Source organism: Prionailurus viverrinus, chromosome A1 (assembly GCF_022837055.1).
Source record: "Prionailurus viverrinus isolate Anna chromosome A1, UM_Priviv_1.0, whole genome shotgun sequence".
NCBI lineage: Eukaryota > Metazoa > Chordata > Mammalia > Carnivora > Felidae > Prionailurus > Prionailurus viverrinus.
Window position 1 is genome coordinate 70540678 of NC_062561.1, and position 576716 is coordinate 71117393.

The 576716-nt window shown below is 42.2% G+C and overlaps 4 protein-coding genes and 2 long non-coding RNA genes across 26 annotated transcripts; 2 read left to right on the plus strand and 4 right to left on the minus strand.

Moving 5' to 3' along the window:
- Nucleotides 1-27459: 27459 nt before the first annotated feature.
- Nucleotides 27460-318433, minus strand: DOCK9 (dedicator of cytokinesis 9). 13 transcript variants are annotated; one of them, XM_047869233.1, is made up of 54 exons: nt 318188-318433; nt 186499-186615; nt 163605-163694; nt 159525-159607; nt 157724-157793; nt 155548-155643; nt 154411-154545; nt 148639-148813; nt 147646-147713; nt 137924-137998; nt 136259-136396; nt 135749-135952; nt 135239-135361; nt 131399-131481; nt 130664-130786; nt 120257-120336; nt 119990-120177; nt 119792-119857; nt 118296-118388; nt 116884-117007; nt 116222-116343; nt 115044-115130; nt 114595-114684; nt 113091-113206; nt 112749-112818; nt 111808-111933; nt 110992-111063; nt 102287-102433; nt 101769-101852; nt 100991-101102; nt 97221-97399; nt 96864-96977; nt 94864-94984; nt 88780-88913; nt 86638-86752; nt 81551-81617; nt 79666-79713; nt 76734-76870; nt 68891-69006; nt 62797-62934; nt 62498-62680; nt 60798-60911; nt 60488-60703; nt 58714-58771; nt 57677-57754; nt 56153-56259; nt 45566-45688; nt 44744-44857; nt 43040-43186; nt 39850-40060; nt 34251-34441; nt 31059-31159; nt 30785-30923; nt 27460-28746 (listed from the first exon to the last, which is right to left on the minus strand). In XM_047869233.1, exons 1-54 carry the CDS (start codon nt 318314-318316, stop codon nt 28624-28626), a joined length of 6360 nt encoding a protein of 2119 aa, XP_047725189.1. In that variant the 5' UTR covers nt 318317-318433; the 3' UTR covers nt 27460-28623. The 13 variants fall into 13 exon arrangements, with proteins under 13 accessions (XP_047725189.1, XP_047725234.1, XP_047725197.1 ...); XM_047869278.1 differs by lacking the exon at nt 76734-76870 and adding an exon at nt 76179-76222 and having other exon boundaries at nt 136259-136399; XM_047869241.1 differs by having other exon boundaries at nt 76734-76801; nt 136259-136399.
- LOC125171979 (uncharacterized) lies at nt 143004-144311 on the plus strand. Its single transcript, XR_007154526.1, has 4 exons — nt 143004-143084; nt 143302-143326; nt 143929-144117; nt 144230-144311. It is a non-coding gene; the product is annotated as an uncharacterized LOC125171979 (long non-coding RNA).
- On the minus strand, nt 299575-315339 carry LOC125171984 (uncharacterized). The gene is made up of 3 exons (XR_007154527.1): nt 315246-315339; nt 300977-301029; nt 299575-300608 (listed from the first exon to the last, which is right to left on the minus strand). It is a non-coding gene; the product is annotated as an uncharacterized LOC125171984 (long non-coding RNA).
- Nucleotides 318434-389808: 71375 nt separating the features above from the next.
- On the plus strand, nt 389809-576366 carry UBAC2 (UBA domain containing 2). 3 transcript variants are annotated; one of them, XM_047828423.1, is made up of 9 exons: nt 389809-390372; nt 433094-433221; nt 435449-435568; nt 436288-436397; nt 513000-513123; nt 517172-517219; nt 539814-540056; nt 561378-561500; nt 571511-575185. In XM_047828423.1, the coding sequence occupies exons 1-9, from the start codon at nt 390258-390260 to the stop codon at nt 571628-571630; spliced, it is 1131 nt and encodes a 376-aa protein (XP_047684379.1). In that variant the 5' UTR covers nt 389809-390257; the 3' UTR covers nt 571631-575185. The 3 variants fall into 3 exon arrangements, with proteins under 3 accessions (XP_047684379.1, XP_047684228.1, XP_047684296.1); XM_047828272.1 differs by lacking the exon at nt 389809-390372 and adding an exon at nt 403658-403943 and having other exon boundaries at nt 571511-575183; XM_047828340.1 differs by lacking the exons at nt 389809-390372; nt 571511-575185 and adding exons at nt 403663-403943; nt 575201-576366.
- GPR18 (G protein-coupled receptor 18) lies at nt 442484-446681 on the minus strand. Of its 2 annotated transcripts, none has more exons than XM_047828904.1 (2): nt 446440-446681; nt 442484-443699 (listed from the first exon to the last, which is right to left on the minus strand). In XM_047828904.1, exon 2 carries the CDS (start codon nt 443664-443666, stop codon nt 442671-442673), a length of 996 nt encoding a protein of 331 aa, XP_047684860.1. In that variant the 5' UTR covers nt 443667-443699; nt 446440-446681; the 3' UTR covers nt 442484-442670. The 2 variants fall into 2 exon arrangements, with proteins under 2 accessions (XP_047684860.1, XP_047684928.1); XM_047828972.1 differs by lacking the exon at nt 446440-446681 and adding an exon at nt 443891-444007.
- Nucleotides 489369-505827, minus strand: LOC125149488 (G-protein coupled receptor 183). Of its 6 annotated transcripts, XM_047828547.1 has the most exons (3): nt 504846-504861; nt 504373-504507; nt 489369-491015 (listed from the first exon to the last, which is right to left on the minus strand). In XM_047828547.1, exon 3 carries the CDS (start codon nt 490998-491000, stop codon nt 489912-489914), a length of 1089 nt encoding a protein of 362 aa, XP_047684503.1. In that variant the 5' UTR covers nt 491001-491015; nt 504373-504507; nt 504846-504861; the 3' UTR covers nt 489369-489911. The 6 variants fall into 6 exon arrangements, 4 of the variants coding, with proteins under 4 accessions (XP_047684503.1, XP_047684727.1, XP_047684654.1 ...); XM_047828771.1 differs by lacking the exons at nt 504373-504507; nt 504846-504861 and adding an exon at nt 505816-505827 and having other exon boundaries at nt 489369-491013; XM_047828698.1 differs by lacking the exon at nt 504846-504861 and having other exon boundaries at nt 489369-491013; nt 504373-504549.
- Nucleotides 576367-576716: the final 350 nt, after the last annotated feature.

Sequence of the window (576716 nt, forward strand, 5' to 3'; positions counted from 1 at the left end):
AGGCTAGAGTGGGGAGAAAAATGAAATAGAGAATAGAAAAACAATACAGATAATCAATGAAACCAAAAGTTCGTTCCTTGAAAAGAGCAACAAAATGGACAGATCTTTAGCTGATTGAGGGAGAGAAGGGGAGAGTGAGAAAGAATGATTGAAAGTACTAACATCAAGAATAAACGAGGGAGAGCACCATTACTGACCTTGCAAAAATTAATAGAATTACAAGGAGGTCATATGAGCAGTTATATGCCAACTATTTGATAATCAATAATCTAAATGAAAAGGACAAATTCCTAGAAAGACACAAACTACTGAAACTGATTCAAGAAAAAAATAGTAAGTCTGAATAGACCTATAACAAATAAAGAGATTGAACTAGTAAACAAAACTTCCCCCAGAGGAAAGCTTAGGCCCAGAGGACCTCGTGGATGAATTTTACCAAACATTTAAAGAAGAATAAATACCAAACCTTTACAGACTCTTGGAAAGAACAGAAGAGGAGGAACCAGTTCCCAACTCATTCTGTGAGGCTAGCATTTCCTGAACACCAAAGCTGGACAGACGTCGCAGGAAAAGGCCAATATCCCTTATGAAAATAGAAGCAGTTTCTCTACAAAATACTACTAAACTGAATCTAGCCACATATGAAAAAGATTCTACATCATGACTAAGTGTGATTTATCTCAAGCATGCAAGATTTAACATACCAAGAATCCACGTATCACCCCATATTCATAGACTAAAGGACAAAACCACATTAACATTTCAGTAGACACAGAAAAAGCATTCAACAAAATCCAACACGTTCTCATGCTAAAAGCAGGAAACACACTAGGGACAGAAGGAACTTTTTCAACTTGATAAAGGCCATTTCCCCCCTACGATCAGAAATAATACAGGGATGTCTGCCCTTGCCACTTCTATTCAACATTGTATCCAGCAATTCCACTACTAGATGCATCACAAGAGAATTGAAAACACAAAAACTTGTGCACGAATAGTTGTAATAGCCAAAAAGTGAAACAACTCCAAGGTCCGTCATCTGACAAATGGATAAACAAAATGTGGTCTATCCATACACTGGCATGTTACTCAGCCGCAAAAAGGAATGAAGTACTGATCCGTGCTGCCCCATGGGCGAGCCCTTGAAAGCTCTTATGCCAAGAGATAGAAAGTAGCTGAACAGCTGTCAGGGGCAGGGGAATGGCGTGGGGAGTTACTGTTAATGGGTTCAGGGTTTCTTCTTGGAGTCACAGAAATGTTCTGCAATTATGTAGAGGTGATATGGCACAATGAAGATACTAAAACCCACGAATTTTGTACTTTAGAGGATGATTTATATCTTAATTTAAAAAAATTGTGAGCAAACAAAACTTTACTGGGGCTTCTAATCAGATCATAAGCATACAGCTTGAGAGGTTTTTCACCCACATGGCCATATCCAGATAAGCGCCATCCACATAAAATATAGAACATTCCCAGAAGCATTCCAGAAGCATCCCTCGTGCCCTGTCCCAGTCACTACTCCTCCCAGAGCAAACACTCTTCTGACTGCCAACCCTGAAGTGACTTTTGAACTTCAGATACATGGACTCCTAAGGTTCACATTCTCTGTGTCTGGCTTCTTTCTTCCAACATGATGCTCATGAGATTCACACACACAGTTGTGCACCTGTAACATGTCCATTTCTCTTTGAGGGACAGTATTCCAATGTGTCAATACTCGAGAGTTTATTTGTTCCTTCTACTAATGATGGACATTTCCGGCGGCGTCTAGCTTTTGGCTATTAGTGTTGTGAACATTTTTCTATGTCTTTTGCTCTCAATAAAACATATTTCTTGAATGTGGAAGAGACTATCTAAGAATGCTGCAGAATGCTGGGTCTTGAGGTAGGGGTGCGATCCATTTGAGTTTATGGCAAATGGTTTTTCTAAGTGTTTGAACCAACTTATACTCAGCACAGTATGAGAGTTCCAGGTTTTTATATAAAGGCAAAAATATTAAAAATATGTGGTCACCAGCATGTCGGGAAAGGCAGGGCTTCTGCCCATATATTTTATGTGAATGAGCCTACAGCACCACTGACACTATTTTTCCTTGTCGTCTCTCAGGCTGCCCCTACGAGGACAAAAAGATCCCAATTCCTTGTCAGTATCCCCCATTACCGAGCCTCTTTCTTAGCTGCCTTCACTGGAGAGAATCCCCTGCGCTGCACTGAGTGAGGGAACGCTTTCAGGAAAGGCAGGGGAGCAGACAAACTGGTCCTACCTGAGAAGGACTTGGAGGTAGCCTCACACTGCGTCCAGCTGTCCTTTGCTAATGCCCGTCTGGGCGGAGCCACTGGCCACTCTGTGGCCCATCCTCGTGGTGGGGGGAGCTGGGTAGTGTCAATGTTTTGGCAGAAAGAGGCCCTCCTTGGACTTCTTAGCATCTTCCGTTCATATACCTCATCTATTTATCCGCGTATCCAGTGACCTGTCCTCATTCCGAAACAAGTGTAGAAGACAGAAGTCAGCACGAAGGGAAAATACACCTAGGGAAACAATGAACCTTGTGAGAAAAAAAAAAAAGGTGCTGGACGTGTGGCCACAGCTGCAGCTGTCAGCTTCCTGGAGGGTGAAGAAAGGAGAGAGGCAAGATCAAAAGCATTCACGTTGTTCGTAAGACTTTTAAAAAGAGCAAAACCAAAAACCACAAGTAAAAGCAAACTGACTGGCCAGGTGCGGTTCAGCTATTTCCGATGGGGAGACAGAGGACCCGCAGCTGGGTGGAGCCCCTGCAGCAACAGTGGCCATCAATGCAAGGTGCCTTCCGCAGCAGCCCCCAGGAAGAAGCATCGTAGCCCCAGTTAGATTTCTGAGGGACAAGGGAGAGAACAGAAAGGTCACTTCTTCTCTTGGGCTCAAAGATGACATCTGCCTGGAGGTGCCAGGCAGGAAAGGAGGGCATCATCTCTGGGGGAAATAGAGATGAACACAGGGCGTCACCCGCCAGTGCCGTGTTGGCCACACCTGCCACGTCCGGTCTCTGCAGTAGATCCTTTCGTGGTGAAGACAGACTTCCAGTTTCTTCTCTGGATACAAAAATGTCTCGTGTTATCTGTGCCTTCGGGTAGAATTTGCCTTGTGCCCTTCTTCTCCCTGGGTCCAGGTAATTGCAAAGTATTTATGGGGCTCCTGTCTTGGTTTCAGCACACGTGAGGAACAGTGAGCGACCCAGGAGGGGTCTGGTGGCGAACTATAATCAGGAGCGTGGCAAAGCTGAGCAGCCCAGAGGATGGTGATCCGGTCCTGAGTGCCCTGGGAAAGCCACCTGACCTGAATTCCCACTTGTGTCATGCCTCTGCCCTGTTCTCTGGCCTATCAGATGGAGACCAGGATAGAAGATGTCACACCCCAAACGGGCATGAATAAAGGTAGATCCGTACATAGAGAAACAACATTTATCAATGTGCACTGGTCTAAACAGTCTTTGAAAATTCTTAGGGAGAAAATACGTCTTTCTAACGTCTCTGTGCATGGCCGTCATTTCAAGGGAACCGTGGGTCAGGTGCTGTGGCAGGTGGTTTCAAAGACACCCCCATACAAGCTCCTGTGGGGTCGGTAGCAGCCTGCACCTCCGTCCCACAGGTGTGCACATGGAGGATGTCAACTGGGAGCACAGCCAGCTGAGACTCCTCAGAAGAGGGCAGCGTCCTCCCCTGCTCCGCCTTTCTGGAGGCAAAATTTACACACGATATGATGAAATATGATCACACACGATATGATCAATTTTGGGAAATTCTGGCCTAGGCGTCCAGAATAACCAAGCCAGAGAAACATGTATTGCGTGAACATCTATTTTATTTTATTTTATTTTATTTTATTTTATTTTATTTTATTTTTTATTTTACTTTTTCTTGAAGTAAAATTATCTCTATTTGCAGATGGCATGATATTATAAATAGAAAACCCTGAAGATCCCACCAAAAATCTATTTTAGACATTCCTTAGCAGAGAGGATTTTAATAGTTACATCTTGAATAAATAGCTGATTTGGGGAGTCGAAGGACTGTTTAAATGAAATGCTTGAAGCATGAAGTTTTCTTGAAGTGCTCTTACTTAAGACAGTTGAACTAGAATCTTCTTGCTTTTAGGACAGACTCACCTGATCCGGGGACCCAGTGAGTACTTTGCAATTGGTAACCTCCATTTTGCTGACCTTTGAGCCTTCTGTCCTGATACTTACAGATTTGTTCCTGTAAGCATTTTGGTGGCTCAGTTCAAGACCTTCTAATATTTGAGCAACATACAAATGGAAAATTTAGGCTTCAGATTTCAGTTTCTTTTTGTAAGATTTTATGTTTAAGTAATTTCTACACCCAATGTGGGGTTGGAACCCACAACCCCAAGATCAAGAGTGACGTGTTCCATCGACTGAGCCAGCCAGATGCCCCTAGATTTCAATTTCAAGCACAAAGCAGGGCTATTTCTCACTTGATAGTGAGTTTACAAGGTGAGTGATCTCTAGAAACCTAAAGGGCACACGGAGGGATCACTCAGTCTGAAAATAACAAACACTCTAGAAAAGAAAGTGTTTTACTTTTTGAATGACCACAGTGGGTTTTTTGGCTATTTATTATAACTAAGCCATTCCGTAAAAGCTCAGGAAATAGGATTAAAAAAAACCTTTTAGGGGCGCCTGGGTGGCGCAGTCGGTTAAGCGTCCGACTTCAGCCAGGTCACAATCTCGCGGTCCGGGAGTTCGAGCCCCGCGTCGGGCTCTGGGCTGATGGCTCAGAGCCTGGAGCCTGTTTCCGATTCTGTGTCTCCCTCTCTCTCTGCCCCTCGCCCGTTCATGCTCTGTCTCTCTCTGTCCCAAAAATAAATAAACGTTGAAAAATAATTTTTTTTAATAAAAAAAAATAAAAAAATAAAAAAACCTTTTAAAAATATTTATTTTATTTTAATAATAAATAAAATAAATCTTATTTGTCAGCACAGAGCCTGATGTGGGGCTCGAACCCATGAACCGTGAGATCATCACCTGAGCTGAAGTCTGATGCTTCACTGACTGAGCCACCCCGGCGCCCCAGGAAAGATGATTTAAATGCCATGATGGATCCAGCTTCTCGAAGGCCTCGCCTCTGCTCGGCTACTCAAGTTATTTTTCAGACCTCAGAGCTGGTCATGTCTCTGTCTTCTGTACCCACCACCTTAACAGAACCTTCTGGGGCTTCTCAATGCCTCTTGCCTCTTCTCTTGCCTCTGTTTATGTTCTACCCATTTTTCCGCTTTCTACCTTACGATCTCCTGAAATTATTTATGGCACAATGTGAAATACAAAGAACTTGGCTAAACACATTGAAGACTTAGTATGAATAAGAAAAGGCCTCTCTTTTTTTGCCTTATCTCTCCAGCCGCCCACGAGCTACCGTTGCCAGTTCTGGCTCAGGGAACATTGGCCCAGGGGACTTGGAGTTTGGTCCTGACTCTGCCAGCAAATCACTGTACCCTTTGAGCCTCCTTTTCCTGGTAGGTGGCTCACTGTGAAGTGATGCAGAAAAACAAGATAAGCACAAAACACTTGGGTCAGTGCTTCATCAGCACGGTGGCGCCTAATCATAGCAATAGGCCTCTTGCTGCAGTGGTGCACCCGGCCCCGGGGAATTCTGTTCACGCGTCCACCGAGAGGCCATCGAGAGCGGGCAGGCAGCTCGGGGGTCGGGTCCAAGTTGCTGCTGGTCTCCGGGCTCTTTGGCAGGTCACAGAGATTATCGTTCTGGAAGTGGTGTGGTGGTGTGGGTGCACAGGGGGAAGGGAAAGGCTTCAAGCTGATGACTTTCAAATAGAAGAACATTCTGGAGCAATTCTGAGGCCTGAGAGGGGGCGGATGGGAGCTGTCAGTCCTGCCTTCTCAGCACTTCCCCTGCTGCCCTCTGAGAGATGGAGACGGCCTCCTTGAAAGCCGTGCTTCTGGGCTTCCTTCTCCCGGACCCCAGATTCTGTGTCCCGAATGCCTTGTGCAGGAGCTGGCCGGCCTGCCCCCTTCTTCCCTCCCTCCCTTGCTCTCCTCTCTCTCTCCTGGCTTCTCTCAATTCCATGAACCCAACACATGGAGAGTTTGCTAGTCGCCAGGCACTGTGCTCAGCACTAGGAAAGACTGAGTCTGCTCTTGTGAGGCTTGTTTTCCAGGCAGGTTGTTCGGATGTTCAGGAAATAACTGGGGCTGCAGTGGGTGGAGGGTTTCAGAGCTGCAGCCTCTGTAACTGAGCAGCAAGTGCTCCGATCGTGAGGCCTAAGGGGGCTTTAGAGGCACTGGGACACATCACTGCCAGGTTTGTGAAGTCTTCTTATCTCCAGTTAGAAATAAAAATGATTAGGCTAGATCATTTCTTGAAATCAGTGTCTCGAAGATATTACATGAGTTGGCTATTTTGAGACAGCTTCTGTTGAGCGCTACATTTGCGGGGAAATTTGACTTTTGCTATCAGGCCCCTCTGGATTTTCGGCTGGAGATCGGGAATCACTTAAAGAAGCGATCCCCAAACTGTAATGAATGATGAACCACCTGGGGTCTTGTTGGAATGCAGGTTCTGGGTCAGTAGGTCTGGGATGGGGGCCGAGACCCTCCAACAAGCTCCTCTACTCCAGGCTGTAACTGCCTCCTTCGTCACCAGCAAGGATTTAGATCAAGGCCTCTAACTATGGCACGACTGTTATTCTGGGCCAGGAAACGCTTGTTGTGGGACAGTCCCTTGCACTGCAGGCCCTTAGCAACACTCCTGGTCTCTACCCACTAGATCCCAGTAGCAATCAACCTCTTCCCCTACTTGTGACAATCAAAAAGGTATCTCCAAACATTGCCAAACGTTCTGAGGGGCAAAAAATCATTCCGAGTTGAGAACTACTGGATTAGATGATTCTCAAAGGCTTGAGTCCAGGTTTCTTGGCTCAAAAACCCATATCAAAACCTCTCAGTCTGAAAACATGCATGCCACCAAGCCTGGGAAAGATGGCCCCAAAGCTGATCTCTAGATGCCCTTTTGAAGATACAAAGTCATGGATCCACCTGTCTTCACAACAGCAGTGACTGCTCCCCCAAAAGGCTGAGTACAATGGCATTTGCACTCTGAAAGAGACCCTGGTGTGTGCGGGGGTGACAGGGAGGGGACGCCACACGGGGGCCCCATGACAGGAATGAGTGTGAGCCTACCCAGTGGGACAAGTGCTGTCCCCTCTGGCTCAGCAATGGAGCCTTCCCAGAGAGGCAAGGGGTTCAGATTCATCTAGATCAGCAGAATGTGTCCCTTTCTTTACAAGGGGACTTTGCTCCCCTTATCTGCAGGACCCAGGAGGGTAAGAGGGCTTTAAATGGAATTGGATGAGAAGCCAATGACTCAGCACCCACTGGGACAGAGGCAGAGGTCCAATGCTAACCTGAGAGAGAGGTGCTCCAGCCCCTGCCATGGATGAGGAGCCAGTGAGGTTGAAAGCCACAGAGAGAGCAAGCAAAGGCCACTGCACAACTGGATGCCCATGGATTTGAAAATGCATTAATAGCTTTTATGGCTCCGAAGGAAAAACAAGACAGAATTTAAGCGGTTGGATAAACTACTGTGCTTCACAAGTAACAGGGATGACTCTTGGGATAGAAAGTTACCTACACAACTACTATAGGGAAAGCTCCAGAAAGAGTGCTAAGTGGGAGAATCATGCCACCATTATCTAAGGAAGTGGAGGAGGGGTGTGTGTGTGTGTGTGTGTGTGTGTGTGTGTGTGTGTGTGAGAGAGAGAGAGAGAGAGAGAGAGAGAGAGAGGGAGAGAGAGATAGACAGACAGACAGACTGAAAAAAAAAAACCCAAAGGATAATCCAAAACACTTAAAATTGATTTTCTTTAAGGAACAGGAAAGAATAGAAGGTACAAGTGTAGAAGTTAAACTTCTTTAAATGTACCTTTTTTTCTTAGATGTTTGAACTTGGAACATTGGAAACTGACAAAATAAAAATACACATTATTTTTTAGAATAGTTTTAGGCTCACAACACAATTGAGTGGGAAGTACAGAGAGATTTCATGCAGCACGTCCTCCCCCCCATGGACATCCTGCACCAGGGTAAGACAATTGTCACACTCCGTGAACCAACACTGACATGTCGTTATCACCCAAAGTCCGGAGGTTACAGTAGGGCTCTTGACAATGTATGTTCTGTGGGTTTTGACAAATTCCTAATGGCGTGCATCCCCTGCTACAGTATTTTACAGAACAGTTTCACTGCCCTAAAAATCCTCTGTGCTCCACCTATTCAACTCACCCCCCTTAGCCCCATGGCAACCAACTGATGTTTTTATTATCTGCATAGGTTTGCCTTTTCTAGAATGTCACTTAGTTGGAATGACACAGTAGGCTGACTTTTCAGGCTGGCTTCTTCACTTATCAGTATGCATTTGAGTTCATTCCATGTCTTTTTGTGCTATGTGAATGTTTTCCCAAGTCATAAACAAAATTAAATTTGAAAAGAACAATCTCTACAAATCAGAAACAAAGTGATACAGATGACCTTGACTATCCCAAGTGACTTTAACGTACACTGATTTGACTGGATATCCCTAGTTGGATGAACTCTAAAGACAAAATAACTGCAAAAATCGTTTGTTTGTTTCTTTAATTTTTAAATTTACATCCAAGTTAGTTAGCTTATAGTACAACAATGATTTCAGGAGTAGATTCCTTGATGCCCATTACCCTTTTAGCCCATCCCCTTTCCCACAACCCCTCCAGCAACCCTCTGTTTGTTCTCCATATTTAAGAGTCTTCTATGTTTTGTCTCCCTCCCTGTTTTTATATTATTTTTGCTTCCCTTCCCTTATGTTCATCTGTTTTATGTCTTAAAGTCCTCATATGAGTGAAGTCATATGATATTTGTTTTTCTCTGAGTAATTTTGCTTAGCATAACACCCTCTAGTTCCATCCACATAGTTGCAAATGGCCAGATTTCATTCTTTTTGATTGCTGAGTAATACTCCAGTGTGTGTGTGTATGTGTGTGTGTGTGTGTGTGTGTGTGTGTGTGTGTGTGTGTGTATACCACATCTTCTTTCATCTTCTTTATCCATTCATCCATTGATGGGCATTTGGGCTCTTTCCATACTTTGGCTATTGTTGATAGTGCTGCTATATACATTGGGGTGCATATGCCCCTTCGAAACAGCACACCTGTATCCCTTGGAAAAATACCTAGTAGTGCAATTGCTGGGTCGTAGGGTAGTTCTATTTTTAATTTTTTGAGGAAGCTCCATGCTGTTTTCCAGAGTGGCTGCACCAGTTTGCATTCCCACCAGCAGTGCAAAAGAGATCCTCTTTCTCCACATCCTCGTAAACATCTGTTGTTGTCTATGTTGTTAATGTTAGTCATTCTGACAGGTGTGAGGTGTATCTCATTATGGTCTTGATTTGTATTCCCCTGATGATGAGTGTGTTGAGCATTTTTTCATGTGTCAGTTGGCCATCTGGATGTCTTCTTTGGAGAAGTGTCTACTCATGTCTTTTGCCTATTTCTTCACTGGATTATATGTTTTTTGGGTGTTGAGTTTGATAAGTTCTTTATAGATTTTGGATACTAACCCTTTATCTGATATGTCGTTTGCAAAGATCTTCTCCCATTCTGTCAGTTGCCTTTTAGTTTTGCTGATCGTTTCCTTCACTGTGTAGAAACTTTTTATTTTGATGAGGTCCTAATAGTTGAAGTTTGCTTTTGTGTCTCTTGCCTCTGGAGATGTGTTGAGTAAGAAGTTGTTGTGGCTGAGGTCAAAGAGGTTTTTGCCTGCCTTCTCCTCAAGGATTTTGATGTTTTTTTGTCTTACATTTAGGTCTTTCATGTATTTTGAGTTTATTTTTGTGTATGGTGTAAGAAAGTGGTCCAGGCTCATTCTTCTGCATGTCGCTGTCCAGTTTTCTCAGCACCACTTGCTGAAGAGACTGTCTTTATTCCATTGGATATTCTTTCCTGCTTTGTCAAAGATTAGTTGACCATACGTTTGTGGGTCCATTTCTGGGTTCTCTGTTCTGTTGCATTGATCTGAGTGTCTGTTTTTGTGCCAGTACCATACTGTCTTGATGATTACAGCTTTGTAATACAGCTTGAAGTCCGGGATTGTGATGCTTCTAGCTTTGGTTTTCTTTTTTAGGACTGCTTTGGCTATTCAGGGTCTTTTCTGGTTCCAAACAAATTTTAGGATTGTTTGTTCGAGCTCTGTGAAGAATGCTGGTGTTATTTTGATAGGGATTGCAAAAGTGGTTTTAAATGTTTTTCTTTTTTTTAAAAAAAAAAATTTTTTTTCACCGTTTATTTATTTTTGGGACAGAGAGAGACAGAGCATGAACGGGGGAGGGGCAGAGAGAGAGGGAACACAGAATTGGAAACAGGCTCCAGGCTCTGAGCCATCAGCCCGACGCGGGGCTCGAACTCCCGGACCGCGAGATCGTGACCTGGCTGAGGTCGAATGCTTAACCGACTGCGCCACCCAGGCGCCCCTTAAATGTTTTTCAACACTTGGTATTATTCAGTTCTTTTTTTTCTTTTTGAGATAATGTTGGTTTTACTATTCTGAGGTTGTCAGATATGTAATGTAGAATAAAGCAAATAGGTAATTATATTCTAATTCTACCATTCTTTTTTTTTTTTTAAATAATCTCTACTCCCAATGCGGGGTTTAAATGCATGACCCTGAGATCAAGAGTCCCAAGCTCTACCAACTGAGCCAGCCAGGCACCCCTGATTCCACCATTCTTGACATTCTGAAAACTAGGGCTGTTGATGTGGAGGAAAGGAAATAGAAAAATGGAAGACAGAGGGGGCCTGAGTGGCTCAGTCAGTTGGGTGTCTGACTCTTGATCCTGGCTCAGGTCATGATCTCACAGTTCACGAGTTCAAGCCCACATCATGTTCTCTGCTGTCAGCATGGAGCCAGCTTGGGCTTCTCTCCTCTCTCTCTCTCTCTCTGCCCCACCATCGTCCCCCATAAATAAACATTAAAAAAAATGAAATAAAATGGCTTCTCTTACTCCCTGCAATCAGTCCTCAACCCCTTGGTGCAGTTAGAATCATGTATGAAAAGGAAAATCACAGGTTAGCATAATTCTCACAAAGACTGGCTGATCAGATTTCTTGGTGTGGGATTCTTTTTAAATGTTTATTTATTTATTTTGAGAGAGAGAGAGAGAGAGAGAGTGGGGGAGGGTCAGAGAAAGGGAGAGAGAGAATCCCAAGCAGGCTCCACGCTCTCAGTGTAAAACCCGATGTGGGGCTCAAACACAAGAACTGTGAGATCATGATCTGAGCTGAGATCCAGAGTTGGGTGCTCAACCGCCCACCAAAGTGCCCCTGGAGTGGTACTTTTAAATGATGTGTGTTAATCTGTATCCATTTGGAATTTCAACAGTGGACTGAGAAGGGGCAGACAGTGACGGACGGTAACAAGACTTACTGTGCTGATCATTTCACCATATACACAAATACGGAATCATTATATTGCACACCTGAAACAAATACAATGTTCTATGTCAATGATGAATCAATACTATAAAGAGAAGGGGCAAGAAAGTTCAGAATCGTGCTGTGGATTTTTTTTTTTTTTAAACGGAGTGGGGCGGTGATGAGAAGCCCTTTCTCAAAGCCCACTCTGTCTTCAGGTAAATTTCACTGAGAAGATTAGGAATATTGGACAAAGACAATTATAGTGGCTTGGAACTCAGTTTGCCACTAGACCGGGGTTGCTGGCAATCTGCAGCACAGAGTGGGACTTGGTCACGCCAGCTGTCCACGATGACACGTCCACGCCTCGGCCCCGTGGAGGCAGCTGCTGCCCAAGGCTCCGCAGGCGGGAGAGGCGAGACTGGCACCAGGAACGGGCTGCTCACTTTTCTTTTAAAGGAAACAAACTCCAAGTCCGGGAGGCGCTGACAAGCTGGTAAATCTAGAGGCTCCTACACAGTGTTTATCCAGTGCCAACATTTCTAAGGTAGAGGCAAGCAAAAATCTGTGGGTCAAAAAGTACTAGGAGAGTCAGAAAACATAAAGAAGACACTGCGATGAAATCCACAGAAATGTTGGTGGCGGTCATCTGGAAGGGATGGGACAGGGGGACCACGGATATTTTAATTCTCATTTATAGTTTTCAATATTTTATGCATTTCTACTAGGAGCAGGGATTGCTCTCATACTTAGAAAAAAGTATAGATGCTATTTTTATAAAGAGAGAAGGAGATAAAAAAAAAAAGTTGATTGGATTTGCCTAGAACATGAGATTGTGATTGGGAAGAGGCTACAAGGGATAAGTGAATCTGTCCTAAACTCAACAAGTCTCAAAAGCCTAAAATGTCTAGAAATGCAAGGAATTCGAGTTTACAACCTGGGTGCATTCTGTTCATGTTTGGAATCTGCACATTAAAATAAAACTATCATTTTAAATATGTATAATGTTTACTTTAAAAGAGTATAGTGAGTGAAACTGTAGTATCTTATACTTTACAGTTTTCTTTTTCCTATTTTTTTAATGTTTATTTACTTTTGAGATAGAGCGCACGTGAGCGGGGAAGGGGCAGAGGGAGAGGGAGACAGGATCTGAAGCAGGCTCCACACTGTCCGCACAGAGCCCAATGCGGGGTTCAAACTCGAGAACCATGGGATCATGACCTGAGCTGAAGTCGGAGGCTTAACTGGCTGAGCCACCCAAGCGCCCCTCTTTTTCCTATTTTTGAAAGTGTTCCACTTGTCCTCTTGGCTGCCAGGATGCCCGGAGCTAAATTTTGGGCTTAGTCCATATGGCACAGTATAATATACAGCCATTTCCTCCCTCCATTTCTCAACTTCAATTATATTATGCTTGCTTAGATATCCTATTTTATGTCTTTATAACAAGCCCACTACAGTTCTGGGGAGCAGATGGGGGTATAATAGTAATGAATGGTCTTACTTGAGAGAAAACCTCTGTGATATCAAGAGGAATAGGAATTTTTCTCACAGATAATGAGGCTGATTTGCAGAGATAGTGATGTGATTCCGTGATTGATCCGCTTGAGCTAGAACCTAACTTTTCAGACTCCTCAGCCCTTCTTTCACTGCTAAGCTAAGTAGTGGGGCTTGAGGACGGCTCTTTGTGACCACGTCAGAGATGGTGACAGGAAAGGCATACTGCCTTCCATTCCTGGTTACCCGCTATCTAGAAGGGTGGAAAGTAGGTGACCCGGCAACATGCCCACATTGCTGTTTGTCCACTCCTAGGAAGCATGTCGTTAAGAACCAGTCACACAAGACCGCCAAAGCCAATGGTGGCAATTAATATTTCCCAATCTTGCTTTCAGAGCAAAGGCTAGTTCCTCCAAAGGCGTGCTGCCCTCATTTCTGTCCTGGTTTGGTGACATTTTTGTTCAAACTGTTGTTTTACCGAGGGTCCTGAGTCTCTCTATGTGGCTGGGGAAGCCCCTGTTCTCTTCCCTCATTGCTGGGAATCTTGCTGGGTTAGTTTCCTCGGGCTTCCATAACAAGGCACTATGGACTGGAGGCTTACACAACAAATTTATTTCCTCACAGTTCTGGAGGTGGGAAGCCAGAGATCAAGGTGTTGGCAAGGTTGGTTTCTTCTGAGGCCTCGCTCCTTGGCTTGCAAACAGCCGTCTTCTTCCTGTGTCTCTCATTGTCTTCCCTTTGTGTCTGTCTATGTCCTAAACTCTTCTTCTTCTTTTTTTAAATTAAAAACAATTTTTTAATTTTTATTTTACTTTTTTACATTTTTAATGTTTTATTTATTTATTTATTTATTTATTTATTTATTTTTTTTCAACGTTTATTTATTTTTGGGACAGAGAGAGACAGAGCATGAACGGGGGAGGGGCAGAGAGAGAGGGAGACACAGAATCGGAAACAGGCTCCAGGCTCCGAGCCATCAGCCCAGAGCCCGACGCGGGGCTCGAACTCCCGGACCGCGAGATCGTGACCCGGCCGAAGTCGGACGCTTAACCGACTGCGCCACCCAGGTGCCCCAATGTTTTATTTATTTTTAAGAGACAGAGAAACAGAGTACGAGCAGGGGAAGGGCAGAGAGAGAAGGAGACACAGAATTTGAAGCAGGCTCCGGGCTCTGAGTTGTCAGCACAGAGCCCAATGTGGGGCTTGAACTCGTGAACTGCAAGATCATGACCTGAGCCAAAGTTGGATGCTTAATGGACTGGGCCACCCAGGCCCCAAAAAACAATTTTTTAAACGTTTATTTTTGAGAGAGAGAGAGAGAGAGAGAGAGAGAGAGCAAGCACAAGCAGGGGAAGGGCAGAGAGAGAAGGAGACACAGACTCTGAAGTGGGCTCCAGGCTCTGAGTTGTCAGCACAGAGCCTGATGTGGAGCTCGAACCCACGAACTATGAGATCATGACCTGAGCCAAGGTCGGATGCTTAATGGAGTGAGCCACCCAGCCTCTCCCTAACCTCTTCTTATAAAGATGCCCATAACATTGGATTAGGGCCCACCCTGAAGACCTTATTTTGATTTAATCACCTCTGCAAAGACCCCATCTCCAAATAAAGTCACATTCTGAAGTACTGGAGGTTAGGACTTCAACATATGAATTTGGGGAATGGGCACGATTTAGCTCACATGCTCACCCTCCGCCTCCTGGTTTGGGTAATGGCTTTTGCAGAGGGTGGCCCTAGGCATCAGGCTGGCCAGGGAATGCCCACCCTTCTTGAACCAGTAGCTGACCATGCTCCCTGGTTAGACACATCTTGACTAGCATCCCAGCTCCACCGCTTGCCATGTGACCTTTGGCAATTTCCTCCATTTCTCTGATGATTGGTTTCATCAGATGAAACCACCTCCTTCTTTATAGCAAGGTGCTGTGAAGATTAAGAATAACAAGGTCTGGAAAGTGCTGCCTCCTGGGAGGAGCTGGATGAGAAGAGGCTATGGCTGATGACTGAGCAAATCGCCAGCTCACACAATGAGACACAAGGCCTGTTCTACCCCTGAGCTGATGGGTCAGTCACACGGAGAACAGTCTGACCATGACAGTCTCCGGGCCTCCTCCCTGAGAGATACATCCTCCTCCGTTGGGCATCTTTCAGAGCTCAGCTCAATGTCTTAGGTCCAAAGAGAGAAAGTTCTTTCTCAACTTCTCTTGCACCTGGTGACTTCAACACCCTAATGGTGGGTTTAGGTCTTGGATGCTGCTGCTCCAAGTTTTAAAGTTTAGCAATTAAGCCTCTTTTGTGTTTTGTTCTTTTGTTTGTTTTGTGTTGTTTTTTGTTTTTTGGCCATGGTTCCCTTTACAAATCATAGGTGTGATGGATGATTTTATGTGTTAACTTGCCTGGGCCATGGGGTGCCCAAATATTTGGCTAAACATTATCCTGGGTGTGTCTGTGAGGGCGCTTTTGAATAAGATTAACATTTAAATCAATAGACTCGGTTAAGCAGCTTGACCTCCCTAATGTGGGTGGGCCTCATCTAATCAGTTGAAGGCCTGAGTAGTACAAAAGGCTGACCCACCTCTGAATAAGAGAGAATTTTTCCTGCATGACAGTCTTTTCAACTGGGACATCAACTTTTCCCTGATTTTGGACTCAAAATGAAACACTGGTTATTTCTGGATCTCAAGCCTACTGACATTTAGAGAAGAACTACACCATAAGCTCTCTAGGGTCTCTTGCTTGCCAACCCACCTTGCAGATCTTGGGACTTGCCAGCTTCCATAATTGTGTGAGCCAGCTTCTTAAAATAAATCTTTATGTATATATATCTTTATACATCTATGTATATCTATATGTATGTATATCTTTATGTCTATGTATGTATAAACATATACATACGTACATCACACACGTACACCCTAGTGGCTCTCTTTCTAACTTAAATTCCCAGTGATTGCCATCAGCATACCTGTAGGTGCCACCACCCCATCCTAACCAGTGGGTCCACATTCCAGCAAATTCTAGTTGACACTGACTTCAAGGAACTACTGTAACCATTGTTCTTACTTCCTCCAAACAAGAGGAAGGTGTTTCTCCTTAGCCTTGATGGTCTGCCTCTAATACGTATACATCACCTACATCCGAGGCAGGGGTGGTGTGGCCTCACCCCTGACCTGATGGCTTTACCCCTGGTGGTGTGGCTGAGCCCCTGCAGAGGGAGGTACAGAGGGTGAAAAATGAATTTGCTCCAGTCATATGCAGACAAGGAAGAGCAAGCTCCACACTTTGTTTCCCGTCGTGCTGCCCAACGTCTGTGCCGTATGACAAGCCCCAGTCCCTTGCTGGGCATCACAACCACCTGTGGCAAGTTGCCTCATACGGCAAGAGCATGGGCTTGGTCTCCTGGGAGGGGTTCCCCCTCTTCGGTCACTGTGTGTCCCGCCCTACCGCAGATGGCTGCCCAGTGGAGGGGGTAACCGCTGCACCTGTGCTCCCGGCTCACGTCTCTGCAACCCCGTCTGGGCCACTCCTCCACACGGAACAGAGACAGAAGGACAGAGGGCAGATCTCATGTGGTCTAAAGGGACAGTCGCCAGAGTGGGCTCTGTGGGACAGTGTCCTGGGAGTGCCTCAATCAGTTAATTTGGGGAAATACTCAGTAGAGACCTATCTTGGAAGCAAAAGTCTATTAAAAAAAAAAAAGGCTTGGAGAAGTGCTGTAATAGGAATCTGCTTAACTTTAAAAAAAAATTTATTTATTTTTTATTTTAGAAGGAAAGCAAGAGAGTGGGGGGGAAGGGGCAGAGAGAGCGAGAGCAAGAGCGAGAGAGAATTTTAAGCAGAATACCACCCACAGCATGGAACTTGACTGGAGGCTTGATCCCAAGACTCTGGGATCATGACCTGAAGTGAATTCAAGAGTCAGACGCTTAACCGACTGAGCTACCCAGTTGCCCCGAATCTGCTAATATTTTTAAAAGCGACATTTACCGAGGGCTTACCAAGAGCCAGTCAGTAATAAGTGCTTCACTCATGCAATCTTTAGGACTACTCAACATGTTGGGAACTATTACCAGCCCCATTTTACAGATGAGGAAAATGAGGCAAAGGAAAGTTTGCCCAAGGCCAAAGCGCTATTAAGTATGGACTGAATTAAGACACAACTCACCTCTAGTGGCTTCATTTCCTTGTCTTTTCCTATTTGCTCGAGTCCCAAAACTACCATCAAGCTACACCAGGCTGTAAGTCCAAAGCAAATTGTAATTGGAACATTCGTCAGAAAACTTTGAAATTCCACCACCAGCCCAAGAAAGAGGCTATGTTTTAAAGGAGCAAAATAATGAGACTGCCCTTGACCTCACGTCGTTTGTTGGAGAGCAATTTGGTGATGCCGGCTGAATTTAAGATGCACGTTCCCTTTTGACCGAGTGATTCCTTCCTAAGATTTTCAGAGACAGGGACATGTGCAAAAATGAAATCATGGAGATGTCTTCTCTCTCTAGAAACTGTGACACCTTTCCCTTTATCTCTCAGTACATGGCCCTGAGAAAACGGAAGCAGCCACAAAAGGGCACACACGCTCAGCTCACCTCCCCCCCCCCCAACCAGCCCGTACCCCCCCCACCCAGTCCTGCTGTCCTGCAGCCAGCCTCGCCCCCTCCCTCCCCACACCTGGAGCTCTTCCCTCTTGTCCGAGGGCACCCCTCGTTATCATCTCTCCCCCTCTCTACTGGACTATTTTCACAGCAAACAAACACGCTGTGATTGTGCCATCAAACACCCCCCAAACCCTCCCTTGGCTCCACATCTGGTTTTTCTAGCTATCATCCAATTTCTCTGCTTCCCCTTATGCTAAACACGCAGTAACTGCCCATACTCACACTCTCCCATTTGTCTCCTTTACCCTCTCCCCAATCTACTCCAATCAGGTGGCCTGTCCCCCTCCATCAAGGTACAATCACTTCCACTTTGCCAAATCCAAGGGCCAATTCTCGGGCCTCACTTTATTCTCACTGGACTCTGCCAATTGCACCCTCCTTCTTGGTACACTTCGTTCACTTAGCTCTTGGGATTCCGCTCTCTTGGTCCTCCTGTGACCCTGGCTGCTCCTTCATGGCCTTCCTTATCCGTTCATCCTCATTTCTGGGACCTCTTACCACTGGAGGGCCCCACGACTCAGTCCTTGGGCTTATTCTCCATCCACACTCACCCGGTGAGATGGTCTTATCCAGCCTCCATGGTGCTGGCTACCATCTAGACAGTAGCTCTCCTGAGCCAGGACTCTCCCCTGGATTCAAATGCTATAGCCAACTGTGCTTCTGGCAGCATCACTTATAAAAACCTCTCAAACTTAACATGTCCAAAACAGAAGCCCTCCCACTGTGTCTTCCGTCTTCCTCACTCAGCCACTCCAGTCACCCAAGGGTTGAGGCTTAACACTCTGGAGTCCCCCTTGGCACCTCTCTTTCTCTCTTGACTCTGATTCGGTCTTCCGGCAAGTGCCGTCAGCTCCCCATCCCCTGTATCTTCAGAACACCCTTGCTTCTCCTTTCCTGCCCGGCTCCCACCCAGTCATCCCCTCGTGAGGCCTCCCTAGGTCAAGGGCCCAGCCCACAAGGATCTGCCTGCTTTCAACAATCTCTTCTTCTTCACAGAGCAGCCAAACTGATCTGCAGAAAACAGAAGTCTGGTCATGTCAAGTCTGCGTCCAAAGCCTCCCAACTGCTTCTTATTTTAGCATCAGATGCAGCCAGCGCTCCTGAGGCCAACAGGGTCCCGCAGGACCCAGCTCTTGTCTCCCGCCTCATCTTGTCATCCTGGCTCACCCTGCCTCAGCCCCAGGGCTTCTGTGCTGCTCTAGGACCAGGCCACACACACTCCTGTTCCTCCTGTCCCAGATGCCCTGCCCCTCTGTGCTCTCCAGGCTTGCCTGTCGCTCGGGTATCTCAGATATTCCTCGGTCAGAGAGGCCTTTCCTGAATAGTCACCCCTGGGCCCGGCACAGCTATCTCTCTGTACCTTGCTTTATGTCATGCCCACGGCCCCAAAAGGCACAGTAAATGTCTGTCTGGCCGTTGTGTCTCCTTTCTCTAGAACACAGGCTCCACAAGGTGGAGCTTTATTTTGATCATGGCTGAATCCCCAGAGCTTAAAAGAGTGCTGGGCCCAGGAGGCACCCGGCATATACATGCTGAGTAAATGATTTGTTTCCTTTTTATGTGGCTTATGAACCCAAAAGTTTCATAGAAGCAGACTGATCAAAAAGAATTGTGGACCTGCCCACCGGAACATCATGTAGGCGGTACAGGGTTTGTTTTCCTAGGATTTGGATTTAGGTGGATGGCTTCGGAGGCTTTCCAAGATATGGGAGATGAAAACAGGCTAATAGACAACATGAATGAGAAGGTCTCATTAATGTAAAATTCCACCTGACCATCTACGTGGCCACGTGCAGATAAATACCCGGGGAGAAGGCTGCTTTTCTTGGGCGAGCTGCTGCTGTTTTACTTGTCTTTTATATACGTGCTGTTTGGATTTTCTGCGAGGCGCAGCTCTTGTCCTTGTAAACAGGGATACAATGACAGAGGGCTCTGGAGTCCAGCTGGAGTCCAAGGGGAGGTCTGCAAGGGGGAGGGCGAAGGGGATGGTTCCTGCCCAGATGAGGTGGTTATGTCCAAACCACGGGGGAAGGCACTGAGTTCTGCTGTTCAGACCTGTGCTGCAGCTTTCTAGAACAGACATCATCTGTCTGCTGGGGTGACATCCCAGGACAGAGGCCATCTGGCCGGCTGAGAAATGGCAGTCCATTCACATGCAAGAGCTCCCCCCAGAGCAAACCGGGATGCAGGGGAGAAAAGGTGGCTTTAGGGAACTTGACCGTCTCTGGAGGTGGGACTCGTGTCATTCGCTGGTTTGTTTTGAGCGAGTGCTAGTTAAAACGATACCAGGTGGATTCGTTTCCCGTTGCTGCTGTAATAAGTCACCACGAACTTAGAGACTTAGAACAACACAGATTTATTATCTCACACTTCTGGAGGTCTGAAGTCCGGAATCAGTTTCACTGGGCCAACATTATGGCGTTGGCAGGTTTCCTGCCAGAGTCTCTAGAACTGAATTCCTTTCCTCGTCTTTTCCAGCTTCTAGAGGCTGTCTGCATTCCTTGGGCTGTGGCCCTTCCCCTATCTCGCAGGTGCGTTAAGCTAGCATCTACCGCTATCCCCCCATCACCGTCTCCTCTCTCACTCCCACTGCGTGCCTCTTATAGGGACTGCTGACTACACTGGCCCATCGGACAATCTAGGGCAGTGTCCCTCAGAGACTGTTATTCAGATGACCACACCGGGTGACAGAGAGCCTGTGGTTTCCTGTGGACAATGAGCAACACACAGTATTAAAGTACCAAAGGTCTAGCCTTCGATCCCATCAGTTGCTAAAGAGGGATGGGAAGTGATGGGTACTTTGGGCTGGGGGGCTGTGTGGGTGACCACAGGACTCCAGGGCAGGTTCTCAGACACTGTCCCAAGGCCAGTGTCACCCAGACACCTGCTAGGTCAGATCGCATCGACACAGCTGCAAACTACATGAGTGCCGAGGGAATGACAAACGTGCCCTCCAAACTCTGCGGCTCCAGACTTGTCACACAGGGTTAAGTCAGACAGGAGAATGGGGACACGCGTGCAGGCCCTGTGCGCATGGGAAGAGCTACGATGGAATTGGGAGAAGGTCACTTCATTACTTTCCTCCCAGTGTGAGACCAGCTTTCTCAGAGCAGGATTGAGCTTCACTGCCACATGTGATGGGCGTTCGTGTCCATGGCTCTAAGTGGAGCCCGGTCACTTTGACACACATTCTGCTGCTGTCCAGCTGTGGTCCTGGCTCAGACAACCCCGCTAAAGGCAACAACACAGGCTGTGGCAGCAATGGGGGCGCTTGGCCGACAGGAGACAGGACAGGGCAGGCAGCGAGCAGCTTCGGTGCCCCTCACTCTGCATGGCCTTCCCATCTTGCCTATTTATCCATTTATCTTTAATTTTTTTAATGTTTATTTTTGAGAGAGAGAGAAAGGGAGAGAGAGAGAGAGAGGGAGAGAGAGAGGCAGGGGCAGAGAGAGAGGGAGACACAGAATCCGAAGCAGGCTCCAGGCTCTGAGCTGTCAGCACAGAGCTTGACGCGCTTGAACCCACAAACTGCAAGATCATGCATGACCTGAGCCGAAGTCAGACGCTTAACCAACTGAGCCACCCAGGCGCCCCATCCTGCCCCTTTAATCAACCACTAATCTGGTGGCTCTCCGTTTCTATAGTTTTGTCATTTCAAGAACATTACATAAATGGAATCCTACCGTAAGTAATCTTTAGAGCTGGCTCTTTGCACTCAGCAGAATTCTCGAGATGCACAGCACCCCGGTCTGGGTTACCGCTGAGGAGCACCCCCTGGCCCAGATGCGTGGAGGCACCACCACCCAGTTACCCATTTGCCCGCTGAAGAGCGTCCAGGTTGTTTCCGGTCTGGGGCTGTTACATACAAAAGCTGATATAAACATTTGTACATGTGTTTTTGTGTAGATGGAAGGTTTCATTTCTCTGGGATGAACACCTAAGAGTGCCATTTCTGGGTCAAATGGTAGTTACATATGTGGCTTTTTAAGAAACTGCCACGCTTGGGGCGCCTGAGTCGGTTAAGCATCCGACCTCGGCTCAGGTCATGATCTCACGGTTCGTGAGTTCCAGCCCCGAGTCGGGTTCTGGGCTGACAGCTTGGAGCCTGGAGCCTGCTTTGGATTCTGTGTCTCCCTCTGTCTGCCCCTCTGCTGCTTGCACTCTGTCTCTTGCATTGTCTCAAATATACATAAACATTAAAAAACAAAAACAAAAAACTGCCACGCTGTTTTCGCAGAATGGCTGTGCCATTTTACATTCCCAGCAGCAATTTACGAGTGATCTAGTTCGTCCTCATTCTCACTGGCACTTGGCGTTGTCACTGTGTTTGAGTTTAGTCATTCTGATAGGTGGCAGTGAATTCTCATGGGGGCTCTGATTTGCGTTCCCCTAACGGCTAATATAACGTTGAACATCTTTTCATGGGCTTATTTGCCACCTGCATATCCCCTACCCGGAAATGTTTCAAGTCTCCTGGCCATGTTCTCGTTGGATTGTTGCTGCTTTTTTGTTTTTTTGTTTTTTTTTACTTTTGAGTCTTGAGTGTTTACGTGCTCTAGATTAAATCCTTTGTCAGCTCTATAGTTTGCAAATATTTTCTCCCAGTCTGTATTTCCATCCTCTTAACAGAATTCTCTCAGAGCAAAAGTTTTTACTTTTGGTGAGCTTCAGTCTATCGCTTTGTCCTTTTACGGATCATGCTTTTGCTGTCAAGTCTAGGGTTCCCAGTGGTGTCCACAGGCACCCCAGGACTGGGACTGTCCCTAGGCCAGTCTGGAAGAAAGTCCTGGCTCCTTTCAGACCTTCTCTGACACCACCCAGCAGGGGTGTTGAGCCTTGGGAGGGTGGGAGCCTTGCTGCCCATTCAGCCACTGCTGGTTGGGTTTCTACGGTGTTGGTTGGAGGAGAGCCAGCGTCACCCAAAAGATCTGTCTTGGTAGGCTGCTCTTTTCCTCTTCCTTTGGCTAGACAGAGCAGGCACGTAAGTTACCATCTCAACCGTTTTAATTCATACAGTTCTGTGGCATTAAGTACATTCACAGTGTTCTGTGCAGCCTTCACCACCCTCCATCACAATGTCTTCATCTTAGTCAACTGAAACTCAGTGCCAGTTCAACACTACTCCCCACTTCCCCTCCACCCAGCCCCTGGCAATTTCCCTTCTACTTTCTGTCTCTATGAACTTGACCACTCTCAGTACCTCATATAAGTGGGATCCCACAGTATTTGTCCTTTTGTGTCTGGCTTATTTCACTGAGCATAATGTCCTCAAGGTTCATCCATGTTGTAGCACGGGTCGGAATGTCCTTCCTTTTTAAGGCTGAGTAATATTCTGTTGTATGTGTGTATCACGTTTTGTTTATTCATTCATCCATCGATGGATACTTGCGTAGCTTCCACCTTCTGGCTGCTGTGAACAGTGCTGCTATGGACACGGATGTACAAAATCTGCTCAAGTCCCTCCTTTCAGTTCTTTTGGGCACATGTCAGAAAGTGGAATTGCTGGATCATCTGGTAATTCTAGGTTTAATTTGTGAGGAACCACCGTACTGTTTCCACAGCAGCCACACAGTTTCACATTCCAACCAGCAAAGCAAAGCATCCCGATTTCTTTGCATCTTCACCTTTTTTTTTGTTTAAATAATAGCCACCATAATGGGTGCAAAGTGTTGTTGGTCTTTTTTTGTCTGTGCCCGTAGGAGTTTCCATGTTGCTATTTTCTTTGGCTCCAAGTATGAGATATAGGAGGAAAAATAAAAATGGAAAACTTAACACTGTATCATTATTTGGCTCCCAAGGTCCCTAGCTGATCTGCTTTCTTCACTCTACCTTTCAGAGTCTTACCTTCTTCTTTTCCTCCTCCCCTCACCTTACCACCACTCCTCCTCCTCCTCCTCCTCCTCCTCCTCCTCCTTCTTCTTCTTCTTCTTCTAATGTACTTAACATCCAGGGTTTTTAGTTGTATTCAGAGGAAGGGATAGGAAAAGTCTATGTACTTTATATAGTAGATATGCCATATCAAGAGAACCCAGAATCAAAGAATACACAGGTCTTCTCTTTTTTCTTAAAATTTACTAAAGAAACTAGACTGTGTGTCTTAAAAGCTTTCCACAGAATTAGATTTTGCTGACTGCATTTCCTGTGGTATCATTTAACATGTTCCTCTGTGCCCTCTATTTCCTGGAGAGTTGGTAGGGACATGATCAGATTCAGGTTAGAGTTTCTGGCAAGAATCCATCATAGGTGGGATGTGCACTTTTTGTCTTTGTGTCTTTCTTTGGTGATATTAACTCCTTCAGTAGTTACCCGTTTTCTTTTCTTAAATCTTTCTAGTAGCATCATGAACTCATAAGTTTAACTTTATATTTCCAATCCATTTCTATTATTATTCTTGCTGATGTTCTCTCCATGCCTGGCTACTAGCTAGAAGGAGCTTCTTTAAACTCTTTTGACAGGGCCTCAGGTGTTTTTTTGCCAGCACCCTGGTTGTCTGGTATGAAAAGATGTTCCAGATTCATCTTGGACTACTTCTGCCCTAAATCTGGAATCAGCAATTCTTTGGGGAGCCCTGGATCCTTCTAGTAGAAAAGGTATTTGGAGAGCACAATTTGGGCGCTGAGGGGTGCTCAGTAGCTATTGGCTTTGTCATTGTTTTTAGGCATCTTCTGTGAAACAAGTTAGGAAATAAGTGTTTAATAAATGTGCGTTTAAGATCAATATATCATGAATTCAAGTTGGTATTTCCACATCAAATTCAGAATGAAAGAGTTTTTAATTTTTATTTTTTAATTTTTAAATTTAATTATTATTATTTTTAGAGAGAAAGCATGTGAGTGAGAGAGAGGGGCAGAAGGAGAGAGAGGGACAGAATCGTCAGCAGGCTTTATGCTCAGCATGGAACCCGATGCAGGGCTCAATCCCACGAGCCTAGGATCATGACCTAAACCGAAATCAAGAGTCAGATGCTCAAATGACTAAGCCACCCAGGTGCCTCCAGAATGAAAAAATTTTAATTTAACTTCTTTGGTCTTAAAGATGTAAGTTTTTTTCCTCTCATGCCAAAAACTTGGTTCCCAAAGATATCAACATAATAACTCACTTACTTTCACCAGGAATAAACATATGAGTCTCAGAAGAACAATACAATCTCACAAAAACAATACACCACTTCCACAATTACTGAAAATGGTTTTTGTTTATTAGTCAATCATTTACGTATTTGTTGCCGCAATTTTTGTCCTTTGGGTATATCCCACTAGGAAGGCGCAGTGAAATTCCTATATGGTAAAGTCATTTGAAATAATTCCTTTGTGTTTATGTCATCAACTTGATATATGGTTATGCTCATTCATGTCATTTTGCTTTCAATTTTTAGGAATTAAAAAATTATTTTAATAATATTCACCTGGTTCTAAAGCCAAATCTATAAAGCAAATTATATTTGGACAAGCCTATCATCTAACCTCGTCCTCTACCTATCATTCTCTCTCTTCCCCCACAGGTAATACTTTAAAGTTTTTGTTTGTTTTCCTTTCCATCTAAAAAAACAGAAGCAAAATCTACTTATGTATATATTCTTCATTTCTTAAATAACGGGTAGCATACCATTCACTTTTTCCTGTCTTGTGATTTTTACTTACAGTATTCTGAAAATCACTCCTTGGCAGTGTACAGAGATATTCTTAATTCCTTTTTATAAGTATATAGTACTCTATTGTGTGCATGTATTGTAGTTTATTCAAGCGATCCCCTGTTGATGGAAATTAAATGCTTTTATCAATGGAGTTTCTATACTGAGTAACTCTGTCACATGGTTAAACAAGTCCCTACGGAGGGACCTTTCAAGCTACCTTTCAAGTTACGTCCCAATTCTCAGCAGCCTTCTCCACACCAAGGAGCTGGCTCTGTTTATGTACAGTACCTAGAGGTGGTAACTTCCCAGGTAGCAAATATTCCTGATAAGATACTAACTACACTCTTATTCTGAAAGTTACTTCAAAAAAATCTTATTGAAGGGAGAATAAGGAGTTATTATTTACCAGGTATAGAGTTTCCGTTTGGGATGATGAAGAAGTTCTGAGGATGGATGGTGGTGGTGATTGCACAACATTGGACTTAATGCCACTGAATTGTACACTTGAAAATAGTTAAAATGGGGGATGCCTGGGGGGTTTAGTTGGGTAAGCATCCGACTTGGGGTCAGGTCATGATCTCACTGCTCGTGAGCGCGAGTCCCGCATTGGGCTCTGTGCTGACAGCTCAGAGCCTGGAATCTTCTTCGGATTCTGTGTCTCCCTCTCTCCCTCCCTCCCCCACTCACATTCTGTCTCTCTCAAAAACTAAACATTTTAAATGAAAAAATTAAAACAAAGAAATTGTTAAAATGATAAATTTTATATGTTTCTCCTACCTCAATAAAAAAGGGAAAGATGTATGGGAAACATAAACAAATTACTTAAAAATAGCAATAAAATTTTTTTAATGTTAAAAAAATTTCCCCAATACACTGCTAATTTATTGTGTGACTTCATACCAAAATGAGAATTTTATATGTAAACTAAATGATATTTTTAATTGGTACAGATGTACTCTGTCACGGGGTCAACAGTAGATGTCTTCAACAAGGACATGGCTCCTTTCTCCACTGCTGTAATAAATGAGGGTTGGTCACCTTCCAAGCTGAATCATATCTGACATGGCATCTGTACAAATTACTCTCCAAGTCTAATGAAGAGATAGCAAGTTAGCACTTTCCAGACTTATATTTATCTTACTACACGGTGACTTGAGTTTTATGGTTTCTAAATAAGGCATTTATGACCAGGAAATCCAGCTCAGTGACAAAGGAGACATACTGCTATATCCATTCCTGCTGATGTTGGAGTCAAGGTTTATTACACTGCGCCGGGGAAGTCAGAGACTCAGGGCAAACCTTCATGGAGAATTGTGTTTAGCTCTAAATCCGGATCCGCTAATGGACGGGCTGTCGACTCTGGTGAATTGCCATCATGCTTCACCGTCTCTTCTTCATGACCTTGTCTCCACCTATAAAATACGGACTTAACCACTGACTGAGAATGTTTCAAAGACGCCAAAAGATCCTTGGCGTCTGGGTGTTCAAGATGTACATCACATTTTCTTTCCTCAACTGGTTATGTGAAAAACAGCTTTTTAAAAGCCTTCAAGTAGGAAAAGCAGCCATTTTACTTCTTGGGGAAAGACTCCTCTTCCTTTCATCGCTGTGACTACACGGGGCTGGGTGACAATGAACTCACCTGCCAGCCACCGGGCATATCAGAGGCAGGACTGGCACCTGCAATCAGAGCTGTCACTTGACTTGGCTTTCTTTGGGATGACACAGATCGCAGGGCGTGTGCACACATGGCTGCCAGTGCACGGCTGGCTCAGTGACCAGCTTGTCTCCGAGTAGTCATCTCAAAAGCAAGCAAGGAAACTGATGAAGATGGAACTCTCGACAGAGCCGAAGAGGAAAAGCCAGAGGGCACAGGTGTCTGTGCAGGCTCGGCAACAGCTAGTAGAATTCAGAGCCAGGCCACGGTGCAGCAGCGCATTTATCCAAGGCAACTGGCAGATCTGAGGTCTAGACCTGCCTCCTGAAATCTGTACCACGGAGACATACGCGGGGGCAGACAAAAATGGTATCAGGATTCCCCATGTACCCAACCTCAGCTTCAACAACTGCCAACGTTTGTCAGTCTTGTCTCCTCCACCCAGCCCCTTTCTTTTCCTCAACTTTTAAAGCAAATTTCATATACTATGTTAGTTCACCGCCAAGTATTCCAATATCCTGGCCCTCTTGGGAATGGCTAATAATAATAAATACCCAATAGTCACTACCAGAAAATCAGCAATGTTATTTTTAATACAGATGTGGTACAGAATGTTTACTTACAGCAGGGCAGAGATTCTAGTTAAATAAAATTAAAAACCTTTATTTTCCCAAATATAAAATTACTAAATTAATGTCTCAAAAGAAAATATAACATGGTGAAAGCTTTAAATCACACCACGATTCACCACAGGATTTATGGTTTACCAATTACATACTCCACCACTTTGGCAAAAGGATGAGATTTTTTAAAAGTTTATAAACCTAACAGAGCAAAGACTGTATACACCTCCATATTGCACTTTTTTTATGTACAAGGATAAAACAGTAAAGTCAAGTGTATTGCATATACTAAGAACGGCACCAATTTGTCACAACGAAACTTAATGCAGAAGCGGATGTGAGGAGTATTAAAAAATGTAGAAATGTAATCCATGTATGTACAGAGTGTGGAGACTGTATTAACAAACTCATATGTACATTACAATATACTGTACTACTTTTAAATTTTTTAGCATAGTTTTGTTTATTAATAGAGGCCTTTGGTTCTAAACTGCTTGACTAGTTTTAAGCTCACATAGTTTCTTAAGCTTTCCTATTTTTTAGATGCAAGTATATGAGTATAAAAGCACTCAACCTTCTGGCTCACTGGTACAAAAGTTACAATGATCAGTTCCCTTAGGTCATCAAAAACTAGTCACAAAAATAGTTCTTGTATTCAACCTGAATGTGCCACAGGAAAAAAAAATATTTTCAAGGTTTTCCAGCTTAGCCTAGAGGCAAACGTTACTCCAGCCTCCATTTCAGTGCTACTGTCCCTGCTCTGTACATTCCAGAACACGTGTTTTCTCTAGGCCATTTATTTTAATACTACTCTGTAAGGAAGAATAAAATCTCACTCCAGCTTAAGAGAGTTCGCCACACACCCCCGTTAAGACATAATGAAAAGTTCGAATATTGCCAGCAAGATTTAAAAAAATATGTGTACCCTCTTATGACTCTTCTAGAAAATCGGCTGTGAAATAACACCGTTCTTGAGTTCCTTTCTCTCCCATTCCCCTTCACTTCTTCTTGTGCTCGGTCCTCCCTGTGTCTTGCACGAGCCCAGTGATTAACTTTGGAAATCATCCTGAGTTTGCAAATGACAAAGCCCCACATACGGTCCGTGAGGCAAAATCACACAACTGAGGACGAGCTGGTCATTCCGTGAACCAGGGTGCTTGTTGGAGTCCCGCTGATGGCATTGAAGATGTGAAGGGAATTCGGTAAAACGCTCGTCTTCTCCTCCAGCGGGCAAATCTTGAGGCACAGAAATACAACATTACTGAAGTGTAATGCCCCTAAAGACATTTCTCAAAATGGCGTGTTTCACGTAACACAATTTATCATCCAATGGTCACTGTTACTCTGAATGATGGTATGCTCAGAGAGCTCGGCTTTGGCGGTTTGCAGAGGGATTATGTCAGCTCATCTAGAAAATGGCCTTTTTCAGATCAGGATTTTAAGGGAAAGTCAAGTACAATGGGTTTTGTTTCCTTTATAAAGTACTGAATGGAGCCTTCTCTTCTAGACTCACCAGATTATAAGGTGGTGAAGTCTATCTTACACGTACTTGCCAGGGACATGACCTAGCCCTGTTGCTTGGAAAAGTCTTTTAAAATGAGTCCTGAGCATCTCTGTTTTTCCACTGGCTCCTTCTCTCAGGGTCTTACAGATTTCCATCCTGGGAAAGAGACAGCAGCTGCCCCTATGACCCTGAACAGGTCTCTCTTCACACTCGGTAACGCGGGGGAGAATTCTAGGGACGAGACTTGACCTACTGCCAGGTGGAAATTGAGAGGAACATACACAGTCAGAGGCTCCCCTGGGAAAACCAAAAGCAAGTCTACTCCAGGTTACAACCCTTTTTGCTTAAGGATTCAAAAGAGTTTAATCTTCACAGTTGTTGAGATAATGGAAAGTTCAAGGTGCAGTTTAGAGCACGGCACTGCGAGAAATGTCCATATGATATGGGAGCTTATTCTAACATTATCAGTCCACATTGTTTTCCTACTTTCTTCTCTTCTAGTGCCAAATGCTGACACCCACTGATCAAACTCTCTGTTACACAGCAATCTGTAAGCTCCATGGAAAAGACCTTGGGCTTTCTCCAAAAACTTATTTTCATGAGACCATCCCTTTTCTGCTTTATCATTCACACATGTATTTCTTTCATCAGTTCAATTTTTTTCTGCTTTTCTACATGCCCGGAAGAGGGTGCCTCCCTCTGCACACACTTTATGCCAATGTCTGCAGTTATTCAAACTCAGTCATAACTTTACGTGAAGCAGTTTATCGAGGTTCAGAAAAATAAAATTAAAAAATGACATTACCATCCCATCTGAATGTGTTAGCATGGAAGAGGAGGAAAAAAAAGCAAGCAAGTTAAAGATCAGACATTTCAGTTAGTTTCCTGCAAAAGACATTTCCTAACTGGATCGTCACATGATATGTTAACTGATATAAGTGGTCCTGGCTTTCATTTGAAAGACTGAACGACAATCGTGTAGGAAACCGGAAAAGGAGTTATGTGCAATGGAAGTACTCATGTTACTTGTGAAGAATGGCACTGTGATTTGGAAGAAGTCACTGTGGCCGATGGAGAATGGACCCCTACAAAATCAATACTCTGGAAGCTGCTCTTTGACATGCACTTAGTTGCCTGGGTAGCTGCCCCTCTGACTACTGAGCCCACATACATGATCCTACTGAAAGGAGCTCATACAGGAAGGTGATAGTAGCCATGTAACCAGGAAAGATGCCCAAAATAACAAGGACTAGAGAAGCCACCATGAAGAATCCATTGGGGCACCCAAGTCAGCTGTGAACAGTCAAAAACTGAACAACCCTGTTCTTTTAAGTGGCGAAAGACATTTAATGTTAACAGAAAATTCTTTAAACTAGGCTGGCAAGTCTTGGTCTTTCAAAGGATTGGGTGAATAAAAAGATTCCTAGGAACAAGCTAGGTATTTCTTTTTTATGTGAGTTTTGTTTTGCTTTGAGCTAGATTAGGGTGGGGAGGGACAGAGCTTCGAACCACAACCACCTCTAAGAGTGACAAAAAGGAGGTGGGTGCTGCTCTCCTCTGGTTGTGTTGGATGTTAACAGGCGGGCTAGCTCTTAGCCCTTCCCCAGGTAACCTGCACTCAGAGGGCAGCAGCGTGTAGCATGCTACATTACTCTTCAGATACCAAAATTCTGGAAGGACATCAGAAGGTTTAGGCCATCCCAGGGCGCATGTGAGAACCCAACTAGCACGTGCTTGCTAAAAATGACAAGAACCGAGCGTGGCACTTACCTGCTCATGCATGATCTCGGAAAGCTCTTTCGCCATCTCCCTGTAGTTGGCCTTCATTTCTTCCTGGTACTCTAGCTGGTCCTCTTTGATCAGCCGCTCATTTACCGCTAAGGCTTGACCGCAAGCTTCCACAAATTGCCTGAAATGGTAAGAGAGAGGGAAATAAAGGCATGTTGAGGACAAAGAGAGAGTCCAACTGGTAGCACCTCTTTCTTGAATGAGCACAGATATGATGGATACTTGAAGAGAAAGAGACATTTCCAGTGTACTTTACCTGAAAACTTCTTTAAGCAACTTCACTTTGTTGTCAGGGTATCTTTTTGTGTTTGTGTCATCTAGGAAAGCTCGGGCATATGCTAGTGGACCCGCGTTGACCTAGATCAAGAACAAAGATTTTAAAGTATGTTATTATAAAAATGACCATTCTCATTGATTTGGTTTCAGTTGGCATGTGCTAACAACGCTGTTCAAGCTAGTCATGACTCCTGCCCTCCAGGAACTGACAATCTGAAAGAGGAAACCATGAACAAAGCTTATATTATTATATGTCATTTGATTTTATCACCTCAGACATCATCAGGGTGTTTGAGATGATGGCTCATTTTACGAAGGAGGAAGCAGAGTTTGGAAAACTGAAGGACTTGTTCAAGGTTGAACAGCCAATAAGCAAAACACCTGAGGTCAGAGCCCAAGTCTTCCAATTGGTATTTGTGCTATGCTACACTGACTGAAGGTCCATGTGTGAGTTCAGTGAAAAACTAAAGAATATAGTATATTGGCCAATTTTTAAAAAACTGTTCACCTCTTTGAACTGTGTAGACAGCCATGGGCAAATCGATTTGCTATCTTCAAATGAAGTAACCAGCTGAGGTGTGCTGGAATGCCAAAGATTAGGGGCATTTAGCAACAGGGTGAGTGAACCAGAACCCTGCATCTCTTGATTAGCCAAGAAGAGTTCCTTGAAGTTGGATAGTCAGGATACATGGGAATGTGGAGAGAAAGAAGGTCAGATACACTGGGTGGGAAAGAGAAAGTCCTAGGCATCTGAGATGGCATGAGAAAGAACTTGACATGTGATTATCACATCATTTTCCCTGGGAGGTCTGGCGGGCTTGGAAGTAAATAAGTAGGGAGGGTCTGTCACTGTTGGTGAAGGAGCTGGGCTCTGGTTCTGACCCACGGTAGGCATGACCTGTGCAGTAATGGCAGGAGAGCTGAGGTATGGGAATTCATACCAGAGGTGGGGAGACAGAGGGCCACAGTGGTGGGAGATGGGCCTCCAAGTCAGGAACAACTAGTTAACCTGTGATGACTGCAGGTATCATCATACTGGTGTTGCATGGGGAACTATGCTAATGATCTGGACATGACCCAAATGACCAATTACCTAAAATGACACAATATACTCAATTTTAAGGATATGCAAACAGGAAAGATGATATGATTTCATAAGGACTAACATAACCAGATCTTGGAGTACAGAGTCATATAGCCACCATGATGGCTCTGTCTTATACAAGAGAAACCCCAGTGAGGTTCTTGGTATAAGAATTACAGAAATACCTAAATAAAATGGTAAAGTTAATTTCCTATAGCTGCAACTTCACTGTTACCTTGGTGGGCACACACGTATAAAAAAAAAAATCTCCTCAGGGTCACCTGGTTGGCTCAGTCATTTAAGCGTCTGAGTCTTGGTTTCAGCTCAGGTCATGATCTCATGGTTGGTGAGTTTGAGCCCCACATTGGCTCAAGAGCCTGCTTAGGATTCTCTCTCTCCCTCTCTCTCTACCCTCCCCTGCTCACGTTGTGTCTGTCTCTCTCAAAATAAAGAAATAAACTTTAAAAAGAAACTCATCATCATGGAATAATGATCTTTGCTTCTTAAAGATGATTGGGTATTTATAAATCTCTAAGGTCGCTGTCAAATGGAAGGGCACATTATGCCCTTTAGAAAGCTCAACCTGTCCAGCCCCACCCTTTACTGGCGCCCATACCTCTCCGCTGGTGTTCTGATAGAGGCTGGATGTTCCCAGGCTATGTTAATGAGTGGTTTTGTTTTTATAGTTGCAGAAAAGTGTGGCCTCTGCACCCATCATGTAATTGCTCATGTTGTTAGAATATTTATCATATTCACTTGATAACTTATTTTGGTACATAAGTCTTTCAGGTCATGAGGGAAGAGGTTGAAACATCTACAAGCCCTTTTGTGGTGAATGACATTTAGAAAATGTTAGGCAACAATCCAGTGTGTATTTGATTAGAAGGGTAACAAGAACTGATTCCAGAAAATAAATGAAAACAACCCTTAAAACTTACATATTACATCTACATGCAACTTTCATAAATGTAAGACATTTATGAGATAGAACATAAGTGGGGGAGGCGCAGAGAGGGAGACAGAGAATCTGAAGCAGGCTCCAGGCTCTGAGCTGTTAGCAGAGAGACTGATGTGGGGCTTGAACTCATGAACCATGAGATCATGACCTGAGCCGAAGTTGGACGCTTAAACAATTGAGCTACCCAGGTGCCCCAAATGTAACCTTCTTTGAAGAAAGGAATTGGATATAAGGATGTGTGTGTGTGTGTGTGTGTAAAACATGTGCTAGAATTATCTATATATACTTAAAAAATCACTAAAGCAAGAAGCATACAAATCACTGGAAGGAGGTGATTTGCCAGTTTCCTTGGAAATCATGTAAGTAAGATACCTTTTAAAAACCAATTATTTTGAAGTATAATATACAAACAAAAAGGTACATATACCATGAGGTCATACCTTATTGAATTTTCACAACTGAACATACATATATAATCAGTAGATAAAAAATTATCTTTTCACTAAATGGTGCACATTGCTTGGATAACTATATGGAAAAAATGTATCTTGACCCCTATCTGTTACCACATACAATAGATTCCAGCTGGATTGCAGATCTATACAGGAATACTAAACAAAGGAAGAAAACATTGGAGAACATTTTTGAGACAGATTTAAGAATGAAGTTCTTAAAGAGGGCGCAAAAATGTTACTAATTAAGGAAAAATTAATTAATTTACCATAAAATGAATAAATTTCTGTTAATCAAAACATACCATTAAGAGAGTGAAACTTAAGGTACTTTTTCAGATACAATTTTCATAGAAACCAGAAAACAACAGTTTTGTAAGGAACCCTACAGCTATTCACACTTCTTTATATTTAGAAGAGTCTTGATGTTTCCAGTTAGGCACCTAGAATTCCCCAAAGTACTAAAAAGACACTCCTCCAGGTGGGGTTGGATGGGGGCCCCAAGTCTACCGCCCCCTTCTGGTATCAGGAGACACTGCACAGATACTGGAAGGTAACTGGGATGACCAGGTCAAGTAGGGATCTACACTAGACCTTGCTGGGCTTGAAATTTACCAAGGTCCAAATGAGCCCCTGCGACTGTTGCCCTGTGGTTTGCTTTGACAGCGATGGGCTCACCTGAACGCTCACGCTGCCCTGGAGTTTGAGCTGCAGCTTGATCATGTCTACTTCGGCTGAGGAACACAGCTGCCGGAGCTCGGCCACCTTCTTACTCATCTCGTCAATGGCTACTTCGATGGGGTTCAGGTCGGTGTGGTGCTGGTACATGACGGGGATCCGCTTCTTCACATAAGGGAAGCAGTGTATTGCTGTGGAGGAACGAGTCCCAGAAATGATGCTGCAGCTTGTATCGTCTTTACTACTATTGAGGTAGAAGTACTTATTATTCCCATTTTATAGATAAGGAACCCAAAGCTTGCTAAAGTCACATGCCAGGGTTTCGTGGAACCACAGCACTGTCTTCCTTTATCACTGCGCATGTTTAATGACAGGTTGTATGGTGCAAAGTCAAGAGAGTTGGGTCTTTTTGTGTATGTTTGAAGAAATTACTATCATTTCCTGCTCAGTTTTCTTAACCATAAATGCCTTACCTTCCTTGGAAGTTGTGAGATCTGAAAGACTAGTAGGTGTAAGAGGGCTTTGAAAACATTAAGAACGGTACAGAGTTTTGAGATATCAACAGACCAGATTTTAAGTCCAGAAAATAGTTCCATAAACATATCCTTGAGAAAATTCACTTCTCTAGAGAATTTTGAATTACATGCTTGAATTTGCACAAATCAGAGAAATCAGTGAAAAATAACAAGTGAGAACATATTTCCAAGTATTTTATAAACCAGATATTCAGGCTGTTGAAGTCACACTAATCATAAAGATATTTTGAAACAGAAGTGAATAAAAAACAGAAATAAGAATATTTATGTTTTCTTATACTTTTTTCTCCCCTACAAAAAAACCAACCAATAGTATTGTTTTCACTTATCTTAATAAGAAGCCTGAACGTATCAACAAAATGAATAGAAAAACAGCCAGTTCTAATTTGGGTCTGTTTTAAATTTCTACCTTTTTGCTTTACATGGCATATAAATATCTCTAATATCTTTATTTAATATATATGTATGAATAGACATGAATATAAATGCTTAAAAGCTAATTTTATTTTTTAACAAGCCAAAGTAAGACGGGAATGTTACACTTGGATCATTGCTGTTTAGTAAGTGGCTAGGGAGAGTTTACTTAGAAAGGCCTCAGTGAGAAAACAGGGCCAGCACCATGCAGCACAGAGTCCAGGTGGGTCACCCAAAGTCTGCACAAAGCGGGAGGTGTTCAGCCTGCCGCAGCCTCAAGTCACACCCTGACAGGCCTGTTCTAGTCCCTCAATGTTTTATCGATCACAGACCAAAGGTCTGTGTCTCCTATTTCTTTTGCATTCCTTGTGGATGGTTTTTAAGTGGCAGCAGTGGGATTGATCAATCCTCTTGGAACCTGACGCTTCTTTGGTAGCGTGGTAAGACCTGGGCCTCGCTGCTCTCCAGCCGGGGAGCCAGAGGTGCACCCGGGGGTGGACAGAAAGCGCTTTACAGACTGCCACTGCACTGTCATGAGTAAGAAGTGCCGTGGAAGCGTTTCATGAGGCTAACAGTGGTGTCAAAACACAGGTGATTAGCGTAATCACAGTTATTTTTGAGTATTTCCGAGAGAACAGTTAATTCCACGGATGTCTGTGAGATGTATGCGGACTATACGGATTTCATTCAGCGTAAAAGTCCTGAGTCTTGCGATGGTAAGTGGAGACTTAGAGAAGCAAGGGAGAGTATAATGATACAGAAAACTCAGAGCCTGTGCATGAGCCCACCAGGTCCATGTGAGCTGGGATCCCCCTGCCTTCCTTGCTGGTCCCATCTTTCTTCCTCTCCCTCAGACTCACTCAGCTCCAGCCATGCCGGCCTGCTGGTTGTCCCCTGAATGTGCTGGGCACAAGCACCCCCACCCATTGGCTTTTGCCCAGACAGCTCCTTCTTCCTCCAGATGTTTGCGTGGCCTACTCCCTCACCTCCTTCAAGTCTGGACTAAAGTGTCACCTCCTCAAGTGAGGCCCCTCTGGGCTACTCCATTTTAAATTGCAACCCTACCCCTTCAGTCCCACCTTTCTGATCTCCTTTTGCTTTTGTCCAGAACAAGTATTACCTTCCAACACAGGTATGTTTACCCATTATGTTTACTGGTTATTATCTGTCTCCTTCTGCTAGAAGGAGACTGCCTAATGCAGACGTGTGTGTTTTGTTACAAAGCCAGGATGGAATACTGCCTGTGCTCCACAAATGTTGTGGAATCAATTAATGCATTAGTGTCCAAATGGCTAAATGAAAGAGCAAAGTGGCCTGGAGGGTGGAAGGTTAGGTGACTGACTGAGTGAAGCATCACATTACTATAAAATGGCCGGACCTCATGCCGTGCGGCCTTTCAGGAAGGAAGGTGAGGAAGAAGGGGCTTAGGGGCATGGGTGCCTATACAGCCTGGTGAGACTGAATAGAAGGTGAAGAGCAGGAGAATATTTCTCCCCTGAGTGGGAGTCTGGGCAGGATTTGGAAGACTCTGGAATAGTGATTGGGAAGAAGCTCCATGGCAGGAGTTCCATGACAGGAAGAGAGGAGGGGGTTAAGTTAGGAGGCAGGCTCAGAAATTTACACAGAAGCGGTGTGGAGGTTTTCCTGGTTTTCCAAATGATCCCACAATTGCAGCAAACTGACTGACCTACCCAGGGAAGTGAGCCTTTGCCGGGTTCAGAGGGCAGGCAGGGCCGGGGCTCCCCCACAACTTGAATGGTCAAAGGTCTGGTTTGAAGGAAAGCAATGGAAGAAGAGCCTGAAGGATTAATAACATAGGGGAAAACTCTCAAGTTCAAAGTCTTTGGAATATCCTGGTCTGTGTGCCTGTAAAGGTTGATACGGAGCTCACGTGTTTTTAGTAGCATTTTTACAACCCTTTCTCTAAATCTTTATGCTGCCCAGAAACTATCCTTTTGATATTTGGAGATCTTTCAGAGTGAAAACTATACCTTTTTTGGGTATTTTGTTGTACTGTAATCCCCTTTGGCTCATTAGCAACCTCAAAAGGCAAGGGGACCACTGGTGGATAAGATCCAGTGAAATAAAGTACATTCTTGCCCCTCCTGGGTATCATTTATGATGTTCTTCAACACAAGATGGATAGTGTAAGTCTATCCATTTTACAGATGGGGAAACTAAGGCATAGAGAGAGGTTAGGTGACTTGCCCGGGATCACAGTGAGCACTGCCTTGGGTCTGCAGGGCGAGGCCCGGGCTCTGTACTGCCCATACTTTCCCATCCCCACAGATGAGCTGACACCCCTGTGTTAACTCTGCCTCTCTCTGCAGCGGTGATACTCTGTCTCCTCTGTTCCGGCAGGTACAGAGCTTTGCTCTTGTTCTCTAGCTGATCAAAAACATTTCTGTGACAAAATGATAAACTGTGACCCTGAAGGAAATCTGGCCAGGGAAAACACTGTTTCTGAATCGATAATGCTCCTGAGCAGAATAATCCTAATAAAAAATCCTGACCCCGACTCATCAGGGAACTGGGTTTATTTTAAGCGCAGTGCTTAAACTGGAGCGGCACCAGAGTCACCTGGGGGGGGCTTGTTCAACACAACTAGCTGGGCCCCACGCCCAGAGTTTCTGATTCAGCAGGGCTGGGCGGGGCCCACAAATCTGAATTTCTCCCATTCCCAGATGATGCTTATGCTGCAGGTCCAGGAACAGTGTGATAAGCACGGACTTAAGGTCATGACTGTAGAGATAAATGCCCCAAGCTGGCATAGTGACCCCACCTAGAAATGTAGTTATCTTGTCTAAGAAGAAGAATTTGCTACTGTGTCCATGAGAAAAACAACTCCTCTCCCTATGGGGAGGGACTACCATTTTTGAGGACAATACTGTTTGAATTTCACGTGTTATCATTACTCTAAAAGTAGTAGGGGCTCTTTCTTTAAGAAAGCAGGAGGTTTTTTTGTTTTTTTAATTTTAACTTTTATCTCAGTTCCTTCCTAGGAAGGGTGAAGAATTCTCTGTAATATGCTGTTCTGAGCTATTTTACAATGAGTCATGTTCTTTCTTTGGTAATAGCTTTACTGAGATACAGACTCATCCACTGAAAGTGTCCAGTTCAGTGGTGAGAATGGAGCCCATGTGAAATGTGGCATCTTAACAGGGGTCCTTTCACTCATCATCACACTGTTCCCTATTATTGCCTGGCAACATCAGCTTCTAGACAGAGCAATGGACACCTTCCTGGTTCTACTGAACTATCACTCTTTGAAACAGCGGATGTAGACACACCTGGCTTTCTGAGCAGACCTCTCACCGACTTTTTTTGAGGTCAAGAAAGTGTTCTATTTTAGGTTACCCTAGTCACGCTGCTGACCCCAACCCAAGAGTGGACAAGGTCAGGTTCCCTCAGAGAAGGTAAGAGTCTACACTGTCAGGAACTAGGAAATGATGCAAAACACATTTCTGAGAATGGGTTATCAATGGCTAACCAGTGTCCAAGGATCTATTAAAGCTCCTGTCACAGCTGAACGGAGAGCCTCTGAAGGCAGTGAGCTTCCTGCTAGGGCCGGTATCCAAACTGAGGTTGGCCAGCCACTCTCTGAGATGAGACACAAGGGATCCAACCTCATATCCTATTTATTCACTCAGTCTAAAATCCCTGACCAGGTTCAGGCCAGGAACTGTGTGAGAAAGACATGTAGGGGTCTCTTCCTGTGAAGGAGACACAGAACTGTGTGCAGGGGCTCTTGAGGCCCTGGGCCTGGAGAGGGGTTTGCATGGGTTTCAGAAGGTGTCTGTAAGTCACCTGAAATTGTGTGAAAAAGCTCTCTGAGGAGATAAGGGTCCACTGGTTTCATCAGATTCTAAAAAAGGGTCAGTGACTTGACTTCAGGTATGAACTTCTGGTTGAGCAGAAGAAGAAAATGTTAACAGATAAATAGAAAAATGTCAGGAGTATTCAAAAGTAAGCATTAGATAAATGTTAAAATGAAATAGATATCTGGGGAAAGTTAACTAAGCCTGAAGGGCCCTTCCTTCTAGAAGCTTCTGGATCCCTTCCAGAGAATTCTTTACCTCGGTGTCCAGGCTAATGTCTGTATGGGATTCTGGAAGGTATTATGCTAAGCGAAATAAGTCAGTTAGAAAAAGAGATCATATGATTTCACTCCTAAGTGGAATTTGAGAAACTCAACAGATGAACACAGGGGAAGGGAAGGAAAAATAAGATGAAAACAGAGAGGGAGACAAACTATAAGACACTCTTAAATACAGAGAACAAGCTGAGGGTTGCTGGAGGGGGTGGGGTAAATGGGTGACGGACATTAAGGAGGACACTTGTTGGGATCAGCACTGGGTGTCATATGAGATGAATCACTGGGCTCTACTCCTGAAGCCAAGACTACACTGTATGTTATTTTAACTCGAAAATAAATTAATAAAAAAAGAAAAGCAAAGCAAAGCAAAGAAAAGAAAAGAAAAGAAAGGAAAAGAAAAGAAAGGAAAAGAAAAAAGAAAAGGGGAAAGGAAAGGAAAGGAAAGGAAAGGAAAGGAAAGGAAAGAAGAAAAGAAAAGAAAAGAAAAGAAAAGAAAAGAAAAGAAAAGAGAAGAAAAAAGAAAAGAAGCGAAGAGAAGCCAGGGCAACGGTACCTGTCAATATGGTTCGCCGTTTGCACTGCTCCTCAACCCCGCCCTGCCTTTTCCCGGTCTGAGTGAAGGGCATCTCAAACATGAAGCGGCGAATGTTATGAGATCTCTCAAATTCCGTTTTCCTTTCTTGCAATTCTTTTTCATCGAAGAATGGAATCACGTGAGTCACCTGGATGTATGCATACTTGGAATCCAGATCCTTAGGGTTGACCTTTAAGGGAATAAACAAAAGGGGAGATTGGTGCTATTTGACGGACTCTTTCAAAGCATCCCTAAGCTTGTCTTTCCACTTCTTATTAATACAAGATTTGGAAAAGTTTAGAAAAGTGGGAAAAAAAATAGTACAACAAACACCCACACACCCACCACTTAGAACAATTGCTAATGCTTTGTTCAAGCACACACACACACACACACACACACGCATACGTGGACGCACACTTACACATGTACGTATAGACTTTTTGTTGTTGTTGTTGTTGTTGTTGAACCATTTCAAAGTAAGTGGTATCCATCATGGCACTTCCACCAGCATCTCTTAAACAGGAGGACATTCTCCTCCATGACCATAATGTATATCATACCCAATAAAACTAACTTAATTCAACACCCAGTCCGTTAAAGTTTCTCAAATGTCCCCAGAATGTTATTTATCACTATTTGTGTTTGAACCAGAATCTAATAAACGATCATATTTAATCTAATATTCTCCACTTTTTTTTTTCTGACACTGAATTTTTTTTAAGACATCATGTTAGTTTTCTTGCTGAGTGACTCCCCGTCTGGATTCTCCTGCTGGCTTCCTGAACTGCATTTTTACATATTTGGCTTAGAGAGAAAAATGTTTATTTTAGTAATAATGTTTAATACCTAGAACCTCAAATTATAATTAATCCACAGATTATATGTAAATAGAAGTGGACGAATTAATACAGGTACAGACTAGTCTAAGACTAATCTAACCATAAGTTTAGCTCCTGATTAACTCAGCACATAAACGCTTTTAAAACTGCATTGCTACAATTCAATTAGCAGTGCTCTAACATCTGTGACGTGCTAGATAGAACATTAAACATAGATATTTCCCATACAAGCCCAATAGCTAATATATTAGGGAGACAAATGAATTTTGCACAAATGAATTGTATTTAAGCTTGTAGAGCAATAAAAGGGGAAGGGTGTGAAAGAAATGAGGGCAAAGAATTTGGAGACAATTCTGGAACTGGGACTGACAAATAAATATGCCAAGAAGGTTTTGCTAAAAGCCTCTAGTTATCATGCGCCACTGTCCTCTCAACAGGAATGTTTGTGAAGAAAAATGAAAAATGGGTATGGACGTGCCTAAAACTTTGGAAGTTAAGAAAATACATTAAGTCATGAGTTATTAACTTCTATTTTAGAAATAGCCATCCGGCCAGTCGCTACAACTGTGTTCAAACCTATCAGGGGCGCCTGGGTGGCGCAGTCGGTTAAGCGTCCGACTTCAGCCAGGTCACGATCTCGCGGTCCGTGAGTTCGAGCCCCGCGTCGGGCTCTGGGCTGATGGCTCAGAGCCTGGAGCTGTTTCCGATTCTGTGTCTCCCTCTCTCTCTGCCCCTCCCCCGTTCATGCTCTGTCTCTCTCTGTCCCAAAAATAAATAAACGTTGAAAAAAAAAAAAATTTTAAAACCTATGAAATGTGACTCTCCTTAGCAGAAGCAATGTAAAAGCAGTGGAAATGCACATGCTTGCCTAGTTCTCAGTGGTATTTCCCTAGTTGTCATTTCCGAAGTTGTACGTGCGAAACAGGAGCAATGGAGGACCGGTGTTTGGGGGAAGGGAAGAAGGTCGGGAAGGTGTTCCAGCTGCTACAAGGACAGCGGATTGAGGGGGAAGAAGAATGCACATGAGGGTCCTGAGGAGAGGTTGTCACGTTGAAGCCACAGCTTGACACAGACAAAGGTTTCAGTTTCAGAGAAAGAGGCAAATTGGACCTGGGTAGTTCAGTTTAGGAAAAAAGTAGGCCTTCAAAAGGTCGTGTTAAGGGTTCTGGTTAAAAACAGACCAACAACGTGTGTTTATCCCTTTCCTTCACGCAACTCTCTGGTATAGAATTCACCTGTGAGGACCAAGGAAAGAGGGAAGAAGACAGCAGTGGGTGAGAGAGTTTAATGAATTTCTGGAAGGCAGGTGCAAGGAGGTGTGCTACCCAACGTGGCAGAGACACCGTTTTCCCACGCAAGTGGGGCCAAGGAAGGTTTCTGAGGAAAACGGCACCCGGTGATGACAGAGGTTCTAATCTAAGTTCCCACAGAGGGATAACCAGTGAGTCAGGGTATCTCTCTGAGGCTTGCTGCTATGGACTGAACGTCTGTCCCCTCCAAATTCATAGGGTGAAATCATTTTTTTTTAAAGATTACTTATTTATTTTGAGAGACAGAGAGTGAGAGAGCACAAGTGGAGGACGGGCAGAGAGAGAAGGAGGGGAGAGAATCCCAAACAGGCTCTGCACCACCAGCACAGAGCTGCACAGAGTCCACCATCAGCACAGAGCCCAACTCGGGGCTCAAACTCACGAACCGTGAGATGGTGACCTGAGCTGAACCAAGAGTCAGATGCCTGACCAGCTGGGTCACCTAGGCTCCCCTCATAGGGTGAAATCTTAACCTCCAGTGTGATGGCACTGAGGCAGGAGGTGACCAGGTCATGAGGGCAGAGCCCCCACGAATGGGATTCATGCCCTTCTAACAGGGGCCCCACAGAGACCCCTCACCCCCTCAACCATGTGAGGACACAGGGAGGAGATACTCATCTGTGAACCAGGAAGGAGGACCTCACCAGACACAGAAACTGCTGACGTCTTGACCTAGGTTTTCCCAACCACCATAACTATGAGAAATTCGTGTTGTTGATAAGCTGCTCAGTCTGCGGTGTTTGTTACATCAGCCCGAATGCACTGATGCCCATAGGGGACCAGCAATAGGATTCGGGTGGCCAGGAGAGGTGTGGGGTGGAAATCAGGGTGAGCATCAAAGTCTATTCGGAGTGGTGAGGCCCCAGGTTCCCTTCCATCATCCCTGCTGCACAAGAGAGGAGAGGTTGTTCCTTAGAGGAAGTGGTCTGGAAAAACAGGTCCCACATTCAGCCCACAGGCTGAATAATCAATCAATACAATATCATGACTATGAAACATTTCCAAACATGGTCATACCTTGCCAGAATCCTGTATCATTTTCACATTTTCAGAACCAAATTTATCTGAGTAAAGTTTAAGGAGTCTCTGGGAAATTTCTGACAGAGGCGTGAGTTTGGGTTCTTTGTAAATATACTCTTTTCCATCTTCATCTTCAAAGAATCCCTGTGACATAAAGCACAATTAGAGCTGTTCCCAGGTATAGCCCCAGGCTTACCACCCAGGAAGGGTTCTTGTGTTATAGGGGTTAAAAAAAAAAAAAAGGTGGGAGGGAATGATTCTAAAATAAAGTCCTACTTAAACAGGCTCTCTGAATAGGAAGGAAAATGATAATAACGTGAAATCAGGTTGCAAAGATAAAAGAAAACACAAAACTGCAAACTCATTCAAGAATGTTGAGTGAAATGAAAGATTGGGGACTTGAGACTGTTCTCTCATGATCTAATGATGGGATTCAAGCCTGTTTCACATTCCCAAGAAGAAGAGCTCACTATGAAATGATTCGGCAGGAAATGTACACACCTCACATCTCATGCCTCCCCCATTTTCACAGGATTTTACGGCATAAACAGAAACATTCCAGTCTGGAGCAGCTCTGGCAAACGTTATGGCAAACGTTACCTGAAGTTTGTATAAATTCTATTTTGCTTTACTTAGGAGAAAAATATGAAAGGGCTGGAGCATGGCATCAGCAAAGAATTTCATGATCACCAGTTGATTATCATGTGGTTTAGCACCAATCATGTCTGCTGAACACAGCAAGGCTTAGAATTGCATGGGAAGTGAAAAAGGTTGAAAATTTTAAAGTCCAGGTTGGGGTTAATACTTGAAATTAAAAAAAAAAAAAAGTTTCTCGTCTAAAAATAAAAGAGAAAATGGTGCAAAAAACACAGTATATTAAAAAAAAATGCAGGCTAACATGAGACAAATAACACCCACATCAAACTAGTGTAGATGCAGTAATTTCACTACATTACTTGCTTTTTAAGCATTTACTGTAATTACCTCCACATCTGTTTCACTGTCTGTAAACTGGTATTGCTATAAAGTTATAAAAGACAATAACAGGATAAGTTGAAGGTTATATAGTGCTCACAGAAAACCACACACCCTAAATAAATGGATTATAATTTATATCATTTAATCATGTTAGAGACTTTGGAGGTTAAACTTTCAGTTAAATTTAAATGAACCCTTTTATACAGGGTTTCTGAAATATTACAACAGTAAATATACTTGTGGAGATATTATATTACAAAATAGAGAGATGCACAGGGAACAAAGGAAACCAGAAAGTCTTAATTTTGATTTTAAAACATGCAGTGTAGATGTGTAAGGAAACAAGTGATTTATTTCTGTAAATGGAATAAAATGTTAATTTTTTTTTTTTTTTTGGAGTTTGTAATGATTGGACAGATATACATACAGACTTGAAAAGGAAACTTGCAAGTCACACGGAAGTACCAAAGATGCCACTAAAAATGTCTTATGGAGGGAGAACTTACCGCTGCCTTAAGAAAGTAATAAAGAAAAGACAGGAAGAAAGAAAAAAAGCAGAAAGTTTACTACTGAGGAAGATAAGAACCATACTAAATATGACAAATTCATCAAATTAGCATTTATAGAAAACAGAACACTTACAAAATACAACTTTATAGAATTAAAAAACAAAAGACCCCAAGGGTTTAGAAGGACGGTCTGCGGAACAGAGAGGAGCCTCACCTGTCCAAAGAAGGCCACTCGGAAATATGTCCCCAGGAGCCTGCGGCCAGAGTGCATGACCTCAGTTACTTTGCTGTAGGCCCGGTGTAGTGTATCATACAGATGGGCTAGCCTCTGGAAAACAGGACAAAATACCCATTTCTTCCCACTTGTAACTAGTAGGATCAATTGTAAAATAATTAAATGAGAATGAATAAGTAAAAATTCCTTGGACTTGAGTAAAAGAAACAAAAACAAACAAACAAAAAACCAAAAGACCAAAAACCAAAAACCAATGGTAATGCACATTTTTTCGATTACAATGTTTTCTACCCAGAAAGCCACCTCGCGTACCAAGGACCCATCGAATCTCCACATTGTGGTAAGCAACTTGTTTTCAAGTTAATGTGACATGTTGGAGATGGTAGAGTCCTACGATGACATCTTTAGTCTCTGCTTTTCCTACTTTCTTTGATAAGCTCAAACAAGCTGGACAATTCTCCACCCCGTACCCCCCCAGCCCAGGAAGGATGACAGGGACACCGGCTTTCCATGCAGGGGAGCAAGGAAGAGCTCTGAGGAAGAAGGCACCTGATGATCATAAAACTCTGTTCTTGGCAACCTTTCAAAAGTAGAGTGCCACAGTTACCAATCCTTGTTTTTTGAGATTTGGTGTTGCATCATGGCTCTGAGGGTGGTGACCTCCAGCATCACACAGAGGGTCAGAGGCCACATGGTCATCTCTGACTGGGGTCTGCTTGCTCTCTTTGCATACAAGAAGGTCTGGGTGTATGTGTCGTCCCACCGTCCTCTCAAAGAGGAAGAAACAAACCACTCTGATACCTCAAAATCTCTCCGCTTCTCATAAATGGGGATGATGAGTTTATAGATGTCAGCGATTAGCTCATAGCGTTCAGCCTTCCAGAGTCCATCTGCACACTGCTCTAGAAGCTCCATGAGCACATCCTGATCAAAGAAAAAGGCCACCGGCCAGAGAACAGTGTTACGGGAAACATGACAGCGTATTCTTTGCAGAATGCTTAACCGGTTAACAGGGTTAGGAAGAAAATTTCAAAACACATAATATTTCTAAACACTAACTTCCACACTTGTTATAGCTCATCACTATGCTCTTTTTCTAAAAAAATCTTTTATGTTTATTTTTGAGAGAGAGAGAAAGAGTGCGAGCAGAGGAGGGGTAGAGAGAGAGGGGGACAGAGGATCCGAAGCGGGCTCTGCACTGACAGCAGAAAGCCTGATGTGGGGTTCGAACTCACAAAAAGTGAGATCATGACCTGAGCTGAAGTTGGATGCTTAACTGACTGAGCCCCCCAGGTGCCCCCACTATGTTCTTTAATGAGCCATTTTTCAGTCATTTACAAGCAGAAATGCAGGATCACAGTGTATGACCGTGTAATAGTTAATACCATGGGAAAAACTGACATTGATCACTTCACACAGTCTCTCAATTTTTGTTGAGTTCTCTTTTTATAATTAGAATTTCAATTTTTTTCCTTTCTGAGAAACAATGACAATGCTGAAACACAAAGTTATTTAACTGTGGCTTTAAACCCAATTAGACACCTCAGAGCAATTTAGTAATGGCACGTAGTGGGCATGATGCCTGCCACACCAACATCGTTTCCTCCTTTCCTTGGAAGTTTCTACCTACTGGAGTTTGGGTAGTCAGCCCACCTCTATTAAAGTCCTTGAACTTTGAAGGAAGCTAACACTTGCCATGACACAAGGGCTGGGGCATGTGGCTCAGGTGTAAACTAATCAGCATAAATCTATTTCCTGGCTACACTGTTTCATTTTAAATATGTTTTTTTAATGTTTATTTCTGAGAGAGAGAGAGAGAGAGAGAGAGAGAGAAAGAGAGAGAGAGAGAGCAGGGTAGGGTAGAGAGAGGGAGACACAGAATTTGAAGCAGGTTCCAGGCTCTGAGCTGTCAGCACAGAGCCTGACGTGGGGCTCGAACTCAGTGACAGTGAGATCATGACCTGAGCCGAAGTCGGACACTTAACCGACTCAGCCACCCAGGCGCCCCTTGGCCACACTGTTTCCAAAGTGGACATGGGACCTAAACAGACCAATCAGGGTGAATCTTAGGACTGAAGTGAGAGAAGTTTTCTCACCAGCCCAGACAGGAGAGGCGGCAGGGAACATGACAGGGGCTGACATCCATTTCATGGCCAACCAGGGGCCCGTCTGCCTTAGTAACAGAGTGGAGAGCTCCCCCTCCCTCCCAAAACAACTATGTCATAGATAACTCTGTAAAACATTTGCATCGATTGCTGTCAATCTCTCTGTAATTTCCTAATGGAAGACAATTTACTTGATCTTTATTATTTAAGCCCATTTGAGTGGGGTTTCATGAACGATGTTGAGCAAATTTTCATATGCTTATCTGTCATCTGTATAGCTTTGGCAAAGTGTCTATTCAAATCTTTGACTCATTTTTCCACTGGGTTATTATTATTGACTTTTGAGAGTTCTTTACATATTTTGCATAAAAGTCCTTTACCAGACATGTCTGTACTTTTCTCCCAATCTGTAGTTTGTGTCTGGAATTTCTGATCAGTGTCTTTTGAAGAGCAGAGGTTTCTAATTCTGATGAAGTTCAATGTATCAAGTTATTCTTTTCTGGATTGTGACATATTATATTGAAGAAATTTCTAACACAAGTTGGCAAAGATTTTCTCCTATGTTTTCTTCCAGAAGTTTAATAGTTTCACATGTAAGTTTATGATCCATGAAGTAATTTCTCAATATAGTATAAAGTATGGATCAATTTTTTTATACAAATGTCCTATTGTTCCAACACCATTTGATGAAGACTACTATCCTTTCTTCATTGAATTGCCTTTGAATCCTTATCAAAAGTCAACTGAACTGTATGTGTGTGAATCTATTTCTGGTTTCCCTATTTTGTTCCATTGATAGAGGTGTCCATCCTTGTGCCATTCAATACCACAGTTTTGATTACTACTACAGCTTTAGAGAAGGGTGTCTCCACAGTGACAGTAATGATATTTTGAGCCACACAATTCCTTGTTCTGGGGGTCTGTCCTGTGCACTACAGAATCTATGGCAACATCCAAAGCCTCTGCCTACTAGATGCCAGTAGCAGTACCCTCTCCTTTCCCCCTTTCCCCTAAATGTGACATTAAAAACGTTTCTAGCTACAAATTACCAAAAGTCCCCTGGGAGATGGGGACAAAATGATCCCAATTGAGAATTAATGCTAATTTATAATAACCTTAAAAGTCAGATAGTATGACTCGTTGAATTTTTTCAAAACTGTTGTGGCTAGTCTCTTCCTTTGCTTTTCCATAGACATTTTGAATTCATTTTGTTAATTTCTACCAAAACTCCAGATGGGAGTTTGATCAGAACTGCTCTGAATCCATAAATCAGTTTAGGGAGAATTGATACCTTAACAATATGGAATCTTCCACTCCATATATTTAGGTCTTTCATTTTTTTCATCACTGTTTTGTAGTGTTTAGCATAGAAACCTATATAGATTTATATCTAAGTTTTTGATGTCATTATAAATAGTAATGTTTTTTAATTTTGAGGGTTTCTTTCAAGGAAAGTGCTTTACTGAGTAAGATTTAAAGTCATCCAGTACACCTGTTTGTAGGAATAATATAAAACAATCACTGATAGGTGAAACCATGGTATAAGAATCTCTAAACGTGAAAAAGGTTGAATGCTTTTTGAATATTGATTTTGTATCCTGTTATCTTGTTAAACCCAATGTTAGTAATTTTTTTTGTAAATTCTTTGGGATTTTCTCTGTCACAAAGACAACCGTATCTAATATGAATACAGGCAGTTTTATTTCTTTTTCTTGCCTTATTGCACTGGCTAGGACATCCAGCACGATGTTGAATAGGAGTGTTGCAAAAGCAGATATTCTTGTTTTGTTTCCAATTTTAGGGAAAAGCACTCAGTCTTTCACCACTAAGTATAATGTTAGCTGCCGGCTTTTTGCAGATAATCTTTTTTATTTTTATTTTTGAGAGAGACAGGGACAGAGTGCGAGCTGGGGAGGGGCAGAGAGAGAGAGGGAGACACAGAATCCAAAGCAGGCCCCAAGCTCTGAGCTGTCAGGACAGAGCCTGAAGTGGGGCTCAAACCCATGGACGGTGAGATCATGACCTGAGCTGAAGTTGGCTGCTTAACCGACTGAACCACCCAGGTGCCCTGTAGATAATCCTTTTTAGGTTGAGGAAGTTCTTTTCTCTTATTAGTTTTGTTGTTTCTTTTTAGGCCATGAATGGATGTTGAATTTTTTCAAATGATTTATCCACATCTATTGAGATGGTCATACAGTTTTCTTTATTTATTCTGTTAATATAGTGAATTATATTGATTGGTTTTCCAATATTGAGCCAACAGTGCAATCCTAGGGCAAAGCCCACTTGGTCATGCTTTATTTTTCTTGTTTCTATATTGCTAGATTAAATTTGCTAATCTATCTCTTAAGGCCAGTTGCCTTTACACATGTTTGTACCCTTTATTATACTGTAAACGAAGGGTAGGACCTATGGTTTTCACTAGTAATCTAATGTTTCACTTCAGGCCTAATGCCAACAGTTAACAGACCCAAAGAAAATAAATACATTTAAAGTAGTTGTGAATCAATTTACCAGAAAGTAATGTCGGACTTAAAAAAAAAAATCTTTAAAGCAAGACATTTACCTCTTCTGTCATGTTCACAACATACAAATCGTAAAACTGTCAAATCGTGAACTTCACAAATTGTGAAACTCGGAGCCAGTGCTTATAAAGAGGTATACCAGTTGCCTCAAACTTTTGTTGCAGGTCTTTTAACTGCAAACATTAAATATTGTCTAGTAACTACCGTACTAGTACTAGTATGTAATAATATGTTACTACATAGAAACAGCTATAGACAAAGAAGAAATCAGAAAAGGTTCTAACTCCCTCTCTTCCCCTTGTGCATTAGAGTTGCACAATAGAGTTTTTGGGTAATCTCCTGTACCAAATTCCCCAGACTGGGAGACTAAGATTTGAATAGTGTTCTTACTCCTGTTTAGTCAAACTGGAAACATACGGAAAATTTAATAACGATGAAACCTGAATTCAAGTAGCATATCAATGGACAGCTGAGTTAATGATGGTAAAATCTGTCATATTTGGTTAAAAAAGATGGACTTCGGGGCACCTGGGTGGCGCAGTCGGTTAAGCGTCCGACTTCAGCCAGGTCACGATCTCGCGGTCCGGGAGTTCGAGCCCCGCGTCAGGCTCTGGGCTGATGGCTCAGAGCCTGGAGCCTGTTTCCGATTCTGTGTCTCCCTCTCTCTCTGCCCCTCCCCCGTTCATGCTCTGTCTCTCTCTGTCCCCAAAATAAATAAACGTTGAAAAAAAAAAATTAAAAAAGATGGACTTCAACCAGGGAAACTCTCTAGAATGGTTGGAAAATGGGAAAGTTTGATAAAGTGAATAGAGCTTAGTAAATAATTGAAGTAAGTATCACAATCTGATGGCAACTGGCAATTAGAAAATAACATGCCATTGGGGCGCCTGGGTGGCTCAGTCGGTTGAGCGACTAACTTTGGCTCAGGTCATGATCTCACAGTTTGTGAGTTCCAGTCCCGCGTTGGGCTCTGTGCTGACAGCTCAGAGCCTGGAGCCTGCTTCAGATTCTGTGTCTCCCTCTCTCTCCGCACCTCCCCCACTCATGCTCTGTTTCTGTCTCAGAAATAAATAAACATTTAAAAAAATTAAAAAAAAAAAAGAAAATAACGTGCCATCAATTTTTTATATGCTACTGGATGTTATTTTATCTTTTTTTTCTGATTCAGGAGGCAGATCTGTAGTTTATCACTCTGATATCAGTTATTATTACAAAGAAATGGTGATATGTACTATAAAAGCAAAGTCTGTATAGATTTTACTCAAAAACAAACTAAAAATGGCTTCTATAAAAAAAAGATAAGTCCTCTCATTAAAGTAGAGTGTGGATTACTGAACATCAAAGTTTAATTTAGTCAGGTAAATTATTCAAGCCAATGTCAAGTCTACAAATACCTAGACATTTATAGACATTTATAGACATAATATTTTGAGTAGGAATAACCAGTAAGAAAAAAAAAAGAAAAGAAAGAACCAGTAATCATTGATAGTTCATTTTGAGAGACCGTATGTCAATACAAAATTGTAGAGTCGTAGAAACTATGATGTCATAGTAATTAAACACTGGGACATATATGAGTAATATTCTCAATATAATTCCATGTATTAATTTACTTAGGATTCTCAGCAATCACAGCACCTGAAAACCAGAGCTAATCCAGACAATGGCTGGACAGTGATGACCTTGAAAGGTGGTTATACAGAAAGCCTAATGGTTTTATCACCTCGCTTAAAATTTAAATGCCAAGATATATCTTCTAAATTGCCAATCCACGCAAAGAAGTGTAAGTAATTACTGGTTGGAAAAAAAATCCTCAATGAACTTAATGCATCTGGAAAGCTCACTTTTTATGTTATTAGACTGACCTTAAGAAGATCTCAGTACCCTAAGCTCATAAGCCACTGAGACAGCTGTTTAAAATGTAATTAGCCAGTTCCGTTTTTAAGTGTGCCATAGCAATGCAACTGAGGTCACCGAGGACCTGTCTGTCTGTGGAATTAGCACACTAATGCTGTGTATGGGGGTGTGTGTGCACAAAAAAGCCTATAGTAGCCTGTGTATGTGCAGTGTATTTAAACATTTTCATTTAAATGTCACTTGTTCCATCTGGCATTAATTTAATCTAATCATAATTCTTATGAAACTAAATGTTGTCCCTATTATCTGCCATTTAGAAAGAAAGTAAATGCGTGACTGGGCTTGAGCAATGGCATACTTCATGGCTTAATTCACATCTCCACCATATTATTCTTCTCAAGTTAGAGTTGAGAATCCCTTACAGCAGAATAATCACTTGGGATGCTTGTTAAAATACAGATTCCCAAAATAAACAAACCAAAACCAAAACCCAAACCAAAACCAAACCAGATTTCAGACACCACACTCACCCACCGAATATGGGGATTAGCAGAGCAGGGGAGCTTGGGAATCTAAGTAATTTCTAACTAGGCACACTAAAATTTGAGGGCCACTGTACCAGATGAAGCTTTCTGAGGCAGGTACATCAGTTATACATCCTCAAGCTAACACATGGCACAGAGCTAGTTTATAGAATGAATCAATGTACGTAAATATAGAAATTTCCATGGGGAGCTTGAGCGGCTCAGCCAACCAAGCTGACTCTTAATTTTAGTTAAGCATCCAACTCTTCACTTTGGTTCGGGTCACGATCTCAATGTTCGGGAGTTTGAGCCCTGCATCAGGCTCTGTGCTGACAGCGTGGAGCCTGCTTGGGATTCTCTGTCTTCCTTTTCTCTGCCTCTCCCCTGCTCTCTCTCTCTCCCTCCCCCGCCCCCAAAATAAAATAAATTAAAAATTAGAAATTTCCAGGTCACAAAGAACTCAGACAACTTCTAGCTGAGACTGTAAGGGACTGTGGTTTTGGTGTTTCTCCTCAATGGGAAGAAAGCATCACACGCAGTCCAGTGTCCCGGGGCAGGAACCATACCTTGCTCACACTGCTATCTCCAGTACCCTGTTCAGTGCCAAGGAAGCTCGGTAAATATTTGCAAAATGAAGCGGGACATACACGTCCTGGTGTGAGCCAAGGGTAGAGCAATTAGACAAGCTGCATGGGTGAAGTTCACCAGTCACTACTGCAATGACCTGAAGGACTACAAAAGTGCCTCCACGGATATTGATTTTGGGGTTACAAAGAAATTTCAACAAGTGGGCAACTGGTCAGGATGAACTGTATTTTCTATTTCCCCTTCTAGAGTCCCTCTTGGCCCTGTCCTTCCTCGCTCTGTGCTTTGGGAGGTCAAAGCACCAGACCACTGGCCTGCATGCTGGGCTCCCTGTCCTCTGCTCCTGGCTGAGTTCAGAACATGGAAGGCTCAGTAGGAGCCTAGAGGGCAGGAGGAGAGGGAGGATGGGGTGGCTATGCACTTGCCCCTCTCTGCCAGGGTGCAGGACTGAGCTCACCCCTAAAATTTGTCAGGCGCCCCCTTCATGTGGTTTCTCTCCCCTCCCCTGGCCCACAGGGTGTCGGGTGGTAAGCTGGTTGTTGCTCACCTCAAGGGTACTGAGATATTACTTACTGGTTTCTCTATACCCTGTCCAAACTTTTCAAAATAGTCCCTTTATTAGCCTTTCTTCAATGTCCTGAGTATGCTACCTATTTCTTCATGGGATCCTGCATGAGGGATCCCCAAAACTTCACGGGCTGTGTAGAATTTTGACATCACAGGGGACTCGGAATTCTTCAATCTGCACGGACTCCAAATTGCATAACAGAATTGTAAACAGGATGGGATGTTTCTTTTTATCTAATCAAAAGCAGCTGGGAGGGAGTCTGCTCTTTAGATCAGAGTCCGGGAAGATGAACTGCGATCAATAAAAACCCATCTGTGGTCTGCTGCTAGGAGAACTGTGTATTTTTATGCAGCTCCATGAAAATCCTATTAGGAGAGCACGAGGCATTTAAGTACATCTAATAACACAGATTAAAAGGGCAATGATCTTTATTAAGCTATATGTTACACACCTATTCCCATCAGCTTTTCCCAAAACTCCTTCTGGGAGAGAAATGTTCAACTTTCTCTTTTTCTTGAAATGTCCTGATAGCCAAAGCAAAAATGTGTGTGGCAACTTCTGTTTTCCTGGCTTTTAGAACATGTTATTCTTGGGGTACCTGGGTGGCTCAGTCAGTAAAGCCTCCAGCTTCGGCTCAGGTCATGATCTCGCAGTTTGTGAGTTCAAGCCCCACGTCAGGCTCTGTGCTGATAGCTCAGAGCCTGGAGCCTGCTTCCGATTCTGTGTCTCTCTCTCTTTCTGCCCCTCCCCCACTCATGCTCTGTCTCTCTGTCTCTCTGTCTCTCTCTCAAGTAAACAAACATTAAAAAAAATTTGTTCAGAACATGTTATTCTTTCAACTCCCAGCTAGTTTCAGTCTTGATGTGCAGGGGTTGCACACGACTTTATAACCCCACCGAGTCATACCCTAATCATTATAGATGGTCACGTACTATGGACCTTGTTAAATATTTACCAACTTTATGCTTCAAGGACAGGGTGGAAAATCCATATTCTGGAAATAATTGATAAAGTTACCCCCTCATATGTTTAGTGATCAGACTGGATGCCATTCACAAATTTCCTCAGGAAAGCCTGCACATGATTTCCTAGGCTGATTCCCTCGCCAGCAGTGATTACTCCAGCCTGATAACTTAGTCAGATGGGCTGACCTGAGCTTCATTTATCATCCCCGAGGGACAGGTTACTGAGAACTGTTTACTTTCAACTCCATAGTTGTTCTTGGCATAGTTGCTTTCCTTACCAAATTCTAAACAAAATGCTGGACTCCAGAGGTCTGTTTAGGCACGGGGGACAAGGGTGTTTTCTGCAAGGAGACAATACATTCAAGCCTCTTCTCAGAGAAGAACCCAGTCAAACACCTTGAAGGAGGAGTTCAAAGTCAAGAGTGTGCAAGCCTTATTGCCTCAGTGACAGGTCGCACACTTCAGAGCAAAAATTAAAAATTACCTTTTGCCCAGGCATTTCAAGGTAGAGAGGCAGCTGAACTATTAACGCCATGTAATAACAGGCCTTTTTTTTGTTGTTGCTGTTTTTTTTTTTTTTTTTTTTAATCCTTCGGGCTACTCCGAAAACTTTATTGTGGTTAAAGTTATTTTAATATTTACATGTGAAATGCATTCAATATATTATCTTTCTTTTTCATGCTTACTTTTTAATTGAGAGGTTCATTTGAGACCAATTTAGGACAGTGGTTCTTAAACTCTGGGGGTTTAAGACCCCTTTATATATCATTGAAATTATTGAGAATTCCTTAAAAATGACTGAGAACTTTTATGTATATGGGTGTTATCTCTCAATATTTACATATATTATATGGACTGGAAACTGGAAAATACTAAAAGGTTTATTAATTTAATTAAAATAATAAACCTATGTTAATGAAAAAATAACATTTTTTATGAAAAAAATTTCACCCCTCCCCCCCAAAAAAAATTAGGGGAAAAAGTAGCACTATTTTACGTTTTTGCAACTCTCTTTAACATCTGATGTCATAGGAGAAACCTGAATTCTCATATTTGCTTCTGCTTTCAATCTTTTCAATATGCTGTTCTGGACGATGTATACAAAGAAAGTCCAGCCTCACACACACATCCAGTTGGAAAAGGAAGGACCTCAAAGACTTCCCAAAAGGTCCGGGGTTCCCTCAACCACACTTTGAGAACTGACTCAAAGTGTAATCTGCTAACATGTCCTGGTTAAGGTCACTGAAGATGTCTGATCACGGCTCTACTTACTGGGCAAGAACACGATTAAAAGTCATAATATTAATCGTAGGACCTCCACATCATAAAAACAAATACAACAGAGGAAGAATGTATTTCTTTCTTTCTCTGTTCTTTCTCTCTACATGAAGAAACAGACAATTTTATTTTCCTTTATTTAAAAGACAGGCAGGATCAACTAGCTTTCCCTTGACTATTTCATTCTGTCCTGAGCTGAGGAGAGGCGGGCACACATGAAAAACCTTTCTGGCAGACATTGATCAAAGAGGAAATTCAGGGAACATAAGCAGACAACTGGCATTTGTTCAAATTCCTAACTTTATTTCAAAGCTTTCTGGTTCCAGATAAGTGGCTGCAAGGTGATCCTGTTTTGGCAAAAAAATTACAGAAATTGCCATGATGATCTTAGGTCAAACTTTCTGATCTCTATTGGGGGTAGGACGGGGTGGTCTTCTTTACTAATGGTGAGAAGAATCTGGACTAAGGCACTCCAGTGGAGGCAGAGAACCAGGTCTGCTCTGCCCTGGAGCCCAGTCTGGCCTCTCATGGCTTTGAGTGTCTGTGGATATGGGGGAGAGGTCAGTGTTGGAGACACTGATTTAAAAGTCAGAGTGGCCGGTTAGTTCAGTTGGGCAGAGTGTGGTGCTAATAAAAGTCAGATTAAAATAGCAATAAAACCCATGAACTGGAGAAATTAATGGCTGGAAAGAATGAGAAACCTTCTGGTCAGAATACTGCACCTATTACCACAACTGTTTGAGCTCTCAGCTTCACTTCCCTCCTAAATGAGCTGCTCAAGCTCTTTCCAGAGACAAGGAGGAAATCCTAGACAGGGGATGGCGTAGCTTTCGCTGCTCTGTGTCAGCCGTCTGGAGCATTATTTTGGTCAGAGCGAAGTGTGCAGCCAGCAGCCGCCCAGAAAAAACCCTCGTGTGCAGAGCACAGCCGGCCCTGAGACACTCCATGACCCAACAAGCCCATGCTCGCCAAGGTGCTCACCTCATTGAAATGGACGTCTTGCATTCCGACATCTTCCATCATGGAGGCCTCCTCGTCTATGTTTGGGGTAATGACCCTGAAAGCTGTGCATCCTTGTCTAAACATGCCTAGAATGGAGACAGCAGGGGAGAGAGCTGGTCACTGACCCGCAATTGGATGGACCTGGAGGGCTCTCCCTGCCTGCCACATTTCTGTGCTGAATGACACGACTGACTTTGAAACCTCTTATGTCTCAGGCTCCCATTCTCACAGGGAGCCACTGGGTGCTTTTCATCTGCTTCCTCATAGTTCACCTCACCTCCCTCAATTCTTTGCTCGTTTTAATTTTTCACCACCTTTATTAAAATATATGTAATCCTTAAATAAACCATAAATAAATGGAAACACATTTTGGATCCAATTAATAGTTAAAAAAGTAACATTAATTTGACTTGGTAAGATGGACCATGCTCAGATACCAAGAAAAATAAAGCCAAAGCCAATCAAAGCGAAACACAGGACTCAAAAAGGACTGTTTCCTTCAAGCTGTCACCTCCCCAACTCTGGCTGGGGGTAACCCAGAACTCGGATTAGAACTTGCTCTTCTCTTTCACAAAGCATTCTACCAAGATGTAACTCAAGAGCCGCAGCCATGAGTGGAGAGCTTGTCTTAGCTGGTTCCATATCTGCTGCCCGAAGGGTAAGGAGAGGCCTTCTTTCTTCCCCAAAACAGAAGAGCAGGAGCCCGTACAGCATGAATGCTTCAGGGGCCTGTGCACTCAGATTCTCTGGGGGAGATGGTAGAAGGCTGGAGCTGGGATAAACAACCGGGATAAGGATAAAGGCCTCAAGCGATAATGGCCCATTTGGGGCCTTCACTCAACTTGGGAGTCACTGGGGAAAAGTTCTGTGTCAGTTGGACAATGCCAGCTGGGCAAAGGTGATCAAGTACAGAAAGGACCTCAAATATCTTTGCCACTCTATTTTGAGATCACTTTACAATAAAACAAAACAGAAGTCAAAACTTGAATGGAGACCTCCCCTAATTCAGAAAAAAGAGGAGTATAGAGTATTTTGAAATCAAGTCCGAAAGAGTAGATTGTGACATCAGATATTTTTCTGCACACAATGGTCAGGGTTTCGGAGCCATTCACGGGTTGTCTGAGGTCTCTGCCACTATCCCACTGGAGACTTGCTCTTATTCTTTGGAGACAAAAGCTTCCCCTATGGCAAGCATTAATCTAGGAGCTTGAGGCTATGTTAATGTACAAAAAGCAAAACTACAGAAGCCAACCACCCAGGTTTCCAGTAGAGAATACGTTTAAATATGCACCTCAGCTCCAGGGGGACAACTACAAGGGTGGCCCAAGTGCCTCCGGTCCTTGCACAGGAACAGATTGCCATGGAAACCGGAGAGGAAAGGAAGGGAGGGAAAGAGAGCCGAGCCTATCCATGCAGCGTTGCAAGAGAAAACCCCCACACCTCTAAGTGTCATGTGGATGGGGCAGTGGGGGCCCTGGGGGCCGGGCCCACCCTCAGGCTCACCTCCCCGGCGCCTCCTCTGGCAGGTGCTGTGGCTGTAGGGGAAGAGGGGCAGCTCCGGACGGAGGGCTATGTCTGCTTCTAAACACGAGGAAATGTGTTACCTGACAAAAGGTCTCAACAGGAAATCATGCTAGTAGCAAGAGAATATGGAGCCCTTCTTTAATTTCTTTCTCATTTGGGCTCTGATGTAGGATAAGCCTAGACTCCCTTAAATTCCATTCCAAACAGCCAGCTGTCCCAGAAATACAGAAATTCCCTGGCCTTGGCACATGACTTTATATCATTTCTCACTTTGTAAATGTACTTCGTGTTGGCCAGATCTGGTGCTGCTGTGCTCTAGGACACAGGCATACGTGACCAGCTTTTCTAAAAACCTTGGTGTTCTTGATTTCAAACTGGAAATGAACGACTGGTATTTAACCGAAAGAACCTGTGAACGAATTCATGGCCTGCTCATCTGGGAACAAACACATAATGCACAAATGAGCAGCACCCACACACTCCTGCCTTCTCCTCCTTCCCTGGGGAGGCGAGGTTTCTAGCCAGCAAGGCTGCCTTCCCACATAGTAAAGCCAACTGGGCCGCGGTTCCAGAAAACACTGTCAAATAATCTCCTGTTACAATTGCCATTTGATTGATAAACAGTTCCAGTGGGAATCTGAAGGGAAAATAAATCTCAGCTTGAGATTGGCCAGTCAAGGACACCCAGATGCAAAGCTCATTAACTAGTTTTTTGCAAGACAGAGCCATTAGTTAAAGGTTATATAATAACATGCCATACAGTTTTGTTTTTGATATTGGCATTTCTGCTGTGCCTACCAAGCCAAGCAAATGTGAATAAAATAATGAATATAGCGTACACACACACAGACACACAGACACACAGACACACAGACACACAGACACACACACACACACACACACACACAACAAATCCAAACCTCCCACCTCCCGATCTTTCTGAACGGTTCTCACTTGTCTTGGCTGCTTTGTACAGTTCTGTATTCATTTCACAAAACACAGGAATCATTCCTTACCTTTCCGCGTGAGATATTCTGCCACCAGGGCTGTGACATGGACATAACACATCGCTGCCTACAATAAAAGACACATGCTTCAGAATCATGTCATAATGCTCACGGACAGGAATCTAATGGCTGCACGTACTTACAATAGGTCTCAAGGGAACTAGGGGTTCTAATGGCTGACATCTTACCTTTTGAAAAAGGTGGAACACTTCACATAAAATGAAATTTTGAAACAAATTGCAAATTGAGACAAATGGTAGTAAATACACTAAGTCTCATTTCTACTTTGAATTACTGAATTTTAACATGAAAGATAAAAAAAGCATTTTTTCTTATACTATTGAAAATTCCTGCATCATTTCTCCTAAGGTAAAAAGAGGCCCATTTGAAGAAAAGGTGTGTGTCTTCCTAGATTCTGGGAGAACTGCTCATATTTCAGCAGCTAATATATTTTTCTCTCAACTTAAGAAAATGTAGTAACTACTTCCCGACATAGAATTATAAACCAAAATTATAACTTAATGTTATAATTAATGTTAATGTTAGATAACATTATAAACACCTTAAAATGAAAGAAAAATAAAAATAATCTTTTGTTTTTTTTTTTTTACTAAGTTGCCACAGTGTTATAAAAAAAAAAAATCACAAATAGCTGTTGGAAATGAACCTGATTCTGACGCCTGAACCCCTGGTTCTTGTCAGAATGACAGAAAAATCACCCCTACCAGTAATATGTAATTCACTGTTATCACAGCTAAAATATAGTTCAGAATAAATTTATGGTCAAACAGAATGAACTTCTTGAATAATCAATACATAAAAATAGTTACATGAAACTTTCAGATGTAGAACATAATTTTACTAATTTAGACAATTAACAGAAGTTTAAAAGTAAAAGCATGCTTCTTTAGTAATACTGTCGATCATACCTAAATGTCTTAGGCACAAATCGTAAACACAGTTTTTGGGGGAACAAAGAACCTGCCATACAGCCTACTGCTTTCTTTGATTTTGCCCCTTTTACAGACGATGTCATGGAGACCCAGAGGGGTTAACAATGGACTCAATGTCACAGACTTAGTGAGAGTTGGACGTGAGATTCGGTCTGTCCCCGGGGCCTGCGCGCCTAGCTCCCTGCCGCCACTCTGTCTACTTAGGGAAACGTGGCCCCTCTGTACAAGGGTAGTGCTCTCACACCTACCACATCCACGGACAACAGACCACCTCAAAAAGGAAACAGCAATGTCCTATCATTGCTTTAAGAACAGGAAAATTAAACTTCATCATAAAAGAGCTGGATTTTAGGACTAGACAGAAGTTTCGATGCAGGAGCTGAACACACTGGAATCAGCAGGCCATCTATGTGAACATAGGTGCTAAGAGCTTTCAGAAAATGCTCTCTTGTGGCAGGAACATGCCTCTACCGTGCTGTAAACTACCGAGATGCTTAGAAGACTATGAATTATCACTTCTTTAATTACTGCGATATTTTCTTAAAATTGGTTTCTTTTCTTTTTTTTTTAATGTTTATTTATTTTTGAGTGAGCAGGGAGGGGGTGCAGGGGTGGGGTGGGCATAGAGGATCCGAAGCAGGCTCTGAGCTGACAGCAGAAAGCCTGATGTGGGGTTTGAATTCATGAAATGTGAAATCGTGACCTGAGCCGAAGTCAGATGCTTGACCGACTGAACCACACAGGTGCCCCGTTAAAATTGGGTTTCTTCTAGCGAATGAGACATAACTAGTTTCTCCCAAAATCCCAGATTGAGAGGCTTGCAGGACTACCTCAGAGAGATCCCCATTTTTGACGTGGATCCTGGCCATGCTGTCCAGCCACGTCTTCCTGAGCTCGGGAGTGCTGGCATAGGACTTGGCCAGACTGTACTGGAGGTCTACCAGCATCTCCGGGTCATTCTCGTGCTCCTTCATTTGGGCGGTGGCCATCAGAACTGTGCGGATCCTTTTGGTCAAGTCCTTCACGTCCGAGGAGAAGGTGGTGTGCTAAAGCAAGGTGGAAGAAGGACACACGGGTTCAGCTGTGTTCTGCCTGTCCGCACACACACCAGATGATGAGGCAGTCTTGGGGGCCACCCACCTTGATGAGCCTGTCACTGTTGGCACAGTTGTTGATGATGGACAAGGACTGCTGGAATCTGGTTCCCCCGATCCCAACAACGTCTGCTATCAGCTGGCTGACAGAAATAATGACCTTAGGGACACACAAATGTGAACAGATCATTTCACCTTCAAATGACTCCCTAAACTTGGCTCTTGTCTTCAGTTAGGATGTGCAAAGTTTTGAGCACAGATCATTTCAGTGCAGGAAACAATGCCTGAGTCATCTTTTTCCCCTTCCAAGAACCATTCCAGAAGGTGACTTTGCTATCCTTAAGTATTTTGTTTGCACAGCAAAATGCTAATCAGGAGGACATAGGCATGAGAATCAGATAAGACCTTATCACTTGGATAGTTACTCGCTTTCTCTAATAAAAAGGGAGACCTTATCATTTACCCCATCAGTTACTGGTTTGAGCTTATACACACTAAATATTCAATAAGTGGACTGTCCTTTGTATTTTTTTATTAAAACATTTACATATTAACTATGCAGTGGGGGGGGGGGGAAGCACCTGTCTTTACTGGGGTCTGTGAAGTGCTCTGCCTTTACCCAGTTATACAAAGTAAAAACGGGTGTCATCCTTATTCCCTCCTTTTCCTTCACCATCCCCTCCATTCCTTCACAATCAATCTCTAAGCACTGTGAACTCATGCTCTTCTTCTAACCTTACCATGCCTGGTCTAGGGCACCATCCTCTCTGGCCTGGATTTGACCAAGGTTTCCCCAAAGTCTCTCCAGCTGAGCCCTTAACTCCCCTGATCCATTGTCAGCTCTAGGTCCAGGCGATCCCTCCAAATATGCAATGATGTCTTCTTGACTTGCTCTCACCCGTATTCTTAATTCACCATGAGGACGTTGTCCAGCTCCCTGGATAGGCCCTTCCCCTGGTGCATCCATGGCCTGACACATGCTCACCCTCTAGACGTGCTAACCTCTGTTGGTCCTTCCCATCTTCTGAGAAGCCTCCCTGCCCCGGCCAGATGCCCCTCCCCTCCGTGGTGCACTCAAGTTCCTCTATCACGGCACTGGGGACAGTGTACCGACAATGGGGTCTGTCTTCCAGTGGACTGTACACTCCACAAGGGCCAGGGGAGGGTTGTTTGATTCATGGTTGTATCTGTGAATTCTAGCATGTAGTTTGCAAACAATAAGTATTTACTTAAAAAAGGAATAAACACAGAGATAGAAAAGGCACTCCTACATGAGTTTGTAGAAAAAGGGAGTCTATAAAAATACTTAAGACTTTTCCATATCTTGCACGGTTCCTAGAGCAGAGGATCTGAGACGTGTTAACTCTGGAGGGATGGTAGGTATGTCAGTAGATGGAAGACAGAAAAGAACCACTATGGACTTTCCATGTTTTTCAGCTAAGATGTTCGCTATTGGGCATCCTCATGTAGATTCTAATAGATTGTGATTCAATGGAATTTCAGTCGGTCCAATACCAAGTCAATTTTCAAATGTCCCTTTACCGACAGAAACACATTCTGGGCCCAAATCTTACAATGTGGAGAATGAAATAAACCAAACCAGTGAACGTGACTTTCCAATTTTCCATTGCAAGGCCATACCTTGTTGTGCTTACACTGAGATCTATTGGTAAGCGCGACAAAATCTTCCTGCTAAAACAGAACCCCATAGGGTACACCCGCGTTGAAAAGTGAAACTACACGCACTTGCAAATGCGTCCGGACAAAGGACTTCTTTCCAGTGTAGTCAAAGTTGTTCCTCATGAGGAAGTACAGCAGCTGGGAGGCCTCGGTTCTGATGGAGCTCAGCTTGGAGTTGCAGCATTTCAGGATCTCGTAGCACAGAGCAGCACACATGTCGGCCCTCCCTTCATAGAACGTCGAGGGAAACTGGGGGGAACAGCAGAGAGCGAGGCCCACGTGGTGATCAGTGCTCCCTTCAACCCCAGGTGCAAGGCAGACAAGTACGGTCATTGACGAGGACATCCCCCAGGGAAGCAGCTCACCTTATAAATGAATGACCTTAAGGCAGTGAAGACATTTTTCAAAGCCGTTTCAGACTGATGTTTTTGAAGAAAACACAGGTAGACGTCAAAAACTTTTTTCATGAGAGGATTATGTCCGTGGTCGGCCAGGAGCTGGTTCTTAAAACACAGAAGGACAGCTTGGTTAGTGAGACCCACTGGACACCTCTGCTAGGTTGCACACAATTTTCAGACTCAAAGGTTCAATTTTCTAGGTACTAGGACAACTTATAATTTAAACAAACTCTGCCATGAATCTCTAGGGAAACACAGAATCCTCTTGTGATACAAATAAGCCTACAACAAATTCATGCTTTGGAGAGTCTGCTTTTTTTCTTTTTTCTCTTTTAATTAAATGTTTTTAATGTTTATTTTTGAGACAGAGAGAGAGAAAGAACACGAGCAGGGAAACGACAGAGAGAGGGAGACCAGAATCTGAAGCAGAGCTGTCAGCACAGAGCCCGACATGGGGCTCGAACCCATGAACTGTGAGATCATGACCTGAGCCGCAGTTGGACGCTTAACCGACTGAGCCATCCAGGCGCCCTTGCTTTTTTCTAATAAGGGAGGGACTAATCATAAAACTTCCTAGCATACCGTAACGTGGTTTAAAGAACAACTATTCCTCAGTACTGATTTGGCTTCTATTTATTTACTTATTTTTACCGTTTACCAGCCACCAATACAGAGGTAATCTTTGTGACATCTTAATTCTAACAAAGAAGGGCCATTACAGGTTTTGGCTGATTAGTGGGCTGGAAAAAACCACTGAAGTGAGGTCCCCTAAAAGTAAGTTTGTTTTTTTCCAGGCTTCTCAGGGGACCCTGTTAAGTGATGAATAATAACCAGACAGCTTGGTAAGGTGGGAAAACATACAGGCTTTGATCAGGCCCCATTGATCATGTGCATGGATCTGCACAGGTAAACTGAGTCTTCCTCTTCCCACCTGTAAATGGCGACCCTAGAACTGACCTTGTGCAGACACTGCAAAGACGTGAGTCAAGTACAGAAAGTGTCTGACGCATCCTTGATTGGGCTCAGTAAGTGGTGCCGGCAGGATTTTAAATATCATGGATTCTACTTGACAAAGCAAAACAGCAGGGCCACAATTCATACCTCTCATCATTCTGCGACGGCTTTCCACACCAGCAGTAAATTCATACTAATTGAACACTTTGTTCAAAACTCTCATCAACTGCTGAACACACAGGTAGATATAGATGGCCTCACCGAGCTAGAGGCCAGCATGCAACCATTGTGCCTTAACATATGTGACACTAAAGAGCTACATCTTCAAATACAGATAAGCCTGTCTGCACAAAGGTGTGTGTGTTTGGGACAAGTAGGCAAACGTGATGATAAAAAAATGCCAAGAGGCCAGTGTCTCAAACCAATCTTACAATTTTTCCAAATGACTGGAGATAACTTATGTCCAAGTATTTCTGTTAAATAGCCAATTATGGCTGGGGTGTTAGTTCTAAGACTGACCTCACCTTATTTGGGGAGAAAAATTTTTACTCAAGGAATAAATTTTGTTTTCGTAGGTCCAGCGACTCACAGATGTACTCACAGCTGGTAGGACACCTGGAATCCACAGTGATCTTTACAACATGAAATACTGAGCACAGTACTGAATTCCATCATGTGAAAGAGAAGCAATTTAATGAGTAGAAAATATGACTTAATTAACTGAATATGATATATTCTCAACCAAGAGCAGCTGTTTACCAACTGGAAAAAAGAAAGGGTGGCTCCAGTGTTTCGGGAACTGCTCACATGGCTTGTTGTCTGTGAACATTACTTTTCCAGGGGCCACCATCCTCCCTACTTATGGCTGGATTAAGGTTTGCACAGATCTGGATGTGAGCTTTCCTCCTCTCAGCACTCTTTGGGGGAGGATATCCAGAAGAGATAGTGTGGACAAAAATCGCCAGGAGCCTAGTCTTGCTGATGGAACTGGCCTGTCTCCAAGTTCTTCCCCCTGGAGTTAAATTTTCCTTCCTTGCACTTTCTTGTCAAGGTGTGTGTTCCTATTTTCAGGATTTAGTCTTCGTGGGTTCTGGTCTCAAAACCCAATTGCAAGAATGCAGTTAAAACTCACTCACACGAAAATATAAAAAAAATCCCTCATGTAAAGGGATAGAGGACCTCTCAACCCAGACACAACCCCGTGTACCAGCTGCCATCTGCCATCTTCCAATCAATCTTCTTCTCTCCCTCTCTTGGTCTCTCTGCATGTCTGTCTCTTTTCACTAATTAGAGAGTGATATACACAAATGTAAAAAAAATGTTTGAACATTCAAAAAGGACGGGGGTTGGGAGGTGGGAAACAAAACAGAACCACCCTTCACTTTTCCATTCAGAAGTAACCACAGGTAGCAACAGAGTGTATCTCATGTCCACCTTTTTATCCCTATGGACTTGTCCTGAAAATAGGAGAATTTTATTCAGGAAATTAAATGAGACGTTGCAACAATATGGAGGGCACGGCTATTCTCTAGCAACAAGGTGGAGAATAGGTTGCAAATAAATCTCAGGAGCTGTCGGATATGCATGCAGGTTTGACTGTTGTAACGCGTCCTCCTTGGCAGAATGAGCCTTTAAGAGAACGAACACTCAAAATCAGTAATTTTTAAAGATCCAGGAACAGGATAAAAACAAACTTAAACCTTGGGTACCAAAGTGAGAGGTCTAGAACCATGTTATTTAAAATAGATGTACCTTTCCTAGGCATACATCATTTAGTTTTATTTAGACATTGCTTTAAAAATCCAGTTTAGAGAAGAGCTGTGTCAGTTGCAAACACTCAACAATCACTAAGGTGACCTGATTTCATGCGTTCTTGCAGACCAGGCTCACGGTTGTGTGAACCAGACCAGAAAGTTCCTAGAAGAACCCAATGATCCAAGCGCCCTCCAACATCGCATACGGATTCTCCCCATGCAGCTCAAATCAAGAAAAGGCACTACGTGGAATTGCTAAAAATACATTATCAGATTAAATCTGTAAACCCATCAAAAAGATCATCAAAGATCATTAAAGGCCAGCATTGACTTGGGGTTGTGTTAATCATAGACATTATGAAATAGCCAGAGAAGAACACTATTTTTCTGCATGTAACTACCTTGGCTTACAAAACACATCCTTTTGTGTATTAAATGAGACAACACATGTGAAAGCATCCAACACAGGACCGGCAACTGGTAAGTGTTTGGTAATTCTCTTCTTTTTTTCTACATGAGAGATCATTCAATTACCTTGATATAACGCAGCTTAGCTTTTCTTTCTTTCTCCCTCTTTCCCTCCCCTATCACCACCTCCCTGCCATGCCTGGCTTAGTAGAGAACAAGAACTTCATCTGGTCAAATGTGCAGTGATCTTGGGCAAATCTTTTAACCTGTCTCAGTCTCAATCTCCTCATCTGTGAAATGAGTGATAAGAAGATCCACCAGGGCAGGCTAACATGAAGATTAATGCTTGAGGCACAGAGTAATAATAAATAAATAAATAGCAGGAATTTCATTCAATAAATAGCAGGAAACTAACAACAACAACAACAACAACATTATTATTAAGGGTTTAAGTCTTTTCAAACATTTTCTTTCATTAAGAATATGATTTCTTGGGCCTGGGTGGCTCAGTTGGTTAAGCGTCAGACTTCCGCTGAGGTCATGACCTCACAGTTCAAGAGTTTGAGCCCCACGTAGGGCTCTGTGCTGACAGCTCAGAGCCTGGAGCTGTTGTATCTCCCTCTCTCTGGCCCCGTACCCGCTCATGCGCTCACACTCTTTCTCTCTCTCAAAAATGGATAAACACTAAAAAAAATTAAAAAAAAAAAAGAATATGATTTCTTGACTATCCTTGGCAACTTATTAGATGCAGTCAATTACGAGACTCAGTAACGATGGTGCTGTATCTGTGGAAGATGATTTTTTTCCGATTATGTCAGTTAACTCAGTGTAAGAATTTAATTTTTCTGATACGCTCCAAATGGTGCATCAGCTGAGTAAATATCTGCAGAGGAAGATCCTAGTGGCTGCCGTGTCAGGGGCCTCATGAACCTGCGAATCCAGACCAGCAAGCCTGCAGTGTGGCATGGCATCCAATAATGCCGTAACATCTGCCCATCTTTCCACTTCCTAATGGGGGTGCAGAGCTTTAAACGTTTTTGCACACAGGCGGGTAGACTTGGACAGAGACCACCTCTGCACTAAAGCTCAGTCTTCTCTGTGGGTCTCAGGAGTTAGACCCTTTGTCATGGGCCCAGGAAGTCATGAACACAGGGTAGACGTTTTGGGATACTTCTTATCAATCCATGATACAGTAGGCATAACTGCCAAGTTCTAGGTAAGGAAACCAGGGTTTCCAGATGTCCAGCAGACCCAGCCGAGGCTTAGAATCTGGCTAATGGTGGAGCTGGGAGGTAAAGCCTGGTCTGTATCCGCAAAATGGCAGATTCTTTCAAAGGCCATCCTACTTTAACCAAACAACGAGAGACAGATCGTTTTCTTCTAACCTTATAAATGAGAGATCTAGGTCTGGAGACATGAGGTAATTTTCCCAAAGACATTCGGACAATAAATGTCACAAGCAGGGACCATCAGATGTTGTTTCTCTCTCAAGAATCGGGCAGAACCTACCTGGTGGCCAGACGCTGGAGACCTGGGAACCTTGATGAAACCTCTTCTTTAATATGAGGCAAGCATTTTCAAGGGGGCTCAGTATGGACTGTAGGCTGTGCAGTGAAGAAACTGTCACTGTTCTCATGTGCCCGCAGACACACCTCTGCTGCATGTGCCCTTACCCCCAGCCACACAGCACTAGGCTTTCCTGCTCGTTGGCACGGTGGGGCCCAGGCAGAGGGCAGAAAGCCATGTCCCAACTACTGTTCCGAACTTAAGGATTCTCAGTTAGCAGTGGTACAGGCATACCCTGGCCAACACTCACATTAAACATGTCATTGCCTATTTGGACAACAGTTTTTAACTAAAAACACTCAAAAGAAAATGGAAAGAGGTTCCAAACGTGGTTCTGGTAGAGCAGAGGCTCTCAAGTGGTAGCATTCAGGTCTCACCCCGAGACTTTCGGATTCAGCCAGTCTAGGTGAAGGCCTGAGAACCTGCCTTTCTAACATGCTCCCAGGGTTTCCAGCTGCTGCCACCCAGGGGACCACACTCTGAGAGCCACAGGCTCTGTGTAATAAGACACTGCTGTCCTCACACATATTCAATGAGAGTCCGCATTTCCTGGTCTCTCATCTGGGTTCCTAGTAATGACATTTCGTGGGGACACGAGTGGTGTGGCTGCTAAGAAGAATAAAGGTATATTATAATAAAGTGACATGATATCAGGGCAACTATTTTTATCCTAATAAAGTAATGCGCTTTATGAGAAGCAGAGATAAGTAAAGCAGAGAATGACTCTGGCTGCATTTTCCAAATACCCTTGGAAACAAACACACTGTTTCGGTATTCATGGCATATTAACACTAATTCAATTTCTTCCTTCCACGGTAGAAATGGAAGAAATCGTTTAGCAAGACTAGGAAGTGTTAAGTTCCTAAAATCAAGCGAGTGGCTTGAGAGACCATCTCTACCTACCTGACCGTTACTTGCTAAAACCTAAAGATAAGACAAACACCACCTTTTATTGTCTATCCTTGAAATTGTAAAAGGTGAATGCGTGTGTACTTATTTTAACTGCCGCTACATTTGGATATGTTCAAAGGTGGTAGGGGTGGCAATGCCTGATCAGGTTCCCATATTATCACCCTTGAGGGCACAGCAAACCGTGTTCCCCAGATGGATGCTTTCTTCTGGCCAAGAGGTAACCACCTCCAGGAACTGGTTCCGTCACACCCTGACTGGTAAGCTTTATTTTATTTCAGGGAATTCGAGTCATTAGCTACGGAATGGTTTCATTAAGGGATTTTAAGGATTTATGGTTTCTTTACAGGGGCAAAAACAGTCGCTGAGACAAAATATACAATATAGGAAGCTCTTGCCGGTTCAATTAAACACGCACAATGAATTTACAAGGTAAAAGCTCTGACCACGAACAGCTGTTCAATACCAACCTTAAACGCCAGTGTAAACAGAGACAGAGTGTCCAGAGCCGTAAGGCACACCTCCGTAGCAATGTTGGCTTCAAGTAGGGACTGGTGAAGGACGTCAGCGTCTGAGTGGCCATAGCCTGCGTGAATTACAACACGAGGTTACTGCCGGGGGCTGCAGACAGAGAGGGCGGTGGCCCGATACAATCACGCAGTCAACTTTTGATTATTTAGGGAAGGCTTCCTTTGGGGCTTTGTCTCCCTGTTTGCCCTTTTCATCGGTGGTGGGGCAGGGGATAGGTAATTAATAATGCGTCTGTTGGGTTATGACTCTACGATTCTGGAAGGGAAAGAATGGCAGCAACCATTTATTTTGTATTTGCCACGTGCCAGCAATCATTCTATGAACTTCACATGTATTCGCTCATTTAATCCCTCAACGGCCCTATGAAGTATGCACATTATTAAACCCTTTCTGCAGATAAGGAGACAGAGGCACAGGAAGGCTAAACAGCTTGCCTTAAGTCGCACAGTTAGCCCACAGTGGGCGCCAATCCACGGAGTACTTGGCTGAGCTGCTGGGACGGGAGGGGCGGTGAAGGAGGCTGAGGCTTCCCAAGCTTCCCACATGGACACAGGCAGCAGAGGAGCACAGGGGTTAAGAAAATGAGCCCAGGGTCAGCCTGCTGGTCCCTGGATCCAGCTCAGCCACGTGCTAGCTGTGTGACCGTGGGCAAGTTATTCGGCCTCTTTATACCTCTGTGTCCTGGCCTGTAGAACGGGGACAATAATAGTATCTACCTCAAAGGGTTGCAGTGAGCATCAAGTTGGTTACAATTTGTGAAATTCTTAGAATAGTGCCCGGCGCATGGTGAATGCTACGTAAGTGCTGAATCGCTGACGTGAAGAACCAGGCATGATAATCAAGAGTTGACTGCACTGCTAATAGTATTCTACTTGCTTTATCAAAAAAGCACGAAAGCCAGTATGTCTGAAGGAAACGTTTAAGAAAAGGAAAGGACTTGAAGAATCCTAATTTAAATACAAACTGATATCTACTATACGTGGCTATAAACTTCAATTTAGTATTGACATAAATGTAGCTCGACATACAATTTGAGATATTACATTATGAAATGATATGCATTAGCAGAAATACATACAGGGGTGCAAAGATGTTACAGGACTGATCTAGATGACAAAGAAAGATGGCACAATAATAAAATGTCATGTAATGTCTTTCTCCAAGGAGCATAAGCAAATCATCACTTACTATGTAGGTAATTTTCTGTATACTCCAGAGAGGAGGACATTTTGTATACAGATCAGGAAAATGAAGTGCGGAAAACCTAGAGAATTTTCTTGAGGCCATTAATGGGGGAAAAAAAAACCCTAGAAACTGCACCCTAAATTCCTGATCCAGGTCACCATATCATAGTACCTGTTACTAGGATAAAGTAAAGTAACTAGCACGATGTTATTCTCGCTTGAGCAAATGTCAGAGTTACAGAATGATTTTTAAAAGACTACAAAACAGACTTTCCAAGTTACTGAGAAAGATGGATATATTTTGGTAATAAGGTCAGCCAAGGCATCACCCCATTTGGCATGGTTTGTTTGGTAAGATACAGAGATGATGAAAGAGGAAAACGGACTGTTAATTATTGTTAAAGTGATCATAAAATGGGGCAAGAGGGGAAAAAATCAATACAGCACCTTTTGTTAGATCAACCAAAATTATCACAGGTCACAAAGACCCTTTGTTGAGGGCTGCCGTTTACCCCTACTGATGGTTAATGATCTGGGTTAAATTGTCCCAAGAACTGGCTTTAATTTTTTTCTTGGCACAGAACTGACATTTTCTTTTTCTAGGTAACTTCTTGGCTACGTGTATGCATATGTGATCACCTACACGCTCAAGGATTTCCACTGTGTTTACTTTCAGCTGGAGGTCTAGACCAATCCAGGACTGAAATTTGGCCATGTGTTGTCTTTAAAACATATAATCAATGGCCATGCTAGTTAAGTTTTTATATAATTACGTATCCATGTATGGAAACATGACAATGACAAATTTCTCTAAACTCTTACACCATCCGTGAATCTTGACCTTGTCTATCTGATCTCCTTAAGGGGGACAGTCAGATTCATATGGAGTCTGTCTGCCTGTGTCTGAATTATCTAAGAATAAAAGAAATGATCTTTTTAAGCCACAGTTGGTTATAATTTTGCTTTTTGTTAAGCCCTCATCTCAAAACAGAGGATTATTGGAAGGGTTGTGGGAGGGGGGCTGGGCTAAATGGGTAAGGGGCATTGAGGAATCTACTCCTGAAATCATTGTTGCACTATATGCTAACTAACTTGGATGTAAATTAAAAAAAGAAAAAAGAAAAAAAGAAATCAGCAGGATTCCTGAGCTGGTGTTATTAAAAAGTCCCTAAAAGTAAGGGGCAGCATGGAGAGGTTATGTAAGTGGTAGACACTGCAGGGACAGTTTACTGAGAGATGCTCCGGTGGAGAAGGCTTGTCTGAACACCTGGAACAAAGCCATGCACGAGGGAAGGCTTTAGTCAGCGGTCACCATAGGAAATGAACTGACTTGGTATATCCAAAAAGTGATCGTAAGAGAAAAAGCAAGTTCTTAAGGTACTGGTCAGCAACTCACTGAAGCTGATTAAGTGGATTCTGACCCCAGCAAGCAAGAAGTGCTGTGTTAACCAACCCTACTGATTTTCCCTAGGGGACAGCCCTCGGGGCACTGACTGTCTTCAGCCAGGCTGGTCAGGGAGAGGAGGACTTCCTCCCTTCCCCAGTGTGCCATCTTTGGCATGCACATCATGGACTGCTCTTATTTACACACTCTTTGTTCTGATGTCACTCTATGATAAAGGATTTATTCTAGAATCCCCAAATCTTTTAAACACTCAGAGGCCAGGGATGAGATTTCTTCTCCTATCTAATGTCATCTGCTCTGTTAGACTTAATTAACCTTGCTCTGTTTAATAAACTGTTACTAGAACAGCTTGACTGAATAATACTGACCACATCTGTAAACTGTCTCCCCCTCTCCACTGCCATGACATCAGAGGTGATGTGGTGGGAGGGACACAGCTACATGCCTTTTCCAAACATGAGAGGACATTCGAGCTCGAAGAAGTCAGATATGTATTCTCATAGGGGGCACTTTCTTTTCAACAGCTGCCCTTACCCTTTATGAAACCAGAATTCTTGTTTTTATCGTTAATTTTTTTCCCTCTGGCCCATATAATATAAATCCAAAAAACAATACATTTTATGAGAAAAATGTAAATGCTACTAAATGACAAGGAATCTTCTTGCTAAAAGAAGTCCCCAAATGTTCACAAGAGGCTCTAAAATACAGAGAACAAGCTGAGGGTTGCTGGAGGGGTTGCGGGTAGGGGGATGGGCTAAATGGGTAAGGGGCATTAAAGAAGACACTTGGGAGGAGCACTGGGTGTTATACACAGGGGATGAATCACTGGAATCTACTCCTGAAATCATTTTGCACTATTTGCTAACTTAGATGTAAATTTAAAAATAAATGAACTAATTAATTAAGAAAAAAAAGAAGTCCTCAAATGTTGAAGATCCAGTCTCCCAGGTATATTAACTCATGGTCTCCAGCGTTTACTAACTGCACATATTTTTGCAATGTATCAGGTGGACCAACCCCTACATCATCTATTGTTCATCTCCATCCCATTTTTACTGCTAAAAAGGTTTTCCTCACAAATGAGCAGAGAGGAAACAGTAGAAATAAGGAATAATATTCCCAGGCAAAACTTACGTGATCTTGCTGTCTGTCCTCTGATTCACACACACACACACACACAAACAAATATGCTCAAAATGATTTGTGGAATGAGTCTAAAATCTCAGTTTATACTCGAGGAAATGGTTATGCCATCTGCTCTCTCTGACCAATGCCTCAACCTAATGTTGAGCAGTGTCTGAAAATAGTACCTGTTATGGGATTTACATCTCAAACTGGGAAAACATTTGGTTTATGCATACATTTTAATTTAAAGTCCTTTTTAAGGGTATTAAAAACATAAACATGACTGACTTTGAACAGGCATTTTGCCAGACTTTTGAGTTCTGAAACCCCATCAATTACAAGAAGTACCACTGACTGACTGTCATATTAGATGTACTAGGTAAGATACAGGTGTAAGATAGGTCTGTTATAACTCAAAGATATACCCTGATATTATAAATGCTAGAAAATGTGCAAAAATGTATTTCTCAATCAAGGAACCTGTCTCAGAATCAAAAAAAGTGGCTTTATTAAACAAACATTTCATTTACTATCTTGAGTATATATATACCTTCAAAGCATCCAAGTCCATTTTTACCTATTTTAAAAAATATATTGCCAGGCTTAAAACCTTTTGAAAAATATTAATTTTATTTCAGAGGATATATGCATTCTCTGTATTTTTCCTATTAATTCAATATTATATCAAGGAACTTTATCACTGATACTCATTTTCTTACTTGTACTTCATAGACATCAAAGAATTCCAGAGTTAGATGGGGTCTTACAAACCCACTCGTCCAACTCCTCACCTTCTCTTGTGATGTTTAAGTGACCTGGACAATACCCCCAGTGGGTCTTCATCCAGTCTCTGTTTTCACATCTCCAGCTCCAAGTGCCCACGCTAGCTAATGGGCAGTTCAGTTAGAAAATGCTTTTGCACAATGACCTGAAATCTAATTCTCTGCAACTTACTCCATGACCTTGAACTCTCTCTTATACTGGATTATATGAAACACAGGTTTTCTTGAAGTGCTTCTACCTCTTGCTGGCTTTCCCCCCCTCATACCAGTGGGAAATATGAATTCTCATACAAATAGATTTAATATATTCCTAGGGCAACATATAACATCAAAGTAAATGCAAGGTGTTATTTTATATGTTTTGCACATGCATCACCTATTTGCAAATGTGTTTCACTTAGCTTCCCTCTCATAGCTTGGCTTATGTAAAATACTCTATATGCAGCTATCACTCTCAATATACCATTTGACACAAATATCTTCTGTTGACACACAATGGCGGTACTTTACAATAAAAAGGTCAATGTGTTAATGTTATACACATTTACTTTTCATGTACCTGGGTAATGACTCAAAGTTAATGAACCTCTCTGTATCTTTTGAGTTGTTGTTTTTTTTTTTTTGAAATAGTTAAAGACTATTTTGAGCACAGTAGGATTTGTAATTTTCATTGTTTCCTATCAAAATCCAAGAGTAAGAACCTGCCACGGTGACATGTGTACTGCATATGGTGTCCTTTCCCACGTCCTACATGGATGTGCTAATGGGGGCATGAAAGTTGGCCTCCATTGAATTAAATTTCCTGTGGTCTTCTGCTGCTCCCTGCTGGTCAAGCTGAGGCCTGGCAAAGCCTTTCCTACTCAAAGAAAAAGGCAAAACAAAAAATGCAGGTGGTGTATGGGGGACTCTTTCTATTTTTATTCTTTTCTAAAATAAATTCATTTTAGACTCTAGCACCCTACAAATATCTCACATACTGGATCTATGTCATATATTGGATGGTCCAACAGAAGGTACTGTATTCATTGTTAAAGAAGAATTTTTTAGGAAGACATATATACCTACAGACTTCCCACAGAACACCCAGGTACAGGTGTGAAAATAATCATGTATGTATATATACATATACATGCTCACACACATACACATGTATACATATAGCACATACTTCTCTGTGGCTTCTGGGCAAACTGACAATTTGGAGCTCAAAAAGCTAACAGAGGGAAAGGCTGACACCACCCAAATACATCATCAGATTTAGAGTTGTAAATGAAGACTGAGTTCTTGAAGAAGACGCAAGGACTGTGAGACACCAGAACCAATTTGGGATGAGCAGGAATTGTAGGAACACAGGAGAAGGCTCAAAGAGTCAGTTACACATTGTTTATTGGGAAGGCAGAAGGAGAAGCTCTGATGGAGGATGGTGTCACTGAAAACTGACTGAAGCAGAAACTATGGGAAGAAAGAGGAGAGAGGCAGGGAGGACGGGCTCTCCGTGGGTAGCAGGAAGAGAGGATGGATATCAACCACGTTAGCAATATGGTCCTTGGCTGCAAAACACAGCCAGCTGTCTCTCCCCTCCAATTCAAGCCACCATTGCAAAATCTGTTTGCAGTGGGAGAAGCTGCTGTAGTTCTTAGTGGATTAAGGCTATTTATTCACGTGCCGATCATTCACTTGACTTTTGTTTTCTGTGTTTCCTGAATGATTCTTTGGAGGCGGGGACTTGGTCTGTTGATTTATTTTTTAAAGTGCTTTAAAGTTTAAGTATTTATTTCAACTGATGGCGAGGTAGTCCCTGTGTTATAATCTGCTCAAAGGCAGTGTAGCAACTTCTGCAGAACAATGGGAATTTAATTTCTGTTTGCTAAATGGGAAGTGAAAACGAAAAACAACAAAATTTTTTGTTTTGTTTGTTTCAACCCCTTGGCTACAGAGGTAGAAAAAGCCCTAACAGACAAGAGGTGAAACAATGAAGCGCTGTGGCCTTAGATGTGTTACTAATATACGTCCTGCAGCTGAGTATAGGACTCAGAACTAGCTCTTGAAAGCTACCAATTCAGTGTGTGGCAGGCAAACATAATACGGATCTATATTAAGCTTAGAATTTTATAGAGAGTCTATGCCCATTGCATTTAACTTCGTTGGGGTGGAAGAGGGGACAGCTGTTATATATTTCGATTCCTTGGCCTTCTTACTCTGGACTACTACCAACTTAAAGTATTGAGAATATTGTCTTTACTCTTAGCCTATATTAAGAAAGATCACAATGAGTGCAATTCCTATGGTTAGAAATGATGAGAAGATATTAATAACTACATTAAAGACATGGAATGAGAACAAATAATTGTCTAGATTAAACAACTAGCTACATTATACCTGGAGAAAAGATGAAACAATTCAGAGAACATGTCACTAACAGAAATGGTATTTATTATAAATGATCGCCATTAGTTTTTAAAATACTGCATGGCTGATATTCTTTTAGGTTTTCTGCTTTGAGAAACCCTTAGAAAGATGAAACATGTACATGTTTCTAGAACTAGTACATGACGCCATGTCCCCTCTGGTGATTTGAAAAAAGTAAATTAAAACTATGCTCCCCCTTTTTGGTAGAATCTCTACTGTGAAGTTAGAAAGCCCCAAAGTTAGGAAGGCAAGATGAACAAAAAGGTCTCAGTTTGCAAGTGAAGCGGCCTCATAAGCAGACTCCAACCTGATTAAATCTTACCATTGTCTACAGAAATTCCAAGCACACTTGATATCTTTCTCACACTGAAAACACAGAAAAAGTCACTTTGTTATTGGCTTTTCCACACCCTCACAAATTGATTCATGGGCTTTATGTTTTCACAGCAGTTTAAGGATTAACATACGTTCAAAGCTGGAATGTCAGAATGTGGACACGTGATCAGTTACATGCATGGGCTCAGAAGAGTGAAAGGGACCTGTTCCAGATGTCCTCAGGACTTCCAGAGGGAAAATGCAAGTATTAAGTTAAAAATATCAAGAGAATGTTTGGCTGTCAAACCTGCCAAATTTTACGTTAAAAAATACTGAACAGAGGGGTTGGGACACTTTCAGGTCTAATGCCGTAGCTGATCACGTTCCGCATTATGTCACTCTCCTCCAAAGAAGGGGATTTCGCCATGAACTCTTCATCCCACTTGCTCTGAGCTGGAAGAAAAGTCAGGTTGGTGATGTGGCGCAGTGCGGCCTGGGGCTCTCCCCTCTGAGGTGTCACATGAGATGGCTGGCTGTTACGATGGCATGTCATGGGACTTACTGTGGTTAAAAGTGAGAGAGTTATCCAGGCTGCCCAGCTGCTGCAATCTGGCATGCATCATTCCTGTTCTGTTACGGGAAACAGGCAATGTCTGAGACTTTCGATCATGAACTATGGGTCCCAACCCCTCCTGGTTCCTGCAACATGAGTGAAATGGGATAGAAGCAAAAGTTAGACTTGTTACACTGCAGCAGGACGAGGAGGGTTAGTGAGGCCAGGACACAGCACAAGGGACGGCCACACGCCAGCCACGTGCAGCGCAGCCTTCTGGGGCCAGAGGAGCCAGAGACGCACACACAGGCCTCAGCTCTAAAAGGGTTCACAGCAAAGCACCTGACGACAAAGAAGCAAAAACCAAGCTGAAGCAGGGAACTTTCCAGTTCTAGAAAGTACTTTAGAGATGCTGCTTTTAAAAAATTTGAGCATCTGTCTGAGGTGGTGCTAAAGATTAGCGTTCTGACAACTGCCAAACACCACGAAACTTTTCGGGTTAAATAGGTTATTAAAGAGCAAAATAAAAAAAAATTCTTTAATGAAAATAATGCATTGGAAGAAGCAGAGAACAAACATGCAATGAGAAGGATTATATGAGGCGGTTTTAACACCTTTATTCTTACCCAGGCAGGAAGGAGAAGAGCCACACACTTTGTTAAACTTGTCAGCAGTCAAGTAAAGAAAATAGAAAAGTGATCTGGGTTAGCAATCAAACAGCTAAACTTCCTACTGTGTACCATCACCAGAGCAGATGAAAAATGAGACCCGTGCTGGAATGACACCTGTCGCCCATCCCGTAGCCAACGGTCTCCCTCCCTGTGTTATTGTGTGGAGTAGGACAGGGCATGCACGGAGCGTCATCGGGCAACATGCTGCTGGGTGATTTCAGACTGACGTGATGAGAAGGCACAGTAGTCATCAGACCGGACTGCCACGGAGAGCAGACACCGAGAGCGTTTACACTACTGCTCAGGACCTTTTTCACATGTAGCAGAGACCATGGCAAAATTTTCCATACGGCAGGGCACACAGCTCGCCACAGGGCACGTAACAAGTAACACTACCTTCCACTCCTGCCTTCCTATGCCCATCTGGTTTTAGGATAGTCCGAGGAAGCATACTTCTATATGCAAATATATACAGGGTGCTTATAAAGTCAGAAGACCTTTTTTTTTTTTTTCTTAATTAAATTTACAGCCATTACAAGTTAACAGTTACACAAAACCCAATTCTAAAATATTTTGTTGGGACAGAAATCTTCGGCTTCCCACATTCACCATGTTCAGTTCTGTGGCATTTCATCCTATTTTGCACAACACTCTCCAAATGCCATCTTGTGATGTAGGTGACAGTTACTTCAAGGAGGCTGTGAAGCTTGCTGGGCACAGTGCCAGCAATATATGTGTCTGCCCATTTTCACGGGACAAAGTCAAAGCGAATAAAATCAAGGTGGGAGGCATTACTGTATAAGGTCACCTTGTATATACTTGCTTTTGGTACTCAAAAGTGCAAATGTAAAAATTACTGTTACGCTAAAAAATAACAGCTAAAATTAGAGAACTTGTAAGTGCCGCTGCATTTCAGTTAAAAATAAAAAATATTAATAGGATAAAAGAATAAAATACGCTAAGTTTTCTTTAAAAAAAACCACAACCTTTCAATGAACATAAAACATAATTCTGGACATTTCTCAAATATCCTAAGAAAAGAACAATGTTAACATAAAAAGTAAAATCTTCACATTCAAACAGTTCTTAAAAATCTCTTTCCCATTTCATTGCTGTAAAACAGAATCATAGATAAGAGAAAAAACCCTCAATTACTACTAAATTTTAAAGTTTTTCTTACAATGTAAATATGTTTACTTTAAATAAACTGCTAAAACCAGTAACAATAGAAAAATAGGATACTTAGACCAAGACCCCATAGATACATTATCACGGAATACGCAACACTGACAAAAACAAATACAGACACACAGAGTGGGTATAGGGCGGGAGTAAGAACTTGGTAATGACAAGATGTGCTCTGAGGAAATGCTTCCAAGAAGGACCTGCGTGGCTGTCCCCGAGCAGAGTTTCCAGCTCTCCTCGAGTTCAGGATGGATCTGAGAGTATGGTGTGGGGCAGGGCAATGAGGATGTGTGATACTCAGCAAAGAGCCCCGGCCGGACAATAGTAGAGCATGGTCAGCTTAGTTGGAGAAAAAAATTTTAGAGATGGTTTTTGTGGGCGCACAAAACCAGAGATGGGTGCGGGGCGCACCTGGGTGGCTCAGTCACGTAAGTGTCTGACTTCGGTTTAGGTCATGATCTCGTGGTTCATGAGTTCGAGCCCCGTGTCAGGCTCTGTGCTGACAGCTCGGAGCCTGGAGCCTGCTTCCGATTCTGTGTTTCCCTCTCTCTCTGCCCCTCCCCTGCTTGCACTCTGTCTGTCTCTCTCTCTCTCAAAAATAAAGAATAAGCATTTAATAAATTTTTTTAAAAAGGGAGTGGTTATATGAGAAATTAACATCTTTGTAGTCGGGAGAAGGAATGGTAAAAAATGACCTTTGAAAGTCAAACAGGGAAAGGAGAAACCACTGAAGAAGAAGAAAAGAGCAAGGAGACACACCAGGAGGGGCTGGGAGAAGAGAAAGGGGACATGGAAGGAAGAGAACATGGCGGGGGTGGGGGGTAGAACTTGGAAGGAAGTGTACGAGAGCAGCAGCAGGCCATGAAGGGAAATCCTTCCAAGAGATGTGCATGAGGCAAAATGAGACAGAAGGAGTGTGGGAATGTAGGCGGAAGATGCTACCAGATTTGATGGCAGCAATCCAAAGACATCACGGCTGTTTATGAGAATTCCAACTGCCAATCATCACAGATGACGATTCCCACACATTCAGATCCAAGTGACACGGAGAATGATACACAGTTCAGACCAAACCCCCACAGTACCTGGCTATGTATCGCTTCCCCATGTACTGGAACTGGTGCAAGCAGACTCTGCAGACGGGATGAAAGATTATTAGGAAAACGGGAAAATAACGGTCGTCAATACGTTGTTTTAGTTAAACCCATCAGGGGCGCCTGGGTGGCTCAGTCAGTTAAGCGTCTGACTTCAGCTCAGGTCATGATCTCACAGCTCGTGAGTTCAAGCCCCGCATCGGGCTCTGTGCTGACAGCTTAGAGCCTGGAGCCTGCTTCAAATTCTATGTCTCCCTCTCTCTCTGCTCCTCCCCTGCTCATGCTCTGTCTCTCCTTCAAAAATAAATAAAAACATCTAAAAAAAAATTTAAAAAAAAACCCCATCAACAAGAACATTTACTAAACTCTTACACCTACCACTAGCCTCTTGCTTCTGGGGCTCAGAAATTCTCAGGAAGGTCCCTCTCGCCCAGAGACGGTTACTAATCTACCCTTGTTGTGCTGCTGTTGGTACTGTGCTGCATGGTCAGAGCCACAGAGAGGCTGGGACCAACAGGGCTGTCCACAGACTCAGGGTCTGGACGCGGACTCAGGCAGTTTGTCATAGAAATCACAACGGAGGGGCGCCTGGGGGGGCTCAGTCACTTAAGCGTCCGACTTCGGCTCAGGTCATGATTTCTTACTTCATGGGTTCACGCCCTACATCAGGCTCTGGGCTGACAGCTCGGAGCCTGGAGCCTGCTTCAGATTCTGTGTCTCCCTCTCTCTCTGCCCCTCCCCCGCTCATGCTGTCTCTGTATCTGTCTCTCTCAAAAATAAATAAACATTGAAAAAAATTAAAAAAAAAAAAAAGAAATCAGGATGGAAAACCTAGACACTGGTGCACTCTTCTAAACTGCGTATTTGTCCTCTGAGTAAGGAGCTCCCTCTTTTGGCTTTTGTAAATGGACTAGTCCCTTACAGACACCCAGTATCCAGTTTTTTGGTTTGCTGTAATATATCCACAACACTGATAGTTTTAAAAATCATGTATTTAATAAGAAGCAGCCACAATAATGTCCAGTATGTTCTTCTGGTGCTGAATCCCATCTGTCTCTCCCACCTTTAACTCAGCAGAGAGAACAATCACAAGACTATGAACCAAGGCCACAATCCAAAATGCACAAAGTTCTGAACACCATAGGTTTCCACCTGAGTTTAAGCAAATACATTTGCAGCAAAATCACGACCCCAACTAAAAAGATTTAAAGCTACTTATAACTTACCCCATTATTGTGAACAATCATAGTGCTACAGAAAGTTTTTTTTACTGCAGAAGCAATAATGTGTTTAATTGTGGGGTGCTGTCTGAGACCCCGCTGGGGTGTTACAGAATATGCTGTATATGTACATTTTCTAAAAATCTAATAAATTCTGGATTTGGAAAATCATTTGGACAAGGGACTGTGAATCTGTGTTTTTTAAAGTAGAGTTTAAAGGAAATCAGAAATGTAAATTAAAGAGATAAAATGAGATAATATAGATAAAATGTGAAATTTCACTTATATTTCAAAATCATAGTTATTTTTCTGTCTCAGTTTTCACAACTGCTTGAGCTAAATTAGATTCAATTTAGAAATGTAGCATCCACCCAATTCAGCTAATAAATTGTGCTATCTTATTAAAATGACTTATACACACAGTTAGCTCTCATCTATAACAACAATATCTCTAATAATTCAGGTTTGGTCACTGCCCACTGAGTCATGTGCTCCTGAGAGCAAGTGCTGGGGTCGGGTCCAGGAGAAAGATCTCAAAACTAAGTGTGAGTATACAGCATTCCAGGTTCAACTACATCGTATTGCTCACACCTTTTAATCAGCCAGGAAAAATAAAGATTAAAAAAAAAATCAATGACCAAAACAAAAGTACTCACTCAGATATTGTAAAAAAATCCATAAGTTCAGACGTTGAAGCCTTGTTCCAATACGTAAACAAAGCATCTAGAAGATAAACATTAATTTGGTCAGAATCACGATGTGTATTATATGCATTAGGGGATGGGGAAAAGATTTTGGAGCATAAACCCCCAAACCCTCCTGCTTTTACAGCTAATCAAAGAACAAACCACAGTGACCAATCTATACTGGTAACATATACAACATGCACATTCAATTTAAAGAAGCTACATGTGGGAGCACCTGGGTGCCTCAGTCGGTTAAATGTCTGACTCTTGGTTTCAGCTCAGGTCATGATCTCACGGTTTCCTGAGTTCGATTCCTGCACTGGGCTCTGTGCTGACAGTGTGGAATCTGCTTGGGATTCTCTCTCACCCTCTCTCTCTGCCCTGCCCCCACTTGTGCTATCAGTCTCTCTCAAAATAAATAAATAAAAACTTAAAAAAAATAACTGAACTTTAACCTCATCCTGCATCACTCAGCACCATATAGTACACACACACACACACACACACACACACACACACACACACACGTGTGTGTGTGTGTGTGTGTGTGTATATATTTTTTTTTCCCAAAGGTTGACTGCCATGTGCAGCACCTCATTTGGATGTGTCTGGAGTCTTGGAAGCTGGACTCTCCTACATTCTCCCACAAATAGACCTTGAGAGCTTGTCTGGAGGTTCCAGCAGGGAAGCACAGCTATCATATACCTTTGACCCAAGAATGGTCCTCCTCTGTCAGGGAGGGTCGTCCTCTTTGACCAAGCACACAGCTTTGGGAGGGACACACATGGAGCAGGGAGGGAGGAAGGGGACACCCACCTAGCCAGCCAGATTGGCCAAATCAATCCTGGCGATCAATGGGGTGACAGATGTCACAGCCAGATAAACCCACACATCCTTTTTTTTTTTTTTTTTTCATTTGAGAGAGAGAGCACGAGTGAGGGAGAGGGGCAGAGAGAGAGAGAGAGAGAGAGAAAGTTTTAAGCAGGCTTCACACTGAGCCTGACACAGGCTTGATCCCACAACGCTGGGATCACGACCTGAGCTAAAATCAAGAGTTGGATGTTCAAACGACTCAGCCACCCAGTTTCCTTTATAGTACACATTTAAGTTATATATAATGTGCTCTTAAATGGACCAGAAATTTCAAAGAATACAAGTAGGCATATAATCTCAAGTTAGGCTCTCTCTTTGCTTACTACACAATCTCTCTCCAGTAAGGAATCTGTTGAAAATTCTTGTATGTACGTCAGTACCCTCTTCCTAGCACACACATGCAGAAACGGAGGCATACATGCTGCACACACTGTTTCTCCTTTGGGTTTCAATTCAACAACATAGTCTAGATCAATTCCAATCTTTTCCAAGTTGCATCATATTCCTCTCCATGAATGCACTGTGATTGAGTTAGCCAGTCCTTTACTGATAGATATTTACTTGTTTTTTTCTCCCTAATCTTTTGCCGCCTTATATTATGGTTTGAAGAACATCCTTTTACATGGATGTTTGCACACTTGTCCAACTACATCTATAGGAAAAATATTCTAGAAGTGAAACAGCCATGTCATATGTTATGTGCATTTAAAATTTTGACAGATATTGCCAAATAGTTTTCCAAACATGCAATGTATGCAATTTCCTGCTTTCTCAGCATGATGATTCAGTATCCTCTCAATTAAGAAGTCACACTCATACCTGCTCTGCATCAAGATGACCTGGCATATTTTTAGTGAAGGCAAATCCTATAAATATATTTATAGGAAGCATTCTCTGTGTATGACCCTTAGCTTTTTAGCATTGCACAAAGAGTGTTATCATTGGATAGTTAAACACGTTTGCATTCTTTTTTTTACTGTTTATTTTTGAGAGAGAGAGTGCAAGAACATGAGTGGGGGAAGGGGAGAGAAAGAGGAAGGGATGAGAAGATCTGAAGCAGGCTCTGGGCTCTGTGTGGACAGCAGAGAGCCTGACATGGCACCTGAACTCACAAACTGTGAGATCAAGATCTGAGTCAAAGTCAGAAACTTAACCAACTAAGCCACCCAGGAGCCCCAAACACTTTTGCTTCTTATATTTTGTCTCGGTTGGGAAATTGGTGAAGAGATTTCTCTCAGGAAAAAAAGCCAGTGAGTCTTGGGTCCTGAGGTGAGCGAGAGCATGTCTGCAGCGATGCTGATGGCTCCTGAAGGTGCATGGCCGCAGACTTTTTACTCCACACTTGTCTAGAATGGTGACAGGCAGGGGAAGCCATGGGAGATATTCTGAATTCTCACCATTGCCAGAGGAAGAATTCCAATTTATAGATAAGCTAATGAAGGCTTAGAGAAGTCAAGTAATTCTCCCAATTACCAACTTGAAGAATCATGGTGGGATGGGGATTTAAATCAAGTATACCTGATTTTCATGTTTTTTTTAAATGTTTATTTATCTATTTTGAGAACGAGACAGAGGGTGCAAGCAGGGGAGGGGCAGAGAATCCCAAGCAGGCTTCATGTTGTCTGTCGTCTGACATAGGGCTTGATCTCACAAACCATGAGATCGTGACCTAAGCCAAAATCAAGAGTAGAACGCTCAACCAACTGAGCCATCCAGGTGCCCCAAGCACACCTAATTTTAAAAGCCACGTTAAGGGGTGCCTGGGCTGGCTCAGTCGAAGGAGTATGTGACTCTTGATCTCAGGGGCTTGAGTTCAAGCACCATGCTGGATACAGAGATTACTTAAATAAATAAAATTAATTTTTAAAAAAGGCATGTTTAGTCTACTAGACAAGTAAAATGAGTAGGTTGGTTCAGGGATTCTGAGTTTAGATTCCAGAGGGACAGAGTCTGGTTACTTGAGGTTGACCATCCTCATGTGGTGAGAACCCAAAGAGCCAAGTGAACATGGGAGGAGGGGGAGGGTGGCTCTCAGGGTCAACCTGCAGACATCTTTGGTAACCCCAGCACATATCAGACAAAACCGGCTGGCTAGCCAAGAGGCACCAAGCCGCCTTTCCTTTTGGCTATTGGCTGAGGCTGAGGCTACTGGCCAAGGAAAGGGGGAAGGACAACTAACCTCTATGAAGGAGGGAAGGGCCCAACACATAGAAGGTGCTCCTTGAATGTGGAATAAGGAAAAGAGTAGCTATAGAGTTACACAGTTGACTTTGGTTGTCTGTCTGGCAGAATACTCCAAAGGCAATTTCTCCCCCACCCCATACCATACACAAGAATCAAGTCCAGGTAGACGTTAAGATTTCAATGTGAAAGTTTAAATAAAATACCACTGTTAAAGAAAATGTAGAAGAATATCTTCATAACTCTGGGGGTAGATGAGGATTTTTTAAACAGGACACACACAAACATTCAAATTATAAAAGGAAAGAAATTGATAAGTTAAAGGTAATTTTTTAGAAAAGATGCTCTAAAACTGTTTTTGAAGAGATGGTTGCATTTTTCAAGTATGCACATGGCCCTCCAAAGTGCTGACTTTAAAGGAAAACTTTCACTTGGATGCAAAATTTTGGATACTCTGGTTTTAAAAAGTAGTTCCGTTCTGGTTATATATCATATTTATTATTTGAAACTTGAAATGTTTTAAAGAAAATTTTCAGCAAAGGAAAAAACAGAATTACAAGGCTGGCTAATAAGATTCACTCACCACCATGATGTAAAGTTCAGAACTTCTGATATTAAGGGAAGAATTTCAATTTTATAGCTCAAATATCAGAGTAAGTGCCCAGTGCTTTGCTATTTGGTCATCACTCAAGGAAAATCTTGTCTGTTGTTTATTTAAAGCTATTTTAAAATAAAGGTGACGGAAAAATAAAACAGTCCAGTCCTGAAGCACTTTAAGGACAGTATGCTCTTCCTAACATCTGAGTACTAAGGTCAGGATGTTAATGCTATGGAAATGGAAGCTTGATATAAAAGTAATACTATTTTTTAGGCAGAAATGTCTTCCCCTGGGTGTTTAACGCCCATACCTACTGCCACCACACACAGGCAGCACGAGATGCCTTCGACATTTTGTTTTCAAAAGACTTTGCTCACTCAATATGCTTCACAGTAAACTTTCTGATATGTTGCAGGGAAAGTAGGATAAGATTTTTGAACAAGTTAAGAAATGTGACCTTGTACCATGGCATGATTTCATGTGATTGCTCGTATGACAAAACCAGAGTTGAAATGTCTATCACAGATATTTAAAACTTTATTCTATTAAAAAAATATGGTCATCAAACCCTTCAGAAACTTAACCTACTGGGGTGGCTGGGCAGCTCAGTCAGGGGGAGAGGGAGACACAGCCTCCAGGCTCCGAACTGTCAGGTTGAACTCAAAAACTGTGAGATCATGACCGGAGCTGAAGTCAGATGCTCAACTGACTGAGCCACCCAGGTGTCCCTCGACTCTTGATTTGAGCCCAGATCATGATCTCACAGTTCATGAATTCAAGCCCACTGACAGCACAGAGCCTTCTTAAGATTCTCTCTCTCTCCATCTCCCTGCCCTTCCTCGACCCATGCACACGTGTGCTCTCTCCAAAAATAAATAACTAAACTTAAAAAAAAAAAACTTAATCTACTATGATACTACTATTTCCACTAGAAAACGAAAAACTCACATCTCACTTCCAGTTAAAGCCAGGAATGTCACACACTCTCTAAATGGAATTGATGCTTAGATCCCCCAATACTACATATTCCAATTCAAGAGCCTGACTAGAAAGTTATGCAAGTTGCCAGTACGTTTGTTTGGACAAATAAAATTAAAAAAAAAAAAATCAAAAGCTACCTTATTTATCTGCTTCTGTCTCATTTAAGATGGTACGTCTGAGTTTAATAAAAAATATTTTTAAATGGCCCATGCACATTTTAGAACTCATTTTCTAGAACAATTAGTAAAAATCTTTTTCCAAATTAAGACTTTTACTTCTACTACATTTAGTAAATTAACATGTATTTCAAACATGGAAGAAGAGCCTTTTAAATCCTTATATCCTTTCAAGCAATTACAAGTTTTAAAAATTAAACTAAATACTAAATGAAGAAAGTAAAACTGACATCCTTATTTTAACCTACCATCAGACATGCTTTTTAAGATGTAGAGGAAACACATCAGCAGGCTCTTAATCTCAGACTGGTCAAGTTTGTCACAGCGAACCACAGAATTTCCCAAAGTGCCACCTTGCTGGTGCTAAAAAAAAAAAAAGGAAGTACAGGTGATTTTTTTTATCCATTACAGGGAAAACAAAACTAGGTTCATTTTTCTCCCTTGAAAGAGAAAGACTCTTAGAACTGAGTCAAATCACACAAATCGGAAGGTATAACTACTTTGTCAACAAACTACAGGCACACCTTCACCAAATACACACACAGGTGCTGGTGCATAGGAGCTCTGACTTGTCTCCTTTCACATACTTTCCTAACAGACAAGCCAGAAGGCGCGGACTTTTCAAACTGGGTAACTATAGTTGTGGCTACCAGCTTAGTTCTGAAATGCCAAGTACAATCTCATGCAGAAAGTATGCGTACTAGGATCAGACACAGAAATGATGCTTCAGAAGACACTGCAGGATATGGTTGGGAACCATATCCTCAGGAGAACGCCAGTGGCTAAAAGAGCAAATAAAATCTATCCTGCTCCTGTGTACCAGCCACGAAAGCCTGGTGCTGAGTCACTGGCATTCAGCTGACAACGTGGGGCACCCTTGGGGAAAAGCGATAGGCAGGTACCCAATAGGGCCAAATAGGGACAGCTCAGCAGAGTGTGGCCAAAGACCCTAAATTGATGAGATCATCCCCTCACCAGCTTAGCCCAACACCGCAAACTTCCGAACACACAGGGCACAGGGTGAGAGCAGTTTTGCCACTAGACAGCAGGTTCACGTTAAAAAAAAAAAAAAAAAAAAAAAAAAAAAAAAAAGAACAAGAATCTCATCTGATAAAAACTAAAAACACAGGAGATTTTAAAATCTTCAAAGTTACATTTCCAATCGAAATCAGGATTTTATTATTTTTTTTTTTGCCAAATACCAAAGCAGAAAGATCAATTAAAAATATCTTTCATTCAAGGCATTGGGGGGCAATTGAAAAAAATAACGATAAATGGGCTTAACTAAGCACACACGTGTGAGTATTTCTAATATAGGAAGAAACACAGGTGCAGTTAGTGGCAAAAGTGTCATGCGGGTGCATTGTCTCGCCCACCCACTTCGCCAGGGCCACGAGGAGAACCCAGGACTTCTTGCAGTGGGAGGGAAGGAGCGGCATGCAGAGTTTTCTCTGGCAAAGGTGGAATCGTTAGAAGGGAAAAATCCACAGTGACCCGGTTTTTCCTGGCTGACTGGCAGCTCTCTTCCTCCTCTCCAGCACTGCGTATGATGCAAGCGGAATGCCTCCTGAGCGGCTTCTCACTCTACACATGAAGGCAAGTCATGGTCAAGGGAGAAGGTATGTCATGACGCACGCTGAAATGCTGGCGTCTCTACAGAATGGCACTGGAGGATAATCGTGTCAATGCCAGCCACAGAAGTACAGGTATGGTTACAACCCTGATTTTCCACGTGCCTGAGAGCTAGAAGTACATCCCTAAGCGGTTCACCTGTTTAGTGGTGCGCTTGCCTAGAACTTGAAATAACTCAGGAAAACGGTGGCGAAGGCAAAACCAATCTACCATTGTCCCGGGTTTAAAGTCAAGCTTTATCCATTCCCACAAAGTTCCAAATAGCCTGACCCTTGATTATTTCAAGAAAAAAAAGTTAAATACGAGGAGGATGCGTTGTGTTGGGGGTACCAGTGTGAGATGGTTTTCAATAAAGCCTTACCCCTGAATCATCTATATGATGAATTAACTTTTCTGGAGCTGGCTTTGGACTCGATACTCATTTGTATGGAAAACTGTGTATAAATGGTATTCTCTCACAGGCCATGGGCATTTTAAATGAGTGGCATTTTGGTCTCCCTACCTGTCCAACCTGCCAAAACTATTTGCTAAGGTCCTCCACTATAAACACTGCCCTCATCTGAACTCCTGGAAACAGGAATTGGGGTTTCAGGAAATGGGCTCCATCCTTAGATAATACTCTGATCATCTACTCCAGGTTAACTGACTTATTAAAAAAAAAAGTCACACTTATTGAACACTAGAACACGAAGCAAGGTTTACTTTGTGCTACATCCATTAGTTTTAAGAAATATTTAAGTTAGATGACAAGAAATTACCTTATCCAGGGAATTGCTTTTCTCACTATTCCTTTCTGGAAGGCTGTTCCCCGAATCTGTGCTTATGAGGGATCCTCTCGAATCAGCATTTCTCACACTATTGATGTTTGGAGTTGACGTCGTATATGGAGAAGCTAAAGGGAAATTTAAGCCAAGACCAAAGATATGGTGAGACAGAACAAAATAAAGGTAAGTGCTGAACTTTAAGGGAAATTGCTTTTATGGACCTTGTTTCTTCTGTTAGGAAGCTGGCTCAAGCACTGCATTCAACTACCTCACCTTTAAAGAACCAGACCATGGGGCTCCTGGGTGGCTCAGTCGGTTAAGCGTCCGACTTTGGCTCAGGTCATGATCTCACGGTTCGTGAGTTCAAGCCCTGCGTTGGGCTCTGTGCTGACAGCTAGCAGCCTGGAGCCTGCTTCACATTCTGTGTCTCCCTCTCTCTCTGCCCCTTCCCTGCTTATGCTGTGTCTCTCTGTCTCAAAAATAAATAAACATTAAAAAAAAATTTTAAAAAAAGAAAGAAAGAACCAGACCATCATCTGAAACGCTCAGACGGAACCATCAGTTCCATGGCTTGTGAGAAGCCACCTCTGATTTCTTCAGGCTAAAGGAGCATTCGTAGTTTCAGAATGAGATAAAGGCTCAAAAAAATATATATTAAAAAGGCAAATCCACCTGCAACTATCAAATCAAAAAACTAAACCAACTCAATAAAACCACAGTATTCAAACTGTGTGCTAAGGTGACCTGAGAAACTCAGAGGGGTGTCTGGGGATATTTTACATTTTCAAGAAAAACACAGTGATACATGACATCTGCTGAAACTGTAGTTTCCATGTTAGATCATGCTACATTCCTTTCAATGATGTTGTGTCTTTGTGAAGCTAGGTATTTGGCGACTGCTGTGATTAAAAGCAAGTACTGGGTGAAAAATCACTGTGGACCAGGAACGTGAAGATGGTGGTGAGCAGTCTGATTCCAGCTGAGAAGCTGGCCAGTGCCTACCAGGCATACACGATCCCATTGGTAATGGCTGTGGTGTGGTTATTAAAATTAAAATAATTTTCCTTTAAATTTATGTATTTTTCAAATGCCTACTAAGTTGTTCAGATATGAGAACTTATTAGGTTATTTTGGGGCGCCTGAGTGGCTCAGTCAGTTAAGCATCTGACTCTTGGTTTTGGCTCACATCATGATCTCACAGTTTGTGAGATCGAGTCCTGCACAGGACTCGGTGCTGACAGTGCGGAGCCTGTTTGGGACTCTCGCCCTTTCCCTTACTCTGCCCCTCCCAGCTCATGTTCTCTCTCAAAATAAATAAATAAACATTTAAAAAAAAAAAAAACCTTTTTAGGTTTTTTTGGCTGTGAGCACCTTATCAACAAAACTGCTGGGTGTTTCATTCTGGCCTGGGGACTCCATAGAAAACTCACTGTGACGGTAAGCATGCTGCAAACTGAGAATGGTTGGGAATCTCTGTGACAGTTACGAGCAGAAATGAAATTTAACTTAGAAGTAAAATTTGTGACATCCGTGAAAAAATAGCATTTGAAGGCAGAAATCAGCCCCTACACCTTATTACTATGGAATTTTTAAAAGTAATGGATAGACTTCCTGCTTAGATAATATTTAAGTACCTCACTCACATAATTTAAAACGACTGTCAAACTTCCACATTCGTGCTGAACCCAAACGGCCTGGCTGGTTGTGCACACTGCATGAGCAAGCACAGCCTCCCACACCCAGGCTGAAGATGCCCTTCCCTAACGCTAGGAACAGGCCGGGGTTTTCAGATTTCCAGATGCAAATGAGCTGCCGGAATGAGCTGCTTCTAAGTTAATCCCGCCCTTCACCTGACACTACGGCCATCCCTGAAACTGACTCAGCATATTAAAATTAAGAAAAGAGCCAGGGGAATTGGAACATGCAAGTGATGGCTGGAATATGTAAACCATTGGCCCCCCGCTGCCCCATCCCAGAGCAGAAGCTGTGTGATTGACTGTCATGGGGAAAAGGCAAAAATCTATGAAAAATCTAGAGCCTTTTTCTATACTTAGAGATAAGACACACATTATGACTGAATTTTAATTATAGTCCTCCTAATATAACCAGGCTTCATATTTAATGTAGAACATAATGATCATGAGAAAGAGGTCCTCAGTAAAGCAAAATTAGACTCTAAATTCCCAGAGTTTTAGGATCAGTTCCAGAAACGGAGTCCTAATCTAAGGCAAACAGATGGAAATGCAATAAATCAAAATCAGCATGCTTAGTAGAACTATGTTCCCATTGTGTGTGTGTGTGTGTGTGTGTGTGTGCATGTGTGTGTGTTTAATATCTCAGTCCAGTGCATAACCTTTAAAAATCTTAAACAACATGTAAGTGAAATGGAAAGAAGTTTAATTCACCTCTGTCTTCTTTGTACAGACAGCCCAGTGCAAAACACGGAGTAGATGGAAAAAGAAACCCTGAGTCTAAGAGGCGTGTCTTTTATTTTATTTTTAAAATTTTAATTTTTTTAGAGAGTGTGCAAGTGGGGGAGGGGCAAAGGGAGAGACAGAATCTCAAGCAGACTCCACGCCCAGTGCAGAATCTGACAAGGGACTTGATCGCACAACCATGAGATCATGACCTGAGCCAAAATCAGGTCAGATGCTCAACTGACTGAGCCACCCAGGCACCCAGAGAATGTGTACCTTTTAAAGCAAATGTAATCTCAGAGCAGTTTTCATCCAGGCAATGAATCTGTTCTAGAAATCTTCGCGCACCACATTCCAAAGGCATTTAAAAACAACTGCGGAAGGTGCTTTCTCAAGGATTTCTACTAAATAGAGATGTAAGGAGAAAGTCTGCTCTCAAAGGATAGGTACTAGGACTAAAGTTAACTGGAAGCTCCTTGAAGAATAAAAGAAGAGTTGCTCAAGCTACCAGAAAACAATTAGCAAACTCAGTTCAAAGGTGGGGGCTTTTCTGGAAGGCATTCCTATAAGGAACAAAGATTTAAGTATTTAAAGATGGGGGTAATAGACATGAAGCTTGAGTATAAGTAAGTTTGTTTTGGTGAATTGCTATGAAAAGTGGATTCAGATCTTTAAATTTAAGAAAGAGAAAGGGATTAAATTAGTCTCAAATACTTTTCACAACTTCATCATGAACACAGAGCAACTGAAGGTCATTAATGCCATTTGAGTCTTGCTAATGATACCCAATGGCTCATTTTTACATTCTCAAGGCATCCCACACCCTAACAAGGTGAATGTGGAATTGGAGAATAAATGCAGAGTCAAAGCATCACTTCATTTGAGTTTGGTCATTTCCATAAAGTCTTGAATCCTACAGAGTACTGGTCAAGGAGGTAAGATTTCAGCACATTCCTGGGCCCCGAGAGTCCTGAAACTGGCTACTGAGAGTATATCCCAAAGCGTGCATGACACTGAAGAAATGTGTTTGTTATAATGCAGGCAGATGACAACACCGAGTGTCACCAGGCTGAGCACTGTGCACATCTATGAGCTTCCCACCCCTCGCCGCGACTCTGTTGATGTGGACACTGATGGTGAAGAGGAGAGACACAGTGCCCAGGGCAATTAGTAAATGACAGAGTATGGATTCAAAACCGCCTCTGTGTGACTTTAACGCCAGTGCTGTGAACTCTTGCAGACCAAATCTTCCCAGGAAAGACCCTTTTCTCGCTCCTGAAGCAGTGGCTGGGTGTGTGGGCAGAACAGGGCGAAGAAGACAGAGTGAAGGCCCCAGGAGAGAGGCAAGTGCAAACATCACATGCCAGTCTCTATTCTGAGCATTCTGCATGAATTAACTCATTTAATCTTTATGACACCTAATGAGACAGCTATAACTATGAAAAACATAGGGCACCTGCGTGGCTCAGTCGGTTAAACGCCTGATGTCAGCTCAGGTCATGATCTTACAGTTTGTGAGTTTGAGCCCCACGTTGAACTCTGTGCTGACAGCTCAGAGCCTGGAGCCTGCTTCAGATTCTGTGTCTCCCTCTCTCTCTCTGACCCTCCCCTGCTCGCTCTCTGTGTCTCTCTCTCAAAAATAAAATAAACATTAAAAAAATTAAAAATACATACATAAGCATAAATAAGATTAAGGGTTGGGTACTGTAGGATAAATCTGGGCATGGTGTGGGGTTTCTGACTTTATGTTCTGCTCAGTTTCATCATCTACATGAAACAGCATCTTCACATCAAACACAAGGGCGCCTGGGTGGCTCAGTCAGTTGAATGACTCTTGATTTCAGCTCAGGTCATGATCTCGAGGTTCATGGGATTGAGCCCCAAGTCGGGCTCTGCGCTGACAGCACTGGGCCTGCTCGGATTCTCTCTCTCCCTCTCTCTCTGCCCCTCCCCTTCTCTCTCTCTCTCAAAATAAATAAATAAATAAATAAACTTTTTTTTTAAAAAAAAAAAGATCAACACAAAAGGTAAAGACATAAATTTAGAATGAACTACATTCCTGAAAATTAATTTGCCGAGAGGACTGCCCTTTATTCTGTCCTGTGAGTTAATTCCATTCCTGGGTGTTCCCAGCACTAGTCACGGCAGGATGCTTTATTTATTCAAAGCATAGTGAAAGAGAGGAATGAAGACTGAATAAAGTGATTATCCGTGACAATGGTACAAAGACACATCTATGTTTCGTAACATTATCTTTAGGAAGGGGCTGGTGCAGGTGCTCAGTTAGAGTTTTAATAAGTACATTTCTCAGGGACAAAACAGAAGAACATAAGGGAGGGGAAACAAAAATAATATAAAAACAGGGAGGGGGACAAAACATAAGAGACTCATATATATGGAGAACAAACTGAGGATTACTGGAGGGGTTGGGGGAGGGGGGATGGGCTGAATGGGTAAGGGGCACTAAGGAATCTACTCTTGAAATCACTGTTGCACTATATGCTAATTTGGATGTAAATTATAAAAAAAAAAATAATAAAATAAAAAAAACTATATATAAAAAAGAAAACGTATACAGTGAATAAATAAAAAAAATAAGTACATTTCTCAGGTATTTTCTTACACAGAACTACTCAGTTTGAATCTCCATCTATCCCAGCTGCTTTCTTCTCCATGGAAATGGCTCTTACAATATGTCAGAGAGAAAATAATTTTCTAGGAACGATTTTAGAAAACTGATTTTAGAACTGCATTCTCACCAGAGACCACTATCTCCTCAGTAATTATTCTATCATAGTTCATCAAAATCACTATCACCACAAATAAATCCTACCCACAGCACCACCACCCCCCCACATCTGCAAAGATCCTCCTTTTCTAGAAACATAATCCAATTTGAAAGTTTTAAGTTTTTGTTTTTTGGGGTTTTTTTTTGAGACAGAGACAGTGGGAGTTAGGGTGAGGGGCGGGGGGGGGGGTGGGCAGCAGAGAGAAAGAGAAAATCCCAAGCAGGCTCCAGTGCTGCCAGAACAGAGCGCCATACGGGGCTCGAACCCACAAAACCAGGAGATCATGACCTGAGCCAAAAACCAAGAGTCGGATCCTTAACTGACTGAGCCACCTAGGTGCCCCTGAAAGTTTTGAATGATAACTTAAGCATTAACAAAAACAAAAAGCAAACAGCACAGATACGTGATTAAGTATACTGAATTTGCAGTGCAGGAGAATTTGGAGGGTCTGTATTTCAGTGTAAGTGGAGGGGTTTCATTCATTAAATATTAAAACCAGAAGAAGAACATTCAAGGGAGAAACTCAGACTTTAAGGTTCTAATTTGAAAGTCGGAGTGGCTCCCACACTGCAGGATGAAGGCGCTTTCAGAATGAGACCAGGGACTGGGGCGCCTGGGTGGCGCAGTCGGTTAAGCGTCCGACTTCAGCCAGGTCACGATCTCGCGGTCCGGGAGTTCGAGCCCCGCGTCGGGCTCTGGGCTGATGGCTCAGAGCCTGGAGCCTGTTTCCGATTCTGTGTCTCCCTCTCTCTCTGCCCCTCCCCCGTTCATGCTCTGTCTCTCTCTGTCCCAAAAATAAATAAACGTTGAAAAAAAAAATTAAAAAAAAAAGAATGAGACCAGGGAGAAGCAAACAGAGCACGAAACGTTACCGATGCCAGAGATGGCGCCAAACAGGTCCTTGTGCAGGCTGTTGTCCAGAGCTATCCCAGGCTTCTGCGGAGTCACCAGCGGGTTCGCAGCTGGCAGCGGAAGCGATTCCTCCTTCACAGTCTGCCCAAGGGGAGAGGGAAAAGAAATAGTTGAAGACGACGTTAGAAGAGTCATTGGCTGCTCTTGGAAGTGTGAAGGCACATGCCAGCAGGGGACACGTGGCCGAGACGGACACGCTGCGTGGGAGAAGCAGGTGCACCGCGTGCAACAGAGGGAGGAGGTTGGCAGAGGCAGCAGACCAGGCACGAAACTGGGGACAGCGCAGCCTCGGCCCATAAAGTCACTATTTGTTTCCCCAAAATGTCTAGCACGTTCCTTTCCAGACCTCCGATGCCCAACATTTCTTTAGATTGTTGTGGAATGTTACTTCCTCAGGGAAAAAAGCCTCACATGCCCCTTCTAACTGGAACATGGGAAATCCTCCCAAATGAGCAGCACTGGAAAGCTCTGCAAGCTTGCAGCTTCGTGTGAACTCCCAGTCAGTGGACGAATTATGTTAATTTTGAAGTCATGTGATAAAAGGGATTTTACTGATTTTCTCAGGATTGAAGCAGTACAGAGAGATAGCATTATACCCTGAGTGACTTATCCAGATCAGAAAAGCAGACAGGTTCAGAGGATGCACGTGTGAATACAATGTTGTACATACAGCGTGAGATTAGTGCGGGGCATTTTATTTAAGGACAGTGCCCTTTGGAACTACAGAACCCATTCTACACATACGGGGTATCTCAGCATGCCTTGATTTAGGAGATGTGTCCAGAAGAGGACAGACAGTATAAAAAATGGGACGGTGCAGCACTGGGAGGGGAAAGGGACAGAAACACACACGACAATTCCCCCAGGGTATGCCATAATCACAAAGTGGCAAGACTAACACCTGAGCCAGTTCATGGGTCCAGAATAAAAGCGAGAAGAAGATCGTTGCACTGGTAGTATGTGTGCAAATGAATGGTAGACAGTCCCCAACCCAAACATTTTGAGATCATCTCTGAGATCATCCTTCAATCAACTTAATTTCCAATACATCTTCCAATGACTGCATGAGGATAATATAAATTAAGATGCCTGTTCTTGGAGGTGGGGCCTTGTGTCACTCAGGTTGGCCTCCCTGACATCTAGTCTGACTTTCTAATTTTACAGACACTGAGAAACTCTAGCTTCAAGACGTGGTTTTTCCACGACTTGTTAGCATGTTACTATCAGAATTAGGGCTACTAGCACTGAGTTCTCATAGTACACAGGTTAGAACTATGCATTTTTCTTTTAACCTCCTCTCCCCATAAATTTTTGTTGAATACACAGTGAAGGTCCTTATATCTTACAAGATATGGTCCAGCAGGAAAGCATGGTTTCAATAATGATTTTCAACCTAACAGTTGAAGGTTAATAGACTGGCTCCATCTTAGCCAGAAATGCAATTAAACAAGAGTACTATGGACTATTATGGTTTGGGTGGAGGAAAAAAAAAAAAAAAAAAGAATGGATGTGTCCCCTGCAAATTCATACCCGCCCAGAACCTCGGAATGTGACCTTATTTGTAGATGTGATGAAGATGGAAGGTAAAATGAAGTCATCCTGGATTAGGAGGCCTATATCCAATTACTGTGAGAAAAGAAGAGGACATCAGAGACCCAGATACACGTCAGGGGGGAGGCCCTGTGAAGGCGGAGGCCGAGACTATAACAACGTGGCCACAAGCCAAAGAACGCAAGGATTTGGGGCAACCACTGGAAGCTGTGAGAGAGGCATGGAACAGACGTTTCACACGGAGCCTCCAGAAGGGACCAATCCTGTGGATACCTTGATTTCGGACTTCTGGCCTCCTGACTGTGAAAGAATGAAATTCTGTTGTTTTTGGCCACCCAGTTTGTGTGACTTGGTTAGGGCAGCCACAGGGACGAATGCAGACTGTACCTAGATGTATGTGCTTACGTACACTGCCGGGGTTCACGGGGAAGGGTGACACATCCCTCACGTTGATCCGCTGCACGTTCTCGATTAGCAGACCAAACAGAGGCAGGTAGAGAGTGGCTATCCTCGCTTGATGGCTCTGAAACAAAGGCACACAGTGCAAGTTTACCCCAAGGCTCTGAGAATTTCACGATGGACCAAGCTGGCACTGGCCACCTCCTGTATTCGGATCCTTGCTATGAAGACTATTAGATTTTACTGTGTAAACAGCGAAGGGTCTTAGTGAGGTTACCGCTAATTTTCTAATTGGTTACTTTCTCTGTAATACTTAAAATGAAGGACATTTACCAATCCATATTTCCTTCCACTGGGATCCACTCACCCTCGAAGCATATCTGTCATCAAAAGAATGCTTTATCAGCAGGTTCTTGAGCACGCTGATGGCAATCAGTCGGACCTCCCTAAACTCTTGGAGGGCGGTCCCCACCTCCCTCAGCAACAGCCCCACCAAGAAGTGGTTTCTACAGAACTCGTCTGTTAATGAGTAGTCAAGCTGGAGATCTGAAATGAGGGACAGAAACTGCTTTAGTTCCAGAGGCTATAATGCACTTTGAATAAAACAAGCCAAACCCACCCTCTGCATTTAGCCCACCCTGTGTGTCAACAGATGATTAAACTTAACTTCACTCGGGAAAAGGTGGATTATCTAAAATACTGCTCTAATTCCTGGGGCTCCTGGGTGGCTCAGGTCATGATCTCACAGTTTGTGAGATCGAGCCCCGGTCGGTCTCTGTGCTGACAGCTCAGAGCCAGGAGACTGTTTCACATTCTCTATCTCCCTCTCTCTCTGTCCCTCCCCTACTTGCCCTCTGTCTCTCCCTCCCTCTCAAAGATAAATTAACTTAAAAAAAAACATACTGCTCTAGTTATCACATCAAACTCTTAAACAAAATTTAAATACAGATAATTGTACTGGACTTTGATTTTAGAAGATGTTACATCTTGCATAAATATTAAGTTAGTGAATAGTTGTAGTACTAATTTTTGGAATACACAGCATGTTATACTACAAATGAAATTTGGTTATCGATGTGAAATAGAAAATAAAGTTATTGTCTAACTGACATTATGGAGAAGTAATTTGTACCTAACAAACATGTCACTAAAGAAAGAATAAATACACATAGTCTATTAAAATATTTGTTCTTTACTACTTGAGTTCATCAATCCATTTTCTGGTCATTAAAGTCTATATGCTCTCATTAAAACCCAATGTGTTTAAAAAGAACATGTTAGCATATAACCTATTTATTCTGCTATCACTGAATGAAGAACTTCCTTAACATAGAATTTTTAAAAATTTAGGGGCGCCTGGCGCAGTCGGTTAAGCGTCCGACTTCGGCCAGGTCACGATCTCACGGTCCGTGAGTTCGAGCCCCGCATCAGGCTCTGGGCTGATGGCTCAGAGCCTGGAGCCTGTTTCCGATTCTGTGTCTCCCTCTCTCTCTGCCCCTCCCCCGTTCATGCTCTGTCTCTCTCTGTCCCAGAAATAAATAAACGTTGAAAAAAAATTAAAAAAAAAATTTACTCAGTACTTCTACACCTCTATAAGTAAGTTTAAAAAACTAATATAGGGGCGCCTGGGTGGCGCAGTCGGTTAAGCGTCCGACTTCAGCCAGGTCACGATCTCGTGGTCCGTGAGTTCGAGCCCCGCGTCAGGCTCTGGGCTGATGGCTCAGAGCCTGGAGCCTGTTTCCGATTCTGTGTCTCCCTCTCTCTCTGCCCCTCCCCCGTTCATGCTCTGTCTCTCTCTGTCCCAAAAATAAATAAGCGTTGAAAAAAAAAATTCTTTAAAAAAAACTAATATAAACTAAAACTGAAATACACAAAGCACCAAGCTAAACTAGTAAGTCATCAGCAAGGTAAGTGATAAAACTGGTATCTCTTATGGAGAACAAATAGAAGGAAATGTGAAATCTACTGAAGGAGGGTAAATAAAAGCAAGTCAGGGGCACCTGGGGGCTCAGTCGGTTGGGTGGCCGACTTCAGCTCAGGTCATGACCTCACAGTCCGTGAGTTCGAGCCCCGCATCGGGCTCTGTGCTGAGAGCTCAGAGCCTGGAGCCTGCTTCAGATTCTGTGTCTCCCTCTCTTTCTGCTCCTCCCCTGCTCACTCTGTCTCTCTCTCTCTTAAAAATAAACATTAAAATAAAAAAAAATTTAAAAGGCGACTACACATCACTCTCAAGTTGAAATACACCTTTCAGTAAGCTGTAGCTAGAATCTCAATTCTTATATTGAATCCATTATTAGAAGAAAATCTATACACCCCTTCTTTGACTTTGATTCCATATTAGTTACTTCTAAACCTATCTAAAATACCGACCCAAGTCCTATGCAGAAGGCCAGGGAAAAAGTATCCATCTTTCCAGAATAATCATGTCCACTGTTTATGATTGTTTTAAGCTCTGTTTACTCAAATGACAGTTCATAGCTTGAATTCACATAAAACCCTTAGGAGAAAGCTGTGGGTTTAACTGCATATGTGTGCGTGCATGTGTACAGAGAAGGGGGAAACATGTGAGAAGGGAAAGGAAGGAGAATGCTCAAAACATGGACTCCTATCAGTGTCATAAGGTATATTATCTGTAGGTGACCCACATCCACCTGCCAGGGTAGTCCCTCTTGGTCCCAAATACTCTGGCAATCTACTAAGAACTTGTCTGAGTCTGCTGGGCACCTGACCCTTGACCCAGGATGCTCACCCCCGCCTCACCCAGCTTTTTGCCAATTATCACCCCAAAGTCACCTTTCACAGTGAGGCTTTTCCTGGCCACCCTCTCTCAGATGCCCCCCTGCCCATTTCATACCCCCCCCCCCCCCCTTGCTTTAGTTTTCTCTCCTTAGTGCTCATCACTAACATGCCACATATTTCACTTCGGTAAAACAGCCAGGCATTTTCATCCCCCTAGTCCATGACTGCATCCCAAAGTCATGGGTACCCTAGCCACCCTTGGTGCCAGCTAAATATTTGTGGAATGCATGAATGCCCACACCAGGGCCCCGATCCCCCTGCTTGTTCCTTAAAAGGCAGTCCAAGTCTGTCTTGGGGAAAGACATTTATTTATGTGTCTGAATGAATGCTTTTGTGTGTTTCTGAGTTCCCGAGGCTGTTGATTTAGGTGTCATTAATACTTTGGGGACATCCTTCTGCTTTTCCTCCCTTTTAGCATAAGTCATCCCCAGCACACACAAGACACTAAACTCAGTAATACCACTTGACAGACTTGACAGACTATTTTCGTTTGGCTTAGTGAAGACAAAGAAATCTCGATGAGTTTCCTCTCTTCGAACTTTAAGATACACGACAGTTAAAGACTCAACATGCAAACGTAAAATGCATGTGAAAAGCCGTGTGGCTCCTGATTCAGGTCCCTGCCACTACTACGGACAAGGACTATGAAAATGGCGGAACAGGACATTTCTGGAGTAAAGCAGGGTTTTTTGTTTGTATGACTTCTTAAAGAGGTATCCTAGAGGACCTAGGGACCCCAGGAGCAAAAACCCAGATATCCACCCCGGGGGTGTTACAGCAATATATTAGCCGCAGTGAGAGTAAATCCACTGGTTTATCGTGAATTTGAGAACTAATCCAAATAGCATATTGGAACCGCTGAAATGGAGAGCATACGTAAGCATCTCGGCAATGACTTGCATTCCCTTTTTTTGAAGGAGGAAAATGCAAGAAAGCAAGCGGTCACACCCACACCTACCTACAGGAGTGTCATTTGACTCCACAGTTGGTGAAAGAAAAGCTAATTCATAAGAAAAAAGGAAAAGTGAAACAAATCAAAAAATAAACTACAGTTAAGTAAAATGGATTTTTATTTAAGCAAAGGAATTTTTCAGCGAAATAGGGCCTCACCGACATGACCTGCAGTCTAGTAAGTTTGCTGGCGAGTAAGTTCCCACACAACACTTTACCAATAGTTTTTTTTTTTTAATGGAAATTTAACAAGAAAAAAATGAACTCATCAATAAAAAAAAAATTAGAAAATTCCAAGGTCACATTTGAGTCCATTCTCTTTTCTTATTAAAAATGGATGGCTCTTTTTGTGAAAAGACTCAGATTAATGTATGTAGAGATAGTTACCTTGGTATCTTTGGATCCTGCCTTTTCCGAATGGCATGGGGAGATTCAAAGGTATATAGTGTTCGTGATTGCACACCACACGGAGAAATTCAAACTTGTATTCAAAGAGAGTCTGCAGGAAACAATGGTCAAAGATAAATACCTCACCGAATACACAGCACCCTAAAAACCTGTTAGAAATCATACACCCAGTCTTTAGCTTCATGACCCTCTTAAAACCGCATGTTCTATGCTATGTTACAGATTTTAGAACGGCTGTAGGGATTTGTTTGAAAACTGGGAATGTATTTCATTAAACAATGTCCTCCACTGACTCTTAGGACATTTATTCTTTATGCTTCTCCTACTTCAAAAAAGGATTTCAGGCAGCTTATAATTATAGACACAGACTTAACACCATTAAAAAATGAGTAAGGCAGAGCTTTAAAATAGACACACTAGGGAAGAGACAGATAATTCTAGACAAAGTCTATGTGCTTACTTCCATTACTTTGTTAAGTAAGCTATGATTTCCAACCCTTACACTTTTAATTTTGCAGTGGAGAAGTCATCTTAGATATTTATGAGAAAATCAAGACGTATATGTATTTTATATTCAGAATTACTGTATTCCTAATACCCCACACATTAATACCAGTACTAGTTAGTACTAGATAGTAACTCCAAAAGAGGGGACAATAGTGCCTCTGGCGGGACTGAAAGAAAATTGTCATGTGAGCCCAGAGAAACAGGTGGGTTTCTGGATGTCTGTAAGAGCAGCCTGTAACACACAAGCTACCTTCGGGTCTCCAGGAGCAAAGCAGCTGATGTAGTTGTTGATCTGTTTAAAGACGAAGCCCCTGTCCATGAAGGTGAAACATCTCTGTGGAGAAAACATCCCAGAAAGGTAAGTATTTAGGCACCAACTTTTTTTTTTTTTTTTAAGTTGGGTTGAGGGGTGCCTGGGTGGCTCAGTGGGTTGAGTATCTGAATCTTGATTTCAGCTCAGGTCATGAGATCGGAGTCCCAAGCTGGGCTCTGTGCTGAGCATGGAGCCTGCTTAGGATTCTCTCTCTCTCAGCCTCTCTCTCTGCCCCTCCCCTGCTTGCTCTCTGTTACTATCTCTAAAAAAAAAAAAAAAAAAAAAAAAAAAAAAAAAAAAAAAAAGTTGGGTTGAAATCAGCATTTACTGTTAATAAGTTTATCCTTTAGCATAAAAACATACCATTGACATCTACTGAGCACCTACCATATATATTGGTCACTGCTAGAATGAACATTTTAGCCACTTGACGCCCTGTGCCCTTCTGCCCTCACCTTGATGAACACAGCAAGACTGTGGTTTGCATGTTTAGATGCCTCTGGGTTATCTCGAAACTTCTGAGTGATGTGTGGTGTCAGCATATTCACAACAGTTTCCACAGCATGGTGATAAGATGCGGGGAACCTCTGGTTTCGCAATAACTAAAAAGAATTTAGAGCAAACACTAATTATTTCTAAAGTTGCAACCCTCTGGGGAAAAAAAATCTCATTCCTGAGCCCATTTTAAAAAACCCAGAGCTCAAATCTTCTTTATCTAAAATTAGATAAGAGAAATTACTCTTTCTTCTCTCAAAATACTGTATACAGGTATTCTAATACTTCATAAAGCGCTGTGGATTAGACTGGAGATCCTAAACTTTGGGGTGATGAAGATCCCCTTGGAGGTACTTCTAAAAATGTGGAGATGTGCCTCTACTCCCAGAAATTCTCATCAGAGCTGCGTTTTTACTGAGTACTTTTGGTGGCTCGAATACCTATACCTCTCAGAGATCTCTTTAGAAAATAATGGCTCAGGTTTAAGCTTCAAGTATTCAAACTGAAAATAAACAGATCAGAGACTGTATGTCACCAGCTGACTCTGCTTAGAAACAGTCCTTTTCAGGGGCACCTGGGTGGCTCAGTCTGTTAAGCATCTGACCCTTGATTTCTGCTCAGGTCATGATCTCATGATTCGAGAGATCGAGCTCCAAGTCAGGCTCTGTACTGACAGTGAGGAGCCTGCTTGAGATTCTCTCTCTCCCTCTCTCTCTGCCCTTCCCTTGCTTGTGTGCACACTCATGAATTCTCCCTCACTCTCTCAAAATAATAAATAAATATTGAAAAAGAAAAAGAAACAGTCCTCTTCAAAGTAACTTTACATAACAATTCTTCCCCATCAGGAATGCTTACCTACAAAATTATACACAGATCTCAGCAACTACCTATCACGGACTGTGTACCTTCTACCCATCAGGCATCACACTAGTACATATTTTTATGTGCTTTTTCATTCAATTTTTGTAAGTTTTAACCCTCATTTTACAGATGGTTAGAGAAGCCAGGTAAATGAGTCTTTAGTCACACAACTAACAAGTAACAAAGATTCAAAACCAGATCTACCATGAGTCCAAGGCCTGTGTTCTTTCTGCTCTTTGATGCTTTGGTTCCCTACCCACGTGCCCAATAAATGGAACAATTTACTAAGAGCCTGAAATGTGAAGGGACTAAATTAGATGTTCCATGACATTTATCCACTCATGCGTGCGATTCTAAAAGTCACAACTGGGGTGTATTTTCATCCCCATTTTACAAATGAGAAAACTAAAGCTTAGAGAGACTCAGTAAGTACTACCTGAACTCCAGTATCCCTCCTTTCCTTCTCCCTCTTAATGGAGGAACCCCTCCAGCATGCTGCTGCCCAGCTAATGACTACATTTCCCAGCCTAACTTGAGGCCAGAGAAGGGCCACGTGACTGAGTTCTGGCCAATGGGCTGTAAGAGAAAGACTGTGTGCTTTCTCAGCCATGTCCATAAAAGGGGTTGCTTGCCTTCCAAGTCTTCTTTACCACTGTCTGGAATGAGGGCCAGCGCTTCAACCATGCAGATGAGGTTAACACCTGGGCTGGATAATTGGACAGGAGCTTGAGTCCCTGAACGACCTTGGGGGGACAATCTCCCCCACCCTCAGAGCTGCCTACTGGCTAATAAATTTCCAAAAGAGAAAAATGAAACTTTTGTCTTACTTAAGCCATTATTTTGTGGTTTTCTGCAGCAGCCAAACCAAAGAAACAGTATTTTCTAAAACTAGAAATCTAGGTATTTCTGACATGAAAGCATGCATTATTTTATGCATTAAATCCCAGAATCTATTGTGAATTTTGAAATATCAATAGCTTTATAATAATCTTAATTCTGAAACCAATAATAAGACAATCTTTGTAAACTTCTTTAAACTCAAGAATCCAGTGAGGGAAGGATCAAGTAATAATAGTTAAGTATTTAAAGTTTACTTTCCTTCCAAAATAGAACAGTAAAATTAGAAATTCCAAAGGGATTTTGTTCCATATGTACAGCCAATAACTCTATATCCTGAGGTGTCAGCCTCAGTAAATGATCAGCTTCCTGGACTCCAAGCCAGGCCAACTCGAGCCACCAGGCCTGACTGCCTGACACCCAAGCTGCCTACTCCTGAAAAAAGGTCTCTCAAGAAATCACTGAGGCCTTCATAATGGGTCTCAGTCAATGGCTGCTTAAACCATTAAAAGTGGACAGGGAACTCAATAACGTATGGGCACCTCTTAACCTATTAGTCACTGTTATCAAAACTCAGAATGGGACAACCAGACACTGAATGCCCCCCGATATGATGCAGTAGCACCAGTTATGAAGTATCCTTCCGAAAAAGCAAATCGAACCTAAATTGAATTGAGCCTCAACATCACTACAAGTTTACAGGAACCACAGGGGACAAAGGCCCATGTCACATAACACTGCGAGGTTATAGTGTGGGAAATTCTGCAGGACAAATGGCCCACTCTCTTCAACAAAAACACTGCATTAAAAAGCAAACAAATGACAAGGAACAGTTTGAAAATCCAGGAGACTTCAGAGACATATCAACCACATGCGATGTGCAGACTATGTTTAGATCTTGACTCAGACCAGCCAACTGTAAAATGACATTTCAGAGACACCTGGGGAAAAGTGAATACAGACAGGGTGTCAGATGATAATGAAGAAATGTCGCTGACTTTGTTGAGTGTCATAATGGTACACTGCTTACATCTTTTTTGAAGGCTTTATCAGTTAGAGATAACACATTCAAGTTTTTACAGATAAAATGATAAAATAGGGGCAACTGGGTGGCTCAGTTGGTTAAGCGTCTGACTCTTGATTTCGGTTCAGGTCATGATCTCATGGTTCGTGGGATCGAGCCCCAGGTGGGGCTGCTCGCTGACAGCCTGGAGCCTGCTTGGGGTTCTCTCTCTCTCTCTCTCTCTCTCTCTCTCTCTCTCTCTCTGTCTCTCCTCTGTCCCTTCCCTGCTCATTCTCTCTCAAAAATAAATAAATAATCTTAAAAAAATAAATGATAAAATATTTGGTAATTGCTTTTAAAATACTCTAAAAAAAGCGTGGAAGTGGATATATAACTGTTGAAGGGGAGTGACAGCTTCAGACATGAGATTCAGCAAACTGTTCTCTTCCCTTTTTATGTTTACTTAAAAATTTCTACAATAAGAGGTTTTTATGAAAAAGAAAGAAAATGTGGTGATGAATGGTGGATGATTAACATACCAACCAACCAACAATGCTGCTCGGTGATAAGAGGTCAACTCAGTGCCTCTGCAGACTGAAATGGAGCTCTCCTTGCAGTGACAAACAGCTATTGTCAAGAGTCCTAATTTGCCAACAAAACAGTGAGGAAAGACACATCAACAGGTGATAAAGACCAAAGCAATTAGATGTTTTTACAGAGATTACTCTACACTGAAATGGAAGAAAATGATCTAGGATAATGGGCTGCTGTCCAGGGTGGTGGATATTCAAGCGCCAGCTCGGACGAGAGGACGCTGAGACACTAAGAGACTTCTAGACCAAACAAAACCCCAACTCCTGACCTTGTCCTGCTGTGGGATCTCCTCTCAGCGCTGGTGCAGCGTCCCCAGCGGCCCAGCCACCCCCCATCTGCTCCTCTGACACCTGCTGCCAGTGTGGGGTCTGCCTGCCCAGGAGCTGTCCACACCAGATCAGCCTCCTCCGGCAGACATGCTGTGTCCCGTGCCCCCCAACCCTGCTATGGGCCCGACACCTCTGTGCCATCCTGTTGGCTGCTCAGCTCCTGCCACCCGGCCCCCAGCCTGAGTGGGATCTTCTTGATGAGCCACATTCGGCCATGCTTCGAAGGACCCTGTGAGCCCCACCGCTAGCAGCCACGTCTGCAGACACCAGCGACGGGATCCACCGCGTCCCACATGTCCTGTCTGGGCTCCGACAGTGGCTGCCGCCCAAATCACTGCTTCATGTACAAGGGGGTCACACCGGTATTCAAATGTTTGGTTCTCTTCTCCTTACTGTGTTCATCTACTTCCTAGGGGTTAGAGAACTCTTTTCTACAGGCTACATTATGGTTCAATGAGATGTACTAAAAAAGACCATTAGCTAATAAACTTCGTTTTCCTGGCCTTACCTGGGCATCAGCTCTTTTTCTGCCTCATGCTCATTCTCTTCTCCCTAAATGTGGCATCCTTATAGGCCCAGGAGAAGCCTCTATCTCTACAGTGATCTAGCATTTTGAAGCTCACACATACACCTTCTTCCCTGTGCTCTAACGGTTCCCGGCTGAATGTCTTCTTTCTCCCAGGAGTACATCAATTTCAAGGCTGACGATGCACCATCTACACCACCTGCAGACCTCCTCAGTGCTCTGTACACAGCAAACAACTATTCCAAACACACGCTCATGTACGTAAGTATGGATACTGACATTCTGTACATTCTGCCGTCATGTGTTCACAGTGTTTACAAATACAGTTGAGGGGAAGTCCAGGCAGCCCATCTAAAGCAGGAACCATCCCATTCTTTGCCTACGTTTCAAGTAAACACTCTTTCCTTGCTCAATTAGGCCAGAAAAAAACTGGCTGAAGGCTAAACACCTAACTAAGGTGATATACTCATCCTGTCCTATGCCACATTTTCCAACTTCCTTGAAGTACACCTGTGGAATGCTAGCAATTTGGCTTGATTCAATGTGGGAGGAGAGGAAATTCAAAAAGAGTCTGCTGAAATTATAGCTGCTAAATATAAGTGATAGAAAAGAAATCACCTAAAATGTGTTGAGCACAGAGGCAGAGTGGGGTTCAGAGTTGGGAACTCCTTAGTGGATCTTGATGAGGTCTGTTTTATATTCTCCTTGAAAACTGCTAATTGTCAATTCCAAGCACGTGTCACCTACGGACACTAGCTGGGATGGGGAGGTGGGCACACGGGGCCACCTCCATCTTCAGCAAGAATGCAGCATTAGAAGCAAGCCTACCAGCAGCAAATTTATCCGTCTACGTAAATATGCACCAGATGGAAGGACCCCATTAACATCGAGAGTGCACACTGAAGGCTGCAGCTCAACATAGACTCTGCCTCCAAATAAATGCTGATCGATGCTAAATATTCTTTGGGTAGGGCACTTTCAGCTCCAGTGAAAGCATTACCTGGCTCTTACATGAATCTGTGGCCCATGTACCCCTACTAGACAAATGCGTGCCTGGTCATGGCATTTTAAGAAAGACTCACCCATGGGGGCAAAAAAAATTAGGGTCAGGATTATAAACACATTGGATTATACTAATAATCATCAGTCTAAAAGTATAAAAACTCTGAGGGAATTTGATTATGATTTTGGAAATCACAAATGGCACAGGCACGGTGAATATGAAATTGTTCCCTAAATTCAGAACACTGGGATCAGGGACTAGGGCATACAACTCTTAAGGTATAAATACACACGAACATGAAAATAACTAATTCAAACACATAAAACTCATTACTCCTAATATACGAAGCAAAATGAATAAAGCCTTCAAAATATGTGAGAAGTCCCTAGATCAATAACGTGTGACTCAGGGAAGGAACAGCATGGATCAGGTGACACAGAAGAAGTCAGAGGAAAAGTGAAATGTTAAACTCTCCAAAGTGGCAAGCAGGTATTTTGAATCTCTTTTTATAGTAAATTATCTTATGGTTAAACTTTCTCCTTTTGGATACCAGTGTTTCTTTTTATGCTGGATAACAAGTTTTAAACAAACTACTTCTAAAAACTCTCTGAATACTGTTTTAGGACCAAGATATAATTAACTTACAGAAAAGGTTGTGCATGGTAGCATTTGAGCAGTCTTTTCTAAAGAGTTCCAAAAACAAACTGTTTCCCAGAGTTGCTGGAAGAATCAGTTTATAAGGCTGGAAACAGCAGAACATCTGGGAGAGGATGACTCTGACTCGAGCACGAGTTCTTGGCTCTGCTCAGCTGTGTGACCCTGGGCAGGGCACCTCACAGGTCTATACTCCACCTTGACCTCTGGGACATATGGGAGGAGCTGGACCAGGAGGCAGCTTTCAGGCGCCTACCATCCCTGAGATTCTATGGTTTAATTTGGCACCTTGAGAAAAAACCACATGCCATTTAATTACTCTATTAATTTTCTATTACAGTTCTTGGAAAGAGATGTTATTGGGTACTTATGCTTCTGTGGGTGTTTCAGAAGTGTACATCACCTCTTTGTCAATCGCTCCTGTAGTCCATTTGGGCACTTTCCCACCTAAACTTTGTGAGGGCACAAACCACGCCACATTTAACTTTGTAACCTGTGAGCCTCCATATAAATAAGGGCTCTCAATGAATAGTTTCTGAACAAATCAGTTCTATTTTTAAATATAATCAAGCCACCAATCTTTCTGAAGTGATTACATTTACTTGAAACCAAAAATAATGAAAAATCTAGTGGGGCCTTGTTATAGACTGAATTGTGTCCCTAAAATTTGTATGTTGGGGTACCTGGGTAGCTCAGTCAGTTAAGCATCTGACTCTTGATTTTGGCTCAGGTCATGAGACAAAGCCCCGTGCCCAATTCTGTGCTGAGCATGGAGCCTGCTTAAGATTGTCTCTCTCTCTCTCTCTCTCTCTCTCTCTCTCTCTCTCTCTCTGTCTTTCTGCCCTTCCTCCACTCTTTCTCTCTAAAAACAACAACAACAACAAAATTTATATGTTGAAATCCTAACCCACAATCTCTTAGAATTTGACCGTATTTGGAGATAGGGTCTTTAAAGAGGTAATTAAGTTACTATAAGGTCATTAAAGTGGGCCTTAACCAACAAGACTGGTGTCCTTACAAGAAGAGGAGACGTGCACCTGATGTCAGATTTCCAGCCTCTGGAAGTGTGCAGAAATAAACTTCTATTGTTAAAGCCACCCAGGCTGTGGTACTTGCTATGGAAGCCCAAGCAAACTAAGACAGGCCAACAACCTATCCTGCATATGACAACATTTTTAACAGAAAAGTACTATATCCAAATGGCCCATGTGTGTGCATGTGTGTGTGTATGCACGTGTGTGCATGTATGTGTAAGCATGTGCACACTCATGCGTGTACATGCGTGCATATGTGAGTGCACGCACACATGTGTGTGTGCGTGTGTGCATGCATGCATGCAAAAGTGCATGTGTGTGGCATTCATGAATGTGTATGTGTGTGCATGTGTGTGCACATGCATGCATATGTGAGCATGTGCATGCATGTGTGTGCGTGCGTACATACATGCATAAGTGCATGTGTATGCATTCATGAATGTGTGTATGAGTGCGTGCATGTGTGCATGCACATGCATGCATATGTGTGCGTGTGTGCATGCATGTGTGTGTGCATGCATGCATAATTGCATGGGTGTGCATTCATGCATGCATGTGTGCATGTGTGTGCATGCAAAAGTGCATGTGTGTGCATTCATGAATGTGTGTGTGCACGTGTGTGCGTGCACACACACTGAGCTGCATACTGCCAAGCAGACAATCTGCTAGGTTTTTATTTGGCAGGCTATTCTGGTATGATTTATTTGTGCATTACTCTGTGGAAAGCAGGGCCCACTTCCATCTGGCATTTCCCTGGGCACTAAAACCGGAATTAAAAGGGAAAAATAAAAAGGAAACCACCTGGTCAGGCACTAGTGCCTGCTCCACTAGAGGAAAGTGTGGCTCTCGGTGCTGAGCCGCCAACCTTCTGCCTGACAAAATCCAGCAGCCTTTCCCCAGGCTTTCTCTGAGAGTCCAGATCCCTGGTCCAGGTGGCCTAGAACTTCACCCTCCCTCCCTGTGGTTCCCCTCTCCTCCCCTCATTCACTGTGAGAGAAAGCTGGGCACCAGCTCCCTGCCCCAGGGCCTCCTGCTCTCCATGGGGCTCAATGGGCTCAATGCCCTGCTTCTGCATAATTGCGATGCAGAGAGAATTTGGAGTCGTTATGGCAACTCCAAGAGGATGCACATCTCAAAAGGGACTCGGTGACTTGGCCACTGCGTTCGCCTACTAGAATCTTACAAAAATGTATCTACAGTGAGCCTCAGACAGCCAGAAACAGCCGGTCACACCCAGACAGGCATCAGTCCAGAGAGGGCATGTAGGGACCCAGAGTGTCACACACACCCAGGCACTTCAGCGAGAAGGGCTGGTCGGGGGAGACTGAGTTATCTCAGAGTCCATTCATTGCTTAGAGGACATGCATCTGACACGCTCAGCTTAGTCCCTGAGAAAGGTCTATAATGTTCAAGACTGGGTAATTACATTTAAAATAAATGTATAAACTATTACTCTCATTTCAATAGACTTGAAGATTTCTGAGCTATTTAAAGGAAAAGACTTTGGACTTTTTAACACATGCTTCAGGAAAGTGAGCTTTGGAGGCAGATTGTCTCAAAACCTGGCCCCCTCCATTCGCTGGCAGTGTGGCCTTGGGCAAGGAACTTGCTCTGCCCTCAGTATCTTCATCTACAAAATGAAGGGTAGAACTTTATTATAGCCTGATGGCTTTGTCACATGGAATAAACTGCTTTCTCACTTGGAAAGCCGTTAGAACAGTACTGTAACTGGCACACAGAAAGGGCTAATGAACGTTGGCCACAAACCCAATGAAAAGACTCCCTTAAGAGCCGCCACACAAGGCCCGATACAAAAGGACATACCTTAACTTTGGAGTTCTCTATCAAATGCTGAGCCATGGATTTTATCAAAACGTCAAAGAAAAACCATGAATACTGAAAGAAAACAAAAAAGGATGCTGGTAAGAAAAACAACAACTTAGAAGATAAGATGTTTACCCCCTTAGGCCGACAATGTTACAGACACAAAACAGGTGTAACTCAAAAGCAGGGCTGAACCTCTCGATAAGTAAATTATTATGGGACCAGAGGTGAGTGGCAGGCAGCTGTTTTCTGGCTTTTGCGTGTCCAGGAAGCTGAGTGCATCTGCTCAGCACGGCACAAGCCAGTAAGAGGCACCACTGGATTAGATTTGTGATCTCGCCTCTCTGCTGAGCCTCGCCTGCTGATGCCACCTTTGTAATCTCTCAGTGTCCTCCGCCCATTTGAATATAATGACTTCTTAAAATTTAAGAGCCCATGGAACTTTGAATATGGTAATATTTTGCAGCTCCACCAGAAACCCAAGTATACGCAGCAAAGTTGGTCCCGGAGAACTAACTCTTTACCCCTTTTCAGGAGGTGGTGATGGTCTCTAAAAGCACACCAGGAAGGTGAACTGATCCGGCTGTGGCATTTTGCGAGAAAGCCAGCTGAGGAGGGTCAGAGAATCCAAAGGGGGCTTAGTGCTGACAGCAGAGAGCTAGATTCAGGGCTCAAACTCATGAACAGTGAGATCATGACCCTAGCAGAAGTCGGACGCTTAACCCACCGAGCCACCCAGGCACCCCCTGGCTGTGGCATTTTGGATTCTCTCTCATCAGTTTCCATATCACAGAGCCACCCTGGCCCCAGACATACCTTAAGTAGTTTGTTGCTGGTGAGGAAGTCAGCAGAAGGCTTGAGAATTGTGGTCATGGCTTTTGTCAGTTCTTCGTGCACTGTCTTGTATTCGGAAGCAACGTACGGCTCAGCCTTGTACGCATACTTTGAAGAAAAGGGAGAGATACTTTAATGCCCCAGTTATTGGAGGTGGGCTGAAAGCAGGGGAGGCCCAGGGGGATGGAGGTCAGGGACCCAGGTGCAAGTGCAGCGGGGAGAGGAAGGTGTGGAAACAGAAGGTGGGAGGGGTTCCCCCAGGGAACCCATCAGTTAGGGAACCACCTGGCTCAGGTCAGTGGTCTTCCAGCCCACGACTCGACCTCCCAAGGACTTGGAGGAATGTGTCCCCTGACCCTGGGGGACTGATTCCACAGCCATAATTTACAGAGGTGTCTAAGACTAAACAGAACGTGTGTGTAACTTTTCCGAAGGGTAACTGCCGCTTGTTTATGGAACTGTGTTACACGAACAAAGAACTTGCTGCTACTCAGCCCCATGGCATCTCTTGCTGTCCTACATAGTTATCTAAATTGATGGCAGACAGAGCTACCCTTCTCATCTCGGGAGAAGCAGTTTTACTGCAGATTTTAGTTGGAAAAAAGAAAAATGACAACAGGCTATACCAAAGGCCTTCCTAGAGCGACTTAAAATTCTTTGAAATTCCACATCATCATTATTTGCAAAACCCATTAAGAGAAATGTAGTTGAAAAAAATAAAATTAAATAAATAAATGAATGGCTGTCCCTCTTTGGACCTCATCTCGTTCAGGTACAAGCACTGGCTTTAGGTATAGAAGAGAAAGCAGAAGTATTAAGTTGCACCCCCAAATAACTAGATTTTTTTTTTTTTTAAATGAGTCCTTAGAAGGAAAATTGGAGAGCCACAGATTTAAGTGATTGGGACAGTTTATTTTACATACCTTAACATATGACCTCAAGTGGCTCTCCAATCCTTCCTCATGGCACTGGGCAACCACATGAATAATGACCCTACACACCACAGGAATGAATAAAGCAATGAATAGTAATGTGAAAATGAAAACATTTCATTATTACACAGTAGTAGTAGAACAATGATGATGCTACTGGCACCACAGGAAACAAGGAAACGAGGAATTAGATGGGGTCCCTATACATGGGATCAAAAGAAATTTCTTAACTATAATGGTCAACACATACTAGCATCCCAGATATGTACGACCGTGCTCCAGATGAGGACAGACTGAAAGGGGAGAAGGTATCCACCTCTCTGCCTCTCTTACCGTGTCACGTTGACAGCAACTTCCTCCTGGGTCGCTCTGGTGAGGACGCGGAATAGCTGGTTCAAGATGGTGGGCAAGAAGGCGATCATCACGTGGCCTTCCATTGCATGCAAGCTCTACAGACAAGGAATGGCACTTGTGTTATCATCTTAAAAGTAGACCAACCCCAACAAATTTCCACCCAGTTCCAAATAAGGATGGGAGAAGTATATCTAAAACAGTGGGAACCTGTGGCGGGCAGAATAAGGGACAAAGATGTTCACATCCTAATTCCCAGAACCTATGACTATGTTACAGGGCAAAAGGGAATTCGGGCTGCTAATCGGCTGGCCCTAAGATGGGGGGACTCTTCTGGATTATCCAGGTGGGCATGAAGTCAACACAAAGGTCTTCATAATCAGAAGAGGGAGGCAGAAGGGGAGGGTCAGGGGAGATGTGCCTAAGGAAAGAATGGCCAGAGGTGCAAAACAGTTGGCTTTGAGATGGAGGAAGGGATTACAAGCAAAGGAATGAGGACAGCCTTCAGAAGCTGGGAAAGGGCAAGGAAACAGATTCACCCCCAGAGTTTCCAGAAAGGAACTCAGCCTATGGAGGTGTAAGAAAATAAATTTGTGCTGTTGGAAGCCACCAAATCTGTAGCATTTGTTACAGCAGCAATAGAAAACAGACACAAAATCTCTTCTTAAAGTCACACGGCTCTCCATGAGGTACCAGAAAGGACACTTGGCAAAGCAGTGACTTCAGAAGTCCCCATTCCATTTTCCTTGCTGAAATCAAACAAACTCGTATTCCATTTCTCAAATGTCTGGTATTTTGTCCCCACGCCTCGGGTGCTCTTTGAACTACTCTCCTTTTTTAAAATGTTCCCCTTGAACCACATTCTGGATAAAACTCCCCTAGAGAAACGCCACTTTGCTATCACTGTTTCATGATACAGGGAGCCTGCACAACACTGAGGATGGTCACACGCACTCTTTTCTGTTCTGTTCTGTTTTGTTTTTTGCCCACCTAGCACACATTCGCCATGGCTATGTTATCTCCTACAGTGAGCTCGAAATGCCTTAATAGCAGGACTGAAGTCCCTCCTTCTTATGTGCTTGTCCCTGTGCTCTGCACCCAGTGAGCACTCAGAGGACAGGGCCTGCGTATGTGTGTGATTTTGTAGGCAGAGAACAATGTATTTTGGGTTGGGCCTAAAAACAGTACATGTGGGACAAAGATGAAGGCAGAGCAGTTGTCCTATTTCTTTTCTTTTTTGCCTTCTTTCCTTTCTAATTAAATTCTTAATTTTAATTTCAGCAGAGTTGATGTACAGCACTCTGGAGTTGTCCTATTTATGAGGCCGCTTCTTGCCACCATCTAAAACCACACAGAAGTGAGAGTACCCAGCTAAGAGCATCCTTATAAGGTTCCCGAGAGGTAAGAACAACCCTCGCCAGCAAAAGGAAAACCCAACCTACTCCAATCTCATTAAAAAGGGGTTACTAAGAAAGCCATCTGATACCTTAAGGTATTTTACAAGTTCACTCCCTAAGGCCTGGGCTCCAGATTCGGTTTTCTGACAGTACTGGAAAAAATTATGTAAATGCTGATCCTGGGAGAAAAAAAAGAAGAGAAAGAAAGAAGGCCTATTAGCATAATGTCGTGGAAATAGGAGTACCTGCTTCTTACAGCATGCATGTTTTATTTAGACTAAGAAACTGACCATATAAAAATGAAAACATCAAAAGAGATAAAAATTTTTAAAAGACTTCCAAGAACCTCCAACAAAAGAGGAAATAGTTGAGAAACGTTACTTGTACTATTCATTTATGTCAGTACATATGAGCGCCTTATATGTACGTATAACATATCAATTAGGATTTTTTTTTGTTTGTTTTTTTGCTGAAAAGATCATGCAAATTCGTTCACTGAGCAATCATTGCTAACTAATGCTAATGGAACAGCCCGTACCTGAGTATACACGGTGGAAACCAGATGAGTTGAAACTTTCAGCAGTGGCTTGCTTCCGTCTACCCATTTAATTTCTGGACCATAATGCTAGAAAATATGGAAGGGAAAAAAAACATCCCAACAGATGAGTGGTCTTGGCTTCAAACACCATGTTCACCGAGAGGACTGGTGAGGTGTCACGGGCCCAAACAGCGTCAGTGACTCAACAGCTATGGCTGGCTCACTGCGAGAATGCAAGCAGTACTAATTTCTGCCCACTCTCTTCCCCCAGGTACAAAGCTCTCCTTACTGGATTTTCTAAGTTACCTTTTAGTTGCAGTTGTATGAGTTACTATCTGTTGGAGAGGGAAAGAATCCTATTTCACCAATGACTTAACCAAACTGGATTTTAGAATCCTGACAGTGATGGCAGAAGATTGTCCAGCAAATGGGACAGTATGAAGTCCTACATGGGTAAAGGGTCAATACTCTGTGTGTGCTTGCTTAGATTTCTGACTCCTCCATTTTTTCTTACGTTCAGATTAGGAATTATAACTGAATGGTATAGGATTTCTCCTGATTTTGGAATATTTTAACCATTTGTCCATAACATGGACCCAAATTTGGCACTGCTTCAATGCTGAGAAATATTAAAAGCCCTGCAGAATGAAATAAAGCAGACCTTACCTGAGTGCGTTATAAAACTGAAATCTATAAAATTTAAGATGGCCAAACAAACTGCAAAATCAGTTAACCAATGGGAGAAATGGGAGAAAATTCAGGCTTTCATGGATCAGCAAAGGTATCAGAACCAGGTACCCTGTGGGCACGAGTTGCTACATTTACGCTAAATGGAAAGACAATTCCTAATAGTTTGCGTGACTCTAAGAACACGTCCTTATTTGAGCATGGCTGATTTGCAGTGAAAAACTTCTACCTCATCCAGTATCTCTAAGTCTCTGTTTCCCTGATGAGGCGCTGCTAGTTCAGGACTTATAAAATGCCCAAACTAGAATTCTAGATTGTGCTGTTAATAGCACTGCCTTCCAATGGCCTATGTTTACTTGGAAATGAATAACTAAAACCAAAATGTTGGGACTGGCAAAAAATACTGCGTGCGTTCTTGTGTTATTCTTGCGTTAGCCGATCTTTCATGTTTTCTGAAGGTACAGGGATAAATCAGTCTTAAAGTCCTATACCCTGCCCATTCCGAGCTCCTGGTAGCCAAGGTAGCCAGAGGGGAGATTGGCCGCGACAGGAACATGCTGCTCACTAGTCACTACCCTTCCATCCTTCAGCAGAGGAAGCCAGGAATATCCAACTGTTGAAACAAAACACAAAAAATTTCACTGCAGGTTGTTCGAAAACATATGAAAGAAAGTCAGTGCTATGACATGGCCTGATCTTTAAGGCCCTGAATCTAGTCTCTGCCGAGCACTGTCTACAATGTACTTTGGCCTCTTTGGGATTACAATTCTAAAATGATCTTTCATAAAAACTTACATATGCAAGCCAGGCATGCTACCTTCACAAACGTCATCTAAAAACTCCACAGAAGGATGAGAATTCAGAATCAAAATAAAATTTAAGGGGCGCCTGGGTGGCTCAGTTGGTTAAGTGTCCGACTTCGGCTCAGGTCATGATCTCACAGTTTGTGAGTTCAAGCCCCTCATTGGGCTCCGCACTGGCAGTGCAGAGCCTGCTTGAGATTCTCCCTTTCTCCCTCTCTCTGTGCCCCTTCCCCACTTGCACACACATGCTCTCTCTCTCAAAATAAATAAATAAAACTTAAAAAATAAATAAAATTTAAGAACCTACTATGTAACCTGTAAACAATGAAAGGATTGATGAGACCCCAAACCTTGTGTTTCAACAACATCCTTCTTCTTTGTGCTCCCTTTACTAGAATTATCGCAGCTGACATGGAAAAACGTGAACAACAAGTGGTGCTTTTCGTGTAGCTGGGTGGGCAGTTCTATTTTAATCTGCAAGGAAGACAAAATAACAATCTCTCTTATATTTTAAAACAACAATTCCTGATGAGAGCAGGCACACAACACGTCACCCATTGCACAAACCTGCATTTGGTCTCCAAACCAGCATTAACATTTGCAGTCGAAGAAATCAAAGAACGTAAACTGTGCCAAAGAAGAAATGGATCCATAATCCACTGCTGTGATCTGAATGTGTGTGTCCCCACTCCCACCCCCAAATTCTTATGTTGAAATTCGTATTACCCCCAAGGTAATGGTATTAGGATGTATGGCCTTGTGGGGGTGACTAAGTCATGAGGGTGGAGGCCTCATGAATGGGACTGATGCTCTTATAAGAGATCCAACAGAGCCCTCCCTGCCCATTCCACCATGTGAGGGTACAACTGAGAAGTGTGTGACCTAGAGATGGCCCTCACTGGGCCATGCTGGCCCCCTGATCTAGGACTTCAGCCTCCAGAACTGTGAGCAATAAATACCTGCTGTTTCCAATCTATCTATTCTGTGGTTCTGCTGTAGCCTGAACAAACCAAGACATTCACTGACCAGAAATGGGAGAGTTGGTATGTCAACTCTAGAAAGAACTAGCAAACACGTGACATCAACCCCTACATTAACCTAACACAGCCAAGGCATGATGAAAAACCAGGATAGAACATCTGAAAGTAGGATTCATACAGGGGCGCCTGGGTGGTTCAGTCAGTCAAGCATCAGGTCATGATCTCACGGCTCAGGTCATGATCTCGCGGCTCATGAGTTTGAGCCCGAGTTGGGCTCTGTGCTGACAGCTCAGAGCCTGGAGCCTGCTACGGATTCTGTGTCTCCCTCTCTCTCTGCCTCTTTCTCTCTCTCTCTCTCTCTCTCAAAACTAAACATTAACAATTTTTTTTTAAAGTAGGATTCATATAGTAGTTTTAATGAGCTACATTATCATTCTACATAAAGAAACAACACAGAAAAAAGATTCTCGGATCCAACAAACATAACCACACAAGTGTGAATTTGAAAGAAAGTATGTCAGAATATTAATTGTGGTAGTAATAGAGGAGAGCTTTTTGACTTTTCCTCTTCTATGATCTGCTTTTTCCCAAGTGTTCAGAATAAATGTTACTTTTGTAATTAGAACAGATGATGTAAAATAAATACTTCAACATTTAGTTCTAGCACTGTAATTGCAGTGTAGTATGCAGTTTCTCTTGAATTTTGCTTTACTAAGCAAACAACTTGGAGTTTTCTTTAAAACTGGTTAACTGGGATTTCCCTTGAAAACCTCCTCACTTACCTCATCATAAAATTCTGGGTTTTGGTGATGGTGTAAAACCGCAGCAAAGGCGCTTCTTGTGAACACTGGCCCACCGGGCCTGCCGTAAATGCACTAAAGCAAGAGTTAGCAAAGAAAAACACCAGTATTTAATTAACAGAGTCAGAAATTAAACTCAGATGTGTTGTAAAGAGGCCTTCCTGCAGCATAAACTTATAATAACCACCTCTGATGGATGGATTTCTTCTGCCTAAGAGACTCCTATGTCCCCTTACTCCTGGGTCCAACCCTTCCTTCAGCCCCTCTCCCAGCTCCCCCACCTGAGCACACACACCCGTCCACGCTATAACCAGACAACAGCTTGCCCACAACTCCCTTTCTCACCTCCACACCTGTGCTCATGCAATCCCTGTGTCTGAACGACCTTCCCTTCTATGTGCACTACACTCCCACGTGTCCATCAAGACATGATTAACTCCTTCCTCTGGGTCCCCTTAGCATTTTTTAGACTAATTATTATTCAGTTTTGACAAAAAGGCATTTCAGGACCTTCTATGTGCCAGGAGCTTTTTCTCCATGACTAGCTTTCTCAGTAAACCATGATTTTTTTTTTTTTCCTTGAGGGCAAAAACTATTACATTCTTCTTTACACCTTTGTCTCCTTCCTTTCTTGGAAAGTCATTTTCACATAGTTACAGTAAAGAATTTGGGGTCTGGAGCCAGACCACCTGGGTCTGAACACTGGTGCCACTAATGGACAGCCCTAAACAATTTTATTTAAATTTTATGCATTAGTCTTATCTAAAAATTACTGTTAGGAGAATTAAAGGAGTTTAATAACTCTAAGGCTCTATGAGCAGAGTCTGGGTCATAATAAGCACTCAATAAACACCACCAATACTCTACTACTGTTATTACCATATTATAATACTTAACAAATATCAATCTATCCTTATTATTATTTCTATTATCAATCTTACTAATACAATTCTTAGCACCCACACACCCTGGCTCATAGTCAGACGTAATGTATTTACCGAATTGAACATGCCTAAGAAACCTTCATCCCCAAAGAGTGTAACAAAACGGAAACAGTCAATGAGGAACAAGAACTCATTTACTCCATATTCTGTAAGGTTTGACACATCTGGTTATATATTATGATGTCACATATCTTCGTGTTTGCGTCTAACTATAATGTGCTAAATTCCTTTAGTTGTGCAATTTGCCACTCAGGTCCACTTTTAAAATGGAAAAATGTGGACATATATAAAAAACAAACCTTCAGGGGCACCTAAGTGGCTCAGTCGGTTAAGCAGCCGACTTCGGCTCAGGTCATGATCTCATGGTCCGTGAGTTCGAGCCCCGCATTGGGCTCTGTGCTGACAGCTCAGAGCCTGGAACCTGCTTCTGTTTCTGTGTCTCCCTCTCTCTCTGCCCCTCCCCCATTCGCACTCTGTCTCTCTCTGCCTTTCAAAAATGAATAAATGTTAAAAACAAAACAAAACAAAACAAACCTTCAGAGGCTGAGAGTCTTCCTCATCTGAATCTTTGAATTCAATGCAAATAGCAATATTTCTGGCCTGTAGCAATATTTAAAGAAAAAAAGAAAAAGAAAATAAGGCAAGAAGCCAGAATATGTAAGTGTATATAAAAGAACATGAAAAGCCAAGAGAGACTGATCTCAAAACTGAAACCTCCATCTCCGCGCTCACCTTGGCAAAAGACTTTTGACTGTCGTATTTCAAGTACTTAGGATAAACATACAGGTGGTTGTTGTAGATGGTGTAAGGCTGAGTGTGTTTTGGTATGCAGGGCACAAATTCTTCCACTTCAAATGTGATTGGAGTTTTACTACAGGTTTCAAATTGCTTCATGGGAATGTATGATGAATTCACATAATCTGGAAAATTAACAATAAACAAGTTGCAGTAAAAACCAAACAGAATTTTGTCTGGTTATTACAAAGAACTAACACTTACTAGGAAAGTCTGAGGAAACATTATCAATTGTAATGTCTAGGTTGCCCAAAATCACTGGGAGTTTAGCCATCTTCTCGGGTCTGTAAACAGAAAAAAAGAAAAATCACACGTGTCTAAGTCAGGTTAGCTCTAAAACCTAAATTCTGGAGCAGCACTTCCAGAGAAATATAATGTGAGCCACACAGTAAACCTCCTAGGAGCCACATTTTAAAAAGTAAAAACAAACAAACAAACAAACAAAAACACAACAGGTAAAATTAGTTTTAAGAATACATTTGATTTAACCCAATATATCCCAACTATTATTACTTTAATATGTAATCAGTGTAAAAAGTTGCTCTAATTGTTCGAATGCAGATGTGTATTACACTTACAGCTCATCTCAGTTTGGACTTGGCTGTATTTCACCTGCTCAATAGTCACCCATGGCCAGTAGCTACCGTGCCGGACTGTACAAATCTAGTTAAGAGTATCAGCAAGGTGTTACAGTTAGCTTTCGTGAACCACTCCATCCTTACCCACACATTCTTGGCTCATTTACAATCATGAAAGTAGAGCTAGACTCCATCTTAGGCTCCAGTATCTAGTAAAATGCTGGACACAAAGGAAGTACTGAATGAAACGTTTGATGTTTGTATTTGGTGTAACTCAACCCAGTATAAGAACCTCCTGTGCAACGTTCCCGACAGGACTGCTCCCGCATCACCCCTCCCTAGTTGCGAGGAAGCTCAGCATAGCGGTTTTCACACCCAGACTGTGCTTCCTCATCTCACCTCCCTGAAACCTGCACTCACCAAGGGGCCTGGTTACATTCTTTGTGGCACACCTTTCCACCATCTATGAATGGCAACCACACCATGCTGAAGGCCTCCATTTTCAGCCCTTTTGGACCTTCCTCCAATGCCATTTCTCCCCTAGAACAATGCTCCATTTACATCAAGGTGCCCAAACTGCATAGATCAGGCCCAGTAAGGTCTGACCAGGTGGGGGCATAGGAGCTAGCTGGTTTTGAACTATACACCCTTCTACCGATGTAGTCAGATTCTATTATTTTGTGGTAGCCACACCACCCTAGTGATGTACATTACATTTAAATCACCTACAATCCTGGAATCTTTTTCCATAGGCTTTACTTTCATGCTACATCCCTCTCCTATATTCATACAATTACGGTTTGGGAACTCAGAACGGGATTTGATTTTTGCCTTGCGGAAGTTTCACTTTTTTACGTCTGAGCCATTTCGAGTCGATCAAAACCCTTCCAAATCCAGGTTCTGACATCTAATGTATGAGATATCCCTAATAGCCTGATGTCATGAGGACACTTCGCCAGCATGTTATGTCCTCAAAAAAGTCACGGATAATGATACTGCACAGAATGTGGCCAAGAACAGGTTCCTTCTCAAACCCCTAAAGGTCCGTCACCAGACTGATGCTAATCCATTCACTGCTGTTCCTGGAACACCTGTCCACTTGTGCACACTACACTTCCCTGACTTGTTCACAGGACATCTTGGAACATACACTTGTTAAAGGTCTCACATTCCTCTGTGGCACCAGTTTAGCAACCCAATTAAAAAAAGAAAAGCCGCAATGTGGTTAGGATGACAAGTTCGACATGACATGACTTATTCCTAAGAAAACAGAATGCTGCCTCGTGGTTCTTCACAAGCCACCTGTTTAATAATGCCTTTTAAAACACTGCCAAAAAAAACCCCATCAAAGCTCACTGGCCTCCAGATTCTGCATTTGGTTTTATTCCTGTTTTTGAAAAGTTCCTAGCTCCTGTCTTGAAGATTCCTCAGACGTTACTGTTACGTGTTAATAATAAGCAGCCTCACATGTACCGTGTCAGTCTAACCTGGGGTACTGTTCATTTGCGTCAGGATTTCCTAACAGTCCTGAATCCTCGCTTCCTGATGACAACAGCCCATGTTGAGCACATTCTGAGCTTTGCCCACTGCCAGCTCCAATGTGCGGAATCGCTTTCTCCTAGGGTTTCTCTCTTTTCCACTTGTCTTTTGTTTATATCAGAGTTTAAATGGGCAATTCCTTGAAATCCTGAAAGAGATAACTATCAGGAAGACAAGTCAACAATTTTTCACACATTCTGTTTTCAGTTAAAAAAATTGCTGGCCGGGGCTCCTAGGTGGCTCAGTCAGTTAAGCATCTGACTCTTGATTTCAGCTCAGGTTATGATCTTGCAGGTCATGAGTTTGAGCCCTACACGCTGTCAGTGTGGCTTGCTTGGGATTCTTTCTCTCTCTCCCTCTCTCTGCCCCTCCCCTGCTCTTTCTCTCTCTCTCTCAAAATAAATAAACTTAAAAAAAATTTTTTAAAGATTTCTGGCCAAAAGATGTCTAGGTACAGCCCAGCATCACCGCTCTATCTTGTCCCTGTGCCTACTGTGTGATTTATGCAAAAACATAATATGCTTTTCTTTTAAAATTTTTTTAATATTTATTTTTGAGAGAGAGAGAGAGAGAGAGAATGCAAGCAGGAGAGGGGAAGAGAGAGAGAGGGAGACACAGAATCGGAAGCAGGCTCCAGGCTCTGAGCTGTCAGCACAGAGCCCGACATGGGGCTCGAATTCACGACCCTTTGAGCCGTGAGATCATGACCTGAGCCGAAGTCAGCCACCTAACCGGCTGAGCCACCCGGGCACCCCCACAGTATTCTTTCCTACTAGCTAGAAGACTGTGCCTTCGACAATCATCTCCTGGTTGCTGTTGCAACCAGGCCTCCCACACGTTGCGTGCTCCCACGATGCTATACTGTCGGAGTCGCTCTCCACTTTACATAGAGCTCTTCAGGGATATCGACCCCGAGACCCATGGGTTTCTGTGCAGCTATAAATAGTGCCTTGCTCCACCTCTTCATTCAAACACCTCAACACTGCCCCTTACCACAGAACCCTGCATCCCACAAATCTTACAGACACCTAGGAAGTTGTTTCTGCTTCCTCGAATCAGAAATATCCTGCTTATTGCAAAGAATGTTTCCAAATGTAAGTGTCCAAGAGCGCGGTGTTTCATCCCTTGCTGGTTATTTCTGCCGATAAGTGAGTATGTCCCTTCACCACTTTTTCTATTACCCTGCCATCATCCTCATATAAACTTATGATAACTGGATTTCTAAGCAACAAGTTTTAATTAAACAATCCTCACTGGAACTCTTTGCACAATGTGTTATATTCTTCTGTGTCTAACTATACTTGTTTCTTTTCCCTGATGAAAGCTTTCAGTTCTGGCTGCTATTTCTATAGAGGCATTATGTCCATGTATTTCCAAGAAAGCACAGATCTGAGCTTAGTTCCACAGCACATGGCACATGGGCTTTGTGGAAGCTGTTTCTACCAACTTGGTTTTTTAAATATAGTCTTAAACTTACTTCAAAACTTCAGGGCTTTTATGGAACCTGGCTCAATACACATCAAAACCTTACAAACAATGAAAATTCTATTGCCCTTTTTTATATGCATTTCCAAAGTGATGGTGTGTGTGTGTGTGTGTGTCTGTGTGTGTGTGTGTGTGTGTGTGTGTGTGTGTATCACACAAAGTGAATTCTCTTATAACTGGGGTTAGTTTTTTTTTTTTTTTAATGCTGAAAAATGTATATATTCTATGCACAACTTACAATACCTTGAGCATGAAAGCTCATCCTAAAACTGCATTAAATGAATGTATAAAGCAGACACACATAGGGCATCTGGAATTTGGGGACTGCTTTTGTCTACATATCAGTGTAGGAATGAGGCTCAAACTCTTACTCTTAGGCAAAGGAAAGGTTTTTCTTCCCACTGCCCATACAATCCTGCTGACTTGACAACTCCCAAAAGCAAGGGGAGTATCACAAACCAGCAATCATCCCAGGCCAACAGACTTGGTGTCTTCACCTCTGTATCTCTGCAGTCCGGTCCTCCCTTCTCTATTTTCTGTACTGACCCATTAAAGGGATTAACGGGCAATATTGGCATGTGTGGGTCTGTTGGTGGTGAGTCTAATCTTCTAAATGCATTTTGTAAAAGGAAATAGCCCCTAAAAGCTTTGGAGTCACTTAAAGAAATGTGTCTGTGATTGAAAGAAATTTGAGATGTTTTTGCTTACACAAAATCACTGAATTTATGTCTAGGAGAAATTTCAATAAGCATTTATCAAGTGCTTATGGTGATATGACACACACTAGACTAGACACCACAGACAGAATACTAATGTGACATGACTCCTGTGCTCAAGCAGACAGATGATGACAAACACATGCATACAGTGTGTGCAAACCTCCACGGGGAGGCGAGTGTCTAGAGTGTGGAGAAGGAAGGTTAAGAGACGAGTCTTCTCAGTGACAGACATCACCCTGACATGCATTTTCATTTACTCCCCACCATAGCTATAGGACGCAGGGCTGCTAGGGCTCTCCTTTAAAAAGAAGAGAGGACTCAAGCAAAGAAGCCACACAACCTGGCCCAGCTTCCCAACATGGAAATAAGTTACAGACGACTTGAAAGAGGACAGAGGTCCCTTGGAGACACAAAAGCAGATGGGGATATGATTTAGGCAGAGGGCAAAGCATGGTGGAGTGCAAGTACAAAATGGCTTCAGAGAAAGGCAATAGCCCCATCTGGCTTCAGTGCAATGTAACCGGAGGGAAATGGAGAGAAGAATGTCAAACTTGGGCACAAAGAACATAAAGGTACAAATAAACATATATGCGTAAGTCTCATGCACAAACCCTAATAATATTATTGCCTAAACTACCCAATGTGGAGGCACCGAAGAGGCTCAGTCAGTTAAGCATCTGACTTTGGCTCAGGTCATGATCTCACGGCTTGTGAGTTCGAGCTCCGCGTCAGTGCTGAGCCTGCTTCAGATCCTCTGCTATGCCCCCTCTCTCTCTCTCTGCCCCTGCCCGCTCATGCTTTCTCTCTCTCCCTCAAAAAATTAAAAAAATAAAAAAAATAAGCATTACAAAAACAAAACAAAATGAAACAAAACAAAAACAAACAAAAACCAAAACCTACCCAATGTGGTAGCCTTAAAAAAGTTTACATCTAGATAGCCCTTCCTGCCCACGGTCTTATCTTTGTGCTTTAATAAAAACACCTTTTGCACCAGACCCCCCCCCCCCAAAAATAATAATAAAGTACATTTAAAAGAAGATATTCTTGGGGCACTTGGGTGGCTCAGTCAGTTGAGCGTCTGACTTCAGCTCAGGTCATGATCTTGCAGTTCGTGGGTTGAAGCCCCACAGTGGGCTCTGTGCTGACAGCTCAGAGCCTGCTTTGGATCCTCTGTCCCCCTCTCTATGCCCCTCCCCAGCTCACACTCTCTCTCTCAAAAATAAACATTAACAATTTTTAAAAGAAGGAAAGAAAGAAAATATTCTTGAAAAGATGCGCAACATCACTCATCATCAGGGAAATACAAATCAAAACCATGATGAGGTACCACCTCACACCTGTCAGAATGGCTAAAATTAACAACACAAGGAACAACAGGTGTTGGCGAGCATGGGGAGAAAGGGAACCCTCTTGCACCGCTGATGGGAATGCAAACTGGTGCAGTCACTCTGGAAAACAGTATGGAAGTTCCTCAAAAAGTTAAAAATACGATCCAGCAATCACACTACTAGGTATTTACCCAAAGGTACAGAAATACAGATTCGAAGGGGTACATGCACCCCAATGGTTACAGCAGCATTATCAACAATAGCCAAACAATGGAAAGAACCCAGTATCCATCAACTGATGCACGGATAAAGAAGATGTGGCATATATACCCAGTGGAATATTATTCACCCATCTAAAAGAATGAAATCCTGCCATTTGCAGTGACATAGAGTTAGAGAGTATTATGCTAGGTGAAATAAGTCAGTCAGAGAAAGACAAATACCATATGATTTGTGGAACTTAAGAAATAGACAAACATATGGGAATGGAGAAAAGAGAAAAAAGAGGCAAACAAACTGTAACAGACTCTTAAGTATAGAGAACGAACTGAGGGTTGCTGGAGCGGAGGTAGGTGGGGGATGGGCTGGACCGGTGATGGGTACTAAGGAGGGCACTTGTTATGATGAGCACTGGGTGTTGTATGTAAGTGAGGAATCACTGAATTCTATTCCTGAAACCAATATTGTACTGTATCCTAACTAACTAGAATTTAAATAAAAATTTGAAAAGAAAAGGAAAGAAAATGATCTGTTTTTATGCTTTGCCTTCATGCTTTCAGATTGCCTGCAGAAGTTAGAAAAGACACCACCCTAAGCAAATCAAATAAGGATAAAATACCAAGTGTTTCTTCTTAGGTAAATGTTTCTGGAAGCATACGTGCCAGCAATACCATCTATCTGACAGAACTATTTTCTACTAAGTCTTGGAAAACACCCCTGGTACTTATTGCAAAGGAGAGGGAGGAGTGGCCTATGAGATAGATGTGCTGGCTGTTTTCTAAAGACTGGGGGCAGCTCGAGAAAATTTTTCCCATCCATTATTAAATGACATTTTGAGACAATCATGGGAGCAGAAACAATAGTTTTGCACCTGGCTGGTGCCCAGGTCAGTGACATGAGATTATTCTCTGTAAGAAAACGAACAAACAAACAAATTAATTAATTAAAGGGAAAAGGAAAAGAACAATGCCAAGGTTAAAAAGAAAAAAAAAAAAAAAGGAAACCTCCACTTCCCTAACTCCACTGTGAAAAGCACAGGGAGCAGACACAGGCATTTCTTTGGATTTTGCTGAGAAGGACAAAGGCTCCCCTTTGCATCTTCTGAGGCTGACAGCATCACATCCCTATTGGTGGATTTCTCTGGCTGGCCCTCTGGAACACGCTCCTCCCACAAGATCCTTCCTACTGAGCACACACATGAAGGCCCAGTATGCCGGGGAGGCTACCGCTGTGCTCTGAAGCAGCGAAGGCTTGTGCTTCTCCTGGCCATCGGCTCTCCACTCAGATCACTTTTTCATTAAAGACCCTGTAGAGCCTACCCTTCACCTCCGCTGAGGAACAGAACAGTGAGCTGGGGGTGCCACCAAAGACCCACCCCAGCCAGAGCAGTCTCCAGGTAGCCTGCCTGGCACACAACTTCCAAGACAGGGCTTCCAACCACCGCCACATGTAGAAAACCTCATTGTTTGTTTGTCAGAATATGAAAGTAAATGTTGGTTAAAAAAAAAAAAAAAAGTCCACATAAAATCATGAAAAGCTATCAAGTATAAGTTAAAAGTCATCCATACACCTAGCCCTCAGAGACAACCATGCCCACCATTTTGGTATACACCCGACATGGCTATTTGATGGCTATCTTTCTACATGGCTAGCTGTTTGCCTATCCATTTCTTCATTTACACACAAAAAGCATAGAAAATGTTTTCTTCTCAAAAATGAGGTCATACACCTCAGCCGTAGCAATTTCTTACTTGACACATCCCCAAAGGCAAGGGAATTGAAGCAAAAATGAACTACTGGGACCTCATGAAGATAAAAAGCTTCTGCACTGCAAAGGAAACAATCAACAAAACTAAAAGGCAACTGACGGAATGGGAAAAGATATTTGCAAATGACATATCGGACAAAGGGCTAGTATCCAAAATCTATAAAGAGCTCACCAAACTCCCGAGAAACACCACACCCGAGAAACAAATAATCCAGTGAAGAAATGGGCAGAAAACATGAATAGACACTTCTCTAAAGAAGACATCCAGATGGCTAACAGGCACATGAAAAGATGTTCAACATCGCTTCTCATCAGGGAAATACAAATCAAAACCACACTCAGATATCACCTCACGCCAGTCAGAGTGGCCAAAATGAACAAATCAGGAGACTATAGATACTGGAGAGGATGTGGAGAAACGGGAACCCTCTTGCACTGTTCGTGGGAATGCAAACTGGTGCAGCCACTCTGGAAAACAGTGTGGAGGTTCCTCAAAAAATTAAAAATAGAACTACCCTATGACCCAGCAGTAGCACTGCTAGGAATTTACCCAAGGGATACAGGAGTGCTGATGCACAGGGGCACTTCGACCCCAATGTTTATAGCAGCACTCTCAACAATAGCCAAATTATGGAAAGAGCCTAAATGTCCATCAACTGATGAATGGATAAAGAAATTGTGGTTTACATACACAATGGAGTACTACGTGGCAATGAGAAAGAATGAAATACGGCCCTTTGTAGCAACGTGGATGGAACTGGAGAGTGTGATGCTAAGTGAAATAAGCCATACAGAGAAAGACAGATACCACATGTGTTCACTCTTAGGTGGATCCTGAGAAACTTAACAGGAACCCATGGAGGAGGGGAAGGAAAAAAAAAAGAGGTTAGAGTGGGAGAGAGCCAAAGCATGAGAGACTCTTAAAAACGGAGAACAAACTGAGGGCTGATGGGGGTGGGAGGGTGGGTGATGGGTATTGAGGAGGACACCTGTTGGGATGAGCACGGGGTGTTGTATAGAAACCAATTTGACAATAAATTTCGTATATTTAAAAAAAAATGAGGTCATACAGATACGCTTTCTCCTCCTTAACAATATAGTGTGTACCCCGTCCTAAGTGATTACGTTTGGACCCACATCATGATTACTAAGAACTGCACGGTGGGCTAGTGCAGGAAAATTGTAATCTATTTAACTAAAGGCGACTGGAGTTTTCAAAAAACAAAACAGAATGAGTTTTTATTCTATAAGCAAGGGTGAAACATGACAATAGTTACTGTATGAAAACATGTTACAGATGACAATATACTACTATCAGTAAGTAAAGGTTTTTTAGAGATGTTAATTATGGCTCTAATAAGAATGCTAAAAAATCAGAAGAGAGAGAAGTAAAAGTAAAAATGAACCAAAAGCTAAACCGCCAGTCCTGAGTTCTAAGCCAAGTGACATTGTTACTTTGATACGTGTTTTTTTTCCCAAATAAAAAAACAAGACTAAGGTTTCCTATGGTATAGAATAGTTAGTGGCTGGTTCTTCACCATTCTTTTTTTTTTCTTTCTTTCTTTTTTAATTTCTTTTTTTTTTTTTTAACATTTATTTTGAGAGAAAGAGAGGAGAAGGGGCAGAGAGAAGAGAGAATCCTAAGCAGGCTCTGTGCTATTAGAACCTGAAGAGGGGCTTGATTTCACAAACTGTGAGCTCATGACCTGTGCCGAAACCAAGAGTTGGACACCCAACTGACGGAGTCGCCCAGGCGTCCCCATGATTTTCATTTCATTATCTTCTAATAGCCTCAGTTCTTTCTCATTCCCAGAATTTTCCCAGAAAAGCTCTAAAACCCATGTCCCTAGCAAAGGAAATCAGTTGTGTGAGTTTGGAAGTGGACCATCATGATGGAACACCGCAACAGCACGGTGATAGGAGCAGGTTCTCAGTCAGAACGACCCCGCCAGTGCGTTCCCTCTCTTTACCACGTTGCTGTGGGCTGGATGGTGTTCCCAAACACATATGTTAAAGTCCTAATCCCTGGTACCTATGGATGTGTCTTTATTTGGAAATAGGGTCTTTGCAGATGCAATCAAGGGAAGACGAGGTCACTGGGGTTGGCCCTAATCCAACATGACAAGTTCTTTTATAAGAAGGATATTTCAACAGAGACACACAGGAAGGTGGCCGTGTGAAGCCAGAAACAGAGACTAGAGCGATGCCGCCATAAGCCCAAGGAATGCCTGGAGCCACGGGAAGCTGGAGGAAATAAGGAAGGACCCTCCCCTTGAGATTCTGGAGCAAGGATGACCCCACCAATATCTTGGTTTCGGACATCTAGCCTCCAAAATTGTGAGAGAATAAATTTCCATTGTTTTAAGCCCCCTAGTTTGTGGTACTTTGTTATGGCGGCCCTAGGAAACAAATACAATTGTTAATACAGGTAAAGCATTTGGAACAATGGTGGTAAACAGTAAGTACGATGTAAGTTATTGTTCTTCCCTTCCATCACCCAGTTAACGGTACATGAGTCACTCCACCGTGCAGGTCAGAAACTGGGGGGTTGCTTATCCGAGACTACCACCCACTTCTCTCTCCTCCCATCCTTCTCCCAATCAGGAACCCCAGGCAGAGTACAGGTGCTTCCTCGATGTGACCTGGATTAGTCCCTTCCTCCCATTTCCACTTGCACTGCCTTTGCTGTGTCCTTTCCCATCTCTTGCCAAAGGTTCCTCAGCTGTCTCCTTCCTCCCTAGGCCCATCTCTACCCTCACCCTGCCCTCACAGCACCACTGAAAACATCATTCAAATTAACCAGGACACTCTTCAATGTTAGACCTTCTCTTACCTCCCAAGGACTCAAGGTAAAGTTCCACGCTCACCCAACAGCCCCTATGATGTTTGAGTGGAACCCGCTGCCCTCCCGCCCCCCCCACAGAAAACACCTTCTGTTTTTCAGGTGTGCAAATAAGTAACACTTTGAGACTCACTTCCGAAAGTCCGCAAGTAACTTGAGCATGTCGTCATTGGAGAGCTTATTGCTGTCTTGCCTGTACAGAGCAGAGAATCTGGCATTTTTGTCAAGGTTTCCAGATGCATCCTTAAACAACGTCCTGAAATAGCCAAACAACAGTTCTAAACTGAGCTTCCAAAAGATGAAAATAAATCCACGGCTTAACTTTGGTTTCTATGTGAAGCCTAATTATTATTCCATTGGCTGTACTAACAGAAATTTCATTATCTAAAAACATGGAAGACATTTACGCCGATGAACACAACTAACTCAATTTACACAGAGAACATTTCCAGCAAATGGCTCGTGCTTAGGCAACAACATCCACAGTCAGATGCTTAGGAAGCAGAGCTCACAAACAAGGGTGATGTGCAGGCCCCCACCCTGGGCCGCTGTCCAGGCTGGGCTTGGGACACGTGGCCAGAACAGCAGCTCTGCAACAAGAGCTCCTGTCCGTCCTACCGGCCCCCGCACGGCTCTCCCAGCCAGCATCTTCCCCGTCTGTGATTCTAACGAAAGATTATTCACATAGGGGGCTTACTTATGTTTTAACTTTACACATTTAAATCCTCTTTGCCTCTGGGCAATAAAGACAAAAGAGATGAGTCAGTCTGTCTATCTATCTATGTATCTATGTATCTATGTATCTATGTATCTATCTATATCTGTGTATCTCTAGCTACATCAAAGGCATAAAAGATATTGTCGTTACCTTGCTGCCCATGCAAATGGCATTCTGTACTGTCCTAGTCTTTGGCAAGCCTGCTTGGCATTCTTCAGCACCTTCTGAGCAACCTTGAAGACACGAGAATCAAGATATGAGGTGCTGTACCCCATTGACAGAATTATGATCTAAAGAGCCGTCATCACACGTTCATTAAACAAGCTCCTACCCTAGTATCAGATGCATGGAAAAGCACGGGTCACTGTAAGGAAATCTGGCCGGACTTACACTAGGTGCAGAGTATTCTGTTTAATGCAATCTTTATGGCAGTGACTTTCAAAGAATATAGAATGAGGACCGTTTCCAAAATGTTAAGTCTTTTCTTTTCTGACACGTTGCTTTCATAGGCCGCAAGCATGACATTTCATAGGCTTTCATAGTTCTTTATGACTAAGGGCTACTTGTAAGTCCACTGGGTTATTAACAATTGTTAATTCTTGGTATTCGTGCCAAAATATATGGCAATACTTAAAGTTTAAAAGAGAATACTAACGAAAATGCTAAGCCAGCATAGCTCCTAATGTGTTCCAGCTCATGCAGATTCCCACAATTTGGGGGATAGATATTTGTTCTGTAGACATTATATAGGTGCTGACTTAGGTTAGGCCAGGGTTTTCAACTGTTAGTTATATTCTTACTTTCTAGGTATAAATTACTGCTATTTTCACTTCTTGATGATGAATTTTCATTTGTTGTGGCTTGACTTATGAAGCCCATAGTGCACAGTGAAGCAGATCTGCTTTGGCCTAAGATGTGTGCATGACATGTCTATCAATCAACTGTACCCCTACCACTACAGCGGAGGACAAGTGCCCCGAATGTGCTTGTACCGGGATCCTGCACAGCTCCCAATAAAAAGTTTGATTCAGTTAGAGTGGTATGTTCGAGGGCCTTTTACATTACTGAAGCACATCAAAGTCAACCAGTTTTGGGAACTGTGATCCAGCGCCTGTGAACCAATGTGTGTCAGAGCGGCAGCATCAGCAGCACCTGGGAGCTTATCAGGAATGCAGAGTCTCGGGCCCCACCCCAGACCCCCTGGGTCAGAACCTGCCTTCTGACCAGACCTTCGGTGACCTGTGCGCATCAGGTTTGCGAAAACTCAGATGATAGAGCTGTTTGTCTCTAGGTCAAACTGAAACCAGCACTGTGAGTCTAGGCCATTAACCCTCTCTGGGCTCCATTTTCCCCACCTGAGAAATGAAGGGCGTGAGGCACAGTACTTTTCACTATCCCTTCCAGTTACCAGACATTATGATTCTACCACAGTCATGCTGTGAGAATTGCTACCCTCACGAATGAATTAGAAACATGTCTTGACCGAAACGTGTCAGGAGCTCCTCCAGTTCCTTCATTTCTTCTTCCGGAAGGGCATGATCCTGTGGGCACTGGGGGCACACAGTCACAGGGTAAAATGGCCTACCTTCTATTTTCAGATAGAAACTATCATTTTTAGATTTCTAACTGTGTAGTATAGATTTCTATACTGTGGAGTAAAACACAATATTTGCATAAAACTTAAAACTAAAACCCAGATTTCAAATAAGTTTCATGGTTTCCTGCGGCGAACAGGGTCCGAGCCCACAGACTTACTGAGGGTGCACAGGGAACATAAGGTATGTAAGGTATGTAAGACTGAAAAACTCAATTTTGTCTTTGGTCTCCCCCACCCGTTTTCTTTCTTTCTTCCTCTTTTTTAATCTATTCATGATCTACACCTACAGAGACTTCTTATAAGAGTTTCTTCCTCCAAGACAAAATTTACTCTAAATGATGTTCTAGACCATCTTGGAAAACAGGAAAGAAACAATTCTGACATGCATGAGAAAATCATCCTTCGGTAATATCTCTGCCAAAAGTTCTATTCTGATACAACATGCTTGAGAGCAGAGAGATATAAAACCTATTCTGATATAAAAAGGTTAATCTCTGCCTTAATTTATTACTTTGGAAGTGTGAACGTATGGAGTAACGTACACATGGCTGAGCTGTGCATCCCACACATAAGGAGGGAAGAGCCGATTTCCACAGATGCTCGGCGGCCACTGGGAAGCGTGGAGGAGAGCATCAAGTCTAGCCCAAAGTGAAATGTGATTTTGCACCATCACCAGCTGCCAAATTTCAAACCCTGCATGTGGCAGGCAGAAGAGCAAAGACGGTGCATTTAGGCCCTGGAAACGTATCACATACAGTCAGGGGAGCCGATCTCATCCTGGGCCTTCATTGATTATTAATCAAAACACTGAAGAGCTGAAAGAGCTTCTTATCCAAGGTTTTACAAATTTGATTTAAAAAATAAAATCGCTTCTTCTCCAGAGACCAAACTTGACCCAGCTGTTATCAGCCAGAAAGGCATACTGTTGGAGGCAGTGTGCCTGGGGCTATGGGTTCTCCCCTGGCTGGGGCTGGGATAGATGATAACATTGTCCTACATGTGTCAGTGATTTGCAGCATCCCTGGCAATGTCTTGTATATTTAAAAAAATTTTTTATGTTTTATTTTTATTTTTGAGACAGAGAGACAGAACATGAATGGGGGAGGGGCAGAGAGAGAGGGAGATCCAAAATCCAAAGCAGGCTCCAGTCTCTGGGCTGTTAATATAGAGCCTGACATGGGGCTCAAACCTGTGAACCATGAGATCATCACCTGAGCTCAAGTCAGATGCTCAACCGACTGAGCCACGCAGGCACCCAGCAATGTCTTGTATATTATCTGATCTCAGCGCTGTTCCTGAGAGGAGGTGGGGCATCATCCTTCAACAACAGATGGGACACCAGAGCTCAGAGAGGTGACATGACTTCTCCAAAGTACCTAGGTACTCAGCACCCAGGTCTCTGACTCCTACAACCTATTCTTTAACAACCACCCTGCAGCTCGTGGACATACCTGTGGTGTATGGCCGGCCACAGACAGCATGAGGGGAAGCTCTGATTCAGCTCAGGAAATGTCCCTTAGAGCCTTTGGAGGTGTCCCCTCCTGCTGCTGACCAGTCCTTGTCAGTGTATCAGGGCCATCTCCCAGACGAGCACTTACAAATACTGTAAAGCCAGCAGAGACAGAACTCTATAAGCTCACTCTACCAGGTAGCTCAACGTGCTGGAAAGTGACAGTCAGGTGCCTCTGGTCACTCTAGCTGTAGGGCACTGAGCAGGTAACTAAACCTTAGTAAACCTCAGTTTTCTGATGCCTGAGAAGAGCTCTTGACTAGATAACCTCTAACATTCACATCTGTGTGTGTCCACCAAGGCACTCCCCGAGTAGTGAGCACTACACCAAAGCAAGGGAAACACACCAGACAGCTTGTATGTTTCCCTTCCCTCTTCTACCCAAGGTCACCTCTGCCACCATGACCTCCCCGTGTGACCAAACAGGGCACCTGAAGCACTGACCTCACTGGTCAGACCATCCCCTAGTCTCCAGCCTCCCATTTAAGTGTAAATGGACCCAAAGATAATTCCAGAACCTGAGAGACACGTCAACAAGTGGAATGCACTCTATTTGAATAGAATATATGTCCTCTTTAATGATAGAAAGTTTACTGTTAAGCTCATAATTCCAGTTTTGCCAATTATTTTAGGATGTTAGGATTGTCTAGACAAATGAAGGATTTTATTTACATACAGGACTACTTTTCAATGAAAATTGGACACATGAGGTTAAGAGTAAATCTATGTGAAGAGTGCACATAGTTTAAAATATAAAAAGTATAAATACATCTCGCTGAATACATAAGGCTTAACTCTGATTTCTTTAAGCGTTTCTATTTTCACAGAGGGCCCTTTTATTGAATTGATGCTTATCATCATAAAGCATAAAAGTCACTCATACCTTAGAAGAGTCTGAACTTTTCATGTATGGCTCGGCACCGTGTGTGATGCTCCCCTGAAGCACTTTTTCAATTCTCGCCACCAGAAATATATCAGGATGAGGACACGTGACCGAAAATATTCCCTAGGGAACAAACGATTTTCTGTAGTGAGTAAAATTCACACCCACGTTAAACAAATCCCCTGAACATGAAACGTTCTGAAGCAACAAAGAGTGCTAAAACATGCTATTCAGAGGCACTCAGTGCTTTATCGCTAGTTTATCATCTAATCAAAAAGGCAATTTGGTCAGGGGGGTGGGCAACTAGCAGAAAGTTTAGAAAAAAAAAATGAGAAATCAAATACTGCTTCTTCTTCTCTCAGCTTGCCTTTCCTGCCTGCTTATATATGCTGTCGATACAACCAACAGTCTCATTTCCCCTAGCTGCGTGCTACGGAGTCTCATTATGCATTCACACAGCAGGTGCAAGATAAGTCTCAGTAGGGACGACTGCTGGGCTCTGTCTCCCACCTGCTTCGGATACTGCATGGCAGCTTCGTGAAGGATGTCCTGAAGGGCAGGTGAGCTCTTCCTGCCACCGTTCACCAGAGCTGGGGACGTGGTGGCCAGCATCTGCCTCACGGAGAAATGGTTCAGGTCCACGTGGAAATCGGCAGAAATCTTTCGGTTGTATTTTATGTCAAACAGGGATAGAGTGACAAAGAAAGGCTCGACCTGAACAAAAAACAAAAAACAAAAAAACAATCCAGACCGTCACTACAGCTCAAACTGTCTGGAAAAGAGAATGCTGCTATCGAAGAAGAAATTACAAAACCTATTTATGATAGCTCAAGAGAAAGAAGTCTCCACCCCTTTCATTTGTCACAAATATCCTGTCCCTGAGGCTAAACAACCCTCCGCATCCTGATCTAAACACTGCACTTCTCTGATCAGAAACTAGGATTTTCTGTCCCGACTGCATTGCAACTGGTACATCTGCAATCTCTATTTCTTAAAATACTTTTTTAAGAGGAAAATTACATTTGTAGTGGGTCCTTCTTCATTTTCTGCAACACAGCATTGCAAATTGAAAGATAAATCATTGCACTTGACGAGAATTCTTTTTCCAAATTTCTCTTCAAACGGCTTCACTTCTGGTTCAGCTGATGTGAAGTCAAGCTTCTTTAAAAGAAAATGTAAATACATAAATATATTATGTTCACATTAAAACAAACACATAATAAATGTATCCTGAGGAAACTCCATAAAATGCGAAAAGGCTAAACTCACTTAACTCACAATAGTGCTACTATTTTATAAGTTTATATAGTTTATAACAGTGGTCAGATAAATGATGGTATATCTACTCCATGATTATGCCAAGCTTAAAAATTATGGTTAGGAATACCTCAAGTGTCCATCAACAACTAAATAAACAAGCAAAATCTGGTATATACATACAGTGGAATATTATTCAGCCATAAAAAGGAAGGAAATTTTGACACATGCTACAACACGGATGGACCTTGAAAACGTTATGCTGAGTGCAATAAGCCAGACACAAAAGGATATATATTGTTTCACATAAATGTGGTTCCTAGAGCAGGCAAATTGATAAAGACAGGGACAATGGAGGTCACCAGGGAATGAGGGGAGGGAAGAATGGGAAGTAAGTGTTTAGTGGATAGAGTTTCTGCTTGGGATGATGAAAAAGTTCTGGAATGGGTGGTGGTGATGGTTGCACAACATCATGAACGTACTTAATGCCACTGAACTGCACACTTAAAAATGGTTAAAATGGTAAATTTATGTTATGTATATTTTATCACAACAAAAAATTGTCAAAAAAGCAAAAACATATACATGGTTATGAAATTTTTAAAGCAAAAAAAACATTTATTATTAAAGTAAATGGATGGGGCGCCTGGGTGGCGCAGTTGGTTAAGCGTCCGACTTCAGCCAGGTCACGATCTTGCGGTCCGTGAGTTCGAGCCCCGCGTCAGGCTCTGGGCTGACGGCTCAGAGCCTGGAGCCTGTTTCCGATTCTGTGTCTCCCTCTCTCTCTGCCCCTCCCCCATTCATGCTCTGTCTCTCTCTGTCCCAAAAATAAATAAACGTTGAAAACAAAAATTTTTTAAAAATAAATAAATAAATAAATAAATAAATAAATAAAGTAAATGGAGTAAAGAAGTTCTATAAAAAAGATCACAAATGAAAAGGGGAAAAATATGGGAGAAAATACAGCAGAACCTTCATCCCCTCCCAGCTCCCCTGGACACCCCCCCAACCCCCACCCCACCACACCAAGTGTGGATTTTGAGGGCACAGATGTGGATCACATGCACCTTGGGTGAGTCAGGAAATACCACTGCCAACTGGGCATCTTCAGTGATGCTTATTATTGTCTGATGGTCTTTCTATGGGGTAAATTATATGCTCTCTATGGATTGAGAGTGTCTTTGGGTAAATCCCTCAGTTTTCCACAGTCTATTGAATATGGAACACTCACAATGGAAGTGGTAATGGGGATGAGATTATGGTTATTTTTTATTTTTCCTTTTCCCCTGAATGTTCTGTATTGTTGTTATGTTGCTTACCAGTCCAAAGTAAACAAACAAGCAAATACAGAAATAAAACAAACGTATCATCTGTCTGTTTTCTTTCCCCGACTTAGTTTAAAAACGTAAACATTAAAATAGTTCATACCTGAGCATCTGGGTCCAAGTAAAAAAGCTTAACTCTGCTTTCACTTTTCAGTTTGATTTCTGCTTCTCTGGTACTCTGATAACAAGATAAACAAAAAATAAAAATTACGGTTAAAAAAAAAACAAAACCCTCTTCTCACAGAGGTGTCCAAACATGTTTGCCCCATCCTGAAGATCCAGGCTGCCAGACAACTCTCCTGTCATCCTGGAGAGTCAACTGCATGTTGAACAAGGTGAGACCATCAAAGGAGGTAGCACACCAGAGTGCCACAGGGGAAAAGAAGACCTAGTCCTGCCCTTATGAAACTACAGTCAACTTCAGGGTCAAAAGCAGTCAAAGAAAGCAAAAGAAAATAATTAAACATTTCTTTCAAGAAAGGTTTCATAAAGTGATGGAAGAGGGGACGGGCTATGAATGCAGGAGTAGAACAGCAAAAAGTAAGAAAACATGAATATTTGGGGCTGAATGAAAAGGACACACAGCACAGACAGACGCTGAGTGGGAAATGAGCCCAGATGGTAAGGAGAATTTTGAGTCCATCTAAGATTGAGGTAGAAGCCCAGGAAGAGAAAGGAAGAGGTCTGCAATGGTGGGCCAGAGAAACTATGGCATATCTTGAAGGATTGCCATTGGTGTTTGTGGCAGGAAGGAGGCAGCATTGCTGGTCTAGTCAATAGATATTTACTGAGCACCCAGTATGTGTCAGGCACCAGGGACACACACGTGAATGAAACAAAGCCTCTACACCCAAGGAATACTAGCGAAGACAATATAAACAGGTGGTAAGAATGGCAAAGAAAGTGTAAGGCACAGTGATCACTAACCTGGACCAGGAGGTGGCAGTCGGAAAAGAGTTCCCAGAAGAAGACCCACCTTGCATTACAAAAACATTTGGCAGAAAAGGGGAGAAGGGAGTTCTGGGAGGAGGTACTGCAGGTACAAAGGTATAGTCACACTTGAGCAATGATCAAGTCATTCATTGGGCATGATGGGAAAAGTAGAGAGAAATGAAGCTGGGATTTGTGTGTTAGGGACTGTGGATTTCCTTCAGAAGCCAAAAACACCCGGCACTATTTTAAGCAAGGGAACAAAATAACCAGTTCTGCATTTTAGAAGAACCCCTTGGGTAGGGCTGAGGAGGTGGGTTAAGGGGAAGACCCACATGGGCTCTTTATCACACCTGCCTCCCATCCCACAGCAGAGTCCATCACAGAGCCCACAGCCCCCATGTAGGTAGCCTGCTGTCCAGTGAACCCATTAATTGAGATAGGTTTGTGGAGAGGGTGATAAAGTGGAGTGTGGAGATGCCTGTGGACAGAGAGATGGAACTTGAGCACGAGGTAGGGAGGAAGGCTGAAATTACAGACTTGGAGAACATCAGTCTAGAGGTGGGGACAGAGGAGCCTTGAGAGTAGTTGAAATTCCCTGGGGGAAAATGTGAAGGAGTCTGTAAAAAGAAACCCTGGGGCCCCAACACTGAAGGGATGGCAAGAAGAGAAGCCATGGAGGGAGACAGACAAAGGGGCTGGAGAAGAGGAATTTGGGAACAGAAAGAAGCTTCTAAGACATTCACAAGGTAGAAGTCATTGCCAACCACATTATTTTTCGTGCTTGGTGCCTCTAAATCTGTATCGATTCTTATGACTCTCAATCTCCATGGTTAAGTCTATAGAGTCAGAATGGAGGGTCCTCTCTCATCTGTTCTTTCCCCACAGACCGACTCACATCTCAGCATGTGATGTGGGCAGCGACAGCCACAGTGGAAGGGGTGACTTACCATCTCTGCTGGTGGCTAAACATGGTCTATTACATTTCTAGATCACCACTAATAAGACTGAACATCTTCCTAATATTCTCAGCCATGCGGTTGTTATAACAGGTTGGTTCTTAGCAATGACCCAAACTCTATCATAACTCTACTTAAAAACCATCTTTCTCTGGCAAAATGAAATGACCACCAGAACACTAAGAAACTGTGTTCTAGTTCTAGTCCACTCGTTCACTAGTTATGTAAATGTGAGCAAGCCGCATAGCCTCTCTGGACTCCACTTTCATTTCTGAGTAAAAATGTTGAATAAGATGATGGCTAGAGTCTCTCTGCACAACACGGTTTATCTCGCCGTTCTCTATGGGAGCTTTAAGGCTTCTGGGGGTAAGGAACACTCCTGCAAATCATGTTATTTGAGCCGATGCCCTATGGGGGATGGGACAACTTTTTAACTCCATCTTACCTGTCACCGTTCCTATTTTTTCACATCACAAGAGCCAGAACATGTGGCGTGTGGAGTATACTTAACTGTACCCAAGAGAATTTGCTTTACTTTGTGCCCAATCCATGATGTTTCCCAACAAAAACATCAGTACCAGGTGCTGTAAGCCACCACCAACAGTAATGCATTCTACTTCTGAATTTCCGCTGGAGTCCTTCAACAAAGGCAAGTCCTGTGATCTCAGACACCACCGCAGAGCAACGGATTCTTAATGTAGATACAATCCCTGGTGCCTTTTTGAAAGATGCTTGTTGTCTCACACTGACTATGAGACAAGATGAGAAATGAACACGGCACAGACGACTGCTAGGAGGTCTGTATAATCAGAGGACAACCAGGGATGCAGACACATTAAAAGAAAAAAAAATCAACAACGAGCCAAAAGAGACTCAAAGCATCCTGATGTTGCCACTAATATCCAGGGGATATATTCTTCACTAGAGAAACCATTTAATGGGAAAGAAGCGACACCTTTAGATGTAAAAATAACCTAAAAGCTTACAGTCTACCTTACATACATTGACAGCTGTGATGATGTTGATTAAAAGCAAACTCAGCTCCTTCCCCCATTCCTTCCGTGGCCTACGATACATTAAACAGAGGGGATGCCTAACAAATGGTATTTGAAGGAATTACCAAGTAAAACCTAGGCAGAAAGAAAACGTGGCTTGGGAAGGGCAGGGCTTTGCCCTAGAGTCAGGGAATAACAAATATCTGGAAGTATCATAATGATAAAAGGAAATTTTTATGGATAACAGCCAACATTTCTATGCTATTATCCTAAGTGCACATTTAAATCTTATACCACGATAGGAGGTGGGTCCTAGTATTTTCCTTGTTTAAAAGAGGAGACACTAAGGCACAAGGGATTAATACTTTGCCCAAGGCCTCAACACATTCAATAGAAGCCTGACTTCTAACTGAGGCTATCTGGCCTTTGACTATTAGAAAAGAAAAAAAGGGGGCACCTGCATGGCTTAGTTGGTTAAAAGCATCGGCCTTCAGCTCAGGTCACGATCTCACAGTCTGTGAGTTCGAGCCCCCACGTCGGGCTCTGTGCTGATAGCTCAGAGCCTGGAGCCTGCTTCGGATTGTGTGTCTCTCCCTCTCTCTGCCCCTCCCCTCACTCGCACTCTCTGTCTCTCTCTCAAAATAAAATAAAGACATAAAAAAAAGTTAAAAAAAAAAAAAAAAGAAAGAAAGAAAAGAAAAGAAAAGAAAAGAAAAGAAAAGAAAAGAAAAGAAAAGAAAATAGGTAAAGAATATGAGCATGCAAGTCAGAGAGGAAGAAACCCAAATATATGATAGTAGGAAAATCTCACTACTAAGCAGCAAAACACAAATTAAAGCAGGGAAATACCATTTTCACTCCTCTGGTGAGGACACAGAGAAATGGAAATGTCAGTTGTTCCAACTTTTTGGGGAAGCAACCTGGCAATATTTAAAGCATTAACAACACAATAACCTCTGACCCATAGGTCCCACTTTGGGGAACATCCCTAGAACACAAGTATTTTGTAAAGAGGTCACGTTGTTTACTGTGCACAGATTGTAGAGACTAAAAAAAGGAAAATAACCCAAAATGTTCATGAATATGGAGATGTTAAATAAAGTGCATAATACCCATATCTGTAATATCACACAGCTATGAAAAATGAGTAAACTAGACCCTCTACGGCCCCAGAGGGACATCTACAAGATACTTTTAAGTGATGGAACAAGTTTCAGAGTCATGTATATATATCACGAACATATTTTTTAAAAAACTGCAAACGTTATATATGTGTGTATGTTTCCACGAGCAATCGGTTTGACACCAAGGGAATTACAACAGGTTAGTAACACGAGTGCTCTCTGCGTGTCGGGGTGGAGGATGAAGGGGAAAGATTAACTCTATATAACTTTGGATATTTTCACTTATTATAGCAAACACACTTATTTTTACTTAAGTTTCAGTAAAGACGATAAAATAAATTCCTGTAATGAATACTTTCACAGTCTAAGGACCCACAAAACATAGCTATAAAAAAAACATTATCCCACAGCCTATGCCACCCAGCACTTCTCAAAGTGACAGAAACCAGCCCTCCTCTTAAAATAACCTGTGGTTGGTCCATATCGTGGAGATAGGAAGAACTGGACTGGCTTTTCCCCGGACCCTGCTGCTGTCCTGCTCACAACCCGTCTAATACTTTGGGTTCAGCAGAAAGGAAAACATGAAGAAAAAGGACAATGACAGAGCCGTCATCTGTAAAAACTGGTACTTGCTTAGAAGTCAAGAGAATGATTCGTCTAAAACAAAGGCTGTTCCCCTCACTCCTGTGAGCCCTACCTTTAACCACTAAAGACACACTCTGACAATGCTTTCTTCCTCACCTAAGATGCAATTATGGACCAAACATTCAAAGGGTTTCCAGAAGGACTGCCACAGGTTTCGAGCATACTCTGTGTCTTAAGTTCATCTCTGAGCAAGCAAAACAATTAAATGCCAGAGATCGTGGCCAACAGCATCTTATTCTGAGGATGAGTTATCAGAAAAACATTGTGCTGGCTGTTGGCTTAAACAGAATAGGTTGGAACAAGAAGGCTTAGCAAATTCCTTTGAGGCCAGAACGTATATTCCTTAATTTAAAGAGCTGTCATGATTTGTTTCCACTACTTGCAAGGTATCTAATGCCCCGGGACCACTATCTCGTCCTCTGTGTCACAAACCAATAATAAAGCACAGAGAATAAGGAGGCCCAAGAGATGGAATGCTGGAATGCCTGCTGACCTCATAAACAAAACCCCAGCCACCTCCGTTGTATCATAACACAATGACATAGTTCTCTGGATTAGGATACAGGGAAGGAAGCATCTATTACAGACTTGGTTTAAAAAAGTCAGAAAAGGTATCTGTGAAACTGTTTGGGTTCCAACATATACTGCTAAGCCTGGCCGACTGACCCTTACTCAACCTCAGTGAGACTATAAAGTTTGAGACACAGTAATTCATCTTGCGTTCAACACAAGGTTTACCTAGAAAGATTAAGTTCACCCGCTAAAAAGTTATAAAGTAACTGAATGTGAGCAATTTTGGATTAACATAAAACAATGCTTTTCTTTCAGAACCACTTGGGGAGACAAAATTAAGGTGAGTTGTTGTTCTCTGAGTACCAAAGAAACCTACAAAAATAGAAAAGCTGTGAAGGAAAATATAGGGTGGGAGCATGAGGGTTTTCTTCATACTGTCTTTACGCAAGGAGGTGACATATATGTACCAATGACACCTAGGATAAACATAACCAGTGAAAAACATTATGAAATGAATCATACTCGGGTTTACAACCTGATTGCCTTACCCCTTGACTTTGTAGAAAAGAAACCAATTGACTAACTTTAACTACAGTTTGTGTAGTTAATAAAAATGTTTATAAGACCATGTGCTCTAATACTGTAAGTGCTGTTACATTTACAACAAACATGTATTTGGTTCCATATTAGACAACAGGAGGAAAAGAAGAGATTTTAGGGTAGATACAGTGTGTCTTCAATAAGAAAACAACAAAGACGTTCAGTACTAAATGTACAAGCAATCTAAGGGCCGAGAATGTACAACATATTCTGAAAACCTAGGCCCATACCACCCTTGTCATATGTCAAGGGCCCCCCTCCATTATATTCCAAAATGAGACATCAGTTATTTTTGTACCGAAACAACTTCCTGTCACTCATATCCTGTTTGTTATGTCTCAGTCACAGTGGAAGACAAAAGCCGGGGCAACAGGATGAATGCAGCAGAAAGAGGAGCTGACCAGAGAGGAGCCTGCCATTAAATCACACAGTCAGTACCTCCTGCCTGACTCCACCGCTCGTCTTTTCTCTGCAACTTATTTGCCTGTGGCCTGACCTCCCGCTGGACCCTTCCTTACACCTCCATCCCTGGTATTGACTTCTTGGCCTCTTCATCCCTGATTAAACTCTCCTCTCCCAAGTGGCTATGCACACAGTCTCTTTCTCCTTCACCCCGACCCCCCCACCTCTACTTCAACTGCAGATTATACAACTATGGAATCCATTCCTCTCAAGATCAAGAGGACCAGCAGTCAGTCAACTCCCTGCTTCCTTAACAGGTACAAATGGTCCCCACCCGGACACAGTGGAGAAGGTTATAAACTAAGCTAAGACCACATTGGTGCTTGGAGCCCTGGACTGTGAAGGGCTGAGAGTCCCGCACAGTCAGGCCTGGGCTCACCCACCCCGCAACACCACACAAGCATCACAAGTGTGCCAGCAGCACGCTGACTGCATGGCAATACATCTTCATTCTCCTTTTTTTTCCCTTTGAAAAATTACTTGCTGCCCTTTTTCTATCTTCTGAAATAAAAATATTTTTAAAACACTTAGGAGCTGGGGTCGGGGGCAGAAATAACAACAGCGAAGCCCCTTATGATGCTTTCTTTTTCAGGCTTTGACCATGACCACAGTAAGAAATACGTTTATATCACAACCCAATACATATATACACATACTACATTGGGCTGCCTGGGTGGCTCAACTGGTAGAGCATGAGACTCAGGGTAGTGAGTTCGAGCCACATGTTGGACACAGAGATTACTTAATAAAAAAGTTTTTAAATAACATCTGTCATTATTAAGGGTAATGTATTTAATATTCTCTATTCAGTTCTATTCCATTTATATTTTTAAAATGTCTGGGTCATATAATGTTAAGTTAAAGAAGCCTCACGTAAAGAGCGCATACTGTATGATTCCACTGATAAGAAGGTCTGGAACAGTCGCAACTAATCTACAGTGACAGATATAAAAACAGCAGGCATATCAGCTGGGAGGGGAGGACAGGATAGCCTGCTGGAGTGCTAGAAGCATTCTATGCATTGATCTGCGTGGTGGTTATACAGGTGCCCAAATGTGAAATCCACTGAGCTATCCAATTAGTGTTCCATGTAAGTTCTACTTCAATTTAATTAATTAATTAATTAAGCAAAGCAAAATAAAAAGAAATAGGGGGTTTAAACTAATTAATCTGATTTAACCAACCAAAACTGCTTCAACTAACCTGTTACACACAGTTTGAAAATAGCTCTAAATATCTTTGTGTGTGTGTGCGTTAACTCTCTTATATATGTTATCTCATATAACTAAACTAAGGAAAGTTTAAAAACTTTCCTAGGGAGCGCCTGGGTAGCTCAGTCAGTTGGGAATCCAGCTCCTGACTTCGGCTCAGGTCATAATCTCATGGTTCATGAGTTCGAGACCCGCGCTGGGCTCCACACTGACAGTGCAGAGGCTGCTTGGAATTCACTCTCTCTCCCTCTCTCTCTCTCTTTCTCCCTCCCTCTCCCTCTACCTCTTTGCTCTTCCCCTGCTTGTGAGCTCTTTCTCTCAAAATAAATAAACTTAAAAAAATAAAGTAAATAAAAGTTTTCCTAGGTCTTAGGATTGAGAAATATTGAATTATTATGCTGGCCAGCTACAGGTAGTCAGTGAGAGAAGAAAGGAGGGCACAACTCCTGAATGTCTTCACAGGAAGGAAAAAAATACAGATTTCTAATTAATCAACATTAGGCTCAAACAATATGAGTCTTCTCCTAGGTGTCCACGGTGTTCACCCAGTAAGTGTAGAAAGTTACTTTCCAAGTTCTGGATTGCATTGCATATATTATCTGCTTCAATAAATAAAATGGGTTTAAACACTCTGCTTTGAGAAATTACAAGCCCCCCAAATATCCAGAAACAAAAAAAGTGAATCTCAATGCAAAATACGATGCATAGAAGTTCATAGCACAAAAACACATACACACAAGCCAAAAGCCGTCCCAGCTTAGTAGGCGGTTACAATGGTGACACTAAAATTAGCTCTAATAGGCAGGTGCTAAAAAGATACTATGGTAACAGTCAAGTCTTGAAGAAAAACAATACTCTCAAGTCCTAGCCAGGGAGGGAGATTTTATATTTTAGAACAGCCATGTTGTCTTAAAGTAAAGGTCAATGCTGAATGCCAGTCTATTTATAATCGTATATGGATAAACCATGTTTTCTATTACAGTGTTTAAGATGTGGGTGTGTAGGGTCTCTATTACACTGTATTCGCAGAGAAGAAGAAAAAGGCAGTAACAGAGCAAGAATGGAAATGGCTGGAGAAGACAAAGATATTTCTCTCATTTAAAAGAGAATCATTCATAGATGCACACAAGGAGACAAGTACAAGGATATTCATTGTAGCATTGTTTGTAATGGAAAAAAAAATTGGAAATAACAGAACAGCTAAAATAAAATGCTTACACGGTGCAATCAAAGGGATGAAATAGATCTATATACCAGCTTGGACAGATCTCAAAATCAAAGTTGAATTAAGAAAGAAAAGTACAGAATAATATGTTAGCATTTATATAACATTAAAAAATTTTTTTCTAATGTTTCTTTTAATTTCATTTTTGAGTAAGAGACAGAGCACGAGCAGGGGAGGGGCAGAAAGAGAGGGAAACACAAAATCTGAAGCAGGCTCCAGGCTCTGAGCTGTGAGCACAGCGCCTGATGCCGGGCTCGAACTCACAGACCGCGAGATCGTGACCTGAGCCGAGTCGGGCGCTGAACCGACTGAGCCACCCAGGCGCCCCACATTTTTAAACATATGAAAGGAACACAACCATGTAGATCATTATGATAGATACCCTGGGAAAGATACAGAGATAAAATGGAAGTAATCCCAGGAAACTCATAACAGTGTCTGTCACCGCTTGAGGCTGTGGAGGAGGAAGGGAATGGAGTAAGGATGGTGTTTAAAAAGAACTTCAACTATAGTTGATGTTTTATTTCTTTAAAAAATATGGAAGCTAAAAGGACCACAGAGTAACAGGGTTGAATCTGGGTCATGGGAATAAGGTTGGCTGTTTTGATCTTTGTGATTTTCAGTAACTTTAAGGTTTCTCAAAATTATTAAAGACAAGTGTAACTTTTTTTTTTTTTTCATTCAGAGTGACCCAGAGGCAATTTACAAAACTCAGGCAACCCCTGTTTGGTTTAGCAGTAGGACTGTCACAGACCACCCTCTTTGGAAGTGTGTCTATTAACGTGAATAGGGAGAGCGTATGTGTGAACATAGTAGGTACCATGTTAACGTGGGAAACTTTACCTGTGCGTTTTAGTTATTTCTTCAATACTCGTAATCCGGTAGTAAACATTATGGAAGGGCAGGGACACAGAATAATAAAAAGAATAATCTGTACGGCACTTTCCAGAAAACAAGACTAAAATCTGACTCAGGTGAGTATTTTACCTCCCCTCACATTTAGGACAGAAAATAGAGAGCAGTAACCACAATGTCTTTTTTAACGATTTACTACAATGTAATTGTTAATCATTTCAATAGATTCCATCCTGGACAAGCTAGGAAATGAGAAATATTTCAGTATCATTCTATGAAGGGCAGAAGACTGAACATGATTATTACCTTGGCAAGTTCAGGCAGGTAGCTATCTAAACCGGAACCAGAACCTTCCAATTTGCTTTGTTCATCATCTAAAATGGCAAAACAGATGACCTGAGTTACTTGTAATTGAATGTATTTTATTTAAAGCAGGAGGTCAAAGGCCTCTTATATTCACCCTTGAATGCAGTGGTTTCCAACTCTAAATGCCCATTAAAAACACCTCAGAGCTTTTAAAAAAAAATACTTACACCCAGGGTTGAGAACCAAATATTTAATAATTGATACAGCATGGACACTGTCTAAAAAGAACTAATATTAGTTATGAACACCAGTCTGCATGGCCACATCCATCAGACCCACTAAAATGCCTGCCCAGGTCCCACCCCAGGCCAACTAAACAAGAAAGAGAATTTTTTAAAAAGTTTCACAGAATTTCTAAGGTACAGCCAGGGTTGAGATTCACCGGGCGAAGAGCTTGAAACAAAACATGAATTGTCAAGAACATAGCCAGATTCTTCCCACAAATGAGGCTTCTGCCCATCTTAACTTTGTCTTAAAAAATCTAAAGGATAGGATTAATGACAGTAATAACCACAGTATTTTAAGTGCTGATTTTGTGCCAGGTACTCGAGACATATAATCTTATTTAATCTTCCCATCGACCAGCAAGTTCTGTTTTATTCTTACTTCACAGATGGGAATACCGAGGCTCAGAATATGTAAGTAGCTTGCCCAAGGTCTCACAGCTGAAAAATGATATTGCGGAGACTTGAACTCAGTCTTCTTTTCTGCCCCGAAGCTGTGGCTCTTCCCATTTAAGGTTTCCTGATAAAAATGTTGTCAGGGTAGTAAATTCTAATGTGACGAAATCTTTGCTCACAAACTCTCTGTGAAGAGCTCACATCTGACCCATTGCTCACGTAGCTGGCGATACATAGGCTCCCTATACCCTCTGACAAAGTTAAAGACATCAGTGAAGTATGCATGTCCTTGGAGAAAGTGAGGTCTGCTTACCCTCATGAGAGTCTCCGTTTCGCTTTTCTTGCATTGCAGCCTCAAAGTTGAGCTGGAGAATCTTGTTGAGAGTTGTGATCCATTCTTCCATTTCGACTTCGCTGTCTGCAGCCAAAAGGTAGCTACTTTTGTCCTGCATCTTGAGCTCAAAAGCAAAACGTCTAACTTTGTTGTTCTGAAATGGAAAAGGAGTACAGAGACACATTTTAAGAGAACTGGAATGGCCTTAAAATTTTTCCTCTTTATTATTTCCTGACTGATGCTATCTCATTGGTGTTTGGGGCCAAGCTATTTAAAAATGCACGCCCCTGGGGCACCTGGGTAGCTCAGTCAGTTGAGTGCCTGACTTTGACTCAGGTCATGATCTTGTGGTTCGTGAGTTCAGGCCCCGCCATCAGGCTCTGCAGAATCGAGCCCCGTGTCAGGCTCTGCGGAGCCTGCCTAGAATACTCTCTCTCTCTGCCCCCCCCCGCCCCTCCCCGCTCAAAACAAATAAATAAACTTAAAAAAAAATGCAAGTCCCTTCCCCACAAACCCTCATCACTCTCTACCTTCCTTGCTTTATTTTCTCCATAATTTTATTTTCCCATCTGACACATCATGGATTTTACTTGTTGCCTGTCTCCTCAAATGGAATGAGAGCTCCTTAGGGTAGAGATTACTTTTGTTCAATGCTACATCCAGATTTCTAGAACACTGCCTGGTACACAATAAGCTCTGGGAAAAAAAAATTTACTGAATGAATGAAATTTCACTGAAAATTTTCAACTCCTCCAGCTCCTTTTTTTCCTTTGATGAAGTAGTGCGTGGTATCCCATTTTATAAAGCAAACATTATCTCTCAGTGTGTTTGACCTCCTCATCTGGAACTTTCCCATCATTGTGAGTCCCCAGAGGTATTTGGACACCATGTCTACAGCCTTCCCTCATGCCTCTAGTTTTTATACCTGTCAAAGGGTGTCCAGCTCCAAGTACAAAGACAGTAGTCACATGCATTAAATGATGGAGGATGAAAGTGCCCTAGATCAGGGTTTCTCAGCCTTGGCACTGCTGATGCTTAAGGCTGGTAAGTATTGTGGGAGTTGGCCTGTGCACTGCAAGATGTTTAGCAGCATCGCTGGCCTTACCCACTAGATGCAGGGAACATAATCCCAGTTGTGAAGATTAAAACACATCTCCAGACAGTACCAAACCTCCCCTGGTGAGCACAATCATCTCCAGGGAACAGCACTAGAAAGAAGTTCGGCTCTAAGGACCACAGCCCAAGATTCCTTGCATGTACAGGCTGAGGGCCACCTGTAGGGGGCAGAGTAGCCCTCACCCACTAGCAGCTGGCTGGCTAGCCGCAGTCCCTGAGAGGCTCCTCGGTGTAGGTGGCCGGGACGCCCTGACCCTCCCCAAGGTGGCCGTGTTCTTGGCAGCGTGCTTCTCAGAAACACGCAGGCCACACAAGCTACATACATACTGCCCGCTGCGGGCGCCTCACTTCACGTCAGGGCCAGAATCAGACAGGAGTCAAAAGGCTAGGTACGAAATATGTTTTCTGTCCCAGTCACAACTGTGAAAATAAGTTAAAAGTGGGGGAGACATCAGGCCTTGGTTCTAAGTTATTCCTCTTTCTCAGCCTGATCTTCCTAAGCTGAAAATAAACATAATCAACTTCAAGGTTCTAAAATGCTTTTAGGCCTTAAGATTCTACACTGGATTACTTGCAGGTTTATTTAAAATCTTCAGTTTATGCATTTCTTTAAACCCATAGCATTAATCAACTACTTTTTTTTCCACAATGTCCAAAAACAATTCAAAAACAAACAAACCACAGTGTTGGTGCTTAGCTTCCAAACAGATATGGATAAAAACAAATTATTTAACTTTTTGAAGCCTTAGATACAATTCATCAAATGTTAAACACCATCAGCCACATCTGATGAAGAAAGTGTATGAAGGAAGAGAATATGAACAATATGAAGGAAGAGATGTCCCTTAAAGTCAGGACCTAAGGTCACAGAGAACACTGCACAGGCTGACCGACAGCCTGGGGATGCCAGACGCACAAATCACCTACACACTGTGCCGAAGACAGGTGACAAAACTCTTAATAGTTTTGCTTTAAACTTTTCTTTAAAAGAAATGCCTGAAGATTTAACTAGAAAGTAACTTGAAAGGTCTCTTGGCTCAAGAATACAAATGAAACCCCTACTTGGAAATCCCACACAAGAAGTTAATTCACTGTCATTGACCGTTTCTGGTCCTGCCTACTTTACAGTGTGAAGAAACGTACTTTGATGTATTGAGAGACAGAGAGACACAGAGCATGAGCAGGGGAGGGGCCGAGAGAGACAGAGAGACACAGAATCTGAAACAGGCTCCAGGCTCCAAGCTGTCAGCACAGAGCCCGACGCGGGTCTCGAACTCACAAACTGCAAGATCATGACCTGAGCCAATGTCGGACACTTAACTGACTGAGCCACCCAGGCGTCCCTGGGGCTGTTTTTAAATTGGTTTCCGGTAATCAAAAATACCAAGATTTAAGTAAAATTTTGTATTTCTGGATTTTTTTGCTAAAAACAAGACAAAAACAGATCATCTGGCCCCCTTGAACTGGTAGCTCCACCCAGCATCAGTCACAGCGGGGAGGCGGCTGGCGGTCCCACGAGATGGGACCATTCGTGCTCCAGTTTGTCACAGAATGCAATGCATTCCCTCTTGCTTTCCACGCAGGCCTGTTCTTTTACTTAATTTTCCTGCTTGGCTCCTGCAGGCATCTGAGTATGGACCCCTAATTTCCACTGCTGGCTTGATGGAGGAACAGGGTCTGGACTCACTCTCCCATCACAACCACTAGAAAACTGAACAGAAGAGATGAAACAGCTGTTTGCGGATATTGACCACAGGTAGGGCAGGACCATGACCCCTGCTGGATGGGACATAGATGAGCTGCACCCTAGCAGCCCTTAAGCTTTCTGCTGGAGGCGGTGCCTGGGTTGTGGCCCTGGAAGGGGAGCCCGACAGAGCCCTGCGGTCCCCCTAAGTTAAAGAGACTGAGCAGAGCTCCAGAAGACCAAGGTGGCTATATTACACAGGACACAGTTTCCAGAATGAGAGCTCTTCCAGAGTTCTCAGCACGTAAGACAAAACAGATCCAAATCTAGTAGTAAAAATTCTGAGTCATGCATTCATGACGTGTCCATGTTCTGTTTGTAGGTTCTGCCTTAACAAACAGTTTACCAAAAAAAAAAAAAAACCCCACATCAAAATGAAGACAAAATAACCCAAATTGCAAGTCACTAGAGATAAAGAGAAGATTAAGAAGAGCAGGGACATCAGACCCCCAAAACAACAACATAATGGGGTGTCTTCAAATTCGAAGGTAAATTTCACCTTGGATTTCTACATACACCCAAAATATCCATCAAGTTTGAATGCAAAACCAAAAATATTGGCAGATAAGCTAACTCCCAAGAAATTAACAACTTCGACATTCTTTCTCAGGAAGCTACTTGGAGGATGTGCTCCTCCAAAATAAGAAAGTGGAACAAGAAAGAAGACATGGGATCTCGGAAACAGGGAATCCGACACAGGCAGGAAGGCAAAGAGTTTCCAGAATGATGGCTATCCAGAGGCTGAGACAGCAATTCACCTAGATTAGAGAAGGAAGGAGGGCTGCAGGAACTAAAATCCTACCTTCCATAATGTCCAGAAGTGATGAATAAAAGGCAGCGGACGTGCCTTTTCCAGCATTATGGAGGCACATTCCAGAAAGAAGAGTGAAAACAGCTGAAAACGATCACGTCAGGGGAGTGGGGAGCGGGTGAGGTGGAAGACACTCGAGCAACAAAGTGCTCGCAGGGTTGCCTTTCTGCACTGCTTGACGGTTTAAACCAGATGAATGAATTACTCGGGATGAAAATGCAATGTAATTTTCAACATGTGAGTACATAAACAAGTACACACCTGAAGGTCAGGCCGGAGAGCTGTGTCTCTAACCTCAATCACACTGGCCCCACAAAACGACCTTTCTTATTAGAACTGAGCTTCGGGCCAATGTCATCAGCCAACACTGAGTCATTTTAGGAAGAATTCTCTGATAATGGTGACTGCATCTATTGTGAGGAGTTGTCAGGGAGATTGTTCATTAACCACACAGTGCCCTCTGTCTCAGGGCCCCCATGAGAAATGCCTGAATGATCTTCATTCTGAGATTACTCGGGCAGCTTCTGGCTAACTGGATTGAAAGGGTCTCCAAGCTAGGAAGCACAGAGCCCAGTTTGTCACCCACCCACAGCAGGTTTTAGGTCTCTTGAACACCTATGCTTCTTTCTTAGCTTAATTCCTGTTCATCTCCTCCCTACCTTGACTCCTTGTTCACCTCTCCTGCCTTCAAACACACTTTAAATCTGTGCTATCCTGTGTTTTATGTTTCCTTGTAAGTTACTGCCTTAGACCTTTCTGGAAAGTGGCAGGGGGGTGGGGAGATGGACGGACAGATGGGGAATCTGGCAACTTGCTTTCAAAGACAATTCTGTTAAGGTTTGGAAGGTCCTACACCAAAACAGCAGCTTTCGGTCCTACACCGAAACTGGTAACAGCAGCTCCCTGGGAAAGGGAGAGATAGGGATCAACAGGGACCTCCAGTTTGTAATGGTCTGATTTTTTTTATAATGTGAGTACAGTTATGCATTATGTATGATTAAAATTAATTTTTAAGTGTATTTATTTATTTTGAGAGAGAGAGAGAACCAGTAGGAGAGGGGCACAGAGAGACAGGGAAACAGAGGATCCTAAGCAGGCTCTGTGCTGACAGCAGTGAGCCTGATGAGGGGCTTGAACTCACTGAACCATTAGGTCATGACCTAAAAATAAGGGGCACCTGAGTGGCTCAGTTGGTTGAGTCTGACTCTTGATTTTGCCTCAGGCCATAATCCCACAGTCATGGGATTGAGCCCTGAGTCGGGTTCCATGCTGAGCATGGAGCCTGCTTAAGATTCTCTCTCCCTCTCTCTCTCTCTCTCTCTCTCTCTCTCTCTCTCTCTCTCCCCCTCTCACCTGCTCGCTCTTGCTCTCTCAAAAAAAAAAAATAAATAATAGTAATTTTTAAGAATAACTCTACAACTGCAATAGCACTAACAAAAATATTCAATACTGGCCGAATTCTTACCATGTGCCAGCACTGTTCCAAGCTCTTTTTTCATATATTAATTAATCCTCTCAATAACCATATTCAATACAATTATTCCAATTTAACAAATGAGGAAACTGAGGCACAGAGAGGCTCAGTGTCTCCAAAGCTACACAGCTGGTAGTGGTAGAGCAGGGATTTGAACTCAGTCTGGATCTGAAACCCAGTCTCTTGACTGTTATTGGTACTATGAGAGAAATGATAAAACTCACCACGGAGATGCTAAGAACTGTTCTGAATATTTCCAAATGAATTCATCCAGTCCCCTCAATTTACTCTACTAAGGAAACATGATCATTACCCACATTTTGCACATGAAGAAACTTTTGGTAATAGCCTGGCCAAGGTCACACAGCTATAAAGTGGTTGAGCCTTAAACACTGGAGCTCAGCCCCACGGTGCTCAGCCGACTACAATAGAAGTCTGCCTGTTTCATGTGTATCTGATGAAAAACGAGCCTTTACTTACCTGACAGCTATTCCACCTCCTCCCCCGATACTGCCATTCTTGGAAGTATTTGCTTAAATCTGCAAATTCACAGATGGTACTTTTACAGATCAGAAAACTTGATGATAGAACTCTACTCATATTTACCTGAACCACACCCATACAGGAATCCAGAAATATCGATCCTTTCGGTTCCTTAGAGATCTTTTCATCTTTATAAAAATTCAAATTGTAGGATCCGTCACCAAGTTGAATCAGGTGGAAAAACCGTCTTTTAAATGACTGGGAGAAAAATACATACACAGCTCTTGTTTCAAAACGAAAGGAGTCACAGTCCCTACCAATCACTCACAGCTACACACGTGTTTTTACACAGTACACACGTGTAAAAACCGTTTCTATTCTCTCTAAAACCAATCTAATCCTGGCCAACGCCCCAGGTAAGGGTGAGTTAAGACTCTCCATCACGTCTAATAATTTCAGTGCGTTTAAATTCTGAGGAGGTGGTTCACTTAACATTCATGGGTCATTTTTTCTTACCCACAGCATTTGATATTTTTACATAACCACCCAAAAGCAGTGCGATGAGCTCCAATTTGGGATGCAGCACAGAAGGATGGAAACTTTCTCAAATCCCCAGGGTTTCTTGCTCACGCAGAATAGGAACTTTTTCTCTGCCTCGTGACACTGAACGATTTTCCAGCCTCAGGATTATGACAGTCCACATTTCCCTGGATTTCCTTTTTCTCTCCCCGTCCATCCTCCCTCCCTTCCATTATGGCTCTTGTCTTCAGTATTCATGCTGCTCTTCCTCTGCTCCTACCTCTTTCCTGAATGGCTTTTTATACTAGTTTTGCTCTTCTCTTTCCAACCCCCTTCCAATCAAACCATTTTCCTTCCAGTCCTCCAGCTTTGCTCTTGTTCACCTTGCCACAGTAGACCTCCCAAAAGTGCTGAGACTTAGCCCCTGGTTGATGTGCTTGCAGGTGCCATGATCGCTTTTGTCGTGGGTACAGAGAAGAAAGCCTGCGTCGGCAACTGTGCCTTCGCACCAGCCCATTGATGAAGATCTCGTCACGCTGGTGGTCGGGCATGAAGCAGGGGAAGTGGGTGCGAGCAGGACGGTACCACTGGAGGTTGATCACCAGGGAGGCATCTTATTGACCAGACAATGTCACTTTTGTCAGGAAGAACAACATGCCCATTCATTTTGAGCATGATTCCCAAGACCTATAGCAAAAAGGGTTTCATGAGAGGGGAGTGCAGGGTGATGGACTGCCTTACCCTCATGGTTACGCTTATTGCACTGTTCATGTTGCCTTTGTACAGCCACCCATGCTTGGTGATCCCACCCTTCTGAGAGCCGAGGGAGGCGGCATCCTAGGAGAGAAGGAAAACCACAATTGGTCTCCAGTCACTACTAATCTTATCTGCTGTGACTCTGGTCAAAAGGAAAATCATTCAACTGGTGCCGGCTTGCCCCATCGTGCCCCATTACTGGAGTTACCATCTGCCACAAGTCACTTTAGAGCCGGCTCGGCAGGAAAAGAGAGGGAGAAGCATCAATCCCTGAAAGCTCTAGTCCATTAAAAGGCAAAGCTAGTTCCAGTCCAAATTTTTTGTTTTTGAGTATTTAATGAGCCACAGAAAGTACATACCATACTTGACCACTCAGGTTGTAAGGTCCTGCTGGGTTTCATGAAAAATATTTTCAAATTACACTCCCCTATAATTGGAGGACAAAAGCAAATTCCTGGAAAACTTCCCAGAGGCTCAGTTCAGGGGAAGGTGAACGAAGAAAAGAAGGAAATGTGAGGCAACAGAGAAAGGAGGGATGAGACAAAAGGATTGGGCAATGGAAAAGAACGAAAGAGAGAGAGGAGAGGGGGAGAGTTAGGAAAGAGAAGGGACGTGGCTAGAAAAATAAAAAAACATGCTTCTGCACGTTCCAGCTCCAGCTGTGGGCTCTGGTGCAGGGAGGCGGGCATGGGGTTGCCAGTTGCTGCTGAAAATATGTCAGGCAAACATTCGTACATGTAACAGACAGATGACAGGTGTGTACGTACACACACACACACACACACACACACACACACACACACACACAATCTGGCGGGCTTCAGCTGGCCCTGGCCCTGTGGGTCCCTGCCCCTCTTAGGTGGTACCTGATGGACGTTCAGTAGGTACAGGAGGACAAGAGGGCCACTCACCGTCATGTTACCCAACTCACATCCCATAAGACCAGTCTCAAATTATGATCTTTATTTTTGTAATCAAAGAGACAACTGCAGAAAGACCCGTCTTCTGTTTTGTTTTAGACCATCTCAATGTAATGTTGGTGGTTTTACTGTTCTTATTATTCGTAAGAACAGAAATAACTCATCTGTCTAGGATTTGACAGTTTGCAGTGTGCCCTTCGCATGCGTTATTTCGATTGGTCCTACTCTTTCTACTAATCAGCACCAAGTGTTTGTACTATCTTGTTTCTCACTTTGGACGGTCACTTACTCTTCCAGAATTATTTTAAAAGTGGTTTCTAGGGGCGCCTGGGTGGCACAGTCGGTTAAGCGTCCGACTTCAGCCAGGTCACGATCTCGCGGTCCGGGAGTTCGAGCCCCGCATCGGGCTCTGGGCTGATGGCTCAGAGCCTGGAGCCTGTTTCCGATTCTGTGTCTCCCTCTCTCTCTGCCCCTCCCCCGTTCATGCTCTGTCTCTCTCTGTCCCAAAAATAAATAAACATTGAAAAAAAAAAATTAAAAAAAAAAAAAAAAGTGGTTTCTAAAATAATTTCCCACCATGGGCATTGTTCACATTCTTGAATGGCTGGTGTTACAGCTTACCTGATGATTAAAAAAAAAAAAAGGAACCTCTCCCCCCTAAACTCACAATGAGGCAGCCAATACTGAGCAGGGGAGATGAGAAACGCAGAGGACAGCTAGCCCTGGCTTGTTATTAGGTCTCCCTTGCTCAGTGGCCAGTCACCTTAATGCCCAGCTCTCTCTATAGATTTCTTCAAGAGAAGGGGGAGTGCCCTTGTTTAAGAATAAAAGAAAGAAAAAAGCTTCTTGATACCATATGCGTCACTCAAACCCATCATTGAAAGAAAGAGCCATTTAAAGTCTACTGGCGGTTCGTTTCAAGAGAGTCTGCTGAAAAACAACCTAAACTTAAGGTCTAAGTAATCTTGGTGTCTCTTAACAATGTAGCCAAATCTTATCCAGGCCTTTGAAAATGATCTCGGAACAAATAAACAAGACAGGAAGAACTTGCAATGCTAAGCAGTCAAGTTGAAATGGAGACCTTATTTCAATCAATCCAGTAATACATCGAATAAAAATTCTTTCCCCGTTTCAAGAAACATTCCAATTCCCCTTTTGGCTTAAATGTTGGTAATTTTCCAACGGATCTTGTAAAGTCTGTAAACGAAACCAGTTTCCAGATCCGCAAGCAATAACCTTACCTCATCTTTATCAACTTCCTCATCGACTTCATAGACGTGAACTGGAAGTTTATCCAACTTGGCCACTTTGCTTTAAAAAGAAGAAAGAAACTTGTTTTATAATTACCTAATCCATGAAGAGATGCACTTCTTCCCCCATTAGAGGAACAGACATTTAACAAACTCAAAGCTGTTCCACTCGGCTGAAGAATAAAAATAATCGACACACTACTGCTTTGCAAAGTGGGTGATCCAAGAGTTAGAGAGCCCGCGGAAGCCATGTAGAAGAGCTGGACTAGGTTGTTGGGAGTTAGATAGGTATATTAAAAATGGGAAAGTGCATTAATTAATAAAGACTTGGTAGAACAGGGGGGAAAAAAAGACTTGGTAGAATAACTTTTAAAATGAAGTTTATAAGAAAAAATGGGAACCGGGGTCATGGTCTTCAGAGTGGGAACCACAGTGTTAATGATGATGGTGTTAACAACGAAAGTACTGAAACAGCGGCCAGCATGTATATTAAACAGTATGTTCTAGGCACTGCGTTTCCCATGTATTACCTCGTTCAGTCCTTTAGACGGTGGGGACTGGTGGTAGTAGGACCATTTAATAGATGAGGAAACTGAGGTTCACAGAGGGCAGAGAGAGCAGATGATGAAGGCAGACTATAGAATCTATGTTCTTAATCACTGTTAGTATCCTCCCTCTCTTTCTTATCACACAACTGCAAAATTATTAATGCCAAAGGTAAAATCTACCAGCAGTGAAAGTATATCATGCGGTCAGTATGCTACAGCTCGCAGTATGTTCTAAGAAAGCCATGAGAATAGTATGAACCAGACTATCCGTGAAGACAGGTTCAGGCAATCAAATGGACAGAATTTAGAAGTCCCCAAATAAGTACTGGGTAAATACAGAACTAAGGAGCACACCCCATCTGGAGAAGATAATGCTGGAAGGGAGTGTCTTCAGCTGAAGTTTTAAAAGAGTCAATGGGGAACTTGGCCAAACACTCCCAAGGAGTGGCTGAACCACACAAAGAGGAAAAACAAACATCTAGGTCCACTGAGAATAGTTTCAATGGTTCAAACTCAGAGATGCAACAAACATAGAGCAAAATATATTAATAGGGTTGCAAGTAAAATTTTCATTGGTGATGGCTACTTTTGATACAATACAATCCATCATTATTTGATTTCAATTTTCATAATCAACTATTACCTAAATTTACCAACTGCATCATTTCAGGATATCCTGAAATGGAACATGTCCCCTCAAGGCAAGAGACCTACCTCCACCTGGTTCACTATAATGACCACTAATCAATCTAAACACACTTGTTTTGGGTGTATTCCAGAACCCATTAATACTTCAAAGAAAGTAAGAAAATTGTCTGGGGAATGCTTGTCTTTGATTTACTTTTTTTAAACATAAAATTTATTCAATATGACATGCTTTTTATATTTCTCCAAAGTATTCTTTTAAAGGTAAGACACACTGTAGCATTTACATTTTCTTTGTTTTCTATTTCTCGCTGGAAGTACTCTACCTGTTCTATCAGTGGTACCCTGGAAAGAATCACCGGCCATAACTAAACCATCCATGTTTATACCATTTACTAATCCCAGAGTACTAGGTTTGAGTCCTATTATCAAATACCCTGGAAGCAATAGCTACTCCATATACATACAAACCATCTAGAAATATGTTCTCCAATTACTCTGATTGCATGTGAAGTTACATACCTCCTTAAGCCTCTCGAGCACAAAAAACACTGCCCACGTGCATCACCCCACCTTGTGTGGTCTGACCATTTACTCACTTTGGAAGTTGTCGAAACTCTCCCGAGTAATCTTCATATTTATAGTTCACAAGATGCCAGTCAGAGTTATAGGTTTTGATGCACTACGGGGTGAGGGGAAGGGTATAAAAAATAGAAAGCATAAGAGGCAAAGAAAAAAGATATGTGATGGCTTTAGGAGAACGTTTGGGAAGGTTTACGAATGTGCAGCCACACAAACATCAAAACAATTCTTTCACTTCGACCCTCCCTTGCCTGAAATTCCACTATCAGAGGTTCCTATAAAGCTTAAAAACCCCTAAAGCCTTACCCTTGGGGATGGGTCACTTTAAGTGCCCATCATTCATGATCAGAGAGCAGATTTTTACAAGGGGAAAAACTGTACCTCATGTTGCTGCATTTACATAACAAACAATGTACTGCTTCTGAGTTAAAAGCACTTGTTTAGGGAGCCTTGTGCCCTCTACTAGAACATGAGAGTAGGTGGAAAGTGTGAACCTAAAAGACACTTTCATGGTGTTTACTAATATGACAACTAGATCTGTTACCAAGTATAATACAAATCTGCCCTTGGCTTTTCCTTCTATTTATAGGGGCCAGAGTGAGGTTATTAGGAGAAAAGATTTAGATTCCAATTCAGTGGCACCGTGACATCATCGCGGGCACGCACATGCATGTGTGAACAGGATGTACAAAGTAGGGAGCTTTACGTTCTATGATACCAACCTACACAGACTGCTGTGGGGCCCAGGGCCCATCCCATGCACAACAACGCCATGGTGATTATTCTGAATGAAGCCACTTGGGAAATAACTGTGCAAGGACACTAAGACCATCCTCCGTCCCCTGGAGGCTGGAAACAAATCTCCCATATGAAAAATACTCTCCTGGACTAAGAAGTTAAAAACAAAACAAAACAAAATAAAACCATAACAAAACAAAATCCTTATCACCAGAGGTAGGGACTTGAAAGTTGAGAAAGCTATGGAAATAAACCTTGTTACTTTTTTCTAATCTCCTACTGCAGGCTAAATTCTGCTTAGAATTCCTTACTAATTAAGGCTCCCAAACACCTGTTTTCTTTATCCTGTCAATTCCTCCCAAATTTATTGTCTCTTTGTCTAAAATGTATAAAAACTGCCTGCCTTAGTCATTTCTTGGGGTCTCAGTTTCATTTTTTGACCTCCATGTGCACATAATAAAACTTTGGGTTTTTTCCTATTAATCTGCCTTATATCAATTTAATTCCTAAGCCAACTAGAAGAAACCCCGGAGGGAAAAAAAAGACATTTCTATACTCCCTACATTGCATTAAACTACCTCACTATCCAATACACTCAACGGACCAGCACGGTGTCTTTCATTCATCTATCCAGGAGGAAGCACTGAATAGTGTGTAGACTAAAGATTATAAGGCTGCGTCCACCAGATCCTCAAACACAAATGAGTCAAAATCAATAGGGGAAGCATTTGATTGAGTTACCAACAGCTACCTTGATTTTCTGTATAGTCAGCTCTTGGCTACACATATGTAAACTTCAGTGTGGAAAAAAAAATAAATTAAGTGAAGATGTAGTTGAATGTATTTATGTCTTACCTGGTTGACTTGACTCCGGCTGTAACTAACACTGTGATCAAAGTCTCTATTCTGCTCACTCTACTTCATCATTTTTATGGTCAACCTTTTTTATCTGTTTCATGGCCTATGCCCAAAGGCCTTCTGAGGCAAACTCTCCTCTACCCCAAAGTCATGAAGAGAACTACAACAACGATAATGAATGCTTCCCTTGTGCCAGACTCTATGATAAGCACTCTATGGGCAAGGTGGCGACAGGCAGATAGTGTAAGATTTTACATTATTGTTCTGAAAGGTGGACTAAATAGCAGAGAAGGGTTAGGAACAGAGTTGGATGGTGGAACTGAACAAGTTTCCGATCTCTTTGCCATGTAGTTACAAATGTTTTTGAAGACTATTTCACTCTTGTAAATTCTCCTCAAAAATATTTTCAAAGCATTTTCACATTCAGAACATCTGGCATCCATACTCAAAATTACATTCCAAACCAAGTGTGATTGCAGAATTACCTGTATCCCTAGGTCCGTTAGCACAGCAATTTTAGGTCTGACTAGGTATGACACAGTCTCGTGCACATGCTCCTACTCTGTTCAGGTTTTCGAACAAGCACAGCAACCAAAGTCATACCACCGAAGTCTCTTTCAGGATATTAAACCTATTCTGAAGTATAACATGCACCTGCCTAGTTAAAAAGATCAACGAGCAAGCACTTGCATACAATCAGGGCATTTATGAATGAAACACCTGACTGCCCAGATTTTTAATATCTTAGGTAAAATGGGTCAGAAAGATAATTATGTTTAAATGTTTTAAATTATAAGAAACTGTAAGGAAACATAGTTGACCAGGTTAAATGGCCAGAGAGTCATTCATTTGATAAGCCCCTGTTGACTGTCCACATGGCAGGCACCAGCTGAATTCCAAGGCTGAAGCCTGGAATAAGACAAGCAACCCCCACCCCTCCGGGGATGCAGAAAGTCTAGGAGATGAGGGGTTACATCAGAAATCAGTCTCTGGAGAACTGGATCTCCAGAAAGACAGGGATCTGACTGGCTCATTTCATCAGTGACCTTTCAGACTCGTGAAATTCAATCATATTTTCAAGTTAATACTGAAAGGTTTTTGAAGTTGTTTTTTAAAACAGCCGTTAGGTCATTCTCCACTGGACAAGAGGATGGAGAGGAAGTGCTGGCTGTTCCACTCCACCCTTGTGGCCACGTCCCAAGAGGGCTCGTTCCATTGGCTCGGGCAGCACAGCATGAAGTTGTTATTGCTCAACCTACAGCAGTCAAAGAACTGAGTGGAGAACTGTGCCTCAAAAGCCATATTTTTTAAGCAACTGGGAGAACTGAATTAGTAATTAATAAGTTTGGAGGTGAACAGACTCTTTCTGGAAAAGTCCGGATAGGTAAGTATTTTCAGCTTTGAGAGTCACGTGATCTCTGCTGCAAACATTCAACTCTGAGTTATCACGTGAAAGTAGGTCACAGGTGACACGTAAACAAAAGGGTGTGGCGGTACTACAATGAAACTTTATTTACAAAAACAGGCTGCAGGCCAGACAGTTGCCCGTGGGTCAGTCACACTGCGTCTGCATCCTGCTTGATACTAAACATTTAAGACTACACAAACGTATCTGGCTCTATTTGTCCAGAATTATTTTTACTAATATAGTAGCAAAGGAGGTAAGGCAAGAAGTTACCTTTCCAGAAGGATGAGAGATCACACTTTTACGATTTTCAATACATATTTAATTTTTTGAAAATCTCAATGGAAACTAAATACTCTTACTACAATATTGTTATTTTAATTAGTCTTCACTTTAAAAAGCATAGATTCCTTGTGGGGGTTGGCCATGTTTATCACCTAAAAATCAACTAGAAAAATAGGGTTAAAGACCCATCATTTTTAAATGAAAGAGCGCTTCAAGAAACAAAATTAAAATACCTAATTAGTTCATCTAAAAGCACCTGGAAGAAGAAACAAACACCAATCTAAAAAAAATGCAATCCAAATGCAATAATTTCTCTTCCCTCTTTAACAGGTAATCAGTATCTGTATGTTCAAATAAGAGTGATAATAATCATATACTGATCAGGAGTATTCACGCTCTGCTCATTATCACCTGGCATCTCGTAAAGACTGAACTAGTCTTGAAAATAAGTTATAAGTAGAAACATGTAAATGAATACATAAATGTGTGTGCTGAGTCTCCATTAAAAACAATGTCAACAATAAAACCTCAGCCAAAGATTTCCAGCGAGTTCCTAAGTTACACGTATTCCATGCCTGTAAGTTCTATAGCATTCATGCTTTAAACAGGCGTCAGAAATGACGCCTATTAACATTTCTGTCCACATTTCAGACTCTGAAAACCCCCTACTGTTCTCCTATTTTCCATTATAAAAATGTAATTACCTCTCTGATACTTCCTTGAAAATATCATTGAAATTTACAGAAGGGGGGGTGTAGGCAAAAAGTGACTCTAAGATAACGTGTACATTAACGTAGAAAAGGCACATTACCTCCGTAACAAATAAGCTCTGTGCTTCCTCTTGCGCATCTGCGGGGACCGTGGAGCACATGTAGCGACCCTGTCGTCTCAGAGTGGCCGTCTGTGAAGGAAAGCATGGGGAGAGGGTTTGGTTACTGGAAGATGGAAAGGCGCCAGCCTCGGGGTGCAGCCGGGCCTCGCATGGAGACAGTCCCTTCTTCAGTCTCCGCCAGTCCTGCAGACAGCTCTTCTCCTTCCTCCTTGGGTCACACACCACGGATCCCTTTTGGTGTCAGAAAGTTCAAAGACGGGCATGGGGCAATGGCTCCCACTTCTTTCTGAGTCAGAGCCCCAGTGAGCCCTCCAGGGAGTCCTTCCGCTCCCACCAGGCAGGGTAGGCCCCCTTTCAGAAACCCTAACCCTCGCCAGCCCCAAGTGCTTGAGCTAGTCCCACTACATTGCCTTTTACTTGTCTTAATTGCCTTTTTCTAGTGTAAAATAGACATACCATAAAATTTACCATTTTAACTTTTTTCCAGATTTTATTTCATTTTTTTTAAAGTTTATTTCTTTACTTTGAAAGAGAGCGAGAGCAAGAGCTGGGGAGGGGAAGAGAGAGGGGGAGAGAGAATCCCAAGCAGGCTCCACACTGCCAGTGCAGAGCCCAATGCGGGACTGGAACTCATGAGTTGTGAGCTCATGACCTAAGCCAAAATCTAGAGTCAGACACTTAATGAACTGAACCAACCAGGCGCCCCAATTTTATTTTTTTTAAGCAAACTCTACACCCAATATGGGCTCGAACTCATGACCTTGAGATCAAGAGTCACATGCTCTACCTACTGAGCCAGCCAGGCACCCCCATTTTAACCACTTTCAAAAAGTGTACATTTCAGTGGCATTAAGTACCTGTGCAACCATCATCACATCCATGTTTTCTTTTTTCCGGTTCTATTGAGAAATAATGGACATACATCACTGTATAAGTTTAAGGCATATACAGCATGATGGTTTGATTTACATCTATTGTGAAATGAGGACCATGATAGGTTCAGCTAATGTCTATTCTCTCACTCAAATACAATAAAAAGAAAGGGAAAAGGGAAAAAAAACTCTTTCTCCTTGTGATAGGATTTGCTCGCTTAAGAACTGTCCTAGATACCACACAGCCGTGTTCACTGCAGTCTCCAGGTTGGACCTCACATCCCTAGTCCTTATTTATCTTATGACTGGAAGTTGGACCTTTTGATCTCCTGCATCCAATTCTTCCTCCCCATACCCTCCATCTTTGGTAACCACAAGGCTGATCTCTTTTTCTATGCCTTTTTGTCTTGTTCTGTTTTATTCCACATATACGTGAGATCACACAGTATTTGTCTTTGTGTTTGATTCATTTCACTTAGCATGATGCCTGCAAGGTCCATCATGTTTTTGCAAATGGTAGGATATCCTCATTTTTTATGAATTAATATTATTCCATTGTAGATACATATCACAACTTCTTTACCCATTCATCTAACAATGGATGCTTGTTTCCCTGTCTTGGCTACTGTAAACAATGCTGCTATAAACACTGGGGTACAGATATCTTTTCAAGTTAGTGTTTTTATTTCCTTTGGATACAGTCCCATAAATGGGATTACTGGATCATACTGTAATTCTACTTTTAATTTTTTTTAAGTATTTCTTTTTTTTTAAGTTTTTTATTTTGAGAGAGACAACGTGAGTGGGGGAGGGGCAGAGAGAGAGAGAGACAGAATTCCAAACAGACTGCCAGCTGCCAGCTGCAGACCCCAACGCTGGGCCAGAACCCCCAACCTGATATCATGAACTGAGCCAAAACCAAGAGTCAGACGCTTAACCAGCTGAGCCACCCAGAAGCCCCTCTATTTTTAATCTTTTGAGGGTCCTCCATACTGTTTTCCACAGTGGCTGCACTAAACCACAATCCTACCAACAGTGCACAAGGGTTTCGTTGTCTCCACATCCGTGCCAGCATCTGTTCTCTCTTATCTTTTTGATGACAGCCATTCTAGCAGGCATGAGGTGATATCTCATTGTGATTTTAATTTGCATTTCCCTAACAACTAGTGATGGTGAACTCTTTTCATGTACTTGTTGGCTTTTTGTACACCTTCTTCAGAAAATTGTCTTTTCAGGTCCTTTGCCATTTTTAATCTGGGTTATTTTTGTTGTTGTTGTTGTTGTTGTTGTTGTTCAGTTCTATGAGTTCTTCATATATTTTGGATATTAACCCCCAGATATGTGGTTTGCAAATATTTTTTTCCCATTCCATAGGTTATCTCTTCACATTATTGATGATTTATTTTGCTGTGCAGAAGCTTTTGAGTTTGGTGTGGTCACACTTGTTTTTTTGTGTTTTTTTAAATTGTGTTTCTTGTGTTTTAGGTATTAATGCCCCCCAAAACAATTATCAAGACCCACGTTAAGGAGCTTTATTCCTATGTTCTCTTCTAGGAGTTTCATGATTTCAGGTGTTACATATAAGTCTTTAATCCATTTTGAGTTCATTTTCACGAGTAGTGTAAGACATGGGTCCAGTTTCATTCTTTCACATGGGAATAGCCAATTATCCCAGCAACATTTATTGCCTTTTCTCCATTTAGTATTATTGGCCCCCTTGTCAAATATTAGTTGACCGTATATGCTTGGGTTTATTTGGGGCTCTGGATTCTGTTCCACTGTTCTACTTGTCTGTTTTTATGCCTATACCATACTATTTTGATGACTACAGCTTTATAGCAGAGCTTGAAATCAGGATGTGTGATGCTTCCTGCTGTGTTCTTCTATCTAAAGATTTCTTCAGCTCTTTGAGGTCTTTTGTGGTTCCAAATGAGTTTTAGGACTATTTTTTCTACTTCACATTCATCTCTTACTTGCCTTTTATGTCCATGCTTGGTCACTGCCACACCCCCAGTGCCTCACAGCATGGTAACCAGGCAAGTAGAAGGTGCTCAATCACTATTCGTTGAATGGATCTATGAATTGTGAATGCTACCTCCCCTCAAGAGGCTCAAATGCTTACTTTAAATAATAAAATGCCTCATGACTTTAGGCAGGAGCAAATCCACTCTAATTAACATCATTTGGAAGGGACTATTTTGCCAATATGAGGAAACCGGACCTCAGGCTTCAGAAAGAAATGTTCTAGATGTTTTCTCCCATGGACTGTAATCCTTGGATAGTATTAACAGATCATAGTTACAAAAACAGCATACATGGAAAATATTTTGCAAAGAGAGTCTACCCTGTGGTAGCGCTTCATGGCTACTTACTAAACTGGGATCCCCTAGCATCTGTCCCAGATGTTTTTCTTCCTTTGGCTGGAGGAAGCTTGGATCAAATGTGTGATCTCCCTCCCCTCCGGCACAGGTTGAAAACTTCAGTGCATATATTTTGTATGTAATTTAATTTTATTTCCTGCCCCTGTTTTCTCAATGTTGTGTCTCCTTCATCTATTTAACTCTTTTTTGGATGGTGTCAATCTTTGAAAGTAATCTCAAACCCTGTTTTTAGAATAAGCCTCCTTATTCTAAAGGAAAGGAAAGAAGGAACTCCATTCTCCACTGAAGTCCTTCATGGGTGAATTCTTAATTCATTCAGTCTCCAAAAGGGCTCTGAAGGCCCTTGGTCTTGGTTTTTTTGCAACTATCACAAATGGTGAATCTTACTACTCTCACCTGTTCCCAAGAAATGCCATAGAGACGTGTGATGATAAGCACCAAAGAGGCATAATCTATTCAAAACGTTTCCAAGTAACACAGTGATTATTAAGAGATTGTCAGAACTGTTAAAAATCAGGAATAAGAAAAGGGAAATTGTTTAAGAAACTGTGTATGCTTCAAAGAAGGATACATTCTATATCCCTACTTGATGTATTTTGATCTATCATGATTTTTGAAACTAATTGTTACACTTTCAAAATGTTCAGGAAATGCTCAGTTCAAGAAAGTCACTTGAGTCACTTCCAGCCCATTTCCCATCACACCACTAGTCAAAAGACAAAATGTATTATGTTTTTCCAGTGGTATTACCAACTCAAGAAACTTTTTTTTAAGGTTTTATTTTTAAGTAATCTCCACCCCAAAGTGGGGCTTGAATTCACAATCCCAAGATCAAGAATTGCACACTCGGGGCGCCTGGGTGGCGCAGTCGGTTGGGCGTCCGACTTCAGCCAGGTCACGGTCTCGCGGTCTGTGGGTTCGAGCCCCGCGTCAGGCTCTGGGCTGATGGCTCGGAGCCTGGAGCCTGTTTCCGATTCTGTGTCTCCCTCTCTCTCTGCCCCTCCCCCGTTCATGCTCTGCCTCTCTCTGTCCCAAAAATAAATAAAAAACGTTGATTTCACCCTCAAGGCTCATTAAAAAAAAAAAGACTTCAGATAGCCTGTAAAGAAATTATTAAAAAAAAAAAAAAAAAAAAAAAAAAAAGAATTGCACACTCTAATGAATGAGCCAGTCAGGCGCCCCTCAAGAAACTTTAATTATGTGACACTTTTCCAAATACTCCTCTAAGGTGAGAGAAATAGATATGGATCAGAGACAATGCCATTATGTTCTCACTTTAAAAAGAAAGCAACTTTGATCCTTAAAGACAGACCTGGCCTTTAGCAGATAAGACAGCACTGGGCATAAATAAACCAATCATCTGTGTACTTACCACCACCCACCAGTACCAGAATGCTAGGTTTGAGTCCATTACTGATCAAGTCCTAGCTCTGATTTTGACAAAGCTTAGTTTTCCCACAAGAGCCCTTTTTCCTCTGGAGACTTCATCCAAATAAACAGCAAATTTTTAAAAAAAAAAACCATTCACTTACATGAGACACACTTCTGTAGTACACATCTAGCTTCATGTTATTTTTATGTCTAATTCTTATTGTATACAAAATTGGATGTTTTAGATAACCTCTTTTCTATATAGCTGGCTGCTATCCTTCCCTATATATGACTGCTGTCCCTCACACCAAAAGGTGCAGACAATTTTCCTCTCCTTAAACCTGGGCTGGCTTTGACCAATCAGATGAGGCAGAAATGGCACTGTGGCAGTTCCAAACTTAGCCCTTAGGAGAACTAGCAGCTCTGTTCCTCCTTCTTAAAAGACGCGGACATAAAAAGCCACAAAAAAAGTTCTACTACTTGAGACCACTATGCTATGAGCAAGTCCAAACTAGCTATATGGAGAGACCACATATAGAAAGATGCCCCACCTGCCCACAGCTGGTTCCAGCCATCCTGGTTGAGGTACCACAGTGTAAGTAAGGAAGCCTTCTTGGACATTCCAGGCTCTGCTGACAGCAAGTCAAGCAGAACTACACCACTGAGCCTGGATCAGATTTCAGAATCGTGGGAAATGAAAAATTATTGTCCTGAATTAACTAGGCTTTGGAGTGGTTTGTTACTCAGCAATAGCTAACTGTAACAAGATGCTAAGAGATTAGGAACACGTCTTAATTAATGTACTGAAGAATACTGCTCTTTTCATGAAAATGTTTTCAAATACTAATCACAATATAGAGGTAGGACAGAAGCACTGAAGAGATACATGAAACCGAAACTTGGTTTCTTCATTTATCTTTCTTGGGACATGTGTCAATGTCCTAAGAGTAGACAAGCAAAATAGAAAAAAAAAAATGTCTGTTACACTTTGAGAGTAGTTATTAATGGTTTCTCGTCCTCTAAAACATTGTACTGACCATTTTACAGTTCAGCATATCACTTCATCCATCCATCCATCCATCCATCCATGCATCCATCCATCCATCCATCCACCCACCCATTCAACCATCTGCTGTGTCACTACTTTCTACCACCAGACACTGAACTAGCAGTCAAGACACCAACTTTAATGAAATGTAGTTGCTGTTCCTATAAAGCTTACAGTCTGAAGACAGAGGAAGATGAGGAAATAAATTATCAGAGAGCCACAAGTACTACAGAGGAGTACGAGAGAAAGGGGCACAGAAGCACAGGCTGGCATGAAAGGAAAGAATGGGGGAATCTAAATCCAACTGGGAGGGGAAAAGAACATCTGGAAGATGTGCATCAAGGCAAAAACACTCAAGCTAAATTGTGCAGGATGAGTACAAGTTGTATTCAGTACAAAAGGGGGAGAAGCTTGGGAGACAAGCTTACCCTTCTAAAGTTAAAAGAGCAAAATCAAGACATAATAAATGAGATTATCTCTTTGCACCCACAGAAGAGACCCGTTAAATCCTAGAACTATAAATATACCTTATCCCAAAGGAAAAACTGCCCAGAACACTAATTAAAGAACACCTAAGAATTAAAAACCCTACCAGCCTATAGCCTAATCAATAGTTTTAACTCATCTGGGGAAAGAATGGGCCAACAGAAAGAACAGGGCGGGCTTGTATGACCAGAGCAATTTTTTCAGTGTCTTTATCACCATTTAAAAGGAAAGGCTGGAATCCCATCAGGCCGGGCGGGGGGGGGGGGTGGGGGGGGTGGGGGTGGGGGTGCTGAGGCACCACTAACTCCTGGACTTGGCACCAATGAGGAGCCACCACTTGATATCCTCTGTTCACAAGGTCTTCCCACTCACTGAATCCAGCTTCATGAATCCACTTGTTTATAAAGGGATTCCCATTTAGACTTTCCTAATTATGGAGAACTGACACGGCCAATGAATGTATTCTGATCTGCTTATTAATTCTAGTTCTCAATGCTCATTATTAAATGCTATTTGGTTTGTCCTCTTGTGAGGCTGTCTGTTACAAGTCAGTTCTCTGAGCTCAAACAACTCTGGTCACATTGACCAAACTCAGTCTCTGGACTTGCAAAGCTAAGAGCTGACCCCAGACCTTGGTGACTTATCAACCACAGCCCATGAGGCCCTGTCTGGTAGCTCATCAATCTCTGACTCCATAATCCAAAACTCTCCTGCAGGCACATGTCCTACTTCCTCCTATCAGATTGTGGATTCCTCTAAGGGCAGGAGCAGATCTTCCTATCTGTATCTCTGGGCTAGGTAATCAATCTTTCAAGAATGAATGAATAAAATAGTCAATGGAGATAGAAATAGGACTCTACTGAAAATCATCGATTACTTTTTTTCTGTTATTACAAAAACTTCTCCAGTCCATTATAAAAACTGACAAGGGAAGACTACAGCATAAGTGAATGCTCTAATTTCTCCAAAGACTTTTTTATTAAAAGTCATATGTGGGTAATAGTCTACTGTATGCCAAATCGATTCACATTAAATTTCTGCAGTTTTATTTATCTGGCTTATAACAGAGTCCCAATCAATACCTGGAGATTTATACTCAGTGAACACTAAAGCCCTCCTCAAAAGTGGACTTAATTTTCTTTTCCACAGTTGTGGTATTCTTTTCTCCTTTTTTATCAGTTAAAATCATATTCCTGCTGGGGCGCCTGGGTGGCACAGTCGGTTAAGCGTCCGACTTCAGCCAGGTCACGATCTCGCGGTCCGTGAGTTCGAGCCCCGCGTCGGGCTCTGGGCTGATGGCTCGGAGCCTGGAGCCTATTTCCGATTCTGTGTCTCCCTCTCTCTCTGACCCTCCCCCGTTCATGCTCTGTCTCTCTCTGTCCCAAAAATAAATAAACGTTGAAAAAAAATTAAAAAAAAATAAAAAAAATAAAAAAAAATCATATTCCTGCTAAAAGATGGGTCTGTATCCACTTTATATAAATCAACATCAAGGTGGACATTCAAAGAATATCAGTCCCATTCTTATGTTTGGAAATAAATTATTCCCACGCCACTGAGAGAGCTCAGCAGTAGCTTTCTCCTCAGTAGATCTCTACATTTGCAAGGGGGAAGGGAGAAGCATTTCACTATGAAGCATGATAAGATCTGCAAATTAAATCTAAACACAGCTAGCATCTCCGGCAACCATTTTGAATAGAAATCTCATGGCACAAAGCACAATTTAAAACAAAAGCCCTCTTCTAGCTACTAAAATAGTCTAAATTATTTTCAGTCAGTTACTGTGACTTAGGTTAAATGCTGATAGTCTTGGACACATGGAGACCCTTTATTACCTTGGCCAAGTAGGGACAGGAGTCTTATGAGGAATTCCAAAGAATGTCAGGAGTTACTAAAAAGAACAATTTAGAACTGCTAAAGGAAGAGAAAGTGGTGAAGTCCTCACCCAAAAGGCTTAGAAGGTGGCACAAGGACACCTGAGAGCCCAGATCAGTCTTTAGGGGACTTTTTCCTTTAATGGAATGAGTTGAAGGAGTTCAGGGTTTCCCACAGACCTGAACAGAAACAGCAGAACTTATAAGTATCTCTCAGCTTAATTTAATGGAAGGACAAATGTCAAATAGATCCTCTTTTACTTTAAAAACTTTTTTCTCTCTTGGTTGAAATGACTCCCTGCAAAGACTGGGGTCACTTCAGCGGCTCTGAGCCATATCTGGATGCATGGCCCAGGGAGGCAGGGCTGTGCACCACCTAAAGGGACATACGGGCAAACCATACAGAGGGTCTGCTCATCTGGGCCAGCCCTGGGGCATCCTGGCATTTCCCGACCCTCTTCTTCATCACTCACAGCTGTTCCCTGATGGCCTGCTATAACCTTGGTTCTGCATCTTCAACTTGGCAGCTCTCTCTACGAATGGAATTCTTGACCCCAACCTGGCCAGGGTTCTCTCCATCAGGGCCAGCCACCCCACCACCCTGACCCCACTGAGGCTGGGGCACCGAGAAGCTCTTGTTTCAACCCACAAGAAATGTGAGGTGAATAATGTAATTAAACTTCCTACAGAAGAATCTGAGAAGTGATATTGGAAAGGGTTTTGAAGTGAGAGCCAGGAAACCTGAGTGCTCATCTGAGCTCAGCCGCTAATTAGCTGTGTGATCTTGGGGGGAAAGTTTTAACTTTCCACATCTGTAAAATAGAGAGTTTTCTAAGGATCTCCAGGCTTCCTTTGTAATTTAAAAATCCCACAGTTCTGTGAACATGGAATTCTAAATCTATATCTCTCAAATGGCTTATTATCTGTGCTTGGAGAGAAACTAAAAGACATCCAAGAAAATAAGATGAATACTATGTCTGCTTTGATTGATTACCCCATTTATTTTTATGAAAGGAATTGCTGGATGAGAAGGAAGGCAGAGTCACTTTGTAGACTTAAATAAATATAGGGCGAGTCTTAACTGAGACATGCTTTCGTGTCCTTATTTCTTTACTCTTCTGACCCTCCCAACCCATATGGCACGGGACTTTATATTAATCACTTTAGAATGGGCATTAAAACTGTAACAAAACAACTCTCTTAATTCCTGGTGGGAAGCAAGCATAGCTGCGGCTGCTCAAAATATCCTATTTTATAAGATTTTAATGAAGAAGCTGAAACAAAAGGCCCACCCTTCCCCTGGGCCCTGTGAACAATGAGACGGAGGATAGATCCCAGAGAAGTGGGTGGGCTGCAACCTGAGCTCGCTGCGTGTGTCCACCGACACTGTCTCCCCATCTCTCCTGTTCAAAGGAGCACAGGGCTGGGAGTGTCCTCCCTCGGACAGAAAAAACAAACATCACAGGCAGCCCAGAAGGCAGTGCCAGCCTTCAATCAGGAAGAGATGGCTTCCTCGAGTGCTCTGAGCAGAACGACTCCGAAGAGTTACAAGAGGTGAAAAAGGTTCTCTTCAAGAGGAAGTAAGGGGTCAGTTAGGCACATGGCTGCAGGAAGTTGAGAGTGAGGGAAATTTCCTAGGTGCCTGGGGTCTTACCTCTAAGATGGGCCCTGAGGCCTGCGGACAGCCTGAGGTCAGAGAGGGGGGCCCAAGATGCACTCCAACAGACATGACCTGCTGGCCAGAGAAGCCCACCAGGTCTCAGGGGCTGGTCAGCTCCCATCTGCCCTTACACAAAAAGGTGGACTCGCTCTGCTTAGCAGTTAACCTACCTGGTTTGTAATTCTATGCAAAGCATCCTATGCTTGTATTCATTTTTGTGTTTGTTTTAATTCACCTAGTAGAACTATACCTTGAAACCTTTGAGGACTTGATGCATTTGCAGAGAAATAGTACTTTGATCTTCCAGGAGAAGGGCGACCTTGGGGTGTGGTGGGAGGCGGCCAGCACTCGGTGAGGGGAGGGAAGTGGATGCTGCCAGAAATCAAAGCCCAGGCAGCCTAGGGAAGACAGCTCTTCAGGCTGGCGTCCCTCAGCCTGGCCCATCTCCTTTACTAAACAAGTAAGCCCTGGGTTGAATTTATATTGTGTTCGACTGGGCCAAATGGACAGCATCCACTTCAATGTTCTAAAGTTATCTTGGCTTTTCAACTATTCCCTGTCAGACAGGCAGCTCTCAACACCTCCTTCCTTTCGTCTCTAGCCCTGAGCCAAACTGCAGGGTACCTCACGCGTCTGTGAAGTTAGGTTCCTTTATATCATATGCTGGAAACCGGCCTTGGTTGCATCTGTCTGTGCATGAAACATCACTACTAGACAACTCTGGGGACGTTTCAGTGACTTGTTGAGCACAGTGTAATGGCACCTTTCCACATGTCTGGCAGACGCATTTGTTTCAGAGCAGATGACTTACTTTGAGAGGACTCAGTCCCAAGCCAGGCTGGAAACTAGAACTCACGCAGGGCGTTCCCCACATCTCACTGCAGAGATCACGTCTTGGCGGCTGACCCACAGTGTTCTAGTAACATCAGACAATCCCGTTTTCAGTTTCCTGAGAACTCTCAATGCCTAACTCACTAATAATTAAGAAAATGGACAAAGCATGGGACAGGACAAGGGTCTGGAGAAGGAACCCCATTTAGGTTTCTGGAGGGATTTAACAAAAGACCACTCCATAGAAACCCATTAAAACCCTACAAGGGCTGAGACACGCTGAGGGACGCCTCTCCCTCTCAGCTCCTCTTCGCTGCCCCTGCAAGCTCCCCGGGCTCCCACCCTGCACTGCCTGTCTCCGCTCACTCAACAGTACCACCCCCATGTGCTGTCAGTGACTTTCCTTGCTGGACACCCCCAAACAGTGCACTGATCTGGGGTGCTCTCGCGTGCGCCTCAGTCTAGCACCCATACCACTATGCCCAGCTCCCCTCCGTAGTCCCTCGTACCACCTGCCAGTCGTCTCTCCAAAACTCTCATCTGATAGCACCAGGCCTCCACTTAAAACCTTTCCATGACTCCTCGCTGCCACCAGAATCGAGTCCGAGCTCCTCAGCAGAACCTAAGACCACGGCCAAGCCGCTGTGATGTCTTTTCTGGGCTCACCTGCCCTTCTTCAGCCCTGTAGCACATGGGGACTTCTGACTCCCTCGGGCACCAGACCATCCGCCTGGCTGTGGAGCTGTTCCCACCACCCACATCTCCCACCAGGCTGGAGATGCCCAGACTAAGCTATTCATCTTTGCTTCTCTAACACCCAGCAGAACATCTGGCACATCGTAAATGTTTGCTGAGTGAATGGGCAGCGGAGATTTTAAAATGGGGATTGTTTTATTCAATTGTAAGATCGCTCAGGGTTCCAAATGAGACAGTGTCTCAGAACTGGTGAGACATCAGGTAGCTTCTGTCACATAATGTCCCGTTCCCTAAAATGTCACATACATTTGTAAGTGTCCGTAGACCTTTGAGAGCCGTAAAAATTTCATTCTGTTACCTTCTCAAACCCCCAAAATTATACATTACATAACTGCCCAGATGCATTAAACTATAACTAAACAAGTGAAACGTTCATCCTTCATGACCAGACTCATCCATTAAGTTCAGTTTTTAGAGATTTTGTTTGGCTTATGTTTGGTTTGGTATTTGAAGCTTGTTTTCCATTGCTCTTAAGTACCAACGCATAAGAGAGAATGAAGAAGGGGAGAGGGGTAATCCAGAAAACAAGGGGGGGGGGCTTGGGTCATTTGGGGGACACGTGGCAGGTCCAGCTTCACCATGAGTAAGGGGCTCCACCTGCCCCACATCACATGACTTTGAAGACATGGCCATCCTCAAAACTGAACGATGTTACATAAACAGGAAGGAGGCTGCTTCCTACGCCCTCACCTCCCTCCCTGCCAACTGGGGGACGTCAGCCAGGTGTACAAAGAGCTTTCCCGAATGGTGGTGTCTCTTTGGATTCTTGTATATCTATGAGAACCCAAATTTTGGGGCAAATGTTATCCCTGAACAACAGATTAAGAAACGTGAGTATTAAGAAGGCTTATCACGGGGGCACCTGGGTGGCTCAGTCAGCTAAGTGCCCGACTCTTGGTTTTGGCTAAGGTCACGATCTCATGGCTTGTGGGTTCAAGCCCCATGTCGAGTTCTGTGCTGACATCACAGAGCCTGCTCATAATTCTCTCTCTCCCTCCCCACATGCTCTCTGTCAAAATAAATAAACTAAAAAAAATTTTAAAGAAAAAAGAAGGCTTATCACTTACTCCAACACCCAGATTATTAGTAAGAGAGACCTGGGGCTAAAACCTTGGGTCACATGACTAAATCTTGGGTCTTGCCTGGAGAGCACCTACCATCCCTCTGATTGACTTGTGTTCCATTTGGTAACATTACCTTGAGGAAGGTACAAGCCAGCCCACTTTCTTGTTTCCGAGCTCTCTGTGTATGGCTCTGTAGGTCCTCCTCTAGAATGCAATTTTAATTGCTAGCTAAACAGACCATATGTTTGTGTGAACACCTGGCATAGTGAATATGCCCTTAATTACATATTCCAAGATACTGGTGAGCTTGCCTCCCTCACGCTCTCCTCGCTGCTCAGGTGTAAAGTTTCACTTATGCGTCAAGGAGGGTTCCTCTCAAGTCCCTCCATGTGTTTGCCAGTGCGGTGCTCCGGTCATGTCAGAGCATCAGGCCTCCGCACTTGCGCTCCTCCTGAAATGCCACCCAAAGTCTTATTTTAAACAAGTGGAGCGGACATGACGCTTTGCAGACTAAATGCTACCCAGATGAGGAAGTCCTGACTCAACGACGTCTGGCATCAGGGCACTGGGCTGAGCTTCCTTACTCTGTCCTCTCTGGATCTCACACACGCGCTCACATGCATGCTCGGGGTGCTGCTGGGCACTCCGAGCAGGACACACTTGGCAGTGTACAGGCTCGGCCAGGCAGCCCTTCTGGAAAAGGGCAGAGCAATGGACACGGCAGGACCCTTTTGGGTTGTAGGAACCACACAGATTTTGAACCTAATAGCATGATCAATGGCATCTGGTAATTCTGACGCCAAAAACCTAGATCTTCTCTTTAAGAACCTTTTGGTTTTGTACTCAATCATATTGTGTCTCCTTCCCTTCTACTCCCCTGATCTGCTACCTTAAGATAGTTTTACAGTTAAGATAATTATGACAAAGAATGACACTCAGGGAATGTTAGAGGTACAGTATAAATAAATCTCCATCTGCTTACACGGTCTTAGGATATCGCCTAGGCTTAGAACTTCCTCTGTGTCTGTTAGTTGTGTTTAATAACCTAGGACAAATACATTAACCACATAGATAATACTGCCTCCCCTACCCCTCATTGCTTACAAGTCTGGTGTGTGCTTATCCATTTCTACCAATTGTGGGACATTCACCATTCTCTCCGGCCTGTGTAAAATGTGAGCTAAACATTCTTTTTAAAAAAGCAAAGAAGAAGATTTGAGGAAGGGAGGGAGGGAAGAAATGTGATCTGACGTGGGGAATACACACACATAATGGTGGACTACTAGATTTATCTGGTATCTTTTCCTCTACATAAGAGAATCAAATCTTAGATTCACTTATGCAGGTATGTGTGTGTGTGTGTGTGTGTGTGTGTGTGTGTGTGTGTATATCCTCTTTCATCTAGTTATTAACGTAGTTAACATCACGTCCTATTTGATCAAAGCTTTCCTAAGCACTGTGCGGTATTTTTAATAAAAATCGTGTCATATTGTGTGTGCCTCAGTGAACAAAAGCTACTTCCCTCGCCAGGCTGTATTGAGGAACAATGAAGAAAATAGCTAACGTGCTTTGTAAATACAGAAATCAATCTGGCAAGCTTTGACGTGAGTGGTTTTGCAGCAGGTACCACAGTTCCCAGAGTTCCCCAGCACCTGGGACACTGTCACACTATGTTCTGCATGAATGTTTCCACCCCCCACTATAACATGGGACGACATGTCCATCACATGTCCTAGTATCAAATGCCACAGAGCACAGCATGTACCCTCCACTGATGGACAAATGGGCCTGCTCTGCCCATAAAAGAGCATGGGGATCCAGAGGGATACCCGTGGTCAGAGAGGAAGACTGGGATACCCACCATGGTGTCACATCAGCTGAACCTCACTGAGAAGCAGCAGTGGTCACAGCCAGATCAGCCTCCTATCCTACAAGGCTGCCACCTTCATTTAGAAAGCATGGCACAAATCAAAGTTCATTATGGTCCCTCAATATATTTCTATGGTTGTGAATGGAGAATCTGGTAGAGAAGCTATTTTTCACAACTGATTTTCACCTTCACCGATATAATACTGAATTGGCACAGTTCCAAGACTGATATCCCTTTAAGTTTGTTTAGCTGAGCAAGATTTTATTTTATTTTTCAATATATGAAATTTATTGTCAAATTGGTTTCCATACAACACCCAGTGCTCATCCCAAAAGGTGCCCTCCTCAATACCCATCACCCACCCTCCCCTCCCTCCCACCCCCCATCAGCCCTCAGTTTGTTCTCAGTTTTTAAGAGTGCTGAGCAAGATTTTAAACAAATCAAGGAACAAATGTGATAGTCAAGGTAATAATAACAACCAAATGTTCCTAAAGCATTTTCTTTTCCTGTTGCATTTCCAATAAAAAATAAAAGTTACAATATGTATCTTCAAAGGGCCAAGGGATCCATCTCAACCTTAGATTAAATGCTCAAAATAGTCATTTGACCTATACCTATAACTTAATTCTTATTTCTTTCTTTTATTAACTTTTTTAATGTTTATTTATTTTGGAGAGAGAGACAGACAGACAAACTGCAAGTGCAGGAGAGGCAGAGAGAAGGAGACACAGAATCCGAAGCAGGTTCCAGGTTCTGAGCTGTCTGCACAGAGCCCGACTCGGGGCTTGAAATCACGAACCTCGAGACTGTGACCTGACGAAGTTGGACGCTTAACCGACTGAGCCACCCAGGTGCCCTTTACTTCTTATTTCTATTTGACTTTATGTATCACGTAAGTTCAATAGCCCCGGCAGTTAGGCTGAATGTGTTTATTCTTAAACTGTCCAAATTTCTATCACACGATTTAGTGCTTTGTTACATGTTGATTCACCTTACCCATGAGCTATCCAAGGTCACCCATGCCATGACCCATGCTGACTACCAAATGCCCACCTGTGTGATCTCAAACACCAAAGTGCCCCTTCTCCAACTGCCACTTTCTATCCCTCCAGCTGTCCCACACCAAGCATTTCTGCTCGTTCACCCATAAGGTCCTCTACTGCCTTCTTTTCTCAGTCTAACACGCACCTCTAAAGATTCCCCATCCGGCCAAGAGTCCGTGGGAAGCCATTTTAGGACCTCAGATGCCTCACTCTTGGGCCCTGCAGTGATTCCCCACCTCCCACACACTCCACCTTGCCACACTCCCACCTTGTTTTCTCTTCTTAGTTCTCAAGCACTGACATTCCCTAAAAGGCTGTTTTCAACAAAATCTTAGGTGGAAGGAGCCCACTCTCGGTTGGTGATTCATATATTCTCATTCTCTCCCTCCCTCTCACTCATTCATTCCACTCAAGTGTTGAATTCCTGCTCTGTGTCATGTGTTTCCAGGTGCTTGGGAAACATCCGTGCACGAGACTCAGATCCCTGCTCCCACAGAGCTCACATGAATAGATACGTAAATATGTTGGAAGTGGATAAATAATGTGGTAAGAAAAAAAATTAAACATAAACAAGACTAGGAATGTCAAAGGGGGCGGGAGAGTAGGGCAGTCATCGAGGACCTCACTAAGAAGGTGATATTTGTCAAAAGGCTTGCAGGAGATGAGAGACAGCTGGGTAAAGGGTGCATTGGCAGAGGGGAAAGCCTGAGAAAGGGCCCTAAGCAGGGGACGGCCCAGAGTGAAGAAAGAGCCCCCACAGAGGCCAGGGTGGTGCAGCAGAGATAGTGGGAAGACGGTCAGGGAGGTCATGGGTAGATAAGACCACAGTAGCCCTTCGGGCCATTGTAAGGTCTTCATAGAAGGACTGTGAACACAGGAGTGATGTCATCTGACCTACCTTCCAAACTGACTTTTTAAATTACTCTTGCTACTCTCTTAGGATAAACTGGAAGGGGGCAAGGATAGGATCTGGAAGACTTGATAGGAGACTCTTGCGTTAGCCAAGGCGAGAAAGGATGAGGGCTGTGCCATGGTTACAGCAGTGGAAGAAATAATCAATGACTCTTACTACCACATTACTCTTGCTGTCACCCCCCCCATCCTATTCCCCAGGTTTCCAAACCCTCTTTACTGCCCCACCTCCCCAATGAGCTGCACCACCTCTGTGCCAGCCTGATACTAGCCCTTCAGCCCAACCCACCTCTAAATTTCTCAACAGCGAATCCTCTCCTTGCTGCTCAGAGATGGAACTCTCTCCTTCTTCCCCCAAAGACCCTTAATTCCATCCCCAAGAACCCCCAGGGAGCCCTGTTTCAAAACACATCCCTGTGACATTGGCATCTTCAATGTCTTCCCCATTCCTGGACTTCCCTTCTTAGCTCATTCTCTCGTTTTCCCAATCCTGATAAAACCTCTTATTATCCCTCCACGCCATGATGATTCCTTCTCTCTACTACCATTTAACACTAACCTCTGCACCCCACCTGCTCACTTTGTCAGCCCTGGTCAGAGACTATCTTCACGGGAAAGATGTCCTAGGTATCAACTCCCCAGCTCATTAGGAGAGACTTGAGACTGCCTGCCTTTTCTGCCTGCCTTCTTCAACTCTTCTCACTGCCTTCCAGGACCCTGTAGTTTCCTGGCTCTTCCCCTACTTTCTGTCCCTGCTTCCCACCTGCCTCCTTCCTAAGTGAAGGCACCCCCAAGATCCAGTACCCACAGAGGCACCCCATGCCCTTGGCCTCTAGGCTGCTGACTCACATATTTATGGGTGAGCCAAGGAATACCCTGCTTCTCTCTCAGGCTGAACTTCTGCATTTCTAACCACTTCAAGGACTCCTAGCACCTGGATGTCATACTATCTCCAACTTTATACTCCTAGAATAAATTCCTATGGGACCCCACCTCTCTCATGATACTGGTCACATTTTTCTTATTACAAATATTCAGTTATTCTCTCTTCTAAGTTTGGGGCAATTTGAAAGCAGGAACCCTGCCTTATATTTATACCTTAAGCGTCTCACAAGGCTGAGCCCTTTGCATGAGGAGGAGAACTTTCAATTATAAGCTAAACAAATATACTCTTCAACTCGACTGGTTGGTTCCAGCCAAAAAATAAGCTTTTAAGACCTATTTGATAATGAAAGTATGATCTGTCCCTGTTTTCTGTAAAAGTCATCACTTGAACTAGAATTAAAATTCCCATCTCCTGAAGGTCTGGCCAATGTCAATTTAGAAATATTATTTATCCAGATTTTATTCAGGTGGGTTCAATCCTAGACATGAACTAATATCCCAGAAACCACAATGTTCACAGAAAGTTACACTATCGGCCGCGGAATTCCCTCTGATAAAAATTTCGAGGAATTTGTCAAAAGAACATTTTTCAATAAAAAGCTCAAAACAAAGTACTGAGATTATTTTTTTGGCAGCATATAATAAAAAGTGAGGACAAAACACTGTGGAAAGAATTTTTTCTTTTCAAAAGGACAGATGGGAAATGAGATCAGTGACTTCCAGACCCTTTGTAAGTAAAGGGGCCTGGCTTCCTTTTCAAGCCAGTGGTTTGTAGATCATTATCAGTCTCATGTAAGTAGAAGAGGAAAAGAAACAGAGGACAAATAAAAATCAGGATGTTATTTAAAGGGAAATGGATTAGCCACATTTTTCTGTACAATGCTGAGAACACTCAAGGATTCTCCTGTATCTAAACATTTCCAAAAATGAAAATTTCTAGGATTGCCAATTATTAATCACCTTTCCTTGGTGCTCCTATCTTTCCTTTTAAATTCTCTTGTTAGGGAGTATGATATTGATACTAAACCATGAAGTATCAGCAGGAAGAGCACCAGAGAAATTACTCCTCACCCTGACTTCAAATAACTTGAAGGATGACAACAATGCCACATCCACATAGCACAGGAATCCTGCAACCACATGCTCCGGTTTTGTTTTTTTTTTAACTGTGATAAATTATCTATAACATAAAATTTACCATTTAAACCGTTTTTAAGTGCCCAGTTCAGTAGCATTAAGAACATTTTCACTGTGGTGCAGCCGTCCCCGTCATCCACCCACAGAACTCTTTTCATCCTGCAAAACCAAAAACTCTGTACCTATTAAACAATGAGTTCCCCTCCCCCCAGCCCCCGACAACCACCAGTCTACTTCTTGTCTCTACAAACATGACTATTCTAAGTACCTTGCGTAAGTGGAATCATACAATATTTGTCCTAAATGATTGTCATCCTGAGCATAATGTCCTCAAGGTCCATCCATGTTGTAGCACATCAGAATTTCCTTCCTTTTTAAAAAAATTTTTTAATGTTTATTTATTTTGAGAGAATGAGACAGAGCATGAGTGGGGGAGGGGCAGAGAGAGAGACAGAGACAGAGAGAGAGAGAGAGACAGAAGGAGACACAGAATCTGGAGCAGGCTCCAGGCTCTGAGCTGTCAGCCCAGAGGCCAACTCGGGGCTCAAACTCACCAATGGCGAGATCATGACATGAGCCAAAGTCGGACCTTACCTAACTGAGCCAATCAGGTGCCCCAGAATTTCCTTCCTTTTTAAGGCTGAATAACATTCCATTATATGGATATACCACAGTGTGTTTATCCATTCATCCACAGATGGATACTTGGGCTGTTTCCAGCTCTTGGCTGTTGGGACTAATGCTGCCAGGAACATGGGTGTTCAAGTGTCTCTAAGTCTCTACTTTCGATTCCTTTGCATACATCTCTGGAAGTGAAATAAGATACGCTCTTTGTATTTCTTCAACACAAATTCTACCCCTTGTTAGTTTACATCAAACACCAAAGACTAATTTTTGTGAAATGTAAACAGTATCCATAAATTGCCTCCCAGCATCCTTTTTTTTTACTCATCACTACCTTTCCCATATCCTATCACTTTACATAACTGCACACACATTAGCGAGCTGTGTAACAAGCCAGGATACAGGCAGTTCTCAAGCAAGCTGCAGATTCAGTTAAGAACATCACTGCCACCAGCATCACCTGGTAAAGGACTTCCAGCTGATGGGGAACCATGACTGGAAGCCAATGGTCGAAGCCACACTGGGTTCTATGTATCTGACAAGAAGAGGAGCAGTCCTGGGCGTTACTTTGGAGTTATGCGGAGATGGGTCATTTCTTCAGCAAAACTCAACTTATATTTCTTGATCTAAAACATCCTAACAATAAAGGTTACACCTGTGTCTAACTGACTTTTCAAGTTTACCTACAACTTACCCAAGGAAAAGTAACTTCTAGACTCTCACCAAGGAAACTTGATAATGGACAGTAAGTATTAGAGGAATTACGAAAATGGGGAAAAAAATCACTGTGGACTTGAACAGCTTCAGAGGACATGGGATGTGAAGCAGCCTGGGAGGGGTGAGAAGGTTCTAGAAGGTGGAAAAGAAAAGAAGATATTGGCGGCAAGGAGAACCATGAAGCCAAGACAGACACAGAACAGAACAGACCGTAAAGCACAGGGCTGATTCTGAAAAAAGAAATTCAGCCAGCTAGTGAGGGATGTAGTGGCCACACATTCCTGCCCCTGGTCCTGGCAGGTAAAACTGGACATCATAAATATTCTGAGGGCTGAGAACTGCCATTTTTTCTTTTTAAAATCCACACTGACTCCATGTCTCTCAGGTTATTTTGTCTGTTTTAAACACTTTTCTCCCACCCTTCAGCAAGTATATTTAAGAAAAAACAATACATATATATATATATATATATATATATATATATATATAGTATTGTGTGTGTATATATATATATATATAGTATTGTGTGTGTATATATATATATACACTATATATATATATATATACACACACACACACACACATACACATAAGACTCATTTTCAGAGAACACAGGTATCTTTAGAGGCTGACGAATATCAACACGTGTCCTGCTCTAGAACTGTATGAATGCTTTATCACTATCCATACTTATATTTTAACAAATTCTCATTTTGCACAAAATTCTATTATTTTAACAGTTAACTAATATTGTTTAACTAGCATGCATGGCAAATTAATCCCCAGCAGCATTTTGTTCCCTATTTGACCTACTTCCTAACCAACTTGCTATTTTTTTTCCATATGAAATACTTTCTCCTGATCTAACTGTTCCCTCTGCTTGTAATAATACAAGGATAATTCCTTGTATTACTCTATTCTACCTAAAAATAGAGGGACAGACAGAGGGCATCTGTGACATTCTAAGACATTCTGCTCAGTCAGCTAAATAGACAGTTATTAACATCACCAAGACAATCTAGCAAGAAAGCACAGTGTGTAAATGTTCTTACCTAAATAGAATATAGGAATCTCCAGGATAATAAATAACAGTATCCAAATTTAAATGGAGCCCATCATAATTACTGTGATAGGGATGAAAGCTGAAATTCAAGCTCCTTAATCTTAATCTTCAGAAAAAACTTCCCCCAAAAAGAAAATAATGCTTGCTTACTCAATCTTGGCCAGTAAAGTGTCAGTAAATTCTTTGCCTTTTCCAGAATATTTATGCCTCATGTCTCCAGAGAAATAGCTACAGGCAAAAGGGACAAAGGAGTTTTTCTCAAAGTTTCAATCATCTGACTCTACAATTACTTGAACATACAAGTTCCTTGTCGCTGGGGTAAGAGGTAATACTAATTAACTGTATCTTTTATTTTATTTAAATCCAAGTCAGTTAATATACAGTGTAATGTTGGTTTCAGGAGTAGAATTTGGTGATTCATCACTTATGCACAACACCAGTGCTCATCACAAGTGCCCTCCTTTATGCCCATCCCCCATCTACCCATCCCCCCCCCCCACCCAACACCCCTCCAGCAACCCTCAGTTTGCTCTCTGTATTTAAGATAAATTAACTGTATCTTGTTTCTTTGGTTTGTTTGCTTCTTAAATAATTTTATCTCAGGCGGCAAACACAACTTTGCATTCTAGGTTGCAAACACTTGGGATAACTTTGTTACTCATACGAAGAAGAATATGTACTTCACGCTCAGAGAAACTTGAGATAACCTTTAGCTTCCTCGGAGCACACTACAGGAAAAATATGTCAACATGAAGTATAATTTGTAATCATCTGACTTAACTTCTCATGCTAATAAATTTATTGCCAAGATCACAGGCGAAAGACATCACTCTGAGGTTTCCATTTCTAATTGTGCTGTCTGAATAGTCTATTCCTACGAGGAGGTTTTCAAAGCATCCTATTTTTAGGCATGATTTGAAACCATGTATCACTGGAGGACACTCTGGCAGCAGCATCACGCTAACGGTCAATGCCACTTCCACGGCCTTCCTTGTTTTTCAGGAAGGAATGAAAGAATAATCATTTTCTTCACATGTATCTGTAACAAGTTAAGAAAAAAAACATTTGTGAGAATTCCCACCTTTCTTACAAACTGGAGTCTCTCAAATTTGGTGGAAGAAAAAGCTTCAAGGAATATAATTTAACAATTGTTATTAACATGGAAGTTTCTAAAGACAATGCAGTAGGCACAGAACTATGTGTGGTGGGTGATGTTCTGGGGAATGGGATTAGAAAGAAAGTGGTGGGGGAAGCTTTTAATCGTCAAGTATTTCAATAGTGCCTATTCTGTTTTGTTCTACAAGTACGCAGTACTTTTTAAATTAAACAACAAAGAATCAATGAAGCTTAAAATAAATAAGGCAGCTCAAGTCGCCGAAGACAGGGCTTGGGTGGTAACAGCGCTGGGTAGAGAAGCATCAAGGCAGAAAAGGGGGAAATACCAAGATGAGGTCCCAGGACAGCAAGGGAAGTAACCAGGGCCTCCAAACAGACTGAGATGACTCCAGGCTGCCAGGCCTCTAACACCATTGGGGCCCTATTCTCGTTCCTCACTATCCTCCAAGCTCTTGTGGGTCCCGCAGCCACAGGCCGTTCGCAATCTGAAAGACTTAAAGCAACAATCTAGAGAGCAGCTCACGGAAGGAGCCATGCCAGGTCCTCTGCTGGCAGCTGCCGGGATCCAAGAACTGCACCGCATCAGAGAGGTAGGACCTCAGGACATTCCTGGCTACCCCCAGCCCTTCTATGGGAGCCCACACACAGTACAGACACTCTCATGGCAGTTTCCCAAAGTGCCATTCTAAAAGGACGCATGACAAAATCCTCTACTGCTCCCCAGCAAATCCCCTCCTTAAGGGCTAAGGCACTTGGCAAAAACCTTAAACCTCTCTTCAAACAAAGCTCGTAAGACACAGGAGGCATTTGTGTCCATTAAATCAGCCCAGAAGATAGCACTTGAATGCAAAATATAACACACAATCACACACACACATTTGTTTTTTACATCTGCTGTAGGCATATGTAAATATATGTAATACATATTCATATCTGCATATATATATATATATATATATATATATATATGCAAAAATAACACCATTTTAAAAAATCAGCCCATAAAGGAATGCCTGGAAAAACAGAATGACATAACTTTTCTCTCGTAAATAATATCTTCATCTTTTAAAAATCCTAAATTAAACAACCAAACAATATATCAGTAGATAAAAAAGAACTGTCTGTAAACATTGACCACACGGCTCGATTTGAAAGGTGTCTACCTGGAAGTCATCATAAGGGAAGAGCAGCATCTCCCTTAAGCCATCGTTCAGGATCTGCGTCTTCTTTTGGACGATGACATTTTCATAGTCGAGTGGTTCAATCAGCTTCGGCTTTGCCTAAAAGGTGAAAACATAAGCAACTGAAACATTCTTATAGACAAGTGCAATTTCTTGAAATTAAAGAACTTTTTACATGTTTTTGTACTTTCCAACCCTGCTTCAATGTTAATTTTGCTGCAAGGAAGAATCAGAAACAAGAGATAAAAGTTACTTTCAAAGGAACAGAAGACACTTTCTGGGATCCTAGCTACAGTCACGCTTATTCAGCTACTGAAGCACAGAGAAGGCTATGAAGTCTGCTGGAACTCCCAGTTGTGTCTTAGGTCACCCCTGCCTAGGTCAGTCCCTTTCCAAGCCTTAGACTCTGCCATAAATGCCCTGCTTAGGGGTCCAACCGTGGTCTGATGGTGAAGGCTAGAGGTCCGTAGTGGCATCCTTCTTGGCCCGGGTTTAAAGCATCCACAGGGCTCGCTATTTCACATAAGGCTCCATGGAATTCTTCTCAGAGGATCAAAACATCCCTGTCTCCTGAAGTATCTATGCACTTATTATCTAATACCTAAATATATAAAAGCATGAGCTGGACGCAAACCAAGCAAGTAGGGGCAGGAGGATGGCATCACTTAAACCAGGGCTTGTGGGTGACCCCTCAGTAGGTAGGGATGAGCATCCATACCATGCACTGAGCAGAAGAAAGAGGCAATAAGCAGGTGGGTAAAGAAATGAAAGAATAGGCCTTTTGTGACCATTTCCATAGTTAGCCTTCTCAGTAAAAATCTCCTCTATCGATTGCCAGTCTTTGCCACAGTATTTACTGATCACTTCCTACATGGAAGGCACTACTAACAGGGCTAGGTCCGGGATATAGATACATATTCAGCTATATCACAGTACGCCAAGTGATAAAGCAGGCATGCACGTATGCACGTGCGTGCGCGCGCGCACACACACACACACACACACACACACACACACACAATGTTCTCAGCAGTAGCTAAGTCCATTATATCAACCGTTACTTAAACATTATTTTTTTAAACTATTAATGAAAATCATTTGACTGCATAATCTCAACACGTGGTATATATATTTAAATGACAATAAATACATAGGAAATGTATTAAGGACATCTGGTATGTGGCATCACATTGGGAATTGAGACTGAGGGTGCTATATGTTCCCCAAATCGGTCTCCCTTCCTTCTAGTACAACTGAACTACATTTCCAGGCCTCCCCATGGTTAGGTGTGGCCCTGTGCCTTCTGGCCAGTGGCATGTGAGGGGAAGGGGTGTGGCCACTGCCAAGCCTAGACCATAAAAGCTCTCTGCTAGAGACTGAATGGTGTGTCCTTTAGCAAAATTCATATGTTGAAACCGAATCCCCAATGTGATGGTTTTAGGAAATGGGACCTTTGGGAGGCAATTAAGTCATAATGTAGAGGCCTCATGAATTTCAATCAATAATCTTCTAAGAGACCCCAGAGCTCCCTTCTGCCATATAAAAACACAGGGAGGGGAAAGCCATCTATGAACCAAGAAGTGGGTTCTCTCCCCAGACACCAAGTCTGCTTGTGCCTTGACTGTAGACTTCCCAGCCTCTAGAACTGTGAGAAATAAATACGTTGTTTACACCACCCACTCCATTATATTCCATCCCAGCTGCTCTACGTGACTGAGAGAGCCTCCCTCCCTTCTCCCCTCTGCCATCAGGATCCACCGGATCCAGCGCAGGACTCAGGAGGCCTGAGGACAGGATAAAGCCCCAAGATAGAAGGAATCTGGATCCTGAATCACCCAGCAGAAGGCTGCCTGCTTAAAACAGGTGCTGAAATACCTTGTGAGCAAGAACTAAAGCACCTACTGTGTTAAGCCACTGTGATTCTAGAGTTGTTTAAAGAGGCAGCAAGCTTGCTCTACCTAACATACATATAAATGTTCATATTTAACCTCAATTACTTGATTTAGGTGGATGCTGCAAAGATGTTCTGACATGCTAAAAAAAAATGCAATGACCAAACAAGGACATGGTTATTATAATTAAGCAAAATATACATTTATGGGCAGAGACAAAAAATATACACAAAAATTAAAGCTATCATAATGGAAGTGTAGATAATTTCTTCCTATAGGATACTCAAAATGTTAAACTATTTCTACAGTCAAAAAATGGTTCAAAAAAAGAGAGATTGACACAAACTATTTTCAAAGAAAGAACTGAAAATAATAAAAATACTCTCCAAAATGTTTTTTTAACTGTTTATTTGGAGAGAGAGCGTGCACATGTGAGCGGGGGAGGGGCAGGGAGAGAGGGACAGAGAGAGTCCCAAGCAGGCTCCAAGCTGTCAGTGCAGAGCCCAATGTAGGGCTCAATCCCACGAACCATGAGATCATGACCTGAGCCAAAATCAAGAGTCAGATGCTAAACCGACGGAGCCACCCAGGCGCCCCATCTGAAATATTTTTAATTCAATTTAAATAATATCCTCCTTTATTTTAGTTTGTTGCACTGTACAAAGCAATCAGTTTGTAAGTGCTTGTTGGCAGAATGGATAGGTGTCACGATTAGTTAACATTTTCCTTGGGAACCAGGACTACATTCCAAATAAAACCCAAAGATGCTCTGGGTACCTGGGTGGCTCAATAGGTTAAACATCCGACTCTTGACTTCGGCTCAGGTCACGATCTCACGGTTTGTGAGTCTGAGTCCACGTCAAGCTTGCTGCTGTCAGCTCAGAGCCCACTTGGGATCCTCTGTTCCCCTCTCTGCCCCACTCATGCTCTCTCTCTCAAAAATGAATAAACATAAAAAACAAAGATGCTCATAGCTTGATACAGTGACTAGAGTTCTGGATTCTGACAGCTACACCTCCATTACAAAGAGGTCCGGTGGAAAGATACTGCAGGATGGGTAAGACTCTGCATTCTCCCCACCCCACGTGGTGTCCAGTGCATGAATGTGACCCGGTACGCTCAGAGGGGGTGACCTGGTCCTCTACGCCAGCCCTGGGGCCCTCCAAAGGCACTAGTGGGTGTGTTCCCTTCCCGCCCCTTCCAACATGCCAGAAGTGCACTCCCTCCAGGCCACAAGGCAAGGTCGGTGTGCTTGTCAGAAAACAGTGCCACAATGTGAGCTTTGGTCAGACAGCGTGCTGGAGGGACCTGCTGAGAAAGGGGTTTTTCTTAGCCTATGTTTCGGAGGTTTTTGCCTTGCTCCCATGGCACAGCTCCCTGGATAGACTATTCTTGTGTTCTTAGAGCAGGGGTTGGCGAACTTTTTCCATAAAGAGCCAGAGAGTGATTACTTCAGGCTTCATCAGCTTTAGGGTGTCACAACAACTAAACTCTGATTCCGTAGCGCAAAAAGTAGCCAAAGACAATAACTAAACAAATGGGCACAGTGGCGTCAAAACTACAGAGAAACAGGCAACAGCCAGATCTGGCCCACCAGCCATCGTCTGCTGATTTACGCTTTAGAGTTACCTTTACCTCTTAGCAGTCAGTCCCCTTTTCCCAATTTAATAATTCTTCATGTTAATTTTTCACTTGCAACTAACTCATCATGTTGCCTGTCTCTGGGCTGATACACACAACAGGTTTACATGTTCTTAAATGTACTTAATGATTATTTCCCACAAATTTGACTAACCTTAGACTGTTTTAAAGGTTTAATAAATAAAACCATAAAAATACTCATAGGTCAGTTTTGCCTGTTTATGATACACTTTTGTTAATCAGGTGGAGTACTGTGTTCCTCTGTCTGTCTCTTGGAAGTATGTAATGAATCAGTGTAATGTTATAGCTGTCACAATTACCTTGCTTTTGTGTGTCACTGTGTAACTTGGACTGTGTTTTCACACAGATGACCACACTTAATCCACTGTGAAATTAATTCAATAAGGTGGCCCTGTGACTGAGGTAGCTGCACCGCCCTGGTGGCCTATGTAAGCAAGCCACATTCTAAGCCTGTGAATGTCTCAAGGTTACAAAATCAAAATGCTAAAGACAACCAATCAGAGACAGCCAACTAGGCTTTAGGCTATAGCCAATCAAATAATTTCCTCTCTTTGCTTCCGCACATTTTTTCTACATGAGTCTCTCCAAGCTCCTAACAATTCCTGACGACATCTGTTTTGGTGTCACCCAATTCAAAATGATTTTTGTCCAAATTCTATAAATGTTTAATACACCTCAGTTTATCTTTTCTTTTTTTAATGTTTATTCATTTTTGAGGAACAGAATGTCGGTGGGGGAGGGGCAGAGAGAGAGGGAGACACAGAATCTGAAGCAGGCTCCAGGCTCCAAGCTGTCAGCACAGGGCCCGACACGGGGTTCGGGCCCACAGATGGCGAGATCATGACCTGAGCTGAAGTTGGACGCTTAACCAACTGAGCCACCCAGGCGCCCCAATACACTTCAGCTTATTTTTTAACATATCTTAGTGCCACTGTAAGGTAGGCATGGAAAAGATATTCCATTTTACTTAGGTTGCAAACTGAGGATCACACGTTAATTGCCAGAAATGCACCAGGTAACTCTCAGGCTGGATTAGAACACAGTCTCTGTCACACTGAACTATTTCTTCTCCACACTGCCCTATTAATGGTCTGTGCCCATCAATGCTCAACCACAGTAGATGTGTAGAGAGTTTCTAAGACAATGCTTCTCTTAAAGAATGATGATACAGGTAACAGGAAAGCCCACGGGGTTGATTTCAACGATAAGAGAAATGTCGTGGAGGAAGGACATGTCTTCTCTGGTCTCAAGGACTGTGAAGATGTGAAACACGTACAGACCCGTACACTGCTTTGAAATGACTCCTAGAGGCCTGACTGGGCAGCTGACTTCAGCAGCTGCAGGGAGCTCTTTCCAGGACAGAACCACTGACCCCAAGGAAAAGGGGTCAACTGAGAGTGACTCATTTGTTACCTTAGAACGGGGCAGAAGCTCTTGCTTCAAATACAAACAATTGGCACCATGCCTCCCTTCTACATGCGGTCCTCAGGAGGAGAAAGGGTGAGAATGGAGAATGGTGAGGGGACAGGAAAAGAGACAAGGAGGGGTTGGGGGAGGAAGAAACAAAAGGGGTGGACGCCCGGGGTGAGGCAGGCAGGAGACACAGAGTGGAGAAAATAAAGGAGAAGGATAAAGACAGAAGCAGAAGAAGATACAAACAGAAAAGACAGGAGAGAGGATTGGCGACTTGTGGTGGGCCCGTGGGAAGTCACACCTCTGTGTCTACTTAGAGCATAACTGACTATTTTCTACTCTTCTTTAAACTGATGATTCACTGCTTACAGCTGTTCACTGTTCTTTAGCTCCACTAAGCTTTTCCAAGTGGTCACATGAGTGGGGGACAGCCCACTAGGGTAGGAAACTGACTGGGCTGCAGCATGACTGGTCACAGGAACGTCACACTGACAGCAAAATGAAATTAACCAATTACCAGACTGCCACTACCCCACTCCCGGGTTAGCAGAAAGAGGCTTCATGTAGACCTGGCACATACACGGCCCTGGCTTCAAAGCCGTCAACACACTCTAAGTTTAATCCTTCCCCCAGTGACATAGCTACAAGAGCCAAGTTGTTGATTTTCCACTGTCAAAAAGCAAGATCCTGGGCCCAGATTACCTGAATCAACCAATGGTTATGGATGGCGCAAAGACCCGAACTCCTTAACCGACAACGCAGCTCTCCTATCGAGGCAGCAGTGCGAGGTCCGGCCGGGTCTCTAACCCCCAGGCCCAGGACAGACGCGATGTGGCTCTGCTTCTGACACAATAATACTGCTCCTGTCACTCGCTCGCACCTCTGCACCTGTCATAGGCCTACAGCCCTGCAGGCTGCGGTCGACAAATGTTCTATTCTAGCAGAATCCTTCCTCTAAAAAAACAAATCTCACCTAGGCAAATTCACCAAAGGAGTGAAAGCACAGTAGCTCTAGCCCCAGGGCACTTGGTACTTGGCCCTGTACCTGGAGCTCACCTCTCTCAACCCATCAAAGGTAGCCTTGCCCTGCTCGGAGAGCAGCATGCCTAGTGAGTAGCAGTCCTAGAGTGTGGTTCATTCAGCCTGGGACTGAAATGACCTATGAACAGCTTACCTCCTTGACTATTAGTGCCTTGGGACAGCTGGGTCTCCTTACCTCTGCACCCTTTAGCATCTAGCCCAGCACACAGAGACATACAGACGGACTGTGCGCTAACAAAGCTTAGTGCCCCTCGCTTTCACGGACCCCTCTTCAGGCCCCATAGCTGTGTAAAGTTCAGTTGTCACCCGGCATCTTGGCTTACTAGGAAAACCCACAGGACCCTGCCCACTGTGTAGGTCCACCCAATGTCATGATTCATGACACACAGGTGCAGCAGGAGGGGCCGCGTTGCAATATAGGTACATCTCAAGCAGTTTGGCCCCAGAACTACTTGGAAGATAATCTGAGGTTAGTCGTCAAGAATGCCCCCATATTATTCAGCTCATATATGAAAAAAAAACAAACAGAGGGTTTTTTTTTCAATCCTAAAAATTTATATGACATTGCCAAAGGTTGGAAAGCTAGAAGAAACATCCCTAAACTATAATTAGTTAAATACAAATGTTGACTAATGCTACAGGAAAGACTAAATGATCTGTGCAATACAGAGTGATAAAACCAAACCATGAACATATGAAGAGGTGATAACAGCATGAAACCAAAAAAACATAGGGAAGAAAGTATTACTGAGGAGATTTGTTGATAAAAAGGTGTCATTCTGTATTTCTCGTGTTTATCATTTCAGTTAGCTTTTTGAAATTTGTAATTTGTAATTACTTTTCACATTCTAAAGGAATATTAACTTCCAGGCCTCATTTTGTATTTATAATTTTGAATTCTTTGTTTAGACAAGGCCCCCATATTCTTTTTTTTTTTTTATTTTTTTAATGTTTGTTTATTTATTTTGAGAGAAAGAGAGAGGGAGGGAGCGAGCAAGCCAGGGAGGCGCAGAAAGAAAGAGGGAGAGAGAAATCCCAAGCAGGCACCACACTGTCAGCACAGAGCCTGACGCGGGGCTTGAACCCACGAACCATGAGATTATGACCTGAGCTGAAACCAGGAGTCAGACGCTCAACCGACGGAGGCACCCAGGAGCCCCAAGGCCCTCCATATTCTAAGCTTCATTACTCACAAAACTTGGATCTGCTCTGATAGGGCCAAAGATAGCACACAGATGTGGATCAAATCGAAGAAAGTACCACACAGTGGTTAGAAAACTGAGCTGTGTGGTTGTGTGGGGCCATTATCGGACTCCACTGAGTGCATGCATGTGAAATGATTGAAAGAGCCTGGCAAACTGTAAGCACACGATAAACGTAGCTGTTGTTAGTACCGCCATTATCATCAACTTCATTATTATTAAATGTGTTGCTTACATGACAGTGATAAAAAAAAAAAAAGGACAGTGGTGAATGTTCCACATACATTCAGTTTTACCAATCTGTTTACAAAAACTTTCCTGTCCTCTCCAAGAACATATGAAATAAAACAGACAACAATGGCAGGGACATTCACAAAGAAAGAAAAACAAAAGGCCCAACAGAGGAAACTGTATAATAATAGAGATGACACTGGAATTCAGGGACTGGGCCCAAAATAAACATAAATAGATGCTTACATTAAAAACTGAACTGAGTATTGATGAAGTCTGTGTCAGGCAGGACCGAGAAGAACAACAGTTGGGGGGGGTCAGAGTGTATACAGGAGCAATTCAGACCCACTGCCACCAGGGCAGCCCCACAAGAACAGTGGGACTGAAGGTCCCAGAGGAGGTGAGAGGGGCAGGCAGTTATGTGGCCCTTCAGGGGAGAAAAATGGAGGCCGACCCTACTGGGGAGTCTGAGAGGCCCAGGGCCCACAGACATTTTCATAACATGAATCAAAACCTTGGCTTCCTTGCCAAAAAACCCTTCATATATATCTTGGCTTCCTTGCAGGAGATCTGCAGGCAAGACCTGAGGTCAGGGCCATGTGAGCAGGACGGTGGGAAGAATGGGCTGCACCATAAGGAACAACCTGGGCACAGGTTAGCCCCTGACACCAAGGCCCCATCAGTCCCCTCTACTGGTTGAAGCTGGGACAGCATGATGAACCCCCCAGTGATCACGTGGCTATCACAGGTGCCAAAAGGCATGACCCTCAGCACCCTCCCCATTAACCTCCCCTTCAAGGTTCTCCCACCTCACTCCTTCCTCCTCTAGCATTTGTTGCCATGGGTCTGGCTGCCCAATATCCATGCAAATTGAAATTCCAGATCTGCAGGCAAACAGAAGCTAGGGAATCTTCCCAGTGCCAGGAAAATGAGATTCCTCTGGAATCCACATAACTGGAGAGCATAGGCCTACAAATGAGTTCAGTTTTAGCCAAACATGTATGAAGCCTCGAAAACCATGGGAAGAGCTAAGCAGGAAGGCTTACTGATTTCATTGCTTTTCTCTCGGCCATGACAGCTTCCTGCAAACTTTCTAGTCATTTCTTGACTTTGAGTCTCTGGTAATTAAATGTTAACACAGGCTGAAACCCCGAATACCACTTCTTGAAATAGCAAACTAAGGAAACAACTCTTGGAGCAACTCTTGAAGCATTCTATTTTAAGAAACGAGAAATTCATTGTTTCTGCTTATAAAGAATTTAAAACTTCCTTGATTTATCTGCATGGCTATAAAAGCTGCTTGATAGGCTGAGATAAAAATTCTTCACGGAACTTTTAGTCCATTTTCAAAATGGTGCACTTCTCAACATTGCCAATAGGCCCCCGGCACTGTTGCTGGGGGGTGGGGGGAAGGGGGGAGGACAGTGCAGCTTGCAATAAAGCAGAAGGGGCTTCTGAAGCCAGAAGTTAACCAGTGTGGCCCAGCGAGACCTCTTGCACTCCTGTCCTGCACACGACTCTCACTACATACCTACTCCTGCCAGGAACTGCACAAAGTGGTTAAATTTGAAGGAAGAATCCTCATTATCCTATAATTAGGGGTGGGCACAGGAAATTAGCAGCTGCCTCCCTTCCTCACATGCAAATATTGTTAGCGGTTATACGTTCCTTCTCTCCACAGACTTATACTGAGCCTGTCCAGATGCACTGTGCCCGGGTCTTCAGGATTCCAAGATAGCGGGGACGTGGCCCCCACCCCAGAGAGCTCACAGTCCAGAGGGGAGACAGACATGTGAACGACGGGAGCAGAATGACGGACAGCAATGGGAACCTAGGAAAGGCGTCTGACCCCCTAGAATGAACCTGCTCCCCCCTAGTTACAGTATAAGCTCCACAGAGGCAAAGATTTCCATTTTATTTACTGCTCTCCCCAACGCCTAGAACAGGACCTGGCATGGGGTAGGCACCCAATAAACATGTGTTGGTTGAGTGAAGGAACCTGACAATGTGGGGTGCTTCTTAGAGGAGGCTATTAGAGTCAAGTCTAGGAGAAGAACAAGTCAGCCAGGATTCAGGGTGGACTGGGGATTCCTTGGAGAGAAAATGAAGACACCAATGCTCCCGAATAGAACCACATTTTGTGGAGCCTGAAATTTGCATATTTGGGGGAGGAAGGGGTTGAAAAAAATACAAAATTATAAATATAAAGTTGCAGGAGGCCCTCCCAGGGCCTTGGAAGGGATCTTGAAACTGAAGCTTTCTTAGCTGCAGGATAAATCCTCCTCTGAACACGGTGAGTTCTGGAAGCAGCAAGCAATTCAGGATACCTGGGGCAGAGGTGCACAAAGGGGCAGGGTGGCAGGTCGAGGGCCTGGGGCACCAGTCCCTAGGGGTGCTACACCATCACTGGAAATCCTACATTTATGAGAACTCCTTTCTGAAAGGGTACTCTGTGTGGCTGCCCAGAGCACACGAATAAGGTACCCAGAAGTGAGCACTGGGACTCTGCAACGGACGAGGCTGAGAAACCTTGGATGCTTAACTGTAGAAGCCTGGTTTCTCTGACTAGGTGGCCAATGCTGGAGTCAGAGCAGAACAGCCCTGCGCAGCAGTCCCTGCCCCACATCTGCCCCGAGCGGCCCTCAGTCTCCCTAAAATAGTACATAATTTGAATAGCGTCTGTTTGAGGCCAAACCAGTGACTGGCTCGCCTGGGGTGCCCACACGTCCCTGAACTGCAGCCTGCACTGGAAGAGGAGGCCACAGTGCCAGGTGGGCCACAAGGAGAAGGGCCCTAAGAAAGGAAACTGGTGCACGAGGAAGGGAGCTGAGCGGGCACAGCACTAGGTCCCCTACCATCCTCCAGCCCTGGAAAGCGACCTCCCATTGTGTTGTCATAGACATGCTCTTCCTTGCCTCAACCCAGGACATATAAACTTAGAGGAGATCATGACAATCCAAATATCATCACATTCCCCTTCAGTAATACATGTTCATCAGTGTGTGTAGGAACAATGGTCTCAGCGGCGGCTTAGAAGCACAAGCTTGTTTAAAAGGAACAGGAGGTTCGGTAACATTGGAACCACAATGTGCAAACATCAGAACCTGAGAATATCTGGTCTAGGCCTCTCGTCTTACAGATAGGGAGACCCGGAAGCGTGGGGGTTCCATGACTGTCCTGGGGCCCAGGAGGAGTTGCTGGTGAGGCTGGGTCTGGATCCCAGGTCCTGACCCCTGGTCCATGCTTTTCCCCTCGGCCTCTTCATTCTGATTTTTTGCACTTTCACTAACAACACGCACAAGCACACGATATAAAAAACTGGAGGAGAAAGAGAACCTTATCTAAGCTCGGACTGAGAAGCAAGCTCAAACCTGAGCATTCCCACACAGTTAATTAACTGGCAAATGTTTAGAAGAATGCATCACGGACACCAAAGTCGCAGACATCTAAATATATTTCTCACGCTTAAGTGTGGTGTAATCCTGAGAGCAGAATTACAGCAAGAATGACACACTTGTGAATACAGTTTTTTTATATTATAAACACTGATAAGATGTTGAGTTCCCTTTTCACACGGCACTAAAAAAAGCACTCAAATGAGAGACATTGTCGCTGAATGAAGATTTCATTTAATTAGGCATGTCAGCATTAGCAAAACTTGGACACTCAACATCAGTCTGATGGAAGGAAGAGTCTGGCTTTTGTATTTGTCAGGTTTATAAATAACTGTGGTTTTCCAAAAATTATTATCCTATTACTAAAATAAACAGAATTAAAAGACTCAGTGCAAACTGTCAAATCAGTAACATCTAGAAAATGGGATAAGAGAAACATAATGATGCAAATTGAGGTAATAAAGATAATAGCAATTAATGAAGACCCACAGAGCTGCCTGCACTCAGTCAGCTGTGCTCAGTGGGGGTGTGTGGAGAATGCTAATGAAGGATGGGCCAGACAGGGATGGCGGGACTCCTCTGCTCAGTGCCCGCCAGGCACCCAAGAGGAGAGCAAGTGGCATTGGGATCTCATCCGTGCAAAGACAGTACCTAGGGCTTTCTACCCTGACGTGGGGCATGGGCTAAGAGAGGCAGAGAAGATTCTACCCTGACATGGGGCATGGGCTAAGCGTGGCAGAGAAGAGTGTACAGAGAAGAGAGACTGATAGCCGGCGGGGGGAGCTCAGCATGTGTCTCTCACGCACACATCCGTCTCAGCCGGCAAATTCTTCCTGCCGTTTTTGCACAAGTTAAAAGCAATAGCGAAAGCAAAAAAAGAAAAAGAGGCACCAGGGTAATTGTATAAATAATTCTATGGGAAACCTGAACTACAGAGTCTTTTCCGGCCAATAATTTCCCTCCTTTCTAGCATTTTGCTTGAAATTCTTAATACTTGCTTATGTCAACAAAAGCTGTTTTTGGAACTCTGAAATGAACAGGTCAAGTAAGTAAGCTAAAAGGCTCTAAAGGCCCAATACAGTCAGATTTCAAAACAACTTTAAGCTACTTATTTGACGATACTGGGAGCAAGGGATGGAACATCCATAACACGTATTTGGTTCTCAGAAGAGTTTCTGTAGACCTCATCACCAGAAAGGCTGTTCAGAGACCTGCTAAAGGCAGGTGTGGAGAGTTAGGATCCATTGGTGGAGGGAGTGCCAGGCAGAAGGGAGTGTATTCTAGCAGTCCAATGGTTCTCAAGGTGAGTCCCAGACCAGCAGCTTCAGCAATATCTGGAACTCATTTGAAATGCAAATTCACCCCAAACTTCCTGAACCAGAAATTTTGGGGGTAGAGCCCAGCAATCTGGGTTTTAACAAAGCCCCCAGGTGATTCTAATGTTCATCCTAGTTTGAGAAACCCTTTACTAGTTTGCTTTTGTGTATGTTTGAGAATTTCACATTAAAAAGTGTTTTCAGGACACCTGGGTGGCTCAGTGGGTTAAGTGACTCTTGATTTCAGCTCAGATCATGACCTAATGGTTTGTAAGATCAAGCCCCACGTTGGGCTCTGTGCTGACAGATTGGGGCCTCCTTGGGATTCTCTCCCTCTCTCTCTCTCTCTGCCTCTCCCCTGCTTGTGCACATGCATGCACGCACACACACACATTCTCCCTCTCTCTCTCTCAAAATAAATAAATAAACATCAAACAAAAAAGTATTTTCAAGAAACCCTAGCTCCACTGCTTACTGGCTATGTGGCCTTGGGGCAAGTTACTAAATCTCCCTATCTACAATGGAAAATGGGAAAAGTAACAAGTTCTCTACCATCATCACAGGGTTACTAAAGGGTTTCAATACATAGCGCCTCTTCAGAGCATGAATGAAATGGTGGTTGTGGGGAATCATACAAAGTTGTGTCATTCACACACAAGAGGATTTTAGTGGCTGCAACATATGTGTGTCCTTATCTCACTAAACCTCCTCCCAAATTGTATGTATCATCACCACTTCACAGATGAGGAAACTGCAGCTCAGAGGGGTTACATCAACTACTGAAGGTCACACAGATGGTGCCCCTTGGATCTCCTGGCTCCAAGCCCAGGACCTTTCCCATGACCCACCTGCAACAAGCACGATGGAATGTCAGAGTTCTAGAACCGGAAATGCTTCCCCAGTGTCTCCACCTCCCTTTGTATGAGAACTTCATAGCACTGCTCCCCCCTGTGCTGCCTCAGCCACCACACCTCCAGGGAAGCAGATGCCTGAGGCTTTCTGACCGTCTCTGACATCTAGAAATGTAAACCCCATTGAACTGCCCAGGCTCCGTGATCTCACCAAGGGAGAGATACAAGACACAGAAAGAGTCCTTTCCACGAAAGATACTCATTTTCAGCCTCAAGAACATTAAAAATCACACTGCAAAATACTAAATCCTCCAGAAGAACCAGGTTTGAATGCTGGGGCATATATTAATGTCATTTATAAGCATATAAATGGTATTTATACTTTACCAATAAATAGTTCAAGGATTATCTTTATAAGGAAAGCGCAACTTTACACTTAGTCATTTTTCCTCCACAGATTCATAAATATGGTACCCCATCCAATGGCTCACCCCACTCAAATGACAACTTTCTGGTTTGACGTGTAAAAGTTTTGGAATATGTAAGTCTATAGACCTGCACTGTTCAATACAGTGGCCAGTAGTCACTAGCCACATGTGGTCATTCTGAATTCAGAAATGCTATAGGCATAAAATTTCAAAGATTTGGAAGGAATAAAAGAATGTACAATGCCTTATATTTCTATAAAGATCAAATGCTAAACTGATAATATTTCCACAATAATGGGTTATAATTACATTGTTAAAATTAATCACACCCACTTCTTTTTATTTTAATTTGTCTTCCAAAAAATTTTTAATTACATATGTAGCTCAAATTGTATTTCTATTAAACAGTACTACTATAGACTGTAGGAAACTTTAAGATACTGGTAATTTTTAAAACTTCAAGGCAAAACAAAGGACAAACCGCTTTCTAAAACTGTTACTTTGCGGGGGGGAGTGGGGAACAAGACATATTTTGGAAAAACTACCATACCGCACTAGAGACAAAACAGTCAGGTCTAGTCCTGGTTAATAAAGCAGGCCTGCATTGTTCAGGGCTGCTAACAGCCTCCACCTCTCTTCCGTTTCTCCCCCAGAAAGAGGTATCTTCCTTGCCCTACATCTTACGGCATCTCCACTACCTTTTCCACATAAAGTCAATTTACTGGATGCCGGTAAAAAGGTCACACAATGAGTTTTTTCCAAAGAGAAAGGGGTTTGACTTTGTTCACCTAAGTTTGCCCTTCTGTCCTCAAGTAAGTACTCACATAAAATGTTAGCTAACAGTTTAGATTAATAATAACAGAAGAGCTGGAGTGTTTCAGGGAATAGTACCCGCATCACATTTAGTCGAGCATGTTCCTCTAGATGTGTCCCTTTTTACTTTTGGAAATTCATTCAACTCATTTGGATACTGGGGGCTAAACCTTTGAGGGGTTGGGGGCTGGGAGACTGAAGAAGAATCCCCAGATCCAGTCTCTCCTGGAGGGCCCTTTCCGCAACCCATTCTTTGCTACTACATTCCCCAAAGAATGACCAGGACGGTGCCAAAAAAAGAAAAAAGGAGGGGGTGGGGGCGTTATTGATACTATGTCAGAGATGGAATATAAAGAAAGCAAAACCACTCACAGTTGCCACCGGGGCATAGAAACCCCCCCCCCCCCCATGTGAGGGAGGCTGGAGTATAAGCCTGAGCTACAGTACAGCAAAGCCGTATAATAATTAAACATGCCAGAATAACAAGGCCATGATGGGCCCCAGGAGCACACGGCCTGTGGGAGAAAGTGCGGAGACGGTTTCAAAAGGCTTCTTGGAGGAGCTGGCTTGGGAGTCGGGACTCGAAGGGCACACAGGAATTTTCCGGCAGTGAAGCATGCCAGGTTATAAAAGCACCCTCAATGAGAGAACACAGAGCCTCGTCAGGATGCATTTTGGAAGGTGCGGAAGAGGAGGCCAGCAAGCAAGTTCGGGGCTGGCCGCCAAGAATCAGAGAAGCCATGCTTTGCCTTCTGTGCAAAGGAAAGTTAGCAAAGGAGTTTATCTGTGTTTTGGAAAGCGCAGTCTGGCAGCATGTTGGAGCACGGCTCAGAGCAAGGGAAGACTGAACGTGGTAAGCTGACCGGGGCAGTCTAGACAACCTTTGGAGATGAGCCGTCTGGAGGGCAGTCACTACTACTATCTCCATCTGATAGAAACGCAATCTTGATTTAGAAATGTCAAGTAGGTTTAAACAACACAGGACCCAGGTCTCGTGACTGAGTTCAGGGCTCTTTGCACCAATCACTTCTGCTTCTCCCTTGGTAGGGACAATTCTCCACAGCAAGGAGATCCCAAAACAGAACTGGTGCCGGGCTCCTCCCAGAGAACCTGGCAAAACCCTCAGAGATCCAATGGTAAGTGGCACATACTCGTCTGGAAAGTGAGCACTAAAAACTTCTAAAGCCTCAAAATGTTACTCTAAGAGACACTTGGGACTAGCTATATCACATTACAGAGATATTTCAGAACTGTAATTTCCAAGCTTTCTTGGTTCTAAAATTATACTCACAGTAATATGTCATCTGTAGGCCTGTCAGGCCTTTGTGAATCTCCTGCATAGTTCTCCGTGCTAACAACTCCAAATTCCACGGCCACTCTTCTTTCTTTCCATTTCACTCGTCTCACTCATTACGTTGGGTAGCAATCCAATATCCCCTGTTCTGCAGCTCCTATAACTCACAGTCCAACCGGTTTTGAATAAACTAAACGTAGAACTTGAAACTAAAACTCCAGGTCTTGACCTGACTCCGTCACAGGTTATTCTGAGATCAAAGCTAATAACCTGGAACCCTGGAGTTTTAGCCCCAGAAGACAACTATGAGATTATCTGCTACATGTTTCTCATTCTACAGAGGAGAAAACTATGAAAGCCAGGTCTGGGGCAGGGGATGGGGAGGGAAGCGTGATGATCAGCAGGGAAAAATATGTCTCTGACCTCCACAGTGCCTTCTGTTAGGCCACCCATGCCACCTGCTACCTGTGACTAAGTCCAGCTACCTTGTATTTAGCCATTACCTGTCAGCACACAGGGCAAAGAGCAGCCTCCTCTAAACACTACAGGGACCATAGTGCCCATCTTACTGGTCAGGGAATAAGCATTTCAGGGTTACACGGGATCATGCTGTAAATTAATAAAAAACAAATCTCGGGAAGGAAATAAGATGTCTCCAGACTCTTAGGTATTCGACTAATCGAAATTTCTATATAACTTTCTGGGAAGGTGATAAAATGTGGCACCCAAAATAAGAGGGACTCCCAATACCAATTAATCCTATTTTGTTCATGTTTCCAGCTCCTTTGGGCACAGCCGTCCTTCTCTTCGTCTGCACCACTCAACCATTGTTGTTCTGTCACTTGTAAGTTCTTATTTCTCTAAAGATTTTTAAATTTTTTAAGGGCAAGGAGTTTTTGAACCTTTGTTTTTCATCTTTATACCAATGCTAAGCTTAAGTAAATATGTTCAGTTTTGTTAATGAATTGTATGTCAGTGTCCAGGTGTGAATTTTGAAAAACCTGACTGAAAGCCAAAAACCCTAGCTCTGCCGCTTAGTAAAGACATAGACGTAACTTTCACCAAGTTACCCAACCTCTCTGTGCTTGGTGTCCTCATTTGTAAAAAAAAAAAAAAGCAAAAAACCCCACAATAATAGTACTTGCCTCCTAGAATTGTGAGAATTGAAATAATCTGTTTAACAGGCTTAAAACCATGCCTGGCACAGAGCAGAGCACTATATAAATATTTTTGTTATTACTACAAAAAACAGAAGAAAGCAATTGGTACTAACTTGTCATAAAAAAACCAGTGATTGGCCATTCTGCCTCCATATTGATGAACAACATAAGAAGCAGGGTGGTTTTGCGTGTTCTAGATAAGCAAGAATCTCAGAAAGTAAGAGTGGCTGTGCTGTAACGGATAGTGACATGGTTGTAAAAGCCCCTTCTCTGTGACAGTTTTCCATGCCTGGAAGGTTAGTCAATCCACCCTGGCCCTTTCCAAGCATGCACGCTCCAAAGATTCCTTCCCCTACGGCACCGCAAAACATGTGGCATCTTCGGGGCCTCATTCATGCTCACTGTTCACCTGAACGGTCAGGGGCCCCTATGCCTTCTGTAAAACGGGGCTAGGCCTGCTTTGGACGCTAAAAATTCGAGGACATGTCCTTCCTGGAGCTGATGATGATTTAAGTGCTGTCCGCCTAAGTGGAAAAGGATGGGTGAGATTAACACTCACTGTGCCTAATAAATACCAGGTGAAAGCCCCTCATTAGCCAGACCTTGCTGCTTGGTGAAAGGAAGGCTGCGGGTAAGTGTAAGTCTGGCACATCTTAGGGCTTGTAAATGTGGGCTGAATGAAAAAATGAATAAACAAATCAAGGGGAAAACCAACAAGCGTAGTGAAGGCTTATGGCTCTGAATAAGTGAATGTTCCTGATTTCGTCATCCGGGAATACCTCACTACACAAAGCGTACAGGAACTTCTTTCCTTCAGCACTCGGTATTTTAAAAACAAAAAAACTACTTACAAAGTTTCACCAATGTAATTAATATCATTAATCATTTCTAAAGATGCCTATAAGGCCGAAGGACTTTATAAGCATAATTGAATTAACTCAGTTACAGCCATCTGAAGTTTTATAGGATCTGTACAACAACATAATCATGGCCCATAATCTTCAACTTCAGCGTGTCTTTTTTTTTTAATTTTTTTTAATGTTTATTTATTTCTGAGACAGAGAGCCTGAGCAGGGGAGGGGCAGAGAGAGAGGACGACACAATCCGAAGCAGGCTCCAGGTGCTGAGCTGTCAGCACAGAGCCCGACGCGGGGCTCGAACTCACAAACCGTGAGATCATGCCCTGAGCCGAAGTTGGTAGTTCAACCGACTGGGCCACCCAGGCGCCCCCCCCCCCCCCCCCCGGGTCTGTGTCTTAATTCACTCCTTTGGCTATTTCTAGAGTAAACAGAACTTCAGGGAGAGAGAAGGTTTTCCCAGGCAATACACCTACTCATCCAGCCAGAAGCTGGGCCTCCTGCCCTCAGGGTTTCTCAAGGAGTCAGCTAATCATGAGTTTATTCAGGTATCAGAAGTGAGAACTCAGGCTGGGTTTTGAATACCTGAAGAGCCCAGAAAAAATAACACAGAGAAAAGCTGTCTCTAAGAAGACATGTTTCAGAAAATACTTCATGAGTATGGCTAACACATGAAAATTCAGCTCTTCTTCATCTTCACATCTTTCAACCTCCCCAAGTCCCCAAATAAGACCTGTGCTGCAGTCCTCCGACGCCTCTCGAAAGTAACCCAGCAAAAGGGCACCACAAACGACATACCCTGGCCACTTCTGACTCTGATGCCACATCCTGTTCCTCTAAATTACTGAGCAATAACAATGAGAATAAATTAGTTCCAGGAATTTAGAGTTGGGAGGGGGTGGGTGGGCAAAAATACGTATTCAAATGGAAGCAGGGTAACTAACCTGCCGACGTCAAGAACATCCTGATTGCTCCCCTGTTAGCTATTCACACAGCCCACCAAGTCATTTTCCAATGAGGTTGGCAGTGAGCCTGCTCAGGCGTGGAGAAGTTTCACCAGGCGCTGCCTCCCCCGCTTACTGTCCCAATGAGGGGACGAGGCCCGCTTATGAAGGTGTCTGGAAGTTGAACCTTGCAGCCTCGGAAACTTCATAACGTCCAATGCTTCTCTAAGAAGCACCGGCTTTACCTAGCACCGGACAAGCAGCGACACTGCTAAGGGAGCCCTTAACTGCTGCCCTGGCAGAGGAGAAACAAACATTATTGCCAAAGAAAAGCAGCAAGAGGACACTTCTGATAGAAGCTTTACAGAACAAATACTGTAAGACATATTTATAGTCAGCCCGCAAAGTCATTTTTCAATGACTGTACCTTGTACTAATTGCAAAGAATTGGAAACAACCATCAAATTATGATACTGCTATAGAATTGAGTACCATACAGCCATTAATAATGACATAAATCTATAGATGGTGACAAATGTGTTTTTGATATGTTCTGGAAGAATATTAACGCAGAAATCTATAGTATAGTACATTTTCCAAACACACCACAATGTTATATTTTTATATACATAGGAGAAAGCCTGAAAGTATATACACCAGGGGCACCTGGATGGCTCAGTCAGTAGAGCATGTGATACTTGATCTCAGGGTCGTGAGTTCAAGCCCCACGTTGGTTGTAAAGATTACTAAAAAAATAGACAAAACGAAAAAGAAAGTGTATAAACCAAATAATTAATTTGGGGCACTTCTGGAGTAAAGGTAAGGGCACTTTGTTTTTCCCTATTTCTACACTATATTTCTTATTACATGCATTAATTGATTTTGTGCCTTCTAAATTAGGTAACATTTTCCCCAAGGACTGATTGTGTACATAACTAAAATCGGCAAAAGTTGATTTCAAAATGCTATGCCTGGGATAAAGTAAGTTACTTACATTTAAATGTTACAAATGTATTCTCACCAAGTATGTGGGCTACTAACATAATAATGCAGAACAACAGCGCTACAACAAATAGATCTCATGACTGTGCTGGCATACTTTTTAAAAAACATCTTGAAAAAAGGCTGTATTCGAAGCAGTTTATTGAATTTTCCTTTGCAGTGAGCAGCGATAATCACAAGTAAGAAGATCTGCCCTGGGCAAAGGCTTAAATATCCTTGCCTCTCTTATCCGATGTTAGCTCTTTTTATCTTGCTCACGCAGTGGAAGAAGAGAAAAAAACCACTATCAGCTAAGAAACAGTTCCTTGTTGTATCACTGTTGCCTTCACCTTTCCCTCACATCTCTCTGCAAGTGCACAGAGCCCAAGCTCCCCATGCTGCCAGCAGCTTCTGGGCCCACCAGGAGCAGCCTGCACACCCTTTACAGTGGAAAAAGAACTTCCAGTGTAACTGCCTGGGGTGAGATTGACATAAACAAGTAACTGGCCTAGAAAGAGAAGGAAGTTTTTTATTAAGTAATCCCTACGCCCACCGTAGGGTTCCCACTCAGGACGCCAAGATCAAGAGCCACATGCTCAGGACGCCAGGTGGCTCAGTCGGTTAAGCATCCAACTTCGGCTCAGGTCATGATCTCTCAGTTAAAGAGTCCAAGCCCCATGTCAGGCTCTGGGCCGACAGCTCGGAGCCTGGAGCCTGCTTCAGATTCTGTGTCTCCCTCTCTCTCTGCCCCTCAGTCCCCTTCTAAAAATAAATAAACATTAAAAAAAAAAAAAAAAAAAAAAGAGCCACATACTCTTTCCACTGAGCCAGCCAGGTGATCCGAGAAGGAAATATTTTAAAAATCACTTGTCTGATTAAAAAAAAAAAAAAAATCACACAGCGTCTTTCTATAATGTATTTAAGCCTCTGGATAAATATTTCTACACATCTGGAGAAACACTGACAAAAGACTTTTAAGAATATTCACAAGGGAACCCAAACCACACCACTTCCTCCAAGAAATCATAAGCTACATCAGCTAGGAGCTTTAACCAGTTAAATATATCCAGCATGGAAGGGGCTCGAGCTGCTCAATAGATAAATGAACTATTGTGCTGGCAGAAAGAAATCCAAGATAATGAGTAACATCTCTAAACAATATACCAGGGGGAAGAAAACTAAATCCCTCGGATGAAAATCTACAGTGAAAAAGCTCATCATATCTACTGACTTTCTCAGTTCATAGTTAGCAGTATAATTTTCAAAGCCAAACAGTATAAGGCAGCCTCACAGGTCACCGAGGAAAACAATTTAATTCAAATCCAACCCATTACAGGGAAGGTCAAGTTCAGATTACTAAAGACACTAATTGAAAATTAAGTTAATTAACTATAGCAATCGAACCTCTGTTAAAAAAAAAAATCACTATATAAAATCACTAAGTACTTGTTTAACAATCCCTTTAACAGGTCATTTGAAAGGCTCAATTGTCCCCTCTGCAGTGCATGCTGGTGGTTTTTTGCAGTTTGCTTAAAAAATTATGTGCCTTTATTGTACTAAAGAAATTCCGAGAGGGAAGCACAGCCTACTCATTGATGATAACAACACAACCATTTTTCACATTCCTGCCTTACACAGTCTACCCAGAGCGCTTTGAATATATCCCAACTACGTGGAGTTTAGCTAATGATAAGAACGAACAGAAACTTTTCCAGCAATTGGTTCAAAGTTTAGGTTATTTCTTACTTTGTTCAAGGCTACCCTATTAAAATGCGTGACTGAGAACGCATGTGACTTCATTATGTTCCTTAAACCACCACCCCCATGTCATCTTAATTTTCACAACCATATAAATACATAATGTAAACACGTTTTCATCTTGCAAAGGACTTCTTTGCCAACCCTGTGGAAAGCATTTGCAATGCGCCTCCCTGGGTTTATGTATGTCCCACGCTGCTGCTAGGTGGGACATAATTTTGAACAATACAAAGTTGTTCTATACAAAGCAGCCTCCTGGAAACCACATTCGCCCAGAAAATGTCAACATTATCTTTCCTCCCAAAGAAAAATCAAAGTGCAACCAAAGTGAATCTGCAGAAGCAAGGAGAGAGTTCGCGAGAGACAGGCAGAACAGAGCAAGTTTTAAAACCAGAGTGCCAGAAGGCAGTGGGTGCGCACCCACGGGAAAAGCACCCGGTGGAGAAGACGACAGACGACCCCTCTCACCAGCACTGGCCCTGGGCTCTCCGCTTCCACTTCGCCGGGAGCCGCATCCTTACGCTGCAGGGGGGATTCAATCACCAGCTCCTTTTTGACGCTTCGACTGCTTGTCCTGCATTTATCAGCCTGCATTCTCGGCTGGAAACGCAAATCAGACAGTCTGCTACCGGGACAGCTGCGAGTCCCTGGCAGTGCGAGGCACACGCATGCCACCCGCCCGAGGAAGGAAAGGAAGCTGGCTTCCCGAGCGCAGTGGTCAGCCGGCTGGCTGGGTCGGCAGGGACCGCGGGGGTAGGAGGGCAGGCCAGCAAGGGCCGGCCCCCAGGGCTGTTACTACTGCTCAGAAAATGGGAGGTTCCCACACGCCGGCCTCAGGAAAACAAACCCGAACTGTACAACACACAGTGTGCTGCCTCTCTGATAAAGACCGGCCTCATTGTGTCGGTTCCGCACGGCGTGGGCCACATGGAGCCGAATCAAAACAGTGCAGTGTTTAAAAGAAAATAAGTCACAGTTAGACTCTTTCATGATTACTTCAAATCTGAAGCTCCTGGAGTTAAAGACACAGCTAGGTTGTCTGGGCGTTCTAAAATTCCTGTCGTTTCTGGATGCTTTCCTCCACGGTTAGGGCTGAACACCAAATGCTTGGCTGATGACCAAAACAGGGAAGGGCAAAGAGTGAGGGGTTCCCATAACCTGCATGTGTAGGTGTGCAGGTGTAAAGAAAGAGTTTCCCCCGCAAGATAGACCTCAGCACGTGAAACTTAATTTATCTATTTTATGCCACAAAGACGAGGTCATCAAATAGTTTCATGGGACGCTACATATCATGGTAAATGCTTTTATTAAACAGAATATTACTTTAAATCAACAGGTGCATGGGTAATGAGCCCAGGATTGGAAACTGAGAGGATCACAGTAAAAATATAAGGCAGGGTCTCTCCCTTCAAGGAAAGTCAGAACTAGTTGGGAAGGCAAGGTGAATACACATCATATATGACAGATTAATATAATTAATACAGAGTTACACAAAAGCACAGGAGAGTAGCTGGGTCACCATCCCATGCTTCAATGGTGATAGCACCCAAAATGTGTTTTCCCAAAGCCTGCTATTTCTTCACATTATTAGTGGAATAATTTTTTAATCATTTAAAAATCTAAAGGAAAAACTAAAACAGAAGTCTTAAGGAATTTATTTAAAAATTACACGGAAAATGAGCGTTAAAATGGGATTGATACTAATCTGCACATCTTGGGATCCTGCAAAACTTCTCCCAGTTACTCTGCTTATTTCCTTGAAATCAGAGGATTTAATAACAGTAGATAATAGAAGTAGTAGTAATAATAAGTAAACAATGGAACTAAGTGTTATTTAGCAAAAATAGGTGCCATAAGGTATACTACCCAAGGAAATGCATAAACTATCATAAAAGATACAGGTACAAAGCTCCCGCTTTCCAGGCAAAGTATTTGAGGCAGGAAGGGCTCAGAGGGGCATCACCAGAGCCAAGACGGTACTCTACGCCCCCGTGTCCTCTTTTTTTCCCACCATGGCCTGCCGAGCCACACCAGTCTATATCACTCAAACACCAGGAATCCTGAGTGTGAACATTAATTGTGTAATCAGTCACAAGGGTTCAACTAGTCCATTAAAAAATTAAGTTTCTACAATTTTTTTTTTATATTTTATTTTAGAGAGAGAGCATGGGTAGGGGAGAGGGGCAGAGGGAGGGAGGGAGGGAGAGGAAGAGAGAGAGAGAGAGAGAGAGAGAGAGAGAAAGACAGAGAATCCCAAACAGGCTTCATGTGCAGCACAGAGCCCAACTTGGGGCACAATCTCACGACCCTGGTATTGTGACCCGAACCAAAATCAAGAGTTGAACGCTCAATAATTTTTTTAACTACTCCATTTCTCAACCTTGGCTAATCTTTCAGGGTAAATATACACCCACTTGCCAAATCTAGGTTCCAAAATAATGATATATGAATTTTAAAACTCTATCTTCATAAAGTTACAAGAGGACAAAAAAAAAAAAAAACACCCAAAACACAGAGCTTCAGTTACATAAATACAGAATTAAAGTAGCAGTTAAATAAAAACTTATAAATGTCCTATAAATCAGAAGAGGCAAGAAAGTCTGAAGCCACTGAGTCTCAGTTAAGTACAGCATAATCAACAACTTGAGCAACTTTTTTAATTGGCTTGAGAAGTTGTAAATAGCCCTATTCTTCCTCAATTCCCCATCTTCCTTAATTCACTGGCAGATCAGGACTTTGAGAGAAATGCTACCCTGTGTATTTAGTTAAAATACTCTGACATTCTGGGTGTCTGGGTGGCTCAGCGGGTTGAATGTCCGACTTCAACTCAGGTCATGATCTCACAGATCATGAGTTCCAGCCCCGCATCGGGCCCTGTGCTGACAGCACAGGGCCTGGAGCCTGCTTTGGATCCTCTGTCCCTGCCCCACCCCCACTCATGTGAGCACACATGTTCTGTCTTCTCCCTCCCTCTCTCAAAAATGAATAAACATTAAAAAAAAATACTCTGACATTCTGTAAGTAATGAATAGGAACTTAAAAGGTTATTTGTTGTATGAACACTACAAGTGTCCAGCATGGATAATTTAAGTAATCTTTGTAACAACCAAGCAGGTAACATGATTATCCCTATTTTACAGATGCAGAAACTGATGTACAGAGGGGTTCCACATGTACAGAAGGTGCTACAGTGAACAGGGGTAATATGGACCCAGTGTACACACTCTTAACCAAGATACTATGAACCAATTGTCTATTCCAATTATGCCAACTGTTAAAAAGCAAAATATGGAAAAGCTACTGATCAGCAATTAAAGATAAAGGCAGCATCTGGGTTTAGTCCCATCAAGGTAATGTAGTGAAGAGGTAAAAATGGCATAGCACAGTGCCAGGTGCATAGTAGGTATTCATTTAATGGTAATTGCTGTTATTGTTGTTATTCCCAGCTGAAGAAATTAGCCTTCATCTTAAATTCAGGGTTTTGGCTATGTGATCTAAAATGACAGTTTCACCAACCATATAGTGACAACATATTACAAAGTGCTTCAATTTAAAATCAATTGCTCTTGGGATGCCTGGGTGGCTCCGTAGGTTAAGTGTCCGACTTCGTCTCAGGTCATGCTCTCGCATTTCATGAGTTCCAGCCCCACATTAGGCTCTGTGATGACAGCTCAGAGCCTGGAGCCTGCTTCCGATTCTGTGTCTGCTTCTGTCTCTGCCCCTCCCTGACTTGTGCTCTATCTCTGTCTCTCTCTCTCTCAAAAATAATAAATAAACATTAAAAAGTCTTTTAAAATTTTTTTAATTTAACTAATTAAGGTAAATAATTAATTTAATTAAATTTTAATTAAAATGTGTTAATTAAAACATTTTTTGAATCAACTGCTCTTGGGGTGCCTAGGCTGCTCAGTCAGTTGAGCATCTGGCTTCCGCTCAGGTCATGATCTCGCAGTTCACGAGTTCAACCCCATATTGGGCTTGTTGCTGTCAGCACAGAGCCCACTTTGGATCCTCTGTCCACCACCACCCCCCCCCCCACTGGCACTCTCTCTTTCAAAAATAAATAAACATTTTTTTAAAAATTAATAAAATCAACTGTTCTTTACTCTTTGCTGCTTGATTATGACAGCTGCCTTCTAACAGTCATCTTGAACCCCACGTACTCATCCCATGAGCCAGGCATCTCCTTCTTACAGTTTTCCTGTATTTTTCAAAATTTTAGCAATAAATTGATATTTCTTTTGTAATCAAGGAAAAAACTTTAAATTGGCTCTGAGCTTCCAGGTAGCCAGGACATTACGGCAAACACCATCAGTTCCCTAATTCATATCACCAAAAGGAGAAAATGTACCAAGCTGTAAGGCAAGAAAAAAAAATTTTTTTTAAGCTTCTCATGCAGAGATTTGCATAAAAAGGGACTGATTAATATACTAGGTTCTCAACAGGTGTATAGGAAATGCAGCCGCAAAGTTCACAATGCTTTCTCACCATGATCTCAGAGCATTATACTTAAATCCTGGGTAGAGGAAAGCAATTCTAAGAGCAAGATGGCTTGTAATCTATCACCTTCAAATGGTCCAATTTATGAGAAGGAAATTCTCAGGACTTAGAGGAATGGAGTTACTATTGCCAGCTTTCCTGCTACATAACTTCTCAGGCTATGTCAAGTGCCCTGGTTCTGTTCTGCTCATTTGGGACAACCAAATGCTTTAGAAGTCTGCCAGTCTAGGAGAGTTACATGGTATAGTATTTAAGTCCATAACCTAAACCTCCAAGTAGGATGTGGTTTCTCTAAAGGGTTCGTGAGATCGATATCTAAGGACATGAGAGTGACATCTGGTCAGAGCAGTCACAAGAGGAAATGCCATCTTATAAGGATGGGAAGTAGGTGGCCAAGGTGTTCTTTGCAACATTTCAAAGAACAAGGTATATGCTGGACCTCTGGATTCAAGTCCACCAACATTTACTGAGCTCCTACTATCCAGCAGCCTCTAGTTATTTCATATGTTACCTGGTTTAACTCTTACAAGAAAAAACAAAAACAAAAACACAAAAAAACCCATCTACTAACATTATCAAAGGTATAGAGTTTTACTGTTTAAACAGAACAGAGTAAACCCTGTGGGAAAGTAGGAACACTTTAGAAGAAGGATGGAATGAATGCTTCTGTATAATGAGTTTCAGTTCTCAGATTTTAATATTTATTCAAATACAGATTGGGTACACAAAACCATGAAAACTTTAGAGAAGATTTATGGAAATTTCCAAGGGCAATTTTTTGCCACAAAGAAGGCTAACTTTGGATTCTACAGCTCCCAACTTCCCCCTCCCACTGTAAGATCAAGCTCCGTCATATTTTGAAAAGCAAAGAGTTTACAACCCTCTCACCCAGGATTCCTACACATGCCTTAAGACCAGTTTAAATGCCACCTTGTTCCTGCTAGCCAGGATTGATTAGCTCCTCTTCTAGCAACCCTGTGGGCATTGCTTTTATTTACCTCTATTTTGGAGCTTTTCACAGTCCACCTTTTATTAAGTTTGTATGTGTCACACTCTTCAGTGAGACTATAAATTCATGAGGGCAGGAACTAGATCTTAACCACCTTTGCATCTCCAGCATCTTAAGTACTGCAGGCACTCAAAACGCGTTTGCTGAATTCAGTGCTTATGTTAGTTTTGTGTCACTGGTTATCTTTAGCTCTAAAGTAAAATTTAGTAGTTGTAGAAATATGCAAACATTTTCATTTGTTAATGGCCCAAATTAAGGCAAAAGCATTAACTGTTAATAAACTGAAACCCAACAGACCATTTACTAATTAAAATGTTCCTTTCTCCCAGCTAAGAAAATATTATCCTGCAAAACTTGCTAGACACTTTCCAGACAAAGGTATACTTGGAAACAGTGTAATTGAACCTTTAAGAATGCAAATAAGGGGCGCCTGGGTGGTTCAGTCGGTTGAGCGGCTGACTTGGGCTCAGGTCACGATCTCGCAGTCCGTGAATTCGAGCCCCGCGTCGGGCTCTGTGCTGACAGCTCGGAGCTTGGATCCTGTTTCAGATTCTGTGTCTCCCTCTCTCTGACCCTCCCCTGTTCATGCTCTGTCTCTCTCTGTCTCAAAAATAAATAAACGTTAATAAAAAAAAATTTTTTTAATAAAATAAAATAAAATAAAAAGAATGCAAATAAATTTTTTTTAGCAATGAATTGTATAAAATTTAAAACTGCATTTTGCTGTAGCTAATAATCACATAAGGAGTAACCCATACGAGGAATAAATATCAATTACCTCAAGAAAATTTCCCACTCTTCTGTTAGGGACTCTTAGCATATCAGAAGGATATTTAAAACATAACAATTAACTTTAAAGGCTAATATATATATATATGTATATATATACATATATATACATATATATATATACACATACACACACACACACACACACACACACATATATATATATATATACACACCTTTAAGGTATGTATACAGTATATTTAAATAAAATATATACATATAAAGAAACATAATTTTGGGTAGATTTACATATATATTAAACATATGTCTAAATATTAAACAACTATATATGCATATGTACATATATACATATAGACTACACACACACACACACACACACACACACACGTAGTCTCTACTCCAAAGTAATCATCTGTTTTCTCTTGTTCTGGGACAGTGAAACAGCAAGCACAAATTAAGAAAAATTGCAAAAAGGAGCAAATGATAGATTTTCCAGTGTATTGTCCCTGGTCAGATCGCGGGCCAAAGAAAAGAAAGGGTGTCAGGGAAATGATCTGCCCTTCTGAGAGAAACAAAAATATAGGATACAGAAGGCACAAGAAGCAGCAAAACAACAGGGAGTGGAAGTCACAGATGTAGGACACAAAGTGATAGTTACGGTGGAAGAGGGATATAGTGATGAAAAGGGCAACAGATGTGGGAGCAGGTAGAGATGGGAGAGGAACAGGTTTTCTGCATCAGACCCTTGGGGCCTCTTTGAAAAGTTAAAATAAAAACAAAATCTGATAGGGGCACTGGGTGGCTCAGTCAGTTAAGCATCGGACTCTTGATTTCAGCTCAGGTCATAATCTCAACAGTTTGTGGGATTGAGCCCCATCAGGGCTCTGTGCTGGCAGTACTGGGATTCTCTCTCTCCCTCTCTCTCTCTCTCTCTGCCCCCTCCCATGCACTCATGTGTTCTCTCTCTCAAAATAAATAAATAAACTTTTAAAAATCTGATATAAATTCTGATGCTCACCTCAACTTTTTTTTGTCATCAGAGATCTAATCAAATGATCACAGAAATAGAATCTGCATCATCATCTAGTCTAGTGGTTCTTAGCCTGGAACTCAAGACTGAACTTGGGGGGGTCCATGAACCCTCAAAAATTACATTCAAAATTTTGCGTGTTTGTGATTTTTCTGAGGAGAGGCCATTAGAGTTTATCGAACATTCAGAGGAGGGGCCAAGGGAAGATCATCCACTCACAGAATAAGGAAACTGAGGTCCAGAGAAATGAGCTAGAGAGCCAACCAAAGCTTGGGGATACAAAGCTCTTCACCTTAGCAGGTTCAAATTCTATTTAAGTAGAGACAACAACAGCAATTTAAACACCAGGCACCAGTTAAATAAACAAGCCATCCAATGGCAATCACCACTGTCAACACCTACAGTCTGCTCATTCGTTGAGTGATGGCCAGTCAGCAAGTGGGTCATTACATGAAATGTCATGCCAGATGCACAACCCAGGGCCAATAAAGTATACCTCCAAAACAGGACAAATCAGCAATCCAAACTATTTTCTGAGAACTTTTAATGACTTTGAGAAAATGCCCACAGTAATACACACATACAAGACTCAAAATAAATATATGACTGCTGATTAACTCTGGTATGTGAGACTATCAGTAATTTTTTTTCTCTAAACCCTTTCCAAATTTTCATCAAAAGCACTTATTACCTCTATATTCAGAAAAAAAAAATGAATATGCTGTATTGCAAGATAATGGTATAGAAAAAGCTCACATTGAGGTTTTAGCCCCCACTATACCACTCAACAGCTGTGTGATATTAGAAAAGTCACTTCAGGGCCGACTCTTGATTTCGGTTGAGGTCATGATCTCACGGTTTGTGATATCCAGCCCCACGTCAGGCTCTGCGCTGATAGCATGGAGCCTGCTTGGGATTCTCTTTCTCTCCCTCTCTCTCTCTCTCTCCCTCAAAATAAATAAATAAACTTTAAAAAGAGAAAAAAAAAAGTCACTTCACCTGTCTGGGTCCCACAAAGTTCACCTATAAAACGAAGGACTGACACTAAAAAATCTTACAGCTCTACAGGTCTATACTAACCATTAAAACTTCCTTTATTGATTAGTTTCAGGGAAAATAAACCACTGCAATGAATGATAAACATTTCAATATCCCATTTCCCCACTACACACAAAAGAAAAACACAAAGACTAAATAGTAAATGTTTCTAAATGCAGAGGACCCTCCTCCAGAGGAGCAGGGACAGAGCTGAGGGGCTGGCAGATGACAAGGACCACAGGATGTTCTATCGGTGAGGAAGGATGTCACGGGGAGGCCGGCTGCCCTCTCCACACAGCTCTGGGATAAGCCCACAGTACTGGGACAGCAGAGCACAGGCTCTGAAGAAGGCTCTGTTTTCAGATGAGGCAATTAAGATGGAGAGTCCTTCATTTCTAGAGACTGCTCTCCAGTACTGGGGGTGCGAATTTAGGACAGCAACTTCACCCCCTGGGGGCCCCAGGTCCTGCACCTGGAAAAGAGGGATCAATGTCCACCATTAAAATTCTAACCAGATTGAGTACATTCCCAAGACCCAAGCGGGTAATGGATGTGTCCCACTGTGTGCAGGAGTACTGCACGCAGCCACAAATATTCAAGAAGCTTCCCAGTAAAGACAGCCTCACCTCCGCCCATGACATCCCCTTTCCCCTGCTTCCATTTTTCCACAGCCTCTATCACTATCTGGCATTCTGTATTCTATTTTCCTTATTTGTTCCATGTCTGTCTAATCCCAATTTAAAAAAAAATCAAAGGCAAAGAAGCTCTGTGAGGGCAGAGATTTTTGTCTATTTTGTTCACTGCTCTATTCCCGGGTCCTAAAACAGAGTAGATGCTCAAAAGATATTTCTTGAATGGATTTAGAAGAGTCAGGATCCCCGCAGTCTGGAAATGGAACTTTTACACTCTGCACACCAATAGTTTTTCTGTAAACTGTCAGTTTATTTTAATCACAATAATGATACCTCAGCCAGCAGTGTCAAAGATTTGGTTTAGAGGTGGAAATTTACAAAGCAAAGGAAAACATAATGTTCCTGGGATTTTTCTCAAGAAACGAAACTCCTGGCCCGAGTTACGGAGGCCTGGCCAGCCACACAGCGTCACCCCTGACGGAGGTGTCCCAGCACATTTTATCTACCCTTGTCAGCTTTAAGCACTGCAGAAAGGGTGGCGGGTATGTGGTGTGTACACAGCAGGCGATCCATAAATGTTTGCTCATAGGATAAATGAAGAAATTGCCTCATCTTGGTTTGATTCATCACAGACCCAAGCCTCACAGAAGTTCAAATGAAGAATTTTCTAACTTTCCTCCCTACGTGCCAAAGGTTGAGGTTAAGGGCCAGATAATGTATGCTTGGTGAGAAAAACAACCAAAAGCTTTTTTTTTTTTTTTTAAGCACTAAAGTTTTTCCTTCTAAATAAAATGCTTTATTCGGTTATAAATGGAAGACAAACGTCCATTCTTTCACTTCTCCCCATATCCACCCCCCAAAGCAACCTAATGAAAACCGCAAATGACCACCCTCCAAGTTTACTGGTTCTGTAAAATCTTTGTGTAGGTTAACTTCACTTAAAGAGAGTTCCATCAGTGCTACTAAGGCTCAAAACTGGTGGACCAGGGCACCTGGGTGGCTTGGTCGGTTAAGCACCCAACTCTTGATTTCAGCTCAGATCATGAGCTCGTGGTTCGTGCGATCAAGCCCCATGTTGGGCTCTACCTGACCTCGAGGAGCCTTCTTGGGATTCTCGCTCCCTCTCTCTGCCCCTCCCCCACGCACACAAGCACACCCACGCTCTCTCAAAATAAATAAGCAAATGTTAAAAAAACAAAACAAAACTGGTCGACCACCTTGATTTATAGATGATGGGGATGGGGCTAGCTGGTAGAGGGCACAGGGCTCTGATTACTCCCTGGTGTCATAGTTCATGGCCATCAGCCACCTATCCTGGGGGCAGGAGAGAGGACAGGCCTCCAGGCAAAAGCAGGACACCTACTTCTGCAAAAAGGAAAACAACCCCCAGCTGCAAGGGGAAAGTCCACCAGGAGGAAATTTGGCAAAGTGAGTTATGGAGTACCCCCTAGTGCTTCTGGCCTAATTTAGCTTGCGTTTAAGACAGTGACCATTTACAATAATACCAGTTCCCTAACAATAATTGGGAAATCCCCACCTTTAAAAAGCAGATTACGTGCCCTGCATAAGATAAACTCATCAGCAGCAAAGATGATGTATCCCTTCTCATCCTGCTGCCTAAAGGATGGTTTTCCACTTCTTCCAAGCTCATTGTGATTGATTTCCTATGTGAAATCAAGAGACTGCCAAGGAATAGAAAACAAAGCCAGTTTTAGGGGACTCAAACGTTATTCCTGGACAACACATCCTGACACGTCAAACTTTCCCCCATGCGTGCTTGCAAAAATATGGAACTAATTTGAATGAATTTCTTCATAGATAAGCTACAAATAAAGGGACCAGGGCAGGAGATACAAACACAGTGCATGGGAAGGGTCACATGCCAAGGAAGACACCAAGGTTTGCCTCCTCTGCACCTGCCAAATCAAAACACACACACTTAGAAACTGATGGTGGCGGTGGTGGCGACAGGGATGGTGACAGGAATGGTGACAGAGCTGTAGCCACCTTTGCTCCTTTACTAAAGTTGTTTGAATAGTCCTGTTACTTCTGCTACATTTCGGTGGTTTTATTTTATTTCAGCTGCCCCCTCTCACACAAGGGGAAAAACTCAAACAAGGGGAAGAATATGGTTAAAAGAAAGAAAGTGATGTTTAATCAGGTTCTGAATACTGGAACACTAGTGGCTGTGAATATTCTTCCACTGGCCCTTTCATAAAAAGAGCCCAGGTCTTGAAGTCCCTCTGTTGATTCAAAAATAGGTTAAACACAAAACAAACAAGGCTTCCATGTCACACAGAGCACTTAGGAACTCTCCAGGCACACACTTCCATTTATGCTTTGCCAAGACCAAAATCTATAAGCCAATACTTATTATTATTATTTTATAACTGTCACACAAGAATCTCAACACAAAGAGAAGAGGAAAGGGAAGATAATAAGTAACCTGGGGGATGGCAGAGGTGGGCAAGGAAACCATTACCCGAGTCCCTACTAGGTACTAGGCCCCCAACATACAATCTCATTTAATTCAGATCAATATTTTATTTTATGTTATGTTATGGTATGTTCTTTTAGAGAGAGAGTGAGTAGTGGAGCGGGGCAGCGGGGGTGGGGGGGAGAGAACCCCAAGGAGGCTCCATGCTCAGCACAGAACCAGAGGCGGGGCTCGATCCCACAACCCTGGAATCATGACCTGAGCCGAAATCAGGAGTTGGACACTCAACCAACTGACTGGTTCAATTTAACCCTTATAATAGTAACACTATATTAGGTGTTTTTGTTTACAGAAACTGGTGTTCCTATAAAGTTAATAACTTACCTTAAGTTTGCATAGTTACTATGCTTTGGAGCTATGTTTCAAAATCAATCTTAAATCTGGTAACTAAATAGATCAAAATTTTTATTTAAGTTTTATTTAAAACATAATTTCATCTCCCTTTTGAACAGAAATCTCCTTAGGGGAGCCACTGAAGTTTAATGTTAATAGCAGTTGTGTCTGAACTATGGAACTAATGCTTTTATTTTCCTTTCTTTCTACTTATCTATATATTCAAAACTTCTCTCAAGCATGTGTTACTTTAAACACATTCAAAAACTTTTTTAAAGCCATTTATTTACTATTTGGGAAATTTTTAAAAATTCATGTCCACAAAGTAGCTAATGCATATAACATGTTCCTCCAGGGGCACAACTTGTGGGAAGGTTAGTGAGGTATCCAATTCAGGAATAGAATTTAAGAAAGCACCAAAACTCAGTAATTAATATAGATAAAATTCAATGAAATTCTCAAAAAATCAAAAATAATACCCCCCCAAAAATGCCACGATAAATAAAACTTGAAATGAAAATGGGTTCGGTATAAATGAACTTTATTGCCTCAGGCTCCAGCACGGCTCTGCTCAGCGAGGGCTTACTCTGGGCCCACCACTGTGATACACAGGATAGTTATTCCTCCATCAACCCTGAGACAGGTACTCTTATTTTACAGAGGAGGAAACTGAGGCATGAAAGTTAAGGAGTTAGTCCAAGGTCACAGAACTAGTTCAAGGTCACAGAGCTGGTACGTGGCAAAACCACTTTAAACAGGGTAATAAGGGGCCATTTGTACTTTCCTTGAGCATAAACATAAAATCAAAGTCTGTTTAAAACTGCTCTCGGGGCACCTGGGTGGCTCAGTCGGTTGAGTGTCCAACTTCAGCTCAGGTCATGATCTCACAGTCTGTGGGTTCGAGCCCCGCGTCAGGCTCTGTGCTGACAGCTCAGAGCCTGGAGCCTGCTTCGGATTCTGTGTCTTCCTCTCTCTCTGCCCCTCCCTCACTCACACTTTGTCTCACTCTGTTTCTCAAAAATAAATGTAAAAAAAAAATTTTTTTTTTTTTTAAAAACTGCTCTCCAAGCAAGCAGCTTGTCAGATAAAGATTTAAACTCAAGCTGAACACACATTCTTCTTCCTTTGATGATTAAGTGATTCAGTGGCAATTTGGGCAAAGAACCAAACCTCCACTACTAAAACCCCCACTACTAAAACCTCTTTTCTTTCGTTTAATTGTTCACACAGAGGTAAAACCTCCTAATCATTCAAAGTTTGGAACAGAGGGAGGGAAAGGGAAAATGTGAGAGCAAAGACTTTCCTCTCGCTCTAATTCCCCACAGGAAAGACACTAGAAACAGGCAGTATAACCTGGAGATCTGCCTCCTGAGGCAGGGCAGTCTCTCCACGTGCTGAACTGTGATGAGCCCCAGAGACAATCCTTGCTCCCCCCCCCCACCCCCACCCCCAGCCTGTAGGGCAACAAGGCGCAGAGGCCCTTGTGGTTTCCCTGCCCTCCTCACCACTGCCTGCCCAAGGTCTTACAGACAAAGACCACAGATTGTCTGCAATGCCTCCCCATGCCTCCAGAAATGCTACCTGTTAATCTGGAATATCCCCTTACCACCTCCTGATCTTAACCTGTCAAATGCCTGCTCACCTCTGTATGATGCAGATTCCAGAAAACACCCCAAACTGCTCAATTGGAATCTTGTGCTGAGACCCGTGGGCCTGCGCAGCACCCAGGTGAGACCTCTTAGAGGCGTTCATCCATCTATGTCTGAGAATCACAGATCCTCATTTATTAACTTAAAAGAGACAAGAACACCCACGATGTTTAAACACAGATCCATAACAAGGAAATGTGGATGGGTTCCCGGATATGTCTCTGCGCAGGTATGACACAGATGATTGCCCTTGGCTGAAAGCAAGGGGTGGCATAAGGATGAGGCCAAAACGCTTACTATTCTCCACAGGATGGAACACACACCCTTGGCCTTATCAAGATGCCATGGCAGGCTTTGACTCATTAGTGACTGATCATTTCTATTTACCTGGACTTTGGGGAAAAACACAAACTTGTGCGTAGATTCTTCCACCAGAATTACCCTTCACTCACCTTCCTCTCTCCTTTTCCCCTGGGCCCCTGTCAGAATGAAATGCCTTTCAATTTCGAGCCAATGAGAAAGAACCTACAGAGCAGGACAAGTTTCACACGTCTCTCAAATACTTTTAACAGTATGATCACAGACTGAAACACCTGCTTATTAGCAGGATAGTTTCCCAAAGAGAACACAGAACAAAACCAACCCAGGGTTTTGTTGCCTGGAATCCCTTCTCAAACATCTTGTTTGCCAGCTGAGTTAAAAGCTCTCATTCGAGTTCAAATTTGTGACCCTACGGTTGCTAACTGAAAGCAATGAAGCAATCTCTTTAGAGAAAGGCAACTGCATGTGTAAGGATTTCCTTTCTCCCGCCATTAGAGGAATAAGATGCCAAAGTTACATCCTCCATATGTATCCTCCACAACTCACTGCAATTAGGCCAGTAATGAAAAAAATACCCCTTACCCAATATTATACGTTCAACACACTATTATTTTCCCCTTTTAAACAGAATCTCTTACTCAGATGTGTACATTAGATTCCTGACAACTTTCATGAGCCTTCAATGCTGATTTAAGACCTGAAGGCAGTAAAATAAACAAAAAATCTCAAACAAGTTTTGTTTGGCAGCATTTTTAAATGGAGACTATGTTAACACTTCCCCAACATCTCATTTTGAAATAACTGCAGCATATACTACAATGTGTGTTCACTGATTTCGGGGCAAACATAGGACTTCTGGTTTATTGCAATAGATTTAAATCAACCAAAAGGGTCAGCAGATCCAGCTCCCCAGACCTGACATGCCACCTCCAAGTCTCTACTTGTCTTGGGGACACAGGCTCATCAAATTAGGACACCAAACTGTCTGATGGTCAAGTTCTTTTCGGCTCAGATTTTCTGTAATTCAGTGATACATATTACCACTGTGGCTAGCTGGGCTTCCTTCAACCTTCTACTGTGACACTAATTTTGTCACATTCTGAGCGACCCAGCATTTATTACATAAGAGAACTTCTTAGGAACATTCGTGAAAGTAGTCAATGGAACGCTCTCTGTATTTACTCATTAATCCATTTGTGAATGAGCTGATTCATGCATTAACTCCCCTGTCTGCTCAATTAATCACTCAGCAGGCATTTGCTAACCACAGGGCACTGTGCAGGGCTGAGAGGTGAGGAACACACAATCCAGTGGGGAGCAAGTAACTTCAATACCACGAGTGGCAGAAGAAACAGGCTAGGCCTGTGTTGGCCAGTATGACAGCCATTGGCCACATGGGGCTACTGAGCATTTGACATTCGACTAATCAAACTGAGATAAGCTCTACATATAAAATACACACTGGATTTCAAAGGCTTTGTATGAGAAAAAACATAAAGTATCCTATTCGTAAGTTTTTACTGATACATGTTGGAAAAGACTTTGAATATACTGGGTTAAATAAAGCATACTATTAAAATTAATTTCATCTGTTTCTTTTTACTGTTTTTTTAGTGTAAAATTCCATATGTGACTGGCATTATATTTTTATTGAACAGTTGCTGGGCTAGATGCTCCCAATCCTGGGTTCTCTTCCTGGTCAGACAGAAAGACCACCGTTTGCAATTTCCTCAGACAGCATTAAGCTACTGCCATTTGGTTGCAGGAAGAGTTGAGGAAAGACAACCTCTCAAGAACTCTCCGGATAAGCTTCAGAGATGAGGTGCATGTGAAAGGCGCCTACACGTGTGGGTCTCAAACTCCGTTGTGTCAGAATCATTCAGAGAGCTGTTACAACACAGACTGCCCGGCCCTCTTCTATGCTCTCTAGGCTGCTGGAGCTGGGAGGGAGACCTGTGTTGGCCTTCCTCCGGGACTGAGGGGCTGCCACAGCCTCGCTGTCCCACAGCTGCCTCCAATGCAGCAGGTCTGGAGGCGCTCCTGATGCTGCTCATCTGGGGACGCACCTGAAAAACCAGGGTCTTAAAGGGTAAGCAAGCCTTCATCAAGCAGTGAAGATTACAAGAGGCATTCCAGGGAAAGGAACCACGTATACAGAAAGGTTCGGAGGGTTGGAGGAACACGGTGGGTTGAAGAACAGTAAGACCTGAAGTGAAGAAGCATCATAGGGCCTGGGGAAGGGGGGCATGGAGAAAAGTAGAGACTTCCATTCCACGGTCAGGAGTTTGAATTCTCCCTCCTTAATAACATTGCATTTTTTGTTAATGTTTATTTTCAAGAGACAGAGACAGAACATGAGAGGGGAAGGGGCAGAGAAAGAGACACACACAGCATCCGAAGCAGGCTCCAGGCTCTGAGCTGTCAGCACAGAGCCCGACGGGGGGCTCAAACCCACAAACAGTGAGATCATGACCTGAGCCGAAGTCAGACGCTGAACCGACTGAGACCCCCCCCCCCCGGGCACCCCCCACTTCCTCAATAAAGCAGAGCTTTCCTTTCCACAGCATATGTAGTAATAAAAATAATTAACATAAATATGAGTAACTGCTAATACTTCAATTTCCTACCAAATTCCCGGGAAAATGACAGTACAGTAATTATACCCCTGTAGGCCAAATGTGAGACTCCAAATTCCTAATTCTTGGGCCAACCACCTAGCTAGTATAATCTTGTTATGTTACCTGAGAAACGATGTCACCACTATCTAGCTGCCATGTTTGCACCATAAGCAGAGTAACACTTGCCTTCAACCTACTTCACAGAAACGTTTGGGAGATTAGATGTGGAAATTAAAAAAAATATGCACTCCTAGGAAAAGGTATATAATTGACATGCAAAGAGCGTCTATTATTTTAACCAGGTACTACCCAACCTGGGGAGATACAAATGGCTGTCGTGGAAAGAAGCAACCAGAACTGACAAATACCATGGAGGAAGTCAGGGACTATGAGGAACAGCATAACTTCACTAGGAATCCTTTCCAGTGGTACTATTTCAAGTGCCTGTGCCCTCCTTCCCACTATTCAGGACAGACTGGGGTCGGGGGGGAGGGGGTTCCCAAATCACTCAACTGGATTAAAAGCCAGATGTTGGTGCCCTCCGAGTAGCTATAAAATATGGCAGTGGAAGAGAGAACCTCTAAAGTCACCATTTGTACTGCACCCAAATGAATGCTGGTGAAAAGATTTTAGTAAGTGTTTTTCTTTCTAACAACATAAGAAGGGAGAGTTCTGTTTGAGCTAAATATATTCTTGGCTCAGTATAGAAATCTAATGGTCCCTTTGTGATCATTTAGAGGTGGTGAAAGTGATTAAAGCAGTTTGTTTAAAAAAACAGTTTATTAAATGTTTTCTCTCACTGCAGTTAGAACTAGATGGATGATACATGGAATTTGCTTATGTCAAAAGTACATAATGCTTTTACCTCAAAGAGAAAAAAAAAGCATATTACTTTCAGCAATATACCTTAATACCAACAAGCTGCAATACGAGAAGATACTTTTTTGGTATCCTTAATTCACAGCTTTGTCGAAGAAGTTTCACATATATTGTCAACTTTTTATCAGGGCACTGTCATAGGTTCCCAATATTTGTTGTGTCAAGTAACAATACAAAAATACAAAAAAAAAAAACCCAAATAACATTAATCACTACCAACATTTCATAAAGAAGGGTTATTGAAAACACACACGTAAACACGCTTGAAACCAGAAATGACAATCTTAGAACTTTTTTTTAAAAAAGCTTTTATTTTTTTAATGTTTATTTTTGAGACAGAGAGAGAGAGAGCGAGCATGAACAGGAGCAGGGCAGAGAGAGAGGGAGAGAGAGAGAATCCCAAGCAGGCTCCGTGCTGTCAGCACAGAGCCAGACACGGGACTTGAACCTATGAACTGTGAGACCATGACCTGAGCTGAAATTGAGTCAAACACTTAACCGAGTCGCCCAAGCACCCCTTTAAAAAGATTTTAATTTTGTAAGAGCTCACTACATTTTCCTTATTCTCCTCATTTCCACACAAATCAGAAAAAGCTTTGTCACGGTCTGAGGACCAGCCCTCGGGAACCAAGGAGGGAGGCAATCAAATGCTCACAGGAGTTGACGGGGATCACCTAGCTCCCTGCAAAGGGAGGTTTGCACTGGCTCTAAAAGTAGAATTAAGGGAGCTTCTGGGCTGGTGGCACGTGAGAGGGGTGGAGAGTGGTGGGCTCAGAGAGAGTGTGGAAGCTCCGTGGCGCCTTCCCCACAGCTTGCCCTTCCCCACAACCTTGCCCTGTGCATCTCTTCCCTCGGACCATTCTTCAGTTCAGATGCTGGAAAGGGCGAAGCCATATATTGCTGACACCACTCCTGCTCTTGGAACCTGACAAGAATAGAAGCCTGCAAACCTGAGTGGCCTTGCCCCAGGGGCATTTTCATAGGACGTGCTGATGGACTGGATGGTTACTAATGACTGAACAAGATTCCAGTAATATACCAGGACCCTTTGACCTTTAGGAATGTTTTCTTAGAAGAGATCCTTGTTCAAAGCCCAGGAGGTGAACTGTGATATCACAAATTATAATAAGAAATATATATTTGTGGGGCGCCTGGGTGGCTCAGTCGGTTGGGCATCCAACTTCAGCTCAGGTCACGATCTCGTGGTCCCGTGAGTTCGAGCCCCACGTCGGGCTCTGGGCTGATGGCTCAGAGCCTGGAGCCTGCTTCAGATTCTGTGTCTCCCTCTCTCTCTGCCCCTCCCCCATTCATGCTCTGTCTCTCTCTGTCTCAAAAATAAATAAACGTTAAAAAAAAAAAAGAAATATATATTTGCGGGGCACCTGGGTGGCTCAGTCAGTTAAGTGTCCGACTCTTGGTTTCAGCTCAGGTCATGATCTCACCGTTCGTGAGTTCTAGCCCCGTGTCGGGCTCTGCACTGACAGCGCAGAACCTGCTTGGGATTCTGTCTCTCCCTCTCTCTGTCCCTCCCCTGCTCATGCTCGCTCTGTCTCTCTCTCTCAAAAATAAATAAATAAACTTTTAAAGAATTAAATAAATATATATTTCGTTATATGTTTGGTCTTTATTCCCTTTCTGACACAGAGCTCCTTTAAAAAAACTAAAAATAACCACGTGATTGTTTTTAACTAAAAAATGACCACCTGGGTGGCTCAGTCGGCTAAGTGTCCAACTTTGGCCTAGGTCATGATCTTGCCATTCCTGAGTTCAAGCCCTGCATCGGGCTCTGTGCTGACAGCTCAGAGCCTGGAGCCTGTTTTGGATTCTGTGTCTCCCTCTCTCTCTGCCCCTCCCCGACTCACACTCTGTGTGTGTGTGTGTGTGTGTGTGTGTGTGTGTGTGTGTGTCTAAAAATAAATAAATATTAAAAAATAATAATAATAAAATAAAAAATAATTAAAAACTGGACTGTTGCTTCAAAATTAAATTAAACAAACAAAACAAACAAACAAACAAACAAAAAAACAACAATGAGCCAGACTTCATTTACTTCAGAAACATCCAAAATGAAATGCCCAAGGCAGGTGAAGTGCTGCTGGCCTGAGTCTCAGCAGAAGCTGGGGTGTGCCCACCATCTCCTGGGGCAGAACTCTGATGCTGAGGGGCGCCCACTGCCGCCCGTCTCGGCCGTGTCTGCAGCACTTACCCTTCGAACTACAGACTGAACCCAAAGCATCAGATAGTCTAATCTAGTGGTTTTCAAACGGGAGCAATCTTACCCTCTTCTGGGGAGCACCTGGCAATATCTGGAGACGATTTTAGTTCTGTTTTGTGGAAGAAAGGGGGTTGATACTGGTATCTAGTGGGTAGAGGCCAGGGACTCTGCTAAATATCCTACAATGCCCAAGTCAGTCCCTACAACAAAGATTTATCCACCCAAAATGTTTAGTGCTGAGACTAAGAAACCCTATACTAATCTTCTCAGAAAAATTAGTTCTCAAATGCACAGACCTCCTTCTGCAACAAGAAAACATTCACCTCAAGAGTTCAGTATATTCATCCTATCATCACACTTTTATATAATCATAATTATATAAAATCATATTATACATGTAAATATATTTACAACTATGTCCCTGGTCAAGGTTGATTAATTATCTATGTTCCTTCTTCCCAGTTGTGCACCTAATACCATAATGTCTTTTCTTTCTACATATCAGGTGGTAGTTCTTTCCCGTTCTTTTCATACCTTCTTTTGCATGACTTCTGGAAAAGAACTAGGACACGCTTAGCAAAAATCCATGGTAACCAATGGATTATTATACATGGTAACCAATTTTTTGCATTTAAGAATATATAATTATTACATTTTAGAATAGTATATTCTAGAAGCCCAACAATATTCCACATTAAGTTTCATGTTTCTGTTCACTTTAACTTTTTTTAAGTAGGCTCCACACCCAACATGGGGTTTGAAATCATGACCCTGAGATTGAGAGTCACATGTTCTACCAACTGCACCAGCCAGGTGCCCTGTTTCCATTCACTTTAAATCATAAATAAGTAAAAACCTATAAGAAGCTAGTGAGATATGGTGACTACCACTTTACAAATAGGAAATTGTGTTCTAAGGAAATGTATGCATAGAAAAAAAGTCACTAGAATCTGAATCATGCTGTTAGAAATCTATCTGCTAGATGGGCAATGGTCATCTACCATGGGGTTCAATGTGCAGGTCACCAAACTATGAAGGACACCAAGTCCAATCATGACAGAAACATCTTTTCCCAGGAGGGCATTTATCTGTAGACATTCTATTAATATCATTCATTTATATAAAGCTAATGCCAGGGTACTGTGTCAAGTGATAACATTACAAGGGATCATCATATAATGTCACCAAGTAGGCTGGAAAAAAAGGAGGTCAGGGAGACCTGTTAACTGCCCAGGATTTCTACAAGCATACCTAGAGCTCACAATGGAATCATCCAGAAAGCAACTAGCCACAGAATTAGACTAGAAGAAAAGAAGAAGATGTTTAACCAATCTGGGGTCAAAAAAGCCTTCTCTGTGGAAGATACTCTTAAGCTGTGGCTAGAAAGAAGAGTGAATTCGAATAAAGAATGACTAAATTAGGGGTGCCTGGGTGGCTCAGTCAGTTAAGTTTCCGACTCCTTTTTTTTTTTTAAGTGTATTTATTTATTTTGAGAGAGAGAACAAGCAGGGGAGGAGCAGAGAGGAGAGACAAATCCCAAGCAGGCTCCACGCCATCAGCACAGAGCTCAGTGTGGGGCTCGAACCCAAGAACTGTGAGATCATAACCTGAGCAGAGATCAAGAGTCGGACGCTTAACCAACTGTACCACGAAAGTGCCCATGAGCCTCTGACTCTTGATCTCAGTTCAGGTCGGGATCTCAGGGTCGAGAGTTCAAGCCCCACGTTGGACTCCACACTGGGCATGAAGCCTACTGTAAAAAATAAATAAAAATAAAATAACAAAATAAAAGAATGACTGAATTAGTATGAGTTGGGGGTATATGTGCAAAGGTTCTGGGGCACAAAAGAGCTCACCCTTTTGGGGAGCTGAAACGTAGCCCATGCAGTTTCAGCACAATGGTCCAGGGGAGAATAGCATATGCTGAACCTGGTAGGGTAAACAGAGTGCAGATACACTGATAGATGTATTAAGGATTTTTGTTTTAGCCTGAGCTAAATGGGAAGCCATTGAAGGGCTTTAAGCAGAAAATGTCACATGGCCATAGGTACATGAGAATGAGAACTGAGCTTCAGATGCAGATATGGTAGGAGACCACAAACCAGCAGGTGGTAGTTGAAACAATCAAAGTGAGTGACATCACTTAAGAAGATGCTCACCAAGGACAGAGCCCTGAGCAACATGGGTGCTACTAATAATCACTACACACCCTCCCCATCTGTATCCACGGTGCAAACCAACACTACTATGACCACAATCACACATCTTTTTCCAGATCCTGAGTACCGACAGTAATTCACCGAAGCTGACTTATATCTTCTAAAGTCATCCTGAGCTAAGATCAAGACTAGTATTACCTAGTTACTTAACTTTTCATATATTTCTACCTCATACTCCAACTGAACTGTGCTTTATAGTTCCTTAATGATCTCTGTATATTCCAACAACCTATTTCAAAACCAACGAATTTCTGACCTGGAAGAGATAATCTAATGCAAATCTTCCTTTCCACAAGAGGAAAGGGTAGCTCATTAAGCAAGCTGGCCAAGGTCTGTCCACTCTGGTCACAGGCTGTTGTGTTGCAGAAGGATGACTATGGCCACTGCCTAATTTCCAGTGTAAATTTTTCTGTTTTATCATAGTAACTTGGACCTCAATTGCTCTGCCAATGGGAAAGCTAACAGCACAAGCCTGTTGGAAACTCCACCTGTGCCAAGCCTGATCTGTACCCATTTCTCAGATGGCTGAACAGAAAGAAGACAAGATGTATTTCTACCACCTCTGAACAGGAAAAGAGGTCTGCATGGGGGCACTTACTCTAGAATACATCTGTTGGGGCGCCTGGGTGACGCAGTCGGTTAAGCGTCCAACTTCAGCCAGGTCACGATCTCGCGGCCCGTGAGTTCGAGCCCCGCGTCAGGCTCTGGGCTGATGGCTCAGAGCCTGGAGCCTGTTTCCGATTCTGTGTCTCCCTCTCTCTCTCTGCCCCTCCCCCGTTCATGCTCTGTCTCTCTCTGTCCCAAAAATAAAATAAACGTTGAAAAAAAAAAAATTAGAATATATCTGCTTGAGGGATGGGTGTGGGGGGGGGGGTCTGCCCAAGCTGCCTGAGGTGCCACACATCTGGGTAACTTAGGGAACACACAGCAAGCACACTTAGCTGAGGCCCTCCACAGAGGATTTCACGCCACCCACTCATTCCACAGCTGTCCTCCACTCCTCTGACAACTTCCATCACTCTCTCAGCACTCCATCCGCAGGGCCCACCTCTTTGTCCTTAGACTATTTTCCAGGGTGTGCTGGGCTCAGCCACCAGGGTTTCTTCCTGGGAATTCACTTTCCCTGTCTCTGTGCTTTGCTGATTCACAGCTCATCAGGATGAAGTGTAAAGTCCTGAATGGTCAGGAATACTCCAGATTTGGAGCATCTCTGTTATATCACAGAAAACACTTTCTAACTTCATAATTAGAGAGGGCTTTGCTCTGCCTAGGTGTGGTACCGGCCCAGTCTAACCTCTGCCAACATGACAAAGCCCTGCTAAATCCCCACAATCCTCTTTGCAAAAGCCCCAAGGAGTTTCTCAGACTGTGAGGCAGAGGCCAGTCTGCTTTGCCAAGGTGTGCTGCTCACCTAAAAACGTCCCGGATGGGAAAAAGGCTACACCACAGTGCCCACCCTGACAAGCTCCACTTTTCCTTTGAATGTGGTTGGCCCTCTGTGGGTGAGTCACAGATGAGAACAGCTAACACAGGGCCTGCGCAGATGGCGGAGCCACAGGGCAGGGGTGAGGGGATGCATCACAGAGAAAAGCCACACAGGGTGTGACAAGACGGGACATACACACACTTCCGCATATGAGACCCACGTCACTAAACGAAGCAGAAGCCCGTAAAGGTAGGAATCGCCCCACCTTCATGGTTCCAATGTGCTCCCCTTAGGGTATCAGCTAAGGGCTTATCATTGGTCCTGGCAGACAGACAAATGGAAAAAGCCTGTCACCAATTATGTGACGAGAGCTTGAAGGCCCATTTTAACCTCGAGTGCACTTCCAGCACTCCTGGCCTCGGTTTCCATCTGAATCATGCAGGCAGAGTCCCAAGCCGAGCTGCCAAAATATTTCAGTTTCCAATCCAAGAGACTTGGTAAAATCCATAAAGGAGGAGAAGTGTGATTCAGGGAGTACACTCTTAGTCAGCACTGCCTCCTTCTAAACCAACCTCCCTAACCCCCTCCCAAATGAGCTCTTAGTCTCTCTCTTACCTAGTATAGTGACAACACCCTCTAAAAGAAGGTTCCCTGACTGCTAATAATCCAGCTGAAACTCAGGGCACACAACTCTTCTAGATCAGATTACTTCCTATTACTTCCAAAATAGTACTGGAGAGAGGTGATGGGGCAGGCTGTCACGTTGGACAATCCAAAGCCATCTATATTTGTTTATGGATTTAAGCACCCAGATTAATCTTTAGGGCTATTATCAAAATTAGTTTATATAATCCCAAACACACAGTGAGTGGGTGGTGGAGAAAGACAGCCACAATGTCAAGGGGGAAAGAGAGGGAGAAGGAGGACCAACCTTAGAATCATGATTTTGTGACACAGATCATCCAACCACACATAAGAGGGTACATAGGAAGTCAAAGAAAGATTGGCATCAACTCCCCCTTTTACTTTTGTGATAAAAAGACCTAACCCAAACTCAGAGCATTAGAGGCTCATACATTTTGTGTATGTTGGAAACAAATGGCCTAAGTACTCTCCCAAAACCTAGTGTGGCAATTCTCTGCGTTCCTTCAACAGTCTTTCCAATCACTAATCCTGTTGTTCACAGACTCAGAGGGTGGGTATGTGGCCTGGAACAAAGGTTCATAGAAGCTTACGAACACACACACATAAACACACACACATGCTAGAAGGTGGCCAAAGACAGGATAGCAAAACAACATTTTTTAATAAGAAAAACAAAAATAGCTTTAAGGGTTTTTTAAAATTCATTTCCCAATAGAAGGAATTCTTACACGATGAACTCTCTTGTTTCAAGACTGTGTGGCTTTCTCCAGAATTCTCTAATTGTCTGCGTTCAGCCAAGTCCTACATGTCTGGGGTTGCAGCTCAGACAACTTAAGCAGTCTTAAAGCTTATCCTCAACGTTTTTCTTCACATTTCTCTTTTTCAACAGAGGGTGGTTAGACATTATAAGAAATCAAAAAGGTTTTTAATGTTCTGGTGTAGCTAGAGGTTGTTTTCAAAATTAAGAGCATTACTGCCTGCTTTCCTTTGGACGGTGCCCAGCTTTTTTGATAAACACGCATCTGCAGAAACTATCAGAGTTTCCGCTTGTTTTACAACACCGGTCACAAGAGTATGATCTGGGCGGCAGCCTGCATCCTTCCAAACCACAACAGCCCATTCGAAAAGGTGGCTGAATTCTAAGGGTGAAAAGTGAAAACGGAAATTCAGCATGAACTCTCTTGTATCAAAGTTCCCAGAAATCATCAATGCACCTGCGTTTATCAATTTGGCAAAAAGATCTAGTGAAATCCTAGTCCAGTGAGTAGAAAAGAGAAACCAAAAATAAGACGATGACCACTTTCCAGGACTGGCTAAAACGTTCAGGGCTCTGCCTCTTTTCAGTACTCATCCCACCCGACCCCCCAGCCGGAGTTATAAAAGTAGGATGATCTGGTCTGACTTAAGACTCTGGGAGAGAACACACATAGAAGGGGCTCCTACCTACCAACTTTGCTATAAATGCACACTGGTCCTTTTAATAGCCCCTCTCTGGATTTTCTCCTGCCCTGATGCGTCCTTCTTAAGATGCAGCACTCAGTTCTAAACACAGACTCAGAGCACGAGCAGGCCATGCATTTAATGGGAAAGTAACATTTTCATGCTCTCTCTTTACAAGGCCCCAGCATTTGAGACCCTTGATGCAGTTGCAGATTGCAGATGTTTTCAGTTCACAAGAGCAGGAGCTGTCTTTCCAAAGCCAGGTGCTGGGTTCCCAAGCTCATCTTTCTGGGAGCTTAGGAGAGGAACTGGGTGGCCTGCAGGTGGCAAGTCACAGCAGAGAGGGTCCCCTGCCAAAAATCTCATACCCTCACTAATTAAACATCTGAAATTTGCTCTAGATAACCATACCCAGAAAACTCACCTTCTTGGAAAAGAAGAAAAATGAGGTAAAAAATATTCTCCTTCTATGATCAAAACACAAACCCAAACTCGGAGACTCAGTGGCATCCAAACCCCATTCACTCCACAGTTTGGAAATAAATGACAGGCTGCTCCCAAATCCTTCATCATCACCTCCAGCACTACCCTTAGTTAGCAAACTCCCCTCTAAAATGCAAATACCCTTTGGGAGATAGAATTGTTAGCTATTTATACCATGTGTGAGTGTTTTAATCAGATAAGAGCCCAACATCTAGCTGAGATCATTCACAGGCAGAGACTGACAGAAAAAGGAAGTGGGGGTGGAATTCTGGAACACTGAGGCTTAGGGGTGGGCGGGTGGCCGCACTGAGGATGAGGACTTCAGTAGGGGTTCCACGGCCAAGCGCAGGAGGAGGAGGGAGGACAACATTTTGCCCAAATATAACCTTGTCCTTGGCAGTGTCGGCAACCACCTCCCTGCAAGGAGAGGCTTTCCAGCCAGAATGATCAAAGACACAGACTAAACAATGATTCTAGGGTCCTGTTCTCCACGCCCATCTTCCTGCTACAAAACTCATTTTGTAAGTTGTATCGGGAGAATTATCTAAACGTGCTGTCTTTTGCCTTACATTTCCCGGCTATTATAAAACCACTTTTAATCCCTATTAGGAAACCACATAAACTTGGTTGAAAAGGTTTCATTCTTGGTAAGAGGCTATAGGTAAAACAGCTCCCTGAAACTCTTTCTTCACAGGAAAAGCTGGAAGTGTTAGCAGTTCGTTGTCTAGGGGCGCCTGGCTGGCTCAGTCAGCTGAGGGTCCAACTCTTGGTTTCAGCTCAGGTCATGATTTCACGGTTTTGTGGGTTCGAGACCAAGTCGGGCTCTGAGCTGACAATGCAGAGCCCGCTTGGGATTCTCTCTCTCCCTCTCTCTCTCTGCCCCTCCCCCACTCCTGCTGTCTCTCTCTCTCAAAAATAAATAAACCTTAAAATATTTAAAAAAAGATAGTTCATTGTCTACATGGCTACCATTTCCTGTTGATAATCCAAGTAGACTATACTTTCATATTGTTATCCTCTTTTGGTCACGGAGAGGGCTAATATACCAAACCCCTCACCCCATGAAAGCCCTTTGTAGCTTTTTTTTTTTTTTCCTGTTTCTCTTGTGTGTTAAGAAGACAGTGGAAGCAGGGTATCTTTTCTGCAGAAAAGTCTGAAAGCATGAACACCACATTAAGGTAACCCCTGGATTTACTTTAATTAGCTCTAACAGTCTTAACAGGATGACAACCAGCCTTTGGCTCAGAGAGAAGAGCCTGGGGACATCTGGACCTCCAGGAAGATGTAGACAGGGAAGGAGACAGGGAGCCTCAGACATCTACCATGAAGCAGGAGCAGGCTTAAGCTCCAGGACCCCCCTCGAAGGGGCTCCGCCCAAGGTCTTGCATCTAACCTGGTATTTATAATTTTCTTTACTTTTTTTTTTTGAGGAGAAGGAGGGGGAGAGAGAATCTTAAGCAGGCTCCACGCCCAGCGCTGAGCCCCATTCGGGGCTCCATCTCACAATTTCTCCGTGAGAAATGACCTGAGCTGAAATCGAGTCAGATGTGTAACTGACTGAGCCACCCAGGTGCCCCTTGGTATTTGCAATTTTCTAGTAGTTTTCTTAAAGAGGGGCTCGAAATTGTAAATGCTTCAGGGCCCTCCAGAAGCTGGATCTGTCCCTGACCTGAAGGTTTCTCAGGCATCGGAACTCACCAAGACCAGGAGTGAAGTCCTGATCTCCCCTCTCTGCTCTCACCAGCTGCACGGAGGCCGGCTCTGCCCCACCCCTGCGGTGCCTGCATTTGATTAATGGCATCACCACCTCCCAAGTCAGGAGACCGGGTGTTGTTATTCCCACTCTCTCGCCTACTTCCAGTGTGCAGCGTTGAGCAAATTCTAGCTCCATAAAAAACGGCTGCAGTCTGACCCTTTCCCCCCATCCCCTCAATCAGAGGGTTTGCTTGGGGGCTCAGAGCTTTCACCCCTGGTCCCCCTGCCTCCAGTCTCTTCCTTTCTGCCTCTGACCCCACTCTGCCATAAGAAGGATGGTCTAAAATACCTTACAGTGGTCTCCACAAGTTTCCGGACTGGAACACAGGGTGCTGGGCACATGAGGCAGCTCTTCAGGAACTGACCACCTCACTTCACACGCAGCTCTGAGCTTCCCTCCCTCCCCTGCACACCTCTGAACTCACCTTTCCCTTCTGATCAACACAGATTCCCCCCAGCCACGCCTACACCCTAACCCCTTCAGGGTTTGTGTTCATCCTTCACACCCAGCTCAGATGCCACCTTCTCTTCAATCCTTCTTGACCGATTGCCCCTGGTCACTGGTTCAGATTACCCTTTGATTTCTTGTGGATCCAGCCCTTTTTTCTACTTATGTTTGCTTTTGTCTCCCAAGCTAGATGGGGCTCCCTGTTCATCTTTGTCTCATCTTTTCTCCATTCTTCCATTGTTGTGGGGTTCATTCATTTCTGAGTGCTTTTCCACATCCCATCGTGATTTCACCTTAATACTTGTGTCTGCTGTACTGAAAGACAGGACTTCAGGGTACCATGGTTAGGAACACAGGGCTCTGGAACTAAATCGCTGGTTTGAATCCCAGCTGTCCTACTCACTATGTGGCTGTAGACAATATTTACTTTATTCGGGTTCCTCCATTTCCCCATCTATAAAGTAAAGGTAACAAGAGTATCTACCTCATCAGGTTGTCCTAAGAATTAAATAAGTAAATGGACATAAAGAGCTTAGAACAGCACATGATAACTAGCGAATACTCAGTAAGTGTCAGCTAGTCTGATGGAGGAGAGGATAGGGAGGAGGTGGAGATGGGTGGCTTTCTTCAGTGACCCACTGTTTCCCCCACTCCACTATATAAGCCCCTTCCAAAGAACAGAGAGGATACTTAACATGAAAGTCTGTTGTGCCGAGAAGGACACTGTGCACACATTTCCTAAATGTTTCTGTGAATAATAAAGATGACGCTGTCAGGGCACTGGAAGCAAGAGGCACATGCACAAACACACACAGGCAAAGTTCTTCAAGCTCTGAATATTTAGCCGGCTATACTTCCATTTCCAAATGCAAACCAGGCTATCCTCTACCCCCCTGACCACTCAACTCCAAAGAGCGATTCCAGCTCCTTTTCCTTTGCACTTCCCAGGGCACTGTAGCCAGGACAGCGCACCCATTCCCATGCTAGAACCCACAGCTCTACCTGCAGCCTCAATGGTCACAACACACTGATCTACGGATGTCTCCTAACCTCAAACTAGGGATGCCCCAAACCAAAATCCTCCCCTCCATCCCAACCCCCTCTGTCCCATTCCTTCAGCAGATGCCCTGGAGGTACGCACTTCAAACATCTGAACACTCTTGACTCTTTCCCCTCTCTCTTCTGGACTTAACTGTCTCTTACATCCAGATACTTCTCTCCATCTCCACTCCCATCTACTTTAATGAGGCCAACATCACCTGTCACTCTGTTGCAAGGACCCCCTCCTTAGTGCCTCCACCTTCAGACCTCCCTTTCAACAATCCATCATTCACTCTGCAGTCTGAGTGATTTTGCTAAAACATCAGTCTGACCATGAGTTGCCTTGTCTAAAATCTTCAGTAAATGGCTCCCCTCCAATACTGGAATACAGTTCCAAAAGACCCACCGGGATCTGGTTACTTCCCTGCTTACCTCTCCAGCCCACTGGCCGCCAATGTACTCCCACAGTTGTCCAGCTCCATAAGCTCCCTCCAGCCTCGTGGAATTACTAGCAGCTCCAAGGAGGTCTCAGCTCTCCCTCCCTGGGAGGGAGAAATGCCCCTCACCTACCCCTTCCTTGGCAGAAATGCCCCTCACCTACCCCTTCACCTGGTACATTCTTCTCTTCCTTCAAGACTCAAGTTAGACATCACCTCCACCAGGAACATTCCCTGACTCTGCTCCAAAGGTGAACTAGGAGCGCCTCATAGATACTCTCATGGTAATTACACGTAACTTACCCCGTCACAGCTTGCATCCCACTTAGGAGCTCCTACCGGCTCTCTGACAGCACAAACTGTATTAGCAGGCATCCAATGAATACTTGAAAATTAAAGAGAAAATGAGGAGGTGTAACATAATAAGAAATATATATTTGGTCTCTGCCCCAGTTTCTGGTACAAAGCTTCTAAAACTCTTAGAATTCCGAGAGTGATAGAGGAGCATCTTTTGTTATTCATAATAAGCCCCATTCAACCTTATCTGAGTTTATGCTAATGAGATGACTCTTGGAGGCTGGTTGTCAGAGGAACCAACCAAGTGATTAGAGGGTAGGATCTTCCAGATCTGAAGCCTGACCTCAAGGGAGGGGAGAAGGGCAGGAGACTGAGCCCAATAACCAATGGCCAATTATTTAATCGAGCATGCCCACATAATGGGGCCTCCATAAACACCCTAAATAAAGGGGTTCCAAGAGCTTCTGGGTCGGTGAACACATAGAGGTGTCAGGAGTGTGATGTGCCCAGAGAGGGTATGGAAGTTCTGTATCCTTTTCCCACACATTGCCCTATGTGTCACTTCCATTTGACTGTTCCTGAATTACATCCTTTTTAATTAGCCAGTTATAACAAGTATTTTCCTGAGTACTGTGAGCATTTCCAGCAAATTATCTAACCCAAGGAAGGGGTCATGGGAACCCCAGATTTACAGCTGGCCAGTCAGATGTGTAGGTGACAAACTAGGACTTCAGACCAGCGTCTGAAATGGGGGCTGTCTCACGGGACTGAACCCTCAACCTCTGGGTCCTGTACTAACTCTAGGTAGTTAGTGCCCAAATTGTTTAACGTGGGGGGCAGTGGGGAAACCACACATTTATTGTCAGAAATGTTGTGAGTACAGGAAATAGTTCTTCACAGCAGAAGGGAAAAAAAACAAGGAAAAGGTTTCAGGGTTCTTTCTGAACTGCTCTTCAACAATAAAGAAAGCAGAGAGAAATAAGAGTACTTTGTAAGACTGATTCTTTGATATAGCTGTTGCCTATGTCATCAATCTAGAAAACATACAAGGAATTCCAAAAGTGCATAAGGGTAAATTTATGCGGTATATAGGACTGCCACCAAGTGCACATCTTAGGATTCCATAAACACACTCTCATCACAGAGACTCTGTAAAGACAGAACGAACTTGAGAGAGAAGTGAAAGCCTACCAGCGGGCAACCAGCTCCATGTAGTCGCTCTGCTTGGGTTTACAGGTCACATCTACCTCAGTCCCCAGGACACGGGTTTTTCCTTGGCAGAAAAACAGATGTTTATTGAAATGCATCCTAAGATAAAGCCTCTGATTGTTCACTGACATTGGAGAAAATGTAAAGTACTCCTTTATCCAACATTCCAGGACTGAGATAACAATAAAACACACACACACACACTTACACAAATACACAGCCACACATACATCACACACAAACATACACATATCCAAACCTTACACACATGTAAAATGAGGGTAAGGAGGAAAATTAGCCTCATGTAACAGAAAGGCTAGAAGTTACTCTCCATCTATTAAGATACAGATGTATATCCCGTAGACATGCACACACTGGGTTTGGAAACTCTAGGAGTACCCCTGCTTATATTTTGCTGGGACTCCTTTTGTTAGCAAAGAGCGGATATAGAAAATATGTAGATTCAAATCAAGGTTACTTGAGGATGCAGCTGCCAGACTGGAATTTTTCCTTCATCAGAATGCACCAGAGAGTCCTTACAAAGACAAGCTTGATCTGCTTTATGAACAGGCTATTTCACAAGGAAACAAATTTACAAATATACTTAACTCTACACTCAAACCTTAACCCTTAACTCTGAATCTTTACCAATATATGCTTTATAAGACTCTCATTCGGCAACTTATGGAGGACAGTCTACATATTCTATCTTAAAAATGTAGTTTATGTTTCTCTCTCTAAATTTGTTTTATTTTTACTAAATTGCAATTGAACTGACAGCTGGAGAAGAATTTTGCCTCTGTAATGGACACAGAGTGGTACCAAAATAAAGGCTAGTATATAGAAGAACATAAAATATAATAAAGGCAGTATCACAAGTCAGTGAGTAAGGAATGAATGAATTCAACAAACAAGATTGGGGGAAATGAGTGTTGGGGACAAGGAGGGAATCAAATTAGGGCCTCAACTAAATTATATATCCAAATAAACTGTGAAGCAACAAAGCAGGAGTTGGCAAACTGTAAACGACCAGCTACTAAATATTACAGGTTTCTGTCACAACTATTCAACCATGCCAGTGTGACAGCATCATGAACAAATAAGTATGGCTATGCCAATAAAACTTTATTTACAAAAACAGGTGACAGGACGTTTGGATGAAAAAGCCAAATAGTAAACAAACAAATAATTCCAAAAGAAAATAGTGGGAATATCTGATCTAGGGAAGAATTTCTAAGCATAAAAGCAATGGGAAAAATCAGAGAGGAAAGATGATTATGCTTATCACATACATTTAAGCTTTTGTTAGTAAAACAAGTATATAAAGAAAGTAATCAAAAGGCAAATGACAAAATGGAAAAATATTTGAAATAAATATGAAAAGGCCACCTGGGTGACTCAGTCAGTAAGTGTCCAACTCTTGATTTTGGTTTAGGTCATGATCTCACCTTTCATGAGATCGAGCCCCATGTGGGGCTCTGTGCTGTCAAAGCAGAGCCTCCTTGGGATTCTCTCTGCCTCTCTCTCTCTGTCCCTCCCCTACTCGTGCTCTCTCTCTCTCTCTCAAAATAAATAAACATTCAAAAAAATAAAATTAAATAAATATGACAAAGGATTTGGAGCTTGAAAATTATCTCTTCGGGGTGCCCGGGTGGCTCAGGTGGTTAAGCATCCGACTTCAGCTCAGGTCATGATCTCGTGATTCGTGAGTTTGAGCCCCACATTGAGCTCTGTGCTGACAGCTCAGAGCCGGGAGCCTGCTTCGGATTCTGTGTCTCCCTCTCTCTCTCTGCCCCTCCCCCACTCACACTCTTTCTCTCAGTCTCTCAAAAATGAATTAATGTGGGAAAAAAAAAAAGAAGAAAGAAAATTATCTGTTGTCTTGCAAATTGGCAAAAATGATGCTGGCATTTTTTTGAAATGACTAATATTCACTGCTCTTGGAATGTAAATGGAATCAATCATCAAGCAATAAAAGAATATGCCTTAAAGGGACTTTTAAAAGTTCATTCTTGCCTTAGTAAAAGTTCATGTTCATGAACTATCTAGCCTATGAAAATATTCAAGATCCATAGAAAGATTTTTGGGTGAAGATGTCCTCTATAATTTTAATGTATAATAACCTAAATACCTAATAACAGAGAAGCATTCAAATAAATTCTAGAATATACATGGCAGTAGAATATTATGCACATACTAGCATTTTAGTGGAACATTATGGGCCATAAGAAAATTTTAAAAAGGCGTCAGGAATGGCACCTGGCTGGATCCATTGGTGGCACATGCAACTCTGGATCTTGGGGCTGAGTTTGAGCCCCACCTTGGGTGTAGCGATTACTTAAAAATAAAACCTTTCTTTAACAGAAAGCCATAAGAAATGATTTATGAAATATGCTATTTTTATATTTGCATAAAGCAGAGAAAAATATTAGAAAACACACTACATGTTCAGCAGTAATTATCTCTCGGCTATGGGATTATGGGTGATTTTTATTTTCCTCTTTATTCTTCTCTATAGTCTCTTAAGTTTCCTCTAATAATTATATATTCTATGTATGAAAGACAATGCTACTTTTACAAAGCAAGAGAATTGTTGCTTCTCACTAAATCTGTGAGAGAAACATAAATCAGCTACTTGGAATATCTAAAAAGTGAGACTTGAGCGAAGCAACAACAGCTTTCCTCATCTGTTTCTACTCAGTATTTCTGCTGCTTTCCTCTTTAATATCTAAGAAACAGCTACCAGCTCTAAAAGGGTGAAGACCTCCCGGAACAGACACATTCCAGCCCCTACAACAGAACGGTTCAGAATTCCCCTGGGATATCTGAGAATGCCTGTGGTCATGCCTCCAACAGTTGAGGCAAAATGAGTGCTAATTTGAATCCCCATACAACCATGTTATTGACCTAAGTCTACCTACAGCAATCTAAGGCGGTTATTCTGTTCATAAATAACTCTGTCAATAGCTTAAGAAATAAAGAGCAATAAGGAAGGCAGACTGCTTGAAGTCACAAGGAGAGAAAACAAATGTTCTTGTCTTCAACTTTTAAAACTCTCAAAAGAATCTTTCTGGAGGGCAATCTGGCTAACTATGTATCAAAATCCTTTAAAAAGCAAAGCTTCTGCACTGCAAAGGAAACAACCAACAAAACTAAAAGGCAACCGAGGGAATGGGAAAAGATATTTGCAAATGACTATCGGACAAAGGGCTAGTATCCAAAATCTATAAAGAACTCACCAAACTCCACACCCAAAAAACAAATAATCCAGTGAAGAAATGGGCAGAAGACATGAATAGACACTTCATGGATGTCAAGAAGACATCCAGATGGCCAACAGGCACATGAAAAGATGCTCAATGTCACTCCTCATCAGGAAAATACAAATCAAAACCACACTGAGATACCACCTCACGCCAGTCAGAGTGGCTAAAATGAACAAATCAGGAGACTATAGATGCTGGAGAGGATGTAGAGAAAAAGGGAACCCTCCTGCACTGTTGGTGGGAATGCAAACTGGTGGAGCCACTCTGGAAAACAGTATGGAGGTTCCTCAAAAAATTAAAAATAGATCTATCCTATGACCCAGCAATAGCACTGCTAGGAATTTACCCAAGGGATACAGGAGTGTTGATACATAGGGCCACTTGTACCCCAATGTTTATAGCAGCACTTTCAACAATAGCCAAATTATGGAAAGAGCCTAAATGTCCATCAACTGATGAATGGATAAAGAAGTTGTGGTTTATATATACAATGGAATACTATTTGGCAATGAGAAAGAATGAAATCTGGCCTTTTGTAGCAACGTGGATGGAACCAGAGAGTGTTATGCTAAGTGAAATAAGTCAGGCAGAGAAAGACAGATACCATATGTTTTTACTCTTATGTGGATCCTGAGAAACTTAACAGAAGACCATGGGGGAGGGGAAGGGGGTAAAAAAACTTAGGGAGGGAGGCAAACCATAAGAGACTCTTAAAAACTGAGAATAAACTGAGGGTTGATGGGGGTGGGAAGGAGGGGAGGGTTGGTGATGGGCATTGAGGAGGGCACCTGTTGGGATGAGCACTGGGTGTTGTATGGAAACCAATTTGACAATAAATTTCATACTAAAAAAAAAAAAAGCAAATACGCTTTTGCCTAACTCTTCCAGGTCTAGAAATCTGTGCTAAGAAGACAATTTGACAAATGTCTAAAGCATATATGCAAGGATGTTTATCACAGCATTTATTGTTGGCACAAAAATAGAACAGTGAAACAGTGGGTATAGGTTAAACAAAATGTCACATCCTGCAATGTGAATGTGTGTGTCCTCTCAAAATGCATATGCAGAGGCCTAATTCCCAATGGGATGGAAGGTGGCGGTGAGGCCTTTAGGATGGATTATTAGGTCATGAGGGTAGAGCACTCATGAAGCCCCCTTTAACCAGGAAGAGACTATAGTGCTTTTATAAAAGAGACCCCACAGAGATCCACTGCCCCTCTTCCGTATGAGGTTACATCGAGAAGACTGCCCTCAAGGAGCCAGGAAGCGGGCCCTCACCAGATACTGAATCTGCAGGTGCCTGAACCTTGGACTTCTCAGCCTCCAAAACTGGGAGACATAAATATTTATTATTTACAAGACACCCAGTCTATGGCATTTTGTGATGGCAGCCTGAAATGAACTCAGACACATCCATACAATGAAATGCCGCCAATAAGATTGAGACATAAATGTATACTTATTAACATGTAAAGATATGTGTAATATACTGTGGAGACTATTTAAAGCTAGTTATAGACTACATAACAAAATAACATGCTTATTATATGTATGTATTAGCTTGGACTGCCATAACAAAATACCATAGACCAGGTGGCTTACACAACAGAAATTTATTTTCTCACAGTTCTGGAGGCTAAAGTCCTAGGTTAGGGTGCCAGCAAGGTCAGTGCCTGGTAAAGACTCTTGTCTTGCAGCAGACAAGCTGCCTTCCTGTTATGTGCTCACACGGTGAGGGAGTTAGGGCTCTCTTACTCTTCCCGTAAGGCCACAGCCTTATCAAATTAAGCCCTCACCTTTATGACTTCATTTAACTTAATATTTCCTAAAGACCCTCATCTCCAGATTCATCACATTGGGGGTCAGGGCTTTGACATATGGATTTTGGGAGTCCAACTGAATCCAGAGAAACTCACAACAATTATATTTTCTTATGAACAATGCTGTACTTGGATGAAATTCTGGAAGGTTTTGCCTCAAAATGTTTAAATTGGTGGGTTACGTCTATGTACCGAACACAGCATGCTTGGTTTCTACAATAAATGTTAATTACCTGTGTAAAATTTCATAAATATTAATAAAATAGTACATTTTAATAAAGCATTGGGGGAAAGGTACAGTAGTCTTTCAGGCTGGTCTCACTGGCTGTGCTCACAGAAAGCAGCATCAACAGAGCAGGGCAATCTCAAGACACAGGAAATGGATCCAGGAATCAGAGCAGACAGTTCCTTGAAAACACCTCCAATTTACTAATGTGATCTAAATAGGCAACAAAGCCCACAGGGCATCATTAGGAAGGATATTTGAAATAAAATGGAAAACACAGCCTACCCAAAGCCACATTGCAGCGATCGGACTCAGAACCAAGGCAGTGTTCCAGAAGGCAGCCACGCAGTTTTCTGCTTTCTTACACCTCAAGACAGTTCTCACAATGCAAGAAAAAAATTATGAGGGAACACCTAAAATAAGCAAGATCCAGCCTGTACTTTCCCCACTGCCTCAAGCTGACAGGTATCAGACCATGTTTCACTTATCACCTGTGGCAGATTCACCAGTTCTCTCCCCTTACCTCTCCCCTCCCTCCCCACCCATCCCCCACCTCGAAACAGACACACAGACATGCACAAGGAGGACTGCAGGCTCTTAGGAGCACACATCACCCTCAACTCCTTTCTCTGTGCACAGTACACATGACAAATCAGAGGATTTTCATAGCCAGTAGGCGTTTTCTGTTAGGAAGGACTGGTTAGCCTGGGAAGACCACAGCGGTCTGGTGAAATTCTGTACCATTATAAAGGCTGAGAACATGTTGAAGACATGTAGCAAATCTTATAATAAAAGAACCATGGGAAACTTCACACCTTTAAGGAGGTAAGAAAAAAATTAAATATTAATTTACAATGGGTAAAATTGTCACTTATTATCCAGTCATGTCACAAAAGAAATCGAAGACAGGAAGTTTGTTTTCTCCCCTTGTGGCTTCCAGCAGTTTGCCTTCATGGCCACTCTCTAGGAGGCTGCTGACAGGATCCTAGCTGCTGTCGCGGTTATAACTGAGCGATTTCTTCCACTTCACTAGTAACTGGCAAAAAGAGAGCATGGTACAGAATAATCCCACGGCTCCTCCGTTCTTCCACAGACGTGTTAAGAGATTATATTGGGGCATCTGGGTGGCTCAGTCGGTTAAACGTCTGACTTAGGCTCAGGTCATGATCTCGCAGTTTGTGGGTTCGAGCCCCGCGTCTGGCTCTGTGCTGACAGCTCAGAGCCTGGAGCCTGTTTCCGATTCTTTGTCTCCTTCTCTCTCTGCCCCTCCCCCACTTGTGCTCTATCTCTATCAAAAATAAATAAATGTAAAAAAAAATTTTTTAAGAGAATATTATATTATATTATAATAAGTTATTGAGAAAAACAGGTCAAGTTCTAGCCATAAGACTGTGCCCATCACAAACCCTCACAGACAGGTGTATTGTGTCACCTCACACTGCCCCTTGTCACAGAAGGGGCCTGGGCTGAGCTAGGCCTTGATGTCCTCGGACAGTGCCCTTGTGCCTTCTGTCGGCCTCTCCCTGATGGGGACGTGAGCTTCCTCGTCACTTCTGTACACTCAGCGCTCAGCACAAAGGAGCATTCAAGGTTGTGTCTGGAATGAGCTGAACTAATCCATTCAATTACTTAGAAAAGGAGGACGTTAGGAAAAATCTATATTCAGGTATAGAGACTGCCCCAACTCAGTCTTGGCCCTCCACTGTGGTAGGATTACTAGTCAAAATTTAAGGGTGGTACGGTCGAAATTCAGTCCCCAGAGGCCAGATGAGCCACTTCCCAGTGTCCTACCCACCATGGGGCTGATTCATGCCATTTAGATATAAAAAGAGCCTTCCTGTACAAGATCACACAGCTGCAGCCTTGCAAAGTTAAAGTCTGCACTAGAGACATCTGATTTTTGCTTCAGAGCCAACTTTAATGATGATAAAAATGCTTTTTCTTCACCACAAAGTTCTCTATTAGCTTATTACACTCTGCCTGTTGTAAAAGGATTTAAAGTGATTTATATAAATACATATAAAATAAGACAAAAAGTATTTAATAAACACATGAGAAAGAGCAGATGGTGATAAAACAGTCATATAGGAAAATAAGGAGCAAAGTTTAAGGGCTAAAAAAAAAAATCATTTTGAAAGAGCCTATGTATCGGTCACAGGTTTGGGACTAAGCTCTCTTTTACCAGGCAACTGAAGAGGTGGCTGAGATCAGTTACATGAATCTTAATGTACATAAAATACAAAGTTCCTCAGGAAGAGCACAATCATTCAGAGTATGGACAGAAGAAATTTACTTCATAATTTACCTCATGAAAAGAACACTAAAAAATAGAAATCATTATGCTAATAGCTAACAATTAGCACTAACTTATATATAAAACACTGTCTTAAGGGCTCTAGACATACTCACTCATTTAATAATCCCATGAGGTAGGAATTACGATTATCTGCATTTCATTAAATGCAGATTTATTTCATTATTCATTAATAGTGAAAATGAGGAACCGAGCAGTTAAGTAAATTGCCCGAGGTCACCAGCTAGCAAATGTGGACTGGGGATTCAAGCCCTGCAGGCTGGCTCCAGAGTCCCACTCTTCACCACCACACCAGTGCCTCCGCCTCATCCAAAATCAACTGAGCAATGCCCTCAACAAAACCCTTGTAGTAGACGTCACTTTCGTAAGGATGTTTCTCATGCTGCCCTTCCGTTTGGCCAAGAGAAAAACACAAAGCTTTGCTCTGTAGCAGCAATTCCACTGAGCCCAGAATGAGGCAATCCATCCATGTGGGTTTCTGACACATGGGCAGATATCTGGAAGATGTAGAGTCTCTCGAAGAATGGGTGGCCTCAAGCCCTTCTGGCTAATCCTCATGAACATTATTACTTCTCCTCCACAAGATCTGGTGCACAGTGAGTGGCCAGGATGGGGGTTATACCTGAGAAGCAGGTGAAATCCAGCTCTGACCTGCTGACAGTTCAGGCACAGCCACAGGCTGGACAAGTCTCCTGAGCTGAAGGAAGGACAGATACCCTACTAACTAAGGCTGAGGAGCCAACAGGCCCACATCTGCCTGAAGAGCGGGTCTGCCCTGCCCTTGCCCGGAGGGGGCGCAAAGGAACACCATCAGGCAGGGCTCCCCTAAGAAAGGGTTTGGCCGGCTCAAAGCAAAGGAGGAAAAGGCCCTCACATGCCTGTGTCATAGGACAGGTCTCAACAGAGATGGTCTGGGTACTGCCCAAAGACAGTGTCATCAATTGTCAGTCATGACCACAGCAAACCCATGGAATGTTCGGCTTTGAACCACAGAGTTTCTTGATGTGGCTTCAGGACAGGAGGGTTGAAAAGTATCACTCTAGGGCAGATTACTGAAAATGAGCCAGTTATTGTTTGGGGAACGCTACAAAAATTTTTGATAAAAGACGTTGGCTTTAGGATAAGTGATCATAACCTGACTTCTCAACAGCTTCTCCAAGCTCAAGTTCAGGACCATTAAAAACATTTCATTAGAATTCACTCATTAACTAAGCACTCAACTACAAATCAGACACTGTTCTTGCTGTTGGGGCAGAACAGCAAATAAAACAGACAAAAATCCCAGCTATCCGAAAGCTTACTCTTTTTTTTTTTTTTAGTATTTATTTATTTTGGGGAGAGCACAAGTGGGAAAGGGGCAGAGAGAGGGGGACAGAGGATCCAAAGTGAGTCATCGAGCAGAGCCCGATGTGAGCTCAAACTCACAAAATGAGAGATCATAACCTGAGGCAAAGTTAGACGCGCAAATGACTGAGCCAGCCAGGTCCCCCCAAAAGCTTATTCTTCTTGTAAGTCTGATAAGCAACACTTCACTGCTAACTACTCTTACTATACTTGACTAACAGTGTCAGGTGGAGATAAATAATGAAGAGACCATGGCAGAGAATCAGAGGAGGGTGCCCTGCAGGGGCTACAAGATTATACTGGTGGCCAAGGAAGCCTCACTTAGAAGGGGAAATCAGAGCGAGCCCTGCAGGAGGCCAGGGATGGACTGGGCAAACGCCTGGCTGGAGAGGTCTAGGTGAGAACAGCAAGGCATCCCAAAAAGCCAGCGGGAAGTGTGGAATGAGGAGAGAGTGAGAAGAAAATGGGGGTCTCTGGGAGCAAGCAGGGGGCAGCAGGTGGGTAGGGGCAGACCCCGAGGCCACAGGAAGGATTCTGGATCTGCCTCTGAGTAGAGAAGCGACCACTGGACCTTCCTTTTCAAAGCAGCACTGTTGGCCGACTGAGGAGAGGCCACGGGGTCAAGGACAGAAGCAGGGAGAGCAGTTTGGAGGGAGAGGGTGCATCTTTCCACCCACAGCACCTTAGCCCCACACGCACAGCCACCACGCCTTTCTCGGTCTGCAGGTACAGGCGACCGTGGCAGGCAGGAGCACCTGACCCAACACACAGGAGCAGTGCTTCACAATCCAGCCCCCGAGTGCTGACAGAGCCCCCGGCTGGTTATTACTCCCTCGTGCAACCAAGGAAAAAGGAAAACAAGCAGAGTCTCTTGAAGATGGCTTAACCCAAGACAAGTCAGCGCGACCGAAGGGAGGAGAAGCAGGCGGAGTGGGGGAGGTGGGGCCCTTACTGGCCAAGCAGTCCCAGGGCTGTCGGGGTTGGGGATTACAGCTCACGGAGCAGACTCTGTAATGGGCCAGTCCTTCCAATCTCGAATCCCAGTTGTTCTCCAACGCATATTCCAAAATACATTAGGGTTTAAAATATTTAACAGTTAATACATCCACTTCAGTTCCATGCCCACACATAATACTGCCTTCCAAAATGCATATGATGCCCAAATGATGCCCTCCTGCCCTTCCTCCCAAGGGCTTTGAGAGCTAATGTCACATAAGACCCTCCACAAGATGCGAGGCTGGGCGACCTGATCTGATCCCGGGGTGCAAATGGCCTGCCGACACCCCCTCCCCGCGTCAGATGGCAGCCTAACGACCAGGAACAGCTTTGGGGTTTCCACGCACCTCGCCCTCGCCTTACTGAGTGGCTGCTGGCCAGACACACACACACAGAGACTCCCACGTGTGTTATTCTCACTCGTTTCAACAAAAAACTGTGATAAGAACAGAAGGGAAAATGGCAAGGCCTCCTGAGGGTGGAGGAGACCAGCATGCAGCCTCCTCATGAGCCTGGTATTTGTGAGAAGGCCCCAGAGAGGCACACCCATCTGTGACCTGTCACCTCCTCATGCGTTGTACCCGGGAGAAAAGAACACCGAAGTGTCACCTAAGCTTCCTGTTAACTCTCAAGAGCCTTCACCCAAAGACAGTATAAATAGTCAGATTTAAAATAATAAAACTGTAAACATTTCTCTCGCACCCATTACAGTTTTCTTTTAAGCTCCCTTTCAATGTCTCCCAGAATGGAAGGACCAACCACAGGCCATTAGTAAGAAAATTTCGCCAGGGAAAAGACTAAGATGTAAAGGAACTGAATAATTCACTATCACTGGTAGAGGTTCAATATACAGTGCCCTAAATACACACTTTGCCACGCATTATTTCTGAGACTACACCGAGAACGTGTAAGCTCATAAAGCTAACTTAGAAAACTAATCTGTAATCAATTACCGTACTCCAGCTTCTCTCTCTGTATGCATTTAAGCTCTGATGAATGCAGGGCATTCTCACACATACAAACAGGCACCTCATAATTAAACTTAAGGCCACTTAATTACCCATTTACACACCCAGGCTACAGATACACAAGCACACTGAAGTAAATAAATACATTTGCTTTATAAGTAAAGACAAGTTTATTCTAACACCACCAAACTCCTTGTTAATTAAGCAAGACAGCATTTACCAGACAGGAGGAGATCAATAATTCTGAGTCTTCTTTTGTCCAATTGTATGCTGTATATTCAAGGGCATTATTCTCTCCTTGCTGTTTGCACATATAAGCACAGTTTCTTTCAAACACGGTGCGGATGCCTTTAAACAGAATTACACTAGTCGTGCAACCCATCCCCAAGGTGTAGATGTTCAGATTTCTAGCAATCTCTACTCCATCTCGACATCATCTTCCTTGGCTCTTCTGAGCAGGCTCCCACTGTACCATCCTCATGACAGGCAGTTGCCGGCACCAGAACAGAAGGGAAGCTCCGAGCTGTTGCACTAGAATCTGCTCCTGCCCAACTGCCTGACAAAAAAAAAAAAAAAAACAGGCTCCGAGTGTCAAACAGGAGGGGTGGTGCAAAAACCAGATGACACACCTCGGATGCACCAAAATCTTTAAGGTATCGTTTTTTCCAGTAGATTGCTTCCCTGTTAATACCAAAGAACAAATAAGCAGGAGATTTACATGTGGTTAACTGGGAAACTGCCGGCTCCTGTGGATTTGCTTAGGATTGTTCGGAATCTCAGAACCTGCCCAAAATGAAAAAAATGGTGCCAGACAGCCACCCTGCTGCAGATGCTGCTGGAAGGCACAAAGAATGTTCATCTGCTGCAAGGAATCACTCTCCCAGAATGCTTAGCCCAGCATCTATATTAGCAAACATCTCTTTCCTTGACCTAAATATGCTGTTTGTTTAATCCTGCATCCGTGAGGAACAGAGAAGCAAAAGGAAAAAAAAAAAAAAGCCCAAAAATGAGAGAAATCACTAAGATGACTGCTGCTATGGAAACATGTGTAAGCCCACTTCAAACAACCTTTTGCATGTGTGGGTAACAGCTTGCTGACAGCAAATCACAAGGGAACACAAAATTGCTGTGTCAATCTTGACTTCTGCCCACTTCCACTCTGCTAGAGAGAGGACTAGCAACTTTGCACTGCTTGATACGATTCTCCCATCTCTGGTACCCAAAGACGCAAATGAGAACGTGCATAGAGTCACCTGATCGGGCTGGACATACACCTTCTGAAGCAGCACTCTAATATGCGATGGTACATACACACGGAAGTCCCACAGTCAACAGGGTTATTATCTGGGGTGCATAAATTAATCCAGGTCCCTGCACTGCAGAATGAACTGGCTAACACTATACTACCGTATGTGTGTCTTCAGCGATGGTGAATAGGGAAACTTGTCACTGATAAAATACTAAACTGACCCTTGCATTCCCCTTCTGAAAACTGAAAAGTAAATTATGTAAAAAGACTATGATGAACTCACAGGAAAACCCCTCCCACCTACAATATGTATCTAGAAAAAAGTTACTGCTCTTTTAAGATCTGTTCTGAATTCTTCCTTATTTCACAAGGCAACAGATGGTTTTCATTTTCTATCTACAGATTTCAAAGTTAGAGTGAATTATAATGACTGAGTACCTACTGGTTGGTAACAGAGACCAGTGTAATGTAATAAAAGCAGATCTTTAGAGAATACTATGTGGTCACATAATCTCAAAATTTCTGTTTTTTATGGTTAGTTTACCTATTAGACCTCACAGATAAGCAAAAATCTAGGCTTCTTCTTTCTCCTGCATTTTTATGCAAACTTTCTCGAACAGCCACAGAGATCAAAGGAGTAAAGATACTGGCCACATGAAAAAAAAACAAAAACAAAACACCAGAGTAACTATATGTGGTCTAGAGCATTCAGCTTCAGAATTGCAATTCTGTTAAAACAGAGCTACCACGTTCAAGATTACACCCAAGTCCTGACATCAGAACAGCCAAGTCTTCATGTGACATCACAATGCTGGCAGATAAATAACATGAAAACTCATCTACACAGAAACTGAATATTGTGGACTATAAAACCCTCAACACATGGGTTAAATTACCTATCTTGAGAATTCCAAATGCTCACCATCAATCTTAACTTCTATACTGCAAGGAAAACAATTTAAAAAATAAAGTGAATATAAATAAAGTGGATATAAATAAAGATGATACCTAGAAATTTAAAATTAATTTATTATTGTTACTACCTATTTTAGACATCCTGGGTACAGAATCCAGGGAATATTATTTGAGATACAAAAGATTATGCTTGAACTTTACAAAGGATTATAAATGATAACCAAGCAAATTTTAAAGCTGCTGGTATGTTCTATTTGAATTACTTTAAAAACTCCTAAGTTAATATTTAAAACAAGGGGACAGAATGGAACAACTTCCCAACAATCATTCAGAGGAAAAAGAAATATTTCTTAGGGACCAACTAATAGGCATTTAAGCAACTTGTATTAATTTTAAATATTAATCATTTTCCAACCAACAAAATCAGTGGGCAAGAAAAACAACAGAAAATATTTAGAGCAAAGGGTTCAACATGGCTAAAAATGAGTTTCATGCTGATAGAAGCATGACAAAATGAATCATTCAAATGTGATGTTGGTTTCACTGATTTTTCTGCATCAGAGTGATCTTGGATTAGTCTCAAAGGATAATTACCATGAATTCCATCAGAGGACACAGAGATGGTGGCAACCAGTTCAGCCACCTATGAAGTATGCGTTTCAACTTGGAGATCACATTTGCTCTCCCGTCTTTAAATGTGACTTCTAATTTTCACAATTCCCAAGACTGAAAGTCTGCCCCTGACTCCGTCTCGAGTCCCAAGCCCATGTCTTCCTCCCCTGCTGACAATGACACCCGACTCTCCTAGCACCACCTCACCCTCAAATGTTCCAAATCAATCATCTTTTAGTATGACACCCTGGGATGGTATGTCGGCACAATGACAGATTTTTAAGCCATAGGAAGGAATGAAGTAGTGATTTAGGCTACAATATGGATGAACCTGGAAAATGTTATGCAGAGTGAAAAAAGCCAGTCACAAAAGACCTCCTATCGTAGGCTTCTATTTAAATGAAATGTCTAGAAGAGGCAAATCCGTAGAGAACGAAAGTAGATGAGTGGGTGCCAGGGAATGGGGAGTGATTGCTAATGGACACAGAACTTCTTTTAGGAGAAAAAAAAAATGTTCAGATATTGGACAGTGTTTCTAACATATACACTGTCTGCGAATATACTAAAAACCACTGGATTGAACACTTTATACAGGTGAGTTCTATGGTTTGTGAATGTAATAAAGAGCCTGACTCCACTATTGGTCTTTTACTACCGACAGCTTTAAGCCTCCCTGCTCTTTTCCCCCTTCTGTCCCACATCTGGACAAACTTGAAAGGAGGTTCCAGGTGGCTCCTTCCTGTGGTCCCAGCAGGAAATTCAAACCCCTCAGGAACCCTCACCCTGGCCCCACCCGCTAACCGCCACAAAAACCCCAAACCAGGCTCAGGACCTGCTTGGGAGCTGCCCTGCTCTCCTCAGAGAGCTCATTACATGAGTAATAAACCTCTTGACACCCTTCTCCTGAGTGCGGTGTCATTAGTGTCAACATCCAAAGCAAATTTGGGGTGTGAGGGGGCCGGGGGAGGGTCCATTCTCTTTCTGTGGAATGGCCCCAACAGTGACATATATCTCAATAAAGCTGTTACTAAAAATAGGAGAGGGGAAGGAGATAACATCTACTCTGCCCACCCTGGAAGGTTGTCAAGTTCAAATAAAATAATAGGTGAGAACTCAACCAAGAAATTGCTGTAAACACGTCAGTAACTATTGTTTTATACTGCACAAAAGACTTACTGTGTAGCTCGAAACAGCCACCTTGCTTAATGAATTTACAACTTCGGAATGTTGCTCTGGCCCGAATGCAGGGAATACAGGAATACAGAAGCCAGGGACCAGGGAGTGCCTGGGGCTGCCCTCCGCGCGTGCATTTTTTTCCTTCTTTTTTTTTTTAATTTGAGAGAGAGAGAGAGAGAGAGAGCAAGCGTGCATGGGGGAGAGGGACAGAGGGAGGGAGAGAGGGAGAGAGAGAGAGAGAAAGAGAAAAAGAGATAGAGAATCTGAAGCAGATTCCACACTCAGTGCAGAGCCTTATGCAGGGCTCGATCCCCTGACTCTGGGATCATGACCTGAGCCATAATCAAGAGTCAGCTGCTCACTAACTGAACTACCCAGGTGCCCCAGGGGGTGCATTTTAACCTAGGAAAGGAGCTCCAGCCTGTACAAACCACCAGGAAACCTGTACAAACAGTAAGTTCAGGTAAGACGTGCTGCCCCACTCGGCAATCACAGCTAATCTCAGCCATTTGGCCACAGAGACCACAGCAAGCAAGTCTCAAGCTCTGAGCTCCATCCAAAAGAATATCCATCTAGAACTGCTGTTCCCATGTGCAAGCCTCTCCTTGCCAACAGCCTTTGTGTTGAAATACGTTCTAAAGGTCGGGTTAGTTTGACAAGTAGATTTACTTCATACTCTCTCAGAAAACTGTGCATAAAGAAGAATTTTAAATAACACCAAAAACATCAGGAACTACAAGCTAGAATTAATATCATATCTCAAACAGATAGAAGTCTTCTACCTCGGTCAGACCTTGGGCCCTACCTTACGAGGAGACCAGGAAGGGAGGGAAATTCTGTCCATTCTGCAGTGGCTAAAATGAAGATCTCATGTAATGATAATACATCACACTCTATCTAACTGCCATTACAGTGGCCAAGTCCATAAGAAGAGGTAATCTTCACCCCTGACAGTCCATACTACATTTCTCATTGCAGTGAATTCTGCTGAACAAAGAAACCGTATGTAAGTTGGCCTATTACTCCTTATTCATTTTATATTCAACAGTATAATCAAAGTTAAGTAGTGTGTCTAGCATAGGGCCTAGTATATACCACATGCTTGATAAATGGTGGTCGCCTCCACGTTTGCCCCAGATTAAAGTTTTTTCTTCCCCGTTGTACAGTGAGATAGTTCTTCTAAAAATACAAGCACTTCTTACACAAAACTCAGGCATATGAGAATTTAAGATCTAATAAATTCAAACTACAAATTCTTTATATCGGTAAAATATGACTCAAAGACAGAAAGGGAGTGTCAGGGAACAAGAAAAGGGAGTTAAGATAGTGAAGAAGTGGAGGTTTTAGCAATGATCATTAGAAAAAGTTTGTTGTTTTTTTAAGTAAGGGAAATCAAGGAATCTTTATTACATAAGGACCTTTTTAAAAATAAGGAAAAGGTGAACTCTCCAACCATTGTGTATTTCAGGAACATAAACCTCAAAATTGTGGGAAAGAAGGTAGACTTACAGCATATCTAAATTTATCCACCATTTATCATCCCCATCTCCAAAACACACAGAAGAGCCACTATCAGTCACCGTGGGATGAACAAAGACGGCAGGTGGGCCTCACGGCCAATGGCACAGACAGGAGTTTTAGACCCTCAAAGAGCTCAGTGAAACAAACTAATTTTGGTAAAAATGTATCTCTAAAGTCATACCCACACAAAATATTTGAACCAAGCCTGCTGCTAACAGTGGTAATTAAATGTTCCCAAAAGTAGACAACACAAAGTTACACATGTGTCTCCATGTTGGCACTAGAATATTAGAGAGACTATTAGGAAGGTGACAGGTCCCTGTGGGGTGCTCTGAACATAGAGTGACAAAGTAGGAGTGGACGCAACCAGACTGGCTCTCCAGAACAGAGGGCAGTGGTCCTCCAGAGATGAGCAGACTCTCTCAAAAGAAATTAGAGGGGTGCCTAGGTGGCTCAGTTGGCTGAGCATCCAACTTCAGCTCAGGTCATGACCTCATGGCTCATGAGTTCGAGCCCCACGTCGGGATCTGTGCTGACAGCTCAGAGCCTGGAGCCTGCTTCGGATTCTGTGTCTCCCTCTCTCTCTGACCCTTCCGCATTCATGCTCTGTCTCTCTCAAAAACATAAACAAACATTTTTTTAAAAAATTAGAGAATCTTCCTTTTCAGTACTGGCAGGAGACTGAATTAAACAGATTTTAAAATAAAACAGAACTCCTAAAGGAAGAAAAGGTGGGGTTAAGAAGACCAACTTATTTTGCTAGTAGGAATATAAAATGAATATAAAATAGCCACTGGGAAATAGAGTATGGTGATTCCTCACAAAATTAAATGAAGAATTACCATATGACCCAGCCATTACACTTCTCAGTAAATGTCCAACAGGGCTGAAAGCAGAGGTCTGAGGAGGTATTTGAACACCCATGTCCATAGCGGCATCACTCAAATAATCAAGAGGTGGAAACAACCTAAGTGTCCATCTACAAATGAATAGACAGAATGTGGTATATATATATATATATATATATATATATACATATATATATATATATATGTATATATATATATATATATATATATATATATATATATATACAATGGGATATTATTCAGTCTTAAAAAGGAAGGACATTCTGGGGCACCTGGGTGGCTCCAGTCAAGCATCCGACTATTGGTTTTTGCTCGGGTCATGATCTCATGGTTTCATGGGCTCTATGCTGGCAGGGTGGAGCCTGCTGGGGATTCTCTCTCTCTCCCTCTCTCTCTGCCCCTCCTCTGCTCACTCTGTCTCTCTCAAAAATAAATTAATTAATTAAAAAGGGGCGCCTGGGTGGCTCAGTCAGTTAAGCGTCTGACTTTGGCTCAGGTCATGATCTCACGGTTTGTGGGTTCGAGCCCCGCGTCGGGCTCTGTGCTGACAGCTCAGAGCCTGGAGTCTGCTTTACATTCTATGTCTCCCTCTCTCTCTGCCCCTCCCCCACTCGCATGCTGTCTCTCTTTCTGTCGAAAATAAATAAACATACATACGTACATACATACATAAATAAAAGTAAGGACATTCTTACACATGCTACAATATGGATGAAACTTGAGGACATTATGCTCAGTGAAATAAGCCAGACACAAAAGAACAGATACCATACGATGGTGCTTAAATGACACAGCTAGAATAGATACTTTCCTGGAGACAGAAAATGGAATGGTGGTTACCAGGGGCTGGAAAGAAGGAGGAATGAGGAATTACTATTTAAAAGGTATAGTTTCAGTATTAGATGACAAAAAAGGTCTGGAGATAGATGGTGGAAATGGATGGTTGAACAACACTGTGCATGTACCTAATGCCACTGAACTGAGTATTTAAAAATCGCTAAAATGGTAAATTTTATTATATGTGTATATATATATATATATATATATATATATTTTACTGTTATAGAAAAAAAAAACCAGTGTACTTACTAGACACTGCATTCCTATAACTTCCAGGACCAAGTGAAATGACAGAAAACCAGGAAGGTACCAGTCTCTCCCCATGTCTGACCCTGGCCCTCACAAAAGGCAGAGGAGTCCAAGGAATAGGCTTCATAATATTTATATTCTAATTATTTCCTCATTCCATTTGCTTATGAACCTCTTAGAAAAACTTTCCAGCTATGAACCAGCACAGAAACAAGAGAGCCGAGACTTAAAATCCCGATTCATAGACAACTTCTACATGTTTCACAGAGAACTACGAAATGGAGAACCAACACAGCTGAGGGTTCCGATTTATTTATCCCTCGGCTCAGGTAGCTTCAGGCAAAGTCAAAACTTCAATGACCATTATGGGAGGTCATGAAGCAAAATCATAGTTGGCGAGGGAGCTCAGTTCTTTGAAGAAAAAGCAATAAATCCGTAAGTGTTGATCCTGTCAAATATGAGAAGCTGCCAGAAGAGCTCACCTATTTGCAAAGCTTTCTATCCCCACTGAAACCACAGGGGGGTTGGGGGGGAGCCTCCATAGAGGGGGACCGATGATGGCACAGATCGTAATGAATGCAATAAGCACCAACGTCCAACTGTAAATGAAATACTGAGTGAAAAACAAGGAAGCTGACCAAACTCAAAATGGAATAATGAAATCAGAACTCGCAGTGACCTCCTCCTGGCCTCTACCAGCCTCTTCCAAGGAAATTCTATTTTAGGCAAACATCTGAAAAGATCACTTAGCGGCAAGGTGTACTGAATGTAAACGACAGAAAAGATACACAGCATAGTTTATGTACAAAGGCACTCGGGAAACAGCTTGTGTGCTTCAAATACGGAGTTACGGTTGTGGGAAAGTTGTTCTTATATGCGAAGAGAGAGACTAAAATTCAGAATCTACGCACCTCAACTCCTCAAATCTCACATTTTAGCAGCTGAGTATTTTACATCTTTTGCTGTCGTGTCAATATAGAAATACTGCCTCAAACATAATTAAAAACTTCTTGAGGGGTAAAAAGGAAAACATAAACAGGCAATCTGAATTTATCATTTTTAAAACTAATATAGTCAGATTTTCAGTTAGATTAATCAAAAGGTAAATAATGAGAAATAAAGATACTGCAATGGTTACCTTCCCAAATTATAGGAGGGAAAATGCAACTTTTCAAAATATTCCTATGGCTTTGAAAAAACAGAGTAAACAGACTCAAAATAAAATACGTACTCCTTTGTCAAGGCTTCTGGTCAAGTCAGAAGGAACTAGACATATGCTATATCCCTGCTCATAAGGTTCAGGAAGTTCTATTCTCTGAGCCCTTGTGAGTTTTTTATTTCTTTTTGCAAAGACACAAAATTCAGGACTTTATATGATTTATATATAGCCTATGGTTGGGCTATACTTAACTGTAACTGTGTTTTAAAAGAATGGTACTTTGGGGGACACCTGGGCGGCTCAGTCAGTTGAGCATCTGACTCCTGATTTTGACTCAGGTCATGATCTCATGGTTCATGAGCTTGAGCCCCGTGTCAGGCTCTGCTCTGACACCACAGAGCCTGCTTGGGATTCTCTCTCTTCCTCTCTCTCTGCCCCCGCCCCCAGTCTCTCTCCTCTCTCTTAAAATAAATAAATAAACAAACAAACAAACAAACAAACAAACACTTTAAAAAAAAAAAAGAATGTTACTTCGAATAAACATTTCCTGATGTGTAAGTGAATTTCACTCAGTCAGAGACGTGAGAAACTTCCCGGGAAAACACTCTCCACCTGAGACTTGGACAGATCACAGATACTGCATCCCTCCATGCCAACTAAAAATAGAACCCAAATAAGATATACAATTGAGCAATAAGTAAATGAAAAGTCATCAGAGAAGTATAAATCAAAACCATCATATAGCACTTCGTATCTACTAGGATAGCTAAAAAAGATAATTATAAGTGTTGGTGAGGATATGGACAAATTGGATTCCTCATACACTGTCGGTGGGAATGTAAAATAGGGCAGCTACTTTAGAAAACAATCTGGCAATTCCTCACTCAAATACAGAGTTATCATATGAACCAACAATTCTACTCCTAGCTATATACCCAAGAGAGTTGAAAATATATGTCCATACAAAAGCTCGTACATGGATGTTCTTAACAGTATCATTCATGATAGCCCCAAAGCAGAAACAACCCAAACGTCATCAACTGATGAATGATATATAAAATGTGGTATATCCATGCAACGGATTATTGTCCAGTAATAAAAAGGAATGAAGTACTGACACATGCTACAACGTAGATGAACCTTGAAAATATCATGTTAAGTGAAAGAAGCCAGTCACAAAGGATCACATATTATATGATTCTGTTGGTATGAAATGTCCACAACAGGCAAATCTTCAGAGACAAAAAATAGATCAGTGGTTGCCTTGGGCTAGGGGAACGGGTAAGGTGGAACAGGAGGGTAACAGCTGAGGGGTACAGGGTTTCATTTGGGGGTAACAGAAGCATTCTAAAATTAATTATAGTGGTAGATACACAACACTGTGAGTATACTGAAAACCACTGGATTGTACACTTTAAATGGGTGAACTGTATAGTACGTGAATCGTATCTTGATAAAGCTGTTTAAAAAAACACAGGACCTATCAGGCACACCTATAAAAAGCTGAATTTATCTAGAAAGCACTCTATCCTTAACACTGTTATCTTTCCAAAACATATCACTATCCCCAACACAGTGAATTCCCAAAAGTACAGAAGATAAAGGTAAGATGATTTCTTTAGCAAGCAAGCTATCTATCTGCTTTATATTCACAGCGCACGCAAGGGAAACCTTTTGTCTGCTCTATAATTTTGGCTCGTACGTTTTGTTAGGCAAGGTCTGGGTCTGGGTTGAGCCATCTATCCCAATTCACTTATCCCAAAAATAAAGAAATTTCATTTATAGATCTTTTCCCACAATTTTTTCATCTCTGCTTTAACCACAAGGCTCTCAAAATCCAAGGGGAAAAAAACTGCCTGGAGAGAAAAAGAGGAAGGAGGAAAAGAGATTATTAACAGGGGATCTGAAATTTTATTCAAATCACAGAATTGGGTCTATTTAGGTCATTCCAGTCACCTGAACTACATAGGAGATTAGCACTTTAAATGTAAATTTTAAGGTAAAATTTAAAGAAAACATTATATAAATAGCGCTTAACAGAGTATGTTACATGGACCTATGCCAGACACTGAGACAGAATTCAGTCACGAGATCTCACCTAACCTTCTAAACAACTCTAAAAGTGAAGTTTTATAGGTGATCTCACTCATGACTGACACCCCTTGACCTTGTTACAAGCAAACAAGATTTCCAGAGAAACCCATCTTCATAGGACCACTAAAGGACTGCAACCAACACCGACATCAAGTGGGGTGAGATGACTGACAAACCACAGGGGGTTGGAGATAAGTAACCCACAAGTTCAAATGCATCCTTAGACCAACAGCTTTCAAAGTACTGTCACCATGAATTATATCAAGAAGTGACTTGTAGGGGCACCTGGATGGCTCAGTCAGTTAAGCATCCAACTTTGGCTCAGGTCATGATCTCGCAGCTCGTGGGTTCAAGCCCCGAGTCGGACTCTGTGCTGACAGTTCGGAGACTGGAGCCTGCTTCAAATCCTGTCTCTGTCTCTCTCTCCCTTCCCCTCCCCTGCTTGCACACTGTCTCTCCCTCTCTCTCTCTCTCAAATATAAACATTAAAAAAATTTTTTAAGTGGATTGTAAATGATACAGTAAATGTGTATAAGAACATTCCCCCCCCAAAAAATGTACCCATAGAACATATATTACACTACATTATTTTCTTTTTTTTTAATGTTTATTTATTTGGGAGGGAAGGGGCAGCGAGAGAGGGAAACAAAGGTTCTCAAGCAGGCTCCATGCTGACAGCAGAGAGCCCGATTTGGGGCTCGAACTCACAAACCGTGAAATCATGACCTGAGCCAAAGTCGGACGCTTAACCTACTGAGCCAACCAGGTACCCCTACACTTTATTATGTTCTATTCCAGACTCTCTAATCTATTCTAGCTCACTAGAGGGAAGAAAAGAAGGGAGGGAGGGAGGAAATCGGTCATAGCCCACTCAACTGTTTTCAGGACCAGTATGGCTCCTGGCCTGCAGTTTGAAAACACCACACATATCAGTTATTACATAGGGTCTGTCAGCTCTTGGAAGTCCCCAGTCTCACCACATGCTCTCATTACCTACAAGCGGCTGGCCCAGGAGAAGAATGAAGAGGGAATTTGTAAAACAACACTCTGAAGGGATGGTGTTCATTGCATATACTCTCCATCAGCTGTCTCTCCCCAAGTCAGAAGACACTGGTACAGGAATCAAGGGGTTGAAGTAGAAGTGACCCCTCTCTAGTAGCCCAAGAACACACTCCATCCCTGCTAGTATAGACATCCTGGTTTTAAAGGGAAGAATGTTCTCATTAAAGCGAGACCACAGTGTACAATGAATCAGGTCTGACTGCCATCTGGCCTTTTGGAGGCTCCTCAAGCCACTAAACCAAGAGGCAAAAGATGAGGAGATGCTACCCACTGGGGCAAGAGAAAACTGGGCGGCTGTTCCAAAGGGCAGTTCTTCAGGGCATCTCTTAGCATTTCTATCTCTAAGTCCAAGCCCCTGAAAAACCACAGCAACCAACAGAAAGGTGGGGCCACTGAGGATTCAGGCACTCAGGTGAAGAATTCTAATCAGTTGAGGTCCTGGCTGGGGGCAAAGGAAATATGGAATGAGTAATAGGAGAATAAAGATCTAAATATCAACTACTGCCAAATAGCCATTTAGGGAAGCAAACACCGCAACAGCATTGCCTATTTCCCACTTGCTTGCTGCTTGAGGGTGGGCGTAGGTACCGATTTCTTCTCCTTCCTCTCATACTATTTTATATAAACACTGTGATTGAAACTGGACTCTACAATTTAAACTTTGGGTGGCACATATTCCTATGAGATTGCAACTGAATTTTAAGGGCTAATGAAAAAACTCCAGAAATGGATAATGTGACTTTCTCCCAAAGACAGATACGATGACTAATGAAATGTTGTGACTTCTTGTTTTGAGGAGCTAGTGAAAGCATCTTCCTCTGAGTTAAGGGTATCTGTGTTCTGTTAGGCTGAAACATAGTTGTTCTTGTTGTGAGGAAGCTCATACACGCACAGGGGGTGGGTGTGCATACTGAGTGCTCAAAGGGGTGGGCTGTGCCAGTTATTAAGCTATTGTCTCCCAGCTCCAGCCCCAGCCTTCCATACTCAACTCTGTGATGCTGGCTCCGAACACCACGTTCCGCTTTACCAGTTGGCTCCTTGTTGGGCTCACCACCAGGAGGCACCAGAGAGAGACGCAAAGCTGCGGGAGGAAAGGGAGCATGCTCCTTGGTGCCTGCTTCCTGCGGGCTTTGATTGCTCCTGTCACCCTGCAACGCTCCTGCACCTGGCAGCAGCAGGTCCTTCCTGTGAAGCGCCTGAATCAGGTCTGCCATTTTCCCAGCACTTACAGACCCATCCTCATCACACCCCCACAGAAACCATCACCAGCTGCCCAGCACCCTCCAGGTCTTGGTTTCAGCTCGGTGGGCAGCCCCTCCAAGCTTCTAAGATTTAGTATCACAATCTCCTTCCTTGTCCGCCCAAGCCCAGCGGATGGCTGCTTCCTGCGGCCACTACCTCTATGACATGTTAACATTTTCTTTTTACGTTTTCGATACCTACTCAACAACTTTATACCTAGTAACAATTCTTTATATTTAACTCTCTCAGTTAAAATAACTGGTGTGATTTGTGTTTCCTGGCTGGACCCTAACTATTATACTATACTAGGGTCTAAACAGTTGTGGGGTTTTTTTAGTTCATTTATTTATTTTGAGAGAGAGAAAGCACAAGCAGGGGAGGGGCAGAGAGAGAGGAGGAAGGAGAATCCCAAGCAGACTCCACCCTGTCAGCACAGAGCCCAATGCAGGGCTCAAACTCATGAACTGTGAGATCATGATCTGAGCCGAAGTTCTACACTCAATGGACTAGGGCACCCTGGGGTCTTAACAGTTTTAAAGGACTAGATCACCAAAGGATGAAAACGGTCAATAAGTGCAGAAAAAGATGCTCAACATCCTTAGGGAGCAAATTAAAACTACAGTGACATCCCACTACACATCTAATAGGATGGCTAAAATTTTAGCAGACTAGCCATACGGAGTGTCAGCAAGGATGTGGAATAACTGGAACCCTAATAATGTGGGAAACCGTTTAACAGTGCCTAAAACTGTCAGAGAGTTACCATCTAACCTAGCGGCTCCACTCCTAGGTATTCCCCCAAGAAAAATGAAAGCACATGTTCACACTGGGATGCATGTTCACAGCAACATTATTCGTGATAACCAAAAAGAGGGCAATAACCCAAATGTCCATCAACTGGTGACTGGATACACAAAATGTGTTTTGTTTGGAATGGAATACTATTTGGCAATAAAAAGGAATGACGTACTGACACATAGCTACCGCATGGATGAACCCCAGAAATATCAAGCTAAGTAAAAGGAGCCAGACAGAAAGGCATATATTGTCTGATTCTATTTGTAACTTTAGAAAATGTGAGTCTATGGAGACAGAAAGCAGATTAGTGGTTGCCTGGAGCTGGGGATGGGAACTGAAAATGGTCACGAGATTTCTTTTGGGGGTGACAGAAATGTTCTACAATTAGATCATGGTGATGATTGCACAAATCTGCAAACTTACTAAAACTTGTTGAATTGAACTTCATGGCATATAAATTATACCTCAACGAAGCTGTGAAACAAAAGACTAGGGAAAATATTTGAAGAAAATATGACCCTAGAAAATCTAGTGTTGGAAACAAATGAAATAAATCATGATAAGAAACCACAATGCCCTGATAAGTAAAATGAAACATTTGTGTCTAGACATACATATAATTGCATGTGGTAAATACAGCATGCCTACGGACCAAACCATTTCAGCAAACAGAATGATCTTTCTTCCAAATGCTTAAGAATAGATCTGGTTGTGCAGCATTAAAGACATGCCCAGCTTGAGTTAAAAGATGGTTTGTTCAAAACTGAACATGTGGGGTACCATAAGCATTCACATCTCGCTAATGTCATTAAAGAGGAAGATACTATTTTGAAGGTGAGAAAATTCTCTCATGTGAAGGGGCAGGCTTTTTTATTTAGTTTTTTTTTTTTTTTAATGTTTATTTATTTTTGAGACAGGGAGAGAGAGAGCATGAACGGGGGAGGGTCAGAGAGAGAGGGAGACACAGAATCTGAAACAGGCTCCAGGCTCTGAGCTGTCAGCCCAGAGCCCGACGTGGGGCTTGAACTCACAGACTGCGAGATCATGACCTGAGCCGAAGTCGGACGCTTAACCAACTGAGCCACCCAGGCGCCCCTTAGTTTGTTTCTTTTAAGGAATGCCTCTTAACAATGACAGTGACATTGCTAAGGAAGACAGGCTGATGATGCCTCATTTACAAAATAGCAAAGACCAACTGACCATAGGCAACCAATACAAAATAAGTACATCACTGAAATTGTGCTTGAAATCAGAGAGCATTATAATGTAAAAGTAAGGGATTTCTAAAGATAGAAATAGCTAGAATGGCTAGACTAGCCATTCAGACAGGCAAATAATTTTTCTTAAAATGAATGGCTTAAATTTTGAGCTTATTTGTTGATTCCTGGATGGTGTCTGTCTATGCTTGATACAAAGAACTATTCTTTAGCCCAATGTTCAGGGCATTCATATTTGAAGAAGACTCTTTCCCCAAAATGCACGTAGAATATCTCAAAAAGGAATATAATGCTAACATACACTTTATAATAAATACCTTGTTTTTCAAAATTAGTGTCTTAAAAAGTATTTATGACTATAACTTTTTAAAAATAATATTTGGTATTTTTATTAGTTTTTAATAAAAATTTTTTCTGCCATAGAATCCCAATTTGTAACATTGTGCTTAAGGAAAATAAAAGAGAAATTTAACAGACATTGCTTCAAATGTTACACAGGAACTAATTAACCTATAAGACATGGGTCACCTGTATGACTCTCCCATTATAGATGATAAGATCAAGGCTCAGAGAAGTAAACTAATTTGACCAAAGTCACACAGCTGGCATATAGAATATAAACCAAGGCTCCCTGGCTCCTAAGTCTCTACTGTTAGGATGTCCTTGGAACCACAATAGAGGGGACGGCCATCTTGCCAGCACAACCCAATGAAAAGCCCCTAGTAGGGTGCCAGACGAATTGAAGGTCAACCAATCACCGAGCAACAGCACGACCTGATGCAAAAAAGGCAGGCCTATGCAGGCCTAAACCCAGAACCACTGCAGCTTAAAAACCCCACCCCACCACACCTGGGGGCGACTTCCCTGACTCCTCTCTCTCTCTCTCTCTCCCTGAGTCACGGAACCTCGCCCAAGACCTTAGTTTCTAAATAAAGCCTTTGACTGCTAAAATTTTTTAGCCTCTGACTCCTATCTTTACCCTGCCTTACCCCTGACCCTAACACCTACTGTTTCCAGCATGTCACAAATCTCACTAAAAATAATGTTGATTATGGGGTGCCTGGGTGGCTCAGTCAGTTAAGCATCCTACTCTTGATCTCAGCTCAGGTCTTGATCTCAGGATCATGAGTTCAAGACCCACATTGGACTCTATGCCCCCAATTTTTTTAGTATATGTGCTGCCGAAGCGAGCACCCCCCCAATTTTTTTAAATAATGATAATGTTATTTACATAGAGAAATAAAAAAATTATATAGTATTTATGAACATAATATATATTTATTCATATTCATATTCATATTTATTATGAACATAATATATATTATACCTGAAAGAACACATGAGGTTCCAGTGCTTTATTCAGTTACATTAGTTCCTTAAAATAGATCTGGTCCTCTATTTGGGAAGGGGAAGGGCTGGGGTTAGGTCCTTTTCATCAACTGAAAGGAGAGGTATATACTCAGAGCCAAAGAACATCCAAAAAGATGCTCAGTAAGTGGCAAGGTATCATTTTAATTACCCCAGGACCCCACCAAAATTTCTAAAATAGCAAAGGTGATTCATGCACAGCCAATGGAAAGTCTCTATTTGAAGGGCCTGCTTCATGATCTACTTGCAACATAAAACCCTCACTTGTATGAAAGGTAAGGAATCATTCCTTCTGTTCCTGATGAGAACAACAGAGAATTCAAGAGCTGATGTCACAGCTACCTGCTTAGGACACACCCCCAATGGGTCGGAGATATTAGAATGCTCCAACTTCCACAAAGCAACAAACTCTGGGAAGACATGCTTGTTAACTTCATAATAGCCAACAGCTTGATCACATCTATTATGTGACCAAAGAAATGTCTTGATGATTCAGTATTTGCTGGGAAAAACTCATGATGCATTTCCTTCTTTTAACCCATCAGAGTCACCAAGGAAGGTCACTGGCTAGAGGTCACCAGGAGACCATGGTACATCCTTATGCTAAGTGGCCTCAGTCCAAGGAAGATTCTCAGTTTACAGTTCCCACCCACTAAATGGGAAGATGGCCATATAATTTGTTATCGGTGCCAATGAAGATACAATGAAGATGACATACTAATGTTAAAACTGATTCCCAAATCCATCCAACTATACAAACCCCTGAAACTCCTCGAGAGGATGACGGCCATGTCCTTTTTATCAACCAAAAGGGGAGGAACTATAAAAATTTATTAATTTATGTGCTATAAATTAAAGTGAGCTTGGTATTTTGTTGCTTCTCCATTGAGGATACCAAACCTGTATAATTTTAAAGGAATTCTGAAGAGTCTGCTTCAAAATATCACAAACTTTTTTGTACTTGGCAACCAACAAGAATGTCAACTTATGTGAAAGTCTTTATTCAGCAGATGTGTGTCTAATTAAACATTAACAGGGGGAGCCTGGGTGGCTCAGTCGGTAACCATCCGACTTCGGCTCAGGTCATGATCTCCGGGTTCGTGAGTTCAAGCCCCACATCGGGCTCTTGTGCTGACAGCTCGGAGCCTGGAGCCTGCTTCAGATTCTGTGTCTCCCTCTTTCTCTTCCCCTTCCCTGCATGCTCTCTCTCTCTCTCTCTCCCTCTCTCTCAAAAATAAATAAATGTTAAAAAAAAATTTTTAATTAACAGAAATTATGAAATGAAATTACATATTCCCATAGAAAGTTCAAAGCTGCCTAAAAGTGAAGGTGACTCAGTCTGTTAAGTGTCTCAGTCTGTTAGGTGTCTGACTCTTGATCTCAGCTCAGATCTTGATCTTAGGGTCCTGAGTTCAAGCCCCACATTGGGCTCCATGCTAGGCGTGGAACCTACTTTAAAAAAAGCGGGGTGGGGGGTTGTTCCTTGCTACAAAAGCTAAAAATTTTAGGACATGTGATGTTTTAATATATCTGAGCACAGATAACAGATAGAAATAGATATATGTCTGCCTTTCTATCCATCAGGTAAGAACTAAAGACCAGGAAACATTTTGATGATACTTTTTTATTTCTTATAGATAGATCTTTTTTTTTTTAAGTTTTATTTACTTATTTTGAGAGACAGAGAGCACAAATGGGGGGCGGGGGGACACAGAGAAGGAGAGACAGAATCCCAAGCAGGCTGCGCACCATCAGCACAGAGCCCAGTGGTGGCCTCAAACTCACAAACCCTGAGTTCATGACTGGAGCCGAGATCAAGAGTCAGACGTTTAACTGACTGAGCCACCCAGGCGCTCCTATAGGAAGATCATTTAATTCAGCCAGGCCCAGTAGTAGAGAAGGCAAAGACAAATATTCCATCTTGGCTCTACACAGAAAATCTGAATATGGAAAGCAGACTAGATGACCAGATCCGGGCTGCTCTGGAAGGGACACAGGACCAATACGTAAAAAGTCTCTAATCACCAGTGTTGCCCTAAGACAGAATAGGCTATTTGGGAGAAAATGAAACTCCAGCCCCTGGATGTACTCACACAGGAGTGGGAATGCCAGTAACAGAAGCATTGCAATGGCGACTGCACTAAAATGGCATCAGAGGGCACTTTGGGTCCTGCAATTTGATGGGTTCTCCACTTTATAGACCTTGGCTGTAACTGCAAGTTCAGTCAGGCAAAATGAGAGCTAGTGTGTCTTTGGTCACATGGGTGGCCTAAAGGGATGGCACAGAGGACACAATATCCCCAATGTATAAGGTACATTTCATATATCATTGCCTAGTACAACAATGTTACAAGTGAAGGCGCAGAGGCTCAGAGACAATTAACGATGACCAAAGTCACAAAGTACTGGATATCTAGTCCCTCATCCTCAGACTTCCAGATTAGACCTCTTTCTACTCTACCACGATGCTTCCCTGTCAGGCCTCCAAAGGACCACATACATTCCTAACACACAGAAGTACTAAGTAAAAGAAACATTTACACTTACACAGAAAAAAAAAAAAAAAATCCACAGATCAAAATGCTTGGCCAGCTTCAGGGGTCTACAATATCGCTCCAGTGTGAAGACCAGATCTTTTTTTCCAACTTCAAGTCATGAAATATATTCAAACCATGTGCTCCATCTAGTGGATTAATGGAAGATCCTCAGGATGAAGGAAATGCACATTTTTAATACTGTTCAATTCACACAACCCTGAAGTATTTGTTTGCAGGAGTCAAGGCTGAACTCATTCCAGCTGGTTAAAACTACACTTCAAATTTGCTTCCTCCCCCCATTTGCCCAGTTTTCCCCAACATAAGTCAGTGAGGTGGGTCATGTCACTGGTAATCAAGGTAAAAGCTCTCCGTGGGCGCACCCTCAGCAGGTGTAACTCATACCTGACTCTGAAGCTCACAGACGTTCCATAGCCTCTTCATATTACTGCAGTGACTGACTACTCATCATCTTAAGCTCAAGAGCAGACATTCCTCTCAAAGAACAAAATGTGGTAGGAAAAATCCAGGCTTAGAAGTCAGCCAACATCCCTGGTCCTGCCAAGTTTCTGAATGTTGCAACCTTAAGTAAGTCATCTAACCTCTGCCTCGATTCCTCATCTGTAAAATATGGACAATAACGTATCCCTAAGGATACGTTAGGGACCTTATCTTCAGCTCCAAACTTCTATTTTAAAGAGGTAATAAAATGGCTAGCATGGTTGCTAGAAAATATGGAGACACATCATAATAATAAGGAATAGTCAAGAAACTGTATGACTAGGAGATAGGTGATACCTGTAGATGCCAGGAGTTGAGTTATCACAAGAACGTACGTCCTTGTAAACCATTATTAATGTGTTTAGATTTCATCCAGCATGAATGGGGGGCCACCAGATTATCTTTCCTTGACCCACATCTATCACTTCCCTACACTGCCCCAAAACTCAACCCATTCCCTAAAGAATGAAGTAGAATGTTCTTTTTTAAAATTGTTTAATGTTTATTCATTTTTGAGAGACAGAGAAACAGTGCATGAGTGGAGGAAGAGCAGAGAGAGAAGGAGACACAGAATTTGAAGCAGGCTCCAGGTTCTGAGCTCTCAGCACAGAGCCCTACATGTGGCTCGAATTCACGGACCTTGAGATCATGACCTGAGCCAAAGTCAGATGATTAACCAACTGAGCCACCCAGGTACCCCTCAACCTCCCACTTTTGAGTGGGCATACTGAATATTAGCAGCAAACACCCTCAACTCAATTAAACTATTAACTGTAACCTTACACAAAATATGAATGAGCACTGTCAGACTGCTGACTGCCTCCTTCACTCTGGTATCTGCCCTCCCCTATCAATATAATAATAGCAGTATTTGTGAGCTTATGACCTCCCAGCCAAAGACTACATTTCTCAGCCTCTCTTGCAGGGAGGCATGGCTACATTACTAGGTTCTGGCTAATGGGATGTAGGCAGAAGTGATGTGTACAACTCTACAATCGTGCACTTAGGGGTGCCAGGGTGGCTCAGTCAGCTAAGCCTCACGTTTCAGCTCAGGTCATGATCTCGCAGTTTGTGAGTTCGAGCCCCGCACTGGGCTCTGTGCGAACAGCTCAGAGCCTGGAGCCTGCTTCAGATTCTGTGTCTCCCTCTCTCTCTGCCCCTCCCCCACTCGTGCTCTGCCCCTCTCTCTCTCAAAAATAAAAATTAAAAAAATGTAAACTATAAGAAGAACGACCACGTGGAAGATAACACAACAACCAGACAGAGGCAGGCTGGGGTCCCAAAATGGTAGAGTCATCAGTCAAGACGAAACTGTTTGCACTTGGACTATTATGTAAATGAGAACTTAATTTCTATCCTTTATAAGTCACTGTTTTTTGGTCTTTGTTAAAGTTAAATCCTAACTAGTACTAAAACATCTACAAACCTGAAAACAAACATTTTGTCCATTCCATGAATATTTATTGGGGACCTACTATGTGCCAAGCATATTATAGACTCTAGAAATACAACTGAGAATAAGATTTAGCTTCTGCCCTCTAAGAGCTCATACTCAGATGGGCTTTTTAAGACTTTGGACTATAGATTAAAAGAAAAAGACAATGTTAACATATAATGCCACCAAACTATACAGTTACACAATGTTTGTTTTACTTTTTTTTTAAATAAGTAATCATGCCCAATGTGGTACTTGAACTCACAACCCTGAGATCAAGAGTCACATGCTCTACTGGCTAAGCCAGCCAGGTGTCCCACATAAACAGTGTTTAAACAGTACGTTTTATGTACACAATAAAAACAAAATGTTACAAAAAAGAAAACTGTAGAAGAAACAAATTTTAACAGCGATTTATTTTCAAGTCATATATCCGATTAAAAAAATTTATCCAGATATATAACTTTCAAAACTCAATAAGAAAGAAAACTAAAAATAGACAAAAGATATGAACAAACACTTGCCCAAAATGACATACAAAAGGTAGTACATGAAAAGATGCTCAACTTCGTTAGCAATCAGCAAAAATTATTTTAAAGCTCAATGAGCTACCTATACATACCATTTTAGAATGGCAAAAATCAAAGACAGCCCATGGCAAGTGTTGACATGGATGTGGAGGAAAGGAACTCTAACACAAAGATAAGCTGTTGGGGGAATGTAAAATGCTACAACTACCTTGGAAAATATTCTGGCACTTTCTGAAAAGTAAACATCCACCAACCATATGACCCAACCATTCTACTGCTATGATATTTACCCAAGAGAAATTAAAACATGCATCCATACAAAAGCTTATGTACAAATAGTCATGTCAATTTTATCTGTAATTACCAAAGAATGAAAGCAACCCAAGTGTCAAGTGAATTGATTGATGGATGGATAAATTATAGTATATCCACACAATCAAATGTCACTCAATAAAAAAGAATGAATTATTGATATACACATGTATGAATCACAAAATAATTATGCTGAATGAAAGGTGCTAGACCAAAAAAGGTTTGTAACATATGACTGATTTTTACAAAAACTAATTTATAGAAACAGAAAGCAGATCTGCGATTATGTAGGGTTGAGGAAGGAACATGAGGGATGGATTACAGAAGGGCACAGGGACACTTTCAGGAGTGATGGATATGTTCATCATCTTGAATGCTGTGATGATTTTACAGAGGTTGAAACTTACCATATTTGACATTTGAAGTATATATTTTTTAATATATGTCAATTATCCTCAATAGAGCTATTTAAGGAGGGGGGGAGTTTTTATGGTAACATTTTCACACAGATTCAAATGCATGCTCTCTTGTTCTTAGCTTCCATCAATCTAATTCATACTCTGCTCTAAAGTTATCAATATACCCTGGTATTACTAACTATTAATCTGAAAAGCTGATATAATACCACTTTCAACTCAAAACAAAACTGACTTCTGAGAAAAGGGAAGAAGAGAGTGCATTTCACACTCTCTGTCCTTTGGAAATTAACAGGATTCCAGTTTTCCCACATGCCACTTTTGGCTTCTCCCACGGGAAAGTACATTTACACTCAAGCCTGTGCATGTGTGCATTCTTCAAAGGGGGACTTAAAAAGGAAAGGATAAGAAGTGCCTAGAAATTATTGAGCATTAATCGATGAACTGAAGTTCTTAATTCCACCATGAGAATTTCTCCAAACACAATGAAAAACTCACAAATACAGTATCTATTTGATAGCTTGGAAGCTATACACATCTGCCACAGGACCATTATTGTGTCACATCATCTTCTGAATGACTGTAAAATAGTTTAACTTTTTAATCCACGTGATTTATACCTACTTACTTTCTTAGATAATTTCTAAATAAAAATCAGTGCTATTGCATTTGTTATATCTAGCATAAAATACTAAAACCTTTCAGGAAACATCTTTTATAGATTAATTTTAATGCATCATTTAAAAAACAACATCTGTTGGGGCAATAGATCCATCCAGTAAATAATGTATTATTTTAAAAACAACATCTGCTTGAGCAGTAGACCCAGTAAACATTTTTTGAAGTTAGAAAATTTATTGTTTTGTACACATAATAATTATGTTAATAAACTCTCCAATACATAAGACAGGATCTTAAAATGTCTTAACACTGCAGCTCACAAAATAAACCCTGTAATTTATGGGTGTTAAAATGGCTGTACAATCTAACTTTTAAGTGATATTATTGTCAACCATGACTCATGGGAAGAAAAAAATGTTTTTCATTTCTTAACACTTGGGAGTTACTTTATTTTTAACTACGAAAATAAAACCTCATTCTCAAATGAAACTGTGGGAAAATGTTAACAAAGAAGAAACCTCAATAGAAAGTAATACATGTAACACTTTAATTGAATCCTGATAATAATAACAAAGCATAGCGGTTATTCTCTGCAAAATGATGCCATTGGGTTAGCGTTCTTTCCACAAGCACTACGCTTGGTGGAGGAAATTTGGCGGGGAAGTAATTCAATCCCACAAGTTTCTGTCTAGCGGAGTTTTCTACAAGAGGGGAGGACCAGCCCCTTCCTGTTTCCTCCATATTCACTCAATCATTAGCACAGCAACATCGTTAAGGAGGCTGAGTAGCATTAGACTTTGATTATAAATTCCTGCCTTGACTGCCTTTTGGGAGTTAGAATTTTCAGATAGTACTGAGAGGGTGTTCAAATTCAGAGGGGCCCTGGAGTCAGCCCTGGCTTGAGGAGCTCCATCCACATGTCTCACTGGCATGTAACCCTGAACAAGTTACTTAGTGTCTCAAAGGCTCAGTTTTCCCATCTGTTAAAGGGGGACACAAACATTACCTTCCTCTAACATAGTGAGTACTCCATGAACACTAGTTTATTACTATAGAGTTCTTTTTATATCACAGTCAGCAGAAGGGCCACCTAAAGTACTGCTGAGATTTGAGTAGAAAAAAGAAAAAAAACACACTTTTTTAATGGTACTTTCTGGGAAACCAAAGATATCATTTGTAGAAATATATAAATTTCAGGAAAATATGTACATGGTGATTGTGTAAATAAAGTGTTCCGCTTCAAAATTCAATCCAAATATTGTACCAGAAATTTAGTGGCAACATAAAGCATTCATGGATCCCCAGAATTCAGGTAGTCATTCACTAAACATCTGTGGAGGGCTCCTCCTCTGTTCCAGACTCCAGGGAGAGGAAACACAGAGAGAAGACATGCTCCATCCCTACAGGAGCCCATGATGACACAAGGTGGGGAGACTAGAGGGAGGGTACAACTCAGAAGAGAACATACTGACCAACCCCCTCCTGTCCCACAGCTCCTCCCAGAACCCCCCAGACCATCACTGCAGGAGACAACGCTCCCCAAGCCAGCAGTATAACAGATTGGCTTTACAGAATGGAGACTGGTTTAGAAACCCACACAAACATTTGTCCGCAGAGTTGGTTTTCCTATTGCCAGGCATTCAACTCACACCCAAGGTGGGCCCTGTCTGTCCACAAGCATCCAAGTGCCATCAGGCAACAGTGTGGGGCTGTTGGGTGGCAGTGGGTGTGCTTCGGTATTAGCCCACTAGGGCTGCCATAACAAAGGACCACAGACAGGGTGGCTTACACAACAGAAATTACTATCTCACAATTCTAGAGGCTGAAAGTCTGAAATTAAGACGTCAGCAGGGTTGGTTTCTTCTGAGGCCTCCCTCCTCAGCATGTACATGGCCGTCTTCTCCCTGTGTCTTCACATGGTCTTCCTTCTGTAGGAAGGAATCACATGATCTCTTCTTGTAAAGATACCCATCATATCAGATTGAGGCCCACCACCATGACCTCATTACTTCTTTAAAAACGTGATCTCCAAACATGGTCACATTCTGAAGTTCTGGAGGTTAAGACTTCAATATGTGGACTTGGGGTGGGAGTAGAAAACATCTTAGCCCATAACACAGAGGACTGAGCATCTGTAGCCAGGGCATCGTTGAAAGAAGTACAGAGAGGCATGAAGGTTTTCAAGCAGGACATCAAGTAAAAATAAGCCACTTTCTCTTACTCTGCTAGAGATAATACATACTGGTAAGCAGACACATTTTTCCCCTGGTTTCTTAACACTCTTCTGAATGTTTCAAATAGCTTCTACAATAAGCTAAGAATGAACTACCTTAATGTCTAAAAAGCATCAGTCCCCCAAGAGTTGGTCCCCTAGTGCAGGCAATGGGGTGCCTAGTATGCTTTCTAATTATCAGTATACAGATGGAGAGTATACGGTGTGTTGAATGGTATCCCCCAAAAAGATATGTCCCTGTCCTATCCCCAAAACCTATGAAAAAGAGTCTCTGCAGCCGTAATGAAGAATATTGAAATGAGATCATCCTGGATTACCCAGGTGGACCCTAAATCCAATAACAAGTGTCCTCATAAGAGAAGACAGGAGACACAGACCCAGGGGGAAGGCCACACGAACACAGAGGCAGAGACTGTTGCTTTAAGCTGCCAAAGTTGTGATAATTTGTCATGGCAGACCCAAGAAATAATACAGAGAATAATATGATTGATACAGGAAATTCTGTGGTTGTAAGAATTTTCTGGTAGCCTTTTATTGGCAGCTGACAGTCAGGCACCTTTATTACTGTTGTAGTCAGTATTCTTTTTTTTTCTTTTTTTTTTTTTTTTTTAGCTAAGACAGAAGAGATGATTTGTTGTACACTATTACATTCAGCCACAAATGAAAACAGAATTAGTCCTGAAAGTCACAGGTACAGGGCAAAGGACCAAAAGGGACTGTTTTGGTATGAGCAAGGTAGGTCTCTCAAAGGTGGTCGTTGCGACCAGATGGCGATGGATATTCCAGATCCATTGAATCAAGCTCTAGAAAGTAGGCATGCAGTCCGACAATTTGTACCAGCATCTGTGGCCTCTCGCTTTCCTCATTTCTGCTCCTGTGGCTTCCACGGGTGCACAAGCTAGAGGTTTAGTTGGCCCTCGGCCTCATCTTTCTTTTTTTGCTTCTTCCTCCACTTGGCGCTCATGTTGCAGAAGTTTCCAAGAAGATGGCACCAAGGCCAAGAGCGTTGCCAATAACTCTTAGAAACTGCCAAGGTAGGTGTGACCTTCATTCTACAAATACTCAAGCATGCCCCAAAAGCTAACTTGCTTGAGATGATGCAGTAAGATGTGGTAGAGAAGCAGTTCATGTCCTGGACTCCACTAAATGAGGTCTTTTTCCTATATCTCCATGCCTTCCTCCCAAAAAGTAGTTTTGCACACTCTCCAGCCTCCTCCTCCTGCCCCTCAGTCCTGCTGGGCAGTGATGCTTCCCAGACTTCTAGATCCCCGTCAAACGAGGAAGGAACCTGGAAGTATTTTTAAACTTTGATTGAAATATATTAACACCAATGAGTTACTACTCCCCAAGTGTTTACATTTTTAGACATTTTGCTTTCAACTGTGGAACAGAAAAATCTGTCACTGTTATATAAATGGACCAAAGATGGCCTCTATGCATTGACCCCTAGGTAGTTTACTTTTTCACTGCAGGCTGAGACAGACCAGTTAGCTCAAAAGCCCACGGGCACAAAACTCAAATTTTTACACATTCAATTAAATAACACAAATTAAATTAAAAAAAATTTTAAACAGCACAAGCAAGCAGATTTTTAGCCATTTAGCCTGCTTTACATACCCCATGAACCTCACCTGATACTGAAAAGACAGGGTCTTATATTTCGAAGGCTCTAAGCTGCTAGGCCCTTGGGAGCTCTCTGCAGCTGAGCAACATCCCTAGATACCTGTGCTCCCTCCAGGCCCCCTCACGGCAGCAGCCTCCTTCCACTCTGAATAGTAGTCCCTTTGCTGTAAGCCTCTGGCCACTCTCTTACAATCCCTTCCAAGTGCCATCCAATAAAGCCCATGTGTTACTACTCCCTGTCTTGGTTGCACGTTTCCTTAATTGCTTCAAACCCCCTACAGTCACCACAACAGGACTATAGGCAAAAAGAAGAACCTGGGGAAGGTATCATCCTGTCTTTGTCTTGCTTGCCTTAGAAATCAAACTTGGGGCACCTGGGTGGCTCAGTTGGTTAAGCATCTGACTTTGGCCTAGGTCATCATCTCATGGTTCATGGGTTCGAGCCCCACATCGGGTTGTGTGCTGACAGCTCAGAGCCTAGAGCCTGCTTCAGATTCTGTGTGTGTGTGTGTGTGTGTGTGTGTGTGTGTGTGTGTGTGTGTGTGTCTGCCTCTCTCTCTCTCTCTCTCTCTCAAAACTAAATAAACATTAAAAAAAAAAAAAAAAGAAAGAAATCAAACTTCCCTCGGAGTGGGCCCTGAAGACAACCTACCCTCAATTGCAGGTGCCTGGGGTGTGTGTCCTTAGCCGGGGAGGATGGGGTGGGGGGCACACATACACCCATTGCTCTGCCCTAGACCTCTGAGGGGCCTCCCTCAAGGTACCCCTGCCCCTGCCCCAGCAATCCTGGACAGGCTCTCTTCTCCCCAAGTACAGAAGGGTCATCTGTCCTACAGTCTCACGTCCTATCAGCCCCTTTAGCTTTCCATCACTTACAGCAAACAACCTGGGCACAAGGGACTCAGGGACCCTTCAGGTACGTGGTGGGGAGGGAAGGGTCTGCCACACAGGTACACAAACAGGACCCAAGAATGAGATGAGGCAGCAAAGTGGCTGCCAAGGGCTGCCTCTATTCCGTATGCACCGAGAGTCAGGTAGAGGAGCTGAGGGTACCCCAGAGGGAGCTGGGGGTTCCAGTAGGCTGTGGTAATAATGGAGAACAGACCCTTTTACCAGAGTCATCTTGTCCATATGCCCGCCCACACTCAGCTCAGGCCCACTACGAAGCACTCCAAGACCACACACGGCAGATGTCAGTGTTCACTCACTCCTGCCCCACTGGCCTCTGGATGGGCCACTGCTGCATCCAACAGCACTGGGGTGACCCCTCCCTCTACTGAGCAGGGGAGAGGGCTCGGGACACTGCCTGGCACCAGAGGCTACTGGTAAATGTTTGCTGAATGAATGAACGTAAGCACTAACTCATCATTTACATTTAATTGTAGTATAAACCAATTGTGATTCTTATTTATATGACAAATTAACTCTGTCATAAAGTTATGTACTAAGAGTCACTCAGGAAGGCTCAGTTATGGTTCGCTGGTCACAAAGCATGTTCAACTGTTCCTACAACATTGCCAAACATTCATTAAGTAGAAAGCCGGGGCCACCCCTGTTTGTTCACAGGTCCCAGTTTCACTAGAGGAATTGGTCTTGAACACAGACAGAGAAACAACTGACCAGCCCTCCTGCAATCCCTGACTCCAGAAACAAGAAGCCCTCAGGCAACTCAGCCCCAGACAATGGGTCTCACTTATGTTCCCTCAGCAGCCAGCAGGATGAGTAGTAGACAGTAGGCCACCAACACATGCTTCTCGTGAGCTTTCCTGCAGCAGCAGATGCTTCGGGTAGCTGAGATGTTTCAACCTCTAGAGACAACAGATGTCCCCTCACCGGCCGAGGGCCCCAGCACACCCACACCACTCGGGACCACCACACGGTGACAGGTGGAAAGGAACAACAGACATCTTATGATGACTTCCTACTTCCTTATTCAAAAGTAATACAGAATACTACTCACTGATCCTTTATGAAAGTGTAAATTTTCCCACATACACCCACACACACAAAAGAATGTGGAAATCCAAAAGCTTAGGACAAAAAGCAAACAGTGAATTTAAAGGACACACACTTTGGGCCACCTTAGAAATCGTTTCCATATTGACTATGGGCTGAAGACAAGAGCCACCATTTCCCTACAACAAAGTTTTTAAAACCATAAGTGAAACTAAAAGAACTATCACCTGATTATAAACACAGCTGCTTACATCACACACATGCCACTTCATTTCTTCCTATGGTTTTTAGGGTCAGGTTGGGATTTTTATCACACTGAGTAAAAAGGGGAGAAACTCCCACCCCAATTCCAACCCATAAAAATATCTACCCATGAACCATTTAGTAGCAGCCAGGTAGATAGACATTTTGCAAGAGATGCCTCACTATGTTTTTGTTTTGTTTTTTAAAGTTTATCTATTTATTTTGAGAGAGCACATGCATGCGCAAGCAAGGGAGGGGAAGAGAAAGAGGGAGAGAGAGAATCCAAAGCTGGCTCTGTGCTGTCAGCACAGAGCCCGACACGGGGCTCGAATTCACAAACGTGAGATCATGACCTAGGTTGATATCAAGAGTCGGACACTTAACTGACTGAGCCACCCAGGTGCCCCAAGATGCCTCAGTATGTTAATTGGCATTTTTGAAACCATGTCCAAGTGTGTTTCACTAACAAAACAACCAGAATATATCCAAAGCAGACAGAAAAGACAGGAACTCCTGCTGTGACACCGCCACCCCAGGCTTGCAGAACCAGCCGGGAGGTGGGGTGCTCACAGCAGGTTCTCCTATGCTCTGATCTGAGTAGGAGGATCCTGACCTCTAGGGCCACACACGTTACATAACTAAAGGCTCAGCCTCCTCACTCATCCCAACAGAGATTAAGAGAGGAAGTCATTTGTTGGTTTTGAGGTTTTCAAAAGGAGGAAGGACTTTACACCCAGTGTGCTAAACCCCTTTGCTCTGTTCTGGAAAACAGCAATTAGAAGGTTGCTCAACTTTCCGGTCTGGTCCTGGCAGCAAACATCCCATCGGACTTGCCCAGTTACTAAGAGACATACCTGACAGGCAAGCCGAGGGCCCACGGGGTGGTCCTAGAGAGCCATTCTGAACCACTGCTGTGTTAAATACCTTCAGTGTATTTCATACACACCCTCAAAACCTGTTGTTTTTTTAAGTTTTTATTTATTTATTTGAGGGGCTGGGGTGAGGGAGGGGCGGGGGGGGGGATAGAGAATCCCAACCAGACTCCACACCATCAGCACAGAGCCCCATGCAGGGCTCAATCTCACAAACCATGAGATCCTGACCTGAGCCAAGACCAGGAGTCAGACGCTTAACCGGCTGAGCCACCCAGGCACCCCTCGAAACCTGTTTTATTCAAACTCAGATACTGATATCTGTCTCTGCCTGAATCTACCACTTACTCTTTTTAATTCTTATACTCAACTCCTGACCCCCAGCTCTCCTAAAGATATCCCCAGAAACATCTCATGCATGCAGTGATGCTACAAAATGTAGCCCTGGATGTTTCCTAAAGGCTCCTTCTTAGGTTATGCTTCAAATGAAAATCCACCTTGACATTTCCTCTCCCATAGGGTGAAAACGAAGAGAGAGCAAATGTTGATGAGTCAAAGTTTAATCTCTTCTATCCCTAGTAATTAATGAACAAAATGTTTGTTTAAAATAATGTCAAGGGGCGCCTGGGTGGCGCAGTCGGTTAAGCGTCCAACTTCGCCAGGTCACGATCTCGCGGTCCGTGAGTTCGAGCCCCGCATCAGGCTCTGGGCTGATGGCTCAGAGCCTGGAGCCTGCTTCCGATTCTGTGTCTCCCTCTCTCTCTGCCCCTCCCCCGTTCATGCTCTGTCTCTCTCTGTCCCAAAAATAAAATAAAAAAACGTTGAAAAAAAAAATTAAAATAAATAAAATAAAATAATGTCAAACAGCCACTGAAATCTGTGCCGTTCTTGGTGGGTGAGTTGGGCTCACAGGTGGGGGCCAAACAAATAAAACAAACCAAGCCTAATAGTAATCTTTTCTCAATAGTAAAATTTCCCAAGATGAAGTGCTAATTAAGATACATTCTAGTTGACCTTGGAAGTAAAGTATGGCCTACCTACCCACAAAAAAGTAGATGTCCTTGATCTCCTCAGAAAATACAGCCTTTCCTATGGGACTACCTAGACGGGGCAGAAAGCCACCCGACCAAGAAATATGGGGCTGAATGGATGCCCCTGCTAGCCACACACACAGGTTCCAAATGAGCATTTCAGTTTCTGTCAAGGCCCTGGAATTAGACAACAAGAATTAGGGAATTATTCTTCTACTTTTAAACTTTTTTGGTTCAGTTCCACTGTTGCACTGTTTTTCACTCCTGGGGTATTGCCTGAAAGTAATCAAATCAAAAATTAAATATGAAACTTCACAGTCACATTTGTTCTGAGAATTAGTGATTCTAGGGGTGCCTGGGTGGCTCAGTCGGCATCCAACTTCAGCTCCGGTCATGATCTCACGGTCCGTGAGTTCGAGCCCCAAGTCGGGCTCTGTGCTGACAGCTCAGAGCCTGGAGCTTGCTTCAGATTCTGTGTCTCCGTCTCTCTGCCCCTCCCCTGCTCACACTCTGTCTCTCTCTCTCTCTGTCTGTCTCTCTCTCTCAAAAATAAATAAATGTTAAAAAAAATTAAGAAAGAAAGAAAGAAAGAAAGAAAGAAAGAAAGAAAGAGAAAAAAAGAATTAGTGATTCTCAGAAGCACCAGCCTTAAGCAATGGCCTTTCCTACAAAGTGTCCCTGGACACAAACTCAGTATTTTGCTCTCCCCTCTTTTTCCTAGCCTATTTGGAACTCAGTTCCTGCTTTCCTGTATAGTATTTCTAAACAGCACAGCTCCCCCAGGCAAATAATTGGCTCTGACATAGATTTCCAGCCTGGCAAGGCCCCTGGCCCTGGGGCAGCACCAGGGATCATAACGGCAGCAAAAGCATTAACCCAACACTGATGCTCAATGTCAGTGCTCATAGATAATTTATTCCATTGTGCTCCAAGGCTTGGAAGATATGCGAATGGTGTTAAAATGATTCATCATGGTCCATTTCTTAGTTTACTGTTTTGTTTTGTTTTGTTTTGTTTTGTTTTTTTCACAGTTCAAAGCTCTGGCAAGATTTTCATCAAACGGAGTTTTGGAGAAAGAAGCAAAAGTGACGTCAGCCTGTCGGTGATGAGGACTCTAGGCATCCCCAAGTTCATCCATCACTCCCCACTGCTTCATGTCCACCACTCTACCGTCTGGCCCCTACCATGGAAAACAAGGTAAGATGGAATTTTTAATAACGTGTGTTTTGCGTTTATGAAGGTAACATATGCACATAACTAAACATATAAATATAACCAAAGACCTTTAAATGAAAAGCAAATGGAGTCTGGTTCACCCTGTTCCACTCCCAGCCTTGCTTCTCAGAGAAAAATCCTTTCAATGATTTTGGTTTTTTCTCCTAGTTGTTCCCTCTGTATCTCTAATATATAGATTTCCTAAATTTAGCCTTTCAAAACATTTTTAACTTCATGCTATGAGAGATGAGAATAGTACATAAACAAATACTCCCAGCCTCACAATGTCACTATTTTTAGGTCTCCTTAATTACATGTTTAACTAGAAGTAATAGACTTTATTATATATTCCATCATGACTTCCCACTTTGTAAGGTAAGGATGTCAGTACCAAAAAGTGAAATCTGAATCACTAAAACGCAGCTTTGCCCCTAATATCAGCTGAGAAATGAATGAATGAGAAGGAACATTTAAAAATATGTTTTGGCACTGTATGAACTCCAATAAATCACTCTGTTCCCTGGTTCCAACTGGCAGTGGGTAATCAATAGCTATTCTCACTCAATTCTCTCATTACTTAAGAATTTTGGAGGTGAAGTCCACATGTGAAGCAAAACTTCATCAACAGTAACATTGAGTTCATCTGAACATGTGTACTCTACCTCCAAACTTGCCTACCCTACCCACCTTCCCATTTTCCAACCTCACAATGTCTAAGGGGAGATAGCAGGTGATGCTAAAATCTGCTCATCAGACCAGAGGGGGGCTTGGCCAGCCCAGAGCCTCAGAAAGGGGGCTGTAGCCGTGGAGTAACGACATACTAGGAAAAGACACATCTGATTTGAGGGGGCCAATTAAAGGAAATTTCTGAAGGCATGACACATACTACATGGCCAGGTAATGATCCCTAACACATAAAATTGAATTGGTTAGGAAATTACTGGTCTTTCTAGATAATCAATGCTGCAGACACTCTCCTAGGTGAACATCACAGCTAAAAATACAATTATGACACAATTAAAAAAACAACAACCACAACCCAATATATGAATGTATTTTAAATAACCTGTGATACTTTCATAGTTTATAGAAGATATTTAAGTTTCAGAACATAGGATGACACCTGATTACATGTTGAATCCTGTCTAAAATTTCAAACACTAGAGAGCAAGTAAAAACAAATCAGAAACACACATGGAATGTGTAGTTTATATATGTCACAGAGCAGAAGATAAAACGTCAGTAATGCTTTAATTATAATCCAGTGCCTACAGTTCATCCCATATTTCAGGGCTGTAGGAGAAACATAAACAAAACAGCTTTGTTTGGGGCAATATGCCAGTAGAATGATCTGAGAGCAGAAACCTGAATCAATGACCAATAGTATGATCTTGAATGACTCCCCTTATTCTCCTGTCCATTCAGTAAACATTTCCCAAGCATCCCACATTCAAAGAAAACAGAAACTGGAATGATGAAGGCAGTCTATACGGGACTTGACCCAGCTGCAGAACTGAGTTTTTTGCCATCACCATATTTACACTTTTTGCCTGCAGTTACCTCCCTACTCAAATAAAAATGATCCTAAGCTGCTAAGAATGATCCACAAAATACATAAAAACCCTCTCAAAAACTGACAAAAACTATGTTTCCAGTTTGGAGATAAAGAACATGTCTCACTCCTCGAGGGGCAAAAAAAAAAAAAAAAAAAAAAAAAAAAAAGAAGAAGTAGGAACTCACAATCTGCTAAACTTCCCTCCTAATACATTTGCCCACAAAAAACACAAGAACCACAGGAAATACCTCATAGGAAAGAGAAACGAGCTGGCTTTTTGAAAATGGGGAAGAAATTCAAGGAGCAACAGGAGCCAAATTGATAGCTAGCCAAGGTACCATTCCTGTTTAAAGATTCAAAACATCCTTAATAACCACAAGGCATTAGCTCTCGGTATGTCAGCATGGTCGCTTTCTCGCTGGGAATGCCTGGACACCAGCAGAAGTGGGACTTCTACTGGAAGTTTGGGACACAAACCCACCGCTCCACAGCCCGCGGGGAAACACCGAGGGAGCTGTGGGCGAAGCGGACCCCCAGCAAAGGAAGGAGTGTGCTCCATCTAGTGCCGCAATCCCCTCCTCCACGGGGACCCCACCCCGGTCTACCACCCACGACCTGAGCATGAAGTGGGATGGAAGAATCTCATGTCACACACGTGCCAGCACACAGCTTCCTCGGTTCCTTGAAGGAGTAATAATCCACATGCAAAGTATTCTATCCTAAGACACTTGCAAGCATCAATTTCTCCATTCACCCTCTTGCCACAATCTCCAAGAAAGAAAGACTATAGGCTTTATGGTAACTTTTTTTTTTTTAACCCAAAAGGCCTTTGCTTTTCATTCTGCAAGCTATTAAAGAGAGTGGAACTATATTACTATAGTATATCAGAACCACCTATGAATATACTATTTTTAAGAGGCTTTGTAAATTCAGTGCCTACCATGTGTCAAAGCTTAAGCCAGGTATTTTATACACATCATCTTTCACCATCCTGGGTTCAGACTACAAAATCAGTGACAGATAAAAGGTGCTCTGGATCATTGCTGATCCATTCTTGCCAGAAACAACTGCCCTGCTAGAGAACTTCCCAATCTTACTGCTAACTCAGCCGTCATCCAGAGTCACTCGGTGACTCTCCTATTCTGTGCTCTTTCCCTCTTTTATGCCCCACCTTATCTTGGAGGAGAGTTATCTCACAGAAAATATAATCAGAGAATCTCATAGAAAAACCAATTCGCACTAAGCTATCAGTGAATACACATAATTGCTCTAAGAGACATGTACTCAACAAAAGAAGGCCACAGGAACACAGGTGCTCAACCCAAACCAATATATTACTAATGGTAGATTTTCCAGGTCTCAGTAAGGATTATGTGGTGGGGTGAAGTCGCTGCCATTGCTCCTTCAATCAAAACAATTCCACTAGCCTGTTTCTTAGTTGTCTCCAGGAGCCCAGCTCCTAACTAGCCCTGAAAATACCACTTCTGAGCAACACCCTCTATACCATCCCCCTACACGGATTACTACTACTGAAATCATAACTATTCCCTCGCCCTACTTCCACTATGTTCACTCTCCTACTATCTTTTCTATTGAAAACAGGCAAGAATTACGTCAATAATAACTTAACACATGTAGATTACAAGGACTTTGTTACACGAGAAAATTAAAAACTCACACGTCTATAACAGTGTCTTGGTGGCTCAGCCGGTTAAGCGTCTGACTTCAGCTCAGGTCATGACTTCATGGTTTGTGGGTTCAAGCCCTACGTCAGGCACTGTGCTGACAGCTCAGAGCCTGGAGCCTGCTTCAGATTCTGTGTCTCCCTCTCTCTGCCCCTCCCCCACTCATGCTCTGTCTCTCTCTCTCTCTCCCTCCCTCTCTCTCAAAAATCAATAAATATTTAAAAAAAATTTTTTTTAATTCACATATCTATAAAATGTGTTGTAAAGAGAGTTAAGAAGAAAAATTCTGTCACTTGAATGTTTTTCAAAACTGTAGCAATGGGTACTATAACTTCCCACACAAATTACCTAAGCTGAAAAGAGAGTTAAAACCATAGAAACTCTGATACATATTTCCAAAATAACATATTATGCTTTTAGGAAAAAATTTAGAATATAAATTTAATTATTCAAATTCAATTGAATTGAATGTAATTGCATTACATTATTTAAATTATTTTCAAAGATATTCTTTCTATAAGCCATGTGAACCAAGAAAGTCACCTGTTTTTATTTAAGGCCAATGGCAAGAATTTTCTGAGAGAAAGAGAAACCTCTGTAACTCACATACATGTACAAAGAAATAAGAAATAAAAACAGGATCCCAGGTTTCAGTAACTGCTAGAGGATTCTGCTTCCTGCCAGGGCCTGGAGTTGGGATCAGTTACTGTAACGAAGAAACCTCCAACAGTTACCTGGTCCTGGTGATAGATAGCACAACATGTGGCCTGGGCCCATCAGATAGCACAAACCCAAAGTTATCCAACAAGGAGGGTAAAGTACCCCACACCCTCCACATCCCCTCACCCACCTCCCTATTCCCAAGGTTAATTCTGCATTGAAAAAACACACAACAGATGGGTGCTGTGAGAGTTTAAACACCATATCTCAAAGAAGATGATCTGCCCTAACACATTAAACAAGAAAGGGGAGAATCACGGAGAAGACGAAGTCAAAATCTGGGGTGAATTTCTATATAGATCAATGTTACCTTATTCCTTTTCCACCATAAAAGATGTTGCAGTGCTTTGCCACATGTTGAAGGATTTGTCTCTTCTGGTGGCTTGGTCTGAAATCTAGTTCATTGGGATTATCCGGGTCTATTTATAAACCCAATGGCTGCAAACTTATAAATATAAGTGCTCTCACCTAGAAAAAAGAAGCCTCAGTTCCAGAGTAATTGTAACATAGAAATGTTACCCTTGGTGTTCTGGGACCCTTAAGGTGGGTTAACTTCCAGTCTAGCTGAAGACTTGAGAGAAGGTGGGCCCCAAATGGTCCACTATCACCTAGAACTATAGGCCACGATTGTTAAACCCGCACCTTAGTACATCCTGAAAACCAAACACCGACACTGAGCTCACAAGAGCAGAAATGATACAAATCATGATGAAGCAGGTTTTACTGAATAACCAGAGAAAACAACCCAAACCCACACAAAACCCACACAGTTAAGGTCCTAACTGTGACAAACCTAAAAACTGGGCTTTTTTCACTTATTGGTTTGCTGGACAGGGTTTGAGGGCAAGTAAGAGAGAAGTCACAGCCACAGGTAACAGCAAATTACTTTTATTGCTATTGTTTTGCCCCAGGCATTAAGCACTGTGGTTTGATAAAACCTGCTCCTCTTTTTTACTGGTGCTGCGTATGTTCTCTCTTGTTTGTTGAGAAGTGGTACAGACACAAGCCCAATCAAAGACCCCACCATCCTGAAGTTAAGGGATGAGGCTAAAGGAGAGAGGAGGGAAAGATCAAACCACCTTGCATCTGAACTTGCCTTTACTATGAGCCCTTTCTAAAATCAATATCCTGCAGAGAAGACAAAGAAGATGGCCTCAGAATTATACAAAGACTTTTCCATTTACCTTTCCAAGTGAGAAGAGAGGTTTCCATTCGTCCATTTTATACACCAAGAAACTAAATTACAGTTATGACTTGCTATTGTAAAGTAGGGAGAGAAAGATTCATTTTTCTCTCCATTTTTTTCCATTTTCCATTTCCATTTTCATCCATTTTTTTTAAGTTTTCTTGTTTGTTTCTTTTTTAATTTATTTGAGAGAGAGAGAGAGAGAGAGAGAGAGAGAGAGAGAGAATCTTAAGCAGACCCCACACTCAGTGCACAGCCCACATGGGGCTCAATCCCACAACCATGGGATCATGACTTGAGCCGAAATCATGAGTCAGATGCTCACCCAACTGAGCCACCCAGCAGCCTACTCATTCATTTTTTAAAAAGCCTCTTGCTATGAAAATTTCTTGAAGGAACATATGAATGAATGAATGGCCCATTACCCCATACTTGGGAGTTCAGTGGCTTACCTGATTCTGTTTAACTTACACAGAAAACATGTCAAGAGTTAGAAGAGGAACAATGCCACTCTCGAGTATACCCAAAGGAACAGAAAGCCAGGACTTGAATAGATAGATACATGTACGCCCATGTTCACCACAACATGATTCACAAGAACCAAAAGGTGGAAGGACCCAAATGTCCGTAGACAAACGAATGGGGGGGTGGGAGGGGGATGTGGCATATGCATACAATGAAATATGATTCAGCCATAAAAAAAGAATGAAGTTGGATAACCTTAAAAGCATTATGCTTAAGTGACAGAAGCCGGAAACAAAAGCACGAATATGTATGATTTCATTTATTGGGAGTTACCTAGAATAGGCAGTCATAAATACAGCAAGTAGAACAGAGGTTACTGGGGGCAGGGAAGGAAGAATGGGGACTTAATGTTTATGGGTACAGAGTTTGTTTGGAGTGATGAAAAATTCTGGAAATGGATAGTAATGATGGTTACACAACATAATAGATGTAATTAATACCACTGAATTACATGCTTAAAGATTGTTTAAATATCCTCAGAACGTGAAAAACAGAACTACCACATGATCCGGCAATTCCACTTCTGTGTACATACCCAAAAGAATTGAAAGCAGGAACTTGAAAATATATTTGTACAGCCGGGTCCACAACAGCGTTATTCGTGATAGCCAAAGCGTAGAAGCAACCCACGTGTCTGACAGATGAATGAATAAACAAAATGTGGACGATAACAGAATGGAAAGTTATTCAGCCTTAAGAAGGAAGGCAGTTTTGACACATGCTACAAAATGGATGGACCCTGAAGATGGTATGCTGAATGAAGTAAGCCAGACACAAAGGGGCGAATACTGTATGATTTCACCCAGATGAGGTACCTACAAAAGTTAAGTTTATAGGGACAGAAAATAGAAGAGTGGTCGCTTGGGGGTTGGGAAGAATAGGGAGTTATTCCTTACCAGGTACAGAGTTTCAGTTTTGCAGGATGAAAGAGTTCGGTGGGTGGACGGTGGACGGCAATGTGAACGTATTCAATGCCACTGGACTGTATACTTAAAACAGGCTGATGGCAAATTTTATGTTTTGTGTATCTTACCACAATTTTAAAAAATTTTAAAAAGGCCAAATAGTAAATTTGGTGTTATACATATTTTACCACAATTTTTGAAAACTAGGGGAGCCTGGGTGACTCAGTCAGTTGAGAGTCCGACTCTTGATCTCGTCTCAGGTCAGTAGCTCACGGTTCATGGGATGGAGCCCCGCATGGGGTTCTGCACTGACAGCGCAGAGCCTGCTTGGGATTCTCTCTGTCTCCCTCTCTCTCCCTTCTCGCGTGTGCATTCTCTCTCTCTCAAAATAAATAAATAAACTTAAAAAAAAACACTAATATAAAAAACTATGGAATTGTACACTTTAAATAGGTGAGTTGCATGGTATGTGAATTAAACCTCAGTAAAGCCGTTAAAGAAAAACAACCGGAGGAGAAAGGGACAGCCCCCACTGGGCTACCTGTCAGCTGTCACCCCTGCTGCAAAGCTAGCTGTCCAACTCATCCACTTCTGGGTGCCTCACCTTCCTCCCTGTTCCAGACCACAGGGAGTAAGCTAGAAAAGAAGCGCCAGGACGCTCCCTCCACAGTGTCTTCACTTATTTTCACAGCCTGACACACACAGGAAACCCAGGAAATGGCTTATGGAATGAGTGAGTAGGAAAAAGTGAACTTGATAAAAATGGCAATTGCATTCAATGACTTACTAAGTTCTCAATAGCACTGCACTGGGACTTTAAATACACCATTAAATACTGCTTGATATAAGCACACAAACACGAGAGAGAGTATAAGACCTAAAAGTACAGAGAAGTCACAGGACTTCAGAGTAGAGAAGAAATCGTATCTCGTTCATGCTTTTTCCGTGTGCTTGCAGGAAGATGATCGATAATAACCCGCCCTCACATAAACAACTGGAGTATCTGGGTAAACGCTATGTGGGAACTTCTGGTTCTATTCTTACCTTTTTGTGTAAGCTTAAAATTCGGTAAAAGTTCCAAAAACAGAGTAAGGGAAAAAAATATTAATCTGCCCTTGTATGGGATAGGAGTCCTTCCAATGAAGACCATCATTAAAGGAGCTTTCTAGAAACTTCCAAGAGCAAAATCTGTGTCCCTGTGTAGAAAGAAGCAGGAAAAGTAGACTCCCTGTGAGGGATCTGAAAGGAAGGAGGGAACTTCTAGGAGGCTAGGAGCTAGAATGTTTGTTTGGGGCTGGGGATGCTCTGGAGATGGAAGAAGATAGCTGCAGGGTATGGTGCACCTGGTAGAGAAAGCTGGAGCCTCTCCATGCTGGTGTCCTTAGATAAACGCCAGAGATAAGAGAAGCCTGGGAAGTGCTCCGTCAACTGTGGCCACAGTAGAAACAGAGCAGAGCAGGAAAAGAAACACAAGGAATCTGGATTTGGGTTTGAAGGGAAAACGATATGCAATTATATGTGACATAAATAATGTGATTAATTATATTGATGACTACTATACACATTGTCCTTAGCTTTTCTCCAGGCTTTTAACAGGACTGCCCGGTAAAAGCCTACACAGCCTCTGTCCAGCATTAAATTTAAGACAGATAGCAGATACAGCTCATAACAGACCCTAAAAGTTTGCAGAGACTAGATCCAGGATCTGAGGCCTATTGTAAATTCCCAGCCCAAGGCATCTGGGCTTTTTTCCGAAATAAGCCAAACTTCCCAAAAGCACTGTCAGAAGCAAATATCAGCTACACTAGCATCACAGGGACATGGAATTTTAACAAAGTGCCTTTGTAGCTGAATGAAACAGAACCGAGTCTGGTTATTGTATTCTGTACCAAATGCTGTGAAGATAACAAATTTAAATTTCAGAAGGCCTTCGTCCAGTTTAGTGAATATAGTGTCTTTCTGATAAAGTGTACGCTAAATATATTTTGGGGTAATTTTTAGAATATACATGTAAAATATATTTCCAAAAATACAACTGTGAGATCTGTTTTGCCACAGAGTCTAATAACAAGCAATTCAGCTTCTCTGGGCAACCAATTACTAGATTTTTGGCATTGTCTTGGCACATAAATGGTGCCGATGAAGTTGTTTCTGAGCTTGTCTTTTAAAACGATAAATCTTAAAAAAATAATAATAAAACAATAAATCTTAATGGAAAGTATCACCAGAGTGAGAGTTAATACTAAATATTCAAAAGTATAAAGATACGTATACGTTGTCATCCTTATAAAAGATAACATATTATTTTGTACATTATTAACTCCGGGGGAGAAAAAGATGTTATGTCTGCAATGATTCAACTAGGTGTGGCTCAAGCTTTGCCATGAATAAAACCAGCTCCTAATGGCCCAGAACAAAGACATGAGCAATCCAAATGTTATTTCTGAATGGATTTATGTTTTGGGGCAACAAACTTGCCTCCCTGATTCTGTTTTTCTAAGTCAAAATAAACTCATGGAGCAAAGGCTGTAAGGCCACCCAGCCCCATTCTTCTCTGGGGCCAAGAAGTCCCTAGCTCTGATGAGAGGGAGTGGCCAGAAGCCACATTCCTACAATGACCCACAGCCCTGGCCACAATGGAGGGTTCTAAGGGTAAACATCAGACCCAATCCAGATCCCCACCCTGGGGGTTTTAGAGCTGAGCCTAAGAGAAGGACCCGTCCCTTCCCAAGTAGCTGGACTCTCAGAGTGCTGTCTCCAACCATGTAGACTGGGAGCAAAGAAAGGCAATAATCCCGGTAGAGGAGGACCCAAAACTGAAGGAGAGCAGAGGTAAGGGAGAGATTCTTGAAGGCTGGGAAACCCCTCAACACACCCGGTGCCATCCCTGCCCTTGGGCTTGGGGAGACACTCTATGTCCTTATAATCCATTTCCCCTTTTTACTTAAATCACTTGAATTGAGTTTCTGTCCCTTGAAACCCAGACTCTAAATCAATACACAGAATTTCTAGCATTCACACCAAAGAAGCGGTCTCAAAATATTAGGAGTTGACACACTGGGTCTGAAATCTTGCAGCACAAAACAAATAACCATGGAACAGAAGAAAAAAAATGATACTTTTAATCCTAATCTTTAAACAATTACCCTGCTACTCAGTAGGGAAAGTCCTGGCTGAGCTAGATGACTACTTGCATCTCACCTCGAATTTCTTCCGTAGGCCACTGACTCGCAGTCAGCTTTGCATTAGGGGACTTCCACACCTTGCTGTTGCACAAGAGTCCCCCAAATAAAATAATAGTTATTTGGACACCTAAATGTTTCCATAACACTAATATTCTGCCTTTAACAAAGAAAAAAGCAACTGCAACTTATAAAGGTTAAAAGTGCAAATTATAAATTTAAAAGTGGAACAGCTTCAAAGCTCTTTGAAACAATAACTAAACCCTCCTTAAAGTGCAGTGGCTTCAAAAACACAGATAAGCAGACCCGGAGCTCCACCGGGGCTGACAACATGCTAAAAGAATGGCAGGCATACTACTTAGTGAACTGACACGCATTTAAGTGGATTTGAAGATACTGTCATTCACACCGATTTTCCTTATACTGATTAATACATAGTAATCTTATTACACAGAACTGCGGAGACCAGATTTACAACTCTAAGAGAACTGTGTACCTTTTATTAGACAATATTTCAAAAGGCAAAAGAATGTGCCAAAATCCCGGGGGGTGGGGGGGCTACCACTTCCAAGTATTTGTACATTACCTCTCCCAATACCGTACATGACTAGCAAACCAAGAAAAATGTGAAATGGCGGCAACCTCAAAAATCTGGCCTTAGTGATTCAAACCCCCAGCTCAGCAGTACTGGATATCTTGACATAGGTATCGTGCAGGTCACGGAGCAGAGCCCGGGCTCTACCAGGCCAAGTGAAGAACCAGATGGGCCATCAGCTAGTGTCAGCAGCCCCAAGACCCCCTGCTCTAACACCACATCGCCCCTCCCCCACCCAGCTCCACATGTCCCGTAAGCCTAGGCCATTTACTGAGAATGCCCCACACACCTTGGCCAAACACTCCCCAGCGGAGGCCTTAGAAGCACTCAGCATATTTCAACAAGGCTGAGGAATGAGGCAGAGCCAAGGAAAATGTTTGGGGTAGCAGCTCAACCCCTTGGAGGACCCATGGGTCACATGCGGCAGCGCCATGCCAGCCCCGCTCTGGAGACACATCTCTACCATCCAGGCGCTGACCGAAGACCACTTTGTGGGTAAACCCAAAGCGCGCTTTGCAACTCTTACATTCCTTCTCAGAAGCTTAGGACACCCTGGGACACCTCCTTCCTTGGCTTCTCTGACACCCCACCCTCCTGGATGCCTCTTACCTCCTGGTCTACAGGTCCAGACACCCATGAGGTCTCCTCTTCCACTACTGGGCCTGTAAAAGAGTGATGGGGCCACTTCTCCTCTCTGCCACACCCTTCTCCCTAGGGAATCACAGCTACTCCCACAGTTTCCAGGCATGTCCACAGGAAGCCTCAAATTTTAGGTAGGTCCACCACAATCAGAGATTCTGACTCCATATGTCTGGAGTGAAGCCTAAGAATTTGCTTTTTTTTTAATTTTTTTTTAATGTTTATTTATTTTTGAGACAGAGAGAGACAAAGCATGAACAGGGGAGGGTCGGAGAGAGAGGGAGACACAGAATCTGAAACAGGCTCCGGGCTCCGAGCTGTCAGCACAGAGCCGATGCGGGGCTCGAACTCATGGACCGCGAGATCATGACCTGGGCCGAAGTCTGACGCTCAGCTGACTGAGCCACCCAGGCACCCCAAGAATTTGCATTTTTAATAAGAACCCTGAGTATTTGGATTCCTGAGCTCTGTATCAACTATCTACTTGATACAGCCATGTGCCTGGTCCGGGGACATCCCAGCGGGTCAGGCTATATGCATGCTGAGGTCACCTTTCTTCTCTACCCTGCTCTCTCCTCCATCCACAGCTCCAGATGGGCCTACAGGCATCATCCTCAATTCCTCATCTAATGAATCACCAAACCCCACCACATTTTGTATTTTGAATTGTCTATGTCCTGTCACTCCCACTGCTATTTCCCCAGTTTAAACCATCCATGTCTGACATGTATTACTCAAACAGCCTCTTGATGTGCTCCCTGCCTCTGGTCTTGCCCCTTTAAACCACTTTCGCCACAGCCAGACTAATTTTCCAAAAACACAGATCCAACTGTGTCCACCACCCTGTTTAAAATCCTTCAAGGACTCCCAAACAACCTTAGGATAACATTCACTTTTTTTTTTTTTTAATGTGATACACATACCACAAAATTGCTTTGAAGTATACAATTCAGTGGGGTGCCTGCGTGGCTCAGCTGGTTAACCAGCCAACTCTTGACTTCGGCTCAGGTTATGGTCTCACGGATCATGGGATTCTGCCCTGACTTCACAGAGCCTGCTTGGGATTCTCTCTTTCCCTCTCTCTCTGCCCCTCCTCTACTTGCGCTCTCTTTCTCAAAAGTAAACTTAAAAAAAAAAGTGTATAATTCAGTGATGCTAATATATCCCCAGGGTTGTGCAACCATCATAACAATCTAATCTTCACCATTCCAAAAAGATACCCTGCACCCATTAGCAGACACTCTCCCTTCGCCAGGACCTGGTAACCACTAATCTAGTTTCTGTCCCTGTGGATTTGCCTATTCTGGACATTCCAAAAAAAATGGAATCAAGCAATATGTGACCTTTTGTGTCTGGCTTCCTCCACTTAGCATGTTTTCAAGCTTCATCCATATTGAGGAGATATATCAGTACCTCACCTCTTTTTATAGCTAAATAATATTCCACTGTGTGAATATACATTTTGTTTATCTATTCATCTGTTATGGACATTCGGGTTCTCTATTTTTGGGCAATTATCCATAATGCCACTATGAATATCCATTGTGATATCTAATTTTATGTATCAAATTGACTGGACCACCAGATGCCCAGATATTTAGCTAAATATTATGTCTGGGTATGTCTGTGAGAGTGTTTGGGGATAAAATTAGAATTTGAATCAGTGGACTCAAGAAAGCAGTTCACCCTCTCCAGTCTGGGTGTGCATCGTCCAATTCGTTGACAATCTGAATAAGACAAAAAGGCCAAGGAAGGAAGAATTTGGTCCTTCCTGCCTCGTTTCTTAAGCTGGGACATCAATCTTCCTCTGCCCTTGGTGTTGCCGGTTCTCAGGCCTTCGGACTTGGACTGGATTATACCACTGGTGTTCCTGCGTCTCCAGTCTACAAATGGTAAAATGTGAGACTTTTCAGCCTCCATAATTGTGGGGGGCAATTCCTTATAATAAATCTCCTGTTGCTTCTGCTTCTCTGAAGAATCCTGAGTAATACATCCACGTAAAAATTTTTGTGTGGACATATGTTCTCAATTCTCTTAGCTATATGCCTACAAGTGGAATAGCTGGGTCATAGAGTGACTCTATATTTAGCTTTTTGAAGACCTGACAACAAGGTCTTCAAACAAAAAAGTGCAAACACTTTTCCAAAGTGGCTGTGCCATTTTACATTCCCACCAGCAATGCATGAGGCTCAAATCTCTCCACATCCTCACCAACATGACAATAACAGAGAAGACTTATTGCCTGTCTTTATGTTACAGCCATCCTAGTGTGTGCAAAGTGGTATCTCACTGTGGTGTGGGTTTGTGTTTTTGTTTTTTTTTTTTGAAAGTTTATTTTGAGAGAGACAGAAAGAGAACACAACAGGGGAGGGGCAGAGAGAGAGAGGTGACGCAGGATCTGAAGTGGGCTCTGTGCTGACTAGCAGAGAGCCAGATGGAGGGCTCAGACTCATGAACAGTGAGATCACGATCTGAGCCAAAGTCAGAAACCCAACTGACTGAGCCACTCAAGTGCCCCTCACCATGGTTATGAATTACATTTCCCCGAACAGATTTCTACAGTTGAGCAGAGCCATTTGTATATTTCCTTTACAGAAATGTTTGTGTAGATTCTTCGTTCATTTTTTAAGTTCTATTTTAATTAAGTTTAAGAGTTCTTTATACATCTAGATGCAAGTCCCTTATCAGATAAACAACTTACATATCTTTTCTCTTATTGGTGTATTACCTTTTCACTTTCTTCATTGTGTCCTTTAAAACACAAAAGTTTTGGGGCGCCTGGGTGGCGCAGTCGGTTAAGCGTCCGACTTCAGCCAGGTCACGATCTCGCGGTCCGTGAGTTCGAGCCCCACGTCAGGCTCTGGGCTGATGGCTCAGAGCCTGGAGCCTGTTTCCGATTCTGTGTCTCCCTCTCTCTCTGCCCCTCCCCCGTTCATGCTCTGTCTCTCTGTCCCAAAAATAAATAAACGTTGAAAAAATAAATAAATAAATAAATAAAACACAAAAGTTTTCGTTTTCATAATGTTCAATTTATCTATTTTTTTTCTTTTGTTGCTTGTGCTTTTAGTGTCATATCTAAGAAATTAATGCCTAATCCAAAGTCATGAAGATTTATAATGTATGTTCTTTTTCAAAGAGTTTTATAGTTTTAGATCTTACATTTAAGTCTATGATCAATCATAAGTTAGTTTTTACATATGGCATGACATTAGGACCCAACTTCATTCTTTTGCAACAGATATGCAGTTGTCCCAGCACTGTATGTTGAAAACACTGCTGTATCTCCGTTGAATGGTCTTGGCACTCTTGTCCAAAATCAATGTACTATAAATGTATCAATTTATTTCTGGACTCTCAATTCTAGCCCATTGAAATATATGTCTATCCTATGCCAGAATCACTCTATTTTGATTACTGTAGCTCTATAGTAAGTTTTAAAAGCAGCAAGTGTAAGTCTTCCAACTTTGTTCTTTTTTCAAAATTATTTTCACTATTCTGGGTTCCTTGCATTTCCGTATGAATTTTAGGATCAGCTTATCAATACCCACAAAAAAGGATGCTAGAATTTTGACAGAAATTGTTTTAAATCTGTAGACAGATTTGTGAACTGGACATCTTAACAATATAAGTCTTCCAATCTATGAACACTGGATGTCCTTCCATTTATTTAGTATTCTTTCTTTTAATAATTTTTTTGGTAGACAAATCTTGCAATTTTTTTGTTAAATTCAGTTCCAAGTATTTTATTCTTTTTCATGCTATTGTAAAATGGAATTGCTTTCTTAATTTAATTTTTGGTTTATTCACTGCTAGTGTAGACAAACACAATTGATTTTTCTATATTAATCTTATGTCCTGAATCTTTGTTGAATTCCTAAGTTCACACATGCCCTAGACGGCCCTTTGTGTTGGGCTCCAACTTACCTCTTCAGAGCTCTCTCTTATCACCCTCATCTGGGACAATAGGCTTTGGTCATATTGACCAGCTTTTAGCTCCTGGATGATTCCATGCTTTTTCTTGCCTCCAGGCCTTTGCACACACTGTTCCCTAAGGTTAGAATAAAATATCTCCCTTTATCTGGCCCATTTCTTCTTATCATTCAGGTCTCAGCCTAGTCACTCCTTCTAGTCCAGAACAGGCATCTTTCCTATGTCATCACAGAACATCCCACATGTTTCTTTTCAGAATTCCTATCCCACTATGTTGGAACAGATTACCTGTTAATCTCCTGATCAGGGAAGGTCTGTGAGATCAAGCACCATATCTGTCCAATTTATAATTCTTTCCCAGCTTCTAGCCCAGTGGCTACTATGTAACAGTAGTCAATGTCTATTTATTACAGAACCTACCAAAAGTAACGTGTTATCTAGTCCAAGCTTCTACACCTTCCATTTACATGTTAATCCTGCCTTACCTATAATAAAATAGCTAGTAGATTTGATATTAAACATGTTTCCACAGATTAAAAAAAAAAGCCCAAGACAATTTATCTGTTTAAATGTTTATTTATTTTGAGACAGAGAGAGAACACCAAGCAGACTCCATCCTGTCAGCACAGAGCCCTACATACAGCTCGATCCCATGAACCATGAGACCATGAGACCATGACCTGAGCAAAAATCAAGTCAGCTACTTAACTGACTGAGCCACCCAGGCACCCCAGCCCAAGACAATTTAATCCCATGCCTTATAAAGATTTCTCAAAACAATTTAATCCCATGCCTTATAAGGATTTCTCAAGACAATTTAATCCTATGCCTTATAAGGATTTCTCACACTATCTTTATAAACTAAAATGGACTGAAAGTATGACCTACTGATAGCTGCTCTGTAAATGTTTACTGAGAAAAAGGGAGAAGTGTCATCCCACAAAACACCTAAGCATTTGTCAATATGGCAAAACATGGAGGGAATGGGAAGGTCAAGAAGATAATGCAAAAGGCCAGAAGCCAATGTACATTTCCTCTTTTCCCCTCAAAAAATTGTTGTATTCTCCTGTATCTTCTCTTTTATATTTTCTTTATCTCTCTTACAACCAAGTCTCTCAAAGATATCCTCTCTCCCTCCCTCACACACGCACGCACACACACACACACACACACACACACACACACACACACACACCACTCACTCACTAATATAAATCTATCTTCAGACTTCCTTCTTGCCCAGCACTCCTTCTCCTTGACTGACAAGATATGAAAAACCCTGAGTTGACCAGCTTCTCAACTGACTACTACACAGTTTTCTAGCTCCAAACAAACTTGGAAATCATCAGGTCTAAAACCCATGGCAGAATGGAAGGCCAACCTCAAAGGTAAAAAGTCACCAGTGAACATGTGGCATGCAGGCAAGACAGCTTCCATGGAGAGTTTTCAAGAGGATCTTCCCTGACCCTGTCTCCACTCCCACAGCTGCCAGAAAACCCTGGTTTTCTCTCCTTCGCCACACTGCTCTAATTTTCCACGTCTAAGTCTTTCCAGCCCATTCCTGTACCATTCAGTTGCCCATAGGTGTTTTCTAATTTTCCTATAATAAACATGAACTGCTCCTGTAATAAGAGAGGCAAAAGTTAGTTCTTTTTTTTTTTTTTTAATTTTTTTTTTTTTCAACGTTTATTTATTTTTGGGACAGAGAGAGACAGAGCATGAACGGGGGAGGGGCAGAGAGAGAGGGAGACACAGGATCGGAAACAGGCTCCAGGCTCTGAGCCATCAGCCCAGAGCCCGACGCGGGGCTCGAACTCACGGACCGCGAGATCGTGACCTGGCTGAAGTCGGACGCTTAACCAACTGCGCCACCCAGGCGCCCCTCTTTTTAAAAAGAACCAACAAATGATTCCCTAGGAGGTTATGACAAACCATCCTATAAATCTAATTTGGAAGAATTAGAGTTTTTTTGTTTTGTTTTGAGAGAGAGAGAGAGAGAGAGAGAGAACGTGAGTGAGGGAAAGAGGGGGATGGGGGGAGACAGAGAAAGAGAGAGAGAGAGAGAGAGTATCCTAAGCACACTCAACGTTCAACATAGAGCCCAACACAGGGCTCGATCCCACAACCCTATGTTTATGACCTAAACCAACATCAAGAGTTGGACACTCAATCGACTGAGCCACCCACTTGCCCTAAGAATTTGCCTTTTTTATGTGATTTTTAAACCTAAAAATAAATATAACTTGGATAGAGTTTCAGTTCATTGACCCCTTACAGGCAAACTTCGAATGACCTCATGAGAAACAGAATAATTGTTTCATTTTTCTAATGCTATAGATCTGTGTCTGACAAGTTTTTAAATCACAAAGCATAAACTTTTAACCATCTTATTAAGCACCATAAATAAAAAGAAAAGCATTTGACTTGGCCCGCAGTGACTGATTTCCTTCCCATCCCCTCAGATTCCTTAAAGATGCAGAAAGAATGAGGTGCATTTGTCTGCATTCTCTCCCCCAAGCCTTCTCCAACAGGATATCTCCATCCGCTGCTTGCTTTTTGTTCACTGCTCGTAACAGGAAAACTCGCTTTCCTGCTTTCTCAATACCAAATGGGTTAGTTCTGGGGGGGGGGGGCGGGGGGGAACATCCCCTCAGAATCCACCCCAAGGCTACACAGAAGGCAAGAGAAACAAAAGCTGGTCCATTCTTTCCCCAAATATTCCATTGGCAGGCAGCCGAGGACCACGCCAGTTTGGTGGTTTAATATCCTGTCGCTTCCAGCAAAGCGGAAAAGATAGAAAAAATTATAAAATTGCCATCCCAGGATCCCAGAATTTGCTTTGCTGGTGTTAATATGTGTAGGGCATTCATCATGACACCACCTTTCACAGGAAAGGAAAAACAGCCACTGTCAGATAAGTTACACTGTTAAGAAAAGGCCTATGGAAAGGTGCATGGCTTTGAATACAAGGGGTCCAGGAAAAATATCAACAGAAGGAATCACTCTTCATGTTAGAAGAATTTTAATTTTTTTTTAATGTTTATTTTACTGAAAGAGAGCAGAGTGTGAATGGGGGAGGGGCAGAGAGAAGGAGACACAGAATCTGAAGCAGCTCCAGGCTCTGAGCTGTCAGCACAGAGCCTGATACAGGGCTCGAACCCACGAACTATGAGATCACGACCTGAGCTGAAGTCCGATGCTTAACTGACTGAACCACCCAGATGCCCACATGTTAGAAGAATTTTAAAGAAAGGTTCAGTAAACAGGGAAAAATCAACATTAAGGTTTGTGCAATACGTCTGTCTAGGCAGAGTCGAGGTGGGAAAGAACAGAGACCAATAAAGGATGAAAAGCAAGCTCAGAGCACAGAAGATGACATAACCCTATTCGTGTCCTGTGAGCCAAAGACGACACTACTGGTGATGGTCCCACAGCCCCTACTCAGGCTGCAGGAAGCCCCTGACCAGCCTCAAAGTCCCCAGCAGGGCGATATGCAAATTCCTACTAAACACTGGGACTGGGCCTCACTCGAGTGTGGGCACCCTGTGTCCAAACACCATCCTCCAACCCACAACTCCCCAGAGTCACAAGACTCTGTCTCAGTCATGCCCCTTTTCTTCAGGCGCTAAGATGAGATCCCACCTGCTCCTGGCCTGTGCACGCATCATTCCCACTGCCCAAACCAAGCACTTGGAGTAAAACCTCCCCAACTACCATCTCCACAACCTACAACATGCCTTCTCAAACTCCCCGCAGTGAAGGTGCCCTTCCTCCCCCAACCTATCTGGGACCAATACTTTTATAAAATGCAAAAGAATAATAGTAACTACTAAGTGAAATTTAAAAAAAGGAAAAAAAAAGATACACAAAATAAAAGTCCCAATTTTTTATTAGATTGAATAGACTTAAAGTTGGCCTGTCAAATTGTTAAAGTTTCTACACCCTTATTCTCCTCTGTATATAGTTCATCACAGGTCAGCTATAAACGATTCACAGGCAAATCCCTGTCTGTGGGTAGCACGTTGAGCTGCACTACCTTACAGTAAGAAACGGAGGTTCAACACCTTCACGTTTTTGCTTCCTACTGTGTTTCTCTATTCTGAAGCCCCCCACTGAGACCTGCAGATCTTCTTCCATTTAGAGTAAATTCTCCTTGTATCTTCCTCCTTTTTCTTTTATCATATGCCTTCACCAATGGGCTTCCTTCTGACCTTCACAAATCTCTTGGTCAAGGCTGGAAATAAAGACACGGGAATGAGTCACGGAAATAGAAGTAGCAGACAAACTCTCTGGAAAGTAGAAGGAAGAAAACAACAGGTACTCATTCTCCTAAGGGATGGCTACAGTGGGAATCTGAATGGGAAAACAGTAACAGAGAGATGTGAAAAAAAATTAGTATTATCATTCACCATATTGACTAATAACCAGGTAACATAACAGTATTTGGATATCAGAGGAAGATGGGATTTCAAAGAAAAGAGATCTATGGCCATAGGAAGGAAAGAAATCCAAGAAGAGGAAAACTGAGAACCCTTTTCCATCTATAATTTATCAATCCATGCAGTGACTTAGCTTGTATTTAGAAATGTTAGAGAAGCTCACCTCCAAAACTGAATTGGGGCCCTCTTGTAGAAAGCAGCCACATTTTCTCTTACCTAAAACAAGTAAACTTTAGAACTCTGCACAAAAAGAGTGGTAAAATTAATTACCTGACTATCTTGACTCTAAATAATTATGATCCTACCATTTTTAAAGGCTTCTTTAATTTTTCCCTGAAAAGGGGAGACAGGAAAGTTCGTTCCAAAAAACTGATAGGAAGTCAGAATGTCAGGCTTGCAGACCATAGCAGAGAAGGCAGCTGGTTGGGGCCCCACGGTTAAACACACACTGATCATGACGGAGTATTTTAAAAAGGACTAGCTAGATAGATGGTTTTTAAAGCTGTCTGCTCTACCCTAAACACTCTAAAAAATGAAGGCCACTAACAGCTCACTACTAATCCTTTTCTCTGGTGGTAGTTTATAATGCGAGATGAGATTCTCATCTGTCTGCAATGGTTTATCTGAAAGCAGGAGACCAGATAAATTTACACTCCCCTCAAGGCCCACGTAAAAAGGAGGGTGTTCTCAGATTTCTGCATCACCACTTTCCTGGTCTCCCAGGGCTGAAACCTAAAGCTATATTTAATACCTCCAGCTTCTCAATCTCACCCAGCCAGGGAACACTAAGCTCACCTTAGTGTGGGGCAGAAGATTATTGGTAAATATTTATTGAATAAATAAATAACCTAATCTAATCAGGTCCAAATACCCACCCAGTTTATCCCAAAATACTTCTTTTACACATCACCTTTTTACTTTATGCCCTCCTCATTACTTCCTGTCTAAATTATGGCAAAAGTCTCCTAATATCTAAGACCACAGCTCTCTGCTCCCATGCCCATCCATGTCCCAGACTCTACGCTCCAACCACACAGTCACCATATCCCTGCAGCAAAACTCTAATCAGGGCATCTTCCAGGTCAAAAACCCAAAACAAAGAATAAAGTCAATACTCCACGACCTGGCCCTTGTCCACCTTCTCCACACCGTCCCACGTAACCCAGATCCATATATCCCTAACTCTCTCTACACTTCACCAGTCTTAACTACTCACTGCTCCCCAGGTACAGCCCATGATTTCCTCTCCAGGAGCCTTCACCTGTGCAGGACCCTCTATCTACAACAATTCAAGTCTACTTTCAGCTCAAAATGCCATCTCCTTCATTAAGCTTTTTCTGATTCCCTAGACTAGGAGTACTCGCCTTCCTGAGGACTCTTTAAGGCTTTACTTATAACTCTCCAATGATACAATCTTCTATTTAAATGTGCATAAAGCTTATTTTGCAATCTTCTCTCCCCTATTAGTGTGTCAACACCTTAGGATAGGATCTGCCTTACTCATCCTGGTTCTGCAAATCACTGAGGACAGTGGTTGGCACATGTAAGGACTCAACAAACGTGCTCAACTAATTTGGTGCATATGTGAGATTAAAAATCTATCTATTCAGATATATGTGGAAACACAGATGTGGAAGCATCTACAATATACCTGTGCATCCATATTTATCTGTCAATCAAATACTTGCTCATTTCTTTTCCCAGGGTATTATTAACATGATCCACACATATCCTTAATGGCAGGAAGCAAAGTAATTAATTAAGATAAAACCAAACAAAAACCAAGCCTAAACCAAATGCATGCACCTTCATATAAGAACCATTTTTAGTACTTTATGAACAGATGTTTCTTTGCACTTGAAATAGTGACCGGTACCTTACTATTTATGCTATCATTAGCCTAACTGCAATGAGCAGGATGTCACCTTGCTTCCAAAAACCCCCATGTTAAGTACTTAGTATCTTTTACAATCAGTAAAAACCCAGGTAACAGCGCCATGCAAATCTGTGTTCCATGGAGCCTAAAGATCCTAACGATTTTGCATAAAAAACTTAATTTTCTTTTCATGCACAGTTCTTAAAATCAACTCAGATTATTTTTAATCTGGAGCTTCACAAAAATTAGTTTCATTTTCAGTTCTGAAGAAAAGAGAGGCTTTACAGTTCTTGCACTATCAACTAGATAGTTGAAAACAAACTACTGTAATATACTACCATATTATTTAATATAAGTTTAAAATACTAATATGATACTGTTATTAAACTTCACACTATTTGTGGGGTTAAGTAAGGACATAATCAAGATCCAAATCCCTGCATGTTTGGGGTCTTTGCACCTAGAAGACACATTCTAGCTGCCCAAAGAAATTAATCTCATAAATGCCCTATTTTCCCTAGGTAGCCTCAAAGTAAATCACATGTATATAGCTAAAAAATCTTAATTTTAGGACTCTCTGTAAGGTTAACAGCTGCATTACCAGAAAAACAAAAAGCCTTCCCTCCCACCTCTCTAGCCCACTCCTTTGAGCCCTAACCCACGATTCCCACTGCACCATTATCACTGATGTGAGTTTCCTCCACCCTCACCCAACAGCTTCATGAGGAAACAGTCTACCACCACGCTGCCACGAGCATGTACATCAAGCTTCAAGTTTCCTGGGTGTCACGGAAGCAGAGTAACAGATGTGGAGGTCCTGGTATATTTCTACTTCCCTAAAAGCTGACTTGAGTCTCAGACCTTCCTGCAAATTTGATCTGCACTAGTCACAGCCTTCCTTCTTCCTTGCAGGAAGCCAGAGAGCCAAGAGGCAGAGGACTCCCAAAGGGGAACACCAACCCCAAAGCTCCCCGGGTCTCATCTATGCTCCTCCTTCCCTCTAACACCCTTCTCGAAGACAAGGTCTGTGTCTTAATCAAATGTTTATCCTTCAGTGTTTGTTGAGTAAATGAACGACAGATAATAACTGGGGATCTACTGAACACTGAAGCGTAAGAACTTAAAAAACTGTAATAACACTGCATTTTTGTCTGCTAATGTCATCATTAAAAACTCACAAATGACTCAAGATCTGCTAAGATCCTCACTGAAAGATAAACAAGCGGACAGTGAATCCTCAGGAGGCTCTAGGGCAAGATGCCCTAGCCTGATAATATGGAAGATGACAGGGAAGCCTGGAACAGAAAAGACTGGGCTCCATCAGGCCTCTGCCCCTCCCTTCTCAAAGGTCCCTGCGGATGGAAATGAGCTCCAGGCTGCACCAGGCCAGGCTCCAAATCTCAAGATCTGGTCAGAAAGAATCAGCTTAAATCCATTCTGGGCTGGTTAGTGCCTCCCCTACTGTACAGGTGACACAATGCAGGCCCTAGGCCAGGATACAAAGTTGTAAGTGTCACAGGCAGAACCCAGTTCTCCTGACAAGTAGTATACTGCTCACTGGAATATGCTGGGAAATTATGGAGTAGGGCTGGTTTGGGACTTATTTCCCAGAATGGAGGATGTCCAAAACACCAAGACTCCATACTGTCAACAACAGAAATTGGGCTTCTTTATGACAATTTCTAACAAATGAAGCCACGGGAAAAGACAGCTGCGATTCTCTCAAATTCTAGAAGCTATTCTGAAATTCCTTTCCTCAAATGGAGCTCTCTATAATGTCTACCAAAGGAGCCTATCCTCACCACCCAACCTGTGGGGTATCCAGAGCCCATAATCTTCACTCCTCCTTTCTAGCTTCGAAACTCCAGACCATGATATGTGATTTATAAAAAGTGACTGTCCCCAGTTCAAGAAACCATAATCTTCTACTGATCATCCCTCTTCTCCCTCACCTCCTCTTACACAGTACAGAAATCTCAACACCAATGTGTTTACTAAAGTTTGCCTGGATATATTAACTCTTCCAGGAGAAACTAACGCTGTGTCACCAATCTTTGCCTCTCTCAGTTTTGAGCGGTTTTAAGTTTTATGTTCCATTAAAAACTTGATGTGTTAATTGGTTTTTCACAAAATTACCTCCAGATAAGACAGTAAGGCACACGCATTCTTCTGTTCAGAAAAAAAAAAAAGAATCCTATAACAGTAGTTATTACTAATCTTCTAGAAAAAAAATAGCATTCTCTGAGTTTTTCTTCAAAGAATAAAGAAAATCAAAATGGCTAAATGAATATATTAAAAGCCAGAGGAAAAAAATTGTAACCTACAAGATTAAATATTCTGCAAATTCTAGCTAGTATAATAGTTTATAAATGAGTCTAACATACTATAAATATTATGGCACCTCTGCTCTCTCCATAGGAACTCTGCTTTCTACTTAAGAAAACAGCAATATGTTAGAATGACAGATTAAATAAATTCACTGAACAATTTTAAAAATGCAACTTTTCCTGTAATAATACAACTTGAACCAAAATGCCATTTATAGCTGAATATTTATTTTAGCCAAGGCAAAGCAGCCTGAAAGGTAAAATGACCTACATTAACAGACTTTATTCTACAGTAAAGAATTTTAGGTTAATAGGCCCAGGAAAGTCTTTTTCTCAAGCCAAATAAGATTTGAACCAAAGTACACATAAAACCATGATTTTCTATCCCTTAAATAACATTATTTGACTACTAAATTAATTCTTCATTCCTCAATAAGTTTCTATTGAGACCTTTTTCAGATTAATCTTGTAATTCTTGCCTTTTAATTCCTTCTCTCTTCCTCCTAACCCCTTAACAGAAATGTAGAACTCCTTTCTTGGCTTGTAGAAAAATGAATGTCAATTTCACCTACCAACTGGCCTGAGACTGATGAAATATACAAGCAGAAGATCCATGGTGCAAATGGATGTATCATAGTCTGATATAATCTGATTATCATGGTCTGTAAAGATATTCAATGAAATGCAAGTATAAACAGAGTAAACTCAATTATTTCCTGTGGTCAGTGGAAAGTACACTGGACCCAGAGTCAGTAAACTCAATTTTGTTCTTGTCTATAATACTAACTAGCTGTATGAGCACAGACTAATCGCTTAACCATGATAGATCTTAATCTTCTTTATCTGTAAAATTAGGAAACTGGACCAGATGACCTCAAAGATAACTTTCACCTCCAAAACAATATGATTTCATTTCCATGTCACAAATTTCTCCCAACCCAGAGAATTCATGGTACTTTCCTGAAAGGTGTTTAATGATTCAAGTTAACAATTTAAAAGTTCTAACATACTCGGGGCACCTGGCTGGCTCAGTCAGAATATGCAACTCTTGATCTTGGGGCCATGAGTTCAAGCCCCACGTGGGGCATAGAGATTACTTTTAAAAAATTTAAATTTAAATTTAAAAAAAGTTTTCAGGGGCGCCTGGATGGCTCAGTTGGTGGAGAGTCCAACTTCAGCTCAGGTCATGATCTCACGGTTCATGGTTCAAGCCCTGCATCAGGCTCTGTGCTGACAGCTCAGAGCCTGGAGCCTGCTTCAGATTCTGTCTCCCATTCCCTCTGCCCCTCCCCCACTCATGCTCCCTCCCTCTCTCTCTCTCTCTCTCAAAAGTAAATAAACATTAAAAAAAAAAGTTTCCAAGAAACTCAAATTATATCATTTAGACAATCCCTGCCATGGAAAAACTGCTAAATATTAGTCAGATGACCTTAAAAGTGAGTCATTTGATTTCTCCTGTCTTCAGTTTCCTCATCAAAAAACAGAAGTAAAGTAACTATCCCTGTCTGACTGGATTTTCCGAAGGCTCAAGCAAGACAGTTTTTTGAAAGAATTTTATAAAACTGTCGAATGCAAAGTTTCACTATTTCACATGGGCCTTCTTCTATGAGCATTTAATGTAGGATCTTAAACTGATTGACAGGTTTTTTTTGCTACCAAGATGCAAGTGTCTGTCTCACTTCAGGAGCACATTTTACATCAAGATACACACTTGTTTAAGCACTAAGATATACACGTGCAATTTTCAGAGAGTCCTAATTTTATATACAACACCAAAATTTTCCTCCTACGTTGTGTTTTGTATTCCTTAATAGATTATTACTATCCATTTGTGAAAGTAATGCAATTAGGAAACAGAATATATAAAGAACAAACTATATGCCTACTTTTCATGTATTTCCTTCCAACATTTTTCTTAAACACAGGCTATTTCTTACACAGTTGTGATCATACATATTTCCGTATTTTGCTTCTTTTTCCCCCAACATTGTAATTTTTCCATGTTATAAATTCTCCCTAAATGGCACTTTTAAGGGTCATATGATATTCTTACAGGTTGCTCTCATAAGTAATAAAAGCTTGTACTTACTGGGTATTTACTGTGTGCCAAACCCTACTCTAAGCGCTTTACATGCACGTGCTCACTTAATCATCACAAAGATCTACAAGACAAGTGCCCGTCATAGTGTCCATTCTCAGGGTAAAGAGCCTTCTCAGCAGAGCTCGGGTTTCGAATGTCCAGAGCCCAAGTTCTTATCTGTTATATTCCACTGCATCCCTAGAAAGAACAATCCCCCATCAACATCATCTTGGTTATACTACCAACCTTTTCTATGTTCTAGAATTCAGGAACTAAACATCTGATATTTAACTTATTCCTGAAACAAAAGAGCATGGTTTATCATAGCATCTGTAAGGTCATAAACCTTTCTCATGGGCAAAATACTACCTCTACTTTTTTTCAGTGAATCATTCTGTAGAGACTGCTTATAATCTCTTTTTTAACTTAGCACAGTAAACATCTTTCCACAGAACATTACTATAGCCACACGACAGAACATGTATTTTCTGTCAAGACGAAATGTGTGAAAACAGAGCATGTGAATCTCAAACTAAGAACATACAAGTTTCAGAATAAACTTGAGAATAAAGTGCTCAGTGGAAACCATAGGTAGTTTGTGGACATCAGCTTCCAGATTAACTCTCAGTGAATCTAGCAGACATTCAATAAATGTTAATCTATAATAAATAAATGGCCATATCTCTAACACAAGCACTGGCCCAGCCTGCCTCCCAAAGTAGACACACCCAAGTACTATCTTCATGGTATTTATCCCTGCCAAATTCAAAGAAAGGAGGTGGGGAGATTCAAACACACCATTTGGCATTAGAGTTCTGATCAGATAGTATGTTTCCTTGCTATCAATTCACTGATAAGCACTCAAGGAGTCTGTTAGAGAAAAAGTGCCAGAGATGTAAAAGAAACAGAAACAACTTCACCATCCACGTACTTCTGCATGGTTTGCAAGACACAGATTCAACTGAATGGAAGGCACTTCCAGTGGTTTTTATTGGTTGTATTTTTGTTTTATTTTGTTTTGTTTTCAGATCAGTTAGCTAATAAATAGCTAATACAAGAATTAGATCAGTGTGTTATTTTATACACTGAAGCTCTAAAGAGTTGGTGAAGACAAATGGTCCTAAAAAAGAAAATTAATCTGATTTGTACCAAAATGTGTGGCTGCTTTCAAAAACTATGCAGAGATCATGCAGATTTACTGACAACCTGACCAGTTTTTTTCTAAACTAAAACAAACACAGGGCCACTCCAAAGTGATATTCTTACGTGCGAGAAGATAACCAAATCTGTCAGGTGGCAATGAAAAATTAATGACATAATGGAACTGAGCATTAGGAAAATTAATCTGGCAGAGGGAGATGGGCTAGAATGAAGTAAATAGAAATGGGTACAGGGGAGTGAGATTAAGGGCAAGGGGGAATCAAAAAAAAAAAAAGATGAAAAACTGAAAGCGTAAGATGTAGTCTTCAGGATTCATTTATTCACACGTAAAATATTGGTCGAAGCCCCGCTATCTGCCAGGCCCTGGAGAAACTGTGGTCAACAAACAGTTCAGTGAGGGAAACAGACATTAAACAAACGTACACACAAATAAATATCTAAATTGTGCTAAGCGGAACAGAGGAAAAGAACAGGCAAGGCCTGTTCGGGTTTGGGTGGGTAGGCAAGGCCTCTGTGAGGCAAGGGCATGTAAGTACAGTTCCAGAAACCTAGGGGAGTGGCCTGGCAGATGAGGAAAGAGGCAAGAGGTGATTATTATCCCAGGCAGAGGTAAGCACTCCTGCCAAGGTCCTGGGGTATGAGAGAGCCTGGCATCCGGAGAACGTTAAAGCCGAGCCAGTGAGCAACGGCAGAGTGGTGCCTGACAAGGAGAGCACCTTACAGTCCAAGCTCCTATTCCAAGGGCAGTGGAAAGCACTGTTGTGTTAAGGATTCAGAATTAAAGCCTTAAGGATAGAGGAAGAAAGGCAGCAAGGAGACCAGATAGGAGGGACTATGGCGGGGACCAAGGGAAGGGCAGGAGACAGAGGAAAGGGGACGATAGGTCACAGCAGTCAGGAGTGCAGCTCACCAAAGATCTTAGCTCTCCTTCCAGGCACATAGATAAGAATGGACTTCCCAGCTCTTGGAGCTAGGTGTGGCCAATGGACCGGAAGCAAAAGTGTGTGGAAGAGTAAGAGTCTATGAGGGAGTCCCCACACTCTTTCCCCCCAACAAGGACACACCATATTCAAGATGGTGGCTGTCCCCAACCCAGGTCCCAGGATGTGGATAACATGGCCCCAGCCATCCTCAACAGACAGGCAGCACTGGGAGGGAAAAAAAACCCTTCTGAGCCACTAAGGTTTGAGAGTCATTCGCCCACACAGAAGCAGAAATAGGACATAATGGATGCAGTGATGACGGAAAGAGGAAGGCAAAAGGAGATGAAAAGAAGAGATAAAGGAGGAATGAGAGATTTCAAAGTCGGTGGCCATGACAATAATGCCTATTGCTAAGGAAAAGAACGCAAAGAGGATGGCTGGTTTGGGATGAAAAGTGGCATTATGTTTCACAGATGCTGAACATAAGGGACTGGTAGGACAGCCAAGTACACATGTCAGACAGGTCCAAGTACACATGGACAAGCAGGTCTAAGCTGGGGAAACTGAGATAAAGATTCAGAAGTCCAAGTGAAGGTGGAGAGCTCCCTTCAGAGTAAAGAGCAGAGATTAAATGCCATGAGCCAATGGTGGAGAAGGGACCCGTCAGGAATGCCCCCAGGTGTCTGGGTAGCAAGGGGACAGAGTGAAGACTGGAGCATGGAAGAGAACCAGAGAAGGGGAAGGAGGGGGGCTGAACGGCATCAAATGCTGCAGACCAACAAGTTGAGAGGCCACCCCACACCAAGGACAAGTCAGACTTCAAGGGCGCAATCCAAGGTTACACCATGCTTAGTAGCAAAGAGGTACTAGAACCCAAACAGCCAGGCCCAAGCCCCTGAACTTAAACACAAGCCTCCCTGCCTTCCAGTGATGCAATGGAAAAATTTTCTCAACAATATTCTTCTAAAACAAAACGTAATGGTATCATAAATATTCCACATTCCACAACTTATTTAGATTACTGTCAAGATCTTTCGATAGTTTGCAGTTGGTCGGTATTTTACATTTTCTGCCCTGAGCAGTCAGCAATGTGACTTCAGACACTGAACTTAAATGCACATTTCAGGTTGATCCTCAGGAGAAATTCCCACAGTTATAAGTATTGGACCAAAAAAAGGGAGTGTGTTAAAGTTTTTGATATGAAGCCCAAATGCAAAAAGATTATACCATTCATCATGTCATAAAATCCAGGAGGCACAATTCTCACTAAATGCTATGCAAATGAGAGTCCCTGGAGTTGGGGACAGGGTAGTCCTGCAAACAGGAGTTCACCCATCCTTGTAAATGTCTTTTCTATCTTGGCAAATTTGCAAATTTATCAGGCAAAAATGGCATCTTGTTTTGATTAATGTTTCTCTAGTTATTAGCAAGGTTGAACATTTTTTTTTTAATTTTTTTTTAAGCTTATTTATTTTTGAGACAGAGAGAGACAGAGCATGAACGGGGGAGGGGCAGAGAGAGAGGGAGACACAGAATCGGAAGCAGGCTCCAGGCTCTGAGCCATCAGCCCAGAGCCCGACGCAGGGCTCGAACCCACGGACCGCGAGATCGTGACCTGAGCCAAAGTCGGACGCTTAACCTACTGAGCCACCCAGGCGCCCCAAGGTTGAACATTTTTGTCTGCTCCTTATTGGCTAATTATACTCCTTTCTTTGAGAAATTGTGTATTAATGTCCTTTCCTATTTTTCTACTGCAGTGTTTTTCTTTTTGTAATTGATTTACAAGAATTCTCAATATATTTTTAAAAAGGTAATACTATTAGATATGGATATAGATAAATAAAGTGCTTAGTGTTTCTAAGCTTATAACTTTTTATTTTATTTTGTTTTATTTATTTGGGGAGGTGGGCAGAGAGACGGAATCTTAAGCAGACTCCACACTCAGTGCAGAGCCCAACCCGGGGCTTGATCCCACGACCCTGGATGATGGCCTGAATGAAAATCAAGAGTGGGATGCTCAACTGACTGAGCCACCCAGGCACTCCTTTAAAAAAAATTTCTTTTTCATTTTATTTTAGGGAGAGAGAGAGACCGCACGCAAAACTTTTATTTTCTTTATATTTTGGGCGTCTCTATATGGACAGCATGGATTTTTCTTAGAAAGAGAAAGAGTGAGAGCAGGAGAGAGAGACAGAGGGAAGTGAGAGAGAATCCTAAGCAGGCTCCACATTCAGTGCAGAGCCTGACATGGGGCTCGACCCCGTGACCCTGGGATCATGACCTGAGCTGAAATCAAGTCAGAGGCAGCTTACTGACTTAAATTTATAGTACTTGTTACACATAGAACAGAGGTTTGAGTGTTCACATGGGAAGCAATAGGCAGAGTGGTTAGGAACACATGGTCTGAAGCCACAGTGCCCAGGTTCAAGACCCAGGCCCTCCACTTACAGCCGGGTCACCTTGTGACTCACCCTCCCACATGTAAAGCTCTAACATATATCCTAGGACATAGTAAGTGCTCAGTAAATGCTGGATGCGGATATATTTAGTCAAGATAACATGACCTTACTTCTTACTTTATTAACATAACATGACCTTACTTCTGTTAAACATATTAAGTGATTTAAATACCTTATTTGATCTTTAATTTAAAAACTAAGATAATAATATCTAGTAATCTGAACTCTCAGACGAGCAAACTGAGGCTTACGTGAAGTAACCTACTCCAAGGCCTCAGCTCACCAGTGGCAAAGCCACAGCTCACTTCATAAACACAGACAAAACTGGTTTTTCCCTTTACTTTAATGCTTTAAAAATCCCTCTCCACCCTTACGTGATTATTCATCGATGTTTTATGCTGCTTCTTTTATTTATTTCACATGCAACTCTTATATTCAGTTATAATTTATTTTAGTATAAAAGGCAGGGCTCCAACACTGTTTCTTTGCAACACCATTTACTGAATGGAGCGCACTCACCACATTTGACTACTCCTCCCATGATACCCTAAATGATTACACACACTGAGTCCTATTTCTGGGTTTTCTCTTCATGCCACAGACCTTTCTCCCTGTCCTTGCGCATGACATAAAACCGTCACATTATTTACCCCCAAGGTGACACTTAGGAAAAGATGTCTCTAAGAAGCATATATTCAGGGACGCCTGGGTGGCACGGTCGGTTGAGCGTCCTACTTTTCATTTCAGCTCAGGTCATGATCTCACAGTTTGTTGTGAGTTCGAGCCCTGCACTGGGCTCTGCACTAACAGTGCGGAGCCTGCTTGGGATTCTCTGTCTTCTTCTCTGTCTACCTTTCCCCTGCTCACCTTCTCACTCTCCCTCAAAAATAAATAAATTAAAATAAAATAAACCTAAATAGGTTTCAAAGAGACAAGGGAAAAAATATATATATATTTTGTGATGTACTCTCAGCCAATCATTGAAATTGTTCTCCAAATTAGCAAACGTACCTCTCAAAATTTCTCCCCCTTCCTCCTAAAACTTGTCCCTCTTTGTCTAAGCTGTTGCTTGCTCCTTCTTGGCCTAGCCAGGCATTCCAAGCAAGCATTTGTTCAATCTCTCATTCTTTTCTAGGAAAAAAAGTCCCCCTTATCTCTGCCTCTTCCAGGTCCTGTTTAGTTCCTCAGAACACTTTCCCACATGCACCAGTTCTGCCATCTCATCTTCCTCTATGCGCTGAACCAACCATTTGACCTTTTAAATGTGCTCCCTTGTACTGTGATCCACCTTTCTGTAGACTACTCACCTGTCCACCTGTTTAGATCATACACCCTCAGGGCGAGGGCCCGCTCTAACACAGCAGCGTATCTCCACCAGTCAGCAAACAGTCCTAGCACAGAGAAGGCCCTCAATCCACGTGGAGAAAGATTTTACAATTCCTTCCCTCCCTTTTCAAACTCAAGGCATTACTAATGCCCTCCTGTCTCCTAATATTCAAATGGACTAGAAACCAAAGAAATAGAACCTGTTGTTGATTATCTACTTAGAGATGGGCCTCCACCCTACTTCCTGTGTTTGGGGACATTTCTGTTTGTTAGGACTCCACCAGAGGGTGGAGAAAGACAGTGAGGTGATGCTCAGGCCAGTTCAGTTGCCGATTTACTAACATATCTGATTTGAAATTACAGCCAAAATGAGGTTTTACCTTACCCGAGGATTTCAAAGAACACCACCACTCGGGTCTCACGTTACCTCAGATAATACTGGAACCTTGAGCTGACTGACCTAAGAGGGTGAGGAAGGCCTCAAGCACATATTCCAGGAGAGAATCAGCCCACACCTTCTGTCCATCCTCTGCCAGTAACACAAAGGAAAATTTAGTGACCTGACTCGGTTTCATTTCATTTCATACTGCTGGATGAAGGGCATGGAATAGTATCACTGGCAGGGGCTTGACATGGAAGGAGAGTTTGAAGCTGAACATACAGAGATAAGATCAATAAGGAAGTTGGCAGCCAGGTGACCCAGGCAGGCATCAATACCCAAGTTCATATACCTGGTAAACCCACACAAAGGCCCATGTCACAATATTTACACAAATCTTTCAGAGAAAGGATATTTTTAGGCCTTGGGTGATACAGTCCGTTAGATCTAGGCCATTATGATGCTATCTTTAATAAATCTGAAAGACTCAAGCAAGGTAAAATGCTTTCAGGAGCTCCAAAAGCAATCACAACTCAGCCTGTCTCTGGGAAGGTTTTCTTCTGAGCTTGCATATATTTTGAATGTACTGCCCTGCCCTCCCAACTATTCTAAATCATGGAAAACTAATTCTGGAATTGTGAGGACTCTTCCTTCATTAGCCAAACTCATAAATTACTTTTCCCACAACCAAGACGATTACTAGCAATACATCTACTAATCATAAAAAGCAACTTAGAATTCAAGCCTGTTGATAAGGAAAGAGCCTCTAGGAACAACCTAGTACAGCACCTCATTTAATATAATGGAGCCCTAAAGTTCAGATAAGTTACACAACAGCACAGCGTGACTTAAGTGATTGGTCAAATATATGCCAGGCATTGTCAAAGAGCTTTCTCTATATTACTCATTTAATCCTCCCAACCAACCCTAAAAAAAATAAGTACGGTTATTATCTCTACTCCACAGATAAGGAAACTGAGGCACAGCAAGTTTAAGTTATATGCCTAAGACTGCCCATCTGGTAAGGGGCAGAGCTTGACTTACAAACCACATGCTCTGCCTCCAGAGCCCATGGTCTAAACTACTAAGCCTTTAGGATTAAAACCCAGGACTCCTAACCCCAGATAGGGTCCTCACTACCATAATTCTAAGCCTCATGAAAGAGAGAACCAGAGCAGCTGGCTGACTCAGTAGAGCATGTGACTCTTGATCTCAGGGTCATGAGTTCAAGCCCCACATTGGGTGTGGAACCTACCTTAAAAAAAGAAAGAAAGAAAGAAAGAAAGAAAGAAAGAAAGAAAGAAAGAAAGAAAGAAAGAAAAATGAAAAAAGAAAGAGCTAACCACATTTGAAAAGGTCTGCAAACCTTATTTAAATCCTGATTAGAACAAATTACCTATGAAAGATGTTTTTTAAGCAATCTGGGAAACCTGAAGAGTATATCAACAATTACTGTTGATGGCATTATGTTGATGGCATGATGGCATTATACTTCCATACAAAATATCCTTATTTTTAACAATATGTACTAGGAGTATGGGAAGAAAGGACAAGAGACCCGGAATTCACAAACATACACACATACACAAAATAAAAAATGGACAGTTGAAGCAAACTTAGGTAAAATCTTGATAATTATTGAATCTGTGTGGTAGACTATGAGGGTTCATTATACTATTCTCTCCACTTTTTTGTATGTTTATTTTCAAGCTCTTTGAATTAATACAAAATCATTTTTAAAGGCCCGCAAACCTGAGCCTATGAAAAATGAAGCTATCAAACAATGAAAAACTTATAAGCACGTCTCACTTTCACATTTAAAGTTTGTTTTTAAACAGCAGCCTTTAGTACCCACTAAACTATTAATTTTGTTGTTTCTGATCTCACTACCAGCCACTTACCAGTACTAGAAGCAAGTGAAGAACTAGTTATATCCATATTCCCTTCATTTTTATCTTCATGAGGTCCCAATAGTTCATTTTTGCTTTTAATTCCCTTGCCCTTGGGGATGTGTCAAGTAAGAAATTGCTGAGGCTGAGGTCAGAGAGGTTTTTTTCCTGCTTTCTCCTCTAGGGTTTTGATGGTTTCCTGTCTCATATTCAGGTCCTTTATCCATTTTGAGTTTATTTTTGTGAATGGTGTAAGAAAGTGGTCTAGTTTCATTCTTCTGCATACTGCTGTCCAGTTCTCCTAGCACATTTTTAACTAATCTTACCCCATCTGCAAAATTGCTTTATTAGTCAGCTAGTTAAGAGTATTTATTGAGCATTTACTATGCTGTAGGCATTGTGTTAGCACTGACCCAAGTTGTCAAAGACAGAACAATCCTCTGTCCCTCTCTCTCTGCCTCTCTCCCACTTGCACTTTCTCAAAAATAAATAAAACATTAAAAAAAAAAAGAAGGGTGCCTGGGGGGCTGAACTGGTTGAATGTCTGACTTTGGCTCAGGTCATGATCTCACAGTTTGTGAGTTCAAGCCCCACATGGGGCTCGCTGCTGTCAGCACAGAGCTGGCTTCAGATCCTCTCTGTCCCACTGTCTCTGCTCCTCCCCAGCTTGTGCTTTCTCAAAAATAAAAACATTAAAAAAAAAAAAAAAAAAGGCAGAGCAGAGTAATACTTCCATCTAAGCATGGATCATTAGACTATGGGACTCCAAACCGTGGCTTGGTTGCTGTTCTGCCTCCTGCAAGGATTAGGGGCACCTGCTTATGTCCTCCTAGACCAAAGCCAGACCAGAACTTATTTGGCAGGAGCACCTACTGTGGCTTCCTGATGGACACTGGGGAGCATGAAGAAGAAGGTGGTAGCAGACTGCCTGGGAGGAGGTGAAAAGAGTGAGGTTAATGGGTTATTTTTAGGATCTATAAACTGTCTCCAATTCCTCCTTCTGCAATGCAGAACCACTGCAATGCACTTCCCATTCAGCTTGGGGGCCCCTCAAATGCCCCAGCGAGGACACCAGCTTTCCTGCAATTTGTATTTGTTTCATCATACAAGTGACCACCCACAGAGGACACTAAGAGTTGAGACACCAGCCAGGCATCTGACGGTCCGTGCCAGAGGGTGCCAGGGAAAACAGATGTACCAGTAAAGTGTCGTGAGGTACCACGGAAGTGTGTCAGACATGGGAATGGACACTACCAGGTCACTATCAGTAGGCCATCCTCCAGTGGGAAGGGCAGATACTCAAGGAATGTTGCACATCTACGTCTGTTGCAAGGTTGTGCCTATATTGGCACTTCTGTGCTCAACCTGATGGTCATTAAACTAGAACCTCCTCTTCAGTTCAACTCTGCCAGAACTTTGGAAATCATGGCACAGTCATGTTTTACTTACTCTTCTTTTGCCTCAAATCCCTGCTGAGGGCAGTGGCTCCCGGTTCAAAGAACTAAATTTCACGTGAGAACAGAAAAGACGCCACAGATGTTGCAGGCTTTATCCTTAACACACATACAATGGCAAAAATCAAGAGGATGCAGGAAGTCCTCCTTAGACGAAAGGAAGAGAAGTCAGTTTGGGTTATGGAGGAGAAGCCAGGTTCTAGTCTATTCCCAACTCCTACTCTACTCTTACCACCCACTGATCAAGTGCAGTAGAAAAGCAAAATAAAATCCCTATTTTATTACGGACGGACTGGTTGGAGTTTGAGGAATCTGGGGTGATCTGGCAGAGCTGTCAACTGAGAGAAAAATCAAACTAAGCAAGCTGGACACGGAAATCAGCAAAGTTTCATCTCCAATCTCCACAAACGTCATTCATGTCATCCTGTGTCTGCCCAGGAAGGGCATCTATCTGCCACCAGAAAGATGCCCCAGCCCCTGTGTCAAGGGACCTGCACTCCACTGGACAATACCCCACACAGAGGGCCACAAAGCACAGACAATCACTTCCAAGGCCCATCTTCCTGCATCGTTCCAACAAACACGAGTCACCCGCCCACAAACAAGCCCCTTTCCAGAAAACAAATGCCAACGACGATGCAAGGAGCAGCTAAAAGTTTCCAGCTGCCCCAGAGAACATGCTGCCATCAAAAGTCGCTCCTCTCCCGAGCCATCTGAGTGATCTGGATGTACTGCGTTTCCAAATATAGCAGGACCAGCCCTGGCTGTGGAGAAGTCGATTTAAAACTTCATCATCCTACACCCAGAGGCCTATTCTTTAAAGATGTTCTGCTACAACCCGATTAATCTTGGACCTCATTGCTTCGCTTGCTTCAAATCCCCAAACTCCATAGTAATTTGCACCAGTGCTGAAATTACCAAGGGTTTCTATCACGCCCCCTAACCCTTCCGAAGAGGAGGCCAAACCTCAGGAAGGCGGCTTAAGGGGAGGGGGCAGAACCGCTTCCCTTCTGGAGCTCAGCCCACCCAAAGGGTACGCAGGGCCACCTCTTACCCAGGGTTTTGGACTGAAAAAGGAAGCCCCCACCTCCACTCCCCTGCGTCCCTCCAGGCCACAGGTGTCAAGCCCCTCCTGAATACCGGAAGAGCAGGGGACTGCGGGAGAAACGGGGGCAAAGGAGAGTAAAGCCCCATTTGGCAGAAGGAGGTAAACTTCGGGGTGGGAGGGGACTAGTTGAGGGAGATGGCGATCTCACTCGCAGGAAATTCCCAGGAGGGAAGGGGCAGCAGTAGTGGGGAGAGGAACCCCGGACTCAGGGTGGGGATGTGGAAGTTGCTGCCCCTCCGGGACCTTCCCTTCTCCCCTGTGCAGCATCCACCACCTCTTAATCCTGCGGTCCTAGCTGAGTCGGGCAGCTCGGCCTGGGCCCGACCGACTTAGAGGAGCGTGGAGGAGGTGGCCGCCCGCCCGCCTCCCACCATCTGTGGTCCCACACTCACCAGGAGCACCGAGCCGCGCACCACCTCCGACACGCTCTGCCGCAGCTCGGCCGCCGTGCCCGGCTTACTCAGCGCCCGGGTGAACTTCCGAGTCTCCGCCGAGGCAGAGAGCAGCGGCGGCTGCGACATCCTCGCCGCCTCTGCCGCCGCCGCGCCTGCTCCCGCGGTCCGGCCCGGCCGCGCCGCCGCCAGGTGCGCCTTGGGCGCCGGGCCTGGCCCGCAGGCAGCTCCCGGCGCTGCCGCCCGCCCGCTCCCCCTGCCGTTCGCCGCTCGTCCTGGCGGGGCAACCGGGGCCGCGCCCTCCGCACCGTGTCACGCCCCGAGGCGCCCCCCCAGGCGTCCGCGGTCCCCCGCGCTCAGAGCAACGCCCGGGCTCGCTAGGCGCGACCGTGAGTGTGGCGGCGGCGGCGGCGGCTCCCCCATGCCACCAGCCTCCCTCGGCGGCCGCTTGCCGGGCCGCCTCCTCGGGGCGGGGTGTCCGGCGCGGCGCGGGGCGGGGCGGGGCGGACGGAGGAGGGGCCGGCGCGGCGGGACGGCGGGCCCGGCAGGTCGGCCCGGTAGGCGCCGCAAGGCGGGAGCGAGGTGGCGGGACGCTGGGCTGCGGGACAGGTGGGGGCGCCTGCGCTTCTCGGGCCGCACGTCCGAAGACCCGAGGTGAGGGCCGCGCACGCCGCCGACTGGGCGCACAATCCGGGGCTGGAGCGGGACCGAGTTCCCGAAACCAGCGCCTGTCTAATGGGACCCTGCGGTCAGCGGCAGGGTGCGGGCTCCGTGGCACCACGCCCCCTCTGGGCCGGGGGCGTCTGGGGTCTCAGGAAGGTGGGCTTTATGCTGCACCTAGAGAGCACAGGGCCATTGGACAGAAAAGCGGTCGGGCGGGCCCGGAGGGAGCGCCCTGTCTGGGACCCTGCCTGGAGCGCCACACGCACTCGCATTGGCGCTTCTCGGCCTAAAACCACCATTCCGCCCCCAGAAGCGTGGTGCGAACGGCGAGGAGCCTCTGTGAACCGAAGGGAGCGTCCCCGGGTGAGGGGCGGCGCAGGCCGGTACAGCCGCTGCGAGTCCCGCAGACCCCGGCCCCGCAACGGCGACCTGCTGCGTCACCTTGGGCGGGATCAAAACTTCTGAGGCTGGCCTATCTCTTGTGTAAACTGAGGACTATAACCTGCAAGAGGCTGAAGTGACACCACAAGCGTTCCTGCAGCCCTTCCGCGGCCGGACGGGAACGCGAGGCGCGGAGCCCGGGAAACCCAGAAGCGCCGGCCTGCTAGCCCCACGAGACCCAGGAGCTGGCGGCTGCTAGCGACAGCCATCGATCTGAGGAGCTTCCTCTCACAGACTTTCCCACTTTCTTGTCCCTAAGGGGCCCCACCGCCGTGTCTCCTTTTTCCCTCTTTTCTGAGGAAATCCCGAGCAGCCTAACTCTGACCCCGCGGGAGAGAGGGCGCCCAGGGAGGAGGGAATTTGCGCTGGGCCCAGAGCGCATGCTCAGTGGTTTGGGTTTGGGCGGGTTCCCGCGGCGGGGAGCCCATCTTAAAGGCGGCCCCTCTGATTGGCCGGTCTTTTCAGGCCACGCCCATTGTCTGCTGATGGACAGCTCCTTACCTGCCGGGTCGGATTCCGCAGCGCGAGGTGGTAGCTTGGAACAGGCCTCGGGAGGATTCGCCGCCGACGCTCAAGCCTAAGTGCCTGGAGGCGTCCTAATCGCTGTCTTCGCGACGAAGGAGGCTGCCCCTTGCGTCCCACCCTACCAGAAAGCCAAACACTGGCCTACATCGGAATCTTAAAGCGGTAGGAAAAACTAGCAATCTCGTGCAGAAAGCAAAACACCACCGTTCAGGACTTAATGGGCGGGTCTAGCATATAATAAAACTGGAGGTTAGGCATGCAGTTAGCGCCCAATAGAAGCTTGCTGAATTGGATTGTTTTCCTAGGAGGTTGGAATGCAGGATGTGGCACTTGAGTGAGCCTAACAGGCTGAAAGATACACAAAACAAGTCATGTGTGATAACAAAAACAATTACACACTAACCCATTTCCTCCTCTGCGAAATAAGGGAATAGCCTAGACATTTCCCAGTCCTCTCCTGTTCCAAGAGTAGAACTGGGTGACCCCAACAAAGTCGGGTAGATGCAGGCCCGTATCTTCCAGACCTTGGGGGAAACTTGTGCTGTTCTGTATGAGTGTGCACTTCGTCTGGTCTACACTGGGGTATGTCAGCTCTATTCTTACCTAAACTATTAGATGCTAGTCTGAGAATCCTAAATTAAGATTTCCCTTTCGGCTTCTGACTCCTGAAGTAGTCCCAGACAGCACAAACCTTTACCCCACTATGTTACCTTGGCTCTCTAGACCATTTCTACTTCCGAAGAAGGCAAACATCATATTTTTGTTTATTAAAAACAGCAAAAGGGGGCGCCTGGGTGGCTCTGTCGGTTTGGCGTCAGACTTCGCCTCAGGTCATGATCTCGGGGTTTGTGGGTTCCAGCCCCACATCGGGCTCTGAGCTGCCAGCACAGAGCCTGGAACCTGCTTCAGATTCTGTGTCTCCCTCTCACTCTGCCCCTCCCCTGCTCACACTCTGCCTCTCTCTCTCTCTCAATAATAAATAAATGTTAAAAAAAAAAAAACAACAAAACAAAACAAAACAAAAAAACAGCAAAAGCATGCAAGGTTATGGGGTTTTCTTTTTTTTCTTTCTTCCCCTTTTTGTTTTAAGAGACATATAAATAAAGAAAAGAACAGGGGTGCCTGGGTGGCTCAGTCGGTTAAGCGTCCAACTTTGGCTTAGGTTATGATCTCACAGTTTGTGATTTTGAGACCCACAAGGGGCTCTGTGCTGACAGCTGGGAGCCTGGAGCCTGCTTCAGATTCTGTGTCTCCCTCTCACTCTGCTCCTCCCCTACTCATGCTCCGTCTCAAAAATAAATAAATGTTTTAAAAAAATTTTTAAGAAAAAAAGAAAAGAACATGTCCAGAAAGTGAGGAGTTCCCCAAACCTTCTCCTAATTTCATCCATGGGTATATCAGTTCTGAATTCTTTGCTTGCTTACTAATTCAATAGATTCTAGGACAGGCAGATTTTCATTTAGGAAACAGAGGATGATGTGTAAGGTGCTGACAGTAGTCACTGACAATGTCTAATCAAGTGCAAATTCTTTTTTTTTTTTTAAGATTTTATTTTTAAGTAATCTCTACACCCAACCTGGGGCTCAAACTCACAAGCCCAATATCAAGAGACTCATGCTCTACTCACTGAGCCAGCCAAGTGCCCTTCAAGTGCAAGTTCCAATAGAGAAGGAGGCATGGAACATGTGAACTAGGAATATTGATTTTCCCAGCAACCCAGAGCTGAGCCTTTATTTCCTGATGAAGTGTGTCATTAACAAATGGGACATTTCTCATGTTTAAGTTTGAGCAGAAACTTGTTCCTTCTGTTACGCGTTGAATTGTGTCCCCTAAAAAGACATATTGGAGTCCTAACACTGGTACCTGTGAATGTGACCTTAATTTGCAAATAGGATCTTTGTGGATGGCATCAAGTTAAAATGAGGTCATACTGAGGGTGCCTGCCTGGCACAGTTGGTAAGAGCATGGGACTCTTGATCCTAGGGTCTTGAGGTTGAGCCCCACGTTGAGTGTAAAGCCTACTAAAAAAAAAAAAAAGAGGGAGGTCATACTGGCATACTGGATACTGGACCAATGTGACTGGTGCCCTTTTGAGAAGAGAAGAGACACAGACACACAAGCAGAAGGCCCTGTGACAAAAAGAGGCAGCGATTGGAATGATGCATCTACACGCCAAGGAATGCCGAAGATTGTTGGCAACCACCAGAAGCTGGATGGGACAAAGAAGGATTCTTCCCTTGAGCCTTTGGTGGAGCAGAGTGAGCCTACTGACACCTAGACTTTAGATTTCTAGCCTCCTGTGAGAGAAGAAATTCTGCTGTGCTAAGCTAAGCTACCCAGTTTATGATACTTCACTACAGCAATCTTGGAAACTAACATACTTACCAAAGGCTATTTTTTTTTAAGTCTCCACCAGAGCGGACTTAGAATTATCTAAGTTTTTACTGCATCAACTCTCATGAGAAGTGTCACACCTTTCTAGGAGAACGAGCATCACCTCCAGGCAAGGGTACTGCATGGAGTGGAGATAGGTGGTGTTTAAGGTGTGTTAAGGTATGTTTAAGGTGTTAAGGTGTTTAACATGTAGCCATCTATTTTAGCTTGAGGGAGTAACCCATCACTAGTTTTCCAAAACTATAAGAAGAAAGCTTTCCTTTCTATTGAGGATGATACTAGTAGGTAATGGAGATGAAATATAATTGCAGCCAGTTTTGGAAATTTGCATATAAATGACTGGGCCACACCCAGGTACTTATAGTTCAAGCATTAGCCATCTTTTAATGATAACTTCTTACTGCATCATTTCCTTGTTAGGTTTGCTTTTAGGATTTGTATCTGTCTTAATGATGCAAAATTAGTTTAAAATCTTTTCCAGGTAAATCTTGAAAGAACATATCTGTTTTTAGTGTACATAAAAAGTATCCTGTAAAGAGTTGCCAGTCCTGTGGATTGTAGCATCCAAGGAAGTAGGAAGGGGGCTTTCATTTTTTTATTTTATCCTTGCATTGATTGAATTTTTAAAATCAAGCATCTGTGACTGTTGTACTTTTTTTTTTTTCTTACTAAAGCTGGACATTTTCTTTTACCAAATACGTTGAACTCTGTTATATACAAGGCACTACTAGAGATCAATATAATAATAAAATTATGAGGGGCACCTAGGTGGCTCAGTCAGTTAAGCATCTGACTTAAGCTCAGGTCATGATCTTGCTGTTTGTGGGTTCGAGCCCCGCATCAGGCTCTGTGCTGACTGCTCAGAGCCTGGAGCCTGCTTCAGATTCTCTGTGTCCCTCACTCTCTGCCCCTCCCCTGCTCACATTTGGTCTCTCTCTCTCTCTCTCTCTCTCTCTCTCTCTCTCTCAAAAATAAACTTTAAAAAATTTTTTAGGGGCGTCTGGGTGGCTCAGTTGGTAAAGTGTCTGACATTAGTTCAGGTCATGATCTCACAGTTCATGGGTTTGAGCCCCATATTGGTCTCTGCACTGACAGCTCAGAGCCTGGAACCTGCTTCGGATTCTGTGTTTCCCTCTCTCTCTGCCCCTCGCTTTCTCATGCTGTCTCTTTCTCTCTCAAGAATAATAAACATTTAAAAAATGTTAAATATTTAAAATTTTTAAAATTACGAAGTTGGTGAAAAGACAGTTTTTTATTGTGTCAAAATGTTCATAATGTACACTTAAAAGAGTATCGTTCAATATCCTTTCAAATGAAGTCATTATTACCATACCTAGTTGTTTTCTATATTTATTATAATCATTAATTATAATTCAACTGTTTTAGACTATAGCATAGATCATCATTTCATGTTATGTTTGAACTGTTCTTTTTATAATTGTTGCTTTGCTACAAAACTAATAATAAAGAGGGACTAATAATTTAGCTTGGAAAAAGAGAAGATACCTGTTTTTAAAATAGAATTTGTTGGGGCGCCTGGGTGGCTTAGTGGGTAAGTGTCCGACTGCAGCCCAGGTCATGATCTTATAGTCCATGAGTTCGAGCCCTGCATCAGGCTCTGTGCCGACAACTCAGACCCTGGAGACTGCTTCAGATTCTGTGTCTCCCTCTCTCTCTGCTCCTCCTCCACTCACACTCTGTCTTGTCTCTCTCTCTCAAAAATAAATAAACATTTAAAAAAAATTTTTTAAATAGAATTTGTTACCAGCCAGATTCATTCTACTCACTTTTCTTTAAAGGACAGCATTAATAGTTTGCCATTATTTTTCTAGGACAGAGAATCCAAATTGCATTTAAAAAAAAGATTGCAGAAATCATTTCAAGAGATGATATTATCTGACTTCCATCTAAATCCCCAAATACTCTATTAACACTCTTCAGGGAATAATGTATCAAAATATGGGTTTTCCAAAGTTTGGAAAACTATTAACCATTTATTACCCTGAGATTGTGAGGAAAATGCCAGATCCTACCCTAGACCTTTATAATAAACAACCAGAAATTAATCTAGTCTAGGTTCAGCACTCTTCTAGCCCAGTCTAAATATTGGGGGTGGGGGGTGGGGGGGTAACCTGATGATTCCAGAGAAATGGAGACTTTGTCCTCAAGCATTTAGAGCTTCATCTTCTCTCCAGAAATAAAATAGCTCAGAAAAAATGAAGAGTCACAGTTCATTATCAGTTCTTCCCAATTTACTGTACCTCATATTACAGGAAGTGGTGGATAATAAAGCAAAATTCCACTAGAATGAACTTGTCTCATTTCTGAACTTCTGGGACTGGTCTGATTGGTGGGGAAGACTCACAGTGCTGGGGAACCTGGATGCATACCCTACCATGTGTTCATTATTCCAGTGTGGGAGCACTTTACAGACTGGAAACACCAGTAAATATCAAAGCTGCAGCTTCTTACACACTGGAGTTTAATGAAATGGGCTTCCTAGCTCTTTGAAGACAACCAGAGTTGTGAGTCTGGCTCAGTTTTGTCCAATAACACAAAAGATAAACCATGGGAAAACACTAGAGAAGATGGAAAAAAGAAAGCGTGAAGAGGAATTTCCATATATTAAATCAGAAAATACAGATATTTTACATAAGAGATGGGAAAAAGAACCTAGCACAGACCAGTCTGATTAGTAGAGTCATATTTGTCAAACTACCCAAGACGGTGTCCATTTGCAACCAAATACAGTAAAACCTTGGATTGTGAGTAACTTGTTCTGCAAGTGTTCCACAAGATAAGCAAACATTTCTGATAAATTTTAACTTGACACCAATACGAGTAGTGCATGACGCTGAACATCACATGATCACAACTGAGCCAATGGTTCTTCTCTCTCTCTCTCTCTCTCTCTCTCTCTCTCTCTCTCTCTCCCTCTCCCTCTCTCTGCAGGATTGTGAATGATCATCTCTCATGTTGGATGCTTGGTCTCAGGCCACGGTGTTTGGCAGTAATCAGTGATTTTTCAGAACGTTGGAAGGTGCCCCCAACTGGCACTAGTGTATTTTTTGTCACTTCAAAGCACTTATGCACAGTCCTTTGCTTTTCCATACAAGAGTAAGCTTAGGAATGCTTTGCTTCACTCTGGGTCAGACTGTCTGCAGATAGAGATCCTTTCCTCTGCTGCCTTATTGCCAGTTACATTACATACAGTTTGTGATGAGAATTTATTAATACTGTGCTGTAGTCAACATCCATGCAAGCGTGTACAATGGCCCCCGTGCAGAAAAAGATTCCATTGAACCAACAGCAGTGATTCCATTAGTGGTCCATTAGTGGTGAAAGTGGTCCTACCCAATAACCCTCCTCTCTCTTGTCTCCCTCACACCAGCCATGAAGTTTTTCAAAGGTTAAGTACAAGTTAATTTGTTTATTTTTCTTTAAAAAAATGTTTTAGTGATTACAATACTGTAATATAATGCAAATACAAATAATAAAGAAAATACAAAATATAATGTTTATTTATTTTTGAGAGAGAGAGAGACAGAGTGTGAGCAGGGGAGGGGCAGAGGGAGAGGGAGACAGAATCTAAAGCAGGCTCCAGTCTCTGAGCTGTCAGCACAGAGCCCGATGTAGGGCTCGAACCCACAAATGGCAAGATGAGGACCTGAAGTAAAGTTGGACACTTAACCAACGAGCCACCCCAGGCACCTCTGTCATCATTTTTATATGAATACTTTTGGGTTATGGAACGAATCATCTGAGTTTCCATTATTTCTTATGGGGAAATCCACTTTGATATACAAGTGCTTTGGATTACAAGCATGTTTCCGAAATTAATTATGCTTGCAAACCAAGGTTTTACTATATTTGTATTCAGCTGATTGCATCCCGTGACCTCAGTAACTATGGTAAGTACAGTGGTGTTGTTCCAAAAGAAAATGTGACCAAATATTTTTATCTTAGCACTTGTTTTTTGTTTTTTGTTTTAATTTTATTTTTAAGTAATCTCTATTCCCAACTCAGGGCTCAAACTCACAACCCCAAGATCAAGAGTCACACGCTTCACCAATCGAGCCAGCCCACCACTTGTATTTTTAAATGTTTAAACCACATTTATTGTAAAGTGGTGTCATTCAACATGGTAGTTTCCCTAACAGTAGACCCAGTAACAGCTCTGGCACCTCCCGTAGTTTCCCTTTATAAAATTCTGAACCCACAAATTCTTCCCCGTTGGGGCGCCTGGGTGGCGCAGTCGGTTAAGCGTCCGACTTCAGCCAGGTCACGATCTCGCGGTCCGTGAGTTCGAGCCCCGCGTCGGGCTCTGGGCTGATGGCTCAGAGCCTGGAGCCTGTTTCCGATTCTGTGTCTCCCTCTCTCTCTGCCCCTCCCCCGTTCATGCTCTGTCTCTCTCTGTCCCAAAAATAAAATAAAAAACGTTGAAAAAAAAAATTTATAAAATTCTGAACCCACAAATTCTTCCCCGTTATGTAGCACTGTGAGAGTATGGAGTAAAACACTGACTTAGCTCTCAGTGTCACAACCGAACTTCTTGTCCTCGCCTGTCCTCCTCCCCGCAAAAACTGCAGGCTGCTGGAAGTGTTAACCAGCATTTTCTCCTCACTTACCTTGACACCCCAACCTCAATATTTCTGCCACCCAACAAACAAGGAAAAAAATATCCAGCTGCATCAACGTCCCTTTTGAATAAATGAAAATTTTTCATTAAAGACGAAGGAATAGTTGAGCTATAGTACAGAATGAAAATGTAAGGAATTGTTAGTAAAATAATTCTATTCTATTAACTTGTAGATTGTTTTTTCAAGTCATTGATCTGGGTTAGAGAAAGGGGCAACCATGTGGGATTTCTTGGTTCATATTTTTTCCTTTTATCCTATTTTGACTTTTTAGTCTTCTCAGTCATTGAAATACTGCTTAGATCATTTAGGATGATCTGTCATTTTCTTACACCAAAATACAAATTGTTTACTCTTTTTATTGTCATGTGCATGGAATAGTCTTAACATGATAATTAGACATATCATTAGGAAACAACTATTTCTAGAGCACTTTACATTTATCCTCATCTTTTGTTAATTGACACAAATTTATTCAGTCAACAATATTTATTGAGCATCTACTATGGGCTAGGTACAATTCTAAGCACTGAATATATAACGCGATTTTTTTAAGATTGAAATTTCTGCCCTTGTGGAGCTTATATTCTAGTGCAGGAGACAGTCAGTATGGAAGTCGAATAAGGAAAAGGTAGAATACTTTGATAAGGGCAAGTACCAAGTAATTATGGGGCACCTGGGTGGCTCAGTCGCTTAAGCGTCTGACTCTTGGTTTCAGCTCAGGTCATGATCTCACAGTTCGTGAGTTCGAGCCCCACACTGGGCTCTGTGCTGACAGCGTGGAGCCTGCTTGGGATTCTCCCTCTGCCCCTCCCCCATTTGGTCTGTCTCTCTCTCTCAAAAAAATAAATTAAAAAAAAATTTTAAAGCAATAGAGGGACTAAATGATCAATTATTATTAGCTAATAAATAATTGTGAATGTTTCAAGAACTTGTCAGAGCAGTTTACTTTACACACAAAGAGGGTCTAGATGGTGAAATGAAACTACCTATCCCCAGGCTAAGGAGATATTTGCATCACCAACTTCTCTCTCTTTTTCTCTTTGAATCATCCGCAGATTTTTGTCCTCTTTTAACTGCTCACCACCGGCAGTTTTGCTTTTATTTGTAAACATTGTTGGATAATCTACAAAGATTAAGTGAAATCAAAAGAGCAGATTGTTTGTCTGTTCATTTCATTTCTTGGTCTGTAACGTGTAGTCCAGGATACAATTAATATCCTTTGTAGGGTTTGTGTTTCAAAACTTAAGCTGGTCGTGTCATCATTTAATAAAAGATAGTTGGTGGCCACCTAAGTGGCTCAGTCGGTTAAGCGCCCGACTTCAGCCCAGGTCATGATCTCACGGCTCCTGAGTTCGAGCCCTGCGGCCAGTGAGTTCGAGCCCCACAGTGGGCTCTGTGCTGACAGCTCAGAGCCTGGAGCCTGCTTCAGATTCTGTGTCTCCCTCGCTCTCTGCCCCACCCCACCCCCGGTCGCACTCTGTCTCTCTCTCTCTCTCAAAAATGAATAAACATTAAAAAAAAGAAAAAGAATTTAAAATAAAAGAGAGTTGGTGACTGATGTTGAGTGCAACTGTCTTTAATGTCATCGAATATCAACAACTTACTATTGCTATTGTAGATATAATCACATAATGATCATATATAATAACAGTAAATGCATAACCATTAGTTTGGATTAAAAGTGCTGCTGTTGAAGCCATTCTGATCTTATCAAATGAATTCCCATAATATTCCTGCAAGATGAGTAAGTTAAAGTTCACGTCACAGATGAAGTGTATCTACACAAATAGGGATGTATCGCTAAGTAACTTCTTATCTCTTCAGACAGGGTAAAACAGGACTTGGGTATCAAAGGCTATATCTGAGGAAGTAACTAGAGTTCTGTCCTCAGTTATTTCCATTGTAGGTACGGCTTTTCAATGAACCAATACAGCAGAAATCAGGCAGGAATTCTGCATAAGTTTTAAGAGTCCACCTGAATTGACCAGCTGAAATAGGATCCAAAAACCAGTTTCCTTTGAAAAAGATTGATTTGGCATAATTTACACAATTTTTAAAAAACATAGTAAGAATAAAAATGCAGAGTTTAAACAGATGGGGAGACATCTTCAACAACAAAATAAGTGACAGTCGGGGAAAATTGAACTTAGAAAAGGATTATGTCTCTTAAAAGTACACCACTTCTCACTGAAGAAAAATGTTGATCTCTAAATCCCTTTTTCAGGCTTGAGCTCCAGAAGAACATGAGCCAGGGTAAATAGCGGAAGAGCAAAACCCAAGGGAATCTGGTGTGGCACCCCCTGCATTGCACCCAGAGGAAACCTTAAGGCAGAATCCCCTTTTCACTTGGGAAAAAGCCTCGGTGTCTAAAAGGGCAATGATTCTGTTGAGGACTGGCTACATAATTTGCAGAGCCCAGTGGAAAATGAAAGTCTGGAGCCTCTTGTTCAAAAAGAATTTCAAGAGTCCAGGGACCCTTCTAAGCACAGTCCTGGAGGCCCCCTTCACCATCAGCCATTAACCTTTAAATGATCCCAGGGTGTAGGGAGATGCTCAGAATTACCATGCAATGGCCAGAGAAGACAATGTTCAATGTTTTAGCAACAGGTGTGGTACCAGCTGTACTAGCTTTCATGTCAGCCAGACGTTACACAAATGGATTTTAAAAGTCTTCCAGCACAGGGGAGAATAAATACATATGCAGAATAGATCCTCTTGACTAATAGGATAGTAAATGTATGTCTATAAAGTAAATTCTAAAATGGAAATAAACAAGAAACCACAAATCTGAGATCTTGAAAAATTAAAAATAGAACTACCCTATGATCCGTCAATTCCACCTCTGGGTAAATATCCAAAAGAATTGAAAACAGGGTTTCAAAGTGGTATTTGTACCCTGAAGTTCATAGCAGAATTATTCACGATAGCCAAAAGGTGGAAACAACTCAAAGGTCCAGTGATAGAAGAATGGATAAACAGAATGTGCTATATCCACACAACGGAATATTCAGCCTTTAAGAAAGAAGGAAATTCTGACACAGGTAACATGAATAAACCTTGAGGACATTATGTTAAATGAACCACTCAAAGAGGGCAAGTATTGTATAATTCCACTTTATGAGATGTGTAGACTGGTCAAATTCACAGAAACAGAAAGTAGGATGGTAGTTGCCAGGAACTAAAGTGAAGAGTAAGGAATTAACAAGTAATTGTTGAGTAAGTGTTGAACAAGTACAGAGTTTCAGTTTGCAAAGATGAGAAGAGTTCTGGAGATGGATGGTGGTGATGGTGTACAATAGTGTGACCGCACTTAATGCCACTGACCTGTGCGTTTTAAATGTTTAAGATGGTACATTTTATGTTATGTATATGTTGCCACAATTTGTGTGTGTGTGTGTGTGTGTGTGTGTGTGTGTGTGTAAAGCTTACAGAATTTCAAGAAGTACTTTTTTAGAAAAAGAATACAAAATGATAAATATATTGGGCACAAAAATGGATATTTAGAAGCAGAAAAATCACACAGATTATAATTTTTAAAGATACTAAGTACCACAAACACCACAAAATTCAGAAAAATAACAATGTTTCGACTTAATTAACTTCCTCCTGCGTCTCTAGAATGCTTTTTTTTCCTACGCTTTTGTCAGCATACACTCTGGTAGTGTCTTCAAAAGACAATGATTTTGTGATATATTTTATAGTGAGGACAGAAGGAAAATTCAGTCTTCTCTTAAGCATCCTTCATTGAAATCCTTTTATCCTTGATGATTTAGAGAAGTCCTTTTCAACTTTGCAATCAGTTGTTAGTCACATCTTAGAAATCTCTTGGATCTCATCAGATTTGGAGGAAGCACTGATGAGTTTCTTCCATATATACTCTATAAGATCTCAGGGTATTTTGAGGGGTTTTTCTGTGTCAATGTCTTTGAACTGACAATCTTCAATAGCCGGCCTGTCATTGGTGACCTCATTATATTGGAGTATTAAGAGTATGCTCTCCTCCTTATCAATGTCAAAATTTCATGTTTGATCCATAAAAATTTACAATTCTTTTCTAATGAGTTCATATAATTCACAGCTCTTCATTAATCCGATTTCCAAACAATCCAAATGCCATTTATTTCTCTTGATAGAATGTCCCCTCCTCATAGCGAATGACTGGATTGAATACGATCTGAACGTTTTGTGTTAAGCTTTCCTTCTCAATGTCAGAATAACTTCTATTGACTTAATCACTCATCTTAACTGTTTAGGTTCATATTCCATTAATTTTTAGCTGAAATTTTTCTCATTTTTTAAATAAATTAGTTTAAGGAACATAAAATAAGCTACCCTTTATATACATCTAAATAGTTTATAGTTGCTCGTGTGTTTTTATTGAAATGTTCTAAAACATCTTTCTTTTGTTGTTATTGTTGTTTATTTATTTATTTTGAGAGGGAGTATGCGTGAATGGGGGTGAGTCAGAGAAAGAGAAAGAATCCCAAGCGGGCCCAAACCCATAAACCATGAGATCATGACCTGAGCTGAAATCAAGAGTCAGATGCTGAACCACCTGAGCCACCCAGACACCCCTAAAACATCTTTCTAAATTGAAGTTAATGTGGTGTATCCCCAACTCAACATTCCCTTAGCAAATCCCAAAACCACCTGCAAAGGAAGCCGAGGTGGAAAGACATAAGTGGGCTTAACGGGCTGCAGTTAAGTATCCTACTTGCACAAGTTTTGTAACAACTTAAGACCAGATGAGCACGATGCTAGGACCTTCCCAAGGCCTTGGAAGGGGCAGTGCGCAGAGGGGCCCTGAAGCTTAGGCAAACCCTCTTCTGCCACCAGTCCCAATAGAAGGTGCTTCTAGAAGTAATGTCCAGAGAACAAAGTCAGCAGTTTGCCAATTGTTGTGCCACAGTTGAATTTATCTTGTTTCATGACAGCCTCCTATCAGACTCCAGTTCCTCCTGCTAGAATTGGGTGTGATGATGAATGCTTTGTTTCTTCCTATCCCTCCCCCTCCTTCTCTTGCTGGCTGCTTTTCCGCTCCTCTTGCATTCTGGGAGATCATGCTCTGGATCCCTGCTGTCGCTGACAGGTTTCATTAGCCTGATGGAAATGTTTCTCCTCCTCAGGCCCTCTTTTGGCAACTGCCGAATTTCTCTCCTCCTGTCAGTGTGGCGAGTCTCAGCTCAGGTCCACGCTGACCCCGAGCTGCCGTGGTGATGTCTGTGTGATGCAGTGTGTGGTAGTCAGTGAAAATCCAACCATGGGCCATGCCCTTCAGTTCACGCAAAGAAAGAGTATGTTTTGACCAATGAAAATAACAATACAACTTCAAATGCCCTGCATTGTATCTCTATTCTTTGACTACTCTTTGCTCCTCACATGTCTCTGAAATCACAAGAATAAACTGAAGATTCAGTGGCCTCCGGGCTTTAAAATGTGGTGACAGCCAAGCCGTCAGGTGCATTATCAATGCCTCATAATTACAGCTTTCCGCATATGAAAAATAGAATTACACTTTCAATGCCAGGAATGATAGTTTCAAAAGGCAGTCTGCTCATGAAGAACATTATTCTCTCCCTAGGCTTCCACAGGCCTCCTAAGCCGATCCTCTGAACACTTTCTGGAGAAAAATGAGCACACTGCCTTTTGCTAATGTGAAGTAGCAGGAATCAAACACTGTACAACTTGGGGGAAGGCTTCCTGAGTCACATTATCCTCAACTGTAAAAAGGAGAGGATTGCTAAGATCCCTCCGCCTCCAATATTTGAATTCCATACTGCTCTATTGATGCCTCAAAGTTCATCTTTCCTTCCTTCCTTCCTCCTTCCTTCCTTCCTCCTTCCTTCCTTTCTCCTTTCTTTTTCTTTCCTTTCTGCCTATGGGCTTGATCTTTCACTTTCTATATTTATATACCACAGTAGGCAAAAAAAATTAAAGACCAAGTTCCATCAGGTGTAGACCTATTTCAACAAAAAGGCTTGGAAATGGGAAATCCCAGCCCATGGTCATAGTCCTAGGCCTCAGTTTTTGTGGAACCTTGAGGCAATAATTACTGCTCAGTCTTTGCTGTAGTCTAAAGCAGGAGTCCCCCAGATTTTTTTGTGAAGGACCAGGTAGTAAGTGTTTTAGGCTTTGTAGGCCACACAGTCTCTGCTGTAACTTTGACATTGTATTGCTAAAACTGCCATAGACAATATGTAAATTAGTGAGCATGGCTGTATTCCAGCAAAACTTTATTTATGTACTCAGATATTTGAATTTTATATAATTTTCATTTGACATGAAATACTACTTTTCTTTTTAAAAATTTGAAAACATAAAATCCATTCCAAGTTTACAGGCTGTACAAACACACGTGGCAGTACAGATTTCAAATCTAATTTCATCTAAATTAATGTAACCTAAATCACAGCTACTGCTTTTGCAGAAATTGACAAGCTAAACCTAAACTCATATGGAAATTCAAGGGCTCCAGAATAACCAAAATAATCTTGAAAACAACAAAGCAAGAAGATTCATATTTCCCAATTTCAAAACACACTACTACAAAGTTACAGTAAACAAGGCTATGTGGTATTGGCATAAGGATGGATAAACACATTGCCAAAAAAAAAAAAAAATTACAGACCACTATTCCTAATTAATACAGATGTAAGAAATCTTTAAAAATATCAGTAAAGAGAACCAGAGACACCATGACAAATTGAGGTCTATTCCAAGGGTACAAGACTGGTTCAATATCCAAAAATTGATCACTGTAATCTGTCATATTAACATAATAAAAGAAAAATCACATGATAGTACCAACTGATACCAAAAAAAAGTGGCAAAGTCAACACTTATTCATGATTAAAAAAAAAAAACCTCTCAGAAAAATACAAATATAAGGGAGCTTCCTCAACTTGATAAAGAGCATCTACAAAAAAGCTACTGCTAACATTATACTTTGTGTAGAAGACTGAATGTTGTCTTTATAAAGTTGGGAACAAGGCAAGGATGCCTACTCTTAGCACTTCATTCAACATGGTTCTGGTTGCTCTCGGCCAGTGCAATAAGGCAAGAAAAGGAAATAAAAGTCATATAAATGAAAAAGGAAGAAACAAAACTATCCCTGCCTGCTTTGTATTTCATAATTATCTTCATATAAAATCACAAGGAACCTACAAATATACTCTTAGAATAAGTAAGTTTGGTAAGGTCTCAGAATGCAAGATAAATATACAAAATCATTTGTATTGCTGTATACCTGCAACGAAAACATAGATACCAAAACTAAAATACAGAACTATTTACAATTGCCCGAAAAAGATATAACACTTAAATATAAATCTAGTAGGACATGTGCAGGTTTATGCTGAAGACTACACAATGCTGGTGAAAGAAACCACCTATGTAAATAAATGTGTTTATAGAATAGAAGACCAAACATAGTAAAGATGTCAGTTCTCCCCAAATTGATATATATGGCTAATAAAATTCCTATTAAAAAAAACCAGCAAGAGTTTTTGCACCTATAGATGAGATTATTTTAGAATTTAAATAGAAATGCAAGGGAGGGGTGCCTGGGTGACTCAGTCGATTAAGCATCCAACTGTTGATTTCAGCTCAGGTCATGATCTCACGGCTCATGAAATCAAGTCCTGTGTCAGGCTCTGTGTCAGGCTCTGTGCTGATAGCACCAAGCCTACCTGGGATTCTCTCTCTCTCTCTCTCTCTCTCTCTCTCTCTCTCTGCCCCTCCCCTGCTCATGCATGTGCTCGTCCTCTCTAAATAAATAAATTTAAAAAAAAAAGAAAAGAAAAAGAAATGGAAGGAAACCAGAATAACTAAAACTATTTTGAAAAAAGAGGAATAAAACAGGAGGAATCAGCCTACCCAACTTTTAGACTTATAGCAGCACGATATAGTAATTGAGACTGTGTAGAACTGGGGGAAGAGAGACAAAAAGATCAGTGAAATGGAATCAACCCAGAAATAGGCCCACACAAACATGCCCAACTGATTTTTGACAGAAGTGCAAAAGCAATTCAATGGAAAGATAGTCTTTTCAACAAATAGTGCTGGAGCAAGAAGTTGGACACCATCAAAAATGAACCTCATTCTCAGTCTCATACCTTATGTAAAATTAACTCAAAATGAATCAAAGACATAAACGTAAAACATAAAACTATTAAAAGCTTAGAAAAAAACATGAGAGAAAATCTTTGGGATCTAAGAGTTCACACACATCATCAAAAGTGTGATACATGTAAGGAAAATTTCATAAATTGGACTTCAATCATACATTGCTGACACTTTCTTGATAGGATCTGGTATCATGGGTGTTTTCTGATAATAGCAGGACTCATATTCTCCCTCCAGTTGGACCTTAAATGGCTTACTGACTAAATATCATGGATTTCAGTTGTCCAGTTGTTCAACTAGAAATGACCAATGTCATGTATTTGAAGATAATGACCATCACTGTGAACACTTTGTCAATAATTTTAAGACAGATTTGCATTTCAGAGTTATAAAAATATTAAGATGGGGGAATGTGCAATTCTGTAGATCCTATTGCTGTTTGGGTCTAGTGTGCCCTTTTCAAAGCATGATGAGTGATATGAATGAATTGAAGGTCCTTTAGGGGATCCAGTAGTAGAATATTTCACCATACCCACATTCAGTTGTTCAGGGAGTGCTCCATCTTGTAAATAGAGAAGGTGTGTAGTCTTCCATAAAACACTTACTAATTAACCAATTAACTAATAAAAGTGCTGCTTGAGTCCAAGATACAATTACAAATAATTATGTGTAACAAATATAAATACAAATAAATGTGTATTTTACATATACATTATCATTATTCACTTACAGGGTTGTGATTTCTTCATTTGGGGCTGCTATTATAGTGAACTTGTTAAAGAGAGAAATACTTTAGTTTTATCTCTTTAAACACACTTGGTTAAAATCAACCCTGGGACCTAGTCCTTTCAATACTCAATTATCTGCAGTTCATCAAGCATTCGTTGACCTTTGAAGCTGGTATGTAATAGATTCTAGCCACTTCCGGAAATGAAGAGAAAAAAAGATGTACAACCAGCCCTACAGGAGGTGGTAATGGATTTTGCAGAGAGGTGGGACAGTCCTTCCCCTGCTCCTCCTCACCTCTTCAAAACTAGCTCCTGTTGGCCTGAAATGCTGTTTACTTCTTTAAGCAATCCCATTTGCCTGTAAGACATCTCAGTTTCCTAATGCTATAACTTTTACAACTTCTATTTATTAAAAGTTCACTGTGTACCAACCCCTCAGCTGGGTGTTTTACAGGTAAAGTGCACGTAACCCAAAAAAAGGGTTATCGTGATTTAGTTCAAGAAACAGTTTTCTAACTTAGTAACTATGTGCAAGACCCTGGGAGACTAGGATAGTTGTTCTTAAGAGGAGCTATGCCAGGGGCACCTGGGTGGCTCAGTCAGTTGAGCCTACTTAGGTCATGATCTCGCGGTCTGAGTTTGAGCCGCGTCGGGCTCTGTGCTGACAGCTCAGAGCCTGGAGCCTGCTTTGGATTCTGTGTCTCCCTCTCTCTGTGCTTCTCCCCCGTTCATGCTCTCTCTCTCTCGCTCTTTCTCTCTCTCTCTCTCTCTCTCTCTCTCTCTCTCTCTCTCGCTGTCAAAGATAAATAAACATTTTTTAAAAAGTTTAAAGAGGAGCTATGCCAGCTCTTGAAGGGCTTTTTGGGAAATCATGGAGTGTTGAGTTTGTTTGTACATTTTGACAGAAGGATTGGGGCTGCCATTGGCATTTTGAAGTCAGGAGCCAGGGATGCTAGGTTCAGAGCTGTGCCACATAGGTGTTAATGTTTGTACCAAACCAAAGCACTCTGCAAGGTTTGTAATTATCTAAGCCCAGACTCTAACTCTGTTTTCCATATAAACAGCAAGGTAATTTTTTAATCTTATTTTTTAAATTAACATTAACATGATTTTTGAGGGTATATAGTTGTAAAACATATGTAGGTTTTCATATGCTTATTTGCTATCTGCATGTATCCTCTTTAGTGAAGTGTTCAAGTCTTTTGTGCATGTGTAAGTTGGGTTTTTCATTTTCTTACTGTTGAGTTTTGAGAGTTCTTATATATTCTGGATAGAGGTCCTTCATTGGATGTGTGATTAGAAAATATTTTTTCCAACTGTGTAGGTTATCTTTTCATCTCTTAATAGTGTCATTCATAGAATTTTGATGAAGTCTAATTTACTAACTTTTTCTTTAATGGATTATGTTTTTAATGTCATGTAAAAGAACTCTGCCTAACTCCAAATCACAAAGATCATTATACAAGTTCCCTTCTAGGATTTTCATAGTTTTGTGTTTTATATTTAGATTTATAATCCATTTTAAGCTAATTTTTGTATAAGTTGTGAGGTTTAGGCTGAGTCTTTCTCTCTTTCTTTCTTTCTTTCTTTTCTTTTCTTTTCTTTTGCATTTGGATGACCAATTGAACCAATACTACTTACTAAGAAGACGAAATTTTCTCCACTGACTGGCCTTTCCTCCTTTGCTGAAAATCAAATGACCATATTTGTATGAGTCTATTTTATAAACTCTCTTTTTTGTTTCATTGTTTTTTCTGCATGTAGTTTTTCCAATGTCAGTTTTCATTTTCAAAATCTTTGCTGTGCTATTTGGATCTGTCCTACGTGTACATCACATAGTGGCCAGTCTGGGACCTGAGTGGTTTCTACCCCATAGTTCAGTTCTCAAAGTTCTTAGGTCTCAGGTCACATTCATGCATGTGCAGCTAGAGGTGAGCCCAGTAGTTCTGGAACTTTCCTGAAGTGTTCCCTGTCTGCCATGATGCTAGTACTGTCTAGTTCCCTGCAGCTCCCTTTTTTAGTCCTCCATTTTGGAAGCTGGGGCATTAGTTATCCCCCTGTGCTGCACACTTCTCAGAACAGTACCTATCTGCAGGACCAAGAGACAGGAGGGCAAAGAGAGAGAGAAAGCATTGGAAATTTGCTCCCTGTGGTGGGATCACACCTTCTCTGATTAAAAGAGAAAGGGTTTCCCACACTAAGGTTTTAGATACTTGTAGCCACACACTGCTGCTTTGTGGTTGGGATTGCCTGGGTGCTGGGACTCAAGAGAATGGCGAAAGAAGGAAAAAAGGAAAACGGTGTTTTCCCCTCCAGTTCTGACCGTTCACAATCCCCCTTCTAGTTGCTTCAGCCAGAACTAGATTTTCTTGGAGCTCTTTCCAGGACCCACCCCCACATTTCAGACTACCTTGAGTCCAGGTAGGAGGAGTACTGGAAGGGGCAAAAATGGGAAACTCACTGGTAGTTTGGTCGTAGTTCAAATTCTGGTCTTTCCCATTCCATCTGCTCCCATTTACCCAGGACCAGAACTCCTAAACACAAGACAGTTTTTATACCGTTTTAAATACATACTGAATTTTTGAGGAATGCACCTAAATGTAAAATCAAGAGATGGTGTATTTGATTTTGTTTCGAACTTTATGAAACCATGTTTATGCTCTCCAAATGTCACCAAAGGCCATCCTACCCATGGCATTTGCACTGCCAGCATCACATGCCTGCATTTGTAGTTTTGTGCTCTGCCTCAAGCATTTCGTGCTTTGCCTAAGGCATTAAACATTAAAATACATGTTATTTTGTTATCAATAACTTAGTTTTTATTTTTCCTTATTTTATAGATGAGGCATGGAGTAACATTTTTGAAATGATGTGCTTTGGCAAATTAAGGAGGAGGGCCTTAAATCTTTTGACATCCTTCTTGTCTAGAGATGCTTTGGCGGCTGGCCAGGTCGTCTCTTCATGTTATTTCAGGGACTCTCCCTGTGTTCTCTCCAGCATGGTGGTCTCAGGGTAGTTGGACTTCATACATGGCATTTCAGGGCTCCATGAATGCTCCCAGATCTCCAGAAAGTAGCTACAAGAATTCTCATGACCTAGCACTGGAAGTACCCAAATGCCACATTCTACTAAGCTTGCAACCACGAAGGCCCAGCCTGGATTCAGGGGAAGCTTAGGCAGGAGTTACTCAGAAAGGGCCAGTGCCAGGAATGGCTTGTAGGTAAGATAACGACCTGGAGGACCAGGACTCCCCAGACTCCATCAGGGAACAAACTGCTAGGCATTAGTGTGACTCTTGTTGATTCCTAAAACAAATAGAGAGGGAAGTCCCTGTTGGGTGGATCTGCATGTAGTATCCATGGTCTATATTTCTTGTCCTTGAACAGAGTTGCCAAGGATATCCTTTGAATGGCTGTATGCACAGAGCAAATACATATTTATTCAATATCACAGTGCTAAGTATGTGGGTGATAAAGTTAACAATGTCTGGCCTTCAAGCCTACAATGCTGTTATAAAAATCAATATACAAATATTTACAAATCAAATAGTGTATAAAAATTGCCATAGGGGCGCCTGGGTGGCGCAGTCAGTTAAGCGTCCGACTTCAGCCAGGTCACGATCTCGCGGTCCGTGAGTTCGAGCCCCGCGTCAGGCTCTGGGCTGATGGCTCAGAGCCTGGAGCCTGTTTCCGATTCTGTGTCTCCCTCTCTCTCTGCCCCTCCCCCGTTCATGCTCTGTCTCTCTCTGTCCCAAAAATAAATGAACGTTGAAAAAAAAAAATTAAAAAAAAAATTGCCATAGAAGTAGTATGTAAAATTGAAGAGCTTCATGAATCCAGAAAAGAGAAGTATCTATTTTCATCTCTAAACTGTGAATCTGTGATGTCAACCCTGACTTTTTTTTTTAATTTTGTTTATTTAGGTAATTGCTACACCCCACATGGGGCTCAAATTCATGACCCCAAGATCAAGGGTCGCATGCTCTCCTGAGGGAGCCAGCCAGACTCCTCTCATTGGCATCACTTGGGAAACTTTTTAAGCATAATAATCCACCCTCCTCTACCCTACCCTTGCCTCAGATTATGATTTAATTGAAGGGCGGAGCCCAGGCATTAGTATTTATAAAGAGCTTTTCAAGTGATTCTTTTTACATTTTTTAAAAAGATTTTATTTTTAAGTAATCCCTACACCCAACGTGAAGCTCCAACTCACAACCCTGAGGTGAAGAATTGTGTGCTCCACCAACTGAGCAGCCAGCCATCCTCCTCCAAATGATTCCAATGGGAAGCCAGAACTGACCAGTGCCCAGTGTTTCTCTGCTTTTCTGATAATTGGACTCCAGTGGGTTCCTTTGTAAGCAGTATCATTTCCTCTGGGAGACAGAGAGACAGGTCTGAGAAGGTCTAATATATAAACCAGGAATTTGTAGTTTCAACAATTGCCCAGATGATTCTTGTCATTAGAGAAGTTTAGGTGACAGTGCTGTGTTCCAGTTCCTTCCCAGTGCTGAATGCAAATTTCACTCTGAAGCTAACCTCTACCTTAACCTCAAATACAGGGGCCATCCTCCCCTCGAAACCCCATAAAATCCAATGCCAGCCCTGTACTGAATCCTACCCTAATAATGACTGCAATTCTCACCCTAACACCTACTTCAAATTTTAACTCCCAAATCCATTCATTAACACCTCTGAGGAAAAGGTTCCATTTTTAGCCCAATTTTCTCATCAAATTCTCCACCTTTATCTCCATCAGCTTGTTCAACCCTACATGGGAGTCATTTGGTGCCTTAGCTTTAGAGACAAGCAAATCTCTGCTTGAATCCCAGTTCCATGTTCAACAAGTTGTTGAATCTCTCTGTAGGACTCACTTTTCCTTCTCTGTAAAATGGGGATAATTATAACTGCCTTATAGGATTGTTTGGAAGAATTAAGAAAGTAATACCTGGGAGGCGTTTAGAGATAATAGATGCAATTAACATTCCTGCAACCTCCCCGATGCTTCCATTCCAGGCCTCTCTGCCTGCTAAACTCCTGCTCTAGAAAATCTAAATAAGATTTATTAGACTGTGTTGTGAAGGTCAAAGAAAAATCTCACCTTTCTCAAAAAGAATGAGGTAAATTATGAAACGGGAATAGTTTGCTGAGATTCTGGTCTCTTTCCCTTCTATCTATCCATAGATGTTCAGAAAACAAGTTTTAAAAATCTAAACTTAATTTGGAAAGGTTTGCTATAGGCATTAAAGGAATATTAGCGACAGATGCTTCTCTTTTGACCTAATTTATAGATCTACCATAGTTCACTCCGTTTATGTTTTGGAAAACATGTTTTTCCTTTCAAATCATCGTTACCTTTCCTTTAAGAGTTACGCTTCACCATGAACTCCGGAAGAAATAAAATCATGTGTAGGCAATGATTTTAGCTTTAATATTTTCAATACTTCAGAAAATAGATAAGGACGAGGGCCTTTTTTTAAAGTCAACTCCCTTCTGTGTATTCCTCAGTGAGCACAGGCTGCCTTCTGGAAGTAGGACATAACCTACTTGTATGTTATTAAGACATCAAAAGTAAAGAAAAAATATGTTTAGCCTAACCTTAAAAATGGTTTCTTTTTTGGTAGAATGAAATTAGTGGAAATGGACTTCCCAATGAAAATGGAAAATGAAGAAAGGTTGTTTGTAAAAGAAATATATGCTCATTAAACATACAGATTCAGGATCAGTAATATTAAGGAAAAAGAAAGTATTTGTCAAATATATACATTTATGTTTATATATTTACAATATATAATATATAAATATATATTATATATAAATATATATTGTATAATATATAGTGTATATATTATGTATATTGTAAATGTATAATTTATAATATATACAATATATAAAAGATAAATATATTATAAAATATAAATATATAAATATTATATAATACATATACTTAAACTTAGAGAAGATGTATGTGTATGTAAATTCTCCAGGTAGAAATCTTAAGCTGAGTGTGGAGCCTGTGGTGGGGTTCGATCCCCTGACCCTGGGGTCATGACCTGAGCCGAAATCAAGAGTCAGATGCTTAACCAACTGAGCTACCAGGTGATCCTCCAGGTAGAAGTTTTTTTAACTATATTGTTAATGGAAACTATGACTGGAAATTCACTGCTGAGATATTTAACATGATGAGAAATTCTAGTCAGATGAAGAGAAATGAGGAAAACTACCCGTGAACTGAAAACAAAGATTATTCTCTAGACTGAGAAAATCCCCTTTTTTCTGACTCCTTCTTGACTGGGCAGGAAAAACAATCTTGTCCCTCCCTCTGAGTTCTTTTTTGTGGAATTTTCATTCTTGCTCTTTTTCTGTCTCTGGTGTGGCTTGTTCCTTCTCTTTGGTGTGGGTGCCTGCTGTACTAAGAGCACATTATTTTTAATTTCTCAGAAATCCATAAACATGCAACTAAAATGATACAGAGAATGTTTGGCTCAAAGGGGAGAAGCTCTTTTAGCCAAACTTTCCAATTCCCTCCTGTAACTTCTAGGTTATTCAAATGTCTCCTGTCTGTAGTTGAGTGGTACTATAAAGCAGAGTGAACAATAAAAGGTTTGTGTCAGTTTTAAAAGGAGCAATGTTTCAAATCCTAATTGGGATGTCAGAGTATCATTTGTACAAATTTGCCAGTGACCACAGGCTGACTTGCCATTATGTGCGCATCGCTGTTACTCATTCTTAAAGATGCTGCTCTGGGCAAAACAACGATGGGAATTCTGTTTGCTTGTTTTGCTTTTGGTTTGGGCTGAATGAGATGACAGCTTTGTACGTTGTTACTGTGCTTTGTCACTTAACATATAGAGCATTTCAGGCTAAAAATTCCTTATGCTTTAAGTTTCCGTTCACATAAAATGAATTAAAGCCCTTCTGGATCCACATGGCAGGTTCATAGGGGAGCAAAATACATTTCTTTCAATGAGACATAACTCGAATGAATGTTGAGTGTGTTTAAAATTCTGTGAGAGGATGAGCATTGCAATGGGGAGAAATCTCAGTGGTGGGTTTGTAACGGCAGACCAAAGGAAAGGAGAAAGACCCTGCTGTTTGAGGCGGTGCCATGAATTGTAAGCCTGAGAAGGGTCATAGAAGGCTGGGGATGAGGAGCTTGGAAGGAAAGTGCAACAGACCCTACCTGTGTCCACAGCAGAGTTGCTTTCCCTGGAAATATCTGGAATAGAACAGGCTAGCTGAAACCGGGGGTGGATATCGGGCACATTCTTGCCATAACCTTCCTGATATCTCACAAAGCACAAGCACCTGCCCAAATCCAAACGGGAGTTTTTATCGGCTGCCATGGACCAGATGCTATATTGACACAAACTTTCTTGGGACTGATCAAAGAATTCCAGAGGGGAACACAAGGACCAGGGGAAAGTTCAAAGGAGGTAAATTTCAGTCCAACCCAGAGAAAAACATCCCCAAATTGGAGTGCTTCGTTCCAAGCTGCCTTACCTTGAAAGTCACCCCAACTCGACCCAGCACCCAGAACTTTATACACATTAAGCCCTCACATGTGTCCCAGCCAAAAGAACTTACAGCCAGCCCTGTTGGATACGGCCAAGCCTGTGGGCTTGGGCCAGTCTTGGCATCCCCTGCATTGGCCTAGGGAGCCGGCAGGAAACGGTGCAGGCCCAGTGAGAGCCCTGATGTCCAGTTTTGCACTTTTCATGCCCCTGGTTAGCCTGCCCTGCTGGCCCTGCTGCCTGGCTCCCCCGACACTCATATTTTCAACTAGCTCTCCCTGGGGAAGGAGGAGGCGCTGGAAACCCTGTCCACCTCACTTGCTTCCTTCCAACCCCCTTGCCCAAGATTTCACCCTGCATCAGGTTTTTCTCCCCGTGTGGAGAAAAGTATGTGGCACAGCCAGCCACATACTTCAGCCTGACCCTCTTGGGAAGACCAGTATTTCCATCATTCCAGTCTCATCCTTTGGGCTCCTGGCCACTAGTCATGGCCTGATGTCATCCAGAGCTGTTGATCCTCTCACCACTCAGCCTCACCACAATTTGACTCGGATCTTGCACATGTTTCCTCAGACTGGTCACCTCCACAACTCCTGTGTTTCCCCCTATTCTCTTGCAGCCCTCCCTACCTAGGACACTTCTGGGTTCAAGGACTGCATGTCCTGTTCCCTCCTTCAGGTCCAAAGTAGGGAGGCAAAGAGGGGATCGGCATTCTGTTTTCGTGTATGCAGCAGAAACAATTGGTGTTCCCCATGCCAAACCCCTTGGCATTCATTTCCAAAGTCAAAGGCTACTCACCACTGACTCCCAAAAATATCCTCTTGAAGGCTTTTTTTGGCCTTGGGAAGTATGCACAGGGAAGTCGGAAGTGTTGGACAATTAATCGCCTGGAAGCACCCTGAGACAGTGACAAAGAGAGAACTGGTGAATAAGTACCCCAGCTCCCTGGCCCCTTGGGTGGGTTATTTCTGAGCCATGGTTTTCATGTTCCCCAGTGGTACTGAGCTCTATTTGCCCACGGTGGTAAGTTGCTTGGAATTGGATGCTTTGTTGCCTTCCTCCCCTACCCTGTCACACATTGGCCATGTCCTGTATTTTCTGGCATCTTCCTCTCTCAAATAAACTACTTGCACTTGAATCTTCTTCTCGGGGGGTTGCCAATGAGCGAGGCACAGTGTCTAGCGCACAGTAAGCACTCAGAGCGTGGATTAATGAATTCATCTATCAGTTTTGTAGGTGGGGTTTCTGCATTACGAGAGAGGCTGCACTCTGTGACCATGAAAGATGCTTCCAGAAGCGATAATACTCCTAGGGAGAAATAAATCTCTTTGTAACTAGAAGTCCTAGAAAAGGACCTGGGAGATGAAAAGATGTGAAAAAAAAGAGACTTTTCTCCCCTCTGTGCCAGTGTGCTTTCAGATGTGAAGGGGGGCAACGAGGATCACAGGTTGGTTATGAAATCATGCAATTTCTTGAGCCAGCACATTGCGTTTTATGGACACTGCAGCCCAGGGTGCCGTGCAGGGAGTGATTTTCCATCCAGTCTATAGCGTTCACAGCTTCTAGTCACAACAGGCAGAGCCAGAAATAATAGAAGATACTCAAACCCAAGAGTATTGCATTATAAATAAATATATAATGTCAAAATCATATATGAAATAAAGTTTTAATTACTCTATGACTGGAATTTTCATAACACTCTTTTATGGTTGGTTGGCAGCGTGCTCGTATTTCTGTGTTACAAGTGAGGAAATGAGTCACAAAGCTGTAGAGAGAATGTGTTGAAGACTTTCCGGCTGCTGTCTGAGGAGGGCTGGAAGAAAATGTTCCTGAACCCTCTCCTCATACGCTCAGACTGACACGAGCTTTCCAGCATAGGTTCAGTTCTCAAATCTGGCTGATATCGTTTTACGAGGGAACAAAACCTCGTGGCTAGTGAGCTATAAAAGAGCCATTTGTGACGAGGAATTTAATGATATTATATATTGGGGGGGATATAAAATGAGAACATGAAAAATCACATATTTTTCCATAACAACTCAGAGTCTAATATGATTGAGCAAAATCAGATTTTTTTTTCATAACAACTAAAAGTTTAATATAGTGTAACAGGTGCAAAATGAGGTTCCCCCTGCTCCCACCTCCATGGAGCTGTCCTGCTGGGAAGTCTCTGAATTCCACATCTTCTCTACCAGAATAGGGGCTTAGGGAGGGAGTGGGTGGGACAGGACAGTCCAGGAGGGGTCTGCCCCTGAAGTCTAGACACGCTCATGGGGCACAGACAGATGCTGGGAGGAAAGAGATCCACGAGCAGAGAGAACATCACCTGCCTGGAGGAGAGTTGGCTGGCAATGGCCCGGGCGGTGATTAGCACCTCAGATGTCCAGAAAAGAAGTCATAGGTGGGTGTTGTGCAGACCACTGATGCATGGCAGCAGGGAGTGGATAATACATGAAACCCAAACAGACCAGCAATAGTGTCTGGCAGCCGCAGGACTGGTTGAAAGGGACAGTCACTTGTCAGGCTACAAAAATAAACTGAGAAGAGTCAAGAGACTCTGGAACTGAGTACTAGGTGAGGGCGAGGAGCCCAGCCTCTAGAACTACCAACGGTCAAGAACACGCAGCAACATGGCAGACTTGATGATCAGGACTCACTGGATCTACTGACAGAGGCTTTAGAAATTCCCCACAGTCAGGTACAGGGTTAGCCCCAGAGCTGACAGTAGGGGACTGAAGTCGTTTCCTGAGCTTGGGTATTAGTCCATTGTGTGTGTGTGTGGGCGGGGGCAGGTACAAAGGCAGGGGATCTGGCAGACCACACTACAAATAATCCCCAGGAAGGAAAACAGTGATTTCTAAGAAGTAAAGGGAGGAAGTTGCCCTCTCTTTAAACTTGGGACCTACCCAAGTTCCCCACGGGAGACTGAAAAGTAAACTTAATTCCTAAAAAATAGAGTCTTAGGAAAATAAGGGAATGAGTGAAAAAATAATTGGATCCTAAAGAGAGAGTTTCTGGGATGGGTATCTTTGGCTCTCATCTATTTTACGTTTTTATCGTCGTGGACCAAGACATAAGATGCAGAGTTACCAAATAAGACAATGACAAAATTCTGGGAAGCTAGCCAAACTCATGACCTTCCCCCACTGGACCTGAGAGGTGCTGTGAGACCCACAGCTAAGTCCTAGAATAAGATTGGAGAAGCCTTCTTGAAGAGGGTTTGGCGTGTGGAGATCTATTCTCCTGTGTTAGGGTTCTTCAGAGAGATGGAATCAATAAGGTGTGTGTGTGTGTGTGTGTGTGTGTGTGTGTGTGTGTGTGTACAGAGAGATTGATTGATTTTAAGGAATTGGTCACACAATTGTGGGTTCTTGTAAGTCCAAAGTCTGCAGGGCAAGCCAGCAGGCTGAAGACCCAGGGAAGAACTGATGTTGCACCTTGAGTCTGAAGGCAGTCTGGAGGCAGAATTTCCTTTCTTGAGGGACTTCATTCTTTTTTCTCTTAAGGCCTTCAACGGATTAGATGAGGCCCACCCACATTATTGAAGGTATTTTGCTTCACTCAAAGTCTACTCATTCAAATGCAATTTCAGGGGTGCTTGGGTGGTTCAGTAAGTTAAGTGTCCAACTCTTGATTTTGGCTCAGGTCATGATCTCACGGTTTGTGGGATCGAGCCCAGTGTTAGGCTCTGTGCTGAGCCTGTTTGGGATTCTCACTCTCCCCCTCTCTGTCCCTCCTTCTTCTTCATGTACTCTTACTCTGTCTCTCTGTCCCTCCCTCGCTCACATGCTCTTTCTCTGTCTCGAAATAAATAGGTAAAAACTTTTTAAAAAATAAAATAAATGTAATTTCACTTGAAAAACACCTTCAAATCAACCTCTAGGCTGGTGTTTAACCAAACATGTGGGTACCATGGCCTAGCCAAGTTGGCACATAAAATTAACTATCATCGAGGGGTGCCTGGGTGGCTCAGTCAGTTAAGCCTCTGACTTCGTTGGCTCAGATCATGATCTCACAATTTGTGAGTTCGACCCTGCATTGGGCTCTGTGCTGACAGCTCAGTCTGGAGCCTGCTTCAGATTCTGTGTCTCCCTCTCTCTCTGTCCCTCCCCTGCTCCTGCTCTCTCTCTCTGTTCCAAAAATAAATAAACATTAAAAAAATAATAGCATTTTTAAAAAATTAACTATCATAGAACCCCCAAAGGAAGGGTAATTCTGGTCCCTTATGGTATCTTGGTAGGATCCCACTGACCTTCCTGAATTCCAAGAAGCTGGAGATGGAGGGAGGGAGATAATGTGTTTTTATGCAAGGCTAGAACATAGAAGCCCATGTAGCTGAGAAGATGAAGGGTCAAGGAGCCTTCCTCCCAGTGTTACAGTGGGGAACGGATGACATATCAGCTCTGACACTGCAGGCATGCAGGGCAGGCACCATCTTGCTTTCATCTTTCGCAGAGTGGCTTCCCTTTAAGTAAGGTGGTAGACAGAATAACACCCCTCCAAATACATTCACATCCCAATCCCGGGAACCTCTGACTATATTACCTTGTGTGGCAAAAGGGACTTTGCAGATATGGTTATGGATCTGGAAAGGGAGATGATCTTGGACTATCCAAGTGGGCCCAATATAATTAGGAAAAAACCCTTATAAGAGGAAGGCACGGGGCTAGAGCCAGAAAAGGTGACATGACCACAGAAGCAGAGGTTGGAGTGCTGTGTTTTCAAGATGGAGGATGGGGTCACAAGTCAAGTAATGCAGGCAGCTCTAAAAGTTGGAGAAAATATGGAAATGGATTCTTCCCTAGAGCCTCCAGAAGGAATGAAGTCCTACTGACATCTTGATTTTAGGACTTCTGACCTCCAGAACTGTAAGACCATTTGCATGGTCTGACACCATTTGCATGGTGTCAAGCCACAAGGTAATGAGGTAATTTGCTACAGTAGCCATAAGAAGCTAATTTAGTACCTTGAAGGGACCCAGTGGCCAAGAGAAACAACCATCAGAAGACTCGTAATAGGTTTCAGGGAAATAACATTGTTGAAGGAGTCAGACGAAAGCTGAATTAAAATATAAAAAAGCATATAAGAAGATTCAATCACAGCACATGCACACGCACATGAACTTTCTGGAACATTTATTATTAAAAAATATTAAAAACTATTAAAATATAAAATAGTCACTGTTAAGACCCACGTTGGTGGTACCAAAGGCAAATAGAAAAAAAAGCTTAAAAGACAGACCAAATACATAAAGGAATGGAAATCGCAAGAGAGAAAAATTAAAAACTTGAAAGACATAAGTAGAAGAAGTAACATAAACAACAGGATTCCAGAAGGATGAAAAGATATGGTTTGCTAGAAAATAGAATCCAACCTTCTGTGATATCGTACTAATGAGAGTGCGTGCTCCAGGCAGCAGTGGGGAGGGAAGCAGGAAGGAGGCTGGATGGAGAGAGAGTCGTCACAAAGGGGTGCATAGGGGCGGCTACAGCTTCATGACAAGCATGGGCTGAAAGCCTGGACTTGCAGAATGTGTTCAGATGGGGGGAAGGGAGGGGGCATAAACTACTGCATCTCAGAATGTCTTCTGGAAGGAGTAGAATTTACTCTCTGGTTCCTCTTGGCTTCCTGTCTCTCACTAGTCAAAGGTTGGGGACTCCAATGACACAGATATTAGATGGTAAGTTATTGCCCCCACAGGTGCCTGAGCCTCTGCTCTCTCTCTTTTTTTTTTTTTCAGTCTACTTTTTCTCTTTCTTGCTCTCTGATCTTTGAATGCAATATTTCATGGCTGATGCCCATTGAGCCTGTTATCAAACCACCATTTGTTTATATAACTGTCTTATTTGTGCTTCAGCATTTTACATGAAACCAGCCTTACAGAAATGAGTCACAGACCAAATATACAAACGATCAAAACGGTCAATGTCTAAATAAATAAAACAGATTAAAAATTAAAGCTGACCACTAGGAAACCAGCGATAAAATATCCATCATTAAAAATTTAGTCCTTACTGATCTGATTAACATAAACTCATTAAAGTATTAACAAGAGGAGTAGGAGGCGAACTTAAAAGTAACAGATTGATGTATCCAATAACAGTTTGGAAAATCAATTTTTATTGTTGTCTTATTTTCTAGAGCATTTTCAAAGGAAGAGAATAACTTAGGTAAACCGTAACATATTTAAAAGAAAAGAAAAGAAACTGTGCACGTCCTTTTTTGCCAATTGCTCAGACTGATTATAAGAAGTTCAGTTTTAACCTTTGGTCCTTCTGGCTTTCAAGCCAAAGGACACTCAGGGTGTACACATGTGACAACTTGTCTAGGGGAGAATAGACCACAGCCACCAGCGCCTACTTCCTCTAACTCCCTGGAAAATTCAGAATGAAAGTAACTCTGAATAAAGCCCCAGAAGAAGTCAAAGCTTTGGGGCCAAAATGCAAGGGAAGCTCTTCCAGCCAATACAAACGGGAGGTGGAGGAAGAGGAGAAATGAAGAGGTGCTACGGAGTGTGCTAAGAGGAGAGAGCTATTGAATGTAATTCTTTCCTTTTTATTTTAAGTGTTTATTTATTTATTTTGAGAGAGAGAATCCCAAGCAGGCTCCATGCTGTCCACGCAGAGCCCAACGCAGGGCTCGATCTCACAAACTGTGAGATCATGACCTGAGCCAAAATCAAGAGTCGGACGCTTAATCAACTGAGCCTCCCACGCGTCCCTAATTCTTTCATTTTTAAAACTATTTGACCCTTTGGCCTCATAGACAAAGCAGGAAAGTGAAATTCCGGGTAAGGAAAGAGAAAAATTGGCACTATGAAGAATATGGAATTTAGCCCAGTAGATTTTAACCAATTTAGAAATTCGCTGGAAAGGTTCTATGGGGAGAAGATGTGAAGGACCAGGTGAGAAGGAACAAATTTTGTTTGTTTTCCAGAAAACTGTCAGCTCTAATTCTCATCAAGGAGTCAGGGCCAGCACATAATTTTCAAACCTTAAAATATGTGGGACACCAAGGGATCCCGAGTGTAGAGGGTGGAGCCCGGAGGAGCAGAGAAGCGGCAAGAGCTAGTCCAACTGAATGAGCAGGAGAAGTTAGATATGTCGAGGAAAATAAGGACTGTGTGCAAAATGACACACTCCTTTGTGTGTGCGTGTGTGTGCGTGTGTGTGTAGGTAGGTACGTGAGAATTTTTGTGCAAAGGTAGAAAGCAAGATAAGGCATGGTTCCCGGAGATCGTGGAAGATTAAGAATTATTGAGGAGCACCAGACTAAGAATTTAACAAACGAGAGTGGAGAAGAGGCCAGCCAATGGGAAGTAGGCTCCAAAATAAGGTAGAAGGCAGATTTCATCCCTCTGGCTAAAATTTGAGGGATGATTCATCTCAAGGTTCCTGACACTCGGGAACACGTCTTCCAAGCCCATATTTGAGACACATACTCTGATATGAATGCTTGAAAATGGATTTATGCCAGAAAATCCAGGAACTATTATGGCTGCTGAATCAGCGGGGTTTTCACCCTCTGCACTATTGACATTTGGGGTGGGCATCGTGGGATGGGCTGTCCTGTGCGTTGCAGGATGTTAAGCAAGTGTCCCATGCTCCTATCCACCAGATACCAGTAGCACCATCCTCCCAGGTGTAAGGGTCAAATTGCCCTGGTTGAGAGTAACTGCTTTGTCCGTAATATACAGCGGCCCCATTTCACTGCTCGTCCTACTTAGGTTTTACGGCATTTATCGTATCATCTGACCATGCCTTCCTTTTGTAAACTCCCCCTTCTCTTGGCTCAGTGAGGCTTTATTCCCCTCCCTCTTCACTGTCTACTCTTTGTTAACTATCCTTCCATTTTTTTTTTAAGTTTATTTATTTTTGAGAGAGAGAGAGCGCACGTGCATGAGTGGGGGAGAGACAGAGAGAGAGGGAGACACAGAATCTGAAGCAGGCTCCAGGCTCTGAGCTATCAGCACAGAGCCCAATGTGAGGCTTGAACTCACAGACTGCGAGATCATGACCTGAGCCAAAGTCAGACACTTAACCAACTGAGTCACCCAGATGCCCTTCTCCATCTTTTAGTGATTTAATCTGATTTCACAAACTGCTTCCTTCCTCAAAGTACTTAACGCCCAGGCCCACAGGTGATATTCCGAAGCAATGGCTCCTGGTACAGCATGAGCACTTGCTGGGTGACTGGAGCCATGAAATCAGCTAAATATCCATCGTACGAATATCCATCTTTGCCCCTGAACTTGCTTCTAAACTACATACACACACTTCTAAATTTCTGCTCAGACTTTGGTGTATCCCTTTGGTGACTGAAGATAAAACTGTTCAGAAATGACTTCTCTCTGCTCCGGACTGTGTTTCCTATTTTCATTGATGGGATCTTCAGTTTTACTGTCCTTGGGGTTAGGAAGCTCTGAAATGGGCACCCGGGTGTCTCATCCGGTTAAGGTTCAACTCTTGATTTTGATTCAGGTCATGATCTCACGGTGCATGAGTCTGTGTTGGGCTCTGTGCTGAAGGTGCAGAGCCTGTTTGGGTTTCTTTCTCTCCCTCTCTCTCTGCCTTTCTCTCTCAAAATAAATAAACTTAAAAAAAAAAAAACAATTCTGAAACAGCTTTATCTTCTCTCCCTAAACAAGAACTTGGTTCTGTATCAAGATCTACGATTCTGTATCATTCTCTCTGCAATAAGTCCATTTGATTCTACCTCTGCACTGTCTCTGATATCAGGGCCCCCCTTCCACACCACCAACACAGGTCATATTCTCTTTCTCTCTCAACTGGAGGCCTTCTCTCCACCTGCCTCCATTTTTCCCATCGACTTACATGTTTTCATAGTGCTTACATTTTAAGAAGAAGAAAATATGGATGAAGCGGATGCTAGACCTAGCGTTAATTCTAGCAAGAGTCAACATTCCCTGGATACATGAAGGGGAAATGTGTGGTTGAATATATTTCACCCATCTCAGTAAGAGGTGCATTTTCAGTAAATTTTTTCCAATATTTTGTTATAAAAAATTTCAAGCATATAGAAAAGTTGAAAGAATTTTGCAGTAAATGTGCATATACCCACTGCTTAGATTCCAGAATCATTTTACTAAGCCTATATCACGTATCTATCCATCTGTCCTTTCCTCTACCCATCTATCAATCCAGCTATGTTTCAAAATAAATTGCAGGCCTCCGTGTGTTTTCACCGGAAATACTTCAGCAAACACGCCATAGTTAGAACTCATTATTTGTTACCAGTTGTTTCTTTTTCTTTTGAGGCAAAATGAACAAACAATGAGATGCTCAGATCTTAAGGAAACTACTCTGTGTGTTTCAACAAATGCATACACATGTGTGACTCAAATCCCATCAAGTTACAGAGCGTTACAATCACCCAGAAAGTTCCCTGACATCATTTGCTTGCTGGCGCCTGTCCCAAATCCACTCCGGAGGCAACCACTGTTCTGATGCTCTTCGACCATAGATTAGTTTTGCCTGTTTTAGAACGTTATATAAATGGGAATCACATAATCTGTGCTATTGTATGTGTAGATTCTTTTAGTCAGAATAAGGCTTTCCAGATGGCAGCCATGTTGTTTCATGAATAAGTAGTTTGTCCCTTTCTATTGTTAAGTTTCTACTATATAAATATACCACAGTTGGTTTATCCATTCTTCTATCAATGGGCATCTAGGCTGTTTCTAGTTTTGGGCAATATTTTCTTTTTTTTTTTTTTTAATTTTTTTAACGTTTATTTATTTTTGAGACAGAGAGAGACAGAGCATGAACAGGGGAGGGTCAGAGAGAGGGAGACACGGAATCTGAAACAGGCTCCAGGCTCTGAGCTGTCAGCACAGAGCCCGATGCGGGGCTTGAACTCACTGACCGCGAGATCATGACCTGAGCCGAAGTCAGCCGCTTAACCGACTGAGCCACCCAGGCGCCCCTGGGCAATATTTTCAATAAAACTCTATACTTCATCATTCATCAAAGTTTGTCATATATTTTTGTTGTATTTATCAATTATGGACTAAGAGTAATTATAATATCAACTCAATACAAAAGAAATGTTTATCACTTTCAATTTTATGGTCACAGAAAGTTAAGTTTATATATACATTTTTTATTGCAAAGCATCATGAAAGGGTGAGTAATAAAAAACTTTCAAGCATAAAAAATTACATGAGGATAAACTACTAAGGAAGAAGTAGAAAAGAAATAGAAGTCTGAGGAGAAACAAGAAACAATGTGAACTGTTCATCTGTAAAGATGATCTGTGCTTTAGGGGTGCCTGGGTGGCTCAGTCGGTTAAGTGTCCGACTTCAGCTCAGGCCATGATCTAGCGGTTTGTGAGTCCAAGCCTGGCATCAGGCTCTGTGCTGATAGCTCAGAGCCTGGAGCCTGCTTTGGTTTCTGTCTCTGTCTCTCTCTGCCCCTCCCCCACTCTTGCTCTGTCCCTCTCTCTCTCAAAATTAAAAAAAAAAACGTTAAAAAAATTGGGGGAAAAAAGTGATCTGTGTTTTTAAAGGGATGATGTGATTATTAAATTGCTATGGCATTTTTTAAGGCTTATTTATTTATTTTGGGAGAGAGAGACAGAGAGTGTGTGCGTGTGTGTGTGTGTGTGTGTGTATGCGCACGTGTGTGAGAGAGCAGGGGAGGGGCAGAGGAAGAGGGAGGGAGAGAATCCTAAGCAGGCTCCACATCCAGCACAAAGCCCAACACAGGGCTTGATCTCATGAACTGTGAGATCACGACCTATAAATTGCTATGGCACTTAGATGCCCTGTGTTTGTTTACTCAAAAGAGTAATGTGACAGTTTAAAAATATTTTCATATTAAAAATTTTAATATTCAGTATTTATAATACTCCAGTAACGGCAAATTTATGATGAAAACAATTAGATGCCAACATAGAATTATGAAGAGGTTCACAATGTTCTCAAATTATTCTCCAAGCCCTATTCAAAATACCAGGAAAAAGAACTGAAGTTTTCCCCAATGCCTGCTGCTTCAGCAGACTTGGGTCCTGGATTCACCTCATCACTCTCCAGCTCCAATTGCCATCTTTGAATCTCACTGGGCCTTGAGAACACTACTGAAAGAGCAGACCTAGGCCGGCCGACTCCATCTTGTTCTGTCTGCTCAAAACTCAGACCACGCCTCCTCCCCTTGAGTAATTTCCCGCTCATCCGTTCAACATGAGTTGGGGCCTAGGCATAGATCTGTGGTCAGGGAGCCATCCTGAGAATGTAGAACAGGTGGAGGAAAGCCTTGAGTTTCCTTGTTTCACCTGGGGGTGGGCTGGGGTAAGTCACTGGGGAAAGAAGAGCTCAGATGAAGGTGGAAAGATGGCAAGAGAACCCTGCAATCCAGCACTCACTCTCTCTGCACCCCTGAGAAAGAGGCTGGGTGACCTGAGGGCCAGACTCTTCTGATTTGGGGGAGCAGGCCCAAGACCACTGACACTCTGAGAGCAGGAGCTCAAGGACAGGAGGGGGATGGGCTTTTCTCTTTGTAATCACTCTGCTTTAAACCTTTCAAACCATGCCCAGAAACCTGCATGACGGGACTCTGGTCCTTCCCCAGCCAATTGGCTGAGGCCACAACCCTTCCCCAGGCAATCGGCTAAGTCCATGATCCCTATAAAACCTTTGTGCTCTTGAAACCGTTCTCTTTCTCTCTCTCTCTCCCCCCCCCCCCCCCCCCCCCCCCCCCCCCCCCCCGGTGTCTCACCGCTGCCTCGTGCAGGTAGGGGATTGAGCTGGAGCTAACTCGAATAAAGGCTCTTTGCTTTTGCATCTGACTCGGCTCCCTGGTGGTCTTTGGGGATCACGAATTCTGGGCATGACACTACCAGTCAGGCAACATCCACAGGGAGGTCTTGGTCATATTCTATGCCTCAGAATTACTGAAACTGAGGTGAGGACTTGGACCAAATACAGTCCAGATGGTCAGTCAATGTGGTGTCATGAAACACTCATCTTCTCAGTCTGTGGTCTAGTGGATATGAACTTACATTTCAAAGCCTTGCACTGGGAAGATGGTATCTCTTCCATCATCACCTCTTCCCTTTTGCACCCATGTGGCTTGGAATACACTGAAAGAAATCAGAGATGTCTTTGCACTGGCCATTTTATTTTTCCTCTGAGAAAGCTTCTTTTTGCTGGAAACTAACATGCCACAGATCCCGTTACAGAAAATATTGGTTACAGAATTTTACAGGTTCCTTGTGTATTATATTTAGTTGTGTCCATTTACACAATGTGAAAAGAGCCCATTAATTTGTGAAAAAAAATGTAATAAAATGGTAGGAACTGCATTAACAAAACCACTGACTGATGAATTTTTAATTTGAATATCCTGGAGACTTACTGAAACCTAAGGGTCATCAGTGAACTCAATCCGTTGGGAAAGTCAAAGATTAATACCGTGCCCTTGTAAAATGTTTTTACAATTTTTTTTCCCCAGAAAACGCTCACTGTTTTGTGTCAGAATTGCAGAGTTCTATGGACCGAATGTGCCTCTCCAAAATTCATATGTCAAAGTATAGATGCCCAATGTGATGGTATGCCCAAAGGTGGGGCCTTTGGGAGGTGAAGACTCTGTCCTCATCACTGGGATTAGTGCCCCTATAAAAGGGACCCCAGAGAGCAACCCACCCCTTCTGCCATGCGATGACACAGGAGGCAGGCATCTATTAACCTGGAAGTGGGTTCTTACAAGTCTCTGTATCTGCTGACGTCTTGACTTTGGACTTCCCAGTCTCCAGAATTATGAGAAATAATAGTTTAAGCCACCCACCCAGTCTATGGGTTTTTTTTGTTATAGTAGCGTGAATGGATTAAGGCACAGAGTTTAGCGCACAATTATTCCTAAGTATTTAAACTGTGTTTGTTCCCACCTCAATTAAGTGTAAACTGTTTTTTTAAAGACTTTATTTTAAGCAATCGCTACACCTAACATGGGGCTTGAACTCACTGCCCCAAGATCAAGAGTTGCATGCTCTTCTGACTGAGCCGGCCAGGTGCCCAAGTTAAACCTTTTTAAAGGCAGAGATGGTCTAATTCTTTTCTGCCCCTTACAGTCATGACCACTGAATTAGATACACAGCAAGTGCTTGATCTGGGGGTGATAGTCAAAATCTTCAACAGCCGGCTGGTTAGAACATTGGTCATAGCGCTGTAGAGATCCCCAGCTGTGCCTAGCATTTTTATTGCTGGATCTTAGGGAAATCCAGGGGTTCCAGGGAGGGGACCAAAGTAGTAAAGGGAGTGGCTATTTATCACCCAATACAAAACCATTTATGTTTTAGCAATTGATATGTAGCTACACCATCCAAAGAGCAAACATTTTGTGAAAAGAAAAAATTGTAAAAGTATGAACATTAGTTCCTCTTAACAAGAGTCAACTGAGATCCAAGATGCAAATGTGTGCCCCAGAGTTACCCAGGTTAATAGCAGGACTGGAAATCAGCATCTAGCTTTCTGGACTCCAGATATCACAGGCAGATAATCTGATGGGTTGGATGATGCTGTCGCTCTGCCTGGATCCCTGTCTACCATTACTTTCTTCCCCTCTCTGGGAGTGCTTTCAATTTCAATAAGCAACATGGGCTGTGTTTTTATGGAGAACTACCTTGTAGTTCCTGAATCCCACTAGCCTGCGGTGAAGTCCCTTGGGCGTGGTCTATAACCTGTGACTGGTGGGGTGCTGGCTCAGGAACTCTAGCCCCCTTGACTAGGGTGAGTTCACCATGAAGCATCATTTACACTCCAAAGTCCCCCGGGGGCCAGGTGGTATCAGCACAGCCCATGGAACCTGGCTGAGCACTCTGAGGTCTGCTCCCCTCACCCCTCCCTTAAAGGTCTTCCGGGAGCACTTCCTTAACAAGTCCCTCCCATACCAACCCGATGGGAGGAAACCCAACTGTATGTGCTTCCTGGGGCTGCTGCAGCAAGTACTGGGGAGCCCAGTGCAGTACAAATGAAATGTGTTCTCTCCCAGTTCCGGAGGCCACAAGCCTGGAATCAAGGGGCCGGGCAAGGTTGTGCTGCCTCTGAAGGCTCTAGGGGAGAATCTGCTCCACGCCTTTCTCTTAGCTTCTGGGGTTGCCACAGTCCCTGGTGTGCCTTGGTTTGTAAACACATGACCTCAGGCTCCACCTCTGTCTTCGCATGGGGTTCTCCTGTGTCTGTGTTGTCTCTTCTTCCTATAAGGATACCAGTCATATTGGATTAGGGCCCATCCCCAAATGAGGATGGCTTCATTTTAAGTTGATTGTATCTGCAAAGGCTCTGTTTTCAAATTTGGTGACGTTCGTGGGTTGGGAGGCCAGTGTTTGCTTAGGGCGGTGAAGGAAGGATTAGTTTCAGGCCTCTCTCTCTGGGCTTGTAGATGGATGTCTTCTCCCTGTGTCTTTTCATACCATCTTCCTTCTGTGCATGTCTGTCTCTGTGCCCTATTCCCCCCCCTCCCATTTTTTAAAATGTTTATTTTTAAGCGAGCAGAAGCGGGGGGAGGGCCAGAGAGAGGAGGACAGAAGATCGGAAGCAGACTCTGTGTCCACAGCAGTGAGCCCAATGTGGGAGTCGAACCCACAAACCATGAGATCTTGGCCTGAGCTGAAGTCTGATGCTCAACTGACTGAGCCACCCAGGTGTCCCTCCTGTTTCCCCTTTTTAGAAGGATACCAGTCATATTGGATTACCACCCTAATTTTATTACCATTGTAAAGACCCTTTCTCCAGATACTGTCACATTCTGAGGTAATGGGAATTAGGACTTCAATATAAGAATTTTGAGGGAACACAATTCAACCCATAATAGGAAGTCAGGATTTCAACGTATGGGGGAGGGGTGCACAATTCAATCTTCAACACTGACCGAAAACATTTTATTACTTCAAGATTTCATGAGAAACAAAACAAATGAGCAAAAGGGGAAAAAGAGAGAGAGACAAGCCAAAAAACAGACCAAGCTATAACTAAGCTGTAGCTAAGACCAAGCTATAGCTAAGAAACAGACTCTTAGCTATAGAGAACACACTGATGGTTACCAGGGGGGAGGGGTGGAAGGATGGATGAAATACCTAATGGGGATTAAGGAGTACTTGTGATGAGCACTGGGTGATGCATGGAATTGTTGAATCACTGTATTGTACACCTGAAACTGATATTACACTGATATAAACAAATATTAACTCAAATTAAAAAACTTTTTAAAAAGATTTCATGAAGATCAAGAATATAAACACAGAAAATCATGTGCACTGTATATATAATCCAGCAGTCATATTTCCCAATTGTTATTCAAATGTATTCAAATACAATATTTTTATTTTTCTGAATCATCGACCATAAAATCAGGAATAATATTATGGCCTTATTAATGAGAATTGTGAATTTATAACATTTGTGTTTTTATTTACTACAGTCAAGGTTAGATGCTTATTTCTTTTTTTTTTCTATCTGAACATTATTCTTTTTTTTTTTTTTTGGTTACATAAGTGATTTTATTTTTTTTTATTTTTTTTATTTTGTTTCTCTTTTTTTTTCTTCAATATATGAAGTTTATTGTAAAATTGGTTTCCATACAACACCTAGTGCTCATCCCAACAGGTGCCCTCCTCAATACCCATCACCCACCCTCCCCTCCCTCCCACCCCCCATCAACCCTCAGTTTGTTCTCAGTTTTTAAGAGTCTTAGATGCTTATTTCTGATAAGTATTTGTTTTGAATTGGAAATTATGTACCCTTAAGTGTTGTTTTGTGTGAAACAAATGAGTCATTAATAACACAATAAATAAACTGTACGGTGGGTGAGAATGTGGGCTCCGGCATCCGACCGTGTAGGTTTACATCAGCTCTGTAACCTTCTAGCTCTGTGACCTTAGGCAAGTTAATTAATCTCCCTGAGCTTTTCATTCCTTCATCTATTATAGGGAGATGAGAACAGTAGTGTTATTCTGAAGCACTTCACACAGTATTTGCTCGTAGTAAATAAACACTGTTATCATTAGCTATTATTTTGTCTGAATATTAGTTTATATGTAATAATTCTGAAAACAGAAAGACATAAAAGAAGTGAAATTTCTTATTATTTCTTTAGGTAAAATCTCATGCTTTTCCAAGAAACATCGCTAATGGTTTCCTTTAAAATGACAGGATACAACTAATTCTTTTCTATTTATCTTTCAGAATTTAACTTTATATTACCAAAATAAAATTATCATTTGAACTCCTTTTATGGGAAAAAAATTTTAACTATATAATAGGGATTTTTTAAAAAAATAGGTAATCCTCTAATGTAGTACAAATTCAAAAGTCATAAAGGAAACATAGTAAAAAGTAAGTCTCCTCTTTCTTACCCCTAATTCTCACGTCTCATTTCGAGAGGCAATCACTGTTACCGTTGTCTTTTTTTTTATTATTTTTTTTAATGTTTATTTATTTTCTAGAGAGAGAGAGAGAGTACAGCAGGGGAGAGGCAGAGAGAGAGGGAGACACAGAATCTGAAGCAGGCTCCAGGCTCTGAGCTGTTAGCACAGAGTCTGACACAGGGCTCAAACTACAAACCACGAGATTATGACTTGAGCCAAAGTCAGACACTTAACTGACTGAGCCACCCAGGCTCCCCCCGTTACCCTTGTCTTGTATATCCTTCCAGAAATAATTTATGCATATGCAAGAAATATACGTAATATATGTATATTTCCCCACCCATATATTTTTTAATTTTTTAACGTTTATTTATTATCGAGAGACAGAGACAGAGCATGAGCATGAGAGGGACAGAGAGACAGGAGGAGACACAGAACCCGAAGCAGGCTCCAGGCTCTGAGCTGTCAGCACAGAGCCCGACGCGGGGCTTGAACTCACAAACCATGAGATCATGACCCCAGCTGAAGTCTGACGCTTAACCAACTAAGCCACACAGGCGCCACCCCCCCCAACCCATATTTTAAAACATAATACTGTATTATGTATGGTCTTCTGCATCTTGATTTTTACAACTTAATAATATTTCTAGGAAATTTTCTCTTATCAATACCAAGTCATTTTGTTTTATTCTTTTTCCCTGTTGCATAGTATTGCACTCCATGGTTGTTCTAGAACTTACTTAACCAGCTCTCTGCCAATGGGCATTTGGCTGGTTTTTTGTTGTTGTTCTTGTTACTGCAATATGTATTTACATGTTTAAGCTCATGTGCAAATATATCTGTAAAATGAATTCCTAGATGTAGAATTTCCAAGTCAAAGAAAGTAAATGCATATGAAAATTCACTATTACTTTTTAAATTGTCCTCCAAAGAGAATGGACCAATTTGCCTTACCACTCACATTAGTTGTCTCATCAGCATGAGGACATTATTAAATATTTTGAATTTTTCCAATCTTATAAGTGTCAACAGCACCTCATTAATCCTTGAATTTCATTGTTCTTGTTAGGGTGAGATTGAGCATCTTATCATTTATTCATGAATTATTTATATTTCCTTTATTATAAACTGTTCAAATAATTTGCCTATTTTTCTATTCAAATATTTATTTTTATAATTTCTTTAACATTTATTCATTTTGGAGAGACAGAGAGACAGGGCATGAGCGGGGAAGAGCAGAGAGAGAAGGAGACACAGAATTTGAAGCAGGATCCAGGTTCTGAGCTGTCAGAACACAGCCCGACACAGGGCTCAAACTCATGAACTGCAAGATCATGATCTGAGTCAAAGTTGGAAACTTAACCGACTGAACCACCACGGAACCCCTCAAATATTTATTTTTAAGGGGTGCCTGGGTGGCTCAGTCGGTTAAGCGTCCAACTTTGGCTCAGGTCATGATCTCGGGGTCCGTGAGTTCCAGCCCCGCGTCGGGCTCTGGGCTGACAGCTCAGAGCCTGGAGCCTGTTTCGGATTCTGTGTCTCCCTCTCTCTCTGACACTCCCCCATTCATGCTCTGTCTCTCCCTGTCTCAAAAATAAATAAACGTTAAAAAATTTTTTTTCTAAATATTTATTTCTAAATAATAAACTGTGTTAACTGTTTATATATTAAGGCACCTAAACTTGGTTTTGTGTGTGAGAGAAAGAGGGATTTTTCCTGTTTAGTCATTTGCCGTTGATTTTGTTATGGTATTTTTTTCTTGCAGAAATGAAAAAATATATTTTTTTGGTTGAATCCCTGAAGGAGGTAGAAGACTACTGCAGTTGTCCCAGTAGGAAGGCCAGGTGGCTCGGGCTGACGTGATGTTGGTGGACGTGGTGATGAGTAGTAGGTATGAGAATGTAGGAATTGTAAGGCTAGAGCTCGGTTGATATTGTTCCTGTAAACATGGCAGCAGGGGCGCCATGAGGTGGGTAAGGCGAGGGAAAGAGATGTTGCCTCTGAGGCTTTGGCCTGAGGGACTAGGTGGACGGTGGTGCCGCTGACTGAGATGGACGAGATTTTAGGGGGAGCAAGTCTCTAACCTGCTTGGGAGACATGCTTCCACATGCCTGGTTTCAGAACGTGATACATATTCAGGTCTTATTCATTCATCTTCTTCTGAGGTCCCTCTCATCAAAGTGAAAAGCTGAGTCAAACTATCCAGTTGGCATGTCTGAAGCAGTCATTACTACGTGGCGTATATTCATAGGTAGTGACTTCGAGAGCAAGAGCACTAACAACACCTGCAGTGTCATCACCTCACCCAGTGTCTGCTCGTCCTCTCTGCTGGGGACTTCAACACACACTATGGGATACACGGAGACACACTGGCCCATCTCTGTGTCTGGGACTGATTTAAATGAGTTTGACTAGTTTTCCCTGAATTCACAGGTATTTAACCACCGAGTTGAATCAGTTTAGCAACTTGGCTGGTAACCTAATAACAAAAAAACCAGACTGGTTTGTACATGTCCAGGGGGCCGTGGTCTGTGAGCTCAGTTGGTGGGGGCAGGGGGAGAGGGTTGATTTTTTCAGAGACTCTGAAAACATAAAATTCCACATGGATGATTAACATTTCTATGCCACATAATGGGTGTTGGCACACAATGAATGGGAAGAAAATGTTATTGAAAGGGAAAAAAACTTTGTGATAGAATGATCTCCCCTGGAAATTTAAGCCAATCTCAAAGAAATCTGTTTGCATCTGTCTTCTTCATGTATCCCTTTGACAGTAAAATTAGTGCAGAGCATTACTAGCCATGAGGGAGAGCAGCTGCTGGCTAAGAACTTAGTTCAACGACTGAGATGAATTACCAAGCCTACCTGGTCCCCGGTTGTTCTCATGAAACCTATTTTACTTCTGGATATGCAAATCAAATATGCTGATATTTGAAGTGAGATAAAGTATAGGAGTAACCACATTGATTAACATGAGCAGCAAGCCCTACCTTAGGTAGACCAAGCATGTGATCCCCTGAAAGTTATAATGCAGGGGGGAAGGGGATTTCAGATGGCTGAGAGCCCAGCTGATATCTGATTGCATCTGCATGAGAGAACTTCCAGTTGAGCTCAAACCACAGGGCTGTGGATGGCTCCTCATGTAGCAATAGCGACTGAAACATCTGCCATGCAGGTGACATAGGGGGTCAGAGAAAGTAACAAACACACATTGAGCATAAGACTCTCCAGAAGACCAGAGTACAGGAGTACGTATGCAGTTGAGATGGAAGAAAGGACAGTTCAATAACAGTTCAAGGTAGCACATGACTCCCAAATATAGGTGTTCAGGGCTTAATGAAGTAAGTGAAAGCTGAGAGTCTTCGTGCAGGAAGAGGGACTAGAAGTGTGAATTAAGACAGGGGAGTACACGCAGGCAGCCTGAAGAGTAGAGAGCATGGATATAGGTATGGTTTTAGAAATGTGCCTAATGCTCAAAGATCAAACAGCTTGATGTGGCTGGAAGACAGAATTTTTTTCATACATTTTTTTCAATGTTTATTTATTTTTGAGAGAGAGTGAGACACAGAGAGGGGGAGGAGCAGAGAGAGAGGGAGACACAGAATCTGAAGCAGATTCCAGGCTCTGAGCTGTCAGCACAGAGCCCGATGTGGGGCTCGAACTTACAAACTGTGAGATCATGACTTGAGCCAAAGTCAGACGCGTAACCAACTGAGCCACTCAGGCATCCCGGAACACAGAATTTATGTATGTGTGCAACAGGTGATGACGTCGGAGATGGACCTTGAATAACAGGCTGTCTTTGAAGAGAAAGGTGAGCACAAGAGTTTTAGGTTGAGGAGATTCTGTGTTTAGGTGAGAGGGGAGACCAAGGCGTGAAGGTCTCCAAGGAAAACACCCCTAAACAATACTTTGTAGAGAGACTATAATCCTTTAAGTCAGTCATTAATTACTTTTTTAAAAATCCAATTTCCTCAAAAACAACTCCACACTGGGTAGGAAAAGGAAGGAGAGCCATTCAAGGAAGGAGAATCACTTAAGATTAGCTTTGTTAAGGAGGATGGCAATAATCTTGAGGGTTTCATCCTAAAGGAGAAAATTGGGGGTCAAAGGAATCTAATTGGAGCTGAGATCACTGATACCAGATGGTAGGACAGGACCATTCTCATTATTTCCATTACTGTTGAAGCCACTGTCAGGAAGGAGCCACACCCTTCTTAGCCCATACACCAAAATTATGTTTTTGCAGATGTGTCACCGGCGGGGCGGGGGGGGGGGGGGTTCCGGAAGAAGATGCTGAGATGGAGTTCAGAGGGCAAGATGTTTATGACACCTACTCTAAGGAGAGAAGATCGGGTTAGGCAGAAAGGAAAGAAGTTGAAATGCAGTGTAGACCCATCAAAACCTTGGCCAACCTGGCGGGTGGCTCTGGAGTGAATTTAGGGTTGTCTTGCATTGAGCTGAAATGAGTGGGCCTTTATTCTCACATTGCTCATCACTGGCTGTGCGCTGCCCAGGAAGGACGTGACCTCACGTGAAGGGAGGTGACCCTCTGCATTTGAGACAGAGTCAAACAGCTGCTTGCTGACTCTGCTCCCCACATCTGGGCATCAAGCCCTTCCTTGAAGTGGTAGAAGGAGGATCTGACTCTCCGTGGCTAGCACAAAGGGGTAACCAAGCTCAAAGTCACATTAATGAGAATATACTTTTCTTTCATGAACCTAATAAAGTTAGTAATATTGCAGGATTGCTGAGCGAGACAGTCAAGAAAGAATTCTTGAGACGTTTCACCAGGCAGCTTAGTAAGTTTATTTAAGCAGCATGGAGACAGGACTTACGGGCAGAAAGAGCTGTACCCTGGCTGTGTGAGGTTATATGCTTAGTGCTCAAGGGGGAGAGAACATGCATGGAGTATTTGATCATAAATGTTTCTTCGAATCTCTACTCCTAAAACTACTTCTGGTGCTTACCATTCAGTTTTAAATTAACTATCGATGAAATTTACAGGTCATCTTGAGACCCTTTAAGGATATAGCAACCAGCACTTATCTGATCCTTATTGAAACTATGCAGGCTACAGGTCAGCCTTCTGGGCTGAAGGTGGAGATATTTCTGCTTCTATCCCTCATCAATAAGACCAATGCTTACTTTGGTCAGTGTGTCTGCTTATTTACTTTAAAAAAAGGAAATCAGTCTCATTGATCATTGGCAAAAATGGGGTTCCCAATACAAGAGTCTGGAGCCCACCATCCCCATCCCTCTGCAGCCAGAATCTTCTTCTGGATGGCAAGTGGTGGGTCATGAGGCAGACAGTCCTGAAAGAAGGGTAGGGTATAATAAAAATAAGATTTGGTCTTTGTCCCAGGTTTCTGGCACAGAGCTTCAAAAACCTTTAGAATTTTGAGACATATGTCTTTGTTATGCTAATGATGAAACCAGGGTCAGTGGGGGAGCTTGTTAGCTTCAGAATGGGGGACAGTTGCTGGAAAACCCAACCTTATGATTAGAGTGTTAGAACTTTCTTTCTTTCTTTTTTTTTTTAATATATGAAATTTATTGTCAAATTGGTTTCCATACAACACCCAGTGCTCATCCCAAAAGGTGCCCTCCTCAATACCTATCACCCACCCTCCCCTCCCTCCCACCCCCATCAACCCTCAGTTTGTTCTCAGTTTTTAACAGTCTCTTATGCTTTGGCTCTCTCCCACTCTAACCTCTTTTTTTTTTTTTTCCTTCCCCTCCCCCATGGGTTTCTGTTAAGTTTCTCAGGATCCACATAAGAGTGAAACCATATGGTATCTGTCTTTCTCTGTATGGCTTATTTCACTTAGCATCACACTCTCCAGTGCCATCCACGTTGCTACAAAAGGCCATATTTCATTTTTTCTCATTGCCACGTAGTATTCCATTGTGTATATAAACCACAATTTCTTTATCCATTCATCAGTTGATGGACATTTAGGCTCTTTCCATAATTTGGCTATTGTTGAGAGTGCTGCTATAAACATTGGGGTACAAGTGCCCCTATGCATCAGTACTCCTGTATCCCTTGGATAAATTCCTAGCAGTGCTATTACTGGGTCATAGGGTAGGTCTATTTTTAATTTTCTGAGGAACCTCCCCACTGCTTTCCAGAGCGGCTGCACCAATTTGCATTCCCACCAACAGTGCAAGAGGGTTCCCGTTTCTCCACATACTCTCCAGCATCTATAGTCTCCTGATTTGTTCATTTTGGCCACTCTGACTGGCGTGAGGTGATATCTGAGAGTGTTAGAACTTTCAACCCTACCTCCAACCACTGGGGAGAGGAGAGAGGCTGGAGATTGAGTTTAATCACCAATAGCCAATAATTTAATCAATTGTGCCTGTGTAATGAAACCTTGATTTTAAAAACTGAAAACGAAGGTTTAGAGGAGCTTCCTGGATGGTGACCTACTTATGTACCAGTTGGGTGGCATACCCCAACTCTACAGGGACAGAAACTCCTGCACTCTGGACCCCCCAGACCTCACCCTGTAGTTCCCCTTCATCTGGCTGTTCATTTGAATCCTTTATAATAAAATGGTAATTATAACACTTTCTTGAGTTCTGTGGGTTGTTCTAGTGAATTATCAAACACGAGGGGGGCATTGTTAGAACCCCTGAATTTGCAGCGGAGTTGAACAGAAGTTCAAGTGGCCCCCAAGACCTCAAGCTGGTGTCTGAAGGGGAAGCGGTCTCGTAGAACCGAGCCTTTCTTAATGTGTGGGGTCTATGCTAACTCTGGGTAGTTAGTGTCAGAAGTGAATTGTAGGACACTCAGATGGTGTTGGGAAACACAACGTGTGGATCAACAAGTATCAGGGCACTCTAGCCCCGCCAGGCTGACACAGAAAATTACCCATGACACCTCTCCACACTTCCAGGTCGCACACACCTAAGTGCCAAGTAGACATTTTCAGGGCAGAAAACAGGAAGTGCTGGAAGTCACTGAGGCAGGGAGCTGCCAGTTTACACCTGCCGGAAGCCAACCGGTTTGTGCTGCAGTGGCTGCAGAGGTCAAAGGGCAGCTGAGATGTCAGACCATGTTCATGAGGTCTGATAACCACATAGTATACTTTCTTCTTCAACGCGGAAGGGAAAAAAAAGGTGTTTGAACCAAAATAAATCGCTCCCTTTGTCTAAATTTACATTTAGAAACTAAAAGGGAGTCCATATACCAACAATTGTTACCTAAAATAAGGAAAAACTATGGATTTTCTAATGATATTTTGGAGGCAAACTAAAACCAACCACTCATTTTTCGTAAAACTAGACTACCTGTAAAAGAACACTGAAATTTTTAACTGGTTAAGATCAGCCATTGGATTTGATGTGGAAAAAAAAAATGTGTTTCTGCTCAGCAAATATTCTTCCAAATTGATATGCAGTGGGGAAATAACAAAAGCAAAACCTCTTACTTTAACATTAAACAGCATACATTTGTCCTTTCTTAGAGATTGGGGAAATCCCAGAATTCTTGGGATAGCTCCCTATGACCGAGGAGTGAAACATTTCTAGAAACTCCAAGTGGTGCTAGCCTATGTTGTTGAAACTTTGATACACACCCAGGTTAAATAACTCCTCATCTGTAATTCTTTTTTGAGGGATGGAGGGGATTTATTTAGACTTTTCAAGAAACTCAACCAATTCATTTAATCAAAGATGTTAAGATTTATGTAACACTATGAGGTTTTTTGGTTTTGTTTTAAAATGTTTATTTATTTTTGAGAGAGAGAGCAAGCAGGGGAGGGGCAGAGAGAGAGAGAGAGAGTGAGAAGAGAGGGAGAGAGAGAGAATCCCAAGCAGGCTCCACGCTATCAGCACAGAGCCCAACACATGGGGCTCGAACTTTCGAACTGTGAGATCATGACCTAAGCCAAACTCAAGAGTCAGTTGCTTCACCAAAGGAGCCACTCAGGCCCCCCTGTTGGGTTTTTTGTTTGTTTGTTTTTAAGGAAGGAGATGATTTAAAAATATTCTGTGCTTGATTCTACTTACATGAGGTACCTAAATAGTCACATTCAGAGAGATAGAAAGCTGAGTGGTGGTCACCAGGGATGCCAAGCTGCTCCCTAATAGGAGGGAGAATAGGGAATTATTTTTTGATGGGTACAGAGTTTGGGCAGATGAATACGTTGGGACGGATGGTGGGGATGACTGCAGAACAATACGGATGTGATTACTGCCACGAAATTCTATACCTAGAAATGGTTCAAACCAGTAAGTTTTATTTTATATATATTTCACTAAATAGAAGAAATATTTTCTGCAGACACTTAGCTACAATGGGTGAGTAAGAGGGTTACACCACTTCCGTGGCAATGACCAGACAGTGAACTTGGTGATTAGGCCTGACTGGCTATACAAAATCAACAGTTTCAAGGAGTATTGCTGTGGCTTGTCTGATAAAATAGAAATCCATTTTCTGACTTGCTGACAGAATAACTAAGAATGTGATTAAGAGAATGCTTTCAAGGATGAGAGGTCAAAAATGTGGCCTGTGCCCTATGCTAGCAATGGGAAGCATAGGGCAGGAAAAGAATTCTTCTCACAGAGCAGGAATTCACTACATTTTCTCCTTAAAAGCCACTTTTAAAACATAGGATTATCATGATCTAATGAGAAAAAATACTGGGTTTTTTTGTTGTTGTTATGGGTACAATCCATTCCTTGATTTTATTGATTGTCCTCCCTTATGTGTTATCATTTAACTAATATACACTGATTCTTTTAACTACCAATGTACTTTTTTTTTAAAAGTAAACTCTACACCCAGCATGGAGCATGAACTCACAACCCTGAGATCAAGAGTCAAGTGCTCTACCAACTGAACCAGCCAAGCCCCCACAACCAATGTACTTTAAATCAAAGCCTTTTTTAGACTTTTTTTTAGAAAGTTTATTTATGGGGAGAGAGAAGGGCAGAGAGAGAAGGAGAGAGAGAGAATCCCAAGCAGACTCTGCCCTGTCAGCACAGAGCCCGACGCAGGGTTTGAACCCACGAACCCATAAGATCATGACCTGAGCCGAAATCAAGAGTTGGATGCTCAACTGACTAAGCCACCAGACGCCCCTAAATCAGCCTTTTTTAATTAAAAAAATGTAAAATTCCTAAATATGAGTCTCCTTAAATGGGAAAGCTTATATTGTATTTCCTCTGATACTTTACTTAATTTTAATTTTGGAACCTACACATTACAAATCAGTGAATTATGATGTTATACCTAAAGTAGCCAAATATAAAGTAGTTATAAAATAGCCAAGTAAACTGAAAATAAATATAAGTATTATTTATACAGAAATATCTACATGTCAATTACATGATATAATAATACATGAAAAGTTCTTAAGACAGAGTCTAGCACGTAGCTGAGTGTTTTAACTAAAAGTTTTTTGTTGACAAATATTGATATCTTTAATTTGCTTCATTTTAAGTCCATGAAGTATGTAACAACTGCTTAGTGTGTTTTTACCAGGTAAAAGACATATTATAGGCTGTATGAGGGAACAGAAAGTTGAAGGAGATACATAGAACATTGAGAGAATCATCACTTCTTCTGGGGATGGGGAGAAGACAATTAACATAAGTAACGAAGTAACTGACATAAGAAAGGATACCCAAGTGTTATGGAGATTCAGATAGATCAGGGGGAATTTCGCAGAGGAAGAGGCATTTTTCCCGGAGCTTGAAGAATAGAATGATTTCCACTGGTGAATGTGAGAGAGGGTGGTGAGGAAGGAGGAGGGAGAGCACAGAGGCAGCAGGGGAGGAGTGAGCGTAGAAACAGGGTATCGGATGTATTCGGAACACCAGACACGGCAGGAGAGTTCTTGGAGGTCAGCCTGGAGAGGCTGGTTGGGGTCAGAGCACGGAGATCTCAGATTCTGAGAGAAAGGGACCCCTTGAAGCTGCAGGTACACAAAAGAACATGGCTAGAGGAAGTTTTAAGAAGATGAATCTACAAGCATTCTGCTCCTGCTGTGTTGAAAGAAAGGGAAATGATTGGCTCTCATTTCATAGGTGGGCACTGGCTTGCCTGAGCACAGAGCCAGCCCTTGCTTTTCAGACTTGAAGTGCACTGTTTTTGCATGCTTTCCAGCACTTTAAGAGATCTTGCCCATACTGCTGTATCTGTATGGATCTGCAGGTGAGGTGCCCTCAGTGTCTCCCGGGTGGGCTTCCTGATGGACTTCTACAAGTGGTTAGGAGCTTAGAGGGATCCACATCCCTCTGTGGCCCTCACAGAGCCCAGGCTGCTGTTGTCCCAGCCCCTGCCCTTGCCCCAAGTCATGCAGCCTGCCTCAGTTTTCTGGATGCGGCGAGAAAGGAGTGAGTCTCTCCACACAGCTGAGGGAGCCAGCTCTCACATACTATCACTTTCCCCCGTGGCAGAAGCTGCCATCCAGCTGAGGGAAGTCTCTCCTGAGAGAGAGAGAGACAGACTTTGTGAGACAAGCAATGTTGGTAAAATAAAACTGTTCCTCTTACCATTTTCATTGGGTCCACTCCTGATTTTTTTTTCCCCTTCAGTGATGTGCTGGAGCTTCTCTGCTAAACTCCTGAAACTCCTGGACTTCCCAAAAGGCAACGTCATGCATGGGCAACTGTCAAAATTGGTGTTCCTCAGGAGGGGGCAGCAGTGGAAAACTCTTATTCCACCATGTTGCTGCCATCACTTTGCAGATCTCCTTTCAAAGAATAAAGATTAATTCTGGGAAGATTTCTTTGTTCATTCACACCTCGCAGAGCGTTTTTTTTAATGCTTATTTATTTTTGAGACAGCACATGCACAAGTCAGTGAGGGGCAAAGAGAGAGGGAGACCGAGGCTCCAAAGCAGGCTCCACACTGACAGCAGGGAGCCTGATGCAGGGCTGAAACTCATGAACCATGAGATTATGACCTGGGACGAAGTCGGATACTCAAACCCAGCCACCCAGGTGCCCTGAGAATTTTTTTTTTTTTATACTTTCTGAGTCTGTAAAATCGAAACAATTCAAGGCATTTTCTTCAGAATCAAAACTCAAATTGATGGATGTCAGTCATGTGATGAATAAATTCAATCTTTTGAGGATTGGCTTATACCAGGGTGACTGAGTAGAACTGAATTTCTGTGCTGCTTCTGAAGGAAATTCCAAAAGTGGTGGCCCAAAGAACATTTTTGAAAACAGACAGCATTACTCAAATTCAATATATGACCTCTTATAGAATCTGCTTTGAGATTCAGTCCTTTTTTTTGTTTGTTTGTTTCTTTCAAATTTAACAAGTTTGTTTTCAAAACAGAGTTTTATTCTTTCACCAAAAGTTTATATCGGAGGCTGCTAGTGCTCACAGATCTCAAACTAATCCTCTCCTTCCCAGTCACACAGCTAGACTGCGCTTCCCAAGTCCCCGCTGTCTAGAGGTAGTCTATGCAACTCGTCGTGGCCAGCAGAATGTGGTCCCTAATCCATCTTCAGATTTTCTGAGAGTCTCTCTCCCCTTGTCTGTTGGTTGGATGCAGAGAATCTTCTGAGGACTCTCGGGGTCCAGAAGACAAGAGCCACAGAGTCCTTGAGTGACCATGTGGAACAGCCTCCTGGCCCACACCTGCCCATCATGGGTTGCGACTCTTCTGTGCTGAAGCCAGTCAGCTTTGTCGATTACACGTTATGGCAGTGAGCCTCCCCTGACTAATGTCCATCACGCCTCTTAGAATCTGAGGGAGCTCCTGAGACTTTCCAGGTGATATGTATTTTGTATCTGAACCCCGAATGTCCAGACCACTGGACACACTGCTGTTTTTGGATTTATTTAAGACTAGTGTTGTGTTTCTTTAGCGCCCCAAGCAAGTCACTCCTCTTGATTCAGTTTCTGTTTCACTGTCTGTGAGTGTCATTCAGTCCAACCACCTCTGCCAGAGATTTCTGTGAGGACGGTTTGCTGTTGCCGGGAAGAAGCTTTGACTGTTCAGGGCCCCCTGTTTTACAATTTGTCACCCACCTTCGACAGCTCTGTCAACAGGCCTTAGAGCTTCACTGCCTCCCTGCGAAGTGTCAGAGTCTTTCCCACATTGTCTTTTTTTTTTTTTTTAATTTTTTTTTTTTCAACGTTTATTTATTTTTGGGACAGAGAGAGACAGAGCATGAACAGGGGAGGGGCAGAGAGAGAGGGAGACACAGAATCGGAAACAGGCTCCAGGCTCCGAGCCATCAGCCCAGAGCCCGACGCGGGGCTCGAACTCACAGACTGCGAGATCGTGACCTGGCTGAAGTCGGACGCTTAACCGACTGCGCCACCCAGGCGCCCCTCCCACATTGTCTTGAATGTGCGCTTAGATATCGTGAGCTGTCAGCACCCAGTAAAGCCTGACCCGTGGTGCCAGAACTTTCGATAACAGAAACAGCCCACTAAGTTCTTAGAGAATGAGAAATCTATTTTAATATCAGCCTCAAGCTCCCTTTTTGTGTCCCCAGGGAGAGATATGTACAAATACATTCTATTTGTGTTGTGGAACGAGTCAGAGTGCGAACTAGTAATTTGACCAAAGTGACCAAGTTCTTGTGTCTTAGGTTCAAAAACCCTCAATAGACATAGTAAGTGAATAAATTTATCTGGCGGCTCAAATGTGCCACATAGGTGTTTTTATGGTTTTGCTACCTATATTTACTGGCTTAGCAATAATGTAAGGTGGATAGAGGTCTGGATATTGTCTTTACATCTCCTGGAGGGGCTTTGACATGAAGACCATGCCTGCTAGATAACCCCGTGCGTAAATGTGGAAAGTGATTCTGGCAGTTGTGGCGAATAAAAATGTTCTGTAGTATTATTCAAAGACCATAGTATTTTGCTTCCGGCAAAAATGTTTATGATTGTATAAAAATCAGAGCAGCCCATGGGCTTGTATTCTGCCTGAAAAGAAATTATTGAGAACCACTAATCTAATAACCCTGTTTTGTTTTTTTTTAGATTTAACATTCAAACACCTTTGAAGGTGCCTTCATTTAAATTGCTTGTGGCTTTCTTAGAACTACATCCCTTTTGTATGAAAAGCTGAATGACAGCTGTCATGGCCTGAAGTCATTGACGAGATGTTACAGTTCAATCTCCTCCAGTGACAGTCACACACTTAATAATGCATAGAACTGGGGACAATGCTAAGCATTCTGAGCAAACAATTTTAAGATGCCTCTGAAGGAAGAGAGATGATTGCTGATATTCACAAATATGGGGGAAAACCATCCCTCTGAGGATTAAATTGATGCTAGGAGAACATGATCCGTACAAATGATCCTCACAGACTATGCAGTGCTGTATTAAATGATTATCATTGTTTCTTTTACTGCAAATGTTTACTGTGCATCTATAATGCACCAGGCACTGTGCGTAGACATTTGGATGCATCAGCAAACAGTTCAAAGCCCATGACATATATACCTGAGTGCTGGACAGACAGTATAGGACAGATTTCTAATATAAGGTCTGGAGGTAACTGATGATGTGTTGATATAAAATAAAGCAAGGTCAGTACAGAGAGAGTTACAGGTAATGATATTTGCCTTGTATGGTCAGGGAAGGCCTCTCTGAGGAGGTGACGTTGATGGGAACCCCGGGAGATGGGAAGGAGTGAGCCATGTGGAGATATGAAAGAAGAGGTTGAGGATGGGAACTTGGGAGTGTTCAGCATCCATGGCTGTGTTATTCATAGCCATTGACTTGGATGAGATTATCTAGAGAGAGAATATTGAGAGAAATTTAGACAGACAAGAGGAGAAGGGTACTCCTGGGTCCCTCCATCAGTTAGAGAGTGCAGAGAGGAAGAAGAGCCAGCAGTGAAGACCAAGAAGCAATGAGTCGGGTGGAAGGAAGATGGGGAGTGTGTGATGTCCCGAAGCCAAATGAAGAAAGTGTTTTCAGAAAGAAGCTTGAGCTGGTGGTTATCATACAGAAACAAATATTATAATTAAATTCCCATCTCACTTAACCTACAAAAACAGGTTCCACTTGGATTAAAGACCTACATGTTCGGACCTGGGTGGCTAAGTCGGTTAAATGTCTCTCTTTTTTTTTTTTTAATGTTTATTTTTGAGAGAGAGAGAGAGAGGCAGACTGCAAGTGGTGGAGGGGCAGAGAAAGAGAGGGAGACACAGAATCCAGAAACAGGATCCAGGCTCCAAGCTGTCAGCACAGATATTGACACGGGGTTCGAACCCACAAACTATGAGATCATGACCTGAGCCGGTCGCTCAACCGACTGAGCCATCCAGGCACCCCTTAAATGTCTGACTCTTGATCCCAGCTCAAGTCTTGATCTCAGGGTCGTGAGTTCAAGCCATGCTGGGCATGGAGCCTACTTTAAAAAAAAAAAAGACCTACATGTGAAGAGCAAACCTTAAAAATTTTTTGAAGGAAGTATAGACAAATAATTTTATGACCTCAGCAATGAAAGAATGTCTTTGTAAAAAAGACATAAAGAGCACATACCATGGAGGAGGAAAATGAATAAATTTTACATTTCTATTCATTGAAAACCAATATTAAAAAGTAAAAAGACAAATTATGAACTGGGAGGAGATATTTGCAATGTATATAAGGACCAAAAAGCCTCTTAATAATTCAGAATGTATTTTTAAAAACTCCTACAGATTACTAAGACAATGACACATAACCCAATAGAAAAATGGGCAGAGCCAAAGTTGGATGCTCAACCGACTGAGCCACCCAGGTGCCCCGATTTTTTTTTTTTAAAGAAGATGGGAGTGAATGTCCAACGTTGCTAAGAGGTCAACTGTGCTAAGGACAAAAGACTGACCATTGGATCTTGCCAGGTATGTGTCACTAATGACTCAACTGAGCACAATTCCAGTGAGTCGTGGGTCAAAAGCCTGCCTGGAATGGATTGGAATGAAGAGAGGACGGGAGGTGAGGAAATGCGCACAGCAAGGGCCAGCCTGAGATTCTTCATCACGGGGAACAGAAAATAGTGGGAAAGCAGGAAAAGAATAAAAAGGTATATATTCTTGAGCAAAATATTTTTAAAGCATCTAATAAGAAGTGAAAATAGTTCTTTCAGGAGAGACTATTAAGAACCACATCTATTCTTGCATAGTTGACAGACAAGGAGATACAATTCAAAAGTGAAGGAGCTGGTCTTAGATGAGAGTGTGAGAATTGTATATTCATATTATTGATGCAATAACAGTACTACCAAGGCTGGGTGGGTGGTGGTCTTCATGCAAGAGAGCAGAGCACACAGACATACGTGATCTTTTTTTTTAATGTTTTTTTTTTAGTTTATTTATTTATGTATTTTGAGAGAGACAGAGTGAGCGGAGGATGGGCAGAGAGGGGGGAGGAGAGAGAGAGAATCCCATGCAGGCTTCAGGCTCAGTATGGAGCCCGACGCAGGCCTTGAACCCACAAAACCGTAAGATCATGACCTGAGCTGAAATCAAGAGTCAGACGCTCAACCAACTGAAGCACGCAGGTGCCCCTAGAGTTTATTTCTAAGACAGACTGTATTTACATTCCTGGTATTTCCTGTGTTTAGTTACCTGTTCATCTCTGCTGGCACCCACCAATGTCTTGCTAGGTCCAGTCTGTCTCTGCAGTAACGGAATCCAACCTTACTGGGCACAAACCCAAACTATGTGCCGTGCACTAGATAAAGTCACCTGACAAGGTGAGAGACCCCCCCCCCACACACACACACAGGTTAGACCTAGATCAGCCCCGGTGATGCACCAGCTTCTGATTCTAGGACTAACTTCTGGAGGCATTGGTCCTTCCTTCCATAGGGGATGGGAGGTCCAAATAGGAGACGATACAGAATGTGAAAGTTGACAGAAGCAAAGGAGGTCCCAAGTAGGAAAAACTGGTGAGAAAAGGAAGGTCTGAGAAAACATATCCAAAGAAGGAAATGAGAAATGCTGCTGAAAACAGCAGTTACAGGAAACAGAGCCCAGAGGAAATTCAGGAAGGGAGCACATTGCTCATCTAAGTAGAATGAACACTATACTAATGGCATTAGGTGTGTGAAATTATACACTGGCTGACTGAGTCTTTTATTTTTATTTTTTAAGTTTATTTGTATGTATGTATGCATGTATGTATGTAATCTCTACACCCAACACAGGGCTCGAACTCACACCCCGGAGATCAAGAGTTACATTCTCTTTTGACTGAGCCAACCAGGCACCCCTGGATCTTTCATGTTTAATATCTAATCCACTGTACTTAAATCTAGCTGGTAGGGGCATCTGGGTGGCTCAGTCCGTTAAGCATCCGACTTCAGCTCAGGTCATGATCTCACGGTTCATGAGTTCGAGCCCCACATCAGGCTCTGTGCTGACAGCTCAGAGCCTGGAGCCCACTTCGCATTCTGTGTCTCCCTCTCTCTCTCTGCCCCTCCCCGACTCGTGCTCTGTCTCTGTCTCTCTCAAAAATAAATAAACATTAAAAAAATTTTTTTAAAAATCTAGCTGGTAGGTAAGTAGCTTCTTCTAAGTGGTTCTTCAAGAACCACTCCCGGGGCGCCTGGGTGGCGCAGTCGGTTAAGCGTCCGACTTCAGCCAGGTCACGATCTCACGGTCCGTGAGTTCGAGCCCCGCGTCGGGCTCTGGGCTGATGGCTCAGAGCCTGGAGCCTGTTTCCGATTCTGTGTCTCCCTCTCTCTCTGCCCCTCCCCCGTTCATGCTCTGTCTCTGTCCCAAAAATAAATAAACGTTGAAAAAAAAAAAAATTTAAAAAAAAAAAAAAAAAAAAGAACCACTCCCTAAAACAAACCATGCTACATTTTCCAAACCAGTTTTGGGGGCACTGGAGATATTTGCTGGTTTTACGATACTTCAAAAGGATTGTCTTATTATAGTTCTTGCGATTGGATCTTTTATTGCTGCTGTTTCAAATTCATCTGACCAGAATCCGCTCCAGTGTCCTAAAAGGAAACAAGGTCAGTCTGTGTGAAAATTTTTGTTCTAAACATTTCAAAGTTTCTATTCTTGTTCCGTCAGTGGGGAGTTGAAGTGTGGGGACGTGTGGGCTGGGTTTTGTTTTTTTTTTTTAATTCATTTCATAGGTCAGAAACTGTAGTATTTTCTGCCTCCGAGCCAAGGGAGGAAAGAAAAATGTGACATGAGTTTGGCCCCCGCTACCTCCACTGAGTGGCAGAGTCACTTAATGGCACCAAAGTGTATCTGGTCATGTTCCTTTAAAGTGTCCTCTGGTCGTGATTTTTTTGGAATAGAGACGAGGTAAATATGGACAGGGGTGAGGGTGGTAACGGTGTCCTCAGGGCAGAGAAAGTTCTGAGAGCAGAATTCCCAGCAGAAAACCGGACTGGACAGCTTTGCCATAGCCCAGCTTGCAGCAGGGCAAAAGCACCCCTCCGTGAATTCAGGTTAATTGCTGCTAAAATTATACTGGATTTTTTCTTTCCTTCTCCTTCTTTTTTTTTTTTTTTTTTGTACTCTTTATTGTCACAAGAAAAAAATCTAGGAAATTTTATAAAAACACATTCTGTCAAAAAAGGAAGTTCTTTGCACTTTTCCTCAGCAAATCTTTAGGGCAGTGAGTTTTCTCCACTAGCAGACTCAGACCTACCCAGTTTCTGAACCAATATTTATGAGGGCAGGAGTACATCTGTGTATCTTTCCTCACTCCCAACATCATCACCAGCAGGTTGAGTCAAGAAGGTGTTGGTCTCTTAAAGGCCTGCTCCCTCCTGGGTGGAGTATGGGCCCTGTTACAGGCTACATTGTGTTCCCTCAAAATGTTTGGGTTGAAGCTCTACCTTCCAGGAGCTCAGAATGTGGCTGTATTTGGAGACAGGGCTTTTAAAGATGTAATTAAGTCTGAATAAGGTCATGAAGGTAGGTCCTAATCCCAACAAGATTTGAGTCTTTGTAAGAACAGGAGATTATGACACAGGCACACACAGGGGAAGGCCACGTCAAGATACAGGGAGAAAACAGTCATTGACAAACCAAGGAGGGAGGCCCCAGAAGAAACCAATCCTACTGTCCTCTTAATCTTTGGCTTCCAGCTTCCAGAACTGGGAGGAAATAAATTTTTGTTGTTTCACATCACCTAGTCTGTGGTACTTTGCTACGGTGGCCCTAACAAACAGAGACAAACTCCACACACTCATTCCCACCAAATACCAGCTCTTCTCTCCTCCTCATTCAACAAGCCAGTGTGAGTCGACCGCGGCCAGGATGGCTCTCTGTCCTGCACCCATCCCTTATACTAGGACTTGGCATACTTTGCCTGGAGAGGGCCAGAGAGGAACTATTTTAGACTTGGAATGCCAAGAGGCAAAAGAGAGAGAAGATGATGTAGTTGCTACTATAAATGTAAAATGTTACACTTGTACACAAATGTTCATAGCAGCGACAGTCCCAACAGCCAAAAGGTGAAAACAACCCAAAGGTTCATCAATAAGACAAATGGATAAACAGAATGTGGTATATGCACACAATGGACTAGTATTCAGCCTTCCTTAAGAGGAAGGAAATTCTGACATATGCTACAACATGGATAAATCTTGAAAATATTACGCTAAGGCCACAATAAGCCATAAGCTTATTATGTCATAAGCCAGACACAAAAAGACAGATATTGTGTCATTCCACTTCTATGAGGTACTTAAGATAGGCAAATTTGTAGACAGACAGTAGAGCAGTGGTTACTAGGGGCTGGAGGGAGGAGGAAATGGAGAGTTAGCGTTTAATGGGTATAAGAGTTTCTGTTGAGGATGATGAAAAGGTTCCAGAAATGCAGAGTAGTATTTGTTACACAGCATTGTGAACATACTTAATGCCACTGCACTGTACACATAAAAATAGTTAAACTGTGAATTTCATGTTAGGTATAGTTTACTACCACCACTACAACAACAAAAAAAGGTTATCCCCCTTCCCCCAAATGTAGTGATTTAAAAATATTAAATACAGGGGCACCTGGATGGCTCAGTCAGTTAAGCTCCTGACCTCAGATCAGGTTTTGATCTCATGGTTCATGGGGCTGACAGCTCAGAGCCTGGAGCATGCTTCAGATTCTGTGTCTCCCTCTCTCTCTGCCCCCCCCCCCCCCCATTCACACTTGCTCTCTCTCTCTCTCTCTCAAAAATTAAAAAAAAACATGAATAAAAATACTAAATACAAGGCTAAGGGTGGGGTGCATGTGGATCGGAGGGGAGGCAGACTGGCCCCCAGATCATAGCGTGACTACTCCTGCCCTAACCTGTTCAGCTGGTGTCTCACCTCTATTCTCTATTTCTTGATGGTAAGCAAGAGGTCTGCTCTAAACAGACAGATCACCGGTAGCTGTCAACATCTGGATTCCCCAATGTGAGGTGCTCTGGGTCATGGGTTTACTTTTCTCCATCACCCTGTGTTGCTGAATGCATGCAGACATCTCTGGATGCTTTAGGGCCTCATCCGCTAAAGCTATGGATGGAGATGTGTGAAGTCTTTGCTTGGGAAATGAGTCCTCCGTGGAGGATACAAACAAATTAAAAAGCATGATTCTGGTTTTATTATAATGGGACCACACTTAATATCCGAAATGAGAAAACAAAGCTGAAGTCATTGCTTACATAACAAGGGAGAGCTATGCTGGCTAGACTCTGTCTCCCTGTGCAGAATACAGTGTTGACTTACAATGGGTTTTGGGAACATGAGTCAGGGATTGGGACAATTTCAGAGGCGTAAGTGGATTAACATCATCCGGAGAAGTGTGGTCACTGGCTGAGTTATTATTGATTGGTTGGCACTCGGTGTGTTTATTAAAGTGAGTCCATCTCTGATTGACTTATTTTCAAAAGATAGGGGTTGAACTAATTGGTCAGCTTGTAAATGCATGTTCACCGAGGCAAGTTGTCATTGATCGATCGAGTGGATATAACACCAGTTCTGATGGCTACTTGTTACCATGCCTGCAGAACAATCAGGTTTTCCCTAGGTTGGTAGGAACTTTTAAATTCTCATGTTTAATCTGTGTCGCTGTCTTTCCGGCCATTAAATATCTTTGTTATCCTCCATGGCAAAGACTGCCAGTTGCCTACCTAATAGCCATTCTCCCCTCCTGCCTTACTAATAGAGCCCTGTTTTAGTTCACGGTAGCAGTGTTCCCAGACAAACTTGCATATTAGGTGGACAATGTGACACAGTCCTAACCAGTGAGATGTGAGCAGAATCATTGGGTGCTGCTTTCAGCAAGATGTGAGCAGTGAGATGTGAGCAGAATCATTGGGCGACCTTCAAAGGAAAGCAGAATCAGTAGGTATGCCCCTTTTCTCCTTCCTGCCTGGAAGGAAGGCAAATGTCTGAGGGGCAGAAGCCATCTTGGCTCCATGGAAACCAAAGTGACACCCTACTGATGGCAGATAGAGAGACAGAGATCCTGAACGTGGTGAAGCTATCATATCAGCTCTGGACATGCAGCTGTGCAAAAAAACAAAATGAAAATCAAAAACAAAACCCAAATCTCTATTTGGTAGCTACCGTGAGCTGAATTTTCTGTTGTGTGTAGCCAAGCCTATTTCCAATTGATAAGCCTGTCGTTCTGGGTTTTTTTGATCTGTCCCCTCACAATCATACCAATGGCACCCGTGCATACTCATTGCACAGCAGAGTTCTCAGCCCACCACGGGATACACTGTCAATATATAATTGTCGAATGTGCAATTCCCAAAGGAAGTTTTTTGTGCCTTGTGATAGGAGGCAATAAGTACAAAACATCATCTACGAAGTAATCTTGCCAAAAAGATTTAAAGTGAATCCGATCATGAAGAAACTATTCAACAAATTCAGCCTAGGAGACAATCTAAAACAACTCACCTGAACTCTTCCAGAAAGTTCCAGGAGACAAAACAATAAACAATAAGGTGGGGGATTATTCTGGATTTAAAAAGACCAGACAACATCACAACCAAATGCAATGTGTGGAACCTCAGCTGAATCCTGGATCCAACAACAAAAGATATCAGGGTCACCCAAGATACCGGGACTTACCTGCCTGAAATCCTGAAGGCACCCAATAGTGGCCTGTGTGGTGTAGAAAAGGCATTTCTCAAGGGATAGATACCCCATGCACAATCCCATGCAGACCACTCAGATCAAGAGAGAAGCTTGGAGAGTTGTTGGTTTGAAAACACTTTGTATGGCTGGGATATAAAAATCCAGGAGGTTTTGTGGGGTTTTTTTGCTTGTTTTTGTTTTGTTTTTTTTTTTAAGTTTTGTTTGTGCAAGTAATCTCTACACCCCTTATGCTGCTCAAACTCAGGACACCAAGATCAATACTAGCATGCTCCTTGGACTGAGCCTGCCAGGCACCCCAATCCAGCAGTTTTCTTTACAGTTCCAAGGATCAATACAACCAGAGAGGCTTAAGAAAACTCTAAAATCTATCAGAGAGGTTCCTGCAGGGAGTGATGGAACCTTGTGACCAACCTAGGACAATCCCCCCACAAGCCTCAGGGGCGGGGAGGGCTGTTCCTGGGAGGTGAGGACCTGGGGAGCCTCACCAGGCATGCAGCCTAACTCAGCCACTTGCCGTACACAGCCAGTGTGGTGTCAGGGCCGAAAGGAGGGGCGTGCCCTGCCCGGATCTCTACACCGCACCGGAAGCATAAAATAACTGCTGTGAAATGACTTGTTACCCAGGGCGAGAGAAACCGGTGCTCGGACCCGGACCCGAACACAGTGTTGGTGAGACAAGGCGAGACCAGAGTCCACTAGGGGGCGGTAGAGTGCAGCGATGAGGGCACAGGCTCTGTCTAGGAGCCCTGGATCAGTCCCGGCTTCTCCACTCAGCAGTTAGGTGACCTAAAGCTAGTTACCTCTCTGAGCTTTCGTTTCCTCATCAGTAATATGGAGATGAGAACAGAGTGTGTTCTGGTTAACACATGTGGCATATTGTAAATGCTGGGTTAATATTAGCTAGAATTATCATCCACTGATAGAGGGGGGAGGGCTGCCTCTGCACCTGTGCATCTCAGGGTATGTGTGCAGCAGGGCAAATGGGGACGCAGGCTCACTGGAACTTCCGGGCGAGGCCTGGAAACTGCTGCTCACGAAGTTGAGTTGAGGAATGAATCACCAAGTAGAGACATGTGACACACCAGGCCAAGGGCCACCTACCCATTCCTTCCAGCTGTAACCTTGTTTTCGGTCTTTCGAAAAAAGATTTCACTGTGGTAAAATACACATAATACAAAATTCACCATCTTCATCATGTTTAGGTGTACATTCGGTGGCATAAAGTACATTCATCACCAACATCCATCTGCATTTTTCTTTCTTTTTTTTTTTTTTTAAGTTTATTTATTTTGAGAGAGAGAGAGAGAATGAAAGAGAGTGAGAGCACAATCCAGGGGAAGGGCAGAGAGAGAGAGAAGGAGAATCCCAAGCAGGCTCCACACTGTCAGCACGGACCTGATGCTGGGCTTGAACTCAAGAACCCGTGAGAGTTGGAGGCTTAACTGACTGAACCACCCAGGCGCCCCCCACAGAACTGAAACTCTGTACCCATTCGACAGTAGTTTCCCATTTCCCCTCTGTATTGTCCCTGGCAACCGCATTCTATTTTCTGTCTCTATAAATTTGACTACTCTAGGGACCTCATATAAACAGAATCATACAGTATTTGTCTTTTTTTATGACTGGCTTATATAATGTCCTCATGGTCCATTCATGTTGTAGCACGTGTCAGAATTTCCTTCATTTTTAAGGCTGAATAATAGCCCATGACATGTATATACCACATTTTGTTTATCCACTTGCTGGGTCGATTGAGTAAACTTTTGAACCAGATGATCCATCAGGACTTTTCTGGGAGAAGTGTAACAACCAAGGGAATCCGTGGCTGACCCCTGGGAAGAGAAGAAATCTCCAATATGGAAAAAGGCCTAGGAGAACAAGAAACGATTTGCAGGCAAGGGAGGAAAGAAATTCAGCCAGTGTCCAGACCCACGGGTGTATACACTCCCTAAATGTCATTCACATGGTTGAGAGGTGGCCCATGACGGTCATTGCCTCTCAGTTCCAAACCCGTGCCTCTCAACGTGGCTTCGTGATGCTAGGCTGAGACCCTGCGCACCACACATTGGGCTCTACCAATTAGAGGTGCTACAGGAAGGCTTCAAGACTAGAGGGAGAAGGAGGGCCCTGTGACCTTCTTTCTGCTTGTGATTCCTCTAAGCAACACCCCAACAAATGTCTCTTCACCCAGAAGGGGCAGTGCCTTCCTGTAAGAGCAGCCAAATCCGGTTTCCAGGGGCTCCAACATTTGCAGACGCAGTTTTAAATTTTTTTTTTTTCAACATTTTTATTTTATTTTTGGGACAGAGAGAGACAGAGCATGAACCGGGGAGGGGCAGAGAGAGAGGGAGACACAGAATCGGAAACAGGCTCCAGGCTCCGAGCCATCAGCCCAGAGCCTGACGCGGGGCTCGAACTCACGGACCGCGAGATCGTGACCTGGCTGAAGTCGGACGCTCAACCGACTGCGCCACCCAGGCGCCCCTGCAGACGCAGTTTTATTGCTCCCCACTATCACCAACCGGCCAGTACACCCTCCTCTGAGGGCTGGGAGCACCCCTCTAAGTGGTAAGGTTTTAATCATTCCAACCTCTTTCCTTTGTTTGTGTAGCCTGAGAGGTGAGGTGGTAGCCGCCTCCTCTGTGATATCTTGGAGTTGTCCTGGAGTAGTTATCAATTCTATATTCAACTCTCTCTTTCCAAGTTTTTGCTGTGGTTTTGTCTTCTGACTGGATTGCAACCAATGCACCCCTCCCCGCCAACCACGATTTCAAAACTTTAATGCCTTCCAGCACTGTGTCTCCAGAGCCTCCCTCTCTCTAGAAAGGGTGACCTGGCCTCCTGTTTCATCCGGAAAATTAAAGCTGGTTAGGTGACCTCAAACATGCCGCCCCCCTAACACCAACCAATCTGTAAAAATTTCTGGAGCCAATTTCCTCTTCTCCAGTCTCAGAGGATAAGGCATTTTCTTTCTGCTTAATTCCAAATCTTCTATAGGTGCTTTTCAGCCCAACCCCTCCGATGTCCCCTATTCTCTCAATTCTTAATATGTTCTTTTCTAGGGACGGGTGAAAGGGTTGACAGGTACTCTTTTCCTCTCTCTTGTTAACCACATCCATATTTCCCCCAGAGCATGTCCACCCAGGTCTGAATTCCTGGGCAAGCTCTGCATTGCTAGAATCTAGCACAGTGCCTGGCAGGGAGGAGGCACGGGGATGACATTCAGTAAGTGTTTGCTAAATGGGTATAGCAGACAGAGGGGTTATTCTTTACCGCTTGCTGAAGGCATCAATGACTGGGTGGGATTCTGTGGTTAGCAGAGCTCATGGCACACGCCAGGGGCCATGCGGTCCTTGGACCACCTGCACCAGAGTCACTTGGGAGCTTTATAAAAATGCTGACTCAAAACCCACATTGATTAGGGTACATCAAAGAGACACAGGAGCCAACTGAACCAGCCCCCAGGGGCCAAAGCTGAAATAATTTGAGCAACAAAACAAATAAAGTAGTATTGGGTTATAACCTGAAGTATAAAATAAATGTCCATGAGTCTATACCGATATAAACAAATGGTTGAATACATAAATGTGGGAGAAAAGACAAATTTCCCATGCAGAAGAATTCCAAGTAATTTATATACATACTATGTCCTCAGAGAGGTGGGACAGAACTTCCTGCTCAAGTGTGGGCTGCCCATAGTGACTTCCTTCCAAAAAGGAGAGTATGAAAGGGTACTTCTATAGCAGAGAAGCCTGACTGATACGACCTCAACCAGGTGAGCAAGGTCAAGAAGAGCAGTAATGAGTCAGGTTGATAGTGTGTATACTTGACATTGTGTGATGAAAATAGCATTTTACCTTTGTGGTATTTTCCCCAACAATCCATGACCTCAATCTTATGAGAAAAACACCACACAAGTTCTAATAAAGGTATAATACCCTGCAAGCTTCTTGACCAGTAGTCCTCAAAACTGTTAAGGTCATAGAAAACAAAGAAAGACATAAAACTGTCATGGTCAAGGGGCTCCTGGGTGGCTCAGTCAGTTAAGTGTCTGACTTTGGCTCACGTCACGGTCTCACTGTTCATGGGTTTGAGCCCCCATGGAGCCTGGAGCCTGCTTCAGATTCTGTGTCTCCCTCTCTCTCTAAAAAATAAATAAACATTAAAAAAAAATTTTTTTTAACTGTCACGGTCAAGAAAAGCCTAAAGAGACATGACAACTAAATGTAATGTGGCACTTGGACGGGGTCCTGGAACAGAAAAAGGACAGTAGGTAAAAACTAAGGAAACCTAAATGAAGTATGGCCTTTATTTCATATAATGTATCAATATTGGTTTGCCACAAATGGACCATAGTAACGTAAGACGTTAATGACAGGAGAACTGGCTGTAGGGGTTATGAGAATTCTTTGAACTATCTTTCCAATTTTCCTGTAAATATAAAGCTTTTCTAAAAAATTAAGACTACTAAAAATGTTTGTTTTTTTAAATGCAAATTCCTGGGCCTCCCCTCAGAATCTCAGGTAACGAGACTCAGGACTCTGATTGTAAACAGGCATCTCACTGGTTTCGTGCACACTAATGTCTGAAAAAGTGTCTTAGAGACTCTCTGCTCAGAGATATAGAGAGCCCTTGCTTACTGTGGTTTGGACCCAGGCCACCGTGTTGCACAACTCCAGGGTCACCATTGATATCATGTCCACGTTACAATGGTAATGGCACCCCCATGGCACTGTGGAGTCGACATCCTGCACCTGTGGCCTTTCTGCAGCATGATTTTGATCAGTCTGCATACATTAATGGGAGCCAACGTTAAACAATTGGGAAATTCCTTACTACAGTCCAAAAGTCTGGGCTGCATTTCTGTTTTCCCCATTTCCTCATGGCATCCTGAGCAGAGCTTAGGAATACTCAACCTTTTAGATGGGACACGTGCTGGTCAGTTCAACGTGATCTCTACCAATCCCTCTTGTTCCTAACTCTTCAGAGACTGTTATTAGAGGCCTGTATTGTCGACTTTTTTTTAAGAAAACAACCAACCAAAACAGTTCTCTGTATTTGGGTCACTACCAAAAGAGTGAAGAGGAAAGACAAATCCAGTAAGTCTGTGTTTTTATTTTTTTTAATTTTTGTTTCACTTTTTGAGAGGGGTGGGGCGCAAGTGAGCAAAGGGCAGAGAGAGAGGGAGAGAGAGAGAGAGAGAGAAGCGGGGGCTTGCCTGAAGTGGAGGATGAACTCATCTGATGCAGGACTCAGACTCATGAATGGTGAGGCCATGACCTGAGCTGAAGTCAGATGCTTAACCGACTGAGCCTGTGTTGTTGTTTTTTTTTAATGTTTATTTATTTTTGAGACAGAGAGAGACACAGCATGAGCAGGGAAGGGGCAGAGAGAGAGGGAGACACAGAATGTGAAGCAGGCTCCAGGCTCTGAGCTGTCAGCACAGAGCCCGACGTGGGGCTCGAACCCACAAACTGTGAGATCATGACCTGAGCCGAAGTCGGAAGCTTAACTGACTGAGCCACCCAGGCGCTCCGAGCCTGTGTTTTTTTAACACAGGGAAAAAAGCACTTTCGTTTGTGTCCATGGGAGAATATTGCTGTGTGATTAGTGTGCAAGCTAGGTGTGTCCGTTGATGGTTTATGCCCAGCTGCTTCCCTACATGAGGTTCCTGTGGACACTTGAGGCATCATTTGGATCTCAGGCCAGTGAGAGATGCTGCAGAGATAAGCAGACCAGAGGTGGGGCCTGGAGGAATGAGGAGGAGCAAGAGAACTCTCCTCTCCCTCTGTTTGCTGTTAGCACACCCCGGGAACAGAGAGAGCAGCTGAGCTAAGCCGCAACCTGCATCCCTGGGACCTTCGTCAAACGGCATGATCACACTGTTCTGATTCTTCATTTCTAATTGCTGCTTTAGGAACCAACTGTCTCATGAGAGTTCTGGCACAAATAGACAGGCTCAATGTTGAGAACTTTTTTAGCCTCCTTACTAACGTTCAGAGTATAATTACGGAAATGATCATGACAATAATTGCAAGAACTTACTATGGGCATGGCCTGTCCTAAGTGGCGTTGTTGTTGTTTTTAATTGTTTTTAATGTTTATTTATTTTTTAGAAAGAAAGCGAGACAAAGCGTGAATGGGGAAGGGACAGAGAGAAAGGGAGACACAGAAACTGAAGCAGGATCCAGGCTCTGAGCTGTCAGCACAGAGCCCGACACGGGGGCTCGAATTCGTGAACATTGACATCATGACCCGAGCCAAAGTTGGACACTTGTTGTTTTTAATGTATTAAGTTATTTACTGCTCAGAAGACCCTTAAAGGCAGGTATTATTACTACCATCACTCCCTGTTCACAGATGAGGAAAGGAAGGGAGTTAAGGGTCTGGGGGTGTACACTTAGTCGAGAACAAAGCTGGGATTTGAAGCCAGGCCCCAGGCTCTGGGCGCTTCCCAGCTGCACACACCACCCAGCTCTCTTGAGAACTTGAGCAAATACCTAGAGTCATTCAGCAACTCCAGTGTATCGACGTGCCATAAAAAACATAGACGACACCATTACCCATTTCGATTTTATGTACATAACATTTTCGTGTTCACATTTTAAGATGATAATGTATAACGTATGGTAACAGTATACAAATCATTTCTTTTTCTTTTTAATGTTTTTTTTAAATTTTTTTTAACATTTATTCATTTTTGAAAGACAGAGTATGAGTGGGGGAGGGACAGAGAGAGAGGGAGACACAGAATCCAAAGCAGGCTCCAGGCTCCGAGCTGTCAGCATAGAGCCTGACATGGGGCTCAAACTCATGGACTATGAGGGCGATGACCTGAGTCGAAGTCAGATGCCTAACTGACTGAGCCACCCAGGTGCCCCTGTTTATTTATTTTTGAGAGAGAGAGAGAGAGAGAGAGAGAAAACGTGAGCGGGAGAAGAGCAGAGAGAGAGGCAGACTCTGAAGCAGGCTGCACAGAACCCATTGTGGGGCTGGAACCCATGAACCGTGAGATCGTGACCTGAGCCGAAGTCGGATGCTTAACTGGGCCACCCAGGCATCCCCAAATCATTTTTTTTAAATAGAATTGTTGGGGCGCCTGGGTGGCTCAGTCGGTTAAGCGTCCGACTTCGGCTCAGGTCATGATCTCACGGTCCGTGAGTTCGAGCCCTGCGTCGGGCTCTGTGCTGACAGCTCAGAGCCTGGACCCTGTTTCCGATTCTGTGTCTCCCTCTCTCTCTGACCCTCCCCCGTTCATGCTCTGTCTCTCTCTGTCTCAAAAATAAATAAACGTTAAAAAAAATTAAAATAGAATTGTTGATAAAAGGCCCTGATCTTTTCATATTTGGCATGATGGACTGTTAGCTGGAATTTATATAAACTACCAGGAATAAAAAGTTGTTCTATTAAGTAGCTTGGAATAATTTTTTGTTTTTATTTATTGTTATTTTTTTTCCTTTCAATATTTTATCTAAGTTCAAGTTAGTTAACATATAGTGTAGTATTTGTTTCAGGGTAGAACTTAGTGATTCATGACTAAACACCCAGTTCTCATCACAAGTGCCCTCCTTCATGCCCATCACCCATGTAGCCCATCCCCCCACCTCCCCTCCAGCAACCCTCAGTTTGTTCTCCAGAGTTAAGAGTCTCTCTCATGGTATGCCTCCCTCACTGTTTTCGTCTGATTTTATTTTTCCTTCCCTTCCCCTATGGTCATGGTTTTGTTTCTTAAATTCCACATATCAGTGAAATCATATGATATTTGTCTTTCTCTGACTTATTTCGCTTAGCATAATACCCTCTAGTTCCACCCACGTCATTGCAAATGGCAAAATTTAATTCTTTTTTGATGGCTGAATGATAGTATGAAATAATTTTTAAAATGATGCCTTTTAGGGGCGCCCGGGTGGCCCAGTTGGTTGGGCGTCCAACTTCGGCTCAGGTCATGATCTCACCGTTGGTGGGTTCGAACCCCGCGCCGAGCTCTGTGCTGACAGCTCAGAGCCTGGAGCCTGCTTCAGATTCCGTGTCTGCCCCTCTCATGATCATGCTCTGTCTCTATCTCTCAATAATAAATAAATGTTAAAAAAATTTTTAATGATATCTTTTATCTTAAGGACTCATGTGGATTGTTTTCCTTATTGATCTAACTCTATGGTTTATTAGCAGATTCTGTTAGAATCTCTTTTCTTTTCCTTTAGGAAGTCTGGAATAAGAGATTAGACCTTGTCTGTTTTCATCACAAATATGTCGTGACTGTTGATATTTTATGCCTCTGTTTTATACATAGAGTCACATACACTTTTTAAACTCTATGGTGTAAGAATATATGGAAAATTGGCGAGAATTCAAAAAAAAAAGAACAAAAATAATCAAAGGGTTGAAAAACTACAGAAATATTTAGTCTGGAGAAAAGAAGGCTAAAGGTGTTTGAAAAACTCACTTCTGAGATGAATAACAAATCAGGAGGATAGTGAACAGATGTTCTAGCATTTGGTGGCTGGTGGAGCAGGTCTCGTTAAGGATACTACACAGAGCAACTGTAGGGGAATAAAACAGAGGTACCAGCACCAGAGAGCAGTGTTATAATGAACACTGGGGCATGTTTTCATTGGGAGAATGTAGGAGCACAAAGGCAGGGTTTATTAAAGGACACTCAGCCCAGAGGGACATAGGGTCGTAGGGATTTTCCAAGCTTGGTGTCAGGATGTCCCCACTTCAATGAGCATTCCTTCCTCCTCAGAGTCAGGCTCGCTCATGCAGAGTCCATGTGAGTCCCAGTTGGCCTGGCATGTTGGCACAGGGTAGAACCTTCCTGGCCTGCACATGAGGACACACTACTATCTGCTGGTTCAGAAAACTCAGGTTGCTATTCTTTTGTGTCTTTTTGGCCATTGGTGGGTCGCTCGTTGCTGAATAATCCCTGATAAATGAGTATTCCAATCCCATGTTTATATCCATAAGGACATAAACAATTGCCAAATCGGGACAATCACCTCACTTTAACCTTGTTACCAACCTCAGTTTCTATCATACGTAATATCTCTGAACCAACATAAAGGGGAATGTTAAAGCCCCTTATTTATGTGGTTCTACCAGTAGAGGTTCTGAGATTTTCCTAGAACATAATTTATCTTTTTTAAAAAGTTTATTTATTTTATTTATTTTTAGTCATCTCTACACCCAACATGGGGCTTGGACTCACGACCCCAAGGTCAAGAGTCACATGCTCTACTGACTGAGTCAGCCAGGCACCCCGGAACATAATTCATCTCGCAATGGTTTTGGAAATCATTTATTCACACTTGTGTGACACTACCCATTCATTGGGGCACGAGGTAGATGCTGGATATGGACAATGCGAAGCCCATCCCCTCGTCAGAAGCAAGTAAGGAGCAAGTGCAGCTTGATGCTTTCTTCCCCTCATTCATCGCATTCAATTGAATACATATTGAAGCCCTACTGTGCGCCAATCGCTGTGCCAAGCCTTGGGGAAACAAAGAAGAGAAACGGGCCCTGCTTGCATTGTGTGAAAAGGACAGGCAGTTACACAATGACCATAAAGTGGTGTGTCCCTGCTTTGATAAAGGAATGCAAGGCCCAAGGTGTGACAGGAACCCAAATGCATGGAATTCAGCCCCCATCACAGGGCAGTGGACTGGAACCTCTCAAATTCCTCTTACCTAACATCAGAATTGGTCCTAGTGACTGGACCACAGATGCATCTGCACAGAGTTCAAGGTGAGTTGTGACTATGAAAGAGATTGGTACCGGGGAAGGGGGGAGGTTGGAGCCAGGTGAGTGACTGACAGTTTCTCCTTGATCCTGGATGGAGATGCTCCATAGCCTTAACTTGAAGCAATTTTAGATTTGGTGGATGTCATGGGCAGAAAGATTGTAACAGTGCAGCTTTTGGCTCCTGATCTTATCACCATATACATGGCATAGGAGATCAGAGAAATTGTCGCCTTCGGACAATGGTGTTGCTATAAAGAGCATGACAAACTGAGTCCCTATGGTTGCCGGGCAGATGTAAAATCTCAGCATAGCTTTTCCCTAGGTAGAAATTAAGAAAGTGCAAAGGGAAACAGGTGAATTGCAGATGAAAGAAGAAATTTTAAATGTGAATTAAAGAGAAAAGCTGAGTGCTGCCTAGGGCTGCCATACAAAGCACACAAACTGGGTGGCTTCAAACAACAGAACTTCAGTGCCTCACAATCCTAGAGGCTATCAGTCCCAAATCCAGGAGTCAGCAGGGCTGTGCTCCCACTGAAATCTGCAGGGCAAGACCCTTCCTTGCCTTTTCCAGCTTCTGAGGTTTTGCTGGCCATCCTGGGTGTTCCCTGGCTTGCAGACCCAGCTTCTCAACTTCTGCTTCCATTATCACATGGTGTTGTCCCTGGGTCTGTATGAGTGCCTTCCTATAAGGAGAGCAGTCATACTGGATCGGGTCCTACCCTGCTCCATAATGACTTCCTCATAACGGATTACATCTGAATGACCCTGTTTGCAAATAAGGTCACATTCGGAGGTATTAGGGGTAGGAATTCGATATGTTTTTTTTGGTTACACAATTCAACTAACAACACTGAGGGAGCTGAAGATGTAGATAACTACAACTAATCCAACTAGTCCAGAGCCCCAGACTTAAGTTTTCCATGAAAACTAGAAGGGCTAAGGTCAACAAGCAAAATTAAAAAGTGGCATCTGATATCTGATAGCCAATTTGGGTACTTTGCTTCATATTGCCGGCTTATTTTCTGAAATTTAGGAAATATTTTCACGTGTTCTTCTTTCATTGGCTGCTGTGGTGGTGACACTTCTTGTGTATGCACATTTCGATTGCCTTTCCACAGATTTGCAATAATATTGCCAATAATGTAAATAAGAATGATAAAAAATTTCCTACACTTATTTTTATGATGAGCTTGCCTTGGAAAAAGGAGAATTAAAAGATCATGTGGATGCATTTTGTTTTAGGGCATTATGTTGAAAACATGAACATGAATCAATTTGAATCAATGTGCTACTACTGGTCAGCATGAATGGCCCATAAAGACACACAAGCAAGCACAACTTAAGTGTTTAACCCAACAATGACCATCACATGCCTGAGTAGGTCTTAAAAGTGAGAAAGTAACAGGGGCGCCTGGGAGGCTCAGTCGGTTGAGCATCCAACTCTTTGATTTCAGCTCAGGTCATGGTGTCACAGTTCGTGGAATTGAGCCCCACGTTCTACAACATGGAGCCTTCTTGGGATTCTCTCTCTCTCTCTCTCTCTCTCTCTCTCTCTTCCCCTCTCATGCTTATGCTCTCTCTCTCTCTCAAAATAAATAAACACGTTTTAAAAACTGAGCAAGTGAGGAGACAAACCATAAGAAACTCTTAAATACATAGAACAAACTGAGGGTTTCTGGAGGGTTGTGGGTGGGGGATGGGCTAAATGGGTGAGGGGCATTCAGGAGGACACTTGGTTGGATGAGCACTGGGTGTTGTACGTAAGTGATAGATCACTAAATTTTATGCCTGAAATCATTATTACGCTATATGTTAACTAATTTGGACTTAAATTCGAAAAAAAAAAAGTGAGCAAGTGAGAGATAGGCTCCCACTTATGTTGAAACAGCCTTGAGGGAGGTGGGTGTTGGCCTTGCTCTGATGGACGGGAGGCTCCTGACCAGTTTGGGAAGAAGACATATCCTGGTCAGGAGATGATATTCCAATGTTTGGCATATCTTTCCTGTTTTGATGATGCCCTGAGATCCTGCTTGCACTTTGGCAAGCATCTAGGGCAGCGACATCAAGCAGAGTCCCTTATGAAGTATCAATCGGTAGCCATATCCATTAAGAGGAAGAAAATGCTGGCCCTACTAAAATGTCCTGTCCTGGGACCAGAGGTAATAGGATAAAGGGAATTAGCAATTTTGTCTCATGTCTTTCTTCCCACTTTTACTAGCTGCAGCCAGCATCCCAACCATATCCTTTCTGTCCATCCTGGAGGTCACTAGGGCTTCAGTGGATGACTGTCATACAAGCACCTGTGTCTCTCTGCCTAAGGGCTTTCTCTGGATACAGGAGTAAATGAAGCAGGCTGAAAGTGCAGGTGGCTTATAACCCCAGGAGCAACACTCCTCATGAGGGAGGGCTGGTGGGCAAATAGCCCAGCTTTCTTGCCTGTTGGTGAGACATTGTTGAGGTGTGGTTCTGCTCAGTCTCTTAGAGGGTATTTAGTAGGATTTAATTCCTGACACCTACAGCTGTACAACATCCTCATTATTATTTTAAATATTCATTTATTTTGAGAGAGAGAAAGAGTACTCATGGGGGAAGGGGAGAGAAAGAAACCCAAGTAGACAGTGCAGAGCCCACTGCGGGGCTCGATCTCATGAACCATGAGATCATGACCTGAGCCGAAATCAAGAGTCAGACGCGTAACCAACTGAGCCACGCAGGTGCCCCCGTAACTAGCTCATTATTGACTGCCCTCTTCCCTAGCTCCTCCCATGCTTCCTGGGATTGCCTCCCCAATACAGAGGTGGGATTTGCACCTAAATCCTTGTCTTAAGTTGGCTTCTGGGGGAACAGAAGCTAATAGCATTATATCCAATATTCCCTTTCATGGGGAATATTCAACTTGTTTAAACAATATAGATGGGCTGGGGTGCACCTGGGGGGCTCAGTCGGTTAAGCGTCTAACTTCAGCCTGGGTCATGATCTCACAGTTCGTGAGTTTGAGTCCCACATCGGGCTTTCTGCTGTCAGCACAGAGTCTGCTCTAAATCCTCTGTCCCCCTCTCTCTGCCCCTCCCTGGCTCATGCTCTCTTTCTCAAAAATAAAATAAACATTAATAAAAACCAGAGTCATCCTGTCCTCTATCACCTTTCCTTATTTAAAAAAAATATATATTTTGTTTAATACCATATGTATATATACATATATATTGGGTGTGGTATTGACAGCAGGGCAGTGGAAGCCTAGGAATGCATTCTGTTTTATCACTGCAGTATGACAATCAGCAAGATCCTGTCCACTTGATCAAAACCACCCTCAGGAAAGAAAAGTGGATAAGGAACAGAATAATCCTTTGCGTGTACAATTATAAATATTCTAATCCATGGTTAGAGTTATGGAATATCTATGGCCATATTGAGATAATTAAAAGCCTCTATGTTTCCTGTTTATGTAATAATATACCTAAAAACAAGCTATAAGAAAAGGTCTTGGGGCACTTGGGTGACTCAATCAGTTAAGCATCTGACTTCGGCTCAGGTCATGGTCTCGCAGTTCATGATTTTGAGCCCCGCGTCAGGCTCTGTGCTGATGGCTCGGAGCCTGGAGCCTGCTTTGGATTCTGTGTCTCCCTCTCTCTCTTCCCCTCCCCAGCTTGCACTTTCTCTCTCTCTCTCTCTCTCTCTCTCTCTCTCTCAAAAATAAATATTTTTAAAAAAAGGTCTTATGTGTAGTGTAATCTGATGTATAATTTTGAAGATTACCTAAGACTGCATTATTCACATTAGACTATTCAAAACCTAATTACATTTTGTCAGATGTATGCATGGCATAAATGGCATCTAGCATCATGCTCTCAATCCTAAGTGACCCAACTCTCACTTTTTTTTTTTTTTAATTTTTTTTTTCAACGTTTATTTATTTTTGGGACAGAGAGAGACAGAGCATGAACGGGGCAGGGTCAGAGAGAGAGGGAGACACAGAATCGGAAACTGGCTCCAGGCTCTGAGCCATCAGCCCAGAGCCTGACGCGGGGCTCGAACTCCCAGACCGGGAGATCGTGACCTGGCTGAAGTCGGACGCTTAACCGACTGCGCCACCCAGGCGCCCCCCAACTCTCACTTTTATAACAAATATTCTGCGATTCTGCCTTTAGTATCCTTAATGAAACTCAAGGAAAATATATGACACATAGTTCTAATAATCAATATAATATCCTCATGTTGATATAAAGAAACAAAGGAAAGAAATTTATAATGAAATAATACATATTTTGATCTGTAGGTGTTTGGGTGTGACCGTCCTGGAGGCACAATGCTTGCATCCACCTATAAGTATGTTAGTTTGTACAATACATAGAAGGAAGGAGAGGGGCGTCTGGGTGGCTCAGTGGGTTGAGCGTCTGACTTCGGCTCAGGTCATGATCTCCTGGCTCGTGGGTTCGAGCCCTGCCAGGAGCTCTGTGCTGACAGCTCAGAGCCTGGAGCCCCTTTGGACTGTGTGTCTCCCTCTCTCTCTGCCCTTCCTCTGCTCATGCTCTGTCTCTTCTCCTTCAAAAATAAATAAACATTAAAAAAAAAAGGAAGGAAGGAGATGAGAAACGATGCCACACAGGATGTACAGAAAAATGCGAGGGCAGAAGGAGGAGGCACAGAGGCACAGCAGAATAAAAGCTAGTGCGGGGCAAGTAAGTCCACGCCTGGTACCACCAGACCGGATATGTTTATATGGACATAAGAAAGTAAGTAACCTTAACGTAGCCCCTGAGAAAGAGAAGGTGGTCTGGGTGGGAAAGATGAGGAGGTGTGATTGTCTCACAAATGTGACAGGTTCTAGATGAATGATTTAAAAATACTTTCCTATGTTTGTTTGGAAGGGGTAGTGATGAAGTTTGACAGAAAACTGATCTCCTGTTCTGAAATGCCACCACATGGTTGGGCATGTGCCCCATCTCTAGGACTTAGATCCAGGAGACCACAGCCTTTCATATGTGATGGGAAATAGAGGTGAATCAGAAAAAGAAAAAGCTCTACAGAAATAAGGTGGTGGACTAGCGGGGGTACTGGAGGAAGACCAGGGGACAAACAGGCAAACCAACTCTTATCATTTCCCAAGTAAAGCCCCACACCATCATTTCCATATGCAAATTCCTCAGCGGAGCTTCCTCCTCATCGGGCCGTGAAAACCTGAAACCCATATAGGCTGGCCCTGCCACCACGGCTCCACTCCGCCGGCTCGCTCACCTGGTGGCCTGCACGTGGAGAACCTGAGAACCCGCGCTACTTGCACGGAGCAGACGGTGAGTGATGGGGTCTGGGGCAAGTACCCCAGCCACCTCTTCCTCTGGTGGGATTGACCTGGGGGCACTGACTCCACTTGCCCACGGTCGTATAATTCGTCTCTACTGGCTTCCACCCTCCCACTGGTCTTCCCTAGGACAACTTCCAGACAACTTGAACTTGGAACTTGAAACTTTGTCTCCAAGTCTGCTTTTGGTGAGACCCAAGCTAAAAACAGATGGTGGTAATCTGAAATGTGTGGGTTTTTTTTAATTAATGGATGAAACTTAATGAAGTTCTGATTCTGTTAAAAGAAATCTCAAACTTTCCATTACATTTTGTTGCTTTTGCAGGAATTGCCCCACTGCACTGAAACCCTATGCACCTAAATATGCGGTTGGGAATACGGTAATAATCATGTTAAAGAAGGATGTCCCACATTAAAATCACGTTTTAGCTCATTTAACATTTCCTACAAACTGGCTAATATGTTGCATCATTTTTAAGTGGATTAATCATCTAATCTGATATTACACATCCACACTGATCTTTAGATATAATCATTATATATTTTTAGGCAGCATGAAAATTAACAATACAATCTCAAACCAGTATTTCAGACCTACCTAGCCTTAGCTGCCACAGATCCTGGAACTGTAAAAATTCTGGGCAAGAAAGCATCTCTTAAAATGATAAGTTTGTTGGGACATCTAGGTGGTTCAGTTGGTTAAACATCTGACTTCAGCTCAGGTCATGATCTCATGGTTCTTGAGTTCAAGCCCCTCGTCAAGCTCTGGGCTGACAGTTTGGAGCCTGGAGCCTGCTTCAGATTCTGTGTTTCCCTCTCTGTCTCCCCCTCCCCCACTTACACTCTTTTTTTCTCTCTCTCTCAAAAATAAATAAACACTAAAAATATTTTAAAAATAAATTGAAATAAAAAATAAAAATAAAATAAATTGAAATTTAAATAAATTGAAAAATTTCATGATAATTCCTTCCTCTTTAGTAATCTCAATCTCATTTGCTTACAGTTTAAACACTTCATTTAACATTTCTGATACATGTGATATGTATCAAATCACTTTGTGATATTTTGATATCACTATTTAATTTTTCATTGATTGAAATAAAGATTGCATGTTTGTATCAAAGAAGAAATAAAATTAAAAAAAATTTTTTCTTAACGTTTATTTATTTTTGAGACAGAGAGAGACAGAGCATGAACAGGGGAGGGGCAGAGAGAGAGGGAGACACAGAATCTGAAACAGGCTCCAGGCTCTGAGCTGTCAGCACAGAGCCCGACGCGGGGCTCGAACTCATGGACCACGAAATCATGACCTGAGCCGAAGTCGGACGCTTAACCGACCCAGCCACCCAGGGGCCCCGAAATAAAATATTTTAAAACAATTTTCTTTGGAATACCGTCTTATTTCCATATGTAGTACAAGACAGTCAAACTCCTTTTCAGGCACTGCCAAGATTGCAAAATAATCTTTTATTCGATAGCACAGATAGGATTCATTGATGTGTGGGTCTTTCACTGAGATTTTTGGTGACTGAGGCTGTCAGTGAATAATTCAATGACTTGCTAACATGGCTGTTGCTACTTTTCAGTTGTTTATCAACCCATGTTGTCACTGACCGTGGCTACTGCTGCATTTGTTGTGCAAGGACATTGCAAAAGGAAAAATGTGTCCTGTGAAATAATGTTTAAGAATTTAAAATTTTCACAACTCTGAGTATCTCTTGTCTGTATATATGCAAGTACATTTTCTACTCAGTGTTTTTCCTCCCATCAATCTTGCATTTGTGGTTAGCAGAATTTATTATCATGCAGGTTACTTCCACTCACACGCAACAGACACTCTTCTGTCTGCAGATCATGTCACAGCCCATTTTCTACCGCTTGGGATTTCTCACAGATTCTTCTACATACAATATTGTTGCTCAACAGAACAGAAGAAATCTTTAAAATTTCTTACTGTCATAATTTATAACCTCTTATGCAACTGGTAAAATTAATTTTTCTCTTATATTGTTCGGATGACCACAGATTGCTATCATTTGTGCAGTTCAGTTAAGAAATGGTACCTATAGGATGTGAGGGTAGTCTGACATCTGTCACCCCATGGATGACCAGGGTTGATTCGCTGATTTGGCTGGCTAGGTGGCTGTCCCCACTGCTCCATGTGCGTCCCTCCTGAAGCTTTGTGCTTGGTCCATGAGGATGACCTTCCCTGACAGAGGAGGACCGTTCTTGGGTCAAGGGTATACGATAACTGCACTTCCCTGCTGGAACCTCCAGACAAACTCTCAAGGTCTATTTGTGGGAGAACATAGGGGAGTCCGGCTTCCAAGACTCCAGACACATCCAAATGAGGCGCTGCACGTGGCAGTCTGCCTTCTTTAAGAAAAAGAAGAGAAAAAAAGAAAAAAAACGGTAACTGTATCTTTCAGATTAGATTTGAAAGAAACATTTCAGGGACAATACTATGATTTTCAAACTTTCCCTAAATCTCTGAAGTTTCTACCTTTGCCAACTCTGTGTCTTTCTTTAGAAAATATTCACTTAATCTTGATGAGTTCACCTAGATAAATTAGAAAAAAAACCTATGTTTTCAGTATGGACACTTTCAAATATTCAATGGAGTATTCTCAACACCTTTTTAAAAAATATTTCACGTATATAAGAATATTTTTAATATTTAAAAATCAGGCTAGATTTGTACACTTTGGGAAAGCAATAGAATCACTATGTGCATTAGCCATACACAGAAACTGGTCCTGGTGACATAGATGCAATAAGCAGAGTTGTTGCAGGTGGCCTGGCATTTTGAATTGGTGAACAACTCTTAAGTAAGTTTCAAATAACAATCAAAGCAGTAAATAGTTGCATTCCTGGAAAGCTCTGCCAAGCACATGTTTACATGTAAAATGGAATTGGTTCTAGATTCACATAAATACAAATAGACTTTTACCTGCATAAGAAGCATAAGTTGGAGAGTGAAAAAGAGGATAAAAAAGGGGTGCCTGGGCGGCTCAGTTGGTTAGGTGTCTGACTCTTGATTTCAGCTCAGGCCATGATCTCAGGATTCGTGAGTTCAAGCCCTGCATTGGGCTCTGCACTGATAGCATGGAGTCTGCTGCTCTCTCTCTCTCTCTCTCTCTCTCTGCCCCTCCCCCAAGCACACATGTTCTCTCTCTCTCAAAATAAATAAACATTAAAAAAATAGGTTGGGGGGGGTGCCTGGGTGGCTCAGTCAGTTAAGCTTCCCACTTCTACTCAGGTCACGATCTCATGTTTCGTGGGTTCAAGCCCTGCATTGGGCTCTGTGCTGACAGCTCAGAGCCTGGAGCCAGCTTTGGATTCTGTGTCCCCTGCTTGTACTCTGTCTTTCTCTCTCTCTCTCTCTCTCAAAAATAAACATTAAAATTATTTTAAAAAATACATTAGGAAGGAGAGCAAGTATTTTTGTTTTTGTTTTTGTTTTTGGTAAAAGGATTGCGTCTGGCATTTACTGGACCCCGTGCAGTATTGGAGGTTGTCATTGTGACAAACAAAAATACACTTAACGGATTCCCAAAAGGCTCCTTGCTCAGTAAACATCTATTAAGAACATTATTAAATCAGTAAAAAGATGTAACTACACTTTAAAAAGCTTCCAGACCTATTTTTTCATAAATATTAGTTTCATAGATATCATATGCTGAAAATGCATTTAAAACACTTAAAGGCTGCTTTGTCCAAGGATTGACTGTCAACTCTAGGCATTATCTACTGATTCCTCCAAAAGGTTGCTGACTAGAATCCCTGGGAATTTGGAAAGGGGGTCCTCAGCCAGAATATGGAAATAGGATGTGGCTTACAAACTTAACGCACTGTAGCCATCAACTGATCAGAATTTGGTACTTTGAAGTTTGTGGTTCTTATTTTGGTTGTTGTTATTGGCCCCCTCTGCTGCTTATTAATCTTTAGGAAAAATTCTTTCTAACTCTGTTCTATGAGAAGAACATTGTGTTAAAGGCAAGTTGAAATATACAGGAAAGGCACACATCAGTGATGTTTGGTCAACAGCCTTCCCCCAGGACTCCCCCTGGAGATTTGCTTTCTAATGCTAAACGCTTAGAGATGCTGTGTTTTATTTTATGAAAGGAAGACAATGCCTTCACACCAAGAGACTCAAAATGGGGAGGATACAACATTTAGTAAAACACCTCCCCGGCCTGCTAGGGGCTTACTCTTTCAAGTGTATCACTACTACCCCAGTGTAGAAAGCAGATTTAGCAAGACATAGCAAGGCAAATGATGATTGCTAGTAATTGACAGAATTAGTTCTCCATAATACAAACTAGAGAAGTGACAAGGTGGAAATATAGGCAAGGACATTAGAAATGATATACACTGAGCGATCTGGGACTGCGTGATAAAGGTTGGTTAAATCACACTAACATACGAATTTTCAACTTTGCACAATGGACACTTGGGGCAGGAGAATTCTTCATTGTGGGAGGTGGTCCTTCGCATTGTTTAGCAGCTTCCCATCTGCCCATTAGATGCCAGTAGTGGCCCCCTCTCATGACTGTAACACCAAAAATGTCTCCAAGTATTGGCAAGCGTCCTCTGGAGGATAAATATCACCCCTTGTTGAGAATCACTGCACTTGTGCTTCTCAGACTTTTGCATTCAAATCAGCTGAGGGTCTTGTTAAATGCTGCTTTAATAAGTCTGGGGGTAGGGCCTGGTACTCTTTAGTCCAAACAAGATCCCAGCTGAAGCCAATGCTGCCCATACAAGGACAGTGCTTGCTTCTTGGAGGATAAACCTACAGCTTTCAATATGTACAGGTTCAGAATGTAGAGTACATGTGCAAAGTATGGATCTTTGAAAATACTCTCAATCCATGTCTGTGTACCATGTTAAGTTATTGTGCATTTAGTTAAGAATGTTGAAAAATTGAACATAAATAGGAGAAAGGTTTTGTCTTTTTTTTTTTAACTTCAGAGTGTTTTATCTCCTATTTCAGCAGTTCTCAAACCTTTTGATCTTGATCCTGAAATCTCTTCAGAACTCTCAAAGATAATGCAAAAGCTTTTGCTAACATGGGTTTATATTTATCAGTACTTACCATTTTAGAAATTAACTAAGAAACAGAAAAATGTAAAACTGTTTGAAATTAGGGGCACTAGGTGGCTCAGTTGGTTAAGCGTCCGACTTCAGCTCAGGTCATGATCTCACGGTTTGTGGGTTTGAGCCCTGCACTGGCTCTGTGCTGACAGCTTGGAGTCTGGAGCCTGCTTCGGATTCTGTGTCTCCCTCTCTGTCTGTCTGTCTCTCTCTGCCCCTCCCCTGCTCTCTCTCTCTCTCTCTCTCAAAAATAAATATTTAAAAAATTATAAAAAAATAAAACTGAAACTAATTTTAAAATAATAGTAACGTATCCATTGCACGTAACATAACTAATGTATTTTTATGAAAAATGACTGCACTTTCTCAAGCAAAAAATTATGGGGAAGAATAACGTTATTGCACATTTTTGCCAATGTCTGCTGTTTGGCTTTATAGAAGACAGCTGGATCCTCATGTCTGCTTCTGCTTACAGTTTGTTGTGATACACGGTTTAGGTTGAAATATATGAAGAGAATGTGGGCTCACACAGCTTTGCAGTTGGAAAAGGAAGCATTTTAATAGTCGTTTCAGATCATTTGTGCTTTTTTTGATACTACAGCACAACTTAAATGGTAGTTTCTTTATTTAATGTTTATTTGAGAGAGAGGGAGCATGAACAGGGGAGGGGCAGAGAGAGGGAGAATCCCAAGCAGGCTCCATGCCCAGCACAGAGCTGACACTGGACTTGATTCCATGACTGTGAGATCATGACCTGAGCCAAAATAAAGAGTTGGATCCAACTCTTCAGGCACCCCTTAAATGGTAGTATGATAGGGAAAGATAGGATTCAGTAAGCAGAAAGGGAGAGGCTAAGGCTTGAAGGTTCCTGGCTGGGAAACATTCATATTTTAAAACATTTTTTCTGGGAACATCCGGCCTTGAGCAAGCTCCTTCAGGCATAAAGTTCCTCTTAAGAATGTGACAAAAGGCCCGACTAAAAATAAGTAGACCATAAAACCTATGACCCACAAGGAACAGTTTGGTCATAGACCACCCTTGGTACAGCGGAAATTAACCAATCAAAAAGGAATGACAGGCATTTAGAATCACCTAGCTAGTAAGGGTAGAACCTGAGAAGGAACAAGAAGGGAAGGGGCTCACCAAAACCCTATAAAACAGTCCCTTGTGTATAGTCCGCAGGTATTCACTTTTGAATGACCCCTCTCTGTAAAGAGAGCTTTCATACTATTCTTACTTTCAGATCTTACACTTTAATCAACTTTTGCCTGCTGCTCATTTTATTTTGTGTCCACCTCTTCAAAGTGGCAAGACAACAAATCTGGGATATTGAGGTAAAAAAAATTCTGCAACAGTAGTTTCTTAAAAGATTATTGGCAATGAGAAATCTGAAACCCTATCAATGAACTCTTTGTACTGTTTCACTAAAATTTATTGGTTTATCTTGAAGCTTGAATTGCGTAATTGTAACACGATGCATTGATCAACTGGAAAATGTTGGTTTACTAAGTTATGCAGCCCTTCCAAATGCATGGTGGCAAATTCCAGTACTTCTGAGTGAATAAGAGTTTTAAAAAAGGGTCTTAACATCATCCCGAAAACAGTTTTGGCCTTCTGGATTCCCTAAACTGGGGTGGGGGGAGTCACCACACCTACTTTGAGAAGCATTCAACTATGTTGGCTATCAGTTTTGTTGCCAGCTAGCAGCTTCTGCAAAACTTAAAGGGCCTTTACAGTATCATTTTATTGCAAAATAATTCAATTAGATGAATCTGAAGTGAAATGTAAAATCTATTTCAAGACTGTAAACAAACTTAAACAAACTTAAAGAAAAGCCTAAGGAAAATAAGTCACTTCTACTTTTGCTTTCTAGCAATAAATCAGTGTTAATATTTTGAGCCACTGGCATCTCTCAAGCACTCAAAAAGTATTTTCTTTTTCTTCTTATTTTTTCAAAATGTTTATTTGTGAGAGGGAGAGCATGAGTAGGGAAGAGGCAGAGAGAGAGGGACAGAGGATCTGAAGCGAGCTCTGCACTGTCCGCACAGAGCTGGATGCTGGGCTTGAACTCACAAACCGTGCGAGAAGGCTCAACCACACAGACGTCCCCAAAAAGTATTTTCTTTTTAAAGTATGCCATGCAGTTTTTCAGCCTTTTTCATTTAGCATTGTAGTTGGCCAATTTCTCCATAATACATATTCTTTAATAACTACAGAATATAAAATTATACAGAATATAAATTATACAGAATATAAAAGTTTTCAGGCTCAAACTCATTTAAAAAAAAAACCATGACTTTGCTTTAGCAAAGATTAATTTCATTTTGCAAATGAAAAAAAAAAAAAAAAAAAGAAATGGCCCATGTCTGAGAAGGACGCCAAAGCAGAAGTTTAGGGAGCAAGGTCGTTCAGCCATAGACTCGTCAGTCCCAGGATCCTCGTCACCGGCCGGCGCGGTGTGGTAGGGTGTATCTGGGGACCACGACACTCGGCGCCTTTTCAGGGGATTCCGCGCAGGATCGACGTAGGAAAGGGAGGACCCTAGGCAGCGTTGCTCCCCCCGACCCAGCGGCCTCCAGCACTTGGCTGGATACCGGAACTCGAGACATTTATTGTCTACAGTCCTCGCGGGAGCGAACTTCAAGGGGGGACAGCGGGGGGAAGGGGGGGGGGGGAGGGTCTGTCCGGAAAGACTGAGCATGCGTGGAACGCGCCGGGCGTCCCGTCCGTGGAGAGGTTAGAGGTCGCGAGGAATATCCCGACGCCGGCACTCTGGAGGAATCCGCTGCCACGCGGCTCCACCGGGCGTGGGGCGACGCTGAGTATTTTAGTGCAGCTTCCAGGAGTTACACTCTTCCCGTTTATTCCCATTCCTTTTCTAAAGGGGGCCCGCGGCAGTCGGAAAACCCGGACACACGGATCGCCCCAGCTGCGGACCGACTTCCCTTCCCAGGCAGGAAGGGAGGGGGCGGGAGAAGCAGTGCGCCCCACGGGCCGCGCATGCGCCGCTCACAGGCAGCCCCTGGAGTGGAATCCAGTTGCCAGATTCGCCGCCACGCCAGGAGTGCGCCTGCGTTGTCGCCGGGTCCCTCCACCTCCACTTCCCCTCCCCCTGTCCCCCCGCGGGGCTCCGGGTCCGGCGGGACCATGTTCACCAGCACCGGCTCCAGTGGGCTTTGTGAGTACCGGCTGCCGCTTTCATGGCTGTTCCCTACGCGCCACCCTAGGCACCTCCTTGAGAAGACTCGGGGCAGCGGGGACCCTCGGGGTTGCTGGAGGTTTGGGGGCCGACCCTTCATCCCCGCGCCCGAACCTTAGTGGTTCCTGCCGGTGAGGGGCGGCGGGCACCGCCCCCACCTCAGACTGGAGGTGCGAGTGGGGACTGAGTTCCGCCGTCAGCCCCGGTCCCCATCTATGAACCCCAGGTGCGATGCTCAGGTGTCCAGGGGCTGCCGCAGGTGGGCTGGACGGTTAGGGTCGGGCTGGGAGTCCTGAAGTGTTCCAGGCTCGACCCGTTGGCGCTCGTCGGCGCCTGTGCCAGAAGAGGCTTGCCCTGGTGGAATCGATGCTGGAAGACTGCTCCCTTCCCAGTCACCTTGCTCCATTTGGGCTACAGAGGGACCGAACTGGCTCTCCCCCAGATGCAAATTCCAGCTTCCGTCTCAGGAGCTGACTCCTCAGGTTTACTTAGGTTTCTTTCTAACTCGGTGTCCCTTAAGAGTTTTTAGACAAATAAAAACTGATGAAAGTCCATTAAAGTGGAAGGAAGTTAAGAAGTCATTTGGCAGGAAGGCGCGGACATTGCTCCTGGATGTTGCTGTGATCTTTTCCTTGAACGTCAGCGGTGGCCAGCAGAGAGAGGGCAATGGAGTATATGCAACCTTTTAGACAACTTTATTTTTTTCACTGAAATTGTTTAGTTGGCTTTTGGTGACGTGGGCTGTGTGTTAAGTAAACAGCCTAGGATTAGGCACTGGCACATCAACAGTGAACTGTTCAACAGGCATAATTTTGCGATTGCTTGTCACTGTTAGTACTTCATATCTCTCTACATGTGAGCTTAATCTTGCTAGAGTATGGGAGCAGTTGACATTTCCAGAGCTTAAAGATCTGTTTTGATTGTTGGAAATCTTTTCTGAGAATACAGGTCTCCGTCTGAGAGTATTAGAGCCACAGGCCTAATTTAAAACCTTCCTCACTTCCCAACTTCTGGTTTTGGAGTAGATTGAATATTTATGATTTCCCTTTTTTAAAAAAATGTTTATTTATTTATTTATTTATTTATTTTGAGAGAGAGAGAGAGCACGCACATAGGGGAGGGGCAGAGAGAGGGAGAGAATCCCAAGCAGGCTCCGTGCTGTCAGTGCAGAGCTGATGTGGGGCTTGATCTGAAGAACTGTGAAATCATGACCTGAGCCGAAATCAAGAGTCGGATGCTCGATTAACTGAGCATCCAGGCACCCCTGATTTCCTTTGTTTCATAATTAATTTGACTTACGATACTCATTGGCCTCAGAGTAGGTTACAAGTACTGGCTAGTTAATCATCCCCAAACTACTCTTTGGTTAAAGAACATGAGATTGTTGACATTGTTGGTCAAGAAGGTGGTGTGATTTTTCTTGGGATCACACAGTGAGCCATACACTGGTGGATGTAAAATTAATGATAGAGTCTTTAATTTTAGTTGTTTCAACATTCTGAGCCATCCTTTCTTGCTGACCAGAATACATGAAAAAGTTAGAAAGGTCATTGTACTGTATTACTGGGTTACTGATTACTGTCACTGGTTACTATACTGTATTAGCCATTGTATTGGCAAAGTTTATTCAGATTTGATACACGGTGACAATGGAGAAGGTAATATTTTGTTACCTATGGCACAGGGTTGATGAGTACTGAATTCTAGGAACCAAACTCCTGCTCAGGGAGAGGCATAGGCCAAGACTTCTCAGCTGTCCTGCGCTGTTTCTAAAATAAGTGTGTCCTCAGGGTAAGACTTGATGGGATGGCCATTCCTCAGAAGGCTATGTCTTCTGTGCTCATTTAACAAACATTTTGACCATCTATTGTGGGCTGGAAACTGCTAGGTGCTGGGATTGCAATGTTGAACAAGTCTGGGTCCCTGTTTGCAGTGGAGTTTGGGCAGTTTTTCCAAGGACTGGTTTTTGGCAAGGCTGGGTATCAGTAGTTATCTACTTTAACATTTTTCTTTGCAAGGCTACCCGCTGACAGGGAATTGATTTCATCTAGGTAAGTTGTGTGGCTCTTTGGTAAGTCAAAGTTCTGATCTTGAGTAAGTATCCTGAGGAAGAATAATCTGCCCATGACCCCATGGATGATGAGTAACATTCTCTTTTCAAAGGAAAAGTACCTGCCATTTCCTATCACCTGCATATTTCCCTCATTTTGTGACTAGTAGATAATGGTGATTTAGTGCTGCGTTTGCTTTCCTCTCATTTATTTATTCAGCAGTATCTGTTGGGTACCCATGTAAGCCACACACTGTTTGTGTACAGAGGATAGAGTAGTAAACAGGATCAAGTAAGTTAACGATGTGATTTCACATAGTGATAAGTGTCATGAAGAAAATACGAGTGTAATAGATTGAGGTTATGGTGGATGACTGCTTTAGCAAGTGTGGTGTGGGAGGATATCTGGGAGGGTGACTTTGAGAGGAGACCCAAATGGTATGAAGGAGCCAGCCATGTCAGAATTTATTGAAAAACGTGCATTTTGCAAAAAGGGAAGAGCAAACACAAAGACGGAACCAGGCACAGCTGGGCATTTTCAAGGTGCTGAAGAATGCTGGTGCTGCCAGGGCAGGGCGTTTGTGACTCTGTCTTTGAATTAGAGGATTGACGGTTATGGCTGCACTGAGCAGTTTAAGAGGGGTGTGGTGAAATCACCCACCTGACGAGAGAGAGAAGAGGAGGCCCTGGGGAAGAAGGTGGAGGAATGGCTAAGGCTCCTCCTGTTCAGGTACACAGATAGGCATGACTGATAGGGCAAAGTCCGGAGACGCGGAAGGAGGTGATGGTCTAGAGCACCACTTGTGAATGCTTCATGTTGCTGTGGGAGGGAAGATGGGAGATTATTGTTGGTGATAGGAGCAGTGTTTTCTAGATGTTGCCTGAGGCCTGGCTGCAAAAAAACCAACATCGAGCTTTCTGAATGTCCATAGTCCTGGGTCTCATCCACAGAGAGATTGAGAAAGACCAGTGTGGGCAACAGAAATCTGAATTTTCAAAGTTATCCCCAGGAGATTCTAGTGGACAAAGAGATTTAGATCAAAACGAAAGGGTGGCCAGCAGAAGGGCAGAGAAAATAGAGTCCAGTGAGAAATGCTGAAGGCCCAGGTCAGGTGGTAGCGGTAAGAATGAATATGACAGTGAAGAAAGGTTCTAAAGATGTGTGATTAAGTGGATTGTGTCATTAAAACTTGTTAGATTTTGGGCATAAAGAGGAGTTAAAGGTGGCTCTGGGGAGACAGATGGTGGCACCATTCACTAAGGTAGGGGATGCAGAAAGGGGGAGCTCATTTTGGGAGAAAGATGAGTTCAGCTGTGGACACATTTAATGCGGGGGGGTGGGGCGGGGGGCTGTAGTGCCCAGAGATTTCCCGGGGGACATTTGGAGAGCGAGAGCTGGACTGGACATGGATAGTTAGGTGGGAGCTCTGCCATGGACATGAGTGAGGACACCGGAAGCAGTGAGTAGAGTTAGAAGGCCGAGGACAGGACCTCAGGCAATTCTAGTAGCCGGGATGGTAGGGAAAGAGGAGATGGCCGAGTAGGCAGAGGTGAGTGTGTCCATGGAGAAACCTGCCTTTTACCCCCAGTTCAATTTGATTTGTCTTTTGTTGTAAACAAACTCTTGCAGCTTCTATACTCTCACCACAGTGACTCTGATCCCCAGACTCTCCATTCTCCTCGTTGTCTCCAGTTTACAGCCCATTTCTGGCAACTTTCATATCAAGTCTGGAGTTGAGTTCTCAGCAAGACTCTCAGAGACCTGGTGTTCCTGTTCCGCTACAGTCATCTGGTAAAACCCCAGCTCATGTTCACGTGTGGCACCTGATCTGAGTCCTTGAATTCAGTCGTCTCTCTGGGCCCTTACCCTTTCATCCCTATCCTCAAGACTCTTCCCAGTCTCTACCCATATCACTCTTAAAAGACCCGCAAAATAAGGGCTGTCACCTGGGCACGGTCTCTCTCTATCTTGTTTATATCCACACTTTAATAGTTGTCAGAGACTTCACGTGGAGTGGGTGATACTCTGGTTGAGTTTTGAGGGATGAGTGAGTTGGTTTGGCATACAGACTTTGTTCCTTTCCCTTTTCCCCAGGCTAAAAGAATGAAGCCTCTTCCCCTAGCCCCCCTCCATCTCTTGGTAATTCATTCTTTACTGCCTTTGCCGATTGCCACTTCTTCCTTCTCTCCTCTGAGAGCATGAGCCCGGCACGTGGTTAAATCTGGCGCTTTTTCTTGTTGATACTGTAGGGGGCTTTTCAGAGACTCCCAGAGTGCTTCAGATCCCCTGCCTGTGGAAAGGAGAGAATATTAGTATCTGTTTTATTGAGTTGTTGTGAAGATTAAAAGTTAGTGTGTATAGGGGCACCTGGGTGGCTCAGTCGGTTGGGCAGCCGGACTACAGCTCAGGTCATGATCTTGAGGTCTGTGAGTTGAAGCCCCGCATCAGGCTCTGTGCTGACAGTTCAGAACCTGGAGCCTGCTTCCTATTCTGTGTCTCCCTCTCTCTCTGCCCCTTCCCTGCTTGCTCTCTGTCTCTGCCTCTCTCTCAAAAATAATAAACATTAAAAAAAAAATTTAAAAAGTTAGTGTATGTAAAGCTCCTAGATCAGGGTTAGGGTTTTGTTTTTTGTTTCTTTTTAAGCTTATTTTTTTTGAGAGAGAGGAAGAGCATGAGTGGGGGAGGGACAGAGAGAGAGAATCCCAAGCAGGCTCTGCATTGTCAGTGCAGAGCCCAGTGCAGGGCTCGATCTCATGAATCATGAGATCGTGACCTGAGCTGATATCAAGAGTCAGACGCTTAACCCACTGAGCTACCCAGGCACCCAAGCGTTAGGGATTTTCAACTGGATCTTTCTCCTGAGTGTGTTCTGAAAAATGCAAAAGCCTAACCCACCTGTCTATCCTGCACCTTCCAGCTGCTGACTGCTGTTTCTTCTTCCCAACCACAGTCCTTGAAAGATGACCTTTGCTTGATTTCCTTTCTCACATCCCTGCACTCTTTAGCCCTCTACAGTTCATCAGCTGTTCTTCGGGGTTTGCCCACTGGCTTTGTACTCCACCCACCACAGCCGGAATCTGCCCCACCTCTCCATGAAAACTACCATGGACCAGGTGACCAGGGACTTCCACACCCACGAATCTACTGGGTGCTTCCCAGTCCCTGTCTTAGTGGAATGTTTTCTTGCATTGGCTTTGGTGAACATTTCTTTCTAAACTTCTTTACTCCTTGACTTTTATTTTTAAATTCCGTACTCACCTGGTTGTCTCATATCCTCAGCGTTTGCTGGATTTGGCATTAGTGGGTATGGTTACTGTAAAGAGGGCAGTTTCAGTGGTTCATTAGGGTCGAAACCTGCTTAGTTGAGTTAAGGAGTGAACCAGAGGTGGAGAGTAGAAATAGGGAGAGTGGACCATAGGGACACACAGCTGGGGAGGGAATCTGGGGGAGACACAGCTCAGTTTGGCCCTTTGAAGACTTAGGTGTTTGGGTATCTTGCTATAACTAAATTCACACAGCACTGAGGTGGGAGCCAGTACAAATTTATTAGACTGAGAAATACAGTTTTGAGCTGAGGTGGAACCAGTGAAACTGGTTTTGATCCAAAACCACCAGTTAGGGAGCTTGGAGTCAGATGTGGTTAGGGGAGTTAGATCCGTACAACGTTGTCATGACTGTAAGGATATTTATCTCACTCTGGAGATGGGCAAGCTATAGTGACGGGTGGGGTCATTCAGGGTCTGCATACTCTGTCCCCTGCAAAATGCTGAAATGGACACCTCGACAATTTACCACTGCAGTTGTTTTTTGCTATAAAGAAGTACCAAGCTGTGTTGTTACTGACATATTCTTTCTTTACGTATTCAGTGTGTTAAATACTTGTGGGAGATGATCAAATATTTTTGTCTCTCACCATCCCTTTAAAGTGTATGCAGCTTGGAAAGCTTTTTGTCTTTATGAAAAGGTATCAGATCTATGACTTTTTTCTTCACTCTTCAAGTTATTGATTCATCAGTTGTTTAATGAGCACTTCTGTGGGCCAGCCTGTCTTCCAGATGCTTGGAATTCAGTAGTAAATAAAAGACGAAAAATACATTCAGGTGGCGCTAATCTTAGGAAATAGAAGTCACAAAATACAGGCTCAACTTAAATTTAAAAATATGTAGTTAAGGGCACCTGGCTGGCTCAGTTGGTAGAGCTTGATCTTGATCTCTTGATCTCAGGGTTGTGAGTTCGAGCTCCATGTTGGACATGGGGCCTACATTAAAAAAAAAAATGCAGTTGAACATTTTAGTCAGCACTTCAGTCTTTATTCAAAGGTAAGATGTTTTCTCCTTTCTCCTAGTTAAGACTTGTACTTGGCAACCACTTGCTGTGAGAGAAAAGGCTGTGATTGGCTTCTACTCTTTTTTGTTTTCCCCTCTGTCTCAGATTTTCTGTTTCTGATCTTACTAGGTTCTAGACTGAGTGGTGTGGGAGGAGGAAGGAATAGGAAATAGGATAGTTCTTTAGTTAAAGCTAACCCTCTTGTGGGCTCTTTAGATTCCTGTGAGCCTACGGTCCCCGCTACTCCCCTGGGCTTGGGTTGGGGCGGGGGGACGCATCTTTATGTTGGTGGACTTTAATTGATGACTCTTCCTTAGTTCCTAGGAACTTAGGTCCACCTGCAGTTTCCTTCTTCTGGAGTCCTTTTGGCTTGCTTAAGAGCACTGTTGGACTGAAACAGACTTGACCCCATTGCTGACCATTGCATGCGGTGCATCTCTGCTTCTCTGGAATTGCTGGGTTCTTTGCCTTGGTTGTGCATGTGAACCCTGTGATCAACTTGGCTTCTTCTTCTACTCTGGTTTACCGAGGTGGAAAGCCACCATGTCACCTCAGGCGTCACATATTTAGCTCACTGAATAGGCCCCCTGAGCCCCCGACTCAGCTCGATGTGAGGGTGTAGTTGTACTCACCACACTTGGATACGCACACCACAGATCTTTTTCCTCATGCCCTCTGTTCAGCAGAGAACTCTTGCTGTTCCACCCACTCTTTCTATCTTCATAATAAGGCTGAGAGGAATCTTAGCAGACATGGGATTGCATTAGATTAGTTTTCTTTGTAAATCCTGCATTTTGGTGTAGAACTTCCCTTTGGTGTGCAGCAGCCCTTGTATTTGGTACCTTAATGGAAACTCCAGTTTTATCATCTTGTTCTAGTTGTGTTTCTCTTTTGGGGGCCAAGAATCATTTTGGCTGGCCCTTGAAAGGTGACATTAGAATTTATATTTTCTGCTCTGATTTCATTATTTGTTGCAGTAAAGGATTAATTCATCAGGTTTGGGTTGCCCAAACCCTGCACAGTTGCCTGTAATGCTTGACTCTTGGGGATAAGGTATTTCCTACATTTCTTAAGTTTTTGAGGAGTACAGTGTATCCTTGAAACTCTCAAGGAAGATATTATTTAAGAATTTTAACTGAGGGCGCCTGGGTGGCTCAGTCGGTTAAGGGTCTGACTTTGGCTCAGGTCATGATCTCTCATGAGTTCAACTCATGATCAACTCATGAGTCCTTGAGTTCAAGCCCCGAGTCGGGCCTTGTGCTGACAGCTCAGAGCCTAGAGCCTGCTTTGAATTCTGTGTCTCCTCCTCTCTCTGTCCCTCCCCTGCTCATGCTCTGTCTCTGTCTCTCAATAATAAATAAATGTTAAAAAAAAAAAAAGAATTTTAACGGAGAAGGAAAGACAGGTATTAATTAGGGAAGGACAAGCTTGAGGGAGGATGCTTTATTTTTTATTTTTTAAAATATTTATTTACTTAAGTAATCTCTACACCTAACATGGGGCTCAAATTCATGACCCTGAGGTCAAGAGTTGCATGCCCTTCCTACTGAGCCACCCAGTCGCCCCAAGGGAGAATGATTTTAAAAAGTGTTTCTTTTTCAGTCTCAAAGTAATTAATCACATTATAGAAAGTTTGAAAGATAGAGAAAAACCACTGTTAAGCATTTCCGTTAATTTTTTCATCTTTTTCTTCTTTTTTCTTCATATTTTCCTCAAGATATTTATATAATTGGTTTTTTTATATTTAAATTTTAATACTTATTTTGAGAGAGCGAGCGAGTGGGGGAGGGGGAGGGGCAGAGAGAGATGGGGGAGAGAATCCTGAGCAGGCTCTGTGCTGTGAGCACAGAGCCCAGTGTGGTGCTTGATCTCACAAACCATGAGATCATGACCTAAGTCGAAACCAAGAGTCAGACGGATGCTTAGCCAATTGAGCCACCTAGGCACTCCTTATAGTCTTGTTTTAAATGAACTGATTTTGTTACGATAAATTGAATAAAGTTCATTTTAGAAAACTCTGAAATATGGGAAAGTAGTAGAAAGAAATAAAAATAGCACTTATTGACATTTTGGTATTTATCTTCATACTTTTTCTAATGCAAAAGTAAATATCCAAATAAATAATTAAAAATAAATTTACTCAAATGCTATTTTGTAACTTGCGTTTATTTCACACAAAATACTTTTAAAAAGCAATCACAGTGACTATGTGTGTATTCTGCTTTTCTCTCCTTTGTCATAAGCATTTTCCAAGTATGCTGTTCTTACAGAATTAGGTTCGTGCTTCTCTCCTTTCTTTTTTTTTTTCTATTATAGTGATGCTTAGAGCATCTTAATTTTCAGATGTTTCTAGAGGTGAAAGAAGAATAAATAAACTGTATTATTTTATAATTTTTGATGCATGCTGCCAAATTCCAACCCCAAAGGATGGTATAACTTCACCACAATTTAAAGGAGAAAAGATTGTTTTCCTTAAGTTATTATATTTAATTTTCAGAGTAATGCTAGGTATTATTATCTTTGCCACAAATGAATACTTTGAAGCTCAGAACATAACTCATCCAAAATCACATAACTAGTATATATGTAGAAGAGCTAGGATTTGGGGGCACCTGGGTGGCTCAGTCGGTTGAGTGTCCAACTTCGGCTCAGGTCATGATCTCACTGTTTGTGGGTTCGAGCCCCGCATCAGTCTCTGTGCTGACCGCTTGCCTTGGAGCCTGCTTCAGATTCTGTGTCTCCTTCTCTCTGCCCCTCCCCCACTCATGCTTTGTCTCACTCTGTTTCTCAAAAATAAATAAATGTAAAAAAAAAATTTTTTTTTTTTTTTAAAAGAAGAGCTAGGATTTGAACCCAGGTTTGCCTACTTCCAAAACTAATGTAAATTTATTCCCCTTTCCCTTGAAGGAAAATGGCTAGGAGCTATGGCAATATAACTTCTAAGCCTTAGGAAAAATTCCTGGGAGAAAGAGCCATAACCTAAATGAGGGGTCTACATATCTATATGATTTCTTAAAAATTTTCAATTAATGACTATTAAGTGTGAGTTATTGTTAGTTTTACTTATGTCACACTATAACTGTAAATTTTGTTTGTGTAACATATCATGTAACAATTACTGCTAGGCTCTGTTCTAAGCAGTTTCCATCTATTAACTCATTTAATTCTCAGAACAACCTGATGAGGTAGTGGGATTATTCTTCCCAGTTTGCAGATGAAGAAGCTTTGGCACAGACGTTTAAGTGGCTTTCCCAAGATCACATAGCTGGTAAGAAGCATGATGAGAATTTGAACCTAGTCAATATGAGTCCACTTTCTGTGCTCTGAAACGAATGCACAGCACTGCTTCCCAGACTTAAGGAAGTATTATTAACACTTCTCTCTCTTGACCACTGAGATAGTTGTAGTCTAGTGATGAATGTAATAGCTCAGCTTTGCAGTGGAGCTCTTTTCCGAGTCCTGGAAAACTGCATTGCTGTGTCCTGACTGCTGTAGATGTGCTCCTGTGTTCTACTATGTTCCTTTCAACCCCCGCGTCTCCCTCTTTCTTTCTAAGTAGGAACCAATATCCTGTTTTGCTTTCAGTTGGGATGTTTTATGTCCTAATTAGGATCTTTTTGTCATAGCTAATACACTATAGTTATTTGCATTTTTTTCTTTTTTCTCTCTTCATCCCTTATTAGTCAAGTTATTATCTTCTTCTGTTCTCAGGTTGTGTCAGTTATCAGTCATATTAATGATGATGGAGCCTATCTCAAATCAGGCTGTGTTAAAAATGCATTTCTAGGGGTGCCTGGGTGGCTCAGTTGGTTAAGCGTCCGACTTCATCTCAGGTCATGATCTCATGGTTTGTGGGTTCGAGCCCTGCGTCGGGCTCCACACTGTATATGGAGTCTGTTGGGGATTCTCTTTCTCTTTCTCCCTCTCTGCCCCTTCCTCCTTGTGCATGCATGCTCGCTCTCTTTCTCAAAATAAATACACTTAAAAAATGCATTTCTATAGGATTTTAATAAGTAAGTACAATCTGATAAAGAATATCTTGTAAATAATTTACTCCAGCATTTTTAAAGTCTAGGGGCACCTGGGTGGCGCAGTCGGTTAAGAGTCCGACTTCAGCCAGGTTACGATCTCGCGGTCCGTGAGTTCGAGCCCCGCGTCAGGCTCTGGGCTGATGGCTCGGAGCCTGGAGCCTGTTTCCGATTCTGTGTCTCCCTCTCTCTGACCCTCCCCCGTTCATGCTCTGTCTCTCTCTGTCCCAAAAATAAAAAAAACAAACGTTGAAAAAAATAAAATAAAATAAAGTGTGCCTTGTGGAACTCTGGTAGAGTGAGGAGTTGCTTAAGTTTTTTGTTGTTGTTTTGTTTTTAAATGTCTCCCTTGGGCCTGTGTTTATTTATTTTATTTATTTATTTTAGAGAGAGCTGAGCAGGGGAGAGGGGCAAAGGGAGAGAAAGAGAGAATCTCAAGCAGGCTCCATGCTTGGAATGGAGCCCAGTGTGGGGCTCAGTCCCAGGACCCTGGGATCATGACCTGAGCCAAAATCAAGAGTCGATACTCAACCAGCTGAGCCACCCAGGTGCTCCATGTTTTTTTTCATTAAAAAATTGCTTTAAGTTTATTTTTAAGTCAAATAACATAATGTTTAGCTGATTTTTTAAAAGTTCATTTGTTTTTGAGAGAGCACGAGTGCGCCTGAGCAGGGAGGGGCAGAGGAAGAGGGAGAGAGAGAGAATCCCAAGCAGGCTCCATGGGGCTTGATCTCACGACTATGAAATCATGACCTGAGCTGAAATGAAGAGTTGGATCCTTAACCAACTCTTTTTTTTAATAATCTCTACATGTAATGTGGGGCTTGTACTTAGGACCCTGAGATCAACAGTTGACTGCTCTTCTGACTGAGCCAGTGAGGTACCACTTGTTTAGTTTATTTTTATTAGCTTTATTAAGATACAGTTGACAAATAAAAGTATTATATATTTATGTTATATGTGACCTTTTGTTGTACGTACCTGTTGTGAAATGGTATTGAAATCAAGTAAATTAATATACCCATCACCTCACATAGTTATCTTTTTGTGTATGTGTATGTGTGGTGAAAACATGTAAGGATCTACTCTCAACAAATTTCAAGTATACAATACAATGTTTTTATCTATAGTTATTCTGTATGTTGCTTAAGTTTTAACCTTCATTTAAATTATGACTATAAATGAGAGTTAAAATTTAACCCTCATTTAAATCATTGTTCTCTTTCCCAGATATGTTTCTTAAGAGTTTTTAAGTTATGTTGTCATTGTTCTCAGACGTTTTCCAGTGTTGATGTCATTTGGTCCCTTGAATGTAGCACCATAGAGTGCAAAGAGCACAGTATTACTTTTTGGCAAGTGTTCTGTAGCTGAGTATGGTCCTAATGTTGCCAGCCATACTGTTTTTTTTAGACTGAGAAGGCAAATTAGTACTTCTGAGACCTTTAGTGGCCCTGCAACAGAGAAATTTGACTTTATCAACTCTTTGATTCTAAGACTTACTGGAGATGGTTTTCATTGAATAAAATTTGGGAACTATAAGGAAGAAACATAAAATTCCATGTCACGGTACTGCCCAGACTTCATTCCTGTTTACATATTGGTGTTGTGTAAATTTTGTCACCTATATGTATGTATAGAAACAAGTTTAAAAGTAAAGTTGGACCTGTGTACCGTTTCGTATTTTGCTTTTTTCACTTAATCTTTTTAAATGAATTTGCCTTGTGTCGTTAATAGTGTTCAAAGCTGGCTTTTAACTTTGTTTTGTTTTGCATTATTACAAAACTGAAACATGCCTGCTGGCAGAAAATTCGGACATTATACAAATACAGATGTAGAAAGGAGTGGTCCCACATAATGACTACCCCACTGACAAACCACCCCTGACAGCTTAGTGCTCCTTCCCTTAGACTTATTCTGTGCAGTGTTTACCTGAGCATTCTTTTCTCTCTCACACATGTGTACATGCCTACATGTGTGTGTATGTGGCTTTACGCAGACATGGCATTCAAATATGCTTCCCTGAAATGGTCTTGGATACAGAATCATAACTTTGAAATATCCTAAAAGGTTGTATTAAAATGTTTTTCTCCAGCATTTCCCCATTTAAACAGTGGTGAACATCTTTATCACTAAGTTATTGATCATATCTTTGACTTCATCCTAAAGAAATGATCACAGATGTGGAATTACAGGATCAAAGAAAGAAGAGGAACATTTTAAAGCTCTGATCTGTATTCCTGAATCCTTCCAGAAAGGATGTATCACATCCTTTTTATCAGCTTAGGAGCATATGTGTCTGACCACACTTGTAACAGTTGAGCATGATAAGTTAAAATAATTTTTGCCACTTAAGAGATGAAAAAAATGGCATTTTATTGTTGTCTTAATCTGCATTTCTTTGAGAGAGTGAAATTTTTTCTCCTTTCATATTTACTGGCCATTTAAAAAAATTTTTTTTAACACTTATTTTTGAGAGAGAGAGACAGCATGCGAGCAGGGGAGGGGCAGAGAGAGAGGGAGCCACAATGTGAAGCAGGCTCTAGGCTCTGAGCTGTCAGCACAGAGCCCGACCCAGGGCTCGAACTCACAAACCAGGAGATCTTGACCTGAGCTGAAGTCGGAAGCTTAACCGACTGAACCACTCAGGCGCCCCTTACTGGCCATTTTAATATATTTTTTAACAGATTTGATTGTTCATGTACTTTGCCCATTTTTTTTTCTACTGGAGTATCATAGTTTTATTAAGTTCATTTATAAAAGCCTTTAAGGGTTTTGGCTATTGTCTCGGTGTATGTTACGAATATTTTAACCACTTGTCAATTGCTTTTTAATTTTGTTCATGAAGTGTTTTCATATAAAGTTTTTCATTCATAAATAAGTCATTAAAATAAAGGGATTTAGCTCATAAATTTTATTAGGCCAAATTTATTCTTAATCAAGCCCTATGCCTCTGAGATCTGTTGAATTTTCATCTAACATTTTTTGTATCTTTTTTCCTAATTAGGAAGATACTATATACTGCTGGTACAAATTCAAATAGCCCAGAGGAGGAGGAAGTGAAATGTGAAGTTTTCTCTCAGTGCCAACAACAGTTTGGAGTGTATTCTTGTAGATTGTTTTTCCCTATGAATGTGTGTGTGTGTGTGTGTGTGTGTGTGTGTGTGTGTGCGCGCACATGTGCGTAATTAATGTGGGTAATATAAGTGTATGGTAACAATAAGTAAGTATATAATATGAATTCTCCTCAGTAGGAAGAACTACTTTTAAGTTCCTTTTTCTTTGCTGCTTATATTATAGCTACTATTATAGCTTTAAGTGATGTATTTATGCCTCTACTGATTTGTCAATGACTTGTTCCGTTTATAGATTCCCTGTTGTGAAAGATGAGGAATTTGCATACCTCCCACATCTCCTTCATCTTTTAGTTTTGGTTTAGTTATTCCTTGAAGTGGTTACCTGTATGATTTTAAATAATGGAGGAAACTCCCTTTTTTGATTTACCAATTTTTGAACTATCAGTAGATTCCACTATGAAAATGAGAAATTGGACCAAGAACATGGGTTCCTCTTCTGTACTCTAATTCCTGATTTGTGTTCTCTATATGCCGTGTGTGCTTACAGTCTGTTCTGTAATGGTAATGAAGCCTTCCATGCTTTATCAGTAAGTTAATTTTTATATAGAAAATCAAAGCCAATAGTTCTATTTATGTTATTATGATTGTATATTTATGGTAGAACCAGGATGTGTAATTAGAGTCAGAAGGACACAGAGCCCTAGGTCAGAAAACATGTGCTTTTTCAAGGAGTTTAATTTCTTTTGGTGGTCTTCACTACTTTAAGTTCAGCTCGAGGTCCCTGGGTGGCTCAGTTGGTTAAGCGCCCAACTCTTGATCTCAGCGCAGATCATCTCACAGTTCGTGGGATTGAGCCCTGCATCTGCGCCGACAGCATGGACCCTAGTTGGGATTCTCTGCCTGTCTGCCCTTCCTTCATGCTTTTTCTCTCTCTCTCTCTCAAAATAAACTCTTAAAAAAAAAAAATTAAGTTAAACTCAACTACATTTGTTTCTTGACTCTTGCATCATTTTCTTCTTGGCTTTGTCTTTTTTCCCTGATGGCTAGGGACATTCTCCCAGAGTAAGCTTTCATATAGAGGACACAGGTAGTGAACTTTCTGGATACTTGCTTGGCCGTTCTTGTACGTAGTGAAAGACTGAATTCGTAAGTAGCTAGTATGGGTTTCCTCATTATTTGTGGGTAGGTCTTTGTCTCCATCAGGCCCAAACCTTAAATGTCGGGGCTGATTATAGGCCGTGTTCAAGTGTGTGTAGCACGTGGATAGGCTGGTTTCCCTATATGAGGCAAGGGATGGTGAGAATCCTGTTCAGTCAGCAAAATTAGGTGGGGTTGGCACTTTTCTGTGAGCTTTACTCCTGAGTAAACTCTCTTGCTACCCCTTCCCCCCATTGCCTGTCACCCAGGCTGCCATCTGCTTTGGGAGTGTGACGTTGCCCCAAGCTCTTTTCTACTTTTTTTCTGACCCTCTCAGTGTCTTCCCAAAGTACTTTGCCCCCTTTCTTCAGAGAGCGTTTCTTAGATTTTATTTTGGGGTAAAGATTTTTTTCTATCTGGAGTGTTGGAATGAATGAATGGCTGTGTGTGGGAAGAAATGTGAGAAAGTGTGTCTCGGCAGGGTTTGGTGGAAGGGCCTACTGGCCCAGCTGTCATCTGTGCACGTGTGGTGTTTACGGTACAGAGATGGTTTAAACAGGATGTGGGCCCAACGTGAAGTGCCATTGACACAAAGGTAAGATAATGACTCCCTTTCAGAAAGTTCTTTTTCGTCTTGATTGTATCAAAGAGCAAGTCTCAGATACTAGTCTGAAAACCTCTCTCATAGCAGCTCATTTCCTATGGTAGCAGAGAACAGGAGGCAGGCCCAGGTCTTCCTATCAGCAATAGTATTAGTAAGAATTTAGTAAAGTGTGTTTATTTTTGTAGTTACCACCTACTGATGACAGACTGACACTCATTTTCCATTTACTGTGGTAATACTAAATTTCAATTAGAATATGCTTATTTAATTAAATCATAAATTATTTAAAGAAAATATTAAATGATAGGTGATACTGGGATATAGCAAAATTGTGGTGCTACAATGGGAATGACTGAAGTTTGAGAAATACTCTAAATTATTCTGATGAGTAATTCTTGTTGGTCATACTTCTCCCGAGGTCTTGGTGTTTATTGATTAGTTCCCTGGACTCAGGAAGGAGACATTTCTCTGGTGTTTTGAGAGTTCTTATTTCAGCATAACTTTAGAAGGGAGGAAAAGTGGACAGGTGTATGAGTCTGTCACCTTGAACTTTCATCTAGCTGTCTTTTTGTTTTCCTTGCTTTTATTTGATGCTTTAATCCTTTTAGAATTAATTTTAGTACGTAGAGTTTAAGTGGGGCTTTTGTCCCCATCAGCTAGCCAGTTTCAGCCCCTGGGGATTAGAGATGTCAGTAGCATGCTCACACACAGAGTAGGTGCCCAAACGCCACATACAAGTCCAAACAAATAGATTTTAAATTTGGTTCTCTTATGCTTTTCCACCAGACCCAAAAGGGAGAGGTTCCTTGGATCCTCAAAACTTTCAAATCAGACTTGGGTTTCTCTACCCTGCAGAAATATGTTCTGTCTGCATCTTTTCCCAAAATAGGCGCATTTAGTCTACATTAAACATCTGCTGAATAGGTAACTGCCTCTCCCATTTGTCTTAATCAGATGTTCTAGTGTCTATCTTTGTAGCTGTGGTATCCTTATTTGTCATCCATTGTTCATTCAAAGATTCATTAGGTCTTTCAACATGTAGGACCATCTATGGTTTGTGATGAAGCTGTTACTGGCCACACTTTCCCTGTACTCGGCCTTTACAGCTCAGCCCTCTCTTAAAAAGTTTTTTTTTTTAAGTTTATTTATTTTGAGAGAGAGAGGCAGAGAGAGAGTACGGAGCCAGGGAGGGGCACAGAGAGGGAGAGACAGAATCCCAAGCAGGCTCCACATCATCAACACAGAGCCCGATGCAGGGCTTGATCCCACAAACTGCGAGATCATGACCTGGGCCAAGATCCAGTTGGACACTTAAGCACCTGAGCCACCCAGGCACCCCTCAGCTCAGCCCTCTCTTAAATTAACATCTCTCTGATAGACATTCCCTCTCTGGCGATTCTCTAGGCCAGGCTTTGAAAAGGGGCAGGCCACACAGATGTGTTTTATTTGATTCGTGTGTTGGTAGTGAGGCTTTTGGGGGTGAGGAGGAAAGTTAATGTGCAACATTTTATTTATTTATTTTTACATGTTTATTTTGAAAGAAAGCACGAGTGTGCACATGCACCCGTGAGCAGGGTAGGGTCAGAGAGAGGAGGGAGAGACAATCCCAAAACGGGGGCTCAGTCTCATGACTGTGAGATCTTGACCTGAGCTGAAATCAAGAGTCAGATACTTAACACACTGAGCCACCCAAAGCACCCGACTTTTCCCTTCCTTCCTTCCTTCCTTCCTTCCTTCCTTCCTTCTGCCTTTCTTTCTTTCTTTCTTTCTTTCTTTCTTTCTTTCTTTCTTTCTTTCTTTCAGCTTAGGGGGCAAGTGAGAGAGAGATGGAGAGAGAATACCATGAGGGGCACAGAGATTGGGAGGGAGGGAGGGAGGGAAGGAGAGAGAGAGAGAGAGAGAGAGAGAGAGAGAGAGAGAGAGAAAAGCAGGGCTCACCTGAAGCGGGACTCATGCTCTCCTGAAGCTGGGCTCAAGCTCATCCAGTGCAGGACTTGAACTCGTGAACCATGAGATCATGACCTGAACCAAAGTCATATGCTTAACCCCCTGAGCCACCCAGGTGCCCGACTTTCTAACGTATTAAAGTTGGAGTATTAAAGACTGAAATCCAGCATTTGATTATGTCTTAAGATGACAGTGTGGCAACGTCGGGCTGAATTGTTAAGTGACAGAAGTCTACTGATCATGTACTTTATGCCATCTACTTCCCCTGTTTCACTGATTCCTGCCTGACCTTTTTAGGACTTGAACAGATTTCCTTGCCAATAACCACACATTTTTCCCTTTTTTAAAATTACTTTTTTTTCTCTCTCTCTCTCTCAGAGTTTATTGCAGAGTTCAGGACTATGCACAAACCTCTTCATTCACTTTTTCAGAGTTGTTCTTACTGTTGGATAATTTATTCTCTATTTATGTGTAACATTCATAGTTTTCTTCTTTGGGCTTTGTGAGTTCAAGCCCTGCATCGGGCTCTGTGCTGTCAGCTTGGAGCCTGGAGCCTGCTTTGGGTTCTGTGTCTCCTTCTTTCTCTGCCCCTCCCCCACTTGTGCTCTGTCTCTCTGTGTCTCTCAAAAATAAATAAATGTAAAAATAAAAAAAAATTAAATTATTATTTTATTATAATTGTATTCCCTGTCTAATTAGCACTTTTAACAATTACTGCTTTTTATGCTTAATGTTTGTATAAAATCTTCCTAAGAAGGATAAACCTGAGTAGCGTCCAGCATAGCGGCAGGACCAAAATAAAAGTGATTGATGCCATTGTTGATGAGTTGCAGATATGACACACTTTTCTCTGGCATGCAAGCCGCTGTGTTATGCCCTGTTTTAGAACTTCTTTTCAAATTTTATTGCCCTTTTTTCCCACCTAACTCACACTCTCTAAACATTTTAGGTACAGAATATATTTTTGTATCAATATACAAAAGGCACATTCTCCTCCTTGCCTCTTTGTTGTGCTTGTTTTTTTGAAATTGTTATTAGTCTTTTCTCTTGTTCGCTTCCCTGATATATTTTACAAGCACCGGTCCAGTAACCAGCATGTGTTGGCTGCCCTTGTGAGCCAGGCACTCTGCCCTGTTGTTTGGTGACCTCTCTGAGGAGGAGTCAGCGTGCAGGAGCCCAGTGTCAGTGAATTGTCCTCGGTACATGAGGAACAGGAGTGGACTTGTGGGTGGCTTACAGCGTTTTACTTTTGAACACCATAGGGAAATGAATGTAACAAAAATAAACTTGAGACCTTTTGATTCCCAGGCAGTTTTATGGAAGTCTTTGTTGAGATTACACCAGAAGGCACTCTCGTTCCTCCCTAACTTGGTCACTGAAGATAAGTTTCATTGAGTTTTCTTCTGGGAAGCCTGGAGGCCCAAAGAAAAAATCATAACGGAAGCAGGAGGTGTCCCTTGTGGTGCCCGGGTTATTGCACTTTTTTGGACTTCTACACTTATTTTTGCTTTAGCCCCTTTCTGATGAAAACTTTCAGGAAGTTACTTCATGAGACAGTATTCTTGTGGAACCCTGAGAAGTTTACCAAATAGTCAGGTGGTCAGAAATAGGAAAACCAATATGATAGGATATGGCGGCCTCTCCTCTCTGGGGTGTGAACCACACTGGGGTTTTTGACGAGTGTATTTTTACATGGGCGCCTTGTGGGGACGGTGGAGTTGCTGGGTTGCTGCCTTCTTCCCCCCAGTCCCAGCCCTTCTCTCTCTCATTAGCTGTGATGCTTCTGTTACAGCCCACATGGCTGAGCTCTGCAGCATCTGTGGTTAGTGTCCTCAGTACGGAAAAGTCATGTATTTTTATTCAGGTAGAATTCACATAAGACAAAATTCACCATTTTAAAGTGTTCAGTCATTGTCTTCTAGTACATTCATGTTGTTGTGCAATCATTACCGATCACTGTCCGATTCCAGAACTTTTATCACCCCAAAAAGAAACCCAGTACCTACATTAAGCAGCCACTCACCATTCCCTTCTCTTCCCTTCCCCTGACAGCCACTAATCTGCTTCTTGTCTGTATGGATTTTTAAATTCTGAGTATTACATGTAAATGGAATCATGCAGTATGTGGCTTTTGTGGCTGCTTTCATTCACTTAACATGTTTTCAAGGTCCATCCATACTGTAGCAGGTATCAGCACTACAGTCCCTTTCTGACTGAATGATTTTCTGTTGTAAGGATAGACCACATTTTGTTTGTCTGTTCATCTGCTGATGAACATTTGGGGGGCGTTTTCACTTTTTTGGCTATTATGATAGTGCTGCTGTGCATATTTAAATTTTAGTTTGAACATCTGTTCTCAGTTCTCTTGGGTATATAACAAAGAGTAGATATGCTGGTTCAGATGGTAATTCTGTGTTTAATTTTTTGAGGAACCAAAAAGATAACATGCAAAGCACTAAAAATAGTAATAATGAAAATCTTTTTGGACCATGGACCATGATATCAAGATATCATATTTCCTTGTTCTACATTAGAAAACCTTTTTTTCTTTAGAGTCAAGGCAGAACTGGGTTTAAATCTCAGCCCCTCAACTAACTAGCTGTGACCTTGGGCAAGTAATTTAACCTTTTTAAGCCTATTTTTCACCTAGAGTATGCAGATAAGTAATTGCTGCCGCATGATTATGGTGAACATTCACTGAGACGGCAGTATACAGAAAGTGCTTTTTTAAGCACAGTGTCTGGTGTGAAGTAATCCACATATACTGTAATAATTATTTTAGGATGATACATAGTCAACAAAGCCTGATTGCTATGCACTGCCACAAAGAGATGGCTGTGTACTTTGGTTGTACCGAAGAGGTGAATGACCCAAAAGAAAGTATCTTAAACTTTGCTGTTTTATATTATCTTGGGCATAGATGTTTTGCGGCTTTACTTTTAGATTGATGCATTGTCTGTTCTCAAAATTTTGAGAGCAGAATTTTAGATTGATGCATTGTCTGTTCTCAAAATTTTGAGAGCAGAAATTTCCATCTCTATTTTCAGAGGTGGAAGGACCTGTTGCAGAGAAGTGACTTTTTTTTAAAGTTTAATTTGATCACTGCTTGGTTACTTCATGTATGAACCACTTCCTGGCTCTACTCACAGGGAGGCCAGAAGATTGCTAGTGACTTGCCTTACCTCAGTGCATGGGGATTTCATGAAACTTTTTACTGAATTAGTAGCTAACTAAACAAAAATTATTTTTTATTAAAAAAACTTGAATATCTTATGAACAGATCATTCAGAGATTACCACTTATAATATTTTGATAGATGCTTCTTAAACTCATGTACTAATGTACTATTTTTAAAAATATTATATAATAATCCTGCCAGAAATGTTGCGTACTTACTATTTAGGAACATCTTCCCAATGCATGAAATAGTTTTCTGCTACTTAAAATTGAATATTATTCCAATTTACGGATAGAACATAATTTATCCGTTTTCCTGCTGGAAATTCATGTCGTTTCTAGTCTTTTCACTGTTATAACGTTGCTGTGATGAGTATCTTTGTAGCAAAATCTTTGTGCACATCCATGATAATTACTTTGGGCTAAATTCTTAGATAAATATATATATTTTTTAGGTGAGAGGGTTTATGTATTTTTTAAAACTTTCGATCAGTTCAGCATTTAATAAGTGTCCACTGCTCTGTGTTGCAGAGCTGCAGTCTTTATGTCTCTAGTCACAGTTGCATTGACTTTAGTATATAGGGCACCACTTTGATTTCTAGTACCGACGTTTGTCACTGTATATGTCTTTCACTTAAAACCTACCATGCAGGTGAAAGTCCCTTTTATCCCTGGAGCTCGGTGTCAGTGCAGCATAGGAAGCAGTTTTATTTGCAGTCAGATCGTCAGGGTTTGAACCTGGCTCTGCTTCTCCCTAGCCAGTATAGCAGACACCTCGCACAGCATTTCAGCGCACTGATCCTCACCTCTTATTCCATGTTTTTCTACAGTCTTATTTGGATTAGTTGGTCTGGTTTGGCAAAGTGTATTTGTCTGTTCCTCCCACAGGGCTTCTTTTCTGTGGCCACTCGAGACTATTGAAGGATGATGGATAAAAATGCTTTTCTGTCTTCCCTAGGTCATGGTTCTGAGATACATTCACAAGGCTTCTTAGAAAAAACTGCGGATCAAATACTGGTCAGAAACATCTATCGCTTGTAGTGGTGCCCAATTTGATAATGAATCCTTGTACTGACTCTCCCTCCCTATTTGATTCCCCATGTCCTTAATTCCTGCTCCCTGGGATCACATTCCAAAATACACCGCCTGTCTATAAACCTTTGTCTTGCCCTTTACTTTCAAGACATGGACAGGTAGCTTCTCTTTGAGTCACAGTTTTCTCGTGTATCTACATTTAGAGAGGGTGGTTTCTACCTCACATAATTCATTCACCAAATACACTGAAACATGACTGTGTGCCAGGTGCTGTTCTGGGCGTGGGAATATATCAGAGAGCTAGACAAACAAGGACCCTACCTTCATAGAGTTTATATTCCGGTGAAGGAGACCAAGAAGTAAGCAAAGAAGGATTTCAAATAGTGAAAAATGCTATAAAATAAATAAAACAGGATGATGTGCTCCAGAGCAATATATGAGTTATCAGAGAAAGCCAGTCTGAGGAGATGCTATTTGAAATGGGGACTGAATGATGAGGATACACTGGACTTGGGAAGAACATTTTGGGTAGAGGGAGTAGCAGCTGTGAAGGTCCTGAGGTGCGAGTGTCAGGAGCGAGGTAGTACACATAAAGTGCTGTGTATGGTACTTTGCTCTTAGTAAGTGCTCAATACATGTTGGATAGAATTAGTAGTAAGATTTGATCAAGGAGACAGCCTGTCATTAACTACACAGCAGTATGTGGCCAGTTTTGTCTCATGAATTGACAAAAAGTGACTTTGTAAAATAAGCAGATAGTTGTACAGGATGTGAACAGAGTTATGTGGTATATTTTTCTTTATTGATATGGTGAAGTACATTGAGTTGCTTTGCATTCCTGGTATAAACTTCACTTGATTCTGATGTTTTACCCTTTTTCTGTGTAGCTGAATTCAGTTTGCTGACATTTTGTTGAGAATTTTGCATCTCTGTTCCTGAGATATCGCCTTTTGTTTTAATGTGTGTCTGCGTTTGGTATCAGTGTAATGTTTTCATAAAATGAATTGGGAACTGTTCTGTCCTCTTTTTTGTGGTGGAAGAATTTGTGCAGAATTGGTACTCTTTTTCTCTTAAATACTTGATAGAATTTTCCAGTGAAGCCATCAGGTCTGGAGTTTTCTTTGTTGGAAGACTTTTTTATTTATTTATTTTTTATTTTATTTTATTTTTTATTTTTTTTTCAATATATGAAATTTATTGTCAAATTGGTTTCCATACAACACCCAGTGCTCATCCCAAAAGGTGCCCTCCTCAATACCCATCACCCACCCTCCCCTCCCTCCCACCCCCCATCAACCCTCAGTTTGTTCTCAGTTTTTAACAGTCTCTTATGCTTTGGCTCTCTGTTGGAAGACTTTTAACTAAGAAATTAAATTTCTTCATTTCTGTAGTTCTATAGAACTATTCAAGTTACCCAATTCTTTTTGAGTGAGCTTTGGTAGATTGTATCTTTCAAAAAATTTGTCGATTTCATCTAAGTTGTCAAATAAAGGGACAAAATATCATTTCTACTATTCCCCTACTTTTAAAAAAATTATTTGTACTAAAAAGTACATACATGAAATTTACTATTCTAAACATTTTTAGGTGTACAGTCCACTGACATTATGTACATTTTACAATGTTGTGCAACTTCTTATTATCCTGTTAATGTCTAAGGGATCTGTAGTGATGCCCTCTCCTTCATTCCTGGTATTGGTACTTGTGTCTCCTTTTTTTTTTTTTTTTTTTCTGATCAGTCTTCCTAGAGTTGTATCAGTTTCATTGATCTCAAAGAATCACTTTTAGTTTTATTGATTTTTTTCTCTGTTACATTTTGGTTTTCTATTTCATTGACCTGCCCATGTATTATTTCTTTTGATCTACTTGCTTAGGGTTTAATTTGCTCTTCTTTTTCCTTTTTTTTTTTTTTTAAGTTTGTAGCCTATATCATTATTTGAGAACTTTCTCCTCCTGTATAAGCATTTAATGCTATAAATTTCCCTCTAAACAAACACCTCTTTATTTTCAGGCCACAAATTTTGCTTGATTGTACTTTCACTTTTCATTGTCGTTAACGTATATTCTAATTTTCCTTGTGACTCCCCTCTTTGACCTAGATACTATATATGTTATTTTCTAATTTGGGGGAGATTTTCCATCCATCTTTCTGTTGTTTTTTTATTTCATTTCATTTCAGAGAAGAAGAGAAAGGGAGAGGGTCAGAGGAAAAGAGAGAATGATAAGCAGAATGTTAAGAGAATGTCCATGCTCACTATGGAGCCCCATAGTGGGGCTCGATCCCATGACCCAAGACACTCAACTGAGCCTCCCATTCGCCCCCTGTTATTTTCTAGTTTAATTCTCTTATAGTTGGAGAACATACTTTGTATGATTTTAATTTCTTTATATTTATTGAGGTGAGTTTTATGACCTGGAACATGATCTTTCTTGGGGAATGTTCTAAATGCACTCGAAAAAAAATGTAATTTGCTGTTGTTGGGTGGAGTGTTCAATAAAAGTCATTCAGGTCAAATTGGTCGATGTTGTTTTTCAAGTCTCATGTATTTTCACTGATTGCCATAAGAGCATATCGCAGACCGCATAGCTTAAACAACAGAAATTTATATTCTCACAAGTTGAGAGGCTGGAAGTCCAAGCTCAAGGTGTTGGCGAGTTTGGTTTTTCCTGAGGCCTTCCTCCGGGGCTTGTAGGTGGCTGTTTCCCTGTGAGTTCACATGGTCTTTCTTTGTATGTGTGCATCCCTGGTATCTCGTCTTCTTAGGTCCCGACTTTTATGGCTTCTCTTATACCTCTTTAAAGGGCCTGTTTCCACATAGAGTCACATTAAGGGTTGGGGTATATGAATTTTGGGGGGACACAATTCAGTCCGTAACACTGATTTTGTCTTTTATTATCGATACCAAGAGAGGAGTGCTGAAGCATCCGACCTGGGATTTATCTGTTGCTGTTTTCAGTTCTATCAGTTTTTGTTGTATGTATTTTGAGGTTCTTCTCAGCTTTCAAATTCTGTGATTCACTGTGTGTGCCTCCCTCCCCCCCACCACGTTTTATTATGAAGATTTTCAAACATGCTTAAATGTTGAAAGAATGGTAGTTAACACGATGGACCTACCAACTTAGATTCTACAACATTTTCTTGTATTTGCTTTATCACATATCCATCCCTCTATTTCATCAGTCTCTCTTATTTTTGTATGTATTTCAAAGTAAGTTGTAGCACTGTATCTCTAAACACACTAAACACTCTTAAACATGTCATTAATTTGAATTTAATAATTGCTTAAAGTTCTTTTGGGGGGATTAAAATTTTCATATAGTGAAATGTACACATCGTGAGTTGGTTGTACATCTTGCTCTCCATAGTCCTATGGTGTGGGATTTCTGGGACATTTGTATATTGTTGTTTTGTGCATAGATTTTGGGATCCTGATTTTGCTCATCTTAAGAGGAGGACTTACAGATAGAATTACCTGATTTAAGTTATCAGATTTGTATTTTTAGGGGTTTGTTTAGGCCAGAATTAAAATGATTGTATAAGTAGGATCAGTTATTAATTCAGTAAGTATTTTATTTATTTTTGTCTTGATGTTTAATTGTTGTAAAATATACATAACATAAAATCAACATCTCAGCCATTTTTAAGGGTACAGTTCTGGGGCATTAAGTACATTCACATTGTTGTTGTGCATCTATCTCTAGAACTCTTTTCATGTTGTAAAACTGAAACTCTGTAACCATTGAACAACTCCCTATTCCTCCCTCCCCCACCACCTGGCAACCACCATTCTACATCCTGTTTCTATGAGTTTGACTAGTTAGGTACTTCATATAAGTGGAGTTATATGGTATTTATCTTTTTGTCTCTGGCTTATTTCACTCAGCATAATGTGTGAAAGGTTGTCCCTCTTGTAGCTTGTGTCAGAATTTCCTTCCTTTTCAAGAGGGAATACTATTCTGTTAAATGTGTAGAACACATTTTGTTTATCCACTTATCCATCGATGGACACTGGGTGGCTTCCACCAGTATTTATTGAGCACCTCTTATACATCAGTCACCTTTCATTAAACAGGCATTTGTTGACTGCCTTATGGGCCAAGGCTTGTTCCAGGCAAGGGGGATACTGCAGCAGTGAATATATCAAAGTTGCTGCCTTGAAGAAGCAACACACAAAGAAACCTATTTCTTGATTCTAAGTTGCATTTTTCATATTTTAGTGTTTCTAAAACTGGGTGAATTTTATAATTGATGCCATCTTAGAATTTTGTAAGGCAGTGTTTCTTTTTTAGTGACACCTAAAATAATGGTTTATCTTACAGTTTGAATCATAGATTTGATGAATCACTGTTTAATAAGTCAGTTGTTGATAAGTGCTATGAAAAAAAATAATCCAGAACAAAGGGGATAGAAAGTTAGTTACATGGGATATTCACAGATAAGGTGACATTTGAGCAAAGCACATGTTCTGTTCAGTTGATTTTTTTTTTTTTCCTTCAAAGTGAGACTTCCTGAAGGATGCAGTGTGCTAGTTCACATTCTGCTGCAAACTTCATACCTAACTGTGTGACTGCTAGCAGTTCGTGGACTGGTTACTTTGGGTAGCATTGGTGTAGAGGGTAAAGCGCTGGCCAAGTGGGGATAGGGATGGGGGTTTGGGAATATTCTCAAGATGGGCCTAGGTCTTGTACACATAGGAAAGGCAAGGATGTTGGAATTTCCTTCCTTCCTTTCTCTCTCTCTCTTCTCTTTCATTCATTCATTCATTCATTCATTCGTTCATTTATTTATTTCGAGGTAGGGGGCAGAGGGAGAGAGAGAGAATCCCAAGCAGGCTCTGTGCTGTCAGTGCAGAATCTGACATAGGGTTTGATCCCATGAATTGTGAGATCATGACCTACCTGAGCCAAAATCAAGAGTTGGACGCCCAATGACTGAGCCCCCCAGGAGCCCTGAGATTTTCCATCTTAGTAACTGGCAGCAGTTTTTCCAGTTGCTCAGAACAAAAACGTTGACTTCTCCATTTTGCCCGTACTTTACACCCAGTCAGCCAGCAAATCTTGCCTGCTGTGCCTTCAGAGCATATCCTAGTTCTACCAGTCTTACCACCCCTACCTAAACCACCATGGTGCAGGTCATCCTCACCCCTTCCTGGATTATCATGATAGCCTCCTAAATGGTCTCCTTTCTTCTACACTTGCCTTCCCATAATCTCTTCTCAATATAGCCACCAAAATGATCCTTTGAAAACATGACTGATAATGTTATTCCTCTCCTTAAATCCCCCCAAATATCCTGTCACTCCTAGAGGAAAGGTTAAAGTCCTTATGCTGGCTTACAGAGCTCTGCACTGTCCACTACCCCATTTCTTTGACCTTATATCCTGCCTGTCTGCCTTTTGCTTCTTTTGCTCTCAGCTGCCTTTGGCATCCTTACTGCTGCTTAATCGTACTGAGCATGTTCCTGTCTCAAAGCTTGCTGTTTCTCTGCCAGAAATACAGTTCCCCAGATACCTGCAAGGCCCACTTCCTCAGGTCCCTGCTCAAATGTCACCATATCAGAAGGGCCTTTGAATCACCTTATGTAAGACAACGCCCCTCTTTCCCGTCAGTACTGTGCTTTCCCCTAAATCAGGATAGGTTAGGTCATGCTGCGGTGGCAAACAACTGCAAAATATGGGTACCTTGTCGTTTTAACGACAAGTTTTGTTTCTCACTGAAGGTACTCCTCTGTCGCCTGGGAGGTCTGCTCCACACTGTCTTCACTCTGGGATCCGTCTCATAGCCTAGCTGCCATCTTGAGCACTGGCAGAGGGAAACACCATTCACTGCTCTTCAAGTATCTCCACAGGAGTGACATCTGTCACGTGTACTTGGCCAAAGCAAGTCATGTTGTCATACCTAACTTCAGCTAGGGGCAGGTATGAGTGGCTAAGCAGTCTTATCATGTATCTGGAAAGAGACCAGGAAATCCATGGTGGATAACACCACCACACTTTTCATCCTGCTTCATTTTTCTATAGCATTTGTTTCCCTCTGACACAATACATAATCACCTAGCTTTGTGTATTTTCTTTTTTCTCCTGTCTAGGCCATAAAGGAGTGGGACTTTGTCCATCATTAATTACTGCACCCCAGGGTGTAGGATAATGTATGTTTATAAGAGGTGCTTATTAATTTTAGGGCATGGTTGAAATAATCAGAGGTCATCATTTATTTCTTCACTTGGTGACATGTGAGTCAAGTCAGGAGTGTGGAACAGGGAGGTTTGAGGAGAGGGGAGGAGGTCATATGAAAATGAGAAGTTGGAGAAAAGCAGTAGATTGCTGGTTGGTGGAGAGCGTCCACTGAGGTTTGAGACCGTGGACCTGCAGGGAAATGTTGCAGCTCAGCCGTACGATTTCCTCCAGTAACATCAAGCTGCTCCTGAGCTGGCAAGGTAGGGGCAGGAATGACTGTCAGGCCCATTTCATGAGGATAGGTGGAAACCCAAGTTGAAGAAGGAAACAGGATCCTCGCTGCCCCTTCAGGGTGCAACTCTATCACCCCTACTCCGTCTTCTGCCCTGTCAGAAAGATGACGGAGCTTCCCTGGGGCAGAGGAAGCCCTTTCTCCTGGGTGGTGAGAGTGTGGTGGCAAGAGCCATCTCCCCTCTCTGCATTCTTCGTTTCACTTGCTCCTCATATGCTTTTAAGGTAGATTCTCTTCCCTTCATTTTGTAGGTGAGCAGATAAAAGCTTAAATGGCTCAGGATAGAATTTAGGTTGGTCATGCTCATAGCCACAGTGCTCTTTCGTACTTTTGAGATGTTAGGCAATGAGGAACTCTCAATTTTTAGATTCCCTGGAGCTTTGATTGCAGCTGGGTCACGAAGACAGCACGTAGCTCCTTTTACTAATGGTTCCAATTCAGATGTGTGCAAGACCTTACCAGAAAGGAAACAGTTGGTCTATTTTTATATGCTTAAATGGGTGGAATAACCACATTACCAACTGTAACTAGTAGATTCACTCCCAGGAATTTCTCATGAATACAGTTAAAGTATACTTGACACAATCTGAGAATGTTGCCATCGGTGATACTTTCCCTTGGCCTTACCTGTTGATGATCTGAACATTTCATACGTCCAAGGAGCTGTGACAGGCTGTACCTGGAAACAAGGGTGCAGAGTGGGGAAAAGCCCCTGAGGGTAAAATGGTTCACTGGGGCTGATGGAGGAAGTGGCCATTGAGCTGTAACTTGAAGGCTGTATAAGACTCAGACGCGGCTCTCAGATGAGAAACTGACTTGGGCCCCGGTAGTACCCATGGGGGAAAATCTCAGCATGCCACTGTAGTCAGCAATGGCAGCACTTTTAACTGCCCTTTAAATTTTTTAAATAAATGTTGATGTGAACCCCATGCATGCTCAGAGCTAACTGGTCAATTTAATAGAAGACATCCTCCTCTATTTCTTCACACTTCGGTGACTGTTTTCTTAATGGTGGAAGTTACTGGCTGTAAACTTGGTTTGGTCTCATGTAAAAGCCAAACAACAGTGAACCCCTGCCAGCAAATTCCACGTGTTTTCTGGTGCCCTTTGATCACTTACCTCTGCAGGTACAGGTTTTGAAAATACATGTTAATAAGAACTAAATTCCAGAGTTTGCAAACTTGGTCTTCATTGTAATAGAAGTGAATTCTCTTACTTTTCACCCAGGTAGTTTTTTAAATCTTAGAATCAATCATTCTGAAAGAAGTTTTCTTTCTCCTAGATAAGGCCCCTCTGTCCAAGGGTCTTTTGCTGGTCCCCAGTGCCCTGTCCCTCTTGCTGGCCCTCCTCCTACCGCACTGTCAGAGGTTCTTCGTGTATGACCTCCAAGCCATCAAGGATGACTTCCAGGTGAGCTCTGTTCTATTGGCCCGCGGGAGGAGAGGAGACGGAACTTTTTCTTGACTTGCTATTTCTTTTCTGCTATTCTTAGTCCCTTGAAGCCTCTAAATTTTTAACAAATGATTATTTATTAATATTCCATTAGCAAGTAAATTTTCTAGTTTTGTATTGCTATTTTCAGGAAAGCAGATTATAATGAAGCAGTTGCAGTATATCCTTTTACTACTAGGCATGTCCCTTCTCACTTCTTACTCATGGAAATGCAATTTACAATTTCAAAAGAAAAAACAATGTTAAATCTGGGTTTCTTAAATCATTAGTATGCATTCTTAACATTTTTGGAAACATTTTCATACTTAACATTTCAAAATTTTATATTCAACGTTTGAGTATTGATCAGATGATTGAAGCTCTTCCAGGTCTAACAGATTGTGAATCTATGAATTACTTTTATAGTGGTGGTTATATCAAGTAGGAAATTTCCCTTGGGTTTTTGCTTCTGGGAAGAGCAGAACTCTATGGCTTTTGAGATTTATGGGCTGGTCTCATTGAAAATGCTGCTGCTGGGTCTTGTGTGTGAGTCGGGAGTGTGAAAGGGACGTTCTCGCACCAGTTCCAATGGAGGAGCTTTCCCCATACCACCAGGCAATTCTTGGACACCAATTAGGTGTCCTCTAATTCAGCCAACTCCTGATACTGGCTGGAGATAGTGTCGTATCTCATGGGTTAAGGATTCAGTCCCACAAGGCTGCCTCCTCCTCCTCCACCATGCAAAGCCCAGATTGTTACCTGTGCTTCTGACCAAGTGGCAACAGATTAGGGGTTACCATGATCTCCCCTTTGGACACCAGATGCCAGTTGCAAGTCTAAATTGTTACTAGTACTTAAGACTGGCTGGCTTTAAATCAGAGCCCCATGACCCGCTCCCAGAGTTCCCATGACCCCCTCCTCAGGTTTGATTAATTTGCTAGAATGGCTCACAGAACTCAGAGAAACATTTTTACCTTTGAATTACTTGTTTATTACAAAAGGATAGGATAAAAGACACAGATAAACATCCAGATAGAAGAAATGCAATGGGCAAGGGATGGGGTAGGGGCACAGAGCTTCCTTGGTCTCTCTCAGGCACCTTGTGCTCGCCAACCTGGAAGCTCTCTGAACCCTGGCCTTTTGGGTATTAATGGAAGAAGCTTCATTAAATCATTGGCCATTGGCAGTTGATCCAGATTCCAGCCCCTGCCTCTTCCCTGGGAGGTCAGAGGGTGGGACTGAGAGTTCCAACCCCCTAATCCTGAGGTTGGTTCCCCTGGCAGCCAGCCCCATTCTTAGGTGCATCTAAAAGTCACACATTGACATAATAAAAGACACCCTTTATGGCTTTCATCGCTTAGGAAATTCCAAGGGTTTAAGGGCCGTGTGCCAGAAATGAGAGTACAAGACCAAATCTGTATTTCTTATTATAAGTCACAATATCACAGTGTTAGTGCAAATTATGGTATATAACCTACCACCTTTTCTTTGCTACATACTTGAATAGCCATTTTAAGCATAATACTCTACTTCTGGAACACTGAAACTTTTCTTCATAGTGATATAATTAATACCTTTGTAAATGTTGGAGCTGTCAAGTTCCTCTGAAAGTCTTTCAGTTATTTATCCAAACCACTGCTTTCTGTCAGAATATAATACAGCCTCTGTATTGTTTCAGTTGCTATAATGCACTGGTTCTTGACCCTGGCTACACATTAGAATCACCTGAATAAACTAACCCTCCCCCCACAAACACACGTACACATGCATGTACTCACTTATACTGATGCCAAGTCCTCACCCTAGACCAACTTAGTTGAAAAATCTAGTGGTAGGCCTGGGCTTTGGTGTGCTTTTTAATAAGACCCCCCCAGGGGATTCTAGTGTATGGCCAGCCCTGAGAACCACTGTTGCAAGGGAACGGAAGGGCCCTTTGGCCCTCAGTTGGTACCTTTCTGATTTGCGGGATCGATTTGGTTTATCTGGCCAAGTAGGCAAAAGTCCCCTTCTAATGCTCCACTTTATGGGCATCTGTGCTCTAAAGGTGGCGACCGCCTACATGGAGGAGTTTTTCATTTGTGTGTATGTCATTATTTTCATTAAATTAGAGCATTGAAAATAAGCAGTATGAAGTAAATGTAATAAATTTGGTAAGGCAGAGATCTAAACAAATCTTACTCTTACTCTGTTTTAAATCCCCATTTAGATTTGGAGGTTGATATGTGGAAGAATAATTTGCCTTGATTTGAAAGATACTTTCTGCAGTAGTCTGCTTATTTATAATTTTAGGATATTTGAAAGAAGATATGGAAGCAGAAAATTTGCAGTAAGTTTTTATGTATTTTTCCTTTGCTACTTAGGTACTGGAAAAAAATGTTTTTGTTTTCTTACTTTTAAATAGTTTTATTTTGTTTAGCTTGGTGTCATTATTAACAGTTATCTTTTAATTATATGATCTTCTATCTGATTTGGAGCATGACTATTAACCAAGGAATTTTAAATTTAAGCCACTAACATAATAAAATGATAATGATAATAGATAATATCAGATGTGTGTGGGCAATAAAAATTTTTATTAGGATTCTGACTTTAATAACATTTTAATCACTTATTTTGCTTAATGGTTTGTATGTTACTTGTTAAAAATAAATCATGCTATAAATATCTATTTTTTTTACCATATTGGAAATTATGGAAGTGTTAATGCATTTGACCAATATGGCTTTACTCCCCCGTTCTGAAAACTCTATTCTAATAAAAACAAATATTAAAAAGTAATATAGAGCTGGTTCTAATTAAATAAATGTTAGTTTATTTTTCAAAGACTCCTTTCAACACCACTTAAAAAATTTTTTTAATTTACTTTTAATTTATTTTTTTAAAGTAGGCTTCACGCTCAGAGTGGAGCCCAGTGTGGGGCTTGAACTCATGACCCTGAGTTCAAGACCTGAGTGGAGATCAAGAGTCAAACGCTTAACTGATTGAGCCACATTGGCACCCCCGAAAAGACTCCTTTCAATAATGTTCTTCCTGTTTTATTTTTAGTCCTTTTTGCTGGGTTCCTGGGTTTTGTCGGCCTTGGTTGACTTCATCCTCGTTGAGGCTGTGTGGTATTCCTTTGGTATTGCTGCAGCTGGGAATTTGCCTTCTGGATTGTAAGTAGCTCTCAAAGATTAGCTTAATAATTACTTAAATCTGATTTAAGTTAAGTGACTGTAAGTCAGTAAAAGAATATTTTAAACTCATAGATGTAGTAAAATTGATTTTATGGGTAAAAAAAATCCAATGTATACTTAGTCACATTTTCATTATGTTCTTGAAACAGAATCTGTTTTATAGTCTTTTTTTAGAGAATTTTAAATGAATTTCCTGTCCTGGTCCAGAAGAGAGAATTAATTTTGTATTTTTATCGTGAAATTTTGTCTGTAGTTTTGTGAAGTAATTAAACACACAAATACAGAATTTAATTAGATTAGGAAATAATTTGTCTGAAGTTAAGTTTCTGAAGAATATGTTTTTAAAAATTTGTATTATTTAGATACTTATGCCAAAGAGAAAGCAAAGTTTACAACTTTGTAGCCAGACTGCAATGTCTAACCTAACTCAGAGTTTGTATGTGTGTATGTATATATGTATATATGTGTGTGTGTGTGTGTGTATATATGCTTTCATATTGTATTGATCTTCTTTAAAAACAAAACAAAAAAATCGTTTATGAAGTAACTAGTATCTAAAAGTAGAGTTAGCACATATAGATAACCTTAGACTGTTGTGGAATAGATGAGATACTGTGAAATAAAGATCAGATATTTAAAATTCTGTGGGTATTAACTTCTGCCTTATTTTATTTAGATGCATGTTTTTGAGAACTGTTTGGATATTGTATATATCTTAATTCAGATTTGCTTTGCTTGTTTACATTAAAAATACAGCTAGTGATCTAAATGGCCTTCATGCATATGTTGTTACTATTTACAGTGTAGTCTTTATGGGATTTAATTACAGTCATAGTCATTAAATGAGCTCATTAAATTAGCTATTTTAATAATGTGTGATTCTGAGTGATATCTGAATGGAGACAGGTAAAGTTCTGTGTCAGAGTCAGATTGTTACACAGTTTTGTTGAGTTCCAGGGGTTGTAATTATGATCAGTGAGAGGTTTGAAGTGATTCTTCTGCTTTTGCAGACAATAGTGTAGTCATCAGGGATGATTCCATGTTGATTCAGAAAAGCAGCAGTGTTACTAAATCATTAGTTTTCCCCAAACATTTCTTATCTAGGCCAGTTCTTTTTGGTTCTTTATACAGCCTCCTGAGTTACGGAAATATATTGGAAGACAGCATGAATGTTAATTTTGCCATCACCTGAATGAGAACATATTTCTCTTTTCAAATCAGGAGACATTACAGTATGGCTTTTTAGAGTCTTGAAAGCTTTCTCAAACAGACTTCTTGGAACATAAATCTTTATTTCAACAAACTCTGTATTTTGTAAATACATCTTAAATTTGATGGTAGCGAAGCATCAAAAGCTCAGGAGAGGAAACTTCTCTTTTTGTTGTCAGCCTGCTTTATAATTTGCAGTGTTTTTCACATAACATCTCGTTACCCTTTTCCTTTTCCACCAATGCCAAATTTATCTGCACTCTCTACAATTCTTTATTTCTATTTAATTCTCTCTTTTTTAACCTCACTATTATTAAAACTTCTCCTATAAATGTCACCAGTAACTCATTTTTTTTAATTTTTTAATTTTACGTATGTATGTTGTTTTTTTTTTTTTAATTTATATCCAAGTTAGCATACAGTGCAATAATGATTTCGGGAATAGATTGCAGTGATTTATCCCCTGTGTAACTGACTAATTTTTAAAGCCAGTGGCTTATTTTCAGTTGTTTTATTTGACCTTTCAGTAGCTCATACATGGTTTTGACCTCCCATTATTTCATGAACTAACCTGCTCCCTCGAGCCCCAGCACACTGTTCTCTCCTCGTCCTTTTTGACCTTCTCTACTGCTTGTGGCTCACTCCGGGCTTTCTTGCCCATTCCCATGACTTCCTTCACAGTTAACATCTGTTGTTTGTGTCCCAGCTCTCTATTTCCAGTCCGTGTTCCTCTCCTGATCTTGCTAGAGTTATATTTCCTGGTGCCTTCTACGACTCAGAGAAAATTTGTCCTGTTCTGGAGCTCTCATCTCTGGGCTTCCATCCCTGTTGACAGCATAGGGCCCGGGTCCTGTTAGTTCGAAGTCCTGTGTAAATCACTCATTCACCCCATCTTCTCTCCTCCTGCTGTCAGGTCAGTCTAAACTCAAATCTTTTCCTGCCTAGATTTTTGTAGCAATTCTCTAACTAGTCTTCCTATTCACTTCAAAGCATCCCATGCAATGTTGTCAGAAGTTAATCCTTCCAAAATGCAAGTTTGACCATGCCAGTCTTCCTTTTAAAATCCTTTAAATCCTCATTTCTTTCAAAATAAAAATCAGACTCCTCCAAGATGGCATCGCAGCAGCCTGGAATAGTGGGAATGCAGAGACTTTGCCATCAGATATGCCAGATTTGAGATTCCAGCTCTCTCACGTTATTACGTGTGTGAAATCTTGAGCAAGTTACTTCTCTTAAGTTCCATTTCCTAAGCTCAGTTTATAGATGACCCTCGTGTAAATTGAGGGTCAGTACTGTATACTTCCCAGGCAGTGGAAAGAATTAAGTAAGCTCTTTCATGCAAACATCCTAGCAGTAACAACCTCACACTGATTTTCTTCTTTCTCTTCAAATCCCTCATAGTCTGGCCCCAGTCCTGTGTTTCAGGTCACTTCGTCAGTCACTCAGCTTTCTTAACATGCTGTGTATACATACACTCATGCCTGCTTGGTTTTCTTTCTGCACCCTGCTGCCCTTTGGCATGAGTAATTGTCCTTTTATGTGTATTCCAATAACTTTATTAAGATCCCTAGCATTTATTACATTACGTTGTCATTGTCATTGTCGTCATTACCTGGGCCTTCCATGCCATCCTTCTGGCTATTTGAGGGAGGACTGGTTTTACTTGATGTACTCATGGCCTCACGTTCTGTAATGTGGAAGGGCTAGTCTTGATTACAGTGTAGCCCCACAAGACTATAAAGTAAGGTCTTTGAACCATAGGCCTGTACATTTCTTTTTCTAGTGCTCTGCATAGAAATTATACATAGCATCTGATACATTCTCATGATTGTTGTTTGAAATTCAGAAAATGTGACCATTATGTTTTGAAAGTAAAGATAGGTCCATTAAAAGCTATGTATGTCAGATGCTTCTAGTACTCCTTGCCCATAACACACCTGTCCTTGTGTACCCATTATTTTTTAGTTGTTAGTATTTACATGTGGACATTATATTGTTTCTCAGAATCAAATGCCTCCAGATTATGTGAGTTTTTACACATCATGTTAAAATGTGTCTGATCACATCACTTAATAAAATTATTTTGTAATTGTGTTGTAGATTATTTAGTTTTACTGTGGAAACCATAACATACATTTTCACTTTGTATCAACAAAGTTTTTCACTGTATTTTTTTTTTTAACTGGGTTCCACACCCAATGTGGGGCTAGAACTCATGACCCTGAGATCAAGAGTTGGATGCTCTACTCACTGAGACAGCCAGGCACCTCTTTTGTTGTATTTTGTGCTCCCAAATTAAGTTCTTCTCATTGAGAAAAACCATTGCAGAGAACTTGCCACTTAATAAATTACATAAGTGGCATTTGGCTGGCTCAGTCAGTGGAGCATGTGACTCTTGATTTGGGGGTTGTGGGTTTGAGTCCCATGTTGGGTGTACTTAAAAATAATATCTTTAAAAATAAATAAAATTTTAAAAATGATAAATACATAAGAACAGATTAGACTGTATAGTTGAGAGTAGGCTATGACTATAAACCTATAAACCTATACATAAGTTACAGGAGTTATTTCCTTTTTTCCAGAAATAATTAGTTGTTTAAAGATACTTACTATCTTTAAGATATTTGTTAAGGTATCTTGCTCACTTGACTGTCCAAACCAAAAACTTCAAGTAGTTGTCTCTTTGTTAAGAAACTACATCTCAGTTATCACCTTGATTCCTTTCTTATGTAGCTTTGAGAATGTTTATGTTCTGTGAGCTTGTTTGCTTTTTATTACTGAAAAATTGGTGGTTGACATAACAGGAACTTGGTTTGTAGGCCTGGTTCTTCAGCTGAGCAAGTCACATAACCTCCTTGGACTTTAGTTTCTTTATATATAAGACTAGAAGATCATCTAAAGGATCTTCTAGTATTAAAACTCTTTTTTATGATTAGACTCCTTTGTGCTTATCTTTTTTTAAAGAATATTAATTTACCCATGTTAATTATAGAAATCCATTTATAACTAATGCATTTATTTGATTCTTAGTCCCAATAGGAGGTGATCATCTTAAGAGTAATGAAGGTGATTTAGCAGGGAGGAAGTTATGGCTGGCTTATTTGCGTACTTCCATAATATTTAGAATAATATACACTTTACAGATGATGGTTCACTTCCTTTTCTTTTTAAATGGGGAAGTTACGGGCACCTGGGTGGCTCAGTTGGTTAAGCGTCCAACTTCGGCTCAGGTCATGATCTTACAGTTTGTGGGTTCGAGCCCTGTGTTGGGTTCTGTGCTGACAGCTCAGAGCCTGGAGCCTGCTTTGGATTCTGTGTCTCCCTCTTTCTTTGCCCCTCCCTTGCTCATGCTCTCTCTCTGTCTCAGAAATAAATAAAATATTAAAAAAAAATTTTTAATTCGAAGTTACTTGGTTGTTACTTTATTAGGGGAAATTAAATGGCAAGGCTAGGATGAGAATCCAAGGTCCCTGACTTGTGCTGTTATACTGTGATACACAGCCCAGGAAAAAAAATCATTCTCCTGTAGTGTGATGTTTGATCACGTAAGAAGCTTAAACTATATTGGAGAATGATAGTTCACCATACAGCAGAAATTTCATGTCATAGGAATGAACTTGGGTTATTGGGCAGAAACAGGGTCTCGGATTAGGTCTCCTGCATTAGTTGTAGGTAGAGTATGGTGCATGGTAGGCTCTCAGTGTTTACTGAATGACTATAGTCTGTTTCCAAAAGAAAAAAAATTCCGAGTAGGGGAGGGCTGCTGACACTTGCCTTTGCAGTCCCCTTCAGGTGATTGTTCCTGCTGATTTTGGTCTGTGGCAAGTAACAGTGATGGGTTGAACATAGTTGTTTGTGTAGGAATCTTGGAAGTTTGGTGTTTAGAACACAAAATGTTGTAAAATTTAGATCACCAGTCCTGAATATAGATTAAACCAAATGAAGCTTTGGTTTTGGTTTAATAAAATGATAATCTAAAAATTTTTTATTTTTAATGTTTGTTTACTTTTGAGAGAGAGAAGCGGCATGAGTGTGGGAGGGGCAGAGAGAGAGGGAGACACAGAATCCGAAGCAGGCTCCAGGCTCTGAGCTGTCAGCACAGAACCTGATGCGGGGCTCAAACTCACAAACCACAAGATCATGACCTGAGCTGAAGTCGGATGCTCAACCGACTGAGCCACCCAAGTGCCCATAAAATTACAATTAAAAAAAAAAAAATGTCTTTAAGTTTATTTATTTATTTTGAGAGAGAAAGAGAGCCAAGAGCATGTGGGAGGGGCAGAGAGAGATGGGGTGAGAGAGAATCCCAAGCAGGCTCTACACTGTCAGCACAGAGCCCCAAGTGGGGCTCAAACTCACGAACCGTGAGATCGTGACCTGAGCTGAAATCAAGAGCTGGCCACTTAACTGACTGAGCCAACCAGGTGCCCCTAATCAAATTATAATTTAATAATTTAAACCATTTTGGGGGCACCTGGGCGGCTCAGTCTGTTGATCATCTGATTTCAGGTCAGGTCATGATGTTGTGGTTTGTGATTTGGAGCCTCACATCAGGCTTGCTGCTGTCAGTGTGTAAGCACATTGCCTGCTTCGGATGCTCTGTTCCCCTCTCTGCCCCTCCCTCACTTGCAGTCTCCCCCCTCAAAAAGAAAATTTGAAGTATTTTGAAAAGAAGGTGGATTTTTTTTTCCTACTGACTTTGTAGAAATCACGATTCCCTTGCATGTAGAATTAAATCCAAAAAGTTGTCAACTATGTATTTAGATAAGGCTTGAATATGAAGTACAAATTGGATATTTTTCTCCCAGTAACTCAAGAATATGTTTTATACAAGTTTTGAAAATAAAAATAATGAGTTCATGAGAATACTTCAGAATATTTAATTATGTTGCCACAGTAGTAAGATCTCGCAAAAGTGTTACGTGTGGTTTTTTTTTTTTCAGGAGGGAAGGGACTTGGTAGTATCATACAAAATATCCACTGGCCTTAGAGTAGTTAGTAAAGTGAATATAAAGAAATTAAAGACCAAAACCTTCTTTTCATTCATAACATTTCACTGTTGACATTGCTTAGTGACCGTAAACTACCTGATCGGAAGCTTTTTCTGCGCACACTCCGAAGGTAATTGCGATAGAGCATGACACTAATAACTCGAGCCTGAAATTGTTTTGAAACAATGTAGTAGAGAATCACATCCAGACAGGTGCTGAGGTTCATGAGGAAGGTGGTAAAGGCCCCCCAGGGATTGTAACTGTTCTCCTCCCCTTCCAGCATCAGGAAAGCAAAACAGATGTGGAAAGGCATAAAGCACACGAGCACCTGCACCACGAGTGTGATGATGATCCTTATAGACTTCTCCTTGACTTTTGGTTTCAGCTTAGATGTTTTCCCATGAAGGAGACTGTGAATAATGATCAAATAGCACCCAATCATGATGAACAGAGGAATCAAGAAAAAAAATATGAGCCGAGTGAAGTTCAACATGTTAATAGCTTTTAAGTGGATGATGTCAGAAATCTTCAGGCAGGTGGCGGGGGTGGAGGCTTTATCTGGGTCTTCATAGAGCAGTAGGAGCGGGATGGTGGTCGTCAGGGTCATTATCCAGATTCCCACGCATGTTAGCACGGCTTTGCCTGTGTTTTTAAGTTCTTTGGCATATTTTGGCTGTACAATGGCCATGTATCTGTCAGCACTAATAAAAGCAAAAAGCCATAGAGCAATACTTGGATAAAACACCGTCAGAGCCCCAAGAATCTGGCAGAAGTACTCTCCAAATGGCCACTCACCTCTTGCATAATAAAACATCCGAAAGGGTAAGCTCATTATAAATATTAAGTCCAGTAATGCCACATTCATCATATAGATGGTTACAGTGGTTCTCTTCTTGGTGGTACAACTAAAAACCCATAAGGCAGTGGCATTAACAAATAATCCGATTATGAAGATACAGCTGTAGAAGACAAGGGCTGCGATCTTGTATTCTTCTGGGTGTGAGGTGTTAGAAGGGCCAGGTTGAGCTTGATCATGAGGAGTGGTCATCTTATAGTTGGTTGGGGGAATGGCACCTAGAAACTGCAAAATAGTTAAGAAGAATAGGAGGAATAAAACCCTTTGTTGAAAAGTAAATGCTTAAAACTCATACTTGACTTGGCATGTCAATGGATTTTAATTGTGTGAGTATTTTATGTTGTAGAGACAATATATGTGTCTTAGTATTTATTAAGAAATTCATGTCTTAGGTATTATTACTAATATGCACCAACCTATTAAAATGGTCTGGTGTGGGGGCGCCTGGGTGGCGCAGTCGGTTAAGCGTCTGACTTCAGCCAGGTCACGATCTCGCGGTCTGTGAGTTCGAGCCCCGCGTCGGGCTCTGGGCTGATGGCTCAGAGCCTGGAGCCTGTTTCCAATTCTGTGTCTCCCTCTCTCTCTGCCCCTCCCCCGTTCATGCTCTGTCTCTCTCTGTCCCAAAAATAAATAAACGTTGAAAAAAAAAATTTTAAATGGTCTGGTGTGTTATGTACTGGCAAATTTATTTTTTCTCTCTCTGCTCACCTCGCGTCTCCCCTAAAGAATAACCTTTTTAAAAATGATTTTTTCCTGTAGTGTGAAATTGGGTAGCAAGTATTCTTATAATAAACATTCTTTGATTGGGACTAACTGGGAGAAGGCCATTCTGAGTTTTGAAAATAGTTTGCTACTTTTTACCATTGTTTAAATATTTTGTGACCCAGGTTAATAATGTCCAAATAAGGAATTTTTACTCATTAAATATAGTCTTAATATATAAAATGTGCATTAGAAAACCAATATAAAGGAACCATGTAAGTATCTAATTCACAAGAATTCTCATTTGAGAGCAGGGACTTTTCATTGCTGTATTCCCACTGCTTATGGAGCCCACAGGAAGTGCTCGATAAGAAAATGTTTGCTGAATTGATGGAGTGAAGGAAGGACCCACAACAGCTACTTTCCAGTATGTCAGTGAAGACTTGCTTGGTTGGTCATTAAACCTCTTTTCTTTTTTAAGTGGAAACATTTCTTCATAGTATTATGCTGTCTCAGTTATTGTAGGTCTAGAAACAGCAGTGTGTTGTGCCACGGTCTACAGATCAGGAACCTGACTCTTAGAACAATAGATGAGCTCGTTTTTAATGCACAGCTGGGAGTCCCTAATGCTGTCCTCCAGATGGTGTTTATTACCAGCATCCTAGAAGTGGATGTTGTTGATGTGCACGGAAGCTAGTGTGGTAGCTTTCATGCCCTCACTCTATCTAGATACAGAAACTTAAGTATTATTTGTCAAATTAAATGTAAAAAGGAATATCAAAGACAAATAGTTATTAATTATAAGTCACCCAATAACTTTATGTGTATGCAAAAAGAGGGTCCATTTCTAATGGAAAGGAGTTTAGTTGTGATTGTAAATATCATTGATGGGATGCCCCTCAGAGCGAGACTTCGATCATCCTCAGTGCAACGTCAACAGCAGTGATTTAAAAATAAGCTCCCTTGCAAAGAAATGGAATCTTGTGGTCTCCCCTTGAAACATGGAGGTGTAAGAAAAGTTTCCTTCAGAAATGTCACTTTGCCGAGTGGGCTGTCTCTGATTCAGCTCCGAGTCTCTCTTCAGTGAGAGCTGTGGGGGTGGTGAGCAGTACAGTTAGTGGCATCATGGGCTGTTGATAATTTAAAATGAATTTGAGCAATTGCTGTGGACACACACAAGGTATGAGTTTGTTTTTCCGTTCCCGCCCTCCCTCCCTTGTTTCCTTCCTTCTTTCCTTCCTTCCTGACTACAGCTAGTTTGCCAAGTATCTAAGTTAGATATTATTTTGGAATGGAATTCTGTGTATTAATAGCCTATACTAAAATTTCCAAATATTGGTGTGACTAGAATATTAATTTCTGTCAAATGAGAAAAGCACTACAGAGAGAAATTAAAACTCCAGTATCATACAAAGAAGAATAACTTTGGAGTCTTGACTCTTATTTTTACTTTTCATTGTATTTTTAAAAATGGTAGAAATTGTAATGTAAATGAAAATTTATATCTTTTTTTTCTCTTTTGATATTGTTTCAGGACTCACTTCCCTTGTCCTCATCCCTGAATTTTGTCACATAAATTTCATAGTTACAAAGCCTTTTTGAGTAAATCTTTTAGCCCTCGTTGGGCTCAAGCTGCTCTTATGTCACCAACACTTGTATCCATTTGCTTAAGGTTGAAAAAACTATGTGTGATGCGTGTTTTAAAGGCATTACCAGATAGGTCATGCTCTGTACACACAGATACATTTTTGGATAAATATTAAAAAGTGATTGGCTTTCAAGTCAGCATTTCAAAAACTTTAGATTCAGTGATTATCTCTAGTCTTTCTTTTTTAAAGAGCATTTGAGTACATTTTATGAAACAGTGTGACAACAGTGTGGAACCAGGTGACAAAGGCTTGTAAATATACTTAATGATTTATCATCTTAGCATGTTCCTTAAGTTGAAAAAAATTACATTTACTGTTAATGTAAAGCAATGTTGAATATAAATAAGTCATTAATAATGCAGGAAGATGACAGCACAACCCATTTCAAGGTCCTTTGCCAACATAGTTTCCATAATGTATTATTAAAATGAGACAAATGATTTTGAAATTTAGTAAGTACAGTTTACTTTTTTTTTCTGTCGCCACCATACAAATTTATTACAATATTATTGACCGTGTTTCCCATGCTGTACTTTTCATCCCCATGACTTATTTTATACCTCTGAAGTATAGCATTACTTGGTGATAATCTGATGAAATTAAATGCTACTTACCTTCTGCCCATCAAAAGGCTGTGTTGGAGAGGAACATTTTTCATTATATCCAGTAATGTAAAAGAGAAATCTTGTGTTAAAATAGCTCTTTCTGGAAATGATGTGTCTAAGAAATGCAGTATTTCTTTTGTCTTAGGCCCTTCTGTTGCTTCACAAAGTTGTTTCAAATATAATGCCTGGTAAAGGAGTTGGTGCTTGTTTGGCTGTAGTTGCTGCTTTGTCTCTTTCAGGAAGTACTGTCTGAAATAAGGCTTTTTCAACTTATGACTTTACCCTAGATGTGGTTTCTCTCTTTCACAAGTGATTTGTTTATGAAGTCATGCTTAGCATAAGCTCCCTTTGAAATGATGGCATATATTTAAGAGAATCAAACAAAAAGAGGAAAATATATTTGGTTCATTTACTTTGATGTTTAAAGTCTGCATCATCTATTGAAAGAGAATGAGATTTTAAAAATATTTTTAGAGAGGCAGGGGGGAGGCAGAGAGAGAGGAGAGAAATCCCAAGCAGGCTCCACACTGTTAGCACAGAGTCCAATGGGGGACTCCATCTTAACAAACTGGGAGATCATGACCTGAGCTGAAATCAAGAGTCCGGACACTTAACTGACCAAGCCACCCAGGCGCCCCAAGAATGAGATTTGATGTTGACTAAGATGGGATTCATAGTGTAGCTTCTTCACTTTTTAAGCTGTGTGACTTTGTCTAGTTACCTAATCCCTCTGAGTCTTTGCTCCTCCTTAGTTTCTGTACAGTTAGGATAGATAGAGATAATACTCATCTGGTAGGATTGTGATGACTCTAAACCAGAAAAATCCCAAGTGTTTAACATAGTACCTGGCACTTAGTACTAATTTAGATATTCCTAAACAGAGTTAACCCTTTTCTACAAAGTTCTTGAAATCATAAAATATCCACTTTTGCTGTTAAAATATTTCTAAGTGGTTAAAATTGGAATCTCATTTATTTGCTTCTGCTTTGCATATACATTTATCCACATAGGTTTGCTTTGTTTTTTGGTCCACAGTGCATCATATCCCTTTTCTGTCACATGGAAGTCTAGAAATAATTCCTTTTGTATAAACATTACTAAGAAATTTTTAAATTACTAAGAAAGGACTGGAATTCTTTAGTGGATTAATTTACATATTGGGAGTATTTTAATCTAGGAAGGGAAGTGAAACCAATGGAAAGGGAAGTGAGCAACCCCAATCGTCGCCTGCCTCATTACATTAAATTTTTTTTTTTTTTATTTTTTTTTTTTTCAACGTTTATTTATTTTTGGGACAGAGAGAGACAGAGCATGAACGGGGGAGGGGCAGAGAGAGAGGGAGACACAGAATCGGAAGCAGGCTCCAGGCTCTGAGCCATCAGCCCAGAGCCTGACGCGGGGCTCAAACTCACGGACCGCGAGATCGTGACCTGGCTGAAGTCGGACGCTTAACCGACTGCGCCACCCAGGCGCCCCTACATTAAATTTTTTACTTTCTTTTTTCTTAAAAAAAAGTCATCATCTCATTTGCTTGTCTTAAAATTTTACTTTATTTTTGGTTATGCATGATTTGTCAGGTTTTGAAACGTACATGAACTTAATTTTTTATTTTTATTTTTATTTTTTTAATTTAAGACAGTTTGAGGGCCCGTGTGCTTTTTGTCCTTAAATAAAAACTGTAGTAAGTCTGTGACTTGAGGGTGGATCAGCTCCTTTCCCTCTTCCTCTCATTTCAATCATAGGAGACCTGTTGCGTTTGCTCTTCTTGCCTTTCTGGTGCTGTCCTGCCAGCCCGAGACGCCCTTACCACTGCACTCCCATCTCTTGGCTTGGCCAGCTGTCGTTCAACCTTCAGGTCTTGGTTTCAGTGCTGCCTTTTCCAGGAGATTTTCTCTGACCTCTGAAGCTGGGTCGGTTCTTCACCCCAGTAAGCTTCTTTAGTGCTTGGTATTTCCCCCTATAGTGGCTTGTGTTTGTATTGTTGCTGAGTATTTCCTTGCCTTTTAACCTCCACTACATTGAGCTTTCTGGGGGTTGGCATATGTTGTAGATGTGCACATGTAGCAAGCATTTAATAAATATTGGTTGAGGGTCACCTAGGTGGCTGTCAGTTGAGCATCTGACTTTTTTTTTAATTTTATTTATTTTTGAGAGAGAGACAGAGACAGAACTTAAGTGGGGGAGGGGCAGAGAGATGGAGACAGAATCAGAAGCAGGCTTTAGGCTCTGAGCTGTCAGCACAGAGCCCGATGCCGGGCTCAAAACACACAGACCGCGAGATCGTGACCTGAGCCAAAGTCAGATGCTTAACCCACTGAGCCACCCAGGTGCCCCAAGTGTCTGACTCTTGATTTTGGCTTGGGTCATGATCCCAGGGTTGTAGGATCAAGCCCTGCATTGGGCTCTGCGCTACACGTGGAGCCTGCTTGGGATTCTCTCTATCCCTCTCTCTCTACCCCTCCCTCCTCGCGCTGTGTTTAAAAAATAAAATTAAATTAAAAAGTTTAAAAAAATAAATATTGGTTGAACATGTGACTGAAACAGTAGGTGAAGAAATGGAGTTTTAAGGGAGTCGTGGGTGGATCACTGAGCCCAGTGATGGCATCAGGGACACTTTGGCCAACTTATGGGGGGAACTTGCCAATCACAAGGCAGATTTGGAGACTCAGGCACTGGGCAGTGACCCTCCTCTCCTCTCTGTGACCCCTGCAGTGCTTCATCATTCTCTGTTCCCAGGCCTTTCCTGGCCCTTAACAATACCTTTACGCTAGAAAAGTCTCACAGTGAGAAAAAATGCCCCCAAACCAATTGGCAGCAAGTTAACAATGGATCAAGAATTAAGCTTCCGTAGTGTCTAGCTTGCTTCTTTAATACTTGAGCCTAATGAGTTTTTTATTCAGATAGAAGAATTTACCTCATTCAGGGACTATTCACGCAGCTATGATTTCCTCACTTATTTTGGAATAGGAGTGAAAGAGAACTTTTTCACCTTGCAAAAGAGGGATTTCACATATCCTAGGGGATTCACTTCTCTTCATTTTATGAAATAGTCTTTTTCAGTTCCATTTTTTAATTCTGGTTTAGATGTTATAAGCCTTCAGTGAGTATTTTAGCACTGGAGCCCAGTTTTTGAGCGAATGTACTTTAGTTAGGCCAATTTCATACAGAAAGGATGTAGTTATTAGATTTATACAGTAAATCCCTATAAAACATGCTCTGCATTAGAGGGTTGTCTATACCACAGAATTGTATTTCCTGTTCTTGACGTATTTCTGTTTATCACAGCACGTGTAAGGGGGAGTCTTGTTCTAATTGCTTACCCCAGTATTGCAACGAGGGGATCACTGTACTTGTTTGTTTTTCCCCGTGTGGGTGACCATCAGGCCATTGCTCCAGAAGACTGGGGTGGACAGTGGACAGCCTGTCCTCAAGAAGAGGGTTGTGAGGGAAGTGAGGGGTGCTCTGAACTAGTGCAGGGGGCGGGGGTAGCTCTTACTGTGTGGCCTTAATGGTTTCCCACTTGGAGGTTATGGAATTTCTGTTCCCCTACCTCTCTCTTTTTCAAACTTATATCTAACAGACTTCTTTGGCTTTTTGTTTGTTTGTTTGTTTTTTGTTTCAATTAGGGATCTATATCGAATAGTGTTTTCTGGATAAAGAATATTGAGATACTATTTGTCTAAATCTGTTTTCAAGAAAAATGTCAGCACCTTACAGCCATCCTCCTTTTCTTTTGATTCCCTAAATTGTATTATAAATTTAGCAATTCTCAAATTCCTTTTCCTTGGCAACTTTTGTGCAGTTTAAAAATTTTACAGACATATAGACAGGTAGTTACTTACAGCAAACAAATTGAACCCAGAAAACCAAAGTGGTATATAATTCTAGGTAAAGTAGATCTAAATCAGCAATGAAAGTAGAGTTCCTTAAAGATGTTAAGGATTCTCTCACTTAGAGGGTCTTAGGAGAAGGCTGCTACGTGACAGTGACATTAGTCCTGGACCTAGTGAAATCCTGCAGGACCCCAGGCCAAGAGTTGGCAGTGTGACATTTCACTAATTGACTAGAGTTCAGTCGGAGTCCTGAGGACAGCTGATTGAGTAGAACTCTGTGGTTATCGTGAGGTACATAGCGACCTTCTATAGACTCTGGTCTCACAGTTAAAGGAAATAGTGCATTCCAGCAACCGGGACCTCTTGGTCATTGATGGTGAGAGTTTAAATTTGGAAAACCGTTGGTTATTAAGTAGTAAAATGAAGATACATATACCCTATGACTCAGATTCCACTCGTAGGTAGAAACGCATGCTCCTGTGTATCAGAAAACCTAGATAAGAATGTTCATAGTAGTAGTATTTCCAATTGCTGTAGGAACAACCCCATTGTTCAGCTATAGAATGGATAAATCAGTTGTGTAGACATACAGGTGAATGCTTTTCACAATCAGAATGAATCCGGTAGAAGGTGCGTGCAACAACGTGGGTAAGTCTTACCTATACAGTGTTAAGTGAAAAAAGCCAGACGTGAAGGAATTTATATTGTATGATTTCATTTATATGAAGTTCAAGAAGCAGACAGAATGGAAATAACATGTTTTAGAGATTCATGCTTAGGTGGTGAAACTTTCTGGAAGGTTATGAGAGCATGTAATTTGAAGGAGGGCACACCGGGAGAGATTCCAGGGCTGGCAAGTTCTGTTTATTGACCCACCTGCTAATAACCCTAGTGTGTGTTTTGTGGTGATTCATTAAGCTGTATATCTTTGTTTTGTCCTTGTATCTGTAAGGATATCAATAGAAAACATTTAAAATAAGTCAAGGAAAAATAAAGTAAGGTTAGTCAAGGAGTGCTTGTTTGTAAGGGTCTCATGACAAAAGAACAGAGCTTTGTGAGAAAAGGGGAAACTGGTGGGACTTTTGCCTTGTGCTCGCCCCTCTCAGTCCCAAAGAGATCCAGGGAGGGGGAGGTTACTAGAACCTGGAGGGAGAAGCCCCTTATAGTCAGCTGTCGGGAGAACAGTAATGACTTTCTGCTGAGGGACAGTAAGCCTGAGGGAACCATGGCATAAGTACCCCAACTCAGGCTTCTCTTCAGTTAAACCTGCTGTGAGGCCCCATTAGCAGAACACAGCAGAAGCTGGGGGTGGGAGTGGGGGGTGCCTTGAGCCTTTGGATGGAATCTGTGCCCTCGGCCTCCTGGGCAGAGCAGGATGGAGAAGAGAATAGAAGCATATGGATTCTCCAGGGTGTGCCGCACTTTTTTGTATGTGTGTTACATTTCATATTCAAAAAGGTAATTATCATTTTTTTTAATTAAAAAAATTTTTTATTGTTTATTTATTTTTTGAGACAGAGACAGAGTGTGAGCCAGGCAGGGGGTGGGGGTGGGGAGGGGGAGGTATTCAGAAAGAGACAGGGAAACAGAATCCAAAGCAGGCTCCAGGCTCTGAGCTGTCAGCACAGAGCCCAAAGCAAGGCTCAAACTCATGAGCTGTGAGATCAAGACCTGAGCTAAAGTCTGACGCTTAAATCGACTGAGCCACCCAGTTGTGTCTATTTTTGTTTTTGTTTTTAAAAAAGCTTGAGCTTTGACTTGGCAAAGACTGGGTTGACTGTCTCTGCTTCTTGGAAGCTGTTTCTAGGAGTAATTTTTTTAAACACCTTGTCTCAGTTCTTACCTGTGAATCATCTCATTCGTTAGAGCTTATGGTTTTAGACCCCAAAATACTAGTTCTCTTGGTCTCTCTCCTGCCTGAGATGTCCCTTTTTTTTCTTGGTGGCGCATATAAATTTTTCCTGGGAATTTTCAGACTAGGAATGGTTAGTATGGGAGCTCTGCCTCCGCCACTAACTGATTAGTTATCTTAAAAAAAAAAAAAAAGTTTATTTCTCTGTTTCTCACTCTCCCCACCTGGAAGAAAGGGGATGTGGGATGAGGCTTTCTGCAAGGGTCTCCCACCTTCGGCACTGTACAGCTCTAAGGGACTCTTCCCTCAGCGATGAGTCATTTATCTTGGTCTCCCTCTGAATTTTTGTAGGCCCGCAGATGGGAGATGTGGACCTGGGGCTCTGTGCCCTCACATCTCTGCCCGGAAACCTCAATGTGTCCGGGATTAATTTGGGGAAACCTCATCCCAGAGAGCCTTGAATGTGTGTGTAGATAGATGCCTGGGACCTCCTCTGAACCAAAGCACCCAGAGCCCCAAGGGGTCCTGCGTGTTCCTGGCCTTTGCCCTCTGTTCATGCCTTGTGTCGTGGTGGTGGTTTTCAGTGTGTGTGTGTTTGACTCGTTTTTCCTTTACCTTTAGGTTAACTTACTCTTCTGAACAGATTTTATTTTATTTATTCTTTACTTGGTTATCCATTTCTAGGAGATTGTTCCATGGGTCCAGCTGATTTGCTTATCTGTTTCTACCTTTCTCCTGTAACCATTCCTTTTATATGCAGCAGACAGGAGGTGCGGCCGTGAGAACACGCCAGGTCCACACTGCCCTCTCTCAGTCACTTGGTCTCCTATTCTCTCTGAGGAGACCTGTCGTTCTTGATAGTAGAGAACCTCTTGGAGGCATTATAATCAGCCTGCAGAGGAAGACAGAAAAGTTGTGCGGGCTTTTGTTTCCTTGGTAATAGAACTGCACTGATCTGGGTTACTCAGAAGAGCTATTTGCCAGAACTCTTTCTTATGCTGAAAAATTAATGTGGCCCCAGTGACAAGTCAGTTACACTTTTGCAGTGATGTTATCTTCTTATTGCTTATATTTTCACACGGATAGTCTTGATGACCTTTGTCTCCTACATCCTCTTGCCATCAGCGAGCCACACGGTCTAAATAGAATCTTAACAGACAGGAGAAGAAGCGGGTGCTACCACCCTCAGAAGGCAGCCGGCAGGGGTGCATGTTGGGACCCAGGGACACAGACTCTGGACCTGCTTCATCCTGCCTCTTCTCTTCATAGTCCTCGGAGGTTCTCAGAACTGGGAGTTAAAGGTGCCTGATGTCTGTGCTTATGGTTGTGAGGCTGTTTTTCCCTCGATGGCACACTCCTCTCTCGTATTGTTCATCATGTTGTATGTGTGTCTGGCTAACAAGGACCTGCCACATCCATCTTCAGGGATTTCAGAGCACCTAACAGACTGCTTCACAATCAGAGGCCCTTAGTAAATAGGCTGTTGATTTGATTAGTGTCTATGTGTTTATTTTTCTGTAAGAAAGAAAACTATTCATGTCCCCAGAATTGAATACCTCATATTTCTATGATCACAAAGACATAGTAAGCCAATGAATGAGACCAAAAATGGTGGAGTACCAGCCCTGGGGTTAAACTGTTTGAGCAGGAGAAACATTATTAGAGTATCAGAGACATCCTTGCAATTTACTGTTGGAGGAGAACCGGCCCAGCTAGTCGTGCTGGAAGTAGTGTTAGATCACTCCTGTATGTCATTCTGCCTTACAGACCCACATAGCAAGGCTCATCAACAAACTCTGTGCTTTTACTGCCCCCTAGAGGTGATTAGCTGGCTTTGGGGTTCTTCACTTTTATCTGATCAGAAGTCTTGTTGAGATTGAAATAAAATTTTTAAAAAGCCATTAATCAGTAGAAGGTAATGAAAATATTTTCATGCTAATTTCTAAATATTCCTGTATTGGGGTAGTATTCAGTAGTGGACATGTCCTCATTCCTCTGGTAAAACATTTTTGCTTATAGACCGGATCTGCCTTCATCGCATTTTTTTTTTAGGAAACCATTTTCCTCTGTAGAACATGGTATCCCTGGGCGAGGGCCTTGAGAAGATTCCATTTTAAATGTTATTTGTGCCTGATATTCTACTAAGAGTTCAACGTAAAGGTGGTCTTGGAACAAATTTGATATGGTTTCTTAAATGTTTTAATTGCAGGAAAATAAAACAACATGAAATACAGTGCAGTAGTGTTAAGTACATTCACGTGAGGAGCAACCAAGCTCCAGAACTTCTTTCCTTCTCCCAAACTGAAACTGTGTACGCATTAAACAGCAACTCTCATCCCTCCCTTCAGCCCCTGGCAACCAGTCTACATTCTAGATACCTCAGCTACCTCATGTAGGTGGAATCCTACATGTTTGTCCTTTGTGCCTGGCTTATTTCACTGAGCACGATGTCCTCAAGGTTCATCCGTGTTGTAGTATGTGGCTGAGTTTCCTCCCTTTTTAAGGCTAAGTAACTATTCTGTTGTGTTACAGCAGATTTTGTCCATTTGGCTGCTGGTGGACACTTGGGTTGCTTCCACCTTGTGGCTCTAGGACTAATGCTGCTGTGAACATGGGTTACAACTATCTCTTCGAGACCCTGCTTCCAGTTCTTTTGGGTATATACCCAGAAGTAGAATTGCTAGACTATGTGTTAATTGTATTTTTAGTTTTTGAGAAACCACCATACTGTTTTCCATAATGGCTACACCATTTTGTTTCTACCAGTAATGTGCAAGGGTACAATTTCTCTACAGCCTTGTCAACACTTGTTATTTTGTTTTGATAATAGTGATTCTAATGGGTGTGAGGCAGTATCTCATTGTGGGTTTGATTTCCATTTCCCTGGTGATTATTGATGTTGAACATCTTTTCATGTGCTTGTTGGCCATTTGTATGTCTTCTTTGGAAAAATGCCTATTCATGTCCATTGTCCATTTTTTTGTTTGTTTTTTTTTTGTTTTATTTAGTTTTGAGAGAGTGAGCAAGGGAGGGACAGAGAGGGGGGACAGAGGATCTGAAGTGGGCTCTGTGCTGACAGCAGTGAGCCTGATGTGGAACCCCAACTCCTGAACTGTGAGATCATGACCTGAGCTGAAGTCGGACATTCACCTGGCACCCTTCCATTGTCCATTTTTAAATCAGTTTGTTTTTTGTTGAATTGTAGGAGTTCGTTATATTTTCCAGATAGTAACCCCTTATCAGATGTATGGTTGCAAATATTTCCTCTTATTCCGTAGGTTGTCTTTTTACTCTGAGTGTTCCCTGTGATACACAGAAATTTTTTTGGCTTGGTTTTAAGTCTGTTCATTTTGTCATATTCTCATGTAAGGATTAATTGAAAAGCTTTAAGTTTTTAAATGGTAGGGTAGGGTAGATTTTCAAGTAAAATCCATGTGGTTTTAAAGGACCTTTCCCAGTGATTTAATCTGAAGAGTACCTTGAGTATTTAATATCTCTCCATCATCCAGGAGGGTGTAAAATAGGGTAGGCAGAAACCAGCTCTGCTCCAGAATTGGCTTACTTCAGAGCCTCCCACTTGCTAGTGCCTTTTTCTTATGCTCTGAGAATTGTTTGTCTCTGCTATTATAATAATATGAAAATGAAGAATAACATTTACCTTCTTACAGTGTTCTTGTTCTGTGCTTGTCCTGACTGATGTTTATCCATGATTGCTTTAAAAATATAGCATGTCTGCTCATCATATTTTCAAATTACAGAAGCTGGGAAGATGTTTTAGTATCTTTAGGCTAAGCTCTTGTAACAAAGAAACTCTGAATGCAGGGACTCAGGGAACAGATATGTTTTCTCTTTGTAACATACCTGGTAGGTAAGTGAACTCTGTTCTAGGAAGTCATTAAGGGACTGAGGTGGTGGGACTCAGTCATCCTCCAAGGTGACTGTCAATGTTTCCATTTCTAGCCAGCATTGAGGAATTAGAAGGGAAGTCCAGGATGAGGGATTGCTTTTTCACGAGGTGCTTTGGAAATTGTAAATGTCACTACTGCTCACACATCACTGGCAAGAACTTGGTTATGTAGTCGCACCTAGCCATAGGGGAGGCTGGGAAACAGTCCTTTGCAAGGCAGCCAAATCCCTAGAGATACATGGGAGAAATGGGTTTTGGGGGGAATTGCTGGTCATGTCTTGAAAGAGCAATAGCTATGACACATTAGCTGGTTTAGCAAGCTGGAGTCATGAGCTCAAAATGAACATATAAAACACTGAAGAGAGAACATCGGGTTTTCTGTTCAACCTATAGAAATCAACTGTGGAGCACTGAATGTCATAATTGTTTTGGCAGTCACATTTGGAAAAGCCATGGGAAACCAATGAAATAGCATCAAGATGTGACTGCCAGTTAACGTTTATGTACTTGTAGATGCCATGCGTGGTATTCCAGGGCAACACGTATGGATCTGATGGTCCTGGTCGACATCGGGAATGGGTGAGGAAGCAGACCTGCCATGTGAGAAGTTGTTGAGAGAGCAGGAGAGGAGAAGGTGGGGGCAAGAGAAGAGTCTTCAGTTACTGGCTGCTTTATGAATGTGGAGTCAGGGGCGCCTGGGGGGCGGGGCTCGGTTGGTTGGGTATCCAACTCTTGATTTTGGCTCAGGTCACGATCTCATAGTTGTAAGTTTTAGCCCCACGTCGGGCTCCACACTGGGTGTGAAGCCTGCTTAAGATTCTCTCTCTCCCTCTCCCTCTGCCCCCCTTCTCAAAAAAATGCAGAGTTAAAACTTGGGGGCAGAGAAATGGCCAAGGGTGAATTAAGACGACAGAGAGATGTTACAGGAAGCTATTAGACTTGTTAAGCAGTAACTCTGGCACTCACTGTCTCAAGGCAAAGTGATTCGCTTGGGAGGTGCTGCACTTTGGACACTGAAGATACTCTAGCAGTGAAAGCACAGGGCAGGGCTGTTGTCTAGGAAATCCACACACTTCATTCACAAGAATGAAGTCCCTGTGAAAGCCCTTTAAACCCTGAGCATCTCTGATTCCATGTTCTTCTTTACTGTGGGGTTCATTGCGTGCACACCCTTCCCCCCCCCCCCCCCCCAACTAGAATATTCATTTAATAGTAAAGAAAGCCAGTCATTTGTGACAATATGGATGGACATTGAGGGCATTATGCTAGGTGAGATAAGTCAGACAGAGAAAGATACTGTATGATCTCACTTATTAATGTGAAATTTTAAACCAAACAAAACCAAGTTTATAGATAAGAGAACAGTTGATGGTTGCCAGAGGCAGGGGTCGAGGGGGTGGGGAAAATGGCTCAAGGAAGCCAATAGTACGGACTTCAGTTATAGGATAAAAATAACTCCTGGCGATAGACTGTACACCATAGTGATTATATTGCAGTGATATTGCACATCACTTTGGCAGCACATACACAAAGATCAGGAGGGTACAGAGATTAGCATGACCCCCATGCAAGGAAGACACACAGATTCATTAAGCATTAAAAAATACTATATTGTATATATCAGAGTTGCTAAGAGAGTAGATCTTAAAGTTCTCATAAGAAAGAAAATTCTGTAACTATATATGGTTACAGATACTAACTAGACCTGCCATGGTGATGGCTCATTTTGTAATACATATGACTACCAAATAATTAAGTTGTGCATCTGAAACTAATATAATTTTTATATCAGTTCTACCTCAATAAAAATAAAATAACAAGGCCATAATTCAGTGCAATATAGAATTATTACACTATTGAAACAAACTGTAAAATGAAAAGGCATAAATGTAAAATGAAATGACATAGTCTGAATGGTTGACTTGACTTTCTTATGAGCAGAGTGTATTTAAAATTTTTTGAAATATATACTTCCAGAAAAACTTTATTTATTTTTTTCAATATATGAAGTTTATTGTCAAATTGGTTTCCATACAACACCCAGTGCTCATCCCAAAAGGTGCCCTCCTCAATACCCATCACCTCCCCTCCCCTCCCTCCCATCCCCCATCAACCCTCAGTTTGTTCTCAGTTTTTAAGAGTCTCTTATGCTTTGGCTCTCTTCCACTCTAACCTCTTTTTTTTTTTCCTTCCCCTCCCCCATGGGTTCCAGAAAATACTTTAAAAATTCTTAAAGAGTGGGCACCTGGGTGACTCGGTTAAGCATCTGACTTTGGCTCAGGTAATGATCTCACAGTTGTGAGTTCGAGCCCCACATCAGACTCTGTGCTTAAAGTTCAGAGCCTGGAGCCTGCTTTGGATTCTCTATCTCCCTCTCTTTCTGTCCCTCCCCCACTCATGCTCTGCCTCTCAAAAATAAATAAAAACATTAACAAATTCTTAAAGAGGAACAGAATGAAAGAAATCTTGACTCCTTTAAAATAAGGGCAAAACGACAAGACCTAAATAAGGGATTGGTAGGGTGACATCTTTGAAACATTTGTAAAACAAAATGTACAAAGTAATTTATATTTTTAATATATTGCTAACAATTGTTACAGAACTTTAGTAAGGACTATTTACACTTCTGTGTTAAAGCTCTTTTTCTGAAAGAGCACCTCAGCAATTTAATGTGTTTTGCCTGCAGTCACACTCTGAATCACTAGATGGCAGCGTTAGGCAGAACTTGATAATAGAAGCTGTAACCCTATTCTGAAAGTTATTAACTGTGGCCCAAAAGGCAAAATAGTTTTGTAATCAAATAAGAGAGAGACCTGTTGCATAATTGTACAAACATTTGAACAGCTTGGATACACTGTAAGTACTGTTTAGAGCATGTATACCATAGAATTTAAAATAGGTACTGTGTAAGTGTGCTTAGCTTTTCCTAAACGACATGACAAAGTATTTCTTTTTTTTAATAGTCAGTGTATGCTGACATTTTTAAAAAATATCTTTAATGTTTATTTTTTGAGAGAGAGAGAGCGAGTGCCAACGAGGGAGGGGCAGAGAGAGAGAGGGAGATACAGAATCTGAAGCAGGCTGCAGGCTGTGAACTGTTAGCACAGAGCCCGACATGGGGCTCAAACTCGTGAACGTCGAGGTCATGACCTGAACCGAAGTCCGATGCTTAACCGACAGAGTCACCCAGATGCCCCCATGACAAAGGATTTCAAATACCATAGGTATAGTAATTGTGAAACTCCTGTGATATGCATCTAATAATTTTAGGTTCTGATTATTAGTGGGCTCAATACAGCACAAATCCAAATTTATCCCTAAACAAGGTGAGGGAACATCCTTCTTGGCCCCAATAGTAACCTTAAGGAAAAAAAAATACTCTATGTCATCTGAAAATTATTAGACTAGCCGAAGAGAATAACGAGCAGAGATTTTTGTCAGAGGGATACAGTATTCTGTTCAGTGTTCTGTATCTCTGAAGTCTTGGATGAGGCACAAGCTGTATTGTTACCAGAATGCACGTGCATGTAACTGTTAGTAAGAGAACAGTTGGAATTTAGCAGAGGTGGATATTACAATACCGTATTATAGTCCTTGGCTTTTGTCTTTCCAAATTTTGATACCTACCTCTAGGTATCAACAATAAGTAGAAATGCTCAAAACCCATAAACTGAGAAAGTAGGAGACAAGAAGTTGCACTTAGACACGTAGTCATACAGAAATTGGTGTTGTTGGTGTGGACATACACATGAGTTAGTTCTAAGGAAGGATAAAAATAAGGAACAGGAAGCTGAACTGTGAAAGGTGATTTTTATTATACTGTCTGTGTACTTATCGTAACTTAGAAAATATCCTAATGTTTTATGGTAAATTATTTTTTAGAAAAGTCAGTTTTAGTCATTTTTTTTTTTTAGGGAAAGGAATACCCTTATCTTGATCCTCCCTTGTATAAAGTAACTACTTAGTTAATGTTTGAGCATGCATGTGTATTTGCATGAATGAGTGAGAGAATTCTACCACATATTTTGCAAGAATGATCATCTCTCTAATTTCCTCATTTTTTTCATTCAATAAGTATTTGTTGAACACCAACTTTATGATAGACACTCTTCTGGGCTCTAAGGATCCTGAACTGATCAAAACAGACACAGTATTTCTCATTGAATTTACATTTTAATTGGGGTGGAAGGCAGTAAACAAGATAATATAATATATATGTGTGTATATGTGTGTGTGTATGTGTGTGTGTGTGTGTATGTGTATGTGTGTGTGAGATGATGGTACACACTGTGTAAAAATCAACTAACCAGTCAGCCAGTGCAGGGAATAGCAGGGCATGAGTCGGGTTGCAGTTTTAAACAGTATGGTCAGAAATGGCCTCAGTGAGCAGGTGACATTTGAATGGAAACATGGAGGAGTCAAGGAGTGAGCCATGCGGCAATCTGGGGGAAGTATATTTCATGCATAAGGAACTGCCAGTGCAAAGGCCCTCAGGTGGAGGACTGACTTAGGCAACTGTGTAGCTGTAGCAGAGTAAGCCAGGGGGGATTAATAGGAGATGAAGTCACGGAGATAGGAGAGGTCACAGGGCCTTACAGGCCATTGTGCAAGCTTTGGCGTTTACTCAGGGCATTGGGGATCATTTATGATTCTTCAGGAGTTGGAGGCACATTGGTCTGTACTATGTTTGCCATTATTGTTCCTATTTCCTTAAGAAGGTATGTAACCGTTTTACACATTAACTTCTAGTAACGCTAGTTACTTGTAGTTCTCCAGTGATCAGATTCTCCCACAGGGCAGGCTATTGCCTCCTGTGGTTTGTGATTTTTGATTGTGAACTCATTTTCAGTGGATTTTGTGTGCTGTTGGAGCTCCCATGTGCCCTCTCATGGAAGTATCCCTACTTTGTATTTTACTACTGCTGAGTCCCCAGGCATTTTTTTTTTTTAATTTTTTTTTTTCAACGTTTATTTATTTTTTGGGGGGGACAGAGAGAGACAGAGCATGAACGGGGGAGGGGCAGAGAGAGAGGGAGACACAGAATCGGAAACAGGCTCCAGACTCTGAGCCATCAGCCCAGAGCCCGACGCGGGGCTCGAACTCACGGAGTGTGAGATCGTGACCTGGCTGAAGTCGGACGCTCAACCGACTGCGCCACCCAGGCGCCCCTAGTCCCCAGGCATTTTTGTTGTCCTGGACTAACTTATTTTATTTTCTTACCTTAGAGTTTCCATACCATTCCATACCATTAAATCTAGACCACAAATTTAGGTATGATACAGGCTGTGGATTTTAAGTATTTGTTGGACCTGTTTATCTTTTCTTTTGATGTGAGCTAAATGTCTTCACTGCTTCATTGGGCTAAATGGAATATATTTTTATTTTATTTTTTACGTTTATTTATTTATTGGGGGCAAGGGAGGGCAGAGAAAGAAGGAGAGAGAGAATCCCAAGCAGGGGGCTCAGAGCCTGATGCGGGGCTCAAACTCACGAACTATGAGACTGTGACCTGCGCTAAAATCAAGAGTCAGACACTCAACCAACTGAGCCACCCAGGTGCCCCTAAATGGAGTATTTTTAGCCTTCTCTAAGGTATAACAGGTCTTTGAGCATCTGAGCTCAGTCCCAAGTATTCCTCCTTAAGCAACCTGAGGCCATGTCTTCTATCTCTGACTAGGCCTAAAAATCCAGCCCCAAGTCCTGGGGGGCTCATATCTAAGTACCTTGGGGTCACAGAAGCAGTATATGCTTTGATTTTTGTCTTTTCTGAATTTGGGTTTATTACAGAACTTTTTAAGCATATACAGAAGTGGAGAGAATACTGTATGAACCCAAGTTTCAACTTCACCCACTTTCTTTTTTTTTTTTTAATTTTTTTTTTCAACGTTTTATTTTATTTTTTTTGGGACAGAGAGAGACAGAGCATGAACAGGGGAGGGGCAGAGAGAGAGGGAGACACAGAATCGGAAACAGGCTCCAGGCTCTGAGCCATCAGCCCAGAGCCTGACGCGGGGCTCGAACTCACGGACCGCGAGATCGTGACCTGGCTGAAGTCGGACGCTTAACCGACTGCGCCACCCAGGCTCCCCTCACCCACTTTCAACAGTGACCAACTCACAGCCATCTTGTTTTATCTGTAGCGTCATAGGGTGTGTGTGTGTGGCATATATGCCTGCTTGTTTGGTCCTTATTCTATGCCATTGGTCTGTTTATCTGTTCATGTGTTCCATATTCTAATATCTCTAAATTATTTTGCTTTTGAAGTATCTGTTAATATCTAGTAGAACAGGCCACTTTTTTGTTCATCTTTTTTTTTTTTTTAACATTTATTTATTTTTGAGACAGAGAGCATGAACAGGGGAGGGTCAGAGAAAGAGGGAGACACAGAATCTGAAACAGGCTCCAGGCTCTGAGCTGTCAGCACAGAGCCCGACACGGGGCTCGAACCCACGGACCGCGAGATCATGACCTGAGCTGAAATCAGATGCTTAACCGACTGAGCCACCCAGGCACCCCTCATCTTTTTAAAAATAATCTGGGGCACCTGGGTGGCTCAGTTGGTTAAGCGTCTGACTTGGGCTCAGGTCATGATCTCGCAGTTCGGTTAGTGAGTTTGAGCTCTGCATCGGGCTCCCTGCTGTCAGCACAGAGCCCACTTCAGATCCTGTCTCCCTGTCTCTCTGCCCCTCCCTGAGCACATGGGCTCTCTCTCTGAAAAATAAATATTTTTTAAAAATGGCTTTTAAAAAGTAGCCTAACTATTCATGTACTTTTATTCTTCCATATAAGATTTAGAGTAAGTTAATCACTTATCTTAAAATTTTAGCTGGAATTTGAGATGGCATTTAATTTATACATTGATTTGGGAGAGAGAACTGATACCTTTGTTAAGTTTTCTCATCCAAGAACAAGCACTGTTGCTCCATTTATTTATAACATGTTGTTTATTAGATTTACACATGTTTTGTACAGATCTTTTGTATTTTTAGATACCACGTAGTTTTTGTTATGGTGAGTGCTATTGTATTTATTACATTTCCTAAGTGTAGCTGTTTTATTGCTGACACAGAGAATTCTAGTTACTGATTTTTGTAAGTTGATCTTGTATTTGGCAGCCATATTGAACCCTCCTGTTTACTGATTCTGTTCATTTTTCTAGGTGGCATGATAAGTGGATGTTTTACTTTTTAGGAAACTGCCAAACTGTTTTCAAAGTGTCTATAACATTGTGCGCTCTGGTCAGCAATGTATGAGAGTCAGTTGCTCTTCATCCTCAGGTCATTTGGCAGTATCAATTAAAAAAATGCCATTGCAGGGGCACCTGGGCGGCTCAGTTGGTTGAGCCTCTGACTTCAGCTCAGGTCATGATCTCACAGTCTGTGAGTTCGAGCCCCGTGTCAGGCTCTGTGCTGACAGCTCAGAGCCTGGAGCCTTTCGGATTCTGTGTCTCCCTCTCTCTCTGACCCTCCTCTGTTCATGTTCTGTCTCTCTCTGTCTCAAAAATAAATAAACATTAAAAAAGAAAATTTTAAAAAATGCCATTCCGGTGGATGTACAGTGGTATGTGCTGCCTACTATCATCTTATTTTGCATTTTAAAGATTAGTGATGTGTTGAGCATTTCTTCCTATGCTTATTTGCTGTTGGTACCTCTTTCAAATCCTTCCTGTTTAAATTGTGGGTTTTTTTTTTTCTTATTATCGAATTGTGAGAGTTCATTAAATTTTGGACATGAGGGTTGTTTTTTTGTTTTGTTTTGTTTTTTATCAAATGTGTATTCTGAAAATATTTTCTCCCAGTCTGGCTTGTCTTTTCATTTTCTGAATAGATCTTTGAAGAGCATAGCATAAATTTTGATGAAATCTAATCTATCAGTTGGAGGGTTTTTTTTAATAGCTCATGTTTATTGTGTTCATTCTAAGAAAATCTTTACCTAACTTATAGGTACAGAAATTTGACAGTATTAGGTTTTTTTTTTTTTTTTAATTTAGGTGTATGACTCATTTTAAGTTAATTTTCATGTAGGATATGAATTATGAGTTGAAGGTCATATGTTTATATATGGATATGCAATTGTTCTAGCCCTTATTTTTGAAAAGAGTATCTTCTTTAATAGATTATCTTGGAACCTTTGTTGAAAATTACTTGCCCAAGTATATACGGGTTTATTTCTGGGTTCTCTTCAGTCTCATTGACATGCATGTTTCTCCTTTTCTCAATAGTGCACTGTCTTGATTATTATAGCTTTCTCAATCTTGACGTAGATATTGTCAAATCTTCAAACTTTTTTGTTTGAAAATTGCTTTGGCTATTCTAATTCTTTTGCTTTTTATTATGAATTTCGGAATTTCACTGGGATTCAGCTGACTTTATACATCAATTTGAGGAAAATTGGCGTTTAATTAATCCACGCATATGGATTATCTCCATATATTAAGGTCTGTTTTTAAAAAATTTCTCTCTTCTGGAATTCTAGTTTTCAGCAAATTTTGCTAGATCCATATCTGAGTATTTCATGGTGTTTGGTGTTATGGCAAATGGTATTTTCATGTTGAAACAATTTTAGTGATTTGCTAGTATATAGAAATACAGTAGTTTTTCCAGTGGGGTTTACTCCAGGAATGCTGATATAATTCAGTATAAACAGATCTATTAGCAAATGTCGTGTATGTGTTTACATCAGTAGGTCAAAGGCAGCAAAGGTGGTCATTTGACAGTTCAGATATAATCAAGTCATGCCCATGCTTAAAACAAAACCATAGCTTTCTATTGCTTTTTAATTTAATTTAATTTAATTTACTGATTTCAATGTTTATTTATTTATTTTGAGAAAGAGAGAGTGTGCTTGTGTGCTTGCGCATGAGCAGGGAGGGACAGAGTGAGAGGGAGAGAGAAGATCCCAAGCAGGCTCCATGTTCAGCACAGAGCCTGATGCTGGGCTCAATGTCATGACCATGAGCCCATGACCTGAGCCAAAATCAAGAGTCGGATGCTTAACTGACTGAGCCACACAGGTGCCCCAATTTTATTTTATTTTTAATTGTGGTAAAAAAAAAATCCAACATAGTATAAATTTATCATTATAACTGTTTTTAAATGTTCAGGTAAGTAATGTTAAATATATTCACATTGTTGTGCAATATCTCACCAGAACTTTTCATCTTGCAAAGCCAACACTGTATTCATTAAGCAGTAACACCCCTTTACCAGTCTTCCTAGCCCTTTGTACCCACTATTCTGCTTTCTCACTGATCTGTTCTAGTAGCTTTTTGTTGTTGTTATTGATCCTTTTAGCTTTTCTTTTTCTGCATAGATATTTGTGTTGTCTGAGAATAGAGACATTTTTGTGCCTTTTCAATCAATATGCGTTTTATGCATTTTCTTGCCTCTTGCACTGGCAAGGACACCCAGTGTGTGATGTTACATAGGTGGGGATTGTTGACGTACTTTGTCTTGTTCCAGATTTTTGTGGGGAAACATTCAGCTTTCATCATTAAGTATGTTAGCACAGATATTTCTTACGTTCTCTTTATCAGATTGAAGAAGTCTTTTTTAATTTATAGTTTGCCTAGAGTTTTTATCATGAGTAAACTGAATTTTGTCAAATAATTTTTTTTCATCTACTGATATGGTTTACTTAGACTGCTTCTGTGGTGTTACATTGATATTTGAATGTCAAACATTCCGGTCATTCCTGTGATGAACTGCACCTGAGGTATACTCTCTTTTATATATTTGCAGATTATTTATTTATTTATAGAATTTATTTTTTAATTTACATCCAAATTAGTTGGCATATAGTGCACAAATAATTTCAGGAGTAGACTCCAATGATTCATCCCCTGTGTATAACCCCCACTCCTCATCTCAACAAGTGTCTTCCTTAATGCCTCTTACCCACTTAACCCATTCCGCCCACCCACAACCCCTCCAGCAACCCTCTGTTTGTTCTCTGTATTTAAGAGTCTCTTATGTTTTGTCCCCTTCTCTGTTTTTATATTATTTTTGCTTCCCTTCCCTTATGTTCATTTGTTTTTGTATCTTAAGTTCCTCATATGAGTGAAGTCATATGATTTGTCTTTTTCTGACTAATTTCATGTAGCATAATTCCCTCTAGTTCCATCCACATTGTTGCAAATGGCAAGATTTCATTCTTTTTGGTTGCTGAGTAATACTCCATTGTGTGTGTGTGTGTGTGTGTGTGTGTGTATACATACCATACATATGTGCATATGTATTGTATACATACCGTATATATGTGTGTGTATATGTATATAAATGTGTGTATACATACCATATATGTGTACATATATATATACATATACATATACATATACATATACATATACATATACATATACACACACACACATACCACTTCTTCTTTATCCATTTATCCATCAGTGGACATTTGGGCTGTTCCCATAATTTAGCTATTGTCGATAGCACTGCTATAAACATTGGGGTGCATGTGCCCCTTTGAAACAGCACACCTGTATCCCTTGGATAAATACCTAGTAGGGCAATTGCTGGGTCATAGGGTAGTTCTATTTTTAATTTTTTGAGGAACCTCCATATTGTTTTCCAGAGTGGCTGCACCAGTTTGCATTCCCACCAGCAGTGCAAAAGAGATCCTCTTTCTCCGCATCCTTGCCAACATCTGTTGTTGTCTGAGTTGTTAATTTTAGCCATTCTGACAGGTGTGAGATGGTATCTCATTGTAGTTTTAATTTGTATTTCCCTGATGATGAGTGACGTTGAGTGTTTTTTCATGTGTCTGTTAGCCATCTGGATGTCTTCTTTGGAGAAGTGTCTATTCATGTCTTTTGCCCATTTCTTCACTGGATTATTTGTTTTTTGGGTGTTGAGTTTGATAAGTTCTTTATAGATTTTGGATACTAACCCTTTATCTGATATGTCATTTGCAAATATCTTCTCCCATTCTATCAGTTGCCTTTTAGTTTTGCTGATTGTTTTCTTTGCTGTGAGAAGCTTTTTATTTTGATGAGGTCCCAATAGTTCATTTTTGCTTTTGGTTCCCTTGCTTCCAGAGACGTGTTGAGTAAGAAGTTGCTGCAGCTGAGGTCGAAGAGGTTTTTGCCTGCTTTCTCCTTGAGGATTTTGATGGCTTCCTGTCTTAGTCTTTCATCCATTTTGAGTTTATTTTTGTATTTGGTATAAGAAAGTGGTCCAGGTTCATTCTTCTGCATGTCTCTGTCCAATTTTCCCTGCATTTGCTGAAGAGACTGTCTTTATTCCATTGGATATTCTTTCCTGCTTTGTCAAAGATTAGTTGGCCATACGTTTGTGGGTCCATTTCTGTGTTCTCTATTCTGTTCCATTGATCTGAGTGTCTGTGTTTGTGCCTGTACCATACTGCCTTGATGATTACAGCTTCGTAATACAGCTTGAAGTCCAGGATTGTGATACCTCTAGCTTTGGGTTTTGTTTTGTTTTGTTTTGTTTTGTTTTGTTTTGTTTTGTTTTTAGGATTGCTTTGGCTATTCGGGGTTTTTTCTGGTTCCATACAAATTTTAGGATTGTTTGTTCTAGCTCTGTGAAGAATGCTGGTGTTATTATGATAGGGATTGCATTGAATATGTAGATTGCTTTGGGTAGTGTCAACATTTTAACAATATTAGTTCTTCCTATCCACGAGCATGTAATATTTTTCAATTTTTTTGTGTCTTCTTCAATTTCTTTCATAATCTTTCTATAGTTTTCAGTGTATAGATTTTTTCACCTCTTTGGTTAGGTTTATTCCTAGGTATTTTATGTTTTTTGGTGCAATTGTAAATGGGCCGATTCTTTGATTTCTCTTTCTGTTGCTTCATTATTGGTGTATAGGAATGCAACTGATTTCTGTGCATTGATTTTATGCATTGATTCCTGTGACTTTGCTGAATTCATGGATCACTTCTAGCAGGTTTTTGGTGGAATCTTTTGGGTTTTCCATATAGAGAATTGTGTCCTCTGCGAGTGAAAGAGTGAAAGTTTGACTTCCTCCTTGCCGATTTGAATGCCTTTTATTCCTCTGTGTTGTCTGATTGCTGAGGCTAAGATTTTCAATAGTATGTTGAACGACAGTGGTGAGAGTGGATATCCATGTTGTGTTCCTGACCTTAGGGGGAAAGCTCTCAGTTTTTCCCCATTGAGGATGATATTAGCGGTGGGTCTTTCATATGGCTTTTATGATCTTGAGGTATATATATTTGCAGATTTGATTTGTTGATATTTTGTTGAGAATTTTTATGTCTATACTTATGTGTTATATTGGTCCATAGTTTTCTTTTCTTGTAATATCTTTGTGTGCTTTTGGTATTAAGGTAATGCTGGTCTGATAAAATTAGTTGGGACTTGTTACCTTCTCTTCTATTTTCTTAAAGTATTTCTGTAGAACTAGTATCATTTCTTCCTTAAATATTTGACAGTTTTGGCCAGTGAAGCCATGTGGGCCTAGAGTTTCTTTTTTGTTTTGTTTGTTTGTTTGTTTGTTTGTTTTTGTAGGTATCTTTTTTTTTCTCCATGACTTCAGTTTCTTTTACATATTAACAACTATAAAAAATTATTTGGATGTTTACACACACACACATGGGTGTTTACTTATAATTGCCAAAATTTGAAAACACCCAACATGTCCTTCAGTAGGTGGATAAACAAACTTGGTTACATCCAGACAATGGAATATTATTCAGTGCTAAAAAGAAATGAGATATCAAGCCATGAAAAGACATGGAGGAACCTTAAAAACATATTACTAAGTGAAAGAAGGCAATTTGAGAAGGTTACATACTGTATGATTTTTAACTATATAACATTCTGGAAAAGGCAAAACTGTGAAAAGAGTAAAAAAAATCAGTGGTTGCTAGGGGTTAAGGGGGAGAGTGGGATGAATAGGTAGAACACAGAGGATTTTTAGGTCAGTGAAAATATTCTTTATGATACTGGAATGGTGAGTGTCTGTCATCATACATTTGTCCAAGTCCATTGAATGTACAAGAGTGACCTGTCCTATAAGCCGTGGACTGAGTGATAATATGGCAGTGTAAGTCCGTCAGCTGTAACAAGTATACCACGCTAGTGGAGGATGTTGATAATGGAGGAGACTATGCATGTGTGGGTGATATCTCTGTGATATCCATTATACTGTGAACCTAAAACTGCTCTAGAAAGAATAAAATATTCAAATGAAAGAACCAGTTTAAATGGTTTTTTTTCCTACTCTCTATTTTCAGTGTCACTGATTTTTTGCCCCATCATTGATATTTCCTTCCTTCTTACTTTGGCATTAATTTGATCATCTTCATCCTTCCTTAGGGTAGAGGCCTACATCATTGATTTGAAACCTTTCTCTTTTAGTATAACTATTCAATGCTATACATTTCTCTTTAAGCACTGCTTTAGCTGCATTCCACAAGTTTTATGTCATATTTTGTTTTCGTTCAATTAAAAATATTTTTGGGGGTGCCTGGGTGGTTCAGTCAGCATCCAGCTCTTGCACTCAGCTCAGGTCTTGATCTCAGGGTGGTGAGTGAATTCAAGCACTGTGTTGAGAGCTCTGCACTGGGCATGGAGGCTACTTAAAAAAGAATGTGTGTGTATGTGTGTGTGTGTTTTCTGACAACCCTTGTGAATTCCTGTTTGATTCATGAATTATTCAATAGTGTATTGTTTAATTTCCAGGACTTCCCAAATATATTTCTATTACTGGTTGCTAATTTAATTCTGTGTATTCAGAGAACCTGTTTTGTATGATTCCAGTTCATTTCAGTTATTGAAGTTTGTTTTTCAGTCTGTCTTGCTGACTATTACATATACACTTAAAAAGAGTATGTACTCTAGGGCACTTGGGTGGCTCAGTTGGTTAAGCGTCTGACTTTTGGTTTTGGCTCAGGTCATGATCTCATAGTCATGGGATTGAGCCTGTGTTGGGCTCCACACTGAGCATGGAGCCTGCTTAGGATTTTCTCTCTCTCTCTCTCTCTCTCTCTCTCTCTCTCTCTGTCTGTCTCTCCTCTTCCTCCTCTCTCTTTGCCCCCCTACCCCCACTTGTGCCTGCTCCCTCTGTCTCTCAAAATAAATAAACATTTTTTTAAAAGAGTATGTATTCTGATGTTGTTGAATGGTATGTTCTATGAATATCAATTCAGTCAAGTTGGTTGATATGTTTTATGTCTTCTCCCTACTGGTTTTCTGTCCACTTGTTCTGTTAAGGAGTGAGGAATGTTGAATACTTGAGCACTAATTGTGGATTTTTAAAAAAATGTTTATTTATTTATTTTGAGAGAGAGAGAGGCAAGGAGGGACAGAGAGAGAGAATCCAAGCAGGCTCTGTGCTGTCAGTGCAGAGCCTGATGCAGGACTTGAATTCAGAACCCGTGAGATCATGACCTGAGCCAAAATCAAGAGTCAGATGCTTAACTGATTGAGCCACCTAGTTGCTCCTAATTGTGGGTTTGTTTATTTCTCCTTTCTGATCATCCTTAATTTCAGCTTTCAGTAGTTTCCTCTTTAATTCTTAATGGAGTACTTCCTCCACAAGTATTTTCAAAGGTAGTCTTTGTACATGGCAAAGCTATGACCCCTCATATAAATGAAGATATTTTTTCATTTGCTGTCACTTCTAAATAATAATGACTTGTATGGATAAAAAGTTTAGGTCAGAGTTCTTTTTCTTCAGTATTTTTGTGGTATTCCCCCACAAGCTTATTGAATCTCCTCTGTCTTGAGAAATCTAAGGTTGATCTTGTTCTTTTGTCCTTTATTAGTCTTTGCCTTTGGAGGTTATTGAATTACCCTTGACTTTCTTAAATATCACTGTGATGCATCTACATATAGGTTATCATTATCTGAATTGTATGGCTAACCTTTAGTTGAAATATTTTTGTGTTCTTTAAATATATTCTTTCCATCCCCTCTCCTTCCCAGTCAGCCTTTTATGCTGACTCCCAGGAGAGTTCCTTAGTTGTTGTTTTGTGGGCTTTTTTTTTTTTTTTTTTTTCTGGCTTGGTAATTTGTTCCTTAACTATATTTATCCCATCTGCTATGTTTTTCACATTTAATGTGTTTCCACATAGTCTGATTTCATATTGTTAATATTTTTTCTTTGTTCTTAAGTTAGTATAGATATTAATACAGATTATAACTTGGGGTTCTTCCAAAACTTCTGCTTCATTAGTAATACTGTGCAATTTGTTGTTTCTCTTTCGTTGTGGTTGTATTCTAAGGATGTCTAGCTATTTGGGCCTCTCACTCATGTTCCCTTGGGGCATATTAAGCTATTTTGGCAATGACAGATCAGATAAAAGGGGGAATGAGCCCCCCAGGATAGAGAACCCACAGTCACCACAGAACCATTTGTCACCCACTCTTGTTGACTGATGTTGCATCAGGCATGTAGGCTAGTTGGGAATTCACCATCACATTCTTCTAAATAAACAGTATTGGGAAGGACTAGTTTCTTTATATGATAATGTGTCCGGGGAGGGGGGTGCAGAAGGATGTAGAGGAAGAAGTAGGTGAGGAAATGCTGTGCCAGTACCAGCCTTGCGATGTTGTTGACAAATGTGGTGGCGATCTTACTGTGAATACTCCGTGGCAGTTTGTGATGAGGCGCTTTGGATTGGTTCTGGTTTTCATCTCTCTTGGTTGTACACTTGGCAGGCCCTGTCAATCAAGGAACTCATGAATTTCTCTTCTTGAATTTTTCCTGAATTATTTTGATTATCTCCCCTTTCATTTTCTTGGTTCTCTCTTTCCAAAGATCCTCTTATCTTTAAGCCTTTTTTTTCTCCTTTTCCTTTTTGTAATTTTGCACTCCTTGCTGGAAAACTACTTCAGTTCTGTCTTCTAACTTTTCTAATTAATGTTTTAAAATAAACTCTTACGAAGGACAGCATGTACATGGAAAAGTATATCCTAAGTTTGGAGCGCATTGAATTTTTACAAAGTGACATCCTTTTAAACACCATCCAGATGAAGTAGAGCATCTCCTGCACTTTTGCCGCCTCCCAACCACTACTTCCTCCCCAAAGTCTGTACTGACTTTTAACACCTGGTTTATTTTTGTCTGGTTTTGAACTTGGTATAAATGGAAATGTAGACTCTGTGTCTAGTATCTTTCTCTCGGTTTCATCCATGTTGCTGTACCTCTTAGTAGATCCTACTGTGTCATTACTGTGTAGTGCTCTGTCATGTGAGTCACTACTGTTTATCCGTTTGACTGTTAGTGGACATTGGAGTTGTTTCTGATTTGGGACTATTACAAATACTTTTGCTGCAGATGTCCTCAAACATGTCATTTGTGTGTATATGTACACACCTCTGTTGGGTATGAACCTGGGAGTCGGAAGCTGAATCGGGGTGTGCATATGTTTACCTTCAGACTGCCTTAGAGAATGTATTGCCAGTTTTCCTGTGGGTCGGGCATTTGGGAGCAGCTTGGCTTGGTGATTCTGGCCCAGAGTCTTTCACAAGGTAATAGTCAGAATACCAGCAGGGACCACAGTCATCTGAATGCCTCTTCCAAAATGGCTCACTCACATGGCTATTGGCAGGAAGCCTCAGTTCCTCACCACGAAACTGCCTAGATATCAACATGACATGTCAGCTAACTTCCCCCAGAGCAAGTGATCCAAGAGAGTTAGCAGTCCTTTTAGTCATTCTGGAGGGTATATTGTAATATCTTATTGTGGTTTTAGTTTGCATTTCCTTGATGACTAATGAGATGAAGTGTCTTTTCAAATATTGAGTACTTATACTTTTGCTCTCCTAGTTTTATTTTTTTTAATTTTTTTTTCAACGTTTTTTATTTATTTTTGGGACAGAGAGAGACAGAGCATGAACGGGGGAGGGGCAGAGAGAGAGGGAGACACAGAATCGGAAACAGGCTCCAGGCTCCGAGCCATCAGCCCAGAGCCTGACGTGGGGCTCGAACTCACAGACCGCGAGATCGTGACCTGGCTGAAGTCGGACGCTTAACCGACTGCGCCACCCAGGCGCCCCTGCTCTCCTAGTTTTAATATCCAGTAGTTCCTTTTTATTTTTGGAATATCCATTTTGGCTGGCATCTTGGTTTTTTTTTTCATGCACCTAGTATTTTTTCTTACATCTCTCATGATATTAAGGAGAATCCCTGCCCCTGCCCACCCCCCCGCCAAGGTTTTCATTTCCCTCCACAGTTTCTGTTTCTTCTGAGTTCCTTCTTTTCCTCCTTGTTGTCTGCTTCTGATCTTAAGGGTTTTCTCTGAGCCTTTGGCTGTTTATATTTAAGAGCCAGCTTCTAAAAGGGGCTGATGGAAGTGTGCAAGGCACTGAATGACCATGGACTTCATTGTAGGGCCTCGTGGTTTCACTGTGAGCTAACTCTCAGTATTAGGATCTGGACATTTGTGTCTTTCTTTTTTCCCCCTCATGAATTGTCAAATTGCCCAAAGCATACTCTCTCATCTACTCTCTGTAAGATGTAAGCCTGGGAGCCTTAACATTTAGTATATAAACTTTGATTTTTAGTATTCTATTTGCACACTCAACTGGGCATGGGAGCCCCCCAGTTGCAAGATATTCCTTGTTACCATTTCTAGATAAGAAATGTTAGTCATCTACTGGGATAGGAAGGAGCCCTCAGCAGATAGGCAGACTTTTGGGAGAGGATCAGCGCTCAGACTGCCTCTTCGCAGTTCCAGGCAAACCTGGCTTCTCAGATCTCACTGTTGCTGGTTTAGTATTGCGTTTTCTCAGATATGCCAAGTTAGCACTCTGTTCCTGTTTTCCCGCTTTGAGAAATTTTTACATTCGTTAACTCTTGTCTATCTTTGTGGGTTTATGCCTTTAAGGAAATCTTTTAATGCCATTCTTACAAGGTTTTAGGAGACAGCAGAGGAGGCAAGTACATGTGTTCAATCCACCATCTTTAACTGGCAGTATTGTTTAAAAGTGTGCGTGTGTTTTAAGAACACTTAAAATTGTGGAATCAGCTTCTTTTTTCTCCATTGATTGTATCAGATACATCTACAGGCATTCAGAAATGGTATTTAAAGTCCTGTTTCATCCCAGTTCTCACCCCGTCACAGCAAGCATGAGTATTTCTTTAAGGCTCATTCTTTGTTTCTTTGCAGATTGTGTTTTAGGCATTGACCTAGTGTTCTCTGTAATCTGCTGGAGGGGTGGTGGTGAAGGTGAAGGGAGCAAGGAGAAACATTCTTGGTCTCAGGATCTGTCTCCAGGAATTTAGTGTTCTATTCATTTCTGCAAATACCCCATTTCTAGCAGGATAAATTTCCTACTAACCTCATCATAGAAGGACCTTTCGTGTTGTTCTTGATGATCACACATGTAACATAGATCTTGCTTTATCCAGTTTTCTAAATCTGCTTTTTGGCACTGCAAGGGATAAAACTTTCCAGGACTGGGCACAGATGATTCAAGAGGTTAAGTAACAAATACTGTCATGCCACCATAATTATTTGATGGACCAATTTGGTTATTTGGACCTATTTAAAAGAATCAGCCATGGATATTTAAATGTAATTCTGAGTTTTGTAGTCCTTTGTTAAGATTTTCAGTTGGGCTGTGGTGTTACTGTGATAAAAAGTGTTGGTGCCAAGAGGTGGTGTTAACTTCTAATCTTAAAAGTGCTGAGGGATCGGGTTCTCTATAGCTGAGGGCCAAGTGGAGAGTAGCAGCACACCTATAATCATCTGTGGTCATCTTCAATATCAACCGTTGGGATATTTTAAGGGAAGTGGGTATTGTGGGCAAAGTTAACAATAAGTGACAGTTAACTTTCTAAATTTTTTGTCCCTCTGTCTTGAACTTGGGCTGAATATTTAACATATAAATAGTCATCATATCTTGAATGATGATCAATGGCTTTATTTAAATTTTTTTTTAATTTTTATTTATTTTGAGAGAGAGAGAAAGAGAGAGAGAGAGTCAGAGCGCGAGCAGGGGAGGGCAGAGAGAGAGGGAGACACAGAATCCGAAGCAGGCTCCAGGCTCTGAGATGTCAGCAGAGACCCTGAGGTGGGGCTCAAACTCCCAAGCCATGAGATCATGACCTGAGCTGAAGTTGGACACTCAACTGACTGAGCCACCCAGGCGCCCCTATCAGTACCTTTATTTTAGAAGAAAAGCTATATTTCTCAAGATAAAGATAGAGCCACCAGGACCTCCAGATTCAAAGTGATCACATTAATGTGTTTAGAATGATAGATTAACTGAATTGAATGAATAAATATTTTAAATCTCTTCTCTCCTTTGCTTCTTATTAAAAAATACTTTGTGAAATTGGTTTGGTTGTATCTGTTTTATTGGTAAGAAAACAGATTCTCGGAGAGACTAAGAAATCTGCCCAGGAGTATGAGATTCAGTTGACAGAGTTGGAATTTTGACCTAGATCACTCCTAGATCTAAAAAACAGAGTAGAAGTAGAAGTTGACAGGTTGATGGTTCATCCTGTTTATCAGTTTGCAGAGGATTATGTTTCTGAGTATTGATCACAAGAAATGTTTAGGTGTTCTCTCCTAATGAATTTCTCTTTATAAAGTCTACTGTGTAACTAAAGCCTTTGGAATTTCAGTCCTGTTTCCTTCCCAGTCTCTCTCCCCCTTCTATTCCTCCCACCCCCCTCACCCTTTAACTTTTTCCCACCCTTCTTTGCTCACCCCTAGTTTTTCTTCCCCCCTTCCAGCAATACCTACTGGCATGGCTGGACTTACCAGAGATTTTAATAAGTAGGTACTAAAATGTGATTACACCAAGCAAAGTTGACTAATGAAAGAGAAGTTTCTGAACACTTATTTAGAATGAGAGATATGAGATAATAGCCTCAGCTCAAAGGTGACTTAAATTTAAAGGTGACTTCTTGCAAAAGCTTTTTTTGAGCAGCTTGACCTCAGACTAGGTCACAGTCTCTTGAGAGATTCTTTCCTAGAACACTTCTCACAGCACTCACTACCATTGAAATTGAATAATTCATTGTATCATGAATGGTGTAATCGTCTCCTCCACTAGAATGTAAGCTTTATGCAAGCAGACCATGTCAGTCTCACTGCTGATCATGCTTCACTTAGCTGATTGGCTCCACATAGTGAGCACCTGTGTTAGCTGGATGGGTGAATGGATGGTGGATGGATGCAGAGAGTAAATAAATGGATGAAAAGGCATTGGTCTTTTGATTGCATTTCTTCTGCTTTTGTTTGGACTATTGCAGAAGCTTCCTAACTGTTCTCAGTGTTACCATCTCAAAGCTGTTATCTGTATTGTTCCACACTCCCCTAGGTTATCACCAAAGGAGATCTTATCTTATTCCTTTCCGCCTTCAGAAACCTGTGACTTCCCACTGCTATTTGTTAGTAAGGCATCTCAGAGTTGAGTTCCAACCAACCTCTGTAGTCTCGTTTTCTCTCATTCCCCCCCTTATACTCTACACACCAGCTACAGAGCATTATTCACCACAACCTATCACTCCTGTGTCATCTCACATCTCACTGAATTTACGTATGTAGACAGTCTGCTTGAAGTGTCCTTTCTCCCTTGCTTGGCAGATTCTACTTATCCTTCAAGACTTACCTTGGATATCTCTACTCTGTGGAACCCTACGCCAGCCAGAATCCATCACTCCTTCCTTTGTGATCACGGGTGACTTTATCCTTACAAGTTACACATAACATTTATTATTTAGTTTTGTAATTATTTACCTAATTGACCCCCCTCTCAACTTGATGCTTTCTAAAGATCAGGCTCTTCCTCTCTTTTATGGCTCTCAGTATGGAGTGTCTGGGAGACAGCATGGATTAGTGAAAACAGTGTTCTTTAATACCAGAGAGATGTGGCTGTGATTGAAATTTTGGTCGGCCACGTGCTAGTTACTTGAATTATTCTTTTGTACTAATCCCCTTTCTTTTTCTTTCTCTCTTTCAGTGAGTCAGAAAAATATAAGTATTGAATTTCAAATTTAAGTTTAGTGGTATTTTTAAAGGATTAAAACATGGATTTATAAAATTATTTCCAACATCTTACCTAAAGAGAAACAGAATTCATTAATTCTTAGGTTCTCAGGGTATCTTTTTTCCTAACCAAAGTTTCCATCTCTCCATTGGTTCAGTATTTGGGTGTGTAATGCCCTGTGTCTAACATCATCTGTTAGGAGTCAGTGAGGACACCCATTCGTATCCCAGGCACTGTGTGCCACCTTGATGTCACTTTAATCCTCAGAATAATCCTCTACCGGGGCACCTGGGTGGCTCAGTCGGTTGAGCGTGTGACTTCTGCTCAGGTCATGATCTCATGGTTCGTGAGTTCAAGCCCCATGTGGGCTCACTGCTGTCGGCACAGAGCCCACTTTGGGTCCTTTGTTCCCCCCCCCCCCTTTCTGCGCCTTCCCTGCTCTCTCTCTCAAAAATAAATAACGGAAAACATTAAAAAACAACAACAGAAGAATCCTGTACAGTAGGAACTACTATCCTCTCCTTTGAGAAAATAAGCTCAGAAACTTGAGCACCATTTTCTGTAAAGTGATGAAAGTAAAATCGTGATGTTAGAAGATAAGTAAGGAGAGGAAGCGGCTTCTGTTGCCTCACTTATGCATTTGATACTGTCCCAGGAGCGATTAGGAAACAAAGTTGCTACTCTGTGTAATCAAGATATTAGTAATGTTTGAAGCCCAATGTCTTCAGAGTCCAATAAAATGGCATTCAGAGTTTCTTACCTTGGAGATTGTTGGTTAATTGTGGAAGGAGACTTGGGCTTTTCACACTGCAGGGATTTCATTGACAGTTTCAGTGGTCAGAGCGGCTTTCCAGAGGATGGATTTAATGTATCCTATTTGAAAGGGTCTGTAGGCTATCATCAGAGGTTATGAAAAGCCACATGAGCATTGATTTTATATATGAATGTGAGGACAAAGTTAACCTGTGTGAGGCATAGTTAACCCAGTTTTCTCAACTTTGGTCAGCACTTTTAGCTGCATAGTTCTTTGCTATAGGGGGCTGTGTTGTGAACTTTGAGGTGTTCAGCGACATCCCTAGACTCCACCCACCAGATGCCAGTAGCAATCCCTCCCCCCACCCAATCATCACAGCTAAAAATGCCTCCAGATCTTTCCAGATGATGCTTGGGGTGGGGGCATAATTACCCCTGATGGACAGCCACTGATCTAAACTGAGCTTTTACAGCACTTCCCACCTCTGTTTTGAAATCCCATAACATGCATGGTGCTGAGTGGTAAACAGAACCTTGAAGAGAGTCCACACCCTTGAGTTGCTGATGGCCTGTGAAGCTTGTTGAGATCTTTTGACTAGGTACAATATTTCTAGTAGGTGACTGAAATAGCTTTGGTTGAGGCTATTAGTAAAAATTTGTTTCAAAGAAGTTTAACATCTGTTTTCATTTCTGCTTTTGTAACTTGCTTTGCTACTCAATTCCTTTATTTTAGATGTCTTCCTCTTAGAACTTAAAATATTTGAGTATATGTCTGAATTTCCAGTTTAATGGGAAATGTTTTATTTGAGCAGAAATAAAAAATATTAGTAACATCAACTTAGGGTAGGACAGTAGAAAGTTTAATGTTAAGTTAAGCTGAGATGACAGCAGAGTAGATAATAGTGAAGGGAGCTTGAAGTCTGGTGTATTCAAGATTTACTTCCTGTTCTTGTTTATCATTGGAAAGTTGCACCTTATGAAAGATTTGAGATTCAGATCATTGCATTATTCTAAGAAAAAAAAAGTCAAAATGCTAACCACGTCTCGGTAACCATAGCAAAATATACAGCACACAAAAATAATCTATACCTATCTTAGGGTTGAATTTTTTTGTATGCAATCTATGCTGAGTTCTGAAGTATCTGATGTGCTTTTATTATCTGACGTCAAAGGGAAAAAGGCTTTCTCAGTTAGGAGAGCACAGGCATGCCTGCCAGTTGAAGTAATAGAATCAACTCGGGTTTATTTAGCGGAAAGGGAGTTTGTAATTAATGCAGTTCAGAGAATGTCTGGAAGGGCAAAAGAACCAGTCATGGATGCAACGAAGCCAGAAAAACACTCAAAATAATCCCCTCCCCTAAACTGATACTATTTGTTTACTCAATGGTTAATGGTGGCTTGTAGAACCTAAGATGAATTCACCAGGACAAGTTGGTCTGCATTAATTTCAGCTCTCATGCTGGTGCCTGGAACAGTGCTAGGTTCATAGTGAACCCTAAGTAAACATTTGTTGTATAAATAAGTTAACATAAGGATATGTTAATGTTAGCAACAACATGGAGAAAAAATACAGAGTAGCATTATGAAATGTTCATATTATATATTCTATTTGGAGATTTTTTGGATAGCAGGATTTACTCTTTTTTTTAAGGAATCTTGATAAATACATATTGAATAACTATTTTGTACCCTAGAGTCTTATTGTCCGTATGTTCCTGATTTAAATGAACGTCCACAACAGTCTTACAAGAGTGGATGTTAGTCTCACTGTGTCCGTGAGAAAGCAGAGGTTCTGAGAATTGATTGAGTCACTAGGGTCATGTCTGCGTATTTAACAGGCAGAGCCTAGATTGAAATTCATGCCTGTCTGACTGTTAACTCAGACATTTCCTTTTGTGTAACACAGTTTTAATGCATTTTTTTAAGGTAAAAAATGTAGTTCATGGTTCTCTCTTTGCTGAACTAGAAAGTAATTTGAGTGTGTAAATTCACCAAACTGGCACTTCCTATATACATTTTCAACTGCAGTGTTGCAGATGTTTATAAAAGTAGATGTTAGTGTCTAAAGACAGCTGTTAGATTGTATTCAAATTTTGTTGCTAAAATGAGAAGTACAAAATAAGCACATGCTGCAAGAAACTTTTCAGATTGGGAGACTATGCCCCATGGAACAGGTTCTGAAAAAGTACTAACTACATGCCACTCCAGTTATTTGGCTATTAATTTTCTTTTAATTTATGTTTTATTTATTTTTATATTTTTGAGAGAGAGAGAGACAGAGTGCGAGCAGGGGAGGGGCAGACACACACACACACACACACACACACGCAGAATCTGAAGCAGGCTCCAGGTCTGCTGTCTGCACAGAGCCTGGCATGGGGCTTAAACTCGTGAACCTCAACATGACGAGCCAAAGTTTGGACGTTTATCCAGCTTAGTCACCCAAGCACCCCTATTAATTTTCATTTAATAGAAGAAACTGTGCTATTCCTCTTCAAGCTCCCCAGTGCTGCCACTACATTTTATACTTAAAAACCATTTTTTTTAATGCTTATTTATTTTTCACAGGGAGAAAGAGAGCAGGGGTGGGGCAGAGAGAGAGAGGGAGTGAGAGAGAGAGGATTTGAAGCAGGCTTCTCTCTGTCAGCACAGAGCCCATTGCGGGGCTGAAACTCACGCCATGAGATCATGACCTGAGCCGAAGTCAGCCCGTCACCCGACTGAGCCACCCAGGCACCCCCCAAACATTTTTGAAGTAATTCTGGCTTACAGAAAAGTTACAGGAAGAGGACAAAGAACTCCCTTAGCCCATAAACCCGGATGTCCTCATTATTAACATTGTTTACATTTGCTTTGTCATTTTCTATCTATCTGTGGTATGGTATTTTCCCCGAATCATTTGAGAGCAAGTTGTAGATGTAATGACCCTTTATGCCTAAATACATCAGTATGTATTACTTTATTCATATTTGGCAATTGTCCAAATAACGTCCTATTTTATAGCAAAAAGAAAAAAAAAATCTGGTCTGTGGTCCAGTCCATTATTACATTTTGCATTTAGTTGTAATGTCCCTTAATTCTTTAATCTGGAACATTTCCCATTCTGTCTTTGTCTTTTATGACCTTGACATTTTGAGGAGTATAAGCCAGTTACTTTACAGAAGATGGACCTTATTCTTTTTTTAATTTTTTTTTAAACGTTTATTTATTTTTGAGACAGAGACAGAGCATGAATGGGGGGAGGGTCAGAGAGAGAGGGAGACACAGAATTGGAAGCAGGCTCCAGGCTCCGAGCTGTCAGCACAGAGCCCAACGCGGGGCTCGAACTTGTGAACCACGAGATCATGACCTGAGCCGAAGTCAGACGCTTAACCCACTGAGCCACCCAGGCGCCCCAAGATGGACCTTATTTTAATAATGTGTTAAAATTAAAGTTTTAAAAATGAAGCATTTTTATTTAAAATTTCATTTAAAAATGAAGCAGAAATAATTTGTACTTCCCGTGTTTTTTTTGGTATAACCTGTTAAAGCTTTTTATTATGAAAAATTTCAGTCACAAAAGCAGAGAGAATAAGAAATGAGCCCGCCTTACCCAGATTTAATAATTAACATCTGTTCCCCCCCAAAAAAAGTAATTTAAGTATTTTGAAGCAATTTCAAGACATCATAATATTTTCTTTCATGTTCTAAAAAATAGTTTAGTGAGTTCTAAAAAATAACATTTTCTTGTATAACTATATTATTTTACCTAACAAAATTATTTGTAATTTCTTAATATTATATACTGCAAAAACTATGTTCAGATATCTTCTGTTACTTAGAAGCCCTTTTTTTTTTTTAATTTTTTTTTCAACATTTTTTATTTATTTTTGGGACAGAGAGAGACAGAGCATGAACGGGGGAGGGGCAGAGAGAGAGGGAGACACAGAATCGGAAACAGGCTCCAGGCTCTGAGCCATCAGCCCAGAGCCTGACGCGGGGCTCGAACTCACAGACCACGAGATCGTGACCTGGCTGAAGTCGGACGCTTAACCGACTGCGCCACCCAGGCGCCCCTAGAAGCCCTTTTATACTTGGTTTTGCACTTGACTGTGATGTCTTACTTCTTCTTTTTAAAGTTAAATACGCCTTCCTCCCTTTTGGTAGAGTATTTTGGTATTTTCTACGGTATGATGGATACACTGAGATTGGCTTGCTCATTATCTGTTGCATGGTACTCCTAGGGTACCTGCACATAAAGCAGAGGGTGGAAAGCTGAATGCTTTATTTCTTAAGCCCCCTTGCATCCAGAGTTCTGGGTATGATTTAGGCTCTACCAGTCAGAAGAACTTGTATGGTGCTTATCAAGTTCAGTGTGAGCCAAAGCAGGAGCATATAGATACCAATTTTGTGGTCTAGTTCTACAGACCCAACAGAGCTCTCGAGGTTATAGTTCATACAACTTCCTGGTTCCTAGATTCTACTGTAATGATGTAATGACTTCCTGATTTCCCAGGGTCCTGAATGTGGCAGAGGAAGCTGTCTTCCAGGTAGACCAATTGTTCTGTGTTGCTCCTGGAGGCACAGTCTGGACCTGCCCTTCTAGCCCTTTCAGCAGTTTTATAAGTACCTAAATCTGTGTACTAAGTCTTTTTTTTGCCCAAGACATCTTGAGAGCGATTCTGTTATCTGTAAGTAAATCTTTGCTGATAGGACTAGTAATCAAGAAAATTCAACTTTTACATTTGACTTCAAATGTATGTATACAAAGTGGTGTACCTGACTCTAAAATACCTAGATTTGAACTGGAACATGGTTTAAGGAAAAGGAAGTGGCCCTTTGTGTTAGGAGATCAATGGAGCATTATGTGTGTGCGTGTGTGTATGTTTATGAAACACAGTCTTTTCATGTGGATTTCTAGTACAGCCTGTTCTTTGCTGGTGACTTTGTCACCAAAAGCCATCTCTTACTAGGACTTCTTGAAGGGCTGTTGAGACCATTCTTCCATGTGATCTTAAAATATGAATGTGACCCCACGTGTCCCATTCCTGTCTTTTTTTTTTTTTTTTTTTGTATGATTTGGGTTGTGCAGCTCACTTGATTAGAGACAACATAGCCACTTGATATATGCCACCATCTTTCTCTCTCAATCCTTGGTCAGTCCCTTATTTTCTGCTTCCACCCTTAACATACCAAGAGTATGGGAATGTGTTGGAGACTACACTTACCAGGTTTTAAAATATATTACAAAAAAGTTTCAAACGTACACAGATGCAGAGAGAATACCATGATTAACATGTACGCATCACCTTATTGGCATTTTGCCGAACACACAAGTGTCAAATTGTTTGACAACTGGATCCTTAATGGGATACTTTTTTTCTTTCCATGTGCCATTTTATCATTTGCTTCCTCAGTTCTGCATGGCCAAGACCTACAGCATCTTTCAGCTCTGCCCCTGCCTCCGACTGACTGGTCTCTCCCTGGGTGTCTCCAGAGACCTGAGTGCATGGGTACAGGCACAGTTGAAGGCCATGTCCCGGGTAGAGCATTTACCAGGTTGTGGGACTACAAACAGGGATGCTTTGATTCCTTGTTCTGTGAGTATTGTGTGTATGGGTCTGTTTTGATGATGCCTTCTTAACAGCTCTTCTTTAGGTAAAGCTAATAACACTCAAAATTCATGACCTTTCCTTGCTCTTGATCCTTTAACAGGGAAAAGAGGCAGTCATACACAAGCACTTGTGATATTTTCCTTACCCTCTTGAGTTGTAATATGTGTATGGTAAGGCAGTGTGTAATCTAGTTGTTATATCATTTTTCAAACCCAAATGCAGGCAGTAACCTCATATATTTTCACTATATATGTTTAAAAAAAATGCCTGTGTTTCACAGACGTAAGGGGAAAAATTGTAGAACTGGTGCCCTCCCGCAATAAGAACACATCACGATGTTACCATTTTTAGAGCTCGATTAAGCCTTATGTAGCCTCCTTGTAGTTTCATTCTGACACATTTTGTTTTCTTCTCAAAACCTGCATGGGAAAAGTCTTTCTTAAAAGTATAGAAATCAGGAATAAATATTCTCACACTCTGAGAAAACTGATAAAAGCCAATCAAATGCTACTTGAATTCTTGGTTTGGATCCAATGTAGTAGGTAGCCATGTGGGGCCGAAGACTAAGGTGCCCAGGAGTGGCTTGCTGTGTAGTTGACTAGACAAGACATTGAAAAAGCATTATTAGCAGAAAGAAGCCACAGAGTAGGTATGCAAATAAAGACAAAAAGAAAGTCTTTAAAACTTTTGAGGAAGATAAACTATTGAAGAATAAGATCATGTATTTTCCTATATACGTTACCCTCTTATATGGTTTCTTCTTTCTAACAGCTGCAGTGTGGCAGAGATTTCTTTGAGGTAGAGCAGTCTGGATGTATATTATCAGGGAGACATTAAACAAATGTATGTGTCATACATTGCTTCCTTGTATGTGGAAGGAAGAGGAAAAGCTAGGGGCACTCCTCGTACTCGCAACGGAAAACCTTTCTTTTTGGAAAGGGAATCCTGACTGATTTCAGTGTCATTCCAGTTTCCAATTTAGTATACTTTTCATGGTCAATATTTCAATATGAAGCATGTGTTATCTATTGCTGTCTAGTAAGTTATGACAGGCAATAATAAAACTCCTCGTGCGTCATACTTTAATAGTACAAATCATATAGTAAGTTCAGCTAATAATTGATGACCTGTAGTCAACATACATTTTATGAGCATTATCAATGTGCAAGATGCTGTGCTTGGAGTTACTCAGAATAGAAAGAAGGAAAATTCAATGTCTCTGCCCCAGAGGAGCTTGTGTTTTGTTTGAGGAATGTAAGCATAATGCACATGAAATAATAGATCATGGGCAGTGTGATGTTGGCAAAGAGTTTACACATTATCTTTTTTTTTTTTTTGAAATGTTTGTTTTTATTTTTGAGAGCGAGTGAGCCCATGTGTGCACATGAGTGGGGGAGGGGCAGAGAGTAGGGGACAGAGGACCTGAAGCAGGCTCTGCGCTGACCATAGAGAACCCGATGTGGGGCTTGAACTCAGGAACCCTGAGATCATGACCTGAGCCAAAGTCAGACATTTAATCGACTGAGCCACCCAGGCGCCCCTCCACGTTATCTAGTGCTGTTGTTTCACTGATAAGAAAACTGAAATCTAGAAAGGCTAAAAGACTGGACAGAGGTAGTTAGCTGATTAACAGTCAAACCAGAACCAGGCCCCAGGCTTCCAGGCCAGTATGTTTTCTCTTTTCTTTTATTATAGGATAATATACATCTAAAGTTAAAACTCTGTGGCATTGGCTATATAAAATCCAAATTAGTCGAGGAAAGGAAGATGGGTGGCTGTCAGCAGTCCAAGAAGAATTTAAGGAGGAGGTATGATTGGGATGTGAATATAAAGAATAAATAGAGGAAGCAGAATAATCCAGTGATTGAGAACCAAATATTTGTTGTGTTCATGGTACAGAAACAAAACCAACTCCGTTAACTTGAAAGGTACATGTTGGGCAATAGAGGGAAATTAGGTTGCAGGGGCTTGCAAGTGTGGGAGAGGAACCTGGACTTCGTGTGGTAGATCATGGGGAACTGTTCTTAGTCCTGGAGCATGAAATGACACAATGAAAGTGGGATTAAGGAAGATTATATTTGTTTGCCAGGAGAACTGGATAGTGTCTGTATTTTTCTTTTCTTATGCTCTGTTTATTGGTCTGTTTCATTCTAAGTAGATTAAATACTGTATTAGTCAGAAAACCAGCTTATGTTATAGCCACAAATTAACCTGAAATCTCGGTGGCTAAATACATAAGTGTATTTCTTACTTGCACTCCTTGGCCAGCACAGGTGGGTGGGGTATGAGGTGGGAAGTTCTCCATTTACTCATTCAGGGATCTAGGCTAACAAAGATTCCCACCATTTAGAACATCTTTGGTCACATGTGGTTTCCTGCCACATCTTTGGCAGGAAACAAGAGGGGAATGGAATATCTCTCACTGCTCTCTAACACTTCAGCCTGGAAGTGACATATGTCACTTTTGCCCCCAACCCATTGGCCAGAAGTGGTCACACATATTCCCTAAGGGAATTTGAGGGTATTTCATCGACAGTGTCTATTCTTTCCCAAGACTCTTTGAAGATCTGGACGGTATAACTTTACTTGTTTAAGAGAAATAATACAGTAATTAAGAGGGCAGACCCTGGAATTTGACTGCCAGGGTCTAGAGCCTGGCTTCCCCGCTTATAGCTGTGTGACTTTGGGCACCGTACTCAGTTTCTCTGGGACATAATTTCCTTGTCTGTAAAACAGGGATAGTAATGAGATGAGCCTCGCAGAAATATTATGAGGCTTGAATGAGGTGTGTGTGTGTGTGTGTGTGTGTGTGTGTGTGTGTGTGTGTGGAGAGAGAGAGAGAGAGAGATGATATATATGTATGTATATTGCTCAGAGTATTATGCCATGTAACTGTTAGCAAGCATTTGTTGTTGTTGTTACTACTCTGCTGGCTTCCAGTATAGCATCTGAAAGGAAGGCTCCACCTCTCCATGTGACCTGGCACTTGATGTCCCTCATCACCAAAATGGAGATAATAATTGTCCCCATCTCTTAGGGCAATGAGAAGTAAGTGAAATAAATAATGCCTGTCAAATGCTTGGAAACGTGGCATGAAGGAAGGACTCAATAAATGTCCTTTTTAGCTAATGGAGCTTTTATTTTAAAAGAAATTTAGGGATTATCTTTTAAATGACCATTTTCTCAGAGTTTGATCTAAACAGACCTACACTGGCAGGAGTTCTCACGAGTGCTTTTAGCCCTCCCTGGATTCGAAAGAATGGGCCGTGTTGTCACCAGATCAGCTTTTCAATTTTTCATTCTGCCCTGAATGGTCAGTAGGCAAATGTTTTTAACTTTGCAAAGAATAACAAATTACAATGGGCCAAAGAGTGATCAAAATAGACCATTTTAAAAACCAATTTAAGATCAGTGCTTCCCCTTTTAAAATTGTCTGGTACTTTTTACTGATTGGTAGGAGTCACTGCCCTTGCCTCTTGAAATATAAAATTATTTCCAAACAGAATGTATTCTGTATCTAGATTTAAATTGGCTTGTTGAGTAATCAGCTCTATTTTTTAATATGCCTAATTTAAATTCAGAGTCTTAGAGGATCACTGTCTTCAATTACACATATGCTCTAGTATATATACTTTAGTACATGTAATTAAGCATGTAAGGCATGTCTTTTCATTGAAAATTAAGAACTTCACAGATATTTCAGTAGAGCTTTAGAATTTTGTTGGTAATAGTACAAAACAGGTGCTATTCAGTTAGATGGATATTTGAGAATTTTTTGTGAGCCAGGCTGTATACCAGGTGCTGTGCACATCTTCATGGAACTCACAGCCCAAACAAGTTTATAATCTACCTACTGCTGACTTTTTGTCCTATTTAGGAATTAGATGATCTCCTGGCATATAATAAAACAGTTAAGCCTTCTAATACTTTTTCAGGGTCTGTGTGATGCTGTTCTGCCTACTTTGTGGCTAGGATATAGACTTAGGGTTACATTTCCAATGTTGCCTCTCATTTACCAGGTGCCTTTTCTGAACTTGGGTTTCTTTATAAAGTCTGAGTGCTACTATGTGCTCATCCTGTTTCACAGGAATATGAAAAGGAAGACGTAAAGTATGGACTGTTTTGTAAATTATTGAGCTTGTGACCTATAACCAATATTATTTCTAACATCTAACATTTACTATTCTATACCATCTATACTATTCTATACTGTCATTGAAGAGTTGATGCATTTATACTGATTCAAACTAAATAGCTTTGAGGTTTTTTATTTTAAACTAACCAAATATCCTTTTAGGAAAAAAATTATGGAGAGATAAATATGATTAGCTGCTGTAAAACTGTCAGCTTTCCTAGATGAGTTTTTTTAGTTCGAGATGATAATTTAAAGTTGTTAATAACATATCACCTGATTCATACAGAAAATACTTACAGGTTTGTGATTTTCAAACAATGTGTTGTATATAAGGCCACCTCCTTTGTTCTGTAGCAGAATACAAAAATTATACAGCACTGTCCCTGTTCTCCAAGTTTACCTACTCCATGAGGGAAATAAATGTAAAGCCAACTAATAATACAAGACAGTGGAAAGGTGCCCAGAGGCCATGGGTAAACTATGGCTTCATGAATAAAATAGGCAATAAGTGCCTTTTGAAGGAGAGTGAATAGTTGAATTTGCCTCGAGTACCAACTTTTTTTTTTTTTTTTTTTTAAGATTAGTTAGAGATAGGTTTAAAGTTTATCTTTTTGGCAATATGACTACTGATTGGGGAAAATCATTTATATGGATTTGCGGTATATTTGAGGCAGGAAGCAGAAAACTAAACAGATAAAAGAATGTGGTATTTCTTGGCTGAGTGACATCGATGTTTACTTCCTTGTTTGAAGGATCTTAAGATCCTCAGCACAGAGAGGACTTTCTCATCTGCTGCAAAGCCGCCCGTCGGCTCATACATAAGCTGGTCTGTGCTCAAATGTTGCCACAGAATTTGTGCACCGTACAGACACTCTGAAGTTAAGGAGGCTTTGTTTCAGGTTTTCCTTCAGTTGCTTTCATAATTGTTTTGGGATCCGATGCAAATGACCGTGGAAGTGCCACCTTGGATAACATGTAGTCTTCTGCTCTTTCTTACACTTCACGTTTGGAGGTTTATGTGTGGAGTGAGGAAAAGGCCCTCACATCCTGACTTCCTTCCATGTTGTCTCACCTGTCCCCATCAGCTGTTACAAAGATCAGTGCCTTCTTTTAGTCAGAGGCTTCAAGGTCAGCAGCTCTTTGTGAAATTCACATAATACAAATCCGAAAGTACTCAGTAAATGGTGTAACCATAGAGATAAATTTTCTTACTGGATCAAAGTTGAAAATGAGTAAGATAAGAATTCAAAAGAAAAGATTTCCAGAATATAAAGCCTAATAAAAATTTTAAGCATGACTTATGATGTAGCACTTAATTTCTGTATGTTCCATTATCAAAATTGGTATCGTTACTAACATAAATACTGCGTTGGGGCAACTTGAGGATTCAGTAAAACAAATTTGAGCCGGCAGACAGGGTGACTGTACTTGCAAAGGTCATGCTACTCATGCTCAGGTGTTTATGTGAGCAAATGTATAATGTTGTAAAGAGTCCTGGGAGCTCTTCAAGTTTATGATTTTGCATTTCCCCCCTATCTTATTTAGGAAAGCAGTAGCTATACCTCCTGCTGCTCATCCTTACCCTTTCTGGTAACCCAGACCATTGAAATGCAGAGCAGGGAACTACCAACCTATGAATAAAAGAGGAATGATCCCCTAAACCCAAGAAAAACCAAGCATATTTGCAAATTTTTTTATTCCCAACCAGAATTCAGCAAGTGGACACTCCTCTCAGTGTGTACCTCCACATAAAATCCTTGTCATGTTCCTGAGCTGTGGACCCTTAGCTACTGGCTGCTTGGGAAGAGAGCTCAGTGCTCTCATCTGCCTCAGTCACCATCATTATGATGTTGCCATCCGAATCTATCCACTGCTAGTTCTATTCTCTCCTTAAGTAAGCATTGAAAGACACACTCTTAATTTTGTAGCATCCTGTGCTTTATTCCAAAAGAGTTCTTTGAAACAAAATTTTATGACTCAGAGCAAAAGAAAAGAAAATGCTGATATTATCAAGGAGATTAAAGTCTAAGATTGAAAGAAGTATGGGTCGAAGAAATATGTTAACAAAAAGAAACATGTTACAATATTGACATTTTTACACTGGCAATATACAATCCTACAGTCTTTTTTTCTTTTGCCAAATTATTGGTAGGAAATAACTGATGTTGAACTTTTTCATTAACATAAAAAGCTTTTTATACTGAGAGATATTAAAATAACCTCCCTTTTGGTATAGTATTTTATTTACACATTAGAACTTTGCTTTATGTTGTTTTCTTGAGTATAAAAAATAATATATACCAGTTTACTTCCAATTTGGAGGTGGGAGCTCATGGCCCATGAAAGGAATTTACTAGAATCCTAACTGGAAGTTGAACAATCGTTTTTGCTTTATAAGAAAAGTCCACCAAAGTTCATCATGCGGTCTCTTTGCTATAAACTCAAGATTTAATTCGTTTTTACTTTCCATTTAAAGACTTGGAATGTATCATTGTTTGAGTTTCTGTCATTTCACGTGAGTTTTCTTCAGGGGCTGACTTCACGGCACTGGAAATTGATACACTGACCTGACGCTTCAACATCTTCATAACCTTTCTCTTGTACCCTTTACATGCAAAGAAATATATGAAAGGGTCCATGCAGCAATTGGCGGTCATCAGACATACCGTAAAGTGCAGAGAAATCTGGAACGAATGTCTTTGGCTACATTCCAGTAAATCAGGAGACTGAAGCTTCTTAATCATGTGTTGAATAATTGCAACATGGTAAGGTGTGAAACAGAGAACAAACACAACAATTATAAAAATAATTGTGTTGAGAGCCTTTTTGTTTACACCAGATTTCTCAGTCAGTGGGTTTTGTTTGGCAGTTTTAAAGAGTTTGCAACAGATTTGAGAATAGCAGATGAGAATGATTAGGAGAGGGAGCACGTATCCTATGAAACACGCACCCAGCAGAATCCAGGGAAGAGATTTTGTTTCTTCAAAGTTCGGATACTCCATGCATGTAGTCTTTTCTTCCTCCTGCTTTGACATAGGTTTTATGAGTAGTGGGAGTGTTTGAGCGAATACTACAATCCAGACAAATATGCAAACGCCTTTTGCATGTTCAATTCTTTTCATCTTGTTGTATCGCAGAGGGTGCACCACAGCAAAGAACCGGTCAATGCTCAAGCAGGTCATGAAGTTCACACCTGCGTATGTGTTGATGTAAAACACGAGAGCAGTTATCCTACACAAGGCCTCACCCATTCTCCAGTCAAAGCCCAGTGCATAGTAGGCTATCCGTGTAGGCAAAGCAGTGGTAAAAAGTATGTCAGAAATCACCAGATTTGTTGAATATAGGGTGGTAGAGTTGATTTTTTTCCTGTTTTGAACAATAACAACCAAGGCTAGAACATTTCCCACAAGCCCGATTATGAAGACAATGCTGTAATGCAGAGGCATCAGTATCCTGGCTGTGTTGTGGTGTGAATAGAGGTCACAGTCACTTTCCTGAGTTGCTGCAGAGGGTGTAGTAAAATTGTTGTCCATTTTTGTATCCATCATTGGTGTTCAAAGTCTCTAGAGAGAACCAGGGAGAGTACTTTTAATTAGAAGTGAATTTAACTAAAAGTAATATAAACTGCCTTTTATAGATCAAACTTTTAAAATTTGTGAAAATTTGTAGAATTTTTTAAAATCTGTGATATTTTACACAGTAACGGAAACCATCAACAAAACCTTAAAAAGGTAACCTAGTAAACTGGAGGAGATATTTGCAAATGATATATCCAGTGAGGGGTTCGTATCCAAAATATATGAGGAACTTTTATGACTCAAAACAAAAATAATCTTGATTAAAAATGAGCAGAGTACCTGAATAGGCATTTTTCTAAAGAAGACCTACAAATGGCCGGCAGACACATGAAAAGATGTTCAACATCCCTAATCATCAGGGAAATGCAAATCAAAACCACAGTGAGGTATCACCTCACACCTGTCAGATGGCTAATATCAAAAAGACAAGAAATAGCAAGTGTTGCCCTGGATGAAGAGAATAGGGAACTCTCTTGCATTGTTGGTGGGAATGTAAATTGGTGCAGCCACTGTGGAAAGCAGTATGGAGCTTCCTTAAAAAATTAAAAATAGAAATACCACATGATTCACTAATTTCACTACCGGGTATTTAAAGAAAACAAAAACACGTATTCAAAGAGTTACTATGTACCATTTTAGCATTATTTGTAATAGCCAGGATATGGAAGCAACCCAAGCGTCCATTGGTAGGTCAGTAGATACCACACACACACACACTCGGCCATATTACTCGGCCACAGAAAGGAGATCTTAACCATTTGCAACAACGTGGATGGACCTAGAGGGTATTATACTAAGTAAGACAGAGAAAGACAAATACCAGATGATTTCTCTTATACATGGAGTCTAAAAAGCAAAACAAACCAAAAAAAGCAGGAACAGATCCATAAATACAGAGAATAAGCTGGTAGTTACCAGAGGAGAAATGAGTGGGAGGGAATAGGTGAACTAGATAAAGGGGATTATTAAGAAGCATACCTCCAGGGGCACCTGGGTGGCTCAGTTGGTTAAGCATCTGATTTCAGCTTAGGTCTTGATCTCACTGTGAGTTCAAGGCCCACATCAGATTCTGTGCTGACAGCTCAGAACCTGGAGCCTGCTTCGGATTCTGTGTTTCCTCTCTCGCTACCCCTCCCCCACTCGCACTCTGTCTCTCCCTCTCAAAAATAAACATTAAAAATTTTTTTTAATTTTTTTCTTTAAAATAAAAGAAGCACCCCTCCAAAAGAAAAAAAAATCTATGAAATGTAATATGTTTACATATATAGTAACAAGAACAGAGAATAAAATTTATGTGTTTACTTATAATTTGGTGATTTTGGCAAAGCCCTGGCAAAGGAAATAAGAACCATCTAAATAGAGCAAGTATATTTTTATGACAAGAGGGAACATGCTAACTTTTTAGGCAGAAATTCCCCCCTGCCCTGCCTTTTTTCAGAATCATTGTCTGGTTAAGAACAAAATCATGTGTGGCACCCCACATTTCAGATGGGAGCAAAACTTTGCTTTTAAATTGAACTTCAGTTGGATTTTTTTTTTTTCTAAATGCATATCACTGCCAGGAAATGAAATCAGTCACACATTTATTTAGTGAAATACGAACTTACCACAGTGATCTGATTTGTGTTAACCTAAAAAGTATGAGAAACAGGCTAAGGCCTTGTTAGGAACTGAAAGTTAGGCTTTCTTTTAAAAAAGAAGAAGATGATGACCACGACAACCACGACAAAAACGACGAAAAAGAAAGAAAAAACTGAAGCCATTTCAGGGGAAATGTTAAGATTAATTCTGAACTGGATCGTTCCACAAGTATGCCACTGATGCGTGCAGTGTGCGTTCCTACGTTTTGCATGCTTGTAAGCATTACACGTGGTGGTGTCTTGTGCTCTGCTTTATTCACCTCACATGTTCATGGACCAGTGTCATCTATTTGTCATGTGTAGATCTTACGTAGACATTTTATAGATATTTCTGCAGTATTCCACTGTGTTAGTGCATAATTTGCTTAGCTATTTCCTTGATGCGTAGTTGGGTTATTTCCAATTCTTTTCTTCTTATAAATAATGTTAAGACGAAATTTCAAGTCCTGCGTTGAAAAGTAGAAAACAGTAATAAAACTCCTTATAGGAGGCTGAGCTTTGATAAAACTTAGGAAGAGCAGAGTAGTAAATTCTGTGATGTTATCTTTAGAAGAAAAATGATACTCTGATAGGACTGTGTGCACAGATCTCATCTGAAAGTCACCAAAATTAAGGGAAAATGTCTATATATCTAGTGACGATCGTTTATGTTAAAAGAAAACAACTCTCTCCCTAGCCATATCAAAACACCAACTGCTACTCTGACCGCTGTATTAAATGAACTGCATCTCTGCTAACTTACTTCTAACAGTCTTAAACAGTGATAGCAACAGACAGTGGGGGTTTTCAGAGCATTGCTCTAATGTTATAGGTGTGCATTACATACAGTGTTGATAGGTTAATTGTTAAAATATGGAAATACAACCTAAAGTAAAAGGGAACAAAACTGGAAGTAGTACTTTCTGTTAATCAAGAAAATATAGGAAAAGAGACTATGAGAAAGAAATATAAATAGATTGAACTCACCTATTAAAAGAGACTATTGGTTTGGATTAAAAAAAAAATCCAGCTGTATGCTGTGTAGAAGAGAGAGGGCTCAAAAAAGTGACTCAGAAAAGTTGAAAATAAAGATATGGGAAAACATGTATCAGGCGAATCCCAACCAGTAGAAAGCTAGAGTTAGCAATACTAACATCAGAAAAAAACAGAATTGAAGGCAAATTCAATATTAATAGGGATGAACAGGGTCACTACAGAAGTTAAAAAGAGGAGTTCACCCAGAATATAAAAACAGTTTTTTTTTTTTTTTTTTAATTTTTTTTTTCAACGTTTATTTATTTTTGGGACAGAGAGAGACAGAGCATGAACGGGGAAGGGGCAGAGAGAGAGGGAGACACAGAATCGGAAACAGGCTCCAGGCTCTGAGCCGTCAGCCCAGAGCCCGACGCGGGGCTCGAACTCACGGACCGCGAGATCGTGACCTGGCTGAAGTCGGACGCTTAACCGACTGCGCCACCCAGGCGCCCCATAAAAACAGTTTTGAACTGTGCATGTAACAGCAAAATTTAAAGGAGAAATTGGAGATTTTAACACATCTTCATTAGAATATGTCAGATAAAGATTAAAGACTTAAAAGATTTACCCAGTGAGACTTCACAGAATTTGTGCTGAAGGTACATGAACATTTTTTGCAAGTTTGTGTACTAGGTCATCACAGGACCTCAGAGCTTTTAGAAAATATGTTACCTAGCAGCTGACATTCCAGTGACTACAGTGCAACTAAATTAGAAATGAACAATACAGGGATAAAGGATACATTTAGAATCTAAAAAAATATGTTTCTAAGGAACTCGTGGGTTAAGAAATCACTATAGGAATTTTGAAGCAGTTAGAACAAAATGACTAAAATACTATATGCCAAACAATGGGATGCAGCTGAAGTGTTAATCTAAGATGTAGAGCCTTGAATGCATTTATTTTATTTGCAGATTTTTTATTTTGAAATAATTTTTATTTGAGTATAATTAACATAATGCTACATTAGTTTCAGGTGTACAGCATAGTAATTCAACATCTCTATACGCTTGTGAATGCATTTATTTTTTAATTGAATTTATTTAATTGAAAATAGATAAATATACAGTTCAGGAAGCTAGAAGAAAATTGTTTGCCCAAAGAAAGTAGAAGAAAGTAATAATAAAGATGATTACAGAAATTAATAAAATAGAAAACAAAACAAACACCTAATAAGTATGGAATTTCTGTTTTGTGCAGAAAAAAAAAATAGAGTGATTCTTGAAAGGGAAATCATGGGAATTGCAATTGTGGAATGAAAGTAGAAAAACCTTATCCAGTGAGTTGAGAAAGGCTTCTTGTGAGAAGTAACTTTTCAAGAACTGAGACTAGACATGGAGAGGTGAAAATTTCAGGCAGGGCTTGCGACTTAGGAACAGATAGCAAGAACTTCTTTTATTTTTGTACTTTCTGTGAATTTTTTTTTCTGAAAATCTCAATATGTATGCTTTATTTTGAGGAATATTTCTCAACAGATTCGGGAAATGCTTCTAAAACAAATATTAGGATAGAAATTCTCCATATGAATAAATGCCATTTTAGAGATTAGGAAAGTCACATTAACATAAGACTCAGAGAAGAATGTCCCATCGCTTGCCATGTTGTAAATGTGTGTCCAGCTTCTTTACTGAAGTATGGCACTTGGTAGAGCCAGAAATGGCAGGGGTTTCAGAACATCTGATGCTCAAGAATATTTAACACAGTGTTAATTATAAAGATGCACATTTGCAAGCAAATCAAATGTCCATCATCAGGACATTGGCTAAATATTTTATGGTATAGCCATAGAGTGGAAATGACAGTGTGGATGCCTGTTTCTTGACAGGGAATAATGTTCAGTAAGGAAAGCAGATTATACAACATGCCACTTTGGAGGAAAAGCAATTATGTATACATACATGTACACACATCTGCATGGATATGTATGCCAGGACATAATTTTGTATAAGTAACTTTTGAATTTTATCCATAAACTCTTAAACTTTTGTTCTTTTTAAAAAATATTTATTTATTTATTTTGGGACAGAGCAGGAGAGGGGCAGAGAGAGAGAATCTCAAACAGGCTCTGCACTGTCAGCACAGAGCCCAATGTGGGGCTCAACTTCATGAACCATGAGATCATGACCTGAGCAGAAATTAAGAGTTGGTTGCTCAACCAGCTGAGCCACCCAGGTGCCCGAATATATGCTTAAATTTTTAATACTAAACATGAATTTAAATTTTTAATACTGAACATGAATTGACTATGAAATGAGTAAATAGGCAAATAACTTCATGTGAGGAAAAACATTTTTTTAATTCAGTTCTTTCAAAAATCTTCTCATCTGACATACATTTCAAAGCTAGCCCTTTAGTGCCCTTTACTCAGATTGATGCATTAATTTTTATTAGGTGCCTACCTTTAAGTCCTATCTGGAAGAACATTTGTATTGACGCTTGTGGGCTAAGTACTGCTGTCCGCTCCCTACTTGCCATATGAGGAAAGCAAGTGCCATAGAGCTTAAAAGGTCATGCTAGATCCTTCTCTCTGGTGACCTGGCTTCAGGTCTCCTACCCTGTCCAATTCTTGGCAAGGGCAGCTGGTTCATATTGCCCTTGAAGAACTGAGAGTTTGTGGTTTTGAAGTGGTCTAGGCTTTAAGAACCATCTTTACCTGTAAATAGCCTGGGAACAAGGTGTCCCCTCCGCTGCAGAGCCAGGCAACGATCCTTCCTAAGGACAGTGGGGTCCCCACTTCTAGGACAGTGTAGATCACTGATGGGAAGACTCTTGAGGGACCGCTTACTGCCCACCCTTGTCCTGAGTCAGTCAGAGAAAGACACCTGCACAGTGCGGACAAGTAAATGGGATGGCTCAGAAATGGTCTTTGGTAAAGATGAATCTAGGCTGTCTTGAAATCTGGTGATGTTTCAGTACCCTCTCGAAGGTTGATTCTGTTAATGGCACTAGTATGTTACCTTAGTTCTTGATTATATCTATCGTGGGCTATTCATGCTATAGTTTTAGTCATTTTTATCTTTTCCAAATTGAGAGAAATGTTCTTTCATGTACTTGACTGTTATCCCATTCTTACCTGAATCAATCCCAGTTTATTATCATCATCCCTGAGATATTATTTTATATCCTCCTTTAATCATTGAGGACTCAAGATTACTTTCTTGAACCTTGACTTACTCCCTTCTTTTATTCCGCAAAAATTGTTTTCAGTGCCATCATATGCTAGGTCCTGAAATTACCGAGATGATATCTTTCAATATGGGAGGGCCTGAAACGGAAGGATGATGTTGGGAATGTGCTGTTATCTGAATGAGGGAGCATTGTCTCACTGTTGTTTAAAGGACTCCTACTCACACATACTAGGGTTCTGCTTGCTGTTTGGATTACTGTGTTCCTTACCAACCTTTGGATTGCCAGTTGTTCTTTTAATCATTTTTTCAGGTATAACTAACTTCCTCTCACCCTCCCTTCCTCCTTTTCTTCCTTTATCTGTTTATTTTTTAATACATTTTAAGTATTTTACAGTTTTTAAAATAAGTTCATCTTTTTTTTTTTTTTTCTTTTTAAGTTAGCTCTATGCCCAACATGGGGCCTGAACTCATGACCCTGAGATCAAGAGTTGCATGCTCTACTGACTGAGCCAGCCAGGCACCCCTTAAGTATTTTACATTTTTATAATCTTTAGACGACAGCTCTGTCATGTTATTAGGATAAATCTACTGAGTTGTACTTGGAGGTACTATGACTTATCATTTCACTGCCTAGAGAAAAACACGAAGTGTTCATCTTTTTTCCTTAGAATACTTTTATCTATAAGAATTCTAATTCCCTTATAATGCTTTCTAATGACAAGGTATGTGTGGCCACTAAACTGTCCTTAGTGCCCCACACCCGGAGGAACATGAATGAGGACTGAAGCCTTTGCCCTGTGGGCACAGTTAGTAACTGGACTGCATGGAGCGTGGGGGCCACATTCAGATTCCACCTGAGGAACCTACTTACCTCCCGACAGCTGGCTGCAGCCACCCTGGCAGCCATCTGCACCAGTTCTCTTACCAGTTATGTCACTGAGCAAAGGGGTCTATCCCAGTTTTGTCAGTAACGCAGTAATAACTCTACTGCCAATCTAACATATGCAAAACAGCAAGCTCTCCCGTAGCAAAATATCCTCCACCGTATTTTTACTTATATTTTCGGAAGTGGGTCTGTGTGTGTTCTCTAGAGTTGATTTCATTGCTGCTAGAGTAGCTAACATATCTTAAGACATTATCATCTCATTTTTGCATAACCGGACGTGTTGACATGAACTGACAAGTTCTTTCTAGCCACAGAAAGGAGGAAAATAAAAAGCTCCCCCCCAAAAACTCATCTATTAGTATTTAAGAAAATTGAGCGCTAATGTAATTTGTTCCTGGAAATATTTGCCCTGGCTACTGACTTGGAGGCATTTGTGATTGTTCACAGATCTGCGGTCCCAATTTACTTGCTTGGATAATTATTTTCTTAGATTTTATTTGTGGCAGAAACAAAATAAAACCTTCACTGTACTTGTAGATTTAGTGTGAACTAGAATATTGGCTTTTAGTTTTTGCTTTAAGATTCTGAAATGTCACCTTTACCCCTAATATTTATTCACTTAATAAGCATCAACAGCCTTAAATGAAAAGGAGTTAAACTTTTAGTAATTTTGTTTAAAGTTAGGCCTTAGCAATGGATTCAAGTTAGGACTTGAATGGCTCAAGTCATGTGAAATGATAAGCTGTAAGAGGTGACTTCTCTATAAGGCCAAGTCTACTGAAGACCATGTTTACACTTCAAGACGGTCTGACTCAAAGTGCCCACAGTGGCATGCACCAAAAAGGAAGTTCTAGGAGCACACTTTCAAAAATAAGAGCCGAAGGGGCGCCTGGGTGGCTCAGTTGGTTGAGCGTCCGACTTTGGCTCAGGTCATGATCTCACAGTTCGTGGGTTCGAGCCCCGCATCAGGCTCTGTGCTGACAGCTCAGAGCTTGAGCCTGTTTCAGATTCTGTGTCTCCCTCTCTGCCCCTCCCCTGTTCATGCTCTGTCTCTGTCTTAAGAATACATAAACATTAAAAAATTTAAAAAAAATAAGAGCCACAAAAATGTGGACTTAGAGATATGAATTGTATTTGCATATTATTAAATGAGGAGTATTGATTGATCTGATTCTTTTTCTGATTTCTCTGGAGACACTGTCCTTTGGCTGTATTGTTGAGGAGAGGTAAGGTTGAGGGAAAGTTTCTGGAGTGGGAAAAAATGAAATCATTGAACAAAAGGAGGGGGCGGGCGAAAGCTTGGGTTCAGTAGAACAGCAAGAATTCGGTGTGCTGAGGAACTAGGCGAGCACAGATGTATCACGATAGCAGGCAGAAGCTGGTCGGTGCCCTTGAGAGGAAACCTACTCCACGGAAGAAAGGAATCGTTGCTTCTTCCCCTGGTTACCTAGCTTTATGAGTATTTGTCAGTTACTTGAAAAAAACCTTGCCCTGACTCACACAGGGACTTCTAAGTTCGGTCCAGTGTCGCACATGTCATGGCCTACCACTCAACCAGTGATTTTTTGCCCACCTTCTTTTTAGTTGGCTAAACAACCATCACCTGGGCAGTTGTGTGGGCCATTTGCCCATAAAGGGGACAGGTGGGAAACATTAATTCCTAATTGTGGGAAAGAAACCTGAGGCACAGCCGGGTTGTGACCAGCACTGGCACAGCCTCTCTTCACTCCATTGGCAGAGTCAGGTTGTGTGTTCCAGTAAGCTGCCACTCGGCTGTTGGTTTCACAGTCAGTATGCACCCCAGTTCACTTAGTGAAATAAGTCTTTCTACGCTGTCAGGTGATTTTTTTTCCCCAGCCAGCTTTGAGTCCTAAGTTGATGGCTCACTATGTCTGTGGTCAGGATTCATTTTTGGAAGGATATAGGGAACGTTGTCCAGGAAGGTGGGACACTGATAGCTGCCTGAACTTTTTCAGGATAGAATCTCACACCTGCCAGAGTGCTTATGTTCAGAGTGCGGTTGTGTGTGGTCATCTGCGGTTGGCCTGTCTGAGGGGACCTCCCTACCCTGCCTCTGGGTTTGTGGAAATGTGACCCTCCTGCTGACCCCATGGCACAGGCTGCTTCTGACCACCTCTCAGTAGGTCTGCAGAGGATCACTTACGGGACAGTGCACAGAGAACTACTTCTTTGCTTTTTTTTTTTTTTTTTTTAAATTTTAGAGAGAGGGGGAGTGTGTGAGCAGGGGTGAGGGGCAGAGAGAGTGAGAGGGAGGGAGGGAGGAAGGGAGAGAGATCCTAGGCAGGCCCCAAGCTGAGTCTGGGGCTTGCGGCACTTGATCCCACCACCCTAGTGTCGTGATATGAGCCGAAATCAGGAGTCAGACACTGAACCTACTAAGCCACCCAGGTGCCCTGAGAACCTCTTGAAAACAGAAAAACCAAAAACCAAAAAAACGTGTTCACCAGTTTGTAGTTTACTTTTAGTGCCTCTGCAGCATCCTGACCTAATAGGCACTGACTGAGGAAGACCACGTCGCCTTCCATAAACACATGCATTGGCATTGATGCAAAGGTGAAAGGGGCCTGACATTTGAATTACTTGATTAAACACCTACTTGCACATTTAGGGTTTCATATATTCCAGCTATTTTTCTTTCCCCTTTCACTGATTTTCTTTGTGTGGCTTTTGGCAGCTTTAACAAACTGTGAGTAGGTTGATGTGAAAGTTACCAACATGAACACAAAGGAGGTGGTAATACTAAGGACAGGAGTTACATCACATAATGTTTAGGAACTGTAAGAAAACAGAATCCCGCTATAATACGCATTTCAGTGAGGAAGAAAAATATTGTGTTTCCATGTGGCATGATTTGACCTATAAGTACAATACCTGGACAATATAAAAAGATTCTTTTTAAAAAAATTTTTTTAATGTTTACTTATTTTTGAGAGATAGAGACAGAGTACGAGCAGGGGAGGGGCAGAGAAAGAGAGACACAGAATCCGAAACAGGCTCCAGGCTCCGAGCTGTCAGCACAGAGCCTGATGCAGGGCTCGAACTCATGAACTACGAGATCATGACCTGAGCTGAACTCGGACACTTACCGACTGAGCCACCCAGGCGCCCCATAAAAAGATTCTTGTAGTAAAGATCTCAGTCTGTGTTATCTTTATGTGCCTTTTCTCCTTAAAGTTCAAGGGAGTTTCAGGTTTTGTTTTTTGACTCATCTCATGGAAATTAGTCAGAAACATCAAATATCCTTATTTTGTGGATAAGCAGAATTCCAGAGAGATTCGATCATTTGCTCAGGGTCCTCCATCAGTATAGGTACCAAGTCAGGAGTCACAAAGGTGTCTGGGACTCCATGCCGTCCCTCACTTGCTAACTCCTATCAAGTCAGCGGTTCCTGTGCCTGCAGCCTCCTGACTGTCTCCCACACTCGGCCTCGCCTCTACACCATGTGTTTGTCGGTCCATCTGCCTGTCTGTATACTACTCTCACTCCCACTGCCTGCCTTCAGGCCTCTCTCCCATCTCTCTGGAGCTCCTGCCACACCTTTCACAGTGCCTTTCAAATGCCGCACGTTGAACCCTGGGCTGATGGGAAGCTCTCTGACTCCCTGTGGCTGGGCTCTGCCTTACTCTTCAGCTGGCTCTCTGGCCATCTTCTCCCTGTGATGCCCTGGCTCCAGCTTTCCTAAATTATGTGCAGTTTTTTGACGTTCTGTGTTCTGTCACAGCTCTGTGCCTTTCTGGCGCTTTTCCTTCTTTCGGACGCCTCCTCTTCTTTGTCCTGTATCTTCAGCTCTTACTTTCCTTCAAGACTTAGTTCAGAGTCCGCTGTGCCTGGAAGCTTCCCTGATCTTATCCTGTCCTGCTCTGTTGGAGCACCCTCCAGAAAGACAGCGTGCAGTGTCCTCGTGAGGGCACTGTGTTCTGTACTAGCACCTGTATTGTTGAGTTTATTTTTTCTGTTTCCCACCAGCCTGTGGAGTCCTGTGCGTGGGAACTGTGTTAATTTTGTTTATCTCCAGCTGACCCATGACTGAGGCACAATAGACACCCACTAAAGTATGACAGAGTCCCAGCTTTCTAGATCCTTAGGCAAAGGCTCTTTATCAGAGTTCTTGATTAGTAGTAGGAACCAGTATCATTAAGCGCAGACTCTCCTCCAGGCACTGTTCTGGGCACTCTACGTATATTCACTCACTGAATCATCATAGAACTTTCACAAACCCATGTCCAGTGGTGAAACTATGACACAGAGCACTTTCATGACTTGTCTTAAAGACATAGCTGTTAAATGTCAGGATTCAATCCTGGCAGTTTGGCTCCTAAAATCATATTTCGTGCAAAGTGTTTTATCCCTGGCTCCTGTTACCAAATCGATCTGATGTTACTGGTAGAAAACAGGTTAAAAATAGGAAAACATCTCAAAAGTTTAACATGTACCAACTCATCCTGTCTGAACTAGAGAGAAGAGGAGAACTGGGGAGCTGGAAGGAGGGAGAGGAGGAGGGAAATATGCTGATTTAAATAAAGGCACTCATTAATTTACTTATATTTTAAAGTAAGTAAAAGGTTTTACAGATGAATTTAGATTTTACTATTTTTAACAATATTTCCATAAAACAATTTAGACTGAAAGAAAATGGTGACTACCTAGGATAGCTTTGATGCTATTAATTTATATTTATGCTACTTTTTAGGTGTTTGTAGACTTTTAACAAAATATATTTTATTCTTCTCTTTGAGCTTTCAAGATACCACAAGGATCTTTGTTAACTCTACAGTTTTCAGATGGTTTTCACATGCATTATCTCATCTGATATTGAAGCCCTGGGCTTTACATATTTCTTGGAAAGCTCAGGAACTACATGGGCTGGAAGGACTTGCACACCGTTAGCACACTCCATGCTCTGTGGCCTTGAACCCTGCACTAGGCCCTTACCCGTGGCAGGGAGGGAGGCATTACTTGTAAACTCCTCTGCTGGGTGGGAAGCTCTTTTTTTTAAAATGCACTCTTCTTAAGGATGATGGCTTTCTCCCCTACAACATTTTACCCCATAGAGTGTTTCAGAACCATCCTACAGTAGATACCTAGTAAATGTCTGTGGATTTCTTAAGCAAAGGAAAGTCATATAGTGATCTGAGGTAGTGTTTATTCTAGTAAATGATTGGTCATGTTACTAATAAGTTCTTGGAAGCCAGTTAAAGTAATTTATAAGAGGCATTCCCACCCCCACCCCTATGCCCACCCCCACCTCATGAAAGGTGAGCCAGTGAGTGAGCAGGCTTTGTGCAGCAGTGTGTTCTTTGTAGCGTTATGTCTCCAAAGTATGATTGAGTCCTGGGGAGAAAGCATGAGCTGAAGTAGTAGCAGAGCGGATCCAGACAGCAAGCACAGATAGATGTTTACCCTCCACAGACTCAGTCTTTATGTAAAATATTCTGTGAAGATCTGCAAATAAGTGTAAGAAAAATAATTCTCACAAAATGATAGGGCAAGGAAACTTATTGGATTCATCCTTTGGTAGTTTAATGGGTAGAGGGAGGAGAGAGTGATAGCAGACAGTTTTCTGGCGCTTACCTATGAAAGCCAATGTGACAAGGATTTGGCAGTATTACTACTCCCGCGAGGCCACACAGTTTAGGAATAATCGAACCCGGGTCTAAGCCTGAGTCCAGAGCCCATGCCCTGAACCAATGCCCTGTATTGTCCTTGGACTGATACTCCCTAGAGCTCCCAGACACGCCTTCCTTTAGAGGAACTCTCCTCATAGCTTACATTTTGCCAAGAATTTCTGTTACTTCCATTCCCACCCTGGACATAAATGTTGCAAATCATTACATGTACTTCATTGTTTTGTGAAATTTTTTTAGGCACATGGAAATTCTAGAAAAAATAGACCTGTTTAGCTTTAGTGACCATCAAATAAATATAAAGCAAGCAACAGATTCATTTTACACTTATCAAATTAATTGTTTATATTTAGAATTAAAATACTCGTGTTGGCTAAGAAGCAGTGAAGCCCAAACTGTCACTGGTTGGTGGGGAGGGGGGTGGGCAGCAAATTGGTAAAATATTTTTGTAAACCAAAGACTACCAGTTTATATATAAAGCTTTAGAAACATTTATACCCTTTGCCTAATGAATTCTAGTATTGGCACTCTGTCTGGAAAAATACTAGAAAGTATAGAAGTAATAGTGTATAGAAAAGACCTTTAGGTATATAAACATGGTCAAATAGTAGAATGTGACAACTTTTTTTGTTTCAAATTGTGCTAAATAACTTCTATACACATGCATTTAAGTGTAGGAATACTCCATTTTAAAATAATTTTGTTCCTTTCCCTTCATACTAAAGTACCCTGAAATATTGGCATTATTTGCTGACTTACACTTGATGCTGTTTTCTGTAACTGTGAGTTCACACAGAAGTACAAAGTAAGCCCCGTGTTTTGGCACAGATTTCTGTCATGGTCCCTTGTTCTCACCTACCTCGGTATTAGCTAATTAGAACTGCCAGTCAGCAGAGACTATATTGATACGATTTTTGTTAGAAATATTTATAGTTGTCATTGAATAGATTGTTTTCTTTACTTTATACCTTAATTAGGCTTTTAACGTTTTACAAAATATTTAAAAGAAATGAAATATCTAGTACTCACCTCTCGGTGACTTGTTGGGACCTTTGTGCAGTAGCAGTCCGTGTTTGCCCAACTGAAGTAGGTTACTTTGGCATGTTGCTTGAGAGATTATGCAGACATCCTTTTATGGTGGTGGCTTTTTTTGTCACGCTGTGACTGAGCATAGCAATGATTAGTTACCCTCATATATGCGTGTGCACTTTTTTTTTTTAAATGGGAAGTGAAATTTTTCTGTTAGTGATTTTTTTTTTACCAGTTATCCAAAAACCCCTAGGAATTTATGCATTGCTAATATCTGTGGAACTTTATAAGTTTTTTAAATAAAGATTTAAATCAGTATTAAAAAAATTCTTTGAAAGGAAGACTAAAGCAATAAACCTTAACCAGAAAAAAAAAAGATAATTACTGATGATTTTGTATCTAGATTCTGTGTAAAAGTATGAGTTTTTAATGCTTTAAAGAAAAAAAACGTCAACTGTGACAGTTTTGTCTACCTGGAAACTTGATGCAGAGAGCAGTTTACTCATTCTCTATCTTAATGAGAAAGAAACAAAGGTTTCTGTGGTGAGTGGGAGAATGATGCTCTTTTGCATTGTACAGGGACAGGTGGCTGTTGTCAGGCAGGAGCCCAGCTGACAGGATCGGTGACTGCATGGACACATGGATGACAAGCGAAGAGTTGAAGGGGGACATCTTACAGCTGATAGCCCAGTCTTTTGCAGAGGATGGAGACCTGTGCTATTCACCTTTCAGTTCTAGGTGGCTCAGTTTAAACCAGCATTAGCTATCCAAATGCAACTTCTGTGTAGGCTAATGAATAGCAGTGTAGTGGTCAGAATGAGAGAGGTGATAGTTACACTTACCCAGAACTGACCTGGCCATTCCCAGTCAGTTCTGCGTGCTGCATTTTACGAAGGGCATAGATGACCATGTGATAGGGCTGGTAAGGGGTCTGGATCCCAGGTCTTAGGAGAAATGATTGAATACACCGAGAATGTTTAGGCTTGGCCAAGATGTGATCATCTTCCTCATGCACTGGAAACTGTCCCATAGAGAAGGATTTAGTTGTGTATGCCAGTCCTCCCAACTCCAGAGAAGAGAAAGAAGGCCAGTAAAAGGAAGCCACTAGAGACAGCTTTCAAGTCAAAATATGAAGGTAGTTCCCAAAAGTTAGGGTCATAAAAAAAAAATTGGGAGAGGCTCTTTCTTATTTAGGTGCCTACATAAACTGGTTGACTGTCTTGAGGGATGATACAGAGAGAATTGAATCATTTGGTAGGAATTTTTAACTCTGACTTCACATCTTCCACTCCAGAATCTGTCAGAAGGGCCAAGGGGCTTCAGCCCCTCAGTGGTACCATTCCATCTAGAAGCTTACTAGGTTCTTCTAAGCTCTCAAATGCTGGAGATGTCGAACACTGTCAAACAGAAGAGCAACAACTTACCCAATTTTTGTGCCTCCACCTCACTGTCTGTAAAATAAAGGTACTGAAGTAAATGATCGCCAAGATAATTCCTAGTGCAAAAATCCTGAGGGGGCAATATAGATATTTTATGATTTGGTGATAAATATGATAAAATATTCTAGAATTAATTTATTTAAAACTTAGATTGAAGAATATTTGAAGAAGACAGTGTTGAGAAGCTTCTCGATTTGTTGAAAGAACATCCTGGTGCGGTGTTTTGGTTTTTAATTTTTGAAAGAGTTTTTATTAAGTAAAGCATTGTTATATGATGAAGAACTCAACTAGGTAAAGTAAATGTTATAGCGAACTGGATCTACCTCTATTTGGTATTAGAGTGTTTGAATATATAAAGAAACGGGTGCAGGCTGATTGTCCTGTGAGATGCTGTGAGGGTTTAGCGTGCGTTAACTTCATGAGCCCACAAACCTTATTTTTATTGTTATTGAAAGTTACCAGGATTTCTTTTGTTGTACTATAAAAGTGCAGTCAATGTACTTTTCTGTAGAAGAGATAAGATGGACATTCGTGACCTGAACTGTTTTTTATGATTTTCTTCTTTCAAGTACAATTGTGAGTATACAATAGATAATAAATATTAGTGACATCAGTTGAAATAGTGAATGAATGAATTATAACCTGTTTTCCTCTTTTCTTTACTTCACTTTCATATGCTTAAGTCAGATAGGGCTTCCAGAAGTTAGCTATTCACAGTTTGGAAAGGGTCAAACTGCTTATTGTTGACAATATACAGAACACATGTTGTGTCATAAAATAAGGAAAAGAGAAAAACTGGTCAGTGACTAATAGCATTATGATATTTTGTGAAGTCTGTGTGTATAGAAATAGCAACGGAAATTTCTACAAAACAACCTGTATATTCGTGGTCTGAAATGTGTGCTTTTGTATTATGGGTGTATGTGGTCTAGTACTTAGTCATCATTTAAAACTACATAGTGATTAATAACTTCTAAGGAATTTTTAAACTTCTTTTATTGGTATATAAAACATGAACTGTGGTCATTAAAAATTCCTATCAGTTTTGTCTTAGTTTACATTGAAATGTAACCTCAAATAAGAACGTGGCTTCGGATTGTCTATTGTAACATCATCCTTTACACTTTTTTGGAACTTCTATAAATTAAGTACCTCAAAGAATATGTTCTGTGGTGAGATCTCTCAAGTACAACCAAAATAGAGCTTTCTTCTTATTACCAAGAGACCCACAGGCCATATTTTGAGTGTATATATGAAACTGTATGTTTTAATCCCACTAAAAATAATAAAACAAGATGCTTTTTTAAATAAAAGGCAAGTTCTGGGTAGTTTGCCATTTTAAAGAGAAACTCATTTATTCAGCAAATATTTTTTAAGCAACTCCTCTGTGCCAGGCATGGTTTTAGAGAGTGGTGATAAAGCAATGAACAAAACGGGCAGAACGGGCAGAAATCCCAGCCTCTGTGGGGTTTCCCTCCAGTCGGGGAGATAGAGGATAAATAAGTCACACAGCAGATTAGGAGCTTATAGGTGCTGTGGGGAAAGGAAATAGAGAATGCAGAGTGGGGATGGGTCTGTGAGGTGGGGTAAGGGGTGCACTTTGGAATGAGGCAGCCAAGAAGGGCCTCTCTGAGAAGGAGCTCTTTGAGTAAAGACCAGAAGGGCGTGAGGGAGTAAATGGCACCACGTCTATGGGAAGGTGGCCAGGACAGGCACGCACCCTGGGGCACCAAGTGCCTGCTGGTGCCAGAGTGAGACATACCTTGTCCAGCGTGACTGGGACAGCGACAGCGAGTGGTGGGGAGGTCAAGTACAAGTAGGAGTAGAAGACCAAGTCTGAGATCTGGAATGCAGGGCCATGTAGGTCTTTGTAAAGGCTTGGGCTTTTACTCTCGTCTGGGGACTCACTGGAGGATTTTATGCCCAGGAGTGATTAACTTGCACTTTTTAACAGAAAGAATACACAGCTACTTAATCAACTTTGTTTGAGTTAAGTAAGTTGAATTGGAACAAAACAGTTTTTGTGTATTATTTAGAATGGCAATTTAAATAAGTCTCTGTTGCAGAGATTAATTCTGAGAGGGAATGTGTAGCTCAGGGTCTGGCATGGAATAGGAAAGGAGGTCAATTAACATTTACTAGATGAGGAAGAGAAGAATTTTCTACACAACAACCAGAATATTCTTTCAGGAAAGACAACTACATATTTGCTTGGATTTGCTCTTGGACGTATGTCTCATTCAACTACAGTCACAAAGAGGAGGTTTGTTTATAGAAAGCTATTGCCAACATTTTAAGCTATTTTCTCTATTATTTTACATTTCAAAGCTTGAAATTTCATGGGGAATAAAATTATTTTCTCTTGTGGAATTAGTAAACTTTGCATCTTTGCTGAATAATTCTTAAGACTGCTGAGTGTGCAGAGTTGAGAGATCAGCAGAGATGATGGTTACAAAGTAGATCAGATGGTTTTCGTTCCCTAACAAACCATTCTAAACCTGGTGATGGGGACGCGTAGGTGGCTCAGTTGGTTAAGCATCAGACTCTTGATTTCGGCGCAGGTCATGATCCCAGGGTTGTGTGATCAAGCCCTATGTGGAGCCTGCTTAAGATTCTCTCTCTCTTTCTCCCTCTGCCCCTCTCCCCCATTTGCACATACTTTCTCTCTCAAAAATTAAAAAAAAAATTTTTGAAAATTAAAAAATAAGTCTGTGTTCATTAAAATTGCTTTGTCAGTTTTTTTATAATCAGACAAATCTTGAGAGTCAATTGTGTGTAAGGATTTACATTAGGTATTAGGAGGATGCAATGCTAAATAAAATACTGTGCTTTCTGACAATTTAATAGACTTTTTAAAACACTGTATGGTTAAAATGTGATCATAAAAATAAGCTCAAAATGGATTAGACCTGAATGTGAGGGCTGAAAGTATAAAACTCCTAGAAGACATAAGCAGTAACCTCTTTCACATGGGCCATACAAACTTTTTTCTAAATATGTCTTCTCAGGGAAGGGAAACAAAAGCAAAAATAAACTTTTGGGACTACACCAAAATAAACAGCGGTTGCACAGTGAAGGAAACCATCAATAAAACAATAAGGCAACCTACCAAATGGGAGAGGATCCTGCAAATGATTTATCTGATGAGGGGTTAATATCCAAAATATGTAAAGAACTTCTATAACACAACACCAAAAAGCCCCACAAATAATTCAATTTAAAAATGGACAGACAACCTGAATAGACATTTTTCCAAAGAAGACCTGCGGATAGCCAACAGACACATGAAAAGATGCTCAGTTGTCAGGGACATGCAAATCAAAACCACAATGAGATATCATCTTAATCTGTCAGAATGACTACAATCAAAAAGACAAGAAATAACAAGTGTTGGCAAGAATGTGGGAAAAAAAAGAAACCCTCATACACTGTCGATGGGAATGCAAATTGGTGCCACCATTGTGGAAAACAGTATGGAGATTCCCTAAGAAATTAAAAATAGAATTACTGTATGATCCAGTAATTCCACTACTATTTACCCAAAGAAAATGAAAATGCTAATTAAAAAAGATAAATGCACCCCTGTGTTTATTGCAGCATTATCTACAATAGTCAAGATATGGAAGAAACCCAAGTGTCCATTGATAGATGAATGGACAAAGAGGGAGCACACGTGTGCCCCCCCCCCCGACACACACACACACACACACACACACACACACACACACACACACACACACTGGAATATTAGCCATAAAAAAAAGAATAAGGAATGAGATCTTGAGGGCACTTGTTGGGATGAGCACTGGGTATTATATGTAAGTGATGAATCACTGGGTTCTACTCCTGAAACCAATACTACACTGTTATGTTAACTAAGTTGAATTTAAATAAATTATGTACTCAAAGAAATGAGATCTTGCCATTTGCAACAACATGGATGGACCTAGAGGGAATAATACTAAGTGAAATAAGTCAGAGAAAGAGAAATACCATATGATTTTACTCATATGTGGAATTAAAACAAATGACCAAAGAAGACAAGAGACAAATGGAAAAATAGACTCTTTAAGAGAACAAACTGGTGGTTGCCAGAGGGGAAGTGAATATAGGGACAGATGTATTAGGCAAGGGGATCAAGAGTACATTTACTGGGTGTAAAGGGAGAGATAAAAACAGAAGGACCAGTCAAATATCTACTTAAAGAATATTTAGAGCCCCAAATCCCTTCCTTGCCTCAGATTGGTAGATGGTTGCCATGGCTGTTCTCACCCCAGCAGAAGTCTGGGGTTTTATTCTCTGGAGAGGTCTCTGAACTGCAGAATACTAGGCACATACCCTAACACTAGCCCTAACCCTACCCTAGATCTGAGAAAGTGGCTTCCAGAACACACAATAAGAAAAACTGAGAACCAGCCTAGTTATCCTGGAGAAGAACTGAAACAGTTAAGAATTGGTAGTATTTCTGTAAATGGGTGTGAAGGTAGACATAAAAGCAGAAGGACTAATTAAATATCTATTTAAAGAGTACTAGAGTATCAGCTGGGTAGATGGATGCCTAGTCTGTTCTCAACCCAGCAGAAGTCTGGGGTTTTAGTCTCTGGAGAGATCCCTGAACTGCAGAATACTAGGCATACCCTAACCCCTAACCCCTATCCCTAACACCCTAACCCTGATCCCTTGGAGAGGTCTCTGAACTGTAGGATACTAAGCACATGCCTTAATTCTAACCTTAACTCTAACCGTAGATAAAAAAGGGAGTACATATGATGAGCACTGAGTAATGTATAGAAACGTTGAATCACTGTATTGTACATCTGAAACTGATATAACACCATATGTTAACTATACTACTTCAAATAAAAGTAAATAAAAAAGACTAGAATTATTGCCACTAGGTTATTCTTCTCATAATTACTATCCCATTTTGAAATAAATGATCATACAGCTGTTCAAGAATAAGGATTATTTTATGGCCTTCAATCGGATGAGGCTGCCATGCTGTGCCAAGAACTGCGGCACGTGCTGGAGGATCCAGGAAGGTGCATTTCCTTCCCTGCTATGGGAGGTACTCTGTTTAGGAGGAGAGCCAGATGAGGGAGGCATGTATTTTTTTTTAATGTTTATTTTTGACAGAGGGAGAAAGACAGAGCATGAGTGTGGGAGGGGCAGAGAGAGAGGGAGACACAGAATCTAAAGCAGGCTCCAGGCTCCAAGCTATCAGCACAGAGCCCGATGCACGGCTTGAACTCACGAACCGCGAGATCATGACCTGAGCCGAAGCCGGACGCTCAACCGACTGAGCCACCCAGGCGCCCCGTGAGTGAGGCATTTGAAGCTGATCCACTGTTCTGCCTACATACATTGGCTGCCCTGTCTCCATCGTCCTTCTTGCAAGACTGAGAAAGATTGCGTCTGACACATCTCTGTCTCCAGTCCTTATCCAGTGTCTGACACTTAGGTGCTCACTAGTTAGGGTTTTCCCTCTTCTAGTATTTGCTGTATTCTTGTAGATGCCTATAGATGCTGCTGCCATCTTTCAGATTTGTACTGTATGTTTGCTTTCACTCTGTTTTTGGAAGCAGAATTGAGAGGACAATGAGTGATTTTTTTTTTAAATGATCTCTATCAGAGAAGGGAAAATTTTGTGCAAGAGGCCAAGAGCATTCTGTGTTTCCACAAAAGTGGAAATGAAAACGTTTCTTGCATTTTTTTTTTATGGTAAAGGTGTACTCATGCCACTCACCAAACACACAAAACAACAACAACAAAACTACAAAGGAAAAATAAAGGCTATATTGAGTCATTACGCCAAGCGTCTAATGATGAATGGGTGCGAGCGTGTTTCCAGACCACTCTCCTCATTCGTGTTCCCTGCCTAGCCCTTGCAGGAATGTGAGTGTGCAATCCTGGAGCTAGTTCCTGGAGATTAGAGACTGCTTCTTACTCATAGACATAGATGGAGCTCCTGTAGCTGGGCTGCTGCCTCATGTAGTGCCCAGGAGATTCACTGATTGACTGAAACAGTGAAACTGATGAAGCCTGTAGGTCAGAGGAGGGAGCTTCGGGCTGCCCAGAGGAGCTGGAGTGGTGGCTACAGGAAAGAATTGGACTGTCACGTGCCAGAAGTGTTTCCTAAGCAGAAAAGTAGAAAGGACATTTAGGTTGAAAGAATGACTTGTGTCAGTGAATAGTCAAAAGAGCCTACTGTGCCCCGGGAGCATCTTTGGGGGTTGAGATAGTGGGGAGGAGCCAGACTGGGGGAAGGGAGAGAAAGACTACACTACATTATACTAATAAGAAACTACACTTACAAGCACGAATTGGAGGGCTTTGCTATTTCTTGCTAATATTCACATTTCCTCTTTGGATCTGGGGTGCCTGTGGAAGGATGGGTTTAAATAGGTGTGTGACATGATCAGTGTTATGTTTTGTGTGTCAACAGTGTTAAGAGATGGACTGGAGAGAAACAAGACTTTAATTAGAAAGACACTTCGTGACTTTTGAATATGTCAAGTTGAAGGTATCAAATTGAGTTTCATAACCAAGGGGAAGGACAGGCTGACAGTTTGGGGACTCCATTTTCGTAATCGATGCCATGGAATGGCTCGAGACGATAACAAGGAGACACTGGAGTAAGAAGAGGCTATGGCGAGCCCTGGAGAGGGTAGAAGAAGAGTGGCAGGAGAAATCTGGGGGACCAGCAAGAACAGGTTTTAAGGTAGGGGGAAGAAGGGGTTTGAGGAAGGAAAGGCAGGAGTGGGAAGAGTGTCAGGTGCTGCGGTGATATAGTTGGACAGTGTGAGAGGAGACTTTGGGATGTGACCATGATAGATTACATTTGTTGCTTTTGTGAAAATCTCTTTCATTAGATTTAAGTCATTCATGGGAAGAAAACATGGTGGCAACTTTAAATTTTCTCACAATGCCTGACAATTAGTAGATGCTGAACCGCCTTTGCAATAGTTTTAGGAGAGTCAATAAGTGTTTAGATAGTTAGAGTTTTCATAAAGTGTTATATATTATATAAGTACAAATATTTCAGATGTGATGCACATGTAGAATCTAGTTTGTATATCTAAGACCATGCTTTCAGATAGAAATAAGCAGTGTTGCTTCAAATATATATTTGCTATTGGTATTTTGAGTATTATACTATAGTGATTTTTTTTTTGTTTGTTTGCATAGCCTGGCACCTGTGTTTGCTCTGTTTGTACCATTTTACTGCTCCATACCGAGAGTCCAAGTGGCACAAATTCTGGGCCCATTGTCCATCACAAACAAGACATTGATTTATATATTGGGACTACAGGTACAGTATGCATTTTTATGTTCATGTTTCTTTAACCAGATCTTTTTTTTTTTTTTTGGTATGGGGGGGATGTCTTTTTCTCATTTGATCTCCTTGAAAACAATGTTTTTTTCCCCATAAGTTTGGCTTCATGATCTATATCAAATGTTCAAAGGAAGTGTTACAGAACAAGAACATCAAGGTATATAATGTACTAGAATACTTTCATAGTCTTTAGAAATCTGATAAGAGCTTTCACTGTAATTTGTATCAGTGGAAAATATTTTAATTTCATTGTACAATTCTGTGTAAGTACCTTTTACAAATCACAGTATGAAGTGGAAACAAATGAGACCCGTCAAAAGGTGGAAAGTGGAAATTCACTGTCAAAATTAATGAGTACAGTGTTACAAATAGAGCGCTGAAGAAGAAACCAGACATGCCTTACCAACTTTATAACTTCTGTGCTGTATGGCCACTTTGCTAAGTGGTTTGATTCGAAGACCTTTGAGAGTTCCTATTGTTTGATCTAAATTGAAAAAGGTTATGTTCACCAATATCCAGTGCCATTGACCTACATCTGCGGGGTTCCAGGCCAAGTGACAGAAGATACACGATTTTCATTTTCTCCCTGTAATACTCCTCACTTTTCTTTCATTCTCAGAGCTTTTGATGTGAACTTTTATTCTACTGTTTCCTGCAGCACCATGGCCTTTTGATCCACTGTTAATACTCATAACATTCCTTATCCCACATATATCAAACCGGATACTAGTGTCTCTGTCAAATGCCCTGCTCCCTCCCCTTTTAACCTTTGATATTTCCTCCAACCTGTCTAGCGTGCTGTCAGGTGTTATCAATGGTTCATCTGGGGTGAGTATTTCCTCACCACTTTTACAACTGTTTCTCATGAAATGTATATTCTTCATCTCTCAACCTGCATACAATTACTCTCCCTTCCTAATGTATCACCTTCCTAATGTATCACCTAATAGCACTTTTCTGCAGTTTATTCTACTGCTAGGATTTGCAGTGGCAATTTACTTTTTTAAAGATTTTAGTTTGTGGGTTTGTTTTTTTTTTTTTGAGAGAGAGAGAGAGAGAGTGAGGGAGAGGGGCAGAGAGAGAGAAAGAGAGAGAGAATCTTTTAAAAAAAATGTGGATTTATTTTTGACAGACACAGAGTATGAGCGGGGGGAGGGGTAGAGAGTGAGAGGAAGACACAGAATCCAAAGCAGGCTCCAGACTCGGAGCTGTTAGCACAGGGCTCAACATGGAGCTCAAACCCACGAACTATGAGATCATGACCTGAGCTCAAGTCAGACACTCAACCGATTGAGCCACCCTGGTGCCCCATAGAGAGAGAGAGAGAATCTTAAGCAGGCTGCATGCCCAGTGCAGAGCCCAACATGGAGTTCAGTCTCAGGACCGTGAGATCATGACCTCAGCCAAAATCAAGAGTCAGATGCTTAACTGAGTGAGCCACCCACACGCCCCGCATGTTTACTTTTTAAAAAGAGTTACAGCAGAAGGCAGAATGCGGTGATAGAAGAGTACCCTGGACCTGGGGCAGGAGACCCAAGTTCTAGTTTAGCAAGGAGATGAGACTTGGGTCAGTTTTGAAAACCCTCAGAGCCTCTTGTTGACTCTATAGTGCCTTATATAACTAAAGTTATAGAGCATCCTTGAGGGTGAGAAATGTTGTTTTATTAATTATGGTGTAGGCATTAAGTGGAGCATTATGGAAGGTCTTTGGAGCCAAGTGGACTTTGGTTTGATTACTTGTTTTGGTAGTTATTTGCTTTGTCACTTTTCTGAGCTTCCATTTGCCCATCCATAAAGTGGGGATGATAATGTCTATCTTACAAGGTTCCTTGAAGGATTAGAGATAATACTGTTGGTCGGTCAAGATAATCCAAACAGATAGTAAGAACTAAGTCATTTGGTTCCAATATTAATTAATAATTTCTGTCTCTATTGGTTTTTCTGAGATTGTGAATGTTATCTTTTTCTTTTTTTCCTTTTTTTTTTTTTTTTTTTTGGTGAGGTAGAAGTTAGTATCGGGAAATAGAGGTGGAGATGCCTCATTGGCTTTTGATAACATCTGAAGTCCTTACCATAAATGGCATCCAGGGTTCTTTTTGCCTATTCAGTATCAACTCCCACCACTCCCCACCTTGATGTGAATGGGGACCCCTTTTTCTCTAAGTTTCTATTCTCTCCCTACCTCCCACCTCCCTTGACCTTCACATATGTTTCTGTGTCTTTCTGTCTCCTGCATAACACTTTTTGAAGCCAGGGACATTGAATGAATGAATGAATGAATGAATGAATGAATGAATGAATGAATGAATTATTGAATGATTTTAATTATTATCAGAAGAGCAAAAATGTTTCTGAAGGTAGATGGCTTGAGAGCCAGTCATGTAATGCCCTATGCTGGGGGCTGTGGAAGATAAAATGAAGTATGAGATGTAGCACCCTTGTCCTCAAGGAGCCCAGCAGTGAGAAAAAACATACCTACTGTTAAAACATGAGCAGACACAATTGGGACCAAACATGCAATAAGATGAGGGGCTTAAGAGTCCAAAGGAAATAATTTTTTATTGACGGAATCAACGATACGCTCTTCTTACTTGTGTATGAGACATGACAGCTTGGAGGTCATGATCACTGGGCGGCAGAGCCAGACCTCTTGGGTACACTGCCAGCTCTCTGATCTTAGCAGGTTACTTAACCTCTCCGTTTTTATGATTAAAATAGAGTTAATAATAGAACTTACCTTGTAGGGTGATTAGGAGGATTCAGTAACTTTAATATATGAAAAGCGTTAAGATCGATGCTTGGCACATAGTAAGTGCTATGAAAGTGTTAGCTAAAAGCAAACAAACAAAAACAAAATAAAACAATGGCAAAAAAAGTGTTAGCTATTTTATTCTTTATATTTTTAGAATAAAACTACAGAAAAATATTTTTCCACATAGTTTTCATCCTTTTTATTTTCAAAGTCGTTTACACTAGGTAAAAGTATTAAATTTTAGATCAAGGGATTAAATTTAAATTTGCAACCAGTGCTCCTTTCTCTGTAAGGTAGCACTAAGAACAAAATTTGTCAGCCTCCTTTTTGCCTGTACTTTGTCTTCTCTTACCTTTGTATCTCTCTTCTGTTTATGTTTCTCTCTCTCTCTCTCTCTCTTTTTATAGATCCTTGATAAATGTGCAGAACTTTGAGATTTCCATTTAGCACAGTGTCTATACTTAACCCCTGGTCATGCTACTTTGTCTAGGAGCAGAAGTCTTCATACACCCAATATAATGGTATAAATATGAACAAACAGTAGGCTCTAGATCTTTCCCTTCTCACAGCAACACTTTGTCTTACGACTTTTTTTTTTTGTTTAACCTCAGCACAACTCTCCTATGTAAATGATTTGGAAAACAAAGGGAGAGATTTTATGAGGCTTAATTCTTATTACTTTTGCATGGATTAACTTCAGTGTCATTGTCTAGTTTGCTCTTCCCTGAGTGGTCTGGAATGAGAGGCACAGCAGGTAAGCCGAGCAGCCCTGGACATGCCTGTGTGCTCACACAAGTCGGCCCGTCCAAAATTAGAGTGCAGTGATGAGAAATTAAAATGAGAGAACTGTGGAAACTAATGTCACCTGCCATTACTCAGCACCAGGCATGGGATGGTGACTACGCATTTTGTATGTTGTTGATTGTAATAATTGCTTGGTATGTGGTGTTTTGCTTTGTTTAAATCAATTAATGTCAATTTATAAATAAGAATATGCTTGAATTTAACTTATTTTTCTTTGCACAGGAGTGGGTTAGGTGCAACCAGTCTATTTTAGGCTATAGGAAGGCTGAGAGCTTGGTTTAAAAAAAAGAAAAAGTATATCATTTTCTTTTGGATGACAGAATTGATACTTATTAATTTTCTACTTGTTTATATTAAGAGATACACAATTACTATTTAAATGGTTATCACTGTAGTTACGTAAATAGAAGTATGCTGTGACTGGCGGTTGAATTTAATTTTTAGTTGCCTTTTTTTTTTCTTTTATAGCTTTTCACCTCTGGTTCCTACATCTGGATTATAGCCATAAGTGGACTTGTAAGTGTGATTTCCCTCCCCCTAAACTCACTTTTCTGAAGCAACTTTAGGGAAAATGTCACCTTTGGATTATGGGTATATTCACTGGTCTCCAACATTCTTTTAACTGTGTCATCTCCGCCTCAGTGCTGCTTCCTTAGTAATGCAGAGGGGCCAGTTACATCAACAGTTAAGATGAAGGGGGCCAGTTTGTCTCAGTTTTCAAGGTAATTTTGATGAAAGTTTTAGCTGAGTTTCTTGTTAATTTTTTTTTTCAAAAAAAATTTTTTTAATTAATTAATTTATTTGAGACAGAGAGAGAACAAGCAGGGGAAGGGCAGAGAGAGAGGGAGACAGAGGATCCGAAGCGGGCTCTGTGCTGACAGAAGAGAGCCCAGTGCGGGGCTCGAACTCACAAACCTTGAGATCATGACTTGAGCCTAAGTTGGACGCCTAACGGACTGAGCCACCCAGGCGCCCTTCAAATTTTTTTAAGTCTATTTATTTATTTTGAGAGAGTGTGAGCAGGGGAGGGGCAGGGAGAGAGGAAGAGAGAGAATCAGAAGCAGGCTCTGTACTGTCAGCGTGGAGCCCGATGCAGGGCTCTAATTCATAAACGGTGAGATCGTGACTTGAGCTGAAATCAAGAGTTGGACCTTTAACTGACTGAGTCACCCCATTGCCCCTCTTGTTACTGTTTTTTAAAATTACCTTAGCAGTTGAACTCATAGTAGAAAAAAAATGACAGAAAAAATTGAAGTTGGACTTACTAAAAATAACCAGAGATGTTCTTGTTTTGTGAAGAGACATTGTCATGCAAGGGGAAAATAAGGCAAAATGGAAAGTCAGGTGGACTAGAACTGGCAGGAGAATCGTCTGGGTGGTGGCCAGAGAAGGCGGCAGAGATGAGCTGAAGGGTTTGGGCTGCGTCCTCACCTGTGCACTGGAATGGCTTCATCCCACCCGTCCCCTGCTGTGCTATTTTATCAAGCATTTGTCTTAAACTGTATTCATGAGATATTTAAAAAGAAATCTAGAACGTGAAGTTGTTTTATTTTTCATCCATAACTTAAATTTGTACTCCCAAGCTTATATAAAAATAAGTTTATAATTAGTGTGTATGGAATATAGTTTTAATTTTTTTCTTGGGGAAGATTGATGAAGAAGGGATTCATCGTGATATATATAGCATCACGGGGAAAGGATTTGGAAATAACCATGCACTCCCCTGCAGACTTTTTTGGTGTTATGATTTAGTCTTATTTCCTGGTGGGTGGGATTTGGGCCCCTGTGTTGTTACTTTAGACCTGCTCACCTCTCCTTCCTTTATGCACTCTGTACAGTTTCTTCTGTGTGCTCATTCTTTTCATTTACAATTTAGTCCTTCATTCTCCAGGCTGCCAGCCCACATCCTGAGGGTTGAAGTCACTTTGTTTCCGCCTCCAGAAATACCTGTCTCAGGCACCCAGATAACAGGCCCACAGAAGTGACCTCCATTATGTGGTCTTCAAACCATCCAAGCCTCTTGTGTTCCTAAGACTTCATAGTGACTGGTGACAGTGTGGGATCAGACTGCATCTGTAGGGCATGGTCACCAAGCTCTCTCTTAATCTCCTAACCTCCTCCCACTTGAACTGTCAGTTTGATTAACAGCTACTTCACTAGCCTGCAAACAATAGATAGTGCGATGCTCTCATAATAAGAGCAGCATGATGGTCTACTATTTCTTTCCTGATACATTTTGTTTCTTTTAGCAGTAAATGGTCTTGAGTCCTGTTTTCAGTATTTTCCTGAAGCATTCAAGAATTTGAGAAGTACTGGACTGACTATATGCTATTTCACTGTGCTGGTTTACTATTGATTGATTGGGTCGTATTATCCAAACACCCTTCTTTAATCACTCATTATGTGACATTTGTTTTGAAACATTTCATTTTGTTTCTTTATTGTTTTCAGACTTCTGGTTTTAAATCAAGTGCTTGCTATCACCCCAGAAAGTTTCATTTTGTGGCATTCAGTGCTCTAGAATTGGAGGTTGCATTTTTTCATTTCTTTGTAGTCTTTTTAAAATCTAAAATATGTGTGTTGTGATCACAGTCTTTTCCAGTACATGTTTAACAGGTAGTAAGTACTTGTTTAAATTTCTTACAGGGGCGCCTGGGTGGCGCAGTCGGTTAAGCATCCGACTTCAGCCAGGTCACGATCTCGAGGTCCGTGAGTTCGAGCCCCGCATCAGGCTCTGGGCTGATGGCTCAGAGCCCGGAGCCTGTTTCCGATTCTGTGTCTCCCTCTCTCTCTGCCCCTCCCCCATTCATGCTCTGTCTCTCTCTGTCCCAAAAATAAATAAACGTTGAAAAAAAAAATTTTTTTTTAAATAAATTTCTTACAGTTAAGTTTTTAATTCCAGTATAGTAAACATACAGTGTTATATTAGTTTGGGGTGTCTTGTCGTGATAAGAACTGTGTGATGTATGGAATTGTTGGATTTTTTCTTTTTAAGAGTCAGAAGTTTAACAAATTTTTAACATAAAAATCCCTTAAGAAGAGTAAATAGAGGGGCACCTGGGTGGCTCAGTCGGTTAAGCATCCGACTTCGGCTCAGGTCATGATCTCACAGTTCGTGGGTTCGACCCCTGCATCAGGCTCTCTGCTGTCAGCACAGAGCCTGCTTTGGATCCTCTGTCCCCCTCTATCTCTGCCCCTCCCCAGCTTGTGCTTTCTCTATCTCTGTCTCTCTCAAAAATAATAAACTTAAAAAAAAAAAAAAGAGGAAGAAGAAGAGTAAATAGCATTGCACAGTATTTGGAATATAATTCCCAGAATTTAGCGTTTAAACAGTCTACCTATTCATGAACACCTCTGAGCCCATTGAATTTTCACTTTTTTTTTTTTTCAATGTTTATTTATTTTGGGGACAGAGAGAGACAGAGCATGAACGGGGGAGGGGCAGAGAGAGAGGGAGACACAGAATTGGAAACAGGCTCCAGGCTCTGAGCCATCAGCCCAGAGCCTGACGCGGGGCTCGAACTCACAGACCACGAGATCATGACCTGGCTGAAGTCGGACGCTTAACCAACTGCGCCACCCAGGCGCCCCTGAATTTTCACTTTTAACAGTAATTAATTCAGCCTATGTTGACCTACAATGAACACAAATCTGACAAATACTCATTTCAGTTTTGTTCTTCATTATTATTCCATCATAATTAGATGATATTATGTTTATTTACAGTGATTAATACCAGTGATAATCATAGCCAGTGTTCCTTTCCTTCATGCCTTACAGTAATGTTGGTGCTTGTATTGAATTTAATGAATATTTTATTTCTGACTTTTTCCAAAAAAACATGTTATTATTATGAAACATTTAATATAATATAGTACACTTTAGATATGGAATTATAAAGGATATTAAAATTATTTGTGAATGTTCGATTTACACATTACTTGATTATAGAATCAGGGTCTGAGATTCACAAGCCACAGCTTGTCCCAGATGTCTGTTGCTCAACGTGACTTCTCTCCCATGTATATCAAGTGACTTCCCTTTTTTTTTTTCTTAATCCTACATCAAATGCTAAAAAATAAAATAAAATTCTTACTACAAAAAGAACTGCACAGATGGTATTGAGTGTTCTGGGGGCATATTAGGAAACCTGTTAATGAAATTTCACCTTCCAGCATTGAAACCAATAGTTCTCCTGACATACTGTGTGTGTTAAGGAAGTGATTTTATTTCAATCTGGCCATTCTGTGTTGTTTAGGAGAAGGAGCTTTTTTTTGAAAAAGACATTTGTGTAAAACATAAGTCATGTGTATCTGCTGTCATAGAAACCACAAACTTTACTCATGCTTTTCTGGAAAGCTGCCAACTTCAGATTTATTTTATTTAGTTACTGGTGGGTTTATTTTGGGTAGGCTAGTTTTTAATCTCTCCTTGTGTTATTTATTCTTGCATGATTATAAATGTTTCTGAATATAAAACTTTAAAATACCTCACTGACTGAAAGGAGAGTGGTTGATAGAGTTGAGTCAGGACAGCACTTACTTAAGTAGGAGCCTGCTTTCTGTCTTCAGTGATGTCACAGAGAAAAGGAGGACTAAATTTTTTTCCTAGGTTGAGAGGGGAAGAGTGTTTAGCTTTCCAGGGGCAGTACTAAGTCAGTTGCCTAGGACAGCTGTCACTCTTCAGTTCTGTTTTGTGATCCAGCCCAGATTCCACCTGCTGCCCAGAAAGGGTCAGGGGCATTCAGGTTTGCTTAAAGATTACTTCGAGATTATTCACATGTGTCATGAATACGTATTTTATGTTGTATTGTTTCTCCTTTGTTAATTCTGGTTTTTAATACCAACATTTAATATTTAAAATAACAACCATTTCCATTCCATAAAATTGTAATTGGAAAGCTTGGCTACAGTAGCCAAGTGAAATATCTCAGTGCAAGCACGAACTTCGAGGTGTTAGTGCCCACCTGCTTCCATCACATTTTCACTGTCATATTTGACTGTCTTCTTAAGGTCTCTGGTGAGCGGCCTTCAGAAATTGGGGGCATTCTTTATATAGTAACAAGTTCTCTGGTCTTGTTACACATTAATACTTTTTCTCCTTAGAGACCATGTTGTTTCCTTACTGAACTTTATTTAAGTTCTTTCTGTGCTTCTGCAGAGAGCCTTTGGGCCATCCGTATCCCTGTACTTCTTCATTTTCTGCCATTTTATGAATCATAGAGTAGTGAGTCATCACCACTGGGATGTACCCTAATTCTCAAAAGTTGAAGTCTCAGGCCTGAGCTGATTCTGGAATGATTAAAACAGAAAGAGCCTGCTTTCGCCAATTTTCTTTTTACAGTTCATATATTTATCGTCATTTGGTCCTCTTTTGAACTCTGGGGACAAATTAAGAGACAGGCCTATATTTTTCAGACTCCAGGCTTATCCCCTTCAGCTATCCTTTGCGGCCTGCCTGTTTCCTGTGTTCTTTCCCTGTTCTCTACAATATGTCAGACTTTGATTAGCTTATGATCAAGCAACCTAATGGGAGAAAAAAAAAAAATCTGCCCTACCCAAAAATAAGATTAGAAACATAGATTGATGGCAGATTATTTAGAACTTTGAATGTGGTTTGAGTTTGTTTTTCCTTCCATAGGCATTGGGGATCTTTAAAGCTTTTCAAACAAACAAAAAAAGCCTCACAATGGTGGGAGATTACAGAAGTCTCATTAGGGTTTGTAAATCATGAAAAAGAGGAAGGGAAAAGTGAGCAATCCTGTAGAAGTCAGGATGCCTCATTTGTGGGCTATGATTGCTTTTTTACTCATCCATCCACAATAGTTTTAAAGAAAAAATATAAGACATTGTCTTATGGTAGCTGAAAAAGAAAAAGCATCAGACAGAACCTTATGGATTTTTTAAAAAACAATGTTTATTATTTGAGAGAGAGAGAGAGAGAGAGAGAGAGAGAGAGAGAGAATCCCAAGCAGTGATGCAGCACTCGATCCCACAAATGTGAGATCATGACCTGAGCCGAAATGAAGAGTTGAATGCTTAACCAACTGAGCCAGTGAAGCGTCCCCAGAACCTTATGTTGATTGGCTTTCTAAGTCATGGTATAACATTAAGGGGAAAGCTTATGGAACTAGCATAATCTGTGGAGATCTAAACTCTTTGGAGTTAAGTTTGGAGCCCTGACTACTCCCTGATGAATGAGAATGGTGTGTTGGGTCCTCTGTTCCTTTTCCTCCTTTTCGTGTCTTTTTCTTCTCTTCATGCTTCCTTTTTTTCTTTCTTACCTTCTGTTTCTTCTCTGGATTGACCAAAGAATGGTACAATAGAGTTGGTCCGAAAACTCATCTGATGCCTGAGGTTTTCAGTTCATTGAACTGAGGGCAGACCCAGCAGAGAGAAGTCAAGGCTGGATAGAGCTGGGAAGTTGGCTGGGCTTGTGGAAGGGCCATGTGTAGAAGTGTAAGACGGTAGTGACTTCCCAGGAACATCCAGACGTACAGGGTGCCTTCACCTTCTTGCAGTTAACATGGTGCTTATAATCCCAACACCAAATGGAGTGCTTACCGGCGTATCGCACATCACAAGCACACATTGTCTCTCTCGTATGGATTCATTTGTTCCTCCTCCTTTAGCCCGCTTTCCTCCCCTTCCTCTCTCTGCCCCTCTCACCCATCCTGACTGCATGTAGCCAGGACCTACTGAAAGAACCCTTTTGTCCTCTACCATGGCGTGACAGTTGTCACTGAGTTCAAGGCTGACAGTACGAAGGTCCTGTTAGGCGTCCACAGGGAGGGAATGTCCAGTAGGCTTGATTTTTACATGCTCAGTGTAGAATCAATGAACTTATTATCACCAGTGTCTTGATAAAGCTGTCACAGAAGTGCTTATAAAATACAGGTGTTAAATTTTTATTGCTGCACTTTATCTTTCACCTGTAGGCAAACACCTAGCCTCCTTTCAAAATTTGGCCTCATGTACCAGTCTGTCCCCTATGTGCCATATACTTCAGAGAAACTGGCTAAGTTTGACTCTTCCCGAACATCTTGTCCTATCTTGGGATTCTGTGCCATTAAGTCGTCACTTATTCTTTACTTCGTACCATGCGCTTGTAAGAGATTATGTTATTTCTTCGGATACTTTTGCTTGCTCGAAGTATGTGCTGCCCTTCTCTAGTGGGGGCCACCCTGCGGGGCTTCCCGTGCTCTGTCAACATCAGCCTCTACTCTGTGACTCAGGTTAGCCACTAAACTGTGAGCAGAAGTGATGCATGCTTCTCAAGCAGAAGTTCTGAGAACCACTGCACAGCTCCACCATTCCTCTGTTCCCTTCGCCATGAGAAAAGCACGTGCCAGACAGAAGCTACTCCTTCAGCCCAAACCTCAGAATGAAGGGGACACATGGAGCATGGCTGTGCCGACATATAAAATGAGTGAAAAATAAATGTTTGCTGTAAGCTGCTGAAATTTGGGATGGTCTGTTCCCACAGCATAGACAGCCTAGAGAAAGCAGACTAATACAGCTCTTTTCCAAGCACTTTATAAATATTATCTTTTTTTTGTTTAATGTTTATTTGTTTTTGAGAGAAACAGTGAGTGAGTGGTGGGAGGAGCAGAGAGAGAGGGAGACACAGAATCTGAAGCAGGCTCCAGGCACTGAGCTATCAGCAGAGAGCCCAATGTGAGGATTGAACTCACGAACCGCGAGATCGTGACCTGAGCTGAAGTCAGACGCTTAACTGACTGAGCCACCCAGGCGCCCCTATAAATATTATCTTAATTAGCATTTATAAAAACCTGATGAAATAGGGACTGTTATCCCCATTTTATAGATGAAACAAACAAAGGCACAGAGGATTAAGTAACTTGTTAAGAATACAAGCTAATAAGTAGTGAAGACAGAGTTCAAATGCAGGTAGTCTAGCTTCAGTGTCTGTGCTCCTAAGAGGTAGATTTATATAACCACATGCAGTTTCTTCCAACTATATCCCTCCTTTCACCCTTAGGTCCCTTCTTTTCCGAGCAAAATCTCACTCATTTAGGTCCTGACTCTGAAGCTTTTTCTGAGTCATCTTGTCTTTCAGTTTAGGAATTAGACAGTATTCTTTATAATCCCAAAATAATCTATAAATAATTATTGAGTTTCAAAATTCACTATTCACAGAATTCACAAAATAGTTTCTGTGCTACGAAACATTACTTTGTAATGCTTTGTGACTGTCAGGGTGCTTTCAGTGTGTACTACCATACTAAGTTGTTAACACAAGCTCTGCAGTGGTGGAGAAACCGGGCTTCCCAAATGGGAAATCAAATATTTCAGAGGTGGGGCAGCTGAAGTTCTGACTGCACAACTGATGTGTGGTAGTGCCAGGACCAACGGCCAGACGTTTTGTCCTAGTCCAGTGGGTCCAGGGCCTCCCATTGCTCCTTTCAGGGCTCTCATCTATGTCAGTTTTAACCACAAGACATGCACAAAGTTACTATTAGATCCTCCCTAGACTACACCACTAACATGGGGCCCTGTTCATTGTCAGTTGTAGACATGAATCAGGAGGGAGATCCTGGATATAAAGAAATTTTAAAAGTACCCAGCAGTGCTGAAAGACACATGTCAACAACTTTCTGTAACCTTTGTTGTGAATTTTGTGGGCTTATCCCATTGACAGCCCCTACTATCCTGATGTGAAGAACCCAGCAGGGGCGCCTGGGTGGCTCAGTCAGTTGAGTGTCCAACTTCGGCTCAGGTCATGATCTCACGTTTTGTCAAGCCCCACGTCAGGCTCTGGGCTGACAGCTCAGAGCCTGGAGCCTGCTTCAGATTCTGTGTCTCCCTCTCTCTCTGCCCCTCCCCCGCTCAGGCTCTGTCTCTCTCTGCCTCTCAAAAATAAAGAAACGTAATAAAAAAAAAAAAATTAAAAAAAAAAAAAAAAAGAATCCAGCCTATTGCTATACTTGTTCTTCTAGGATTAAGATATTTAACTGGTCGTCCTTATAATGGGTTAAAGGTGTAGCTCAGGGGCACCTGGGTGGCTCAGTCAGTTGAGTGTCAGACTCTTCTGTTTTTTGTTTTTTTTTTAATGTTGATTTTTGACAGCTGACAGCACAGAGCCCAGTACTGGGCTTGAACTCCAGAACCATGAGATCATGACCTGAGCAGAATTGGACACTTAACCAACTAAGTCACCCAGGCTCTCTGGGTGTCCAGCTCTTGAAATCGGCTTAGGTCATGATCTCACAGTTGTAGATCAAGCCCCACATCAGGCTCCACACTGAGCATGAGCCTACTTGGGATTCTCTCTCTCCCTCACTTTCTGCACCTCCCTCTCAAAGAAATACCAAAAAAAAAAAAAAAAAAATTACAGATGAAACCGGTTTCACCACCTTTCAACAAATAGTTCCTTGCTTTGTGTTTCTGGCATTGTCATGTACAAGAAAATGAAATTTAAAAGGCTTTGAAAAAGCTGAAAGGATAATTTAAAATATATTAACCTGGAGGCACCTGGGTGACTCAGTTGAGCATTCAACTCCTGATTTCAGCTCAGGTCATCATCTCTCGGTTCATGAGTTTGAGCCCCATAGGGGGCTCAGCACTGGCACTGTGGAGCCTGCTTAGGATTCTCTCTCTCCCACTCTGTATGCCCCAGGCCCGCTCATGCGCGCGCTCGCTCTCTCTCTCTCTCTCTCTCTCTCTCCCCCAAAATAAATAAACTTCAATAAATAAATAAACATTTAAACATATATATATATGTATATATATTGGGGTGCCTGGGTGGCTCAGTGGATTAAGCGTCCAACTTTGACTCAGGTCATGATCTCACGGTTCGTGAGTTCGCACCCTGCATCAGGGGCTTTGTGCTGACAGCTCGGAGACTGGAGCCTGCTTCGGATTCTGTGTCTCCCTCTCTGTCTCTATGCCCCTCCCCCACTCACGCTCTGTCTCTCTCTTTCAAAAAATAAACATTAAAAAAAATTAAAAAATATATATGCACGTGTATATTTTAAATATATATTTTAAATATGTGTGTGTATGTGTGTGCACGTGCATGTGTATAATGTAGTGCTACTGGTCAAAGGAGAAAGAAATGAAGATGAGGAGGTTACCAAAAAAACACCCGTACTTGTAAATTTTAGATGATTACTGGTAGATTATCATGTCAGTTGCAGCACAGAGCAGTTTCCCACAGAGTCTTCTCATTGTTTTCCTATCAACAGATGGCAACTCTTCAATCACTTTTGATTATCTCTTTAAACTGTTTCTTGGTTGCTTTTTTTAAATAGAAGTGTCCAATGTTCCTTCCTTTTTGGGGCTGATTGTGTTGATATTTCTCTTCTATCCTAATGATAGCCTGTGGGAAAGGACTATGGTAAAATCAACACATGTGATTTTGAATTTATTAATTATAAACAGTGGCATAGCTTACTACCAAAAAGTTCTGTTAGTTCATGTTAGCTGGGAACATTTTCAATATATCAGAAGTGTTTGTTGCTGAAGATTGTTTTTAGTTTACCAACGTCCCACCTCTTATAAAATTGAAAAGAAGATTAATGTATCTAGAAATGTCTGGATCTTTCTAGATCTTCACATTCACTTTCTCATGAAAACTTCTTTTTCTCCAAAACTTTTATTAAAGTGTTATTTATATACAATAAAATTCAGTTTTAAGTGTAAATTTTGGTGAATTTTGGTAATTGTATACAGCCGTGTAACAATCAAGATAATTATATATGGTCAAGTGACCAACACTACCATCAAGGTAGAAAACAGCCCCCTCACCTTGATGATTTTTTTCATTTCTTTTGCTTTTGCTCTCTGTCCTCTTACCAACTGCCATGCCCAGGTAACCACTCATATTCTTTATGTCATTTTAGTTTTGCCTTTTCTAAAATTTCATATAATTGGAATTGTATAGTGTGAACTCTTTTGTATTTTACTTCTTTCAGGTAACATGATGTTTTTAAGATTGGTCTTATTACTCTCAGTCCTTGTTACTGTATTAACCTGTAGTATGGTTGTACCACAGTTTGTCCATTCACCAGTTGATAGACATTTGGATTGCTTCCAGGTTTGAGTTGTTAGGAATAATGCTGTGTTGGACATGTTTCCACTTCTCTTGAGTGAATATCTGGGAGGAGAATTGCTGAGTCATGTGATACATGTATGTTAAACATTATAAAGTAGTACAATATGATTTACCGTGGCTGTCTGTTGTCCATTTCCACCATCAATACGTGAGAGTTCCAGTTGCTCCACATCCTTGCTAGCACTTGGTTTTGTCAGCTGTTTTAACTTTAGCGATTCTAGTTGGCATGTAGTGATACCTTGGGTTTTAATTTTCATTTCTCTAATGACTAATGGTTTGAACATCTTCTGCCTGCTGGCCATTTGTGTATCTTCCTTTGTGGGGTATCTGTTCAAATATTTTACACACTTTTTCACTGGGTTACATTTGTCTTATAATAGTTAAAAGGATTCTTTTTATATTCTGGACATAAGCCCTTTGTTGGATATATTTTGTAAAAATTTTATCCCAGTCTGTGGCTTGCCTCTTTGTTTCCTTAATTATGTCTTTCAGTGAGCAAAAGTTTTTAATCTTGATTTAATTCAGTGTTTCAATTTTTAAAATAGTTTGAGCCTTTGGCGCCTTATTTAAGAAATCTGTGCTAATCCAATTCCACAAAGATTTTTATTCAATATTTTCTTCTAGAATTTATACTTTCTGCTGTTGTATTTAGGTTTGTGATCCCATTTGAAGTGTAATTCTTGTGAAGTAAGAGCTGAGGTATATTTTCTTCCATACAGTTATCTAGTATCATTCTATCACCATTTGTTGAAGAGACTCTTTGCTCCTTTGCATTACCTTGGCACCTTTGTTGAAAATCATTTAACCAGTGTGGGTCTCTTTCTTGAGTTTCTTTTCTATCCCAGTGATTTATATGCATATCTTTATGCCAATACTGTCATATGTCATAGTACCATACTGTCTTGAGTAATTTTGCTTTATGTTAAGTTGAAATCACATAATGTCAGGCTTCCAATGTTGTTCTTTTTCAAAACTTGTTTAGCTATTTTTGGAATGTTTACTTTCCATATGCATTTTTAAATCAGCTTATAATTTCTTTAAAAAAAAAGTAGGTAAGGTTTTGTTTGGGATTTCACTGAAACTATAGATTAGTTGGGGAGAATTGCCATTGAGATTATTTGAAAATGTGCCCACAAATCCTTTCAGAATTCAAGAAATGGAGTTTAATTCCCCTCTCCTAGAGTGTGGCCTGTACTTAACAGTTCACTATGGCAGAAATGATGGTGTGTGACTCCAAAGAACAGGTCATAAAAGACACAGATGCTTCTGTCTTGCTCCCTCAGATTATTTGCTCTGGGGGAAGCCAGCTGCCCTGTCCCAAGGACACTGAAGCAGCAATATGGACAGGTCCACATGGCAAAGAACTCTGGCCTCCTGCCAGCAATCATCACTAACTTGCCGGTTGTGTTTTTAAGCTACCATGGAAGCTGATCCTTCATGTCCAGTCATCATATGAGCACAGGTAGTCTAACATCTTAACTACAGCCTTGTGAGAGATCTTGAACCACAGTCACCTAATGAATCTGCCCTCAGATTTCTGACCCATATATACTGTGTGTATAACGACTTCTTACTGTTTTTAAGCCACTAAGTTTTGGGCAATTTGTTATTCAGCAATAAATAACTAATATAAGCATTTCAACAATATTGGGTCTTCCAATCCATGAATATGGTATATTTCTACATTTATTTAGCAAGCCCTTAAGTCCCCATTGCAGTTTTTAAATTTTCAGTATATATAGGCCCTGCACTTCTTTTAGTAAATGTATTCCTAAGTATTTGTGGGTTTTGATACTATTTTAAATGGAGTTGTTTTTATAACTTCTTTTCTAATTATTTGTTGCTGGTATATAGAAATGCAGCTGATTTCTATATATTGCTATTGTATCCTGCAGTCTTGCTAAATTTATTATTTCTGGTAGCTTTTCAATGGATTCCTTAGAGTTTTCTACATACATGATCATGTCATTAAGAAATACATTTTGTTTATATGTTTGTTTTACTTCTTCCTTTCCATTCTGTGCCTATTTTTTTTTCTTACTGCATTAGCTAAGACCTCTGATACAGTGTTAAATAAAAGTGGTGAATGGATATCCTTGTCTTGTTCTTGCCTTAGAAAGCATTGGGTTTTTCACCATTGAGTCTATATCTGTAAACGCATAATTCGTCCTACATCTTCACATTCATTTTGAGTTTATTTAGGAAACAAGTTTCAATATAAGTCTGTTTTCTCTTTATTTTCTTAAATCAGTTTATGAAAGTGAATGTAATTTTAAAGGGAGATGATGTCCTTGTTAAAAGGAGTATTGAAAGGGATTTACGTTAATACACCTGATTAAGCTTTTCCCACGTGCTGAAGACGCTCGTCTCCTGACATACTTTTTCCTTAGTAGCAGAACCTTCATCTCATTTGGGGCAATATTGCCTCCAACTAAATAAAATATCACATTTCCCAGTTTCCATTGCGTCTGGGTATCGCCATCACATTAAATCCTGGCATCCTGGCCAGTGAGCTGTAAACCCACATGTTGGTGGGACTTCTGGAAAGGCTCCTTAAAGTAGCATTTGTCCCTCTGTCCTCCCTCATTTTCTTCCCTCTGCTGCCTGGAATGCAATTAAGTTAGTTAGAGCTTTTATAACATGAAGGAGAATAAACTTCTGTATATAAGCATTGTTATTTGTGGTTTTCCAAAAGGAGTTTAGAGCAGCCTCCTAAGACAATTTATTTAGAAACAATCTGTGGGGCACCTGGGTGGCTCAGACAGTTGAGCATCCAACTCTTGATTTTGGCTTGGGTCACGATCCCAGAGTTGTCGGATCGAGCCCTGCGTTGTGCTCCATGCTGAGGGTGGAGCCTGCTTGGGATTCTCTCTCTCCCTCTGTCCCTTTCCCCTCTTTCCTCAAAACAAAGAACAGAAAAGAAAAATTCTGTGATCAATCTAATTCCATCCCTTTTCCAGTTTAACTTCCCAAGAATCAGGATACCCAGTGCTTTAATCAGATACTTGAAAGTGATATTAGGGGCACCTGGGTGGCTCGGTCGGTTAAGCGTCCGACTTCGGCTCAGGTCATGATCTCACGGTCCGTGAGTTCGAGCCCCACGTCGGGCTCTGTGCTGACCGCTCAGAGCCTGGAGCCTGTTTCAGATTCTGTGTTTCCCTCTCTCTCTGCCCCTCCCGTGTTCATGCTCTGTCTCAAAAATAAATAAACATTTTTAAAAATTTTTTAAGTGATATTAAAAGAGAGGAAAGCTACAAGAAGTTCATCTGAATCATTTTTGCACTTGACAAAGAGCAAGATTGCAAGACGCTTTCAATAAGTGCGAAAGTCCCATGATTCAGTCTGTTATGAAAAGAATAATCATTTCATAATTAATCACAAATGGCAGAAATAACTTTAGGCAATTCTAATTTGCATACATATTCTTTGGGTTAAAAAAAAAGTAATTCCAAAGTTTCCTCCTTTGTTTCTTTTAATGAAGAAAGGGAATAGGTAGATGTAAGTTCTGTTAAGAGAAAAGATTTTCTTTGTTTTGCTCCGTGCTGTATCCCAGCATTTAGAACACAGCCTGGCACATTGTAAATGTTAAGTATGTGTTGAGAGAATAAATGCTGGATGAAAAGCCTCAGTCTTGTTTCTTTAGGACCTGAGTGCATATGAAGTCCCTATGATAGGGTCCCGGTGCCAAGGGACGTTTGTTCCCTTGGTTCGTCCCTGTCTTGTGAATGTAGCGCTTTCTCCCCAGAAGAGCAGCTCCTGGTGTTTATCCTATTGTCCCATTAGAGGATAGGTTTCTGAATGTTGGGACCATGGCTGACAGGACCCCAAGGTGCAGTTTGCTGTGTAGGTCTCTGTTCAGCCACAGCTGCCTGCAGAAAGAGATCATTAAACACCTGGGTGGGTGTCCTTGCCCAGTCATGGTTTCTCACCTTTGTCGGCTGTGGTTTCATGCTAATATTGAGCAGGACCAGAGGACACTTGAGGTTTACTGTCTATGATCAAGAGGGTTTCACCTACTGTATGCCCGGCAAATTAAATTCTTTATTTGCCCGATGAGCATTATTTCATGGTTCCCTTTCTAAAAGGACTACTAACCTGAAAAATCAGCATAAGTGTAATTGATGCCCATGTTTACTAATGGCCTAAAAGAAAAGCATTGCCTGAGTTTTACATTCTCAGTTAGATTTATGAGGTAATAGCTTCTGTTAGCTTATGGGGAGCTCCTAGCACTAATCCAGGGCTGTGGCCTGGCTCTTTGGTCTGTGCTTTCACCTGCACGTGGCCTAGAATGCTCTCCTGACCTCTGGGTTTCTTTTCCTGGGCCAGGATTCCTGATTCCTGCGTCTTGAATGCTCTGATTCTGGCTCTAGCTGGCCTTCCCAGGACCAAGCCACTTGTTCCATATCTGGTCATCCTGGACCTCAGTCCCGGCCTTCCCGAGACCAGTGCTACTGCTTTGTCCCTTGTCATTGGGCCTGTCAGCTTGATCTTGGGCTTCCCGCTCTGAGGGCCTAACCGGAGCCCCTCTGTTAGTGTTTCCCCTGGCCTCTCGACATGCAAATTTGAGCATCTGGTCTATTTTTAAAGCTTCTTTGTCTTTTTTTCCCCCCCACAAACTGTGTGTTTTGAGAAAACTCTCATTCAGAAGTCCCAGTACGTGATAGGTTTATGAGATTATGAAAATTAAAGTTAAAAGTAATGTGTAAAGGGACACCTGGGTGGCTCAGTTGGTGTCCAACTTCAGCTCAGGTCATGATCTCACAGTTCGTGGGTTCAAGCCCTACATCGGGCTCTGTGCTGTCAGCTCAGAGCCTGGAGCCTGCTTCGGATCCTCTGTCCCCCCTCTCTCTCTGCCCCTCTCGTGCTTGAGTGCCCACACTCTCTCTCAAAATAAGTAAACATTAAAAAAAGTAATGTCTAAATGTGGTGTAATAATAATACACTCTGAAAGCTCATGGTAGTAATGAGATATATAACTTAGGGAGAATTTAATGCAGGCGTTCTTAACTTCCCCATCTTGTCCTAGAAAAGGGTGGTGATTATCAAATATTAATAGGAAACTAAACTGCCTGAGCTCTTCATATTTTAATCCTTTGTGAATAGCTAAAACATTTATGAATAGCATTTTATTTATTTGACAACTTGAGGTCATACTGGTGTACCAGAGGCATAGACAGGTGAATCTAAAATAACGTATTTATTTTTGTAGAGCCATTCTCTCAGCAAATACTTAAAGGATTCTTACTATGTGCCAGACACTGTTCTAGGTGCAGTGGTCAAACGGATCAAAACCAACCACATTTCTTCCTCTTCCAGAGCACACATTCAAATAGAAAGCGCACCCTTCCGATGAAATTTAAGCAAATGAGCACAAAAGCCCTGTTTTATCCCTGCCAGAATTTACAGTAGTATACTTATTTATTAATGGGTTATAAATTGTCCTAATTGTTCACAGGATGGTCCTACTAAAACTGAACACACAATTTTGGTGAGTGTATCCATGATGGTGGGGGGCAGGCATAGACATGGGCAAGAGAGTGAAAATCTTTAGCTTTCGTCAGTTCTTTGAAAGAATCGATAACTCCCCTACTCTGCAAATTAAGAACCTCTGCTAAATTGTGATCTCTTTAAATAGAGGCAAAAGCTGTGGATTTTTATTATTTTACCTAATTTCTGTAAAAAACATGATTACATAAAGCAAAAATGACACCATATTGATAGTATGAAGTATATAGGTGTACTATATAAGACAAAAAGTGGCATTGGATAAGGGTGATGTTAAGTGGGACTAAACTCTTGCAAGTTTCCTATATTTTACTTGAAGTAATTCAATATTAACTCTAAGCACATTGTGGTAAGTTAAAGATGGATTCTGGAAGATCCCTATAGCAAACACAAGAAAAATATGCAGTGAGATATTGCTAAAAACAAAAACAAAAAAAAAAATAAATTAAAATGAAGTACTAAAAACTATTGTTTTAACACAAAAGAAAAATAGGAAAAGAGAAACAACAAAAAACAGATGAGACAAATAGAAACCAAATAGCAAAATCCAACTATATATCAAAGTAAGTACATTAAGTATGAAGAGTTCAGCACTCTAATCAAAAGGCAGAAATGGTCAGACTGGAGTTAAAAGTCAGAAACTGCTATATACAACCTACAGAACACACTGTGAACACACACACACACACAAAGGTTGAAAGTCAAATGATAAAGAAAGATATCATGGAAACAGCTGAAATGCCACATTCATATCAGACAAAGTAGGTTGCTATAGGAGTATTACTAAAAACAAAAAGGGATACTTTGTTATGATAAGGGTCAATTATAAGTATATGTGTGCCTAATAACAGTTTCCAAATACATACAAGACATTAAAAGGGAAATAAAGGGAGAAATAGACAAACTCACAATCATGGTTGAGGCTCTGAATCGAAAAAAGCAAACATTTTAAATTTTTTATTTAATTCAAATCTCACAGTTCTAATTTGGTCAATTATTTTCCTATTTTGTTATGTTTATAACATCACATTGCTATCTTCAGCAAAATCAATGCAATACAGCCCCATTTTCTGTTTTCCTTCCTACCCAGATCTTTAGAAAAGGCATTTCTAATTCCTTGCCTCCAATCCATTATATGTTTTTGCCATAACACTTCCTATCTCTTTCCTTGTTAAGAAAAAATTATACACACACACACACACACACACACACACACACACACACACAGATAGTGCTACCCCCACAACTCCCCTCTTCCCCATCCTGCTGTAGAAGAAGCCACTCTCCGTGGTTTTGTACTTACTATTTGTGTCCATAAATAGTCTATACTATTATTTTGTGTTTTGAAATCATGGGGAAAGATGGCTACAATGTATGATACATTTAAAAAATATATTAAGGGGAGTCTGGGTGGTTCAGTCGGTTAAGCATCCGACTTTGGCTCAGGTCATGATCTCACGGTTCATGGTTCAAGCCTCACGTCAAGCGGCGTGCTGACAGCTCAGAGCCCAGAGCCTGCTTCCGGTTCTGTGTCTCACTTTCTCTCTGCCCCTCCCCTGCTCACACGCTTTCTCTTTTTCTCAAAAGTAAATAAATATTAAAATTAATTAATTAATTTAAAGAATAAATTAAATAAAAAATATATGAACACACATACACCGAATTTATTTTAACTGCTGTTTAGTGATCCCTTGGATGAATAAGCCAGTCTTTTACCATTCATCTCCTGGAGATACTTTGTTTCATTTCCTAACTGTTAAATACAGCACTGCAGTAGAGCATTCCCTGAGGCAAGCCTTCAGCTCAGCTCAGGTCTGGTCACAGCCACATTGCTCTCCAGAGAGCTTGAACCACCATTTTACTTGGCCTCAGGACTGTGAGGGTTGTCAGGTCTCCTCGTCCTCACCAAAACTTGATCCCAGATTTTTCCCATTTTTTCCAAATTATTATAATAGTTAACATTGCATTTCCCTAAAAACAAGTGAGAATAAAATCTTTTCATGTGTTTGTTGCCCTTTTGAACTTCCTCTTCTGAAATTGCCTGTTCACCTGCTTTTTAAGTTTGGTTGATTGTCTTTTTCTGATAAATTATATGTATAGAGACTCTTTATTTTGAATACTACCTTTGTTGATTGACTTCGAGGATTCTGAGTACTTTCCCTAGGCTCTTACTTGTCCCTTCACTTCATTTATGGTGACTTTTTGGCACACTGTAGCTTTTGAATTGTAAACTACATAAATGTATGTTTTCTTTTATAGTTTGTGCTCTCTGATCCATATTTAAAAATCCTTCCTCATCCCAGTGTCAAAAAGATGTGCCTTCCATATTTTGTGCAGAGAGATTTAAAGTACGGTGAATTATCTGTTTCCTTAATGCATTGGGAGTTGATGCATGGTGTTGGAGAGAGGGTGTCTGTTTTGTCTTTATCCCCGTGTTGAGCTCACCTGGTCTTTCCCTCCACTTACCCTTTCCTGCTGTGTACCACATGCCCTTACCATAAGGGACTCCAGAGTCTCCTTCTATGCTCTTGTTCCTTAGGTAGATTGAGTAACTCTACATAAAGACCATATTATTTTAGTTATTCCACCTTTATATCAGATCTTAAAATCTGATAAGCCTTATTATGTCTCTTTAAAATGACTTTGGCCATTCTGGATCCTTTCTTTTTTATTTTAAAATAGGTTTATTATGATATATATATGGCATACTAAATGTGCCTAAACCATAAATGTCATGAAACCAACAAATCAGTGTAAAGTGAACACACCTGAGACCCATGCATGCTAGAGTCCTACCAGCCTCTGAAGCCTCTTGGCGCCCCTCCCTCCTGTGACTCCTCTCCTAGGACATATGGTCATCACCCTCATGCTCCCTTCCTGGTTTTCCCACTTTATTTATATATAGTTCAGATCAATCCATTTACAAAAGTGGAAACATATAATGTATACATTTTTTTGTCTGCATTGTTTCTCCCAACATTATGTTTTTAACACTTAACCTTTAAATATTCCAAATGCATTTTAGAGTTGTCATTTAAGTTCCAACAAAAAACCCTAGTAAGATTTTATTTTGGGGACACTTGGGTGGCTCAGTCAGTTAAGCGTCTGACTCTTGATTTCGGCTGAGGTCGTGATCTCACAGTTTGTGTGATCGAGCCCCACGTGGGGCACCACGTGCTTAACAGCAAGGAGCCTGCTTGGGATGCTCTCTCTCCCTCTCTCTCTGCCCTTCCCTCCTCATGCTGCTCTTTCAGTGTCTCAAAATGAACAAATAAACTTTAAAAAAAAAGATTTTATTTCAAACTATATTGAATTTATATCTTAATTTGGTGAAAATTAGTATATTAACAATTTGGTAAATTCCTATTCATGGATATGATGCCTTTATTTATTACTAGGGGTTTTTTTTATGTGCCTTTTTATAGTTTTTTAGTTTTCTTTATAACAGTTTGCTGTTCTGCAGAGAGTTCATTGTTTCTCCTTTCTAGGCTGTCTGTATTTTATCTCCAGTTATTTTTAAGGACTTCTTTCTTTGTTTCACTACAGTGAATCTAGATATCAATTTCCTTTTGTTGTCCTTCTTGGACATTTCCAATCTGAGATTTGTATTCTTTATTAATTCTGGAAAACTCTTTTAACTATTATCTCTTGAAGTAGAGTCCCCCTCTCCCTGCACCTGCTCTGTTGTCTTCTTCTGGGCCCTCTGTGAGGGCCTGTCTCCTCTGTGTGGAATCTCATGGGTAGAACCCCAGGCCTCCCCTCTGGGCTTGCTCTGCCCACTTTAGAGCCTCTTTGATTCGTGCCCCACAGAGCTCTTACCTTCTCCCTGTGGAGGAGAGTAGGCACGAGCCACACTGAGGTGGCCGGGGGGGGGGGGGGGGGGGTGGCATGCACCATGCTGGGTGGGGCAGGAGGCCAGACCGCTTCTCCCACAGAGTGAAGTAGTGCCCCTTTCACCCCCGCCTGCCTCTGATCCCTGAGCCTGTCTGAGCTCTGAACCACCTTGCCAGCATTTGGATTTACCTTTTCTCCCCATATGCCAAGGTATTTTATAATTCCTCAATGTGTTTTCCATTTGGTTTAGTGTAGTTCAGGATTACAGATGCTTTCTAGTTTCACTGAACGTGGAATTTGTTTGTTTTCATTTTCTATGTTGTTCTGTACCATTGTTGAGAAAAGTGACATGGAAATTATTTGAAACCAAAGCTCCTCTGCCTTCACTCTTCCCTCTACTCCAGTCTGTCTTTGGCTCCTACCACTGCACCACAGCTGTTCCTGGAAGGTTATCAGATGCCTCCATTTTGCCAAGTCCAACGGTCATTTTCCTCCCCGTCCTACTTGAACGTGGCGGAGCTGTGTGGTTCATCACCAGCTGTTCCCAGCCTAAAACACTGTTCTCTTTGCTTCAGTGATGCTGAGCCCTCCTGGTTTTCCTCCTGTCCCCTGAAAGCCCTTCTCAGATCACGGCACTCGCTTCTCCTACTCGGTCCATCCACAGAATATTGCTGGGTTGAATCCTAAGTGCTCTTCGCCCTTTTGTTCGTCCCGCACCCTTGCTATTATCTCATCTAGTCCCATTGCTTTAACTGCTGTCAGTGCCTGTGACCTCTAAATCTTTAGCTCTGCTAAGTTTCCCCCTAAAGTTCCAGGTCTGTCTATCTAACTGCCCAGTCAATATCACCACTAAGATTTCTAATAGACGTTCCCAGGCTCACTCCTGCATCACATTTGCTGTTTTCACTGCCTAAAATGTTCTTCCTCCAGTTCTTCGAATCACTGGCATCCCATTATCCTGAAGGTATTTGCTCAAATGTCACTTTCTCCAAAGCTTCCCTGACATCTGACCTAAAGATGGTCCCTTCTCCAAGCCACTTTATTTTGTCTCCTTCACAGAACGTATCTGGAATTGTTGTGTTTGCTCATTTACTGTGTATTCTCCATGTTGGCCACTGTACCTCCATGAGAGTACGATCTTGTTTACCTTGTCTTCTACTGTCCCCTGAGTGCCTAGAACAGTGCCCGTGTATACTAGATGCTCAACAAATCTTGCCTACTTAATTGATTTAAATTTTATGAAGAAAATATTAAAGTGTACTTTTCTCCTATTAGCATATTATCAGTTATGTTCTAATTTGGTGTGAATAATCTCTTATCCTAAGAATCAAATTCACAGAATTAAATATTTTTTTTACTAAAAATTTTTTAATATATACTTATTTTTTGACAGAGAGAAACAGAGCACAAGCAGGGGAGGGACAGAGAGAGAGGGAGACAGAATTTGAAGCAGGTTCCAGGCTTCAGAGCCCAACGTGGGGCTTGAACTCACAAACTGTGAAATCGTGACCTGAGCCGAAGTTGGACACTTCACCGACTGAGTTGCCCAGGAGCCCCTAAAGATTTTTTTTTCTTTTTTTTTCACAAAGGAATTGCCATACTCATTTAACTTAGAAAACCAAGAGTCTTTAGACATCTATTACCATATGAATTACCTTAAAGATATGAGTTTTGTAGGCTTGGCTGTGAATAGAATTATTAATTACTATTGGCAAGGATTTTAAAACTAGAAAAATCAGTACTTGAAAAATGTACTAGAACACTATGTAAATTTTAAATTGTCTTTATTTTCTGATAATTTTTTAAATTTTATTTTAAAGAACACACGCAGAAGCTGGGGAGAGGGATAGAGAGAAAGGAGGGGAGAGAGAGAGAGAGGAAAGAGAGAATCTTAAGCAGGCTCCATGCTCAGCACTGAGCCTGATGTGGGCACCCGATCCCATGACCCTAGGATCATGACCTGAGCCAAAATGAAGAGTTAGACATTCAACCAACTGAACCACCAGCCGCCCCTGTTTTCTGATCAATGTATTACATGGCTGGATTACACCCTTAAAGTTGTTTTCTGCCAGTGTCTCTCTTTGATGGCCATCTGCCAATAAGAGTAACCACAGTGCTAGTATAGTGTGAAAGTGTTTTGATAACCAGGTCTTATATAGCTTCTTTTTTTAAAAGAAAATATTGCTTTTAAAATATTTTACCAGGGGCGCCTGGGTGGCGCAGTCGGTTAAGCGTCCGACTTCAGCCAGGTCACGATCTCGCGGTCTGTGAGTTCGAGCCCCGCGTCGGGCTCTGGGCTGATGGCTCAGAGCCTGGAGCCTGTTTCTGATTCTGTGTCTCCCTCTCTCTCTGCCCCTCCCCCGTTCATGCTCTGTCTCTCTCTGTCCCAAAAATAAATAAACGTTGAAAAAAAATTAAAAAAAAAAAAAAATATTTTACCAGTACTTTGAGTGTTACGTGGTTAGAATTTTGCTGTCTCTTCTAGCTTTAAAAAAACAAATTTGTTTACTGAGTAAATTTTTGTTGATTTGTACTGCTTATCATTCAGCAACTTGGTAGGATTTTGGTTATCACCTGACACTGCTAAAATGATGAAAAATACGATCTGAAATACCTGTGGTTATTGATTTCTGTGTTAAATATGTTCTTTAACATTGTTACAGTGAAACAACCCAGCTGGACTTTCCTCTTTCAGATATCAGGCATCTGCTACAACAGCAAAATGTTTCAAGTTCACCGGGTTCTCTACGTTCCCAGCTGGATGGCAAAGTTCTTTTCCCGGACACTTGAGCCCATCTTCTCATCTTCAGAACCCACGGCCGAAGCCAGAGTCGGAATGGGGGCCACAGTGGACATCCAGAGACAGCAGACGATGGAGTTGCTGGACCGGCAGCTGATGCTGTCTCAGTTTGCCCAAGTGAGAAGACAGAGGCAGCAGGTGAGCGACAAGATAGGGATCCGCAGAAGCTCTCAGAGGCCTGGGTGTGCTTGCCTCTATGGCTGTGTGTGCAGGAGAGAGGATATTTCAGTCCTGCAGGTCAAAGTGTGGATAATTTGACGTTTTCCCAGGTGGGATGTAGGTCTCAGATAGTGGCTATTCTCGGGGTTTTTTAAAGGTAAAAAAATAAATGGCAGCTGAAAGACTGGTCAAACTGGACGTTCTTGTTCCACTTCTATTAGATAAACGTTATTTCTTAGAGAAACACCAACCTAGTTAACAAGACGTGATATTTATCTGTTCTTATGATCTTGTAAAAGCCACAATGTCTTCCTGTTAAAGTGCTTATTATCATGTGCTCCGGGGTGAAGAGCACATTTAAAACTTCTTGATTTTCCTTGGTTAAAATGGAGAGAAGACGGAGGTAAGAAAATTTCAGGGGAACAACCAGTGAATCACATAAATTCTGTTTTTGTAGGCTTGGTATCAATCATCAGGGAATATTGAGCATTTATCTACAAACACTGCTGTATTCAAACACTCTCTTAGCACACTTGTCTTTCAAGGGTTACTATCTATCAGCCAAAACCTCATACCTGATCTTTCTTCGCCATTCTGTGAGCCAGCGCAGTGAGTGGGCTCTTCATTTCTTGTCTCCATCTTTACCTTCTGGGGTATGAGAGAGGATACTGTTCTCTCCTGCCATCTCTCTAGCTCCTGCCTTCACTGGGTGTGAGAATTAGGTCTGCAGGCCTCACACTGGTCTGGAGAAGTGAGATCGAGTGTGGCATCTGGTGTCCCATTGGAGATGTCAGTCCCAGAGTCTGTATCTGGGGTAGAAGAAGGGGCCCCTTATTAACAGGCTGAGTCCACTGGTGAAAGAGGGAAGCACAGGTTGTTCCCCAGAGATGTATTTGAACTTGAGATGATTCTGAAGCATACAACAAAGATACCTGCGATGTATCTGTGTGTTAAATGCAGAGAACAGACCTCCCTCTTAGGTCAGAACTGGAGGTATAGATCTGGAGTCAGCTCTGTAGGGTCGAGAGATGAAAGCAAGGTGCTAGATGAGTTCTTTAAGAGAATTACGTCCACGATGAACACAGGCTATAGACAAAGCTTTGTATGTAGCAAGAGGAGGAGCTGGATCCTTCAAGGAAACAGAAGGAAGAATGAAAAGTATGGGAATTCAGAATAATCAGTGTCCCAAAAATGAAGTCATTGCGAGTATAAATATGTTCCAGGCAGAACGGGCAGAGCTGTGAGGGAGAGAAAGACATAGGGTACCATTCTGAGGGTACGATTCTGAGGTTTCTGGCTTAGGTAATGGGATGTAATAGATCGATGACAGCACCATTTCACCATCATCTGAAGAGCAGATTTGGGGGAAATAGATCTACTGAGGTGCCTTCAGTATGCCTGGACTCCCTGTCAGGTAGCTGTGGACCTTGTACTCATGAGCAAGCCGGGGAAGGTACATTGCTCAGCTGGGCATCCCCAGGCACATTTTTGTGCATGAAGTTTCTCAGACAACATTGTCAGGATCGGCATCTTTTGGGGGAGGGGTGGTGAAGGACAAAGGGTGTTTGAACAGCAGTTATGAAGAGGGTCTGAGCCAGCCTTACAGAGAGCTGTGGAACAGAGAGAGCCCCAGATCCGGCCCAGGAGCTGAACCATGGAACCTCCACCGGTCAGTCACTGGGTACAGATTGCAGGTCTCGGGCCAACTGGCTGTCAGATGGACACCATCCACAGAGGGTGCATCCCTGGAGAGGTGTCAGCTGCCGGCACCCCCACAGCAGGAGGGCGAAGCCTTCAGTCCTGGGGGAGGTGCGGGCTGGGGGGGGGGGGCGGACCAAAGTATCCACCCCCTGTGCCGTTTGCATCCTCCTGGTTCACGTAGTAAGTTCTTGGAGCAGCTCTCCCCAGATTCCAGCGATGCTCTTTTCCCAGGAGAAACCTTCAAGAGGAGGGTTAGCAGGACATACTTCACCCCCTTCTGCTGCAGCTGGTCTCCAGGCCACACTGGTCATCGTCTCCCTCCACTACTTCCCATTCCACTCTCAGCTGAAAGGCACACTTGGTGAAGTGACATGGAGCCTCATCCCTGTGGGGTCTGAGTCCCTGTCACCATGCCTTTCTCGGGCTGTGTCTGCTGCCCTTGTCTATCTATTTACTGTAAACCTCGGGGCAAGGGAGTACCAAGTGATGTCCTAGTGCAGCACCTGGTGCTGCACATATTTTTCCCTCCCACTTTTTGTCCCCCTGTCTGTGCCTTTTCCTGAGGATTAGGGCTAATTAATCCTGCCATGGTGGTGATCTATTTCCTTGCCTGTTGGTCTTTTGGCACACAAGCCCAGAGTGACTGGGCCACAGCTGTAACTCCAGATGTAATGGCCTCTTACTGTGTCCCTGGTGGAAGCATTCCACTCCTGGGCAGCACATTCTCTAAACCCACTGAGTCTAGAGTTTCAGGGGCAGGAAGCCGGATTCCCAAGTGGGTCACTGGGTAAGAGGGTAATCAGGGTTCCATCCCCTCCTGTCTCTTATTTCCAAGATCCAACTGTTGGGGACGCAGCCCCGGATAGCGGTTGTTGATTTAGGGTCTGCACTGTATGCTGGGGCCAAGAGTGCTGTCCTTGTGGGGCATCCTCTCCAAACTGGCATTTCACTTACACCTTCAACTGGCTGTCTCATTGATCTGGCAAGGTGGCAGCTCCCAGGTCATATGATATGTGAAGGTCACTGCATCCCGTGGTCTTTTTGCTGCTGTACATACTTTGTTGTAAGTGGCCTTGTGGTCTGATGTGATGTTAGTTGGAACCCTGGTCAGTAGATGAAACTTCTGTAAACCCCACAGATAGTGATGCTGGTTGACAGAAAAGGCAGACAGACCTATAACCTGAATATGTGTCGATTTCAGTTAAGATTTGCTGCCTTTGGGGCGCCTGGGTGGCTCAGTTGGTTAAGCGGCCGACTTCGGCTCAGGTCATGATCTCACGGTCCGTGAGTTCGAGCCCCACATCAGGCTCTGTGCTGACAGCTAAGAGCCTGGAGCCTGTTTCGGATTCTGTGTCTCCCTCTCTCTGACCCTCCCCTGTTCATGCTCTGTCTCTCCCTGTCGCAAAAATAAATAAAACGTTAAAAAAAAATTAAAAAAAAAAAAAAAAGATTTGCTGCCTTTATTATAGTTAGTTGCTCAAGCTGCCATAACCGAGTACCACAGACTGAGTGGTTTAAACAACAGAAAATTTTTTTTCTTATTCTGGAAACTAGAAGTCCAAGGACAAGGTGCTGGAAGTTTGGTATTTGGAGAGGATTCTCCCTGGCTTGCAGATGGCAACCTTCCTATTCTGTCCTCATGTGGCCTTGCCCCAGAGTATGCGTGCTCCTGGCATCTCTTCTTATGAGGACATGAGTCCTGTTGGATCAGGGTCCCACCCTTAGGACCTCATTTAACCTTAATTACCTCTGTAAAAGCCCTGTCTCCAAATACAGTCACATGGGGGATTAGGAACTTCAACTATGAATTTGGGGGTGGGCACATTCCAGAGAGAAGGGCCCGGTGCAGTCAGTCTCGCACTGACTGTTGCTTCTTCTCGAGGGATGGTGTATGAGGGCTCGGTGTTGGTGTCTGTTGCCGTCAGTAGCTGGCTGACCCTTGAAGCGAGACAGGGCCTCTATCTCTGCCCTCATGGCCTCTGTGTCCACGTGCCAACCCTGGGGTGGCCGGTGATAGAGGCTGGCTCATGTCTGTTGGCTGAGTCACTCTGTCCCCCTCTTCTGTGGAGGAGGTTTCTGATAGATAAGACTTCAGCATTATTTTGGAATGTTTGTTTCAGTGTATTCATTTTTATTTCTTTTGCCTTGTTCTGTCATATTTCCTCTCACTGCCTGGCAGTGACTTAGTGCTCTCTGTCACCCACCCCCTGTGGGCCTCACTTGGCTCTGGGGTTAGAGTCGGTCGGTCATTACTGGAAACTCTGAGCAAGACTGGTGGGTACTCTGTGGGCACAAGCGAAGTGAAAAACATGTCCTTTCCCTTAACGAATTTGTGATCAACTTCAGGGAGCTTGGGCAGACAGACTGAATGAGATAAAACCCGGGAACAACCATACACTGGCCTGAGTTCCCGGAGCGGTAAGGTGTCTGAGAAGAAGTGCCGTCAGTGCAGCCTGAGACTGTGTGGGTTCAGGGCCTGGAAGGATCAGCAGGACTGGGTGGGCTGACACGAGGCAGATTATCCCCTGAGCAGAGGACTAGCATGCACATGATAGAGGCCTCTTGACTGAGGCGTGGAGGGCACATAGTGAGAAATGGGAAGTCATGCTGCACTTGTAATGGAGGGAGGGCTGTTTATACCTGACAGCAGATTTGGGTTTTGACATAGGAGGCTGTGAAAAGCAGTTTAGCTGGTAGTAAAGGTAGACAGTGTTCTAGAAAAACCCATCTTCTTGCAGTGCATATGGTGGAAGGGAGAAAGGGGAGAGCAGGGAGGAGGAGACAGATAGGAGGCCATCTTGAAATTCAGCTCTGTGAGCGCCACGGCCAGGATGAGGGTAGTCTCCTCATTGAGCTCTTCTGACTCCCTCTTGTTGCCTGAGGCTCAGTCATCCCAGTAGGGGACCCCCAGTCCCTCCAGTCCACCCCATTAAGCTCCAGCTCAGATCTAGATTAGGACCAGACTCTTCTCCCCTGGGCTCCACACCTAAACCTCCCACCACCTACTGGGCATCTCCACTCACATGCTCCACAGGCACCTGATGCCTTCCATTTCTTTGCTGAACTGGCTTCTCCTCCTCACTCCTTCCCCTCACAGAGAGCACCATCACCTGTCCAAAGACCTGAGCCAGGACATCTGGCTTCACCCGAGAGAAGGAAGGCTGTCACTCCCTCTCTGCATCCCACCTGGAGATCTGCATCACCTCCCTGTCCCCACCCAGCCCCCCCCCCCCACTCGTTCCCCAGAGTGATCTCTTTGACGCCACCAATCTGACCATTTTGCTCCACCCAACCCCTTCTGAAGCCCTTTATGGCTTTTAAGGTCATTAACACTCATTACCCAGAGCCCTTCCATGGCCTCCCTCAGCCCCACACGCAGCCTTAGGGTAACCTTGCTCAGCTGCTTGCAGTGTGTCAGAGCCCCACTGTTTCTCACTGCCTGCCTTCACTTCTGCCCCTTGCTCTGCCTACAACAGACATCCCCATGCCAGCTTCCCCACCCCAGCACACACACAAGGTCTGCCTGCCTAACTCCTTTTACCCCCGTGTCCCTTGCAGATATCACCTTCTCTGGGAAACCTGTTGAGCCTCCCCTGTCGGCTCTGATTATCCTCTCTCTGTTCCTACAGCCTCTAGGTGTCTCTTTCATGGCGCTCAACCTCACTCTTGGGTGACTTCCCTGTCTCTACCAGTAGTGTGTCTCAGGGGTGGGTGGAGACTTTTTCTTTGTATCTCCAGTATGTGAATAATGCTTGGCACATGTTGGGAACTCACATATTTAGGGAATTAATGACTAAATATGTGTATAATCAGTATTTACAGAATTAATGTACTGAGGCCAGCTGAGTACAGGTGAATAGTCAGGGTTGGAAAGTATACAAATAACCTCTAAGAGGACAAGTGTGAAGCAAACCATTAAAGACACCCTGACACAGGGTGTCTGGGTGGCTCAGTCGGTTAAGCATCCAACTCTTGATTTTGGCTCAGGTCCTGGTCTCGTGTTTCGTTAGTTTGAGCCCTGGATGGGGCTCTGCTGACAGCTCGGAGCCTGCCTGGGATTCTCTCTCCCTGTCCCTCCACCCCTCCTAGGCTCGTGTGTGTGTTCTCTCTCTCAAAAAATAAAATAAACTTTAAAAAAATAAATAAATAAAAATGTGACTCACTTATTAAAAAAAAAAAAAAAAAAAGATATCCTGAGATCCACGTGCCCAGAGCACAGAGAGGAGAGGAAGAAGGAAAGCATTTCCAGGGAGGTGAGGAGAAAACCAGAGAGAAGACAGTGTTTGAGGGGTCATGGGAGAGCGGGTGTTCAGATTCAGGTGCCACCCACCCCCACCCCTGCAAATTAAAAGCCAAGCAGAGGGGCATCTGGGTGGCTCAGTCAGTTGAGCATCCAACTTCAGCTCAGGCCATGATCTCACGGTCTGTGGGTTCAAGCCCCACATCAGGCTCTGTGCTGACAGCTCAGAGCCTGGAGCCTGCTTCAGATTCTGTGTCTTCCTCTCTCTCTGTGTCCCTCCCCCACTCGTGCTCTCTTTCTCCCAAAAATAAACTTTATTTTTTTAATTTTTTAAAAAATCCAAGCAGAGATAGAAAAAGACCACGAGACTCAGAAGGAATTGGTTCACTTTTGAAAGGAGTGTCCTTGGGAATGCAGCACAGAGCAGCCACCTGTGGATTGGAGAAACAGCATCCCTTCTGTCTGATCCACTGGCCTAATTCCGGGACACAGCTGTGGTCATCACAGCTCCATTCGCCCAAGTTTACACCACTGAAAACACTTTTAGAATGCTCTGTAGTGTCTACAGATTGCACGGCTCTAAAGGACAACGAACAGTGGGGAGACTGTAGACCTTGCTTCATCTAAAGATTGAGACCCGAGCACTCAGGGGGTCAATGTGTAGTGTCCTTACGTCCTTACGATGTGATCTTTCTGGACCCTGCCATGGTGGTTACTGCCAAAAAGCCCCTGGATGATGGTCTCGAGGACTTGTAGCTGTGATTGCTGAGTTCACCACATGGTAAGGCCCCAGTCCTTCCTTGTGGTTCTCCTTGCCCCCCACACCATAGCCTTCCCACTTCTGCGTGCATCCGTGTGGGCCAGGGTGTTAGGTCCACCGTGACTCCACTCTCAGATTCTCTCCTCACCCCCTGCACCACAGAGGCGCTGGCCGTGTGGCTGGTGATAGCTCCTAGTCATTTTGGTACCTGCAGCTGCAGATCATTTTTCCATTCGGGGCCATCACATAACTTTTCACAAGTTTGTCTTTTATTCATTCATCCAATAGTAGGGTGAACTCTTGAAGGCCAGGAGCTGTGTGTTTTACGTATTTTTGTCTCTCTTGGTCCTACTGGAGCGTGTAGCCCCGAGGGACTAAAGGACACTCCTCTGACCCTTAAGAGGTCTGCAGCTCCACCAGGAGAGGGTAGATGACTCAGTCCCAGGTGCTGAGCTACTGCTGGAGTTTGTATGCAGCAAAGCGAGAGTCCTGACCTCCCTGTGTGGCTGAGGGAATCTTGAAGACACCCACTTTCAGGTAGGCGTTTCAGGCCCAGGGAACCTTGTGAGAAATCAGAGGGGCTCAAAACAGCTGGGGGAGCAAAAAGCAATTGCATTTGCCTGAGCACAGGTTTCCCTAAGAGGCAGTGAAAGGTGAGGCTGGGGAGAACGCAGAGGCCGAGAGAGAGGGGGTCTTGGGGGCCACATGAAAAGTTATTTTTCCTTTTGTTCTAGAAGTAATGAGTCCGTGAAGCCTTTTAAGCAGGAGATCAGGTTAGGGGGTTTTTTTTGTTTTTGTTTTTGTTTTTAATGTTTATGTTTGAGAGGGAGAGAGAGAGAGTGCGAGTAGGGCAGGGGCAGAGAGAGAGGAAGACACGGAATCCGAAGCAGGCTCCAAGCTCCAAGCTGTCGGCACAGAGCCCGACTCGGGACTCCAACTCACAAACCGCGAGACCATGACCCGAGCCAAAGTCGGACGCTCACCTGAGCCACCCAGGCGCCCCTAGGTTTGTTTTTAAGGAGGATTATTTGGGCCAAAATCTGAGCGATCAGTGGAAAAGGTGATGCTGGAGGAAGAAGACCAGCGGGGAGGTGATGAGGACTCTGTGTTTTCAGGGTATTCATGGTGGCGAAACAGAGCAGCCTCACTGAATGCTAGTGAATGGCCACAGTCAAGCTTTACAGGGCCTCTGTGCGTTCATACCTCCAGGGAAGTCACTGAAATTCCTACAGTCGTGAGCATCTGAACAGGGTTGCTGCACGTGTTCCCATGGCTTTTGGGCTTATCGTTCCCTCTCTGCAGTCATGAGAGAAGAAACCCACGTGCTCACAATAGAAAATCCTCGGAATGTAAATGAAGGAGCAAGGAATTTGCAGTTAAGGGATCAGCCCTGGGTGACAGGAAGCTCTGTACACTACCTAATAGCGTTGTCATGAGAATAAAGTAATTTCTACAAAATTACTTCACGTACCAGAAAGATCTATCAGATATTAGTTGTTATGATCTTATTCATTGGACCTCTGCTGTCTGGCTCTCAGGAAGTTTGGAGAGAGAGTTCTGATTCAGCAGCTAAGCTGATAGTTTCAACTCTTAAAAACTTGGAACCTTGGGGCGCCTGGGTGGCTCAGTCGGTTAAACGTCCGACTTCGGCTCAGGTCATGATCTCGTGGTCCGTGAGTTCGAGCCCCGCATCGGGCTCTGTGCTGACAGCTCAGAGCCTGGAGCCCGTTTCAGATTCTGTGTCTCCCTCTCTCTGACCCTCCCCTGTTCATGCTCTGTCTCTCTCTGTCTCAAAAATAAATAAACGTTAAAAAAAAAACAAAAAAAAGAAACAAACTTGGAACCTTTAGAACAAGAGTCAGTAGGCCATGGCCCCTGGGCCAAACCCAAAGCTAAGAATGGTTTTTGCATTTTCACTGGTTCTGTAAGTACCTGCATAGTGTCTTCAGTTTCGCCTCTGGGTCTTCAAAGCCTAAAACATTTACTGTCACCTGTCATTAAAAGCAAACAAACAGACAAAAAACTTTGCCAGCCCACTGCTCTAGAAGATTACGTAGCCAATAGCTTTCAAAGCAAAGTTTTACCAAGAAGTCTTCGTTCTGTCTGGATCTTGATCATCTGTTATTTGTGTGACCACCATTTTCTCTCTTGGCTGATGATTATAATGCCATTATATGCCACAATGTAAACTTGGTGATTGAACTTTCCAGAAGGTACCTCTGTAAAATCTCCATTTCCCTTAGAAGCAAAGTTAAGGTGAGGCCCGCTATGAATGCATCATGCTTGGTGGAAGCCAAGTGGGAGTTTTGTCAGCAACACAATGGAGTCAGTCAGTTGGCACTAATTTCTTCATTAGCTCTCCACTTCTTTTGGCTTCCAGTGTTTCCTGGATGATTAGCACCTCTGTTTTCAGTAACAAGCAGTCTGTTTGACCTGCAAGGAGAGAAGATGTTGGTGCCTACAGCAGCTCCCCATTATTCACTCATGCGTTTCAGTTATTTTCGTGGTGTTCAGTTAAACTGAACTAGATACATTCTCTCACCCTCGCTTAGTTACCTTTTGTGGCTGTGAAAATTGTTTCTCTCGTTATCCACCCCAGCGACAGTTGTTAGGTAACATCTAACATATGCGTTATTATGACTCATATCTGCCTTGTAAATCATGGTAGTTTCTATCATTAATCAAGTATTTTTAATTTAGTAAAATATATTTAGTTTATTAAAAGTGCTCTCAAGTTCTCAATGTGTTTTTTAAGTTTTAATAGCTTTATGGAGGTCGACTTCACATACATTATGATTCATCTACTTAAAGTATACAATTCAGTGATTTTTAGTATATGCACAGAGTTGTACAACCATCACCACATTCAAGTTGAGACCATTTTTTTTACCCCAAAAAGAAACTGCCCAGTAGAAGTCACTTGCCAATCTTCCCATATCCCTAGGCCTAGGCATATTTGGTAGTCTGTTCTCTATAGATTTGCCTATTCTGGGGGTGCCTGACTCGGTCAGTCAGTAGAATATGAGACTCTTGATCTCAGGGTCATGAGTTCAAGCCCCATGTTGGGGGCAGAGATTACTTAATAAAAAAAAAAAATTGCCTATTCTGGACAGTTCATACACTATCTGGTCCTTTGTGACCAGCTCATCCATATTGCAGTATGCATGCTTGATGTGTTTAAATAGCAGGACCCATCTAGTAGACCTTTGTGCTGGCAGGTGCCATCTCATCGAATGAGTTTCTGTCATTGCCCCTTCATCTGGCTGGGTCTCTAAGCTTCTTACTCATCTCTTGGCCCCACCAGCACTACAGTTTCCATTAACACTTACTTTCCACAAAATATATTTAGTAGTTCAGCCAGGCTCTGGGGAGTGTCACAGTGACCAAGACAGCATGATCCTTCCTCTCCCTGAGCTGAGAGTAGAACAAAGACAATTATAATAAAATGTCATGAGCACGCTTATAGGAGAAGCACCTAGCCTCACCTGTGGGGGTTAAATAGTTTCTGGAGGAGGAACATTCTGCATGGAGCCCTGAAAACTATATACCTGTACCTTCACATGTGTGTGAGAATGTGTGTGTGTGTGTGTGTGTGTGTGTGTGTGTGTGTGTGTGTGTGTATGCAGCTGAGGGGTCCACCTTGAATCCAGAGGGAGCAAGTTCTCAGCCTAGATGAACCCAGGCCACTTTAAAGACAGCATGTGGTATACTTCTCAGCACTTTTCCTTTTTAGCTTTGCTCTTTCACTTTTTGGTGCAATTTGATTTAAAAACCATTCTTGTAAGGTTGCTGTGCTGCCTTGTCAACCAAGCAATCTAATCAGTTAGAGCTAGTTCTTTTATGACTTTTTTCTTTTATGAGTATGAAGTGTACAGCATCAGGTGTAGGATAAGTTACTAGGGCTTAGCTGATAAAAATCTGCAAATTAAATGAAAATTAGGTGCAAGAACTCTATTTTCAAGTGAAATTAAAGCTAAGCTGTTGATGTCAATCTGTACCTCCTTGCAGAAACTGCTGTCACGGTTTTGGTGTTCTTCTAGCTGATCACACTGACCTTTTTGACAAAATTCAGAAGAGAAAGATAGGATCAAGCCAAATTCGAATCCCTTTCCAAGACTGACTCATTAAGTGACCTCGAGAAAATCATTTCTATTTTCCATTCTGCCTTGTGTCTTCATGAGAAAGAAGAATGTGGGACAGTCTCATGATGACATACTCAGTATTTTGGAGAGAGAGAAGGTATCAGCAATCCTAGTCTTTTTTATAACTTTTTTCTTTTATCTCTTATCAATCACTTTTTCAGACCACAAATGAATTTAGAGATGAACCCTGAAGCAGACATAATGTTAAGCAGGGGCATATTAGAAAAATCATCCTCCTAATCATTTGACAAATTTTTCCTCCCCCAAGAAAGCCATCCCCTTGGGTTTTTAAAACCAGAAAATGATTCTAGTCAGGAAGGATCCTTGGGGTACCCAGAAGTTTCTCAGGAAAAATCCTTCTGATCATCTTGAAAGGGCTTGAATTTCATGGAACCCACTCCACGTTCAGACCCAGCAGCCTGATTCTGCGGGTGACAGATGTGGTTTTGTGAATAAAGTAGCAGGAGCCCAGGAATTTCCAGAGTGGTGAGTAATGACTCTCATCTGAGATCATAACATAGATGAGTGATACTGAGATTTTTTTAAATCGTACTTTTTAAAATGATAGAGATTTATGCACGCATTTATGGAGGCTGGATTCCCAGGGTGGAAGGACGCTGGGCAACAGGCATAGTTGGTGGCTCAAAGCATGGGCTCTAGGCTGGGAGCGATTCTCTGCATGGGTTTCCTCACTCGGAGACTGTCCACGCTGCAGTTCTGGTAGGTGTGGTTGCTCAAGGAGCTCACAGTTCATTCCAGGTCCTTGATCAGTACGGTGACACTCGAGAGTAGTACAGGAGAGTATAAAATGGAGGCCCTTGACCAGTGTCTGTCTGCCCAGGAATCCCTCCTGCAGCAGCTCTGGCAGGTGGCCAATGGGCTCACTTTGAGCGAGAACTGCTTGGCTTCAAGATATTCTTTAATATATTGATTAGGAAGAGGCAACTCATAATTAGTTTAAGGATCATTTAGTCCAGCTTCCCATTTTACAGATGAGGAAACTTATACTCTATTATATTCTCTAAAATTGGCAACTTGACTGAGTTCTCTGGAAGTTGAGCAGAGAGAGAGAGAACAGTAAGGACTTGGATTGTCAACAAAGAGGCCAGTTACAGACACAAAACAAGGGCTGGGCACTGTACAGACTGCTGGGGGGAGGATAGAGGGACCAGGGGAGGGTGTTTCAGGGACAGACACACTTTGAGCAGACATTGTCTCAAAGAACACTGAGTGGAGGGAACATGCAGGAGAGAGTAGGAGATAATTTAGGATGGGTTTGGTTTTGGAGGACCTTCAAACAGGACAGAATAGTTGAGATATGATACAGTAAGATTTTCAGTTGAAGCAGTGGCATTGTGAAAATAAGGAAGTTTCACCTGGTGTACCAATTGGAGGGGAGCAGCATTGGTGACAGTGATGTCACTCACCTGCCCGGGTGCATATTGGATGGGTCGAAGTTGGTGACAGTGATGTCACTCACCTGCCAGGCTGTGTGTTTTGGATGGGGTAGCAGTTGGTGACAGTGATGTCACTCACCTGCCCGGCTGTGCATACTGGACGGGGTCAAAGTTGGTGACAGTGATGTCACTCACCTGCCCAGCTGTGCATTTTGGACGGGGTCGAAGTTGGTGACAGTGATGTCACTCACCTGCCCAGCTGTGCATTTTGGACGGGGTCGAAGTTGGTGACAGTGATGTCACTCACCTGCCAGATCGTGTGTTTTGGATGGGGTCAAAGTTGGTGACAGTGATGTCACTCACCTGCCCATCTGTGTGTTTTGGATGGGGTCAAAGTTGGTGACAGTGATGTCATCCAAGAGGCTGTTGGCTTAATCTCAGTGGAACAACAAGGATTTAAAAGTGGCAGATCCCCTCTGAAGGAAAAATCAGCATACTTGAGAACTGGCTGGATTTTCTGTACAAAGAAGAGAGTTGGGTCCAAGAGTCACCAGGCTTTCAGGATGCGACGCTAACATTAGGAGGGACAGTTGCCGCCCGCCCTGGCTCACAGCTCGTTGAAGGACAGGCAGGGGAGCGAGAGGTGATCACTGAAGACATGAAAATGGATGGCTTCTCTGTGGAGGTAAATGTAGAAAGAGGGGAAATCTTGAGTAACACCCAATCTCACTTTTAATAATGAGTTTCACCTCTTCTATCAAAATACTTACGGTAACAAGCACCAGCACTAATTTTAATTTTGACTTTTACTTAATAATTTTTGTTGAGAACTTAAGTGAAGGATTAAAAATAATGACCAGAACTTCTGCAGACAAAGAAGGGGGAAAACAAGAGCTAGAATGCAGAGGTGAGTAATTTCCATACCGAAAGATGCCTTTAGTCCTGTGTTCAAGGAAGCCTCACTGAAGTCCTTGCCCTGTGCGGCCCTTACCGTAACTTGTGCTTGGTGCTCTCAAGCATGTAAATAAAACTAAGAGAAAACTCGTACAACGAGAGCTAGATGTCCTCTTCCTGCGCCAGATGTGTCCGGGGTGTGAGGGGGGACGTGTTGTCTCCCTCATACCGCCCTCACCACTGCCTCCTCCTCCCAGCCCAGGTGGAGCATTCTCATGCTCTGCCAAAATTAGAACCCCCACCCCGCAGAAAGCTGGGGACAGCTCTGATCCTGGCTTTCCCTGGAGGAAAAGGTGTCCATCCGAAGAGAGGGGTCGGCACACCGGCCTTCGGAAATGATGCCGGGCTGAGCACTCCCAGGCCACACCGGACCCTTGCCGTGGAGGGGAGGCAGCAGGGTGGACGGCCGAGCCGAATTCGGATCCTGCTGTTCTGCTTCCCAAGTCCTCCCCCTGCCCCGTCGGGAGCCTTGCTTTGTGGCAGCAGAGGGAGAATACGTCTCTTGAGTTTGCAGCTAAAGTTGAAATTAACTGTTGTTAAAACTGTACCCGTGTCTCAGGACAAGTAAGAGTGGCTGGGGTGGGAGCCCGGGGCCTCCTGAGAGAAATATCACTGTGTGGAACACACGAGACCTGGGGCGCACGTCTGGTGGCTCGGCGGCTCGTGCCCCGGGGACGTCGCTCCTCGCAGCCCTTCCTGATGGCAGCCCCTCCCCTCACTGGGGAAGTGCCCTTCCCCTCACTGACACCCAGGCGGACACCCCTGGGCCTGCCCCCCCACCCTGACCTGAGAACGTGGCGGGCAGTGAGGCCGGGGCAAGAACAGAAGGGGGAGATGGGCAGAAAGGAGCGTACCTCAGGAACTTCTGCCTTCCGAGCCAGAGGCTCTGGAAACTGAGCAGAACGATGTGTTTTGTCTCCTGATCTTACTAGTGTGGAAAGTGCTCTCTGTTTTGCTGAGAAGAGTGGTATGAAATGAAGTATCTGAGCCCCCAAAACTGGTCAATAGCATAAACCACAAAGAAAAAGGAAAACCAAGAGCTGTGAAACTAGCCTGGGATTTTGTGCAAGTTTTCATCGAGTGTCTCTCCCTCCAGCTTGTTATTTTTCCCAACACCTGCTAAGACTGCTTGCTGCTGGACAGCACGGGAAGACACTAACACACTGTGGGCAGACGCAGGGGGGTGACACCGTAACACAATGTGGACAGGCTGAGGGGTGTAGCACTTCGGTTAAGCATCCACCTTCAGCTCAGGGCTCATGAGTTCAAGCGCCGCATCAGGCTCTGTGCTGACAGCTCAGAGTCTGGAGCCTGCTTTGAATTCTCTGTCTCGCTCTGTCTCTGCCCTTCCCCCGCTCATGCTCTCTGTCTCTGTCTCTCTCAAAAATATTTTTTAAAAAAAAGGCCAAAGTAACATGTAACAGAATTGAATGCAGGAGCCAATACGAGATGCCAACTATCTTCTGTTAGGTCTGACCTTTAAAAGATTCGCAGCAAAAGAAAACAGTGGCTTTCTTTTTGTGAATTGATTTCTTTTTTCATGTCCCTAAAGAATGTATCAGCCCTCATAGAAAACAGGTTTTGGAACACATTGTTATTTTTTGTAAAAATACATTATCTTAGCAAGTGATAAGTTTGTGATTGTTATTAATGAGTTAGTAAATATTTTAAGACTGATGAAAAGGCAACGGGGAACCATTGAAGGGTTTTTAAGTAGAAGAGTGACATGATGAGATTTGTATCTTAGGAAACTACTGTTGATGCAAGTGTGAAATAAGGCAGCGAAAGTGGGGTGGAGAGAAATGAATGGAGTCAAAGACACTGAGGAGTTACAGTTGACAGAGCCTAGTGGTCTGCCTTCTGCAAGTGGGTGGGGTGGGTATTGATGTCATTCCCCAGGATTGGGGACACAGGCAGAGGGGTGGGATTGAAGGTGAGTGTTATTTGGGACATGTGTCATTTAAAAGTTTTTTTTAATGTTTATTTTAATTTGAGAGAGAGAGAGAGTATGAGCGGGGGAGGGGCGGAGAGAGATAGATACAGAATCCGAAGCAGGCTCCGGGCTCTGAGCTGTCAGCACAGAGCCCGATGTGGGGCTCAAGCCCACGAACCGTGAGGTCGTGACCTGAGCTGAAGTCAGAGGCTTAACCGGCTGAACCACCCGGGCGTCCCAAGGGACGTGTCATTTTAGATGTCTCTGAAACATCTGAGTGGAAGTGTCCAGGCAACAGTTGGGTATGTGGCTGTGGGGTGCACTAAAGCCCTAGGAATGCACAAGCACCTAGGGACAGAACGTGGAAAGAGAAGTATCCTAAACAGAACCTTCAGGGGCACTTGTATTTAAAGGATATAAGCAGGAGAAGATGGCTCAGAGAGAAGAGAGAAGGCCTGACTAGAGAGCTAGAAAGCCCAAGAAAGTGGGGTGCCACAGGAGCCGAGGAGGGAATGGCTGTAGGGTTCAGTCCCTCTGGGGTTTCCGGAAGGAAGCAGAAGTGGCTCCGTTGGGTCAAGCAAAGGGTGTAATTGGTACCCTGCAAGAAAAAGGAAAAAACTAATGGATAGAAGACCAGACTGAGCTTCTAGAAAGCAGGGCGTTGTCTTCTCTTCCTGGCCTCTTTGCCTAAGGGACTAGCAAGTACATTAGCAGACACTAGTCAGTTCTGTTGATTTTACCTTCACTGGTGCTACTAAAACAGACTGGTCTTTTCTGTCCTTGAACCTCACGGTAGGTCATCTCCATTGTAAATTGCTCACATTAAATGAATAGGTGTTTCCTGAGCATCTGTGGTAGAACTTCCCAGCCACTAGGTTATGGTCACAGATGGGCTGAGATATTGATCCCCTCAGCCCACAGGGCAGCTGGTGGTAAGCGGCTTTGGCTGTCTGTCCTGTGTGTCATGCAGATCGATCTCTGTGTGCCATGGAAAGTCTCGGTCTGTAACAGGGTTAGTAATTCCTTGTATGGGTGCCGCCTCACCTGTCTACCTGAGGCAGACGTCACCTCACAGTGTCATCACTCTCCCTGCTGAACCCACACCCTCCCTCTGAATCTTCCTGACACCGGTCCCCAGGCAGCTACAGACAGCACAGTAGAGAGAGGTGGTCCTGCTGCCTGTTTTACTCTTCAAAACGCAGCACACCGGTAAAGCCTTTCAGATCACCAAAGGATGCATTTTTTTTTCCCCCGGTGACCAACCTTTTTTTATTTTTCTTTTTTGAGAGAGAAGGTATGCCCTCACACATAGTGGGGGAAGGGCAGAAGGAAAGAGGGAGCCCTACATGGGGCTCCATCTCACGACTGTGAGATCGTGACCCGAGCCGAAATCACAAATGAGACACTTAACCAACTGAGCCACCAAGGCGCCCCATCCAGTGACCAGCCTTTTTAAAAAAGAATGATGATGCTTCTGGAAAGAATTTAATTGTTCTAAACCATCACACTGACAATGTCCACTCTGTAATTGGTCTTCATTTTGCTCTTTGACAAAACACCTCCTTGGCTGGAGAATTGAGTTTAGGCTACACTGAGCCTAGAGCTGTGCCAGCCACCTAGGAGGGTCGTAGGGAGTTCCATTCTTACCCCATCGCAACCCTGTAGGATCCCACAGTCGAGTTGGGAAGACTAGAAGTAACACTGTAAGACATAATGCAAATATTAGATGGTAGTAATAGCCAATATATAATAAACTTTTAGAAGTTCTCAGACTGTGTTTTAAATGCTTTACTTGTATTAACTCATTTATTTCTTATAATATCATTATGAGATAAGTGCAGTTATTATTTCCATCTTACAGATGTGAAAACTGAGGCTCAGAGAAATTTTGTTTTAAACTAAGGCCTAAGGTAAGTGGCAGAGCTGGGATTTAAACCCAGGTAATTTGGCTTTAGAGACCGCTCTCAGTCACTCAGCTTCCTCTGCCTTTTTGCTCCTCTGTCATGACTCCTTAGCACCGCTTTGCCCCTTGAAGTAGGTGTAAACCTATGCTCAGCGCCCTGTTTTTGAACAGGTTGACAGTGGTTCTCCTCTCCATTGTTGAGATCATCCTCATCCTTTAAAATTCAACTGAGCCCCCATCCTCTTTGAAGTTTGACCCCCATGCTTCACCCTGCACCTTCCAAGCCCTTTAGCTGATGCCACTCAGCTTCCTTCTTAATTATATACCACCTTGCCTCCTGATTTTTCCCATTTCTGCATGTCTTGCCCTCCCCTGAGTAGGGCATGGGCCCCACATGCACCTGGCTCGTGCCCTCCCTTGGGAGCTGCCCATAGAAAGCCACTAGTGTGCTCCTTCAACCCAGCTTCTCAGTGTAGACGCTTCTCAGTATACACACCACCTGATCATCCCATCCTGAAACCTGCCAAAGCCTTTAGAGGTGCGGTTCTATTCCATGTGATGTCCACTTAATAAAACGTTACAAACTTTACTGTTCTCGACTGGAAAGTTAGTCTTTTTTTTTTTTTTTTACAAGAAATTTTATTTGAAAATCTCCTTACCAACTAATAACAGATATTTCATAAAACGGTTGTTCAAAATGCAAGCTGTTTCCTTTTTCCTCTTTTAAATATGTGGTTATTGCTTTTGAAGAAGACAAAGTGAAGGAAATGTTTCCTGTTTGTAGAAGCTTATAGTTAAGCTGCATCGAGAGCAGATTAGTGTCAAAACATCCTAGAGCCTAGAGCTCCTGTAACTTTCTGCTTTTTAAGCACTTTTTCACCATCACAGGAGCAGAGGGATTAGGGTTCAGTTTTGCCTTGCTGCTCTTCCACTGTCACTCCCTTTGAAGAAATAAAACGTTGCAGTTTCAACCAAAGGTTCATTGCCCTTCCCGCTGTCCTGCAGCCGGCAGGTGGTGTCTAAGGCCTGTGCCTGCTTGTGTCTATAGCACGTTTTTGTGGTAGAGTACCTCAACCTAGACACTATGGGCATTTTGGTCCAGACCATTCTTTGTGGTGGAGTCTGTCCTGAGCATTATAGGACGTCCCTGCAGCATCCCTGCTCGCTACACACAGCAGCACTACCATCTTGTCCCCCGCCTCCCAGCCCCTACCAAAAATGCCCCTAAGACATTTCCACATACTGCCTGGGGAGCAAAATCACCACTGGTATATATCCACAAAATAGTTTAAATAGTATACTGTTCTGGGGCGCCTGGGTGGCTCAGTCGGTTGAGCGTCTGACTTCGGCTCAGGTCATGATCTCGCGGTCTGTGAGTTCCAGTGCCGCATGGGGCTCTGTGCTGACCGCTCAGAGCCTGAGCCTGTTTCAGATTCTGTGTCTCCCTCTCTCTCTGACCCTCCCCCATTCATGCTCTGTCTCTCTCTGTCTCAGAAATAAATAAACATAAATTTTTTTTTAAATGTGAATATAAATGGATCTACACAGCTCAAATCCATGTTCAAGGCTTAGCTGTACATTATTCATTTCTCTCTTGAGTCATTTATTTTTTTCTCATTGATTCTTTATATATTCTGGTTATTGGTTATTATAGATATAGATACACACACATCTGTGTCTACACACACACACACACACACATATATATATATATATACACACACACACATCCACATCTTCTTTATCTTTTCATCTATCAGTGGACACTGGGCTGCTACCATAATTTAGCTATTATAAATAATACTGCTATAAACATAGAAGTTCATGTATCCCTTTGAGTTAGTGATTTTGTATTTTTTGGGTAAATACCCAGTAGTGCAATTACTGGATCATAAGGTAGTTCTATTTTTAACTTTGAGGAACCTCCATACTATTTTGCACAGTGGTTGTACCGATTTGTAGTGCACGAGGGTTCCTTTTTCTCCACATCCTTACCAACACTTGTTTCTTGTGTTTTTGATTTCAGCCATTCTGACAGGTGTGAGGTGATATCTCACTGTAGTTTTGATTTGCATATCCCTGGTGATGAGTAATGCTGAACATCTTTTCATGTGTCTGTTGATCATCTGTATGTTTTCCTTGGAGAAATTTCTCTTCATGCCTTGTGCCCATTTTTTAATTGTCTTTTGGGTGTTGGGTTGTATTAGTTCTTAATACTACCCCTTTATTGGATATGTCATTTGTAAGTATCTTCTCCCATTCAGTTGGTTGCCTTTTAGTTTTGTTGATTGTTTCCTTTGTTGTGCAGAAGGTTGTTTTTGATATAGTCCCAACAGTTTATTTTTGCTTTTATTTCCTTTGCCTCAGGAGACATACCTAGAAAAATGTTGCTGCAGCCAGTGTCAGAGAAATTATTGCCTATGCTCTCTTCTAGGATTTTTATGATTTCAAGTCTCACATTTAGGTCTTTAATCCACTTTGAGTTTATTTTTGTGTATGGAGTAAGAAAATGGTCCAGTTTCATTCTTTTGCATGTAGCTGAACGATTTTCCCAGCACCATTTGTTGAAGAGACTGCCTTTTTCCCATCATATATTCTTAACTCCTTTGTCAAAGATTAATTGACTGTATAACTTTGGGTTCATTTCTGGGCTTTCTGTTCTGTTCCGTTGATCTATGTGTCCATTTTTGTGCTGGTACTATACTCTTTTGATTACTACAGCTTTGTAATAGCACTTGAAGTATGAAATTGTGATGCCTCCAGTTTTGTTCAGTTTTGTTTTGTTTTGTTTTTCAAGATTGCTTTGACTATTTGGGGTCTTGCGTGGTTCCATACAAATTTTAGGATTGTTTGGTCTAGTTCTGTGAAAAATGCCATTGGTAGTTTGATACGGATTGCATTAAATATGTAGATTGCTATGGGTAGTATAGACATGTTAACAATATTTGTTCTTCCAATCCATGAGCATAGAATGTCTTTCCATTTATTGGTGTAATCTAAATCTTTAAGTTTATTTTTTCAATAAACTTATTTTTGTATATGGTATGAAGTAAAGTCTAATTTTATCTTTTTCCATGTAGCCATGTGTCCCATTGCTGTTTATTAAATGATGTTTCCTCTTCCTGCTGACTTGTAATGTCTCCTTTATCATAGACCAAGTGCCAGTGCTTTTGATTCCTAGACACTAAGGATCTAATCCTTCTATTTATTTTACACACTGAGCCTTGCTTATGATGGGTTTTTTCCTCATGGGTTTTGAATTTGGAATTCTAGGTATTTCCCAACTGGAGTTCTAGCTATAAATCCCATGTAATCCCAGGGTAAGAGAGTGGCCCTCTAGAGTAATTTTACATTTGCTTTTGCTTGGCTCCTTAGATATCCCAACTCTATCCCGGAACCAATTCTTGTGTCAGTTTTGATGGGTTTTTAAAACACATTTTTCATGTAACTTCAACCTCAGATTTCTCATTTCTTATTTCTTAATTCTCAGGCAGGCCAAGATTACTGCCCTCTCCCTCAGAGACACTACCTTTCGGGTTTGTTTTTTCTCATCTTCTCTTTCACTGAGGGTGTTGTTGCCATTTGAGGGTTGTGCCTCTACATAGGTAATAAGCTCAGAGTCACTACCTCTTTCATACTCGAGGTCTCAGCACCTGAACCCAAATAGATGATGAAACCCAAGTGGTTCTAGGTTAGCAGGATGTGCCTGCCCATACAGCCCCATCCCTGGCAGCTTGCTTGCTTACTGTTCTGGTTTTCCAGCACTTGTTTTGGGGATGTTGGGGCCTCCATTTGTTCCTTCTATGTTCAGCTACGCATGTGAAATATTCTTTTATTTTGTCTAGCATTTTTAGATGTTCATAGTAGGAAAATTTTCATGTTGTCTTAGTCTGTAATTTTTCCTAAATCTAGAAATAGAGAAGATATAAATTGATAAAATATTGGCAGATAGCTAAAAACATGGGTTTATATTTTATTTTATTTTATTTTATTTTATTTATTTTATTTATTTATTTTATTTTATTTATTTATTTATTTATTTATTTTATTTATTTTATTTTATTTATTTTATTTTATTTTATTTTATTTTATTTTATTTTATTTTACTATAGCGGTGTGATGCTGTAGGGTTTGGACGGCTTGCATTCAGCAGACCAGTCTTTTATTTCCCAGTCTCTACATGTGACCTCATGGTAAGAAAAGGCACATCCAAACATTAATAAGATGGTTCTCTTCTGTGTCTGATGATTGTGTATTGGTCTCTTTTTAGGGAGGAATGATCAATTGGAATCGTCTTTTCCCTCCTTTACGTCAGCGACGAAATGTAAACTATCAGGACGATCGGCGGTCTGAACAACAAGCATCTCCTCCTCTAGAGGTTTCTGAGGAACAGGTAATCAGTAACACTGGTACTTACCCTAAACCTGTGTTTCAAATTTAAAAAGAGTTTTGGTGAACAAGACTTGAAAGAAATCAATCATATGAATGCAAAGATTTTGAGAACAGTTAAACCACTGCTAACAGTGATGACACTTGGGTCTTTATTAGCTACTGAGGGTCTTATAAGTTTGAGGAAGGCATAATTTGAAAAAAAAAATGCATTGTGATCACTTATTTAGAAATCTATAATACTTTATACATATAAGAAACTACTGAGGTTTGTTCTCCATAAGGGGTAGGAGACAACAGGACTGGAGGACAGGAGGGGTGGTGCTTCTCTGAGAGAACCTTTTGACTTAGGAATCAGGTTAATGTTTCACAATGTTTCACAGAAAGCAATTCAACAATAGAGAGTGCTGTAAAACTAAAAAGAAACAAATAAAAGATCCAACTGTATTTTAAATGAATAACATAGGAGAGAGGGAAAAATTAATTTTGTAACTTTTGAACATAACATGCCCTCATTCTAAAGAAAAAAAAAGGATTGCAAAGAAATCTTAAGCTCTTCCTAGGCTTATTTTCACGGGAGTATGAGTATAGCAATTCTGAAATTATGTTGGTTGTATTATAGATTTAAGCAGATGAGGAAATAGGTTGATCTTACTGTAGAAGAAGGATAATACAAATACAGAAAAGGGAGAGCAAGGAAGAACCCTGTAGGGTTGGATTGGAATTAGAGGTATCAGCATAAACTCGTGATTTAATAAGAGAGAGAGAGAGAGAGAGAGAGTGTGTGTGTGTGTGTGTGTGTGTGTGTGTGTACATGTGTTTTAGCTCTGTCAACCTAAAGAAATCAGTGGCATCCCAGTAACACTGACCACACCTGCTACCCAGATCTCATCTCCAAATATGTTGGCCCACTGACAGAAACAAGCTTCTTGAGAGAAATGGTGGGTCCCAGGCCCAGGGTTGGGAAGGAACAAGATGACCCTGGACCACCATGCAAGGAATTAAGGAAGTACTCTCATAACTAAGGGTTCAGGTCCCAAGGACACCAGAGCCAGCTTGAGGGTGTCCCAGTGACCAAATTTGGGACATCAGATTTGGGTATCAAAGTAAGTAAGGACAGTACTTAATATAATCCACTGGGCAGGGGGGTAATCCATGAGCTCATACTGATGTTAGGAGATAAATTTTTATATAGGTATATGCATCCACAGGGAAAAGGAATGTAAAGAAGTAAGTAGAGAGGATTGTGGATGGTATTAGAAAATCATAATTTTGCAACTATCAGAGTAAAAATCAACTCGGGGACAAATCATCAATATCTGAAGAACAGGCTATTTATATAATCTCCAGGTATCTCCCCAAAAGTTGCTTATTAATTACAAAAGGAAAATAGTTAACTATATGGTGGAGAAACTGGGCACCAGCTTAACCACATCATCAGAATCAGTATACCGGTAATGGAACAGAGAGGCTGCTGGCATGTCCTGGAAGGACACATCAGTTATGTCTTACAATAAAAAATCCGTAACTTTGATCATAAAGAGAAAGCAGATAAACCAGTTTGAGGGACATTCTATAAAATATCTGACCCATATTCTTCAACAATACTCATGCCGCAAGCTGTTCCAGATTAAAGGGGACAAAGAGGCATGTTAACAAAATGTCAGATGTGATCCAGAAATGCAGTCCATTCTGTCCTGAAATGCAGTGCAAACATTTTTGGTGAACAAACATTTTAGAGCCAGTTGATGAAATTGGACTGTGGATTAGATCATAGTTTTATATTAATGTTCAGTGTCTGCGATTTGGTATCTATATGGACTGTGATTAGGAAAGAGAATATTCTCATTCTTGAAAAATACACACTTGAAGTACTTAGAGGTAAAGGGACATGGTATGTGCAACTTAATCTCAAATGTTTCAGGAAGAATAAGTGAGAGAGCATATAGACCGAGGGAGAGAGAGAGGGAATGCAGCTGTGGCAAAGTAACAGCGAATCTGGATGAAAAGTAATTGGTTCTAGGTACTATTCTTGAAACTTTTCTAGAAGTGTGAGATTATTTCAAACTAGAAAGTTAAAAAAAAATCTGTGAAAGAAGTTTAGAGCATTGTAGTAACAACACTTTTAAATTTCCTTCTACATACATTGTTGTCTACTCATCAAATAAATCAGGTGCAGCATTTCATAGCTGGTCACACCGTCCAAGCCATCACCAGAGGACATAAAGGTCAGTTGGACCCAGGGCACCCAGTCTGTGTGGCAAAGCTGTATCCTGACTTTTTCTGGAATTCATGAGGGGCCTCTGGTCAGAGCTCCCACGGCCACCCTGGATTAGGCCACCGTAAACGCCTTGGAAAGAACCCAGTTGAATGTGCCTGATGAATTGATCCGGCTTGCCCCCTCACAACTTCTCACTCAGACTGATCATTTTCATGGCTCCTCAGGACTGTAAGAGGTGCAGGAAGGAGCCAGTTTTCTTCCACGTCCATTAGAGAATTTTTTTTTTAAGTTTATTTATTTATTTTGAGAGAGACAGAGACAGCATGAGTAGGGGAGGGACAGAGAGAGGAGACAGAGAATCCCCACAGAGCCTGATGTGGGGCTTCAACTCATGAAACCGTGAGATCATGACCTGAGAGGAAACCAAGAGTCGGACACTTAACTGACTGAGCTACCTTGGTGCCCTTAGAGAATTTCTAGAAAAATGTTATCCCCGTAGCTATGAAAATAAAGCCCAGTAACTCATTTTGTAAGATATTTATGATAACAGATTCAAAAATAAGCTAATGCTCTCATATTCAGGTAAAAAGAAAGAGTTCTGTTATATTACTGTTTACTTACTTGTGCTAGAACCACAAGTCACATTCCTCACAGACCGTTAAGGATATGAGGTATTTAAGGTGAGATAGCTCTTTGTGTTGGCACTTTCAAAAAAAAAAAAAAAAGTGTCAAAAATAACAATAAGGAGAATGTGTGTAATTGAAGTCTTCAGGGTTTTTTAATGAATCATTTTCCTTGATCCTCCCAGAATGACAGCAGGTTAACATGTTGTCATTATCAGTTTAAACAGCATTAACTTCTTCCTTGCTCTGGTATGAAAAGATGTAAATATGTGAGAGGCTGTTTTTAACATATGCTTCCTTATTTATCATTGATGTTCTAAACCTTGTTTCTTGTGTTTATTAATTTTCCTGAAAATGGTCATTACAGACTGTCATTGCCTTAAAACCCAGGTTCTTCCCTGGCATTGTTTATTATGTACACCCTTGGCAATATTTGCGATAGGTACTAGCCAAGCTGTAAAAGAGGGGAAAAAATGTTCTTGCCCTCAGGACATTGACAACAATGTTGAGAAATGTATAGTTAAGGGTCGCCTGGGTGGCGCAGTCGGTTGGGCGTCCGACTTCAGCCAGGTCATGATCTCGCGGTCTGTGGGTTCGAGCCCCGCGTCGGGCTCTGGGCTGATGGCTCAGAGCCTGGAGCCTGTTTCCGATTCTGTGTCTCCCTCTCTCTCTGCCCCTCCCCCGTTCATGCTCTGTCTCTCTCTGTCCCAAAAATAAATAAACGTTGAAAAAAAAAAAAAGAAATGTATAGTTAATATATAATCTCTTGGTTAGTTTGTTGAGGCTAGACACTATCTAAAATATTATCTATTAGTAATGTAGTAAGATAGCTTGGACGAACAAAACCTCTCGATGCTTAATTCTTCAATTAAATGTGCTGTATCTTTTAAATATCAGAGTCATGCAATTTTAATGCATTAGGGAACTTAATATTTTTCTAAGTCAAGAACAATGAAAGCTATTGTTTTCTGTTTTTCTGATGTAAAAAAAATACTTAAGGAATTTTAGTGAGAGTTCTTTCAGTTCAGAAAACAAAGAATATTCTAAGAATGAATGTGCATCTCTTATTACATCTCATAATAGTCTAACATACAGCCATAGAAAAATTTTGCCACATTTTCCACTTCTGCTGTTGGTAAGTTCCTGAATTTTTGGGTCTTCACAGTCTACTGTTTTTCAACAAGTGGACTCAACACCTTTGCCAGTTTAGTGCCCCTTGAAGATGCCGTCCCCAGCCACCCCCCATTTTTTTTTTTAATTTTTTTTCAACGTTTTTTATTTATTTTTGGGACAGAGAGAGACAGAGCATGAATGGGGGAGGGGCAGAGAGAGAGGGAGACACAGAATCGGAAACAGGCTCCAGGCTCTGAGCCATCAGCCCAGAGCCCACCCCCCGTTTTAAAAAAATTTTTTTAATGTTTATTTATTTCTGAGAGAGAGAGCAAGTGAGGGAGGGGCTGAGAGAGAGAGACAGAGGATCCGAAGCAGGCTCTGTGCTGATAGCAGAGAGCCCGATGTGGGTCTCGAACTCATAAACCATGAGATCACGGCCTGAGCTGAAGTCAGATGCTTAACCGACTGAACCACCCAGGTGCCCCCAGCCCCAGCCCCTTTTAAGAATCTGTCAAGGGGCGCCTGGGTGGCGCAGTCGGTTAAGCGTCCGACTTCAGCCAGGTCACGATCTCGCGGCCCGTGAGTTCGAGCCCCGCGTCAGGCTCTGGGCTGATGGCTCAGAGCCTGGAGCCTGTTTCCGATTCTGTGTCTCCCTCTCTCTCTGCCCCTCCCCCATTCATGCTCTGTCTCTCTCTGTCCCAAAAATAAATAAAAAACGTTGAAAAAAAAAATTTAAAAAAAAAAAAAAAAAAGAATCTGTCAAAACCAAGTGCCACCCTATAAAAACTCTTTTTAATAATAAAATGTGCTCAAATGTCTAGTATCTTAAAAAGAAATATATACGTTATTCCATTTCTCTTTCTTCTTTTCTTTTTAAACAGGGATTTTCATATTACACCTATAGTCAAAAATAACAGTGAACTTCTGTCATTAGCCTCCTACTTTTTTTTTAATCAAAGGAGGAAAAAACTTACCAACTTTGTCTTTCTTGAACCCTTCTACGCTTAGAAAATGACCCTTAAGTTTATCCTTAATGGAATACATAGGTAAAAACGGACAAGGAAATTAAGCAGGACTAAACCAAGCTAGGGCTCGACAGAGGGAAGATAAATGGACTGGTACAGATTCCAGCTTCCTGCCTTCCCGTCACACTTCTTTACCTCCTAATCAGCCAAGAATTACCAGCTGTCTGCTCTGCATCAGGTTGGCCACTGGGCTAGTTTCTTGAAATACAGAGATAAATAAGGCATAATTTCCTGACCTCAAGTGGTGCAGAGCCCGGTATGGGGAGCCAGGCTCAGCGACATCTCTAATCAACTGTGCAGAAGTATTCCAGTGCCACTGAAACTAAGAAAGGACCGCCAGTGCAGGGGGCGGGGAGGGCAGCTCCCATAGTCCTGCCACCGGGTGTGAACTCCCACTTCTATGCTGTAGGCCCTGAGGAACCATGGCAGGATCTTAAACCGGGAGTCACATCATGGGGTTCCCCTGGAGGGTGGACTACCCATGGAGGAAGGGGCGTATTATAACCATAATGTAACTTATTCCATCCCTGCCCAGGAAATATGCTTACGAGTGCTTACGAGACTCTTGCTTAGTAAGTTGATAATACGTGAGACCTGTCCTGTGGATTCCACTCATGTCGTCCAAAATACTCATTGACCCGACTAGAGAGAGAATGGCCTTCAGCACACAGAACACTTTCAGTCTTAGCTGATAAATAGCAAAATGCATTTAGTCAGGAGAATCTTAATCTTAGTGAGGTTTTCTTCTCTCTTCCCTTCTCCAGAATCTTCACCACTGTCACCATAAAAACTCACCTGATACAAACAGTTCCCCCTCACTAACATGTATATATTTTGGGGTACACTTTGTACTTCTGTGTATTTATAATTGTGAGTTGGGAATTGGTCCAGCAGTGACTCAGCTTTTATTTCCCTGGTGATGGCAAGCTCCATGAGGACTAATCCCATCTCTTCCTGTTTCCCACGCCACACGGAGCCTGACACACAGAAGGTGCCCGACGGTGGTTAGAGCAGGGCTAAACGTGAAGGTGTGAGAGTGGTATTATGTCAGACTTTTCCATCTGTAGGCTGGAAATAGGTTTTCTCAGAGAATAGCAAAGCTAACTGTGTTAGAATGAAATATTGTGTGGCAGTCAATTAACCAACTCTGGGGGGGTGGGGGGTGCCTCATTCTGCTGGGTCTTCTAAAAGATATAAGCAGTGGAGCTCATCCAGTCTGTTGTGAGGGCCTTCTCAGTACCAAAGCCTGAGCAAAGCAGAAATGCAAAAATAAGGGGCCTCTGAGCAGCCTGTAGCCAGACAGGAGCATAAAATAACCAGAAACCATTCACTCCCCCTATGTGTGTGATCAAAGGGGTTCAGCATTTCTGAGGAGGAGGGGAATGGCCAGGTATCCAGGGGAGAGAAGCACACTGAACCACAGGTGACCTGACCGTGCACTTGCAGTGGGGAAGCCACGAGGTAGGAGAGTCAGCTTGCCCTGAGCGACAACATGGTTGTTATAATGAAGGGGAGGGAAGGGTGAGCCACATCCCCAAGACTTCTGCTGGGGTGCTCCTCCCGGCAGGGCGTGCGTGTGGCCCAGATGGTGTTGTGCCGTGAGGGGGCAACCAGCGTGGGATTGGGGCGGGCATCATTCAGGTGGGCATCACTTCCTGCAAGCGTCAGAATTTGGGAAGTAGAACCCAAAAACCGTTTGTTTTTGACACCCTTAGCTAAAGGGAAGTTAAAGAAAACCACAGTCTTCACTTGAACAAAACAAGAGGAGTATGTCACTGAGAGGAATTGCCATATGTTTCATTGGGATGAACATCCTGATTCACTGGTGCCAGAGAGTAGTTGCATTGTCGGTAGAAGGCAAAGTAGGACTTCATTTATTTTCTTGAGTGAGAATTAGCTCGAGATCGGAGGCCTACATGTCCCAAATCATAGAGGATTGGTTTTTGTTTTTTGTTTTTTATTTTTGTTTTTTGTTTTTTCTAAGGAAAGGAAAACTGATAGGGATTTATTTCCATCCCTATAGGTTTCTTTTCTTGTTCAGCAGGGTCTTTCTTGGGAAAACGTATTCTAGGAAAAACTCATTCTGCCTTGTCTGTCTTCAGAGCACTGCCATCGGTGGTGGGAGAGCTCACCTGCGGCACCTGCTCCTGTCCGCGTTCCCGGCCTTGTGTGGGGCTGGCACACGGGGGGCCTCGGGCCCTTGACCAAGAGCTGCCAGCAGAGTCACAGGTCGCTGGGGGGATGTGCCACACGGCTAAGCTACAATTCCAGTACCCGCCCCTCGTTGCCGACCCTTACACAGAGATACCTCTGAACCTTCCTCTAGAAAGTCAAGTCTTCAGTTACAGAAGACAGGCATCTGGGGGTTACACTCAGGCACCTTCTGTTTTTATGAATGAGGGATGTGGGAGACAGGAGGGCCTAACACTCTGCATGTTATAACCCAATTACTGTTTAAAGCAAATAGAGAAAAGGATTATTTTGTTTAGACTAGAAACCCAGATGAATTCTATTCTGATGTTCTGTGGTGAGAATGCTTAGACAGAAGATTCCCTGTGATGCATGAGCAGAAGGAGGGGACTTACTGTGCTCCAAGATGGAGAAGGAATGTTGAAAGAAATGCTTTTCAGAAAATTCTATGGGCCCTTTTTTTTTTTTTTTTTTTTTTTTTTTTGGTAAGTTTCCCAGACAGACCACTGCAAAGCCAGCCAGTCCGAGACTGACTGAGACACCAGGTGTGCATCTGCAGGTCTCGTGGTGGCAGTGGGTGTGTGCAGCGTCCTGAGTGTTTTACCAGCTTTATCATTCCAGCCCCAAGCTGTTTATTGGTGGTCTTCCCCCAGCAGACGGTCAGTTCCTTAAAGAACTTACATCACTAAACTGAAACTCCTTCTCTAGCCACTGCTGGGCACGTTCTGTGTGCCAGGCTCTGTGTCAGGTGGGGGACACAGCAGGCACAGTCCCAGCCCCCACGGAGCTCGCCGTCTGCCTGCCAGGGAAGACCGACAACACGGAAGTCACTAATCCCAGCTCACCTCAGATACTTCAGACAGCCCCTCGGGGAGTCTGTGAACGTTCGGTGAATGAATGACATTCCTATACTGTCCACAACTTGACTTAAACCGATCAGGAGGTGTTTTTGTATTTTTATCTTATAGTCAAGACCATGGACTTTTCTCTTCCCATGGAAGTTCTATCTGATCAGGTAACAGATGGCTCTCATTCCAAGAGCTGAACTGAAAAGACAAGAAACAGCCTGTAGAGGAAACAAATTAGGTTTCCAGTGTGATTTGATGTGTTATGTGGCTAATATATATGCCTTGGATGGGGAGGGAGGTGAACTGAGTATCTGTAAATACCATTATTTATATAATCATCACAGCTGAATATTTGTTAGAATGTATACAAATATAAACTTTTCTAAGAGTCACTAAAATAATGTGGGCTTTTAGAATTTTATGCTCACCTTTTAAGAAAAGATTTTTCCTATCTTTTCTACTTCATCTGGGCTCACCATGTTAGTTTTCTTAGGCCAGTTCTTGCATGTGCCATTTAAACACTGGAAATATGTAACAAATCATTCTGGCGTTGGTTTTAAGCGTGGCTGTGTTTAACTGTGGCAGGATGTGTACATGAGGGCGAATTTCACCTTGAACCCCATGTTTGACCGAGCGTCCCGGGAGGGCTGATTTTCTGCCCAACACTCCTTCCAGCCGCTCAGTGCTCACTGGGGCTCCCTGAGAACACGCATGTGCTTGATCATTGTAAAACACACATCAGTTCTTCGACCAACAAAGGATATAAAGCAAGTAAAGTGAAAGCAGCTCAAGTGAATGCTGAAAACCAAAGCCAGGGGTGGTTTTGTCAGGCTGTGGAAACCTCTGAACTGAGGCTGCAAGGGTCACAGGGAAGGACTTGCACACCTGGGCCAGTCAGTCTTCAGCAGGGTGAGAATTATGACAGGGGGCCATGCTCACTGAGCACCTGTCAGGCACCAGCTACCAGGCGACCAGGCCAGGCCCTTCACTCATGCCTCTTATCCCCAGACTGTGGGAGCACTGAAAGCCCACGGTGTAGTGGCCCACCTGACTCACGCGGTGAATACATGACGTATGGGGGCCTGAGCCCAGAGCTCAGACTCTCCCTGCCCACTGACAGGCTCACCCCCTCCCAGCAGTGGTGGCTGGGATGACTCTCTGGCACTTGGGTAACATCTAAAACGGCTGCCAGCCTCCTCTGTGTTTTTCTTTGAAGGAATTGGGCACTACGGGAAGCCTGTGTGTATTTGCGCATCTGACCACAGGTCTGCATAGGTCTCGGTTTTCTCTTTCTGCCATTTGAGCACAGGAGTTCGTGTTTCACGTGCTAATGCAACCTTCACACAGAGACAATGACAGAGTGCGCTAGCACTGGGCAAGTTGGGCTTCTCCGCACAGGGAACTATAAGTCCGCGACAAGTAAAGGCTGCATTGTTATGATTGTTACATGATAACGAGATTGTTCTGCCACCCAGGGGAGCTGGAGATCCCCAGTTCGGCTCCAGTTCTTATATCTGGATGTGAGCTTTGAACCAGCTCCCAAGAAAGGACAGCAGTGGGGTGCACGGCCCCCTTCCAGGCAGCCTCCACTGAGAGATGCCAGCAGTTAGAAAACACCTGTTGAACCTGCTGTCTCTCTGCTTCTCGTCTTTTCTGGCTGATTGTTGTCCACATTCCTAAGCTCAAGCATACAATTTTATTTTTCCTTAGATGTTTACTATTTGGGACAGCAGAGGAAATGTACAGATACACTTTCTTTTTTTTTTTTTAAACATATGAAATTTATTGTCAAATTGGTTTCCATACAACACCCAGTGCTCATCCCAACAGGTGCCCTCTCAATACAGATACACTTTCTTAGTGTAATTGTTCAGTTTTTAAAAAGAACTGTTAACATTATTTCTACTTTGTTTTTTCATCTGGTTAGAGCACCAGGTGGTTCCACCGTGAAAATTCTGCAATCACACTTTTCTTCTCACCCCTAAACAATGCAGAAAGCTCTGAAGCCAGCTTTGGCTAAAGGGGCACGGTTGCCGGCCTCCAGAGGATGGACAGCCAGCGGCCTGCTGCAAGCTTCTAAGTACATCAAATGCGCTTCTCAGCAAAACCTGTGAAAAACACGGCCCAATTGCCAAAACCAACAACGGTGCACGTGTGGTTGTTCGTTTCTGAGAGACTGAGTGAACTCGGGAGGAAGCCTCATGTGCAGAGAAGGCTTCTCCACACCGACATCGCGTATGTATGTAGGACACGACCTGGCCGTCGAAGGCCTGAGGGGTCCCCTCCAAGGTGGTGCAGCCCATGCTGGAGCTGTGCCTTGGTGGCCTATATGGCCAGCCCATCATCAGCCTCCAAGCCAAATTCAGAGTCCGTGGAGGGAAGACTCAAGCACCAGCTGGAAGTTGTGGCCTAGCACCCTCACCTGCTGGCAGTGGGGGCCTGGCTCACACGCCATCAGCTCCGGTATGAATCACAATTTGGCAGATAGATACTTTTATTCCTGCTGGCGAGGTGCCAAGACGCAGCCAGTCTTTAGCTGTGCTTGAAGCACCAACGGTGACAAAGCGGTGATCGTGAATGTCGCGTGAGCCAAACTGAAGTCGTTAAGGACCGCCACGTTGCTGGGTTGTAGCGTCGTGTTTGTGGTAACAGAGAGAAGGCAGGTGGAGCTGCCCACCTCCTCCTGGGCCACATTAGCTCCACTAAAGATAGTGGTTCTTAACTGTCAGTTACTGGAATAAACGTCATTAAAGGTTATTTCAATCCAGGAAATGACCTAGGAAGGATCATCTGGATTTGATGTGTGCCCAGCCCAGGTCCTCGAGTATGCTGCTCAGGGTAGAGAAAGCAGGGCGGGTCATACTGTTCGAAATCCCCCCAAGGAAAGAGGAAAATGTGGATCCTCGTAATCAAATGGCAAAACTGATGTTTCACGTCTGGCAGAGCCTAAAATAGAGCATCAGATGACTTGAGTGTTAAGAAGAGTGTTGTGGTCTGTCGACACCACCCTGCTCCTGCTCACACAGGATGTCATCAAGACATCTGACGACTGTAAGAGATACATTGGTGACATGTGGAATGGATAATAATATGAAGTGGGCTTTAAACCAGTTAAAAATCTCTAAAAAGACCAAAAAAAAGTTGGCCAGCCACTTGAATAGAAAGGGAGGTCTGTAGTGAGTTTGGGGCCCTACCTTTGATTTTTGCCTGCTTGACATTTTTATCAGTCACTTGACAGGGACATTATAGAGGTTTGCTACTCCAGTTCGGGGGTGATAAAATTTTGAGGGATCTGAGTAACCTAGGAGACAACAGAATTGAAACTGAAATTAGGGGTGCCTGGGTGGCTCTGTTGGTTAAGCATCCGACTTCAGCCCAGGTTATGATCACAATGGTTCATGGGTTCGAGCCCTGCATCGGGCTCTGTGCTGACAGCTCAGAGCCTGGAGCCTGCTTCGGATTCTGCACACGAGCACAGGCACATGCCCATACACACGTGTGCACGCTGCCGAAGTGTTCCACTGCTGTGACAAGGGCTGCGAGCACAGGACAGCAGCAACGGGAGAGCATTGGGGGGATGGGGCGCTTCACTGGACAGAGATGGATCCTGGAGCACAGGAATGAAGAAAGCAGCCCCAGCCCCCGTTCTCAGGAGGCTTACAACACAGTGACAGGGAGCCCAGGACACAGGTCAGTGGAGCCACAGAACTTTTTGTCTGGGCTTCCTTCTGGTCTGGGAGAATGGGAAAGGGCCAGGTGCCCCCAGAGTCAGTGGATGAAGAGGAGCTACCGAGGCCAAGGGCAGAGGAAAAGAGCCTTCTGGTAGAGGGACCCTGGCAGTAAAGGCAGCAGAGGGTTCCACGGCACCCAGGCCGGACCAGGAGCTGGGGCGCTGGCCTGGAGCAAGAAAGATGGGGGAGGATGGCCTTCAGACCTTCAAAGTGCTTCACCCAGGAAAGGGACTAGGATTGTTTTCTGTTACTTGAAAGGGTGAAATTAGGACCTTTGAAGTCCCACGGATGACAGCGAGAGGCAGATTCTGCTTCTGTGGAGGAAGAACTGTCCATCTTGGCCAGTAAGTGAGGCAGTGTTTGTGATACCCTGGGAAAGGTGGTTCTTTCCTTGAGCAGGAAATGAAAGCAAAAGATTCTTGCCGTTCTGTCCACACTGTCCCCCAGCCCGGGGAGTGGGTCTCCCACATGTGACGGCCTTTTTCCCAGGCACCGAGCGTCCCTTCAGAAAACAGCTGTCAGGTGTCTCGCCACAGCCCACAGAAAGAGATGCCTGCAGCAGACACGTGTGTGCGTGTGGAGAACGGAAAGGAAGCTTTCTGGAAGGAGGGCCCTCGCTGCATACATTTTTTAATGCTCCTCTTAACCCACTGAGTGTTCGTGACGCACTCTTGAGGGATCACAGCCTCGGTTTGGAAAACACGAGCTAGAACCCGCCTCTCAGAAGTGTCGCCTGCATGTCTGCCTCTGCTCAGCTCGGTTAGCATCTGTGTCCCTGAGGCTCCTTGAGGAAGGAGGGGTCTGGGTGTGGGCAGGGCAGAGAGCTTACTCCCATCTCCTCCCCTGCCACCCACTGGGCTCCCCACCTTCCTCCCTCCCCCCCACCCCACCCCCCTCCTCCTCACTCCTTTCCCCCAGCCCTGCCCACAACCCACCCCGACCCCCGCAGCATCAGGCGTTTTCCATACGCTTTGCACCGAGGGCACTATTTTCTACAGGAAGGATCAGAAGTGGTGACCAAGTCCTCAGTCCACAAGAGCCTCTTTAACCCACACGTGGGGAAAATCTCAATATGTGTTACAAAACTTACAAAAGTATGTTTCAGCATACGTACAAAGAATAGATTCCTTTGGCTGGTCTGACGTCATAGATCTATTTATAATACATTTGAAAATGGGAAAATAGGTTATGCCTAAATTTCAGTGGCACTGCCTGCTTCATGGAAATCCTATGTTGAAAGTGCAGGAAACCTCTGTGTTTACAGATTCAGGATTTGTGGTCACGAAAATGCAAGCCTCGTCCTCCCTACCCTTGGTGACTTTCGCTATGTCCTTCCCCCTGGTTCTGCCCCAGGCTTCACCTCCTGGTGCACACGGCTGCTGCCTGGAGAGCCCCCGAAGCCAGGACCTTAGCAAATGCTGCACCTCACATGGCAGGTTTTCCTTCCCTGGCCGTGTGATTCCAAGAACCTGCACACATTTTTGTCATCGGTGTCTGCCAGCATCAGAAATTAATGTTCAACTAAGCGATTGTTCACACGCACAAGGAAACGTGACTTGGAGAAGTTGTTTGCGGGAATCCCACCTGACGCTGAAAGGGCGTGCAGAGTCGTGTGAGCGGGGCTGCTGTGCAGACTGGCTTTCCAGGCCGCACCCCACGGGCTCGTCCACCCTCTGCTGGTCCTGGCGGGTCGCTTGATCCTTGGAGACTCATTCCTGGTCTCTCAAATGAGAGTTAAATGAGATAATTACACTTATTAGCCATACGTTAAGCACTTTAAAATGTGCCTGTTAAAAAATTTTTTTAATCCTATTTCACACTGAAATGAAAATTAGGGTTTGTTTGTTTTTTTTAACCTTCTCTGCAAAACTCTCCTGAAGAGCACCTGGGGGGCTGATGGATTAGTAGCAGGGTCCTCAGCCTCATCAGGTTTCTGGTTTTGTTTGTTTTCAGGTTGCTCGGCTCATGGAGATGGGATTTTCCCGGGGTGATGCTTTAGAAGCCCTGAGAGCTTCAAATAATGACCTGAATGTGGCTACCAACTTCCTGCTGCAGCACTGAGGGTCCTGGGCAGCGACACACAGACTGGCCAAGCTGCCACCCACAGCGGGCGGGCACCGGCCCCGCTACTGAATCAGCCTGAGGTCACGCTCTCTGGCACTGACGGTCTCCCATGTTCTCGTGGGCAAAGGGCGGTCCCCGCTGCTCCTCCCTTAATTCCAAGATCACTGCTGTTAAAAGAGTATCGAAAATAAGTTTGCCATTAAACTAGCATGTATTTTCTATATTTTTTTATTGGGCATTTTCCTTAGTTTGAAAATCATCACTCATTCCTGATGTGTTTAAAATACATTAAAGTTGCAGGTTTCTGTAAGCAATTGAATAGCACCGCTGATGGGAAGTTACTGTAATATTATTCTTTTTACTATAATGGATCCTCCTACATTATATCTGATCATAAATGCTACCACTGGACAAAGGGGAATGTTATTCAGGAAGAACATGGCAAAATATTCCTTATGGACTTTTTCTCATCACTATTTTTTTCCTCAAATTTGCTTTCAAGCCTCAGTGACTGTTTGGTGTCCACCTTTCCTAGGGGGTGAGCAGGGAGTGTCTGCTGCACACAGTCTTGGCCAGCCCTGAGTGTGGAGGGAGAAACAGAGAACCAAACTCTATCCACACTGTTCCGGCCCATTTCAGTCCAGGGAATCTTTCCAACTCCCTTTCCCTCACCTCCATTAAGAAATAATGATCATCGAATACTGATTCAAGGTTCTGGAAAACTGTGAAACTTAGCTGGGGTTCCTTTTGCTCAGAACATCTACAGTTAGCCTCTCAGGCTGGACGTGGAAACAGGATGGAGAGAGCAGGGGATCAGCCCTGGAACAGCCGCAGGGCCCACCACACTGGAGGCGCGTCCTCCCCGGCCCGGGCGCATCAGGACTTCCGCTGCAGCCAGGGCACACAGCGGAGGACATGGGCCCAGGCAGAAGGGAGGCGGAGGTGGGAAAGGCAATTGTGTGACTCCTACGTTCTGCAAAATGAGCAGAAATGTATCAAATTGATGCAAATTTGGACAAGTGTAATACTTACAATAAAGTTTTTAATGTGTTTTACTTTGCGGTATTTTTTATTCGACTTACCTAAATCTTTGTTCTAAGCTGTGTAATTTATCAAATATAAAACATTTTTTTTGCCAATGCTCATCATTCTTCAGAAGATTTGGGTGCTTTTTTTTTTCTTTGGAAATGAGAGAAAAGGCCCCTTTGTTCCTGTAACACTGGCCCCGTGAGGCCTCATCCGTAGGCTTGTTAGGGCATCAGGCTGCTCGGAACGGGAGTTGGGATGACTTGGGAGCCCAGGTGGTTCCAAGTGTCTCTTGTCAGCTTGAAGGGACGGCAGCGGGCATCTGCAGCCACATTCCAGGCCAGTGGCTCCCAGCGCAGAGGTGTATGCAAGTACTAAC

What these genes read in the sequence shown, in the direction of transcription:
- DOCK9 (XM_047869216.1), bottom strand. Translation starts at nt 318,316, where the DNA reads ATGTCGCAGCCGCCGCTGCTCTCTGCCTCGGCGGAGACTCGGAAGTTC. An exon ending in TCCCTTATGATGACTTCCAG is followed by an intron (nt 163,695 to 186,498) that starts GTAGACACCTTT and finishes TTTCCTTCACAG; the next exon opens with ACGGCCACTCTGAGACGACA. An exon ending in TTGCTCCTGGAGACCCGAAG is followed by an intron (nt 101,103 to 101,768) that starts GTAGCTTGTGTG and finishes TGTTTCCTGCAG; the next exon opens with ACTCTCTTTGAATACAAGTT.
- UBAC2 (XM_047828272.1), top strand. Translation starts at nt 403,766, where the DNA reads ATGCGCCGCTCACAGGCAGCCCCTGGAGTGGAATCCAGTTGCCAGATT. An exon ending in CCATCAAGGATGACTTCCAG is followed by an intron (nt 433,222 to 435,448) that starts GTGAGCTCTGTT and finishes ATCCCCATTTAG; the next exon opens with ATTTGGAGGTTGATATGTGG. An exon ending in TGAGAAGACAGAGGCAGCAG is followed by an intron (nt 540,057 to 561,377) that starts GTGAGCGACAAG and finishes GTCTCTTTTTAG; the next exon opens with GGAGGAATGATCAATTGGAA.
- GPR18 (XM_047828904.1), bottom strand. Translation starts at nt 443,666, where the DNA reads ATGACCACTCCTCATGATCAAGCTCAACCTGGCCCTTCTAACACCTCA.
- LOC125149488 (XM_047828771.1), bottom strand. Translation starts at nt 491,000, where the DNA reads ATGATGGATACAAAAATGGACAACAATTTTACTACACCCTCTGCAGCA.